The 576716-nt window shown below is 40.2% G+C and overlaps 7 protein-coding genes, 2 non-coding genes and 1 pseudogene across 21 annotated transcripts; 7 read left to right on the plus strand and 3 right to left on the minus strand.

Moving 5' to 3' along the window:
- The first annotated feature begins 38336 nt into the window (after positions 1–38336).
- On the plus strand, positions 38337–95349 carry DYNC1I2 (dynein cytoplasmic 1 intermediate chain 2). Of its 11 annotated transcripts, none has more exons than XM_046019146.1 (18): positions 38338–38657; positions 40175–40291; positions 42783–42900; positions 51351–51368; positions 52091–52181; positions 57397–57456; positions 60209–60324; positions 74453–74548; positions 74765–74927; positions 75053–75152; positions 75832–75957; positions 76891–77037; positions 77406–77519; positions 77822–77955; positions 78792–78936; positions 90514–90654; positions 92496–92621; positions 94190–95349. In XM_046019146.1, exons 2-18 carry the CDS (start codon positions 40184–40186, stop codon positions 94298–94300), a joined length of 1914 nt encoding a protein of 637 aa, XP_045875102.1. In that variant the 5' UTR covers positions 38338–38657; positions 40175–40183; the 3' UTR covers positions 94301–95349. The 11 variants fall into 11 exon arrangements, with proteins under 11 accessions (XP_045875100.1, XP_045875102.1, XP_045875110.1 ...); XM_046019145.1 differs by having other exon boundaries at positions 38340–38657; positions 94187–95349; XM_046019144.1 differs by lacking the exon at positions 51351–51368 and having other exon boundaries at positions 38337–38657; positions 52037–52181.
- A 29005-nt stretch (positions 95350–124354) lies between these two features.
- Positions 124355–324145, minus strand: SLC25A12 (solute carrier family 25 member 12). Of its 3 annotated transcripts, none has more exons than XM_046018996.1 (18): positions 324013–324145; positions 229171–229224; positions 209085–209227; positions 197246–197361; positions 188852–188991; positions 175700–175846; positions 173401–173539; positions 172652–172745; positions 170979–171063; positions 162675–162756; positions 161031–161189; positions 157854–157906; positions 157526–157606; positions 131203–131343; positions 129209–129347; positions 126473–126631; positions 126267–126357; positions 124355–124996 (listed from the first exon to the last, which is right to left on the minus strand). In XM_046018996.1, the coding sequence occupies exons 1-18, from the start codon at positions 324028–324030 to the stop codon at positions 124795–124797; spliced, it is 2043 nt and encodes a 680-aa protein (XP_045874952.1). In that variant the 5' UTR covers positions 324031–324145; the 3' UTR covers positions 124355–124794. The 3 variants fall into 3 exon arrangements, with proteins under 3 accessions (XP_045874952.1, XP_045874950.1, XP_045874951.1); XM_046018994.1 differs by lacking the exon at positions 324013–324145 and adding an exon at positions 230198–230255; XM_046018995.1 differs by lacking the exons at positions 209085–209227; positions 229171–229224; positions 324013–324145 and adding an exon at positions 192605–192708 and having other exon boundaries at positions 197246–197329.
- Positions 152307–152659, plus strand: LOC123950711 (non-histone chromosomal protein HMG-17-like). Its single transcript, XM_046018998.1, has one exon. It carries the CDS (start codon positions 152331–152333, stop codon positions 152601–152603), a length of 273 nt encoding a protein of 90 aa, XP_045874954.1. The 5' UTR covers positions 152307–152330; the 3' UTR covers positions 152604–152659.
- Positions 207762–207891, plus strand: LOC123951287 (annotated as a pseudogene).
- Positions 248785–309779, plus strand: HAT1 (histone acetyltransferase 1). The gene is made up of 11 exons (XM_046018997.1): positions 248785–248834; positions 251512–251616; positions 266651–266726; positions 270829–270949; positions 282040–282219; positions 282495–282616; positions 283117–283221; positions 283548–283654; positions 295189–295340; positions 298823–298939; positions 308151–309779. Exons 1-11 carry the CDS (start codon positions 248828–248830, stop codon positions 308316–308318), a joined length of 1260 nt encoding a protein of 419 aa, XP_045874953.1. The 5' UTR covers positions 248785–248827; the 3' UTR covers positions 308319–309779.
- A 133-nt stretch (positions 324146–324278) lies between the features above and the next one.
- METAP1D (methionyl aminopeptidase type 1D, mitochondrial) lies at positions 324279–408334 on the plus strand. The gene is made up of 10 exons (XM_046019730.1): positions 324279–324341; positions 390189–390346; positions 392386–392535; positions 393963–394111; positions 394691–394733; positions 398032–398195; positions 405218–405315; positions 406778–406825; positions 407735–407813; positions 407939–408334. Exons 1-10 carry the CDS (start codon positions 324302–324304, stop codon positions 408015–408017), a joined length of 1008 nt encoding a protein of 335 aa, XP_045875686.1. The 5' UTR covers positions 324279–324301; the 3' UTR covers positions 408018–408334.
- On the plus strand, positions 325272–325378 carry LOC123951270. Its single transcript, XR_006820414.1, has one exon. It is a non-coding gene; the product is annotated as a U6 spliceosomal RNA (small nuclear RNA).
- A 4056-nt stretch (positions 408335–412390) lies between the features above and the next one.
- DLX1 (distal-less homeobox 1) lies at positions 412391–417370 on the plus strand. Its single transcript, XM_046019271.1, has 4 exons — positions 412391–412460; positions 412917–413597; positions 414283–414482; positions 415612–417370. Exons 2-4 carry the CDS (start codon positions 413285–413287, stop codon positions 415864–415866), a joined length of 768 nt encoding a protein of 255 aa, XP_045875227.1. The 5' UTR covers positions 412391–412460; positions 412917–413284; the 3' UTR covers positions 415867–417370.
- Positions 417371–427662: 10292 nt separating this feature from the next.
- On the minus strand, positions 427663–430199 carry DLX2 (distal-less homeobox 2). Its single transcript, XM_046019518.1, has 3 exons — positions 429800–430199; positions 429120–429304; positions 427663–428615 (listed from the first exon to the last, which is right to left on the minus strand). Exons 1-3 carry the CDS (start codon positions 430191–430193, stop codon positions 428199–428201), a joined length of 996 nt encoding a protein of 331 aa, XP_045875474.1. The 5' UTR covers positions 430194–430199; the 3' UTR covers positions 427663–428198.
- Positions 430200–438650: 8451 nt separating this feature from the next.
- Positions 438651–438758, minus strand: LOC123951224. The gene has a single exon (XR_006820374.1). It is a non-coding gene; the product is annotated as a U6 spliceosomal RNA (small nuclear RNA).
- Between the last annotated feature and the right edge of the window lie 137958 nt (positions 438759–576716).

Genomic DNA, 576716 nt, shown 5'->3' on the forward strand with positions numbered 1-576716 from the left:
GAGACTATGGACTCTGAAAAACAACCAGAGGGTTTTGAAGGGGCGAGGGGTGGGAAGTTGGGTGAGCCTGGTGGTGGGTATTCTGGAGGGCATATATTGCATGGAGCACTGGGTGTGGTGCATAAAGGATGAATTCTGGTACACTGAAAAGAAGTTAAAAGAGTAAAAAATTAAAATAAAAAATAAATAAGATAAAATAATTGATAATAACTACCACCAAAATGCAAAAAAAAAAGTCTGCATATTAAAAGATTGCCACCACTTTCCTCTCACTAAGCTTGATGGCGTTATGGCTTGTCCTTCAGATTTTATGTTGGGCTTAGTTTCTAGACCATTATTCAGCAGCTTAGCCCATAAAACTTTCTAACTTCAAAGGAAAAGAGATTCCGGAAAGCAACACCTGCCATTTTCCTTGCAAATGGACATCCTGTAACAGAATTTCAGACATTTAGTATAGGGATTATGGAGTTTTAGCCAAGATTCAAGATCATGTCCAACCTTCTGAAATCATACTACATATAAAGGAATCTTGTAGTCCCACCTTGGGTAGATGTTAGATTTCTGTAGTTTTCCATCACCATTTTATAACAATATCCATAATAGATGTACCCACAGAGTCAATGGAGTATGTATTGAAATAGTGATAATCTGTTTTCCCTTTCTTCTTTTTTTCAGGCTTAGGTCTATCTTGGACAAAACCATCCCTTTCTTCCCCAGCGCCTGATTTCTAGTCCCCTTCACCTCTGCTCTCTCCTTCTACCTATTCCTTCCCCAGCCGGAAGTTTTCACACCCACCTGCTTGGGCGCTCTTCCTTTCCTGCCATACCTACTTCCCTAGTTTACCTGACCCTAACTTTCAACCTTTCCAGGTCCAAGGTCTCAACTAACTAATATAATCAATCAGTGTTAAAATGTGTTAGTGTCTCAGGTATTTAAATTGGTTCATTGTTCAAAAAATCAATGTGATATATCACTTCAGCAAAAATCACATGGTCATATCCATAGATGCAGAAAAAGCATTTGATAAAATCCAATACTATTCATGGTAAAAACTCTCAATAAACTATGGATAGAGGGGAACACCTCAACTCAATGAAGAATATCTATAAAAACCTATAGCTAGCATCATACTTATTAGTGAGAAATGTGAAGCTTTCCTACTAAGATCAGGCAAGGATGTCTCTTCTCACCACAGATGACATAATTGTCAATGTAGAAAATCTGAAAAAAATTGGAAAAAATACTCCTGGAATAATAAGCAATTTATAGCAAGGTTGAAGGATATAGGATAATATTCAAAAGTCAATCACCTTCCTATATACCAGTGACGAACAAGTAGAATTTGAAAATGTAAACATAATACCACTTGCATTAACACCCCAAAAGTAACCAGGTACCTGGGTGGCTCAGTAGTTTAAGCCGCTGCCTTCGGCTCAGGTCATGATCTCAGGGTCCTGGGATCGAGTTCCGCATCGGGCTCTCTGCTCGGCAGGGAGCCTGCTTCCCTCTCACTCTCTCTGCCTGCCTCTTTGCCTACTTGTGATCTCTCTCTGTCAAATAAATAAATAAAATCTTTAAAAAAAAAAAACACCCCAAAAGTGAAAATTTAGATGTAAAACTAACAAAATATGTACAAGTTCTATATGAGGGAAATCACAAAATTCTGATGAATAAAATCAAAGAACTAAATACATGGAGAGATATTCCATGTTCATGGGTAAGAAGACCCAATATTGTCAAGATGCCAGTTCTTCCCAACTTGATCTGTAGATTTAATGCAATTCCAACAAAAATCCCAGAAAGTGATTCTATAGATATCAACAAATTGATTCTAAAGTTTATGTGAAAAGGCAAAAGGCCCAGAATAACTGACACAATGTTGAAGGAGAAGAACAAAGTTGGAGGACTGACGCTACACAGCTTCAAGATTTATTATGAAGCTACAGTAATCAAGACAGTTTGTATTGGTGGAAGAATACACAAATAGATCCACAGATTAGAATAGAGAGCCTAGAAATAGACCCACATAAATATAGTCAACTGATCTTTGTCAAAAAGTAGAGACAATACAATGGATCAAAGATAATCTTTTCAACAGTGGTACTTGGGCAAGTGGACATCTACATGCAAAAAGAAATCTGGACGCAGACCTTATACCCATCATAAAAATTAAAATAAATCAAAAACTTATATTTAAAAATGCAAAACTGTGAAAATGCTAGAAGATAACATAGGAGAATACCTAGATAATCTTGAGTATGGCAATGACTTTTTTTTTTTTTTTTTGAGATTGGGTTAGCGCGTTTAGAGTGTCTATCATTTACTGATTATTTTTTATATGCCAGACGGATTATCCTACAACGTAGAGAAGTGAGACAGAGTTAGTGAACTGCCCAAAGCTTCAGGGCTGTGAAGAGACAGAAACAGGATCAAAGCCCAACACTGGTCTCAGACCCCGTATCTTTCCACCATTCCCTGGGGCCTCTAGATTACTGGTTTATCATGAAAGGTTACAGGGGTAGCCAAATGGAAGAGATGCATAGGGTAAGATGTGTGAAAAGTGGGGAGAAGCTTCCATGTCCTGTCCAGTTGTACCACCTCCCAGAATCTCCATGTCCTCACCAATTCAGAAGCCTGGCAATGACTTTTTAGACATGAAAAAGGCACAATTCATGAAAGAAATAATTAATAAACTAGAGTTCATTAAAATGAAAAATTTCTGCTATTTGAAGTGTCAAGAAAATGAGAAAACCACAAGGAAAATATTTGCAAAAGCCATATCTGACAAAGGACTGTTATCCAAAATACATGAAAAACTGTTAAAACTCAGCAAGAAAACAAACAGCCTGATTAAAAAGTGGTTAAAAGATCCTAATAGACCTCTCACCAAAAAAGATGTACAGGTGATAAGTAAGCACATGGAAAGATGCTCCACATTATATGTCATCAGGGAAATGCAAATGAAAACAACAATGAAATACCACTAAACCCCTATTAGAATGGCCAAAATCTGGAACACTGACAACACCAAATGCTGACAAGGATGTGGAAAAACAGACACTCTTCTTCACTGATGGTGAGAAGGCAAAATGGTACAGACACTGTGGAAGACAGTTTAGTGGTTTACAAAACAAAACACACTCTTACAAGATGATCCAGCAGTTGAATCCTTGGCATTTACCCAAAGAAGTTGAAAACTTATGTACACACAGAAACCTGCACATGGACGTTTATAGCAACTTCATTCATAATTGCCCAAAGTCAGAAGCAACCAAGACATTCTCCAGTAGGTAAATGGATAAATAAACCTATAACAGCACTTAAAAAAATACTGTATTTTTTAAAAAATGTGCTAATCAAAGATGACTATGGGTTCTGCCAGGTAGTCAGTGTTTTCTATCTGATTTCCAGAGACAAGACACCAAGCAGATGTTTTCTTTCTGCATTACAGAATGTGAATTGATGATGTCTCTAGGGCATTCTTTTTTAGCAGATTGGTTAAAGAGGTGGTGATTAGATTTTTAAAACACCAAAACGTATTTCTAAACCTATCCTACCTGGAAGTTTCTTCTTTCCTATTCTCTCTCTTTCTTCCCATCATTTTAATTTCTAACTTCCTCTTTCTTGTGGTTATTTCCTTTTCCCTCAGGTTACTAATATCAGCACGTCACAAATGGATTACTCTGATAAGTAAGGACCTCACTTGACCCATTTGTAAAATCAGACTTATTTTAGTTCTAGGAATGTAGCTGAGGTGGTGTTGACTTCCTCTCTTTGAAATGTTTCACAAACTAAAAATACATGTATATTTTATCTAAAAAAATAAAATGAACTCCCATGTACCCACATTTGCCCATTATTTGCCTCTCCCTAGTCCTGCCCTCCACTCCAAAGAGAATCATTATCCTGAAATTATGCTTACGATTCTCTTGTTTTAACTTTATTGCTTTACCACGGGGAGTTGCAGTGCTAAAAGATATGTGGTTTAGTTTTGCATGTTTTGGGCTTCATATAATGTACTTTTTATTTCTGCAGCTAGCTCTACATCTCAACTTCATCTGAGTATCATGTTTATAAGACTCAGCTCTTGATCTGAGTAGTCATAGTTCATTTATATTGTTCCATGAGAGTCCAAAGGATAAACATACTGCCATTTTGTATCCTTTCTTTTTTTTTTGTATCCATTCTTTTGTTGAAGGACATTTGAGTTGTTTCCAATTCTTGAGTAATATGAATATCATTGTTTTTGATGAACATATGAATGTATTTCTTCTGGGTATACATACAGGGAATGGAATCAGAGGATGCCCATCTTTATTTTTATGAGATAATGGCAAACTCTTTTGCAAAACAGCTATATCAGTTTATATTTTTACCAATAGTATATGAGAGTTCTTTTTGCATCATATCCTAACTAGCATTTGATATTTTCCAACTTTGAAATGTTTGCCAATATGGAGGATGAAAACTGATAACTTCTTATGATCTTACTTTGTGTTTCCCTGATTACTACTAAGATTAGCATGTTTTTCATACATTTTTGGGGCAGTCATATTATATGTCTGTGAAATGCCTGCTCATGCTTTCTGCTCATTTTTCTTTTGGGTTGTTATTATCTTTTTATATTGATTTCTTAACATTTTTATATGTTCTGGATGCCAATATATTCATTATGTGTGTTACAAATATCGTCTTCCAGATTATGACTTGTCTTTTCATTTTTTATTGAGGTATGCTTGACATTCAATGTCATATTAGTTTCAGGTATAGTGATTTGACATTTGTATACATTGATAAATGGTCACCACAATTAGTACATTACAATCTGTAAATTAATACAATATTATTGACTATATTTCCCATGTTGTACATTAAATACCTACAACTTAGTTATTTTTCTTGCAAGTTATTGGGGCCTTTTTTTTTTTAGTTTAAATTCAGTTAGCCAACATAATACATACTTAGTTTCAGATGTAGTATTCAATAATTTATCAGTTGTGTATAACACTCAGTGCTTAGTTATTTTATAACTGGAAATTCTTAATCCTTTTCACCTCCACAACCCCCCTCTGGCAACCACAAATCTCTTCTATCTATAAGTCTGAGTTTTGTTTTGTTTTGTTTGTTTTGTTTTTTAGATTTCATATACAAATGAAATCATGCAGTATTTGTCTTTGTCACACACACACACAGATATATATATATATATATATATCTGTATGTCATATATATCTATATCTATCTATCTATCTAATCTTATTTATCCACTTATGTATAAGTGGATACTTGGGTTGTTTGCATATCTTAGCTGTTGTAAATAAGGTTGCAATGAACATAAGGGATGCATATATCTTTTGGAATTAGTGTTTCCTTTTCTTCAGATAAATGCTCACTAGAGGAATTGCCAGATCATATGGTACCTCTATTTTTAATTTTTGGAGGAACCTCCATACTGTTTTCCATAGTAGCTTACCAATTTACATTCTAGTACAGTTCCTCCTTTTCCACATCCTTACCAACATTAATTATTTCTTGTGTTTTTTATTTTAGCTAATAGGTATAAGGTGATACCTCATTGTGATTTTGATTTGCATTCCCCTGATGATTAGTAATATTGAGCATCTTTTCATGTGCCTATTGGCTTATTAATGGTGGCTCTTTGATAATCAAGGGTTCTTAATTTTAATGTACTAAAATTCATCAAACTTCCTCTGTTAGAACTTTGTGAATCTAGTTTAAGAAACTGGGGCCATAAAATATTTCTTCCATAATTTTTTCTTTTTTCTTTTTTTTTAAAGATTTTATTTATTTATTTGACAGAGATCACAAGTAGGCAGAGAGGCAGGCAGAGAGAGAGAGGAGGAAGCAGGCTGTCCGCAGAGCAGAGAGTCCGATGCGGGGCTCTATCCCAGAACCCTGGGATCATGACCTGAGCCGAAGGCAGAGGCTTTAACCCACTGAGCCACCCAGGCGCCCCCCATAATTTTTTCTAAAAAACAAAAAAATTTACTTTTCACATTTGAATCTTTAGCGCAAACTGAAACTGAAATTTGGGGTATGGTGTAGGGTATAGATTCCAATTTCATTTTTTTTCCATATAGTTTTCTAGTACCATTAATTGACAAACTCTCCTTTTCTGAGTGGTCTATAATACCACTTCTGTGCTAGAGCAAGTTTCCACATATGTGTGGGTCAACTTCTAGACTCTACATTCTATTTACCCCTATACCAATCCCATAGTGGCATAATTACTATAGCTTTATATTAAGTTTTAATATCAGGGAAGAGCAGATTTCCTCATTTTGTTATCCTTCTAGAGTGTCTTGGTATTTCTTTTCTTTTTCTTTTTTTTTTTGTGTGTGTGTGTGTGCATGTGTGTCTGGGTATTTCTTGACCTTTGCTATTCCACACCTGATTTTAGAATTAGCTTGCCAAGCTCTGTTGGGATTTTAGTTGGAATTACATTGATTTTTAGATCAATTTGGAGAATATTTATACCATTATGATACTGGTTCTCTCTTCCTATTATTATTTCTCTTCTTTTTGCTTAAGTCTCATTTAATATTTTCATTTACTATCTTCCTTTAATATCTATTCATAGGTATTAAATTTTTTTTTAAAGATTATTTATTTATTTATTTGACAAAGGTAACAAGTAGGCAGAGAGAGGAAGGGAAGCAGGCTCTCCGCTGAGCAGAGAGCCCAATGTGGGGCTCGATCCCAGGACTCTAGGATCACGACCCGAGCCAGAGGCTGAGGCTTTAACCCACTGAGCCACCCAGGTGCCCCTAGTCATAGGTATTTTTAATACAATATTTAGATGATGAATATTTTTAGAATTATATTTTCTGTTTGTGGATTCTAGAAATGTGTTGACTGGGGCAATCTGGATTTGTAATAATTTGTGTGTTCTTTTAGATTTTCTGTGTAAACAAACATATTCCCTGAAAATATTGGCAATTTTACTTCTTATTCTCCTTTCCTTCTCCCATTATATCTCCAATACAATACTGAACTGGAAGTAGTAATAACAGTGGGCATCCTTGTCTCATTCATGACTTTAAAAAGAGGGACTTCAGAGAGGAGAGGAAATATTTCACATTTAATGTTTATTCTATGTAATTGGTAGCTGCTTTTTATCAGAATGAAAGTTCTTCCCATTCCTGGTTTGCTAAGCATTGCTTAAAATCATGAATTCTTGTTGCTATATGTCAAACATTTTTTCTACATTGGTCAAAACATTCTTGTGCTCTTTCTCCTTTATTTGGTTAATATGGCAATGATAAAAGATTTTCTATGTTGAACTAATTCTGCTTTCCTGAAATAAGCTTAATTGCATCATGGTTTATTACCTTTTTTATACATTGCTAAACTCAGGCTGCCAACATTTTATCTGTGATTTGTACATCCATGTTCATGAGAAAAATTACCCTGTAAATGTTTATCCTTAGAGGGCCCATATCTGCCCTTTGGTATTATGGCAATACTTGCTTTCCAAAATGAGTTAGGTAGTGTTCTCTGATTTTCTATTATCTAGAAGAGTTTAAGACTGGAAATCTCTTCTTTGAATGCTTGTCCCATTTGTTTCTGTGCTTTTTAATTTGATTCCTTTCATCCCACTCCCAAGTCTTCCTTACCCACACCTCTTCCTCCTGTCTCTTTATTTGTTCCCTCCTGCTCTATTCACTTTCTTCTTCCTTAGAGAGCTTCTTGGACTTAAAAGCATCAAGGAAATTGTACTGAAGCCCAAGTTTCAAGATATTTTAACTGATGTTTTTAACATTTCCAAATATAACATTTCTTTGTGTTCAGTGTGACCAATTAGTACTGCCTAGATGTGAAAAAAAAATCTTGCAGTCATTTAAAATAATACTGATTGTTAAATGAGAATTTCAGTCCTCTGTTAATAACTACTTATTTTGAAATATTTTTGAAATCAATTCAGTCACATTCATAACACGGTAATTTTAGACCTCTCTGCCTTGTGACACTCAACAATGAAGGGAAACAATTCAGTTATGAAAAGAACACATCAAAATTTCATGAGGGCAAGAGCCTTTTCACAAATAAGCTATGATGATTTTCCAGGTTTTTCTATGAACCTTTAGTTCTATGCTTTATATTTCATAGACATATATCCTCTCTTCTTTCAGATAGCACAAATGCAATTTTCTTGATGGATCATTATTTCTGAATGGTAATGATTACTTTAATTCTCTGTAAGAAAAATCTGGGACCTTTTTTTCCTTTATTTTAGTTGAAATGTAAATATTTTAAAACCCTCTATGTCAATTTGATATTTTTTTAGTAACTTTGTAGCTAAATACCAAATGCTCTTACAAAAAAATGCAAATCTCTTATTCAAAATATAATTAAATTATACCATACACAGTTTATAAGCAATTACAGACACATAATGTGTATAATTTGGCTTTTTAAATAAAAAGGCTATAAATGCACAGCTACCATATTAGAACAAGAAATATTTCTTTGGAAATAAGGCATACTATAGCAAAAATACCATTTCAAGGTAAGAATGAATGTAAAGTAGGTCTCTCTGAGAGACTACCAAGTAAGCCTCCCTCTTTAGGAATTCTACAAGGTCCTGCTGTCAATTAGGCCATTTTATGCTGAGAGCAGATAACCAGCCTCAGAATCTATGTGACCTTAATGATTGTTAGGATTGTCAGTGTCTGTTTTGTATCACTTCTTGTGAGCAGGCCCTTCCCAAAAAACCTTAATTGAATTGGAATATTCCAAAGAATTTCTGAGTTTCCATAGATTTTAACCAGAAATGCCATTTTTCTCAATCCCAGTGTTGGTGGACACTGTGATGAGTTACCCAAATACCCATTCAGGAAGAAGGACTTAGTGTTGGTTTTCTAGGAATGATGGGGGGAAAAGCCATAAACTGGGTAGCTTCAAACGACAGAAACTTATTTTCTCCCAGTTCTGGAGACCAGAAGTCTGAAATCCAAGTGAAGTAGGACCTCACTCCTTCCAAAGACTCGACAGTAGAATCCTTGTTTCTTCTAATGTCTTGTGGCTCTAGGTGTTTCTTGGCTTTGGGTTGGAGAACTCCAGCCTCTGTCCTCTCCTGGCCTTCTTTTCTGTGTCTCTTTGTCTTCTCTTCTGTCTCTTAGGGGGACACTTGTCATGGATTTAGGGGCCATTTGGGTAGGCCAGGATGATCTCATCATGAGATCTTCAACTTAATTACATCTGCAAAGGCTCCTTTTTTCAAAGGAGGTCACATTCACAGGTTGTGGGAGTTAGGATGTGGATATCTCTTTCTGGTGATCACTATTCAATCTGCTGCAGACTTATTTCTCTAACTACTGCTATGGCTACCAGAAGGCAGTCTCTCCTGCCAGTCTTCTTTGGGCATTGCCTCTTTGGGGATCTGCTTTGCCTAAGGCTTCCTTCTATGGACAGCCCATAAGAAAGTGGATATAGGGGCATCTGGGTGGCTCCATGGGTTAAGCTTCTGCCTTTGTTTCAGGTCATGATCTCAGAGTCCTGGGATGGAGCCCTACATCAGGCTCTCTGCTCAGCGGGGAGCCTGCTTCCCCCCCCCCCCCTTTGCCTGCCTCTCTGCCTACTTGTGATCTTTCTCTCTCTATTAAGTAAATGAATAAAATCCTTAAAAAAAAAAAAAAGAAAGAAAGTATATATAAAGTGGATCAAAGTGATCAAAGGGGCTGTAGAGACCAGGCCTTCTTGGGCCAGCTTGGAACAGCACTGCAAAAACACTCCAGTTTCAGAGCCTCACTGTGAGGTGAGGTGAGGTCTTCATTTCAGACTATACCAGAGCTCAACTTTTCTGTCTGATCATCCTCCTCTTCCTCGTCCTCTTCCTTCTCTCTCTCTCTTTTTTTTTTCTTCTTCCTTCTCTTTCTGTTCCATTTTCCCTTCCTCCTCCTCTTCTTCCTCCTCCTCTACCCACATTCCCTTCTCCCTCCTACTTCTATTTCTCCTCAGTCTGCTTAACAGGGAACCCAGCCTGAAACACTTTGATGAAAATCATTCGTTCATTTATCCACTCATTTATCGTTTCACTCACTCAATTTATTCAGTTACATCAATATTTACTGATCACCTACTGCATGCCTGGTGCTTTCTTTCTTAAGTATGTCACAGTGAACATATTTGAATCTTTCTTTGGTAGATCAGGATCTCTCAGTGCCTAAAGCTGACCATCCTGGGGCCTCATTTGTTAGTTGCAGATACTAAGGGCTTAGGAGAAGACCTCACAACTTGACCTGGAAAGTCTCTTCTGTTTTGAATAAATCCCAACATGACATAAGCTGCTTTTGCTGTGATTTTCACTTTTCCCCCAGCAAAAGCACCCGCAAAATCCATCAACTGAACGTCCTGATCTCGCAGAGTCTGTGTTGATTCTAGACTAGTCTGTTTGTTTCTCTAGACTTTCCATACTGTTTTAGGTCCATCTCTTGACCTTTTTAAATCTCAATATAGAGACATGGAAAGAGGAAATAATGACAGATTAACAGTGTTAGAAGCATCGTAAGATTATAGAATGTTAAGGCACTGTCAGAACAAAACATTATATGCAGCTCAACATCCTTTCACTGCCAACAGGAGAAGTGAGAGCTCATGCCACAGTTGCCTGAATCATGTAGTGTATGTGACTTCGATTGTTTTAGGTAGGGCTTGTTGTCTCCCCATCCAGTTTGTAAAGTTCTTTAGGACAGAATCTGAACTCGTACTTTCCTCCCCTGCTCAGTGTCTAGAAAAATAAAAGGTGTTTTTTTTTTAAAGGTTTATTTATTTGAGAGAGAGGGAGTGAGAAAGAGCACAAATGGAGGTGAGTGCAGAGGGAGAGGGAGAAGCAGATGCCCTCCCAATCAGGGAACCCGACTTGATCCCAGGACCATGGGACCATGACCTGAGCTGAAGGCAGACACTTAACTGACTGAGCCACCCAGGTGGCCCAAGAGATGGGTTTGAATAAATAATTGACTAATTGAGCCCTCTTCATCCAGCAAAACTGCTCCATCCAGAGATGTAGGGTTTTAATCTTATATATACGCAGAGACCTCTAGAGATGTCAGATCCTAGGCTTAGCAATGATCACTATCAGGGAGTTCCTCCTAAAAACATAACCCAGCTTTGCAGAATAGTCCAGAAATTTCATATGTATGCATATAATTTGTACTAGCCCTGTTCCATTAAAGAAGTTTACAGATAACGAAACAGGTTAGTTTGCAATATTTTTAAATTTAAGTGTTGAAGTAGCTAATCATTACTGGTTTTACTCCACCTCATTCTAAAAAAGATTTGTGTCATTTATAATAAAACACATATTTCAATATTTTTTTAAAGATTTTATTTATTTATTTATTTGACAGCGAGAGAGAGAGATCACAGGTAGACAGAGAGGCAGGCAGAGAGAGAGAGAGAGAGAGGGAAGCAGGCTCCCTGCCGAGCAGAGAGCCCGATGTGGGACTCGATCCCAGGACCCTGAGATCATGACCTAAGCCGAAGGCAGCGGCTTAACCCACTGAGCCACCCAGGCGCCCCATATTTCAATATTTTAAAAAAGCTAAGAAGGTGAGAAAACTGAGATAGAAAATAAGCTAAAGCTTGTGGGTAGTGCTAATATCTAAAGTTCATGACCTTGCTAATGGTAGGTCTAAAATTTGTCTGTGAGTCCAATTAATTAATAACAGTTACGGTAGAGTGGTCCAAGCTCCCAAGATATCAGAATCTGTTTAACCCCAGAGGGTGAATCTATCGTAATCCTATTCCTCGTCTCAGAAAGTAGTTGAAGACTGTAGATGTGACCTATTCTTGGTAAAACAGACATGAGAGAAATTCTAGGGGAGGAGGAGCTTTTCAGGAAAGTTCTCCTCATTTTATTCTCAAAAGAGAGACAAAAAAATATACAGTCCATCTCTTCTCTGGATGTTGTTGTATCTGGATATGATGCCTGGACTCATGAGCCATCGGGGGATCAGCCTGGGAATGAGGCCAAAACATAGGAGGTGAGGGTGGGCAGAGCCAAGAGAATCTCTGTAAAGACGAACTGGGCCCCAGGGGAGTTACATTCCCTCTGACCTCTGGTTATGTTAGTTATGGCATTTTTTGTTTACTGTTGAGGGCAACTGGAGTTGGGGTTTTTCTGTGTCTTAGGGCCAAAAGCATCCTAAATGGTTTAAAAGTAGCAGTTAAGGATAGAGTTCTGAAATAAGACATACCTGGATCCATCATTTAACTATGTCCTATGTAAACATGAAAAAGAATTCAAATCATAAAACATCAGTTCTTTGACCTGTGCTTTGGGGGATGTAAGACCTACCATACAGAGTCATTGTACAAACTTAGTGGAGAAACAAAGCGTGTGAAATGTTTAGCACAGAACCTAATGCATCGTAAGTGCTTAATAAAGAGTAGATTTTAACACTGAAGAGAAACACAGGTAATCAATACCTAAGTGACTGGCTCTTTGAAATGGCAATTGAACTTTCTCAGGCTGTAATTCAGGCTCTCAGCCTGCCTTTAGTGAAGATGGAGGGCAATTGACCACTTCTTGGTTGTAAAGCAATCCATTACATGCTGGACAGCCATTATTAGGGGTCTCATTTGCTAATCTCAACTAAATATCTAAACCCCAAACCATGAACTAAGCAACCTGTATCCAATTAAGTTGTGCTCTCACTGAAAGGACACAGTAGTGTGACAAGGATAGGACTCAAATGTAACTGCCAGGTGCCCAACAGACTGTTACCAGGATGGTCTTTACTCTGTCAGGTCTTCTGGACTTCAGTCTGCTTGTCTCTGTAGCCCTTTTGAGTCTGGTGGGTGCTGTCAATATTAGGGACCTTTGGTATAAAGGTTCCTTCCTCCTTCAGGTCTTACAGAAACAAATCCTTTGGAGCCAGCCACCAAGAAACAACATAGGATTATTTGGTTTGTTTTCAAGGAGCTGTTCATGGTCAGTCACTAAGCCAACTGCAGCCAGTTGATCTCCTAGCTGTCCAGTGATCTCCTAGCATTAAGTCTGGTCCATTCAGCTGGAGAAGGATTTCAATCTAATGTTGTTTGGTCCAACTGATGACCAGAATGCCCAGCATTGCATTAGTGGCAAGGGTTGGAGAGGGTGGATATGGGAGGTGGTGGGAGCTGAGGGAGACATGTAGCAAGACTACCCTGAGCAAATCTCTCCTGTCTATAGACCTGCTTTTCACCTTTCTCCAAGAAGCAGTAAAAAATAGCTAATTTAATTGTTTCTTGGGGATAAGGATTGTACTTTCATTGGTACCATTTATTGCCTGAAACTATTAAGAATAGTTTGTTGTAGTTCTTATAAATTTTTAAATAATGTTTAAATGTCAATAGCTTCAAAAAAAGGCATCAAGCACACTTTTGAAAACAAAAGGCATAACAAGGTAATTTACTTTAAAAAAAAAAAAAAAAGGAACATGCTACATTGGTGAGGAGAATCAGGAGAACCAACCACAATGAACTCCACAGCAGAGGCCCTTCTCCAATGTCCTGGGGGTTCTTTTATAATCTCAAGAAAAGGGAAGGGGTCAGAGAATTACTGATTGGATTCCCTTGTTTTTTTTTTTAAGATTTTATTTATTTATTTGACAGAGAGAGATCACAAGTAGGCAGAGAGGCAGGCAGAGAGAGAGAGAGAGGGAAGCAGGCTCCCTGCGGAGCAGAGAGCCCGACGCGGGACTCGATCCCAGGACCCCGAGACCATGACCCGAGCCGAAGGCAGCGGCCCAACCCACTGAGCCACCCAGGCGCCCCGGATTCCCTTGGTTTTAAGAGGATAATGTCAAAGCCAGCTTTAATTGTGGCTGGAATAATACACAATGCTTCTGGCACTATGGAGCAATTCGTTTCTGTTGTGATTTTTTAAATGTGCAAATCAAAAAAGAGAAACAAAATGAAAATAAAAAAGCACACATAACCCACCACTTAGAAATCACACTTTATCTTGGTGGCTACTTTTCCCGAAAATACACACATATGCATCCATACGTATATTCACGTATGTGGGACCATACATATATACTCTTGTATAAACTGCATTTTTTTAAGGCAGTATAACATTACACATATATTTCCATATCAATAATTCTGCAATTATATTTCTATAATGTAATTTTAATAGCTACATAGTATTCTATTATGTAGGCTCTATATGCTTTATATTAAATGCGCATAATTAAACCATTAGTGTGAGATTGTTGGACTTTTCCAATGTTTTTGTTTTTATAATTAACAGCACTATAGGGCACCTGGGTGGCTCAGTTGGTTAAAGCCTCTGCCTTGGGCTCAGGTCATGATCCCGGGGTCCTGGGATCGAGCCCCGCATCAGGCTCTCTGCTCTGCAGGGAGCCTGCTTCCTCCTTTCTCTCTGTCTGCCTCTCTGCCTAGTTGTGATTTCTCTCTGTCAAATAAATAAAATTTAAAAAATAATAATTAACAGCACTATAATAATTGTAACTAAATTCCTTTATACCTCCTTTTTAAATTCCTAATCTCCTTAGTATAGTTTTTGAAAAGTGGAATCACTGGTTCAAAGTGCTTGTACAATGGTAAGTTTTTAAACATAGGTTGTATAATTCAGCAGGCACATTTAAATATTTTTATGAATTGGGGTGCTTGGGTGGCTCAGTGGGTTAAAGCCTCTGCCTTCAGCTCAGGTCATGATCCCAGAGTTCTGGGATCGAGCCCCACATCAGGCTCTCTGCTCAGCGGGGAGCCTGCTCCCCCGCCCCAACTCTCTCTGCCTGCTTGTGGTCTCTGCCTGTCAAATAAATAAAATCTTTTAAAAAAATAAATAAATATTTTATGAATTAATTTTCTACTTAGAGAAAATAGTTGGCCTACTAAATTATCATACCAAAATTTTTACTTTTTTCTCCATATTTAACAGATTCATAACCAATTGTCATATGTCTTATTTTTACTCAAAGTTAAAATTCTTTTATTTACTAATGGATCATTTTCTTGAATTTCTTCTATACTCAGAATCCCAATAACTGGGTTTGTAGCCCAATCTTTTGGTCTGTTTATATAGGCAAACCTCTCTAGTAATTCTATTCATTTTTTGATTAAATTGATCATATTGCATAGAACAGTAAGCTGTCACTATTTAAATTGAGTGAATTTAAAAGGGAATATGCTAGGCCTTTTTGATGTGCAAATTTACTTGTAAAATCCATGCCCACATAGCAGTTAAATGCTTAATCTTTTGATGTTAGCTCCAGCATGAAAAGCAACAATTTTTATATTTTGGTGGTAAACATTTACCGTAAAAACATGTATACACACACACACACACACACACACATACACACACACACACAATGTATGCAACATATATGTATATGCATATGCATACCTGCACACACATATCTAACATTTACTCTAGAAATATGCTTTATTGCTCATTTACTCTAGAAATATGCTTTATTGCTTACTAAATTAATTCCCAAGCCAAATATTTGCAAGTGTGTTTTGTTATTGCTTGTAATCTGTATAGAAGACAACTAGCTGGATGCTCTCTTTTCTGCTATTTCAACCTTAGCAAATAAGAATACAGTTTAGCACTTTGCTTGGTAATTAACTCAGTTCAAAGGCTCAGGAGTCGCTAATGGTTAAACAATAAACATAGTGTTTTAACTTTAAATTTTAGCCTAAGTTCACAGCATGAGCTACTTCAAATAAAACTAAGAAAAATCTAGAAAAATATGACCCTTTTAGGGACAACTGTTATGACATACATGAGTTTCCTTAAGTAAATTAATTTGAACATAGAAGATGCATTTTAGAGACAGTGTACTAATTCTCTATATTTGGGAGCATTGTGGACATGGGAAGTGGTAAGTCATTTTGATAGGAAAATCTGATTTTTAGAAACACAACAAACTGAGCAGCAGTTATGACTTTAATCGTCTGAATGAAACAATGAGCTAATTATATATAATGACTCGCTGCTGTACTTTGAACACCTTTGGGGATCAATTTCATCCCAAAGCGAACAGAGCCAGCACCACGTGGTCTGCTATCAAGCACTGACCTCTCTGATTCAAATGCAAAATGCTATTGCAGATGAAATTCACTGGGACAAAATGTTCAATAGAAAGATTACATTTCCAGTGGGGCAGAAAGATATTTGCCAGCATCTCATTAAGGCTTTGATACCAAGTCTTGGATTTCAATCAGCATTGAGATAGAATGGCAATAATCCAGTAGCAAGAATGTGTCTAGGGCTTTGTTTCCTGTAGCATTATGCATTTTTCCCATCTACAATAAAATCTTGAAAAAATTTCCAAGGGAATAGATATGGAAAGAAATAACCTTGTAGTCATTTTAATGTCAGCCACACAACGCATTCAGTGAAGCTTCTGCAGCCTGATAACTTTGCCTCTCGCTAGGGGAGGAGAAGGTGACATCATTTACATTTAGCCCAGCACGTGAAAGAGCCTGAAATTCTCTGCACCGTAAATGTAGCATCAATTCTTCTACCTTTGCAGCCCCACCTCCCATCATTAATATAGTCCAGCCATTTTATCGTTGGCATTTTATCCTCTTCCCCTGGAAGTAATTTACTGACTTAATGGAAATGTGAGAGATTTGCTTTAACAGAGTTTATGAATTTAAGCAAAAGGTCCCACTGAACATATCCCTTTGGAGAGAGGTTATTCTTTGGCCAGAAGGCATTTGTAAGAGTTCAGTAATCAAAAAAGATTTGCCTCGGACTTGCTAATTTGCTCAGTCTCTTAAGTAACAAAAGGGTCTAAACTCTGCCTCTCAATTTAAAGTGAGCCTATAAAAGCTTCCAGCTTAGCAAGAAATCTAAGAATCCACAATCTGAGCTTTTAACCCCATTTCAATTTGTGCAAGTGTAATATCATTAGGGACTGATTTCTACTACAGAGTAGCTGTGGCTTTTCATGGAATCTAGTTCTTTCCCCAGGAGGTGGTAGGGTGGGCGAACAGTCTGAAGAAGACGAACTCCAGCGGAAATGAAGCTCGTTTCCCCTAAGGCATCAGAAGCTGGGAACACTGCAGACTTCACGGGAAAGCCTGTTTCCCATGAAACTTGCGGTCAAATGCAGCCAGGTAAGAACTCTGGGTTGGATCTTTATTAGGGGATAGAAATTTTAACTGTATTCTTTTCCATTTGCAGGGCTGCATCTGAAAAAGATTCAATCGGGCAGAATTGTGACAGTGCAGATGTGGCCCCAGCAGCAAGAATAGTGCCAGGCACAGCGGTGCTCAGTAAGTACTGGCTGAATGAATGAACTGTAGTAGGATGGAGCCACTGTCATTGTTTGGCCCGGGATGCTGTTGCTTTGCCTCAGGCTGCCTCCACAGCTTCCTTTGCCTGGCTTGCTTGGGCTGATTGCTCCAGTTCTGACCAGCTAATCAAACCCCAATTAGTGGGAAAATGTGTAACAAAGTTTAGGGACTCTTAATTAACCCAGAAAACAAGTAGAAGAAAACTAACCTGTAAATCTAGTATCTTGCCCAACAACCTTGGTACCTAAGAAAAAAATTCACACAATCAAGAAGCTGGGATAACCGTATTTGCTAAATTCCTGAGACAGTTCTAATTTCCAAAATCTTGTTTCACTGCTGCTTAAATTGTTGGCCAGCCAATGCTTATCATAATTAGATTGGAAGGTGGAGAGATGAAAAAAATAAGATACCAGAACAAAGGGAGGAAGTTTTGCTAAAGCTGAATTGAACTGAATTATCTCCTCCAAATAGGTCATTCTGAGAATTATTAAACTGCACCTGGGGGGACGCCTGGGTGGCTCAATGGGTTGGGCCCCTGCCCTCCGCTCAGGTCATGATCCCAGGGTCCTGGGATGGAGTCCCGCCTTGGGCTCTCTGCTTGGCAGGGATCCTGCTTCCCTCTCTCTCTCTCTGCCTGCCTCTCTGCCTACTTGTGATCTCTGTCAAATAAATAAAAAAAAAAAAAAAAAAAAAAACCCGCACCAGGTAAGCATGACAGTCTCCACACATAAGGTAAAAGGGTTCATAATACATGCATTGGTCCTCAGCATCTTCTGATATGTAAGATAATATCAGCAGTGATGAAACTAGTTATGGTTGGTTCATAAATGCATGTGAAGAACTGACTAGAGAGAAAACATGGCACACTCAGGCAATTGAGAACAGTTCTGTTTGACGGAAACATAAGCAAGACTTTTTCCTTGTCGATACCATCTTCATCTCTGTTAAATTCTTCCTAAAGTATCCTGCCATCCCAGTCCAGTCTTACTCATCACTCTGTTCGGACACCACCAGGACCTTTAACCTGGCCTATCTCATTGCTTTGTTAATTGGCTAAATCATTCTGGAGTGTTTAGAATCAAGAAACAAAACAAATATCACTTTGGTGATATTTGCTTTGTTAATTGGCTAAATCATTCTGGAGTGTTTAGAATCAAGAAACAAAACAAATATCACTTTGATTAGAATGAATGTTCTGTTCTGTGGACTACTACTTGCCATAGGTGAGAGAGACAAGAGAGAGACATATATAGAGATTTTTGCCTTTGTAAATGATGCCTGCAATTGTTTTTTTAGTTTTTCAAAATGTGGATAAATTTTTTTTTTTTTAAAGATTTTATTTATTTATTTGACAGAGAGAAATCACAATTAGGCAGAGAGGCAGGCAGAGAGAGAGGAGGAAGCAGGCTCCCTGCCGAGCAGAGAGCCCGATGCGGGACTCGATCCCAGGACCCTGAGATCATGACCCGAGCCGAAGGCAGCGGCTTAACCCACTGAGCCACACAGGCGCCCCTGTGGATAAATTTTTGTTTTAATTTTTGTTTTTTAAAGTTTTATTTATTTATTTATTTATTTGACAGCGAGAGAGAGAGAGAGAGAGAGATTACAAGTAGGCAAAGAGGCAGGCAGAGAGAGAGAGAGAGGGAAGCAGGCTCCCTGCCGAGCAGAGAGCCTGATATGGGACTGGATCCCAGGACCCTGAGATCATGACCTGAGCCGAAGGCAGCAGCTTAACACACTGAGCCACCCAGGCGCCCCTGTTTTAATTTTTAATTAATGTACATATGTAATTTAAACAGTCAAATAATAGTATAAAGGCTGTGCCACAAATTTCTCCACTGATAATATCTGTTCTTTTACCTGTTTATCTTTCTTTCTTTTTTGTTTTTGTTTTTAAAATTTTTGAGAAAGAGATAGTGCACACACATGAGCTGGGAAAGGTAAAGGGAGAGGGAGAGAGAGAATCCTAAGTAGGCTTCACATTCAGCACCGAGCCCAATGCGGGGCTCGATCTCACGACCCCGAGATAATGACCTGAGCTGAAATCAAGAGTTGGACCCTTAACTGACTGAGCCACCCAGTGCCCCTATTTATCCTTGTTTGAAATAATACTCTTGGGCTACTATTTCTTCAGTTTTAGATTTTATCTATCTGCTATGGAAAATGAGAATTTGTTTCTTACCATCATAGTCTCTCTTTCGTCTCTTCTTCATCTTCCTATGGAGTTATAATTTCATTCAATCAGTATTCAATGTTTACATTATTATCATGCTGTTAACACTATTCACAGCAGGCTACACAGTATACCATAAATACATTTGCTTTATGGTACATTATTTGTTTTTTTCTGGCAATAATTGCCTCCGATTTTCATTTGTGTAAGTTTTGGGGAAGTATAAGCATCCTTCCAGTTCATTTAGAGGCATCAAGTAATCTAGCAGTTCCATTTTAATTGTTTTACTGATATCCTACTGGAGTCCCACGTTGGCCAGCTCCCATCTGGTTTGGTTGTGTTAAGTGCCTGTTAAATGCTGAGAATTCCCTTCTCCCGCATCCTATATTGCCTTCTCTGTTTCACAGGCCCTGTGTCTTTTTTCTTGGCTTACTCACTTGTTTTTGCAGACGCTGTCACAAAATTTCTTTTCTTCTTTTTTTTTTCAAATATTATAAACTTGTACAGGCAATGGAAATTATTTCTTTGGGTTTTTTTAACTCCCTATTTTTCATACTTGAATTTTAATGCAACTGGCATAATATCTGAACATCAAAGACCACCAAAACTCCATAGATCACCCTTTGACACTTTTACTGTGTTCAATAACCAACCAAAACACAATCTATACTTAGACCTATTCTTGTTGCTGTGAGAAATAGAAAAATGTGACACCAAGGAGTTTACCGTCTGACTGAGAGGTGTGGTAGTCACAGTAATGGCCTTCCAAAGATTTTCACATCCTAACTATCGGAGTTCATGAATATATTGCTCATGACAAAAGGGAATTAAGGTGCAGATGGAATTAAGGTTGCTCCTCAGCTGGCCTTAAAAGAAGGAGATGATGGTGATGATGATGATGATAATGCTTTAGATGGGTTCAGTGAAATCACAAGGGCCCTTAAATGTGGAAGAGGCAGAAAGAATGTCAGAATGATACAGTGTGAGAAGATTTGGCTGGCCATTGTTAATTTTGAAGGTGAAAGGTGGCTGTGATCAAAGGGATACAGGTAGTCTCAAGAATTTGGAAAAGACAGAAGAACAGATTTCCCCCTACCACCCCCAGAAAGGACTACAGTCTTGCCAATCGTTTTCACCCAGTGAGACCCATTTCAGACCCCTGAACTATGAAACAGTAAAATAATAAATTTATCTTTTTCTTTTTTTAAACAGCTTATTTTTTTACGATTTTATTTATTTATTTATTTGACAGATAGAAATCACAAGTAGGCAGAGAGGCAGGCAGAGAGAGAGAGGAGGAAGCAGGCTTCCCGCCGAGCAGAGAGCCCAGTGTGGGGCTCGATCCCAGGACCCTGGGATCATGACCTGAGCCAAAGGCAGAGGCTTTCACCCACTAAGCCACCCAGGCACCCCAATTTATCTTTTTCTAAGCCACTAAGTTTGTGGCAATTTGTTACACCAGCCATGAAAAACTAATACAAAGAGATAAGGTAACACAAATAGCAGTTTCATCAGGTAGGATTATGTCATTATTACAAGCTTAAATTGTGTAGTTTGTATAAAAGACTAAAGGAAATCCAGAGACATGAACATGTGGTAACAAACATTCACTGAATACGTACAAGATGCAAGGCACATGTAAGATGCCTTAAGTCTGATGTCTGGATGGGTTAATTTCAATGATCTGATAGTGTAAAGGAAAGATGGAAAAAAGAGAAAGACAGTTGCCTCTTCATAAGAGCCTTACATATTCATCAGATGTGAATTAAAATGGAATTTAGGGTGTGTGCTCTGTTTTAATTGTTTTGCAGAATATTCCATTTAAAGTAGCAATCACTTTTTAAAGTATGGCTGAGCATGGACCTCAACCTTTTAAGTTGAAAGCAAATGACTCAACTCCATCCATTCCTCCACACCACTGAACATGCAGGGACACAAAGACACACACCTGGACTGACCTAGCCAGCCTACTGGAGTGCTGGGTAGAAGTTTGGACACTGAAAGTATCTGGCATGATGCACATTAGCCTGGTTGAGTTTTATTTATTTATTTGACAGAGAGAGAATACAAGCAGGGGGAGCAGGAGAAGGAGAAGCAGGCTCCCTGTTGAGCAGGGAGACCAATGTGGGGCTCCATCCCAGGACCCTGGAGTCATGACTGAGCTGAAGGCAGATGCTTAACCAACTGAGCCACCCAGGGACACCCGCATCCCCCCGGTTGAGTTTTAATTATGTGAACAAGTATGTTCAAATCTCTTCATGAAAACATGTTCTCTCTGAGCCATTGATACATGCCACCTGAAAGCTAAACAGAGACAGAACAATTGTTCTAGTCCCCTAAAGTAATCTGTTGAGTCAGATATTTGATTTCCTCTCATTAAGTAGAGTTTGGTCTAGGAGCTCTAGAAATTACGTATTTGGATGCAAACTTACACCAAAGAGCAGAACTGAGTATTGACTCCTCCCTATTAAACAAGATTAACCCTTCCCATGAGGATAAGGCAAGACTTTCAAAGTCACCTTGATTAAATCCTCCTAAAACAATTCTACCTCAAAAGCAATGAAAAAAAAAAAAATGCTCACCTGTGCATCCCTTTTCCATGCTAAGGATAGATCTTGCTATGTTTTTGCTTTTCTTTGCAATAAGCATCTCCAGTTGTCTTGCCTGCGAGTATTCACCAGACATATAATCTTTCCTCTGAGAATCTGAACTATTGTTAGTGATTAGAATTCCAAGGCAAACATGCCAAGAAATGACTACAAGGGCATGATTATCCTATAAGAATGTTCTTCAGTTGTTAACTATTTCTCACATTTGGCCTTAGCATCAACAAAAGCTTCTTCCCTTCCCTCTGTAGGAAGTTGCAGTAGTGTTTTCACTGGCTCCAGTTGCCAGGGCTAGTAGGTACCCTCAGTGCCAGGAGTCCTACTACAGTGCCAAGAGTATGGAGTTTTTTTAAAAAGAGGAGTGTGGGTTTTTAAAAATGACATTAAACAATGACATTGTAAAATTTACAAACTCCACTATGTAAATCAAGACATTCCTTGTATGGCCTTTCCCTGGTTGCAAGTTCTTCTGGTTTACAGTAAATAGAGGAGAAAGAAAAATGAATCCTTCATCCTGACTGCTTTGTCTCATATGCCATTTGAAGAGACATGTCATGCATTGACAGAACAACCTTTTTTTCCCTTTGCATACTCCAGACTTGAAAAGAGAAACTACGCCAAAATCCAAGGAAATAGGAGAAAAAAATCAGAAGATGACAGAGGTCAGTAAATGTATTAAAGGATTAAGGGCCAAGGAGGAAAGAAAAGAATTCTAAAAGACACTCAGTTCATTAGATTAGATTGTTTAAGCAAGTCAGCAAAGCAATGGGCTTGGGGAGCTCTAGGGTTTTTGTTTTGTAATTTTTTAAGTTATTAGCCTCTTATGATTAACCCATAGAGCATATACAGTTTCAACTTCTTAAAATGAAAAAGACTCAAGGTCAGGAAATATTATATAAGGTCAGGAAATATTATATAAGGGAATACTTTGGTTAAGACAGTCAGGACTTGAATAATATCTCCCTCTGTTTCTCAGGATAACAAATCTACCTTGGATACAGGGTTTTAATTATACTCTATAGTATTTCTTTCGGGATACTTGAAGGGGAAAAATGTTGAAAAAAAATTTTTAAGTAACTTTGCTGGAGTGAACTAAATGAATGGCAATAAACCTTTAGGAGAATTTTCCAGAAAAAAGAAATTTTTAAGAAAGAAATTTTCGGGATGCCTGGGTGGCTCAGTTGGTTGAACAGCTGCCTTTGCCTCAGATCATGATCCCAGGGTCCTGGGATGGAGCCTCCTGCCAGGCTCCTTGCTCAGCAGGGAGCCTGCTGTTCCTTTTGCCTGCAGCTCCCTCTGCTTGTGTTGTCTCTGTCAGATATAAACAAAATCTTAAAAAAAAAAAAAGGAAATTTTAAAGATTAAATTCTGAACTAAGAAAGCAGTATAATCTATTTTAAATTAGCATTTCATAATAAAGTAAGTATAAAAAGCAAGGATTTTATATTGTTTTCCTAGCTGCTGAAGATCCTGTTCAGTTCACTGAAATACTAAGGAGTAAAGGAGCTAATGTTATAGAGTCCCTACTGTGTGATTGACAGAGTTTGTACTATGTTGTGGGCACTGTGTGGTCATTTACAGTGTGTATAAACTTCAACTAGGTACTAATACCCTCATTTTTCAGATGAGAAAACTGTGGTTCAGAGAGGTGAAGCAATTTTGTCTGAGAGCATATAATTTGTAACTGACAGGACCCAAAAAAAAAAAAAAAAATCCAGATCTATCTTAGTCCAAAGCATATCATAATCCCCTCTCCCCTGCACTGTGCCCTCAGAGAGTTAGCTGTCTAATGGTAGATAGGACAAATCCTCAAAAACATATAACCAAATTAATACTATTTTTAAATGATTTTATTTTTATTTATTGACAGAGAAAGCACAAGCAGGGGGAGCAGAGAGGGAGTGAGAAGCAGACTCCTTGCTGAGCAGGGTGGCCCAACACGGGAGTCAATCCCAGGACCCTGGGAACATGACCCAAGCCAAAGGCAGATGCGTAACCATCTGAGCCACCCAGGCACCCCCAAATTAATACTATTAATACCTTTAGAGATGACTGCCTGGGTACTTCAAAGGAGAGACAGAGAGATCATTGGGTTGGAAATGGCAAGCCTAGCCTCAGCCTTGTGAGTAGAGTGTGGTTGGAATAACTTGTACAGCAGAGTGGCAACTTCCCCACCAAAACCCTTCAACCCTCCCTTAGGGTCCTGCTGACCGGTAGACACACATCTGATTAGGACACGAGAGCTAGTTACATCTCCCTGAAAAAAGGCTACGTCTGGCACTTTCCTGACTTCTACTATGGATACCTCCCTGCTCTGGTTCTTGACTGGCTCCCCGGCTGTCTCCATCTTCTCTGCTTGTGACCTTTCTCACTAGTGCCAACCTCTTCAGTTTATTCTCAGTTCCTCAAACACTCCAAGCTCTTTCTCACCCGCCCTCCCATTTTCAGGCTTTTATACATGCCTGTACTTGCAATGTTCTTCAGCACTGCAGTGTGCTCCCATACATTCTCTCCACCCCTCTCCTCTATCCGTCGGGATACTTAGATGGACTCCCCAGAAATGGACCCTGTCTGGTTTAAACCTAAGAGAAATGCACTGGAGTATATTGAGTGGTTCATAGAATTTCCAGGAAGGCTGGAGTACCAGGTTGGAGAACAAGAAACAAAGCAAAGGTAGACAAACAGACCTGCAGGCAGTGTCATGCCCAGAACTAGTCTGAAGAGGACTCTGTTGCCTTTGCCTCTGAAGGCAAAGCTCTCTTACACAAAGGAATTCTGGAGTCATGGCTCCAGAAACTGCATGTTGCTACTATAGACATTGCCACCAAAAGAAATTCTTGGCTCTGCTTCAATGGTATCAATGGCTCCTGATCACTGCCTTGGGCAGGTAACCCTGTTTGTCAAAGCCTGGGTCATGCATCTAAACTGAAATGCAAGGAAGACTAGGAAAGTGAGTTAGTGGGGCTTTGGAGAAGTCTGCTTCTCACCAAGACTCACATAGTGAGAAGGTCTTAAAAGGGGTTCAGGTGCCTACTAGCCAAAAAATTCCACTCCTTTCCTGATTGCCTTTTCAAGGCTGGCCACATTACAGTTCTGGTCTTTGTACTAACCCCTCAAAGGCTTTCCCTTGACCACCTTATCCTAAAAGATCTTCAGTCTGTTGTTATCTACACCAGGTTTGTTCCTTCATAGAACTTATCACAGTTGATCATTACTTATTCAGACTATATTGTTCAGGAGTACAGGGACCTTGACTGTATTGTTGACAATGTTTCCTGGTACCCAAGGACCATGCCTGACACAGAGCACTCTTAGTAAATAGTTGTTGAGTGAATGAATAAATGCGTTAATACTTAGAAGGCAGAGACTTTGGCTGCTTAATTTTCTTTAGATTAAATGTAGCTTATGTGCTATTATAGGCCAAGTGTTTTCCTTCTTTTTAAAAAAAGATTTTACTTATTTATTTGGGCAGGGGGAGAGATGGCAAGAGAGAGGGGAGCCCAACGTGGGGCTCGATCCCAGGACCCTGGGATTGTGACCTGAGCTAAAGGCAGATGCTTAACTGACTGAGCCACCCAGGTGCCCCCCCAAGTGTTTTCTTATACAGAATTTTGTAATTGGTATCTGGAAATGGCATTAGTAACTAATGGCTTTCCAGCTGTGTCATTATACCTTTCTGGAATGTCTTCCCCGCCATTATTACATTGTTGTTGAGCCCCTTAATGGCGCCTTACTTGATGCTTTTATCAGTTGCAGCAGCTCAGTCAATATGTCTTTAATTCACCATTAGCTTTAGAATAATGAGTGTAGCCACTGAGGCGCCACTTCCAACAAGCTGGCTCCTGGCCTGTGCCTCTGAACTTCGAACATCAGCTAATACTTCTCCACCACAGAATCTGAGACCTTGACTTCTAGGGTCTTGTCTGATAGATTTTTGCATTTTCCATAATGTTCAACATAGGTCTGGACATGACACACAGTTTTACTCGGTGAATGTTGACTGCATGGGGCTAGCGGCTATTTTAAAATTCTAAATGTGTGTGGGTTCTATCACCACATTTACTGTACTGCCCTGCAGACACTGTCTACAGGAACTGCAGCTCCCTCCCTATCCCACCTGGGACCCCAGGAAGTCTAGAGCTTACACCAAAGGGGCTTTAAAGGATCCTTTTCCCATTCACAAAATTGTGTGCAATATTTTGTGTGTAGGTGACTTTATCCAAGGAGAGGTTGCATTTTCCATCCATTTTTCTTTCTTTTTTTTTTTTTTTATTTATTTGACAGAGAGAGATCACAAGTAGGCAGAGAGGCAGGCAGAGAGAGTGAGAGGGAAGCAGGCTCCCTGCCGAGCAGAGAGCCCGATGCGGGACTCGATCCCAGGACCCTGAGATCATGACCTGAGCCGAAGGCAGCGGCTTAAACCACTGAGCCACCCAGGCGCCCCTCCATCCATTTTTCTAATGAGTTAAAAAAGTTGAAGAATTACTGCTCCCAAAGGTTTCTAAATCTCAAATTGTCTGTTGGAAGTATGGGTAGAGAAAGATTCTCCCTACATGCATACTTCCTCTATTCCTGTATTCCCTGGAAAAGTCATCACGGTAGTAACAGTAATAATCATAAACATAAACATCATTGGACACTTACTCTGTGATAGTCACTTTTCTAAATACTTTTCATGTATTTCTTTTTTCTTTCCTTACTTCACCCTGAAACCCTATGAAATAGAGAAGTCAGCTACCAAAAATCTGTTTTAAAATATAAATTAGAACATGTAACACCTTGGGTTAAAAATGCATCACTGATTCTCTGTTGCCGTCAAGATAACTCCCAGACTCATTAGCATTCATAATGTGGGCCTTGACTCAGCATCTACCACTTTTGCACAGTGCACAGCTCCAAGAGGTGGACTATGGACCAGAGCCCTAGGGACCCAAATGGCAGTAGTTTCCACTTTTGTTTTTAAACAGCAGAACCTTTTATTTTTTTTCCCTAACAAAATTGTTATTAACCCCAATATGCAAGATAGGTAAGACCAGCATTTTCTCAGCATGGATTTATTTCACACATTCAGCTTTATAACATTTAACATTTACTTCTTATATAAGTTAATCAAACAGCACACTTTGGTAAACACAGACATTTGAAAGTGGGGTTAATGGGGTTAATTGTAGTTTTTATGGCAATGTAGACACCAAAGAAATTTGAATCAGAAGCTTATGGCCTTTCTAAAAATACTCATACAGAATTCAGGGATTCTATGGAACACAGTTTGACAAACACTGTCTCCGCATCAAGTTCTTCCCACAAGGCAAGGCTCTCTGAGACTTAACTGTCCAAAAGCTGCTAAAGATGCCATTTTCTTTGATGTCACATTTCCTATTATATGGATGATATCATGCTTTCTAAGAGTATTTGGATCTTTCTGAAGGGTTTTTATATCCACACCCATGTGAACACCTTTCTCTCTAGGACCATTTAACTCTTCTTTGCCAGCTTCTCCTCTGGGTCCTGCTGTCTCACCACCTAGAGCCATTCACTGTTGACTTATTAGCTAATTTCCCCTTAGTTTTTTCCCTCTGTAGAACTGTTGAAGTCACACCTTCTATGTAAACTTGTATTTTTATATTTTTCACTTGCCATTATAACAAGGGGTTTTCTCGCATCATCAGCTCTTCCAAAACATAATTTCAGCAGTGGTAAATGTTTCTGCCATGTTGCCTATGCCACAGTTGACTCCCATTATTCTCTATAGTTGGACATCCAGATTTCTTCTAAATTGTTCACAATTATTTTTAAAGGTCATGAAAATGTTTGTAAATATTCTTTTTAAAATTATTTTCTGTAAGATGTAATTATTTATAAATAATTTTATAATTATTTTTGCTCAAGGTGTTGAGCAAACTGTTAAATGATGCAAACATTTTTCAAGCACTGAAAATTATCCTAAAAGGTGCAACAACAGCATGTACACTTATTGAAAGCAGGTAAGAATATCTGTCCACCGGTTGAGGCCTAGAAGTTTTAAATAGTTTCTAATGTGAGAGCTACAAATTTAAATTTATTTAATTTATAAATAAATAAGTAATTAATTATTTATTATAAATAAATAATTTAATTGTTTAAATTTGCATAGGTTCACTACTAGGAATTGTTATTTTCACACATATTAACCATTTGTAGGTACTCTATTGCAAACTGTCTTTTTCTTTGCCTATTTGTTTCTGAGTATACTAATAATTTTTCTCTGATTTCCATTAGTTCTCTGAATGTCACAAAATGATTTATAAGTAGTACATTCACTGATTTTAATCCAAATGTTTTGCTACACAGCTGCATGAAAACAGTCTATCAGGGTCACTCCTAATCTTCCTTGTTTACTTTGTCCCAATGAGAAAAGCAAGATTCCAGATTGTGACATCTGAACTATTAGAATTGTAAACCTGTGAGGTCCAAGGTAGTAAGTACTACTATAATTACAATGTAATCCATCCAAACTTCAACGACTATTTCTTGAGAGCTCATCATGGGCTGGACATAGGTCTTAGGGCCGGGGACCCAACTGCACCAAGCACAGTAGGGGCCTGTGCCCCTGCAATTTATTGTCTCCACTCAGGTACCTTGATAGTCCAGGATACACCTGCAAGCAGCCAAACCGATGACACAAATACTGTTCTTTTAAAATTGTGCAGTTATTCAGAGAAAAGCTTCATAGGCAGTAAGTTAAAATGATGAGGGGGCAATTGGTGAGAGAGATACGGATGGCACCCAGTGATAGCTGATGTGATAACATCTCTGGGCCCAAAGTCCTAGAAACTGACAGTTGGGGTCATCTAACTCCACCTGTTCTTCATTTCTATTCCAGACTCTAAGGTTAATAGGGTCAGGGAAATATAAGGACTGGGGGACCCGTACCTCTTTGGCTCTGCCTAAAGTCACCTGTAATGCTGATCCAGTTCCCACCTTATATCTTCTAGCAACTTTGGTTAGGACATGTGTGACCAAGTCCCTGCCTGCCATCCCAATTCTGGGAACATACCTCTCATCTATGTTTCCACCCCTGGCTTCCTTCATCACTCCCTAATTTTCTCCCTATCCTCTTAGTTCTCTGGGCCCAGGGCTTGGTTGGACTTTGCCCTGTGGCTGGATTCTCATTTTCCTGTTGCAGAAGACCACCTGCCTGCACAGATGCTAGCTAGTTATGCCTGCTGGAGCCTGCTCACACAGCCTCAGAGATCCCTTTTCATGGCCTGCAGAAAATATTTAGGAAATGGAATCCAATGATGAGAGATGAAATCTGAAAAGGATGATTTGGCAGGATTGTGCTTGGATAACTGGAGGAATGATGGTTTCTTTCAGTGAGACTGGGCACAGGGGAGTTAGCAGGCTTACTGGGAAAAATGACAGCTCAGTTTTGAACATGTTGAATTTGAGGTGCCTGTAGGATCTCCAGAAGATATCCAGCTTCCAGAGAGTTGGATGTATGGCTGGAGAGCTCAGGAGAGTGTTATGTTGCCTAAATATTTCCTGGTATATAAATATCTATATTTGTATGTTATGTATTTATTATATTTATACATACACAGAGACATTTTTATTTATTTTATGAGAGAAAAAGAGAGTGCATGTGCAAGAGTTGGGGGAGGAGCAGAGGGAGAGGAAGAGACAGAATCCTAAACAGACTCCATACTCAGGGCAGAACCCGATGCAGGGCTCGATCTCAGGACCGCGAGATCATGACCTGAGCCAAAATCACGAGGCAGATGCTCATCCAACTGAGCCACCCAGGCGCCCCCACACAGACAACATTTTAAAAGCTAAGCTTCTGTCAGTGATCAAGATTTCTGGAAAGATCACTGAACAAACCAAAGTTCTTCTCTCATTATGCAAATCTGTACATGTTGTTAATCAACAGTTCTGTATAATTAGAAGCTCATTTCCATGTTAATGTAGAAAGTCATAACCATGCTGAAATTTGCCTAAAGTCAGTAAGGTCAAATGTTGAATAGATATTTATTCAAAGAGGAATGTTACAGGTCAAGACTTTGAACCTGAAAATTAATCAATCTGGGTCTGATTTGAACCTCACACAGGGTTTGTGGTTGTTTAACAATGTTTTGCCTGCCAACCAGTTATTGTTTTCCTTGCTTACATTAGAAAGACAACACATTGCATACCCAATAGTAACTTTAAAAGAATAATACAAGATCGATCCTACCACAAGAAACCAAATCAATACCAGAAATTCTGGGGGTGAAAGAGTATCTCCCTACCACACTTGGAGGGGTACATACTCCTTTAACGGGGTCCTCATAATTCCCATTACAGTTAATGGGAGTTGCATGTGTGTATCAGGAGGCATGCAAGCCTTGCTTTCTCTGTCAGAAAAATGATTCCTTTTGTGTTGATCTTCTAGCTGTGTTTTCATTCTACCTTTTAAAACCATTACACCTAACGGAGTTTTGAGTGCATTATAGGTAACTTTAAGAAGCCATCATTATCTCCTCTCTCTTAACCACATAATAGGGGGTAGAAAAGTGAGAGCACAGTATATACACCACGCTGAGGAGAAGGAACTTGCCTTGAATTTTTGAACCCTCAGCCTATTTTCTGTAATGCTCAGTGGTGAATCACTCTTAAGTGCTCCATAATTCACTAGGATATGTGCTTCCTGCCAAAGGTTACCAGATTACAAAAGTATCCTCAGCTCCGAAGGGACTCATAATTTACCATCACCTTATTTTGACACTAGGAAAGAAAATATGTGCATCAAGACAAGTAGAGGAAATAATGGGGGGAAAAAAAAAACCTGTATTAACAATGCAGCAAACACTCCAAAGGGAAAAATACAGACTAGAACAATAATAAGGATGGTAGTAAAATAATGCTGTTAAATTATGAGGAGAGATTTGCTGGCCACCTCATGAACACTCCCCTGAGTGAAGATAGCTTCTTAAAGAACTTCATTTAGGCATGAGCGGAAATGGGAAAGTTAAGATAGTTCCCAAAGTTGGAAGAAAATAAGTAGTTGTGCCAATGTCTGACAGACAAGGTCAACTACATTTCTTGAAGGTGAAGGAAGTATCTGGAACATTTTAAAAACACAAGTGACTTTGGAAGGAGCTGTTAACATATAAAAGATGAACAATGTAAGGTCACAGAAGCAGGGGTGTAGAACCCTCGTTGAACTTAGACAATCACAGTGAAATTTTAGCAGGTTAACATGTAGAAAAAAATAGAAGAGATACAGTATTTATGAAAAGGTCCTGAGAAATGCTGCATGCTCTTTGCCTGGTAAAAAGGCCATAGGAATGTAGATCTTAAATTTTAGCACATCTCATTTTAGCAAAGTTATAATCAAACAAGTGACATTTTACAGAAGAACACTAAAAATATAATTACCAGAGAGCCTCATGCATTGCTGATGCAGCTGCAATTTTCTTTTTTGTAACATAATTTCATCATAAACTTTGATGAAAATGCATGTCACAAGGTTGTCAACAAACATTTATAAATGCTATAGTTGACTGCCTGGGATAGACTTATTTAAGTCCCTACAAAATTTTGAGATGCTTGGATCACTGAATAGTTTAATACTTTTCTATTCCTTTCAAATTCCTTCCTCTCCTGATTTGGGTGTATCTATCTGTGTATCTTTCTGATGGTTTATATGTTTGTTGGTTGGCTGAAGTGGCACAGTTCAATATGCTACTTTTTTCTTAACTTCTTTTTATTAAATATAGATACAGTAAAGAAGATCCTTCATAAGGGTAGAATTTTTTTTACAGATTATATAAATACATAAAATTTACACACTTTTACAATGTACAATTGTACAATAAATTTTTATAGATTATATAAATTTATGTAACCTACACCCAAGCCAAGATATGTAACATTACCAGCACCCCACAAACCTCCCATGCCACTTTCCAGTCAGTACCCCCATACCTTCACAGCTACTGTTCTGACTTATAGCATTAGATGAGTTTTGCCTTCTTTAAAATTTTATATAAATAAAACGCTGCTGTATGTTCAATGTTACTTTTATAAACTTTCCATAAGTGGGCATATTGAGTTCAAGTATAATTCTGGATAGGAATATGTTCAAGAAATGCATTTTTCTTCTACTTCTACCCTCTTTTACAAACTGTTCTGAGAAGTTTTAAAGTGTAAATCTCCCCAACCATTCCCCTCAAACAAAAACCACTTCAGTACTAATGCTATGACTCTTTAGCTCTGCCAGCTTAAGTAGGGGTAACATAGTGGTTTGAACTAATATCTGGAATAGTGACCTTTTCTTAGCCATTACAGTCTTTCTCATCAATGTTGATAATGAGGTTTTTTTAAGTGTTAAAATGAAATAAACCAAAAACATACATAGGTGTTTTTTTGTGTGCTTTTCTTGTTTACAAATTTCATATTTTTAAAAATATTGAATGGGCCATAGGAGAGTCTTTATTTTACCCTAGGTCCCAAGACAACTAACCTTCTTTTCTAGAAACATTCATTATTAATTCACTTCTTGTGTATCTTTGTGAAAACAGTACACACATGGATATGTTTCTTCATTTTTATACACATGGAATAATACTCAGTAAACTCTCCTGTACTTTACTTTTTCCAATTATAAATTATATTAGAAGTCATTTGCCATCAGCACATAGAGAACCACCATGCTAATTTTAATGGCTTCATAGTATTGCGGTCTATGGCTATACCCTTAGTTACTTAACCAGATTTTAGGATTTGAAAAACAAGTAAGCATCCCTGTTTGGCCAGTGATTCTTTAATCACAATAAGATAGAAATTTTAGGACACTTAAGAGAAAGAGAAAGAGAAAATCCTAAAGAATCTACCAAAAAGCTGTTAAAGCAAATAAATGCAGCAAAGTTGCAGGATACAAGATGAACACACAAAACTTGGCTGGTTTTTTATATACTAGTAATGAACAATCCCAAAAGGAAATTAAGGAACCAATCACATTTATAGTAGCATTTTAAAAAGTAAATGCTTAGGTAAAATTTAACCAAGGAGGGCCAGATTTGTACACTGAAAACAAAACAAAACACTGCTGAAAGAAATCAAAGGGCTAAATAAATGGAAAAATAGTCTGATTATAGATTGGAAGACTTACTACTGTTAAGATAGCGATCTTCCCCAAACAGATCTACAGATTTAATACACTCTCCAGTAACATCCTAATGGCCCTTTCAGGCAAAATAGAAATATTCATCCTAAAATTCATATGGAATTTCAAGGTACCCCAAATAGCCAAAACAATCCTGAAAAAGAACAAAAAAATTGGAGGTCACACACTTCCTGATTGCAAGACTTAATACAAAGCCACAGTAACCAAAACACTTCCATCGTTCTAAAAGTTCCCTTATTGTATGCCCCCTTGGCAGTGAGCCATTCTCTATTTCAGCCCTAGGTGACCACTGATTTGCTTTTGTCATAGTTCTGCCTCGTTTAGGATTTCACAGAAATGCAGTCATACAGTATGTAGTCATTTCTGTCTGGCTTTGACTTTACGTGATGTTTTCAAGATTCATTCATGCCATTACACATATGAGTAGTTCATTCCTCTCTGTTGTTGAGTAGTTTTCCATTGTATGGATATATTACAATTTTATCCATTCACCAGCTGATGGGCATTTGGGTTATTTCCAGGGTTGGTTTTTATTGTTGTTGTTGTTTTGTTTTCCTTTCTTTTCTACAGTTTCATTCTGCAGTGTCAAGTTCTAGGTTTTATTTATCCCATTTATAACTAATTGGAATTCTTGAATTTGTGGATTGGTGATTTTTGCCACTTGTGAAAAAGTGCCTTTTTGGATATTGCCTCTTCTGTCTCCTCTCTCTCCTTCCCTTCTAGAACTTTATTAGATGTTTGTTAAACCTTCTCTTCCTATCCTCCATATTTCTAATATTTCTCCCATATTCCCTTTTTGTCTCTCTGTACTGCCATTCTGGATAATTTCTTTAGTACTACCTTCCAATACAAACATTTTCTCTTCTTGATCTACCCCTAATATTCCTAGGACCCTGGTAAAAAGTGCAAATGAAAGGCCACATCATATAGAAACACATTTAAAAGCCAGAAATTAAACTAACAAAAAATTAAATAAAATATATTCCCTCCTCCTATCTTGACAAAAACCAGGTTTGAATTTAAAATTCTTGGATACTTAGAGCTCTGTCCTATAATATGGTGGCACAGGGAATGCTGACTCCTAACTGCTAACTCCACACCCTTCTCTTTTTATCCTCAGCTCCATTCCATACTGCAACAACCATTGCATGTACATACTTAGACAGCCAACCTACAAATCCAGGTCCCATTATTGTCCCATGAGAGCCATTTCTTGGCCACCCCCTGAAAGTGCAGTTTACCCTCAGGAGGAGAGACCTGGAGAAGAGGTATGCATAAGGAACTGGAAGTAGGCTTGGGACTATTTGAGGTGGGAATTTTGGGGTCCCTGGTGTCAGAGGTATGATCTGTAAGGGGGCATATAGATTTCATACGACTGGCCATATCCTTAGCCATTCACATTCCGTGGGGCAGGATGAAGACCAGAGCAAACTCCAAAGTACAGGACCCAAGGTAAGGGTAGTACTGCTCTCTTTAGTTATGTTCAACTCATCTCTTGAGTCTTTTTTTTCATTTAGTATATTGTTAATTTTCAGATGATCTAGTTGGTTCTTTTAAAAATCTGTTGTTTTAGTCATATTTTTAGTTCTTTTATGTTTTACAATATTTAACCATATTTTTTCTATATCCTGTGTCTTATATCCTAAAATCAGAAGCTTTTGTGGATCTTTTTCTAGTATGTTGTTCTAGTTGGTTGGCTCTTGCTTTTGGTGCCTTCTTTCTTTGTGTGTTTTCTGATTTTTGAGCTCATATTTCTTAAAATTTATCTATGTAGAATTCTTCAAAGTGTTGAATTCTTCAAGGCTTGGAATAAGAGGAGCCCCTCCAAAAAGATTCATGTTTGCTTCTCCTAGGCACCTGAGTACCTGGTAAGTCTGGATAACTTTAAATCAAATTTTCAACCCATGTTTTCATGAACCATCCAGGTACTGAAATTTCAGGCTGAAAAGCCATGTGAGGGCCCACCTGTGATTGCACATTCTCAGAAATTTGCCTCCTCATTCCCATTCCATCAGTGCCAAAGTTGCTAGGCATTTCATCAGGAGAGGGGATAGATTTCTTCCATCAAGGATGTATTGGGAGGTTTCCTTTTGAAATAGCAGTCTAGAGTAGGCCTTGGGCTTTGTCTCTTGTGGTCTCCTGCCTACAAACTATGAAAATTCACCAAGTTAGGCATATGCCATCTGGGTTCCCACCTTCTTTTGTCCTAAGTTCTCTTTACTTTCTTGCCAGCTCATTGAAGCAAGAAGGAATATTTTATCCAGCATTTTAACTTATTTTCCAGAGGAAGATCAATTGGGATACCTAACCCGCTTTATTGCTCTAAAATTCTAGCACAACCTTGACATTTCTCCAGTCTATTTTTTCTAATTCCCACTGCAAATATATTGGCTCATACACAAGTGGTTTCTGGCTCCATCCAAAAGCCTTCCAACTATATTCCCTGCTTCTAGTCTCTACCCTGTCTCTTCTCTCCATCTCCCATCCGTTCAACCAAGCTGTATCAATTAGAATCTCAGCAAGAAACAGAATTCACCCAAAGAGTTCAAATAAAGATAATTTAATGAAAGGACCAGTTACAGAAAGGCTGACATAGGTAAGTGAGCAAATAAGAGTTGATGAGGCACTTGGTAACTAGCTACAGAGAGGATGCTAAGGAGACAAAATGAGAAAATAAAGTTTCTAGAGCCCAGTGAAAGGTAGAGCCATGGAGGAGGGGCCGCTTGCAAGAGCTGTAGCCAGGAATGAATGAAGCTACTTTTGGAGATAGAACATCAGCAGAGGGAACAAGTAGAGAAGAGATGCCAAATTTCACCTTCCGTCTGCCTTCTGATAACCTTGCTTAAGCCTCTCATTAGTTGAACACAACTACAAGGGAGTCATCAAAGAAGCCAAGGTCACTCCCCAGAGGCATAGAGGTTGGCTGGCGAAGAAGGGTAGGAAATGAGTCTGAGGGCCAAAAATACTATCATATCATACTTTCTTCAGACCACTTCCAAATGTCAAATGTCTAGTATGCTAAACTTATACCATCCTCCTATTTAAAATCTGTCAGTGGATTCACATCATCTTCAGGACTCTAAACTAGGATATGTGACTTTGACCCTACTTGTGACTTCATTCCCTGATTCCCTAACTCTTGCCTAGCCTACAGTCATTTCGAATTATTTCCAGATTTTCCAGTAGTCCATGCTGTCATATTATGTACGTTGGTCATATTCCTTCCTCTTCCTAAGGCAACTTTTTGCATCTTCTTTGTTTGGTAAACTTCTATTCAATCTTCTGAAATCAAAGATTGAGCTATGGAATCATCTCCTTCTGAAATTTTTCTTTTCCAGAATGTTTCCATCACTTCCCTACTGAATCTCATTGTAATACTTAGTTGAACTGAGTGTCCTGACAGAGATATGCATTTTAGATCTTACATACAGCACCTAGTACCATTCCTGGCACATGGTAGGCAACCAATAACAAATTTTCAAATTAATAAAAAACTAAATAAAAATTAAAAACAAAATATTACAAAGGAAAAATGTAGTACAGTTATAGGGCTCTTTGAACTTTCAGGTTATGGGGAAAAGTCTTGAAATTGAATTTTCTTTCTCAAATTTATTTCTGATATATTTATCTTTTATATAAGCAGGGTAAGATAAGGAAAAGACTAGGCACAGGCCCAAGGGCTTAGAATTTAAATCCTAAAGGTTAATCCTAGATTTGGGCAATGTCCCTCTAGAATATAAGAAAGACATTGCTTTGGTGTTAGCTTTCTTTCCAAATACTGCTTTATTTAAATAAGATAATTGAAAATGTGTATTGACCCTTAAATTTCTGGCAAATTTATATTCCAATAACTTTTCCTTTTTCGTATATTAAAAAACCTAACAGTTGTGGAAACCATTCTTGCTTCATTTCAATAGTGCAAAATGATTGATTTCAATAGTGTAAAATTCTCCCTTTTCAAAAATTCTTGAGAGAAAATCAAAATGCTACCTACTACACTGCAATGAAGTACTGGAGAATTATTTGCAGTGCTGATAAACATTTATTTATCTTTTTATTTATTCCAACAGTAATCACTTTATTTGTAGACTCAAATGAATATTCCATGTGTACACGATGAAACTTAAAAGATATGGGGATTAGAAGTCTTTATTGCTGGGGTGCGTGGGTGGCTTATTTGGTTGGACCACCTGACTCTAGACTTTAATTTTGACTCAGGTCTTGATCTCAGGGTGTTGAGTTCAGGCCCAGCATTGGGCTCCACGCCTACTTTAAAAAAAAAAAAAAAGTTTTTACTGCGAATTTTCGTAACTGTTAACACTCCAGCTAAGCAGGTTTACAACCGCTCAAGAATACTAGTAAAAACTGAGTAAAGACTTCCAAATCTTTTTTTTTTTCTTTTTTTAAAGATTTTATTTATTTGACAGAGATCACAAGTAGGCAGAGAGGAAGGCAGAGAGAGAGGAGGAAGCAGGCTCCCTGCTGAGCAGAGAGTCCGATGTGGGGCTCTATCCCAGGACCCTGGGATCATGACCTGAGCCGAAGGCAGAGGCTTAACCCACTGAGCCACCCAGGCACCCCCCAGATTTTTTTCTAATTAAACACAAATGGTTACATTTATGACAGAATGGGTTACATTACATTTTCAAAATTTAGTTTTATATTTTAGCTATTGCCGTAGATGCCACATGAAAGCTCTATAAGGCATTTTTTCCTAAAACTGGTGTATATATCCTAAAAAAAAAAAATGTTCTCCATGTGCAGTGAAATACGTTAAGTTCACCACTGGGAAAGAACCCTTCTTAAAATCTGGCCAATGTTGAGTCAAAGATCTTAACATAACACATACGATTTTGTGAGCACTGACCAACGGACTAGAATACGTTAAAGGGAAGTCCTAGAAGCTTCTCTCGGGAATTCTGAACATAGAAGGCCTTGAAGCGGGAAACCGCAAGCCTAGAAAAACACTACACGTCCCGCCATGCTTTGCGACTACCAGCGACCATAACTCCCAGAATGCATTGCTCGTAGCACGCAGGATTCCCTTGTCGCTGGGAATTGTAGTTCTCTCCGGTCGTCTGCATCCGTACAGGCGAGGGCGTATTCTTCCAGTTCTTGGAAAAGTGGAAACACTTAGAGACACTAGACTGAGTGGGTTCATTGTCTTATCTCTCGGTTTCTACTTTACAGAGGTAACTTACGGAGAGGCTGAAATTCACGCAGCAGGGCTCCACCCCTTCTGTCTGGGAGCGACCTAGTTCTGGTGAAGCTGTTTGTCCCTAAGCTCTCGCCGTAGTAGCCGCCGCCCATCCTTCTTTGTGTGCTTCGGGAAGCCGCGGAGCTAGTGGCTGCGACTCTTGGGAGTTGGGAGTGAAAGAGAGGGACGTTATCCGGACGTTGCCGGCGGGTGGACTCTTTATCCCATCGCGCTAGCTGACAGGTGAGTTGACTGTGCTAGCCTCAACGCTTTTCGGCGTTCTGTGTCTCATGTCCGGGCTCAAAGGGCGGTTTGGCAGTTCCTGCTGACAGCGCTGCCCGACCCGGCTCCCGAAGGAGAGGCGGGGAGAGCCAGGTGCGGTGACTCAGGAAGGCCAGGGGAGACGAGACCACTGGTTTCCCTTCTTGACTCACCGGGGAGGATGGCCCGCGGAGCTTCGAAGTTTTCCGGCGCCCAGTGGCTCCCCTCCTAGACGCCCTATCCTGGACCGCGCCCTCTTGGTGGTGACTTCAGGGGAAAAATGACTTCTTTCCACCTTGCCCTCATTTTATAAATAAAAGTCATTCGTACACGGCGTTGACAGCGCCTTCCCTTGCCGGGTATGTTGCAAAGTGCCCGAACGTGGAGGCTGTAGCACAAAATGACAGAGGCTTTCTCTTCCTTGTAGTTTTGAGAAAGTGAACTTGTCAGTCACGGAGCTTCCGGCCTGGGAGGATGAGCTGGTCAGACTTTGCTGTTGGGCTTTGACTAAATATATTTGAATATATTTGATAGTTAATCATGGTAAATTTTGTGTTTTGTGTTTTGCTTCTCCTGAATATTATTACTGTTACATGTCATTTACGGGAATTTTGTCTGACCGCATATTTTTTAAATCAAAAATTTAGGGATGAATGCAAAACTGGTAATAGATTTGCTCTATGTCGTATAACCTAAGAGTTACCTAATGCCAACCCATGTCCTCTGTTTTAAGAGTCTGAGACATGGGGGCGCCTGGGTGGCTCAGTGGGTTGAAGCCTCTGCCTTCAGCTCAGGTCATGGTCCCGGGGTCCTGGGATCGAGCCCCGCATCGGGCTCTCTGCTTGGCGGGGAGCCTGCTTCCCTTCCTCTCTCTCTGCCTGCTTCTCTGCCTACTTGTGATCTCTGTCAAATGAATAAATAAAAAATCTTAAAAAAAAAAAAAAGAGTCTGAGACATTGTGTTAAATCTGGGCATGTGAAGAGCTTACTTGGTGCTAGCTACTTTGTTCAGTTCTGAATATTTATGTACATTTCTTTATAATGTTTTTCAAGACTTAGTAATATATATGCTTCCATAATTAAAAGGTAGAGTTTATATGTTGTCTTTTGATAGCAGTGAACTACATGGCCTCTTGAGACAATTTTCTTCTTGAAGATGTATTTTTTTTTTAATTTTTTTTTTCTTTTTTACAGATAGAGAGAGAGAGAGAGAGAGAGAGAGATTACAAGTAGGCAGAGCAGCAGCCAGAGAGGGGAGGAAGCAGGCTCCCTGCCAAGCAGAGAGCCCGATACGGGGCTCGATCCCAGAGACCCTGAGATCATGACCTGAGCTGAAGGCAGAGGCTTAACCCACTGAGCCACCCAGGCGCCCCTTTTTTTTTTTTTTTTAATTTTTTTTTTCTTTTTTACAGATAGAGAGAGAGAGAGAGATGTATTTTTTAAAAGAGTGCTACTTTTACCAACGTAGTAATGATTGTAAATGATTATATGTTTTTTAAGGTCACAAACATGTCGGACAAAAGTGAATTAAAGGCAGAATTGGAACGAAAGAAGCAGCGGTTGGCCCAAATCAGAGAGGAAAAGAAGAGAAAAGAAGAAGAAAGGAAGAAAAAGGAAGTATGTTTTATTTTTTTAAGTAAACAATGTAAAATAATTGGATTTAATATCAAATACTTACACCTTTATGTAATACTTTCAGAATAGTTAAAAATCCAGCAGTTGTGACTGCAAATATGGCACTGTAGGTGAATTTTACTTTAAAGAAGCCAGGTATGTGAAAATGACAAAATTAATAAATTAAAATATAATTGTTTTACTGAATAAAAATATTTCGTATAGATTGATGCATTTTGAGGATTTGGTTTATAAAACTCAATCTACATATTTCTCTTTTAGGTGTGTGTTTGTTATATAAATTAAGGGACATCTGCCTTATAATAGCTCATAAAACATGGCATATATATCATAACTTAGTTTGGAATTTGAATTTCCTTATCTAAATGCTTTGCTAGTCTGCACTGCTAACAGTCTGTCAGAATAAATAATAGAAAAGAGAAATATATAATAGATTATTTAATTGATTAGGGAATTTGTTATCTCTTTCATTATGAAACATTTTCCTTGAAATATTTTTGCCAAGCAGTAGGTCTGATATTACCTTAAGGATAGACCAGATGGGTATGTCTTCTGATTTTTCACATCACCATTTTATCATGTATGGCAAATATACATTGACCCTGAGGTGGAGATATTTTACTTGTTGCTGTATAGATATGTACATTTTCCCCAACTATTTGGACAGATTTGCATACTTTTACCACAGGTATGTTTTAAATTAATATGTTTAAATGATCAGTGTAAGATAATTTGTCTTAAGTGTGACATTAGTACCAAGGTTTCTATTTGATAGCCAATAACCAAGATTTCTAGAAATCTGTTAAGGGAAAAGAAAAATCAGAAAAAGTAAAAGTACAATTAATGTGCATGCAGCATTTTTATGATGCTGTAAAGGCCTTTGAAGAATTTTCTAATTTATTCTGAACCTTTCTGTGATATATTATTGTAAGAAAGTTGGAGGTTTAAGTTAGCTCTTTGATTAAAAGTTAACTCCGGCACGTTTTGCATGGAGCACTGGGTGTTTTGCAAAAAGAATGAATACTGTTACGCTGAAAAAAAAATAAATAAAAAAAAAAAATAAAAAAAAAAAAAAATCAGTTAAAAACCAAAAAAAAAAAAAAAAAAAAAAAAAAAAAAGTTAACTCCGATAGAGCCATTCCAAAGTAATGTCTATAGCCTTAGACCCTTCAGTGCTGAGAGCATGTTTGATTTTTGTTTTCTAAGATGGCCATAATTGGCATAAATAGTCTAGGGATATCTACTATATGATTTATAGATGATTTAAAGGTTATAAAACATTACAAGAGATAATTTAATAGTATTAAACAATGAGTCTACTAATATATTGCTATATATACAGGTAAAGTGTCAACTTGATAATAGAGCCTGTTTGGCTATTGTGATGAAGTCCACTGATGACTTTTTTAAGTTAAAGTGGTATCATAGACTGGGCGCCTGGGTGGCTCAGTGGGTTGGGCCACTGCCTTCGGCTCAGGTCATGATCTCAGGGTCCTGGGATCAAGTCCCGCATCGGGCTCTCTGCTCAGCGGCGAGCCTGCTTCCCTCTCTCTCTGCCTGCCTCTCTGTCTACTTGTGATCTCTCTCTGTCAAATAAATAAATAAAATCTTTAAAAAAAAATAATAAAGTGGTATCATAGAATATTATGATTGCCAGAATTCACTGTGGATAATTGTATGAGTAATAGTTGTCTAGACAAAATAGGCATCTGAGGTGTATATAGAAAACTTTCCCTCGGAAGGCCTAAATTTCATTTGAGATGTTTTGGATGATCTGAGGTTATTGAGGCTTATCTAGTTTACCTGGGAGATTTTTGCTAAAACTATAAGTGACTGAAATAAAAGCTGGCAATAATTTTGATAACAAATGTTTTGTATTATGCAAAAGTGAATTTTAACTTTACCAAATTCAACCATGTTTTCATTGTCATAAAAATAAGACCTATAATTTAAAAAACAAAAATAAAAACCTTTTTCCAGGTGAATTTTTGACAAACATCTTCTACATAAAATTGCATAAATACAGTGAAGACTTCATACAGAAGTTTGAGGTATTCATACTTGATTTTCAACAAATCACTTTGTCCATTTACTTAAATTTTGTTACCTGTTAAGTAATTTTTTTTATAGTGTTGTGGCCTTTATATTTAAGCTTTTGTGCCACTGGGGGACGTTTCCACGATTCCTAACTCTGAATAGCAATTTCATACTGTAGATAATAGAAGTTGGCTGGATTTTTGAATTTACCTATTAGGTAAAAACTTTTGTGGAAACTCCTTGATTATATATCCTTTGGAGATTACTTACTAGAACTCTACTGGGAATGGTTTTCATGTAATGAGTGTAATGTGCATTCAAAACCAAGACATCCCCCCCAAGAGTAAACAGTGTTCATTATTTAAAATGTACCTTTTTTTGCAAGCAGAAATGTTACATAGCCTATGTAAATTTAAATTTTCAACTTTAAAAATAGACTGATCAGAAGAAGGAAGCAGTTGCTCCTGTGCAAGAAGAATCAGATCTTGAAAAAAAAAGAAGAGAAGCTGAAGCATTGCTTCAAAGCATGGGGCTAACTCCAGAATCTCCCATTGGTAAGGATAAGAATATATCCATTTATAAGAGCCAAGAATAGATGTTATTAAGCTCAGATATATCTAAGATGAATACATTGACTTTAATATATTTTGCATATTTTTCTTATTTGTGTCTCTTAAAAATAACTAATCTTATACTTTATTCAGAATTATCTTTTTTCACATGTGCCAATACATGGTTATTTTGTTTGTTTACGAGAGCTGCAAGATTAAGGGTACTTATTAACATACACTGAACAACCATTTGACTTCTCTTATTAAATCAGTAATTTATTTCAACATTTGTTGAACAAGTTTCTGTGCCATACTGTATTTAGCTTAAAAATGGCTCCTGATCTTAACTCTGTATTTTTTTCTGTAGGTTAAAGAGAGGTATAATGAATCAAAATTCTAAAAGTATGTCAGTGTTCAGAGATATAGGAGGGGAAGGAAAAGATAGCTTTCTGCTCTCGTTGCTAATAAGGGAAATAATATTGGTAGCCTATTATGCAGCAGTTTGACTTGTTCTTTTTTTGGGCCCTTCATTTTGATAAGAGTACTAAACCAAAAAGCTGAAATAGTAGAGGTACTGAAGACAATCTAGTTACATGTCAGAAAGCATTAAACACTTACTTAAAATAATTCTAACCTGGATGCTGTTATGTAATATTTTAGTTTGACATGGTCTTTGTCATTTAGGGTTAGTTTGTCGGCGGCTAATTCCATCTAGTTCGGGGAACAAATACTAGAAATAGTAACTGCTGTTTGCCTTCGTGAACTACAACATAACTTTCTAGAGCTGATATCTCTAAAAGGTTTTAAGATGAGAAAGCTGGTTACTCTCATGGTCTGCTTCTTGTTAACTTCTTTCAACTCATTTGCCTTTTCCATAATGATAGCATTTGAAGATTGAAATATATGTATATGTCTTTATTTAATGAGTTTACATTCATATTGCAATTTTAAAAGTAAATGAATGAGAACAGTATTGTTAATAAAATAGTAACTAAACCAAGTTTTCTCTTTAGTTGTATAGTCTTTGATCAGTCTTTCTGTTGCTGGCTTTGTTTTCCTCCTATGGGATTTTTTTTCCCTTTTCTATTTTTAGTGTTTCAGTTTTACTGAATTCACTTGTTCATATCTCTCAGTTCATGGCCCTCCTCCATTATCAAGTCTTGAAAGACCGTTCTTCGGAGGTGTGTTTGTGTGTGTGTGAGTGTGCGTGAGTGTGCGTGTTTTTCCCTTATTCCCCATCTCCACATCCCCCTTCCCAGTCTTGCTTAAGTACGCATTTTTGCATTTTTAACATATGTGCTTTTAATCTGTCCTACCTGTGTTTACATACTTCAAGGTTTCATGTATATATATATATATGTGTGTGCATGTATGTTTTATACACATAAACACATTGTGTTATATGTATTGTTCTGTTTGTATCTTTTTGTTAAGCAGCAGTTGAGACCTACCCATGTTGCTAAATACAGATCTAGTTACTTATTTTTGACTGATGCATGGTATTCCATTATATACGATATTTACTTATCTGTTCCCCAAGTGATAGGCACTTAGATTGCTTCCATCTCTTTGCTATCACAGTAAACACTGCAAAGAATACCTACTTTACTTTTGAGAACTGTGGAAGAGTTTCTCTGGGATGTATGCCTAAGAATTGACTTGCTGTGTTACTGTGTATAAGCTTACTTGACATTTATTAGAGTCTACATACCACTCTCAAGAATGACTACAAGTTTACCCTCCCAGTGCCAGTGAATGAGAAAGTAACTATTTTACCATATCCACATCATCACCTGGTGTTCTCTGACTTAGCAATTTTTGCCAACTTGAATGGGTATAAAGTAGTATACCAAAATGTTTTAATATAAATTTATCTGTTTATAGTGAGGTTAACCATTTCTCAAGTATCTATTATTTTCTCTCTATGAGTTGCATATTCATATAGTGAGCCCATTTACTATTAGAGTTCTTTATCTTGCTGCAGGAGTTCCTTGTATATTTTAGGGGAGGTCTTCTTTGTTGTAGTATTAAAAAAAAAACAACTTCCCAGTTTATTACCTGTTAACTCTGTTTATAGTATCTTTCATTGAACCTAATTCTTCATTTTAATGTGTTCAAATCCTTCATTTTGATTTTAGTTAGACCTGTCAATTATAACCCTTTTTTGTGCTTTTGGTCTTTTTTTTTTTTTTTTTTTTTAAAGAAATCCTTTCTTTGAAGACACAATATATATTTTCCTACATTTTTTCTGTTAGGCTTTATAATTTCAGCCTTTACCTTTAGATGTTTGGATTATATTTTTGAATATAGTATGAGGTAGGGATCCAGTCTAGTTCTTCTCTATATAGTTAGCTAATTTCCTCAGTTCCATTTATTAAATAGTCCTTCTTTCTCCATACTGATCCTGATGCCAACTTTGTCATACAATCACTTCCCATATATTCATGACATTTCTGGGCTCTGTATTTTCACTGTTGATCCACTTGGTTTGATTCTATACTATTAACCCAGTTTCGATTACTATGACTTAAGTATTCTGTATAATTTTCTTGTACTGCCCGTATTCATTGGCCATCGGGGTTATGATTTTAAAATAAATTGGACAGCTTTCCTTGTGATATTTTGTAGAATAGCTTTTAAAGGGTAGATGTTACCTGTTCCTTTAAAACTTGGTAGAATTCCACTGTAAAACTGCCTGGGATTACAACTTTTTTTTTCAGGGAGTAGTTGAGGCAGAGGTTATTCACTGTTTTAAGTCCCTTTTAAGGTTGTAGTCTATTCAAGTTTTCTATTTATTTCTGTATTTTTCTGGTTTGATTTTTTTAAAAAGCAATAATATTTATTATCCCTCATAGTTTCTGCCTATTAGGAATTTGGTAGTGGCTTAGCTGAGTGGTTGTGGCTCAGGGTATCTCATGGCATTGAAGTCAAGATGTCAGTCAGAGCTGTAGGCATCTGAAGGCTTGCCTGCTGCTAGGATATGGTTTCAAGGTGCCTCACTCACATAGCTGGCATGTTGGTGTTGGCTATTGTTGGTGAAAGACCTGAGTTCTTGTCCACATGGACCACTCCACAGAAATGCAGGAGTATCCTTGCAGAATGTCAGGTTCTCCAAAGTGAGCAATCCAAAGATAAAGCCAGGAAAAAGCTGTTATTTTTATGACTTACTCTTAGAAATGATCAGTTCCACTATATTCTTCTGTTGATTCCAATTCACAAAGAATTTGGACTTTCTTTAAAACTGCCAGAATACTTGCCACAGATTCATAGGTCTCTCATATTTTGACATGATCATATGCTTTTTTCCCCCTTTTAATATACTAATTTGATGATTTATAATGATAGCATTCTAAGGTAAAAGCATGCTTACATTCTGGAATAAACAACTTAGTTATGAGATGATTTTTTTGCCTTTTTTTTTTTTTTTAAAGATTTTATTTATGCGACACAGAAAGAGAGACAGCAAGAGAGGGAATACAAGTAGGGAGAGTGGGAGAGGGAGAAGCTGGCCTCCCGATGAGCAGGGAGCCTGATGCAGGGCTCAATCTCAGGACTCTGGGATCATGAACTGAGCTGAAGGCAGATGCTTAACGACTGAGCCACCCAGGTGCCCCGAGATGATTTTTTTCTTATGCATTGCTGAATGCATTTGCAAATATTTTATTTAGGAGTTCTGCATACATACTCAGAATCATGCCTGTAATTTTTCTTCCTTTTATTATATCTTGTCTGGCCATTATAATAGATACAATGGTTATATCTATAATGGTTATAGTAGCCATATTAAATGGGTTGTGTGGTTATCACCTTCTTCTATTCTCTGACAGATTCCTAAAGATCTTTCCAGTATTTATTTAAAATTAGGCTTGAAGAATACAGGATACAGATGAAGGCAGTGTCTACCAAACTTTTTTGACAGTAGCCCAAAATAAAAAGTACATCTTATGTCATGACTTAGGATGGATACTTGTTTCTCTTTTCACTACAGAATGTATTTAGTCAATATTTTTAAATTATAGAGGTATAAAAATACTGCTAGAATATTCAAGAGGATTTATTAAAAATATCACTTTTTTCGTAAAATGGACTTTTTTCTTTTTTTTTTAATTCTGAAAAGAATTTTTTTAAAAAGCTGTAGCTAATAAAATCTCTTTTAGCTTCTCATCATTGGTAGTTTCTTATTTATTTGGTGAGTTGACTGCTTTTTGTCAGAGATCCTTGAAAGCAGAGAATATAACATTTTTATCCCTGGTGTCCAGCACAGAAGAGACACTTAAATGTTTGTTAGATTTTTATTAGGTTATATGTGTTTCTTCTTGTAAGGCCAAATAAAAGCCATCTGCTTTATTTTTTTTTAAAGATTTTATTTATTTATTTGACAGAGAGAGATCTCAAGTACGCAGAGAGGCAGGAAGAGAGAGAGGAGAAAGCAGGCTCCCCCACTGAGCAGAGAACCCGATGTGGGGCTCGATCCCAGGACCCTGAGATCATGACCTGAGCCGAAGGCAGAGAGAAAGCCATCTGCTTTACAAAAAACAAAATCTGATTGTTTAAATTTCATAAAAAGGCATAATGGAAATTGAAATATGACCATTTCATAAAAGAAGCATGGCTTTTTTTTTTTTTTTTTAACTAAATTTACATGGCCAGTCTTAAGAAAGTTAATTTTAGGTACAACTTTTAAGACATGTTATATTCAATATGGAGTTACTAAGCATTGATGATTGAAAAAAATAAAGTGAATCTCTTTTGTATGTATAACTACTGTCCTAACCATCTTGTAAAGAGATGAAAACATATACTGCCAAGTATTCTATAGCCTGAGTCTGTATCAGTAGGCCACAGAACATTGATTCCTATGATAGTTTATTATCAGGATTTTCTTTTACTAGGAAAAAACAAAAGAACTTTGCTAATCAAAGACAAGAATCGCATCATTTATTTCCTTTGCACCCCTTGTAACTTTTGAATACCTTAAATCTCATTTTTTTCCACTGTGTTGAGAAATACTTGACATATGTCACTAAGTTTAAGATACGTTGTATGATGGTTTGATTTACATATATTATAAAATAATTACCACAGTAGGTTTAGTTAACATTCATCATCTCATACAGATACACTAAGCAGAAAAAAAAAATTTCTTCTGATGGCAACTTTTAGAATCTATTCTTTTAATAATTTTCTTCCATATCATATAACAGTATTAACTAGAGTCATCATGTTGTATAGTATATACCTAGTACTTATTTATCTGATTCTTAGATGGAATGAGTGCTTTCTATGTACCAACTCATTTCTTCAAGTTTAGCCTAATTTTAACAAATGACTCATTATAGTACTTTAATACCACAGGATTTTATTTTTATTAATTTCTTTAAAAAATTTATCTGATGCTCTGAATTACATTGAAGAGAATAAAGGAAACAAATAAATAATAAATAAAACAAAACATTTAGAGATAGTGGAGGATATTTAATCTTCATTATCAGGAGAAAAGGCTATAAAGAGGGAGAAATTAATATTTAGGAGAGGTAAGGTTTAAAGCAATACCTTTAAGGATGAAAAGAGGGAGGTACGAAAAAGTTAAATGTTATTATTCCAGGCTAAGAGTATCCACAAGGGGGTATTATTGTAGTGCAGGCTGTGTTTGAGTATTAAGTATCCTAGATTAGCTAGAGGAGGCCTTACAACTTTGGGGTTATCTCAGAAGGTCACTCCTTCCATTTTACTGTCTCATACCAGCTCGTACCCCCTACATTCACTTTCCTTGGCTGTTCACCTTTCCTAGGTTCTCCTTCCTGGCAAAAGCCCTTTCTTGCCAGAGGCTTTCTTCTACTCAAAAAATAATTGGGCTGTGCATCATCCTTTATCTGAGACGTTTGCATAGTTCTGAGTGGCCACCTCAAACTTAATCCTAATCATAAATCTAGGTGCATTCCTAGGGCTTTCTGGTTTTAAAATATCTAGGTGTTTCTTTGCAGGCTAAAAGGCAGCAGTGTATGATTTTATATCCTTGGAAGGCCAAGATCTAAACTGGTAGGAAAGGCCTTCTTGATTGGGTTTTGTTCTAGATAATTAAAGAGTCACAGTCTTTCAATATTACTTACATGATCGGTGAATGCTATGGTATAGATTTGTCTTTCAGTTTACTCCATATTTCTCCTCTGGTTCTCAAAGAAGGAAATAAGTATCTTTGCCCTAAACTTCTAATAAGCTTAAAATTGTTCAAATACGCACGTATGTTAATGTTAAATATTTATTTTGTGCTCTTTAAAGCCTTGTTTTAGGCCATATATATATATATGTACATATATATATATAGACACTCATATATAACATATAATGAGTATACATGTTATGTATATGTGTGTATATATACATATATGACTGGAATAAAAGTAATGTGACTTAATTGCTGTTCTTATTAAGCAGATTATATCTCAGATACTTGTTAAAAGCTACTTAGTAATGGCTTTTGTTATTTTCAAAGCTGGTTGGACTCTTAAACCATCTTTACAAATGAATTCTAAAATTGAGTCTTTTTTGAGATTTGAGGGACTATGATTTCAGAGGTTTTTTTTAACCTCCCTGAATTCATGCTGTTTGTTCTTAGGGGTTGTTTGTTGAATCTGAGAGTATGGTGGCATTGCCTTACTGTGTAATTACTGTAATCTTTGATTTTTCTAGACTAATTAGGTTTAAATATGGTAGTGACCAAACAACACTACCATTCCTTTTTTTTTCTGTTAATATTACTCCTTTTTCAATAATGGTAATTTTCTTTTTCTAGGTTTGTCTCTTCTGTAGTGTATGTTATTTATTATTGCAAGATGAAGTGGGTGAGCCAGATAATAACTTTGAGTCTTTAATGAGTTTTTCCATAAACTGGTTTGAAAACTATCTTTTGTGAGAAATGATACAGTTCTGGGATGGAGGTTTTTATTGAATTACAAATGTGATGCCATGGTGATTAATTTTGCTTCTGGCTGATAAGCTATGATAATTTGGTACATCACCCCTGTAATTTATTTTTTATCTTGGTAACTTTTATTTCTGACAATTTTATTGGCTAGGTTCATATATTTATGTACATATAATTACTGTTTAACCTGTTCCATAAAGAATTTGAGGTAACATTTTTTTATATTGTAGTTTTAACCAAGTAAGATACTATTTATTCCTATATCAGTTAGGACTTAGAGTAGGGTAAGCCTCACATTGAGAAACAGACAAAAAGATGAAGAATGTAGCCTAAATGAAGTTAAGAGACATTAATGTTCTTTTTTTTTTTTTTTTAAAGATTTTATTTATTTATTTGACAGAGAGAAATCACAACTAGGCAGAGAGGCAGGCAGAGAGAGAGAGAGAGGGAAGCAGGCTCCCTGCTGAGCAGAGAGCCTGATACGGGACTCAATCCCAGGACCCTGAGATCATGACCTGAGCCGAAGGCAGTGGCTTAACCCACTGAGCCACCCAGGCGCCCCAGTGTTCTTTTATTTTAGATGCAGATCATATTTAGCTACTTTGGGTTGTATACGCAGCACCTAGCACAGTGCCATCCACCTGTGAACTATGTGAAGGTGATCTGATTTTATCATTGTTTCTGAGAAATGTAGTCACAATATTAGAAACATTCAGTTTTTATAGTCTTTGGAATTTCAGCAAGACTTAATCACTGTATCTCAGGAAGCATTCTAGTTATGATTTTCTTTCCTCTGATCTTACTATTGACTACCAATAGAATTTGCCATTGGAAAAATAAGGATGATTAGTTTTGTGCCTGTGTTTAAGATGTAATTCATCATAGGGACACCTGGCTAGCTCCGTCAGTAGAGCATGTGACTCTTGAATCATCAGGTTGGATGTCGAGTTTACATTACCAAAAAAAAAAAAAAGGCAAAAGATGTAATTTATCATACTATACTTGTACATTTTGTTAGATTAGCAAACCCACCTTTTTTAATTGTATCATGTATAAACATTTAAATATAATTTTAAGGGTTCAGTGTGTGTGACTATCCCCCAAACATAGATTTTTAATTAAAGATGTAGTTCTTTAGATTAGTTCCTTTATAATTAGAAACTTACCTTCTTTTCAGTAGACTATTAAAAGAAGGGCTTGCAGCTCAACATAAAATGTTTTAGTCACTTAATATTATATACTGAAGAATTGTTTTAAAAAGATACTTGGGATTGGGGACATTTATGGTAAAATTTAACCAGAAGATGGCAGTGATGATCCTCCTATACTTCCTGCAATGGTAATCAAAATGTTTTACAAATGTAATAGCATGAAATGTGCACGTTTAACTGTTGATACAGAATGTTAAGAGTGCTGATTTAGGGGAAAGCATTTGCTATTTGTTTTATATACTATGAAAAATGTGTATTTTTTATAAGAAGGGATTAAGAATATTTTGGGTGTCTGTATCTTTGTCTGTACACTTCAGTTTTTTCTGAATACTGGGGTAAGGAAGTTACCATAAGTCTTGCCTTATTTAAGTTGCATGTATCACTTTATGTTATGCATCATGTCTAGAAGGCATGCTGTTTTATGGCCTGTTTGCATTTTTCACCCAAATTGTTGGAAACTAATGGACATTTTAAAGGAGCCATTCCTTTAGCTGTGGTCATTTTCCCTAAATTGGCCCCTTTTCTTGGTAAAGGAAAAATGAAATCATTTAAGGCATTAATTTCTGAAATAAAACTTGTTGGACAAAAATTAACATTTTAAAATAAATCTCAGAAAACTAAGGGTAAATGACTTTTGAGAATATTTCAGAGTTTTAATTTTGATAACAATTATCAGTAGTATTTATAATCTGGTGATCTTAAAAGTGAAAAGTTAGAAAGGGGGAAGGAATGCACTCCTTTGAAAATTAGTGCCCACATTTGGTGTTGGCTGGGACGAAGATGCATCCTTTCGTAATCTTGCTTTTTTTTTTTTTTTAATATATAAAACCCAAATGCATTTTGCCAGAGAAATTGCATGAGTTGTCAGCATGCATTGTTAACTTTATCTTTCTCCTCTTCTTTCTACTGTTCATTTTCATTCCTGTATTTTTGTTTTTTGGTTTGCCTTTTTTTTCTCTTTTGTTAATTACTTCATGTTAAATTACTTTTGAAACGTCATAAGCTGAGCAACCTCTCCGTGTAGTAACAGCGGATACCTGTCTATTTCACTATTTAGTCCCTCCTCCTATGTCTCCATCCTCCAAATCTGTGAGCACACCGAGTGAAGCCGGAAGCCAAGACTCTGGAGATGGCGCAGTGGGATCTAGGTACAGTAAATTTCCTTTAATAGCTTAATGATAGAATGCATTTAAAGCATACTGTTGATGCTTTAGAGGAACTCTAAATAGCTATGTTAAAACTAACATTTTGAAATCTAAGTGGCATAGACACTTATTTTAAATTAGGGGAAATTTTTTTAATAGTATTTTAGCTGTCCCTCTTGATTAATTTAGGCTGAATAGTTAACTGATTTTACACTAATTATTTTTATTAAAATAGAGATGTTAATTGATTTAATTTTTTTATGTCTAAGCATACATCATAGGCTATTGTGTGAATGTTTTGTATGTATAATATAAACAGTATAAATAGTGTATGATAGTATAAAATAGTATAAATATTATGGTATGACTAATTATGGTATTATTATAAAAATAATGTAAAATAGTTTATAAATAATGTGAAACCTCTGTTGTGCTTAGTTGTCCATTCAGTAATTGAAAATCTAAACAGTTTGGTTAAACACTTCAATTATGTTCTATTGAATCACTAGTTCTAATCAAGATAGAAAATAATACTGCATAAAATTATCAAATAGAGTTAACTGTTAAGGAAACAGGAGTGTTTACTGTCATGAGGACATTATGCTAAATGAAATAAGTTAGAGAAAGACAAATACTGAATTATGTCACTTATGTGTGAAATGTAAAAAAACAAAACAAAACCAAAGAAATCCAAGCTCATAGATACAGAGAACAGATTGGTGGTTGCCAGAGGTGAGGGATAAGGAATGGTCAAAATGGTTGAAGAGTTTCAAAAGGTACAAACTTCTAGTTATAAAATAAATAAGTCATGAGGACGTAATGTGCAGCGTGGTGATTACAGTTAACAACTAGGCAGAGAGGCAGGCAGAGAGAAAGGAAGGGAAACAGGCTCCCTGCTGAGCAGAGAGCCCAGTGCCGGTCTAGATCCCAGGTCCCTAAGATCATGACCTTAGCCGAGGGCAGAGGCTTTAACCCCCTGTAGTTATATAATGGGTTATATAGGCGCCCCTATAGTTAAAATCTTTATTCAGAATCCTTATTTTAGGCAGGAAGTTAAATGTCCTCCTCAGAAGAATCTTTTAACATACCTCTTAATAAGAAATAAACTTAAGTTTTATCTTCTTTGTGCCTGAGTTCCTCTGACTGAAGTTATAATGAGTACCTAAAAGGCAAGAAAAAAGAAGCAAGAGAGCTAGATAATAAATTCAATATTTTAATCAATTCTGGTTCAAATCAGGTTATCATTAACAATTAGAAGACAAAATGGTCTCACCAGTTTGAATTTGAGATGTGTTTTCCAAAACTGTTTTGTAAATAGAACCAAAATTGGAAATCTAAATTTTACTGTCATTGGAAATAAAAAATATAACCGTCATTTAAAAAAAAAAATCAAAACTTTTTTTTAGAAATAATAGTACCTTATAAAATAGTATATGTTATGTTATATGTTAAAGGCTAAATTTATTTAGTCTAAACTCATTTTTAAGACTAAATTTGTTTCATACCTCATACTTTTATGTTTTTGTACGAATATGTTAGTATTCCTTTGCTAATAAGCAAGTGGTATTTTCCCCCCTTTCTACAGCTTTACTGTAGTACAAATATTTACCCAGATAACTTTATGTTCATTAAGTTTACTTGTATTATAAGTTATTTTTATGTAGATATTATACTGTGTTCATTTTGAACTCTGTTCTTGATTTTGAATAGTAGAAAGATTACTTTAAATGTCACATTAGTAAGTTTGCTTTCAAAACTATGTAACATCTACTAGATTTTGTTCTTTTTTTTTTAAGATTGATTTATTTATTTGAGAGGGAGAGAGGGAGTGCGGGCAGGGGGAGGGTCAGAGGGAGAGAAACTGAAGCAGACCCCACTGAGTATGGAGCCCCAACATGAAGCTTGATCCCGTGACCCCTGAGGTCATGACCTAAGCCAAAACCAGTAGTTGGATGTCCAACCAACTCAGCCATGCAGGCATTCCCTGGTTTTTGAAATTAATGTAAAGTAGAACATGTCCTTCTGAGTTTCACTGGGAAACCTGGAGTTTATTGGAAACCCATTAGAATATTGTGAATTGGTACAGGGAGTAAATACTGTTAAGAAAAATATTTATTTGTTTATAGAACACATATTCCATCAAATTGCCAAGTTAATGTTCAATATTATATAGGTTACCACAGAAAATAAAATATTCATGGTCCTTGCCTTCATGGAACTTACATGCTAGTGATTACATCATTAATTTAAAGATATTACTCACTGTACTGAAAAGTTCCAAGCATAGTGTGTTGACTGTGTTTGTTTGAGTATAAATTTTTAATGATAAATTATGAAACAAAAAAACAGATATATACATACCTTTAGGGGTTTGTTCTTATTAGAGAATGAATATAAAATTTAGTTTCTTCTCAGTTTAACAGGAGAGCAAAAAAAAATTCCTCTTTTTGAATGAGATGACCTGATAATCTTACTACATACATTGTCTCCTTTGAGACCATAGATTAATTTTCAAGAGGGTTGCATATGTTCTTTTTTATGTATTATATGTATACATACAAGAGTAAAAACTATGAATTCTACTACATCATCTCCAGATTCCATAGTAGAGAGAGAATTAATCTTGTTGATTAATTGGTGCTATTGGCAGTGAAATAATAGCATTTCTAAATATATGACCCTTGAAAAGAATCCTAAGATCTGAGAATGAAACAGAATGAATTTGAATTGAGCAGGCATGTTGGTAATGAAAGAATAAAGAGAATAAGAAGTATCACAGGAAAATACATGAAGATGTGTGAGCTGTATGAACCCATACACTGAAATCTGTTAACTGGAAGGCAGTTCAAGATTAGTACACTCAAGGGGTAGGAAAAGATATATTAGACATTACCAAAAATGCTGTCAAGACATACCTGAATCACTATTTCCAAATGCCAGAAATTTCTGGCCTGGTTATAATTTATGAGTAAATGTAAAAGACCATGAAAAGTGATATCTCCCTAATTCTGCAGATTTGGAGTTGAATTCGTTAAGTTATCTCTAGAATGTGGCTGACAGTTACTTAATTGGGTAATCCATGTTTCTTGTTTCTTTCCCCATTCTTAATCAGTTTACCTTTCAGGCTTTGGATTATATTGGAATTTTACTTTATATGTCTACTGATGCCTGTAATAAACGTAATTCTGTATGTTGTGCAATGTATTTTCAGTACTGGGTATATTTTTAAGTAAAGTTTTGCTTAATTTTAGACTTAAATGACATCCTCAACAAGGAGCTGTAGGTAACTGGTAACAACTACACCTGTCATATTCCTTGGAGAGCACCTAATAGAACCCCTTCTGATTTAACAAAGTCTAAGTTTGTTGCTGTTCATTGCTTAGTACAAAGTAGATCTTCATAGTGACCTTTTCTTTGCATAGACATAATCCTGTTTAAACCCCCAAATCTTTCTTTACATTTTTATTTTAGATTTTTTTTTATTTTTTCAAGATTTTATTTATTTATTTGACAGACAAAGATCATAAGTGGGCAGAGAGGCAGGCAGAGAGAGAGGAGGAAGCAGGCTCCCTGTTGAGAAGAGAGCCCAATGCGGGACTTGATACTGGAACCTGGGATCATCACCTGAGCCGAAGGCAGTAATTTAATCCACTGAGCTGCCCCGGCGCCCCGTCTTTACATTTTTTAAAAAAATATTTTATTTATTTATTTGACAGAGATAGACATAGCAAGAGAGGAACACAAGCAGGGGGAGTGGGAGAGGGAGAAGCAGGCTCCCCACTGAGCAGGGAGCGCGATGCGGGACTCGATCCCAGAACCCTGGGATCATGACCTGAGCCGAAGGCAGACGCTTAACCAACTGAGCCACCCAGGTGCCCCCCGTCTTTACATTTTTAATATGAAGAATTTCTCTAGTTCAATTCATCTGAGTGTTTTTATTGATAAATTGTCTAGACAGGTAACATAGAAGTTACCTGTTGTATTTATTTATTTTTTATTTGTTGTATTTAAATATTGTAACTGTTTCAGTTGCTTGTTATAACTTATATACATGAATATATATATAGCCAAAAATGATAGTATTACATATATTGTGCTTAACTTTTAATTTTTTTAATTTTTTTTTAAAGATTTTATTTATTTATTTGACAGACAGAGATCACAATTAGGCAGAGAAGCAGGCAGAAAGAGAGAGAGGAGGAAGCAGGCTCCTGGCAGAGCAGAGAGCCCTATGCGGAGCTCGATCCCAGGACTCTGGGATTGTGACCTGAGCCGAAGGCAGAGGCTTTAACCCACTGAGCCACCCAGGCGCCCCTGTGCTTAACTTTTTAATAGGGACTATGAGTATCATACAGTACTGTACCTAAGTATCTTATATACTGGTAACTTGTAAGAATGCCCATGTGATAAAGTACCTTTTGTTCTAGTAGTATAAGATTTGGCGTAAGTGGAAAAGATCCCATGTAAGTCATTTACCCAGTAGGCAAGGCTAAAACACAACCAAATATTTATTTAGAATTGATACTCTCTAGAAGTTTAGTTAATTTAGGTAAGTCCTTTGAACATAAAATAATTTTCCTGGGAAAATTTTTTTTTTCCTAGAGCCAGAAATCCTTAGTTGTTTTCTAAAGCATATGACATGTAAGCTCAAGGCTGTGCTTAACCCATAAATTGCGCAGGGGTCACATTTTGGAAACTTTAGCTTTTTTGTATCCCAGTGGAATAGTCTTTGGTTTTCTTACCGAAAGGTTTATGTGTTGATTCATTTCTTTTAGTAATATGACAATTTTCTGCACACATTTAATGCTTTGGGCAATATTATAATATGTTAACTAAGATGTTTTTACTAATGCTTTTTTAATTAAGAAAATTAAAATTTTAACTTTTTATAGCCTAGCTTGTTATCCAAAAATAATATATTATTTGTGCTGTTGGATGCTTTGGCTGTTCTTGTCCATTAAAAGGCAATATTAGTTTCCTGTAATCTGAAAATACTGTCTTTTAACTATTCTGGATTATATGTTTGCATCTTTAACCAACTTATGCTTATGGTGTGCAGTAGAGCATTGAGTGATAACCTGGTATTTATTTCATACTAACCAGAACATGTGTTTAATTGTGAACAGTATTTTAGCTTTACCTGTTCATAGAATGTATTTGCTTGACTAACTTATGGCCTTTTTTGCTAACGCTTCATGGTTGTCCTACAACCATTTAGGACGCTGCATTGGGATACAGATCCATCAGTTCTTCAGCTTCACTCAGATTCCGATTTGGGGTATTGAATAGATTTTTTACCTTCCCTCTTCTATAATTAATTTGATTCTTTGTGAAACTCCTAATTTTATTTAAATTTCTAATGTACATTATACAGTTAGGAAGAGTTAATATTTTATTGTGACACTTCATTTATCCTCTGTCATTAGTGAAAGAAATATTTTATGTATCTGATTTTCTAGGTACCATAAGTCTACCATATAAGTGTCCAGAGTCCTTTGATTATTTTTGTATCTTTGATGTGAATTTTTCTAACCTGGATTTTAAACTTCCCAGACTTTTTCTGATATGTATTCTACATATAGTTGAACCTTTTCTGAGTTACCTGATACAAGTATTAATTTATTTTCCTGTATTAAAATTTCCTCATGATTTCTAAGATGTTAAGAGGAACAGAGCTGTTTGTCTTCTACACTATGGCCCTAGATTGCTATTGATTTATTCTTTAATTCATTTATTCACTCATTTATTTATTATAATCCCAATGTAAATTATATCTGGTGCTGCCATTGTGCCATACTCAGATAGTAATTTGATAATTTGCACCTTATAAAACACATGATCATACCTTTTGGAATTATGTCTAAAGTAAGAGTAAATAAGCCTTGAATTAGGGCATGTAAGAAAAGTATATGAGCTTCTTGTACATTAACTGGAAGCTTTTCTGTTGGCTGCCCTGAGACTCCCCCCAACCTGGCTTGCTTCTTTATTCTCAGGAAAGTGGCTTTTGGATAAGTGAGGTATTACCTCCCTACCCTTCTACTTCTAAATCTTAAGTATCTTGTTTGTTTGTTCTAATGTGATTTTTATCTAATTAGACTATATGCAGCCAAGTTGGTACCTTGTTCCTAATGTTGTTCTTGGCTTGGCCGTTTTTTCCCAGATATGTGAATGATTTACTTTTCAGGTAGTTTACATTTTAAAATTCAGAATACAGTGTTTTGTATTTCAAATTTTATTCTTAGAATATGAGATTACTTCAAATCTACTTAGGTTTTCGCACTTAATTCTTTGATGATACACTTTTTTTTCCCTTAAAGCTAAGATATTCCTAAAGTGGAAAACACATTAAAAAATTTATTGTAGCCCATATTTGGGATTTTTTTTTTTAAAGATTTTATTTATTTATTTGACACACAGAGAGAGATCACAAGTAGGCAGAGAGGCAGGCAGAGAGAGAGAGGAGAAAGCAGGCTTCCCGCTGAGCAGAGAGCCTGATGCGGGGCTCGATCCCAGGACCCTGAGATCATGACCTGAGCCAAAGGCAGCGGCTTAACCCACTGAGCCACCCAGGCGCCCTCCACATTTGGGATCTTAAAGAAAACTAACCCATTTAATGTACTAATTTTATTATACTTTTTTGTATAGGATTTTGAAATTTTTTTTTTTTTATGTATTTTTATCCCCAGGGGTACAGGTTTGTGAATCGCCAGGTTTACACACTTCACAGCACTCATGATAGCACATACCCTCCCCAATGTCCATAACCCCCTCCCCCTCTCCCAATCCCACCTCCCCCCAGCAACCCCCAGTTTGTTTTGTGAGATTAAGAGTCATTTATGATTTGTCTCCCTCCCAATCCCATAAATGTTTTATAAGAAAATAGTTATTATTACATAAATGTATATATTTCAGATACCCTGCTTGACATTCTGAAATTACATCAATACTTTTATTAGATATCCTTTTAAGACACTTGTATAATTGAGAACTTCTTGGGGAGCTTGTAAGCATACTGTATTATTTGATTTAGTATTTAGACATCTAATAAATCAAAAGATCCTCAATATATCTAATAAAAGATATCTTTCATTTGATCTGTATTCCTCAGCTACAGTTCTTTTCTTCTATTTGTCAAAAAATGTATTCCCTGTATTTAAGACAGAAGTGACTTTAACAGTTTTCTTGTATTCAGAGTATCTGTTGCTTTAATTCAGAAGTAGAATATCTGCATTGTAGTTTGTCCGTATATGAATCAAGGACAGTACTGACCATGCAGAGATTAGAGATTTAAAAGTTTAAATGTTTCATTTTGAAATCAAAATTGACTGTATAATTCTCAGTTTCTGCAAATTATAAGTGGAAAGAAGCTCTTCAACAGAAACTTATTTTTCATTCTTTTTTTTTTTTTAAAGATTTTATTTATTTATTTGACAGAGATCACAAGTAGGCAGAGAGGCAGGCAGAGAGAGAGGAGGAAGCAGGCTCCCTGCCGAGCAGAGAGCCCAATGTGGGGCTCGATCCCAGGACCCTGGGATCATGACCTGAGCCGAAGGCAGAGGCTTTAACCCACTGAGCCACCCAGGCGCCCCTTATTTTTCATTCTTAAAGCTTAAGTGTCCTAATGGTGAAGGAAACTAAACGTGGTCTGAGATCCATATATCTGCCTCTTCAAAAAAGTTGAATCATATCCCTTCTAAGAACATTTCTCGTAACCAACCATATTTAGTAGTCACTCCGAAATTCCTATCTTCCTACTCTATTATTACCCACACATTTGCTCTAAGAAACTAAATTATTTGCCTTTTTAAAGTGAAAAACAAACATCTTGAATGATTCAGAAATACGTTTGTTTTTTGCTACCTTCTAAATTCTTTTGTTAAAATAAAGCCAATTTACTGTTCATCTGATATTTCTTGAATAAAACAGGGATTTAAATTACAATGTTGGATATACAATGTTTAATTCTTAATTTTCCAAAATAGCATGGTTTGATGTAGTTTAAATGTTTCATTTGTCTTCACTTTATTTAGACGAGGACCTATTAAACTTGGAATGGCTAAAATTACACAAGTTGACTTTCCTCCTCGAGAAATTGTCACGTATACAAAGGAAACTCAGACTCCAGTTATGGCTCAACCCAAAGAAGGTGAGTGAATATCCTTAATTTGGTGATCATTAATTCCCATATTGAATAAATAGATTGTTTTTTCTCTTCCTCTTTTTTTTCTGGCATAATTTCTTAGGGAAACATTTAAAACTAATGCTTTTAGGTTTCTGTATTGATGTTTTTGTTTCTTAGAGTTTTAAACCTTTTTCTTTTAGAAGTTAAAGTATAAACTATGGTTTTTAATTTTGTTAACATAAACTTAAGTTTTTCCCTGGCAATTCACAGACCTGTACCCCTGGGGCTAATAATACATTATATGTTTATTAAAAAACAAAACAACAAAAAAAAACTTGCGTTCTTATTTTTTTAATTTATTTATTTATTTTAAAGATTTTATTTATTTATTCGATGGACAGAGATCACAAGTAAGCAGAGAGGCAGGCAGAGAGACAGGAGGAAGCAGGCTCCCCGCTGAGCAGAGAGCCCGATGCGGGGCTCTATCCCAGGATGCTGGGATCATGACCTGAGCCGAAGGCAGAGGCTTTAACCCACTGAGCCACCCAAGCACCCCAAAACCTTGAGTTTTTAGTCTTCATTTTTTCATTGATATATGATGCTTTAGAATCAAAAAAGCTTAGGAATGTTCTATTTCTCTGTCACTGAGGATAATCCTTTAAAAGAGTGTGTCACACAGTAAATGAAACAATGTAAATTATTTTTTGTAGAGCATATAATATTCTGGTATGCTGTCATTGTTATCTGTATTAATGAACAAATCTAGACCTAATTCTTAAACTTTTGGTTTTATGATCTAAGGGCTCTTATAATGTTGATTTCATATGCAGACTTTAATCTGTGTGTAATAGATGTATATGCAAGCATTATATTGAATTTCGAGTCTTTTGATTCTTTTTTTTATTTTAAAGATTTATTTATTTACTTTAGAGAGAGAGGGAGGGAGCAGGGGTAGAGGGCAGGGGAGAGAGAAGATCCTCAAGCTTTCCCCATTGAGTGCAGAGCCTGATGCAAGGCTCTGTTCCAGGACCCTGATATCATAACCTGAGCTGAGTTGGCCACTTAACAGACTGGGCCACTCAGGCGCCCCAGGAGTCTTTTGATTCTTAAACCAGAAGGAGTTAACATTTTTATACTGGGAACTAATTTTTAAAATCTCATCCGATAGTTAATGATTCAAACATAAAGTAAATATGATAGTTCTTGTTTTTTCCAGTTAGACTAATAAATTTATGTCACACATAAAAGGGATTTATATAATATCCCTAGTATAGGTCCACAGTTTCTTACCTGAAACCTTTGAAGCCACATATGTATTTGAATTCAGAATTCGCCAGATTATAGTAAAGTTACTCATAAAATATATGTACTGTAAGTAAACACTCTAGCAGCATCTTGGGCATTAATATTTTGACAGCAGAAGATATGAATATTCAAACCAAGTAAAATAAATAATGATTATAAATAGCTTTACCTCTGATCATATCAGGGTTTACCACCAAATGAGTTATGGATTTTTAGAGTTGTTGATATTTTGGATGGTGGTCCAAGAATAAATTTTCCTTTTAGCAGTCTGTGCATAAGGAACATTTTTTTCTCTTTGACTAGGAAAACTTACTCCTGTTTAATTGTGGAATATCAGACATTTAAAACCTTGTTTATCAGATATTTAAATTAATTTATTTTTAAAATTTCAGTTTCATTACCATGTTTCTCCATTAAGGAGAATCAAAAGTAATATTCACTTCAGAAAGCCCAGAAAATACAGGTAAACAAAATGGAGAAAAAAAATCTTTGGCGCACCTGGGTGGCTCAGTTGGTTAAGAATCCAACTCTTGATTTTGGCTTAAGTCATGAATTCAGGGTTGTGTGATCAAGCCCCGTGTCCCAGCATGAAGTCTGGTTAAGATTCTCATTCCCTCTCTTTCTGTCCCTCCGCCACCCGCCCCCCCTTAAAAAAAGTTCTTGTGGGGCACCTGGGTGGCTCAGTGGGTTAAAGCCTCTGCCTTCAGCTCAGGTCATGATCTCAGGGTCCTGGGATTGAGCCCTGCATCAAGCTCTCTGGTCAGCGGGGAGCCTGCTTCCCCCCCACTTGCCTGCCTCCCCCCACCCCCCACCTGTGTCTCTGCCTACTTGTGATCTCTCTCTTTGTCAAACAAATAAATAAAATCTTTAAAAAAAAAAAGTTCTTGAAACCTTTAGCTATTACCAAAGAAAATCTTTAAATTTACATGCTTATATGTACCTCAAAAGAAATTAGGATTATACCTGTTTACAATCTATGTACTTTTTTTTTTTTTTAAGATTTTTATTTATTTATTTGTCAGAGAGAGAGAGAGAGCAAGAGCGAGCACAGGCAGACAGAGTGGCAGGCAGAGACAGAGAGGGAAGCAGGCTCCCTGCGGAGCATGGAGCCCGATTTGGGACTCGATCCCAGGACGCTGGGATCATGACCCGAGCTGAAGGAAGCCGCTTAACCAACTGAGCCACCCAGGCGTCCCACAATCTATGTACTTTTTAACAGCTCTCCTTTCCCTGCCCAGTAAGGATGGAAGTGAAATAAATACCTTAAACTTTTCTGTTCACTTTCATCTTGTTCCCCAAAAAGGGTTGACATTGCCATACATACTATTACACTTCAAAAATTTGAGGAAATCAGGGTAATATTTTTATCCAGGTCCTTTTTTTTTTTTTTAATTTGATCATGTGAATGTTCATTTCTGTGGATACATTTTTTTCATTCCTACTGCTCCATTGAATGGTAAAATAGCTTTCACAGGAGAAAAATCCTCATCTTTCTAGAGAAAAAGCCACTGATGGTAATCCTGAGACTTAAGCAATTTAAAAGAAAAAAGGAAAGGTAAAGTATTGAACTAACAGTATGGAGAATACAAATACTGCAGGATTCCATAATTTCTGGAAAATAATATTTTATTAATTTGTATATTCAAGTATTTTTAATGTCTGTCTTTCTGAAGCTACATTAATATATATGTTAACTCAAAACAAGTGAGCAGAATAGCTCAAATGAGGGCACAGTGACTCATTTAAAAAGTATATTAGGCTGGTGCGCCTGGGTGGCTCAGTGGGTTAAAACCTCTGCCCTCGGCTCAGGTCATGATCCCAGCATCCTGGGATCGAGCCCCACATCGGGCTCTCTGCTCAGCGGGGAGCCTGCTTCCTCCTCTCTCTCTCTCTGCCTGCTTCTCTGCCTACTTGTGATCTCTGTCTGTCAAATAAATAAATGAAATCTTAAAAAAAAAAAAAGTATATTAGGCTGGGTTTCTTCATCTAATAATTTGGAGATTTATTTTTAGTTATTCCATCATACTTATGAAATGCATTTTGGATTGTTTGAAATGTAAAGCATTCTGAAGCTATTTTGGGTAATGCCTATCATATATACAGTTTAAGTGAAGAATTCCTTTTTTTTCAATAATTTTTCCTAATTATTAGAGTAGTGTATCATGGAGAATATAGAAAATACAGAGAATGAAACTAGGCCACTGTCTTCTATCATGTACAAAATAAATTCAAAATGGATGAAAGATTTCAATGTAAGACCTGAAACCATAAACCTCCTGGAAGAAAACATAAGCAGTAAGCTCTTTGACATCAGTCTTAACTGCACATAGTTTTTTAGACCAGTTTCCTCAGACTTTGGCACCAAAGGCTAAAATAAATAGATGGGATTACATTAAACTAAAAAGATTTTGTGAAACCATCAACCAAACTAACAGACAACCTGTTGAATGGGAGAAGAACTTGGCAAATCATACACCTGAGAAGGGGTTAATACCTAAAATATATAAAGAACTTAGACAATATAAAAAAAAAAATTTTAAAAATGGGCAGAGGACTTGAATATACATCTTTCCAAAAAAGACCTACAGATGGTCAATAGACGCATGAAGAGATGCTCAACGTCATTAGTCATCAGGGAAATGTAAATCAAAACTAAAGATACTACTTCATACCTGTCAGATTGGGTAGTAGCAAAAAGACAAAAAATAACAAGAGTTGGGGGCGCCTGGGTGGCTCAGCGGGTTAAAGCCTCTGCCTTCAGCTCAGGTCATGATCCCGGGGTGCTGGGATCGAGCCCCGCATCGGGCTCTCTGCTTGGCTGGGAGCCTGCTTCCTCCTCTCTCTCTGCCTGCCTCTCTGCCTACTTGTAATCTCTATCTGTCAAATAAATAAATCTTTAAAAAAAAAAAAAAAAGAATTAAAAAAAAAAATAACAAGAGTTGGTAATGATGTAGTTTTGGAAAAGTGAACCCTTGTACACTGTTGGTGGGAATGTAAATTGGTACAGATACCCTAGAGAAGAGTATTGAGTTTCCTCAAAAAATTAACGATAGAATCACCATACAATCTAGCAATTCCACTTCTAGGTATTTATCTGAAGAAAACGAGGACACGAATTTGAAGATATATATGCACCCCTCTGTTCAATGTAGCATTATTTCCAATAGTCAAAGATATGGAAGCAGCCTGAGTATCCATCAATAGATAAATGGGTAAAGGAGATGGAATATTACTCAGCCATAAAAAGAATGAAATATTGCCATGTGTGACAACATGGATGGATCTAGAGGGTATTATGCTAAGTGAAGTATGTCAGACAGAGAAAGACAAATACTGTGTTTTCACCTAAAAAACAACCAAAAACCCAAACAGAACAGAAAGAAGATTCATAGATACAGTAAACAAACTGTTGGTTGTTACCAGATCGGGGCAGACATTGGGGGTGGGTGAAATAGGTGAAGGGGATTAAGAGGTACAGACTTCCAGTTATAAAATAAATTAGTCATGGGGATATAATGTACAGCATAGGGAATATATTCAGTAATATTATAATTACTTTATATGGTGACAGATGATAGCTAGACATATTGTTAGGGTCATTTTGTTGTGTTTAAAAATACCAAATTGCTATGGTGTATACCTGAAACTAACAGGATATTTGTGACAGTTATACTTCAATTAAAAAATGCAGAAAGGATATAAAGAGGAAATGCCATGATTCCATTGTGTGATAACCACTGTTAATATTTTGTTTCCAGTTTTCTAGGATGTATTTTTTTCTAAAATTCTGTCTGTATATATACACACACATAAATATATATATACACACATATGATTTTATCCTATTTGAAATTTGCATTTTTAATTGCTTATTTTGAGATGTGTGTAAATTTTTAAATGTTAACATGTAACTTATTCCCTTTGAACTAATTTGAGTATTTAGCTGTATAAGACTGGCATTTTTAAAAAATTCTTTTTCCGGGGCACCTGGGTGGCTCAGTTGTTAAGTGTCTACCTTCTACTCAGGTCACGATCCAGGATCCTGGGATCGAGCCCGGCACCGGGCTCCTTGCTTGGTGGGAAGCCTACTTCTCCCTCTCCCACTTCCCCTGCTTTTGTTCCCCTTCTCGCTTTATCTCTCTCTGTCGAATAAATAAAAAAATTTTTTTTAATTCTTTTTCCTGTTTTTATTTTGTAAGTAATTAAAAATTTGAAAGGTCATGACTTGTTAGATAAGCTAATGATCCAGAAGCACAAGATAAACTGTATTCTTTTCCGTTTTAAATTATTTGGGGCAAGACTTTTAGCATCACCAAACTTTTTCTTTGTTGGATTTTCTGTGAGTATAGAGACTGTTTCTTCTTCGTTGCCGTAATGCCTGGTTGAATAGTGCCTGGCATGTGGTAAGAACATGGTGAAGGAATTAATTCAGGAGTATGATTTTGCTTACTTGCATTATTTATTTTCATGCATTTACTCTGGAAGTTACTACCAGGAAATAGGTTATTTTCAGGTGTTAATGCGGTAGTATAATTATTGATGAGTTTGGGTGAAAAGGTTTGATTAGTCTCAGTTCTTGCTTTTAATAGGACTATATCATATTCTAGTCTTTGTTTGCTCTTAGATCCATAAATGAAACTATTATAGATTCTCCTTAAAGCCTTTTTGAGTTCCATGGTGACAAACTGTGTAGATACAGATGTGCTGTTGTTTTGTGTTCTAGGTATCCCTCTGAATGCTTTGAACAAAATTGAACCAGTTAACTTCTTTCAAATATATTATTTTAGCTATTCATTTGTAATGTTCTTCAAATGTTATGTGTAAATTAATAGCTGAAAATTTTAAACACAAAGAGTGTTCACATACCAGGTACAGTGTGAAGCTCTTTACATTATCTCTAATCCTCTCACCAAAACTGTAAGAGTTAAGTATAGGTTTTATTTACACACGAAGAAGGTAAAACTGAAAGAGTTTATCAAGGCTCACAGAGCTAATAGCTAAGATTCTAAACCTTGTCTGATTTTAAGGTGAGCTTTCTCATGCTGCCACTGAAGCATTTTCATGCTTTTATGGTACTAACCTATGATAAAAATTCCAGTTTATAGTGTAATACAGTACAGGCATGGATACAAATGTATAACAGAAATAAAAGTTTTATTAAATAGCATCTCCCTTTCTCTTGTTATACTTCATTTTTTAAATGAAAAATGACCATAGGGGTGCCTGGGTGGCTCAGTGGGTTAAAACCTCTGCCTTCGGCTCAGGTCATGATTCTGGGGTCCTGGGATCAAGCCCCGCATTGGGCTCTCTGCTCAGCAGGGAGCCTGCTTCAACCTCTCTCTCTCTGCCTGCCTCTCTACCTACTTGTAATCTCTGCCTGTCAAATATATAAATAACATCTTTAAAAAAAGAAAAAAATGGGGGCGCCTGGGTGGCTCAGTGGGTTGGGCTGCGGCCTTCGGCTCGGGTCATGATCTCGGCATCCTGGGATCGAGTCCCGCGTCGGGCTCTCTGCTCAGCGGAGAGCCTGCTTCCCTTCCTCTCTCTCTGCCTGCCTCTCGTGATTTCTCTCTGTCAAATAAATAAATAAAATCTTAAAAAAAAAAAAAAAAGAACGAAAAAAAATGACCAGAATGTGCTCAATTTATTGGTTTATTTAGGCCTGTAGTTTGAAGAACACTTTGTTAAAGGATAGTGTGGTTTAATTAACTTTTATTGGTGTATCTGCATCAGGATAATATTTTATAGTAATTGTCTAGAGTAATGAATAAACAGCTTTGATCTTTCATAGTGCTAAATGTAATTTTTCTTATCTTTACTAATTGGAGGTGAAAGAGACAAGATAAGTGAACTCAGCCCTCTTTCTAGTAAGTATGTCTGCGTCAGCACCAGTGCCTTTAAAATTTTTCCTATGTGGACTAGATATTAATTTTCCTATGTGGACTTAGATATTAATTTTTTAAAGGTCCATGTTTATTCATTTGCAACCTAACAAGTATTCTTATTCTACAATTTTATTGAGTATACACTATATATGGAGGCATTAGGTCATCCTTTCTTTTTTTTTTTTAATTTAAGATTTTATTTATTTATTTGTCAGAGAGAGAAAGAGCAGCAGGCAGAGCAAGAAGCAGATGCCCTACTGAGCAGGGAGCCTCATGCAGGACTCGATCCCAGAACTCTGGGATCATGACCTGAGCAGAAAGCAGATGCTCAACCGACTGAGCCACCCAGGCATCCCTACTTTTTTTTTTCTTTTTTTTTTTTTTAAGTTATAGAAGTGAAGGAGAATGAGAAATTTATCCTATGGGGCCATCCTTGGCTTTTGGAACTATTTATAAAAATGAGATCAATTCCTTTCTATATTATTATAATTATTTTTGTGTCTAGGGCTCTTACCATTTTCTTTCCCCAATTTGTGGAAGTTTTAGAAAGAGGGAAAGAAAAAACCTGAAATTAAAGTTTTGTAATGAAAACACTTTGTGCGTAACACTGCTTGCACTTAATCTATTGCTTTAATACAGTGGTTCTCAAACTTAGCCTGGTTGGTTTCCATTTAAGAATTATGTAACAAATTCCAAAACTCACCGTGAGACAAAATTGCTGAAATTACAATTTGAGTGTAGCAGAGGAGTAAATTAAACTTGGGTAGTCAGTGTAATCAGTGCAGGAGTAATATGAGTTACTAAATTGAAGTTAAAAATTGGTCTTAGGCTTAGCTCTTATCTTTCTGCCATTTTTTTTTCAAATGGCTGAATCTATTCTTTTAAAAAGCAGTGGTTTTTATTCTGCCTTGTTTTTCTTTTTCTCCATTCTAGCCATCTTCTTGCTTTCAAGTTTACTCTGTAAGTTGGTAGTACTGTTTCTGAACTGAGGTGCTTTGCGGTCTTAAAGCACCTACTGTGAATGAAATTGACTTAGGAACATGTGACCTTAGTCAATTTTGCTCTCTGCAGGTAAAAAGCTTCTCATGGCGCCCACAGATAAACTCCTGGAAAAGTTACTTTTCTTCCCTTACCTTTTAAAAGTCTTTAACTCTTTTGAAAATGGCATTATTTTTTATCTACCTTTTCGGTATAGATTTTCGTTCTTGCTATTTTTAGACGGATCTTAGATAACATAGGATTTCTTGCTCTTTAAAGATCTATCTAAAGAGCAAGAAGTCCTATGTTATCTAATATTATCAGTTTATTTACACCTGAGGAAAGTGAGGCCTGAAGAAGTTAATTGATGAGCCTCTGGTCATCAATTGTAGGAATTGGTGGGTGACCATAGGGCTCAACCAGAACCTGGTTTTGATTTCCAGTCAAGTGCAGTTCTTAATACTATTCCAATTTTTTTAAATCTGTGTGAAGTTTTACAGTTACTTTTGGTATTGGTTTAGTAGCCAGATACTTCTCCTTAGGAAAATGTCAATTAGTATTTATAATATGTAGAAAAGTATTATATGTAAATAGCCTAAATTTGTTATCGCATGATCTTAACATCTGTCTGTAATCCATGCTTCCCAGATATACTAAATTTGTGGGGCCCCTGGTAAAAATTACCCTTGTCCAAAATTGAATTTTAAAAAATTCTGGAATAAATAAGATGTAATAAATGAATTTCAACCCTCAGGGAATCTCTGAGAATATAAATATAATTGAAAATTAAAGCATGTGTTCTTAATCCTAAAGACTGTTAATCAGCATATCTGAAATTATGGCATCAGAAAAATGTAGTACTTAGGAGATCACAGATATCAAGGTCTATGTCAGTGACGCCAATAGTGTCTAGATAAATCTGAATTTTGTATAAAAAAGACCCAGTTATAATTAAAATTTCACTTCTTTCTTATTTTTTCCCCAGGTTAGCATTAGATCTGTATTCAAAATATTTACTGATTTAAAAACTGCTGTATATTTTCCCTTGGTGAAGATCTAAATTATTAAGAAATCCAGGAGATTTTGCATATCATTTTAGATATTTAAAAATATAAAAGGAATGGATTCCATTGATCCATTCATGAAGCTTTGTTCCAGTATAAGGTTCTCATTATATGATTTTATTTTTATTTTTTTTTAAGATTTTATTTATTTATTTGACAGAGAGAGATCACAAGTAGGCAGAGAGGCAAGCAGGCAGGCAGAGAGAGAGGAGGAGGAAGCAGGCTCCCTGCAGAGCAGAGAGCCCGATGTGGGGCTCCATCCCAGGACCCTGGGATCATGACCCGAGCCGAAGGCAGAGGCTTTAACCCACTGAGCCACCCAGGCGCCCCTCATAATATGATTTTAAAGAGTAAGGTATAAATAGATGAAATTATGGACGACTGGATTGAAATGAAGCGATTCAAAATGATTTTGATCTAGAAAAGAGAGGATTCTTTTGAAAATATTGTAGAAAAACTGTTCGTATCTAACTTACATTTTAAAAACTAATAATTAAATCATTTTTCTCTAATCCCATTTTATGAGAGATTTTGTAAAGTTATTCACAAGTTGAATTTTTGAAAATTAAATCATTTTTATATGCAATATATTTTCTGATTTTTAGAATTTGATATACCATAAATAATAAGGCTACTTTGTAAATTAAGAATACTCTAGGGGCGCCTGGGTGGCTCAGTGGGTTGAAGCCTCTGCCTTCGGCTCAGGTCGTGATCCCAGGGTCCTGGGATCGAGCCCCGCATTGGGCTCTCTGCTCAGTGGGGAGCCTGCTTCCTCCTCTCTCTCTCTCTCTCTCTGCCTGCTTCTCTGCCTACTTGTGATCTCTGTCTGTAAAATGAGTGAATAAAATCTTAAAAAAAAAATTCTAAAAAGAATACTCTACAGGACATTAAACCTATCTTAAAATATGGCACACCAATATAATGAAACTACATAATACATTTATAGACAACAAACATATTTTCTGAACATTAATGCACCAATGAGGGGATTGTTTTTCACTTCATAGTAAGAATTAATCATGATAAGTGATAGATTTAAAAAGTATTAGTGTTTAGTGAGGATTTCCTAGGATGTTGCATATTACCTGTTAAATGTGTTGTAACATTTTAAAATAATTCAAAATGTACTTTGTGGCTTATTCTTAGCTTAGATGTCTCTTAAGTATAATGTGACATACAGATGAGAAAACTTGTTCTGAAGACTCCTTCCTTCAGCTTAACAAAAGCCACCCATTTTACAGATGATTTAACTTTGATTAACCTACTCCGTTGTAACAGATTATTCCGACAACTGGAATTTCATTCTTTGGTGTTATTTCTAGGTGCAGCTTAATTTACAGAGCAGCTTTTCTTTCCATCTCACCAAAATACATCACAATTTTGATGTTAACTCAAAGTAAAAATTCAATGGTTCATTAACCCTAGTCTTAGCATTCATTGACAAGAGATTTGTCATTTTAAAAGTAACTGCTACTTTTATGCATTCTTTACTGCTCAGTTTATAACCTTAGATTCCCTGTCAGAGAAAGCATGGAGTTAACCACTTAGCATATTGCAATGAATATTCATCAATAAATTGATGTGACATGGCAGTCCCATTTTTCAGTCTTCCTGCTCTGTTGCATTCTTTTTCTGTTTTAAATACATTATAGTTTATCAGGTAATAAAGACTAGCTTAGAAAATCTTCAGAATTATGATACTATATTTTTGATCATGTCAGTAGTCCTTTAGCAACTATCATATTAGTTTTTAAAAAGAGAAGTGTATTTGTTCAGAGAAACATTCTCTGATCTGATGTTACTGATGGGCATTTTTACGAAATATTTGATATATATAATTGTTTAAGACCAACTTCATAATAAAAATACGATGTTTTGTAGTTTGTTTGTTTTTTTTAAAGATTTTATTTATTTATTTGACAGAGAGAGATCACAAGTAGGCAGAGAGGCAGGCAGAGAGAGAGGAGGAAGCAGGCTCCCCATGGAGCAGAGAGCCTGATGCGGGGCTTGATCCCAGGACCCTGAGATCATGACCTGAGCCGAAGGCAGCGGCTTAATCCACTGAGCCACCCAGGCACCCCTGTTTTGTAGTTTTTAAGAAGACCAGATGATTTGGGTTTTTGTTCCTTGAAATTTTATTTAGCTTAATCTTTTGACCTGTCATAGTTTTTAAATCAGTTTTTCATCCATGTAGAATGGGAGTTATATACATTAACTCTAAAACAAAATCCTGAAAACATATATCTAAATAGTTGATATTTATTCATTATTCAGCCACAACTAAACCGATCTATGTGGGCAAATAGGCATAGCAAATGCCATGTAAGAGGCAGATATAGATCACTGTCTAGCATACTTCATCTACATTTTAAATTTTAGAAGGAAAAGATGGTCTATAAACAAGATCTTTTCTGTTAAATATGTAGATTATGAGGTCACTTAGCACTAAAGTACTGACCATATGCATTATGACAGGAATTTGACACCTGTCATTGGAAATAGTACTTAGAAGCCGTATAATGCAACAAAGTTGAGGGAGGAAAATACAATGTGGATAGGAGGCTGTAATTTATAATTCACAGTGCTCAAGAATGACCTGTCCAGGGTGTCTCAAAATCCTCTCTTTGATTTTAGGATTTACATACCATAAACCCTGCTAGTAAGCAAAATTGGTTAGGATAACTGATAGTCAGAAAATGGAAATATATATGTTACATATATAATGCATGTATATATATATATATATATACACACACACACTCAAACTTAATTTTTAATTCAAGTAAATACATCATTATTCTAAAAGTCAACTTCTGAGTTAAATGTAATTAAACTGTTTTATTACATTACACCTACAGGTGACTTTATGGTAGGATTTCATCATGTTTGAGCAGCACAGTATAGAATTGTCACCAGTTATACTGTTTTCAGATTAATAATCTGTTGTATATGAGAATTCATCTAAAAGGAGTACTGTCTTTCTGTTTCTCTGTGTGATTATTTTGCCCAAAAAAAAGCTTTCATTTTTTTAAGTAGCACAAAAGCTGTAATTGGCATGCTTTGTAAGGAAGTGTCAATGTGCAAGAGAGTGGCGATCACTAAGAATTCTTTTACGTGTTCTTTCCCCTTTGCACCACCGCCTCCTCAGCGGGGTCACTGAGATCACTAGCTTTTCTTGAAATGGCCATTTTCACTGGCAGGTGCATTATACCCTGTATTTTCAGATTGTTTTTCCATTCTGAATGTTTGGCAGGTTGATTGCTCTGGCTGCATTGACGGAGAAAGGGCTGACAAATGCGGTTGGGCTGGCTGAAAAGACAGTGATTACTGTTTTCCTTTGTGGCTGATTGAGGCCCTTGAAAGGAAAAATTTTAACCTTCACCATTTGGTTCAAAAGTATGAGCATATATTGAAATCATTCGTGCCATTTATCCTAGTTCTGTAAACTTGTCAGAACGTAAAAATCGCTCAATTTCAAGTAATGTAGGATTGGCATACGTCATTATCATTTTGATTAAGTTGGAGGTTGTATCATTGTGTGCATTATACAGTGTCATTTAAAGCTTTCTTTCCTACAGGTACAGTTATATTTTTATTGCTAATACTATAGACTTAGAAAGATTTTCATAGCTCTCCAAACCTAACACTATGTGTGTGGTTTGGCAGCTGGTGTGGCCTACAAGCTGCATTTTGTTTGCAGGGTAAAGGCTTATCTGTAGGCCTCCTGGAGTGTGGGTAATTGCACGGGCTCACCATTGGGGAGAGAGGATTGGAAGCAGCCGAGCAGAAGAATGTTGTGCCATCCCTTTGCCACCTTGTAGCAGGAAGACACAATCCCAGCAGTGCCATCTGGTTGTTGCTATCTAGTCAGCTGGCCTGGCTGCTGGGACCATGACTTGGCAGCTGGTTCCCATCCTTGACCATTCTTTTGTGTACGGAGCATGTATGTGTGCTTTAGATAATTTTGAACATGGGTCGGGGAAATGACTATAAATAACAAGTCCCCTTATTGAATAGGCCCTCATTACTTAAGATGCACTCTGCTGCAGACGCCTGCTGCCATTCCCTTATAGACAAATGACGCATCTGTTCAGGCAATAAAAAGAAGCATTTTCTTCCTAAAAATCTGTCTCAGTACATAGTAAGAGAGAAGGTATGCAGAGGTGTATGTTCTACAACATTTTAAAGTAAGTGATTTTAAGTTAGTTCTTGGTTTGGAGAGGAGATTTAGTAATAAAGTCTTATAAACACTGTATATTATCTCAATATATATTTTTGTTCCAAGTTAAGAAAACATGATTTTAAGTGCTTATTGCCACATCATGCAACAATAGATAATGAGACTTGCATTTAAAATGACAGAATAGAAAATGTGGTCTCATAGCTATTATCTTTAAAATCTGCCTCTCAAATAGCAACCTGAGAGTTAATGTAAGCCGTCTTTATGCCATATGAAGACCCATTAGACACTGATGGTTTCAGATCACAAGTAAGCAGCCAGCTCTGTAGGCTATTTTAGACATTTGATTTTCTTCATTCCACAGCATTAATGTGTCAGCGTGCTGCATAAAACTATGCAGGAGTTGCATGTTGTTCTGTCTGGAATGATAAATGCTTGCAAGCTTTTAGAGATTTCCATGAAGAATTTGTCCTAGTTGCTTATATATCTTATTTCAGTTTATGTACCAAACAAAATTTGGAATGACTGTTAGAGGTACCAAATAGATATGTAAAACACCAAGAAGTTCCACTGATTTCTTTAAAATTGTGTTGATGAAATTCATATTCTTACTTGTTCTGTCTTGTCAGTGGTTTACTTTTGCATTTATGTGTAGTTAGTTGTACACCTTCTGAACTCTTGCTTGAAAGTTCGCTTATTTTCATAAAAGTAACTTTTGTGTTTTTGTTTTTGTTTTTCAGATGAAGAGGAAGAAGATGACGTAGTGACTCCTAAACCACCTATTGAACCTGAAGAAGAGAAAACTGTAAAGAAAGATGAAGAAAATGATAGTAAAGGTACCTTAAAGAATTAACTTACAAAAATTTTGTTGATTCTTATTAAAATTTTTTTTTATTATTTATGTGTTAAAGTAGAATAGAATCCTCTAAATCAAAGAGGTGAATCTGGTTGAAAAAAATATGTGCCATTCATTGATCCAAACTGTGATAGTGAGTTGACATGATTTGACAGACATAAATTAGACTGACTTCAGGAAAATATTTGTTTTCCAGCTCCCCCTCATGAGCTGACTGAAGAAGAAAAGCAACAAATCTTACATTCGGAGGAATTTTTAAGTTTCTTTGACCATTCTACAAGAATTGTAGAGAGAGCGCTTTCTGAGCAGATTAATATCTTCTTTGACTACAGCGGAAGGGATTTGGAAGACAAAGAAGGGTAATGTTTAATGGCTAAAATTATGGCTTCAGCAATGTTACTTTAAGATTACTTAAATAACTTTCCGATCAAGAGTGATAAGTTATAACATCATTCTTTTTTTTGGATTTGGTCTTTTTCTGTAGAGAGATTCAAGCAGGTGCTAAACTGTCATTAAATCGACAATTTTTTGATGAACGTTGGTCAAAGCATCGTGTTGTTAGCTGTTTGGATTGGTCATCTCAGGTAAATTGTAACAAAATTGGCTACTCATTTTTTTTTTTAAGGTTTTTTATTTATTTATTTGACAGACAGAGATCACAAGTAGGCAGAGAGGCAGGAAGAGAGAGAGGGAAGCAGGCTCCCTGCTGAGCAGAGAGCCTGATGCGGGGCTTGATCCCAGGGCCCTGGGATCATGACCTGAGCTGAAGGCAGAAGCTCTAACCCACTGAACCACCCAGGCGCCCCACAGTTACTCATTTTTTAATTAAAATTAATAGGCACTCTTAATTTTGGAAACTTTGTGTAATTAAATCAGTATATATCATTTAGAGTAATAATGGATGATGGTTCTAATGTTATTGTATTCATTTTATATATTTGGAAGAAAGGATTGGAACCATCCTTTAATTTAAACTCAAGATTGAATTTATGCCACAACCAAGGTTCATTAATTTCAGTTGCTCACCATATCCTTTGGTTAAAATTGCAGCGTGTTTTAATTTTAAAACGTTTTAAATAATTAACTACAGTAACTACATCCCAATAATCATAACTCTTATGATACATTTCTTGTGGTGCATTTCTTGGGGAAATGTTCAATATTTATATTTTCAAATAATTTGGTAAAGACCGTTGAGTCACTGAGAATGTGAAACATTTCTTATGCATAGCAATTTTTTCCCTACTTGATTCTTATGAACAGTATCCAGAGCTACTCGTGGCTTCCTATAATAACAATGAAGATGCTCCTCATGAACCTGATGGTGTGGCCCTGGTATGGAATATGAAATACAAAAAAACTACCCCAGAATATGTGTTTCACTGCCAGGTAAGATGGTCTTTTAATAGTCTTCCCTAGGTTTAAGAATTCATTAATGAATTTAAACAAGTACCTTTTTTCTTTTCTTGTCAACATAATGATTTCATTGGATTGGCATTTACTAAACCACCTCATATTTGCAAACAGATGTTAACAGAAAACTGAAGACTTTTCAGTTCAACACAATCTGCCTTTTGTGGCTTTTCTGACATCTCTTATGTTTAATCACACCTAAAGTCCTTTGCATTTGTGATTTTCTGTTATTGTGATTGATTATATAAAAGGAATCTTTTGTAAAATGTCTTTTCTACAGGGAGTTTCTCATGAACTTATATGCTGAATATACAGTTAGACAGTTGGCCCACTGAATTACTTATACATGGCCTGAGGAGTTGGACCTAGATAGTTTTATTTTTTTTATTTTCATTTTTTTTTTTTTGGAACTAGATGGTTTTAAATAGAAACGTATGTTTGAAGAAGGAAACAGATGCAGATTTTTAAAGTGAATTTAGTGGAAGGTTAGAATTTGCAAGCTTTTTCTAGTTGTATAAGTTACAATCTTTTTATTAAAAGAGTCTCATAATTCTGAGAAAAATGCTTAACTGAATCAAAATTAGCTTATACTCTGTTGTCACATTACTGTTAGAGCCAGTTGTCTTTTGATTTAATACTGTAATCAAATGAAATAATTTTTTTACTTTCTTTATAAATGGTTCGAATACATTTATGTAAACATTACATTTGACTTAAGCAAAAACTATTCTAAAGGTATATTTTTACATTATGAAATAAAATGAAATTTTTAAACAAATTACTTTACTTCTTTTTATAACCTTTAATACCTTACACTGAAAGGGAAAATGTTTGCATATAGATTGTTTTTATAACTTATCAGGCTTCTTCCATTTGAACCTTAAATATAAAAATCTTACTTATTTACAGTCAGCTGTGATGTCTGCTACATTTGCAAAATTTCATCCAAATCTGGTTGTTGGTGGTACATATTCAGGCCAAATTGTCCTGTGGGATAACCGTAGCAATAAAAGAACTCCGGTGCAGAGAACTCCGCTGTCAGCTGCTGCACACACAGTAAGTAGTAAAGAGGTTATTTCCATTAGACTTCTGTGCTGGTTGACCATTAAATACTTAGCAGTGTCTGTCAGAATAGTCTCAGAATGTGTTTCCTTTGATGTATGAATTCTTCATCAGTTGGCCACCAAGAATGAAGACCATCTTTTGTTGTTTTTTAGAAATCTGTTTTATTAAAAATTCATCTATCTTCTAAGACAAGCTTTTATTAATCAACAGAATGGCATCAAACTTCACATTAAAAATACCATCAAGATATGAGAGTGTTTTGATGTGAAACAGAATACCTGTGATTATAGTGTAAAAGTGGTTCCATTTTTTTTGGCAAAATAATCCCAGAAAACTTCTTTTAACATCTCTTTCTTTAGCATCCTGTATATTGTGTAAATGTTGTTGGAACACAAAATGCTCACAATCTGATTAGCATATCTACTGATGGAAAAATTTGTTCATGGAGTCTGGACATGCTTTCCCATCCACAGGTAAGTTAAACTTGGAAAACTGAAATTTTGAGACAAATGTTATTTGTTAAGTCCATGTAAATCCCAGCTTATGTTTTTTCATAAATGTTTATAATAGTATTATAACAGCCTATGAGCCTAACCTGTTAGGTATACTTTGTCATGATATACTTTATTTTCAAACCTACTTCATTTAATCAAAGTAAATTTGTATAAGTATTATAATAAAATAATTGTTTATAAACCATTAAAACTGGAACTGTTTCTAAGAAAATTAAAAGTTGCAATTTTATAAAATAATTTCCTTAATTTTTTCTACATAGGATAGCATGGAATTGGTTCATAAACAGTCAAAGGCAGTAGCTGTGACATCTATGTCCTTCCCTGTTGGAGATGTCAACAACTTTGTTGTTGGAAGTGAAGAAGGTTCTGTGTACACAGCATGCCGCCATGGCAGGTAAATCTAAACTGGAATTTGCAATTACTTAAATTTCTCCCTTTAATAGTCTCATTAAAACAAATTGCCCCTTGTTTAAGTAGAAATTTGTCATGGAGCCACTCATTATTTTTTGACAAATTGTATTTGAGTTCAGGTATATAAAGTTAAAACTTAAATACTGTTTCAAATAAAAGGTTACTTTGGATCATGATATGTTCTGGATCTTACAGGTTGTGGTCCGTTATGGTTTTGTATGTATGCAGTTGCAAATATAATATGCGCATGCCACATATTGACCCTTAAAGTTGTAAATAAGATTTTCATTTTGATGTATTTGGACTTTGAGCTTTAGTTCATCCTCCTGATAATTTTGTAGTAATGGCACGTACACATTTTAAATTGACTAGTATTTCTCCTGCTGTTCAATCTGTTTTGAAATTGTCTAGCTGTACCTTATCAATTGCTTCCTTAAAAAAAAAAAAAAAAAAATGGAGTGTCCAGATTTCATCTCAAATACAGATCACCTTCATGTCAAAGCTTTTGATACAAAATTAGTAGCCCGAATTTTTTCTCTTACAGATAGCCTCCCTTTATCTCTATCCATCACCTCAGATTATTGGATTTGTGAGTTGTATTGTCAACACCATGTTTATAGTTCAAAATGTATTTGTTTCAGTAGTGTTATCAAATCTGGATTGAGCAACACTCAACATCAGTTACTCTGATGTGTTATGAGCAGAGTTAGGTTTGTTGAAATTATGTCAAAATCTGATATATATAATCCTTAATAAAATGTATTTATAAGCAGTCTACTTCCAAGAGAGTTCCCTAATATTTTCACTTTTATGAAATAGCAAAGCTGGAATCAGTGAGATGTTTGAGGGACATCAAGGACCAATCACTGGTATCCACTGTCATGCAGCTGTTGGAGCAGTGGACTTCTCACATCTTTTTGTCACTTCGTCATTTGACTGGACAGTAAAACTTTGGACAACTAAGGTATTTAAAAACAGATGTCTGCTCATTTTCTTGGGTTTCTGACACAAGGTGGTGCTCTAATTCTACACAGGAAATACAGCTTTTTTTTTTTTTTTAAGATTTTATTTATTTATTTGACAGAGAGATATCACAACTAGGCAGAGAGGCAGGCAGAGAGAGAGAGGGGGAAGCAGGCTCCCTGCTGAGCAGAGAGCCCGATGCGGGGCTCGATCCCAGGACCCTGAGATCATGACCTAAGCCGAAGGCAGTGGCTTAACTCACTGAGCCACCCAGGCGCCCCAAGACAGAAAGCTTCATAATAGCTTAGAATGATTCACTGACAGACCAAACCTGATAAGAAGTTATACTGAGTGAGTGAGCCACTGGGTGTTGTAGTTTTCACAAAAGTGTGCTGACAAATATGTTAACCTCACACATAACCGAAGACCAGTCTTCTCAGTTCAGGCTTTTCCAGCACAGAACTGTTTACTCTGAATTGAGTAGGGGAAAAAAAGCACACGAGTATCTCTCATAGCACCACTCATAGCTGTGTATAGTCCAGTACAAAAGCCATACATTTGCTCTTGGAAGAGCTTTTAGAGGCTGCAGTGGCTCACAGAGCTGGTGGAAAATGGAGAAAAGGCAGGTAACAGATGTACAATAAGTCCTATACAATAAGGCTATAATAACAAACTTAAATCAGTAAGGAAATATTGTATAAAGGCATATATATTTTTGTTTTATGCAATAAAAAATTTGGTTTGTTTGCCTTTTAATTAGCTTCAGTTATTTGAAAAACCCACTGTGTTATAAAGTGATTCCTGATCGTCCAGCAATTCCAGATAAATGTAACTTTGCCCTGCTCCATTGAAAGTCTCAAGGCCGATCTAAGTAGGGAACGTTACTTCTTGTGATAGGCCTTGTAATTTCGTTTGAGAGCATATTAAATTTTAGAAGCCTTGACTTTTCTGTCTGGTTTTTCTCCAGTATTACATTGTAGTTGGCAAAGCTACATGATCAGAACATCAGATTCTATTTAAACGAAGTTAAATTTTAAGCTATACATTTTCATTTTCATTTTTCACTTATTGTTTCTATTTGCCTTATTCTAAATGTTGACTTTTGAATAGTTTATCATGATACAGAATTTAGAGACTCTATTTATTTCTTCAACTTCTTTGAGGAAACCTAGCGGTCTTTAGAAATGTTCTTTACTGTTATACTGAACCTGTATTTATATATCAAAAGCTGGCCTCAGAAATCTGGAATGGACTTACTGTTCACTTTTTTCTTCATGGTGTCTTTTTTCAATGTAATATGAAGTGAGTTAGAAAACCTTGCCTCTAAAAGCTTGCCTTTTAAATTTGAACATTTTCATGTTTGGCATTAGTGAGCATAAAAATAGGACTTAAGGCTAATGAAGGAAATACATAGAAAAGTGCTTAACACAGTGTCTAACATGTAATAGGCACTTAGCAACGTTCAGTTCCTCTTTCATCGGGTTCTGACAGAACCCTGAATGCATTTAATTAATCATCTGTTTTCTTTCTTGGGTTGTTCTTGAATTTTTGTTTTTTTAAGGAGAGTTTTCAGTGGAAAAAGGTAGAGGAAGAAGATTCTTACAACCACAAGCAAAGAAATGTATAATCTAGCTAGTAAAACCAAAGCAAGGTGTAGAATAGGAGAGATGAAGCCAACTATTTCTGCATAGGCTGCAGGTAGCCACATATAAGTTGCTGTATTTCTTGATGTGCTACACCTTAGTAGTTCTTTATGTAAAAACACAGGAGACATATCTTTGTTAGGTTATTGGCCAGCTTCCTTTTCAGTATTTGGAAAGAATCTTTTATAAATTTGTAGATTTATTTTAATAGGGCTTCAGTTGCCAGTCTTTTAGCTTTAAATTTGAGGCTTCCACCCTTGCATATATTACCAGCAGGACTGGAAAATGAAGAATTCCTCTTCATTGCCTAAATAAGAACAGAACTTATGTCTGTGATAGCAGACTGATTGATGCTTGCTTTTGTGGTACTCACACAGCTGGTTGATTGGTGGTTGGTATTTTTTGTTCTTGTGTTTTGCTGTATTTCACCATAGAACTGCCTTCTGAATAAGAATGACAGCCAGGCATATCTCTTTCTTTGCTAATTGAGCTAGGCATTGCTTCCTTCTGTGAGCTTCATTTATTGATTCAACTGTGATACATATGTCTCCTGCCACACCCACATACACAAGTACATACCTCTCCAATGTTAGTGGTCAAAGGATGAGCCAACATAGAACAGAGTGTTTTTATACATGTTTAAGGGCCCTCTCAAATTTTATCAGAAGAACTGCCTTTTATTCTAACTTCTCTGCACATAAGTAATTCTCTGTGAAAGCTAGAACAGCAACAATCTGCTGAGTAAATATTTTTTTATTTGGTTATATCATGGCTTCCATGTTGGTGGTATTTATTTCCACTCTGCCGAAAAACTTGAGTCTCTGTGCTCTCCAACACAATGGTTATAGGTAATAGGCAAGGTGATTTTTTTTTTTTTTTTTTTGGTCTTTTTTGTGGGTTGTGTGTGTGTGTTTTATGCATGTGTTTTTAAAAAATATTTTATTTATTTATTTGACAGAGAGAGATCACAAGTAGGCAGGGAGACAGGCAGGGAGACAGGCAGAGAGAAGGGGAAGCAGGTTCCCTGCTGAGCAAAGAGCCCCATGCGGGGCTCAATCCCGGGACCCTGGGATCCTGACCTGAGCCAAAGGCAGAGGCTTTAACCCTCTGAGCCACCCAGGCGCCTCTGTGGTTTTTTTTTTGTTGTTGTTGTTTTTTTTTTTTAAGATTTATTGGAGAGAGAGAGAGCGGGGTAGGGGTGGTGGGCAGAAGGAGAAGAGAGAGAATCTCCAGCAGATTTCCTGCTGACCGTGGAGCCTGACACAGGGCTCCATCTCATGACGCTGACATCATGACCTGAGCTGAATCCAAGAGTCAGTGTTTCAACTGAGTGAGGCACCCAGGTGCCCCAGTAGACAAGTTTTTAAATAATCTCTTTAAAAACATTGTTTCAATTCCATTTTAAGCTTTTTTTTTTTTTTTTTCATTTTAAGCTTTTTAAACCAGTATCTTACATTCATGAATTTAACAGACTTTAAATGTTTTTCTTCTCAGTCTCTACTTTTTTTAAGGGTTTTCTGACTCTGGGAATTGAGTCCCCATAAAGTGGAAGGAATGAGTTACTAAAAATTGTTGTATCTTTGTGTCCTTTAATTTTAACAAGTTTTTTTTTTTTTTTAAAGATTTTTTTTATTTATTATTTATTTGACAGAGAGAGATCACAAGCAGGCAGAGAGAGAGGAGGAAGCAGGCTCCCTGCCAAGCAGAGAGCCTGATGTGGGACTCGATCCCAGGACCCTGAGATCATGACCTGAGCCGAAGGCAGCGGCTTAACCCACTGAGCCACCCAAGCGCCCTCTTTGTGTCCTTTAAGATCTGGCTCTTCCCTAATAGCAAAATAAGATTCCTCCTTTTTTCTCCTTTTTAATTAGTCCTCTAAAAAATCCCAGAATTCTCAATTTGACACTGCCTCAAATTTAAAATGATCTACTTCTATAGTCAGCTTCTAATTTTTGCCTAGTCAGGATTTATAATGCAGCAACAGAGTTCTGGGTCATCAAAATTGTTTTCAAGACTTTTAAAAACTCAGTTATTTTTAGTAAAGAGTATAAACAGAGGTAGAGGATTTTCCACATTTTTGTTAAGTTTATACTAACCAAGACATTACTTTTAATATATTTGGAAGACACTATTATCTTTTCAAAATGCCAAATTTGAAAGTCATGACAGAAGTACTTTAGCAGCCCTGAAAAACAGTAGGAAGAATGTGTGAGCAGTGAAACTACTGGAAGGTAAACAGAGGATTCTGTTAAGAACTTGATTAGGGGTAGACCTGGTCAATTAGCTTACTGTTCTACCACATTTAACCATACTTGTTACAAATTACTTTTAAAATATAAGGATTGTTTATTTGGGGCCAAAATATTTCCATGTATGCACAGTGTTTTCTAATGTCAGAACAATGCCTGTCAGAATTATGTTACCATTAAGTGTCAAGGTTAGAATCAATGGGTAATTTCTTAGAGTAGGTAGTTTTCAGACTTAAGTAGTCCATACACACCTTAAATTTTTTTTACAATCTCTGATGTCTTAAATTCTCTTTTATATTTTAACGGCTTCATTATTTAACTCTCAGAGAACACCACCATTTAAAATGAGGTTGAAGAGACATTCCTAATGCTTGGAATAGCAACTGTGCACATATTAGACAAGTTCAAATGAAAAAAATGCTTCAAATTTAGAGTGTTTCTTGGGGAAGGCTGTCTGACCGTTGGGACCCAGTCCTCCATGGTAGTATTTACTATAGTAACCTGCCGCTGGCCAGTGTCCAGCCTGTTATTTCCTAATTCAGAAACTTAATCTTGTCAGTCTACTAGAGTTGATTAGCTAGGGAGTGCTGACTGGAACTAACAGGCTTCCAAGACACTGAGAGGGAGAGGGTCAATTTATTAATTTAATAATGAGAAACAACTGTCAGAAGGCCCAGATACTCATGCTGGCCTGACCAGCTCATTGTTTCTCTGTAGACAACCCACGTGGGAAGCCAAATTATAATCAGAAGATTGCTTGGTGAGCAAGGAATTGGAACAAAGGAAGTTTTCTAATTTGAATGTTTAATGGCATCAAGCAAAGATAGTGTGATTCATTCATTTTCACATGGAGATAGCCTTGCCATGGGTGGTAATTCTTAGAATCCTTTGGCTGAGACTCTCCTGGACAATGTTTGAATTGAGTACTATCTTCTGCTTCTTTGTATTTCCATTACTTTTAATAGACACATTCCTTCTCAAAAAGGTCATATCTCAGTCAAGTTATATAGGAAGATATTTCTGACCTTGGAATTATTTCTTTTTAAAGAGATTCTGTTGGGGCGGCTGGGTGGCTCAGTCAATTAAGCATCTGCCTTTGGCTCAGCTCATGGGATCGAGCCCCACATCTGGCTCCCTGCTCAGTGGAGAACCTGCTTCTCCCTCTCCCTCTTCTCTTCCCTTTGCTTGTGCTCTCTCTGTCCCTCTCTCTCAAATAAATAAAATCTTTTTTAAAAAGACATAATTTTAATTTGCATATAACTTTTTTCATATTTTATAAAAATGGAATCATATAATATTTATATATTTGTGGCTGGCTATTTTTGCTTATTAACATTATGTTTGTGAGATTCAGTGATTGTTCTCTCAGTTGTATACTATTCCAATATGCAAGTATACCACAGTTTATCCGTTCTACTGCTGATGGTATTTGGGTTCACTCCAGTGTGGTCTGTTAAGAGTAGTGCTGCTACTGGCATTGTTTATACTTCTTTAAAGAAAAATTTTTCCTCATGAATCACTTGTAGATGTCTTTTGATGGACTTAAGCACTTATTTCTGTTGGGGATATACCTAGGAGTGAAATAAACTTATAAGATACGCCTACATTCTGCTTTAGTAGATACTGCCAAGCAGTTTTCCAAAGTGATTTTACCAGTTTATAATCAACTCATAGCATATGAAATCTTCTCTTGTTCTGCAGCCTTCTCAACACTTGATATTTTCTGCCTTTTTTTTTTTCATTTTAATAATTCTGATAGGTGTAGTTGCATTGCATTGTGGTTTTAATTTGCATTACCTTGAGACTGATGAGGTTAAACACATTTCATGTACTTTTTGGTCATTTTATAACATTTCTGTTCAAATTTTTTACCCATTTTTCTATTGATAACCCCTTCTTTAGAAAATTATGTAGACCTATATATATGCTTACAGAGTGGAGCATGTGAACATGATTTTGATTTTGAACAATTTCTGTTGTTAAGCCCTTGATTGGAGACCATAAAATGGGCTAAAAATGGAATATTCTTGAGGAAGTATACTATCACCTTAGGAATAATATACCTTAGCATGGTGGCTCTTAATCATGGTGTACGTCAGAATGACTAGTGCAGCAACACCAGAAACACTGATGAATTGTATGATGCAGGGGGCTGCATCTGGAGTTTTAAAAACCTTGGCACAGTGGCTCGGTTGGATAAGTGTCTGCCTTTGGCTCATGTCATGATCCCAGGGTCCTGGAATCAAGTCCCACACTGGGCTCCTTGCTCAGCAGAGAGCCTGCTTCTCCCTCCCTCTGCTGCTGTCCCTGCTTAGGTTCTGTCTCTTCCTCTGACAAATGAATAAAATCTTTTTTTAAAAAAGCTCTCCAGATGAATGTGATGCCCATCCTATATTGAAAACCACTACTTCAGAGTGAGATTTCTTTTGGCATTTTTGCCAAAGAGAGTTATAGGAAATGGTGATCTTGAGAGGAAGAAACCTCTTAGTTTCAGTTTCTAGCTTACTTCAAAGTTTTGCTTAAAAATTTCTTAATTACAGGTAAACATTTTTGGCTATTAAGTTATAATCTTGACATTAATATCTGAATGAAAATTTTAAATATTTTTGAACTCTTTTTTTTTATGGAAAATTCCAAGTAGATATAAAATCAAATAGAAGAGTATAATGAAACCATGGTACCCAATACCTAGCTTCTACGATTATCAACACATGGTCCATCTTGTTTGATTCATTTCCATGTAGACACCCTCCCCACCCCTGGATTTTAAAGCAAACCCAGATATGTCATCTACAAATATTCAATACATATCTCTAAAAAATAAAGTCTTAAAAAAATAACGATGATACTCTATATCACACACCCCCCCAAAATGAAATGATTTCTTAATTTCATTAAATAGCCAGTTTTCAATTAAAAAAAATTTTTTTACTGTTTATTTGTTTGAAGCACGATCCAAATGAGATCCATATATTTGCAAGTAACACATCTTTTGAGCCCCTCTCTTAAGATAGGGCTTCCTTCCCTCTCTTCTCAATTCGTCGTCGTTGAAGAAGAAACCAGATTGGTTGTCTTGTTAGAGTTTCTCACAGTCTGGATTTTGCATTCTTACTGTATTGTTCATACTGTTGTGTATAGTTGTAGGTTGTTTACACTTCAAATAAAGAAGAGTTTACCCTCATGAATTACTTGGCATCTGCCTATCCTTATGTTGACATCTCAGTTTTTTTGGTCATCTGAAGCTCATTCTACAGTAGTGTGTTTGTGGATGCATTATTCTCATATTCACAAGAGCCTGTTGGGTTACAGAGGTCAGTTTGGCTGTATATAAAATCCATATTTACACTGTTTTCTTTGATTACCTTAAATATATCACTCTGTCATCTTTTGGCAAAAAGCATTGTTGTCCTTAATTGTCCTTGCAAAACCTGGCTGGCCAAACTTTTCTTTCTTTTTCTTTAAAGGGTTGATTGTCGTAGATGCACAGGCTACTCTTAAATATGTAGTTTCAAGCTGCTTTTATTTTAGGAGAGTTCTCTTGAGTTATTTTTAATATTCTATAGTATTGCTTTGGTTTTCTTCTTTAGGGGCTGCCTTTATAGGTATATCTTTGTTAGTTTCTGTCTATCACTTTTTAAGAAATTCACTTTATCTCTTTTCTTTAAAATAACTGTTATTGGTTCAGTGGGTTAAAGCCTCTGCCTTCGGCTCAGGTCGTGATCCCAGGTCCTGGGATCGAGCCCTGTGTTGGGCTTCCTGCTCAGCCGGAGGCTTGCTTCTCCCTCTTCTACTCCCCCTGCTTATTTTCCCTCTCTTGCTCTCTCTCTCAAATAAATAAATAAAATCTTTTTAAAAAACCTGTTATTGAAATGTAATTCGTATACTATAAAATTCACCCTTTAAAATTGTACAGTTCTTAGATTCATAGAGATATGTACTATCATCACTGTCTAATTTTAGAGCATTTTCAAATTTCGGAAAGGTACCTTAAATCTGTTAGCAGTTACTCCTCCTTTCCCTTCATCTAGCTCCTGGAAATGACCTACTTTCTATTTCTGCAGAACTTCCCGTTATAGACCTTTCATGGCATCACAATAAGTGACTGGCTTCTTTCACTTCACATATTTTCAAGGTTCATCCATGTGTGGCATATATCAGTACTTCATTCCTTTTTTGGACAAATACTGTCCCATTGTATGGATATACCACTTTTTGTTTATCCATTCATTAGTTATCGAGTGTTTAAGTGGTTTCCATTTGGGGCTATTGTGAATGCTGCTGTGAACACTCATGTATGTTTTTGTTGTGTGTTTGTTGAGCTACTTCCATATCTTGGCTATTGTATATGGGCTGCTATAAATCTAGGGGTGCATATATCCCTTTGAATTAGTGTTTTTGTATTCTTTGGGTAATACCCAGTAGTGCCATTGCTGGGTCATAGGGTTACCTCTGTTTTTAACTTTCTGAAGAACCTTCATACCATTTTCCACAGTGGCTGTGCCAGTTTGCATTCCTGCCAGCAGTGCAAGAGAGTTCCTTTTTCTCCATATCCTCACCAACACTGGTTTCTTATGTTATTGATAAGAGCCATTCTGACAGGTCTGAGGTCATATCTCCTTGTAGGTTTTTGTTTGTTTGTTTTGTTTTTAAGATTTTATTCATTTGGGGCGCCTGGGTGGCTCAGTGGGTTAAGACTCTGCCTTCAGCCCGGGTCATGATCTCAGGTTCCTGGGATAGAGCCCCGCATCCAGTTCTCTGCTCAGCGGGGAGCCTGCTTCTCCCTCTCTCTTTGCCTGCCTCTCTGCGTGCTTGTAATCTCTGTCTGTCAAATAAAGAAAATATTTTTTAAAAAATGATTCTATTCATTCATTTGTGGGACAGAAAACAGGCAGAGGAGGGGTACAGGGAGAGGGATAAGCAGACAACCCAACCCAATGCGGGGCCCAGTCCCAGGATCCTGAGATCACGATCCAAGCTGAAGTCAACTGCCTAACTGACTGAGCCACCCAGGGGGCCCTCATTGTAGTTTTTGATTTGCATTTCCCTGATGATAAGTCATGATAAGCATCTTTTCATGTGTCTGTTAGCCATCTGGACATCTTTGGAGAAATGTCTATTCATATCTTCTGCATTTTTAAATTGGGTTATTTGCTTTTTGGGTGTTGAGTTGTATAAGTTCTTTATATATTTTGGATACTAACCCTTTATCAGATATGTCATTTTCAAATATTGTCTTCCATTCCATAGGCTGCCTTTTAGTTTGGTTGATTGTTTCCTTCACTGTTTGGAAGATTTTTATTTTGATGTAGTCCCAATAGTTTATTTTTACTTTTGTTTCCCTTGCTTCAGGAGACATATCTAGAAAAAAAGTTGTTACACCTGACTTCAGAGAAGTTACTGCCTGTGTTCTCTTCTAGGATTCAAGCCTAGTATTCTATGATTTCAGGTCTCACATTTAGGTTTTTAATCCACTGTGAGTTTATTTTTGTGTATGGCGTGAGAAAGTGGTTTCATTCTTTTCATTCTTTTGCATGTATCTGACCAGTTTTCCTAATGCCATTTGTTGAAGAGACTTTTTCACATTGAATATTCTTTCCTGCTTTGTTGAAGATTAATTGGCCATATAATTGTGGGTTTATTTTGGGTCTTCTGTTATTTCATTTATCTCTGTGTCTATTTTTGTGCTAGTATCATACTATTTTGGTGATTGTAGCTTTATAATATAACTTGAAGTCTGGAATAGTGATATCTCCAGCTTTGCTTTTCTTTCTCAAAATATCTTTGGGTATTTGGGGTCTTTTGTGGTTCCATGTAAATTTTACAGTTGTCTGGTCTAGTTCTGTGAAAAGTGCTATTGATATTTTGATAGGGATTGCATTGAATATGTGGGTTACTTTGGTTAATTATAGACATTTTAAACAATATTTGCTCTTCCAATCTATGAGCATGGACTGTCTTTCCATTTCTTTGTGTCATCTTCAATTTCTTTCATCAGTGTTTTATAGTTTCGGGGGTACAGGTTGTTTACCTCTTTGGTTAAGTTTATTCCTAGGTATCTTACTATTTTTGGTGCAATTATAAATGGAATTATTTTCTTAATTTCTCTTTGTGCTGCTTCGTTATTGATATATAAAAATACAACAGATTTCTGTACATCAATTTTGTATCCTGTGAATTTACTGAATTTTTTTTTATCACTTCTTGCTGTTTTGGGGAGTTTTCTGTATCATGTCATCTGCAAATAGTGAAAGTTTTACTTCTCCCTTACCTATTTGGATGTGTTATTTCTCTTTGTTCTCTGATTGCTTTGGCTAGGACTTCCAGTACATTTTAGGTTACTTTTTGTGTCTCGTATGAGGAAGGAGGGGTCCTTCTTCATTCTTGTGCACGTGCAAATCCATCTTGTCTACCATTTTCCATTTCACTGTCATGACTGCCACAATAACTTTGTGTGGGATTTGACCAAAATCCTTTTTTGTCACTTATTCTCTACTAGTGAAATTAGTTTTTCTCTACTTTTAGGAGGGTGGGAATGGGCATAGGATAGTTTTTCTAGTTTTGTAGTTTAGGCTAAAGATTTCTCTTCTGTGTTTTTTGTAAAGTAAATACTTAATCTCTCTCAGTCTTGTACTTTCTGAGATGTGCCTTTTCTGTTCTCTCCACCAGTTTTATCTGAGCCTTCTCTTTCCCTTTGTCCCTACCGTGCTATATTCTACAATGCCGATTCTACTCCTAGCAGTTTCTCTTCGGTGAGACTTTGTCCTGAAAGGGAGCTTTGGTTTGTTAATTTTGTGAGTTTGTCGAACTCAGACTGCACCATTAGACCTTACTTATATCACATTGGAGTCTGCTTGCACTTATTTATAAATAGAATTACATTGAACTCCCAGTTTCTGCTGCTGTTCTCAGACTCAGCATGTTCCCTGACACTGTCCAGTGAGTATCTGCTGTCAGCGATGAGGCTCTTCTGTTCTGCTTTCTGGCTGTCAGAAGCCCGAGGCCTTTCCATACTTCTTCCTGCACAGATGTTTGTACCACAGAAGCCTTGTTATTGGTAGAAGTTTGTTTCTGCTTATTTTGTTAAATGATTTTTTTTTTAAGATTTTCTTTATTTATTTGACAGACAGAGATCACAAGTAGGCAGAGAGGCAGGCAGAGAGAGAGGAGGAAGCAGGCCCCCTGCCGAGCAGAGAGCCCGATTCGGGGCTCCATCCCAGGACCCTGGGATCATGACCTGAGCCGAAGGCAGAGGCTTTAACCCACTGAGCCACCCAGGTGCCCCAGTTTGTTTCTACTTATATTTGGAGCTTTGTCTCCTGATTTCGTTGTGCATATTGTCTTTGAATCTTCGGTTTTGCTATCTTCATTGCTTTGTTTGGGTTTATGGGGAGAGTTAGAAGAATTCAAAAAGTGAACTGCCATTGCTATCATCCTCCCAGAGTCTTCTCATGGGCAAATGTTTTTGAAGCATATTCTGTTCCTTTTTTAAAACAGTGTGGTGTCTAGAAGTTTAAAAGAAACTGCAATCCAATAGTTGATTCTCAGTTCATAACTCCAGGTAATTCTGTAGTGAAACAAGTAAGAAGAACTTTTTCTAGGCTGAGTTAAATATAATAAAATGTTATTCATACCTATTGGATGTATGTTGTATTTTGACTATGCTAAGAATCAACTTTTCCCTTTCAGAATAACAAGCCTTTGTACTCATTTGAAGATAATTCAGATTACGTTTATGATGTTATGTGGTCACCCACCCACCCAGCCCTGTTTGCTTGTGTGGATGGCATGGGGAGGCTGGATTTGTGGAATCTCAATAATGATACAGAGGTGAGTAGGAAAATAACAAAAATTGCACTGAAAAATAGAAAATTGGAGATTTATTGAATAATTTGTGAAATTCCTTTTATCCCAAGAAATGTAAAAGGGCTCAGTGATTGTAGCCTCATCACAAAGAAACCAAATAAGCTTTGTACCCTTAATAATAAACAGCGTGCTGTGCAGTACTAAAGGGAGAAATAATGTTGCCAAGAGCACTGGGCATTTCCTTTTACTTCTGAAAGCACTATCATGTCTGTAATGTCCTGGCAAAGTCTCATTCATAAGGCAACAGGGTAATTTTTTACTCGCAGGCTACAAAGCAGATCGTTTCAGACTATTGAAGTATGTTAACCTTAATTCTGAATTTCTAAATTATCTCTTAGTCTTGACAGAATTGTATATCTTCCATAAACATTAGTTTTAGCCTGACTTATTTAAATGAAAGAAAAATTTATTTTGATGACTTGTTCCATGAAGGCTTGAAAACAGAGGGTTATTACTATAAAATTAATAGAGAAACCACAAAATTTCCTAATTACTATACTAACATTACTTCCTGGCAATGAAATTTAACTACAGCTATTACTTACTTTTAGATATGTGTATTTTAAATGTTCCTTGAATTCTATACTGATATGTGGTGGTAAGAGAGAATGTTTTAGCAGTTCTGTCAGAAACGGTTATAGAAGTTAAAGTCTCTTGGTGCTTTCCCCTACATCCCACTCTTTCCCATATTTCTTCATATTTCTGGTGGCAGCCATCCAAATCACTTGAAGTAAAATAGTTGGATATACAGGCCAAGGAAGTTATATATTAGAAGTGTAAGAGTAGTTAAGTGTGCCAGCTCCTGGTTTAGTATTTTGAGGAGGAGTATTCAGATACTTCTAGGAGAAAGAGTATCTGACTAGGTGGTTGGGATTAATTACACTTTTATTGTTACCTAAAATGGTACCAATTGTATTTTTTCGGTTTGGATTTTGGTGTTTGAGATTTGGGGTTATACTTAAATGTGGGTCTTTCCTATAATCCTTAACTCAAAAAATATATCTAAATTACAGTTTTTCTCTGTAACAGTTTTGGCATTCTAGGAGTTAAATGAGTCATCTGGGGATGACTAGTGTCAATTAAAAGGATTATTTTTAATCAGGTTTCAAAAACTTTTTGGTGCTTCCAGTCTGAGTCAGACATTGACTGTTCTGTGTGTGGCAAATAAATCTCTTTTCCTCAGCATAAGAGAAGTAGGGGGAGATTCTGGGGCCGGGGGTGGGGGGGCGGTGTGCCATTATCTTGGTGCTGTCATCCTACCCTGTTCTAGACAGCTGATGGGAACAAGAGCTTTGGCAAGACCCAGACTGCACCTTCAGTATGAACTCTTTCTAGGAACTGTGGATCAAATCACAGGTTTCAGCTGACAGAGTCACAAGCTACAAAAGTAATTTCTGTCCTCTAAAATTGAACCATAATTTGTTTATGAGGGCTTTTGAAATGTTTCTTTAAAATGGAGTTTTGGCCATCTGTTTTCAAACAGCTTGATTTCTTAAAAAAGTTACAATAACAACAAAGAATCCTTTATTAAGGAGAAGATCTTTCAAAATGATGTGTGTATCCAGTCATGTGAGAATTTCTTATATAAGAACTTAAGTTATTTTCCCAAACCATTTTCAAGGATTGACTGTAATGTCATTCATAATGTATCAGTGAACAGGAAGAAAGTTGGGAAAATTCTTCATCTGTTTTCATCTTTGTTTTAAAAAATGTAGCCCTATTGGAAGAAAGAAGAGTTACTGTTTTACATGTTTATAGAAATCTTGATGAAACTTTTAACTGCACTATATTTTAAATGACTTCAGGTGCCAACTGCCAGCATTTCTGTGGAGGGTAATCCTGCTCTTAATCGTGTAAGATGGACCCATTCTGGAAGAGAGATTGCTGTGGGTGATTCTGAAGGACAGATTGTCATATATGATGTGGGAGAGGTATGGGGCTCACTGCCTATAATTTTGATACATCTGTTTGCTTTCAGGGCATTGTAGTTATGGTGTCTTTGTGGCTAACACTAGTCTTCGAGGTTCATGAGTTGTATAAACCATATGGTTGTAAAGATAAAACTTTTCCACAACAGAAGCAACTCTTAAGATTAATTTTCTTTCTAAATTGGATGTTCTGTGTCCCCACACAACAGATTTTGAGGATAATATCATATATTGGAACTACCTTATTTCTTGAAGCATAAATTACTAGAGATTAGAAACTTTTCAGGAAGAAGAAATTTGGAGTTGAATTATAGATTTTGCATTACGGACTTCGGGACTTTACAGATTTAAGTTCTTATTTTTCTATATGTTTAGATTTGTTTGGGCCAGATAGTAGAAATCAAAAGTAGTATCTTTGAGAGTTATTTGATGACTGTGTGAAATGTGAGTCTTGACTTCTGAACCTTGTTGCAAAGCCATTATCATTGAATCCAGCAGGATGAGTTGCATCTTTGTGTCATCTTTAGTATTTGGGTTGGCTATATAGGATGTTCAGGAGTGATTTCCTTCTTCTTAGCCCTGGCTAAAAGAAGCCTTAGTCACTGTTTCTTTTGCTATGCCTTATGAGTCCCCATCCCCTCTGGACTCCCTGTGGCCTCTAGTAATTTGATCTGGAGGGAGGTAGATTGAATCATTTAGAATAGCCAATTGAACTGTCCACACAGATGGAATTGCTCTATATCTGCACTGTCTAATCCAGTAGTTACTAGCCACATATGGCTATCAAACACTTAAAATGGGTCTAGCACAATGAAAGAAATGAATTTTAAATTTTATTTCAAGTAATTTAAATGTGAACAGTCACTTGTGTCTGGTAGGTACCATATTGGATATGACTAATCTAATCTAATATGGTAGATTAAGAAGCAGGCACATTCATTTGCTATACTGAGTGGTTTGTACCTTAATACGGCAGTGTTGAAATTTCTCCAATATTATGATAACAATTATCAAAAAGTTTTAGTCATTGGATGCTTCAGGGAGGCAAAAACATCATGAGCCTCTTTTTTCCTTTAGCTATTTGTAGATCACTAAAGTGGTAAAACATAATGTACCTTCTGATTAAGGGATTAAGATATTGAAAATGGTTATCTTACGCACCAAAAATAAATTTCTCATAAGAAACCAGCCCTTTGAAACATGCTTCAGAAACTATTTCATATTTGGAATGTGCAAGAAGTAAAAAATTTTAAGGAATTCCACCCCACCAGCAAAATCCATGAAATAGTGCATAGGAGTTATATTTGCAGAGTATCATTGTTATTCTCTCTTGTACTGATGGTGGTAACAGCAAAAGCGTTTCTGAGGCTGTCACAACACACATCCCAAACATCATCTTTTGTTTTGAAATGTATTGTAAAGCATTGTTATAGTCTCTGTAATTATGGAGAGACCATTTATGTCAATTATTACTTTTTAATGGAAAAACTATTTGAAAACAAACTGAAATACTGGGTAAGATAATCTTTTATTTCAGCACACATAAAACATTGTCTTTCTTTTAACAGCAGATTGCTGTCCCCCGCAATGATGAATGGGCACGGTTCGGCCGAACACTCGCAGAAATTAATGCAAACCGAGCTGATGCAGAGGAGGAAGCCGCTACCCGAATACCTGCTTAGCTCCTGAAAGGGGGATATTGTAGCCTTAGCGGGTTTGGGGACGTCTCTAAGTAGAACCTAAGACTATTTGCATGTTTCTGTCTAAATGTTCATTAAAAGGAAATTTCGTGGATTTAACCATGGATTTAATGAAGCAAGTAAATCTTATAGTGCCCCTTTTTATATCACATGCATCTTGTTTTGGATTTGTGTCATTTTTAATACAGCCGATTAACTTTACAGATTGTAGCCTTTTCTGAATTCTTACACACAAGTGTATATTTGGTATTAGTTATTCTTCTGAATTCTTTTCAACGTGTAACACTATATTCAAGTTATTTCTAAAGTACAGATTAAATCAGTTCTGCATATTTTTAAATAATCACAGTTCCCTGTAATATTGATACTGTCCTCACTACCATAATATGTAAGAACAATGTTTATTCTTAACCATAGCATGCATACATCTACCCAAGCCCCATTCTAATATCCCTTTTCTTCTTTATAATTCATGTGATCACTATTAAATAAAAACAAATATGCATTAACTTTTCAGATTCTCATTTTGATTTAGCCTTGCAATTTAAATTTTCCCTTTTATAAAGTGTCTTTTTTTACGTATCTTTCTTTAAGCTCTCATTGTAAGTGGCCACCTCAAATCTCGTGAAGTTTTTGTCTTAAATATGCCATACATTATAATGTAGATCTCTTGATGAAATTATGAACTGATGTTTAACCTGTCAGTGAAAAAATTTATTCTGGGTTAACTTTTGCTTTACTCCCTTATTTGCTTTCCATCTGAGATGTAGTTCTTCTAAAGAATAAACAGAAAGCTGCCTATTATTTCCATTGATTGAGATTATTATGTATGTGAGCTCTCTGAAACTAAAACCTCCTGTGAGAGAAATTGATTTCATGGTTGCAGTCGTAGCTATGAAGGAAGTGTTCAAATGAACTTTGTCATTGAATCAACTCCACATCTTGAGATCTGTTACCACACAATCTTGTATAAGCAAGTCTGAAAGGTGAGTGAAAAATATCTAAGAATTAATGTTGAAATCAACCTGTTTCAGAATTAGAGGAAAGCATTATGATCAGATCTTTATTTTATCCACTTTAAATTGTCTATTTCCTTGATCCTAACTACTTATTCTTCTAAAGTTTAACTGTTTATTCAACAGAACATGAACTAGGAGGGAAGAATAGATACTAGAATTTGAACATTTTTGTTGTTGTTTTATAATTCTAACAAAGATCTGTTGAAGATAAATTTCCAAATAATAAAATTTCTAAACTATGAGTATTGTGTAATGTAAAATAATTGACTTGGAATACTAGACCCACCCAACTTAGCTCTGACACTCACGAGAAGTGTGATTTTAGCCAAGTCTTTCAATCTGTTTGTGCTTCATACTTTTTATCCAGGAATTAAGTTTGGTTAGACGACTGTTAAATTTCCTTCCGACTCTAAAATTTTATATTGATTTTGATTACTTCAGGCAATTCTCCATTTTTATATATTCAGTTTTCACAAATTAGCACCCCATAATTGCCTATCATATATACCAAAGATAAGTTTTTTATAATAGTAGGAAAATAGCTGAAGTTAGCTCATGGTAGCATTGTCTATGAGTCAGAAGTTTGATTTCAGTCTATGGCCATACCACCCTGTATGCGCCAGATCTCATCTGATCTCAGAAGCTAAGCAGGGTGAGGCCTGGTTAGTACTTGGATGGGAGAAGTTCGATTTCAGCGGTCACACTTTTTGTTTTTGTTTTTAAAGATTTTATTTGAAAGAGAGTGAGAGCTAGAGAGAGAGAGAGAGAACACACACAAAGGAGAGAGAGAAGCAGACTCCTCGCTGAGCAGGGAGCCCCACATGGGGCTCAATCCCAGGACCCCTGGATCATGACCTGAGCTGAAGGCAGATGCTTAACTGACTGAGCCACCCAGGCACCCTGGTTATTACATTTTTGCTATCAGTTTGTAAAAAGGACTAGGAAAAGGGAAAACATCATTATAACTAAGGTTGGAAATCAAGAGATTTGGCAAATCGGATGCTCATTGGATTAAAATTGATATGTTTGATTGTGAAAGAATAAAATTGGTAAGTAAAATACTTAGCACCAGAATTTTTGCTTTTGAGGAATAACTTCTCTACCGCCCCACCCCAGCCCCCAAATGAGATGTGGACCTTTGCCCATATAACTTACTGTACATTTTTAGGAACCCATAAGTTTAATGTGAGTAACTGCCTTTTTTTCTTTTAAGATTTTATTTATTTATTTGACAGAGACACAGTGAGAGAGGGAACACAAGTAAGGGGAGTGGGAGAGGGAGAAGCAGGCTTCCCGATGAGCAGGGAGCTCGACACGGGCCTCAATCCCAGAACCATGGGATCACGACCTGAGCCAAAGGCAGACGCTTAACTGACTGAGCCACCTAGGTGCCCAAGTAACTGCCTTTTAAGTTTGAGTATATGATAGGGCAAAAAAGGAAGAACTAAGACTGTCAATATTGATGTAAAATCTTCTGACAAGTCAAACTGACTAGAAAAGTGTAGCACAGCTTTTTACTCTTTTAAACTTTTACTCTTTTTACTCTTTTACTCTTTACTCTTTCATTTATGAGTGAAAATCTTAAAATTTTCAAAAATACCCAGTAACGAAGAGGGGCGCCTGGGTGGCTCAGTGGATTAAGCCGCTGCCTTCGGCTCAGGTCATGATCTCAGGGTCCTGGGATCGAGCCCCGCATCGGGCTCTCTGCTCTGCAGGGAGCCTGCTTCCTCCTCTCTCTCTGCCTGCCTCTCTGCCTACTTGTGATCTCTCTCTCTGTCAAATAAATGAATAAAAAATCTAAAAAAAAAAAAAAAAAATACCCAGTAACGGAAATTACACCTTAATTTGTTACCAGTTACACTTTTTTGCTGAGTGGGAAACAAGCCATCGCTTTCAGGCTAATTTACTTTATTTATTGTTTTATAACAATAAAGGATGATGTTATTATCTTTTAAATGAGAAAGATTATTGGTTATTCTTATTTGTGTTGAGGAAGACTACTCAATTTTCAAATACCTAGTTAGCTTACACTAAGTCTCAGAAATAATTTTTTTTTTAAGATTTTATTTATTTGACAGAGATCACAAGTAGGCAGAGAGGCAGGCAGAGAGAGAGAGAGGGGGAAGCAGGCTCCCCGCCGAGCAGAGAACCCAATGCAGGGCTTAATCCCACGACCCCCAGATAGTGACCTGAGCGGGAGGCAGAGGCCCAACCCACTGAGCCACCCAGGCGTCCTATAGAAACAATTTTTGGTATAATTAAAGCAAAAAAAAACCCCCAAAAACAACAACAAAAAAAACCCCACAAAAATTCATTCGTAGAGTCTATCTTTGTGCTTATAGATTCAATTACCTACAAAGTTTAGAAAATCTCTAGATACAATATATTGTTTCAGTAATGCTGACATACTGCATCTTGAAGGAATGGATGACTTAAAATTAGGGGGGAAGGAACTAAAGGAAAGTAGTATTAGGAGTGATTCTAGTCTTAAAATACTGTAAGAATGTTGATTCATTCTGTTTTGTACTAGTACCTGAATAAACAGACTATAACCTCTGCCTGCCTCTTGGACCACATGGAAAGGAAGGGCTTGAATGAGTGAAAGAAAATCTGATATGAAGCACATGATTTTTCATCTTCCCATTCTCTTGAACAATGCATTTTTTAATCTTTTCCACAGTCCTGATATTTCAACATTGGTACTGCGGTGTTTTCTAAATAGGGAAAGCTCTACGATATATTGGAGAGGATGCATCTCCAGGCAGCTCCAGCTGCTTGATGGTTGTGAGAACTGAGTTGTTTCAAACATGACACAGCATCCAAGGTGGTGGTGTCATTAGCGTCATGCCTGAATCTTGGGCATAAGTCTAGGGAAAAAAACCATTGGCTTTGCCTCATTTGATAATTTAGTGATGAGATTCCCATTTGATTTCTTTTTTCCCCAGTCTGCATAGAACAAGACCAGAGTACTTGTTTTCCTGCTATCATTTTGCTGATTCATAATAACGTCTTACAGGTTTGCAATAATGTCTTACAGGTTTGGGAAAAAGACTTGGGGTTCTTTTTGACTCATTAAAAAGTGCTGGAAAATTATTTACTTAAAGATCTGGTTTACAGATTCTGGGAGCTTCTAGTGCTACCAAAGAATTAGAAAGTTGCCTCAAAGACAAGAATAAAAGAACACCTATGTTCTGTGTATATTTTGAATTCAGGGATTACAATTAAGAACATTAATCGATCTCTTTAATCTTAACTGCCCCAAAAGGTTCCAATTTGCTTATACTTAGTATGTTGTGTTTTTAAAATCCTCTTCATATAAAACAAGCACATTAAAAAAAAAAAAAAAGATGCTACAGTCCTAACTCAGAATGCCAACTGGAAGACTTTGAATAGTCATCACGTTGCAATGCTTTTCTCAATAGGCCAATGCTCCTGGATATTTTGTTGGACTCTAGGTGTACAGATTCATTCTGCCCATTCGTGTTTGCAATTCTCCAACTTCTTAAAGTTCAAATGGATTTTAGATTTTTAAGATTTCAATATATAGTTTCTAACCACTGATAGTTTCAACATAGCCAATCAGCCATCTTTTACAAACTTTTCTAAAATTACAGTATTTTGTGTTGTTAGTTTCATAGCAGGAATCTCCGTTTTGGCTTCTTAATATTCCATTACCAGTTCCCAGTCAGAGGATGGAACAGCTTGTACTCAGGTAGGCTTTCAGAAAGGTCTGTTTCACTTTGTGAGGTCATTTATTCAGGTCTCTGGTAATGTGTTATCATGCCTGTCTTTTAATGTACTTGATTTGGTCAGAAAGCTGTGGGGCAGTGATTGTGTATGGTGTAGAACACACCTACGTGGCGCTGAGCATGCAGAGACCTGCCTCTGGTGACTTCAGAAATCAGGTGTACCACCGGTAAAGCTTTGATGGCAAGTAATTTTATCTTTTGTGAATTTTTGTACTAGGTTTTTAAAGTCTCTTCTGAACAAAGTAATAGAAATGCTTTGGAACAAAATCTCTAATGCTGAAGTGTGGCTGGTATGTGAGAAAAAGAACACTGGGCTCAAAAGACCCAAATTCTATTCCTGATACCACCATTACCAGTAATGTCACCTGGGACAAGGGTCAGTATTCTCATGTGTTAAGTGAGGGAAATGTTCACTTCCTCTGAAGATTATAGGAGATGCAGTGTAAGTGAACAGTGTGTGTGAAAACTTGTAAATTATAAAGTACCATCCAAATAAGGGATTTTCTTAATTTTTTTTAAGAATACAAAAATGAGGGGCACCTGGGTGGCTCAGTGGATTAAGCCGCTGCCTTCAGCTCGGGTCATGATCTCAGGGTTCTGGGATCGAGCCCCACATCGGGCTCTCTTCTCCGCAGGGAGCCTGCTTCCTCCTCTCTCTCTGCCTGCCTCTCTGCCTACTTGTGCTCTCTCTCTGTGTCAAATAAATAAATAAAATCTTTAAAAAAAAAAAAATACAAAAATGGAGAGAGACCATTTTGTGTAGCCATTGTGCAATGTAATAAGCACACATCTCCCAAGGATTTAAGTGGCTTGATGTTCAAGAAAGTCTTTTTCTTAATTCTAAGACCTCGCAGCATAATTTAACCCTCAGATGCTTAGGAGTAACAGTGAACTGAGGGATATAAATTGCCCTTAATCAGTGATACTTTTCCTGGGAATGCTTTATTACATTCTATGATAAAATTACAAATTACAAAAATAGAAAAAAATGACCCACTCTGAATTTCCAGCCTGTACTCAGCTGTTGCTCTTATGTTACTTACATATAACATGGGTTGTGATATCTGGAGTCTTAGAAAAGAGCACATGGAACCCCTTTTTCAAGTTAGTGAGAAAACAAACTTGGTTCATGACTACCCAGTTAGATGTTAGCAGAACTGGAATCCATCACTTCCACAAAAAGCTGGGGAACAGCATTAATCAGCTATTATAACTTATATAGTACCATCCCTTCTTCCCTGAGTTTAGGCCCCTTGAAAATAACTTGTGTTCATTGTAGGAAGATGATCACTTAGAAGGGGGAGCTTCAGTCCTGATGACCTGTGTGTGGCTGTTAGGCTTAGAGGAAGCCCTAAGATTAGTCCTGCAGGAATAGCTTTTATATAGCTCACATCTGGATTGGCAGATCTCTGCTATCTTGTATCCAAAATGTGATTCTGAAATAAGTTAAAACCTGACTTATCAATGAACACCAATTGAGCAAGAAACATGGTAAAATGGCTAGGTCCTTCCTAATGGGCCTCATTTCCAATAATGTTTTTGATACAATCCTGAATTTGTCAGTACATGAGGGTCTTTAGATAGCTTTGGAGGATCTTTAGTTTTCCAAAGGCAAGAGAAATGGCCTTAGCCCTCCTGAAACTCAGGAGCTACTTGAGGAGAATTGGTATCAATTGAGAAAAAGGACTTTTATGTATTGTGTTGAAAATCAGACAAGGAGAACAGTGTGACTCATAGAAGACTGCTCTGGGTTTTCTTGTTCTTCTCTCTAAACCTTCATCCACACGATTGTAAAATGAATGCTTCAGTGATAATAGTGTAACAAGAGAATAATTGGAATAATACCTCCACATAGATCCAGAGCTCAAAAAAGGCTATCACTAACTATCAGGATGTCTGTCGTAACTTAGTTGAAATTCTATCAACTGATAGGGAAGAATTGACTACTAAATTCTGATATTTGGTGGGGAAGCTCCTTCAAAACACGGTGGTCCTGAGATTTGTATTTCTAATATAGAGTCTTGGACTTAGAGTCAACTTGTGTTGAAACTCAGTTAACCATAACTCGGAGCAAATGGGTTTCACCTAAGCTTATATCCTCATCTACTGCTTCACAGGGCTGTCATGGAATTAAACCGGGATCTGTGTGAAAATGAAGAATTATCAAATATGAAGAATTATCAATTATCCCATTGCTGTTATGGGAGGTGATGAGTAAGTAACACTCAGGAGGTCAACTGCTCTTCAGTAGCTCTTACAAGGTTATAGGCTTTATCTCTTGGCTGTTAGAGACTAAAAACAAGCACCTAAAATTCTGAGATCTCTGCTTTACCACACATGGCTTTCTGGCTTGCCTAGTTAGGATTCCCTTCTTTATTTCCCCTCCTGCTTCCTCTATTGACAGAGACCATAAAACCCGTAAGAAGTAAGTTTCAAAGAGATGGAACTGGGAAGGTGACTTTCAAAGATCTCACATTAGCACTTCATCCTTAATGGAAATCTTTCCATTGTCTCTTTCCAATGTATCTTTTGTTTCCAAAGTTTCCTCTGCCTTATAAAGAGCTGGCCTTTGTACGTTCTGACCATGTAGTATTAATAACCGGGTAGCATTTATTGAGTACTTGCTAAATGATTATATATGACTCACATATTCTTATTTATCCTAGCTTCCCTATAATGTGGGAACTATTATAAAGGATTACAAATTTACAAAAGCAGAAACTAATTTGAACCAATTTCTGTGGGCCTGATTTGTAGCCGGTTTCCATGGTTTAAATGCTCCCACAGGGCCAACAGCAAATGACCAATGTGATGTCACTGAACATGGAATTAGGAAGATACACATTTAACGAGCTTTCATTCATCTGGTGCAAGCCAGGTCCAGCATATCACTGGGCCTGGGGACATTAAGTGACTCACAATCTATGAACTAAACCAAAACAGTCTAATTTTTTTTTAATTTAAATTTTTTTTCAGGGTTCCAAAATTCATTGTTTATGTACCACGCCTGATTGTAGAGCTGTATTTTTAACCACTATATTACACTGCCTTTATGATCTTAGCCAATAAACAAGTCAGTTTTTTATTCAGATAATCCTACAGCTACATGCCTGAAAGACCATAGAAGAACACTCTAAGAGAGCAATTAAGACTCTGGGAACCTACAAAGTAAGTTTCCACTGGCTGAAGATGATGGCGGTAGCTGTAACTTAACCACAACTGAGCAGACTCCCTTGTAGCCTCTCTGTTAGCAAGGGCTGTACCTGAAACGCATTTATCAGTCACTACTTTTCTCCTCCCTGAGCCCTCCCCTAACATTTGCCTTGAAGCAGTAGGTCAAAAGATTTCACTGTTATAAAACAAGCTATTAAATTATGTTCATAGGGGCACCTGAGTGGCTCAGTGGGTTGAGCCTCTGCCTTCAGCTCAGGTCATGATCTCAGCGTCCTGGGATCAGGCCCCGCATCAGGCTCTCTGCTCAGCTCTCTGCCTGCCTCTCTGCCTACTTGTGATCTCTCTGTGTCAAATAAATAAATAAATAAATAAATAAATGTCAAATAAATAAATAAATAAAAATTTTTAAAAATATGTTCATAGCATGTACATATAGCTTGGATTTGAGAATTTTCAGGATTCCATGTCAAAATGTAGTAGCCAGAGGAGAACCACCCCACAGACAGTCCCTCTCCTACTCTTCACCTGTTCTGTGAATGACAGACCTCAAAGGAACTTTTGTGGATTCTTCACCTACGTGCTTAAATTCTGAACCACTGGAAAATAGCCACCTCTTGGCCACTATTTAGGTTTAGGGATGCATTTTAGGGAAGTTGGACCTGGGTGAAGAGGCTCATGCAAGCCCTGGAAGCAGAGCTGTTCAGGCAGGCAATTTCTCTCAGGTACCTTGAACACAGTCTTTGAAGGAATGAGATGGGCTCCAGGTGGGGATATCCTGTTGGTCCTTTAGTCTGTGCCCTAAGGGCCGTAGCTAAGGGCAGTGCTGGGCCTTTTCTCCTAAAGTCAACTGAATAGTTTGTTGGGTTTTTTTAAAGACATAATTAAAATATAATATTGTATAAGTTTAAGGTTTCCAAGGTGTTCGAGATACTTATATAAACAGGAATAGCGTGTCTGTGTGTGTCTGTGTATACACACACTGTTAGCTAATACCTCTATCAGTCATATAATTTTTTGTGGTGGGAAAAACTAAGATTTAATCTCTTAGGAACTTTGAAATTTATAATATGGTATTTTCTGTAATCACTATGCTGTGATTTAGATCTCCAAGTCTGTATCCCTAAGTAATATGTCCCCAATTATCCCCCATCTCTGATAACCACCAATCTATTTTCTGCCTTTTTTTTAAAAAGACTTATTTATTTATTTTAGAAAGTGACTGGGGGGTAAGGGCAGAGAGGGTGAGGGAGAAAGAGTCCCAGCCTGGAGCCCCACCCAGGGCTTGATCTCATGACCCTGGGATCATGAGATCATGACCTGAGCTGAAACCAAGAGTCAGTTGCTTAACCGACTGAGCCACCCAGGCAGTCCTCTGCTTTTATGAATTTAGCTCTTTCAGATTTGACATATAGTAATATCATACAGTATTTGTGTCTTACTTCTCTTACTTACTATTAATGCCTTCAAGTGTCCATCCATGTTGTCACAAATGCAGGATTTCCTTCTTTCTCATGGCTGAATGATATCGCTGTGTGTGTGTACCATAATTTCTGTATCCACTCACCAGTTTAGATAGAGTCTTAGGTTGCTTCCATATCTTGGCTATTGTGAACAATGCTGCAGTAAACATAGAAGCGCAATATCTCTTTGTAATCCTTTGTTCCTTTCCTTTGGATATATATCCAGAAGAGGAATTCCTGGATCATATGGTGGTTCTATTTTTAATCTTTTGAGGAGCCTCCATTGTTTCTTACCATAGTGGCTGCACCCATTAAATTCCCACCAACAGTGTACAAGCATTTCTTTATCCTCATATCCTTATCAACATTTGCTCTTTTTTTTTTTAAATTAGCTTATAATGTATTATTAGCCCCAGGAGTACAGGTCTGTGAATCATCAGGCTTACACACTTCACAGCACTCACCATAGCACATACACTCCCCAGTGTCCATAACCCAACTACCCTTTTCTATCTCTTCTTGATGATAGCCATTCTAATAGGTATGAAGTGGTTTTGATTTGTATTTCCCTAATGATTAGGGATGTTGAATACCTTTTCATGTACTTTTGGCCATTTATATGTCTTTGGAAAAGTACTTAGTTCATATGCCCATTTTAAATCAGATTTTTGGAGGGTTTTGTTAATTGATTTGTTATTGTATGAGTTCTTTATGTATTTTGAGTATTAACCTTTTACTGGATAAATGATTTGCAAAATGTCTCCCATTCCATAGGTTACCTTTTCATTTTTTTTTTTTATTATTGTTTGTTTGATGTAGTCCTACTTGTTGGTTTTTGCCTCTGTTGCCTGTCCTTTTAGGGTCATATCCAAAATATCACTGCACAGACCAATTGAAGGAGCTTCTTCCCTATGTTTTCTTCTATGAGTTTTACAGTATCAGATCTTCTGTTTAAGACTTTAATCCATTTTGAGTTAATCTTTGTGAGTGGCATAAAGGGTCCAATTTCATTTTTTTGCATGTGGTTATCCAGTTTTCCCAACACTATTTAACTTCTTTTCCCACTAAGTGTTCTTGGCTCCCTTGTCAAATATTAGTTGACTGGGTATGCAAATTTTGATGTCTGGGCTCTCTTGTCTATGTCTGTTGTTATGTCGGTACTGTACTATTTTAACTATAGCTTTGTAGTATAGTTTGAAATCAAGAAGTGAGATGCCTCTGGTTTATTTCTTTTTTGGGATTGCTTTGGCTAGTTGTGGTCTCGAATTTTAGGATTATCCTATTTCTTGAAAAATGCCATTGGAATTTTGATAGGGTTTTTGTCCAAACTGTAGATGGCTTTGGGTAGTATGGACATTTTAACAATATTAATTCTTCTGATCCATGGGCATGGGAGATCTCTCCATTTGTTTCCGACTTCGGTGCCTTTCATCAAAGTCTTGTAGTTATCATTGAACAGATCTTTTATGTCCTTGGTTAAATTTATTCCTAAGTGTATTATTGTAAATGGGATAGCTTTATTTTTTTAGATGTTTCAATATTAGTGTATAGACATGCAAGCTGATTCTGTATGCTAATTTTTGTCCTGTAACTTTGAGCTTCTTTGTCCTTCAAGTGAAAGTGAGTCTCTAGTAGGCAGCATATAGTTTTTTTTTTAATCCCTCCAGCTACTCTGCCTTTTTAGTGAATTCAACCCATTTATATTTAAAATTATTGATAGGTAAGGACTTACTAATGCCATCTTATTAATTGGTTTCTAGTTGTGTCGTATTTCTGTTTTTTCTTTTTCCCTTTGTTTCTGCATACCTTTGTAAATTGGTGACCTTTCATGGTGGTATGTTTTCTTTCCCCTTTTTGTATTTTTTGTGAATCTATTCTAGGTTTTTGCTTTGTGGTTACCAGGAGGCTTACATAAAATGTCTCATCAATAAAACAGTCCAGTTTAAGTTGATAGCAACTGAACTTCAGTTGTCTAAAAAGTTTCATCCTTTTGGTTTTCCTTCTTATATTTTGAAGTCATAATTTACTCAAAATATATATTTATATATAATATATATAATATATAAATATATATAATGTATATAAATATATATAATACATATATAAATATAATGTAAATTGTTTATTAACAAATTATAGTAGCTATCATTTTTAATATTCTTCCCCTTTAAGCTTTATACTACAGTTAAGTGGTTAACAAACATCCTATTTCAGAATTAGAGTTTTCTGACTATATATATATATATACACACACACCGCATATACAGCACCTTTACCAGTGTGTTTTCCTGTGTCTCCATGTTGCTGAGTGTCTTTTCAGCTTGAAGAACCCCTTTTTCAGCATTTACCGCAAGGCTGGACTAGTGGTGATGAACTCCCTCAGTTTTTGTGTGTGAAAATATTTCTCCTTCATACCTGATGTGTAACTTTGCTAGACAGTGTATTCTTGGCTGTCAGTTTTTTTTCTTTCAACACTTTGATCCCACACTCTCCTGACCTATAGTTCTGCCAAGAAATCTGCTCATAACCTAACAGGAGTTTCTCTGTAGGTTACAGGCTTTTTGCCCTGACTGCTTTTAGGATTCTCTCTTTGATTTTTAACAGTTTTATTATAATGTGTCTTAGAGAAGGTCTTTTCTTTGAGATCTAGGGTGACCTGTAACCTTCATGAACTTAGATGTCCTCATCTCTCCCCAGGTTTGGGAAGTTCTTGACCATTATTTCTTTTTCTGCCCCCCTCCTTCCTCTCTTCTCCTTCTGGAACCCCAGTTATCTAGTACAAATACTATTTGTTCTTTTGATAGAATCCTATTGATTACACAGGATTTCTTCATTCTTTTTTATTCTTTATTTTTTTTTTACTTTGTGTTATTTCAGAATTCCTGTCCCCCAAATCACTTATTTCTTCCATTTGCTTTTATTCTGCTGCAGATTCTCTCTGTTGCTTTTTTTTTTTTTTTTCATTTTATTCATGGAATTTTTCAGCTTCAGAATTTCTTTTTGGTTGTGATTTCTGTCCCTTGGGAAAATAACTCATTTTGCTCATGTGTTTTTTTTTTTCCCCTAATTACATTGAATTGTCTGGGTTTTCTTGTAGTTCATTGTGTTTCTTCAAAACAGCTATTTTGGGGCACCTGGGTGGGTCAGTGGGTTAAAGCCTCTGCATTCGGCTCAAGTCATGATCCCAGGGTCTTGGGATCGAGCCCCACATCGAGCCCCACATCGGGCTCTCTGCTCTGCGGGGAGCCTGCTTCCTACTCTCTCTGCCTGCCTCTCTGCCTACTTGTCATCTCTGTCTGTCAAATGAATAAATAAAATCTTAAAAAAAACAGCTATTTCGAATTATCAGAAGATCGCAAAATTCCATGCTTTTGAGAGCATGGTTACTGGAAAATTATTTTCTTTTGGTAATGATGTGTTTCCTTGATTTTTCATGTTCCTGTAGTTTGGCTTGCTCCTCTCACATTCGAAGTAGCTGACATCTCCTTAAATATTTACCAGTTGCCTTCAGATAGGGTATACTATTCATTGGTGCTGTTATATTTGGGGTTTTCTCTGCTTTTGTATGGATATATGTGGCTACATACACTTTTTTTGTCCCTCTTGTGGCAGAATTCTTAAGCTTTTGTGGCTTCCCTGGTTCTTACCTCTCACCAGTGCCCACCGGAATCCTTTCATTTTCCAGAAGGTGGTGCTATAGCTCAAGTTTGTGGTTTCTCCCTAGCACCGCCCCCCCCCCCCCTTCCTGGTCTTTCTGATGGTGTTTACTCAACTTACTGCTGCAGTTGCACTCCTGCGTGCACAGGGAGCTGGCTGCAGGGTCGTTGGGGATGTTATTTAGCCCTTCGAGTCTTGGGGGTGCCTGTGGGCCCAACCCAGTGGAGTGAAACTTGGGTGAATCACATCCAGAGGCTTGTGGGTAGACTTCTGAGTTCTGTGAGCAGGAACTACATTCTTTTGATGCCCTTTAACATTTTTATCTGGTTTTTTCCCAGACCGCCCTAGCCCCAGTCATAAAGGTCACTCACCACTGGGGTAGTCAGGCACTTACTTCTTTCTTTCCCCCATGGGAGGAGTTACTACTGCTGAATAGTTCAGCCCTGTGCCGTGTTGCTTTGTGAAAATTCCTCTTATAGTCCGCACTGGACCAGATTTGTATTTTTTGTTCCCATAGTGTCCTGGAATCTCCTCTTGGGAGTCTGGATTTTTTGTGAATTCTTTGTCATCCATGCATATCCACCTAGAACAGCACTCTCTAGGTTTGTCCCTTATTGCAGCAAGAAGGTTTGAGGCAGTTTTGTTGGTTCTGTAGCCTGTAACAAGGTCTGTCTGCCTATTACTGGATGCACAGGTGGGCAAGACTCCTCCCAGGTCTCTTGGCAGATGGTGCTCGTTCCCCCAACTCCCACAACAGTCCTTTGTTCATGGACAGATGTCTAACTCATTGTTAAAAAAAAGGACAAAAAGAACATTTTATACCACTATGAACCTGACCAACTGAGTAGTTTCTGAGATCGTTCTATTATCCCTAATCTTTCAATGCAAATAAAATCAGTTATCACTTAAACTATTTCATGATCCCTCAGAGTATTCACTGTTTTTAGTATTGAGTGGGGTCTCACAAAATTGTGCATGTTAGAAAGCAAAGAGCTGATACTTCAATAGTCCCTTATAAGCAATACTTTCTGTAAATAATAATAGTACAATGTATTTTATAACTAGAGGACTGTCCCAGGAGCCACTGTAGCTAGTTCTTTTCAAGGAAATTAACTGGAATAAAAGGCTACAAAAGAGTTTTTGTTCTGTTCTCTCGAAGTGGTAGTAAGACTGGATCAAGATGGCAGATAGGACAGAACCAACCGCCTACTATCCTTCTCAATGCTAAATCCTATATAAAGTGCTAAAGCAGAAGAAAAATAAGAGAATCTGCTACAGCACTGAAAAATAGGGACTAGCAGAAGAGTAGAAATTTTGAAAAATGCCAGAAAAATCAAAAGTAGATGGAATCAAAGCTCTGGACAAATAAAATTAAGAAACTACAACACAAAACCAATAAAGACTGCTACAAACAGAGGAATGGGTTAAAACCTTGATCAACAGATGCAGAGAGCAGGAGGGTACTGATGGGTGCTGGGCAGGGTGATTCATTAGGGAGTTGATGCAAAGTAGCTAAGTAAGTCCCATTCCCCAACCATGGGCCAAATGGTAGGCAGAAGGGATGTCTATACCCAGCCTATAACAGAATAGTAACTGAAGCCATTGGAACTGGATAAGCAGGGCAGTGCCCACCAGGTACTTGCTTTACCCTCAAGAGGAAAAGAGCACCCTATACCCGGAATCAAAATACTGGCATATATTCACCTGGCAGCCTAGCCCACTGCTCCCATCATGGGCTCTGATAAACATCCACGGGTGGATGGCTCCATTGGTTAAGTGTCTGACTCTTGGTTTTGGCTCAGGTCATGACCTCAGGGTCCTGATATCAAGCCTTCCATCAGGCTCCACATTGAGTGTGGAGTCTGCTTGTCCCTCTCCCTCTGCTCCTCGCTCTCCCCACCCCATGTACTCTCTCTCGAATAAATAAAATCTTTTTTTAAAAAAATCCACCAAAAAGGAGCCGCCTGGGTGGCTCAGTGGGTTAAAGCCTCTGCCCTCGGCTCGGATCATGATCCCAGGGTCCTGGGATCGAGCCCCACATCGGGCTCTCTGCTTGGCAGGGAGCCTGCTTCTCCTTCTCTCTCTGCCTGCCTCTCTGCCTACTTGTATTCTCTGTCTGTCAAAAATAAATAAAATCTTTAAAAAAAAAATCCACCAAAAAAACTACAATGCGAAAATGAGCAACTAAATTGCAACCATGAATCACCAAACTCTTTCAATAAAACCAATATGAAAGGCCCAAACAACAAAAAAAAATTTTTAAAGTTCACAGACTAGGGACATCTGGGTGGCTGAGTCAGTTGAACACCTGCCTTTGGCTTGGGTTGTGATCCCAGGGTCTTGGGATTGGGTCCCACATCAGACTCCTTGCTCAGCAGGGAGCCTGCTTCTCCCTCTGCCTACCTCTCCCCTACTTGTGCGCTCTCTCCCTGACAATTTTTTTTAAATCTAAAAAAATTAAAAAGTAAAGTCCACAGCCCAAAGAACTCTAATTAATATCCCAAAGGCATAGAAGAGGATATCAGAGCCATTAAAGAAAAACAAAACCAAAGCCAAATAGTCCAGGGATACAGCTGAAGAGCAAATCTGACAGCAGGATGATCACAAGGTGTCTCCCATTACTCGACCTGGAAGTACAGATGGAGAAAGTATGAAGGAAAGCTAAAAGACACTGAGACAGGTCCAAAAATCACAACATCTACCTAAACAGAAAGGAGATAAATGAGAAAATGCAGAGAGAGAAATCAACTGGAAGAGAGTTCTTTGGTCTGAAAAGTCTTAGGATTAAAAGCGTTCATCCCCATTCAGTATAGAACCTGCTGAAGTTTTAAAAGGAGAATTTCAAAATACCAACACTACAGAACAAATTCTAAAAACTGCCAAAGGCTAAAGAAAACAAATTATATACAAGTTAACACCATTGGCATCAGGCCTCTCTTTGACAAGAACATATGAAGACAAAACATTTCAAAAATTACTTTGAGAATTCTAGACTTCCAGTTTCTAGTCCTGCATGTAAGAAGTTTAGAAGTTGCTACCCTGTCCTAATAGCAAGTAAAAAGCTGAACAAACAGCTCTTCCTAGATCCATAAGGTCAAAGTTCAAGCCACTGTCCCCGCAGATCGGAGAGACAGGCACATTGGAGCAGTTATCTCCATGGGAACCAGTGCCAGGGTAGGAAAACCTGACAGCAATTGACAATTTGCTACCTACTTTATAGATGAAAAATGATTAAGAATAACATCCAACTTTCCAGAAACCACAAAAGGAAGAAGAGAGAGGAGTAAAATATTTAAAAGTGTTAGGGGGGGAAACCACCAACTTAGAATTCTGTAGCATAGCTAAGTAAACAGCAATGGTATGGTTTTTATTCTTTAAAAAATTTCAGTGTGTTTTAGGACCCAGAATGTGGTCTTCAAAAGGGAAGACGAAGATTTTCTCAAAACAAACCAAACAAAAAAAATTTTCTCAAAACAAAATTGAAGGAATTTTTTGCCAGGAGAGCTGTCTTGCAAAAAATATTAAAAGAAGTTCTTTGGAGGAAAAAAAATGATAGAGGTTTGAAACCTCTATGCTCTAAAGGAAGAGCATCAGAGGGGGAATAGTGAAGGGAAAATTAAAAGCTTCATTTTTCTTATTCTATGATCTAACAGATAACTTTGTTCAAAGTAATATTGACACTATATTCAACTATATATACTTTGTGTGTATGCTTATGTACAAGTGAAATGAATGACAGCAATGAAGGGACAAAAGGGAGGAATTAGGATTATTTTGTTATTATAAAGTATTCTTACAACCCCAAAAGTGGCATATTATTTGAAGGTGAACTTGGATTAGTTGTAAGTTTATATTGAAAACTCTAGGGGAACCACTAAGACAGGTTTAAAAAAAAGTATGACTGATACAAAAAGGAGAAGATGGAATCATATAAATGCCCAATTAAAGCCAAAAAAAGCAGGAAAATGGAAGATAAAAATAAGAAAAAGTGCAAACAGTAACAAATAAGGTAGGCATTAATATATCAATAATCACTTTGAGCATCAGTGGTCTAAATGTACCAATTAAGACAAATTGTGGGGTGCTGGGGTGGCTCAATTGGTTGAGCATCTGCCTGTTGGTTTTGGCTCAGGTCATGATCTCATGGGTCATGAGATCGAGTCCCACAGTGGGCTTCATGGTCAGCGGGGAGTCTGGTTGAAATCCCCCCCACTCACACTCTCTCTGTCTCAAATTTTTTTAAAAATAAAAAAGACTGTCACAGCTGATCAAGAAAGAAGATCCAAATATGTGTTGTCTATAGTAAACACACTTTAAAGATTTCTTTTCATTTATTTATTTGATATAAAGAGGAGAGAGAGAACACAAGCAGGAGGAGGAGCAGGCAGAGGGAGAGGGAGAAGCAGGCTCCCCACCAAGCAGGGAGCCTGACGCAAGGCTTAATCCAAGGACCCCAGGATCATGACCCAAGCCCAAAGCAGACTCTCAACCAACTGAGCCACCCAGGTGCCCAAACACACTTTAAATATAAAGACACATAAATTAAAAGTACATGGGTCAAGAAAAATACACCATGCCAACACTAACCAAAAGAAAGCAGGCGGGGCGCCTGGGTGGCTTAGTGTTGTTAAGCCTCTGCCTTTGGCTCAGGTCATGATCTCAGGGTCCTGGGATTGAGGCCCGTGTCGAGCTCTCTGCTCAGCGGGGAGTCTGCTTCCCCCTCTCTCTGCCTGCCTCTCTGCCTACTTGTGACTTCTCTCTGTCAAATAAATAAATAAAATCTTTAAAAAAAGGAAAAAAAGCAGGAGGCAGAGAGAGTCAATTATCATATGGTTTCACTTATTTGTGGAGCATACACAGAGGACATGGGGAGATGGAGAGAAGGGATTTGAGGGAAATTGGAAGGGGAGATGAACCATGAGAGACTATGGACTCTGAAAAAGAACCTGAGGGTTTTGAAGGGATAGGGGGTAGGAGGTTGGGGGAGCCTGGTGGTGGGTATTACGGAGGGCACATATTGCATGGAGCACTGGGTGTGGTGCATAAACAATGAATTGTTACACTGAAAAGAAATTAAATTTAAAAAAATTCCATTAAAAAAATCACAAAATGGGGCACCTGGGTGGCTCAGTGGGTTAAGCCGCTGCCTTTGGCTCAGGTCATGATCTCAGGGTCCTGGGATCGAGCCTCACATCGGGCTCTCTGCTCAGCAGGGAGCCTGCTTCCCTCTCGCTCTCTCTGCCTGCCTCTCTGCCTGCTTGTGATCTCTGTGTGTCAAATAAATAAATAAAATCTTTAAAAAAAAATCACAAAATGTTATTCAAAGGCATTAAAGTAGAACTAAATAAATGAAGAGCTATACTATACTGTCAAAAAAAAAAAAGCAGGAGTAGCTGTATTAATTTCAGACAGAGCAGACTTCAAATCAAGACAAGTTATTGGGGATTAAAAGGGATTTTATATAATGATGAAAGGGTCAATTCTCCAAAAAGAAATAATAATCCTTGATGTGTATGCACTTAACAGAGCATCAAACTACTTGAGGTAAAGACTAATAAACCTGCAAAGAAAATATATAAAACCACTATCAGAGTTGGAGACCTCAACATCCCTCTCTCAGAAAGAGACAGATCCAGCAGGGAGAAAAATCAGCAAAAATGTTGTTGAATTCAAAGCACCATCAACTGAATGTTGTCAATAATCTGCAGATTCCTTTATCCAGAAACAACAAAATACACACATGAATTCTGTTACACTGAAAAGAAATTAAATTAAAAATCACAAAATGTGATTTTTAATAAAGGATAATAAAGGAACATTCACCAAGACAGACCACATTCTGGGTCCACTGAAAATTTTTAAAGAATAGAAATACAGTATCTACCCTCAGACAACAATGTAATTAAGTTAGAAATCGTAAGATAAAGACAGCTGGAAATCCCCAAATATGTGGAGATTAGACTACAAAATGGTACATGGGTCAAAAATGAAATCTCAGGGGCGCCTGGGTGGCTCAGTGGGTTAAGCCACTGCCTTCAGCTCGGGTCATGATCCCAGGGTCCTGGGATCGAATCCCACATGGCCTCCTTGCTCGGCAGGGAGCCTGCTTCTCTCTTCACCTCTGCCTGCCTCTCTGCCTGCCTGTGTGCTCTCTCTCTCTCTCCTTCTCTCTGATAAATAAAATAAAATATTTAAAAAAAAATGAAATCTCAGAAAAGTAAATGATAACACCAGAATTCATGGGATGCAACAAAAGTGGTGCTTGGAAGGAAATATAGCTTGAGTACATGTATTAGAAAGAAAGATTTAAAATTTATCATCTAAGTTTCTTTCTTAGGAAACTAGAAAATGGGCAAGTTAAATCCAAAGCAAGCATTAGAAAAGAAAAATTAGAACAGAAATCAGTGAATTGAAAACAGATAATCAATATAGAAAAATCAATGCAACCAAAAAGCGGGTTCTTTAAAAAGATCAATCATAGGGGTGCCTGGGTGGCTCAGTGGGTTAAGCCTCTGCCTTCGGCTCAGGTCATGATCCCAAGGTCCTGGGATTGAGCCCCGCATCTGGCTCTCTGCTCAGCAGGAAGCCTGCTTTCCCCTCTCTCTCTGCCTGCCTCTCTGCCTACTTGTGATCTCTGTCAAATAAATAAATATTCTTTTGTAAATAAAAAAAAAATCAATCATATTGATAAACCTCTAGCCAGGCTTAAAAAAGAAAGGAACTATTACTGATAACAGAAATGAAAGTGGGAACATCACTTTAGATCCCAAGGACATTAAAAGGATAATAAAGGAATACCATGAACAACTTTATGCCCACATACTTGATAACCTAGATGAAATAGACTAATTCCTTGAAAGACAAAATTTGCTAAAACTCACAAAAGAAGAAATAATCTGAACAGGTTCATATCAAAGAAATTGAATCAATAATTAATAACTCTCTGAAACAGAAGAATAAGAACCAGAAGCATTCACTAGTAAATCCTACCAAACATGTAAGGAAGAAATTCTACTAGTTCTCTACGATCTCAGAAGACAGGAGAAAAGGGAGAATTTCATCATATGAGGCCAGTATTACCCTAATACCAAAGCCAAAGACGTTACAAGAAAACAGAAGTATAGACTAATATCTCATAAATATAGCTGCAAAATCCTCAATAAAATATTAGGAAACTGAATCCAACAATGTATAAAAACAATTACATACATACCACAACGATTTGGGATTTTCTACCAGGCATGCAAGACAGTCAACATTTGAAAATCATTGTAATCTATCACAACAGGCTAAAGAAAAATCACATGACTATGTTAACATAGGTACAAAAAGCATGTAAATCCTGAACACTCATTCTTGATTAAAAAAAAAAGGGGCGCCTGGGTGGCTCAGTGGGTTAAAGCCTCTGCCTTCAGCTCAGGTCATGATCCCAGGGTCCTGGGATCAAGCCCCACATCAGGCTCTCTGCTCAGCAGGGAGCCTGCTTTCTCCTCTCTCTCCCTGCCTGCCTCTCTGACTAGTTACAATATGTCTATCAAATCTTAAAAAAAAAAAAAAATTGTCAGCTGGGAAGAGAAAACTTCAACTTGATTTAAAAAAAAAAAACTACAAAAAACTGACAGCTAACATTATACCTAATGGTGAAAAACATGATGCTTTCCCATTAAGAGAAAGACGGCAAGGATGCCCCTTCTCACTACTCCTTTTCAACACTGTACTGAAAGTACCAGCTAATGCACTATAAACAAGGAAAGGAAATACAAGATACACGAATTGGGAAGGAAGAAATAAAACTGTCGGTTTGAAAATGAGCATGGCTGCTTATGTAGAAAATCTGAAGGAAGTGACCAAAAAAAAAAAAAACCCTCATGGACCTCATAAGTGATTAGAGCAAAGGATAGGGCTAATGTACGAGAGTCAATTCCTTTATCATATGAACAACAAACAAGTAGGATTTGAAGTTAAAAACACAATACCATTGGGGCGCCTGGGTGGCTCAGTGGGTTAAAGCCTCTGCCTTCAGCTCAGGTCATGATCCCAGGGTCCTGGGATCGAGCCCCACATTGGGCTCTCTGCTCGGCAGGGAGCCTGCTTTCCTTCCTCTCTCTCTGCCTGCCTCTCTGCCTACTTGTAATCTCTGTCTGTCAAATAAATTAAAAAAAAAAAAAACAAAAAAACACAATACCATTATCATTAGCACTCCTAAAATGAAATATTGATATATAACAAAATATGTAAAAAGATCTCAAGGAAAACTATAAAACTGATGAGCAAAATGAAAGAACAAAATAAATAGATATTTCATGTTCATGGATGGGTAGATCCACCATTGTCAAAATGTTGGTTTTTCCCACCTTGACCAATTGATTTCAGTGAAATCCCAGTTGAATTCCCAGTAAGTTATTTTATAGGTAACATCAAACAGACCTAAAGTTTATATGGAGAGGCAAAAGACAAATAGCCAACACAATATTAAAGAAAAAAGACTGATACCGCACAACTTCAAGACTTAGTATATAGGGGGCGCCTGGGTGGCTCAGTGGGTTAAAGCCTCTGCCTTCGGCTCAGGTCATGATCCCAGGGTCCTGGGATCGAGCCCCACATCAGGCTCTCTGCTCAGCAGGGAGCTTGATTCCTCCTCTCTCTCTGCCTGCCTCTCTGCCTACTTGTAATCTCTGTCTGTCAAATAAATAAATATTTAAAAAAAAAAAGACTTAGTATATAGCCACAGTAGTCAAGATAGTAGTATTGTTAAAAACAAACAAACAAAAAACAGATTAATGGAACAGAACAGAGAGGCCAAAATAGTCTAAATACATAAATACAGTCAATCGATCTCTGACAAAGGAGGAAAGAATGGGGCAAAGACAGTCTTTTCAAAAATGGTGCTGAAACAACTGAACAGTTATATAAAAAAAAATATCTAGACATGGACCTTCCACCCTTCACAAAAATTAACTCAAAATAGATCAGAGAGCTAAATGTAAAACATGCAACTATAAAACTCCTAGAAGGTAACACAGGAGAAAACCTAGGTGGCCCTGGACATGGTGGTGACTTTAGGTAAAACACCAAAGGGATGATCCATGAAAGAAATATTGATCAGCTAGAGTTTATTGAAATTAAATACTTCCGCTCTGTGAAAGACAATGTCAAGAGAATGAGAAGACAAACCACAGGCTGGAAAAATTTTTTTTTTCAAAAGCCACATCTGACAAAGGGGTATCCAAATATAAAAAGTTATCCAAAATATACAAAGAACTCTAAAAAACAGGTAAAAAAATCCAATTAAAAAGTAGGCCAAAGACTTTAACACCTCACCAAAGAAAATATACAGATGGCAAATAAACATATGAAAAGATGTTCCATATCCTAAATCATCAGGGAAACGCAAATTAAAACAGAAATGAGATACCACTACTCTTAGAATGACCAAACTCCGGAATAGTAACACCAGATGTGGTGTTGATGAGGATGTTGGGGCCACAAAAACTTCCTTCAGTTGCTGGTGGGAATGCAAAATGGTACAGTCACTTGGGAAGATAGTTTGGTGGTTTCCTACACAACTAAACATACTCTCACCACACGAGCCAGCGGCCATGCTCCCTGGCATTAACTCAGAGGAGCTGAAAACTTATGTCCTGCACCTAGATGTTTATAGCAGCAGCTTTATTATAATTGCCAAGACTGAAAGCAACCAAGATATCCTTCAGTAGGTGAATAGATAAATACTTGGTGTATCCAGACAATGAAATACTTAGGACTAAAAGAAATGAGTACACAAGACATGAAAAGACATGGAGGAATCTTAATTACATACTACAAAGTGAATGAGTTCAATCTGAAAAAGGCTACATACCATCTCATTCCAAATATATGACATTCAGAAAAAGCCAAAAGTATGGAAACTAAAACATCAGTGATTACCAGGTGCTGAGGGGCTGAGGGGAGGAAATGGAGGAACACAGAGGATCTTTAGGGTGGTGAAAATACTCAGATATGATAATGATGGATAAAAGTTATTTTATCTTTGTTCAAGCTCATAGAATGTACAACACCAACAGTGAACTCTAATGTTAACTATGTACTTTGTGTGACTTTAATGTGTCGATGTATGTTTACTGAGTGTAACAAATGTATCATTCTGATGGGGATGTTGATGAGGAGGCTTTGTGCGTGTGGAGATACAGGGGGTATACATGGAAAAGCTCTATAATACCACTTAATTTTGCTCTGAATCTAAAACTGCTCTAGAAAAAAAAATAAGTATTTTTTAAAATAGTAAAAACAAAGGAGTTAAAATGGTACACTACAGCTATTATTAAAATATCTAATAGATCTAGTGAATATACCTATTTTACACATGAAAGCAGTAAAGGAGGAAGATAGAAACAAAAAGATGAGACATTTAGAAAAAAAACAATTTTCAAAACTAATAAGTGAATTCAGCAAGGTCAAAGGATACAAGATCAATACAGAAAAATCAGTTGTATTTCTATATAGTAATAGTGAGCAATCTGAAAATATAATTAAAACCATTTCATTCATAAAAACATCATAAAAAATAAAATACTTAAGAAAAAATTAACAAAATAATTGCCAGACTTATGCATTGAAAACAAAACAACACAGCTGAAATTTCTAAATATCTAAGTAAGTAGATATTTACTCTTCCAATGAACTTGGAATCTCTCTCAACTTACTTAGATATTCACCCCAAACCAATTTACAGACCCAACAAAATCATATCAAAATACCAACTGACTTTTTTGAAGAAACTCTCAAGCTAATCTGAAATTTATATGGAAGTGAAAAGATCCAACCAAAACAATTTTGAAAAAGAACAAATCTGGAGAAGTTATACTTTCCTATTTCAAAACTTAATATGAGGCCACAGCAATCACGAAAGTATGGTCCTGGTGTGAAGTACAGTCATATAGATGAGTGTAATTAATTGAAAAGTCCTAAAATAAACATGTATGGGCAATTCATTGGTGACGGAAGTACCAGAACAATTCATTAGGGAAAAGATAGGAGACAACTGGATAGCTTCCTGCACAAAGATGAATTTAGACCCTTCACACGTACACAAAAATGAACTCCAAGTAGTTCACAGATCTAAATATAACACCTAAAATGGAAAACTTTTCAAAGAAAACACAGTAGAAAATTCTGATGACCTTGGTTTAGGCAGAGGTCTCGGATGACACCAAAGCATGATCCATAAAATTCAGAAGTTGATAAACTGGTGTTAAACTTTGAAATTCTTGGATTTCGGAGCACCTGCCTGGCTCAGCTGGTTAAGCTCTCCCTCTGCCCCCACCCAAACAAAACCAAAAACCTCTTGCCTTTCAAAAACAGGATTAAGAGAATAAACTGGGAGAAAATAATTGCAAATCTGAGAGAGGACTCATTTCCAGAGTGTATAAAGAACACTTATAACTCAATAAGAAAAGCACAAACCCCCAATTTAAAAACAGGTAAAAGGCTTAAACATAAATACCCATAAGCACATGAAAAGATGCCCAACATCATTAGTCAATGTAGAAATGGATATTTAATGTGTATCACTAAGTACCCACTGAATAACTAGAATGAAAGACAATAAAATGCTGGTGAGAATGTGGAAAAACTGTATTCATATGTTACTGGTGGGAATATAAAACGACATATTTTACATTTGGGGAGGTGATGGAAATATATTAAAATTGGACTGTGGTGATGGTTACATGGCTCTATAAAGCATACCTCAGCAGTAAAGCTGTTAAAAAGAAAAATTAGAGGGTTGCTGAGGAGAGGGAGGAGAGTGAGAGGGGGTTGGGTTATGGACATTGGGGAGGGTATGTGCTATGGTGAGTGCTGTGAAGTGTGTAAACCTGACGATTCACAGACCTGTACCCCTGGGGCAAATAATATATTACATGTTAATAAAAATAATTCATTAGGGGTGCCTGGGTGGCTCAGTTGGTTAGGCGACTGCTTTTGGCTCAGGTCATGATCCTGTAGTCCCGATCGAATCCCACATCAGGCTCCAAGCTCCATGGGGAGGCTGCTTCTTCCTCTAACCTTCCCTCTCATGCTCTCTCTCTCTCAAAAACAAACAAACAAACAAACAAAAAAACCCAAAAACTATTAAAAAAAAGGTTCTCTCTAAAAATAAATAAATAAAAATAATTCATTAATAAAAGAAAGAAAAATTAACCGCTGTACCACAAGACTTCCAGTTTATAGTATTGGGACAGTTAGACAATACCACAAGTGAACAATCAGATAAACAGCGCAAGATACTCTATAAGACAAATGACCTACAAAGTTAAAGACTGATAAATGAAAAAGCAAGGGACTATTCCAGAATTAAGAACTAAAAATGCATAGCCAAGCATAATGCATCGATACCGATTAGATTCCACAACAGAAAAACAGAAATTTCTGGAGTAGCTGGAAAGGTTTGAATTTAGACATAATCAGAAAACATGAAGTTATTGTGGATTTAAAGTGTGATAATGGTGTTTGGTTGCAGAATGTCCTCATCATTAGGAAATGTTTGCTAATATACTTAGGAACGAAGTATCATGTCACCTGCAACATACTTTCAAATGGTTCAGCAAAAAGAATTATTTGCAAAGATAGAGCAAGCATGGAAAAATGTAGATAGGTGAATCTAGTTGAAACATATTCAAAGAGTTTCATATTACCTCTTCAAACTTCTCAGGTTTGTAATTTTTGAAAATAAAAAATGGATAGGAAACTTATGTTCCTATGTACAAGGAATGACTTTTTTTAAAAAGATATAATAGTATCTAAATATATGGCATACCTAGAAATGAATATATATACACACAATGTCCAAGACCTCTTGGGTGATAAAATTTTATTAAGACATTACAAAGACTTAAATAAGAGATATATCATGTTCATGGATTAGAAAGTCCACTATAATGATGTAAATTCTCCCCATATGGCCTGTAGAATCTTTGCAACTCCAATTAAAATCTCAGTGTGTTTGGCTTCCTTAGTCTTTGGAAGGAAACCCGCAAGTTGTTTCTAAAATGGATTTGGAAGGGGGTGCCTGGGTGGCTCAGTCTTTACGCATCTGCCTTTGGCTCAGGTTGTGATCCCAGGTTCCTGGGGTCAAGCTCCTCATTGGGCTTCCTGCTCAGCGGAGAGCCTGGTTCTCCCTCTCCCACTCCCACTACCCCTGCCTGTGTTCCCTCCCTCTCTCACTCTCTGTCAAATAAATAAATAAAATCTGTAAAAAATAAAATAAAATGGATATGAAAGAGCGAAGAGCCAAGAAAAGCCACAAGCTCTCTGAAGAATAACAAGGTGGAAAGACTTACAGTACTATATACCAAAACTTTTTTCAAGATGGAGTAATGAAGAGACTGTATATTGGCTTAAGGAAAGACCTATACAACAAAATAGTCTAGAAGGATCTGTCTGCACATATCAATGGTCCATATATAACAGAGAAGGCACTTCAAAGCAGTAGGGAAAAGAGGGTCTTCTCGATAAACAGTGCTGGAACAACAGACTAACCATATAAAGACGCAAAAAAATTTACCTCTTATCACATGCAGAAGACATTTCCAAGTCGGATGAAACCTCAGTGTGAGACATAGAACTATAAAGCATTTATGAAGAAAATATCAACCATACTCACGACCCAGAGAGAGTGATTTTTAAGTGAAATCTAAAACATACTAACCATAAGGTAAAAATATGTGAACATATTAAAATGGTAATCTATCAAAAACACTGTGAAAAGACAAGCCACAAATTGGGGAAAGATTTTTGCAAACACAACTCATAAAGGAGTAGTATCCAAGATATACACCAGAATCCCCTGCAAATTGCTGGGGGGAAATGGACACGAAACTTGAACACATACTGCACTCACCAAAGATGGAACCTTAATATCCAGTAAACATGTTGGGGTTCTCATCTGCTGTCAGCAGGCAAGTAAGTAAATCTTTTCGAAGAACAGTGTGACAATACAGATAGACATATGAAAGGCGTTCAGTCTCACTTGACATAAGTTAACCGCTAAGTAAAAGCACAGTGAGATAACATTATACACCCAGTAGACTGGTAAAAATTAAGAAGCCAATATACCCTTGGAGGAATGTAAATCAGTACAAGAACATCTGGGGAAACAGTTTCACATGATCTGGCAAGCACCTAACAAGCCTGTGCCTCTGTGGTCCTACTGGTAGGTATATGTACTTTTAAAGTACATACTCTGGAGGTGCTTGGGGGAGTATGCGACTTGATCTTGGGATTATGAGTTCAAGCCCCATGCTGGGTGTAGAGATTAAATAAATAAACCTTTAAAGTGCATATTTTAGAATACACATACAAAATATCCAGAGCAGCACTGTTTGTAATATCCTCAAATTCGAAAGCACTCAGATGTCCAGAGTAAAATGGAAAGATTAAAATACATTCATATACTGGGATGAGCAAAGTACAGATACACATGATTATATGGATGTCTCGTATCAACATGTTTAGCAAAAGAAACAAGTCTCAAAAGTCTACAATATAATTTGATTCATATACATTTCAAAAATAGGAACTAAATATTGTATTTAGGGGTATATATAGGTATAAAACTATAAAGAAATGAAGAATATGGCTGTGTTAAAGAGGAGAGGAGTGTGATGGGGAGGATATGTGGGAATTTCTGAGGTGTGAGAACGATTTTTTCACAAGCGTAGTTACGTGGGTGTTCACTTTAGGACGTTAAGTTATGTGTGGGTGTGCATACATACATGTACATCTCATGTGCTTTCTGTGTATTCCACAGTAAGAACATATACGAACGGCCAGTAAATATGAAAAGTCATTCAACCTTATTAGTCGTTAGGAAAATGAAAATTAAACAACAGTGGTCACCTGTCATGATTTACCTAAAATGTAAGAATGATAATACCCATTTTCACTGAGGTTACAATAAACAAGCATTCTCATATGCTTCAGTAGGAAAGTAAATTAGTAAAGCCTTTTTGAGGAACAACGTGGAAATATACACAAAAAATGTAAAATCCATATATCTTGTGAATCATCAGTTCCAATTTTAAATATCCTAATGAAATACTAGGGCACATATTAAAAATATATGTACAAAAAGATGTATATACCATTCACTACAGCAGTGCCTGCAATACCATTCACTACAGCAGTGCCTGCAATAGTGAAAAAAATGAACGTCAATAAGGGAGTATTTATGAAAAGTGTCATAATTCATACAATGGAATCCTATGTAGCTATTAAAAATTAAGATAAATCTTTATGAACGGGCATGGAAAAATCTCATAGATATTAAATGAACAAAAGTCACAGAACAATACATACACAGCGTAACCTTGTTTTAAAAATATAAATATATACATATATTTTTTTATATATAGATATATGAAAAACAGACTACAAATTTAGACTCCAACCTACTAGTGATTACCTCTCAGGCAGGGAGTGGTGAAGGGAGAAGCAGGGGGGAAGAGGGCACTTTCACATCTTACTCGATACCCGTGACCCTCGAACAACTTGGGTTTGAACTGTGTGGTCTAGTCCACTTATAAGCGGATTTTCTAATACAGTACTGTAAATGTGTCTTCCTTATGATTTTCTACACATTTTTTCTCTAGCTTACTTTATTATAAGAATACGGTATAAAATACAGGTACAAAATCTGTGTTAAGTGACTGGTTATGTTATCGGTAAAGATTCTGGTCAAGGGGAGGCTATTAGTAGTTAAATTATCGGGGAGTCAATATACGCCAGTTTTCTACTGCACTGGGGGTTGGTGTCCCCTGCCCCCAAGTTGTTCAAAGGTCAATTATATGCACAGATATTCTATGAATCTTTTGTAAGAACATATCCACGGACTACTTGCATATTTCTAACAGGTGGTAATAGTGAAACAACTGTATTGTTATTTATTCCATTCCAATGAGAACTGAATACATTTGGAGGTAACTTGCTTTCAAAGCAAGTCTTCTGTTCCTACAAGGCCTGAGAGCTTCTGGTTGTGTTACAAGTGGTAAGTGCCGTGTAGGATTCTAAGTGACTGGGTCTATCTCCAAGTTTGCCCCTTGAAAATATTTGCATATATTCTCATACCTTGGCTTACGGGCAATAGCAAGAATGTTTTCTCAAAGCACTTTGCTAACGTAAATTCTGATGTACACATCAAATCACAACCCTAGCAAAGTGTAGCTGTGGCTGTCAAGATGCATGTTTAGATCTAAATTAGTAATCACACCCTTGGCGAGTGACTTTGGAATAAGTAGTTTGGATTTGGATTCATAAGGAAGAACCTAGACCCCACTAAAAATCACAAGATACAGCTTCTCATTTTCTTCTTCCCTCCCCTCACTCCCATCACCCTTTCCAAATCAAATAATTTCCTACAGAAGTGGGAGAGAGGGACACCTGATCACGAGTTATTTGGAACTGGTAGTGAATCAAAATAGAAAGCACTATCCCTGTATTTATGAAGGAAAATCCAACTACATGGATACATTTTGGTGTGCATTTTATTATTTTTTTGGAATCATATCCATATGAGGAAAAGTTGCCCAAGTATCCTTTAATCTTGAAAGCTAGGCCCTTGCCTTGCTGTGTCAGAGGAAAGCAAAACTAAGTCAGGAATGCTGGAGACATCCCTGTTCCATATGCACACCGACAGGAGAGGAGCTAGCGAGGAAATGCTACTGATGAACACAGGAGAATCTACACACGTGTTAAACACAGATGGAAACACCTCAGCACACACAAGTCATTAGCCTGGTCCTCTGGCTTCCACTAGCATGCATCTTTTCCAAAGGATCTCTGATTCAGTGGTGTAAGCGCTTGGTCGTGTTATGCCTCCTATCAGCAAATACCTTTTCTTCCAGAATGGAAAACGAACTGGGAATTAAATACATCCAATATTGATGCTTTATTTCCATAAGTCACCAATAAGAGAATGGATTTAATTTTAATACATTTATTTTTGTGTGACTCTTAATAAAACACTTTCAAAACATTCTGTACATTTCAAGCCACTTCGAACCGCAGTACATTCTATAAACGTGATTTGTTGGGATGAGGTGCCAAGATGTCTCTGTACAAAGATGTACAATATGTACAGTCACTATAAGTGCAAGCTGTGCAAAGCAGTCTAGAACACTAATTCATGCCAAGGCTTAGAAAACATTTCAACACTTAACACTAAAGCTCGAAACTGCGTTGTTGCTTTTTCCTGGGCAAATGATTACTTTATAAACAAATATATGTATATGTCATATAGAAAGAAGAGTCTGACTCCTCAGCTCAGTCAGCACCATGCAACTGACTGGATACATTACAGGGCTGCTCTTCTAGGCTTCTCTCTCCAGGGCACCATCTGGCCACACGCAACGGTTGTCTCATCACTGAGCTGCCGCCGCCACTGCCTTTGACTGAACTACAGCAACGCTAGGAGATTTAAATTTGGGGAGATAAAGGCCAAACTTGTTTTCAATGCCAGCGAAAGTGGCTGTGGCAAGTCTGTATCCACCGATGTGGTCGGGATTGGCAGGAGGAAGGTCTGCGATGCGTGACTTAGGTGTTGGTTCTGAGCCAGAGGGTTTGCTGTTGACGGGAAAAAGCCAATGGTTAGCGTGCTCAAGACTGCTGCGGATGGCCCAGGAACACAGAAGCACGTTTCCAGTCTCACCCAGGTGCCACAGAGAGGAGTGTTTGTCCGGCTACTTCCTCATTATCTATGCTAAATTTCTCTTGATTTATAGCTGCGTTGAAAGCATCACATTTTTGATTTGGAAAAGAAATGGCCTCAATTTATAAATAGATCCACAGAGAACAGATCAGAAGAAAACACTCTTAAATAATAACACTCTCAGAGAAGTAGATTTGTGTTTTTCTCTTTTACGTTTTCCATATTTTCTGCACTAAGCATAAACTGGTCATAAAAAGTTTATATTTTTCTTTTATTTGACATAGTTCAAAAGCTAATTTTTAAGTGGTAGACTCATGAACATTATTACTAAATTTAAAGACACACAGATACGATACTTACTTTTACACAATGTGAAAGCACAGAAAACCCTGGAGTTGTAAGATTCCTATCTCACATCCTACTTTGTAGAAGTCCCTCTACTCCTTGGTTCAACAGCTACTTCTCTATTTGGCCTTTGAGCAAGGAAGCGGGGTTAGAGGTTTATGAGCTGAAGACCCAGATATGGGATTTGATCAACTCCTGAAAAGCTGATAACTGCTTGCTTTAGGTACAACCTTGCCCACCCAGCAGATCAACAAATAATTCCTTTTCTTTACAGCACAGGCTTCAAGTGACCAACTTCTGACCTCGATTTCACCAGTAATTAAGTCCATAAGCATAACCTCTCTCGAAAGTTTTTTTTTCCTGTTTGTTAGCTCTAAGAACATCTATACTTAACTATAATAAATAAAAATAATGAAGTCTCGGAGGTGTGGAAGGTCTTGACTGAGTCTTGGAAAGACTTGGAAAGAAAGTTTATAAAAGTGTTACTAATACAAATTTACATTATATCTGGTGAAAAGGCCATATCATGAAATTCAAATAATTAGGACTTAAATCCACGAAGCTCTGTATTTGCTTACATTAAAAAAGACAACTTATTCACATAACATTTTAATTTGCTGCTTGCCTTCACTTCCCCCAAGTCACTGCGTAACCCTGTGTGTGATGTCCCCCGACCAAGGTCTTACTGTCCTCACACTGAAGCTGCTCGAGCCCACTGGTCCTGTAGGATTCTCTGTCCAACCCAGTTCTAAGAGTTCCAAAAATGCCTCTGTAGGCCAAACAAAGACCTATTTTGGTTTCGGTGCTTTCTTTTACAAGAAGTTGAATAGCTGCACTTACAGGCCTCCAAAATCAATGTAAAACCACCGCTGGAGAAGTTCATAGGTGACCAAGGTAACACCAAACTGGGGAGAAGATCGAAACACTCGAGCTGAAAAAGAGAAGGGAGTGGGGCTACTGAACATGACTGCGGCAAAGCCAGTGCGTGAGTGATGGGAGCAGGTCCCTAACACCAGCCAGCCATTCTGTATGGCCGAAGCCCCTACCTGCAGTCCCCTTCCAAAATGCTGAAGGCCCCTCTTCCCGGAGTATCTTCCTGAAACAGTCGATGACACCACTGTATGTCGTCTGGCCTGCACGGGCGGCCACTTGCAGTCTTGTCTTGATGACATCAGCGGGAGTCACCAGAGAAGCCGCAGGCACACCTTTCAGGAGAAAGGCACACTTAAGTCATCCGAAGTACCTTATAAAGAACAGAAATACTGCTAACATCTAACAATACAATTAGCAACTTTAACTGCTCTAACCAAAGTTTCTTAAACAGATGCCTGGGAACTCATGGAAAAAAGGATACATGAGCCTATTAGATGCTTCCATGTGGAACAAAATTCTTTTTTCTTTCTGAATCAGGAAAATCACTCTACATTGCATGATCCCAAAGAACTATGAGAAGAAAAAAACGCAGCAATATCACTAGGACAATTCCCAAGTATTCTCATTTAGGTTTCAGTTATTTTACCTCCTTTTTTTTTTTTTTTTTTTTTTTTTTGGTAAATAAGATACAAGTATTTTTGTATATACTAAGAAATGAGGACACTGCCTGTTTAATGAGATGCTAAATGGAGTGGGTGTTTTTTGCTGATTCTTGTCACCTTACTGTGCAAGGTGATTGTCAGTACTCATATCCACTCACCTGTTTGAGGGGCCACCTCGAGAGTAGAATGGGACTCTTTTCAGACATACTTAATGACAGAAGTCATCACAATGGGAGCTGAGGAGGCCAGGTAACCAGTTAAGGAGCAATAGGGGAACTGATCATCAAAAGGCCTTATCATCTATCCCTTGTGCCTGAGCTCCCTGGGGTCATGCTGAGATTGATCAGCAGTGGGACACCCAAGAGAGATCTCACAACCACATCTTTGGCTTAGAAAACAAAGCTGGGAACAAAGGAGCAAGATAATGTTCCTCAGAGGGATGATATTCAATTTGGCCTTAACACCACTGAATCCTTGCGGGGCAGATGGAACTGGCAGACATGTGAGGGCCGCTGTTGCAGGATGACGCGACTGTGTCCCTCCACGCGGCCCAGTGCTGTATTCACATGGAAGGAGGTAAATTGCCTGTCTTTGGAATGTTCTGAATTCTAAATGTTCTTAGGGCCTGCCAGCAAGGCTTTACTGGGAAAAACTAGAAAAAAATCATCTCTTATTCTGAAAACTGACATTCAAGTATCTGTGGGCAAGAAGTTGGTGCTGACAGTTCCATGGAAATGTTTACTTGGTTCCATCAACCACTGGCAAAATGCCTGTCCACAGTTAGACTGTTCTTTCGCTGTTTCTTTTTTGTTTTGTTTTGTTTTGCTGCTGACTGGAAAGCACAGGCAAAAGCTTGGAGGGAAAATCTGCTGGCCCCATTTAAAAGTGGGAGACTTTGGTGAGTACCAAAAAGGGGCTGCACAAGCACTCAGCATGGAGCAGGTAGCTTTCCCGGCTTTTGGTTGACTCAAGTAACAAACGCCAGAGAACATGGGATTTGCTGGACCCCCAGATAAGGGCTCAGAGCTCCCGGAGAGAGTTTTGTAACTATCACGAGTCACTCCTTGTCATTGTGGGTGAGAACAACAACATGGTCGGGCTCAACCCCTTCCGAACCCCACCATACACACTATACTCTAGGAAGGGCTCAGGCTGTCGGGCAGCAGAGGAGGATGAATCCAGTGACAGCTACGCAGTACTATGAGCCCAGCCAGTGAGATCGACGCTGAGCATTTGGACACTATGCTTGAGTTTGTGTTCACCCTTCACGTTTCTATCCTGGACCAGCAGCAATGGGGAGCAAATACATGCCCTTTCCTCCCTCTGTCATTTCTGAGAGCTGGTGCAGCCAAGGACACCTGGTCTTCCCCCTCTATCCCAAGTCGGCTCCTTCAAGAGGAAGGCTGGGCCTGTGAGATCGGAAGGAAGCATCTTAGTACCTTCCTGCATTTGTTATGCTCCTCTTTCAGATGGAATCTCTTTTGTGTCTACTTTGGGAATTTAGACCAAATAAAGATCTTCATTTGTTCCACTGACATTTGAGCTCCTATTATTACTACGCTGACCACTAAGGGAGAGCAAAAATGAAGATGATGAAACTCTTGCTCTCAAAAAGCTCCCAGCCTACTACAAAAAATAAACTTATGCAAACAACTATTACTAAAGAGAGTGTTAAGGGACAGAGAAGACATGCCAACTGCATGTAGGGTAGTTTGCTGGGGAAGTATTGCTTACTTGTATCTAAAGAGAATGATGGTAGAAGGAACATGAACAGTATCATGGAGAAAGCTCAATTTTGAGCCAATCATGTAGACTTCATCATGCAGAAATAGCACGTGAGACATGCCAAACCTGGGCATCACATGAGATACAATGAAGCAACTGATCTGATGAAGAACACTTCCACCTTAATGCTCAGCTTGGCTGCACCCAAGGTTTCAGGGGCACAGGAGGCTAAGAAGCGTGTTAATGATGAAAGCCCAATTTAGATGGGCAGATCTAATTTGGCTCTGAGTTGCTAAGCTGCATTACGCTGTTTATCCACATTATGCAAATGTAATTAACTCTCATCAGAATTACAGCATATCCCACAAAGGAGAAAAAGCAATCATATTTAAACTAAGTCAGATATAAACAATAACCCTTCCAGAAATAAAGGCGGACAGTACACAGACATTCTGTAAAGAGCATGGTGGGAGAGGGTTCTTTGGTTTAAAAAAAAAAAAAAGAAAAGAAAAAAGTAGTTACCTGCCATGGCTCCGGCTGCAAGGAGATTCACACCTCCCACGTGTCCATTTTCATCAGCCAGAAGCAGTTTGCAATGAGCATAAACAGGAAAATAGATCGCAGAGAAGGGAATGTCTCGGAGGAAACACGCTTTGGCACCCTGTCACAAGTGAAGAGATAGTACAAAACAGTTGTGTAAACAGGACCATGAATGCCCACAAGGGATCCGGGGTGACAAGCCTTAGGTGTCCCCTCAAATAGCATGGGGACTGAGTGGAATGGAAATGGGAGGGGAAAGAGAGAGGCATAGGAAATGTACCTGGCTCAAAGTTTGAGAAAGGCTGGAGGACCCTGGAGACCTAGAGTTTGTTAACTGGGTAATGATGTTATCCTGACAACTAAGAATTTTCTGGCATTTCCAATACAGATTCAGATTTTAAGGTTAATAAAGAGTCAGTTCTCAAACCTCCAGGCTGCTTGTCTGTGTGGCTTTGGTGGATGTGAGGGGGAGGCAAGATTGGGAACAGACTTGGAAACCTAATGTTGATAGCTTGATTCCAAAGCAACCAGCGAAGGCAGCCCACAAAACTAACAATTCGTCCATTCAATGCACACAGCGTAGAGCCTATGAACTACCAGTTGAGCTATAGGCAGTGGCAATGGAAGAGAAAGATGACTATTTTAGGGACGGGAAAAAGAAACCACCAACCTTCCCTCCTCAGTCCCTAGGTCCTAGGTAGCAGAGGACTGTGGGGAACTGGGAAAAATTCTTTCAGCAGAAGTTTCCACTGGAACAGAAAGCCTCCCAGGGATAGCTTGCCTCAGTGACTGAGGAAAAATAAATACCTTCCTCAACTTGGTCAGTAGCCCAGCTATTCTCCCACCCAGGGCTTGACCTAGCCAGCCAAAAACTCCATCTTCAGCCCTCGTTTCCCTAATGGTTCTGTTTTCAAAAGACAAACTCAAACATTAACAACAACAACAACAACAACAAATCCAAGGACTCTCTGAAGAGGATACAGACAAGCAATATTAATAAATTTAGCTCTCAAAGGGAATTTCAGAAAGGATGGAAATGGGGGGTGGAAGGGAGGAAATGTGTGCAGAATTCTCTCAAGATAGTCATCGCTGGTCTGCCGGTGTCCTAGGAGCCCTGGACCTGTGTGATTCTAATCGAGAGAATTTCTAATTTCCAATTTGTAGCTACAGAAGCACTTTACACATTTCTACAGTGATAGATCTATAAATAACTCAGATGCTGTAGAAACACAGTTGTCTAATAGCAGCCAAATTTACGTATTCCTCCCTTCCGCCAGGCAAAAGAATGGAAAGAAATACTCTTCCTTGTTTAAGAACAATCATAGCTTCTGCTCCATTACATCTGATCTGTAATGATGGGAGTAAGTACACCTGCAGGGAAGGAATCTGTTGACTGGCATTTTGCTAAAGTACAGTACACTCTGTATTGTCTTTTTTTTTTTTTTCTTTTTAATGGAATTCATTATTGACAAATCCCACCACTTAACTTCTTAAAGACCTGAATTCTCCCAAACTCTACTACTGTTTCACTGCGGTCAAATTATTAAGACAAACAGAAGCTCCTACTGGGAAGATAACAATAGAGATAACTCAGACTCAAAATAAACACAGGACTATTTTGAAGTCCTAAAACAGACCAAAGAGAACACCAAAGAAACTTCTCCCAAACCTGCCATCAAATCAAAGGCTGTGAGGCTAAAGTCAGCAGGTCTGCGGTATGGGCCTCCCTCCCGGCTCCCTGCCGGCAGCTTCGTAACGGCTGAAGGGACAACAGGAGAGTGTGTTTGTATATCCCACTGCCTCACATAAAAGTGTCCTGATTTTGTCTTTGTCTGTGTTTTGTACTCAAGGGACTACCCTGCTGGACAAAATTGCTTTTCCACTTTGTGGGGAGAAGCCAGGTCTCCACATTCTTTCGCATTCTATCGAGTACATGGCAAACTCTCTACTGAGATTGCCGGAGGGAATCTACTCACCTTATACAGACCGAAAAGCCCCAGGTCTCGGAGTACATTCAGGGCACTGACCCTGGGTCCTGTGGTGATCTCTCCAGCCACCTGCAGGCGAATCTTTACTATCTCCAGTGGATTAGTAAAGATGACTTGAGAGCCGCCAGCCTATAGGCAAGGGGGGGAGAGACAGAAGCAGATTTCCAAATCAGAGACCGGCTGGAGCATTACCAAGAAAAATCGAGAAAACCTCTACATGACACTGCTGCTCCCTCTTCCCAGGGGAATGAGTCCCACACCACGGCCGACGCTAGAGGGGCTCACAGGGATGGTCCCAAACTCAGCTGCAAGCCAATCTATGTCTGGGTTTGTTTTGATTTGAAATGTCAAGGGTATTTCTCAAACCAGTCTTTCCAGAGTCAACCCAGCCTTATCCAAAATAATAAATGCATTTGGAAATCAAAGTGAAGCCAGATGAAGCAGAGGGAGCTCCCCAATGAAAGGGAAAGAGATGGTAGAAGCCTGGGTCGGTATCTTTCGTAAGCTGGAGGTAAGATTTGGACCGACAAGGGTCACTTTTCTCTTAGCAAGCATCCACTTTAGCTCAGCCCCCGGCTTCTGCTTCCTCAGACTGCAGAGCAACTGACACAACTTTGTCCCACGGAGGTGTCTTCAGAGGGGAAAAGGCTCCCCTGGCTCAAATTCTAAAATGTATTATACTGAGGAAAATTCTTGAGACAGATACATCACTAAAGGAGAGAATTTAGAAAGACACTTGGAGTGCCAAGACAAAACCAGAAAAGCTCTGCTGGGAAATGGAACATCTAGTTACCATGAGTACAAGACTGGCAAACCAAAGCACACTCCACAATGGTGGTGAGTGACAGGGATTTGAATTTGGATAATGAGGGTGTATTTGCATCTGAAATCTGTTAACTAGTGTGAGGGGGGAGAAGAATGTTTAACAAAACTGCTGCCATTTTTTTTCTTTTAGTTTTTGTAAAAAAAAATTGTGTTTGTTCGGGTGTGTCTGTATGTGATAAATAAAAATAAAATTTTAAAGCATAAATATAGGGGCAGGTGGGTGGCTCAGTGGGTTAAGCCTCTGCCTTCAGCTCAGGTCATGATCTCAGGGTCCTGGGATGGAGCCCCGCCAAGAGGCTCCCTGCTCAGAGGGGAGTCTGCTTCTCCCTCTCCCTCTGCTGCTCCCTGTGCTAGTGGCTCTGTCTCTGTCTCTCTCTTAAATAATAAATAAAATCTTTTTTAAAAGTACAACACAAATATAAATATTAAAATATATATATGTATGAATATAAAACATAAATATGTGTGTGTATATATCTCCCCGAAGTGAAAAAAATCTCATCTGCACGTCTGCATCCAAACTGCAGCTGCGCATATGACACAGCATAACCGTAGTCCTATAATCATACTGTATAATCATCACTTCACTGCGAAAGCGCGGCACATGTGAACAGGAGCTAGGAAAGGCCTCACTGGGGCACTCTCATTCCACAGGTATAGAAATACTACAAATGATACCCGTGAAACTCACGTGCAGCGTTCAACGACACTTCAACTCTCTACCTTCACCCACATTCCTGTCCATGTTTCTAAAACCCACAGTCCTTCCAGTCCTACTTCCAAGGGGTAGCAAGTCTCAGCCCATTCTCCCAACTGGCTGGGAGCCACAAACCCCTCAACTCTGTCTGCTCCAATCCTGACCCCTTACTCCTCTGGACAAACGTCCACAAGTGCCAACACTGCCGCAAGATTCCTTTCCACTCTGGGAAGCCTGCTGTCCTCGATTCCCCAGGGCCCTGATCCCCCTTTTGTCCACCAAGCATGGGGGCGCAGCAATTTGCTATCTCTCTCTGGGTTTCCTGCCACTCCCAACTCCACACTCCATGCCACGGTCACACAAGCCCTTGAATGACGACTTGACCCAGTTTTACATGTTGATTTGCCTGTGTTTCCCTGCCTTAATCTACTGCCCTGCAGGGAGGAAGAAGCATTTCAGTGTTTCAATCTAAGCAAACAATACTCTCAAAAGGATTGCTGGGTGAAAAATTATGTTAAAATGATAATCCAAGTAATTGCTCTCATAGCTAGTATTAAAGACCAGACCAGTTGAAAAAGTTCACTACTTCCCTGAAACCTCTTGTTTAAATAATGGTTGCAAAGACCATCTTTGGGAAAATGCACCTGATGTTCTAAACTAAAGAAGATTAAAAAAAAAAAAAAAGGACAGAAACACAAATTTTGATTATAATCCCCAAACTGTGCCACCACAAGATGATGTCAAACCTTGTGTGCCATTCATTAATTATGGACATCGTGTTTAAACAAATACAAAGTTCTACGTTAATCACTGGTGAAGTATAACATCCCACAGAGCAGGAGTACTCCGGCCGGCAGTCCCCCTCCCCACAGCTCCGCCTCCCCTCCTCGCCAAGCCATTTGGGAAATCATGGTCAGTTGATTGAGATCTGCACTCCTTCAACAGTTCTTCACATTTCCTTCTGAGTGTGACATGTAACATCTAACACATTAGCTGCTGTATGCTTTGAAGATCTGTTACCTAGAATGTGTACTAAGTCCTGAGAATGTAATGGACATAAGGACCAAACTAAACTGATTTGCATTTATATATACATCTGACAAGTGAGTATGTAAACAAGAAAGCAATGACACTATAGCAAGGCACACATTTGTGAGTGGGTTTCACACTTAGGAACTCTATTTGAAGGAAGAAAACGTCTAGCAACGGCATAGTCTGTATATGCCTTTAAAATTCATATTTTAAGAAACTTGGGGCACCTGGGTGGCTCAGTGGGTTAAAGCCTCTGCCTTCAGCTCCGGTTATGATCCCAGGGTCCTGGGATGGAGCCTCACATCAGGCTCTCTGCTCAGCAGGGAGCCTGCTTCCCCCTCTCTCTCTCTGCCTGCCTCTCTGCCTACTTGAGATCTCTGTCAAATAAATAAATAAAATCTTTAAAAAAAAACAACTTTATGATAGTCCAGGAATATGTAGGCCAATACTATCCAGAAACATTGAATAATTTTAGAAAAAATAAAGATTGTTATTTAAGTTGTCTAAAACTTTGGATATTTCCTAACACCTGAGGGGAAACATCCATGCCAAATATACACTCTCCTTTCCTAAAATCTAAGATTGACCACTATTTCACACATGTTAAACTGGGGACAGTGGAATGGGGGAAGGAAATCTGCAATTAATTCAACTGCTCTAGTAAGAATTCTAGTGACACAGAACAAGGATTATGTTTTATAACATTCTTAACCATTTCCTCTCTGATAAACAAATACAGGAAAATAGCATTTCTCTTCTATTTTAAGGCTCTACTGATTGTAGGTGATATTATTACATTAAAAACAGCTTTTCACAGAGAAAAACACAGTAAGCATAATCAACGAATATAATGAATTTCAGAAGTTTTAAATTGTGAAATAAAAATATGGTAACTTTTCAATGGAAAAAAGTATTTGTATTTTTAAAAATACACTGATATGTTTGCTGTTCTACAAATATGCAAGGATGTTTGCTGTTTTAAAGAACAAAACTAAACAAAAAAATGTAGATGCCCAATAAGGAAATAGTTAAATAGAAACAATTATAAGCTCTTAAGCAATAAGATCTGGTAATGAAATTATGCCAAACATAAAATATAGGTATGCACTGATCAAAATTAGTTTATTGAAATTAGAATGGCGTAGGCATGAAAATATTGGTTGCCTTCTGGAAAGAGCAATGAGTACCTGAAAGAATTTTTAAAGCATAGCCTATTCCTTTTAAATTCTGAATCATGAAATGTATTAACTACTCAAAAATAAGAAAAAAAAAAACAAACAAAAAAACACCCAAAAATGAGAAACAGAACTTGTCTTAGAAACAATGGCTTCCTTTATAGACTAGATCCTCTCTCACATTCTTCCCCATGATAAATTTGGTAATTTATATACTTTAAATGCATCTTACGAACTAGTCAGCACTAGTTATCTGCTGATCTGAAACTTTAAACAGGCTTAGCTATCTACGTAGATATGAACATCAAAAAAATCTAAGCAAATATAGCCCGTGATCTGAAATAATAAAGATATATACAATTTCAATTAAATCATGATGATACACAGCTCTATACTCGTAAATGGGCTTGGTCTACTTTGACATCCTGATGCTTACATTAGGTAATACCAATCCATACAACACGTTTGGTGAATTTTTTCACTCACCAGATCACCAAAATTAGCTTCTAAACTTCTAATGGTGAAATCTCCCTCTTCAAATCTGCTACTTATTCGTATAAAGAGAGGCAAACATTAAAACTTTTAGAGGCTTTCATTTTTCATTACTATGTTGTTTCTGTTCTAAAAATGAATTACAAATGATAGAATAATAGAGAACAAATCTCATTTTAAATGAAAGTGATCTATAATAACAGAAATGGAAAGAATGTAAACACTTCCATTTAATCTTGTGTCACATAATTACTTTTTTAATGAGAAAATAAACCAACTAAAGTGGACGGTAAAAATTAGGAGAAAAAGCATGTAATACAGAGAAGTCACCCGGCCTCTGATGTGCCTGAGGCCAAAGGGTTGCACACAGGATTAGGCCTGTTCAACCTCCTGCCCTTAAAATCCTACCCCAGGGCAGAGTCCACAAAGAGGCAGGGGGCCTGGCCCTGCTTGTGCCCAGTCTCCTGTTTACTTTCTTCTTTGATCTGTTTTCTCCTGTCGTTTGGAACTATTTCCCTCCAACCACAATCTGAACAATTCACTATAAAGTCTTCCCTTATGGAGACTGATGAAAAATCTAACTTCAATTTAAGGCCACACCAGGAATTTGAACAAAATATGTGCATTTAAAAAAATCAAGCTAGTGGAGCACCTGGGTGGCTCAGTGGGTTAAAGCCTCTGCTTTCAGCTCAGGTCATGACCCAAGGGTCCTGGGATCAAGCCCCACATCAGGTTCTCTGCTCAGGGGAGAGCCTGCTCCCTCCCCACACCACCTGCCTCTCTCCCTACTTGTGATCTCTGTCTGTCAAATAAATAAATAAAATCTTTAAACAAAAAAAATCAAGCTAATAAAAGTCACACAAGTAGCTGTCACCAGGACTGACTCAAGAAGAATAGGAACAGAGACTCTGTCTCACATGCCATCAACTAAACATTCTTAGTTTATAAAACAATGGGGGAATGCAATGGTTCTTTCTAAAATAGCCTAGGATCATGAAATAAACTGTAATTTGCTCTCTGCTGAGTCACTGATCTATGCCAGGGTGTTAGGATATGAATGAATAAAACCACACATAGCCCTAACTAGGGTAAGGGAAGTCAAACCTCTGCGTACCTATCACATAAATATATACGGACTCTGAACTTGTTCGCCTATGTATGTGTGCTCACGTAAGTACGCAAGCATCAAGTGGGGAGCACACTTACCCTGCCATGGAAGTTGGAGATACTATTTCCAACAACTCTTCAGAGATATGCAGACTCAGTTTGCTGAGGAAGACCCAGCAAAATGGCTGGTCAATGATGAATCCTGGCCCTAGAGATAGTCAATGCTCCAACTAAAGAGGGGACCTCTTGCTGCACCTATGGGTGTGGACACCCATAGGCCAAAGGAAGGAAGCACGGAAGAGTTGAAAGATTCTAGGTTTGTTGACCTGTGCTGTCTTCCACTTTGTAACCTTGGACAGGTCATAACCGTCCCAGTCCTTGGTTTCCTAATATGACAACAGGGAGCCCAACAACTGGCTCTATGTACCTCACAGAGCTCTGCAACACCAGTATGAGAGCACCGTGCAGACTGAAAGCAAGCTCTCAAGGGAACGGATGTATTCGTCAGGAGCTATGATTACACAGGGCTAATAATATCTGCAACACAATACAATTACACTAGCCTTTTGCTGAGCACTAACTATGTTCTGAGTTAAAAGACTTCTACCCATTCAGAAGTATTTCCCCTCTGAAAGAGGGGAATGTGACCCGGCAGGTATGTGCTCTGGTTAGAGCTTAAACAGAAAAACAGGTACGTACCAATGGGACGTTTTAAAAATACATATAGATTGGTTTATTTAGACTAATAAACTTTCTGCTTTTTCGACTTAGAAAGACCTTAAATTTTTTTACCCATTTAAGTTTATAGATATGTCTAAGAAACTCTATGTAATCTTTTCTTTGAAAAAACAACCACAGAGAGAGCAGGTCACATGGTGGTAGAGGAAAACTCAGAACACACCAAATCTACAGCTACATATAGAACAATTCTCTCTGAAAAAAGACGTGAAAACTAGCTCGACAGCTGCTCCACAACAACGGAAAAAAGACCACACTGAGACAGGTAAAAGAGGCAGAGATGCAGTATGGCCCAAAACCCCACCCACACTAGGATGACCCACAAGCAAGAGTGACCTGACAAGTACAGAGACAACCCGTGAGGAGCAACAGGTTGAAGTTCCACATGAGGCACCCCAACCCTTGGGACCTGTACCAGAGAGACAAGTCCCCAAAATATCTGGCTTTAAAAAACAAGAGATCCAAAAGGTTAAAGGAAACTGAGACTCCGCTTTTCGAGTGTTCGTGCACACACTCACTCACCCTATGACCCAGCACAAAAGCAGCAGGTTAGAGGGCACTGAGACCGCATGTGATGGAGACTCACTGGTTAGGCAGAAGGCATCTCCTGGAAGAAGAGGGGTCTGTTGGAACCCTCTGAGGATGAGGATGCTGACAGGTACAATTCTGCACTCTTCTCCTGCCTTGGTAGTGCTGGCACTAGTAGGCATCATTTTTGCACTCTTCTCCTTGCTAGCATCACTTGTCCCAACCCTGCACTCTCCTGGAGACTTGCTCTGCTAAAGCCAGTGGGCAGTCTCACCCCAGTCCTGCTCACCCTGACAAGTGAGCTTACCCTGGCCTAGTACTACCATGAGGCCCTGCCAAAGCACACAGGGGATGACCCTTGAGCATTTGTAGTCAGGGGGATGGCATTTCTGGGCCCATGGGACTGAAACAATTGGAGACACAGTTCTTAACAGGCTACAACCCCACAGTACACAGGCAACAGACAGAAACACACCCCCATCTTCCTGTGAGCACTACTTCAAGACTGGGAGAGACAGCTGTTTTGCTTAATATAGAAAAACAAAGAGAAAGTCAGAGGAAAAAGGAATGTGTTCCAAATCAAAGAACAAGACAAAATCCCAGGAAAAAAAATCTCAATGAAATGGAGAGAAGTCCTTTACCTGATAAAAACGTCAAAGTAATGGTTATAAAGATGTTTACCAATCTCAGGAGAAAAATGAATGAATAATAGAACTTCAATAAGGGACATATAATGTAAGAAAGTACAAAAAAGAGGAGCTGAAAAATGCAATAACTGAACTGAAAAATATACCAGATGGATTCAACCGCAGACCAGATAAAAGAAAAGAAAGGCTCAGTGACCTAGAAGACAGAGTAATGGAACTCATCCAAACAGTGACAAAAAGAAAAAATTATTTTAAAAAATAAAGATAGCTTATGGGACTCACAGAACAACATCAAGCAGAGCAGACTTTGAATAACAGGGGTCCCAAAAGAGAAAGGAGAGCAAAAGGGACAGAAAACTTATTTGAGGAAATAATGGCTGGACACTTTCCTAACCAGGGGAACAAAACAGACATCCAGACACGGGAAGTCTAGAGAATTCCAAAAGACATGAATCCAAACAGATTCAAACTAAAACACATTACAATTAAATCTCAAAAGTTAAAGAGACTCTGAAAAGCAGCAAGAGAAAAAGAACTTGGTATTGACAAGGGAACCCTATGAGATTATTAGCAGATTCTTTTTCTTCTTTTTTTTTTAAGACTTTATTTATTTGACAGAGAGAGAGAGAGATCTCAAGTAGGCAGAGAGGCAGGCAGAGAGAGAGGAAGAAGCAGGCTCCCTGCTGAGCAGAGAGCCCGATGTGGGGCTTGATCCCAGGACCCTGAGATCATGACCTGAGCCAAAGGCAGAGGCTTAACCCACAGAGCCACCTAGGTGCCCCAATTATTAGCAGATTTTTTTAACAGGAACTTTGCAAGCTAGAAGAAAATGGCACAATATATTCAGTACTGAAAGCAAAAGATTTCCAGTGAAGACTACTCTACCTGGCAAGATTATCATTCAGAACTGAAGGAGGGAGAGAAAGTTTTCCAGACAAGCAAAAGCTAAAGGAGCTCATCACAGCTAAACTGGCCTAAAAAGAAATGTTAAAGGGACCTCTTTAAGCTGAAAAGAAAGGGTACTGATTAGTAACCAGATAACAGTGAAAGTAAAAATCTCATCAGTAGAGGTAAATGTATAGCCAAAATAGTAGACTAACCACTTATAAAGCTAATGTGAAGGTTTTAAAAAAAAATAAAAGCAGTAAAAATATAACTACAAAAGGAGTTCAAGATGGTGATGGAGTAGGAGACCTTAGTTTCATCTGGTCCCAGGAATTCAGCTAGATGGCTATCAACTCATTCTGAACACCACTGGAGATCTAAGAAAAGAATTGCTGCAGTTCTACAAATAGAAAAGCAACCACATTCTGCAAGAATGACAAGATGGAAAGACTCACCTCAAAAGAGAGAACAAGAGGCAATACTGACTGCCCAGGACCTAATCAGTATGGATATAAGATGTCAGAACTAGAATTCAGTATAACAATTATAAAGATACTAGCTGGGCTTGAAAAAAGCATAGCGGACACTAGAGAATCCCTTTCCGGAGAAATAAAAGACCTAAATCAAACAAACCATAATCAAAAAGGCTATTAATGAGATGCAATAAAAATGGAGGTTCTAACTGCTAGGATAAATGAGGCAGAAGAGAGAATTAGTGATATAGAAGACCAAATGATGGAGAATAAGGAAGCTGAAAAAAAGAGAGATAAATAACTACTGGCAAGGCTATCATTCAAAATAGGAGAGATAAAAAGCTTCCAGGACAAAAAGAAACTGAAAGAATTTGTGATCACTAAGCCAGCCCTATAAGAAATATTAAAGGTGATCCTATAAGTGAAGACAGAGCCCAAAAGTAACATAGATCAGAAAGGAACAGAGACAATATGCAGAAAACAGTGACTTTACAGGTATTACAATGGCATTAAATTCCCATTTTTCAATAGTTATTCTGAATGTAAATGGGCTAAAAGCCTCAATCAGAAGACACATGGTATCAGATTGAATAAAAAAAAAAAAAAAAAAAAAAAGCAAGACCCATCTTATAGGCTGTCCGCAAAAAACACATTTTTTTAGAAAGTTTTTATTTATTTATTTATTTATCGGGGTGGGGGGAGGGAGAGAGAGAGAGAGAGCGCACAAGCTCAGGGAGTAGCAGGCAGAGGCAGAAGCAGGCTCCCTGCTTAGCAAGGAGCCCAATGCAGGACTTGATCCCAGGACTCTGGGATCATGATCTGAGCCGAAGGCAGACACTTAACCAACTGAACCACCAAGGCATTGCTGCAAGAGACTCATTTTAGACCCAAAGACACCACCAGATTGAAAATGAGGGGGTGGAAAACTATCATGCTAATGGACATCAGAAGAAAGCTGGGGTGGCAATCCTTTTATTAAACAAGTTAGATTTTTAAACCAAACACTGTAATAAGATGAGGAATGACACTATATCATAATAAAGGGTCTATCCAACAAGAAGATCTAACAATTGTAAATATTTATGCCCCTAGCAAGGGAGCAGCTAATTATATAAACCAACTAATAACAAAATTAAAGAAACACATTGATAATAATACAGTAAGAGCATGGAACTTTAACATCCCCCACATTGCAATGGACAGATCACCTAAGCAGAAGATCAACAAGGAAACAAGGGCTATGAATGACACACTGGACCAGATGGACTCCACAGGTATAATCAGAGCATTCCATCTTAATGCAACAGAATACACATTCTTCTCAAGTGCACATGGAAAATTCTCCAGAACAGATTGTACATACTGCATCACAAATCAGGTCTCAACCAGTACCAAAAGACTGTGATCACTCTCTTCATATTTTCAGACCACAATGCTTTGAAACTGGAACTCGATCACAAGAGGAAATTAGGAAAGAACTGAAATACATGGAGGCTAAAGAGCATCCTACCAAAAAAGAAATGTGTCAACCAGGACATTAAAGAAGAATTTAAGAAATTCATGGAAACAAATGAAAATGAAAACACAACTGTCCAACATCTTCGGCAGTCCTAAGAGGGTAGTATATAGCAATACCAGCTTTTCTCAAGAAACAAGAAAGGTCTCAAAAACACAAACTAATCTTACAACTAAAGTAGCTGGAGAAAGAACAGCAAATAAAGCCTAATCCCAGTAGAAGAGAACTGATAAAGATGAGAGCAGAAATCAAGGAAATAGAAACCAAAAAGAATAGTATAACAGATCAATAAAACTAGGAGCCGGTTCTTCGAAAGAAGTAATAAGATTGATAAACCTGTGGCCAGACTTATCAAAAAGAAAACCTCCAGCTAGTTTTAACAAAAAGAAAAGAGAAAGGACCCCCCAAAAAAATCATGAATGAAAGAGGACAGATCACAACCAACACTGAAGAAATACAATTAAAAGAACATACTATGAGCAACTAAATGTCAGCACATTAGGCAATCTAGAAGAAACAGATATATTCCTAGAGACATATAAACTATCAAAATTGAAACAGGAAGAAATAGAAAACCTGAACATACCCATAATCAATAAGAAAATTGAAACAGTAATCAAAAATCTCTTAATAAACAAGAGTCCAGGGCTGGATGGCTTCACAGGGGAATTCTACCATGCATTTAAAGAAGAATTAATACCTATTCTTCAAAGCTGCTTCAAAATATAGAAATAGAAAGAAAACTTCCAAATTCTTTCTGTGAGCCCAGCATTACTTTGGTTCCAAAACCAGACAAAGACCCCACCAAAAAAAGGAGAATTACAGACCAATATCCCTGATGAGCATGAATGCAAAAATTCTCACAAAGATACTAATCAGTAGGATCCAACAGGACATTAAAGGGATTATTAACCACGATCGAGTGGGATTTATTCCTGGGCTGGAAGGGTGGTTCAACCTCCACAAATCAATCAATGTGATACACTATATTAATAAAAGAAAGGACAAGAACCATATGATCCTCTCTAAAGATGCAGAAAAAGCATTTGACAAAGTACAGCATCCTTTCTTGGCTAAACACTTCAGGGATAGAGGGAAAATACCTCAATATCATAAAAGCCAGATATGAAAAGCCCACAGCAAATATCATTCTCAATGGGGAAAAACTGAGAGCTTTTCTCCTAAGGTTAGAAACACAGTAGGGATAGCCACTATCACCACAATGTTCAACATAGTAGTAGAAGACCTAGCCTCAGCATTCAGACAACAGAAAGAAATAAAAGACATCCAAATCAGCAAAGAAAGAGTCAAACTCATTCTTTGCAGAGAACATAATACTCTGTAGAAAACCCGAAGACTCAACCCCCAAATTCCTAGAAATCACACAGCAATCAGCAAACTGGCAGGATATAAAATCAATGCACAGAAATCAGTTACATTTCTATACACTAACAAGAAGGCAGAAGAAAGAGAAATTAAGGAGTCGATCCCATTCACAATTGCACCCCAAAACATAAGACAACTAGGAATAAATGAAGCCAAAATGGCAAAGGATCAGTACTCAGAAAATTAGAGAACGCTCATGAAGGAAACTGAGGAAGACACAAAGAAATGGAAAAATATTCCATGCTCATGGATTGGAAGAACAAATACTGTTAAAATGTCTGTGTTACCTAGAACAATCTACACATTCAATGCAATCCCTATCAAAATACCATCAACTTTTTTCACAGAACTGGAATAAATAATACTAAAATTTGTACAGAACCAGAAAAGATCCCAAATAGCCAGAAGAATGTTGAAAAAGCAAAGCAAAGCTGGTAGCATCACAATTCTGACTTCAAGCTCTATTACAATGCTATAATCATCAAGAGAGTGTGGTATTGGCACAAAAACAGACACATAGATCAATGGGAACAGAAGAGAGAACCCAGAAATGGAATCTCAACTGTACAGGGGTCAACTAATCTTTGACAAAGTAGGAAAGAATGTCCAATGAAAAAAGACAGTCCTTCAACAAATGGTGTTGGGAAAATTGGACAGCCACAGGCAGAAGAATGAAAATGGAGCATTTTCTCACACCATACCCAAAAATAGACTCAAAATGGATGAAAGACCTAAATGTGAGACAGGAATCTAACAAAATCCTAGAGGACGACACAGGCAGAAACCTCTTCAACCTCAGCCACAGCAACTTCTTGCGAGACGTGTCTCCAAAGGCAAGGGAAGCAAGGGCAAAAATGAACTATTGGGATTTCACCAAGATAAAAATCATTTGTACAGCAAAGGAAACAGTTGACAAAACCAAAAGACAACCAACACAATGGGAGAAGATATTTGGAAATGACATATCAGATAAAGGGCTAGTATCCAAAATCTATAAAGAACCTACCAAACTCAACAACCAAAGAACAAATAATCCAACCAAGAAACAGGTAGAAGACATGGACAGACATTTCTGCAAAGAAGACATCCAAATGGCCAACAGACACATGAAAAAATGTTCAACCTTACTCAGCATCAGGGAAATACAAATCAAAAACACAATGAGATAACACCTCACACCAGTCAGAATGGCTAAAATTAACAAGTCAGGTAATGACAGATGTTGGCAAGGATGTGGAGAAAGGGGAACCCTCCTACACTGTTGGTAGAAATGCAAGCTGGTGCAGCCACTCTGGAAAACAGTATGGAGGTTCCTCAAAAAGCTGAAAATAGAACTACCCTATGACCCAGTAACTGCGCTACTGGTTATCTACCCCAAAGATACAAATGTAGTGATCTGAAGGGGCACCTGCCCTCCAATGTTTATAGCAGCAATGTCCGCAAGAGCCAAACTATGGAAAGAGCCCAGATGCCCATCGACAGATAAATGGATAAAGAAGATGTGATATATATATGCACAATGGAATATTACTCAGCCATCAAAAAATGAAATCTTGCCATTTGCAACAACGGATGGAACTAGAGGGTATTATGCTAAATGAAATAAGTCAATCAGAGAAAGACAACTATTATATGATTTCACTGATACGAGGAATTTAAGAGACAAAATAGAGGATCATGGGGGAAGAGAAAATAAAACAAGTCAAACCAGAGAGGGAGACAAACCATAAGAGACTCTTAAATCATAGGAAACAAACTGAGGGTTGCTGGAGAGGGTGTAGGGGAGGGATAGGCTAACTAGGAGATGGATATTAAGGAAGGCATGTGATGTAATGATCACTGGGTATTATACAAGACTGATGAATCACAGACCTGTACCTCTGAAACCAGTATTACATATTTTTAATTAATTGAATTTAAATTAAAAAAAATAATAAAAATTGCTTGAACTGTTCTGAAAAAAACAGACATTACATAATAATAAAAGTCATTCCAGCAAGAATATATAACATTTGCAAATATTTGTACACTCAACATATAAAGGCACCTAAACATATAAGCCTATAAAGTCACTCAACATATTGAGCACCTAAACATATAAAGGAAATATTAACAGACCTACAGGGAAAAATTGACAGCGATATAATTACAGTAGGGGATTTTAATACTCCACTTACATCAATGGATAGATCATCTACATAGAAAATCAATATGGAAAAGTCCACCTTAAAGGATACATTAGACCAGATGGACTTAATAAACACATACAGAATATTCCACCAAAAAGCAGCAGAACACACATTCTTCGTAAGTACCGATAGAACATTCTCCAGGATAGATCACGTTAGGCCACAAAACAAGTCTTAATAAATTTAAGACTGAAATGATATCAAGCAGCTTTTCAGAACAATAGTACAAAACTGGAAATCAATCACAAAAAAAATTTTAAAAGAGAAATCACGAATATGTGGAGATTTAACAACATGCTACTGAACAACCAATGGGTCCACAAAGAAACCAAAGAAAAGGGTAGAAAAATACCTTGAGACAAATGAAAATACAACACAACAAAATCTACGAGATATAGCAAAAGCAGATATGAGGGAAGTTCATAGTGATACAGACCTCTTCAAAAAAACAAGAATAATCTCAAATAAACAATCTAACTTTACACCTAAAGGAGCTAGAATTAAAAAAAAAAAAAAAAAAAGGAACTAGAAAAAGAGGAACAAAGGAAGCCCAAAGTAAGTCGGTGGAAGTAAGGAAATAAAAAGGATCAGGGCAGAAATAAGTAAGACTAAAAAGAAAATAGAAAAGATCAATGAAACTAAGAGCTGGTTCTTTGAAAAGATAAACAAAATTGATAAACGTTTAGCTACACTAAGAAAAAGAGAGGGCTCAAATAAATAAAATCAGAAATGAAAGAGGGAAAGTTATGTCATACCAAAAAATTACAAAGGATCATAAGAGGCTACTATGAAAAATTATATGCTAACAAACTGGATAACCTTAGAAACATGTAACATTCAGTCTTCCAAGCTGAATAATGGAAAAATAGAAAATCTGAATAGACCGATTACTGAGAAGGAAACTAAATCAGTAATTAAAAACCCCCCAACAAACAGAAGTCCAGAACCAGATGGCTTCACTGGCGAATTCCCTAATTCATTTATTTATTTATTTTAAATATCTTATTTCTTTATCAGAGAGAGAGAGAGAGAGCACAAGCAGGCAGAGTGGCAGGCAGAGGCAGAGAGAGAAGCAGGCTCCCATCCAAGCAAGGAGCCTGACACGGGACACGATCCCAGGACTCTGGGATCATGACCTGAGCTGAAGGCAGCGGCTTACCCAACTGAGCCACCCAGGCGTCCCCACCTAATTCATTTAAAGAAGAGTTAAAACATATCCTTCTCAAACTCTCTCAAAAATTGAAGAGGAGGGAATGCTTCCAAACTCATTTTATGAGGCCAGTATTATACTGATACCAAACACCAAAAAAGAACACCCAAAAAAGAAAATGAAAGACCCAAATCCCTGATGAACACAGATGCAAAAATCCTCAACAAAATATTAGTAAACCAAACTCAAAAATACATTAAGAAAGTCATGCACCATGATCAAGTGGGATTTATTCCAGGATGTAAGGATGGTTTAACATCTGCACATCAGTCATTGTGATACACCACATCAACAAAATGAAAGCTAAAAATCCCATGATCAACTAAATAGATGCAGAAAAAGCATCTGGCAAAATTCAGCATCCATTTAATGACAAGCTCCAACTAACATCACACTCAATGGTCAAAACCTGAAAGCATTTCCTCTAAGATCAGGAACAAGAGAAGGATGCTTGCTTTCACCACTTTTATTCAACATAGAATTCAAAATTTTAGCTTGAACAATTTGGCAAGGAAAATGAACAAAAGACATTCAAATTGGAAAGCAAAGAGTAAAACTCATATATAAAATCCAAAAGACCTCCAAAAAACTGAATAAACAAATACAGTAAAGTTGCAGCAATATAAAAAAAAAAACTGTTGTTTTTCTACACTAACAATGAATGATCAGAAAGAGAAATTAAGAAAACAATTCCATTTACAACTGCATCAAAATGAATAAAACACCTAGGAATAAATTAAACCAAGGAGGTAAAAATCTGTACATCAAAAACTACATAGATAAAAGAAATGGAAAAAGACATGAATAAGTGGCAAGATAGTCTGTGCTCGCGGATGGAAAAATTAATATTGCAAAAATGTTCATATTATCCAAAGCAATCTACAGATTCAATGCAATCCCTGTCAAAATCCCATGACATTGTCACAAAATTGAGGAAACAACCCTAATATTTATATGAAACCAAAAATGATCTTGAGTAGTCAAAGCAACCTTGAGAATGAAGGACAAGCTAGAGACATAACACTTGCTGATTTCAAGCTATGTTTAAAAGTGACAGTAATCAAAGCATTATGGTTTTGGCATAAAAACATATACATCAATGGAACAAAAAGAGAGTCCAGAAATAAACTCATGCATATATAGTCAATTACTTTACAACAAAGGAAGCAAGAGCATACAATGGGGAACGGACAGTCTCCTCAATAAATGGTGGTGAGAAAACTTCACAGCCACATGCAAAAGAATGAAACCACACCACTATCTTATCCCAGACACAAAAATTAACTAAAAATGTATTAAAAACTTGAATATAAGAACAGAAACTATAAAACTCCTAGAAGAAAACATAGGTGGTAAGCTCCTTGACGTTTCTCTTGGCAATATACCTTTTTGGATCAGACTTCAAAGGCAAAGATGACAAAAGCAAAAATAAACAAATGGAACTATATTAAACTGAAAAGCTTTTGGACAGCAAAGGAAACCACCAACAAAATCAAAAGGCAACCTACTTGAGTAGGAGAAGATATTTTCAAATCATATATCCGATAAGAGGTTAATATCCAAAATATATAAAGAACTCTTACAACTCAACAACAAAAAAAAATCCAATTAGAAATTGGGTACAGCATCTGAATAGCATTTCTTCCAGAAAAGACATACAAGTGGCCAAGAGACATATGAAAAGATGCTCAATGTTATTAATCACCAGGGCAATGTAAATCAAAGCCACAGTGATATATCATCTCACACCAGTCAGAATGGTTATTCTAAAAAAGATAAGAAATAATATGTGTTGGTGAAGACATGCACTGCTGTTGGGAATGTAAATTGATGCAGCCACTATGGAAAACAGTATGGAGCTGCCTCAAAAAACTAAAAATAGAACTACCATATGATACAGCAGTATTACTTCTGGGTATTTATCCAAAGAAAAAGAAAACACTAATTTGAAAAGATATTTGACTGCTATGCTTCTTGCAGCATTATTCACAATAGGCAAGACACAAAAACAATCAAGGTGTCCAGTGATGGATGAATGGATGAAGAAGGTGTGGTATATGTCTGCAATGGAAAACTACTCAGCCATGAAAAAGGACGAACTCTTCTCATTTGTGCCAACATGGATGGACTTTGAGGGTATTATGCTAAGTGAAATAAGGCAGAGAGAGAAAAGTAGTGTAGAATTTCACTTACGTGTGAAATCTAAAACACAAAATAAATGAAAAAAACTCATAGGAGTAGAGAACAGATTAGTGGTTGGCAGAAGGGAGGGGGATTATAAGAGTGGATAAAATAGGAGATGGGGGTCAAGACACACAAACTTCCAGTCATAAAATAAATAAGTCATGGGGATGTAATGTGCAGCATGGTGACCAAAGTTGACAATATATTGCATATTATGTAACTTTCTATGGTGGTGGGGGAAACTATGCTTAATGCGGTAACCATTTCCCAGTGTATACAAATACTGAATCATATTGTACACCTCAAACTCTCAAACTAATACAATGTATTACAACAATTATAACTCAGTAAAGAAACCAGAGATATATTAAGATAGTAGGTAAGTCACAGACTGGGAAAAATATTGATAATATATATATCTGACAAAGGACTCCATACATCATGGATAAAGCACTCTTATAAGTCAATAATAAAAAATATTAATAACCTAATTAAAAATTGGTGGAAAACTTGAAAGACACTTTACAAAAAGATATACAAATAGCCAATAAACACATGAAAAGGTGGTCAATGCCTTTAAAAATCAGAGAAATGCAAATGAAAAACACAGTAAGATACCCTTTTATACCAACTTAAATGACTAAAATAAAAAAGACTAAGACCATCAAACATTGGCAAGGATGCGGAGTAACAAATACTCATCTATTGCTAATGAGACTGCAAGATGGTCCATCCACTTCAAAGAACCAACAGACAGTACCTTTCTTTATTTAAAGATTTTTATTTATTTATTTGAAAGAGAAAGAGCAAGAAAGAGAACACAAGGAGGGGGAGGGGCAAAAGGAGAGGGAGAAGTAGTCTCCCCACTGAGCAGGGAGCCCCATGTGGGGCTTGATCAGGACTGAGCCAAAATCAGGAATTGGACACTCAACTGACTGAGCCACCCAGCTGCCCTTATAGCAACCTTATTTATAACAGATACAAACTGGAAACAACCCAATGTCCATCAACAGAAGAATGAATAAGCAAATTGTGGTCAATCCATACAACGGAATAATAGTAAAATTAAAAACAAAAACCCAACTACTGATACCCACAAAATAACCAGGATGACTCTTGAAAACATGTTAAGCAAAAGAGATCAGCCATGAAAGGATGCATTTTGTAAAATTCCATTTATATGAAATCTAAGAAGAAACAAAACTATTATCAGAACAGTGGTGGCCTGGGGGAACAGAGGAGTGATTGACTAGAAAGAGGCATGAATGAATTTTCTGGTGTGAAATGTTCCATACCTTACCTCGAGTGGTGATTTTAGGAATGTATATAATTGTAAAAAGTCCCTGAGCAGACATCTAAGATCTGGTCATGTCTTGGTATCTTAATTACATCTAAGTAAATGACCATATATATGTATATAGAGAGATATAAGCTAAATTTTTACTATATATGTAACAATATAATTTAAAAAAAGAACAAAAGCCACTATAAAGTTGATCTAGATTTTTTTTTTTGACACAGGAAGAAGTCTTCTCTTGGATTTGACTTTCCAAGAGAACATGATCAAACAAAAGGGACTGATCTGAAAATCAAAATACCTGGGGCTTGCATGAAACCAGCATATATTATCTATGTGATTTGGGGTTGAGAGTTAACCTTTCTGAGCTTCTGTGCCTCATGTACCTTTTTCACAAGAAATGAAAATGTGCATTACCAAAGTACTTTGAAAATTCTAAGGTGACATGAAATTATTATTCTTGCTCACAATAGATATCATAATTACTCAATTATATTTATGTCTGATATGGACATGTAATGTGTATGTGTACACAGATATGTATGTATTTATACATATATAAAGAGAGGTTTTCTAATAGAAAAATAAAAACATATGGTCTGATAAGAATGGCTTATCTATGAGATCGATGGGAAAAAATGTTTGAAACCAACGGCTATACATACACCACACATACAGCATCCATTACATATATTCATGAGTAACTCTATATACATATACAACCGACTGTTAAACCTAAAGGTCGCTTTATTGATACTGCAATAACAAAAAAATTTATGCCAGCATCTCTATATTATAAATTCTGAACTAAGTCTTTTTTGAGAAGGCTTTGATATAGATATTAAAAAAAAAAAAAAGGTTGGGGGCGCCTGGGTGGCTCAGTGGATTAAGCCGCTGCCTTCGGCTCAGGTCATGATCTCAGGGTTCTGGGATCGAGTCCCGCATCGGGCTCTCTGCTCTGTAGGGAGCCTGCTTCCTCCTCTCTCTCTGCCTGCCTCTCTGCCTACTTGTGATCTCTCTCTCTGTCAAATAAATAAATAAAATCTTTAAAAAAAAAAAAAAAAAGGTTGGTTAATGTTCACAGTAAAGACTTTAAATTTGAAAATGCACACTCTGTTTATATTTCTAGAAGTATATACTTCTATATTCCCAAAGGTTATATTCTATTTCTTTTTTTTTTTTTTTTTAGTATCTTACCATAATGCACTTTTATTATCTCATGGTTCTTTTTTTTTTTTCTTTAAATTCAATTATTCAGCATATAGAACATCATTAGTTTTTGGTGTAGTGTTCAATGATTCATGTATTAGTTGTGTAAAAAGAAGATGTCTTTCATACATACATTGGAATATTACGCAGCCCTCAGAAAGGTTATATTCTATTTCTATGAGACTGATGTGCTGCCTACTGCATTAAGGAGACACCTATATTCTATTTCTAAAGTGAGATGTTCTACTGTGACTCTCTGCTGCCTGTAAGAAATGAAAGCAGCTTGTATCTCCAGTAAATCAGAGTCAACGAAATTTCCATCTGGGGTTTTTTTTTTTTTTTATTTATTTGAGAGAGAGACGGAGAGAGCATGACTGAGGAGAAGGTCAGAGGGAGAAGCAGACTCCCCGTGATCTGGGAGCCCAATGCGGGACTCGATCCCAGGACTCCAGGATCATGACCTGAGCTGAAAGGCAGTCGTTCAACCAACTGAGCCACCCAGGCACCCCTTCATCTGGTTTAAAAAAGAATGTGTGTGTGTGTGTGTGTGTGTGTGTGTGTGTGTGTACAGACACATGTATGTGAGCATGCATATGAGAATATTAGAAGGAAATATTCCGGGACACCTGGGTGGCTCAGTCGGTTAAGTGTCTGCCTTTGGCTCAGGTCATGATCTCGGGATCCTAGGATTGAGCCCTGCATCGGGCTCCCTGCTTAATGGGGAGTCTGCTTCTCTCTTTCTCCCTGTCCCTCCCCCAACACTGCTTGTGCTCTCTACTCTCTCTCCTGTTCTCTCCCCCAAATAAATAAATAAAATCTTTAAAAAGAAGAAGAAACAGAAGAAGAAGAAGGAGGAGGAAATATACCAAAATTGTGTTGGTATATGTCCAACACAAGTGTTGACAATGAAAAATAAAACTACCATTTGGTAATCTCTATGCTCAAGGCAAAAGACCCTAAAAAATTAATGCTAATAATTCATGTGAAAGAACAAAGACCTAAATGTAAGAGCTAAAACTATAAAACTCTTAGAAGAAATCAGAGGTATTAATCTGCATAATCTTGGATTAGGCAATAATTTCTTATATATTACACCAAAAGCACAAGCAACAAAATATGGTTAAATAGGACTTTAATAAAATCAAGTCCGAGTCTTCAAAGGACAGAAAGTGAAAAATATTGGAAATCACATGTCTGATAAGGGACTCTAAATATATAAAGAACTCTTATAACTTAATAATAAAAGACAACCCAATTTAAAAACAGGCAAAGATTCTGAATAGATATTTTTCCAAAGGAGATATACAAATGCCAAAACATTCTTGAAAAGATATTCAAAATGTCAGTTATTAGATTACAACAAGATAACACTTCATATCCACTACGGTAGCTATAATCAATAACAAGAATGCAGAGATATGGAGCAGTGTGAAGAAGAAGAGGCGAGAACGACCCCCGGACCGGCCAAAGCCCGAGTGCCGCTGCATCCCCGCGTCCAGCGCTTACGTCCCGCCACCGTCGCCACCATGCCCAAGAGAAAGGCTGAGGGGAATGCTAACAGAGATAAAGCCAAGGTGAAGGACGAGCCACAGAGAAGATCTGCAAGGTTATCTGCTAAACCTGCTCCTCCAAAGCCAGAGCCCAAGCCTAAAAAGGCCCCAGCAAAGAAGGGAGAGAAGGTACCCAAAGGGAAAAAGGGGAAAGCTGATGCCAGCAAGGATGGGAATAACCCTGCAGAAAACGGAGATGCCAAAACAGACCAGGCACAGAAAGCTGAAGGTGCTGGAGATGCCAAGTGAAGGGTGTGCATTTTTGATAACTGTGTACTTCTGGTGACTGTATAGTTTGAAATACTATTTTTTATCAAGTTTTATAAAAATGCAGAATTTTGTTTTACTTTTTTTTTTTTAAAGCTATGTTATTAGCACATGGAACACTTCATTGTTGCTTTGGGGGAAGGGCATATGTCACTAAAAACTATCTCTGAAGCTAGACTGACACAAAGGGAAAAACACCTTTCCCTCCTAGTTTTGAGAAACTTCCTCTTGGCTCCCAGGAGGAGGGGTTCCTTGACGTTGACACACATGAGCCGCCTGGGCACAAATCCCTTGGTGGTGTGGAAAAAACTAAAATTCAGTTTTTATGTCCTCTTCTCCCTCTCTGCCTGCAACATAGACTTGACCCCCTTAAACCCAGAGACCTGTTGGAACCTGACCCCCAAGACATGGTTCCCAGTATGTCAGGCAATCTGGACTTGACAAAGTGTCACCACTGAGATGACGTCCCTCAAAAGAGTTCCTTTTTTAGCTCGTGGATCTTCAGATGGATAATCCTGCCATTTTCACTTCATTTCCTGAAAGTCAGGGTCGGCTTGTGAAAAGTTGTTAAACAACATGCTAAATGTGAACTGTCCGCCCTCACTCTAAACTTCCCTCCTCCGAGCATCACATGAAGACTGCATTGGGTTTTATAGTGGCTTTCTGATTTTGGTAGTCCATTGAAGAAGGGAGTTTGAAAGTTGTTGTATATTGTTAACGATTGTCTGCCCATGTCCTGCCTGAAATACCATGATTGTTTATGAAAAGTATCTTTAATAAAGCTGGATACAGTTTGAAAAAAAAAAAAAAGAATGCAGAGATATCTGAACCCTTATACATTGCTAGTGGGAATGTAAAATGGTGCAGCCACTTTGGAAAACAGTCTGGCAGTTCCTCAAAATACAAATTAGAGTTACTGTACAACCCGCCAATTCCACTCCTAGGTATATACCTAAGAGAAGTGAAAACATACATCCACATAAATCTTTTTACATTAATGTTCACAGCAGCATTACTAATAACCAAAAAGTGGAAACAACCCAAAGTTCAACGACTGACGCATAAACCAAATGTGACGTATCTATATAATGGACTATTCCTCACCAATAAAAAGGTCTGAAGTACTGATACTTAGTGCAACTTAGATAAACTCTGAAAACATTATGCTGAGTGAAAAAACCCAGACACAAAAGACCACATTTTTCATTCCATTTATATGAAATGTCCACTATTGGTGAATTGACAGAGATGGAAAGTTTATTAGTAGGAGGGAGAGAAGAAAGACTGGTGGGCAACAGCAAAAGGGTCCTAGGTTTCATTTTCGGGTGTTATCACACAATTTAGAATATGTTCTAAAATTAACTGTGGTGGTAGTTACACAGCTCTGTGGCTATGCTAAAAACTGCGGAGCAGTACACTTTAAAAAGGGGGAACTGTAGGGTATATGAATTACATCTCGGTAAAGCTGTTGTTCTTAAAATATTTCTGAAACATAGCAGGCATTCAATGAGTGAGAGAATAAATAAAGAATGAATGAACAGAAAGATATACCGAATACTGAAGAATATGGATTTGGAGACAGAAGTGGCTTGAATCTCAATTTTTCCATTTACTAAGTGCTGGATTTTACTGAGCTTTTAATTTCTTCCACTCTAGCTGGGAATAATGAGATGATGCCTGTGAAGTCCAAGTCCAGGGCAGGGTGTTCTAGGAATGCTAGCTGTTATGATGACTTATAATCATAAACGTGTATTTTCTTTGCTGATATGCAAAAATGAAGGAAACCACAATAAGGAATTCGGCTTTCAAATTACCACCGTAGAATATGATGAGACTTAAGATTAAGTTTTATCTGGTAAGAATGATCAGGAGCTACCCGTTTTCTATGAGATATAAACATAACCCTAGTCTGGTTCCCTTCACAGGATAAAAGAAAGTAAATCTCTCTCAGGTTTCACAGCTTGCTGAATGAGAATGAATAAATGGAAGAACGAATGAATGGAAATATACCAAATATGAATAAATATGGATTTAAAACAAAAGTGGTTTGACTCTTTACCACCTACTAAGTCTGGATCTCACTTAGGTTTATTTTCTTCAACTCTAGTTGGGAATAATAATGAGATAGATAATGCCTATAAAATGTTTGGGAGGGGTGCCTGGATGGTGTAGTTAGTTGGGTACCCGACTCTTGGTTTCGGCTCTGGTTGTGATCTCATGGTTGTGGGATCACGCCCCGAACTGGGCTCCATGCTCAGTGCAGAATCTGCTTGGGATTCTCTCTCTCTGCCCCTCCCACTTGGGCTCTCTCTTTCCCTCTCTCTCTTTCTAAAACGAATAAAATAAAATGTTCAGATAGGCAAAGTCCCTACTGCTCATGAGCAATCTTAGCAGATTAGAGCTATATTAGAAGCAAAAACCAGTGTCAGTGACAGTAATGTTTTAGTTGAGTGATATGTTTAAAGATGCTCATTACAGTATGTACTAGATTTATAGTGTGTACTCTTTTTGCATATATCAAATATCACCTACTCTTAAATAGATCATAAATCAAAACAACCAACCAACCAAAAAAAAAAAATAAGGTCTGGATATTTTTATTTCTTGGTCAATTCATTATCTAGGTCAATGAACACCATTTTTCCTAAAGGGCAGCAATCATTTTCCTATCAGAATCTCTCTCCCATATTCATTCTCAAAGCCCGGGTCCTAGATGATCCCTCTGCTGGGGAAAAGCCTATAAAGCCAATACTTACTATTCAGTCTGAGCCATTTCTTTTGAATTAATCTGCATTAGGTTAACACAAGGTAAAACTGAGTGATTTTTGAGAAAACAGCCGCACTGTTCTCAGCTGGTGATACAGACAGCATTTAGTTGAACACCCACAGGGTCCCTATGCATCTTTTCACCACCACTACTCAGGACGGTGAGGGTTCTCATATTAGGCTCACAGGAAGCCACTCTTCCCAGTGTCTATCTGGTGGCTTCTTACCAGGTTTCATTCAGTAAAGAGAGCACTCCTATATTCCACAGTGCCTGATATTCTTTAAATAGAGACCCATTCATTCTGCTCAAGGCTTTATTCTCTGCTGAAATACATAGACATGGGGAGAGGTGGCAGGTTATGCTTTAACGATTATTTACACTGTAGTGTGATTGAATTAATCAGTATAAATTCAATAAATACACATTTTCTTTCCTCCCTGAATGAAGAGATTTAGGGGGAAAAAATGGAAGCAGAAAATGTTTGAGGTAAAGAACTACAGACAACCTCATCATTCTGCCTAGAGCCCAACCTGTCTATTTTTCATGCTGCCAATTTCCAACTAGACAATCCATCAAAGTTCTCAGAAATGAGTCATTTCTGAGATTTAATTAGGATTAAAGAAGAGATTTAGGGTGTCAGCATAACCCTCAAGGCACCCTAGACTTCAACAGAAATTCCCAAAGTTCAAACCTAGAAACAGGGTACATAGGAGGAAAAACAAAGGAACTAAAGATCTGATTACGGTTTAACCACTTAGGTCACATGTCAGACATGGGAACATGGGAACAGGTCAGTTTCATGGACAAAAACCTCTGGGTATTACAAAGGGAAACAGAAAATATTAGCTATGCGGAACAGAGAGAGCCTGACTTAGGAGACTTCTGGCAAATATATGCAAGAGGAGTGGTAAAACTGATTTTGGAAACCTCTTAATCAAACTAAAACTAAAACCACTGAGAAAAAGAATACTCATAATTTGCAAACATTCTCTCATTTGAAGAGAAATAATTACAGCATCTAATGGGGTAAAGGAAGAGGAGAAACTTTTTTGTGATCTGCTTAAACAAAGGTCTTATTCTATGATTATTATTTGTCTTTCATGAAAAAAGAAAGTTAGCCAAAGAGGTGAGTTTGCTTCCTGAGAATCCACTTGAACAGTGCAAGCATACACGCAAATGCACAAACATACATACATGTGCACGTGTGCGCGCGCGCGCACACACACGCACACACACAGCCTTTTCACCTTTTCAATAGGAACTTTGGTTGCACAAAGGTGAGGAGCCAGGTATGTACCAGGCTGACAAATCTCATCAAAAAGAATCCAGAGCAGCCCCGCTCCCTGACCCCCTAGGGCATCTTCGCAGAATTAAAAGTTGCAAGGGTCACTGACCCCATCACCTCAAGTTCCACAAGCAACTGAAGAGGGTTTAGTGAAGACTGTCAGCCAATTCAACTGGAAGTTATTAAGAGTTTCAGGGACAAAATGGACTGAATACGTCTTAAATCATGTATTAACAAATTTGAAATAAACAGCACAAATAAAATCAGTTGAGCTACAAACTTAAATTTGAGAATTGGTCTAAATGCAATGTCATGCTCACCCTTTAAAGATAGAAACCTTTGCATTCAAAGTGAATATAATCTGAATCTCTGCATTCAGAATTGTAATAGCCTTAACATAATTCTGGTTGTTTGCTATAACCTCTGGTCCCTAAAGAAGGAAAATTATAATTACTCCACAATGGTTTTCTCAGTCCTACACCTAAAATATAAAAGCCCAATTAATCAATCATCTCACTTATTTTGAAGTTCCAGACAATATAAATGTATGGGAACACTACCCACTACTCTATTTCCTGGGATATTTAAAAATCAGGATTAGAACTTTAAAAGTGTAGAAAGTAATGCCGGGAGCTTTTTAAGAGTCAGAGCTGAAAAAAAATACTACCTCTTTCCTTCATTCAAAACTAGTTAGGATCATGCAATGAAATTAAAAACTATTCCTTATGATCACTGAAAAAATCTTAGAATCCTTTGAGTTAAGAAGGAATGTCACTCAGTCATTATATCTAACGTGCAAAAAAGGTGAAAGGAACATGCTTGCCATGAGAAATGCCCAGTATTCATACTTACACAACCTCCAGCAAGGATTTCTGCTAAAAGTGGAATGGACCCATCTCTTCTGGTAAATTTGTCCCGGACAAAATCATTAACCTAATCAGAAAACACCATCAGTTAACTGGAATTCTCAACCATTTCCTCCACTGGCATGTTACTGGTTTTCCAAATCATCAAAATACCTGTCTCATGATAAAATTAAGAATTATCAAATGTCTACATAGAAATTGAAAGTTTTACAAACATCTTGATAGTGTGCCAGTCTCTATAGCATCGGCCCTAATTTTTGGTTTAATGATAATCTAAACAAATGACATATAAATTCAAGGAGAAAGAAACTTACAGTCAGTTTAATGGCCTTTTCTGGAGCAACCCCTATAAGCTGTGGTATCAGACCTAGGTAAACAGAGAGAAGCATTAGCAATATGAATGTAGTAGACATTAATATGTAAACCCAACAAGTTAATGGCCTCTCTCATATTATTTACCTATCAAACATTCTAGGGTTTTCACTAAAATTTGAAAAAATGGATTGTCCTAAAAACTCTGTACATGGATGTAATAATTATTCATGCCAAACATAATGCTAGGCTTTCTTGAGACTACAGATCCTTTTCTTAAGCATGCTTCCTTTAAAGCCTAGTTATCTAACATCTCTCAAAAAGTACCTGAAGAAGGAACGGAGGCCATGATCTTCTCTACTCCCAAACACTGCCAATAACAACGTAACCAAATCCCCACCCTTTACAACCAACAACATACAAACATACACGAAGTCATTAGAGAAGTCAATGTCGTATGTTTGGAAAACCTCTGCAAAACATGCTGTTGAGTAGACCCAGGTTTTGGCACAAATGATGCTATTACCTATGTAATAGCATACGGTGGTTTGGTTATTACAGAATACCAACTCCCATAATTTTCTCTTTAGAGAAAACCAGAATTCAGTATACATATATTTTAAAGGAAGCCAAAACTGCAAAGAAAAACGCAGTTTTAAGTATCATTTAATGGGTGTCTTCTATAAGCAAAAACATATGTCTCCTGCATTCTTATTTACTAATATATGTCAAACTTAAGACATTTCAAAAGAATCTTCTTAAAACAAAGGAAATCATTATTCTTAGAAAGTTAAATTAGCCAGGCTGGCTGCAAACTGGAAAAGAAAAAAATATATAAACAATTCAACATCTGTAAGGCTCAGCTTTCTAAAGCGCACAGATTATCCAAATTGCTGGCATACATTTTTTGCATACATTTTTAAAAGATGCTAACAATAAACATTCTATACCCTTTAAATCACCCAGCCATAGGGGAGTTACGTATGTATTTGCACACTCACTGCTGATTTTAAGCCTACTTTAAGGATACTGCTGAGTGATTTTCTGTGAGTTGAGAGCCAGCAAGTAATCATACATACAGGCTACTGTCAGTCAAACTGAATTATCAGTGACAAACACAAATCTGCACACACCTTTAATGGGTAGCAGGCTGATTTAAAAGAATAAATCAGCAGATGGCAGTCTTAACTTTCTAACCTTCATGATTATGAGGCCCTATTACTTTTAATCTAACTTCCATACAACCATGTCAGCGTGTGTATTTGTTTTACAACTTGCCTCAATAAGGCTCATGGAATTTTAATAAAGTACTGATTTATGTCATTTTATCACTATTGCTTGCAAAGAAATTTAAGCTAATCTGTCAACAATTTTGTCAATCATCTGACAGAATAATGGACCGGTTCTAAGCAATATATGACAATCTCAATAATCATAGTGTTCACATACAGGACTCCTACAATCTTCTCTCTAATACAAGAGTCTCTCATTTAAAGAACTGATTTTATCAGCTCACATCCTGAATAAAGTGAACAATTCCTCCACCTCTCCCCACCCCCAAACTTGCCATATCAGACCCACTTAATTAACATGACATCTCTCCGAAATGAAATTTTCTGTAGGTATCCAACCATTGAGAAGGCTAAACTGTGAAGTATATACCCAGGTTACTTCTAATAGGAGCATTCTCTTTAAAAGCATACCAGGGAGGAAGAAAGGTTATTATTCAACAAAGAAAGATTGGAGATGACAAAGCAAAAATCAAAACAAAACAAAACCCTAGGACCACTCAACCCTCCTTAAGTTCCTCATTGAAAAAAATCTAGATATGCAGGGTTTGATACAGCTTAAAATAAGCATTCCCATGCACAGAACTGCATGCTGGACAACACATACCTTTTCCCATGGAGTAAGTACATGTTATACAGCTAGAATTTAGACAGGCTAGAGTTCTGAATACTTGAGTAAAATTAACTACATGCATTCTTAGGAGCCGGGTATTTGAGCCGTGTTTGATTTGACCACCCTCTTTTCTTATTCTATATATATAATGCCCAAAATGAACATTCTCATGACCCTTTCCTTTAAATGTGAGCATATCAGGAATACATTTTTCACTTGAATATCTGCAAATAATGCTAACCAGAGGTGTTTTTTTCTCCTGTCCGTGAGCAGAAGCTTTGTGCAGGTCTAATCTTTCTTCCCAAGGAAGAGGTTCTAAGCCCAACAGGTCAGCAGAGCTCAGAGCGAGCTAGGGATTAATGAGACCATGTGTACAAACAAACAAGTACAGTAAATTCCATAAATGCTCTGGACTTGAGCATGTGGAGAATATTTTCAAAGAATTCCAAGTGGCGCCCAAAGGGATTAAAAAATTAATCTCCCTCCCAAAGGAAACCCTAAATTCTTATGTGAAAACATGCACATGAAAGTCATTCCCTCTCCAAAGAGAACAAGTTCCTACAAAGCCCACAGGGGTGGGGAGAATTCTACAAGGGGCTGTTGCCTCTGATGCTGACAGCACTGTGCTCAGCCTTGACTTGGTGGTAACATTCCCCGCAAAAGGAAATCTCTCTGCTTTTACTCAGTGCCTCTGAGCTAAGGGGGGGAAAGGAGAGAGAATGAGACCTGGGGCCAAAGGTTTTCTTTTACTCATTTTTTTTTTTTTTTTAACTTCAGATGACTCACTGGAAAAAAGACTTATGAATGGTCTCCTTGGAAGACACAAACACATCTGACATCTCTTTCAACTGAAACAAGTGCACAGAGGATAAACTCACTTCAAGTAACAGCCTGGCTTCCATTTCACAAAGAGGCACATCTTTCTTCCCTCACCCCGAGAAAAGCAGCTCTCTACTTCTTAGCTGTCGTCCTTTATTCAACTCAGCCTGAGTTTCTGAGAGCACAGGGACCATGGACTCATGTTGGGACAAAGGCAGGATTTGGATTCCATGAAATACGAGTATCAGGGAGAAGAAGTGAAGGCCTTGTCTGCAGACTAATACTGCTAGTTCCCAGCAAGAATGTAAAAAGGGAAGCCAGCAACAAGAAAATAAAAGAGAGAAACAGCTCTAGTCTGACTGGATAGGCGACACACTGATTTTCTGAATGACGGAGTTAAAATCTGCTGCTGGGGAGACAAAATCACAAACTTCAGCAGCTGAGCTCTGCTTACTCACCCCGGTAAAGTCCAAAGAAGCCCTCGTAGCGCAAGACTTTCTTAAAACAGTCAAAGCTGTTTTTGTACATCAGCTCTCCAACCACGGAGCCAGTGCCGCGCTGGTTTTGCATGCGGGTTTTCACCAGATCTATAGGGTACACTGCGGTGGCTCCCACGGCTACAAATAAAACAGGGGTTAGGCTTAAAAGAGAGCATAATTAAATGGAAGATCTTCAAGCACAACAAATCTCATCTCAAAGGACTTGAAAACAAAATGCAGGATCTATGCTCACACACACACACACACACAAAAAAGGACTGTATGTTTTTTCCTTCTCCCATACACCACGCACCGCTGAAGGATGACAGGCTAGCGACTGGGATCCATAAATACTGCTGCTTCCGAGAACAACTGCAATGGATTTTCAAGTCATTGCCAACATTAAATAATCCAGACTTGATTTTTTTCTAACAATATGAAGCTACTATATATAACATATTTCTTTATATTTTCCATTCAGGGCCTAAATACAATACCATTTACCCCTTACAATAACCATATATGTTCACGCAAGTAGCTGTAATTTTAAAACTTAGTTTACTAAAGCATTTTGGTAAATTAATCTTAGTTACAAGCATAATATCAGAACCAACCTCAACATGACCTTATCCCTTTGTACAGAATTTGGTCTTAAAGACTTTATTTATTTATTTGACAGAGCGCACAAGCAGGGGGAGCAGCAGAGGGAGAGGGAGAAGCAGGCTCCCCACTGAACAGGGAGCTGGAGGCAGGGCTCGATCCCAGGACCGTGGGATCATGGCCTGAGCAGAAGGTAGACGCTTAATTAACTACCTGAGCCACCAGGCACCCCAGAGTTTGGTCTTTAAAAAAACAATGTCAGGCTTTAGAATTTTTCAGAGATTGAAAAATTTATAAAAATGACTTAGAGTGTTATATTTTTCAACTGTTGAAAACCAAAACATGCTCTGCAACTTCTAAAACTGAAACTGAAAAGAAAAAAAATAATAGTTCCATCAGTTCAGGCTTGTTTTAAAAAATCAAAAATATTTTAATCACACCTCCTAGGTTCTTCTCAACAAAGCAAGTTCAAACTTTCTATGGAGAGATTTAAGCCCAAAAAGTCCCTCAAATTCTGCCCAGGAGCTAGGAAGGGAGGTTCCTTTTAGGAAATAGTACGTACAAGTCCAGATATTCTTCAAGCAGTTAAAAGGGAAAGGAAAAAAATGCAAGTAGAAAAGCCAAAGTGAATCACTTTAGGAGGTTGCTGTATTTTGTAAGGTCCTGGGATTTCTACCCCAAATCTTAATTTCCTACCTGCCCTTACCCCCAACACCATTACAACACAGTCTAATTTCCATTTCTTCATCCTGGTTCTCCGCAGGATAATTAAGGTGAGTGCAGCACATGCCCAGACTTTCACTTTACTATGGAGCTTTTGTCCTGAAGACAGGCTGGAGCCTGAGGGTCCACGGCTGTGCTGCAGCAGGCCCTCTGATCCCAGGTAGAAATCAAGAACACTTCGGAAAGCTCTGAGGTCATGTCCCGCAGGAACAATGAACTGCACCTCTGCTGATTGGTCTGTCTAGTGAGATAGTATTACATGAACACAAGCTGGGAACAGCACACAGCCAAATCACTCACCTCCAGCAACTGAGCCCAGAGTGAATCTATAAGCAGACTCGGCAATCTGGAGCCAGACAGGCCTGCCTAAACCATGAGATTGCTGTGGGAGGAAAACATGTAAAAAAAAGAAATTTTTGGAAAAGTATGAGGCAAATTTTTTTAAAAAGCTACAATTCAGCTATTTTAAGATTTTAAAATGGATACCACAATTAGCATTTTAAAACCACATCCAGCCAAACAGATACCATTACTTCCCCGCCCCCCCCCCCCCCGCTTTTTTTAACAAGTCTATTAATACCTGATTTATCTGCTACTATTGGGGATACACCATCATTCCAGAGAAGTGACTCTTTCAGGTAAACTAACATTTCGGGTATAAAATCCCTTTCCCCCTTCTTTACTTTAACCAACCTAAAATTTAAAATATTTCTGAAATGTGCAAAAACTACCTCGAGGGACACCTGGGTGGCTCAGTCAGTTAGGCGTCCGAGTCTTGGTTTCAGCCCAGGTCATGATCTCAGGATCATAAGATCAAGCCCCATGTTGAGCTCCGTGCTCAGCAGGGAGTCTGCTTGAGATTCTCTGTCTCCTTCTCCGGCTCCCCACCCCACTCGGTCACTGACACTCTCTCTCTAAAATTAATAAAATCTTAAAAAAAAACAACACTACCTTGGTTCCTCAATCAGAGAATATTGATCATAATCCACATTCTCTAACGACTGAAAGCTGTCATATTCCTAGGCCCATCAGTTACTGCATCAAGATCTAACGCAGCTGCATGTGCTGTCTTCCCAGGCTTCACAGACATTACTTCTTTTACCAACAGCTTCCTAATTCGGTTTTGCTGCCTCTCATTTACTAGGGCTGGAGACATCACATAACTAGGATTGTTAGAATTCTATTTGTAAGGCAAAGTCAAGTACTTCTCTTTGGGGCTAAAGCAAAAACCTTTAAATAACTACTATTTCAAGTGTTCAGAGCCTTGGACCCCTTATTTCTAGCTTTGCAGCTCACCACTGAGGTTATCACTACATAACTACAGGATTTCTGACTTATGTTACCAAGTATTCCCTCTCCTAGGCCTATGCATTGTCCAGCTATACCTATGCAAAGAAAACAGCTGAGGGGCTTTAAAAAATAAATTCCTGAGGCTTGGAGCTTATCTCTTTTTTAAAAGCTTCAAATCATTCTGCTAGGCAGTTAGGTGGAAAACCACTATCCTAGCCACATTTACAGTTCCACCGTAGAATCTACGATGATGATAATGCAAAGGAAAAAAGCCCTATTGTGACTCAGAATGTTATTTCATAGGTAGCCCCCAGCATACAGGATCTAAAATAACTGGCCTATACTTGTCTGCCAGTTTTGTTCTTTAATATTTTCTTCATGAAGAGAGCAGTTACTCTCTATAAACAGTTTGAGATGAAAGAATAAAATATTTGGTTTATCATAAAGGAAAGCTGAAACATATTAACTTGGAATAAGCTTTTAAAAACCAGCATAATAAAACCTTAGATATGCCCATTAGAATAATTTAATGGAGAGGGAATCCATGCCTAAAATCTAAAAGAAGGGGGAAAAAAGCTAGTCCACTCTGCTTTGCTTTCATCTGTACAATCTCTTCAAAGCTCAATTAACCAAGCTCAATATGGCAAACCCAGATATTTACAAATAACTTGAGAAGCAGCCTATAAAGGGTTTATCTGCTTCTGTTTTGTAAACTCTGTACCATAATAAGTGTGCTTTCAGGTTTTAACCAAAACATCTGATACCTAAATATTTAATGTTTGATTGTGATCTCTGTAAGCAGAGATCTTTTTAAAAGTTCATTATGCTTGCCAGTATTGTAGTTCAATAGATTCTATAGTAAAAAAGAAAATAAATAAATAATATTTGATGAAAAGTCAAAATGAAACCCTTGTAAAACCCTTGGCCAAAAAAAAAAAAAAAAAAAGTAGAGCACCGTTATTTCAAATAATATCAGCACATATTTCACAAATCTCAACTATTACACTATACTAAATTTATTATAATCCAATTAGGTGAAAGTGTACATCTATTACGTACAAAACTGAATTTAGTATGTTGAAGAAACCATCATAAAAAAAGGTGGAAAATTACAGAGTAGTACATCACCACAATCTTGTAGGAAATACATTTTTTCCTATCAAGTTAGCCCAAGCAACTACCCAGCCATCCATTATGTTTAATTTACATGCTGTAACAAAAGTGAGCAATTAATAATTGGAAGCTGTTATTTTTTTCTGAAATCTAATAAGGGAAAGAGTAGGATATTTTAGCAATATCCTACTACAATGAGTATAAGACTAATTTTGATTCACTCATAGAATAGCAAAAAATGGGCCATCCAAAAAGTTACTTTTTGTTCTTCTTATCACTATAATAATAACACTAATTTTAGACTTTGTAGAGATGTACTATCTCCCAAAGGGGAGAGTATTCTACCAAGTACTCAAGACCTGGGCCCTAATGCAGCCCCCAGGGGCCCAATGTTTTTCAATCTTCTGTAAATAAACTCCTTTGTGAGACCACCAGGAAGAGGCTTTCAGCAATTTCTATCCACAGTGAGATCACAAGGGACTAATTTTTCAGTCAGTCCTCTGCATACAAAGGTAAGATGTCCATCGTATGGATAGGACTAAAGATTTGCTATAGGTCTCGTCAGATGGGGAACAAGCAGAGCAATGGCCCAGTTTCCTGTCCACCCAAGAATGATGTGACTCTTCATCATTCTTCAAGTCAACAGCTCTAACAACTCTTTGCAATTGAATACTCCTGCCAGGAAGATTTTAAGCATCTACCCCCAATACATGATTTCATTTATAAATCATATGTAGTTACATTCTACTAATAATACCTATAAGAATTGAAAAGTAATATACTTTATTAAATTACATATAGTATGCATTTTAGGGGCACCTGGGTGGCTTAGTCGTTAAGTGTCTGCCTTCAGCTCAGGACACCATCCTAGGGTCCTCAGATCCAGCCCCACGGCAGGCTCCCTACTTAGCAGAAAGTCTGCTTCTCTCTCTCCTACTCCCCCTGCCTGTGTTCCTTCTCTCACTGTGACTCTCTCTATCAAATAAATAAATAAAATCTTTAGAGAAAAAACAAAAACCAAATACATATAGTACACATTTTAAACATACACAAAAGTAGAAATTATAAAGAATGAGATGGAATAAAATGTTTTTTAAAAAAATTTAATTTTCAGGGGCGCCTGGGTGGCTCACTGGGTTACAGCCTCTGCCTTCGGCTCAGGTCATGATCCCAGGGTCCTGGGATCGAGCCCCGCATTGGGCTCTCTGCTCAGCGGGAAGCCTGCTTCCTCTTCTCTCTCCGCCTAACTCTCTGCCTACTTGTCATCTCTGTCAAATAAATAAATAAAAACTTTAAAAAAATTTTTTTTAAATTTTCATTTATTAATCCAAAAATATTTTGGGGATCACTTCTATGTGTTATATTGACTAAATATGCCTCAGTTTTTTAAACATGGACTGAACAAAGTGAAGCTAATCAGTTAATTCTGATTACTCTGTTTCAAAGATAACAGTTAAAAACACAATGAGTATCTTCACAGCAAAGATGATGTTTTTAACATCTTATGTTTTGAAGAAATTCTAGTAATGGCATTTTAGCTTAGATTTAAAAATCCTTTAAAATCGATATGGCTGTTATGCTACCTTTTAAACACAGCAAATATAGGGTTTTTTTTAAGTTTTTATTTAGATTCCAGTTCATTAACATACAGTGTAATATTAGTTTCAGGTGTACAATATAGTGATTCAACACTGCCATAGAACACCCAGTGCTCATCACAATGTCATCCTTAATCCCCATCACCTGTGTCACCTATCCCCTAACCACCGACTCACCTCCCCTCTGGTAACCTTCAGTGTGTTCTCTATAGTTCAGAGTCTGTTTTTTGGACAGAAATATATTTTTAACTTCTAAAAATATGCACATAGAACTTTTTTCCAAAATGGAGTTTCTCAGTCACAAAACTGTGTGAAAATAAGCTCCATTCTCATAGATTATTGTTTTTTAAAGACTTTATTTATTTGACAGAGAGACAGATCACAAGAGAGAGGAGGAAGCAGGCTCACTGCTAAGCAGAGAACCCAATGCGGGGCTCAATCCCAGGACCCTGGGATCATGACCTGAGCCGAAGGCAGAGGCTTTAACCCACTGAGCCACCCAGACGCCCCTAGATTATTATTTTTAACTATGTCTCCTTTCAAAAGAATATGTTGAACTAAAACTCACAGAATAAAAGGGCTATGATCCCAAATAAAAATCCAGTAACCACTAATTCTTATTCGTATGAAAAGGCTCTCCTGTGTTCAACAACACACATTTTCTTTTTTCTTTTTCTTTAAGGTTTTATTTATTTACTTGAGAGAGAGAGAATGAGAGAGAGCATCAGAGGAGAGAGGTCAGTGGGAGAAGCAGACTCCCTGGCAAGCAAGGAGCCGGATGTGGGACTCAATCCCAGGACTCAAGGATCATGTCCTGAGCCAAAGGCAGTCGATTAACCAACTGAGCCACCCAGGTGCCCACACACATTTTCTTTAACCTGTCTTCCTTTAAAGAATGTTTATAAGCCCTACAAAACTGTATGAAAACTAAAGAATTATAGTGTTCTTTAATTCTTAGCTAAAAACATCTCTATAAATACTCAAATGCCTAAATGGCTTTTGGCCTCCACCCTTATTAAGTAGCATTTTTTTTTAAGTACAATATATGGTCAGTAAGAAGGTTTTTTTAAGCTTAGCTAGCACTGTAACTTATGGTTCACTTGTATTCAGGTATGTAAATTAATTTAATTAATGCTATAGATTTCACTTCATGAATATTCATAAGTAGAAATGATACTGTAGCTGTCATTCCTGCTAATGACTGTGTACTGAATTTTTAGCATTTAGGCTGAAAGAAAATACTCAGCACTAAGAACAAGATCGCCTACCGTGAGCAAATGGGCCAAAGGAAAAGACACTCTTTCCCTCAAGGTTATGATTATGATCATGAAAGTGATATTTAATAAGATTAATTAAGTGTTTTTCAAAGCAAAATAAGAGTTGAGAATCTTAACTGATTTTTAACCTGCTCCCTGAGCATATGTGTATGATAGGAAATGACTTGAGACCTCATTTGATAGTAGAGAGTTCTTATGCTTTTGTTGTTGAATGTATCTCACTCTATAAATGAGAATTAGATAAGGCAAGATCATGCCAGTAAACAAGTCAAACTACCTAACCAAAACACAGCTTCAGGCTGGATGCCAACCCAATAAAAAGAACCGCCCCTTCAAAATAGCACAGTATTAATGGAGAAAAGAAAAGGAAGGAAAAGCAGAAGATTACACAGGGGGAAGAAAAAAGCTAGATTTTAATATCTCCTGAAATGTATGATTGGAATGGAAATAAGTCCAGGGAAAATAAAACAAAATTCCTTGCGTATAAGTCACACCTGGATTTGAATTCAATATTCTCGCCCTTATAAAATGAGATTTAAGCGTCTGTGAGTTTTTTGTTTTGTTTTTTGGATACCACATTTAAGTGAAATGAAATGCTATTTGTCTTTCTCTGACTTCATTCACTTAGCATAATACCCTCTAGGTCCATCCATGATGTCACAAATGGCAAGATCTCATTCTTTTTTATGACTGAATTATATTCCTATGTGGTGTGTGTGTGTGTGTGTGTGTGTGTACATGCGCGCAGGCATATGTAACACATTTTTCTTATCCGTTCATCTACTGATGGTCGCTTGGGTTACTTCCATATCTTAGCTGTTGTAAATAATGGTTGCCAGAGGGAAAGTGGGTGGGGGATGGGCAAATTAGATAAAGGGGATTAAGAGGTACAAACTTCCAGTTATAAAATAAATATATCACAGAGATAAAAAGTATGGCACAGGAAATATAATCAGTTATTTTGTAAGCTATATTAATAGACCTATTAACACTGAAAAATACCTCCCTTTGAAATGCAATTTTTTAAACATCAAGACCAAATTTTTATAAATGTATACTACACAAAATGCAAAATTCAATTCACTAAGCTCTTTAAATATTTCAATGTCTCAATTATTTAATAAATTCATTAAATTTTATAAATCAATGAACTGGAATAAATCAATGAACTGGAATATTTTTTAAAGGATTTGAGAACATTTGGTGGAAATAAACTTTGATGGCAACAGATAAGAATTTTTTGGTATTGAAGAAGCTAAACTTCTTGGGGCACCTGGGTGGGTCGGTGGGTTAAGCTTCTGCCTTCGGCCCAGGTCATGATCTCGGGGTCCTGGGATCGAGACTCACATCGGGCTCTCTGCACGGCAGGGAGCCTGCTTCCCCCTCTCTCTCTGCCTGCCTTTCTGCCTACTTGTGATCTCTCTCTCTCTCTCTCAAATAAATAAATTAAAAAAAAAAAAAAAAGAAGCTAAACTTTTTTTTTTTTTTAAAGATTTTATTTATTTATTTGACAGAGAGAGATCACAAGTAGGCAGAGAGGCAGGCAGAGAGAGTGAGAGGGAAGCAGGCTCCCTGCCGAGCAGAGAGCCCGATGCGGGACTTGATCCCAGGACCCTGAGATCATGACCTGAGCCGAAGGCAGCGGCTTAAACCACTGAGCCACCCAGGCACCCCTAAACTTCTTTAATACTGTAATGGGTTACAGGTATACTTTAATCTTCAGGAAGCTTTATTCCATTCCAAGCAAAAAAAGTATTAACATAAAAAGTAGTATTTTCCATTTTTAATCTACATATCTAACTAAAAAGTTCTTATTATGTAAAGTAGAAGTAGAAATTCTAATTAGCTTCAGAGGGAGAATCCTCATTCCATGGACCTCAAGTAGAAGCAAAATTTCCTACCAAATTTCCCAAAGTGAGCCCGACTTACATGCCCGATCTTTCACTAGCACACGTGGCTATTCACCTGTGTGGCAGCATTAAAGAAAAAGCAAACTTGGGCTCTTTCTGTGGCATGCCCATTTAGTTTTTTCTCTCTGTTTCCAGTCTTCTTCCCCATCTCCCCACACCCTTTCAATGTCTCCTAGGGCACCACAGTCTCCTAAGGAATTACGAGGGACACAGGCCTCATCTATTAAGGCAGGGAGATAGCAGAAGGACAGGGAGTAGCCCTCCTAACCCTCACCCCTAACATAAAGCCATGTGACCATCACTACAACTGAGACTGCCTCTGAACACTACAGAAGTTAAGGGTTTCAGTTTATTTTTTTTTTTTAAAGATTTTATTTATTTATTGGACAGAGATCACAAGCAGGCAGAGAGAGTGAGAGGGAAGCAGGCTCCCTGCCGAGCAGAGAGCCCGATGCGGGACTCGATCCCAGGATCCTGAAATCATGACCTGAGCCGAAGGCAGCGGCTTAACCCACTGAGCCACCCAGGCGCCCCAAGGGTTTCAGTTTAAAACAAGACTTAAAAAAAATAAAACTACTGTTCTGGTCTACTCTTCCATGTAGTATCATGGGGTTTATTTTCCCACTAAGATAGATTTTTTTTTAAATATTTTATTTATTCATTTGATAGAGAGCTAGAGAGCACAAGCAGGCAAAGAGGCAGGCAGAGGGAAAAGAAGAAGCAGGCTCTCCATTGAGCAAAGAGCCCAATGCAGGGCTCGATCCTGGACCCTGGGATCATGACTGGAGCTGAAGGCAGATGCTTAACCAACTGAGCTACCCAGGTGCCCCTTTGATAGTACTTTTGAAATCAGAAATGGGACTGTATTAACTTTATGGGACTCAGAGCTATTGTTTTAAATCATCCTTTAAGAAAAAATGCTTACATTTTATCAAAAATGTAATAATAGTCAAGGTTTTCTTTCTGGTTCATTAATTACATAGTTTTCCTGCGTTAGTGTAATCTATAAAGCACAATCTCAGTGAAAGGTTTACTTCATTAGAAGAATGTTTTATATTTTAAAAGCCCTACAAATATCAGTCTAATGATTCAAAGTGAACTTAACACTGATAGCTAAATGTCACTATACAAATGAAAGGAAAAGACTAGTAGTTCTAGGAAGAAGGAAGTCCAGCCCATGTATGTCTGCACTCTTATTTTCCTTATCTTAATAGCTAAAAGAAAAAAAACCCATAAATTTAGTTCCCCATAAAAATACTTCATGAGGGTGGGTGTAAAAGTTCTACAAAGGTAATCTTTGAGCTAAGTCAGATCTTTTTCTAGAAAGTAGTTTTTAATTTTCATAGCATTCACAGGCTCTAGGCCATCGTGTACATGATTTCAGCATTCTGGGGGGAATTACGAGATGCCTCCTACCTGTCTCTGAAGTTCTGCCAGGTTGTAAGGTAAGGCCCCCTCAGCCAACGGGGCTATTCTCTCAATATCTGCCAAAGTCAAGCGCCTTCAGGCAAAAATATGGAAAAGGAAAATTGTTAGACACCAACAAACTCCTCATGCCAAGATCATATTTCTTCAGAAACAAAAACAAAGGAGTGAAGGAAAAAACTATGCTTTAAAAGTAGTTTTTCTCTATTTACCCAGATCATTTTTTAGTAGAGAAAAAAATCTCCAGGCCCATGTTCCCACAACAAAAAGCAAAAGACCCCAGAAAAATAATGTGGAGTACACAAATTTAATCAGGCTCCAATGATACATGATAAAAAAAAAAAGAACTATATTACCAGAAGCAAAGTATAGACATTGACAGCTCGTACATAACTAAATATATTCCTTTGGCATACATATTTAATGCACAGGTACAAAGTACCTTGAGAAGGATAAACACAAAACTGATAAATACTGGTGGCCCTTAATGAAAGGCACAAAGGTAAAAGACTTTTTATGGTACCCTCTTTTGAGCTCCAAGTTTTGAACCATGAACTACTCTTTTCCAAAAATTTACTTAAAAATAAGTATGCTCCATGAACGAGGTAGGTCACTTTAGATTGTTTTGAAAAGCACTTTTTTGAAACTGTTTATATCCTGAAGGAGGCTCAGTACCTTTGCTAAAAATGTGAATTCTAGATGAATGAGATACGGCCTGACGTTTCACGTCAATCACCGGAGATGGGGTGGTCCGTTCTGTATCATATCCAGCCTAACAATTCATTATGTAGCAAGAAGGCAATAAATCACCCAGGTATACTCAGCTTCTACTAGTCCTCAGCTCTACCACTAAAACCCATTTTTCAGATATTCCTACACTTAATTACTAAAGGTGTCTAAAAAAAATCTTATTACTTAATAGAGCATAAGTCCCCCACCCGACAAATCCTGCCAGAGTTAAAAGTTTTTTCTTTTATTTGCAAAAGAACTTTGCAAATTAAAAACTCTCAATGTGCTTTGTTTTTGTTTTGTTTTTTTTTTTTTAGTCTATAAAATGGAAGCATAAAACATCTGAGCTTGTCCGAGATGATAAGCATGGTGATAATGTCACAGGCCTATTTAACAAAAATGATACCCTCTAACAAAAAATGATATATACTATTCAGTAAAATGACCATTTACAATAAACCAAAAACATTTTAAGACTCCTGAACATGTACTTCAGTTTATTTGATAAACTTGGGCAAATTTTCACAAATCTCTTACATGTAATCAAGTCCAGATGAAATCATTTTTTCCCATCCCTCTCTTACTTCTCATTCTCTTCTACTCTTATTTTTCTTCCCTCCCCCACTTCCCTCTCTCAAGCCCCTTAAGCTAACCCTGCTCTCTTCTTTCACCTCTCTCCATCTCTTCTTTCCTGTCCCCCGTCCTCTTTTCCTTTTCCCTTTCCTTTCTCCCCTTCTCTCTGTCCATCTCCCCGAACTAAAGATCTATCTTCCTCTGTCTCTCCCTCCTCCCATTTCTCATATATGCCCACCTCTTTCTTTGAATTTGTGGACTGCATTAACTATTGTTAAAATGAACTGAAAGCATACCCTTGCTTTACAGGTTAAAGAAACTGTCCTATAATAAATATCACAAAGAATTATTGAAATAGTTACCCTGAAGCATTATATAAGTCTGCAAGTTGGTAGAGGATATCAATTTCTAGTGGAGTGACCTGTCCATAGCGTATGGCACTCTGTGCAAATTCCTCTAGAAGAAAAAGAAAGTATTTTAAAATCTGAAAAGATTCTCAATATGCTTGTACTTTAACCAACTACGATCTGAAAGCTAAAGGCATCTTAGTATTATTTTAAAAATATAAAACTGAATTTAAATACCTAAGTTCAACTATGAAGTTCTGAAAGCTGGCAAAAGATAAAATATTAACATCATGATCAGCAAAACCAGACAAATTAACTTCAAAGATGAAGAGATCTCTTTAGAATCCTCTCTCTTATGTTGTTTCTCTGCTTTGGTCTCCAGGGTTACAAGATAAAAGAATTGGCTATTCTCTAATCACCTAAACACCCTACTAAAATATAGCAAAAAGAACAGGCTTGCCCAACTTTCTAGGGCAACTCTTTCCTAGAACAAACAAGCTGCCGCCGCACTGGCACTGACCAGTTTGACAGATTGGGCCAAGGTTCTTTTCAAAACTGTCAAAGCACTTTTCCATTCCTGACCCCAGCATCCCATTAATTCCACCTGGGTTTTGGAAATCACTAGGGCCCAAGTGAAGCATATAATCATAGCAACATACTTTCTAGATCTGGCTTCAGAGGGGTAAACTTAGACCAACCTCACACGCTAGATAAAGAAAAGTGAAAATGCAGACACAGATCAATACATATTTTTAAAGTCTTACCTTTTGTGACTTCAACATCTTTCCTTGTGCCGGCTAGAGTGCTGTAAATCTTACGAACAAGCTCCATGTTGTTCAGTAAGGAGTTAAATGCATTGAAGTAGGAGAAGCTGACCTGATGTGAGATACTTCCCCCAGCTGCCTAGGAAATGACAACACAAAAAGTGTAAAAAACAAATGAAAACAAAAAAACCCATTTAAGGACACAACACTTCTCCCAAAGAAGATCCAAAGGAGTCTTCATTATTAAAGTGATTAACAACCAGTCCATAAATACAAAGAAAGTATCATACTGAAACACTCAGTGCATTTCACGCCCTCAGGGAGGTCTATGTCTATTAGGTTTTAAGGAAGAAAGCAACATCTGGAAGTTGGACTTCACGGTTCATCTACCTATAAGGTCAGAAACAACAAATACAATTATCACAGATCAAAAACAATGGTTATTTAAACAGGATTTTCAAGATCCTCAACTATGGAACTCTTGCTGGTCCAGCATAATTCAAACATCAATGTACAACATAAAGAGTATTTTTTTAAACTTTCTTTTATTCCTATACAGATACACAAAACCAGTGCTAACTTTATATTTTAAGACTATTTCACTATATCAGCCCTCCTAATCTTTTTCTTTTTTTTTTAAAGGCGACTATTATAATTAAGATATTTAACAGTCTGTGCGGGGCTCTACATCATGAAAGGTACAACTACCATAAACTCCAAAAAATGTAGAGAAAATCTAAGGAGGATTTATTCACCAGAAATTAGATCTTCAGTGGAACGGTGCAGAAGAGGCTCATGCCTGAGGAGCAATGGGGGGCAATGTGGCCTTCATTACTTCTCCAGGGTAAGGAGGAAAGTTCTCCCTCTGCCTACCAATTGGACATAAACTCAAAGAGAATATTTTTCATAGTTTATAAAGCCCAATTTCTAAGCCAGGAGTCAGAGGAACCCATATGATTAAAAACATTCTCTATTAAAAACTCAAAGAAATACTTACGGAAATACCAGCGTGACCTTAATCATAAAGGTCTACTGAGAACAGTGTAGGTAATGATAGGCACCCATCCCTCACACACATGCCTTAACCCAAATATAGATGATATGTGTGTTAGCCTGAATTTGGATGCCAGTGACCCAGAAGCAGAACTCAAATTATTTATTACATTCCTTTAGGAATTGAAATGCCATTTGGTAAGCTGAAGCTATAATAGGTCAATGTGACCCAACTGGAAAAGATTAAATGGGTCCCCTCACTCCAAGGCACTGAGTGAGTCCTTCCCTAGGATAGCCCCCCACCACAACCACCACTTGCCTCCCTCTCTCCCTTTCTTTCCTTCCTTCTCTCATTTTTTGGCTGGGGTATGAGGTGAGGGTTCAGGGAGTGGGAGATGGGTGTCATGGAGGTGAAATGTGTAGGACAAGGTGACATGCTCCATGTTCAAATTCACTGAAGAGAAAGAACAGAAGTTGATCTTTCTACCCTGGTCTAAATCAGGGATAATGATCTTCAGCTGAAACAACAAAAGTACTCACTGGCTTCCCTCCATTTAAAACAAGCAGCAATCAAAAACTTATATGTAAGTACAGTGCATGAACAAGAAAACTGGTAAGTGAGGAAGGTTTCACCACTCTCTGTGAGGAAGTGAATGACATCAGTTTGCTATTGGTCCAGATGATTACTTTATTGAGATTAGCAGTTTGACCGAACAAAAACAGAAAAACAAACAAACAAACAAAAAACCATCTGGTCCATGCAGACTGAATGCACAGGTGAAGGGGCAGAGAGAGGAGGGAGCCACAGAGGCTGATGCCCACGTATTTCCTCCATACCTTCTGCCTCGGCCATGGTTATTAAAACAGTGTAGAGGCGTGATGATTCCTCTAGCAAACAGCACCCTGCAGGCAACAGAGGAAGGAGCCATCTTTATAGCAAGGCTTTGGGAGCCTGGTGGGATGGAAAGAGGCCAAAGTGAAGGCAGTAGTGTCTGGGAGAGGTACTGCCACTGGAAAAAGTAATTACACACCCTTGTCTACAAACTCCTTGTTTTCTTTGGTTGGACGCTATAAATGGAAACAAACAATTTGGAAATATATGAAAGCAAGATGGTGGCTCTGAGAAGGCTATGATCCGGGAAATTCACCATCACCCCCACCTCCCTCTAACACACCTGTTTACCTTCTGTAACCAAACATAAAGTTAGAATAGTTGAGACTCCGATGAGTCCAAGGAGGCAAGCCGGGACCCAACGGTTCAAAATATTTAAAGAAACAGAAAATGAAGCACTTGTTTTCTACTTACTGAAACTAAGTTCTCCTCCACGAAGGGAGTAAGCATGTGAGACCGAATGGTAACCATGATGTCACTGAAATCCAAACCGGAAATCATGCCACTTTTGCTTTTGTCTTTCAGCGCAAAGGCTTGTCTTGCATGTTCCAGTTGTAGCTCCTAGAGAGAAAAGTTGGAAATAGGACATTTGATTGGTCAAAGCACATCCTAATTGCAAGTTCTGAAGAGGAAGGACACCATTAAACATTAAAAGATGTTTAAATTTCTTTTCAACATTCATGTCTTGGGGCGCCTGGGTGACTCAGTGGGTTAAAGCCTCTGCCTTGGGCTCAGGTCATGATCTCAGGGTCCTGGGCTCAAGCCCCGAGTCGGGCTCAAGCCCCGAGTCGGGCTCTAGCCCCGAATCGGGCTCTAGCCCCGAATCAGGCTCTCTGCCTACCTCTCTGCCTACTTGTGATCTCTTTCTCTGTCAAATAAATAAATAAAATCTTTTTAAAAAATCCGTATCTTGGCTTTAATATTATACACACTGGACTCCATAGCACTGTAAGTAAATATGAAAATAGTTCCCATTTCCATGCACAGGAATTAAGCTTTAACACCATTTACAAATTATTATGGACAAGGTTACCTTTGGAATAATTAATATACATTTGGACAACTACAATTAAATGAATATTAAATCAAGCAAGAAGTAGGCTATGTTCAATATGCTCTAGATGACAGGCTATAATATTTATTATATAAAACTTACTTCTCGGGGCGCCTGGGTGGCTCAGTGGGTTAAAGCCTCTGCCTTCGGCTCAGGTCATGATCCCAGGGTCCTGGGATCGAGCCCTGCATCAGGCTCTCTGCTCTGCGGGGAGCCTGTTTCCTCCTCTCTGTCTGCCTGCCTCTCTGCCTACTTGTGATCTCTGTCTGTCAAATGAATAAATAAAATCTTTAAAAAAAAAAACAACTTACTTCTCTAATTTTCTTTAAAGGGACATCTTTCTTTTTAAGATTTTATTTGTTTGAGAGAAAGAGAGCATGTGCACACAGAAGGAGAGTAAGAGGCAAAAGAAGATTCCCCAGTAAGCAGAGAGCCTGATGTGGGGGCTCCATCTCAGGACCCTGGGATCATGACCTGAGTCTAAGGCAGACACTCAACCGACTGATCCACCCAGGCGCCCCTAAGGACATCTTTTCTATATGTGGGTGCTCAAATGATAACTGAGGAATGCGTGGTTTGACCATAAAAACCAAATTCACATATAAGAGAGTGCTTGCTCCTCCTCTAAAAGAAGCAATACATTTGCTCATTATCTCTCTCTCCAACAGAACAGGTTTTTTCATTGTTTTAAAAAATATTTTATTTAATTATTTGTGTGAGGGAGAGAGCGTAAAAGTGGGGGAGCGGCAGGCAGAGGGAGAAGCAGACTCCCTGCCTAGCAAGGAGTCTGATGTGGGACTTGATCCCAGGACTCTGGGATCATGACCTGAGCTGAAGGCAGACACTTAACCAACTGGGCCACCCAGACATCCCAGCAACAAAACAAGTTTCTAAAATATTTTTTCTTAACAGGTTGGCAGGCTAGAGACAAGTATATGAAAACTACTAAATCTTTCAATAGTCATAACTTAAAAAAATTAGATAATAACACTGAGGAAAACATCTAAACACTGTAACACCTATTGTCAAACATCTAAATGTTTGGAGTTCCTTGAAAAGAGCAACAGGATTGGAGAACTAAAACTCAACTGATAAGTACAAAATTAACAACCAGCATGATTTGACAAAGTTTTCTTTTCTCCCTCTTCTACTTTTTAAAAAAATGTTAAAATATCTATTGAGATAAAATTAACAAAATCATAATTTAAAGTGTGAAACATGATCTGATATATGCATACACTGTGAAAGGAGTCTCACCATGTTAAGTAACACATCCATTACCTCACATAGTTATCTTTTTTATGAGACCATTCAGGTTCTACTCTCTTAGAAAATTTCAATTATACTGGGGTGCCTAGGTGATGCAGTTGGTTAAGTGTCCAACTCTTGATTTCAGTTTAGATTGTGATCGTAGGGTCCTGAGATTGAGCCCGTGTTGGGCTCCACTCACAGGGTGGAGTCTGCCCCTCCCCCACCTCTCTAAAATAAAGTCTATTTAAAAAATTTCAATTATACAACACAGTATTATTCATAGTCACCATAATACAGTGTACATCCTCAGATCTTCCTCATGTTATAATTTTAAAGTCTGTAACCTTTTTTCCAGTTTCTCCTGTTTTCTCTCACCACCCCACTCCTCAATGAGCCCCTGGCAACCACTATTCTACTTTGTGTTGCTATGTGTTCAACTTTTTTTTTTTTTTTAAGATTCTACATAGAAGTGTTATCTTGTAACATGGCTTTCTCTGTCTGGCTTATTTCACATAGTGTAATGTCCCCCAAGTTCATCTAAGTTATTGCAAAGGACAGGACTTCCTTCTTTTTTTCAAGTGAATACCATTCTAGTGTGTGTGTCTGTGTGTGTATGTGCGCACACACACACATTTTCTTTATCCATTTATCCGCCAATGGACACTTAGGTTGCTTCCATACCTTGGCTATTGTGATAATGTTACAATAAACATGGGAGTACAACTACCTCTTTGAAATAGTGACTTTTTCCCCCTTTGGATACATACCCAGAAGTGGGATTGCTGGATCATAAGGTGGTTCTATTTTTAATTTCCTGATAAGCCTCCAAACTGTTTTCCATAGTGGCTGTACCAGTTTACATTGCCATCAACAATGTACAAGGGTTCCCTTTTCTCCACATCCTTGCCAGCATTTGTCGTCTCTGGTCTTTTGATAATAGACTGCTTATCAAATATGAAGTAACAGTTCATTGTGGTTTTAATTTGCATATCTCTGATCATTAGTGAGGCTGAAAACTTCTCCTATACCTCTTGGCCATTTGTATGTCTTCCTTGGGAAAATGACAATTCAGGTCCCTTGCCCATTTTTATTTTTATGTATATATGTATGTAATTGAGTTGTATAAGTTCCTTGTATATTTTAGATATTAATCCCTTATCAGATATGGGGTTTGCAAATATTTTCTCCCATTTCAATGGTTGCCTCTTCATTTTGTTGATTGATTTTCTTTACTGCGCAGCTTTTCATGTTGATGTTATCCTACTTGTTTGTTTTCGCTTTTGCTGCCTTTGCTTTTGGTGTCAAATTTTAAAAATCATTGCCAAGACTGAAGTCAAGGAAATTACCTACTATGTTTTCTTCTAAGAGTTTAAAGCTTCAGGTCTTATGCTCAAGTTTTTAATTTATTTTGAGTTGTTTTTGGTGTATGGTATAAGATTGGAGTTCAGTTTCATTCTTTTGCATGCAGATATCCAGTTTTTCCAACACTGTTTATTAAAAACACTACCCTTCCTCCATTGTGTATTCTTAACTCTTTTGTCAGAAATTAATTGACCATATATGCATGGGTTCATTTCAAGGCTATTTTGCTCCATTTATCTATGTGTCTGTCTTTTGACAAAACCATACTGTTTTGAGTACTATAGCCTCATACTATAGTTTAAATTCAGAAAGTGTGAGGTCTCCAGCTTTGTTCTTCTCAAAATTGCTTTGGCTCTTTGGGGTCTTTGGTGGTTCCATACAAATTTTATGACTGTTTCTCTAGTTCTGTTAAAAAGTACCATTGGAGGGGCGCCTGGGTGGCTCAGTGGGTTAAGCCGCTGCCTTCAGCTCAGGTCATGATCTCGGGGTCCTGGGATCGAGTCCCACATCGGGCTCTCTGCTCAGCGGAGAGCCTGCTTCCCTTCCTCTCTCTCTGCCTGCCTCTCTTGTGATTTCTGTCAAATAAATAAATCTTTAAAAAAAAAAAAGTACCATTGGAATTTGATAATGACTATGTTGAATCCACAGATCACTTTGGATAGTATGTACATTTTAACAATACTAATTCTTTGAATAAATGAACACAATTATTTTTTCATTTATTTGTGTCTTCTTCAACTTCTTTCATCAGTGGCTTACAGTTTTCAGTGACCAGATTTTTCAGTTTCTTGGTTAAATTTATTCCTAAGTATTTGATTCTTTTTGATGTGCTACAAATGGGATTGTTTTTCTTAATTTCTCTTTTTAATAGTTCACTGTTAATGTACAGAAATGCAACTGGTTTTGTATCTTGATTTTGTACCCTGAAACTTTCCTGAAGTCATTTATCAGTGCTAACTCTGTGTGTGTGTGTGTGTGTGTATTTTAGGGGTTTCTATATATATCATGGCATCTACAAAAAGGGACAATTTCATTTCTTCCCTTCTAATTTGGGTGTCTTTTACTTCTTTTTCTAGACTAATTGCTCTGGCTAAAGCTTCCAGTACTTTTTAAAATAAAAGTTGTAAGAGTGGACATCCTTGTCTTTTTCCTGATCTTAAAAGCTCTCTGCTTCTCACTGTTGAGCATGATGTGACTTATGGGCTTGTCATGTATGTGCTTTACTATGTTGAGGTATGTTCCATCTACAGCTAATTCGCTAAGCATTTTTATCATGAAAGGATATTGAATTTTGTCAAATGTGTATCTGTATCTATTGAGATGATCATATGATTTTATTCTTTATCTTGTTAATATGGTACACCACATGTAATGATTTACATATGATGAATTCTCCTAGCATTCCAGCAATAAGTCCCACTTTATCATGGTGTATGCTTCTTTTTATGTACTATTAAATTCAGTTTACTGGGCACCTGGGTGGCCCAATTAAGTGTCTGCCTTCGGCTCAGGTCATGATCCCAGGGTCCTGGGATCGAGTCTCGCACCAGGCTCCCTGCTCAGCAGAGAGTCTGCTTCTCCTTCTCCCTCTGCCTGCCTCTCTGTCTACTTGTGCTCTACCTCTTTGTCAAGTAAATAATTTTTTTAAATCTTTAAAATTCAGTTTACTAATATTTTGTTGAGGCTATCTGTATCTATCTTCATCATCTATCTGACTATCTATCTGACTATCTGACCTGTAGTTTTCTTTTCTTGCAGAGTCCTTGTCTGGCTTTGGTATCAGGGTTAACACTGGTCTTGTAAAGTGAATTTGGAAGAAGTTTACCCTCCTTGTCTACTTTTTGGAAGTCTGAGAAAACTGATATTACCTCTTCTTTAGATGTTTGGTAGTATTCACCAGGAAAGCCATCTGGTCTTATATTTGTCTTTTTGGGATGTTTTTAATTACTGACTCGACCTCCTTGCTGGTAATTGGTCTGTTTAGATTTTTTATTTCTTCATGACTCAGAATTGGTAGGATATATGTTTTTAGGAATTTATCCATTTCTTCTAGGTTATCTCGTTTGTTGGCATAGAAATATTCAAAGTAGTTTCTTATGATCTTTGGTATTTCTCTTATCATTTATGTCTTTTTTTTTCTAAGTCTTTTTTTCCTCAATCTAAACATCTGTCGATTTTGTTTATCTTAAAAAAACACAGTTCTCAGTTTTATTGATCTTTTCTATTGTGTCTCTAGTTATTATACTTCTTTTATTTCTGCTTTAACTTTTGTTATTTTCTTCCTTCTGCCAACCTTGGCCTTAGTTTATTCTTCTTCTAGCTCCTTGAAATGTAAAGGGAGATTATTTTTTTTTCTCAATGTCAGTGTTTATTACTATAAACTTCCCTCTTAGAATTGCTTTTGCTACTTCTCATACATTTTGGTATGTCGTGTTTTCATTTTCATTTGTCTCATGACACTTTTGATTTTCCTTTTGATTTATTCTATGATTATCAATTATTCAGGAATGTGTTGTATAATCGCCACGTATTTGTGAATTCTGTCCTCTTCTACTTTCTTCATTCCTCCTACTCGCTCCATTCCTTCCTATCACCTCCAACCATATCTCTCAAATGAAACAGGAATTTTAGGTCTTTATTTCAACCTTAAGATATTGTTGGAAGTATCCCCCACAGAAAGAATATTCCTAAGCGGCATCAGAAATAGACACAGGTCCACTCCATCTCTTATATATGTTTTGCCTTCCTCACTTCTCCTTTTTTCCTCCTTCTTTATGTTTTTGTCAAGTGTTTGTCTTCTCCATCTATATGTCTTAGTCTCTCAGAAATATCCAGTGGCAACCATGGACACAATGAAGCCTTATTAATGACACTCGGTACTGGAAAAAATGTGGACCTTTATATTAAAGACAAAGCAGAATCCTCATTGCAAGAGTAATGCTGGAAGGATAGATTTTCTGTTTTCTATTAGGTTAACAAATGGAGGACTCCTAAGTATCTTTTAAAAATACATAGGGAAAGTATCACAGATGAAACTGTATCACAGATGAAACTGTAGAGGGTATCAGATTGGCTTCCAAATGGTCCAGGAGGAAGCACAGTGGAGACTACAGACAAAATAAGTACATGGAAATTCATTATACTGTTCTATTTTTAAATATACTTAAAGTCTTTCAAAATAAAAAGGTTAAAAAATTAACATTAAGGACTTCAAATGAGAAGCAAAACAAAGGGGGAAAAAAGAAGGTTCCTATGTAAAGCTCTCCAGTTTATGTAGTATAAGTAATATATCAGTGTAGAATTAGATATTCCTTAATAAATGTGAGGGAACCAATGACAAGAACAAACCATCTTTAGAGAAATCTTAAAAAACACTAGTTGGAAGAACTTTTCCTTCTTTTTTTTTTTTTTAAGATTTTATTTATTTATTTGACAGACAGAGATCTCAAGTAGGCAGAGAGGCAGGCAGAGAGAGAGGAGGAAACAGGCTCCCCGCTGAGTGAAGAGCCCGATGCGGGGCTCGATCCCAGTACCCTGGGATCATGACCCGAGCCAAAGGCAGAGGCTCAACCCACTGAGCCATCCAGGTGCCCCAGAACCTTTCCTTCTTAATTTTATTTATTTTCTTTCAAGATTTTATTTAAATTCAAATTCATATAGTGTAGTTTTAGTTTCAGGGATCATTTCCTTTTTTTTTTTTTAATTTTTTTATTTTATTTATTTGACAGACAGAGATCTCAAGTAGTTGGAGAGGTAGGCAGAGAGAGAGAGGAGGAAGCAGGCTTCCCGCTGAGCAGAGAGCCCAATGCAGGGCTTGATCCCAGGACCCTGGGACCATGACCTGAGCTGAAGGCAGAGGTTTAACCCACTGAGCCACCCAGGTGCCCCTATCATTTCCTTTTTTAAATAATCATGTCTCAAATAAATAATATTTTCAACTCTTCCAGTTTGCACACTTTACAGAGTCAGTCGGTAGGCACTAAATGTGCAAGTGTTAGAACAAGCACTGGGTTCTACAAACAACCACACCTAAAGGATATAGTGTTCAAAATGTGATCATGCGTGTAAAGCAAAATAATACCCTAGGCTTATAAAAGATATAATACCTAAAGATACTCTAAAAAGACACCTTAATCTTAAAAGATAAAGATATTCTAATAAATAAAAGATAAAACAAGTCTGCTTTCAGATTTCAAGTGTGGATAGGGGAACTGAAGGAAAGGGTAAAAAAAGGAAGTTATGCTCATGTTAAAATGTATTTCATCTAACTATGAGGTGAAAACAGCTGAGCTTCACAAACTGTGGCAATGAATGAGAATGACTAGTAATGTAACTCTGGTGTCTTCTAAAACTCCACTCTTTGCTAAAATCACACAGTAAAGGAACTAAAAACAGACACTCAAGGACAAAGAGAACAGAAAAGAAGATAGCAACTACATTTTTAAGATTAGAGAGCAGAAAGGCAAGTGACAGATAAGCAGACTCAAGAAAACTGGACATGGAAAGCGCCAAAAAGCAATTCAATGACTAAGACCCCCCAAATCCAAGACCCCCCAAATCCAAGACCCCCCAAAACACTCAGGAATTGGCTAGACTAGTACCTGCAGAAGTAACAGTGAAATGGAACTACAGATAGGAGGTTTAGATGGAAGTCTGTTTAAAATGCAGTTAGTCACTGGCATTGTTTCACTGTAGGCAGGATTCTGCCCTTTCCCAAGCCTGGGAGAAGACTAGAGGTTCACTGCCTTGAGAATGTAACAGAGGGCCTTCAGACTAGGGAAGAGCAGGTGCAGTTGAAAAGAGATAAGTCAATGAAAGTCCATCTCCATACTGAATGTTGAGACCTCCAGTCCTCCTCTCTTATTCAGCAACCAGAATGTCAAAAGCCAGATTGAATATTCCAGGTGGGATGCAAAAGAAAACACCTGAACATACAGACATTAGAGGGACCTCAAAAGAACAGCCCAGCCAGAGAACTTTACAATAAGGTCAAGAGTTAATAAGTAGTACCATGAACTCAATAAGCCTTACTCTTAAAATATGAGCAGAAGTCCAATGACAATCAGACATGAGTAAAGCCAAACAAAGAAACACAAACAAAGAAAAAGAAACTTGGAGAAAACAGACACTTCGCAGGGGAAGGAAAAAAACACCTGGCTTCAATATCTTTGGAGAAGGGAGAAGTATAGCACATCTATGAAAAAAGAGTATGCTATTTTTTAAAAAGGTATAGTCAGTTCTTTTTAACTGAAAATTTGAAACGTAACAAAATCACAACTTAAAGTAGAAGAGAAAAAGTAGAAGAAAAAACTAAATCATACTTTAATATGCTTACCATATTAAATGAAAGAAAGAAAATTAATAAGAAAAGTAATGAGAATATTTTCAAGGGGCGCTGGGGTGGCTCAGTGGGTTAAGCCTCTGCCTTCGGCTCAGGTCATGATCTCTGGGTCCTAGGATCAAGCCCCGCATCGGGCTCTCTGCTTAGCAGGGAGCCTGCTTCCCCACTCTCTCTGCATGCCTCTCTGCCCACTTGTGATCTCTCTCTCTCTCTCTGTCAAATAAATAAATTAAATCTTTAAAAAAAAATATTTTCAAGAATTGAGGGACAAAAGTTTTCTAATTCAAAGAGCCCACTTAATGCCCTGCAACAAGGAATATCATCATGAAATTTCAACATACTGAAGAAAAGGGAAAAAAAAAAAACCTTCCAGAGTGAATAAATGTTTCAAAACAGAATCAAGAATGAGAATGGCACTGGATTTTTCAGTGGCAGAACAGGAAGAAAATAAAAGAGAAATGTTTTCAAAATTAGGAGGAAAATAATTCCTAGTAGAATTCTATACCGAGTCAGGCACCTGGGTGGCTCAGTCAGTTAAGCATCTGATTAAGGCTAAGGTCATGATCCCAGGGTCCTGGGATCGAGCCCCACATTGGCTCCCTGTTCAGTGGGGAGTGGTTCTCCTTCCTGCCCTTCTTTCAATCCTTCTCTAACAACTAAATAAAATCTTAAAAAAAAAAAAAAAAAGAATTCTATACCCAATCATACTAAGTGTAAACAGTGCAGAGTTTTTCAGATATGGAAAGCCTCACAAAAAAATTATTTTACTTTCCTCAAGAAGCCCTTGCAGGAAGCATTCCACCAAAAAGAGGAAGTAAACCTTATAAAGGAAGAGATGGAATACAAAAACAGGAGAGTCAACATAAAAGAAAAACAAATGGATTTCCCACGGTGAAGGTAGATGACAGACTGACAGACTGACAGCTACGCAAAAAGTACAAACTCCAGCCTGCAACCATGAAGCAGGTCAGAAAGTTCCAAGAAAATGGTGCAGGGGCTGTGGAAAAACAGTCTGGCAATTCTTCAAAAAGTTAAAGATAAAATTACATGACAGCAATTTCATATCTTGGGATGTACTCAAAAGATCTGGAAACAGGTATTCAAACAAATACATGTACTCCAATGTTCACAAGTGCCAAAAGGTGAGGCAAGAACAACCCAAGTGTCCGTCAACTAATGAATGGATAGACAAAATATTGTATATGTATACAATGGAATATTATTCAGCTGTAAAAAGGAGTAAAGTAGTAATACATGCTACAACATGGATAATCCTCGAAAACATTATGCGAAGTGAGAAAAGGCCAGACATAAAAAGTAGTATTGTATAATTCCACCAGCAGCGGTCCTCCTTTATCCATGGGTCTTTATCCAAGACCCCTAAATGGATGCCTGACACTGCACATAGAACCAAACCCTATATATAGTTTTTTTCCCATACATACATACATACGATGAAGTTTGATTCCTAAATTGGACATAGTAAGAGATTAACAGTAATCACTAAAATAATAATAAAATAGAATAATTATAACACTACATTGCAATAAAAGTTATGTGAATGTGGTCTCTTTCTCTCTTGTCCTCTTCAAATATTTTATGGTACTGTACTCACCTTTCTTGTGATAACTTGAGGTGATAAAATGCCTAAGTGATAAGATGAAGTTAGGTGAATGGTGTGAGCATTGTGACGTAGCATTAGGCTACTACTGAACTTCTGAGGATACATCAGAAGGGGGATTATCTGCTTCTGGACCGCGGCTGACCGCAGGTACACTGAAACTGCAAAAAGCAAAACTGTACATAATGTTGGGGGGGGCTACTGCATAGGCACTATGCAGAGGAAGTAAAGCCACAGAGACGAAGGTAGTTTGGTGGCTGCCAGGAGCTGAGGAGAAACAGGAATGAGGAGTGACTGCTTAATGAGTACAGAGGGGTTTTTCTGGTAATGAAAGGTTTGGGTATAAGACAAAGGTGGTAGTTGCACCACACTGTGGATTGTACTCAATGCTACCAAATCATGCACTTTTACATGGTTAACTTTACGTTAAGTGAATTTTATCTGGATTTTTGAAAAAAGAAAAGCTCCTAGAGAGCTCCAAGAAGACAAAATTGATAGAATGAATACCTAATGTTGTAAATATATTAAAATGAGATGTTAATAACTGAGGCAAAATTTAAGAATGAATTAGCATTAATACATAGAAAACTAAACAAATAAGAAGAACTAGAAATCCTAAGAAAAGTAATCATTTTAGTCATGCATAGTATTTATAAAATTATCATAATTAAAATATGATTATTGATCTAAGCAGAATCATAACATAATTATATGGGTGATAGAGACAAAAAGTATCCAAGTCTGTGGGCTAGAGAGAGAAAGGGGTGAAAGAACCAGGTCCTAATCTTCCACAGTTCAAATTCATTGAAAAATACCTAAAAGTCAACATTTTTAAAGTAGAGTACAAAACCACAGAAGACCCCATATAGCCATGCAATCTTGAGAAAGAATAATAAAGCTGGAGGTACGACAGTCCCAGATGTCAAGATAGACTACAAAGCTCTAGTAATCAAAACAGTGTGGTACTGGCACAAAAATACACATAGATCAATGGAACAGAACAGAGAGCATAGAAATGAACCCACAATTATATGGTCAATTAATGTACAACAAAACAGGAAAGAATATATAATGAGGAAAAGACAGTCTCTTCTATAAATGGTGCTAGGAAACTGGACAAAACTATGCAAAAGAATGACACTGGACCACTTTCTTACACCCCACACAAAAATAAACTTAACATGGATTAAAGACCTAAATATAAGACCTGAGACCATGAAACCCCTAGGAGAAAACAGGCAGGAATCTCATTGACATTGGCCTTAACAACATTTCTCTAAATATGTCTCTTGAGGCAAGGGAAACAAAATCAAAAGTAAACTGCTGGGACTACACCAAAATAAAAAGCTTTTGCTTTTTATTTATTATTATATAAATAATAGATAAATAATAAATACATAAATATATTTAATATATATTTATAATAAACATATAAATAAATATATAAATAATAAATAATAATATATTATATTATATAATAATATATAATTATATAATAATATTATATAATAATATATGATTATATAATAATATTATATAATATATATAATAATAATAAATAAGAAATAATATTATATATTATTTATTCAGTAAAAGAAAAAGACAGTGTAGTTAATGGGAGAAAATATTTACAGAAAAACAGGCAAAGGAGATGAACAGACATTTTCCCAAGACAACATCTAGATGGCCAGCACAGTCCATTAAGCATCCAACTCTTGGTCTCAGTTCAGGTTGTGATCTCAGGGTCAAGGGATTGAGCCCTGTGTTGGGCTCTGCTCAGCTCAGAGTTGGCTTAAGACATTCTCACTTTCTCCCTCTGCCCCCCTATCCCACCACGCTCTCTCTCTAAAATAAATAAATAAATCTTTAAAACACACACATACACACACACACACACAATGAGATATTACCTCACATCTATTAGAATGGCTAGTATTAGAAACATAAGAAATCACAAGTATTGTTGAGGATGTGGAGAAAGGGAACCCTCAGGCTCTGTTGGTGGGAACAAGTTGGTGCAGCCACTGTACAAAGACTGAATGGAGGCTTCTGGCAATAATTAAAGACAGAAGCACCATACAATCCAATAATTCCACTACTTCGTATTTACCCAAAGAAAATGAAAATACTGATTTGAAAAGATATGTGAACCCCTATGTTTATTGCAAATTTATTTACAATAGCCAAGATACCTGGAAGCAACCCAGGTATCCCTTGATACATGAATAAGGAAGATGTGGTATATACATACAATGGAATATTACTTAGCCATTTAAAAAAATGAGATCCTGCCATTTACAGCAGTAGTGACAGACCTAGAGGGTGTTATGCTAACTGAAATAAGTCAGACAAAGACAAATACCATATGATTTTACTTATATGTGGAATCTAAAAAATAAAACAAATGAACAAAGCAGAAACAGACCCATAAATACAGAGAACTAGTGGTTGCCAGAAGGGAAGCATGTGGGGGATGGGCAAAATGGGTGAAGGAAAGAGGGGTGTACGGGTTTCCATTTATGGCACGAATAAGTCAGAGATGAAAGGCACTGCATAGGGAATATAATGCGCGGTACTATAGCAGCATTGTATGGGGACAGACAGTAGGTACACTTGTGGTGAGCACAGAATAGGCAATCACCATGTTGTTCACCTGAAACTAATTTAACATTGTGTGTGAACTATACTTCAATTAAAAAAAGATTTAAAAAAAAAGTAGAAGTGCCAATGTGGGTTTATTATTTAAAGCTATGGAAGTAATCACTGAAAGAAACAATTATAGGAGTTTTAAAAAGTTGCCGCTGGGAGTGGGAAATGAAAAATGGGCGTGTAATGCCACAAGGAATTGCTATTTTTGGTAATAAACTTAAAACTAAAAAGAAAGGAAGTGGAGGAGAAATGACATGTATTTATACCAGTTATGAAAACTAAGCTCACCTGGAGAAACTGTGTGAATTCTGTGTAGTTAAGATGCTTCTTCCGATTATGCCCAAAATGCAGTCGAATAAATTCACAGTCCCAGTTAAAAGGGATATGATGATGAATAATAGTTTGTCCAAATATTTCTTTGACATTTTCTTAAAAGGGAAAACAAAAATAAATAAATTATATCTGGAGTAAGTAGTTTAGTCCACTGCAATGTTCCTACAGAAAGAAATTAAGAGAAATTTCAAGTCAATATTATCTGCTTCTATTAAGATTAGCTGCAAAATTTTTTGCAAAATTTTTTGTGCCCAGAAACCCATGCACAGGAACACAATTGATACAAAATATAATTTTACACTTAAGATTGTGTACCATTACATATAAGGCCATGAGATTCTTAATTTCTCCTGATTTTATTTTAATTAGGAAGTGATTTATATCTTGCACTACAAATGGCTGCTACTTTGCATTCCAGTAAAAAATCAATAGTGTTTTCCCGATTCCTCAAGGAGTCGAATTAAGCCCTTTATCAGAAGCATGAATACCTAAATTACAGTATAATGCAATATTTGTCATACTAAGTATGGTTTGATTGAGGCTTGATTATTACATTCACACTAGCCTGAATGTCTATTGAAGATAGGTATAAGAAATACTACCAAAAGCATATCATTAGCTCAGCAGCAAGCACCTTATTAAAAGCTTCTGATATTGTCAAAAATATGGTCTTGACACAAAGCTTCAAAATCCCCATAAAAAGCATGATTATTAGTCCCAACTATTAAAAATATTTTAAGATAAGTGAAATTAGTGATTCACTTTTAAATAAAGAAGGACTAAACACAGTACACTAACTTTTAGATAGGAACCAGTCAAGCTGTGTAACATACAACCAAAACCCTCTGACAGATTGTCTTCATGCACTAACAACGTCAGTCACTCACTTTCTTACACAGTACTACACTTACAATAAACGTCAATTCACGAATGACTGGTACTTTAACAAGCATAGACTGGATAGCCTAATTCAGAAGCTCATGCCAAAAAAAAAAAAAAAAAAGTTAAAAAGAATCATTAGCAAAGTTAAGAAAGCAGGAAGCCTGTTTTACTGATGTCTTAAGAACAAAAATTATTTTCAAGTTTATGCCAATTGTATTAGTGGAAGTGTTTTACCATCCATAGCTATCAATTTTACTAATTAGTGGAAGTTTAATGTTTTATAATCTCCAACTATGCTCTTTTCTCGAATTTCTGCAAATTCTTTGAATAAGATACCAATCTCACATTGTAAATGGTTTAATGGATTCCCTTTAGTTTTATATACCTTTTTTTCCTTGATAAAAGCATTGCTATTGGGAGAATAAGAAGGTGGAAGAATCCGGAACTGGAAATCCTCCCAGTCTGGACTCAATGTAACAGCTCTGAATAGGTCACAGCTATCAGTAAGTTGGAAGAAGGCATTGGATGTCACTGGGGAGATGGGATTCTCATCTTTCCTTTCAGATGGAATGTAACATTGATTTCTTGCCTAATTAGCAACACTGTGTCAGCGTTTACAAACCATGTTAAATTATTTTCACCATCCATAAAACCCAAATTAAATATATGGGTTTTTGTTTCTAAAAACAAAAAAAAAATTAACTCAGTAGCAATTCATGGGATCCTGGCTTTTAATCAATACAAAAGTTCACCCTTAAACCTACACGGAATTTCAATAGTTGTAAAATATGCTAAAATTTGTAAGATAGTTAAAATAATAAGGGTTACAAAAAATATTTAGAGCTAAATATGGGAGATCAGAGATTTTTTATGATCTTTAATTAACCAGCTGCTCTATTCCCAAATTAATCACATTGATTTCTTATATTTATATATATATATTATATATATTTCTTATATTTAAGATCTGAGGAAACATGAAAAAATTAATGGAAAGCAGAATAGAATAACTTAAGTTATGGGCGCCTGGGTGGCTCAGTTGGTTGAGCGACTGCCTTCGGCTCAGGTCCTGATCCTGGAGTCCCAGGACTGAGTCCTGCATCTATCTGGCTCCCTGCTCAGCAGGGACCCTTCTCCCTCTGAACCTCTTCCCTCTCATGCTCTTTCATTCTCTCTCAAATAAATAAATAAAATCTTTTAAAAAAGAGAATAACTTAATATATATATATTTATTTTAAATATTAAGTGTATGAAAGGGAATAACTTACTTTATGACAACCTTTATTTTAAAGGTCACAAGTCCTAAAACTCAACTATAAGAGTTGATAAGAAATGCACATACTACTACCTAGAGAAGTTTTATATGATAGTGGAATAAAACTGAATTCCCTTTATATGATCAGAAAATATTAGACTATTAGTGTGAAACTAATCAAATACAATCAAAGATTCAAAAGCTTTCAAACTACGAAAATTTACTTAATTATGAAACTGTTTTCTACAATCACAAAATGGATACTTACGAACCAAAGTTACAATGTCTGACTTACACTCAAAAAAGTTCCATAATAAAAACTTTAACTAAAGTCCTGTTTTGTAAACTTCCTAACAACCTCTAAATAAGCTGTTGGAATATCTTTGAAACAATTAAAATGGTAGCTTAAATTACTCATAGTAATCTCCCCAAATATTTTTTTCCATGAGTACTTGTTTCAATGTTTCCTACTTCTCACACTTTGTATGTGGTTTTATTTTGACCACTAATATGTGCTGTATTTTATTAACCACACCCACCCGACACTTTTAATCATTTTAACTATGTCACAGGCTATAACTATAGTTACCAGGAATAACAAAATTTCCAACCTACTTTGGCACCTCTTGATGTGTCCCACTTCCCTTCTGTTATTATTTTCACTACCAGCTGCCTAAGGCTAATTCAGGAAGCTTACAAAAATAATTAGTACAACTATTGTTTTAAGGTCCAATTCATAATCACCACTTTACCAGGATGCACTTATCCAAAAAAAAAAAAAAAAAAGTTATACAAAAGCTCCAGAACTGGAGAGTTTCTACTTGTGTGAGGCAATAGCTCAAAGAGATGATGTTCTTATTTTACCCAGTTTTATCAAGTTCTGCGTGACATGAAAGAGAACCCCAGTAATCTCAAATATTCCCAGGGCAACTAACTGAAACTGCACAGAAAGTTTCCCCCCAGAGAGAATCCCGTCTTTCCAGTGGCAAACAAGGGTCTTTGGCTCTAAGCAGCACTCCTTGGAGTGCTATTTCAGTGGCCATAGCTCCGGCCTGGATGAAAGAGCTATGACAGTCACATCTTAGGCAGCAAGATCATGATCTAGTGTTTTATACTAGCCTGGTTTTGCTATGGGATATAGGAATCCATTCGTTTTCTGACATATAGAAAACAAGAGACCACTTTTTCACTTCCTGCAGAGCATGGGCTTATGAAAGAGATGGTTTATAATTCCTCTGAAAATGGAATTGGGGCCAGACACAAAAGTCACCTGTCATTATGTTCTCTTTGCTCAAAGGAAAGGAGGGCAGGTAATGGTGACAACTGTGATTAAGTAAAAAGGTTCACAGACGTATAACATTAGTCAGTTTAGCTGTATCAGTCACTTATGATGATAGGACTAGAGGAAACACACATTGAAGCATATATATCATGTAAATATGTCTTAATAGAGATTTTAATTTTCCCAGCAGCCCATACCGTGTCTCCCCGTCTCATCCACCCTCATCCCTCCCCTGGTCCTTATGGGGCTTCCTACTGGTCTTGTTCACCTTTCTGCAGTACAAAATTACCTCTGACCGGGGCTGGCACTCTTCTCCAAGACTGCCACCATGCCTGTTCCATGAATGAGCCTGGAAGGAGCTGCTGTACCAACGGTGTGGCCAGAGAACTCCTCCTGTAGGTATACAAGCCATCAGCCCTGTGACACAGCCCACCTACCATCAGCCCAACGACATCCTGATTCCAAGGATTCCAGCCCAGCAGGAGCCACTGCTTCCAACTTAATAGGCTGGAGACCAAACATTTTTATTGTCGGGGGGAAAAAAGTCCTCAATAGCTGAGTTTCACCTGCACAGTTCTTCAAGTGAAGTCAGAGAGGCTTTTAGAAGGACTCCCACCAAAACAATGAATTCTTTGTGTAGAACTGAACAAAAACAATGGTGAGACTTGTGGAAGTAAAGAGTTTTTTCAGTGAAGGAAAACTTGGGGAGAAAGAAGAGGAACAACTAAGAGACCAAAAAAGAAAACAAAGGAAAACAAACAACAACAAAAAGTTCAACAACAGGAACTTAGCAGAGAAAGTCCCAACCAATATAGCATGTAGACTCAGTCCCACACTGCTAGGCTCTACTTCCAGGTAGGGCATTAGTTTCCTAGGCGACTTCCTCTGTTTTTCCAAGCAAGAAAGTATTTCTATTAACACTTTACCTACCTCCAGAAGGGGCTACCATACAATCAGTCAGTAGAGTAGTCTTCCTGCCAAATACATGTGAAGGTCCATATCTCAGGAAGGATAAGTTTATACTTAAAGAGCATCTATTACTATAGAAACTAGATGCTTCAAGAGTCTATCACCAAATGGCATATCCTTTTTTTTTTTTTTGCCTCTAATTCTAAGCTACTCTAGTAGCCTTGAGTATTAATATTACCATCTCTGCAATATCTGAAAGAAATCTCAAAATTCTGCCTGATTTAATCGAACATCCAAGTGCAGCTCTAATTCTTACCAGATTAAAGTAGGTATTTGTTACCATTAGATTTTCATATTATTCCAAGTCTACAGCTTTGTTTCCAGTGAGAGAAGGTATATCTTTCATATCTAGATTTCCACCTCCTGAAACTTTAGTAACAGCCGTGGTAATGCCTAAACCAAACCCAATCTGTTCCCTTCATAGAAAAAGAGGCACAAATGGAACACATATTTATTTCTTGTATCTAATGACAATGAAACACAGTATAAAATCAAAAGGAATCCCTGCTTTTTGAGGGTTTTACAGTAAGGAGATGAAGATAGGCCCTTGAAAAAATTTACTTTGGAGAGTTCCCATTCCTAGGCAAGCAGTTTGGAACACACTGTTGGTGAGATTTCAGTAGAAAACTTACACTCTATAACGTATCTTATATTCATTTATTAGTCAATAGGAGTTTGGGTTTCGTTTTTTTTAGAAGGATTACATCTTTGTTAAAGCAATAGGCTTTGATTTTTTAAATGTGGGACGAATGCATGACAGCTACTGACAACACAAGGTAGTATATACTGGTTATGTAGGTTACCTCAACCTAATGCTACTGAGCAGAATATCCAGTACACAGGTGGCTGGCAGAGAGACCAAGGCAAGTTTGCAATGTACCTAGCAAACACCAAGCATGCAGCAGCCTCTACAAGGCTCATGACACCAGGCAGTAACAGATACACAAACCAGTAAGTAATTATCCGCAGCATGCATTAGAAGTTTTATTGGAAGAACAACAAAGAGGAAACAACTAATGGTTTTATTCACTCTTTTAAAAACTCTAGAACCCTCTCCTGAGCTTGCATATTCTGAAATGGATAACCAAAATCTCAATGTAAGTCCTCTCCCCCAAAGTGGAGGCATCTCTAAAAATTAAAAAAATAAAACAAAATTTTTCCAGCACTCAAGTGAAGGTTGTTCAATATTTCTATTTATATAAATACTTCCAAAAAATGTGCACAGTTTAAGTATCTAATCGATGTGTATTAAAAAACATATCTAAAAAAGCAAAAGCATAGATGAGAACAATATATACAAATACACAGATAACATCATCATAGTCCACAAGATATCAACGGCATAACAGTTTTCTCCACTCCATTACACCTGACATCCAATATTCTCTCCCACCTTTCTCTCCTGATGTGCTCAAGAGAAAACTATAAACAAGTTCCAAACTGGAAAACATAAGGCCATTTAGTTGAAAAGAATTTAGAGTTATTACGGATCTAAAATTTCCTTTTACTTTAGCATTTATTTAAAAATAAGCATAATTCATTTTATTAAGTGGATACAAACATGAAAACTGACCTTTATCACAGATCCAAAATCCTATAAAAATAAACTCCAAGTTAATTATTTCCTTATGCTGAAATTCTGTTGTCTTAAAAACAGCGTGTAATGAGTAGGCCTTAGAAATCTTGTTAAATGGCATTTGTAACAGTTTCAATGTCTTTCCTCCTAAGAATATAAAATTAAACTTTCTCTCCTTCATTATGATTTTTATTTAAGAAAATTTGTCCAAAATGGATCCTCAAAACTAGGGAGGCAAAGCAGGAAAGGAAAATGGTCAAGGTCTCAAGAAATATGTGAACATCAAGACAACCATCCAGCTGGCCAGGGACTCCAAGAACAATGTTGAAAGGGCGTTCAGCTGTATATTATTCCAGAAGAATCTTCCTATCTCTAGATTATGAAGCAGAAGAATGAAAACAGAATTTTAGAGGATTTATATGTTCTTCAGTTAATATCAGGTGTTATAACAATGGAAAGTGATTTGTTTGGCTTTTAATCTTAATTATATTTTCTTAAAATTCCAACTCTTACATCATGGTCTGGGGGAAAACAAAAGATCTTTAAAATGCTAAAGTTGGGATCTAATAACTCCAAGCTTTCATTTGCATGAAAACAAATGTTTTCATAATGTGTTTTTATAAACACATTTTTTTGAAATCAACTATTTCATTAGTTGATTAATCTACTAATCTACACTGGCATGAGTCTCTATTGTTATTCTACTGGATGAACTGACTTGAGCAACATGTTTTTTAAAATAAAATTGGGAAAAGCAAATGGAGGAGACACAAAGAACCAAGATACCAAGGTAGGAGGGACAAAAGAAACCACAATTTGGTTTTGGGAAATCTAATTCTTAAACAATGGACACATGATAGAACCACAGGTATGCTGTCTCTAATGCAGATATTTGTATCAAAGTATTTCCCAAGAACTGCTGCACAACATTTGAAAGTGAGACATGTGAGAAGGTGTGATACCTACTGAAAATAGAAAATGCAGCATTATTAGTGGTCCAAGGTTAATATTGAATAATGACATGAGAAAGGTTTTATACTTCAAACTACAGAATCTAGGTGCTTCTGGGGAAAGTCAGCCTTTAGGAAGAAGAATGCCAGAGCTTGCACCAAAGCAGGAAGCATGCCAAGACAGATGCAAAAACCTGAGGAGTTCTGTCTGCACTGGTGTTTATTTGGGAAAATCTTCTTATACAGAAAATAATGGGGCCAATGGGCAAAAGGAAAAGGTCAATGCCAAGCTAGAAAATGTGCCCACTAAAATCAAAGTAAAGGCACCACTGGTCCTTCTGAATACCTATACTTCCTCATCATTATTCCCATGGCAGTGATACTTCTTCCTTTGAGTTTAACTGAAAGATGTTTTTTATAAAACAAATACTGCAGTAAATAAATATTTAGCACTATAGTCAAGGAAAGTCTGATTTTCAAGAGTTTTTCTACCACATACTGATGCCAATTCACACCATAAAAGGGCTAAAATTCAGCTTTACAAGGTGAAAAAGTTCTGGAAATCTGTTTCACAACAACATGAATATACTCAACACTACTGAACTGCATGCTGAAAAATGGTTAGATTTTATGTGTTTACTATAATAAAAAATGTAAATGTAAAAAAAAAAGGAAAGAGAGTTCAAGATCCTTGAAAACACTCCACTGTTTTCATTGAAAATCCTGTTGTCAGAAAAATTCTCAGGTACTTTAAACACAAACTAATTTCCACAAATAAGCATCTTTAAAAACTAACACACGGCTACAGATAGAAATTCCAGTTTATATGCTTGTCAAACAATGACATTGCGCTAAATTATGAGTCTACCAAAGGGTTTCTATCAATTTTACATTTAATACAGATTTCAATTTCAACGTACTAGGCTTGTTTCCTAAAATCAAAAATCTATAATGGGGGTTTAGAGAATGCTAACTATTCTTAACTCCCTCCTTCGGTTCCATTCTTGGTGCCACAATGACAGAGCAGCAATTTTCCAGACTGCTATTGAAAAGCTCTGCACTCTCTACCCAAAAATTCCTTAAAGAATGACAAGATTATTCCATGTTGTTCACAGTCTGTTTCATAAAGAATTTTGTCCAGGCTAGCCCAGAACAAGAAAATTTTACACCACCTATTTTAGGAATGTAAAGTGTCAATGACTCAATGAGCAATGGCATTCCTAGATTCCTTATTTTTTTGCAATAGTCTAAAGTTTTGAAGGAAACACACCATTTTAATTTTATCTATGTAAATTCTTTCAGGAAATTAATACTTCACTTATGGACTAGCTCCTAAATAAGCAGCAATCTATATGCAGTTACTAGATTTAGCATTTAAAGACTGGACCAGCCTTACTGACTTCACTTATCACTTATAATCTTTTTTTTTCCTTACCAAATGTCACCTCTCCATTTCCACTCTTGTCAAACAATTGGAAAGCCACTATGAACATAGAATCTGGAGCACATAAAACAGATTCAAATGCCAAGAACTCTTGATAGGAGATCAACCTGGAATAAGATATAAAATGTTATTGGTTGGTAAAGAAAGGAAAATATCAGGCATTTAACCTGTCCTTACTATATGCTATAGGGGATAACCAAATAATTAAAAAAGGGAAGTTTCGGGGCGCCTGGGTGGCTCAGTGGTTTAAGCCTCTGCCCTCGGCTCAGGTCATGATCTCAGGGTCATGGGATCGAGCCCCACATCAGGCTCTCAGCTCAGTGGGGAGCCTGTTTCTCCCTCTCTCTCCGCCTGCCTCTCTGCCTACTTGTGACCTCTCTCTCTGTCAAATAAATTAAAAAAAAAAAAATTTAAAAAAAAAGGGAAGTTTCTCTTTACAGAGGTATTCCAGATAATAAAGAAAGAAGGAAGGAATGATAGAATTAGAATACTACCCTTTTGTGAATCCCTAATAAATGAATGGACCTGGGCAATAAGCAATCACTCCTAAAATCACAAAAAGAGAAAGAACTAGACCAAAAATAATTAAACCTGAAGCTGATAGTCTCTAGATCATAGTTTCTCAACCATTGTGTTTAACAGCACCGTTTTAAGCTAGATAATTCTTTGTTGTGGGGCCTCCTGGACAATGTATCATGTTTAGCAGCAACCCTGGCCTCTGCCCACCAAACTGCAAATTGCCAACACCCATGTTGAGACCCACTGCTTTCCATGTAATCAATTTATAGAAAATACAAAGGACAAAGGAACATGTTAAACATCACCACAGAAACACAATCAGTATAAGTGCAGACTGGAGGAAACTGTAGCATGAACATTCTGTACTTGCAAAAAAACAAAAACAAAAATTTTTAAAAAAAATTTTGAAAGAAAATATGGAGGAGAACTTCGTTAAAGACCTAAAAGATATAGTAATTAGTTACAAGATACAGATCTTATTTGGATTCTGATTTAAATGAAGAAAAATTTTTTAATTTATGAGAAAATTAGCAAATGATAATAATTATATAACAAATGCTTGATGATATTAAGAAATTGATGTTAATGTTTTTGAGGAGGTTTGTTCTGCTTTCGTAATTTTTCTTATCTTTTTTGAGACATACACAAATATTTACAAACAAAATGTATCATTTGGAATAACTCCAAACTAATCCAGGGGATGAAAGAGTGGAAAGAGGCATAAATAATACTAATTTAATAATTATTTTAATAATTACTAAAACTTGATGATGAGGATATTGAATTCACTACACTAGTTTGTTTTTTATGTTTGAAATGTTGGTAATATATTTTTTAGGGGCACCAGGGTGGCTCAGTTAAGCATCCAACTCTTGGTCTCAGCTCACAGGTCTTGACCTCAGGGTGATGAATTCAAGCCCTGTGCTGGGCTACACGCTGGGCATGGAGCCTACATAAAAAATTTTTTTAAAGAAAATACATTTTTTAAAGGAAATTTCAAAACAAAAGGGGGGGGAACTAAAACATATTGAGTCCTAGAATACTCAGGGTTATGAAATTAGCCAGTGGCCAAAATTACACTAAAATTGTCTTTGATGATCTTTTTGGGGGGAGAGGGGGATGAGTGGGAGTGGGGGAGTGCACAGAGAGAGAATCTCAAGCAGGCTCCTCATGCAGCACAGAGCCCAACCTGGGGCTCACACTCACAACCCCGAGATCATGACCTGAGCTTAACCAGCTGAGCACCCCACGTTCAATGATCTTATCATAGAGCCAGTATATGCTAGTGTAGAGTCATCTTCCACAGCAAGCTTTGTTGCAAAGATTCCACAGCCTGTTGTTGCTATTGGGAAGTGACTAGTATCCAAGTAAAAGCATTATAAAAATCTGTTTTTATAAATATATAATACATACACTGATTGATTTATTTACTTATTTATATTAGTAATGGTGTTGACTTTTATTCTCAAATGGCCTGGTTTGGGCAACACATTTACAGTCACACTATAGAAAGGAGCAGACCTAATCTTCAATGTCTCCTAGCCCCTCAGGATCTGATCTCTGCACACCGTCCCCTTGCTCTCTGCACTCCAGCCCACTCACTTTTTTTTTTTTTTTTTTGGACAGAGAGAGACACAGCAAGAAAGGGAACATAAGCAGGGGGAGTGGGAGAGGGAGAAGCAGGCTTCCCACCAAGCAGACGCCCCTAACACATTCACTTTTAATCCATGCTCCTTCCACTCAAGACCATCACTCAGCATTTCATTCTGCTTGGAATTATCCCACCATCTCCAAACTTTCGTCCATTTAATTTGTACCCATCTTTACATAGCTCAGCTCAAGTATCATTTCCTCAAGAGAACCATCTCAGAGTTCCCAGATAACTTTACATACCCTTCACACCCCTAGAGCAACGCACTGTACATTTTCAGAGCCCCTTGTAAAACTTTTATTGAAGTAATTACATAATTCACTGCTTAAAGTCTAATGCCCAGGATGCCTGGTGGCTCAATCAGTTGAGCATCTGCCTTCAGCTCAGGTAATGATCCCAGGATCCTGGGATCAAGTCCTACATTGGGGTCCTTGCTCAGCAGGGAGCCTGCTTCTCCCACTGCCAGCTCTGCTGGCTGCTCCCCCTGCTTGTGCTATCTCTCTCTCTCTCTCTCTGACAAATAAATAAATAGAATCCTTAAGAAAACAAAATAAAATAAAAAATAAAGTCTAATTTCCTGCAAGAAGATAGGCTTGGGGGCGCCTGGGTGGCTCAGTGGGTTAAAGCCTCTGCCTTCGGCTCGGGTCATGATCCCAGGGTCCTGGGCTCGAGCCCCGCATCGGGCTCTGCTCAGCAGGGAGCCTGCTCCCCCCCCTCTCTCTCTGCCTGCCTCTCTGCCTACTTGTGATCTCTGTCTGTCAGATAAATAAATAAAATATTTTTTTAAAAAAAGAAGATAGTGATTAAAAAAATAAAAAATAAAAATAAAAAAATAAAAAATTAAAAAATAAAAAAAGAAGATAGGCTTGTCACAGAACACAGTGTTGATTCAGGATAGGAACTTATAAATATTCTTGAATAAACTCAATTCAGAATACAAGACTTTTTAGGGAGCCATATTGCTCAACACAGTATTAGGAATGACTACATTTTACATTTTATTTTATGGCCCCATTCATCAAAGATATATTTTACATTCAAAGTTTGATTTTCTATTAAATACTTTGAAATATGTTTAATTTACACAAGTGACATCATATCCAAAGCAATGGTATATTCTATGCCTTTTCCCTTTATTGAGGAAAGGCCTTGTGGTGGTATTGTTCAGGACACTAAAGACCATGACCTCACTGTGCCCCTGATGAAGAATCTTTGGTGAAATTAGGAGCTTGAATGCCTTATGAATCCTGGGAAGAATAATAATCAAACTGTTTACAGGTCACGTGTCATAATATACTTTATGCATTGGTGTACTACTAAAAGCTATGATAAAACTCAAAAATGTAGTTATCATTACAGAAATTCTAGAGCAATAAAAACAAATGAAGTTATAACACATCAAGTATCATCACACACACTGAAAAAGCAATGAGTGGTATGTGGTTTTAATAAGATTATATAACACAAATGAAATAATGATATAAAGGGGGAATTAGAGAAGGCCTTCATTTTCTACAGTATGTCTTTCTGAAATGTTTGAAATTTTTATTATTTACCTTATTTCTTTTGATTATAAGAGCAATGTTAAGAAAAAAAAAAAAGTAACTAGGCTGACAATGGATTAAAAAACAAATCCATCTTGGCTTTTCTGAAACACCCTCAGTAATCTAAATCAAAAATACAATCACCCTGGGGCTCCTGGGTGGCTCAGTGGTAAAGCCTATCCCAGGACCCTGAGATCATGACCTCTGCCTTTGGCTCAGGTCATGATCTCAGGATCCTGGGAGAGAGCCCCACATCGGGCTCTCTGCTCAGCAGGGAGCCTGCTTCCCTCTCTCTCTTTCTCTGCCTGCCTCTCTGCCTACTTGAGATCTCTCTCTGTCAAATAAATAAATAAAATCTTGAAAAAAGAGATTTAAAAAAATACGATTACCCTGAAATACAGAATATGTAGCTTTCAAATACATTTTATACTTAGTAGCACAACTTACTGTTTTTAGGAGAAAAGGTAGAAGACTTTTTCCTTAACTAGCAAAGGTTATAAACAGTCGGCTGGCAGACAGAATTTGGACCACACATGTTTTCTTTGGCATGCAAAGTATAATTTTTTTAGTTACATTAGTTGCCAACAGTAAGAAATCTTAAGTACTTCACACAAATATCCAGTTTTCTGGTTTCTCTTATTAAACTGCAAGCGTGGGCAACAGTTTTCTCTCCCAAGTAGCACAGCTCCCTGGAGCCAAAGCAGAAGCTGCCTCTTCACAAGACCAGGGCCCACTGGTTATCTGACTCCACCCCTGTGGACCCTCATGTAGGTTTCCAACTAAGTAGACCTTTGTCTAAAATATAAAGTCTGCAGATTCTAAATACCTACATTTCTTAGGGTGCCTGGGTGGCTCAGTTGGTTAAGAAGGTATTGGGGGAGGGTGCCTGGGTGGCTCGGTGGGTTAAGCCTCTGCCTTGGGCTCAGGTCACGATCCCAGTGTCCTGGGATCAAGCCCTACATCAGGCTCCTTGCTCAGCGGGGAGCCTGCTTCTCCCCTGCCTGCCATTCCCTGTGCTTGTGCTTGCTCTCTCTCTCTCTCACTCACTCGGTCAAATAAATAAATAATATCTTAAGAAAAAAAAAAAGAGAGAGAGAGAAGGTATTGGGGGAATACATAACCAATCCTCACTACTCACAGGTACCTTGGTTACATAGAGTGATTTTTTTGAAGAAAGTTTAATTAAGAAATACAAAAGCAGGGGCCCATGGGTGACGCAGTCAGTTAAGCCTCTAACTCAGGTCCTATCTCAGGGTGGTGAGATCCAGCCGCCACCACCCCTCCCAACCACCCTCCGCGCACAGAGCCTGCATGAGCCACTTCCCTCTGCCCTTCCCCACCACGCTCGTGCCTCTCTCTCTCAAATAAATAAATCTTAGAAACACAAAACCATCAGCAACTTAAAAATAAGTCACTTCATATTATTCAGCCTTAAAAAGGAATGCAATTCTGATTGATATATGCTGTAACATAGATGAATCTTGAAAACAAAATACTAAGCAAATGTAGCCAAACACAAAAGGACAAATATTACATTATTCACTTTATATGAAATACCTAGCATAGTCAAACTCATTAGAAACAGAAAGTAGAATAGAGGTTACTAGGGGCTGCGTACTGGGACAAAACAGGGACTCACTATTTAATAGATATGGAGTTTCAGTATGAGAAGATGAAAAAATTGGTGGCTATGGATGGTAGTGACGGTAATAGAACAATATGAATGTACTTAATGCCACTGAACTGTACACTTAAAAATAGTTAAAATGTATTTCATTTTTTATTATCTATGTTATTTTTATATTTAATTTAATTTTATATATTATATATTTTATATTTTAATTTATTATATTATATATTTTGTTTTTATTATATATTTTTTATTTTACATATTTTATAAACTTTTAATTATATATTTTAATTTTATTATATATATTTTTTGTTATTTTATTATATATTTAATGTCTATTACACATTTTTTATTTTATTTTATATTTTATACTTTATTATATTTTTATTTTATTATATTTTGTTATATATTTTTATTTTATTATATATTTATTGCATATTTTTATTTTGTTATGTATATTTTAGTATATATTTTATTATATTTATTTTATCATATATATTTTAATATAATATATATTTTTATTTTATTATATATTTTTTAATATAATAAAAACGTCACCTGAAATTACCCAGGTATATGTATTTATCAAAATTCTGCAAATGTACCTTTAAGTTTTATATTTGTCACTGTCTATAAATTTTACATCTAAAGAAATCACTCAAATACTGAAATCCAGTTAATAATATGCATGCTGAAATATCCAAGGAGTATCAGTGTTTGCAATTTACTTTGGAATGTGTGAAAAAATAAGATGGATGGACAGAAAAATAGAGGGATATATGAAAAAGGAAGCATAGAAAAATGTTAATGGTAGAATATGGTAGGTATATAAGTGCACATTGTAAAATTCTTTCAACTTTCCTGAACATTTGAATTTTCAGTATAAAATACTGGGAAGAAGTAGAGTGTGCGGGGCATGGACCACTTTGTCTCTCTGATATACCCCTTATCAATTTTTAGCCCATAGGCATTTTATACCACATGATAATGTAACAATACTTTTCATAAAGCAAGAAATAGCCTATTTATCTGTGAACATGAAGCAAACATGTTCCAGAATAATTTTGAAGGCCCTATTCCCCATATCCTGCAATGAATTCCCTATTGTTAGAAGGTCCTAACCAAGACTTAAGCAGAACAAATGCAAACCACAAGCCACTAACTGGGGCAAAGAAACCATTGCTTAGTTCATACTTTAATAAATGGTTTTAATAAATGGTTTGTTTTCTTTTAATGAGGATGAGGGGTTACCTTCAATTTTTACCATAACTCTTGCTTGACTTTTTACAAAAAACATATATTCATGTTATAACTCTGAAATACTGTATTTTATGAATTGGATGTTTTAAAAATTTTCTACAAAGTTCCTTTTAAATTTACCAAATGGAAACTAATCAAATTTCATAATATTAACATGTTAATTTTGCAATTTTTAGAACAACCAAGATTTCTCCATAAAAGATTTTTCTATATGCATGAAGAATACTTTTACTCTTGGAACGCCAGCTGGTACAGTCAGTAAAGAATCTAACTCTTCCTTTTGGCTTCGGTCATGATCTCAGATGGTGATGTGGAGCCCTGCATCCAGCTCCGCACTCAGTGGGGAGTCTGCTTGGGTTTCTCTCTCCCTCTGCTCCTTATCACCCCCACCCTCCCGTCCACCCAGTGCTCTCTCCCTCTCTGTCTCTAAAATCAATCTTTTTTAAAAAATACATTCTTATATGTATGTAGAACATTAAAGGAAAACAGTTGTGAAAAACAGACAGAAAATAATAGTTTTATACATTACAGGAGAATAGAGCCTCCAGAAGAAATTCTGACTAGAGCTAAATATAGAAACTATAATTCCACAAGTTAGTTTCAAACAAACAGTCTAAACATTTAAGATCAGATCACACAATAATAGTTCCCCAAATCTGCATCTGATGCATAAAATCATTTTGCTTTTCATTATACAACCCCATCTTCAAAGTTTAAGCCACAGTCTCACAAATACTTGGCTAATGGCCTTTACTTTTAGACAACCCATCATGCTATTTATACCACGTAATGTTGCTTCTACATGGCTTTGCACAGCAAACTCTTATATCAAAACCACTACTGCTTATTGGACTATCTATTTGAGCAAAGGAAATGGGGAAGAGGAAAACGCGCAGTCTACATGCTAAGAAAACATGGAACAGGGGGTGGGGGAGTCCAGAGCACAAAAAGGTATGGTATTCACTACTCTTAAACCTGCTTTTCCCACTTATTTATTAACTAAATCACTTAGACCTGCCTATATTAGTTCTATTAATTGAGATTGTGTCTTAGGTAATTATAAACAATGTTATGTCATGCTATTTCAAATTATCTGTACCTATAAGATTCTCATCGAAAAACTACAATAGAGGGGTGCTTACGTGGCACAGTTGATTAAGTGTCTGCCTTCGGTTCGGTCATCATCCCTGAGTCCCAGGATTGAGCCCTGCACTGGGTTTCTTGCTCAGCAAGGAGTTTGATTCTCCCTCTGTCCCTCACCCAACTCATATGTTCTCTCTCAAGTAAATAAAATCTTAAAAAAAAAAAAAAAAGCAGGGGAGCATGGGTGGTTCAGTAGGTGAAGTGTCTGCCTTCGGTTTGGGTCATGATCCCGGGGAACTGGGATGGAGCCCTGCTTTGGGCTCCCTGCTTGGTGGGAAGCCTGCTTTCCCTCTCCTAGTCCCCCCTCCCTTGTGTTCCCTTTCTCACTGTGTCTCTCTTTGTCAAATAAATAAATAAAATCTTTAAAAACAAACAATAAAAAACCTACAATAAAACCAAGAAATATCTCCCAGGGCTATAAAAAAAGAAGTACCAACTGCAATACTCTATTCTTTCATCACTGCTCTGGGTAAAGGAGTGAGAAACAAAAAGTAGGGGGTAATAAAGAACACTTAAAAAAAAAAAAGATGGGGGTGGGGGGATTGGGAGAGGGGGAGTGGGGTTATGGACATTGGGGAGGGTATGTGCGATGGTGAGTGCTGTGAAATGTGTAAACCTGGTGATTCACAGACCTGTACCCCTGGGGATAAAAATACATTATATGTTTATAAAAAAAAAAAAGAAAGAAAAAATTTTAAAAAACTATTTAAAAAAATTTTTAAAAAGATTATAAGAAGGAAAATGGACTAAAAAGTAAGAGAATTTTGTGTTATTGGGCAAATCAATCAACCTCTCTAAATCTCATTTTCCTTAAATGTTAAACGAGCAAGGGCTGACTACTTGGAATAAATTAAACAGTATCAAAGCTTTTGATTCTCTTGAATTACAAGTATTAAAGAAACATTAACCAGGATATCGAAACTTTTTCGAATTCAAAGACGTCTCCCTCCTGAAAACCTGGTTTCTCCCACAGAAAAATGCAGATATAAATTCACTCTTTTTGCAGTATATTTCAGCAAGTTCAGGAATCCCTGGAGACAAGCCATGAATACAAGGTTAAGAATTGCTGTGTTTCAGGGTGTTGGTTGGCTCAGGTCATGATCTTAGTTAGGGCTGTGAGATCAAGCCCCACCTAAGATTCTCTTTCTCCCTCTCTTAAAGAAAAAAAAAAAAAGGAATTGCTGTGCTTCTAGAAAATTCCACCTTTCTCTGCTTTTGGAAATAATCTAATGTTTCATAAACTCATTTAATTTTTAGGATCTGACTCTTTGCATCAGATTTCCTACCCAATCCCAATTTGACTCATTCCAAAGAGAAGAAAACAGGAAGCTTAAAAAGTTTCTAAAGTCTGAAATAGGGGCACCAGTGGCTCAGTCATTAAGCATCTGCATTCGGCTCAGGTCATGACCCCAGAGTCCTGGGATCAGCTCCACATTGGGCTCCTTGCTGCTTGGGGAGCCTGCTTCTCCCTCTCCCAACCCCCTGCTCATGTTCCCTCTCTCGCTGTGTCTCTCTCTGCCAAATGAATAATAAATTCTTTAAAAATAAATAAAATAAAATCTGAAATAAAAAAGGTTTACTATTGGGGCGCCTGGGTGGCTCAGTAGGTTAAAGCCTCTGCCTTCGGCTCAGGTCATGATCTCAGGTCCTGGGATGGAGCCCCACATTGGGCTCTCTGCTCAGCAGGGAGCCTGCTTCTTCCCTCTCTCTCTGCCTGCCTCTCTGCCTACTTGTGGTATCTCTCTCTATCAAATAATAAATTATTTTTTAAAAAAATATTTACTGTTGAAGGGAAGGGGGAAAAAAGATTTACCTTCTACAAAGCGAAGCAGGTTTGCTTTAAAGTGAACATTATCAACATTATTTGATACACTTCACTAGCCAAAACCCATCTTTGATCTACTCTGTCAGCTTAAACCCTTGGTTCTACTCAACCACATTAATGATGCAACTGAGTCTGGGAGAACCACATGAAGCATCAAAAAAAAAAAACAACCAAAAAAAAAAAAAAAACCACTTACTCAGATGGACCAGAGCAGATGGTCACAAATGAAGCATCTGGAAAGATACAGGTACTCTGAAAGCAGGTCTCAGGCCAAATTAATGACAATAAATACTCTCATAATTTCTGAAAGATCTAAATGTATATGTTACCTTTAAAAATTCTGAAGACTGAATTCTGATTAAAAATACCTTTTATACATGTTATTGCCTAACCACTACTGAGAAATCCAATGACTGAATACCCCATAGTAACTTACCAGCTGATTTGACAAATCTTTTGAAATTAATTTATTTACTCATTTAAGTAATCTCTACGCCCAATGTGAGGCTTGAACTCAAGACCCCAAAATCAAGAGTCTCATGCTCTACTAATTGAGCCAGCCGGTTTGACTTTTTTAGAGGCAAGTCACAAAAAGTATGTAAGTTCCCCAATATCTACTATTGATAAATTATATAAAATCTTTATTTAAGATAGAAAATACTCATAGCAGACTTCATGCACTATACTAGGTTCTGTGGGAAAACACAAATAAGTACAATACTAACGCTGGACTCAACTGAGATAACAACATTTCCAGTTTAACAACTACAGTAGTTTCCTAAATGCATTTCACTGCATGTACAAGTTTCACCCTACTCCAACCTACCATTTTTCTAAAAATCTGATCATTTCTGTGGTAATAGAAATAACTTTTAACAACTCCTCGCTGACTAGTTTTTCACACAACTACCTCTACAAGTAGGAGAAAGAACCTGGTCTACGGCCATACCACCCTGAACGCGCCCGATCTCGTCTGATCTCGGAAGCTAAGCAGGGTCGGGCCTGGTTAGTACTTGGATGGGAGGAGAAAGAACCTGGGCCTTTGAAGGCCTGAGGATGTAGCCTGGTACTCACAAAGCACGACAAAATTCTCTTTATAATTCATAAAAATAATCCATTTGCTCTGTAGTACAATATTTGATTTTAATATAAAAATGGTGAGCTTTTCCCCTGAGTAAACTGACACTGCAGTAGGATGCATCTTGCTATTTCTGTGTCCGCACACACCCCTGCACTGCCAGGCTAAAAATACTTCCAAGACTAAGTCACGTGCCTTCAGGACACAGTCAAACCTTAGCACATAAGGTCCCCAGTTCCACTCCAGCCACAACTCCAACAGCAACAAAGCAACACCACAGCCAAGGTACACAAAATACAACTTCCCCAGTGTCACTCCCCAAAACACATACACACGCAGGCACACAATGCACACTCTCCTTGATGTTTCACACCACTGCTGTTCCCTTTCCTAGAACTCTCCTTCCTACTTATCAGACCACTAGTAACTCCCCGTTCATCTTGCCAGACTTCACTCAAGTATCACCTCATCCATAATGCTGTCCTGATCACCCAAAACAGAGTTAACCCTGATTTCTTGGGTGTCCTTTGTAACTTTCATATACTTCTATTAGAGCACCTCCTTCCCAAAGTATTATTTTGTTTACGTATCCTCTTTCTCACTAGGCCATGAGTTTCTTCTTAAGGCCAAGAACCCCATTTTATTTATGCTTATATTACTAAGGTGTGACAGGGCCTTGCTAATGGTGGTTTTCAATAAATGGTTGTCAAATAAATGAGTAAACAGATAAATGAATAAATACCACCCTCTAAATTCTTCCCTGATTTATTCTTCTTCATAGCACTTGTAACCTAACATACTCTAGTTCACTTTTAAATTTGTATGTTGCTTTTGCATTTATCAGTTAGCTCACTGGTGGAATTCTAGGCCTTAGAACATTGTCTAAAATATAGTAGGTATTCAGTATTTTTTGTATGAATGAAAGAAATACACTCAGTTTTCTGAAAACCATTCTGTTCAGATTCAATAGAAAATACAGTTTAAAAAAAAAAAAAAAACAAGAAAAAATGCTAGTTATGCCAAATCCCTAATAATGGCAGCAAGTGACACTTTTTATAAACTTCTAAGAAAAAGATATGGTTTATAAATTCCAGATGGTCATAGGCAAACTTAGGGTTTACTATTTTTTAGTAAGATATTGCAGAACATTTATTTTCAAAAAATGTATAAAGGTTCTTACCCATCCTTGGTTTGATCAGCTACTCCTGCCAAGAGCTGCACAATCTTCGGATTGCTATTTGGATCATTATACAGTCCAAGATAACGCTGCACAAAGTCTTCTGGGGTCATGTAATGTTCTCCATCGACCTCAGTACTGGCATACTAAAAAATAAATAATGTATACTTAAAAATTAAAATTATTTAACATCACCTTGTAGCCAAAAAAAATGTTCTGTGAAAAGGTAAATCAAAGGCCAGTATCAAAATCGTAATAAAGATAATAAAGGCAGGACTTTTCTCTGGATAGTGAAAAATACTCAAGGCTGATTTAAGAACATTGGCAAAGTACTGATACATGCTATAACATGGGCAAACCTTGAAAACATTCTAAGTTAAAGAAGCCAAACACAAAAGGCCACAGACTGTATGATCCCTTTTACAAATGAAATGTCCACAATAGGCAAATCCACAGTGACAGAAAGCAGAGGCATGGTTGCCAGGAACTGGAAGGAGGGAGAAATGAGAGTCACTGCTTAAACATATATGGGGTTTCTTCGTGGGGGGCAATGAAAATGTCCTGGAATTAGATGGTGGCAATGGCCACACGACACTGTAAATATACTAAACAATAATGCACTGTAAACTTTAAAATGGTGAATTTTGTTATGTGACCTTTTTTTCATCAGAACATATAATACTTGAGAAGAAATATGAGAAAGACGAGGAAAGGTGAAAGGGCAGCTGAGGTGACCAAGATCTGAGAGTGAGAAGATGACATCTGTAGACTCCTAGAGGCTTTCCACCCCAACAGCAAGGAGCTGTTGGTGGAGGGCAGAGGGGTGCAGGACAAACTACTAAACCTTAGAAAGTAAAATGAATGAGAAGAGCATGACAAAGAAGACCTTTCATCATAGGTATTTGTTCTATATTCCAATAGTTGAAAAAAAAGAAACAAAAATATTCTGCTTTTATGTGATTAATTTTTACAAAGAAAAAAATAATACCTGCCTATCAAATAAATACCTCATTATTTTAAGGGTTTTATATACTATGGCATGATCAAACATAAAGAACCAAAGTTCTCAGGGTGCCTGGGTGGCTCAGTGGGTTAAAGCCTCTGCCTTCGGCTCAGGTCATGATCCCAGGGTCCTGGGATGGAGCCCCGCATCGGGCTCTCTGCTCAGCGGGGAGCCTGCTTCCTCCTCTCTCTCTCTCTGCCTGCTTCTCTGCCTACTTGTGATCTCTGTCTGTCAGATAAATAAATAAAATCTTAAAAAAAAAAAAAAAAAGAACCAAAGTTCTCCTCTTTTGGGTTGCAGCTGACCAATTTAGCTACTTCAATCAAATATCAAAGCAGTAATATCAGAAAATTTCCCAGAATTGAAGAATACACTCACTAAATTGCCAAACTAAGTGCCAAAAAAACAAAACAAAACAACCCACGCAGGACCTGGCCCATCATCATAAAATTACAGAATACCAGAATAAAGAGAAAATCCTGAAAGTTTTCAAAGACCAAAAAAAAAAAAAAAAAAAGTCACTTATAAAGAATTATGAATCACAAGCATCAATGATTCCTCAACAGAAACACTGACAGCTTAAAGACAGTGCAGTAAGACCTTGAAAATTCTAAGATAAAGGAGTTCCAGCCTAGATTTCTAAACCGAGCCAAACTTTCAATCAGTTGTAAGAGTAGGTTAACAGTACTTTGAAGGGGTGCCTTACTTAGCTGGCCTTACTCGGTTGGGCATCTGACTCTTGGTTTCAGCTCAGGTTATGGTCTCAGGGTCATGAGATCAAGTCCTATGGCCAGCTCGGTGCTCAGCAGGCAGGCTGCTTCTCTCCCTCTCCTCTGTCCCTCCCCTTGTTCATGCACCTCTAAAATGGATAAACCTTTAAATAAAAATAAAAGTACTTTGAGATATCCATGTTCTCAATACTTCTTTCTCGCATCGTGTACCTTCTCAGAAAGCTATAGAAGCATTTACTCCATCAAAAAGAGGCATGAACCAAGTCAGAGGAAGATGTAGGATCCAGGAATCAGCTGATCCAACCCAGGAAAGTGGCCAAGAGAAATCCCTGGACAAGAACTGTGCTGCAGGCCTCTAGAGTCCATGGTCCTGGCAGGGAGCAGACAAAGGACTCCAAGAAGGAAAGCCACTGGGAAAAATGGAGTGTTAAATTACCCAAGGCATTTGGCTATATGGAAAATAACATTGGGAGGAGTAGTAGTATTCTTTGTTCAAATGTCATCTTCTCAAGAGATCTACTCGGGGCGCCTGGGTGGCTCAGTGGTTTAAGCCGCTGCCTTTGGCCTTCGGCTCAGGTCATGATCTCAGGGTCCTGGGATCGAGCCCCGCATCGGGCTCTCTGCTCCACAGGGAGCCTGCTTCCTCCTCTCTCTCTGCCTGCCTCTCTGCCTACTTGTGATCTCTCTCTCTGTCAAATGAATAAATAAAATCTTTATAAAAAATTGTTAAAAAAAAAAAAAAAAAGAGATCTACTCTTATCACCCTATTTAGTATTACAACCCATGCCTGCACCAATATTCCCAGTTCCCCTTATGTTGCTCTTCTTTCCCCCTTGGCACCTATCACTTTCTAACACACTATGTACTTTACTTTATTGTATGTATTTACTTTACTTTATTTCTTTATTATGTTTATTGCCTATCTCCCAACAAAGGAAGGAATCTTTGTCTAGTTTGTTCACTGTTGGGTCCCAAGCACCAAGAATAATGGCATACAGTGGGCCATCAGTAAATATTTGTTAAGTTAATGGATTGGTATTAGGCACACAAATTGCTAAGTAAATAAAAAGTTAGGTAATTTTTAACTCTATGAGAAAGTAAATTATGAAAAGGTATTTTTGTTGTAGAAAAACAAGAAATAGGGGTGCCTAGGTGGCTCAGTTGTTAAGTGTCTGCCTTTGGCTCAATTCGTGATCCCAGGGTACTGGGATCGAGCCCCGCATCTGGCTCCATGCTCAGCGGGTAGCCTGTTCCTCCCTTCTCCCACTTCCCCTGCTTATGTTCCTTCTCTCACTGTGTCTCTCTCTGTCAAATAAATTTTTTAAAAATCTAAAAAAAAAAAAAGTAAATATAATACATGACTTGGCTCAAAATAAATAGTATTTATAGTCATAATAATATAGATACAAGTATTAATTACAATGATAAACATACTGAGAGGAAGGGAGGGGGAAGGAAGGAGGACATAGTATAAGGAAGTCCTCAACTACTATCATGGGAAGTCAGTAATGTCTAGCAACAGCAATATAGAAACATGAAGTAAAATACAAAATAAATAGCTAAGAGATGTGGTTGCTTCTAAGAAACAAGACAGGGATGGGAAGGCTCAAAGCAAAGGACTATTGGTTTACTTTTTGGTTAAGTGTTTCAAATATTCTCATTTGTGATTCTGACTAAACCAAGCAACCGACTCTTTCAACAAGGAGAGAATTAAATAAAAAATGTTTCTTGTGTCATATTCTGAAACACACCACAGAGGCTATCACAGCCAATGCTTTATTAGCCTGCGCAAGAAGTAGTCCAAGGTAGACGTGTTTTTACCAGCTTGTACTACCAAAAAACACCTAACAAATATCACCTCAAAATAAAGTCATTTTTCTACATACTATAATAGTGAGTGGATTCCACCAATTCCTGTCAACTACTTCTTTTGCTCTTTGTTCTTCAATGTTCTTCAAAATCTGACATGTTTTACCAAAATCAGAAAACCACGGAGTTAATAGGATAGGCAGGAGTGGGGAAAGGCACAATATCAGGAAGACTACTGCAACTGAAAAGAGGAATCAACACAAGGAAATCTAAAAATAGAATTTAAGGACACTGCCAAGTCAACAACTCACTAGAATATGAGTGCCAAACAATGGTATGGGAAATGTACTATAGGATTCAAAAAGGCGTGGTTCATTCTAAGAACAGGTAGAATGGGCCTGCAGTAGGAAGGAGAAAGTAACGTTCAGAATAGGCCTTGAAAATAAAATTCAATTTTAACTGCAAACAGACACGGTCTTTCAGACTTAAAAAAAAAAAGAAAGAAAGAAAGAAAAACAATGAACAAATATAGAAATTTTAAATTTCTTTTTCCTTTTTTGGGGGAAGGAGAGAGTTAGTTGAAAAAGAAATGGTAATGAAGAGAGGATACATGCAGAAGGTGAGACCAAAAAAGCAGTTTGAGACCAGATGATGGAAAACTTTGAATGCTAAGCTGAATAGTCTGACATCCATTCTTTGGGGCATGGGATGCCACTAAAATTTTAGAGGATAGAGATGTGATTTAACCTGTGCTCTCTCTAGTGGCAATGGAAAAGATGGTTTGGAGAGCACAGAAACTGACTGGGGGCAGGGAGACCAAGTGTCCATTACTGAAGATCCAGGTGAAAAAGGATGAAGCCTGAACCAAGCGGGTGGGAGTGGAAATAAGAAAAAAATGGGTACTTTCACCCCTTGCTAATGGCTTTTTTAAAATGATTTTCTTTAAAAAAGATTTTTTTTAAGATTTTAATTATTTATTTGTCACAGAGAGAGAGAGAGAGCACAAGTAGTCAGTGGCAGGGAGAGGCAGAAAGAGAAGCAGGCTCCCCATTGCACAAGAAGCTGACACGAAAGTTGATTCCAGGACCCTGGGATCATGACCTGAGCCGAAGGCACCCGCTGAACCGACTGAGCCACCCAGGCGTTCCTAAACGATTTTCATAATGTTAGTCACACCATTCAAAATTCAAAAGGTACAAAATGGTATACAGTGAAAAGTCTTCCTAACACCTTGGTCTCTAGTCACTCAATACCCCACTCCAGAGGCAGTCAATTTCTTGTATATCCTTCCAGATGTTTTATGCATAAATGATTATACATATATGAGATATATGCATATACATGCTAATGTGTACGTATGCAAATATGCATGAATATTCTTACCTATTTCTTTTTACACAAATGATAATACTGTTCTGTACATCTTGCTTTTTCCCAATTCAGTCATTTTGAAAAGCAATTCAGCAATACATATATACACATACCTATCATATATAAAGAACTATATGAATGCTCACGACCTTTGACAAGGAATCCCAGGTATGAGTCCTATGGAAAATTTAAAAGAAGGAAGAACTAACATGAGATGCAAAATAAAAAAAGATACTAGAGATGGGTTATGGAGATCTTTGTTCTTTCTACAACTGTTTGAAAGCTGCTTGCTTTCCTTAATCTTAATACTTAATACTTTAAAAGAGTATGAAAACATTTCAGAGTTAGTACTAACAAAATGTGGCAACTAATTCTCCATTTCTTTTTGCCACATAGGTATCTCATATCTAAAAGCAGTACCTGAATTTGTCTGCCGGGATTACGACCACTACACACAGAACACACACACACGCACACAGGAAGTATACTGTACTTACAGAATCACCAGGATTTCACAACATTCTTGATTTTATGAGGAAATAGAGCAGCCTTAGCAGAAATCAAGGACACAGCAGCCAACAAGGAAAACAAATGCTTTTGTTGACAAGTACTGGAACAGGATTTGCCAGTGTCTGGGGTTATAAATGATGCCAGAGAATCACTTACCCTGAGGTATTTTGCTAGTGTTTTCCCCAACTCTCCTAGTCTATTTTAACTTGATTTGAACTGAAAGATAAAGTGTATAGCTCAGAGGGGGGAAAAAAACAAGTCTTCTCATCCATAAGGAGTCAGTACTTGACTTTTGCAGGAGACAGTTAACTAATTAACTCATTAAATTAGAGACAATTACTTGGCAATGTCAGTGAGTCTGTTTGCCTGAACAGACAGAACAGAAGAGGGAGTATAGAACTGACTAGAATCTACCCACAGTCAGTCAAGATGCTAAAACATGTTAGGCATTATGTTAACAAAGAAAAGCAGGTACCTTAAAAACAGGTGATGTATTTAAACCAAAAGTATATTTTAAAATACTTTTAAAATAATGACCCGTTTATTTTAAACAACTTCATTACTTTCAATGTTTATTTTAATTGACTGGATAATAATGTTTTAAACAAAGTAAACATGGCCTTGAGTAACACAAAAGGCTAGAAGTCAGAAAACTTTAAGAGGCCGTATTAAGACATCTCTCTGCTAACCAAAATGACTTACATATTTACACTAAAAACAATAAAAAGCAATGTAAAAACAAAGTTTTGGGTCTCCCAAGCTAACAGTTAGGCTAAAAATTTAATATGACAACTAACTTACTCATTTCATCATTTCCATTTTGTTACTGTCATTTCGAAGAGTGAAACAAAATTTCTTTAAATGAAATTGACCAAATACTATATCCACACTCCAAATAACTTTAGAGTTAATCACTTGCCATTTCAAAGATGTTTCTTAAGCAGTTGTAAATCCTTCTTGGGCAGGAATTCAAGGACACATGAAAGACATTGACAAGAAGTGGCTGACATCATCCAAACAAAATAGGTGACTTATTTCTTTATTAAACTTTTTCCAAATCCAACTTAAGTATTTGAATATAAAAGTGCACATAGCTTTGACATTTCCAGAAATATTTAAATTTATATTTATTTCACATGTGCTTGAAAAAGTCTTGACATTCTGAAGACTGAGAAATAAAATGGATCCTAATGAAAGATTAGAATATTTATTGCTGATAAAAGATGGTAGGGTTTCACATATAGATATATACACTGACACTATTGTACTTACACTGAACTACCTCTGGCTCCAAATGAGATGATGTTATCTAGAAACGTTTTGACTACCAGGCCAACAGATCAACATATCAAGGTCTCACTTGACTGAAAGTAAGTTAGACAGTAGTAACTTCTTTAACAATTTACCAAATTTTAACCTATATCACAGGTTACTACAAAGCAGACTTTACAAAGAATTTTCACAAAATCCTAAATTTCTACTGAGTAAGGAGGAAAAGGTTAACTTAAAATTCAATGACACAAATGAATAAAAAACCCAAATAGTCTAAATGAATCAAATTGCCTGTTTAAATGGCTTAAGTTCAGGGGCGCCTGGGTGGCTCAGTGGGTTAAGCCGCTGCCTTCGGCTCAGGTCATGATCTCGGGGTCCTGGGATCGAGTCCCACATCGGGCTCTCTGCTCAGCAGGGAGCCTGCTTCCCTCTCTCTCTCTCTCTGCCTGCCTCTCTATCTACTTGTGATCTCTCTCTGTCAAATAAATAAAAAAAAAAAAAATCTTAAATGGCTTAAGTTCAAAGACAAATAGATCCTTTGATATTTTATATGTCTAAAAGACTTTCCAGAGATTACAAAGAAAAAAAATTTTTTAAGACTTTATTTATTCTTTTGACAGAGAGAGACACAGCAAGAGAGGGAACAGAAGCGGGGGGCGGGGGGGAGAGGGAGAAGCAGGCTTCCCGCTGAGCAGGGAGCCCAATTCGGGGCTTGATCCCAGGACTCCAAGATCGTGACCTGAGCTGAAAGGCAAAGCTTAAGGACTTGAGCCACCCAGGCACCCCATAAAGAAAAATTCTGATCTGCTGTAACTATAAAGCTGGTTGCTTTTTCAAAAGTATACAGTGTATCAAAGGTTTTCTTTTTAAGTACGCACACCAAAACCAAGGTAATATATTTAGAAGCACTACTTGTTAAACCAGAAATCTGCTAACATAAAATCTTCCAGTTATTTTGCATTCACTTAAAAAACATTTATTAAGTACCAATTGTGTGCTGGACACTACGTGTGGTACTAGGGATGCAGGATCACAAAAAAACATAGTTCCTACTCTCACATTAGCTCAGAGTCAGTGGCATGACAGACATTGAAACCAGGGTCAGAAAATGAGTTCTAATCCCCTGTGTGATTTCTTGAGTGAAACACAGCTTCTCTGTGCCTCTTCTCTAATTAAAAAAACAGAAACATAGCTGTCTTGATGTAAGGGGAAAAACGAGATCTTGAACACCAAAGTACTTGGAAATTGTAAAACTAATGTGTATTGAAATACTGTAGTTCTTCTAAAAACTTTAGAAACACAGAAAAGCAGAGGATCCCGGTTTCCCTCCTTGCTTATTCAATTATTCTGCTTTTGCCCAAACGTGAAGGAATTATTATTGTAACTCTTCATCTTCCTCCAAGCCAAGGTCTCCTTGGAGTTGGCTTCCACAGTTCTTGGGTTTACCACATCGGTCCTAACTGGTCTAGCCAGCTTAATCTCCGCTTATCCAACACGTGGCTGTAACATGAGTCAAAACACACTGTTGCTCCATGACTTTGTTCCAACTAAGATGAACTGACATTTTCAGATCTTAATACCCTTTTAATATAAGTAACCCTCAAATGACAATGTCACAAAGTTTGGTAGTTACAGATATCACATAAAGCATTTCCCATATAGAAGAATGAATACGTGAATGATGTAAGAGCTGAGCATACAAAGTTAATCCTCTTGCTGTCCTTAACGTTTACTGCTCTTACTCTTAATGGAAGCCAAATTTAGTCAAGAATGTGTGCCCTTTCACTATACGAGCACTCTGCATGACGAGCGACTGCAACAGGTCTGACACACAAACCCTGTTACAACAGCACAATGTGGAATTCATCTATCATCAGTAATATTTTAATAAGAAAAAATAATTTTAACATGTGTGGCCACTTTTTAAAAGATTTTAGCTAATGATGCAAAAAATTTTTGATATTTACTAAAACCAGCTACACATGCATTAGGAAAAGGCAATTTTATCCATCTAATTTTATTTTATTTATTTAAACATTTTATTTATTTGACAGAGAGATACACAGCGAGAGAAGGAACACAAGCAGGAGGAGTGGGAGAAGAAGAAGCAGGCTTCCCGCTGAGTAGGGAGCCCGATATGGGGCTCAACCCCAGAACCCTTGGATCATGACCTGAGTCAAAGGCAGACGCTTAACTGAGCCACCCAGGTGTCCCTATTTATTTATTTTTCTTTAAAGATTTTATTTATTTGTCAGAGAAAGGAAGAGAGAGAGAACAAGCAGGGAGAGTGGCAGGGAGATGGAGAAGCAAGGAGCCCAATGCAGGACTCATTCTCAGGACCCCAGGATCATGACCCAAGCCAAAGGCAGACACCTAACTGAGTCACCCAGATGTCCCATCCATCTAATTTTAATTAGCACTTTCTGTTGCATATTTCACATACAGTAGAAATAAACCTTCTATTCGATTTTGCAAAAAAAGTTCTCCAAACATCTGCTTTCTAACTCAGTTTGTTTCCATGAAATATTATGCACTTCTTTTTCTTTTTGCTTCAGTGTATGTATTTTTACTATCCATTATATCAAGTCCTACTGTCATCTACTAAACAATGCAATTCCTAACAGAGCGTGGAGGTACAAGACCCTTGTTAATCACTGAAATCAACTGAAGCTACCATAATAAACTAGGTCTACCAAAACAATTTTCCCCTCAAAATGGCCAAAAAACTTAGAAATAATGACCCCAGAGAACTCAATGGACTCAAACTAGAATGCTTCTCAGGGCACATTAAGTTGCATAATTAATTTGCATTGTTCTTAAAATAATACTTCAATTTCTTGGTCTAAGTAACCATGGGAACATACAAGGAGCATATATATATCTGTAAGCCTGGGCAAATCATGTCTTTGACAATCAAGGTGCAGCTCCTAGGGGGACGGAATGCTTTAATGTTGGTAAGCCTTGATTAAATAGCAAGATTTTTGCCACAGAGAAAGAAGGACCTTTATTGTGGTAGGGAGTGGAAAATATTAGATTTAGGAGACAGATCAACCAAATGTAATGTAATATGAATATGGCTTGGATCCTGATTTTAACAAATCAAATTTTTAAAAAGTGAAACAATTAGGGAAATTTCAATACTGAGTGGACATCCACATTATTAAGGAGTATTTTTACCTGTAATAATCGAATTATGGTTTGATGGTTTTCAGAGTCATCACCTTTAGAGATACTAGAGTATTTGTGTATGCAGTGATACAATGTCTGGGAATTGCTTCAAAATAATCCAGTGCAGCTGCAATACAGACGAAGCAAGGTTAGCCAGAAGAGTTGGTGAAACTGAATGATGGATATATGATAATTCATTATACTATTTTCTCTAACTTATATAGATTTAAAATTTTCCATAACTAAAAGACTTTTTAAAAAATGACCAAGGTTAGCCAGAAGAGTTGGTGAAACTGAATGATGGATATATGATAATTCATTATACTATTTTCTCTAACTTATATAGATTTAAAATTTTCCATAACTAAAAGACTTTTTAAAAAATGACCAAGGTTAGCCAGAAGAGTTGGTGAAACTGAATGATGGATATATGATAATTCATTATACTATTTTCTCTAACTTATATAGATTTAAAATTTTCCATAACTAAAAGACTTTTTAAAAAATGACCAAAAAAGAATGAGATTATTCTACATGTACTATATGTACTTGTATCTCCAAATAATATTAACTAAAAAAGCTGAGTTGCTTTGAAATACATAAAGCAAGTCTCTTCTATTTACTCTATAACCTTGAGCAAGTTACTTAACCCTCCTAGGGCTCAGTTTTTTCATCTATGAAAATGGGAATATTAATGGTTCCTACCTTATAGAGTTGTTTTGAGGATTAACTATAAAGATTTGTATAAAATACTTAACAATATTGCCTGAGACATAATAGTTATTCAGTAAGTAAGAAATAGCACACACAGTTCTAGAAGCCCAATAGTGGCCATGGCAGTGGTTTCAGTGAATGATGCCTCAGAAACTTCAGTAATATTAAGTAAAAGAGAGCTGGACAGAACAGGGAAATGATTTTTAAGTTACACACATAAAGAATGTATTACAAGTCTCTCTTTTAGGTCTGTGTCTTGGTATTTCAAAGCCTACTTGGACCATTATTCCTTCTCTGGTCCAGAATGAGCAGGAATGACCATTATTCCTTCTCTGGTCTAGAATGAAGATTCCAAAACAACCTCTGCACACAACTTCCACAGTCTCTCAATCTCAGACCATGGCTATAGCCTTTCTCAAAACCTATAAACTTGAGAGAAGTCACTTCTTATGGTGTTATTTCTGAATGTGGGGATTTATAAAGATCTTCTGGTACAGGTCTCAAGAATGTGAGTAATTAGCTGATTACATGTTCACAATCAGAAACACATACTAACATCTTCATCACTTTAATAGGTCCAGCACAGTTGCCTGGGAAAGACAAGGGACTCAGATCTTACTCAGGAAAGAAAAGTCTTCATCTTATCCTAGAAGAAAAGGGAGGGAACCAGGAACTAGGCTCCATCTGTCAGGCAACATTTACAAATTACTTCAGTTAATTTTTCTAACATCCCTATGTGTTAGGTGTAGTTACCCCTTCTCAGACAGATGAGCAAACAGACTCCAAAGCTAATGTAAATACCTACAGTCATACAGCAAAAAGGGATCAAATAAGGACTCAACTCCAGGTCAGACTACAAAACCCTTGAAGGCTCTAGCTATTGGTCTCCTAGATGAAAAGGAGTCAGTGAGGGGCGCCTGGGTGGCTCAGTGGGTTAAAGCCTCTGCCTTCAGCTCAGGTCGTGATCCCAGAGTCCTGGAATCAAGCCCCTAATAGAGCTCTTTGCTCAGCAGGAAGTCTGCTTCCCTTCCTCTCTCTTTGCCTGCCTCTCTGCCTACTTGTGATCTGTCTGCCAAATAAATAAATAAAATCTTAAAAAAAAAAAAAGAAAAAGAAAAGGAGTCAGTGAGGCCTCACTCAAGATATTCTAACACCCCCATGGACAGGAGGAAATTAAATTGGAAGAATCAAGGCAGTCATCCATAAGAAAGCACAGAAACGTTTAAGGAAGTTTACATAATAGATCAATAGGGTCTATTTAAATATAACCTATTCAAAATGTAAATTGAATTATTCCACTTCCAAGGTGAAAGATCTTCAGCAGTTTCAAATAACACTCTTAAAAAAAAAAAAAAATCCAAACTCTTTTCTGTGGCCTACAAACAAGGCCACACCTGATAAGGCTCTCCTGCAGCCTCATCTCTTACTGGCCATTCACTCCCTCACTAACCGACACCAGGAACACTGGCCTCATTTCTGTTTGCCAAACATACCAAACCCTTATCTACCTCTAGGCCTTTAGACATGAGAGCCCTCTGTTCAGAATTCTCTCTACCCACCTTTTAGTCTCATCTCTAATATCACAATCTCAGGGGTCTTTACTGACCACCCTCTTGACAAATGATGGCCTTCTCCATCATTTTATTTCCCTTATTAGACTTGTCACCTTCTGCAGCTGCTTTTTGTTTTTTCCCAAGTCTGTGGGCTTTGCTATTGTCTGTCTCACTGTGACCTAGAATGTAAGGTTTTACCTTCACTGAAATCCTCTTATCTAAAATCTATAAAGGTAGGGGCACCTCGGTGGCTCAGTCAGTTAAATGTCTGAGTTTGGCTCAGGTCATTATCAGGGGTTCCTAGATGAAGCCCCACCACTGGCTCCCTGCTCAGTGAGGAGTCTGTCTCTCCCTTTCGCCCTGCATCCCCTCTGGCTCATGCTCACTTTCTCTCTCCCTCCCCCCCGCCTCTCTCAAATAAATAAGTTTTCAAAAAAATCTTTAAGGCCACCTGATTGGCTCAGTTGGTTAAGCATCTGCCTTTGGCTCAGGTCATGATCCTGGAGTCTTGGTATCAAGTCCCACATTGGACTCCCTGCTCAGTAGGGAGTCTGCTTCTCCCTCTGACCCTCTCCCCTCTCAGGCTCTCCCTCATCACTCTCTCTTTCTCTCTCAAATAAATAATTTTTTAAAAATAAAAAAATCTTTAAAATCTATAAAGGTAAACCTAGCACAATGCCTAACCTGGCACATGGTAGACAATTAAAAATACACTGATGGAGGGTGCCCATCAGTCATTAAGCAGCTGCCTTCGGCTCAGGTCATGATCCCAGGGTCCTGGGATCGAGGCCCACATCGGGCTCCCTGCTCGACAGGAAGTCTGCTTCTCCCTCTCCTGCTCCCCTCTGCTTGTGTTCCTCTGTCTCTGTGTCTCTCTCTGTCAAATAAATAAATAAAATCTTTAAAATATAGATATATAGATAGATAGGTAGTAGAACACAACATGGCATTTAATAACACTAATTTTCTCATCTTTTCAAGTATTTTTCAATCCTTTAGTTGACTCAAAGATAAAATCTATGATGTAAGTATGCCTTTAATGCCTAACCTTTTTTTTAATGAAAACTCTATATAGTTTATGACAAATGCTAATATACTAAAGATAAAGGCTATCGTCTTCAATGCCTACATTCTAAAGAACTGGTGAAAACTCTTAATCAATATGGCTGAGAAAACTATAGATCCCCTTCTGTGTGTCTCATACTGGGTTTACTCAACCCAATTTAGTCTAGGAAGTCCTCTTTTAACTTCGGGTTCTGAACTGTTAAATTCTTACTTTTTAAATTATTCACTTGGTAAAAATCTAATACATATACATCAATATTTTATTTTCCCCTAATAATTTTTTTTAAATTTTATTTATTTGACAGAGAGAGAGAGAGAGCAGGAACACAAGCAGGGAGTGTGGGAGAGGGAGAAGCAGGCTTCTCGCTGAGCATGGAGACCGATCCCAGGACTCCGGGATCACAACCTGAGCCGAAGGCAGATACTAATGACTGAGCCACCCAGGCACCACCCCCCTAATTCTTCTATAACTATATATATGTGTAAATATATATACAACATATATGAAATGGCATTTAGAAAACTAAAATCATGCTATCTACACTTATTTACATCTTTCTTATCTCAATAGTACACTGGAAATCTCTCTAAATCAGCTGATACAGGCCTCATTCTTTTTAGTTCTGCATAATTTTCCAGGGATGGTTATTCTAATTTTTCTACCACTCCCCTTTGATAGTATTTCTCTTGTTTCACACCTTTTTTTCCTCAAGGAACAACTCCATGCTGCAACTAACAACCCTGTACACATATTCTCTCTTTTTTTAAGATTTTATTTATTTGAGAAAGACAGAAAGCGCGAGCTTGTGCGCACAAGCAGCAGGGAAGGGCAGAGGGAGAGGAACAAGCAGACTCTTGATGAGCAGGGAGCCTGAACCAGGACTAGATCCCAGGACCCGGTGTTCATGACTTGAGCTGAAGGCTCACTTAACTGACAACCAGCCAGGCACCCCGTGCACATACATATTCTTACGAGTATTTTTATTTCTCTGGGGTAAATATCCCAAATGTAGGACTGTTTGTTCAAATGTTATCTTCTTTCTATTTTTAACTATTGCCAGATTGCTTTCCAAAGAGTCTTTGTTCCCACAAATACCCTGTGAGAGCACCTTTTCACTCCACACTGAGCCTCAGGAGATGCTATCATTTGTAGTACACATTCCATGCTTTTGAAAACATAGCCCTAATGCCTACTCCAACAAAGTAGAAATGTCTCCTGCTAAAAGCCCTGTTTAATTCCCTTCTCAGCTCCACATTACTGCAAAAAATAAATACATAATACGTAAACAAATGTTTATTGAATAAAAGGATATTTCTTTCCATTAAAAATGTTATCATAAAAACCCTAAGGAAGAATCACACTGCTTTACATTAGCATCTTCTTCCATTTCTTCTCTAAAATAACACAGAAGAAAATGAATTTTCCTAATTTTTATTTTTTTTATTTTTTTTTTTTTAAAGATTTTTTATTTTTACTTATTTGACAGAGAGAGATCACAAGTAGGCAGAGAGGCAGGCAGAGAGAGAGGGAAGCAGAGAGAGAGGGAAGCAGGCTTGCTGCTGAGCAGAGAGCCCGATGCGGGACTCGATCCCAGGACCCTGAGATCATGACCTGAGCCGAAGGCAGCGGCTTTAACCACTGAGCCACCCAGGCGCCCCTCCTAATTTTTAAATGGAATATGATCTTCATTGTTACATTGGTGATAATGAGAAAAACAGGAGGGGCACCTGGGTGGCTCAGTCATTAAACATCTGACTTCAGTTCAGGTCATGATCTCAGGGTCCTGGTCCTGAGACCCATGTCAGGCTCTACACTCAGCAGGGAATCTGTTTCTCTCCCCTCCCTCTAGTCCTCCCCCTGCTTGTGCGCTTGCTCACGCGCTCTCTCTCTCTCTCTCAAATAAATAAAATCTTTTAAAAAAGAGAGAGAGAGAGAGAGAGTAAAAGAATAGGATTGATATAATATTTGAGTTCTATATTGCAGCATGTTTCTAGTCTAACATATATAATGATACAGTCTCAAATGTGTTGCTTTTACCATACAATACATTGATAAATAAACAACAAAAAGTCTACCAACTGAAAAAAAAAAAGACCTTGACAAACAATTCACTTAGAACAGTTTTTGATAAACCTACTTGGCCACAAAGCATAGACTAGATTAACTCCTCATTCTTAAGTTTGTCAGGTTTATAATAAACAGCCTATGACATTCCTGTTATCCTCACCTTACCTCCCTCTTCATTGCTTCTATTGTCTCCTTTTGCTACTGTATATTTCTGATGTAGCGAAACTGGGTCAATGATAGTGTGTGGGTGAGAGAGGTGAAAGAAGAGATAAATCAAGAAATGACAATTGTAAAGGTAGTAATAGTAAGATCTTAGCTTGACAACCGGTTGTAAAATTATAGCACAATCTAACACATACGAATTCATTTGTTGTGCTCCTATATTCAAAATAATAATGCACTTTACTTTTATAAAGCCCTTCTCACAAACTTGCACACATAATTCCATTAAAGCACTTTCAAAGAGGAATATTTTGCTATTCACAAAAACAAATGAGTATTTGTGAATTAGAGAGTTAATCTAAATTTTACAAAGAACAGCTTCCATCTAGGGACACCTGCGTGACTCAGATGGTTAAGCATCTGCCTTCGGCTCAGGTCACAATCTTTGGGTCCTGGGATGGAGCTCCATATCAGGCTCCCTGCTCAGCGTGGACTCTGCTTCTCCTTTCCCTCTGCCCATTCCCCCACTCATGCACATATACTCTCTCTCTATCCCAAATGAATAAAGTCTTTATTTAAAAAAAAAAAAACTTTCCATTGTGTTCCAAAATTCAAAATCAAATCTTCTCTGTAATCTTTAAACAGTTCAAATGATCCTGAACTCAAGCAGCCCCAAAATCCTACCAAAGCCAAATTATACTAGTAACAATAACCTATATTTTAATCTTTGTATCTTTTTGAAACTACTTTAAATTCCCATGGGATGATTCTCTCTAGTTCTCCTCCTCCTCCTTTCCACTTCAATTGTGGATATGACTTATAAATCAGTCCCTTATTCCTGGTCTTGTTTCTTTTATATTTAATCCCCTGACCACAAGGAATTATCTAACACCTGTACAAATTTGTCACTCCCCAAACCTGACAAATTTAACATACTGGGCCATATTTATTTAACAACCCACAACCCAACTTAAACTGCTCCCACAAAAAAAAAAAAAAAAAAAAAATTAATTCCCAAAATGGATGCCTTATCAATTAACATCTATCCAGATTCACTACTTCTTCCCTTACTTTTATATTTAACACCAAATTCAATGGATTCATCCCTTACAAAGTCCCTGGTGTTGTCCTTCCTTTCTATTTCCCCAGCCATCAGCCACTCCAGGTCATTATCTCCCACATGTATTATTTCAACAGCCTCTTAGCTGATCTCCCTACCTACTTCCAACCTCTCCACACTTTATCCAACACACACAAAGAGCTATCAGAATTCACCACTTCAATTTTCCCACTCAGAAACCCATAGTGCCTCCCTACTGTTTCAAATCCAAACTCATTGGCCAAATGTTCTAGATAGTTACAGTGTAAAGGCACTTTTTTTCATCACCTAAGTAACCAGGTTTTTTTCCTTTAACTTTACAAACACAGCTACCACTAGCCTCTCATATACCTCTAGCTTTCAAAATATTATCTGCCCCCCATTTTGAGACCCCACAAGTGATTTTGTGTAATGGATAAGAGTACACGTTCTGCAGTTTGATTGGAATCCAGCCTCCACCACTTAAGGACTAAATGACATTAACCAAGTCGTTTAACTTCCTCTATTTAACAGGGACTCTAACCCTACCTCCTAGGGCTGTTATAAAAATTAATACAGTACCCTTAACACATTAGGCCAGCACAGCCCAGAATGATCAAAAAAGTTAGCCATTGTCATTATTATTACAGCCATTTTGATCCAAGCAAGCCAAATTGATTGCTCTACCAGAATCTATGCCTTTGATTTCATTATTCTTGACTCCCTCGAACACAACCTGTTAGAGATTGACTGGGTCTGAGGGAGGACTAGTCACATGTCCATTACCATTCACATCTAGGCTCAGTCCTCTCCTTTGATTGTTCAACTGGTATCTACTGCTAAACTAAATACAACTGCACACACAGCACACAGCAAACGGTCCTTAGTAAATGCTAAAGAAATATGTAGTTAGGGGCGCCTGGGTGGCAGCTCAGTGGGTTAAGCCTCTGCCTTCGGCTCAGGTCATGATCCCAGGGTCCTGGGATGGAGCCCTGCATCTCGGATCTCAGGCTCTCTGCTCAGCAGGGAATCTGCTTCTCCCTCTCTCTGCCTGCCTCTACCTACTTCTGCCTACTTGTGATTTCTCTCTGCCAAATACATAAATAAAAAATCTTAAAAAAAAAACAAAAACGTAGTTAGTATTTTTGCCTATTATCTCTAAAATACTAATAAACCATATGCTTCTAAAATAAAACTGTTTCTAAACAATGTCTTATAGCTTAAAGTAACTATAGTTTGAAGTACTTGAGACAGGAATAAAAAAATCTGCTATCTTACTTGTAACTGTCCTCTAACTGGCTCAACTAACTACAGTATATCTTTCTAGTTGCTGAAGGTAAATATTTATGATCTATTATCTATCAATAATTCTTGGGCCAATGCCTTATAACTAGTGCTAAATGTACTGTTATGAATTCCCCAATTTTTCAATATAAAAATAAAATATGGTGCTCATCCAAAATAATGTGTAAGAAGATAATGATAAGGGAGTGCCTGGCCAGCCCAGTTAGTAGAGCATGCTATTTTTGACCTCAAGGATTTTTGATTTCCAGGTTGTAAGTCCAAGGCCCACAATGGGTGTAGATATTACTTAAAAATAAAAATCTTGGGGCACCTAGGTGGCTCAGTGGGTTAGAGCCTCTGCCTTCGGCTCAGGTCATGATCCCAGGGTCTTGGGATCGAGGCCCCGCATCGAGCTCTCTGCTCAGCAGGGAGCCTGCTTCCTCCTCTCTCTCTCTCTCTCTCTCTGCCTGACTCTCTGCCTGCTTGTGATCTCTGCCTGTCAATTAAAAAAAAAAAAAAAATCTTAAAAAAATAATTTAAAAAATCTTAAAAAAAATAAAGATAATGATAAGATTTAAAAGTTGTCAAAAAGCTAGGCATAGTGCCAGCTCTCTCCTTATATTTCTATCCTCCCTCCCCCAAAAAACCAAATCCATGCAGAATCATAGAATTTTTTTCCGCAAGATTTTTTGGTAAGATTTATTTATTTATTTTAGAGAAAGAGAGAGCAGAGGGTAGGGGCAGAGAAGAGGGAGAGAAACCCCAGCCGACTCCCTGTGGGAAGCAGATCCTGATATGGGGCTCTATCTCACGACCCTGAGATCAGACGTGTGCCAAAATCAAGAGTCCAACGCTTAATTGACTGTGCCACCCAGGGGCTCCTCCACAGGATTTTTAAAGCTCAAAGGACCTCAATCCCCATTTCCCGACATCCCACTGAGTCCCAAATAAGAGGGTGAAGCCCAGAAAGGCCAGAGAGGTAGCCTACAGGTACAACAATCAGAGGGAGGACTGGGAATTGAACCCAGTGTTTCTGACACCTTCACTACATCATGCATCATTTCAACTGATTTCTTCCATGCCTACTTAATCTAGAAAAAATTAACAATATCACACAAACTTTTCACAAAACAACTAAGTATAATCATACGGTGCAGTTAATACTGACATTTTTTTCCCGCTATTTTCAAGAACACTTGTGAGGAATAAAGGTTTCAAGCTATAAACAGATCATTTCTATTACAATTACTTATGTTCTGGAAATGATACTTCCCTGTATCAGATTTTATAAAATTTAAGGTTCCAATTTTTGCTAGTTCTTTTTCATGAACTACACATATGCATGGTCATCTATGCAGCCTACCTCCCCAACAATAGCTTAAGCAATCCATGCTTCAGATAAAAATGTCATCTATTCCAGGCTGATCAGCATATGTTAGAATCTGTTCCTAATATAGAACCATAGACTTTTGGAGTTGGAAGGAACCTTGGAGATCACCTCTCATTTTACAGAGGAAACAAATACCCAGCAGCGCCCAAGGTCAAAGTTTCTATATAAGAACCCAGGTCCAGAATAGAAAGTTTTCAAAAGAATATTTCAGAGAAGAACACCTTATTTGGTGGAACACCTTAGCTTGTCTCCCTTTTCCTCTATTTCTTAACTACAACTTCCTGCCTGAGGAACTTCTGAAATTTAAGAAAAGAAAGCAAAACAAAAAAGTAAGCCAACTTTTTAAGTCTACAGCCAAGTTGCTGATCTTAAAAACTTAGCAGAAGGTGGATCCTTGCAAGAACTGTAGACAGTAACATCTTGTAACAAAACCTCAAAAGCTGATGACTGTAAATAAGCAGAGGGAGAAAAGACACAGACCATTAACAATAACTATAATATTCTTATTTCTGCAACAAATAACAAATAAATACTTATAAGGAGAAAAACTATAAACTTGCAACTTTCAAGAAAGAAATTTAGTCACCATACCTAGTAATTACACAAGAATGTCAATACATTTCGAAATATAATTTTGATCACAGTGCTTAAGGGAAGTCAGAAATTTTTTTCAGTGTTCTTTACATACTTTAAGTCATGTTAAAAAAATATTATGGGGAAAGTATTTTATCAAACCTTAGTAAAAGAAATCTTTATTCAAACCTTAAATAAAATATTATAAGCTATGTTTGTCTATCCATGTTTTTCAAAATGAATGAAAATAGAAAAATCCTGAAATTTGAGGCCGAAAAGCACTAAATTTACAACGGTTTTTTGTCCCAATAAAAGATCATGCAACATAAGCCAATTACCTGTAGGAATATGTTTCTTAACTCGTGAGGATCACCTCGCTTGGTTGTTTGCACCTGTAAGCAAAAAAAAAAAAAAAAAAAAATCCATTAATGCTTTACTAGAAACCACATAATCTCTTCAGATTAGAGGTCTCAGACCTCCAACAGAGGTCTCAGACCTCAGACGCTAACAATCAATGCTCTTATCTTTTATAAGGGCATTAGTTTAAAACAAATCAAAAGTACCAATACTGATAACACCTGTCAAATTTGTAGATCTGTGACTACAGGGGGTAAGTACAGGTGTGAAGAGCTTAATATATAGCAAATCTCCCACTTTTCCTCCGAACTGGAAAGGGAAGGCAGGGAGGATCAATCTCTTACTTTACTCCACATCCACTAGCAACAACCCACCTCCCAATCAAGAGGCCAGCAAGAATAGAGCAACAGGAAAGTTGAAACACCCAAATTAATCGCCTGGCCTAGCAGCCTTTCTTCCCCACGTAAAGCAATCCAGAAAATAATTATCTTCTCCCTTTCCCCACCCAACCTAAAATATGAAAGCTGCGACAAGGTTTTCAAATACTTTCGACATCTTGCCACCTGCAGCACAAATGCCAACCACTGCCCCCGGTCCCACTAAAGCCCCAAATTACTCAATTACTCATCCCTTCCCCCACTGCAATACAGAGATGCCTTAGGTATCCCTGGCTTTACATGCCACTTCCTCCTACTCCCTTTCTGATGCCCTCCGAGTCCGGGCTCACAACCCCATGCACCTAGAGCAGGACATTACTCTTCCTTCACCGACCTGTGGTCCTCCGAAGCCCCTCCAACTCATAATCCCTCCTCCTTCCCCTCCCCCAGCCGGGCATCCTCTTTCTCGGGTCCAAGCCCCACACAGCTCTCCCACCCGCAAGCTGGAGCCCCAGGATACGCTATTTAAAAACCAGGCAACGAAGGAAATGGTAGGAGGTGAAGGGCTGGAGGCAAGGTCCCCGGAATGGCTCTTATGCAATAAAGGCAGCAGCAGAGAGTTGGGAGTCACCTTGACCGCCATGCTGTGCTCGGAAGCCGGGGACGAGCGAGTGAGCGAGCAAGGCCGAGCTGTCAGGGCGCGCGCGCGCCGCCTTCCCGGCCGCGCCCGCCCTCCCGCTCGCCGGCGCCGCGCGCGTCCCTATGCAAATGAGCCCGGGGCGGGGCGGGAAGAGGGCCCCGAATCCCCGCCAGAAAGGGAGCTGGACCCGGGCGGGCGGCCTGCCTAGCTGGGGGGGAGGACGCGCCTCCCACGGGGAAGACTGGAGTGCCAGCCCTGGGATTCCGACGCGCCGCGTGGTTGCCTACAGCTGAGTCTCCGCCAGGAAAGCCCCAGGTTTCTTAAGGCCTCTTAGTGGGTGTGGCTTTGGGCACCGACTTCAGCCAAAGTCATTTTCTCCTGAGACTTAAAGGAACGCTTGGGATCCAGATAAAGCAAGATTTCGACGAATCGAATGACATGTCCCCTTGATGATGATAATAATAATAAATGAATTAATGACAACAAATGGCAAATATTGACAATATAAAAGAGGGGCGACCGTGCACCCGGCGGAAAAGCTAAGGAAACAACAATAACTGTGTCCTTAAATTGGCATGAGATGAATATGCTCAATAGATTTGTAATTCTTGTCCCATTGTAAAGCTTTATTAGTCGGTTCACTCCACACTCTAATCACCTAAATCTTTTGTGCAATGAGGTAGGGCACAAATGCATACGGAAAATAATCCATTTGTCTTCAACAGGACTGGTACTGAATCCTGGCCCCACTTACCCCAACATATACATTGCCGGTCCTGCCTAAGTAGTAGATTTATCTTGAACCAAAATAATGTCTCTGAAACCGAATTTTGCCATTGTTGACTATATTGAACCACAGACTGATTGACTCAACAGACATTTACTGGGCATCTATTATATGCCAGATATAGTCCTGCTTGTAAAAAATAGAAAACAAGTAATATGTAGTCCCTAACTTCTAGTATTTTACAGATGGTCAATGCTTCCCTAAACTCCAACCTTAAGTATATTTTTGTTTGTTTGTGACTACAGGCATACTACCTGTTTAAAAAAAAAAAGCTAACAACATAAGATTTATCTTAAACTCTTAATCCCTCTCTACCTTTTTCAAGTTTCCAGTGTTCAGTTTAAGAGGAGACTTTCCTTTTCTCCAATCCCACTAATCATAATATTTGTGTTAAGTATTTAAGTTTATAGAAATGAGGAAAGAGGAGGGGCAAATGGAAATTGTTGATAAGGAGTGCTACATTATTAGTACCATAATGAGCTTTCCTGCTGCAGTTGATTTAAATATTACATTTATTCAGTTTGTTCAAATTTCTTTTAACAATGTTATTGGACATAAGGATTTACAAACTTATATTTTGTTCTTCTAGCACTTTATGCTCCTGATACTTTGTTTTCTCTTATTTCCTGAAGTTTCTCCAAGTAGGAATCTCAAAATGTTTATTTTACATTACTTTACATGGGAAGAATATCTGTTTAGTAAGCCAAATTTCCTCAGTTTGAATACAAGTACCTAAGGGAAGGAAGGCATTTATTTAAAATGAAAGAATTATTTCCTATTGGAATATGTTGTTGACCAAATCTGTATTGTTGGAGTGAAAATTGAGGGTCAGACTGGCAACTCCTACAGAGGAAGACAACACCACATTTAAACAGAGCCCACCACAATAATTCCTAGGTATAAGCACCAAACACAATGAAAATTTCCTTGAATTAAAAAATAGGTGAGGAGCACCTGGGTGGCCAGTCTGTTAAGTTTCTGATTCTTGGTTTCAGCTCAGGTCTGATCTCAGGGTCATGAGATCGAACCCCACCAAGCTGGCTTGAGATTCTCTCTCTCCCTCTGCCTCTCACATTCATATTCTCTCTCTCTAAAATAAATAAGTCTGTTCTTAAAAAATAGGTTACCTTTGAGAAAAATTATATATATATAATTTATATATATAATATGTATATTTTATATATAGATACACAAACACTATATATATATGTAGATATATATATATATATAAACACCTTTAAAAAAAATAGCTGAACTTTGAGCAAGTCCAAGAGCTTCACTGGTGCCAATCTATTTGCAATGGAGATGATGTAATAATTTAAAACTAAATAAAGCTGATATACAGAGAAAATAGAAAAGCTCAGCTACCCAAAATAAAGATGGATTTTGCTAGATTTTTTTATCTATCCAAATACAATAAACAATAAAATGGATAAAGGTATTAAAATGATAAATTACATGGAAATAAACTTAGTATTTAAAGGAATACGAAAGTCCATGAGTTAGAAATCCTATTCTGAAAAGCTTTGTGATCTATCCTGTTATAATGATTGATTAAAGGTATTATCAAAAGTTAAAGCAGGGGCACCTGGGTGGCTCAGTGGGTTAAGCCTCTGTATTCAGCTTGGGTCATGATCTGAGGGTCCTGGGATTGAGCGCCGTGTCAGGCTCTCTGCTCAGCAGGGAGCCTGCTCCCCCCCACCCCGTCTGCCTCCTCTCTGCTTGCTTGTGATTTCTCTGTCAAATAAATAAATAAAATCTTTTAAAAAAAAGTTAAAACAAATTAAAACTTACTTTTGCCTCAATTGCAGATGATCAAGGTTGAAGGAAAACTTATTACTTAATGGAATACCAAAAGACAAACCTGTCAAATAATATTCACAATATATTTGAGAAAAGGTGCTAGAAATAGTTCAAAACTTCACAGTTTTTTAAAAAATACTTGCCAATAAAGTAATTTATAATTCTTCCCTTAAATTGCAAGTGACATTTGTAAACAAGAAATAATTTTAAAACTAGGGAACAACTATAAGTTGAAAACTTAATAATTAAAACAGCCTATAGAAAATGACATTTCAGAAAGCAAAATTGGAAGTTAAACGCTAAAAGACTAGTTGCAAATGTATTGTCATTAATAGTCACTTTTTAGAATTGATTTAATAAGAGATTCAATATGTAGCTTTACTGAGCCGGGAATTTACATTTGCTTGTGAAATAGTTGCCCATGAAAATAATATACTACCCCAACTGCAGAACCAAAATATGGGTTTACTAGACAAACCCGCAGAAACATTTTTTTAACTCCCGAGCAGCTTACATTATGTTTATTTGAAACCATCCAGTCACTTTGTGGGTGAAAGTTAGAATTATACTAATGTCTAGTGTCTTAATAAACTAAAATGTAATAATTAAAACAAGAGGCAATTTCCAATGAGCCTGCTCTGCCGCAACTCCTGGCCATCCTTCCATTTTTTAAAAAATATTTTATTTATTTATTTATTAGAGAGAGAGAGATCACAAGTAGGCAGAGAGTCAGGCAGATGGGGTAGGGGGAAGCAGGCTCCCCGCTGAGCAGAGAGCTCAATGGGGGACTCGATCCCAGGACCGAGACCATGACCCAAGCCAAAGGCAGAGACCCAACCCCAGAGCCACTCAGGTGACCCATCCTTCCATTTTTAATAACATACTATTTCTGTTTATTTTCTAGCCTCCTCCAATTATTTTACTGACATGAATACATTTTTTTCTTGTTTCCATATCCCACACAGCTACTATGGATGTCATCTTGCAAGAAGTAAATCCAGGTACTGTATAAACACTAGAAGAGCATTAGGTTATCACTGACTGACTAAACCAGGAGTAAAACTCTTCCTAGGTTGAAAGTACATGTACCATCATTATGATGAGGAATAAGCTGAATTTTATGCCTCCCATCAACATGAATCTCACTTAAAATAATTGAAATAGGGGTGCCTGGGTGGCTCAGTCATTGGGTATCTGCCTTTGGCTCAGGTTATGATCCCACGGTCCTGAGATCAAGCTCTGCATGGGGCTCCCTGCTCAGCAGGAACCTGCTTCCCCGGCTCCCACTCCCCCTGCTTGTGTTCCCTCTCTCACTGTCTCTTTCTCTGTCAAATAAATAAATAAAATCTTTTTAAAAATGTTTCAAGTAAATAGCATGATCTGACTTTGGCACACATACATACAAAGGATATTTGAACATCTGGAACTTTGAAGTAATATTGATCTTGACCTAATAGAATTATAAAATGGTTCTTTTTATTTTACTGAAATACTACAAAACTTACAATTTTATAAGATGTGCTTTAACTCCTTTCTTGCTAAGAATCTTTATGGGGAAATGGCAAGGGTAGGCTAGGGAGAAATATTAAACATTACATGTCCAAGTTTGAACAAATTATGTTCTACTTCATAGGCTGACCTCAAAATCAGCCATAAATTATTATTTCAACCCAAACCACTTACAGATACTAGATAAATTAGACATTTTAGGACTTCTCTATATTGTACAAGTATTATACTCCCTCTATGAACATTTGGTCTTATTGAAATAAATTCTCTTTTTGGTGGAGAGGGAAGAGTGGGATATCAAAAACCAGATGGAATAGTTGTACTTTTGTAGTTACATCTTCCTAACCTGCTCTTCCTCACAGCTGGACTCTGAGTCCTATAAATTATGCGATGGGGATGACAGTGATCTTATTTTTGGACCACAGTCTTCTTTATTCCCTTGTGGAGGCAATAACAGTTTTCTTTTCAATGGATTTGGGAAGGAATTCAGGGAATGAACTGCTCTAGATGTTCAAGTCTGTGAGGGCCCTATCACTATATTAGTCATGTAAGCTGATATTTAGTGAAAAACCTTATGATCAGATGGAGAATTGAACTACATGAACTGTAATGTTTCTTTTCATACTCTAATGTCATGATTGAGAGTGAGCCAGATTTTAGCTAATAAAAATTTATTGAGTGCCTTTGTTTGCACTAAACTCACTGTTGCAACTATAGGAAATATAAAGAAAATAAATAGCGTGTCTCCCAAAGCATGGAGAATATTTGACTGCGGCAACTGCTGTTAGTCGTTTTTTTTCTAATGATACCAAACCTTCTGCATATGTCAAAGGCCAAGGCAGCTTTAGGTAATAATGCAGTAAAAAAAAATCTGTGGTTTGCCACATATTCCCATTCCAATCAAAAGTATATAACTGGGACAACAAATATCCGGCTCAATCCCTGAGATGCCCACCTCTACCAACCCCTGGGGATTTACTTGGATCTGGTTTTTGCCTCCCTTCTATTTAGAGGTCAACCAGAAAGGATGCTTGGAATCTGGTCTAAAGTAGAGAAAAAAATTTCACTTTAAAAATTGTGCCAGGCGAAAAACAAAGACCTCAGAATATCCAAGCAAACTTGAACAATAACAAAGTTAGGGGACTTACACTACCTGACTTCAATGTTTATTATAAAGCTAAAGAAATCAGTACAGTGTGGTACTGGCTGGTATAAGGATTGATAAATAGGTCAATAGGAGAGATTAGAGAGACCCAAAAATAGATATGAAATTATAAAGTCATTTGATTTCTAGCAAGGGTACTAAAATAATTCAATGGGGCAAGGAGTCTTTTCAACAAATGACTCTGGATAAAACAGAAATTCACGTGGGAAAAAAATAAATTTCAACCTCTACCTCAAAATACACACTAAGACTGAGTTGAGATGAATCATAGACCTAAGTGCAAAAGCTAAAATCATAACACTTTTAGCAAAAACATAAAATAATATCTTAGAGATTCAAAGGTTGGTAAAGGATTTTTAGTCAGCACATTAAAAGCAATAACCATAAATTAACAAATTGATAAATTATATTGCAATAAAATTAAAATTCATACTCATCAAACAGCAGAATTAAGAAAATGAATAGGCGGGGCGCCTGGGTGGCTCAGTGGGTTAAAGCCTCTGCCTTCGGCTCAGGTCATGATCCCGGGGTCCTGGGATGGAGCCCTGCATCGGGCTCTCTGCTCAGCAGAGAGCCTGCTTCCTCCTCTCTCTCCGCCTGCTTCTCTGCCTACTTGTGATCTCTGTCTCTCTAGTAAATAAATAAAATCTTAAAAAAAAAAAAAAAAGAAAGAAAATGAATAGGCAAGCCACAGTCTCTGAGAGAAAAATTAGCAAAACATATATACAACAGGGTGCCTGAGGAGCTCAGTCAGTTAAGTGTCTGCCTTTGGCTCAGGTCATTCCAAGGTCATAAGATTCCCTGTTGGGCAGGGAGTCTGCTTCTCCCTCTCCTCCACTCCCCACCATGGCTCCACTTATTCTCTCTCTCAAATAAATATATGTGTGTGTGTATATATATATATATACACAACACAACAAAGGACCGATACTCCAGTATATAAGGAACTCCTAAAACTCAATCATAAATAAGCAACCTAGCTTAAAAATGGGCAAAAAATTTGAACAAATACTTCACAAAAGAAAATGTACAAAGGGCCAATAAGCATATGAAAACTACACAAGATGATTAGCCATCAGGGAAATGCAAATTAAATCACAGTAAAGAGATAGCAGTAGACACCCACGAGAGTGGCTAAAATTAAAAAGACTGAAAACAAATGCTGGCAAGGATGTGGAGCAACCAAAGCTCTCAGGCACAGTAGTGGGAGTGTAAAATGGTCCAATCACTTTGGAAAAAGATCTAGCAGGTTCTATAAAACTAGACATACACCCCCACTATGACCCAGCAATTTTACTTTTTGGTATTTACCCAAGAGAGGTGAAAATATGTGTGGATAAAAAGATTTGTACAAGAATGTTCATGGCCACTTTATTCATAAAAGCCAAAAACTGGAAATAGCCTAGGTGTCTATCAATAGGAGAATGGATATACTATGGTACATCTACAGAATGTAATACTATTCAGCAATTAAAAAAAAAAGAGGGGTTCCTGGCTGGCTCAGTGGGTTAAGCCTCTGCCTTCCACCTAGGTCATGATCTCAGGGTCCTGGGATCGAGCCCTGCATCTCTCCTGCCTCTCTGCCTATCTTCTGTCTCTCTCTCTGTGTCAAATAAATAAATAAAATTTTTATAAATAAATAAATAGCAAATTACTGATACATAGAACATGGTATCATCCTAAGTATCATGCTAAGTGAAAGAAGCCTTTCATGGAATTATATAGTGTAAATATATGATTACATTTATGTAAAGTTCCAGAACAAACAAAGCTAATCTATGGTGGGGAAAAGAACTAGGTTTTCTGGAAGACAGGAATTGAAGGAATCATCTGGAATGATGGTAATAGTCTATGTCTTGCTAGGGGTTTAGATTAGAGGTGTATGTATTTTCCAAAACTTAGGGAATGTACACTTAGGGTTTATATATTTTATCATGTGTAAATTTTTCCTCAAAAGAAAAAAATCTGTGAATGTTAAATTCTAGCTAATGAAGTATTTAGGGGAGAAAATACTACTATCTTATATTTACTTTGAAATGCATAAAAGAAATAAGATTGGTGAATGGATAGAGAGACAAATGGATGGATGATGGATGAATACGGGGGAGAGAGATATGTGATACCTATCTGAGGGATATATGGGAATTCACTGTAAAAATTCAACTTTCCCATATGTTTGAAATTTTTCATAGTAAAACACTGCAGAAAACTGTGCTGGATCTTTGCATTACTAAAGATGGCTACTCAGGTCCGTAATTCTGTTGTTTGGCCAGAAATTGTAATAGGACTTTTAAGATACAGCTCAAGAATCTTCTCCAGAAAACAATCTTCCACCCAATTTCCCTGACTGGATTAGACCCCATTCTGTGTATAGTATTTATCACTGTGTTATAATCACTTCTTTGTTTATTGTCTTTTCCACTGGTGGTTTTCCAACTTTACTGACACAGACCTATAGAATACAAAATACATATTTTTAATCACCCCAACCTAGTACATACTGAAATAAAAATTTCATGAAGCAATATCAAACTTCACTACATGCAATATACTCTGCTATTTATTATTCTGTATTACTCTCCTTTTTTTTCTATTTCTGGTTTTAATACAATGAATTGATTTCATGGCCCAGTTTAAAAATATGACAACAGACTGTGAACTCACGTAGATCCCTAAGCATGATGCTCACTATAAGTAACTGAGGAAAAGATAAAACAAAAATCTCTATATCTCTAGGAATTAGCACAGGGTTAGGCATATACCAGTAGTCAATAAAAATGTTTGATAAAAAAAATACTCATCTCTGGGGAAGACTATATTCATAAATCATCTTTTGCCCTCTCTCACTTTTCTTTTTTAAGAATAAGAGTTTCTTATAAGATGTTAAATTAAGATGAAAACATAGACCTGTAGGCACAGATATAGAGACAAGCAAAATTGAAGAAGGCACCTTTAAAATTGTTAAATTTGAGGGACATATTGAGATAGAGAGGCATGACTGCTAAAGGCCAGCTGTTAAGTCTTTCAAAAAAGGCCTAAAATGGTGAAGTCACTGAAGTCTGGGATATCTGGTCATTGGCTCCAGAGGTCAGAAATCATCTTGTAAATGACCCAAAGATTACTTAACCTAACCAAATTCACAAGATACTGATGCATAGCCCATAGTAATGAATATTTACTATTGAACACCTACTATGTATCAGACAATATCCCAAGTACTTAATATGAATCTATCCTCAAAACAACCACAAAAGTAGAGCTATCTCATGTTATTATCTCTGTTTCAAAAGGGTGCCTGGGTGGCTCGGTCAGTTGATCTTGGCTCTGGTCATGATTTCAGGGTCTTGAGATCCACGACTGTGTTATGCTCCATGCTCAGCATGGAGCCTGCTTGGGATTTTCTCTTTTCCTCTCCTTTTACCGCTCCCCCGCATGTGCTTCCCCACCCCCAACCTCAAATAAATAAATAAATATATTTTTTTAGATTTTATTTATTTATTTTACAGAGAGAGAGAGAGAGAGAGAGAAAAGAGTACAAGGAGGGGAAGCTGCAGGCAGAGGGAGAAGCAGGCTCCCCACTGAGCAGGGAGCCTGACATGGGGCTCAATCCCAGGACCCTGAGATCATGAGCTGAAGGCAGATGCTTAACTGACTGAGCCACCCAGCACCCCAAATAAATAAAATCTTAAAAATAAATAAAGAGCATTGCCATTGCTTAACATTTTAAATCTCATTATCTTATGATGATACGATGGTTGATAAGTTATGTACACCCATTTTTGGGGGGACATTGATTGTCACACAAGAGATTATACATGAATTTCTTACACTTCAAAGGACACTAGGAAGATATGGGGACTTGAATTGCTTTTGCAGTGTTCCATCCTAAAGGGAAGCCTACTAACAAAGGAGACAAAAGCAGTGAAGAACCAGAGTCTTCTTTTCAGGGAATTGGTACAAAATGGATGCCCCTTTCAACTCACTGAATAAATTAAGAATGCATGCTATGTGAGAGACAGTAAGGGCATTGATAGCAGCCAATGTCGACTGGAGAAGCAGAGATAACCAAACACAGAGTAGTTAACTAGCTAGATTCATTTCACCTCTATTCCTACTTCTAGCCTCCAACACCAGAAGAGTTTGTTTTGAGAAGGAAAGAAAAAATATTCTAGAACCAGACATTCCCCAACCAGTCTATAGGGGTTTGGAGGAGAAAGAATGAAAAATTTACTATACTCCCTTCTTCATTTCAAGTCCCTGTGGCTACAAAGTTAGACGGCAATGGAGTAGATTTTAAAACACCGATGTTTTAACAAGGATAGGCTAGACTTTGAATAACTTAAAATACCCGGAAAGTAAGGAATCTTCCCCAGGGGGAACATAGTATAGTGGAGCAATGATTAGAGAAAAACAAAGCATTTTAGTTCATACCTCAACCAAGTTCAGATTCCTTAGTAACTTGATCACATAAAAGGAACAGTAGTATGTAGCTTTTAATAGAATGTTAAGTGAATGAATCAGAACTCGAAATTGTATTTATGTGGCAAGTACAAATGTATGAGTAATCTGAATATATTAAACAACACCTGGAGCAGATAATTGAATTTTCTCTACATCACTATTTTGTATAAGGTCAACCATGATTATATAGCTAACCAAATCTGCTATAACTCTTCCTCTTCTTCTTCTTTTGCCGTTTATTTAAGAAGTAAAATAAGTTTATTTAGCAAGATTGCTTTTCATAAATCCATGCTGGGTAATAGACACGTGGCCACCCTCTGTGGACTCGTAAATCGGGATGGTTTTTTGTTTTGTTTTGGTTTGGTTTTTGGTTTTTTTTGGTTGTTATTGTTTTTCAAAGATTAACACCATAGTAGTTCAAAGAAGACTAAACAAAGTATGATCTCTCAGTTCCTCCCTTTTCCATTTTTCCAAGTATCCTGCTTGACTTTTTCCATTATCTGCAATAGTTCTAGTTTGCAGGGAGTTCATACATATAATTGTTAATAGCAGAGATATTTTAGAGAACATGTTTTTGAGCCCTCCAGTGAAGATTCCTTTAGGCCCACCTGATGTGAAATCATCTACGCTAACCTATTCTCTCTCTCACTCCAATTTCTATAGCATCATTGTTAATATTTGTATGAGGACTCTAATTTATGAAAAACTTCCTCTCACATTGGAATGTTTTAGGACACTGGTGCAGAAAAAGAATCTCCTGAATTGTTTACAACATATTGAACTCATACAAGGAATGCCCTAACGCTTTATTAAACCAAGCCTGGTACGAGATAAAAAGTTTCTGTCTATCTTTTAAAAATCTCAACCTCATATGACCCCAGTGGAAAATATATATGAATTAGATAGCATAAAAATAAAGTAATGCTCGGGGCACCTGGGTGGCTCAGTGGGTTAAAGCCTCTGCCTTCGGCTCGGGTCATGATCTCAGGGTCCTGGGATCGAGCCCCGCATCGGGCTCTCTGCTCAGCAGGGAGCCTGCTTCCTCCTCTCTCTCTCCGCCTGCCTCTCTGCCTACTTGTGAGCTCTGTCAAAGGAATAAATAAAAAGGAAAATCTTTAAAAAAATAAATAAATAAAGTAATGCTCACTAAAGAATGACCTTTTAAATTACAGCTTATTGTTCTGTCACAATTATGATTTAGGTAAGTACTTATCTTCCTTTAATAGATGGATAAGGTGTTATGACATACTAAATACATAACTATGCAATTTTCATTTGTGCTTAGATATGGGCTCATATACAATTAAAGCTCCTAATAGTAAATAAAATTGTAAATAAAATTTGGCATTTAAACACATTATCTAATTTATTTTTTAATGCAAAGCAAAGCAAAACTAAGATAATTAAATCATACTGATACTATTTGAAAGAACTGGACATTTGTCATCTCCCTGCTACAGTTCTTCCATGCATTTTGCTCGAAAGAACAACCTGAAGTTCAAAATCTGAGATTCAAAGAATTTGAAAGTCCACTTGAAAAGGAAAAAATAGCAAAAAAAAAAAAAAAAACTTTACTAAATGAAAAAAAATACAATTTAGCTCAGCAGGGCTTCTATACACCCAAGGACAATGTAGATGTGTAGACACAATCTTTTGAAAAGAAAATTTCTTCCTGACCTTTCTTGTGATTCTGGCATAATAAAACTTATATAAAACAAAATGTTATAATTATTTGTTAATATTTAAAAAATATATTAGGAACCCCTTGCCATTGTTCTTAGAACATCTCATAAATAGAAGTTTTCATTTCTCCAAGTATTTTGTTCTTAAATGACAATATTACATATTTTTAAGTCAACATTCAGATTTTTAGATAAGAATTCATAAAATGAAAACACAACCCAGTATTGCAGTAAATAGATAATTCCATTTATATAGGAATTGTCCTCAAGGGCCAGACAGAGAGGGGAGGAAGATAAACAAACCTGAGAGTAGGCCTAAGAAGAGAGGATATGAGCAAGCTTAATATTAATGTATTCAATATAATTCTTCATCTGAATAAAAATCTTTCATAAATGGTAAGAGAATTCGTTCTCACTTCAAGTAAGAACTCAGAGATGAAGATAACATAGTTCCAGCCCTGGAGGAGTTATCAATAAGAGGTAAATAAGCCTAACAGTGGAGAAGGTGATGATTCATAATTATCCCCTAGGAGGACAGATCAGGAAGTGAAGCAATCTTTCTGTGATAAGTAGGCCTACCTTTGTGAGTGAACACAGCAGGCCCCATATACAGCAGGCCTCAATGAAGCCAACTGGAGAGAAGTGAGAGAGGAGTATAAAAGCCTCACTTGGGGTGAAATGTGGGGCTGCTGCAGGGAACAGCATGGGTTTGCTCCTGTTTGTTGCGGGAAACCCGGGGAGAAAAGGAGGAAGGATGTTATATCCACTGTACCACTTACCCAATACCTCTCCTTTAACTCTGTAAGTACATTCCTGTTAGGACCTTGCTTTGGGGAGATGGCAGCCTACATCTAGTGATTGCATGTTTGGGTGCAAAACTTATTGAAGGGTAGCGATGGAAGCATAAAAGAGCAGGGTAAGCTGCTGATGAGGAATAGCTAGACTGTCTTAGAGCTCCGTGAAAAAGCTAGGATCTAGGTTAAAATTTTCTGGGGTAAAACCAGACCTACTGATGATTTGGGCTCGTCTGCAAGAATACATGTGTCCTGGACAACCTTGTCTTTGGAGCCACTGTACCAGAGATAAATGTACTCTGGCAAATGATCATCTCCTGGCAATTGTGTTGATTAACTACCTTAGGCCAGAGCTACTTTCTGGTGACATCCAAAGAACAATGTACTAAGAAGGAAAGGATTGACTGTATTATACACATGTTGGTAGGATGGGTTGAACACCAATAAGGTGATTTTTAGTCTTTGATTCGCATGTTGAAGGATGTTTTAACGCAAAGAAACTTAGTAGTTTCCTTTCTTTTTTCTTCAAATATTCTATTTATTTATTTGTTAGAGAGAAAGAGAGAGAGTGCACAAGCAGGAGGAGCAGCAGGCAGTAGGGAGAAGTGGGCTCCATGCTGAGCAAGGATCCTGATGTGGGAATAGACCCCAGGACCCTAGGATCATGACCTGAGCCAAAGCAAACACCTAACAGACTGAGCCACCCAGGTGTCCCGAAACTTAGCAGTTTCCAATCCCAAGAACCATGAAGTGCTGGAACAAAAGTGGAAGCTTAGTTTTTGGGGGAGAACTTATGTTCTTGATGGTATTACTACAAAATCATTGAACAAACATTTAATAGATGTCAATTATGTACCAGACACAATGACTTTCTTTCCAACGTAATGTATTTCATGATGGAAATTAGGTCTTTCAATAGCAAGAATGGGAAGAAAAAAGTAGAAAAACAAAGGACCAAACAGAGATACCAACAGTATCTCTAACATGAACTTGCTGAGAAGCCTTACATAAGAATGTGGGTTGAAGTCAGGGGTTTTCAGGGGTGCACAGGTGATTTACTTGGGTGGGATATACTAAAAATTAGTATTCATATTCTTTTTGGTCTAAAAAACAAAAAGGGCACCTGGGTGGCTCATTTGTTAAGTGTCTGCCTTCAGCTCAGGTCATCATCCTATGGTCCTGAGATCAAGCCCCACATTGGGCTCCCTGCTCAGCAGGAGGCCTGCCTCTCCCTCTCACACTCCCCCTGCTTGTGTTCCCTTTATCACTGTCTCTTTCTCTGTCAAATAAATAAATTAAATCTTTTAAAAAAAATTAAAAACCCCAAGAGGTTAATAGTAATATTTAATATAGGAAAGAAGATTAATAAAAATATATTAGATATATATTTATATGGAGATATGAACAAAAGTTTTTATGCATATGTTACCAAATAAAAAAAGATAGCAGTGATTAGATTACCTGATTTCTAAAATCATTATGCTCTAAAGTTCTGATTTTAAATTATTCAAAGTACTTTAGTTTCTCTTAAACTATGTTTAAAAATCCTACCATATCTATAACATAAACTTCCCCATATACAACAAAATTTAATTTTACAATGATATGAAAAAGTAAACCTTTCATTATTTAAATGCATCCTAACCCTACCAACACACTCTTCTTACCTGATGAAACAGGTTCTCTTTGCATTATATGATGCCAGTTGGCATGACCCTTTCTTCCTCTTAATTCACTCAACAGACTGGCAAAAGGATTCTGAGAGCCCTGTGTTGATGAGATTAACAACAAACTTAAAGTCTGGATTCCCTCTAGCAAAATTTTCAGAATTCTTTAAATTTTACTAATTTGCACACTGACTGGTTGGTTTAGTTTGTTGATAACCATATATACATACATATATATCTATGTATGTATTTAGACATGTATGCATATATATTCCCTCAAAGTCCTGATTTATGAAAAAAAATTTAGAAAAGACACTATCATAAAGCTAAACTATTTAAGGGATGGGTTTATGAACTAAACATTCAACTAATGGCATTATATAGTTGGTATAAAAGCTACTCACTTTTTGTGTCCAGATGATAGAAGTTAAGAGTCTTGCCGTGCATTGTAATATGAGTAAATAGATCACAAAGAAGTTGGCTGAAAACCAGACCATTAAAATGACAGCTTCCACAAGAATGCAAATATACTTAACATTACTAAACTGTGTGTTCAGAAATGATTAAGATGGTTGGGGCACCTGGATGGCTCAGTCAGTTAAGCATATGCCTTTGGCTCAGGTCATGATCCCAGGGTCCTGGGATTGAGCTCAAAGTGGGCTCCCCCCTCAGTGGGGAACCTGCTCCTCTCACTCTCTCTGCTCCTCCCCTCTGCTTGTGCTCTTTCAAGTAAATAAATAAATAAATAAATAAAGTCTTTAAAAAAATAGAAAAACAAGATGGTCAATTTTATGTTTTATGACACTCAAAAAAACCCAATGACTGAAATAATATATCAGTTTAAAATGAATATTTCTAATCATAATTTTCACCACTTTCCGGTCTTATTTCTTTAATATCTAAGTATCTTTGATAACTGTTTTCTTCACCTTCCCTCTACCCTGAAGCTTTCCATATTAAGAAACAACACAGAACAGCAAAAAAATTTAAGGCAGAAGAATAATGGTCATTTTTTTGTTGGCTACTATTGAAAAAAAATATTTGAAACAGTATTTTCACATGGAATGTCAAATATCTTAGGCATTATTGTATTACTGTAGGTAGAAATAATTAATGCCATTCTTACAAATTGTAGTTTCAAAAAGTAAAGCATGCCTCACTGGATTGTCCTTTGTAAACAAGTATAAGCAATTATAGTGCTCTTCCCTCATTTCGACCAATCTTTGCTTGTAAATAATGACATAATGAAAAAAGAGAAATACTAATTTTCTACTGTTCCTTGTCTCAAGCTGTTTCTCTTTGATTCATAGAATGTAAAGAAGAGGATAAAAAGTTAGCAAATATGTCCAAAAACCTCCAAAAAGATGCCAAGTTTCTAATTATGAAAGAAAACAACATAGCCTCATTAAAAGAAGCAAACAGTATTTTTTTATTTTTATTTTTTTAAAGATTTTATTTATTTATTTGACAAACAGAGATTTCAAGTAGGCAGAGAGGCGGGCAGAGAGAGAGAGAGAGGAAGGGAAGCAGGCTCCCTGCTGAGTAGAGAGCCTGATGCGGGGCTGGATCCCAGGACCCTGGGATCATGACTTGAGCTGAAGGCAGAGGCTTTAACCCACTGAGCCACCCAGGCGCCCCACAAACAGTATTTTTTTAAATCCCTCATTAATTCTCTTCTCCAAACTCTCCCTTCTAGAGGCAGTCACTGTTAAAGTTGTTAGGTATGCTTTTCGATGTTTTCTATGTTGTATCAAAACACATTTCTTTACGTGAAAAACATAACATTGTAAGGTTGTATAACTTATTTTTTTACCTATTATATAGTAAATATTCTCCCAAACCAATACATATTAACCAAACCCTTCTGATGAATGTTTAGGTTATTTCCAAATTTTCAGTAAAACTTATGCTGCATTGAACATATTTGTTCATATATCTTTGCATTCTTATGCAGTTTTGTAGGATAAATGCTTTTGAGTGGAACTGCTACCTCAAAAGATATACAAGTTTAAAAAATAGACAAATTTAAAAATGTGTTAAATTTGTTAAAATTGCTAAATTACTTCTCAAAAAGTACTAGTGTGTATTTCTATGGGTACTGTATGAGAGTTACAAAATAGAGTGTGCAAATTTTTGGTAATGTGTGTCTTCTAAGTTAGTCTTCTAATAGTTTTTGATATAAACATCTATTTTTATTTTATTTTAACTCATGTAAATCAAGTAGGTGGATAAGGCATTCTGAGTACTTGGTCTGGGAATTGAAACTCATCGCCCCCCTCTCCTCCAAATTAGTGCTATGAACTAAACAAATGAGTTATATAGCTATTGTTATTTGCCTGAAAAGAGATATATATTTTGAAACAAATATACATTAAGTATCTTCATTTTCCTTTTAGATCTCAGATTTCCTATACGCACTATCTCACGTCCATCTCTTTAATACCATGTTTTGTGGAGATTTCAACACAGAATGCCAAAATTTACTAGTCTATATGCACTAGAACCTTTATCAAACATGTGGTTGCTAGTTCATTCCTTATAGTACAATCTGGCTTTTTCTTGGAGAAAAATGCCTTTTCTAAACTTCTTATTCTAGAATAAATATTACCATACTATCACCTCATATTAGCATATTTTAGAGTCTACAAACCTCTTTCACAAATATTGTTCCATTTTGCTTTTCACAACCACTTGTGGTGACTGGAAGGATGGTATTATTTCCACTTAATAGATGAAAAAACGTTACAGGATCATGAAGTAGTAGAAGTGAGACTAGCAGGGCATTGAACTTTCCATAGCCAGCATATTTCTTTTGCAGAAATTTTATTCCGTAGAGGCTAACATTCACTTCCTAAATTCCCTTTAGAACTAGGTAAAATAAAATTTAAAAAGGGGGAGGGAACCCTGCAAAAAAAGAAACTATCTTTTTTCTTTTTGGTAATTTTACTACCTTTCTGAAAAGAAGTCATTCTTTCAGAATGACTGTACCTAAACACATATTCTGTGGCATTGTAAAAAATATGTGTGAACATTTCTAAGACAAGGACAATATAAAACTATAACCTCGGGGTGCCTGGGTGGCTGTCAGTTAAGCATTCAACTCTTGATTTCGGCTGGTCATGATCTCAGGGTCATGAGTTCAAGCACCCACTGGGCTCCATGTTTAGCATAGAATCTGTTTGTCTCTCTCCCTCTGTTCCTCCCTCTACTTGCACTCTCTCTTTCTCACAAATAAACAAATAAATAAGTAAAAATTAAAAAAAAACCTATAACCTCAGTTCTGTAAGCAGATATTAAATGCTAGTCACACAATATATGTTTAATTGTACTTCTTATTCATATTCAACTTATTTCTTATTTGTATTTATTTTATGTAGGTTTCATTACATTTCTTCCCTACAACTAGCCATAAAGTCACAGAACTAATCTGTTTCCGATTTACTTAACTTTCTTATTATAAAAGTAACTACTGGTCAGCAGTTGGCCAACCTACAAATAAGGTAAAGGTTTTGTAAAGAAATGAGTCTTGCCATTTTGAAAAAATGATTTTTTAAAAGATCGTTTTCCTTTTTTGATACATAGTCATTAATAGCCGATTTCAATTTTCTTCTTAACATTAGGATGGTAATTTCTTGTGTTTCATTAAGGCATAGAGAAAGATCTGAGCATTCTCCCTACCTTTTCTGATCGTTGTCTTCAAGAGGGCCATCTCAATGCTGTTGAACAAGTACTGGGCTGAGTGTCTGGAGAACTGGACTCTTACATAGGCTGTATACTGAGTGTGAACTTGGGCAATTTCTTTTTTCTGGACTTTAATGTCCATTTCTAAAATGAGGGGGAGTGCTAGTTCTAGACTATCATTCCAAGGGTCCATTTTAGCTCTAGCAATAGCACTGTAAAGCCTATTAACCAACATTTGTTGAGACGGGGCAATTAGGGTCCAGACGACGTTGTGGGAATATTTATGGATACCTAAATAATGTCGTATCTTCTGGGACGAAAAAGTTTCAACGGTGATTAAGTACTAACAAGCCCTAAGCCCCAAATCAGGAAGCATCCTGTGACGTGGTTCAGGCCACTAGGACTTGAGACGTGTAGGACACATCAGGCCACTTGAGGTCTTATTAGGTAACCATTTCCGTGCACCATGCCTAGTAATCCTAGGAGTGAAAGCAGAGTACCTAAATATTACACTGTATACTGCTTACAAACATGACAAAAGAAAAACGACGTTAAACAAGCATTTACGGCGAAAATAGAAACAAAAAAAGCGTAAATTTCTCCTCTAACTGCAACTCAATCCTTCTATTTTCCTACAAAACCTAGGCCTCCGGTGTCTGTGCAGGCCCAGGGGAAAGTTTTTCTAGCAGTCTCCGAAACATCGCTGGTGGAACAGAGAACAGCTTTAGGGTATTTATATCATTCAAATCCACTCCCAAAGAAATTCTCCACGGGTGAGCCAGCGAGCATCTGAACATGGATGGCCCCTCGCGCGGCCGTCAGCTCGGTTCGGGCCTGCAGAGCGGCTGACGGCAGTTGTCGTGGCTAGGCAACGGTCGGAGCTTCCCCCTCGGCATCAGCCCCGCCTCTGGAAGTGCTTCCACCTCCCGGCGCCTGGAATCTCCTCCCCTAATTGGCTAGCGACCTGCCAGAGGTGGGCGGGGGAAATGCGTCAGACCATGAGTTCATTTCCGGCCAGGGAGCGCGCGGGTTGATTCGTCCTTCCTCAGCCGCGGGTGCTCGCAGCTCGGAAATGGCGGGTAAGTTCCCGGGAAAAGTTTACCAAGGGGAGGGGGCGGGTAGGTTGGGGAAAGAACGCCGAGACCGCGGTGACAGTGCCCGTCTGGAACTTTCCGGCTCTAGCCTGGGTTCCAGAAGGCTTGCTTCAGCCTGAAAGGACGGAACTCTCAGCACAGCTCCCTGTTGGCCGAGGTTCGTGCCCCCGCCCCCAACTACTCGGGGTTCTGTGCCTTCTGCGGAGAGCTCGGCCCCTGCGGAGGGCCGAAGCAGCCCGGGGAAAGAGTCGCGGTTTGGCTTGTAAGGTGCCGGATGCCTTGAGGCCTGTTGATCTTCTCGTTTCTCTTTTTGCACTGCTGCCTCAGCCGCAGTAGTTTGGTTCTGTTCCCGCCAGCTGATTTTAATGTTCGGGTCGTCCTCCTCTTCCAGGTCTCCCTCCACCTTCCACTACAGTCAACTTCTGAGCTAGCGCATTGCTTGCTGCCTTGCCCTGCACTAGGGCTCTCCCTTGAACCTTGACTTCGCAATCGGCTTTTTAATCTCTCGCGCTTTAATACTCCTAGGATGGATTTAGGTTTTCTTTGAGAGAGATCGTTCTCGCATTCTTCCTTCATCTAAACTTCTCATAGTACTTTCATCTAAACTTCTCATAGTACTTTATACTATAATTTTCACGTTCATACTATTTTTTTTGTCTCTTTAGTTTACATCATTTGGTAATGAATAATTGCTGTTTTGTACGTGTATTAAGATTATTTTGGTGTGAGTATATACTTTTTCCCAGTTACATATCTTCTGGAGTGAAGGACCATTTCTACTTTTATCTTTCCCCAGTGCCTTCATAGTAGTCTTTTTTTTTTTTTTTAAGATCTTATTTATTTGACAAGACAGATCACAAGTAGGCAGAGAGAGAGAGAGGGAAGCAGGCTCCCCTCTGAGCAGGAGACCGATGTGATGCAGGGCTTGATCCCAGACCCTGGGATCATGACCTGAGCTGAAGGCTTAACCCACTGAGACACCCAGGCGCCCTTCATAGTAGTCTTACTACGCTTTTATGGATGGGCTGCAAAGACAGGCTATCACGTGAGCTCTACAGATAAAGAAGAATTCTTCTACCAGATAGTGACTCTGGGATCTTAGGGGTACACTAGTACTATAAAAGAGGGAGAACACACGTATTGTGTATGGTGTACATATAGTAAGTATTACACCTAAATTTGAATCTCTGCCTCACCACTCAAAAGTTGGGGGCACTTAAGCAATGAAACCTCTTTCTAAGCCTGAGCGTTTTAGTATGAAATGGGGCCAATGTAGTATTTACTTGTCTCATAGGGTGTGGGGATTAAGCCAGTGTGTGATTTCACAAGTTAAATTTTGTTGCTTACTTCATATATAATTCCTTAAATGGGTTCTTTTATTTCAGTTTTATAAATTAGGGTCAGAGGAGTCAAGTACTGTGCTCTAGTTCTAGTTCACAGATCTGATAGGTAAGTGGTGAAACCTGGATTTCATTTCAGGAATTCTGACAACAGACTTGATTTATACTGCCTCAGATATTCCCTATTTTCTGTGTATGTGTATTTTTTAACCATTTTTAAAAGTTTATGGCATGTCATTTTACCTTTCTTTTGTTTCTTCTGCTCATGACTTCTTTTTCCTGAATTTTTATGATTTTTTTTATAAAATCATTTATTCTCTTAATCATTCAACACATTTTTTTTTTAAAGATTTTATTTTTATTTATTTGACAGAGAGAGAGATCACAAGTAGGCAGAGAGGCAGGCAGAGAGAGAGGAGGAAGCAGGCTCCCCGCGGAGCAGAGAGCCCGATGCGGGGCTCGATCCCAGGACCCTGAGATCATGACCTGAGCCGAAGGCAGCGGCTTAATCCACTGAGCCACCCAGGCGCCCCAATTTTTATGATTTTTATGTTCATTTTGTCAGTTTATTATCATCTTTGCTTGAAAGTTTACCTGGATTGCTTCCATTTTAATTATTTGTTACATATATCGATGGGTAGCCACATAGTAGCAAAATCATTTGGTTGCCGATAGCACATAGTTTATGACTTTGTACAAATAAAAAAAAAACACCCTTTTTTAATGCAGTGAAAATTTTCTTTCATAACCCTATCCCCACTCCTTCTCTCTTATCCTAGAGATAACCACAGTTACCAGTTTCTTGTGTGTCCTTCCTGAGATAAACTCTGCATTATCAGTTGATAGTTTTTTAATGGTTGATCTGAAGTACTCTGGGTAGAAATTTTCCAGTATTAGAGATAAAATGCTATTGTAATTATCAAAGGGTGTTCTCACCTTGTGTATTGATGGAGCAGTGGCACCCTTTTTATATTTTAAAAAACTGCTTAGATATAAATCCTCCAGGTAATATTTATTACTATTAAATAGAGAAATGTCAATAGTCATGTTAATTTTAAGATTTACTTACTTATGTGAAGCAAGCCTAGTTCATAAGCCTTTGGCAAAATTGATGTTTTTCCTGTTTTATAATGAGGCAGTCATACTCAGTATATTTATTTAGGATTATATGGAGAACGACCTGTGCTTTTATAGTCTATTGCTTTTATGATCTGTTAGCATGTTTTAAATCTTCTGTTTATTCCACTTCTAATAAGAACCCTCTTTGTAGGTTTGATTATTTAAACCATTTCCAACAAGACCTTTTAAAAACTTTCCCTTAGGATTTGGTGCTATGGAGAAATTCTTGGTTGAGTACAAGAGTGCAGTGGAGAAGAAACTGGCAGAGTACAAATGTAACACCAACACAGCAATTGAACTAAAATTAGGTATGTATGCTATTTCTCAGTGGTGTTATGTATGTATTGTGTGTTCATATATAATCTTTTTTAAAAGTTTGAAGTAGAATTTTATGTAAGAGCAGTTCTTCATGTAAATGTATAGTTTTCTGCATGCATTGAACACATTCAGATTTTATTCAGTCTTCATTTATGTCATGGAGTGGGTTTAAGAGTTAGCAAAGTTTACATGTAGGAAGTACAGCATGTTAAGTGTTCTCAGGCTCTTTAAAGTATTTACCTTTATACTTTTGCTTATAAAAATGGTAGGCAGTAGTGTTGGTGGGATGTGGAAAAACACTCATTGCTGAGGGGAATGTAAAATGATGCAACTACTTTGGAAAACAGTTTGGTAGGTTCTTAAAAAGTTTAATGAACTGTATGATCCAGAAGATCTACTCTGAGGGATCTACGCAAGAGAAATGAAAACATATGTCTGTACAAAAATTAGTACATGAATATTCATGGCAGCATTATTCACAGTGGCCCAAAAATAAAACAACCCAGATCTCCATCAACTGGTAATAGAATAAACAAAGTATAATCTATCTGTATGACTACTTGACAATAAAAAGGAATGAAAGTCTAATACATGCTATAACATGGGTGAACTCAAAAATATTCTAAGTGAAAGAAGTCAGACAAGGAAACCCCCACATATACAATATGATTCTATTTGTGTGAGATGTTTGGAAAAGGCAAATCCAGAAACAAGCTAGAATGGTAGTTGCCTGAGGCTGACTAAGAATAATGACTGCAAATGGGCATGAGATTTCTTTTGGGGACAATGGCAATGTTTTAAAATTAGTTTGTGGCAATGGTCACACAATTCTAAATTTACTAAAAATTACTGAATTATATGCTTAAAACAAGTAATTTTTGTGGTATGTAAATTACTCCTCAAGAAAGTTTTTTTTTTTAAGATTTTATTTATTTACTTGAGAGAGAAAGCAAGTGAGAGAGCAAGCATAAGCAGTGGGGAGGAGCAGAGGGAGAGGGAGAAGCAGACTCCCTGCTCATCAGGAAGCCCAGTATGGGACTCATCTCAGGACCCCAGGATCATGACCTGAGCCAAAGGCAGACGTCTACTTAACCAGCTGAGCTCCCAGGCTCAATAAAGCTATTTAAAAAAATAGTTATATGCTCATAAATCTTGGTTCCATCATTTTCTGTGGCTGAGTTTCCTTATCTTATAATGAAGTTAATAGTACTTTTATAGTGGCTATAAAGATTATATGTAAGGTTAAGTACAAGTAAAGTGCATAAACAGGTTGACTTCTAGAAATTCTCAATAAATGTTAGCTTCTGCTGATTAAAATAATACAAACATAACAAAAATATAAAGAAGGTGACAAAGAAGGTACCCCTCACTACAGAGAGAATACTTACGTAGATTTTTTTTTGTGCATGCATAAACTTATTTTTCTAAAACCAGGATCCTGTCTAAGGCTGTGTATGTACCCATTTTCCATAATGGCTACTCCATTTTGTATTTCCATCAACAGTGCACATAGGTTCCAATTTCTCTACATCCTTGCCAACACTTGTTATTGTCTGTGGATTTTTTACTGTATTATTTAAATTATTTTTTTTTAATTTGACAATGAAAACTGATTTTTAATTCTAAGAAAAGTATATCCTTTATATCTAAGAGAATCAGCCCCCCCTTTTTAAATATGTATATATTTTTAAGATTTTATTTATTTGTCAGAGAGAGCGAGAGAGCAAGCACAGGCAGACAGACAGGCAGGCAGAGGCAGAGGGAGAAGCAGGCTCCCTGCCAAGCAAGGAGCCCGATGTGGGACTCGATCCCAGGATGGAGTCATGATCGCTGGGATCATGACCTGAGCCGAAGGCAGCCGCTTAACCAACTGAGCCACCCAGGCGTCCCCATCTCCCCCCTTTTTAAGATTTTATTTCTTTATTTGACAGAGAGCACAAGCAGGGGGAGTGGGAGAGGGAGAAGCAGGCTCCTGGCTAAGCAGGGAGCTGGATGCAGAGCTTGATCCCAGGACGCTGGGATCATGACCTGACCTGAAGGCAGATACTTAACCAATTGAGCCATCCAGGCACCCTGAATCAGCCCTTATTTTATCATATATTGCAAATAAGAGCTTTTGTTTTATGTTTAACAAAAAGGCCCTCCCTACTTTAAGATTATAAAGCAGTTTATTTAATGTTTCTCTAATATTTTTTGGATTTTTTTTCTTTTTTAAGTCGAAATTTTTTAATCTAACTTGGTGTAACACATGAGGTGGGAATCCAGCTTTGCTTTCTCAGATGAGTTAGCCAATTATCCACCTGCCAGTTTAAATTGTCTTTTCAGTAATGACTTAAAATTTCTCTTTAATCATATTAAAGTATCATATATATACTTGAGCTGGCTTTGGGGGCTTTTTTTTTTTTTTTTTTTTTGTCCCTGAGCCATTAGTGTACCATTACAATAAATGTTATAATTATATGGTGTGACTAGGTCCCCACTTGTTACTCTTTAGGAGTTTTCCCTAATGTTTTTTCTTCTAGATGAACATTTTATCAAGTTTGAAAAAGATTTTTTGTTAATTTTTTTTAACTTGAGATCCTATTAAATAAGGTTTGATTTGGGGGGAATCAAAATCCTTACATTGTTGAGTCTTTCTAATTTTAGTATATGTGCTGCCGAAGCGAGCACTGTTGAGTCTAATAGCAAGAATATTTTTCTATTTATTCAGGTCTTTTTTTTTTTTTTTTTTAAGATTTTACTTATTTATTTGACAGAGAGATCACAAGTAGATAGAGAGGCCATCAGAGAGAGAGAGAGAGAGGGAAGCAGGCTCCCTGCTGAGCAGAGACCCCGATGCGGGGCTCGATCCCAGGACCCTGAGATCATGACCTGAGCTGAAGGCAGTGGCTTAACCCACTGAGCCACCCAGGCGCCCCGGGTCTTTTTTATGTCCATCTTTTTTAAGAGTTTTAAACTTTATATATATATGATAAACATTTCTTACTGAGTTTATATCTAGGTATTTCATCTATGTTCTTGCTATTATAAATGAAATCTCTTCTATTATGTTTTTCATCTTTATTAATAGTGTGTGAGAAAACTGTGGAAGATAATTTTTAATACATATTTTTTCTCTGCCTCAAAATCCAGGTTACTTTGTAACTCAAGTTCTACATGTACATGACAGAACCAAAACTGACTGGGTTACTTCATTTTTCTAATCCTTTATACGTGTAGTAATAACTTGCTTCCTCAAGCCAACCTTCCTTCTTCCCTCCTTTTTTTTTCCCAGCCCTCCTATCCCAACTCCCTCCCTTCCACCTTCTCTGGACAAATGTTTATTGAAACTTACTATGCGATAGGCACTGTGCTTGGAACATGGGGTAACTTGAACTCTTGACTGCATATCCATAATTCCACTAAGGTTTATCCCAAGATTCTTCCTCTAACAGAGGCTATTTTCACTTTGTGTGTGAGGGATTGACAGACACACTTTTTTCACAGAAATTCTGTGCTTTGAGGTAGGTTACTGTAGAAAGAGTGAATCTTTTTTCTATATCTCACTTAAACCATTTTTAAGTGTACAGTTAGGTAGCACTAATTGCATACACAATTTCCAAAATTTTGTATTTCCAAAATTTTTTCATCACCTCAGACAGAAACTGTACCTGTTGAGCAATAAATCCTCATTCACTTTTCCCATCCAGTCCTTTGTAATCTCTAATTTACTTTCTGGCTCTATGGATTTACTTCTTCTAAATATTTTAAGTGGCATCACAACAGTATTTGTCCTTTTGTTGTGTGGCTTATTTCACTTAGCATGATGCTTTCAGCTTATTTCACTTAGCAAATATTTCATGTTGTAGAACTACCAGGATTTCATTCCTGTCTGTGGCTGAATAATATTCCATTGTGTATTTATACCACATTTTGTTTATTCATCTGTTGATGGACATTCAGGTCTTTTCTACCTTTGGCAATTGTGAATAATGCTACTGTGGACATAAGTATATGGGTATCTGAGTCCCTGTTTTCAATTCTTTTAGTATATAGCTAAGAACAGAATTAATGAGCGTATATTAATTCTATGTTTAACATTTTGAGAAACTGCCAAATTGTTTTATATAGTAGCTGTACCATTTTACAGTCTCACCAGCCATGTCAACGTTCCAATTTCACCACATCATTGTCAGTGCTTATTATTTTCTTTTTTTATTATTATTATAGACTTCCTAGTAGATGTAAAATGATATCTTACTGTGATTTTGATTTGCATTGGCCTAAAGAATAATGTTGAGCATCTTTTCATGTGCTGATTGACCATTTGTATATCTTTTTTGTAGACATATCTATTCAGGTCCTTTACCTATTTTATCATTGGGTTGTCTTTTTGGGTTTTTTGTTTGGGGTTTTTTGTTTTTTAAAGATTATTTATTTATATGACAAAGAGAGAGTGAGAGAGCACAGCAGGGGGAGTGGCAGAGGGAGAGGGAGTAGCAGGCTCCCGCTGAGCAAGGAACCCGATGCGGGGCTCCATCCCAGGACCCGGAGATCATGACCCAAGCCAAAGGCAGATGCTTAACCAACTGAGCCACCCAGGCACCCGTTTTTGTGGGGTTTTTTAATGTATTTTTAACACCTGATAATTTTACTGGATTCTCTTACTTTTTGGGGAGTGGCTTTGGGTGATTTTTTTTTTTTTCAGGACCTACAGCAATTTTCATCTGATCATTTTCACAAATTCACTTTGTTTTTGATACATGTGCCTCTTTGTTGTCTCTCTCTCTCTTTTTTTTAAAGCTGGCTCCACACCCAGTGTGGAGCCCAACATGGGCTTGAACTCACAACCCTGAGAACAAGACCTGAGCTGAGATCAGGAGTTGAACGCTCAACCAACTCAGCCACCCAGGTGCCCCTGTTCTCTTTTCATATTGCATAGGCTAATACTTTCAGAACAGTGTTGGGGCGCCTAGGTGGCTCAGTGGGTAAAGCCTCTGCCTTCAGCTCAGGTCATGATCCCAGAGTCCTGGGATCGAGCCCCTCATCGGGCTCTCTGCTCAGTGGGGAGCCTGCTTCCTTCTCTCTGCCTGCTTCTCTGCCTACTTGTGATAAAATCTTTTAAAAAAGAAAAAAAGAACAGTGTTAAATGAGGACGGGGTGCCTGGGTGGTTCAGTGGGTTAAGCCTCTGAGTTAAGCCTCTACCTTTGACTCAGGTCATGATCTCAGAGTCCTGGGATCGAGCCTGTCATCGGGCTCTCTACTCAGTAGGAACCCTGCTTCCTCCTCTCTCTCTGTCTTCCTCTCTGCCTACTTATGATCTCTGTCAAATAAAATCTTTAAAAAAAAAAAAATGAGGACAATCATGCCTGTTCCTTAATTTAATGAGAATGGTTCTAGTATTCGTCCACTAAACATCTTTGCTTATTACTTTGAAGAATGGTTTTTCTTGTTTTGCAAAGAGTTTTTATTCAAACGTGTATTAGAGTTTATCGAGTGCCATTTTTTATTTCCATAGAAATAATTTTGGTTATCATAGCTACAATATTTATAATACATAATATTAAAGATAATATTGTGATACTTTTGTATATTGAAACAGCCTTGCATATATAAAATAAGTATCTCAAGAAATGTTAATAAATTTGTTTTTAAATATTTTTACGTTACCACTTAAAGATGAGTTTGGTCTGTGTTTTTCTCCTTTGTGCTTACTTTTCAGGGGACGTGAAGGTCAGTTTTTTGTATTTTTTTGTGACTACTTTTCTTGGCCTTCCTACTTTACCACTTCCACCCTTACCAGTTTTAAAAGCATTAGATTTAACTAATGGTAAAGGCTTGAAAGAATTCATCTTGATCATTATGAGGAGGTCCTCTTATGCCATTTAATGTTGTTGTTACTGTTTTTTACCTTACTACAATTTAGACTGCATTTTCAAGTTTTGTGGTTTGCATGATACACTTTTGACCCTTCCGTTTACTTTTTTTTTTTTTTTAAGATTTTATTTATTTATTTGACAGACAATGAGAGAGGGAACACAAGCAGGGAGAGTGGGAGAGGGAGAAGCAGGCTTCCTGTGGAGCAAGTAGCCCAGAGTGGGGCTCGATCCCAGGACCCTGGGATCATGACCTGAGCCAAAGGCAGACGCTTAACGATGGAGACACCCAGGCACCCTGCCCTTCCATTTACTTTTAACCTGTCATTTTTTTTTGTATGTCTTTTGGAGAGTGCATACTTGGATCCGATTGTATAATTTTTTTTACCTAGCAATTTTATTTCCTTTATAGTTATTGCTTGTTGCTTTTGTTACCTCATTTTTTCTGTTGTTTCCTTGCACTTTCTCATTCCTGTCTCTAACTAATGTGTTTTGTTTTCCTTGACCTCTCACTCTCCAGTGTACTGTTTGAATTCTCCTAAAAGTCCCTATAACCTATTTTTAAAATAAAATATATTGTTAGTTCTCCTGAGATAGTCTTTATATTTTAAATTAATTCACCATTTGCCAAATACTTATTTAGCCATACTTATGTAGAAAGCATTTATCTGGGCACTGGAGATAGAGCAGTATACAAATAGTTCCTGTCTTCATGGAGTTTACATTCTGATTATGAGAAACAGACATAAATACATGAAAGATAGTGATTTGTATTATGGACAAAATACAGGGTGGGGCACCTGGGTGGCTCAGTGGGATAAGCCTCTGCCTTTGGCTCAGGTCATGATCTCAGGGTTCTGGGATCGAGTTCCGCATCAGGCTCTCTGCTCAGCTGTGAGCCTGCTTCCCCTCTCTGCCTGTCTCTCTACCTACTTGTGATCTCTCTCTCTCTCTGTCAATAAATAAATAATATCTTTAAAAAAAAATACAGGTTGATTAGGCCCTACTGCTAAGGTGATGTTTGAGTAGATAATACAAGAAATGAATCTGTGAGCAGTGTAGATATCTCAAGGAAGAGTGTTAACATGCAGAAGAATGGCAAGTGTGGAATGTGCTGGACATGTTCAAGGAATATTAAGGAAGCCACTGTGACTGAGAAGGGTAGCTTGGGAGGATGATGGTCTGGAAGCCGAATGATAAAAGTGCTTGAAGGGGGCGCCTGGGTGGCTCAGTGGGTTAAGCCACTGCCTTCAGCTCAGGTCATGATCTCAGGGTCCTGGGATCGAGTCCCACATCGGGCTCTCTGCTCAGCGGAGAGCCTGCTTCCCTTCCTCTCTCTGCCTGCCTCTCTTGTGATTTCTCTCTGTCAAATAAATAAATAAAATCTTTAAAAAAAAAAAGTGCTTGAAGGAGGAGTAGTGAACTATGTCTGGTGTTGCTGGTAGTTCTCATAACATACAGGCTCTTGGGAATTAGTGATTTGATTTTTTTCAATGGCATGTAGACTGTTATGGTTTTGCTGAGAGGTTGAGTTGAGAAATGGGCAGCTAGAGGAAGACACAGGATAAAGTTAGATGACTTATTCTTGCTTTTTAAAAAGTGATGTACAATTTACATAGTATGAAATGCACACTAAGTACGTGATTCAGGGAGGTTTGAGGTTGCCCCCCAAGTAGCTGCTTTTGGGGGGGTTTGAATTTAAAACCCAATTTTTGGGAGATTGAGACATGCAGCAGATCTGGTGGGCTGCATTCCTTTTTGTTTTTTTTTTTTTTGAAACAATTGCAAACTTATAGAAAAGTTGGAAATACAAGGCGCCTGGGTGGCTCAGTGGGTTAAGCCACAGCCTTCGGCTCGGGTTATGATCTCAGGGTTTCTAAGGTATATTGTAACATTAAGACCTCTAATGTTGCAGGCTGGTGGAGCTGATGGGAATGTTGCCAGGAGCATAGTAGGGCCTGCCTTGACCCTTACATTTTAAAATAGTGTATTTAAACTTACTTTACAGTTTAACATGGTCAGGAAAGTATGTATTGGCCAAAACACTAAGATTTCAGTTGTTCAAAGGACACAGGAGTAAGGGGTGCCTGGGTGGCACAGTTGGTCGAGCATCTGACTCTTGGTTTTGGCCCACGTCGTGATCTCATGGTCCTGGGATCAGGCTCCTAGTGGAGCTCTGCGCTCAGTGCAGAGTCGGCTTGAGATTCTCTCTCCCTCTCTCTCTGCCCCTCCCATTTTAAAAGCATTCATGCTTTCTCTCTCTCTCTCTCTCAAATAAATAGAAGAATCTTTAAAAGAAAAAAATCACAGGAGTATGAATAAACTTTGATATAATCAGAGTACAGTTAGATACGGGGAATATATGGCATCTCTGAAGTGGAACCCATTTATATCTGCATTATGAGTGCCTGTCGATGGATCATACATATGTTAAATACTTAAGCATTATTAAACTTTAAAACTGATTAATGTGCCTTGGTGATTTCTTAATTATGGTTTGGGCTAGTAAGACATGTAGAATGTATCTTTTTTTTTTTTTTTTCCCAAGCCTTTGTTTAAATTCCAGGTAGGGGGCGCCAGGGTGGCTCAGTAGTTAAGTAGCTGCCTTCAGCTCTGGTCATGATCCCAGTGTCCTGGGATTGAGCCCCGCATCCGGCTCCCTGCTCAGTGGGAAGCCTGCTTCTCCCTCACCCACTTCCCCTGCTTGTGTTCCTGCTCTTGCTGTTTCTCTCTCTGTCAAATAAATAAATAAAATCTTTTTTTTAAAGATTTTATTTATTTATTTGACAGAGATCACAAGTAGGCAGAGAGGCAGGCGGGGGGTAGGGAAGCAGGCTCCCCGCTGAGCAGAGAGCCCAATGTGGGGCTTCATCCCAGAACCCTGAGATCATGACCCACGCTGAAGGCAGAGAGGTTTAACCCACTGAGCCACCCTGGTGCCCCTAAATAAATAAAATCTTAATAAATAAATAAATAAATTCCAGTTTGTTAACATACGGTGTAGAATGTATCATCTTTTACACATTTTGTCCCTCTTGAAATTACGGAAGTGACTGAGAACTAGGAAATATAGGAACTATACATAGGAGTGGAAACAACAGGATTTATATTCAAATAGAAGATTCATTGATGATTCAATGAATGTATTGAATGAGATGATTCAATGATCTGTGTTGGTGATAAGGTGCCATTAAGTATTCTGGGCCCTGATCTTCCATTTTTCTCCAAAAATGTAAATGACAGGTTTTCCTGAAAAGAAAAATTACTTTAAATTATTATAGTTTTTTATATTGTATATTCCTCTGTTGGAATAATACATAATTTGCAGAAATTTTGGGAAGTGTATAAGAATATAAAAAAAAATTACCCATAATTTTATCACTCAGAATAACTATAGTACTTCTGTATTATAATTTGGGATAATTCCTTCTAGTTTTTAAAATTATATATTCATTTATGTTATTTCTCTTTTATAAAATTGAGGTTATATTGTCATGTTCTGTTCACCTAAATGCATTATGAACAGTTTTCTATCACCAAATATTTCTCAATAGCATTATGTTTAATATGTACATTAAAAATATTTCATTTATGTAATTTAATTATTCTACTATTGGTCGATTTTGGGGTTGCTTGCTTGCTCTCTTGATTTACTGACATAACTGCATTGTAAAGAGTTAGAAATATTTAATGTTTGTGATATCCAGGAGAGTTCACACTCTTTACATGTTCTCATGTACATGTATATATGTCAGGTTGATTCATCCTTAAGCCCATACTTATTTTTTTTTTTAAGATTTTATTTATTTATTTGACAGAGAAAGAGATCACAAGCAGGCAGAGAGGCAGGCAGAGAGAGAGGAGGAAGCAGGCTCCCTGCTGAGCAGAGAGCCCAATGCGGGGCTCGATCCCAGGACCCTGAGATCATGACCTGAGCTGAAGGCAGAGGCTTTAACCTCTGAGCCACCCAGGCGCCCCCATACTTATTTTTTTTAAGATTTTATTTATTTAACAGAGAGAGAGAGAGAGAGAGAGATCACAAGCAGGCAGAGAGGCAGGCAGAGAGAGAGGAAGAAGCAGGCGCCCCACCAAGCAGAGAGCCTGGTGCGGGGCTCAATCCCAGAACCCCGAGATCATGACCCGAGTCAAAGGCAGAGGCTTAACCCACTGAGCCACCCAGACGCCCCAAGCCCATACTTATTTGTGTCCTTGAGCAAATTAGTCTTTTTTTGCATTTTTCATCTGGAAATGGACATAATAATTAATGCCTACCTTTTATAGTTCTTGTGGGGATTAACTATAATGTTTATAAAATCCTTAGCAAATTGCCTGGTACACAGTAAATGTTCAAGTGACAACTAAATAATATGGTTAATAATACTGTGTGACTGCTTCTTATGAACATGTCCTGTGTTGGCATACGACACTGTTCACACAAAAACTTGTTCAGGAACGTTCATAGCAGCATTATTCATAGTAACCCCCAAACGGAAACATCCTAAATGTCTATTAACTGAGGACTGGATAAGCAAAATATGGTATATCCATATAGTAGAATATTATTCAACCTCAAAAAGGAATGAATTAATGGTACATGCTGTAACATGGATGAACCTCTAAAACATACAAAGTGAAAGAAGCCAGAAATGGACACCTGGGTGACTCAGTTGGTTAAGTTAGGGGGAGACAAACCTTGAGAGACTGTGGCCTCTGAGAAACAAACTGAGAAACAAACAAACTTTGGAGGGGAGGGGAGTGGGGGGATGGGTGAGCCTGGTGGTGGGTTTTAAGGAGGGCACATATTGCATGGAGCACTGGGTGTGGTGCATAAACAATGAATTTTGGAACACACACCAAAAAATTAAATGAAAAAAAAGAGTTTCTGGCTCTTGATCTGAGGGTTCTTGAGTTCAAACCCTGTGTTGGGCTCCATGCTGAGTGTGGAGCTCACTTAAAAAAAAAAAAGAAGAAAGAAGCCAGATATAAAAGGCAGATATTGTATGATTCCATTTATGTGAAATGTCCAGAATAGACAAATACAGAGATGTGGTTTCATTTCTTTTGTGGTAATTACTACAGTTATGTAAGTATTGAGGGTTTTTTATTTTTTCAAGTAAGTTCTACGTTCAATGTGGGGCTTGAACTCATGACCCCAAGATTAAGAGTCATATGTTCTCCCACTGAGCCAGGTGCCCTGAGGTTTTTTGTTTGTTTGTTTGTTTTTTAAATAAAAGTAGAGGGGCACGTGGGTGGCTCAGTAGTTAAGGGTCTGCCTTGGGCTCAGGTCATGATCCCAGGATCTCAGGGTCCTGGGATCGAGCCTCGAATCAGGCTCCCTGCTCAGTAGGAAGCCTACTTCATCCTCTTCCACTCCCCCTGCTTGTGTTTCCTCTCTCACTGTGTCTCTCTCTGTCGAATAAATAAATAAAAATCTTTTTAAAAAAAAGTAGAAAATTCATCTTTTTTTCTTATCTGTTAGAGAGACTAACCTCCTAGCACTAATTGTTGGTTCCTTTTATCTAGGCCAAGGACTTTTTACCTTAAAGACCCTTTTTGAGGAAATTACTTTTAGTCTAATCTCTGTAAAGTATAACCTTGGGTATCTTCTCAGTGTGTAATCCCAGGAATTTGGGGCAACTTTTTAGGAATCTGCTCAGTGTGGCTAACTGTAGTACAGTGAACAGTTTCATGTAATACAATGACTAATATAAAAACTTCATTTATTCTGTACTAAAAAAATCCTTTGTAATATACACAGCATTGGTTTTAAAGGATTTCTGTTAGATTCTTTCACCCAAATTAATCAGAACCAAACAATAAATATTTGACTATATATTTACCCTTAAGCTATTTGATTTTTACTTCAGCTGAAAGACGTGTCACTTTGCTTTCTCTTTCTTTTAGTTCCTATTACCTATGGACTAAATTTCATGCTGAAATAGTAAAACCTTAATAGTTTAGATGACAGGTATATTGGAAGAAGGCCAATCCAAATTATAGAAATAGTTATCACTGCATTTTTGACACTTGTTACATTTCTTTTTCTCTGTGTGTCTCATCAGTACCGAAATACTATATATTATATTAAAAGCAGTAGTTTGAAATTAATTTTTAATAGTTTCTAGAGACTTCCAGACATTTTTAAATTTTAGAGATCAGTAGTGGGATATTTGGGGGGTTAAAGAGTCTAGACATATTGGATTTTTTTTTTATTGTGTAATACTATAGACATACAGAAAGTGTAGAGCAGGCTAATGAGTGTCATGATCCCATCACTTAGCTGATTCACATCTTAACATTTTGCTGTATTTGCCCAGGGTTTTTTTTAGTTTCAGTTTTCATTATGAAAATTTGTTAATACAGAGAAAAGTTGAGAGAATAGAACGATACTTACCTATATATCCAAATCTAAATTCAACAATTAACATTTTATCATATCTGCTTTAATATATACTTTTGCTAAATTATTTGAAAGTAATTTTTTAAAAAGATTTATTTATTTATTTGAAAGAAAGTACACATGCTCATACAGGGAAGAGGGAGAGAAGGAGAGGAAATCCCAAGCAGACCCTGCACCAAACTTGGAGCCTGACTCAGGGCTTGATCTCATGACCCTGAGGTTACAACCCAAACTAAAACCAAGAGTTGGACGCTTAATTGACGGTGCCACCCAGGTGCCCCCAAAATAGATTTCTGAACATCATGACAGTCCTAATATATGAATATTCACATAGATAACCATAATTCCATAATTATGACAATTCCATTATCATACCTATGGAAATTAATGGTAATTAATAATTACCATTATTATATAATTCTCTGATTTCTTGATTGTCCTTGAAAGTCTTCAGTAGCTTTGTTTTTATTCTAATTTATTTATTTATTTATTTATTTATTTATTTATTTGCCCGAGAGAGAGGGAAGGAGGGAGAGGGCAAGGATGACCAGGGGAGCGGCAGTCAGAGTTAGGAGCAGGCTCCCTGCTGAGGAGGGACCCCCAATGTGAGGCTGATGTGGGCTCAGGACCCTGGGATCACGACCTGAGCTAAAAGCAGACACTAAATGACTGACCCACCCAGGCACCCATTCAGTAGCTTTTTAAAAAAAATTCTTTAATCCAGAATTCAGTCAAGGATCATGCATCATGTTTGGCTGTAATGTTTCTTAAATCTCTTTTAAATCCAGAACAGTCTTTTCTCCATACCATTGGTTTATTTGGAAGAGTAATGTTATTGAGTAGAATTAATAAACAGATTTACATTCTGAATTTGTATGTTTTCTTTTGGTAGTATTTAACTTGTTACCCTGTCCTTTATATTTCTTGTAAATTGGAAGATTTAAAGCTGCATTAGAGCTAGCGTAAACATTTTTGGTAAGAAAATGTTTCATAGATGATGGCTGTATATTTTATATTGCATTGAAGCAGAAGACATACAATGTTGATCTATCCTATAATGAGTGATTTTAAGTTAGATTACTTGGAAAGGTCATACTGCCAGATCTCTACAGTGAAAAGGTATCTTTTCTTCTGTAAATCATTAATTTGCTGGATGATACTTTGGCACCCTGTGAATGACCTGTTCTAAGAGGATAGTGTTAGAAATTTTTAACCTAAGCTTATCTTTTCATTCTTCAATTTAAAGATTTTGGTGAGGGGAGGGTAAGGGTTTTTCCTACATTAGACAAGTTATTTTGGGAAAATGTTTAGTATCAGAACTCAAATGCAAATGAGTAACAGGGTGCCCATTTCCATCTTAAATTGGTAAAAATTAAAGTTGAGGTTACAGAATATTCTCGGGGAGATGGGAAACAAAGGAGTTTAAGTAGCTGCTAGTAGGTATATAAACTCTTAAAATATGTTTAGAGGGCATTTAAGTAATATTTATAAAAATAATTCAGTACTTTTTTTTTTTAATATTTTTTATTTATTTATTTGACAGAGAGAGAGATCACAAGTAGGCAGAGAGGCAGGCAGAGAGAGAGGAGGAAGCAGGCTCCCTGCAGAGCAGAGAGCCCGATGCGGGGCTCGATCCCAGGACCCTGAGATCATGACCTGAGCCGAAGGCAGTGGCTTAATCCACTGAGCCACCCAGGTGCCCCTAATTCAGTACTTTTACTCTGCGTTTCTACTGCCAGGAACTTACCCTGTATATACTTGTAAGTATACAGAAAAGTGTATGTAAGGATGTCATGGCAGCATTACTTTTTTTTTTTTTTTTTAAGATTTTATTTATTTATTTGACAGATAGAAATCACAAGTAGGCAGAGAGGCAGGCAGAGAGAGAGGGGGAAGCAGGCTACCTGCTGAGCAGAGAGCCCGATGTGGAGCTTGATCCCAGGCCCCAGAGATCATGACCTGAACTGAAAGCAGAGGCTTTAACCCACTGAGCCACCCAGGCACCCCACAGTATTACTTTTAGTAGGAAAAAAAAAAAAAAAACCACCTTAGGAAACATGAATATCATCTTGCACTGATAAAAAATGATGTAATGATAAAGGCCTCCTTAAAACTCTGAGTACTCTTGGGGCACCTGGGTGGCTCACTCCTTAGGTAGCTGCCTTTGGCTCAGGTCATGATCCCAGGGTCCTGGGATCGAGCCCTGAATCGGGCTCCTTGCTAGGCAGGAAGCCTGTTTCTCCCTCTCTCACTCCCCCTGCTTGTGTTCCCTCTCTCGCTGTCTCTCTCTGTCAAATAAATAAATAAAATCTTATTTTAAAAAAACCCACAAACTCTGGGTACTCTTATCTCAGAATGTTTTCCTAGAGCGTTCTTTTTTAGTCTTTTTTTTTCATTTTTTTGATGCTGTAGATTTGCTTATCTCAAAGTGTCTTTTTTGGTTTTGTTTTCTTTTATTCTTTGCATTATATGTAAACGTACAGAAAAATAAAAACTGAATCAGATGCCTTTGTCATAACTAGTTTTCTAATTCTTAAAATCAGTAGGGTTTTGACGCTGAAGCGCTCAGTGATATTCTAATTTTCATTGTTCATTTGTCTCATGAGAATCCAGTGTAAATCATATAATGGAAAAGTGACATTTTACGTAAGAAGGATTGTTGGCTGTATCCTAGTTATAGTGAAATTCTTGAAATGGAAATACCTGTCACCTTTAATATCTTTAATTTAGTATCTTTAATATCTCTATAATTTTATTCTTTTAAACAGTTCGTTTTCCTGAAGATCTTGAGAATGACATTAGAACTTTCTTTCCTGAATATACCCATCAACTCTTTGGGGATGAGTAAGTAACTTTGCCCAAGTATTGTGACCAATAAAATTTTTTTTTTTTTTCTAGAAGTCAGACTTTATTTTCTTTGCTGTTTTTATGTAATTTACTTTAAAATAGACATTAGAATGGCATTTTTGACATTGAGATACCAGTTTACAATACCTATCACGTAGTGCTGTGGATACACATTAGCTCATTTAATTCTCACAACGATCTTAGCGATGGTATTATCATTCATTATATTGTACATTGGTGGAATTGAATAGCTGCTTAAGGACATATGAATGACCGAATTTCAGATTCAGGCGGTCTGTGAAGCCCATATTTATAATTACCGCTTTTTCTTCCTGCTGCTTTGCTCTGTGGCTCTTAGTACAGAATATGCTCTCCTGAAGCTAGAAAGCTCAAGTTCTTCTATGACAAGTAAATAAGCAGTTAAGATAAATTTATTTATTTATTTATTTTTAAACGCTTTTATTTATTTATTTGACAGAGAGAGAGAGTGCACACACAAGCAGGGGGAGCTGCAGGCAGAGGGAGAGAGAGAAGCAGGCTGCCCCGTGGAGCAGGGAGTCAGGTGCAGGGCTTGATCCCAGGACCCCAGGATCATGACCTGAGCCTAAGACAGGCACTTAACCAACTGAGCCACCCAGGCATTGCAAGAAATTTATTTTTAAAAGCAATGTTAAAGATACGTCCTGGGATATTCAGCACAATTCCTTTATTTCCTATAGCTTTATTACATTATTAGAGTAGTCAGTTACCATTTTTTTTTAAACTTTTGATGCTGAAAAAACTTATTTGCAGAAACTTGTAAGAATAGTACTCTATGATGGGCAATTGATGTAAGCACTGGGTGTTATAGGCAGCTGATAAATCACTGAACTCTACCTCCGAAACTATTCGTACACTGTATGTTAATTAATTGATTCTAAGAAAAAAAAGAGTAGTACTCTGTATATCCTTCACTTAGATTCACCAGTTGGTAACATTTAGTTCTATTTGCTTTAATCATTCTCTCCTATATAGAGTTGGTATGTTGTTGAATCGTTTCAGTGTTGTTTGCAGATACATCTTGATACGTTACTCCTAAATTCTTTAATATATATTTCCTAAAAACAAGGACAGTAACCATATAATTACCAAAATTTAGGAAATTTAACAATGCTGTGATACTATTTTCTGAGATATAGTCCACATTTCAAATTTTCCAGTTGGTTTCCAATAATTCTTTTATAACAATTTTCCTCATTTTGGATCCACATATTGCATTTTATTTATTTATTTTTAAGATTTTATTTTTTCTTTGACACAGTACAAGCAGGGGGAGCAATAGGGAGAGGGAAAAGCAGGCTCCCACTAAGCAGAGATCCCAGTGCTGGAACTCCATCCCAGGACCCTGGCTGGGATCATGACCTGAGTCAAAGGCAGACGCTTAACCAACTGAGACACCCAGCCACCCCACATACTGCATTTAGTTGTCATATCTCTTTGGTCTTTAATCTGCAACAGTTCCTCAGCCTTTCTTTGTTTTTCATGACATGGACATTTTCACAGGGTATAGGTTTTTAATAAGCCTTCATTTTGTGTTAGTTTGTTTCTTTGTGATGAAATTCAGATAATGTACATTTTTGTAGAACCACCACAGAGGTTGTATGTGGCTGTCTCAGTCTGTCACAATCAGATAGTCCATGATATCAGTTTGTTCCATTGTTCATTAACTTGGATCACTTAGTTTAGAGGTGTCTGTCAGTTTTCTGCACTATACGGTTTTTTCTTTTATTATGTAGTCTGTAGGGAGATACTCTGAGACTGAAAATATCCTATTTCCCATCAGACTTTCACCCAGTGGTTTTATTTTATTTTATTTTTTTAAAAGATTTTATTTATTTGACAGAGGGAGAGAGATCATGAGTAAGCAAAGCAGCAGGCAGAGAGAGGAGGGGAAGCAGGTTCCCCGCTGAGCAGAGAGCCCGATGCAGGGCTCGATCCTAGGACCCCGGGATTATGACCCAAGCCGAAGGCAGAGGCCCAACCCACTGAGCCACCCAAACACCCCTCACCCAGTAGTTTTAAATCCGCTGATGATTCTTGCTTGAATCTTTTATTGTGGTGGCAAAATAGTGATTTTCTAACTCTGTCATACTTTGTACATTTATTGGCATTCTCTAAGGAAGAGCTCCTCTTTTTCCCCTTATGTATTTCTTTGTTTATATCAGAATAGACTCAAAGATTCTTTTTTAATTCAAGGGTCATAATCTGCTACTGTTATTAATTACGATGGTCAAATTATCCCATTTCAAACCAGTTTTTTAATCCTTTTGATAAACCATCATCACTTGGGAGACACTTTACTTTCAAATACAATAAGATGTTCGAGATTCATCTTCTACTTACTCTACTAGTTCTGGGGTTAGCCATTTTCCCAAGGAACCCTGCTTTGTTGTAGTAGGAAAGGGTATTTTGACATGGCTATTGTACTTATGTCTTATTTCAGCATTGTTCACATATTTATTTAATGTGTTTTGAAATTAACAAATGTCTCTCCATGGAACAAATTTCCTTAGAATTTTTCATTATTAATGTATTGGATTGGGCATTTTATGTGCTTTTAAATGTTAATAATTCTATTTTAGTACATATTGATTCATGCCAAAATTTGAACCTTTTGTATTTTTTTCCTTTTGTATTTTAAATATGTTTTATTTTATTATAAAGAGAAAAATATTTTCTTTGGGGATTTCTATCATTAAGGAGCTATTTATTTTATTTCTTTCCTCTTCCTGCTATTTAAAATCTCTTCCTTAGGTGCATAGAATCTAGTCTTACAGATTGCTTCTCAGTGGTACTTTGTACATTCATTCTGTTTTACATGTCATTAAAAATGCTTACATACTCCCCTTCTAAGGTAGACAGGTGACAGTCACATAATCATAACCCTGTATCTTATGACTCAAGTGTGACATTGGTCTTGATCCTACTTATCACTGCCACTGCTTTTTATGCACATAACTTTCAGAGTCCTGGAATAGACCCTGCTTATGTTTTATTTTGGTAGCCTGGACAGAAATCTAAAAATGACACTGCTCCTTTCAGGCACTGTTCTTCAGAATTCACTTAAAAAAAAAAAAAAAGGCTTTATTGAGATGTAATTTACTATATAATTCATCTATTTAAAGTATACAATTCAAAGATTTTTAGTGTATTGTACTGTGCAGTCATTACAGTCAATTTCAGAACATTTTGTCATTCCCACCAAAATTCCCATAACCATTAGCAGTCATTCTCTTTTTCCTCCCTAAATCTCCCCAGCCCTAGGAATCACTAACCTACCTTCTGTCCGTATAGCTTTACCTATTCTGGATATTTTAGATGCACATTTTGGAAGACTCTTTTTTAAGTCAGAAAAGAGAATATCAAAGTATAAGTGGGCTGAAAGGAGCAGGGCTGGAAAAACAGCTGCTCTAGATCTGCTTTCTGAGTTCATAGGCTGATGTAATTAGATAGGTGCTTCTGCCACTTTCATCAGCTCTGGATGTTGATGATGGAAGCAAGTGGTAAACTAAAGGAAAGACTGGGCCAAAGCTACATCTTAGCTTCTTGCCTAGCAAGGTACCAGTTTCATACCACTTGTGTCTGATTCGAAATGCCTTCTGGTACTAGTAATAGCAGAAGCAGTCACAATGATGTATTACATTTATGACATAACTCGTATAACATGCCAGTCAACATTACAAGCAGTTTATAGGTATTAACTTGCTCATGTAACCCAAATAATGTCCCTGAGGTAGGTGTTATTATTCTTACTCTATTTTTTTGAAGATTTTATTTTTATGTAATCTCTCCACCTAAGGTGGGGCTTGAACTCACAACCCTGAGGTCAAGAGTCACGTGCTCTACCAGCCGAGCCTGCCAGGGGCCCCTCTCTTATTTTATAAATGAGGAAAGCTGAAGCACAGTTTTATTACCAGTACTTGTTTCTAAAATAAGTATGGTAAAATCTTGCAATTACCCATGAAGTTAAACTTGTTTATATAGAGAGCTAATTCTTTGTAATGACTTTGCAAAGAGTTTTTCTGGGGTCTCAGATTACTGATATTTTTCTCCTTTTCAGTGAAACTGCTTTTGGTTACAAGGGTTTGAAGATCCTGTTATACTATATTGCTGGTAGCCTGTCAACAATGTTTCGTGTTGAATATGCATCTAAAGTTGATGAGAATTTTGACTGTGTAGAGGTAAGAACGATAATAAATTTATCTTTAACTCTGCTTTCCATTTGAGTATAAAACAGGTTTTAAAATTTAAAGGCTTGAGGGAGGAGGGAAACTGTTATATGGTAGTTTTAAAACCACGGATTGTCTTTAGTTATGGAGGTAATTGCCTTCCTGTCATTACAGTCAACCTTTGATCACGATCCTTGGCCTGATCTATTTCCTGAGTGGACCGTCTCTAAAAACCCTTTACTTTTATGATCAGAGTTGTGTTTTGTTTACCAACTTCTGGTTTTTTATTGTGGATATGAAAATTACTTCACTTCCCAGAAGTTAAGTAAGACAGAGGACAATAGTCTACTTTTTCTTCACATAGAATTTGCCCATTTAAGTTTCTCTTGCTAATTTCTGATTCCACAGATTTGGTAATATATTTCCTTAAGAACATGGGCAGTAAAGCTGATGACATAAAACTTTGAAACAAATGAACCAAAAGAGAGTGAAGGCAAAGAGAGGCATTAAAGAGAACGCATCCGGGGCAGGCCAGATTACCACCGCTCAGGAAGCAGAGGCAGAATGATGTGACCACAAGCCAAGGACTACTGGTAGCCACCAGAATTAGAAGAACTACGGAAAAGACTCCACTGGAGTCTCTGGGGGGAGTGTGGCCCTATTGACACTTTGATTTTAGTAGAGTGATAGTGATTTTAGACTTTGCCTCTAGTCTGTGAGAGAATAAATCTCTGTTGTTTTAAGCCTCCAAGTTTATGGTAGTTTGTTACAGCAGCCATAGAAACTAATACAGATTTTCATACCAGGAAGTGAGGTGCTACTGAAACAAATAACTAAAACTGTAGAAATGTCTTTGGAAATGGGTTATGGGTACAAACTTGAAGAACTTTGAGGCACATGATAGAAGAAGCGTAGACTCCCTTGAATAGATGGTTGGTAGAAATATGGACTTTAAAGGCATTGCTGGTGAGGGCTCAGAATAAAGTTAGGAGCACGAGAGAGAAAACTTGTATTCTTAGGGAATCATGTACCATCGCAAATAGTATGTTGGTAGAAATAGGAATGTTGAAGAAGTCAAAGGGAAATGAAGATATTATTAGAAAATGAGGAAAGGAAATATTTGTTATATAGTGCCAGGAAGCCTAGCTGAATTGTATCCTACATTTATATAGAAAGGAGAAGATGTAAGCAGTGAAGTTGGATATTTAGCTGAGGAGATGTCCAAACAAAGTATTTAAGTTGTGGCCTGGTTTCTTATGGCTTATAGTAAATGTAAGAGGAAAGGGATAGATTGTGGGAAGAACTGTAAAGCAAAAAAGATCCAGGACTTGATTTGGGAGATTCTCAGTCTATTCAGGTAGTAGAAGACACTGAAATTAGGAGATTGATTGTCAGGAAAATGTGCTTTGGAAAGAAATCCAAGAGCATGGCTAGATAACCTTTTGCTCTTTCTGAAGAGATTATGCACAGGACTCATGGATCTCCTCAGTAATCTTAGTAAAAACCAGAAATAGGGATTGAATAAAGTCCTTTATAGGACCATCTTATTGAATGGTGTGAACCCTCTTGGCAAATGCAGGTGACCTAGAAGAGTTTTAAGAATGTTCTGTCAGTCTTTAAAAAAAATAAAAATAAAAATAAAAAATGGGGCGCCTGGGTGGCTCAGTGGATTAAGCCGCTGCCTTCGGCTCAGGTCATGATCTCAGGGTCCTGGGATCGAGCCCCGCATCGGGCTCTCTGCTCTGCAGGGAGCCTGCTTCCTCCTCTCTCTCTGCCTGCCTCTCTGCCTACTTGTGATCTCTCTCTCTCTGTCAAATAAATAAATAAAATCTTTAAAAAAAAAAAAAAAGAATGTTCTGTCAGCAGAAACACTGCCAATTTGAACTGATAGGTTGAGGAAAGGTTAATGAACTTCCAATATCTATAGGTAGGAAATGGGCTGATTGCACTACTCAGCTACAAACGTGTGCTTCCCTTCAAGAAAAAGAAAGAATGGCCCAGAAGGTAGAGAGAGCCACAGGCCACAGTATTCTCAGGTTTTGAAAACTAATGGAATTTGACGTTCTGAATTTTGAAATTGCTTGGTTCCAGTGACTCCTTTTTTCCTACAATTTTCTCCCCTTTGGAGTGGGAAACTCCATAACTTATCCTGTGCCTGTCCCACTACTGTATTTTAGAAGTGGTAACTTGTTTTCTAGTTTTACAGGTGGAAAAGAATTTTGCCCCATGGTGTATATCACACCCAGAGTCTGTTTGAATAACTTAGATAATGACATTCTGGACTTGAGCTGATGATGGAGTTATTGAAACTTTTGGGGATGTTGGGATGGGGTGATTATATTTTGCATGTTTGGGATAGACATGAATCTCTGAGGGACCTGAAGAAAGTTATGTGTTTTAGAGTTCCATTTCTGGGCATTCCTGTTTAAAGGCATTAAAACTTTTTTTTTAAGGTTTTATTTAAATTCCAGTTAGTTAACATATAGTGCAGTATTAGTTTCCAGTGTATAATATAGTGATTCAGTAATGCCATTCATCACCAATGTTCATCGCAGCAAGTGTACTAGTCTTTAATCCCATCACCTATTTAACCGGTTCCCCTACCCACTTCCCTTCAAGGCATTGAAACTTTTCATCAAGAATTACTTCAGAGTTGATTTTTTTAAATGAAATGCCATTTTGTCACTCAATCACATTTATAAAGTTGAAAATTACATTTTTAGAGTAAAATCTCTTGTCATTTGAATTTAAAAATCCAGGAAGTTTTATCAGATCAGATCTGCCATATTGAGAATACTGTGCTTCACGTAACTAAGCAAAGGTCTTATGTATCACTGCCTTCTGGATATCCTAGCTTCCTCCTGTACAAGTAGCAATTCCTAACACATTAACAATTAAACCTTTTCAAGGCTTTAAACTGACTTTAAACTTCTGACTTAAATCTTTTGCCAACCTCATGCCGCAAAACTTCTCGGGACTTGGGACTAGTTGATTTGTTTTTTGGGGGGGGGGGGTTGTTGTTGTTCTTTGTTGTTGTTGTTGTTAATTTTTAAGACTGTGTTTCATTGTAAGGACTTGCCCAAATTCACACGATGCTAGATAAACTATCATGTAAAATAGGCTTATTAAAGTGGAGTTTTTTTCCTAATCATATGTTTCTTATTAGATTGTTAAATTCTCAAGCCCAGCTAGATACTCTTATTAAAAATGCAGGTAGTAGTTTTCCTTGTGTTGTACAAAATTTACTGTTGTTTGAAGGTTTTGGTGTTTTTTGTTTTTTGGTTTTTTTTTATGTTCCAGCTGATAGTGCTGAATTGATTTCTTCTGAAGGAACTATTGACTTAGTTATTGGTAAATCTTTCAAATACTATTTGCAGTGAAAATAGCTATGTATTTGCATTGACTTCTAATTGCTCCATTCTTGAAAACCAGGTTTTTCCATTTAGAAGTACTGTATTATGAGTAAGGAATCAATCTTTTATAATGTCTTCTTGTGGGATTATTTGCTTCATAGTCGAAGATCATTTATTTAAATTACATGTTCAAGCAAAGACTTTTTTCCCCCTTATAAAAAAAGAATGGGTAATGGATGTGGAGGGAATGGGCTTGCCTCTTCTATCTCAGTTTGCATTGAGAATCTTCATTCCACAGTGCCTCTGTGTTCTTGGTGCCAGGGAAAGAGTGGCAAGAAAACAAAATCATTCCTCTTATGGGAATGAGCTAGGAAGAACAGTCAGTAAACAAATAGTAGTGTTGCGAAGAAACACTTTGCTGGTTCCTGAATGAAGAGGAGCCAATGTAATGTCATAACCTGAGGGAAGAGCCTAGTAACAAAGACCCTGAAAGGAGAATACTCAGAAATATCTCTGTTGTTAAAAGATTATGGTAATGGACAGAAGGGTAGGAGATGGTTGAAGGGGTTGGCAAAACTAGATCTTGTCAGGTAAGAAAAGTTGACAGCCTTTAGAGGTTTTAAGTAGGTAAGAGTCATATGATGATCTATATTTTCAAAAGATTTTTTGGGGAGGTGCCTGGGTGGCTCAGTCGTTAAGCGTCTGCCTTCGGCTCGGGTGATGATCTCAGGGTCCTGGGATCGAGGCACATTGGGTTCCCCTGCTCAGCAGGCAGCCTGCTTCTCCTGCTCCCATTCCCCCTGCTTGTGTTCCCTCTCTTGCTGTGTCTCTCTGTCAAATAAATAAATAAAATCTTTTTAAAAAAAGGTGGGGGGGCTGGCTGCTCTGCAGAGAACACACTGCAGGGGGAAAAAGTGAAAGAAGGGAGACCAGAATGTTGCAGTTTTACAGGCGACACTACATTACATTTAGTTGTCTGACTGGGGATATATATATATATTTTTTTTTAAAGATTTTATTTATTTATTTGACAGACAGAGATCACAGGTAGGTGGAGAGGCAGGCAGAGAGAGGAAGGGAAGCAGGCTCCCTGCCGAGCAGAGAGCCCGATGCGGGGCTCGATCCCAGGACCCTGGGATCATGACCTGAGCCGAAGGCAGCGGCTTAATCCACTGAGCCACCCAGGCGCCCCGACTGGGGATATATTTTGAAGATAGAGCCAGTAGGATTTACTTTTAAATTAAATTTAATGAGATAGAAAAGAGAAACAAGGAGGTTCCTGTTGCTTAACTTTAATAATAGTACTGTTAACTGAGTTAAGAAAGATTGGAGAAGTAGGTCTAAATAGGAAAAAAAAAATCAAGATTTTTGTTTTAGATATGTTATGTTTGAGACTATTGTATATCATATTTGAGTTTTCACAGACTATAATATGTAGTAGTATTTTTGTGTATGAAAGATAAACTCTTTTAGGGGAGGTGGTTAGAAACCACGGCACATCAGCTTAGAAGTTAATTTGCTTATTAAAATTTTGCCATTACATTAATGTTTCATCATCCATTTTTCTTTTCCAAGCTGAGTTCTCCAGTTCCGTGTGAAAGTTTTTAGTCACAATTGAGAAGCTCATAAAACATCTCCACTAGCCATCATCTTTAAAGGCAACATAACTATTCTGAATTTTACTACAATAAACTTTATTGTTCAGACACTGTTGGTTTGTTCCTCTTATGGTTGTCTCTGACCTTTGCTTTTACTGATACCTCCTGACCTCTCGTTAATTGAAGGAGAATTGGTATACAGTATCCTTTTAGTTTTTAGGTATACATTATAGTGATTCCATTTTTTGTTGTTTAGTATCTTTATACATTATGAGTAATTCCCATGGCAGGTCCAGTTATCATCTGTCGCCATACAAAGTTAATACAAATTATTGACTGCATTCCCATATGTGACATCCCCATGACTATTTTATAACTGGAATTTTGTCTTCTTAATCCTTTTCATCTATTTTGCCCACCCCCTCAACTCCCACTCCCATTCCCCTGTCCAGTAACCAACAGTTTGTTACCTGTGTATATGAACCTGTTTCTGTATTGTCTTGTTCACTTGTTAGTTTTGTTTTTTAGATTTAACGTAGCATAATACCCTATAGGTCTATCTATGTTGTTGCAAATGGCGAGCTTTCATTTTATGAGAGTAATATTCCATTGTGTGTATGTATTTGTGTGTGTGTGTGTGTATTTAAATATATCTAATCTTTATCCATTCATCTATGATGGACACTTAGGTTGCTTCCAAATCTTGCCTATTGTAAGTAATGCTGCAGTGAACACAGGGGTGCATGTATCTCTTCAAATTGGTGTTTTCATTTTCTTCCAATAAATATCCAGATTTTGAAATTGCTGGATTGTACAGTAGTTCTTTCTTTATTTTTTTGAAGAAACTTCATACTGTTTTCCATACTGGCTGTACCAGTTAACATTTCCAACAACAGTGTGTGATGGTACTCCACTTTTTTTTTTTTAAAGATTTATTTATTTGAGAGAGATAGAGAGAGCAAGTGCAGGGAGGAGAGGGAGAAGCAGACTCTCTGCAGAGCAATGAGCCCGATGCCGGGCTCCATCCCAGGATCCTGGGATTATGACTTGAGCAGAAGGTAGACACTTAACCGAGTGAGCCACCTAGGTGCCCCATCTCTACTTTTTAGTATGATGTGATCCCATTTGTTTATTTTAGCTTTTGTTGCCCCTGCCTGAGGAGACTAGTCTGAAAAAATATTGCTAAGACCAATGTTAAAGAGCTTATTACCTGTGTTTTCTTCTAGGAGTTTTTTGGTTTCAAGTCTCACATTCAAGTCTTTAATCCATTTTGAATTTATTTTTGTATATGAGGTACAGGAGTGGTCTATTTTCATTCTTTTGCATGTGGCTGTCCAGTTTGCCCAATGCTATTTGTCGGAGAGACTGTCTTTCCCATTGTTCTTGCTTTTTTTGTCATCAATTAATTGATCCTATATGTATGGGTTTATTGCTAGGCATTGCATTGATCTCTGTATCTTTTTTTGTGCCAGTACCGTACTGTTTTGATAACTATATCTTTGTAATCTAGTATACTATGAAATCAGGGAGTGTGATTTCTCCAGCATTGTTGTTCTTTTTCAGGATTGCTTTGGCTACTCAGGATCTTTTGTGGTTCCACGCAGAATTTTAGGATTCTTTGTTCTAGTTCCATGAAAAAAGCCATTGGTATTTTGAGGGAAGGTACATTGAATCTGTAGATTGTTTTGAGTAGTACGAACATTGTAATAATACTAATTCTAAACCATGAGTACAGTATATCGTTCCATTTATTTGTGTTGGCTTCAGTTTCTTTTATCTTATACTTTTCAGAGCCTCCTGCTTTCTCTTAAGGTAATTTCATTGCCATTTAGTGTAAGGGTGTATGACTAAGATTGTTCAGTCTTGCTAATTGCTAGCATTTCTGGGAAAAGGTCTGGCAGAGGAAGTTAAAATACATGGGTACATTTCAATCTTCTGTTTTATCCTTGTCACCCACTAATAAATGGATTGAATTTGAGAGTAGTTGAGAGCAGATTTTTAAAATTTTCTGGATTCTTTAGCCTCTTATAGAAAACCCTGTGTACTTAGAAAAATTTAATCTTGAAATGAAAAAATAACCTTTGGTAGACTAATAAGTAGAGTGAAAACTCTACTTTTTTGATAATTGTGACTTTTTCATAATATTTTATAAAATATATGAAAAGCTTTAAAATTATACATTGAGATTTTTGCCTTACAATGTTATATGTGAGTTTAGGTAGCATAACACTAATGCAGTATAAATGTTGTCGGATAATATATGATTGAGCAAATTAAGTAGAAATGGAAATTTTTTGGCTTGTTTTTATAGCATATCTTAGGTAATCTTAGAATTCTAGTCAGTGTTAATTAAGTCTTCCACTTTAGCCACGTATAAAAAGACCACCTACTTAACATGCCTTTTTTAATCACTGTTTCAAAAATAACTCATCATAGACAAATTTACACAAATGGTGCTGTTTAGGAAAAGATGCTGAAGGTGTAATTTGATTTTCAAATGTGGATAAATACAAATAAAGTGTAAATATATTTATGTCATATCAGGCTACCCCTTATTTTCAGGCACATTGCTTTATGCAGTGATGAGAAAAAGCAAAAATTCCTTCATGGGAACATCACATGTGTAACAAAGTACAGAACATTGGAAGTTGAAATGACCATAGTGAGAAGAGTATACGATCTAAAACATTTCATCATGACTCACCTCAGAACTAAATAGAATAATTACCTTTATAACATTCCTTTTCTAAAAAGTTTGGAAAACATTTGTAAGGCATGTCTTTATTAGTTAAATAGATCAGATTGTATTCTGGATTCTTGATCTATTCAGCTTAATTTCTTTTTCTTTTTTTTTAAAAACAGGTTTGTTTTTTGTTTTAATTTTTTTTAAGTAGGCTCCATGTCCAGTGTAGAGCCCAGCATGGCTTGAACTCATGACCCTGAGATCAAGACCCAAGCTGAGATCAAGAATCAGATGCTTAACCAACTGAACCACCCAGGCGCCCCTTCTTATCTTTTCTATATTTTTCCATAAGTTTAATTAAAGTTTAAAATAATATCCTTGAAGGTAGGGAATTTTTTGATCTTCAGAAATAGAATCTGAACTTTCAGCTACAGGCATTGAAACTAAAAGAGTTCAGTTAATCTTTGATTCAACTTTGAATTTAAAAAAGATGAGATAGGGAGGGGGTGCCTGGCTGTCTTGGTCACTAAAGCATATGACTTTTTTTTTTTTTTTTTAAGATCTACTTATTTTATTTTTTTTTTTAAAGATTTTATTTATTTTACAGAGAGAGTCATAGAGAGAAAGGGAACACAAGCAGGGGGAGTGGGAGAGGGAGAAGCAGGCTTCCTGCTGAGCAGGAAGCCCAATGTGGGGCTCAATCCCAGGACCCTGGGATCATGACCTGAGCCGAAGGCAGATGCTTAACAACTGAGCCACCCAGGCACCCCAAGATCTACTTATTTTAGAGAGTGCGTGCACACACTTGCATGAGGGTTGCGGGAGGAGGGAGAAAGGGAGAGAGACACTCAGGCAGACTCCATGCTGAGCATGGAGCCCAAGGTGGGGCTCAATCCCATGACCCTGAGATCACAACTTGAGCCAAAATCAAGTCAGACGCTCAGCCGACTGTGCTACCCAGGCGCCTGGAGCAAGTGACTGTTGATCTAGGGGTTGTGAGTTAAAGCCCCATCTTGGGCTTAGAGCCAACTAAGATAAATAAATGAATAAAATTTTTAAAAATAAGTTCTTTTTCAAATGATGAGATGGGTTTTTCTGTAGTGATGATTTTATTATGGGGCCAGTAATCCAATATGAAAAATGAATATTTAACTGAACTGAATTAGAAGAGTACAGCTCTCTAAAACAAGTGGTTATAGGACTTTTTTTCTTCTTAAAACAGAATCTATTTAATAGAGAAATGAATACATTTTTCCTCTAGTGAAGCAAGATTCTGAATTCTGGGTTTGAAGAGCCCCTTGGTTTTATGTTCTATATTTTATGTAATATATCTGATACACATTTTCTTTAACCTATTATGTATAAGAGTCCTTGTGTTTAAACTTAGCCTTTTATTCTCCTGTAAAAGTTCTTAAAGTAATGTGTAAACTTGCCCAGAGCAAAATATTTATTTGAAGATACTTATTACGATATGTAGGTATCCTTTGAAGGCTGAAAGTTAACTCTCTTTCAGCTTTGTTGAGCTCAAATCTTTGCATTGCTCTGTCTTCCACCAGAACCACTACTTGAAACTTAAGAGTTTCTAAGAAATCTTTGAAGTACATTTGATGCAAGGTATGTGGAGTTATTTGATCATACTTTGCAGTGCCTTGTTGAGAAAACAGTATACAGGGAAAGTTTTTAAAAGTTAAAATTAAGTACACTATAAATGCTTTGAAGTGTTTTCCTTTAAACTGATAGATTATAAACCTCTTTATTTAAAAGTAGCATTTCTTGACTTTTTTTTTTTTAACCTCGAACTAAAATTGTACTACTTTACCTATTACTGCTTTGGATTTTAATTGCCACACAGCAGACCCATTAAGACTATTCCTTATTATTACAGTTTCCCCTTATAATTATTGAAATTGTATCTATTCTATAAAATATGTTTACAATGGTCTCTTCACATTAGATAGCAGTTTAAACAAAAAATATCAAATACAGTTTATTTGGTTTACAGGGTAAATGAAGACGTATTAGAAATAAGCTGTTGGGGAAAATACTGAAGAGCTTTATTTTAAATATTAGCTCTTTTTTTATAGCTATAAACAAGTTATGTATAAATGTTGGTGCTACCAGAGCATTGAAAATAAAACTTGTTTGTGATAAACTCTGTCCTTGGTTCTCTATCCTAAAATGTAACTGAATGATAATAAAGTGCTATTCATCTGCAGGTGCATTGCTTCTACTTAGTTAAAAGATGGTTGAAAGGACAGGAATTAGTAGCATGTTGTATTAGCCTTTTGTAGTGTATTTTGTTCTAAGCATCTTAATTTCCCTGTTTTGAATGCTAAGTAGCAAGGGTCTTGGTTTAGAACTAATACCCATCATGCATGTAAACGGTATGAAAGAGCTGCTTAGTAAGTTAACACAAAGTGTTCTTGTGTCAGTCCTTGTGGAAATAGATACAATACAAACATTACAGCTGAACTCACGGCAAACTCCATTAAGTAAAAACCTGGCCTCATTGTTCAGGAAAAAGTTTGAATAGAATGCAAGCTCATTTTGTTGAATGTAATGTCAGGCTTTTAGGGACTGTATTGAGGGATAAGGTTTTGTTAAGTTGAGACCAATTCATTAAGTTTTATTGCCTGGTGAGAAGCAGTAATACTTTATTGTAAGACTTCATCAAATATTCATGGTTAAAGAGAAGTAGTAAATGTATTCAATCAAGTGGTCTTTGGGGTTTTGAAAGGGATTATGAAGTCTGCTCAGCTGATAGTTTTAACATTCATTGAGGTTGTTTAACAAGGGTAATTTTAGTCTCCGAGTTTAATTTTGTTGTCCAGGCTTGTCTCTTTTTACTGTCACAAATCCAAGTCTATAAAAATTGTGTCACATTATAGAGATGAGTGGATAATATATCCATTTATATAAATTATGTATGTCCTAAGTGGGTATATTTTTTAGATTGTCATGTTAATACTGAGTTTAATGTATAAAGGAGTTATGACCTGTCTACTTGTTCATTGTGAGTTTGCAATTCGTTTAGTCAGACTATAGCCTCACCTTACCACTGCTTGTGATCATCTCATGTCTTGGATAATATGGTCTCCTTGACATACATAAAATAATAAGCAGCCTTTTGTTTGGGCCAGTTCAAATTGTCCTGAAAGGATACAGTCAGCATTTTGTAGATATTAGAAATTTCAGTAGCATTGTCCTCATTCTTGTTCTTGATTTCAGGCTACCTGTCTCTTCTTTCTTATTTCTGTATTAAACTGATGTTCATCTCAGATTTGAGAGATAGTCTCTTGTACACACAAAACTTATCCTTTCCCAGCTCTCCATGTGTTTACTTCTTTAACTGTGAACTGTGGTTTTGTGATTTTTGTGAGTTTTGTCCATTTCAAAGAAATTAAGCATATTCAACTAAAAGTCAAATTTGTTACTAATTTTTTCTTATGTCTTTTAACCTCTATTTAGGCAGATGATGTTGAGGGGAAAATTAGACAAATCATCCCACCTGGATTTTGTACAAACACAAATGATTTTCTCTCTTTGCTGGAAAAAGAAGTTGATTTCAAGCCATTTGGAACCTTACTCCATACATACTCTGTTCTCAGTCCAACAGGAGGGGAAAACTTTACCTTTCAGATATACAAGGTAAAGATAAATCTGAATATTTCTTGGGTAACAGTGCTCCATTTGCCTGAAACTTGTATGCTGTTCTGTTGTGTTATTTTCAGTGACTCATTTCCAGCTTCAGGAAACAAGTTTCTGTCAGCATTAAAAACAAAGATCTATTTTGTATGTGTGTCTGTGTACACATCTTAATCTGAGACTTCTAAACATTTTCCCACAGAATAGATTTGTGTTCTGCAGACTTTCACTTACCTCTGTGATGAGTTTCACCTGACTTTTCCTGGCTTTTTCCCTAGGCTGACATGACATGTAGAGGCTTTCGAGAATATCATGAAAGGCTTCAGACCTTTTTGATGTGGTTTATTGAAACTGCTAGCTTTATTGACGTGGATGATGAAAGATGGCACTACTTTCTAGTGTAAGTACAGTTCTAAAGCAACAGTAGACCTTATTACCTCCACAAAGCCAGCATTTTAATTGTGGCGGCCCAATTATTGGGACAGTATAATGATATTTTTCCCAGGAAAGAAAAACTATTGTTTATGAGGCTTGAGTTTTCCTTCATTATGCTTTCGGAGACCTTGAGAATAGAGCTGAATTAAATGCTGTTGTCCGTTAGGACCCTGAATGTAGGCTTAAACAGTAAAATGAGCTTTGCCTGTGTTTTCTTTTACTTGCCACCTATTCATCTTTATAATAGGCAAGTGCACTGAAGTGATGTAAAGAGGTCTGATTTATCCAAGTTGCTGCACACCAATTAAGTGAATTGTACATTCAGAACATAGCAGGTGTACCCATTGGGCCCTCACAGAGTAGCTTGCTGACACTGAAAATTCAGTCAGAGAATGGAAAAGAAAATGGACACTGCATGGGAGCGCGACTGTAATTGACCTGCTTGGCTTTCTGTTTTATCTGCAGATTTGAGAAGTATAATAAGGATGGAGCTACGCTCTTTGCGACCGTAGGCTACATGACAGTCTATAATTACTATGTGTACCCAGACAAAACCCGGCCACGTGTAAGGTAATTGGCAGTATAACACGTGCCTTGTCTTTTATTTCAGAAGAAGGAACTGCTGAAGTTTCCAATACTTGTTATAATAGTGTTGATTTGTTTAAAAAAATCACCATTATTCATTGGCTATGTACTGATTTATTTCATTGTTCCCTTTGCAACTGTGGAAGATTAAACCAATTTTGAGTATCTCAATAATTTTTGGATTTCTTGAAGGTCAGCTGAAAAAAAGAAAACCCACTAACTTTAAAATGTTCTTAATACACAGTGATTTGCAGTTTTAAACAGATCATATTGTGGGATATTTTAATTTTACAGTCATTTCTTTACTGTAGTCAGATGCTGATACTGACTCCATTTCAAGGTCAAGGCCATGGTGCTCAACTTCTTGAAACAGTTCATAGATATTACATTGCATCTCCTTCTGTTCTTGATATTACAGGTATGTAAAATTTGATTTGTTACTGAAAGACCCTTTCTAAAGAATCTCTTCTTTACTGATTAATTTTGGTTCTGTCAAAAATAACTTATGTTTTAAATAACAACCTTCTCTTGGGGTATTTTTGGAACTGTGTAAAGATTGCTTGTAGTTACATGTTAAGTTACAAGCCTTTGGTGGGATTGGATTGTATATCCAAGTAAGAAGTGCTTTATGAATTGAACAAATTGAAGATAATGAATTGAATATATATTGGGGAAATTGTGCTTAGGCATATGTACTTTGTAAGTGTGTTGTGACTTATTTCAGCTTATCTGGCCAACCATTGCATTGCTCAGAGGCCTTGCTCTAATTTTCATGTAGGGGAAGAATATTCTAAACCTTACTGAGACAGAAGAATCAAGGCAAATAATTCCTGAATAGAATACACATTTCTCAAGGCATGTGTTTTTTATTCCTAAAATGCATGCCTTCACACCAGCAGTTTATAAAGTAAAATGCAAGGCTATTTGTTTTGGAAACATCTTTCATTATGAATTAGCCAGAAGAAGTATTGTGAATAGGATGCTTAGGAGAAGGAGAGAGACTCTTCTCTTTAAAGCCATCATTAGATGGAGTTACAGATGATAGTATATAAACATGTGAGTTATCACAGAACAAAGAGCCCCAGGAAATTTATGTTGTCGATATTTTCTTTCCCCTGAGTAACACTGTTTCAAATTTGTTAACTCAGAAAGTTGCTGATTAAACTGAAAGTCACCCTTTTTTTAAAATGAAAAATATTATACCAGATATTCATATCCAAATTAGGTATTACATTTTATTAATTCATAACAGTTTGAGCACATTTTTGTTTTTAAAACTATACTGCTTAACACACACTAAAATTTAATTTGTTTAAAAAATGCTGTTTTAGAATTTTATTTTACCACTTTGTATAAAGACACCAAAAAAAAAAAAAAAGTACTGGATATGGGACTAATAAGAATATAAGTAGGCTTGTGAAAAAAAGAAAAAGCCTATATAAATAGGCTAATTGGCAGATTATTAACTTTTCATGTAGTGTAGTGGTTTTCCTTATCCAGAGTAAGTAAAATTAAGGTTACTCCAAAAAAGATTCTGAATTCATCCTATAGCTTAATAAAATACTGGAGGGAAAATATTTTGTTTTTAAAAAGGGAATTCCATGTTTATAGAATTGAATTATTTTTTCATCTGATTTTCGTGCTACTGTGAAATGGTTTAGAAATTTGGGAGATAAAGAACTGCTTAAGTTGGCAGTGACACCTGTACTAGCCAACTGAAAAATTATCGAAACGTAATAAAAGTGATGATACTTCTCTTTAACTAAGCTAAAAATTGTTTAGCTTCTGTTTACTTTATAGAACTTGGACTTGGTGCTACACGAAGGGACTTTTTGGTGATTTTAATCTGGAGACTTAGAGTTCACATAAGTAGTCTTTGTCTTCTGTAGTGGGTAATGTGCCAGCAGGAGTTGTTTCTGTGAAGCCTCTTAACCATTTTCTTCTGTCTACTCCAACCAATAAAGTCCTTGATACTTAGCACCAATTAGCAGATAAAGAATTTTATTTCTTAAATCTCAGTGAAGAGTCATCAATAGTGGTAGCCTTTATTCATTGCAAACTGAAGTCTCCAAAGAGAAAAGGCTAAAAGTACTAAAGGACTTCTGAATTTGAAAACTAGATACCAGCTTTTATTTTCAGTGTTAACATTTCTCAGCATTATACATTACTAAAAATGCCTTATCAGCTGTTTTCATGAAGATGCTTCTTTTAGATTTTCATACCCAGTCTTTTTAAAAAAAGAAAATACCAGAATTTTCCACTTTTTAGTCATTTTAGTTGCCTGTCTCTCCATTATTTTGTATATGTATTTTTAACTTTGTGGACTTTTTTTTAAAGACTTTATTTGTTTATTTGACAGAAGCAGCAAGAGAGGGAACACAAGCAGGGACAGTGGGAGAGGGAGAAGCAGGCTTCCCACTGAGCAGGGTGACCAAAGTGGGGCTCCATCCCAGTATGGGGATCACAACCTGAGCTAAAGGCAGACATTCAACAACTAAGCCACCCAGGAGCCCCTAACTTTGTGGATCTTCAGCATGTTCCGGATCTCCCTTTGTTATGGCTTTTTGCTTACTCCACACACACCCAGATATAGTAATAATTAAAAGTTAACATTGATGGATCTGTGGTACAAGTTAGAAAGGTGTTTGTTGTGTAATTTCCACTCATTTTCTTTTTTTTAGCACTTAATTTTAAAGTAAAATACCGGAAGGCAGTTCTTTATATCATGTACATCTTCCTCCTGAGAAGGACACTAACTTAAGATCCAAAGCATTTGAGTACACCTCAGTTGTGTGACCTTGTAAATTCAATCAGTGAATTGTTTCTTCTAGAATTATGAAGAGATTTGCATTTGGCAATAGAAACTGATCTTGGGCTGGAGTATATGTCAGTATTACTAATCTGTCAGTTGTGTATTAAGAGCTAATTATAAGTATCCTTGAAATGTGCCTTATAGTACTGGAATGGAATATTTTAGAATATTATCTATAAGTTTTTTATCCTTAGGTGGTTTGTGCTGTCTCATTTTATATGATTTTATCTCTAATGTGGGACATTAATATGGAGAGGTTTTTAAAAAAATGATAGAAGAACAAGCACTTAAGTTGTTAGATAATGTATTTGGAAAAAACTCAGTTTTTGATTTTGCATATCACTATAGATTTATACTTAAACAGTTTTCATCCTTTAAATGTATTGCTTATCTTTGTAACACAGAAACAAAGGAATTGAAAGGTGTCACGAATTATTGAGTATCAGTATTTTAAGTTCATTTTCAGTCTGACACTTTTGGTTGGGGCGCCTGGGTGGCTCAGTGGGTTAAAGCCTCTGCCTTCGGCTCAGGTCACGATCCCAGGGTCCTGGGGTCAAGCCCAGCATCGGGCTCTCTGCTCATCAGGGAGCCTGCTTCCCTTCCTCTCTCTCTGCCTACCTCTCTGCCTACTTGTGATCTCTGTCTGTCAAATAAATAAATAAAAATCTTTAAAAAAAAAAAAAACTGCTTAAATATTGAAATGGTGACTTGGCCTCTTATATTGTCGGTCTGTAACAGCTTAGGTAAAGCTAAATGGAATTTTTTTGCATTTTATTTATGTGAAAATTTCTGATAGGAATGTGGCATGAGTTTTTAGATTTTTCTCAACTGGGGGCTCCTGGGTGGCTGAGTGGGTTAAAGCCTCTGCTTTCGGCTTGGGTCATGATCCCAGGGTCCTGGGATCGAGCCCCATATTGGGCTCTCTGCTCAGCGGGGAGCTTGCTTCCCCTTCTCTCTCTGCCTGTCCCTCTGCCTGCTAGTGATCTCTGTCTTGTCAAATAAATAAAAATCTTTAGATTTTTCTCAACTTTCTTTTTTCTAGGATATGTTTTTTCCTAATCTGAGGTCATTTAAGTTACTTAAGCTATCACTCATACTAAATCTTATTTCAAATTGATGTCAGCAACACAGTTCTTTTTTCTAAATCAGTTTAGAAGAGGTAGACTTGGAAAAATTGACATTGAACAAGTTCGAGCCTCATCTGTTAGTACTTTAAAAATTGTTTTAAAGAGATGCTTCTTTGAGAATTTTTGTCACTTAGTGGAGGTTTAATTAAAGCAACTTTATTGAGGTATGATTTCCATACCATCAAATTCGCCCATTTTAAGTGTACAGTTCAGTGTGTTTTAGTGTATCTGCCTAGTTTTGCTGCCATCACCACAGTCCTGTTTTAGACTATTTCACAGTAATGAGATTCCACATGTCCATTTGCAGGCAGTCCCTATTCGCAGTTCTTACATTGAGGTCTGTGATCCGTTTCGAGGCAGTTTTTGTAAGTTTCTAAAATCATCTGTTTACATTTGGCTATCCAGTTGACCCAGTACCATTTGTTAAAAAGACTGTTTTTCCCCTATTGAATTGCCTTGGTACCTGTGTTGAAAATCAGTTGCCTATAAATGTAAAGATTTATTTCTAGACTCTAATCATCTATATATGTCTATCCTTAATGACAGTATCATACTGTCTTGATTAGTTTACTGTAGCTTTATATTGAGGTTTTTTTAAATGATAATATGAAGTTTAATATGCCAAATACATACATTGAATTTGTGTAGTGTGGTTTGCCTGGGTGCTGCAGAGTAAACAGAAATTTCCTGAAATGATAGATGAGTAAGGTTAAGAATGGACACTGGCCCCGCCCAGGTGGCTGGGAAATAGGGAAGGGAGACAGAGAGGGGTGGCTTCAGTTAGAGGGAGCTGGCCAGGGACGAGCCATGACCCTCAGGGTCTTGAAGTATAGTCTCTCTGTGAGTGAGCACCCAGGCAACACAGTTTGGGTCTGGTTGTTGCAAACTCATCAGTAGCTGACCCCAGCACAACTCCCCCCTAAGGTGCAATCAGCCTGGCAAAACAGAGGTTCTAGATTCTGAAAACAAAACCTTTCCATTGGTTACATAGGAAACACAGTCCTCATCTTTTTGTCTCAAAGATAGCCGCTATTCCCTCCCCAGTCTCCCAGCTCTCCTTTCCCCCACAAATGATTTTTCTGCCAAGAAGATGAAGAGGAGGCCCCAGGCCACCAGGGCTTCTACGCTGAAGGGCTGCTTCAATCGTGCCAGGGCAGAGTGGGCAAGACACAGCAGAGGTCCTGGTAATAGGGCCCACTTCCTCCCACAGGCCAGGCGTACTTATTTAGAGTAAGTGATTGCATTTGTTTTCCTCATAAAGTTGCATCATCTTTTGCTTTCCTTCTTCCTTGTGACCTCCCGACTTCTTTCTGCTCTTTATGGTTGATCTCCAGCCAGGTGAGGTCAACCTTGGCCTGTTCTATCTTCCCACTAAATGCATTTTAATGTAATGCTCTTTTGCTTTCTCTCTGTCTTATCTTTCCTTGAAAGCTCGTTTGTCTTGTCCAGATCCCTTTGTGTTATTTTTTGATTATGTGTGCCACCCGGTTGTGGTTCTTAATGTTGATGGGCCTTTTCACACCTTTGCTGGTGGTCATCTTCACCATCCTCGGCTTCTTTCCTTGCTTCTCCTCCTCCCTGGCCTTTTGCTTTCCAGCCTAGAGCTGTGTATCATTTTCCTAGGGGCTCATGTACTTCCAGCTAGGTGTTCATGGCTTCCCTTGCTCCCTTTTTAGGCATTATGGCCCGGGCAGCAGTAGTGCCTCAGCCTTTTTGTTGAATTTTGAAATCAGAAAGTATTTCAGTCATGTTCTTTTTCAAAATTGTTTTGGTTATACAAGATCCCTTTTGTTTTCATAAACATTTTTCTGTCTTCTACTTACTTGATTCCCACTTTGATTTTTATTATTTTCTTCTTAATTCTTTGGGTTCAGTTTTCTTTTATTCGAATGAAGACTGAAACTTAGGGGTTTTTTGTTTGTTTTTGTTTATTTGAGAGAGAGAGAGCAATCACAAGCAGGGGGAGCAGGAGAGGGAGAGGAAGAAGCAGGCTCCCCCCACCCCACCCCGAGCAGGGAGCTGGACTCAGGGCTTGATCCCAGGACCCCAGGATCATGACCTGAGCTGAAGGCAGACACTTAATCGACTGAGCCACCAGGCATCCTGAAACTTAGGTTTTTAATTTAATTTGATGTCCTTTTTTAATACAGATTTTTAAACATATAAATATTCCCATGTTTATATGTAACATGTATATTTATATATGAATATAAGCACTGCCTTAACTGATCATATACGTTTTCATAAATGCTTTCATTCAGTTCAAAATATCTTGTTCTTTTTTTTTTTAAAGTACTCTCTATACCCAATGTGGGGCTCAAATTCACAATCCTGAGATCAAGGGGTTGCATGCTCCACCTACTGAGCCAGCCAGGTGTTCTGGTTCAAAAACCCTTCTGATGGCTTTTTGATTCATGGGTTGTTTAGAAGCATGTTGTTCAATTTCCTCCTGTTGATAGCTAATTCTGTTGTTGCCAGCATTCTTTGTATGACTTCACTTCTTTTTCATTTTACTGAGTTTTGTTTTATGGTTTACCTTAGGGGTCCATAAACTTTTTATTTAAAGGGCTAAGTAATATCTTATGCTTTGCAAAGCCATGTATGTTCTCTGTTTCCGTGGGTGAGAGTTGGCCCGTGGGCCATTGTTTACTGAGTTTTTGCCCAACATATGATCTATGCTGGAGAATGTTCCATGTGTGCCTGAACAGAATGTATATTCTGCTGTTGTTGGGTGAAATGTTACCTAACTACGAGCTAGGCAAGTTAGTTGATAGAACTGTTCAAGTCTTCTCTATATTTGTTGATTTTTCTGTCTGGTTCTTCTAGCCATTATTGAGTAGTATTGAAATTTCCAGCTATTTTTGTTGAATTGTCTATTTCTCTTCCTCATTCTGTCAGCTTTTATTTCATTTACTTTGGACCTCTTTTGTTAACTGTGTGTGTGTTTATAATTGTAACATCATCTTCATGAATTATGTTGTTATAAAATGTGCCTTTTTTCTCGTAATTTTTTTCATTTTGAACTGTTTTTTTTTTCCCAGTTTTTTATTGTGATAATGCTTAAACTCATCCTTTGACTCTCAGCCTTTGAATCTAAAATGTTTCTGCTGGAGACAGTATATAGTTGGATCTTTTTTTATCCAGTGACAATCTGTGCTTTTTGATTGGAGTCTTTAGTATATTTAGATTTAATGTAATTATCATTATGGTTGGAATTATGCTTCCCATTTTGCTGTTAGTTTTCTATATGTTGCTTTTTGTTGTTCTTTTGTTTCTCCTTTGATGCCTCCTTTTGTGTTAAATAGATTTATTTTATTTTATTTTTTTAGGTAGGCTCCATGCCCAGCATGGAGCCCAATACAGGGCTTGAACTCACCACCCTGAGATCAAGACCTAAACTGAGATCAAGAGTTAGATGCTTAACTGACTGAGCCACCCAGGCAGTCCATAGATAGATATATTTTAAATGAACAACTTTAATTCCTTTGTTTTGTTTTTGTTTTTCACTTTTTTTTAGGTACTCTTTTAGAGGTTACTCTGGGGATTACAGTATGCATCTTAATTTATCACAGTTTACCTCATTAATATTTAATTCCAGTAAAATAAAGAAATTCTTTCATTGTAATTATTCTTCCTCCTCTCTTTGTTCTACTGTTGTCATATATATTATATTTTTATATGTTAGGTACCAAACATTGGTTTTATAATTTTTTTTAAGAGTCTATTTATTTATTTGACAGAGACACAGCAAGAGAGGGAACACAAGCAGGGGGAGTGAGAAAGGGAGAAGCAGGCTTCCCGCCAAGCAGGGAGCCCGATGTAGGGCTGGATCCCGGGAACCCGACCTGAGCTGAAGGCAGACACTTAATGACTGAGCCACCCAGATGCCCCTTGTTTTATAATTATTTTTAATGTAATTATCTTTTATATCATTTGAGAGGAGAAAAGAGAAAACTATATACCAACTTCTACTTTATCTTCATAATTAATTATCAGTGTTCTTAATTTCTTCATATAGATTTGAGGTATCGTTTTCTTTTAACCTGAAGAACTTCTTTAGTATCTGGTAAGGGCAGGTCTGCTAGTAACACATTTCTTTGATCTTTACTTTTCTGAGATGTCTTTATTTTACCTTCATTTTGAAGGATAATTTTGATGGATATAGAATTCTTGTTTGTTTGTTTGTTTTTTTTAAGATTTTTTATTTATTTACTTGACAGAAAGAGGTCACAAGTAGGCAGAGAGGCAGGCAGAGAGAGAGAGGGAAGCAGGCCCCCCGCTGAGCAGAGAGCCCGATGCGGGACTTGATCCCAGGACCCTGAGATCATGACCTGAGCCGAAGGCAGCGGCTTAACCCACTGAGCCACCCAGGCGCCCCTAGAATTCTTGTTTTAAGGGCACCTGGGTGGCTCAGTGGGTTAAGCCTCTGCCTTCGGCTCAGGTCATGATCTCAGGGTCCTGGGATTGAGCCCCACATTGGGCTCTCTGCTCAGTGGGGAGCCTGCTTCCCCCTCTTTCTCTCTGCCTACTTGTGATCTCTGTCAAATAAATAAATAAAAATCTTTAAAAAAAGGCAGAAAAAAAAAGAATTCTTGTTTTACAGTTATTTCCTTTAAGTACTTTGAATAGATTACCCCACTGACTTCTGGCCATCTGTGGTTTCTGATGAGAGGTTTTCCTCTTGTTGCTTTTAGGATTTTCTGTTTGTCTCTGGCTTTTGACAGGATCTGTACTTCAGTTATTTTGTTCCCTGTTGATTTCATCATCTGTGTACATTCCTAATAAACCATAATTTCATACTAAACTATTACAGTGCCAGGATTTCACTTTAAAGCAATAGTCATATAATATTTACTTAATAATTACATATATATGATGTTAATACCACAAGGAGGCATTAAGAAGGTACTCAGTGCGGGGCACCTCAGTGACTTGGTTGGTTAAACGTCTGCCTTTGGCTCAAGGATCAGGCCCCACATCAGGCTCCCTGCTCCTCTGGGAGCCTGCCTTTTCCTCTCCCTCTGCCTGCCTCTCCCCTGTTTGTGCTCTCTGTCAAATACATAAGTAAAATCTTAAAAAGGAAAAAAAAAGTATTCAGTGCATACAGATGGAATTAATGGAGGATTGGATAATGACTCAGAATCATAAAACATTACCCCTTGCTCAGACTTTTTGTTTAATAAACAGCTTTATTGAGATATAGTTAACATATCATACAATTCACTAAAATTGTACAATTTTTGAAATGATATTTACAGTGTAGCTGTTATCATAATCTAATTTTGGAATATTCCTTTCTCCCAAAATAGAAACCCAGTACTCATTAGCAGTTGTTCCTTTCCTCTTCGACCCCCACCACCTATCCCCCTCCAGCTCTAGGCAGCCACTAATTTACTTTAAGTCTCTATAGATTTGCCTATTCTTGACATTGAAGTCATATAATAATATGATATTTCTTTCACTTGGCATATTTTTTAAGGTTCATCCTTGTGATAGCATATATTAGTACTTTTATATCTTTTTATTGACAATATTCCCATTGTGTATACAAGTTTTATGTATCCATTTATCAATTGATAGACATTTGAATTGTTTCTACTTTTTGGCTCTTAGAAATGAATATTTGTATACAAGTATTTGTGTGGACCTATGTTTCATATCTCTTGGGTACATTCCTAGGAGTAGAAATGGTGGAAAATCCGGTAACTATGTTTCTCCTTTTGAGGAACCACCTGGTTGTTTTCCGAAGTGGCTGTACCAGTTTTACATTTCCACCAGTAGTATGAAGGCTTCAGTTTCTGTATACCCTCATCAATGTTTGTTACTTTTGTATTCTAGTCATTCTAGTGGATAGTGGATGGAATGGTATTTTATTGTGATTTTGATTTGTGGGTTTTTGGTTTTTTTTTTTGTGGCAAATGATGTTGAGCATCTTTTCATGTGCTTATTGTCCCTTTGTATATCTTCTTGAGAAATGTCTGTTTAGATCCTTTGTGTTTTTTTAAATTGGGTTCTCTTTTTCTCATTGAATTGAAAAACTTATATATAAAAATTCTGGGTGCAAGTTTCTTATCATATATATGACTTGCAAATATTTGCTCCCATTCTGTAAGTTGTCTTTTTATTTCCTTAATGGTATCATTTTGAGCACAAAAGTTGTAAATTTTGATATAACCCAATTTATCTATTTTTTTCTTTTGTTACTTGTGCTTTTGGCTCTATCATCTAAGAAACCATTGCCTAACCAAAGGTCGTGAAGATTTACTCCTCTATGTTTTCTTCTAAGAATTTTATAGTCTTACCCCTTACATTTAGGTCTGTGATCCATTTTGAATTAATTTTTGTATATTAATTAAATTTTTAAAAATTAAATTAAATTTTGTGTATGAACCTTGGTAAACTCAACTTTCTACCATCTTCCTATATGCTCTGGCATTACTAAACCTTTTGTTATTTCCCAGCTCTGCTACATCTTTCTTCCTTGTATATTGCTTTACATTAACTATGCCCTTTGCCCTTGATACCCCCTTCTCCTGTTCTCCAACTTCATTCTTTTTGCTTGTGGAGATCCAGTTGTCCAATTACCATTTATTAAAAGACAATTCTTGGGGTGCCTGGGTGGCTCAATGGGTTAAGCCTCTGCCTTTGGCTCAGGTCATGATTTCAGGGTCCTGGGATCGAGCCCTTTATCGGCTCTCTGCTCAGCGGGGAGCCTGCTTCCTCCTCTCTCCCTGCCTGCCTCTCTGCCTACTTGTGATCTCTTTCTCTTTGTCAAAAAAATAAATAAAATCTTTAAAAGACAATTCTTTCCCTCATTGATTTGTCTTGGGACCCTTCTCAAAAATTAATTGACCATAAATGTAAGGGTTTATTTTTGACTCAGTTTCATTCATCTGCATATTTGTCCCATGCCAGCGTCATACTGTCTTGATTACTGGAGCTTTGTAGTATTTTTGAAATCAGGAAATGTGAATCTTCTAACTTTTGTTCTTTTTCAAGATTGTTTTGGCTATTCTGGGTTCCTTCCATATCTGTGTGAATTTTAGGATAAACTTAATTTCTGAACAAAAAGGCCAACTGGGGGATTTTTATAGGGATTGCATTGAATGATTTGTTGAGTATTGGTATTATAATAATATTAAGTCTTATGATCCATGAACTAGCTCAGAATTTAGCATTCTTTGTTTCAAGCCCTCTACTGATCAGAAAGCAAGAGCTCAGAAAAGTCAGGTGACTTGCCTATAGTCCTCCATCTATGAGTGGCAGAACTAGGACTTAAACTGATTTTCTCTGTGTAATCTTCTTTCTACCCATCATGTTTTGATGTTTTCCTTGTCCACTACATAGTCTAATGTACATAAGAGACTAACATAAAGGAAGATCTATGCTGTTCAGATGCATTGAAGAAAGGACCAAAATCATATTATCATTTTATTCTTTAAAACAAAAAATCATTTTATCTTTATCATTTATTTCTTTTTATCTTTTTCTCTTTATCATTTTTTCTTTAAAACAAAAAAAAATTTGCTTTTTTTAAAAAAAAACAGTTTTATTATTATTACTGGGTAAAAGCAGTATGGCAGACTGTAATGGTTATTGGATTAGGGACTTATAAGTAAGGTACTTCTAAATTGAGCTTCAGAAGCCATAGCTATCAGAGAATAGGTATTGATTATCCAAACTTGAATCTCTTGTTTATAAAGCTACTTTAATTGAAAATAAAACTAAGATGCATATGATAGATAACACCCCATCAAAAAGTTTATATTAGAAAGGAGTAGCTCTGATTTCACAGATATTGTATGTCTTTGCAAAAGGATTGGACCTATAATTTTATATGGTAAAGATAATTGTGCTGTTGTTTGATTAATAAGGAATAATCCTTTCTCAGTGTAACTTTTGCCTTGTATAGTTCTTTTAAGAATATTTATTTTTCTAGCCTAGCATGTGTATTGAGATCACAAATGATGAATTACGTTGGATAAGGGAAATGTTACTCTGCCTTTTCTTTAGCTGAAGATCCATCCAAAAGCTATGTGAAATTAAGAGACTTTGTGCTTGTGAAGCTTTGTCAAGATTTGCCCTGTTTTTCCCGGGAAAAGTTGATGCAAGGATTCAGTGAAGACATGGCAATAGAGGCACAACAGAAGTTCAAAATCAATAAGGTATTTTTATTCTGTAGAAGAAAAAAATTTCAGTTTTGAAGTTTTCTTTCTCTTTTTTTTATAAGAAGTTATTTTTCTTTTTTTTTTCTTCTTAAGATTTTATTTATTTATTTGACAGAAGATCACAAATAGGCAGAGCAGCAGGGAGAGAGAGGCAGAAGCAGGCTCTCTGCTGAGCAGAGAGCCAGATGCAGGGCTCGATCCCTGGACCCTGAGATCATGACCAGAGCTGAAGGCAGAGGCTTAACCCACCGAGCCACTCAGGCGCCCCTCTCTCTTTTTTAAGTATGTAACTTAAACATTGCAAGTACATTAAGAATACATGTGTGGGAAGTAGCAGTGGTTGAGAGTACAGGCTCTGAAGCCAAATTGTCTGTGTTAAGATCTGGCTACACCACTTAGTCTGTGACTTAGGGCAATTTAATTTCCTCATTAATAGAATAGGAAGATAGTTGATATTATGGCTGTATTAAGTGTAACGGGCAGAACAAAATGGATAGTATGATCTTACTTTTACTTTTTAAGAAAATGTTTGAAATGGTAAAATAGTTAATACATGTGGAGAAATATATATACGTCTATATATTTGAATTTTAAAGGAGTAAATATCCTTAAAATAGGTATAGAAAAAGTAATCTGGCAGTTCAGAGGAGGGAGTTTAGTTTATTGTATTTGTGTATGTAAGGGAATCAGAGTTTTTCATGGGACGGAGATGCATTTGATCTAAGCCTTGAAGAATGGAAGAATGGGTAGGATTTGGATTATGAAAGTATGTGAGGGGTGCCTCAGTGACTCAGTTGGTTGAGTATCAGACTTGATTTCAGCCCAGGTCATGATCTTGGGGTCCTGGGTTTGAGGCCCGTGTTGGGCTCAGGACTCAGCATAGAATCTTGTTGAGTTTCTTTCTCTCTGCCCTGGGCCCCTGCTCATGTGCATGCTCTCTCTCTTTCAAAATAAATAAAGAAATCTTAAAAGAAGAAAAAAAAGAGAGAGAGAGATGAAGGGTATTCTAATAATAGGGACTAGTATATGATTCTGTTACCTTCTCCTCCTTTGTTTCTAAAGTGTTATAGTTCCTGATTTTTTTTCACTTAGTACTATGATTATCTTTTTTGAGGTACTTTTACTGGATTTTACTCTTCTGTATGTTCCCTAAAGATAATTCTCCCCCAGAGTTCCTTATTTAGTCCTCACTTTCTCTTACTTTGCATACTCCACCTAGGAGATCTCATCTAACTCTCCAATGTAGATTTTCCTCTTAAACTCCCACCACTGTATATAAAAAGTATCCTGAGGCATATGGGTGGCTCAGCCAGTTAGGTATCTCACTCTTGATTTCAGATCAGGTCATGATCTTGGGGTTGCGGGGTTGAACCCCTACATCTGGCTCCCTACTTAGTGGGGGTCTGCATAAGATTCTCTCTCCCCCTCTCTCTCTCTCTCAAAATAAACAAACAAATCTTTTTTTTTAAAGAAAGGTAAAAAATGTTTTCTGGTCACTGACCTTCAGTGCCTATTTTGAACTGAAACTTTCCATCTTTTCCTTCATTAAAACACTTTAATAGCCTCCTGGTTTTAAGATAAATGTATGTTTTAGAAATATTTGGTATGTCCAGAATGTATCAAACCTTTAGAGAATTTATTCAACTGCTTAGCTTTTAAAAGAGAGAATATGAACACATTTTTCAAAATCATGCCTTTTTTTCTCTTTCTTAAAGGAATTAAAACTTGGCATGGCACACTGAGCCCATCATAATTGGACCCTGCCAACCTTGGTAGACTCAACTTTCTACCACCTTCCTATATGCCCTGGCATTACTAAACCTCTTGTTATTTCCCAGCTATGCTACATCTTTCTTCCTTGTATATTGCTTTATGTTAACTATGCCTTTTGCCCTTGATACCCCCTTCTCCTGTTCCTCCATCTTTGCCTTTCCAGATATTACTCATTTGTTCAGGTGTCCCTTCTGGAAGTTCAAACATCATCTTCCTGGTCTACCTACACCTGATCTCTCCCCTAACCCCAATAAATATATAAGTGAAACAACACAAACAATGGGCTACTCTTGGCTTCAGTGATACCAAGATTTCTTGATTTTCCTAATATTTCTTTGTTTTTCTCTGCCCTGTAACTGTCACTGTACTACAGGGTTCTGACCCTCCTCATTTTTTCACTGTTTATGCTTTCCTAACCAATACTGTGGTTTTAACTCATGCCTGTATACTGATACTGCTTAAATCTTCATTCTTAGACTAGTGTTTTCTTTAGATTTATATGTTCTGCTCCCTCCTAAATCTCTCCTACGCTGTGAAAACTCACTGTCATTCCTCCTCCACACCCAGTCCTTCCTGTTCTGTATATCTAAAATCCTTGTTCTTTTAGTGTTCTTACTGGCTCTTTGTTCATGCCTTCATCATTTTTTTTTAAAGATTTTATTTATTTATCTGACAGAGAGAGAGAGATCACAAGTAGGCAGAGAGACAGGCAGAGAGAAGGGGGAAGCAGGCTCACTGCTGAGCAGAGAGCCCGATGCGGGACTCGATCCCAGAACCCTGAGATCATGACCTGAGCCGAAGGCAGAGGCTTAACCCACTGAGGCACCTAGGCACCTTGCCTTCATCATTTTTTGCCTGACTTAATAGCACAGCTTCACAATCTCCCTGTCCTCCTTTTTGCTACCATTTCTATGTAGCTGAAATAATGCTTTTCTTAAAGCTCATTTGTGCGCTTTGCTCACGCCCCCATTTAAAATCCATACCCTTGGGGTGCCTGGGTAGCTCAGTCAGCAGGTGTCTGACTCTTGGTTTTAGCTCAGGTCATGATCTTGGAGCCCTGGGATCAAGCCCTCCATCCAGCTCTGTGCTCAGTATGGAGTCTGCTGAAGATGATCTCCCTTTCCTCCTCCCCCTGCTCACACTCTCTTGCTCTAAAATAAACAAATAAAAAATTTTAATAATAAAATAAAAAGTAAAATCTGTCACCTACTAGATAAAAGCTGAACTCTTTAATATATTTTGTAAGGCTCTGTGCTTCTGCTCTGTCCTCACGTTACTTCTACGCACTACTTTTCATTTTGTGCTTCTGCCATGTCAAACCGCCTCAGTCTTATGTGCGTGCTATGTGCACTTGTACATTCACAGTGCCCTCTCCTCCTTCTAGACTGGTATGGTTCCCTTCCCTTTAAGATTTAGCTCAGGTTTGCTTTCCTCAGGAATCTTCTTTTAAGATTTATGCCATTTCCAGGCTATGCTACCATAATACCCTACACATATTTCCATCATTAAATTAATCATACCTCAGTCATTTGTGTTACCTCTTAGGCTGCTAGCTCAAGGGCAGAGATTATCTTTTACTGTTTTTCACCTGGTACCTAGCACAATTTCTGGCCCATAGCAGATACTCAGTGTATCCTGTGTTCTTTTGGGAAAGTATCTCTATTTTGTAATTAAAAGTGTTCATGTTTTTCTTTTGTTTCATTAAGCAACATGCTAGGCGGGTTTATGAAATTCTTCGACTACTGGTAACTGACATGAGTAATGCTGAACAATACAGAAGCTATAGACTGGACATTAAAAGAAGACTAATTAGTCCATATAAGGTAGGACTTTCCAGAGTCTTAAACGTTTATATTCTTGTAACTGTTTAAAAATGGAGAAGAGGGGCACCTGGGTGGCCCAGTTGGTTAAGCTGCTGCCTTTGGCTCAGGTCATCATCTCAGGGTCCTGGGAATGAGCCCTGAGTTGGGCTCCCTGCTCAGCGGGGAATCTGCTTCTGCCCCTCCCCAACTCATGCTCTTTCTCTCTCTCTCAGATACATAAGTAAAATCATTAGAAAATAACAAATAAATAAGTAAGTAAATAAATAAAAGGGAGAAGAGGGCCACCTGACTGGCTCAGTCTATAGAGCATGTGATTCAATCTTGAGGTCGAGAGTTCAAGCTCCCCATTAGGGGTAGAGTTTACTTTAAAAATTTTTTTTAAATAAATAAATAATAAAATGGAGAAGAAAGTGTAGCAGTTGCCGGTGTATGGGACAGTCCAAATCATTTTCCTAAATTAACTTTTATAAACATGAAAATATTCTTCCAGTTTGTTATAAAGTCTTACTGTCATAATTTTTGAGCTATAAATCTGTTTCATTCACTTGAAAACTAATCCCAAGGATAGTCTACCCATAGTTACTTTTTATTTCATTTGTTTGCCATCTTAAAAATCTGAATGCTCAGACTTTTCCTAAGTAAATAATCTTGTAAATAGTCTCAAGTTTGTTCTAAACTTGTTCTAAGTCTCTAGTTTCCTAGTTGTTATATATATTGTGTTTGCCTTTGCTGCCTTCTTCCTAAATATGGCCTTGGTTGCTATTTTTAACCTCTGTACTTTACCATCACTGAAACTGCAGCATAATATTAACTCCCCCCCCCCACCCCTACCCATTTTCTCATCTCCCATATATTCCTCTCAGAAACTTCCCCTCTTAGATCAGGTTTGTCCTCATCACCCTCTGGCTATTATTAAGGTAGATATTGCCCATGACAACCTGTGTAAATGAGGATTTGCTATGAGAGTTGCAGCTGTGCAGTAAGCTGATAGGCGAGAATATTTGTTAATTTGTTCAGTAAGTAATTAATGAGCACCAGATCTGTGGTTGCTACATTTATATATACTATACCTGTAGGTTTATGCAGTACAATAGCTGGGAACATAAATGACAAATCTAAAAAGTTTCTGTCTTATTGGACTATCTATAACGGGTTGTAATGCATTATAATGGTCTCTCTCCCCCAAATTGTTCAAAGTAACATTTTATTCTTTGATATTTATCACTTGAGAAACATCAGAAAATTGGTAAAAATGGTTCTTTCCAAAAGTTTTGAATTTTGAAGTAATATTAATTTGCCATCTATTAAGTGTCTTTATGTTGAAATTTGGGGCATATAGAACAGTGTAATTAGATGTTATCATGGCAGCATTTCAGAGTACAGGCGCACCTCAGAAATATGGTGGGTTCGGTTCCAGACCCCTACAATAAAGTGAATATTGCCATAAAGCAAGCTAAATGAGTTTTTTTATTTTCCAGTGCATATAACAGTTACATTTACACTATACTGTATTTTACTCAGTGTATCATAGCGTTACGTTTGAAAACTGACATACCTTAATTTAAAAATATTTTATTACTAAAAAATGCTAACTGTTATCTGAGCTTGGAGTGAGTCACAATGTTTTTGGTGGTGGAGTGTCTCACTTTGATGTTAATGGCTGCTGACTGTGATCAGGGTGGTAGTTGCTAAAGGTTGGGGTTGACTATAACAGTTTCTTAAAGTAAGACAGTAGTGAAGTTTGTCCCATCAATTGGCTCTTCCTTTCTCTATAGCATGCGATGCTGTTTGATAGCATTTTATCTACAATAGAACTTTTTTCAAAATTGGGAGTCTGTATTCACAAACCCTGCTTCTGCCTTATCAACTAAGTTTATGTAATATTCCAGCTCCTTCACAACATCTTCATCAAGAGTAGTTCCCATCTCAAGAAGTCACTTTCTTTGCTCATGCATAAGAAGCAGCTCCTCATCTGTTCAGCATTTATCATGAGATTGCGACAGTTCAGTCACACACAGTTGTGGCTCACACAGTTCAGGCTCCACTTCTAATTCTAGTTCTCTTGCTATTCCACTACATCTGTGGTTGTGCTCGCTTCGGCAGCACATATACCACTCCATCTGTGGTTACTTCCTTCGTTGAAGTCTTGAACCCCTCAGAGTCATCCATGAGGGTTGGGATAAACTTCCATATTCCCTTCGTTAAGGTTGATATTTTGTGTCTTCCCATGGATCTCGAGTGTTCTTACTGGCATCTAGAATGGTGAATCCTTTCCAGAAGTTTTCAGTTTACTCTGAGTCTGTCAGAGGGATCACTATCTACAGCAGCTATAGCCTTTGAAATGTACTTCTTAAATAGTAAGACTTGAAAATAAAATTACTCCTCAGTTCAAGGGCTACAGAGTGGATATTGTGTTAGCAGGCCTGAAAACAACATTAGTTTCGTTGTACATCTCCATCAGAGCTTTGGGTTGACCAGGTACATTCTCAGTGAGCAGTGATCTTTTAAAAGAAATACTTTTTTCTGAGCAGTAGGTCTTAACAGTAAACTTAAAATATTCTGTGAACTGAATTGCAAACAGATGCTGTCATCTAGGCTTTGTTTTTCTCTTAGAGCATAGGCAAAGTAAAACCAGCAGAGTTCTTAAGGGCTAGGATATTTGGAATGGTCAGCAGTGGCTTCAGTTTAGTCACCAGCTGCATTAGGGACTGGTGACTACACCCTAAACAAGGGACTCTGCCTATCCTTTGAAGTTTTGAAGCCAGGCATCTCCTCTCTAGCGATGAAAGTCCTAGATGGCATCTTCTCCAATAGAAGGCTATTTTAGGGTACCTGGCTGGCTCAGTCAGAAGAGCATGTGACTCGGGGCACCTGGGTGGCTCAGTCGGTTAAGTGTCTACCTCCGGCTCAGGTCATGATCTCTGGGTCCTGGGATCTGACCCCACATTGGCTTCCTGCTCAGCAGGAAGTTTGCTTCTCTTTCTCTCTTCCCCTCTCTCCTGCTGTCCCTCCCCACCACTCATTTTCTCTTTCTCTCTCTCGAATAAAATCTTAAAAAAACAAAACAAAAAACATGTGACTCTTAATCTCAGGGTCGCGGGTTTGTGCCCCCATTGGGTATAGAAATTGCTTAAACTTAAAAAAAAAAAAGACAACAGCTGTTTTGTCTATACACTGCAAATCTGTTGTTTAGTGTGGCCACTTTCATTAATTATCTTAGCTAGATCTTCTGGAGAACTTGCAGTTTCTGCATTAACAATTGCTGTTTCATGTCTTACACTTTTACGTTATAGAGATGACTTCTTTCCTTAAATCTCATGAACCAACCTCTGCTAGCTTCCAACTTTTCTTCTGCAGCCTCTTCATCTCTCTCAGTCTTCAGAGAATTGAAGAGAGTTAGGTCTTGCTCTGGATTAGGCTTTGGCCTAAGGGAATGTTGTGGCTGGTTTGGTCTTCTATCCTGACCACTAAAACCTTCTCCATATCAGCAATAAGACTGTTGTGCTTTCTTATCATTTGTGCATTCACTGGAGTAGCACTTTCAATTTCCTTCAAGAACTCTGCATTCAGAACTTTGCCTGTTTGGCACAAGAGACCTACTGCTTTTTGGCTTATCTCAGCTTTCAGTATGCCTTCTCACTAAGCTTAATCATTTCTAGCTTTGATTTAAAGTGTGAGATGTGCAGTTCTTCCTTTCACTGGAACATTTAGAGGCTATTGTAGGGTTAATTTCAATATTGTTGTGTCTCAGGGAATAGGCCAGGAGTGGGAGGGTGATGGGGGGACACCTGGTTGGTAGTACAACACACACAACACTAAGTTTATCATCTTCTGTGGCCCAGTTTGTGGTGCCCCAAAATAATTACAATAGTAACATCAAAGATTACTGATCATAGATCACCACCATATATAATAGTAATGAAAAAGTTTGAAATCAGGAATTACCAAAATGAGACACAGAGACATGAAGTGAACAAATACTGCTGGGAAAATGGTGCCAGTAGACTTGGGTGATGCAGGGTTGCCACAAACGTTTGATTTGTTTAAAAAAAAAAACAAAATCCAGAATTATCTGCGAAGCACAATAAATTGAGTATGCCTATATTAAAATTGTTTTAGTGAAATAAAATGATTTATTGAATTATACATCTCAGATCATTATTTGACGTCAAATAATTTGGGCAGATGTAGCCCATGAGAGATGATGAATTCTTAGTGTAAGCAGTCACAAACTCATGCCAAATAGGAATTTCTATAGTTCATAAAAGCAAGTATTTTTTACTCTCAAGGAATGGTAATGATTTGACTTTTTCACTATTAAGTATCCTCACCCTGCAAACAAGTTGACCTATCTGAAAGACAACTGCAAATTGGTTATTAAACTCTAGGTTCTTAACACAGCTGAGTATCACCATCCTTGCACTAAAGCTCATACACAGATCACAACTTCTTCAGATGCTTGATTGAACTATATTATAGTAATGTACATTTTAATAAGTTCAGTTATCCAGTATTCTATCCCACTGAGAAAAACAAGAAAGCTTGAGGGTGCCCCTCCCCTACTTTAGGTTTATAGTCCCAATTCTTGGGGTAGGAAACCTACCACAAACTTTAAGAAAATCTAGGGATGAGTTAAATGTCCAGTGGGCATGGGGGGGAGTGCTGGGATTTCCTTGTTGAATGGATGCAGACGATTTTCTTCAATTTGTTTTTCCAATATGATATTAGGTACTTTCTTGTGTTGTTATACTATTCTCAGATGTAAAATTATATTTAAAAATAAAGTAAAATTGCTTAATAATGAGTGTGATTTAGAACTTTTTAACGTCTTTAAAATTATGCCTAATGGGGAAAGTTTGGAGTATAAAATTTACATGTTTACTTTCATATTTCATGAAAATAAATTATAATTTAGATTGTCACTGTTATTACTGAGGTATGAAATTATTGATTTATTCATAGCAAATTCTGTACTGCCTTTATTTGAGGAATCAAGGTTACCTGTCAGTCTAAACACACTCTCCCACTAAGAAATTATTTGGGTAGCTATTAGAAGTACTTGTATCTTGCTTTAAAAGTTTTTAAACACTGCTAATTCATTTGTATCATTGCCAGAAGAGGGAAATAACCTGTATCGACTAGAATCATTTTTTTAAAGCACAAAAAGAAACTCCATCTCTAGTACAGAAATAATTTTCAGATATTAAAAAAAAGATAAATTTGAACCATTTGGCTAAAAGAAAATTGGTGTAGCTGCTTGGTTTTAGCATTAAAGCTTTTATATTGTTTCATGGGAATATTTAAATCCTTAGTTGGTTTACAAATATAAAATACAGAATCATTGTTAATATCACTGTATTTGGAATCTGGAAACTCAGTTTTCAGGTCTGATTCTTTTAGAAATTGTCTAACTGTTGACAGCTTATTAACACCTGGGTATTAGGCTTTCCTTCCATAAAATGGAAATGCCTCTATAGTTAGGAACTGAACAGAAAGAAATAAAATACAGTGGTGCATGTTTTAAAAGATGTCTTTTGACAAATCTTTGGAATTAATATGCCTCCATTGTTATTTTAAAATTCGTACAAAAGAGCCTTATCTCTGTACTTCACAAAAGTGACTAACTAGTACAACCAAAGGCAATTAAGGAGCCCTTAGAGGTGGTAGCACTTTTGAGATCAAATTTGTAAGTCCTTCGGGAACATGTGAAAGCTAAGCAAGAAGAAAGGATTATTTTCTGGAAAAATTCATATCCAAGCCAAATGTTAACACAAATAAGTTTAAAATAGTGCCATCTTTGTCTTCGTTAATTAAAAATTATGAACTGCTCTAATCTGTGAAGGAATTAAGGTTTTGTTTTTGGTGGGGAAAAAATTATTCTAAAGCTTATAGAATATCTATTTGAGTCTTAAGTGTTTCTGCCTTTCATTGTTTCATTTGTTCTCCCAAGGTATTATCACTTTGTTGGATAGGGGTGGGATCCTCAAATCAGTTTGGGATTTTTTTAAGTGTTTTTTTACACACTGTTCTAAAGATTAATTTGTAATATATCATACATATAGACAATGGAATATATATAATTTAAGGAATATTAAAGGCCAATAAAGCAAATAACCTCAAATTAGTTATGTTTAAAATTGAATCATACCTTACACGTTCATAAGGAGCTTAAATATATAGTTTTATATTTTTTCCATTAAAGCTACTTATAAGTATTTTTATTCCTGTGTGTTTTATTTTATTATCACTTTTTAAAAGATTTTATTTATTTATTTGAGAGAGAGAGAGAGCATGGACACACTGAGCATGAGTCCGGGGGAGGTGGGGAGAGGCAGAGGGAAAAGCAGACTCCCTACTGATCAGGAAGACTGTCAACAGGTTCCACCCTGGACTCTGAGATCATGACCTGAGCAGAAGTCAGATGCTTAAGCAGCTGAGCCACCCAGGCACTGCTAATTCATAAATTTTCTGTCATGCCAATAAAAATTACAGTGGTGATTAATTCTGATATCCAGTGAAGTAATTGAAGGTTGGGGGTGATAAATTGGGGATGTAAGCTCTCAGATTTAAGAAAAGCATAATAATTTTAAACAGTATGTTACTGGCACAGGATTCATTTTATAGGTTATTTGCAACAAAATTTGATAGTCTAGAAATATTTAAGAATTTAATATGATGGTTCTATTATATATATAAGAATTTAATATGATTGGAGGTATCTTCAAGCAGTGGGGTTAGATTATCTAATAAATGTTATAACTGGTTAGCAATTTAGAAAAATAGCTTCTATTCCTATCACACGCCACAGTAATTTGCTGATCAATTACCCTTTACTTCCTGAACTGCTTTCTTAAGTTAAATGTTCTTATATAGTGCAGTCATGCCTATTGGCAGAAAAATTAACTTTTACAGCTGAAACAAAGCAGTTATCATTCATATGATTGAAGAGTGAGGAATATACTGTCCTGGTGGGTCTTAGGAACAGTAAATTTGAACTTTCTTTTTTTTTCCCCCCAAGATTTTATTTATTTATTTGAGAGAGAGAGCATGAGAAGGGGGAAGGTCAGAGGGAGAAGTTGACTCCCTGAGAGCAGGGAGCCTGCTGCAGGACTGGATCCCTGGACTTCAGGATAATGACCTGAACCGAAGGCAGTTGCTTAACCAACTGAGCCACCCAGGCATCCCTAAGTTTGAACTTTCATCAGTTCTCTGGAACTGATATTCATAGTGTGATCAGTAACATTAACATCACTTAGGAGCTTGTTAGAAATGCAGAATCTTGAGGGCACCTGGGTGGCTCAGTCAGTTGAGGGTCTGCCTTAGGTTATGATCTCAGGTCCTGGGATGGAGGCATGCCCTCCTTCCCCACCCACTCAGGCTTCTGCTCAGTGGGGAACCTGCTTCTCCCTCTCCTCCCTGTCTCTCCCCCTGCTTTTTCTCTCTCTCTAGCAAATGAATAAATAAAATCTTTTTTTTTTTTTTAATGCAGATTCTTGTCCCCCACACTTACTGAGTCAGAATCTGCATTTATCAAGGTCCCTGGTGATCTGTATACACATTGAAGTTTGAGAAGTACTGCTTTAGAAGGGTGTTTTATATTAAGCTAACTTTTTAAAATTTCTGGTTATAATAATAGCAACCTTGTTTACTACTGGCTCAGCCAATTTAAACTAGGATCAACCTAATTTTTTTGTAGTGTTAGGAAGGCTTATCTCCAAACATTGTTGCCACCTTGTTTGACATATGGTTTAGGGGCACCTGCTCCGTCAATTGGTAGAGTATGCAACTCTTGATCTCAGAATCATGAATTCAAGCCCCATGATGGGTGTAGAGCTCACTTAAAAATTAATTAATTAACTAAAAAATGTGTGGTTATTAATTTAGCTTAATTTTGGGCTTTTTAAGTAGTAATCATGACACATTTGCCTATATGCCAAAATTATTAAGGTTCTCTTTAAGGGGCCTTTATTAGTTTTTAGGATGTATTTAGGGTTTGGTTTTTTTAATTGTCTTTTGAAAGTGAATTAGATATAGGAACTAAACAATACAGATTTCCAACCAGATTGTTAGGGTTTGCATCCTGGCCACTCATCTTACTACCTTTGTGTCAAGTTACTGAACTCCCATATCCTATTTTTTCTTTATCAATTGTAGAAAATTAGACTACCAATCTTATGGAGTTGTTAGGATTACATGAGTTATTATATGTGATTTCTGATCTTTATGTAGTTATCTCTTCATTATATGTTCTAGTAAAAGAAGATAGATATATTAATCTAAAACAGTTTGAGCAAAATGTATGAAAGTTGCATATATTGCAGTGTTTCCGTACTGTATTGCAGTGTAGCCACCTCTCCAGGAATCTTGGAGTCATTCTTCATTCCCCTCATCACCCAGTATTTCCTTTCCCTTCCATCTGTGCTCCTACTGACTTGGTCTGTAGAGGCTTTCATCGTCTCACTTGCATTAGTGATTTTTTGCAGTAGCTTCTAACTTGGTCCTCCAGTCCCGTCCTCAGCATTACTAACAGTGTTGTTCTGATACAGTGTCCTACCTGAAAGCTGTTACTGATTCTCTTCTAGCCCAGCATGGTGGGTTCCTTCTCAGTAAAATGTGGTGGGTAGGGCGGGTTAATAATATAATGTATTTCTGGATAATAGAAATTCAGTAAGTGGTAGTTAATATTATCTTTTTAAAGTGTGACAGTTTTTGGTTATCTTTCTGAAACTCTTCAAACATTTATGTTAAAATTAATATGTGGTTCATAAATATATCACTGGGTAGGGAAACTTAGAGATGAACTTAGTGTCAGGAAAAGGCAGTTTGGAATTAAAATTAATGCAATGAATTAACGATTGAATACCGAAATGAAGAATAATAGCACTTAATTTCTGTTGTCTGTCTTCAGTTAATATATTTATTTATTAAAGAAATTTGTGAGTCTGTACACAGTTTTTTATTATGCTTTGTAGAGGGGACATGTATATTTACCATCAGTTGACATGAAATTCCAAGTCTTCTTGTTAACTCCATTTAGAGTTGACATAAACATAACATAAACATTATGTTTTCCTTAAGGAAAAAACTGGGACAAATTTGGGCATATTCCTACTAATCTTATTTCTAACAGTAGAGACTTAAAATTCAAAGAATATAAAGAAATTTATCTTCTTTCTTAGTCTAACCAATAATTATTATATTTGTTGCTTAGAAAAAGCAGAGAGATCTTGCTAAAATGAGAAAATGTCTCAGACCAGAAGAACTGACAAACCAGATGAACCAAATAGAAATAAGCATGCAACATGAACAGCTGGAAGAAAGCTTTCAGGAACTTGTGGAAGATTACCGACGTGTTCTTGAACGCCTCGCTCAAGAGTAGAGATTATTTGGCTCTGTACAGGAAGTTTGCAAATTTCTGTACATTGTGTTATGGAAAATCTGATGATGACTTTAATTTTAAAATCTTGTAACATTTACTTACATTAAAAGTTATCTATCTTATCTTTAGTTGAATATTTTCTTTTGGAGAGATTGTATATTTTAAAATACTGTTTAGAGTCTATGAGCATATATTACATTTTAAAAAAATATATAGCTTCTGAAATATCACTGCAATCGCTTCCCTTCTTAACAGTATAATAAATGTTTAGTTGTGATATGCTAACGTGTGATGATATGATTCTTAAATACTTATGATAAACTTTTTGGTCTTGTTAAAAAAAACTTCAGGTTTTCACATCGTGTAATATCCTCTAGGTCCCTTCACGTCACAAATGGCTTTTAGGCTTTCATTATCATTCCTCCCATTTTTTGCTTTTAAGATTTTATACCTGGCACCTTTAAACACATTTCTTTAAGGTTTTCCCTAGTAATCTTGTTTTTCCTGTGTGGTTTCTCCAAATAAGAAATATTCTTAGTATAGATTTGTTTGTAATGCCAATATGTTTGATATCACATATTAATTGAGGATAATTTAGGAAGTTAGCATAAATGTATAAATAAAATTTTGAAAAAGAAGTTAGCCTAAATATTTTATAAATAATGTAAAATAATAAATCAGTTTATAAAAATCAATTTATACACCATTATTGAAATATATCTTGTGTAAAACGAGGTGTATATGTGTTGTGATTTGTTACAAGGTTCTGAAGATGTTGAAGTCCAACAGGAAAACAACCCAAAGTAATGATAAATTGTTTACTATAATCTTACTTTATTTTTATTAGAGTATAAATAAATTGCTTGATATGGAACCATTAAAAGTAAAAGCCTCATGTTTATAATGTGTGCCAGTAAGTGAGGTATTGCAGAACATCAAAAATGGGATATAAGCTGAACTTGACTTTTATTATTTTTTATTTTAAAAGATTTTATTTATTTGTCAGTGAGAGCACAAACAGGGGGAGAGGCAGGCAGAAGAAGAACATACTCCCTGCTGGGTGGCTCAGTTGGTTAAGCTTTCCATTTAGGGCATGAACGTTACTTTTAAAATCTGATTTGTTCAATGCTTGTGGCAAAATCCCAACTTGGATAAGCACTATCCTGTCCTGAGATCAGCTTTCCATCAGTAAAACCTGTCAGACACAGGAGAAGCAAAGTAACTTGTCCCCTTTGGACGCAAAATAGCCATGGCCAGTGGCACACCAATGGCACTAAGCCAAGCCCCCTTCCAGGGTGTTGGAAAAGTTTTAGTCTCCCCTCAAAAGCTTCTATATATAGATGAAACTTGAATTTCTGAAAGTGTATATGTACATTATTTGTTCAGATAGAATGAACTAGTTCAGTTAAAATCCTTTCTGAGGGGCACCTGGGTGGCTCAGTGGGTTAATAAAGCCTCTGCTTTTGGCTCAGGTCATGATCCCAAGGTCCTGGGATTGAACCCCGCATTGGGCTCTCTGCTCGGCAGAGAGCCTGCTTCCACCTCTATCTGCCTGCCTCTCTGCCTACTTGTGATCTCTGCCTGTCAAATAAATAAATAAAATCTTTAAAAAAAAAATCCTTTCTGAAAATATATGAAAGCAATTTGCTTTCCATCTAAATTAGCTAAATTAAAAATTTTTTATTAAAAATTCACATTTGATACCTCAAAATGAGCTCCAAGGGAGGGGGTGGACAGTACAGTCTAAACAAATTATCTTTCAACATATTTTTGATATAGAAACCAGAAAAAGTCAGTGGAATACCAATTTCTATACTTTTTTAAAAAGCAATGTTCAATGATCCGTTTTTGAATAAAAATCTGGTTTAACATTAATCTTTGGGACTTGAAAGGCTGTACCTTCATTTGGATTTAGAAGGATGAAAATGTGATAGACCCATATCTTGTGTGGTATAATTAAATATCAGAATGAGCGTGTAGGACCATGTATGAATCCAACACAGCCACCTTCTAGGTCCTGGGATCACTTTCCACCCTCCAGTAGTAGCCTTCACCCATTTTATCATCCACATACCGATCTGTATTTATTTGTGGCCTTTACTTTTTTCACTGACCTCCCCTGCCAATCACCCTTAATTTTTTCTGTGTCCTCCAAATTGCATTTTCTCTGCATGTAAGAACATGATTGCTTTCTGAGCATCAGTTTTTCATCTGTAAAATGAGGTACTAGAATTATCTCTAGGCTTCCTCCCTGTTCTAAGATACATGTTTATGCTTTTCATCTTTTGTTCTCATTCTAAATGCTTTCATACTAAAATGTGAGTGTAGATGTGGTATATATCTAAAGGCATTTTTGTAAGTCATTCAGATTTCATAGTTTATATGTGAGTTAGCGTGAGAGGAAAAAAACAAAACACTATATGTCCCTGATTGTCTCCAAATTGCCAGGGCAGGGCCCCAGCTTGCTGCATCAGAACCTTATCCCGAAAATTTATCTCATCCACTGCCATCCTTGCCTACTAGAGGAAAGTGGACAGCAAAGCCCCCAACACTGTATCAGAGAATGATTAGAATCATAGACCTTAGAGGTCAAATGATGTAATTCCTTAAACTCAATCTTAAATTCTTTTTATCTGAATTTAAAAGTCTGTTTAATAGTATTAAATATTGATTAAATAACAAAGTGCCCATAATTCTTCCTTTAAAAAAAAAAAAGATTTATTTATTAGAGAGAACACAAACTTGGGAGGGGCAAAGGGAGTATCCTCAAAATCCTCATGCAGAACTCAATCCCAGAATCCTGAGATCATGACCTGAGCTGAAATCAAGAGTCAGGACACTTAACCAATTGAACCACCCAGTTGCTCCCATAATTTTTCCTTCTGAATAAAATTATTTTACATTCATATAGTATGTATATTTACATTAAACATACCAGTGGATTTAACGTGTTTAAAATGTTCTTGTAACAGATGAACAATATTTCATATTGATACTCCCATAATAAACTATTTACTTATATTTTTTATTATAACATTCAAATGAATTAATGTCTTTGTATGTGTATATATATTATATATATATAATATATATATACACATTTATCTTTTCATCTGTTAAATCATTTCCTTAAGATAAATTCCTGGAAAATGCAGTTACTGAGTCAAAGGGCAAGAATATCTCTATGACTCAGTTATTCAAACAAGCCATATTTTCCAGAATAGCTTATAAATTACTAACATATGAATGTTAGTTCATTCATATGAATGAACTAGTTTTAACAGAATTTCAGTGGCATGGGATATTGATTTTGTTGTTTCAATAGTATAGAATCTCAAATCTATATTTCTTTTGCTTAATGGGAAGACTGAATATTCTTGTTTTTTCTTGTGTTTTTTTTTTAAGATTTTATTTATTTTTTTGACAGAGACACAGCGGGAGAGGAAACAGAAGCAGGGGGAGTGGAAGAGGGAGATGCAGGCTTCCCACTGAGCAGGGAGCCTGATGCAGGGCTCAATCCCAGGACCCTGGATCATGACCTGAGCTGAAGGCAGACGCTTAACGACTGAGACACCCAGGCACCCCTATTCTTCCATTTTTTAAATGAAATTTTTCCTAATATGAACTATCCATTTGATTCTTTAAAAATTTATATTTTGGGATCTACACTCTCACTTTATAGATGGACAATAGATCGAGAGTTTCACTTGCATAAGGTCACATATAAATTTATTGCAAAGTCAGGCTATCCCCTGGGCTTCTGACTTCTCCATCTTATTTTCTATCAAGTAGGCTAACCAAGTCATAAGCATGCCCACTAAGCTCTTTGTAAGAGGGACTTTTTTCCATTTGCACCTGGAAAACACCTCACTTACATGACATTCACCCTAGGCACCAGACAAATACCCTAACTGTCCTCTTGTTTTTATAACCATAGAGGAGCAGGTATTAGGAAAAGGATGTTTGGTTATGACTAAAAGTAATGGTGCCTCATTTGAAGTACAGCTTGAAGTTCCTCATTTCCTCTCAACAATTTCAAGCTTTCAACATCCATACATTTCCTGTTTCCATATTCTTTCATATCTTTATTATAATACATATTTCATTCTCCCTTGCATTAAGTGTTACAGTGGGGTTATGCAGTGCATTTACTCATTGATTTGGGTATATATATATAACAAGTAGTATGCACGTAGTACAAAATTGCAAAAGGGCATACAATAAAAAGTTCCCCACCCTAGTCCTCCAGAAACAATCCCCTGTTCCTAATAATTTGTATATATATAGATGCATAAATGAGCACATATGTATATATCTTTTATTTTACATATTGTAACCTACATATATTGTTAGCTCTAAGTTGCTTTTTTTTTTTTTTTTAAGATTTATTTATGGTGGGGGCGGGTACATGTGAGCAGAGGTAGAGACAGAAGGAGAGGGAAAGAAAAGCAGATTCTCCACTGAGCACGAAGCCAGATACAGGGCTCAATCTCTCAACACTGAGATCATGACCCGAGCCAAAATCAAGAGTTAAAGACTTAACCAACTGAGTCACCCAGGCACCCCTGTAACTTGCTTTTTAAGTGATATATCTTGGGACACCTCGGTGGCTCAGTCAGTTAAGCAACCGGCTCTTGATTGCCACTCAGGTCATGATCTCGGGGTCCTGGGATAGAGCCCCATCTCAGGCTCCAGGCTTAGTGGGGAGTTTGCTTGAGATTCTTTCCCTCTGCCCCCCTCCCTACTTGCATGCTCTCTTTCTAAATAAATAAATATTTTTGAAAAATAAAAAAACCTGATATATCTTGGAGATCATTAATGCTGTCTTGTTTAATGGCTGCACAGTATTCCGTTGTATGGATATATCATAAGTCACTTTACCGGTCCCCTATTATTTAAGTGGTTTCCAATATTTTCCATTACAAACGTACTGCAATGCCTATTCCTATACAGAGGCAAGTACACCTACACACTGAAACCTTAGAAATAATATCTTTATTCTGATCTCATCTTTCTAGTGACTACACTACATTTACAACAGTCAAATGAACATGAATGAAGGTTACAGAGCTTGAACTGTACCCATGTGGAATAAAGTATGCATACTGGACTAATCCCACCATCCTCATCCACAGCTAGAAATATGAATTATCTTTAAGTCACATGAGTTGAATGCTTAGGCATATGCTCCTCTTTGTTTATTCCTCTAGTCTTGCTTAGCTCTTCTCAAAACTTATCATCCAGAAGAATTGCTGTCCAGCAGGGTTTCTTAGTGTCAGCACTACTGACATTTTGGGCCAGATCATTCTTTGTTGTGTGGGGCTGGCCCATGTACTGTGAGGTACTAGATGCCATTAGCACTACCCTTGTCTCCAGATGTAACAACCAAATACATTTAGACATTGTCACATGTCCTCCGGAGGACAAAATCACCCTTGGTTGAGAACCACTGCTATTTAGAATTGAATATTCATCCATGTTAGGCACTATTTTTTATTATGCACCACAGACACTGTACAAAGGTCAAAATGAGTCAGAGTACTTGATGAGAAGCTGCTTCCACCTGGTTTCCACCCAGTCACTCAGTTCACTTCTCCAGAGGCAGTTACTTTTACCAGTCTCTCTCGTGTCCCTCGGAGTTAATGATCAGTCTGCAAATAACTGTAATTTTTTGTCTTATCACAAATGCTGCTATACCATATGCAGTACTCGGAATGTTTTCCAGCTAAATTTTTTTTTTTTTTAAAGATTCATTTATTTGACAGATAGAGACCACAAGCAGGCAGAGAGGCAGGCAGAGAGAGAGAGAGAGAGAGAGAGAGGAGGAAGCAGGCTCCCCGCCAAGCAGAGAGCCCGATGCGGGGCTCGATCCCAGGACCCTGAGATCATGACCTGAGCTGAAGGCAGAGGCTTTAACCCGCTGAGCCACCCAGGCGCCCCTCCAGTTAAATTTAACTCATTTTTTTAGTACATATTAGAAAACTTCAACTTTAAACACCTTGATTCTAAACAGCTGTTTGGTATTTCATAATATGATTTCAGTGTGTTTAATCCAATCCCATATTAACAGACATCTGGGTTGTTTCCCATCTTCCGCTCTTACAAGCAGAGCTGCGGTGAATATTCTTGTGTATACTCCCAGTTTGTACATGTGGGAGTATGTATGCACGATGGGGATGGAATCACTGAGTGAAAGGGTGTGGACATTTTACATTTTGGTAGATTGAATACATATTTGACACAGTAAAGAAATTTGAATATGGATTCTATATTAGGTGAGATGGGATTTTGCATTGTTGTGATAACGATATTGTGATTGTGTAGGAAATTGTCTTTATTCCTAAGGAGTACATGCTGAAGTATTTAGGAGCAGAGTCATAGTGTCTGCAACTTACATGAAAATGGTCCAGAAAAAAAGTATGTACAGGAGTGATACATATCCTTACATACCCACATGCATATAGACAAATGTATGTACAGAAACAGAAAGCAAATGTGCCCCAAATTTTTAAATTATTGAATCTAGGGCACCTGGGTGGTTCAGTCGGTTAAGTGACTGCCTTGGGCTCAGGTCATGATCCTGGGGTCCTGGGATCCAGTCCTGCACCAGGTTCCCTGCTCTGCGGGGAGCCTGCTTCTCCCTCTCCCTCTGCCTACCACTCCTGCTGCTTGTGCTCTCGCTCTCTCTCTCATTCTGTCAAATAAATAAAAAGGAAAGTCACTTTAAAAATAAATAAATTATTGAATGTAGGTGGAAGATATATACAGGTGTTCACTATATATATGATTCTTCAACCTTTCTGTATTAGATTTGCAAAATAAAAATTGGGAAAGAAAAGTTATTGCATGCATGAAACAAAAACATACGGTGAAAAAGAAACACTGAATAAAAAAGAGCTTTTGGAAATTTAAAATAAATATTCTAATTCAAGAAGCAGAAATGTGGGTCATAATGTTGAAGAAATTTCCTAGGACATCGAAAAGAGAAAAAATGAGAGAAAAGATAAATCAATGTGGGAATTCTGATAGCCAGCTTATTTTCATTTCAGAGAGGAAAAGAAAACCAGAACATTATCAAAAAAGGGAGGATAACTCCTGAGTTGAGGAAATGAATCTTCAAATTAGAAGCACAATGAAGGCCAAACAAGGTTAAACCACCATCACTAATATTTATTGAGCACTTACTATCTGTGAAACACTTGAATCGGTCCTGTCAGTTCTCACAACAACCCTCAGAGGCACATGGTAAGTAATCTCCTCAGGTGAGGCCTGGGGAGATAATTTCGTCCAATATCACAGAGGAAGTGACAGAGCTAGGATTTTAGTACAGGCAGTCTAATTCCCTTGGGTTCTTTACTACACCACTTACTTAAAAAAACCCACATATTGACTAAATTATTAAATTCCAAAACACTGAGCATAAAAAAAGATCCCAAATGCTTTCTGAGGGCAAGACAAGTCACCTGGGGAAGCGGGGGCATTTAAATAGCATTAGACTTCACATCAAGCATTCTCCATGCTGGGGTGCCTGAGTGGCTCAGTGGGTTAAAGCTTCTGCCTTCAGCTCAAGTCATGATCCCAGGGTCGTGGGATCGAGCCCCGCATCAGACTCTCTGCTCAGCGGGGAGCCCTTCTCTCTCTCTGCCTACCTCTCTGCCTACTTGTGATCTCTGTCAAATAAATAAATAAAATCTTAAAAAAAAAAAGCATACTCCATGCTAAAAGACAATGGAACAATGTCTTCAAAATATAGAATCCTATACCCAAACTATCAATCAAACGTGAGAGTAAAATAAAGATGGTTTTGGGAATCTAAGAAACTGAGAACTTACATCACACACTTTCTGATGAAGTTACTTGTAGATCTAGTTTAGCAGCATGAAGGTGAATCAAAGAGCATGTTAAGATGTGGAGTATGTGAGATGATAAAACTCATCTGATTCCAATAAAAAGAAATCTGAGGATGGCAACTGAATAATATCTCTAAAAGCAATTGGTCCAGATTATAATAGAAGACTATGAACTCAAGGGAAAAAATATACATATATATATGAAAGTCAGACTCCAAACATCATAAACTGTGGTTGGCATGGCTTTGAGCAGTAACTAGAAAAAAACCGGTTGAGCCCAGTCAGACTGGGAAAGGGTAGGATGGGAGACTATCCCTTTTCATTGCAACCATTGTTGTAACTGCATGTTTTTAAAAACTATGTGTGGGGCACCTGGGTGGCTCCCCCACCCAGGGTTAAAGCCTCTGCCTTCGGCTTGGGTCACGATCCCAGGGTCCTGGGATTGAGCCCCGCATCGGGCTTGCCGCTTGGTGGGGAGCCTGCTTCCCCCTCTTTCTCTCTGCCTGCCTCTCTGCCTACTTGTGATCTCTGTCAAATAAATAAATAAAATCTTTTAAAAAATTAATAAAAACTATGTGTTACTTTGATACGAAATTTTATTTAAATACTACCACTATATTGTTCAGCAAGTAACACTGAACATATATTGTTGTCAAATAAAAGATAACTAAAACATGTAAGTTTTAAAAATAGGTTTACCTGACGTAGGCAAGTGGCACCTTTAAACAGTGAGACTGTGCTCAGCCTGACTTCCACAAAGCAAAACTTGCCAAAAGAAAAGTTAATGAAGAGCTTTCTTTAATTAAAAAAAGTGAACCAAAAAAAAAAAAAAGAAAAAACACAATATTTAATTATTTTCTTTGGAAACCGATTCTCAATGGGACCATAGTTTACCACACTCCTTATTTGGCTACCAAAAGAAACTTGACCCCCTAGTGCAATGAATCAACAGACACCACATAGAAAACCACAGCTTTAGAAATTTTCATTTCTTAATTTTAGGGCCTTTCCGTTAGCCCTGTAAAAAAAACTATTTTTTAAGATCTCCAGTGTTGTAACGTACACAGGCTGGAAAAGGGTTGTGTCTTCTCTCCCATGACCTCTCCCTGGGCCTCACTGTCTTGATCTTCGTGCTGGAAGGGGTGGGTTTAGGGCTGGGTTAGATGGTCTTTGAAGCCTTTTCCAGGTCTTCAACTGTATTCTCTCTCTTCGAACTTAATAAAAGACCAGTTGGAAAACGTGCTTTGGGTAGACTCTCCGTTCACCTGGACAGTTCTTTAGATTTTTTAATTAATAATTTTGGCAGGTGAATCCGTGCGGCAGTCATGGGCTGCGCAGTTTGTTTGCCTCGCTCTCTGAATCCCCCTTTGTGAAGGCCGCGGGGGCCACCACAGTGAGGCTTGTTTGCTGTCTGTTCCTCGAGCAGCTGCTGCTTTTCTTCCTTTATCCTTTATCAAGCAAGAGAGAATGCAGGGATGTTTGTGTGTGCTTCAGAGGAGGAAAATGCTCTCCAGACAGGTTGTTCTCTGGGTTAAAGTGGATGGAGTGAGCACCGAGGAGCTATAGCTCAATGGGGAGAGAGGTCGAGGCAGCATCTGCCCCCCCTGTTTGTTTCGACACTTTCAGTCTTGCATAGAGAACGGTGTTGAGTGAGAGGCGAGCAGAAGTTAAGAAACTGCTTAGTTTCTCAGGCAGTCTGGGGGGGTGGAGGCGGGGAGTGGGATGGGAGAAGGGGACATCCAGCTAGTTTTCTTTTTCTATTATTAAAGCCCTTGCCATTTCATCATCTCCGCTTTGGAGAATCTTACCGCAGTGTGTTTTGCAGAGCCGCTAATGGACCCAGGAGTACTGTGTCCTGCTTACGGTAAGAAATATCAAAATTCCCAATATTTTCAGCCTGTGACATTCATGGTCAAACTGCGGTCTCTATGAACTGGTTTCACGCAATCCTGGTTTTGCTCAAACACACGAAGCATGATAGAGCAAACAGAACCATAAAGCCAGTAAAAGAATATACAAAGATGGAAAGATAGGAGATGGTAACCGGGAGTGTACCATCACTTTGGGAAGGAAAGAAACAAACCAGTAAGTAACGTTAGAGAAGGGTGGAAACAAAGAAATGGGAACAAGAGCAGACTGGGGGCAAAGGGAAGAGAGATGGCGCAGTAGACTGCAATAAGGCCCCAGGTAGCAGTGGGCATTCCTGGGCGTCTGTGTATGGTTTGCCTGGTCTGCTCTCTGGGACCCCGCACAGATGTGTGACTGGTCATGGTAACGATAGGTTTCTTCTCTTAGAAAGTCCAGTCAATGGTACATAGAATAAACGGTACAATGGTGCATAGAATAAAAACTCTGGCTGAATATACATCAACCTGCTGTATTCAATACTGATTACCTGGACAAAGCTTTTCTGGGGGACTTCTACTTTCTATAGTATACATTTTGGTATTTCTAAGTGTTTTCATTTTTTTAAGATTTTATTTATTTATTTGAGAGGGAGAAAGTGAGAGACAGCATGAGAGGGTAGGTCAGAGGGAGAAGCAGACTCCCCATAGAGCTGGGAGCCGGATGCGGGACTCGATCCCGGGACTCCGGGATCATGACCTGAGCCGAAGGCAGTCGCTTAACCAACTGAGCCACCCAGGCGCCCTATTTTTATTTTTTTAAAGATTTTCTGTATTTATTTGAGAGAGAGAGAATGAGCATGAGTGGGGAAGAGGAACAGAGAGAAAGGGAGAAGCAGGCTCCCCGCTAAGCAGGGAACCTGATGCAGGGCTCGATCCCACGACTCTGGGATCATGACCTGAGCCAAAGACAGATGTTTAACTGACTGAGCCACCCAGGCACTCCTTTAAGTGTTTTTAAAGAGCACATATTACATACTTCAATAAACAGAAAAAACAAAACAAAAAACCAGACTTTTTAAAAAGTTCCAATAAGGAGATCAAGAGCATTTTCCTTGTGGATTACAGATGCTAAAGAAAGAATTATATCCCTTTCTCTCACCTTCAACTTCACAGGAAGTGAAACGGATTAAACAGGTTCTAATTTCCTGGAAGCTTATCTAATTAGGGTTCAGCATTTTTCTCAGGTCTTGGCAGCCAAGGATAGCCAGACTCTATAACCCTTCACCCCTGGAGTTGTTCCTATTGGCTAATTCTCTCAAGGGTATTTGGTCCTTTTTTTTTTTTTTTTTTGACAGAGAGAGATCACAAGTAGGCAGAGAGGCAGGCAGAGAGAGAGAGGGGGAAGCAGGCTCCCTGCTGAGCAGAGAGCCCGATGTGGGACTTGATCCCAAGACCCTGAGATCATGACCTGGGCCGAAGGCAGCGGCTTAACCCACTAAGCCACCCAGGCGCCCCTATTTGGTCCTTTTTTATGGACAATCTTGTGAACATGTTAGTCTCAGCTTTCCAATTAGTTTTTTTTTTTTTTTAATTTTTAAGTACTTTCTACACCTAATATAGGGCTTGAACTCACAACCCTGAGATCAAGAGTTGCATACTCCACCCACTGAGCCAGCCAGGTGCCTTTCCAACTAGTTTCTTAAGAACAAAAATAAAATCTGGGTGCGTAGGTGGCTTAGGTGGTTGAGCTTCTGTCTTTAGCTTGGGTCATGATCCCAGGGTCCTGGGAATAAGCCCAGAGTTGGGCTCCCTGCTGAGCAGGGAACCTACCTCTCCCTCTTCCTCTGACACTCTACCTACCTGTGCTCGCTCTCTCTCTCTCTGTCAAATGGATAAATAAAATCCTTAAAAAAAAAAACCAAAACGAAAATAATATCGTCTCTTTGGAGCCAGAGTAGGCATTAAGTATTCCTATGTTGGCTGATTGTTAAATTGTCTAGTAAACTTTTTGCCTTTCTTCCTTACTCTGAAGTGTAACCATTCTCCGGAAGTGTATAAGCAGCTGCTACTTTTCCAGGGATTACTAATGGACTAGATGGCAGTCATTAAGTGTACACATTTTTATTTAGATACCATGGAGGCAAATACACACTTCTGCTTTAACTCAACTTTCCTCTGAGCCAGTTCCAAGAGATGATGTCAAAGAGGGCTTTTTTCCTCAACCTGCATAGTTTCAAAGCAAAACTTGACCGAAACAAATATTATCAGAAAACTCGGATGCATCAGTGAGTGAGATCTCGGACTACTCTCATCCTCTTCCCTGTAGCCCTCCCAGATCCTCCTTCTCTTGGCTCTTGCCACCTCTCTGTGCTCCAACAATGAACAGGCTATATGCTGAAGTAATCTTTCTTTTTTTTTTTTTTATTAACATATATTGTATTATTTGCCCCAGGGGTACAGGTCTGTGAATTGTCAGGTTTACACACTTCACAGCACTCACCAAAGCACATACCCTCCCCAATGTCCACTGAAGCATTATTTCTGCTTACAATCTTGCACAACATCTTTCAAGTCAAGAGGTTGAACCAACTTGAAATTAATACTGGCCAGACTGGGCTGGAAAGCAACAACTCCCTTGGGACAATGTTTTGGTCTTACCCTACAGCTACCTTAGTCCTGTCTGACACCATTTTACTTGACAGACTGTTCAGGAAAGTACGGCAAGCTATTTGCTGAGCCCATTTGGACCAGGTTTATAAATGGCAATAGATTCCTGACATTTTCTGAATTTCAGGGTAGGAGGGGCTCAGGTAGGACAATATTGCTCTGAGAAGGGGGTGGAACTTCGTTTCTTTTACATAGAATTTATATGACTGAGAAAATGTCATTAGACAAATCAAAAATGAGAGGGACAGGAGGGTTACATACAACTAAAGTCCTTCTCCTTTGCCCCCGGTTCCTTCTTGGTTGGCATTGCTATAGATCAAGAAAAGGGCACACACAGCAAGGAGAAATCCTCTTGATTTCTCACAACTGCCTTAGATATGGCATTACTCTTCTCAAAATACATGGAGAATCTATGCATTTTCTCTAAGGATACCCCTTGATTATTCGGTAATTTATCCATTGTTGTCTCAAATGTTGGCATAGGAAATGACCTTCTGCCAGCTAGTTGGTTAAGAGTGCCTTAGAAATTTTCCACCTGAACAGATAATCATTTGAAGCTGGACCCTAACTTTACAGGGGTCCAATGAGCTGCTGTTTTATGTTTAGGGATGTTTATGCAGGACTCCTGGTTCCTGGAAAGAATGTTCATTTGACTTAAAATATGTAAATAAATAAAAGTATTTCCTCAAACTAAAATCAGATAAATCAGATGGCAGGATTGGAAATATTCTTCTCAAGCCGTAGAGTAAAATGCTGAGAAATGATCCTGAAATCAAATCAAAAGGCAAAATTCTCCAATTTGAGAAGGAAGGTCAGGAAGGGTGAATGAAGGCAACTCAGGCTAGATGACAGTCTTGCTGAAGCTGTCCAGGACCTAGCATACCAGTTACCCTCAGCAGGCCATAGAATCTGCTTTGTGCCCAGTAAGAAATACTGCATTTTTCAAGTTAGTTTTACAATGTGTTCATATATTCTTCTATAGATATGTAAGCATCTTAGTATAGTTGTTGTTTTTTTTTTTTAGGTATCTTGCATTGTAGGTAATCCTAATAAGTATTTAAAAATCTAAACTTGTAAAACAAGTTACAGGATGATGTTTTACAAAACAAAATTTATTTTTTAAGAGATTTACTTCATCTTGCATAATCTCCTAGAGGATTTAAAACATGTGAATTTGAATTACGAATTCAATACATATATTACAGAAACCAATATAATTTAAATTTGATTACAAACTATATACAACTTTTGAAAAAGTTATATAGTATAAATCTATAATAAAATATCATTAAGTAGAAGAAGGAAAAACTGACTTCAAAAATATGAATATCAGAATTTATTTCTGATTTATTTCTCTTATAAAAGATAAAAAGATTTTTTTTAGATAAAAAGATTTTAAAAGGTGCTAATAAGACATGAACTTAGGTAAAAAATAAAAAGGTAAAAGACCTATAAAACAATAATGAATCACAATTAATAAAAATATTTTAACATTAAAGAATGAATTTTTGGACACAGAAACTGAAGGTATTAAGAAGTTATCCTTTATTTCTTGAATTCTGGCTTTGAAAAACTACTCAACTTTGTATTCAAGAATCCCAAGTACAGAATCTGAATATTGGTGGGCGTTCAAATCATTGAAGTACCACAGTGTAATTAACCTTCCTTTCACAGGCAGGAAGATGCAGAAATGGAGTAGAGAAGTGAGTCAGTAGTGGTTATTCATCTAAATGAAAGCATTCTGATGCCCTGACTCTCCAGGATCACAGAATGCTAGAATCTCAAAGGATCTCAGATGTTGCTGGTCTAGCCTTTTATCCTACTGGTCAGTATGCATTTATGGCATAAACTGATGATTTGGGAGGACACACGCTGGCAACCTTTAATTCTTCTAATGTCAGGGAGATATTGTATGAGATAAGCCAAGTAAGAGGTCAGTGGGTGAGCTGCGTAACCTGTGCAAGTTCCTATCTGTGTCATTTCTAGCTCATCCTAGATACCCGCATTCTATGCCAAACTTATTAGGCATTTTCTCCCTGGATTCCACTATAGTGGGGCCACCTGCGTCCACACAGTGCTTCCCTTTCCTTCTCCTTGTGGTTGCAGGAGAACAGAACAGATTCACCATTTTCAAAAGCTCTCTCCCTGGAACTGATCTAAGTTTGAAAAAGGTAGAGCTTGACATAACCTGTGGCAGTGCTTTTCATTCTCAACCTTACACATCTTATTTACCTCGGCGGAAAACATTATTTCTCTTTATCTTTCAAGGTGACCCAAAAGCATCCAAAACTGGGTCTCCAAGAAGTATAGCACGTGTCCCCCAAGGAACTGCCACAATTCATTCTTTAAAAGTAAAAGTATCAAAAGTATGTAGTCATTAAAAAGAATGAGTTTGAACTAAGATTTGATGTTTATAGTGAGTGCAAAAAGCATGTCCTAACAGTAAGGATGTGAGTTTTAAATACTTAACATATTTGCCTGTAAAAGGCACGGAATGATGTACACAGTGGCTGACTGGAAAGTAGGATTGTGGTGTGCAGAGAGGGTTAGGAAGGGGACATAGGCTTTTTTCCTTTATTCATTTCTGAATTGTCTGGATGTTTCATTAAGTGTGTACTTAAATTCTTAAAAATTAATTAGGAACACCACGCACAATCACCAAGGATCCTTATCAGTCTTTACTGCATCAAGTCTGGGAAACCGGTAAATCCTTGGTTTGGCTGGTTCCGTGGAGAGCTGAATTCCTTCACCAGACATTCCTTAAATACTAGGTACCAAGATCAATCATATCTGGTCTATGACAGGATGGAAATCTGCCCCAAAATGCAGCTAAGAGGAAAAGTGGATTTGGTAAGAATGGGCACCGTCATCACTAGGGATACAACAGCACCCTCACTTGGCTCATGATTGGCCTTCTGTAGGCTTCATCTTTCGGCAGCGCCACTGGCAGACGTCATCCTCTCATTCTTAAAAGTCAAATTTAGGACTAAGACTCCAGTTAATATCGTTGAGCGGGAAGTGTCCTTGGGGAAAGAGAAGTCCCCGGAACAGATCCACTGGGGTACCCAGAATTGATTTTGCAGCTGCACAGAGATTCTCGTCTTGTCTGGAGTCTCTGCTGAGTAATGTAATTTCTGGGACAGCAAAGGGGCAGCTAGTGACTTTGAACCAAATTTTACCTTTCAACTCAATCCAGGGAAATTGCAACAGAGTGGCCGACGATGCAAAGTGCTATGTTGAACGCTAGATTGTGCTTTATTTTTTTCCTCCCGACTTCACGTTTCCATGCACCAAAATGTTGATGCTACAAATATTGGATGCCACGCTTACCTGACAGGCTTCTTCCATCCCACCTGGGCGCAGGGGCTCTGAGCGAGCGCGCGAACCGTGGCTGGAGCCCGCCTCTCGCGGCCGGAGCGGGCTCGGCGGGCCGTCAGTGCCGGAGCCGCTTCGCTGCCGGGACTCCCGCAGTCAGCCCCCCGCGCGCACGCGCGCTCCCCCGGGGCGGCCCCGGCGCCTCCAGTTTTCGGCAGGGCTGCGACTGGACAGTTCCTGCGGGCGGGGCGGGGCGGGACGGGAAGGCTAAGGAGTGCTCCGCGACCACGTGATCGGCGTTAACATGGCGGCGCCCAGCGGCGTCCACCTGCTCGTCCGCAGAGGTAAGCACCTGGAGAACAGTCCCGCGGGGTTTTGCTTGGTAGCTCGCTCGCTAAGCACCCGGGTTCAAGGGGGTTACACCCCCGCGCTCAAACATTTCGGCGCACACGGATGTAACTTTCAGTTGTACCGATACACGCAGACACACAGGCTGACACAGGGACACGCCGCAGGAACAGACACATTTATTCACTCGTCATTTGCCTGGACGGCGTCACTGCGTGGCATCTATTCACAGTCACTTCTTGAGGTTTATGGGACATTGTCTGGAGTCTTCTTCCCCCACGTCAGTTGTATGATTAGTGTAGCAAACTTACTTATTTTGGCTGTGGAGAGATGAACCTACGGTAACTCGGGAATGCGCCTGGATACCCAGTTGCCACAGAGAAAGCAATTGGTGTTTGTTTTATCTATTGGCATGATACAATACGTCTTTGGGGGAAACTTGCAACATGTGATTATCCTGTTACAGTGACTTAAAGTGAAGAGGAGAAGAAATCATGCGGGAGTAGCTCTCAGTAGGTGTTACCCTTGCGTGAGTGGTGAGACTTCAGTAAATATGCAGATACTTTTGCAGGTAAATTAGGGAAATCCTTGTTAGATTTGTCCTGAATCTTGGTTAGAAAGAACTAAGAAGTTGTCTCAAGGATTGGGAAAGAAAGGAACTAACATATTTTGAGGGACTGCTTAGGTGTCAGGTATATAGGATCAGAAGCCCTGTGAGGTAAATATTATTTTCATAGTAAATAGCTACTGTTTATTAAGTGCTTTTTAAAAAAATTAACATATAATGTATTATTTGCTTCAGTGTACAAGTCTGTGAATCATCAGTCTTACACAATTCACGTCAATCACCGTAGCACGGAAGTACATGATGCGGTGTCAGGACCTCACATATGCTAGCTGCCTTTTAAAACCTAATGAGTTAGTGCGTGCTTCAGCAGCACCTATACTAAAATCGGAACGATGCAATACGGAGATTAGCGTGTAATCCCTGGGCAAGGGTGATATGCAAATTCGTAAAGCATTCCATATTTTTTGAATTAAAAATTTAAGATTATAACTAAACAAAGGAACACTACTATGAAAAGCAAATAAAACCCAATGAGTTAGGCGTTACTCCCGATTTGCGGTCGAGAAAAGTGAGGCAGAGAGGTTAAGCAGTAGGACTAAGGCTGCACAGGTTGTAAGAGGAGCCACAGGAAGATCTGAAGTGAGATACGTGCAAGAAGAAAGTGATGTAAGCAGTATTTTGGACTGGTTGGTTGGTAGAGTGGAAGTCAACGTGAGAGTGCAACCCTGTGAAAAGAGCCGCAATTTACATCTCTTAAGATCTGGGCTCCAGGCCAAATTCTGTTTACTAATCGAGTTACTTTTCTGTTTCCTCTTTTGGCAAGAAATAGTGGTGTTTAGACTTTCTTGTGTACCACAGGTAATGATGAAGAGAATCTGGGGTGATAGTCAAAGTGGAGGAGGAACCAAAACACACATGCACATGTATATTATATGTATATACACATATAAGTGTGTGTATATGTATATAATTCCCACAGATTACAGAAATAACATATTAATCTTTTTTCTTTTTTTGTCACTTATGATTTTGACAAATGGTGGTTCAGACAATCCTGGGAAAGACAGCTATAGGGAAGCCAGGTGGGGTTATTGGTTCCTATAACCCATTCCATTATATCGCACAGTGCTACAACAACTAAAAGAGGGATCTTCTGATTGGAAAAGGAACAGAAAATGTGTCATCAGGGAGAGATTTAGTGACCAGAAAAGGTCACCTTTATGGATCCTTTGTACAGGAAGGAGTGGGGAAGGCAAATAAGTGGGGCATACTTTCTCCTTTACTCCCTGGTCACTTTCATGAGCCAGTATCTCCTGGTTTGTCTTCTACCTCTCTGATTTTCCCAGACGTTCACTAGGCTCTGTTGTTGGGTTTCTAAATATTATTGTTCCCCAGGATTTTGTCCTGAACTTCCATTGCTGCTTTCTCTCCTTGTTGTCACCAAATTTATCTACCTCAATGACTGTCAAATCTAGATGATTTTTGAAAAGTTGAACAGAATGTCTGCTGGATCTGGGCACCAGCTGCAATGCCAGCTCTCTGTTCGGTATCTTTTCCTAGATGTCTCATAGGGCCCTTAAACTCAACAGGTCTAACATGGAAATGAGTATTTTTCTCCACATCTTCTTCTGGGCCTATAGACTCTATCTCCATCAATGGTATTGCCATCCAGTCAGTATCTAAGTAAAAGCATTTGAGTTCTCTTGGTCCCCACAATTTTTAAAAAATTTCTCTGTCCAGTGAGTTAGTAAATCCCACTTCTTTTTTTTTTTTAAGATATACTATTTTAAGATTTTATTTATGTATTTGACAGAGAGAAAGAGCATGCAAGCAAGGGGCAGGGGCAGAGGGAGAGGAAGAAGCAGGCTCCCTGCTGAGCAGGGAGCCCAACCCAGGGCTCAATCCCAGGACTCTGGCATCATGACCTGAGCTGAAAGCAAACACCTAACTGTCTGAGCCACCCAGGCACCCCAGTAAATCCCATCCCCCCCAGCTATTTATTTACTTACTTATTTATTTTTAATTCAAGTATAATTAACCTATAGTGTTATGTTACTTTCAGATGTACAGTATAATGATTCGACAATTCTGTACGTTACTTGGTGCATATCATGATAAGTGTACTCTTAATGCCAGTAAATCCCATTCCTTGGATCCCTCCAGTTTTCTGCATGGTCTAAGTACAAGTCTTTACCATTCCTTGGCTAGACAGGGCCTTTGTAACTGGTCTCCACCCCAAGTCCATCCTCTTCCCCACAACCACAGTTCTGTCTCTAAAATTCTGATCTGATTATGATGCTTCCCTGATGAAAAACTTCTGGGAGCTCTTCTTTGCTGTGATAAAGTCCCTTAGCATGCAAGGCCAGCTCCAGCACACTACTTAATCTTTTCAGCCTCATCTCCTGTCAGTTCCCTATCTTCATATTGCTGCTAGGGTTTACTATTGTGTGCCTCCTTAATTGTGCTCCTGCAATGTCCTTTTTCACCTGACAAACCATTCATCCCTCAAGGCCACACCTAAATGCCATCTCTCCTTTAAGCTTGCTTTCTTCTGCCCAGCCAAACTAACCCACTCTGCTTATATAGCACTTGGGGCGTACCTTTACCAGAACACTTGTCACCTGGCATCAAAGTATGTATACTTCTCTAGAAAATATTAGTTTACACCTCTGTTACACCGCTAGAGTGGGAGCTTCTTACAGGTGTGTCTTACCTTCTTTATCTGTCTCCGCAAGGCCTGGAGCACAGTGTATGGACATGGTAAGTACTCAGTTTCATAACTGAATGAAAACCCTTTCAGATTGCAACCTCCTATAGAAATATTTGTGCACAGAAGTTGTACGGTAGGCCTAAAGAATAAATATCTAAAATGTCAGTTTCTAGGACGCCTGGGTGGCTCAGTCATTAAGCATCTGCCTTCGGCTCAGGTCATGATCCCAGGGTCCTGGGATCGAGCCCCCCCATCGGGCTCCCTGTTTGGAGGGAAGCCTGCTTCTCTCTCTCCTGCTTCCCCTGCTTGTGTTCCCTCTCTCACTCTCTCTCTCTGTCAAATAAATAAATAAAATCTTTTTTAAAAATGTCAGTTTCGGGGCACCTGGGTGGCTCAGTAGGTTAAAGCCTCTGCCTTCGGCTCAGGTCATGGTCCCAGGGTCCTGGGATCGAGCCCTGCATCGGGCTCTCTGCTCAGTGGGGAGCCTGCTTCTCCCTCTCTCTCTGCCTGCTACTCTGCCTACTTGTGATCTCTCTCTGTCAAATAAATAAATAAAATATTAAAAAATAAATAAAAATGTCAGTTTCCTTCACATAACAGAACTAGATAGTGAATTTTTTTTCCTTCCTCCCTTCTTCCATTTCCCCTCCCTCCCTCCCTTCCTTCCTTCCTTTCTTTTTCACTTTCTTTTTTATATTCCATCTCTCTCCAAGAATAATGTAAGACAATTTTACTTCTGTGTATCTTTTTTGGCAGCTGTGAAAAATTCATTCCAGGTTATTTGAATGGTGAATCAGACTTATAATTAGAAAAAAAAAAAAACTGAAATGGGGAAAGGGAAGAAATCAAAAAGAGAAGTGCTTGAAGTTTAAGCAGTGTAGCCGTAGGAGAGATGAAGGAAGCTGATGGAAGTAAACCCTTGCACCTCAGCTCCATCCTGCTGTGGAAACAAGCCATGTGGAAGGAGTTGATGCTGTGAGAGGAGAGGGGGCAGACTGTTGGCAAGTCTGGCAGAAACTCTAAGGAAGACACATCTGGTGGGTGTGTGGAATAGTCTGGCCTTTCCAGAGGGCTGTGTGGCAATGTCTGTCAAGATATAAGGTATACGCACCTTTTACCTAACAGTTCTGCTTTTAGGAATTTATCCTAAGAGAACAATAGAATGAGTATGCAAAGGTGCTTGAACAAGATTGTATATTGGTGATATTGGACAGAATCTGAAATGTCCATTGGTAAGAGAATGGCTACATAAATTGTGATTCATTCATGCACTGGTGTGCTATGCAACCGACAGAAAAGATGATGTCAAGGGGCACCTGGGTGGCTCAGTCAGTTAAGTGTCTGACTCTTGGTTTTGTCTCAGGTCATGATCTCAGGGTCATGAGTTTGAGACCCAAGTGGGGCTCCACACTCTGCACAGAATCTGCTTGAGTGTCCCTCTTCCTCTCCCTCTGCCCCTCCTGATCATGCTGTCTCTCTTTGTCAAATAAATAAATAAATCTTAAAAAAAAAAAAAGATTATAGACTGAGTCACTGATACATAAAAACCAGGGTATAGAGCAGTACATCTCCGTTATGTAAAAGTACGTATCTTTGCTTTCTTGTGCATATATGCACAAAGAGGTGTATAGAATACGTTCACCCAAGTGTTCATAGTTGTCATTTCTAGATGATGAGATTGGACTGAGTTTTACTTTTTTGTGCTTGATGTGTTTGAATTTTATATAGTGAGCATTTTTGTTATCGAAATATTATATAATATATTCAAATAGAATATATTATTATTCATTACAATCTATAATTTAAGATGCATATAAAGCTACTAATATTTCATTATTCATTTTTTTTAGTTTAACAAATTAAAGAAATATTTAATTTCTTTAATTTAGTGCTTCTGTTCATTTGTGACTCTAAAACCATCAATTTTTCGACTGAGAATTCTCTTACCATAATGGTTTTTCAAAAATTTATCCTCCAAGTGAGGGAGGGGTTGTTGTACATCATGAATTAAGTACTTTAAACTTTTGTCAATTGACCTGAGATCCTTCCTATCTTGTATAGCTTCTGTAGAAAAATATATCTTCAGTTTTGCCAAACCAAGTTAGAGTTCAGTTTTGGGATGTGGTCTATATGCAGTTTGGAAAATGGTATTGAATAAGGAGCTTCCTGTGACTTAATCTCTATTCATGTTGACAGCCAGAGAGTGAAATGGATTTTTGCTAGTAAGATATTTTTTAAACAAATACTTTCCCAGCCCTCTTATAATATAGCTTGTTACTCATGGATTAAGACATACTTAATAAACAAATCATGGTCCTAAATTCTCTAAAGTCAGGCATGTCCCTAAAGCCATATAGGCTTTTATGTTTTTCCTCTGCTTGAAACAGCTTTCTATAGCACAGATAGTTCCTGTCTCCCACTGAAATTATAAAATCTCAGTGCACAGTGTAGGACCTGTAGACCCTCAGTGATGAATACTTGCAGTCATATAAAAAACAACAACAACAATAACCATGACTTTTTTAAAATAATTTTTAAATTTTTTTTTATAAACATATAATGTATTATTAGCTCCAGAGGTACAGGTCTGTGAATCGCCAGGTTTACACACTTCACAGCACTCACCATAGCACATACCCTCCCCGATGTCCATAACCCCACCACCTTCTCCCTCCCCCCCTCCCCCTGGCAACCCCCAGTTTGTTCTGTGAGATTAAGAGTCTCTTATCAACCATGACTTTTTAAAAAAGATTTTATGTATTTTTTGACAGAGAAAGAGATCACAAGTAGGCAGAGAGGCAGGCAGAGAGAGAGGGGGAAGCAGGCTCCCTGTGGAGCAGAGAGCCCGATTCAGGGCTTGATCCCAGGACCCTGAGACCATGACCTTAGCTGAAGGCAGAGGCTCAATCCGCTGAGCCACCCAGGTGCCCCAACAACCATGATGATGGCCTGTATTTGTTGACATGGAATGATGTCTAAAACATATATTGTTTTGAAAAAGCAAGTTATAGAACAGTTTAATATAATCTCATTTTGTAAAATAAAACAGCAGTATCTTTGTGTGTGTCTAAGTTTAAGCAGTGTAGCCATAGGGGAGATGAAGGAAGCTGATGGAAGTAAACCCTTGCACCTTTTGCATATGCCGTAGAGAGAGAGAAAGAGAAAATATTCTAAATACTATGAAATTCCCACTTTCCCCAGGCACTGGAAATCTTTGAAAATGCAGAGTGGATGCAGTGTATCTTACGGATTTTGACAAAGATGGAAGGATAAAAATATGTGTACAGAGCTTCACTTGAACATCTTATTTTATAGTTAAAACAGCTTTTTCTTGTGGAGATTGGATTTTCTTTTTTAGCTCTCAAACATGGAGAATTTCATTTTTTTTAGATTTTATTTACTCATTTGCAAGAGAGAATGTGCACACATGTGCAGGTAGGGAAAGGGACAGAGGAAGAAGCAGACTCCCCACTGAGCAGGGAGCCCAACTGGACTTGGTGGCTCAGTTCCAGGATCCCTGAGATCATGACCTGAGCTGAAGGCGGACACTTGACTGACTGAGCCACCCAGGTACCCTGGAACATGGAGAATTTCAAACATACATAAAGGAGAGAGAGTAATAAAATAAACTTCCACATACTCATCACTAGTTATAATAATCACCAACTTATGGCCGCTCTTGATTTATCTTTATCCCAGCCAATCTCTCCCTGGAACTGGATTGTTTTGAAGCACATCCCAGATATTATATAATTTCATCTGTAGATTTTTCATTATGTATCTCTGAAAGACACGGAGCACTTTTTATTTTCTTCATATATTCTACATATCAGTTCTAGAATTTTCAATTGGTTCTTTTCTTACAGTTTCCAATTCTCTGTTGAGATTTCCCAGCTGTTCACTCATTATGTCTACTTTTTCCTTTAAGTACTTGAACATACATATTTTTAGTAACCATTTTTAAAGTCCTTATCTGTTAATTCTGTCATCTGGGTGATTTCAGGGTCTGTTCCTGTTTTACCGACTCTGACTTTGGTTTTCTGTTCCCTCAACTGTTTCTTTTAATTTACAGTTTGTGTTCAATGCAAATCAATTCTATAGCATGAGAACTCTGAATCAACGTATAAATACACAAACATAATGTATAACCTGAAATAGATACATGGCATTCAGATATGAAACAAAAAGGAAGGTTTGTTCACACACAGAGCACTTAAGATCTGTTGGATATGTTTGTTCCACTGTGGGTTCCTGAAGATGGGAGAAAATGACTTTGGTTATCAAGACTACTGTTGCCATATTAGATATTGGAACATATATGCTTTAGCATGTGACCATACAAACAAAAGACCTTAGAGAGGGTCTGTTTTTTTAAAAAGATTTTTATTTGATAGAGACACAGTGAGAGAGGGAACACAAGCAGGGGAAGCGGGAGAGGGAGAAGTAGTCTTCCCATTGAGCAGGGAGCCCAATGTGGGGCTCGATCCCAGGATGCTGGGATCAAGACCTGAGCCGAAGGCAAATGCTTAATGACTGAGCCACCCAGGCGCCCGGAGAGGGTCTATTTTTAAAAAGCTCTCTGTGCACTGAGGCAGTTGTGGAAAGATTTACTCTCCAGAGTCAAGCCCACATTAGGGTTTGGATCAGGTTCTAACTATCTAAAAATATTGACTAAGAACAGAAAGCATTCCAAATATAGGTATTCTGATTGAGCTGTTGTTGTTGTTGTTTTTTTTTTTAAGATTTATTTAGTTATTTATTTTAGAAACAGAGAGAAAGGAGTGACTGGGTGGCTCAGTTAGTTAAGCATCTGTCTTTGGCTTGGGTCATGGTCCCAGGGTCCTGGGATGGAGCCCTGTGTTGGACTCCTTGCTCAGTAGGAAGCCTGCTTCTCCCTCCTCCCTGCTTGTACTCTCTGTTGCTATCTTTGTCTCTCTTTCAAATAAATGGATAAAAACTTAAAAAAAGAAGACGAAGGAGAAGGAGGAGAAGGGGAAGAAGAAGAGAGAGTGCATGCAAGGGCAGGGGTAGAGGGAGAGAAGCACACTCCTGCTGAGCACAGAGCCCAATGCTGGGCTGAATCCCCCAAAACTGAGTTCATGACCTGAGCTGCTATCAAGAGTCTAATGCTTAGCCAACTGAGCCACCCAGGTGCCCATATTGTCATTTTCAAAGTCCTTATTTCTTAAGCCACATTAAAGTAATCATCTCTTAACTCATTCTGTATGTTAATATTAACATTCCTCATCTTGTCAAAATCTTCACATGCTCTTCAAATCAATCAAATTTGGGATCCTCAGCATTTTCTGTGTCAATAAGGTGTGGAATTAGCAGATTTGATGAAGACCTTTGTTTTCCTTGTCACACTGGATGTCTAGATGCCATTTGACTTGGGTTTAGAAAATGGGTAGTATAGATGTTCTTGGCCTGAATCTCTAAACAGAGTAGATACAGAAGGGATAAGAAGATTGTACAGAAACTAGCTGTTGACTGCAGAGCACTACCACTTGCCTTGGTGGTGGCATTAGCTGGAGTTGGAGCAGCCAGAGTATTCTGGGAGGAGTTACTTGAAAGCGTTACAACAGCTATTTGATTTGAATAAGTCTGTGTGGGTAGGCACAGGGCCAAAAGCACTAGCCCCAGTCTGGCCTGGCCCCCATCACTTTGTCCTTGTCCACTGCATTGTTATCAGTGCATGGTGCATCTCACTGAATGCTGGGTGTGTGGAGAACCCCTGGCTTGGGGTGGGCGCAGATGAGGACTACTTCCCACCACCACCCCCTGACTGTGGGTCACATTTTTCTGTTTCTTTAAATGTTATCTAATGTGGAATTGTATATGGGACATAATGAATAATTCCTTGTACAGGTTATGTTGTTTTTCTTTAAATATGTTGAGTTTTGTTCTGACAGGCAGTTAAATTACTGGCAAATCTTTTTGATTCCACAAGCCTTAGTTTTATTCTTTGTTAGAGTGGATCTGTTTGTTTTGCCCTTAGACCTAGAGTGTAGACCTTACTGTAGTGCAGAGGTCAGCAAACTTTTTCTAGAGAGGGCCAGGTAGTAAATATCCGAGGCTTTCATGGACCCTGTGGTCTCTCTTGCAACTCTTCAACTCTTCAACTTGCCAATATGTGCAAAAGCTGCATAGATTGTACTAAACAAATAAACGTAGCTAAAATTTCCAATAAAATTTTCTTTGCAAAAATGGTGAACCAGGTCTTACTTTGCCCACCTTTGCTCTGCTAATGTGTGATTCTTTCTCCTAAGGCGTGATCTTTCTGAGGTCTCAGTTGAATGCCTTTTCAGCTCCAGGGAAGTCTCTCGACTCTGTTTGAGCTGGGACTCCAACTTCTCTCAGCCCCGCAACCTCAGAATCTCTGTTCACACTCAGCCTACAGCAGCAGCTGTCTGGTAGACCTTGGGCCCCCTTCCAGTACCCTGACACACAGATTCCAGCAGTGTCAGCAACGAGATCTCTGCCTCCCTAACTCAGCAGCGAGGTGCTATGGCTGCTCAGCTTCCACCTCCCAAAGGCCGCCATTTGGAATGGTTTCCCCAGGCAGAACACTGGAGACAGTCTGGGTTCACTTTGTGTATTTGTTTACACTCAAGGTTCACTGTTTGCAGTGGTCAATATCCAGTGCTAAAAAATAGCTCCTTCATGTTTTGTCTAGTTAATTTAGTTGTTTAGGACAGGAGGGAATTCTGATAACAGTTATGTCAATATGGCCAGGAGAGAAAGTCACATTTTTTTTTAACCTATAGGTTTACTTTCCCACTTTTTGGTAACTTTTTTCCTTGAAATTTATTTGTTGAAGCAACTGGTTAGTATGTCTGCCCTGTGGAGCGTTCTACATTATGGATTTTGTGGATTATATATCTAATGGGGTCATTTAAAATGTTCCTCTGTAAAATCACTGTTAGATCTAAGGCCTGACCTGATTTAGGTTGGACTTTTTGGGGGTGGGGTAAGGGGAAGAATACTTCGTAGGATGTTGCTTTTTGAAATGTTAGAGGCCACCGGTGATCATTACTTGGCTTCATTAGGTCATTGGAGTTTGCAAAATGGCAGTATTTTAATTCCATCATTCCTTCTTGATTTGTTGTTGAAAAATGTCTACAGAGAGAAACTTTCTCATCGAGTATTTACCCTGATAGACCTCATTCTGGAAAGTTAAATGCTTGATTTGTTCTCTTTATTTACCAGTTTTTGTTTGTTTGGTTTTTTTTTAGGATTTTACTTATTTATTTGACAGACAGAGATCACAAGTAGGCAGAGAGGCAGGCAAAGAGAGAGGAAGGGAAGCAGGCTCCTTGCTGAGCAGAGGAGCCCAATTCAGGGCTTGATCCCAGGACCCTGCGATCATGACCTGAGCTGGAGGCAGAGGCTTTAACCCACTGAGCCACCCAGGCACCCCTGTTCACCGGTTTTTAAATAACAAGTTTACCCTCCAAAAGTGACCAGTGAGTTGTTTAGAATAATGTGGGTTTATTTTTAATTGTGTATCTACTTCTTTAATTTTATGAAAATATATGTGAGGATCATGTAGTGTTGAAACAGAATCCTAAGGCAGGATTGCAAGATTCAAGGTGGAAAACCGAAAGCTATTGACAGAAGTAGCATTTTACAAAATGAATCTAGGGAATTCTTACTATAACTTAATGTTACTATAACTTAATGAAGATTATAAGGTGAGAAAGAATTGAGTATCTCCCAGAGCTTGTTGCGAGTTGAGTCTCATAATATTAGTCATTCACACTCTAGCAAGAGACTCCGAGCTCTCTGCTCTATGGGGAGCCTGCTTCCCCCCCGCACCCCACATGCCTCTCTGCCTACTTGTGATCTCTGTCTGTCAAATAAACAAAATCTTTAAAAGTAAATAAATAAATAAATAAATATGCTTCTTACTATCCAAAGGGTCAATGTATATAAGATGAAAGGAAATGGTAAAGATCTGATTTTGGATGCTGTCTCTACGACTTATCACATGAATGGAAAAAAGTAACTTAATTTTCCACTTAGCTTTGCTGTGAACCTAAAACTGCTCTAAAATTAAGTCTAGGGCACCTGGGTGGCTCAGTTGGTAAAGCGTCTGCCTTGGGCTCAGGTCATGATTGCAGGGTCCCAGGATCAAGCCCAGCATTTGGGCTTCCTGCTCAGTGGTAATCCTGCTTCTCCCTCTCCTTCTGCCTACAGCTCTGCCTGCTTGTGCACGCACTCTCTCTCTCTTGCTCTCTCTCTGTGTCAAATAAATAAAATCTTTAAAAAAAATAAAAATAAATGAAAATTAAGTCTATTTAAAAAATAACTTAAACTTTCTGAATTCTACTTGCTTCATCTGTTAAAAAAAGGACGGGGTATAAAGTCATCTAAGCCAAATGAAAATTAAGTGAGAGAACCTTTGACAACACACAGGTTAAGAAATAAGAAATAAGAAATACCCATAAGAAATGCCCTGGGCGCCTGGGTGGCTCAGTCATTAAGCGTCTGCCTTGACTCAGGTCATGATCCCAGGGTCCTGGGATTGAATCCCGTGTGGGGCTCCCTGCTCAGCAGGAAGCTTGATTCTTCCTTTTCCACTCCCCCTGCTTGTGTTTCCTCTCTCGCTGTTTCTCTCTCTGTCAAATAAATAAGATCTTTTAAAAAAAAGAAAAAAGAAATGCCCCTTTCCTTGTGGCAGGTGTTCTCCATTGGTTGACGCAATCACAAGGCAGCGCAGAATCGGGGAGTGGACATAGGAATTCTTCCTCATGGGATAAGTGTCAGTTGTGACAATCTAAGGCTGTTTCTTGAATACAATGGGGAGACAAGGAATGAACTTCCCAGATATATGCAAAATTTTGTCTATATAAGCAGATTTCTGCTAGAAAATACACATGGCTTTCATTAATTTCCTAAAGTAAGATGTGACCTGGGGGGGAAAAAAAATTTCCCTTAGATTATTAAAATTCTTTGATACTCCTCCCATGGAAGAGTAGGGTTTATGTCCACTCCCCTGATCCTGGGCTGCTCTGTGACTGCTTCAACCGAAAGAGAATGGGGGAGGTGATGCTACGTGACTTCCAAGGCTGTCATAAAAGGGGATGAAAAGGGATGAAGCTTTTGGCTTGTTCAATGAAATAGTCATGCTTAGAGCCTGAGTTGTGTTGTAAAAAACCCAACTTCCCTGGGGCCACCATGCTGTGAGAAAGCCAAGCCATTTGGGGAGGCTTCTTAAAGGTGGTCTGGTCAGGAGACCTAGTTTTTGAGTCATCCGATCACAGGCACCAGACATGTGAGTGAATGAGCCTTCAGAGGGTTCCAGCTTCAACCACTGCGTCATCCTTGGCCTTCAGGTCTTCTTGACTAAGGGCCTTAGACCTCAGGCAGCCTTCGACATTCATTTTTGAATTCCTGGCCCAAATAACCCAGGAGCATAATAAAATTATTAGGCTTTTTTCTTCTGTACTGTCAAGTTTTAATTAACTTGTCATACAGCAATGGTAACCAGAACAGGTTATAGTATGTAATAGCTAGCAGTAACTAATTTTAACTAATTTTCTGTAGAAGGCCCACAAAGAGCCACTTGGGAGTACATGCAGGCATGTACATATCTCCTGTCAATCTTAGAGTCACCACACACAACAAAGTATAGGTTCTTGCCAGATTATTTAAAATTTATTCATAGCCTCGATGAAGTTTATCAACCTGGAGTAATTTTTGTCATAAGAGATAGTACTTAATATGGTGGCTGACATTCCATATTTACCAGGTTTCCAGGAGAACTGAGCCAGCAAGTTAACCCAAGGTCAAGTTTGTCAATAGAGAAATATTCATTGAAAAGAAGCAAAGTAGCAATATTACCATTGGGCAGAAGAGAATTTAGGGCAGAAAGCATCAGACAGAACAAAGAGGTTCATGCCCCTTTTCTCTCTGGACACTCACCATTCCCTTAATGACCTCATCTGTCTTATGATCCATTAATTTATCGAGTCGCATATTTATGCCTTCAGCCAAGACCTTTCTCCTAAATTCTAGGCTCATACATCCAACTGTCTACTGAACATTTCCACTTGGATGTCTAATCTCAAAATCAACATGTTCAAAACTCCAAAACTGGACTTATAATCTCTTCCCTAAAATTTGTTCCATTCCAAAAACTTCCCTACCCTTAATTGATGGTAATTTTGTCTGTCAGTTTCTCAGACCATAAACCTTTGAATCACCCCCCAGTTCCTTTCTTTTTCTCACTCTGTACCTAATCTGCCAAAAAATCCTGTTTAATCTACCTTTAAGGTATACCCAGAATGCAATTTGTCACCCCCCCACCCCACTGTCACCACCCTGAGTTGAACCACCTTTGTTTCTTACCAGGATTACTGTAATAACCCACTGCTGGTCCCCCTGTTTCTACCCTTGCCCTCCTCTACTTGGTTCTCAATACTACAGCCAGAATGAACTTTAAAAAATGTCAGTCAGATCATGTCACTCTTTTGTTCAAAACCTGTTTTACTCAGAGTAAAAGCCCAAGTCCTTATAATAGCGTATAAGGCCCTACTGACAACACTTAATGCTTTTTAACACACTGTATGATTTACTTATTTGTCATTTTTGTTGCCGTTGCTCATCTCCCCCACCAGAATCCAAGTTCCATAAGGAGAGGAATTTTTTTTTTCCCCAATGTATCCCAGGTACCTAGAACAGTGTCTGACACATAATAAGCATTTCATAAAGATTTTTTGAATGAATGAACAAAAAGTGGCTAGTTGTTGTTTCAATATAGTTATTAATAGTGAATCTTTATGAATCAAATAACATGTTAAAATTAATAAATCAAGAGCCGTTAAGAGCAAAAAGATAAAACCACAATCATAGTGGGAAACTTAAGCATGCCTCTAATTTGGCAATTTAAGTAGATGTAATAACATTACTGAAGTTCAGAATGTTATAATTAGTAAATCTGATTTAATATTAAATTTGATACCTTGATTAAAGATTGTTTTTACAAATACACATGAAATTGGATAAAATTTGATGTTATACCATTAAAACCTCAAAAAGCTCTAGAAAGAAAAACTGATATGAACTACATTCTCTGATCACAAAGCAGTAGTATACAAACTAACAGGGAGAGAGGTTTGATCCACATGGTTGTGGAAACACAAAAGGAATCTAGAGAATGAAGAATGGTGACACTAACACTGTGATAGACTTGGAATCCATTTTCTTGTCCTCTGTGATTTAACACTCTTTCAGAGGAATCTGACATGTAAGTCAGTTACTGCAGCAGAGTAAGACAGAGACACAGACAGAGGTGAGTAAAGGGTGCAATGGGATCACCCAGTATAGACTGAGGATTCCTCAGCTTCACAGAGAAGACTGGACTGAGTCTTGCTGTCCAAGGAGGGTCTGGTCAGATGAAGGAGTCTAGAGACAGAGAGGGTGTCCAAAGGCAGAGATGGAGATGAGAATCTCTGCAGCCTCTGGGCGCTTCGCTGGTTTGATATGGTAAGCAAGCAGGGTAAGAACTAGGGAGTAGCCAGAAAGGGTTTTGGAGCCAGTACTTTTTCCAGTAAGTATACAGGATTTGGGAGCCAGCTGAATGAGACAGCTGAGTCCATGTGTAAGAAGAGATGAAGATACTAAACATCTCCCTTAGGGTTGGAGGAAATGATAGGTATGCATGTAGATAGTTCTTCAAGTGGGAGAGGGAACAGAAAACTGAAGGAACTCCTAATCCCTCCAATGACTTTTCTTTCTGTACCTGTTTGCAGAGATCGGAGGTGAAGTGAGGTAGGGGATTGGGAAATAGGTGAGGAAACTGATAAGAGGTAGTAGAAGGATTGCCCAGCAATGTTGAGATCCAAGCGAAATTAGAGAGAGTGTATTTGCAATGGCCCCATTCATTGCCATTGCGTGATTTTCTCCGAATGGGTATCATCTTGTGTGTATGAATGAGTGAAGCTAGATAGTGCAATTGACTGGAGTTTTCTAGTTGAATGCCCTGGAAAGATCAGGGAGTAAGAGAAGTGGGCGGTTGGCAAGAGAGGGATTGATTTAATGGATTCTAGAGTACCGTAGGCTGTAAGTTTCCTAAGGATATGGAGCCTGTCTATTTCGTTTGTTTCTGGGCCCATTACTATTATAATGAATGAATAATCCAAGATATAGCAGTAAAAAGAGAAGAGGCTGATAGTTTGTGGAGGAGAAAGGAGTTGTTCTAAGGTGAGAATTATCAATGAGGTCAAAGAACAGGTATATGGGAATGAAGAGTGAGAGAACTGGAAGGTTTGGGGGTGGTCTGCAGTTTCACGATGGAGCTGACTTCTGAATGGGCTCATAGAAACTACAGTTTCTAATTTAATTGAAGGAAGCAGTGTAATACAGTTAACGGTGCAAAACATAACGGGGCTCCGAGAATAAAAGTAAGGAAAGCTCATTTGGAGGGGGAGTGCTCACTTCACAGAAGAAGGGATGGTTGAATTGCATCTTGACAGATGCCTCAAGCGGTCAACGGGGAGCCTGGGGGAGGGGCCATTCCTAAGGGCATAAGGCAGGGCGGTTTTAGGAAAACCATATGGATACAGGAAAAATCAAGGGATGATTAGAAGGCTCTAAAGTGGAGTGTTGGTCTAGAGCTGCCTGTTTGTGTAGGTGAGTTATAGGACATGATTAACAATACAGGTTAGGGTCAGGTCGTGGAGAACCCTGAGGGCCAGCTGAGGAGTATGGGCAGCAGAGTTTTTTTGACAAATGTGTGAAGTGGGGTCTCTCTTCACTTTGTGCTGTTGGTGGTGTTCTGGATGTACTAGAAAGGAAAAACCATTGCAGGTCAGTTGGGAGGAACTGGCAGAAAGAGAGAGATGGGGGTCCTGAACTAACTCAGTAACTATGGGAAGGAGGGGGAGAGATGGATGCAGGAGGACTGATGCAGGGGAGCAATCCACAGGCTCTGGTGGTTGAAAGGGGACTTAGAGGGGAGAGGCCTTGCCAAAGCAGAACAGGAATTGCAGAAACTAATAGCCTAGTCAGGAAAAGAGGCTTGGGAGGAAGTTTGTGGATGGCTCAGTAAAGGTCAGTGAATTTGGCTCCTAGGAAGTCCAAAATTTTAGCAATGGAGGGAATTGATGAAACGTGATGGTGGTGGCTGTCGAGAAGTATGGAGGCTTTTAGTTCTTAAAAAAAAAAAAAAAGAAAGAAAACAACTTTATCAAAATATAATCCACAGACCATACAGTCCACCTATTTAAAGTGCATAATTTGGGGGACCTGGGTGGCTCAGTCACTTAAGCGTCCTTTGACTGAGGTTGTGATCTCAGGGTCATGAGACAGAGCCATGCATTGGGCTCTGAGCTCAACTGGGGAGTCAGCTTGAGATTCTCTCTTCCTCTCCCTCTGCCATCTCCTGTTTGTGCTCTCTCTCTCTCAAATAAATAAGTCTTCCGGGGGGAAAAAGAAAGAAAGGAAGGAAGGAAGGAAGAGGAAGAAAGGAAGAAAGAAAGGGAAAGGAAAGGAAAGAGAGAAAGGGAAAGCCCAAAGTTTTGTCCACTGAGAAGGCCCTCTCTCATTGATGTTAGAACACTAACGACATTGAGCTCACCTGCTCGCCCTTAGCTTCAAAATGCTACTTTCCTCTCAAAAAGAAAGGAAAGGGAAGGAAAGGAAAGGAAGGGAGGGAGCGTGCGAAAGAAAGAAGGAAAGAGAGAGAAAGGAAGGAAGGAAGGATAGAAGGGAGGGAGAAAGAAAGAAAGAAATAAAGAAACCCAACAAGGCTCCTTGGAGAAATGGCTGATTCCAGAGCTACCGCAGAGATAACAGATGAGCCTGGAATATTCTGTTCCAGAAAGTAATCAAAGAATGAAGTAATCAAGTAAGGAGGATGACATGTAAAAACACAGAAATCAGCAGGAACTGGGCTGCCACTGGTCAAATCAGGGACAATATAAGGACCAAAATAAATGATAGTAACAGCTTATAATACACTAAATAAAATGGGAACTAAATAAATGAAAGAATTGGAAGTTTAATGACTATATAATAAAAACTGAGTAGGTTCTCTAAGATCTGCACATCACTTCTGTGATTTCCCTACCAAAGATAAGAGAACCTGAAATCACCACGAGCAAACATCTGATAAACCCAAACTGAGGGACATTCTACAAAATAACTGGTCTGCCATCTTCAAAGGCCTCAAGATCATGGAAGTCACGAAAAGACTAACAACTATTGCAGTCTGAAGGGGACAAAAGAAACAAGGCAACCAGATGGAAGCCCTGATCCCAATTAAACTGGATCCCTTTGCTTAAAAGAGCATTTGGGGACAAGTGGGAAAACTTAAACAGAGTTTCAGAATTAAATGGTGATAATGTATTGATAAAGTTTTCTAATTTTGATGGTTATATTCTGGCTATGTATAATAATGTTCTTGTTCAGAGTAAATATGCATTCTTAAAGAGTATGTGATGGTGATTCATCAGGTCAGCAATTCTCGAGAATTGCAATTCTCGGGAATTGCTTACCTGAATTCAGAGGGGAAAAAAGTCTTTGTATTTTTCTTCTTCCAACATCTCTGTAAGTTTGCAGTTGTTTCAAAACCAAAACAAAACATCTAACTTTATCCAGTGTCTTCCTCTAGCTACCTATTTCTCAACTCCACTTCTGAGCAAAACCAAAAACAGTCTATACTCCATTTTTAATTTCTCTTAAATTACTTTTAAGAAGTAGATCCTCTGACTCCATCACTTCTCTAATTAAAAAAAAAAAAAAAAAATCAAATCACTAAATCCCAAGAGCCCGTATGTTATGAGAGCTGCCAGCAACACCTGACACAGTTGACTACTTGTCCTCCTTCAAACACTTTCATCATTTGGCTTCCAGACCATCATCCTCCCAAGCTATCCTTCTCAGTCACAGTGGCTTCCTTGATAGTCCTTGAACACGTCCAGCACATTCCACACTTGCCATTCTTCTGCATGTTAACACTCTTCCTTGAGATATCTACACTGCTCACAGATTCATTTCTTGTATTATCTACTCAAACATCACCTTAGCAGTAGGGCCTAATCACCCTGTATTTTCTCCATAACACAAATCACTATCTTTCATGTATTTATGTCTGTTTCTCATAATCAGAATGTAATCTCCATGAAGACAGGGGAGAGGCAGAGGAAGAGAGAGAATCTCAAGCAGACTCCCCACTGAGTGCAGAGCCCACCCCAGGGCTGGATCCCATGACCCTGAGATCATGACCTCAGCTGAAACCAAGAAGTGGCCGCTCAACCCAAACCGAATGCCTCCAGTTTCTTCATTTTTGAAATCAGGATGAGACAAGTACCGACCTTACTAGGCTGTTCTGAGGACTTAAAAAATAATGCCTGCGCAGTGGTATGAGTCACCTATTGCCATGTTAAAAGTTATCCCAGGGACGCCTGGGTGGCTCAGTAGGTTAAGCCTCTCTGCCTTCGGCTCAGGTCATGATCTCAGGGTGCTGGGATCGAGGTCCACATCAGACTCTCTTCTCAGCAGGAAGCCTGCTCCCTACCCCTCCCCTGCCTGCTGCTCTGCCTACTTGTGATCTCTGTCTGTCAAATAAATAAATAAAATCTTTGAAGGAAAAAAAAAGTTACCCCAAACAACAAACACTTATCATGTCACAGTTTCTGAGGGCCAGGGACCTGGGTGTGGCTTAGCTGGGTGCCTCTGGGTGGGGACCTCCCAGAAGGTTGCTGTTGATTTGTTGGATGGAGATACAGTCATCTCACAACTTTTTCGGGGCTGGAAGACCTGTTTCCAGACTCATTCACATGGCTCACAGCAGGCCTCAGTTACTTGGGGAGACTTCCCATTATTTCCACCTCTGTCTTTACACAGAGGACTGCTTACAGCGTGGCAGCCTGCTTCTTCTAGAACTGATGATCTGAGAGACAGAGAATCAGAGTGCACATGACAGAATCCACAGTCCTTGATAACCTAATCTCAGAAGTGACTTCCATCACTTCTGCCATATGCTGTCAGTCACACAGAACAGCACGGTGTGGGGTCGTCTGGGTGGCTCAGTGGGTTAAAGCCTCTGCCTTCAGCCTTCAGGTTCCTGGGATCAAGCCCCGCATCGTGCTCTCTCCTCAGCAGGGAGTCTGCTTCTCCCTCTCTCTCTGCCTGCTTGTGATCTCTATCAAATAAATAAATAAATCAATAAATAAAAGAACAGCACAGTGTGGCAGACCAGGGTGTGAATGCCAGGAGGCTGGGTCATTGGGGACCATCTACCATTGGCTCTGAGCACAGCACGTGACACATAATAAGCCCTCACTAACTATTTGTAGTGGTAGTATTAAGATATTATGAAGATACGTGAAGAAGAAAGTGAAAGTCAATTACAATCTTATCATTTTGATAGAAAGAGTAGGCATTCCTAAAATGATTTTTTCCCCGAAGAAGGGCTACTGGTAATACAACCATGATCGTAAAAAACTAATACCACATCCACAGAAAAAGCTTATAAATTACTGAAATATTTACTTAGGAAAATTAACCTTGAGGTCCTTTTGTCCCTTGTACTTGGAGTCTCTCTAGCACACTCTTGTTTATCCTTTCTCGTTTATCCTTCTCTTAGGCAGTGTGATAATGCTGAATTTGGGGCATCATTCTCTGTCCCTGTCATCAGTAAGTTTATGATTTCCCTATAAGATCAAATGAAAATAGGTCAGGGATGAAAAGAACACCCTTACCATACTCGCTGCCAACTGGCTGATACAGCTGAAAACCAGCCCCTCTAGGAATTGATATTTCAAAAGCTCCTCTGTTGTCTTCTGTCATTTCTCCCCTACTTTATTTTCTGTGAATAGCAGCTGTTCAGGGCATTGCTGAGCAATCAGAAAAGTAAGTGAGCGACACAGCAGGAGTAGGCTGGGGCGGAGGGAGGTGCTGTTCTCTGCCCTTAGCAGCCGTGGCAGGCAACACGAAAACAGCCTTATGATGGCCCGTTGGGAAGCGTGTGAAAGATTATCAATTACCTGGATTAAAAAAAAGGAAAGCAGAAAGCCCTCGAATGTCTCTTTCAGCAGTCACTTTTCAGCAAAACCTTCTAGCTTAGGGGATGAGGAGACAGTGCACGTTAAAGAAAAAAACCACAGCTGCCTCGGAGCGTCTTAAGAAGTGGCTCAGGTAGACGGGTCCTTTGTGCTAGCTCCTTTTTAAGGGTCAGATTCATTTTCTATTACTGTTTTCTACTTTAATGTTACGGCTTTCATCATTAGACTACCACCAGTTCCTTCAGGCAATAGGAAGTGATTGAAGACTTAATGAGATTCATACTGCTTATGCTTAAATGTTGATGACTTCCTGCATGCATATTAATCATTCCTGACCTTGATCTTAAATTTCTTCCCAGTACAGATTCTCATCAAGCATACCTACCAGATCCCTCAGTGTTCACTAAATACCTGGTTTGTTTCCAAAAGCACAGTAACTCTAATGTTGAGTGTGTGTCCGATTTTTCGGTACCCTTGCTTGATTTGTCTTTTAGTTCTGCCTATGACTATAAATCTGGAAGATTTACGGGGAGAAAAATCAGCAACTCTTAACGGGGGATTTAGTCTCGTTTAAAAGACTGTTATGTTCAGCAGACCTTGAACACAACTTAATTGGCTGTCTAGGTCAGTATGGCCAACTGGCAACTCTCAGACCCCATCCAGGCCATAAAGCGTTTCTGGTGGCTTCTGTGTATGCACTCCGGCTGTCGAGCAGCAGGACTCGGCCTCTGTCCCCTGCTCTGGCGGCCCCATCCTTTAGTTCAGGCCTACCCCCTCCTGCCGCAGTGGCCTGGGAAACCCTGGCTGGCCACCTGGCCTCCTCATGCCCAGCATCCGTGCATCTGCACCGCCAACCTTGTTGCCCCAATTATTCCCTCAGCCACTTTGGCAGATTTCCCTGAACTAGGCCCCGGGGCAGGAGTAGTCCCAGTCAGTGATCGAGAGGAGAGGTGGGAGAGCCAAGGACTCCGGGGGAAGCCTAAAGTGAGGGTGAAGGGATGTGGGAGAAAAAGAGGGAAAGACTCACATCCTGGAAGAGAAAATAAATACGTAAGAACTTGAAGGTGAGGAGGTTTGTGTCCCTACAGACAGAACACTCAGGAAGGAGGTAAAAAGGTGAAAGGAGCTTGTGTTTGGTGATGCCGCTGGTTGAGAGGAGATGCAGGAGGTACACTTGCTTGTGAAGGAGGCCACAGGGGAGAGAATAGAAGAGAAAATGGGGAGAGCAGAACTACAGCTCTGCTTGGCAGAGCAGAACACACTCATCAGGAGAAACATGGTCTGACAAAGCATTTCTTTCAGATTTGTGAGTGTATTTTTAACAACACCAAAAAAATGTATTGTTATAAAAAAGTACAACCACAAATAGATATACCCTTGGAAGATTACGTTACACAGAGACTATTTTAGGATGTCCCAAATATGTAGTCATTTGATTCCCAAGCACGGCCTGCTTGCTGTCAGGTTGTTTTTTTAAAAAATGTGGCTCATCCCAATCAAGAAGTTGGACATTGTTGATTTTGGGGACTCAAGTGCTTACCATTTTAAAAAAACAAATAAATGGGGTATCTTTTACATAAAAATATAAAATTTTTCATCTTTTTATCATCTGTGGCTATCATTTAACTGAATAGATGGGGAGAAACCCACTTTGTGAAGTATATTTTTCATATTTAATAATCAAAATATTTATTTTCAAAAAGCAGCTTTAAAAAATGGCCAGAAAATCTCATACCTTTTAACTCAATTATTTAATTCTACCTCTAGGAATCTATATTCAGAAAATAACCAGAGATGTTGGCACAGATATAGATTCAAGGATGTCTATTCCAGCATTGCTTACATTAACAAAGAACTGGAAACACTGTAAATGTCCAGTAAAATAGAGGAATGATTAAGCAAATTATGACACAGGTCTAAGATGAGAGGGACTGTGATAACAGCCATTCAGCTACTTACACTTTACAGTCAAGTGGCCTTTTAAAAAGCACCCTGGGGGGCGTCTGGCTGGCTCAGTTGGTGGAGCGTGAGACTCTTCATCTTGGGGTTGTAAGGTTGAGCCCCACATTAGGTATAGAGATACTTAAAATGAAAATCTTTTAATAAATAAATAGCGTACTGGATCATTTTACTCCCCCTTAGAACTTCTTGTTGGCTTCCCATGAAACTCCTGACCTCTAATGCCCACTGGCCTTGTCTTATCATCCCAGCTCTCCAGTCCCTCCACTTCTATCTACCGGTTTTCAAGTGTTCTAATTCCCTAAACCGTTTTCTCCTTGGAATTTTTGCATGTGCTGTTCGCTGTGCTGAGCTGTTCTTTCCTCACTTTTATCTGGCTAATGCCTGCTCATTCTTGAGGTCTTAGTTTCATCAGAGGAAGTTCCTGACCCTCTCCCCTACCCCCCATATTCTACCCTCTAGTATATTCTCTCAATGTGGTGGTCCGTGCTTCTCCTTTATAACACATATCACATTTAAAAAAAAAAAAAGATTTTATTTATTCATTTGACAGAGCGACCAAGCACAAGCAGGGGGAAAGCCAGAGGGAGAAGGGAAGCAGTCAGTCTCCTTGCTGAGCAGGGAGCCTGGCATGGGGCTTGATCCCAGGACCTGGATATCATGACCTGAGCCAAAGGCAGGCGCTTAACCAATTGAGCTACCCAGGCATCCCACATACCACATTTTAAAAACATATGTTCATTTGCATGGTTCTTCTTTTAATGCCCAGCTCCCACCTGGACTTTGTCATTCCAGGAGAGTGCCTCAAGTTTATTCTCTGTCCCTTCAGTTGACGTCTTACAGTTTTGTTGTAATATTTTTAATCTCTAAGAGTCTGTCTTGTGTGCCTGAAAATTTTCTAAGTAGTATTCTGTTCCTGTTTCGTGGTTGCCATATTTTTCTTGAGCATGTTATTAATAGTTTTCTAGAAGTTTTCTTCTCTGTGTGTCCTGTTTCCTGAGTCTGCCTTTCTTCCTTTCTCCCTCCTCCCTTCCTTCCTTCGTTCTTTTTGTTCGTGTGGTATTTATCTTCATAGGGTTTCTCAGATATCTGGAAATCCACAGTTGTTTTCTTCTCTGTGAGGGCGGGGGGGGGCATGTAAAAATCTAAGTGGGCCCATGAAAGACAAGGAAAGACAGAAACTGTCACAGATTGTAGAAGACTAGAGAGGCTTAATATCTAATTACAGTGTGGAAAACTGGATTGGATCCTGGAAGAGAAAAAAGGGTATTAGTGGAAAAATTGGTGAAATTCAAATAAAGTCTATACTTTAGTTAATTATGTTTAGTATTACATGTAACAGTTATTAACTATCCATATTTTATGTCCTAACATTAATTTCCTGGTCGTGATGATAAAACCATGGTTCTATAAAATGTTAACATTAAATTAAGCTGGTTGGAGGATATATAGGAACCTTCTGTACTTTTGTTTCCCTTTGAACTATTTTCTTTAAGTCTAAAATTATTTCAGAATAAAAAGTAAAAACAAGACAGACTGAGGGGAAGCTCTGAGCGAGTGGTGGAGGGTGGGTTGCTATGGGTCAGCTCTGAGCTGTGGAGTGATCTGGTTGGTCATTCTCCTGGAGAATCAGTATCAAGAGTCTGTATCTTCAGGTCTTTTTTCCCAGGCTGTTCAGAGTATCCAGAGCAGGTTCTGTTAATCTTCTGCCTGAAAGGTGGAGGCCTGGCTGCCAATATTCTATCTGGTCTTAAAGGTTCATGCTTTAATCTACAAGAGAAGCCGTAAAAGCAGATGATGCACGTTCAGTTCACTGTTTTTATTGACTTCTTTTTTAAAAAGATTTTATTTGAGAGACAATGAGTGTGGGTAGAGGGACAGAGGGAGAAGCAGGCGGAGCAGGGACCCAGATGCGGGACTCGATCCTAGGACCCTGAGATCATGACCTGAGCTGAAGGCAGACAGACGCTTAACCAACTGAGCCACCCAGGTACCCCTCTTTATTGACTTCTGAAATAAATCTTGGTGCATGTTGGCCAGAAATACTGCCCTGCTATGTGTCAGATTTTAATTTTACTTTTGTAAAATTTCTTCTGTAGAGTTAACCCTCATCTAATTTTCCGTCCTTTTCCTTTACCCAGGCTTGTTGAATGGTTCTCAGGGTCTTACCACCTCTAATATGATGAAAGCTAAGAGATCTCAAGTTTTTCTGCAAAGCTTTTTATTTTTTGTTAAATCCTGCATAAGGTAACAGTGTTAATCTTTGGGGTTTGGATTGTTTTTAAAAGATTTGTTTGTTGGGGTGCCTGGGTGCCTCAGTGGGCTAAGCCTTTGCCTTCGGTCAGGTCATGATCTCAGAGTCCTGAGATGGAGCCCCGTGTCAGGCTCTCGACTCAGCGGGGAGCCTCTGTTCCCCCCCCCCCCCCCGCCTGCCTCTCTGCCTGCTTGTGCTCTCTCTCTATGTGTCAAATAAATAAATAAATAACCTTTAAAAAAAAAAAAAGATTTGTTTGTTTTTTTAAAGATTTGTTCATTGATTTGAGAGAGAGAGAGAGAGTGCACACACAAGTAGGAGGAGGGGTGAAATGAGAAGATCTCAGGCAGGCTCTGCACCTTGCACAGAGCCTGATGCGGGGCTTGATCTCACAATCCATGAGATCACGACCTGAGCTTGAAACCCAGAATTGGATGCTCAACTGACTGAGCCACTCAGGTGCCCCACAGTGTTAATCTTTGAAAACTGATTTACCCATGAATCACGTTCCTTACTCTCTTTTTCCTTACCTTACTTTTTTTCGTCCTTATACTTATACCTGGTATTTTTATTGGTCAGGAATCTATCAGTTCCTTACTGTGCATGGGGCTTCAGTGATAAAGAAGACCTAGTCCCTGTTTTCAGGGAGCTTACAATGTAGTGGAGAGTATAGACAGATATGAGACAGACATAGTATCAGCATTACACGCATTAAGTGCTGTAATGGGGTAAGCACGGAGTCTGTGAAGCACGGTGGAAGGGCACCTACCCCAGTCTTAGGGGATCAAAGCAGACTTCCTAAAGAAGGTCTTATTTAAGAGGAGCCCTGAAGGGTAAATGATAGTGAAGTGAAAGAGTATTCAAGGTGGAGGATCAACATGTACAAAGACCTAAAAGGAAAAGAGCCTGTTACGTTTGAGGTAGATGGGAGTCCTGGTACAAGGGTCAGGTTTTAAGTGGGTGAGGCATAAGAGGTAATCAGATCCAGATCATAAGAAGTTTATGAAGTACATGTATGCGGTAGATTGCAAAAGGCTACAAATTCTTCCCCTTTCTGTATGTATGTTATTTGTAGTGTGACTTCAAAGACCTTCCCATCAAAAGGTCAACTTTTGTTTCTCTACCCTTTGAATTTGAACTTGACTATGTAAGTTCTTTGGCTACTGGGATGGACCTAAGCAGAGGCCTGAAAAGTACTGGTATATTGGAGCTTACTTTCCTTCTCCTGGGAACTCTGACTACCATATATGGATGATCCCAAGCTCTCCCATTGGATGATGAGAGACACATGGTTGAGTCTTTACCATCTCCCAGCTAATGCCGAGCCAACCTTTAGACATGGGTGTGAGGTCATCTTGGTCTCAGCAGAGCCCCTAGCTGATTACCACAGAGATCATCTGAGCTTGCCCAGACCAGAAGAACTGCCCAGCCAACCCAAAGAGTCATGAGAAATAGTTTGTTGTTTTAAGTCACTAATTTAGGGGTACTTTGACAAAGCAAAAGCTAGCCAACACAAGTATGATGTTTAGGTTTTATCAATAATGGCAGTTAGGAAGTCAAGTGAGAAATCATAAGTGAGGGAGTGACATGTAAAAATTTGCATGGTATGAAGAGCCCACTGGCCTCAAGGAACAGAAAGATTTGCAGGATGATGACTCTGGAAGCTGAAAGAACAATAGAGAAGTAATTGCAGCTGTTTGGGGTAAAGATTATAGTGGCCTGGCCCAGGATATTGGGGGGTGGAGAGAAGTGAATGGTTTTAGTAGATATTTGTGTGGTAGACTCATAAATTGGTTAGATTGGATTTGAAGATGGTGGTGATGGAAAAGGATAAGTTGTGGGTGACCCACTGATTCACAGCATCTGTTTCTGGCAGTTGAGTGGATTATGGTGCCATTCATTGGGAACACTGGAGTAGGGACCAGCTTTGGAGGCTAATTTGGGACATGGTGAGTCTGAAGTGCCTGGAGACAGCCAAGGAGAGATTCTAGTAAGCAGAAGAGATAAACAGATAAGGAGAGTTCTAGGGAGGGATCTGGGTTAGAGATGCTGATTTGGAAGTCGTGAACATGTGTTGACAATATAAGCTCCCTAGGGCAAGGTGGTAGGTTATCAGGAAGAGGAGTGAGAATGGAATCCTAAGGAAAACTGATTTGTAAGGGGTGGTAAGGGAAGGAAGGCCTACAAAAGAGGATGAGGAGTAGCTAGAGGAGTAGGAAGCCTTTATAGTTTCTTTTTAGTTAATTCTTTAGATAAAGTGTCACAGATAATGAGATAAGTTTCCGGAGTCAATATGTTGACTTCTCTTGTCAGGACTGACCCTGCCTTTTCAAGCTCTCTAGACACCCTCACATAAGGTCCTGCTACTACTTCACATTCAGTAAACCCAAAGCCAAATTAAGTCTTCCCCAGACCAGAACCAACTCACCCCCCCCCACCTTGGTGCTCCCTCTTTCTGTTAATGGCACCCCTGTTCTCAGAATTATCTTTGCCTACTCTCCCCTAGTCTGTATATATGTAATCAGTTGTCAAGTTCTGTAAATGATACCTCTGCAGTCTCTTGTGTCCATCCCCTTTCTTACATTGCCCATATTACCACTGAGGTTTAATCTCACACTACTTCTCATCCATCCTCTTATAATAGCCTCCTAACTGTACCATTTCCTGATTCCCCATTCCAGTTTCCCTAAGAAGTCATTTCTAATACTGGCATTTCCCCACTCAAAAACTTTAATAATTTGTGGAATTAAATCTAAACTCTTTACCCTAAGCACTTAAAATCTTCCAGAGTATGGTCTTATTCTACTCTTCCAAATAAACATACTTCAACAAAAACCAGACCACTCAAATCTTAATGTACACTGGGCTTTCCTAACTCTGTACTATTGTTCACACTTTACTTTCAGTCTAGTGTGCTATTCCCTTCCCTTTCATTTTTGTCAAAATACTGTCTGTATATCAAGGACTATGTCAGAAACCACCTTTTCTGTTGAGTCTCTCTTGATCTTCCCTAATAGTTGTGATCTTGTCTGTCTGCCTCCCCTCCTTCCTCCCTTCCTTTTTTCTACCAATATTGGAACCCACTAGTTGGAGTTAAGTTGCAGAAAACTGAGGTCATGCTAGCTATTTCAAGTAGGAATGCTTTTAGTGTAGAGATTGGGCGTTCCTAGTTGTTGGGAGGTTAAAGAAACAGCCTGTAGCCTGGGCCTGCAGGAAAAACATAGGGAACAGCTCCCCTGAACTGACCCACCAAGGAAGCAGGTGGAACTAGCCCACCACTTCCAGCTGCTTCTCAGTACTTACAAAACTAATCTGGTACAGCAGAATACTACGCAGAAAAACCCAACATTTCCAGCAGAAAAAAGAACCGCAGAAACAACAGGAATGAGGCCTTCACCACACTTCCTCCTTCAAATATCCCATGAGTACATCTAATTGGTAGAGCCAAATTCAGATGTAGAACCTGTATGCAGAGAAATCTGGGAAGTGTAGTTTTTAGCGATCCAGTCTCTGCAGTACAGAAGACCACTTAGAGGTTGGAATGGGATGAGCCTGGATGGGATGAGATGGAGTAAGTCCATCTTTTCTTCCATAGTCACTTACTGTGAATCACAAGATGTTATATTTGTAATGGTTTTCACACTAACCTTGGCATGCTACTGGATTTTTGAGACTGCTAGAGCAGGAAATGTGTATAAGTAATTCCTCCCTCCCCAGTAAATACACAAGAGGGTAAGAACTAAACAACTATTTGCTAAATGAGTAAAATTTAGTCATCTTGCCAAGAGTAGATTTAGTACTTGGATATTAATATTAACCCAAGACAAGATAAGGTAGTAATTAGAAGGGAGAATAAACAACCTCCAGGAGAAAATTCAGGTTTTTTATGTAAAAAAATAGAAATTTAACTGAGCATCCATTACATGGAACTGAGATTCCGTTACAATGGAACTGAGATTCCATTACTGGAATCTAGATGAAAACTCAAGGAAAAAAAGAGAAACCTGCTGTAAATAACTCCTTCCCAACATTGAAGAGAGCCTGTAAATGGTTCTGGTGTCATTGAATATGAGGAAGTATCCTATGGGGGAGATGCAATTGCCATTGAACACGATGTTTAGAATGAGAAGATTTAGGACGGTAAATGGAATTGAGACCTAAACATTTGTGTCTGATTTTTATGCATATGACCTGCTGTGGTGATTAAGATACAAAAGCAGAAAAGCAAAAAGGTTGTTATAAAATATGTGCAATGGGAAAAAGAGGACCTTTCATGCCACAGATGGCAAAGGTGATCGACTTGACTTCATGGCTATTGACATATTTATGAGAATGCAAGGATTCCAATAATAAGTTGCAGTTAGAGTTTGAAGGATATCTTGTTATATTAAGGTACGACAAATAAGATGAATTGTATTAGAAGTCTTTCCTTTATCTAAGGGGCTCACTTAAGGGATACTTGCATGTTGTACAAAGGTAGCAAACAGGAGACTGTAGGAAGAATGGTAACTTAACTCTGGTTGTAACTTGTCACATGACCTTAGATATGTCTCTTAGTTGGCAGCCAATGGCTTTAGGCTTTAGACGCCTGTCTAATCTATCTGTCTGTCGGTCTATCTGTCATCTTTTCATTCCCCAAAGCTAACTGTCCTCTGGAGTTAGAGATCAGGGTATGCCCGTGGTTCTAAACTTCAGTGTGTATTAGAATCACCTCGAGGGCTTGTTGAAAGATAGCTGAGCTTCACCCAACTCCCGAAATTTATATTTCTTTCTTTTCTTTTCTTTTCTTTTCTTTTTTTTTTAAGAGAGAGAGAGAGGTGGAGGAAGGGGCAGAGGGATAGGGAGGGAGAATCTCAAGCTGACTCCCCAGTGAGAACAGAGCCCAACAGGGAACTCCCACAACCCTGAGATCATGACCTGAGCCATCATCAGGAGTCAGATGCTCAACCGAGTCACCCAGGAGCTCCTGGCTTCCCCCAGTTTTTCAAGATAAAATTTAAACTCCTTATTTTAGAACAGAAAGGTCTTCATATTTTGACTCTCAGCTACCTTCTTTGATCTTGTGATGGACACTCTTCCCTCAAGCCATAGCACCTGTAGATTTTACAAAACACTTTTCTGTGTGAAATGCATATACCGCCACTGATGTTCGTCTAACACATTTCTGCTCATACTTTAAAATTCAGCTAAAGTACACTTTGATTTATACTCACCGCCTCTTGGTTCCAGCAGCATCCTGATCACAGCCATGGGCTAATCAGTTTATCTTTTCTTCTTCTTCTTCTTCTTCTTTTTTTAACCCTTCTAGATGCTAAAGTACTTGAACATGGGGATTCCTTATTAGTAGGTGGTAGGTGTAGCGTGGGGCCTGGGAATCTGCAGGCTTACGAGCTCCTTGGGGGATTCTGCAGGCTCAAACCTCAGTTTGAAGTGGTTTCTAAGATCTGCTTCAACTCTGAAATATCAAACCTTTTTCTTCTTGCATTTTAACTGGTGTTGTGGAGGGGGCTGAAAAGCTTTTGGGTTGTTGATGAAAAAAAAGCATATGTAATCTTTAGTATAATAAGGTAACTTATACTGAAATACAGGGTAAGGTCGATAAGTAGAAATAAGATAAATACCCTTATTTAAGAGTGTTTCCTTAATGTGTTCAACTTTTTATTCATTAATTCTAAGACTATTTTGGGGGGCCATCTATGTGCCAGATATGGTTCTAGTCATTTCGAGTGCATCAATGAACAAAACAGGCAACACTCCCTACCCTCAAAGGAGCTCGCATTGAGAGGCGATAAACAAATAAGTAAATCACAGAGTATTTTAGAAGGTGATAAGGACTATGGAGAAAATGGAAAGGGGGGGCTTTCTTTAATTTTGTCAGGATTTAGTAATAAATTACTAGAGATAATAGTTTATTTAATTTGAGCTATTTAAATAAGCTATACTTTAAAAGGCAGAATTTAACCTGTACCCAATCAGAAGAGAGCTGAAGATTTGCAAAATTCAAGTCTGGTTTCCTTTTTTAAAATGGACAGTGGCTAGCTTTCCCATTTTGTCCTTGGGAGAGAAATAATTTAGGGAATCGATTCCAAGAAGCCCTCGGTAATTTATGTGATATAAATGTTTTATTACTGTAAAGAGAAAGGGAAAAAGAATTGAGCCACAAACTAGTAAAGAGAAGTTTGTGTTTATACTAATCTACGAGACTGATTTAATTCTATTACTAAAAAAACCTTTATTCCAAAACCTCTTTTCTTATCTCCCTCACTTCCCTATTTTAAATTTTTGTTTGTTTTCTTATCCCCCTCACTTTCCCATTTTAAGTTCTTGTTTGTTTGGATTTTCATATTTAGGTCCTTTCAGGATTATAGGAAAGCCTCATCCCCTGTATGAGGAAGCACAGGACTTTATCTTTACTTCCCTGTCAGGATTGCTCAGAAGAAAAAGGAACAGGCTGGTTCTGTGGGGAAAATCTCTTATCCATCTTTACTCGCAAATAACTTAATCAAAAGAGCTAACGTTTCACTGTAAACAGTCTTAAAAGTCAAATTAATGTCACCTGCAGAGTTCGCTAAAAGAGTGATGAGCATTGTTTCGCACAGCAGTTGAAACTGTTTGCAAAGTCCTCCCACAATGAAAGACTTTTCCTGCTCTCCTCAAATACTAGAACTGTGTGGTAATTCTGATGACTGTCAGTTCCTGTGGGGTGTTTACACAAAGGTACTTTTAAATGAAGAGTCATTTTTAGAGCAATTAGAACAGAGGCTAGACAGAGATTGGCTAGCTCAGGGGCCTGGCAGGTCGGGGTTAAGGTTTATTGACAGGACAGGGTCAGGCCTCTGCTCCGCTGCCATTGCCCCTCATACCTGCCCTCCGGATACACCCGAGACCTCGGCAGGCCTTGGCTCCCTGCCACAGGCCAAGCCCCCGTGCAGAGTGTGGGGAAGAGAAAGAAGAAAGGAGGAAGAGAAGGGGGAAGTTCTGCAGAAACATGACAGTTTGGTATTAAAATGCAAGTTTGGAAGTGATGTGTATGTTTTTTGGGCCCAGATGTTGTGTCCCATTAGGGAGGAGAAATTTTTAAACATACAAAGCATTGTCTGTTCTTTCAACTTTGTAGTTCGCAGTTATTGCATCCCGAAGAAAGAAACTGCCCGGCCAAAGTAGTCTTTTCATTTCATTTTTCAGTTTTGAGTTACAGGTTCCTGGCAAGCTCCCTGACCACTACTGTTACCTGGTGGCGCCTATAGTTCATCAAATTTAGACACGCAGACTACCTGGATCCAGGCCCAGTGAACTGTTGTGACTGCTAAACGTGATCCCACCCTGCCCCCACCCAAGCGCCTGCTGTTCCCTTTAAAGGAATCTAAGACTTTGACTCCCTGCGTCCCCCAGGGAGCTCAGAAAAATGTGTTCCGGTATTCCGGGATTTGAGTTTGCCCTGTGGTTCTCCCCGTGCTGCCTCTCTGCTTGCCCAGAGGCTGGTGAGCATCCCAGCCGCGCCCCCCACCCCCTCCTCTGATGTTGGTAATTAATGCAGGGAAAATTTTTTTGTTTTTAATAAAAACAAGCGAAGACATCTATCAATACCCACAGTCAAGGCGGAATTTGTTTGACATCTTGTGATTGCTGCTTACAAAAAGAGTGACAGCAGTTATTAAACAAATACGAAAAGAAGCTGTTTATCGGTAGTTTTCAGATATCCTAAGAATATTCTTATAACATCACTGCCTTTGCTTGCATGAGTAGAAAATTGTAGAATGAACAGAATCATTAATTCTTGAAATCTGGGATGTATTAGATTTAGAGTAGTAATGAAAATTCATATATTAAGCAAATGGTTATTTTTAGCTGTGCCATATACTAGGGGCTTTTCCTTTCATTAGACCGTATTTCAAACATTTGTTTTTATGATTGCAGAGGGAGTATTAGCATTCAATGTAATTAAACTTAATTGCATTTCCTATGTGAATTATTTTTAGTCTCTTTTTAAAATGCATTTATGATTCTTTTTCTCTATACTAGCTATTCCTGTAGGTATGCCTTGATAAAAGGTTATGGAAAAATTGTCTATTTGCTTGGAAACAGTCAGAAGTCATGAATTTGATTGAAATTTAATTTAGAAGTTTTTAAGTGAAACTTTGGAATATAGTCAAATAGGAAAAGCATGAAACTGTTCAGCATCTGAGGTTTTGGTTCTTATATTCCTGTGATAGGAGAAAAATAATTAATCTTTTTCTGGCCTAAGTTATCCTATTTGGGAAGTGTTACAATAATTTTAGTCCCTGACCTAACCAGATGATGTGGAAGCATCAGATCATGTATTTCTATAGTCGCTCGGTGAGGGTGGGGTTTGCTGGGAAGGGAGGAGGGAACTTCTTAGGGTGTGATTATAGTCTGTATCTTGATAGATATTTGGTTACACAGGTGTATAGATTTGTCAGAACTCATCAAATGATATGTTTAAGATTTGTGCCTATGTAAATTTTACCTCAAAATGCCAAAAAAAAAAGGGGGGGACCTCTAAATACATATTGACATTGGGTTAATAATGTTGAAATTTGGGGGAAGGGGTTACTAAGCTTTAAAACTTACTTTAGAATATACTCCCTGCCACAGAAAGATGAATGATGGAATATTTAGAAGTGTGATAAAGAGTAAATATAGTTAAAATGTTAATGGTAGAATCTAGGTAGTATAATTGTTTACCTTAAAATTCTTTGAACATTTTTATGTTCATGTTGGTGGGGGAGGAATGAAGGTACTGGTTTTTGCTCAATAAAGGATCTGTGTACCTCTATATTTAATTCTAATCCCCACCCCCATTCAAAATCAGACCACTTGGATTAATACCAAAAGGGGGGAGGGGTGTGAATATAGCCATTTAGATAAATAGAAAAATGTGCCCACCTCATACTTTCTCCAGTTACCTTTTGAAAGGCCATTACCAAGCATGGAAGCCAAGGGTGTCCTTACAAACAAGAAGAGCTCTGAGAAATCCAAACCACGAAGCCCAACCAGTGACCTCTCTGGGCAGATTAGGAATTGGCCTCCAGAACCCTAACCAGGGGAAGGACATGACCTCCTGACATATAATCCTTACCAGTGGCAAGCAGGTGACTCTCCTGCTATATACCTTAGAGCAAGACCCTATCAAATGAAAATGGGCTTTCAGTTTCAGCCAAATCCCAGGGATTTGGCCAAGAACACATTTGTTCCATCAGAATGCCAGACTATTTCTTACATCCTGATAGAGTCCACTTTTTAAAGATATCTTATATGGGCCTCTGGTAATAATTATGTTGTGTGTGTATATCTGTTTTTATCTTGAAGGATCAAAAAGGTGAATTGATTCTGGTGGAATTTGAACCAAACTTTTAAAAGCTAATGATAATATATTTTTAAATGTGGCTGTGTTGCTCAGTTGGTGTTTGAGCAGTAAACTAGACAGGCAAGACTTGAGAGGCTCAAAGATCACACCTATTTCAGGTTCTCAAAGTGAACTCTGGCCATCTAATTTGTCCCCATTCTTTGATTTTCTCACTTGGAAAGTGAGAAGTGAATCCTGACACAAAATGCCCAGTCAGTGATCCTCAAACCCTAATGTTTATAAGAATCATTTATGTAAGAAACTTCAGTATGTGTAGAAATCATTTAGTTTGTTAAAAATGAGATTCCAGCTTCCATACCTGGGTTTTCTGAATCAATAGTTCAGGGACAGAGCTCAGAAATCTGCATTTTAATAAACACCCAATGTAGATACTGATGCAATTATTAGACCACATGAGTCGGTATAGACATGTTTCGATGGATCTTAAGTTAACTAATAGAATCTTATGGATTTTTTTAGCTTTTTTTTGGGAAAAATTTTAAGCATACACTAAATTAGGGAGAATAATGTAATGAACTTCCATGGACCCATCACCCAACCACAACAATTTTGATTCATTTCTATATTCATCTACTCCTCCTCCACAGATGATTTCTGGAAGTAAATCTTAGATATATCATTACATTAATAAATATTTTAGCAGGCAACTCTAAAATATTAAAATATAAGTACTCTAGAAATATATCATTAAATCTTATAAAATTTGAGACTTCTTTAGTATCAAATATGTGAGTGTCTACATTTCCTTGATTGTCTCTCCTTTTTTTTTTTTACGATTGATTTGCTGAAATCAGGAACCAAACACAGTCCACACATTGCATTTGATTGATGTGTCTCTTTAATCTTTTAATCTATAGGTTCCCCCTCTCTCTTTTTCCCCACCTTGTGATTTATTTGTTGAAGAAAACAGTGCATTTGTTTTGTAGATTTTCTCAGTCTAGATTTTCTGATTGGATCCCCATGCTGTCATTTACCATTTTTCTTTCCCTCTATTTGCTATAAACTCCATCACTTCCATCATAGAGTTTGACCAGATTAAAGTTCAGTTTGGGGGCAAGAATACATCATAGGTGGTATCATATGCTTCCAGCGTGAGGCACATGCTTTGTTGTCTCTCTTTTGTCCTACTAGTGGCCATTGCTGAGATCCATTATTTCCTAGGGAAAACTACATGTTTTAACTTAGTAAGTAGCTCATGGAAGAACCTTCTCCCTCTCATCATGGATTTTTCATTTTCTGGGTTAGGCTTTTAAAGTGTTAACAGTGAGGGGCGCCTGGGTGGCTCAGTGGGTTAAAGCCTCTGCCTTCGGCTCAGGTCATGATCCCAGGGTCCTGGGATCGAGCCCCACGTCCGGCTCTCTGCTCCGCAGGGAGCCTGCTTCCTCCTCTCTCTCTGCCTGCCTCTCTGCCTAGTTGTGATTTCTCTCTGTCAAATAAATAAAATATTAAAAAAAAAAATGAAGTGTTTCCAGTGAACCCATAGCTGCCTACTAAAACACTGATTATCAAAAGCAGTAAAGCTTTCCTGCGTTCACATCTTAATCTCATTTTCACAATGTGTAGTAATCTTAAAATGTGTCCTAGTGCCTACAACATTTATTTCCATTTCTGAGACATGTTTATCTTTTTTTTTCTTTTTCTTTTTTTAATTAACATATAATGTATTATTAGCCCCAGGGGTACGGGTCTGTGAATCAACAGGCTTACACACTTCATGGCACTCACCACAGCACATACCTTCCCAATGTCCATAACCCAACCACCCTATCCCAACCACCCCCCCCACAAGCAACCCTCAGTTCGTTTCCTGGGATTAAGAGTCTCTTATGGTTTGTCTCCCTCCCGATCCCATCTTGTTTCAGTTTTTCCTTCCCTACCCCCAAACCCCCAGCCCTGCCTCTCAAATTCCTCATATCAGAGAGATCATATGATAATTGTCTTTCTCTGATTGATTTATTTCATCTGAGACATGTTCATCTTAATGACTAGATGAGCACACAATTGAATGAACAGTTTGGGGCTCTGTAATGAAACCACAGTTGCAGGCAGGGTGACCTGGCCTAAGTTCAAGTGAGTCAGAGCCACCAATTCTGAACCTGCATCCCATCCTGGGGCAGAGGAGATGACTTCTTAATCCTTGTATTTATCTATTTTGTCCTGAAAGCAAGCGTGAGATTTCTGGATCGGGGCAGACAATTTTACTCCTAGCAGTAAGTGGTTACTTACATCCCAGTGTTCTCCTTCTAAGCAATGTGAAGAATGCTGAGATCATTCCAGGGTTCATTCTTTCACTCAACAAACATACTGATTGTTGGCTCTCTGCCTGGCACAGAGCCAGCACTGGGGTAGCTAAAAACACTAGAGAACTCCCAACCTGACACACAGAACTACGTATCTCTGAGTCTATGGTTAGCCGTCAGATGTCATCTTGTACTTACAGATAATATATATGGATGGGTATGTATGGATGTGTATGTGTATATATGTATATTTGATTTTATATATATAATTTTGTACATATATAGGCACATATATATGTGTGTATTTGATTTTTCCTTCTGACTTATGCTTTTCAAAAAGTCAGTTTATTCCCTTTTAATTTGTCTACATATGTCATTTGTGGTAAGTTTGCATGAAGTTTTCTCATTTCCAGCTTTTCAGGTAGTGAGTGAAGTAACATATTTTATGCCCACCGTGGATAGTTTGCTTATGTGGATTGAGCCTGAGCTGGCTTAAGATTCTCTCTCTCTCTTTCCCCCTCCCTGTGCTTGCACACCCTCTCTCTCCCTCTAAAACAAACAAACAAACAAACAAAACTGAAGACATGATGGTAAATCGGTTTCTTAGGGGTGAAGAGGGAAGGACTGGGGTTGTTTTTAAATGCCTGTTATAGGGGTGCCTGGGTGGCTCAGTTGGTTAAGCAACTGCCTTCGGCTCAGGTCATGATCCTGGAGTCCTGGGATCGAGTCCCACATCGGGCTCCCTGCTCAGCAGGAAGTCTGCTTCTCCCGATGGCCTCTCTCCTCTTGTGCTCTCTCTTTCATTGTCTCTCTCTACCTCTCAAATAAGTAAATAAAATATTAAAAAAATAATAATAAAAATAAATGCCTGTTATAGATACAAATTCACTTCAATAGGGACGCCTGGGTGGCTCAGTGGGTTAAAGCCTCTGCCTTCGGCTCAGGTCATGATCTAGGGGTCCTGGGATCGAGCTCACATCAGGCTCTCTGCTCAGCGGGGAGCCTGCTTCCCTTCCTCTCTCTTTGCCTGCCTCTCTGCCTACTTGTGATCTCTCTCTGTCAAATAAATAAATAAAAGTCTTTTAAAAAAATTCACTTCAATAATTTAAGAACATTAAAAACATATTCTAACTTGATTCTTGCTTTTTTCATAAACTTATCATGATTGGTATTTACTTCAGTCATGTATTTATTGTTAAAGAAGCTCTATAAGCCATTCTTCATCTTCTAAAGCAGCACAGCCTGAACAAAGATGGAAAATAGAAGAATAAGAATTCAACAGGAAGTGTGTGGTCAAACCATAACAAACCAGGAGAAGCTCAGTAAACTCTACAGAGAATGTGTCACCCTTAAAAGTATAGTTTACTGGAGTGCCTGGCTGGCTCAGTTGGAAGAGCATGCAACCTTTTTTTTGATGTTGTTAAGAGTGGGGGGGGGGGGGAGTGGAGGGTGGGGACAGAAGGGGCAGAGGGAGAAGGAGAGAATCTTAAGCAGGCTCCACCCCCAGTATGGAGCCTGATGCAGGGCTCAGTCTCACGACCCCAAGATCATGACTGAACTGAAGAGTGGGACACTTAACTGACCGGACAATCCAGGCACTCAGAACGTACAGCTCTTGATATCAGGGTCATGAGTGTGAGCCCCACATTGGGTGGAGAGATTGCTGAAATAAAAACTTAAAAATAAATAAAAGTACAGTTTACTGTTGCCAATAATTATAAATGTACTCATTTATTCACTTTTAAAATATATTTAAGTTTTGTGGAAAATATACCTAAAAATCCTTGAGCTGTAAAAACTCCAACTTCTTTTAGATCCTGCCCATTTGTAAAATCTAAGCACAAACTTGCATAGGAGAAGCTGTCTATATTACAGTAAAGCAGCGATGGGGATGATGTTTTCTGGTTTCAGAGTCTGCTATAGTATGGGCATTTATGGCAAACATTTCCAAAATAGCAAGTGAATGAAAAAACGATAGCCCACAGAAATAACATCTTCAAACTCATGAACCCCAACTTAGTTTATTATTAAGCCTACTGAAAAAAAAAACAAAACATATTGCAGAGATGGAAATGGGCTATAAAGCAGGCAAGAAGTAAGGGGATCTAAAGATGTGTGACACGACATTGCTGTCACATTATAGGAGACACATCCTAGGTAAAACCCATCTGCAATCTCAACCCATGAACCCTGGCCCCAGCCTTCAGCATTCCCAGTTCAAATCCTTAATATGCTTCTGGTTTTGTAATAAAGTCATAAGCAGTAGTAATCTACTCATCAATTACCCTTCTGCCTTTTATCTTAAATTGGAGACACTGAAGTAACATCGTTAGCAAGAAATATTGTTTCTTAATAAAACCTTTCATTTATCTTTCTCTTGTATTTAAAAATGAAAATATCCCTATATCCTGGCTGGCTCAGTCAGCAGAGCATGTGACTCTTGATCTTGGGGTTGTGAGTTTGAGCCCCATGTTGGGTGTAACAAAATCTTCAAAAAAAAAAAAATTAAAAAATAGAAATGAAAATATGTTTAACTTCTCCAAATATTTAATTATATGTGATTTGTTAAGAGATGTCTTAATTCCACAATCACACACCCACATATATGTGTGTGTGTGTGTGTGTGTGTGTGTATATATATATATATATATATATATATATGTCATATCAAAAAAGTCTTCCTCTTGCTTAGTGTCAAAAAGTTGTTTTAAGGAGTAAATACTGAGTGACAACTTAGAAATATTTTATGTTAAGGGCTTACCATTTTCAAAAATTTGTAATTTAGAAATATTTCACTGGAAGGAGAGACCAAGACATTGATAGTCATCTCTTCCTTCCCTAGAGCTTCATATTTATGAAACAGATTACTAACAAAGGTGTAAGTAAAATAATTGGAAAGGTCCACTGGCCCCAAAATATCTCCCTTCCACACTGTTTGGAACCTAAAATTTCCAGCTGTTAGAATCATTCCTTTGGATTAAGGGGATTTCCCCATAAAGCCTTAGTTTAATAGGGGTTATCATTCCTGTGTTCTGCTAAGGATAGATTATAAGGAATGAGTTGGTATGTTTTTAATAGTTTTGGTGGAGAGGTAGAGGGGAGTGTAAGGGTTCTTGGTGGGAGATAAGGGAGACACTCACCAACCAAGAGGACTTTAGGCTGCAGGAGAGGCAAAGCCCCTACTTCATAATTAGGAAATGTCTACTTAGGCAGGAGCCATATTTAAAACTGATAGTACTGTAGTCATCTAAGTTGTAGAATGGGTATAAATAGACTATGTCATTCACGAATGCTTCTGTCTCTTTTTGAACATAATGCCAGTATGTGTGCAGAATAACTTGGCACCTTCACTTCCTCCTCAGTCTAGAAGTAGAGTCCAGAAAACAGCCGAGTTGAATTCTCAGATGGGTTTTTGGCAAGAACACAAGGTGGCTTTATACAGTTTGTCTCCGATGTTTTTCACTGAGTGTCTGAAAGAAAAGGGAGGATTTGTGGACTCGATTAAAACAAGGAAGTAACCCAGTGACTTAAAGAGGCAACTTGTGGAATTTGAGTCCTCAAATAAAAGCCCTCCCTCCTTGACTTTTCAGCCATGGGAATAACCAGTTGCTTCATTGTGTGTTTTGTCAAAGTGCCTCAGCCATTTGGCCCGCCTGATGGTTACCTGCTGCCTCTTTCTCTAGCCTCTGTGTCCTTTGTTGTTGCCCGGCTGGTCAAACATATGTACTGGGGCCCTAGGGCACCAAGCATGCCCTCGGGGAGCTAAGTGCTGCCAGATGTGGGGAGTAAGGGTTGATTCACATGGCCATAATTTCCAATAGCTAATTTTACCTGTTTTCTTTCGGTTTTGGGTTTCTTTCCTAAAGAAAAATCCATTTGGAATTGGGTTCTACCTCCCTTTAAATTGCAGTCTTGTTAAACTCTAATCTTCCAGCCCCACCCACCTCCAAAATGAAAGTGTGAGAAGGATGGAGAAGATGTGTGATATTAAGCCTAGGTGATTAGTGTTTTTACTTTATGATAAGAATAAGTAAAATGTTTCTGTTTTACTGGACTCTAACCAATGTTTTGACTTCAAAGTGAAGTGACGTTTCCTTGACATAATCTTTCATATAGAAACCACTTACATAGAAGTATATAAATTGTACATCTGAATGTTTTATTTTAATTTTTTGAACGATTTTATTTATTTATTTGGCAGAGAGAGAGATTGAGAGAGAACACAAGCAGGGGGAGCATCAGGCAGAGGGAGAGGGAGAACCAGGCTTCCCCACTGAGCAGGGAGCCCGATGCAGGGCTTGATCCCAGAACCCTGGGATCATGACCCTAGCCAAAGGCAGACGCTTAACCAACTGAGCCACCCAGGTGCCCCTACATCTGAATGTTTTAGATAGAAATTTTATCTAATTTCTGATTGAAAACTATGAATTTGGTTGTTCAAAGCTCTAGGTTTTTACTAGCTGATTCTTGAAAACTGGTTAAGTAAAGGGAAAGAATCAAGTCTTTAGCTTGATTTCATGTATGAACTGAACCTCAGGTTGACCAATTACTTTGATGAAAGAAAGGTTGTCTGTATAGAGGTATTCTTGCCAATGAAAGAAGGACTGATAAAATATCACCACTTGGCAAACCCCTAATGAATTAACGCATCGAGGCACTGACCATAAATGGCTGTCAACATCACAAAAAGAGAAAGCTGTCAGAGCACACCACCAACCCATTAAATACTCTCACCAAAAAACCTGAACTTGAATCAAAATGCATTCCTTGTTTTCATATCAGTTGATAGGAAATATAAGAGACAGGGAAACATGTTAAATGACACCACTGAGGTACAACTAGTGAATTCCAGAATGTGGAGATGCTAGGAACAAAGAAATTCTTTTCCTTAACAAATAAATTGTATGGAGGAAAAAAAGAGAGAGAGGAATTGATTAAAACACACATAAGAGGGGTGCCTGGGTGGCTCAGTGGGTTAAGCCTCTGTCTTTGGCTCAGGTCATGATCTTGGGGTCCTAGGATCGAGCCCCATGTTGGGCTCTCTGCTCAGCAGGGATTCCCCCTCTCTCTCTGCCTGCCTCTCTGTCTAGTTGTGATCTCTCTCTGTGAAATAAATAAATAAAATATATAAAAAAATAAAATACACATAAGAGACATGTCAATCAAATGGATGGGTAGACCTTATTTGGATCTTATCTATCTATTTATTTATTTATAGATTTATTTATTAGAGAGAGCACAAGAAAGCACAAGCAAGCATGCAGAGGGGCAAAGGGAGAGGGAGAGAGAAACTCCATCAGACTCTTCGCCGAACTCATCTCAGAACCCAACACGGGGGTCAATCCCAGGACCCCAAGGTCATGACCTAAATGGAAACTGAAGAGTCAGTCATTTAACCGACTGAGCCACTCCAGGGCCCCTGGATCCTATTTTAACAAACCATTTGTTTAATCTAAAAAATTATATATATAATTTTATACATATTTTTCTGTAATATATATAATTGTCATATAAATATGCCAAAGGGAGACTACCTCAAGACTCTCTAAATATTTGATGATATTAAGGAATTACTTAGGAATTACTTAAGGAATTACTAAAGAATTAGGTCTGATAAGATTATATTCTTAAATCATTAAAGAGAGTTTTCATCATTTAGATACACATTCTGAAGTATTTGAGATGAAATGATATAATGTCTAGGATTGGTTTCCAGATCATTCTGTGGGAAGGGAGAATGGCTATAGATAAAACGAGATCAGCATGAGTGGATAATTGTTAAAGCTGGATAATGGGTATATGGGAGTTTGTTATACTAATGTCTACTTTTGTGGGTGTTTGAAATTTCTGTAAATAAGAACTTAAAAAAAAAATAGGCTTAAGTTTGAAACCCACATCTGCCACTTAAAATTTTTGTGATCCTGGGCAAATCCCTGAAGCTCCATGAGTCTCAGGGATTTTTGCCTGTAAACTAAGTATATCTTCCCAGTTTACCTTACACATGTTGTTACACCATATTAAATATGTATGAAGTTACTTTGCAAATTGCTACAACATGTCAGCTGTGTTATTATTGTTGTTATTATACAGCTTTTGAAAGGATAGTTTTCCTGCTAGGAGAATTTGTAGCTTTTTCTGCTTCAGCAAGTAGTATAGTTTTTCCATGTGCATTATAGCAATTAAAAAGCTCTGGAATAAGAATATAGTTACATGGTCATCAAGGGTATTTATTAACTAGTTTGAAGTAATAGAGTAATTACAAGAATTCATTTGAAAATTTTTCAAATATAAATTCCTCATAGCCTAGTCAATTTAATAGCATAGACAACTATGCTACTAATTTTTTCACTAAATAGTAAAAATTATTGCAGATTTTTAATTTTCCTTGATTAAAAATCTGCTTGAATTTCACATATTAATAAGTATTTCAAATTACTTGTGTTATAATATACAGAAACCTGATTGTTACAATGCTTTCTCTCCTTTTGTTTTCTAGTTCTGACTTTGTCCCTCTCTTTCTCCCTTTCTTCCTTCCTTATTTTTCTGCCTTCTCCCCTCCTGTCCTTCTAGCACTTTATTTTGAAGTATAATGCATAGGGGAGAAATATGTGTAAAACAAATGTACAATTTAATAAGTGGTTATAAAGCAGACACCTATGTAACTACTTGCCAGTTAAAAAAAAAAAAAAAATCAAACATTGCCTGCACCCCAGAAGAACTCTGAATGCTTTTTCCAGCTCAAATCTCTTCCATCTCTTAGGTAATCACTCTTGACCTTAATAATATTAACTTCCTTGCTTTCATTTATAGTTTTACCCCCATGTAAAATTCCTTAACAGTATGACTCAGTTTTGCCTGATTTTGAACTTAATGTAAATAGACTCATACAGTAGGTATACTTTTTGGTGTGTCTGACTTCTTTGACTTATTTTACAGTTTAAAGATCCATCCATATTTTCTGTAACTGTAGTTCATTCATTTTGGTTATCGTATAATCTTTTCATTTTACAAAATTGTCATAATTTATCCATTTATTGTTGATGGACATTTTAGTTATTTGCACTTTTTTTCATTACAGACATTCTTGTGCATGTCTTTTGGTGCACCTCTGTATGCATTTCTATTGTGTATATACCTAGGAGTGAACCAGCAACTTCATAGACAAACAGTTTTCCAAAGTGGTTATACCAGTCAGCACTTTCTCCGGTAGAATGTGAGTGTTTCTGTTTCTCCACATTCTCATCTCGACTTGCATTTTCTTTTAAAATGCTTTCTTTTAAAATATTATTAGTAAAAACAACATAGGTAAAATAAGTTTAAATACATACTTGTAATTTAAACATCTGGGTTTTGTTTGAGGAGTGTGTACGTGGGGCAGGGGTGTGTAGGAATATTCAGAGTACCTAAACTCTTTCTGGTTATTAATGTCTACTTGCTAAATTACACACTCCTTCCTAACTACTACTCTGAAGTCCAGAAAAAAAATAGTACAGCCTCTGAAAAGGAAAGAGGTGCCTCTGGCTGGCTCAGTTAGTAGAGCATGCAACTCTTGATCTCCGGATCATGAGTTCAAGCTCCACGATGGGCCTAAGCTTACTTTAAAAAAAGAGCATTTTTGTAACTTTTCATTCCTAGTGATATTATAAACCTATATTGAGAGATAACTTAGTGATTGCTATGGGCCAGGCGCTGTACTAATCAGTACTAATAAGTACTTAAGACATAAGAACATACTTAATCCTTATAATGGTTTTCCCCATTTTTTAACAAATGAAGACACTGAGGCACAGAATGGTCAAGTAACTTGCTGAAAGTTGAGAGGTGGTGAATCTTAGAGCCGGAAGTGAAGCTAGACAGCCCAGTTCCCCTGGCTCTGATTTAGAAACAATTATTAACTAGACCTCCTGCCCCTATTGGTGAACTTTGGATACAGTAACATAGTCCCCCAGCACCACCATGTTTTACTGTCAGGGTGGCTGTCCTGAGGCTTGGGGTGTTCATTCTGGGACTGAGGAATAGGTAAGGGGGTTGATTGAACTTCTTGTTTCCTTTCACTTGCTCTAGAAGTTGGAAGCTGACGCAACATGAGAATCCTGACCTGGTGCAGGTACAGGCTTTATGGGAAGGGATGACACTTGGCCTTCTCTTTTCTCTAGTGTTTCCAGGGCCACTCAAGCCTCCGTCCACTTTCTGGCTGGGCTTGAATGGGAGGTAGGAAGCAGTAGAGTAGACTGTTTACTTTCCCTAATTGTCCACCAATGTGAAACACATCATTCTTTAGAAAAACTGCTTTGTAAATGGCAGCAACATTCCCAGGCTAGCTCAGAAAACCCATAATGTAGCTAAAATAGTAGGTGCCTTGCAGCTGAATTGTTTCTAGCTTTTTGTTTTCATTGCAGATGTGTAGTATTTCAGTTACATTAGAGGCAAAGGGATAGCCTGGGAACTTAGCCCCATGGTTTATGTAGGAAAATGCTTCCGAAACAGTAAAGACCACATATTTATCTTGGTGTAGAACTAACTTTATCCATAGTATAGATTGACTACCTGAATACTGTGCTTCAAGAAAACTGTACAATATGCATTTTTAATAGTAAAGTGAAAATCATCTCTAATAAGACAGGGAATCATTTTCTATGGACACACTGTCACTAGGACTAAATTTTAATTAGCTAGGATGGCTTAAAACTTCTAGTCATACCAAAAAACGCATCTGTTTTCCATTTGTCGTACGTGGGCTTTTATTTACCAACCTACTTAAGACATTAAGAAATATTCATGTAGCTTCCTGAGCCACGTAGATCTTCAGACTTGTGTGGCAAAAGGAATGATAATTAATAATCTGCTTCAGGCTACAGGCTAGAATAATTCAAAAGGAAATGTGCATTACTAATACAGCAGAGCTCATAAATTCTCAGTGTCAGTTTGCCACTTGTGGCTGAAAATTGCAGTCAGGCTGGTTGGCTAGAGGCAAAATGACTAGAGTTACATAATATTTATGAGGTCTAAAGTTAGCAATCACCAAACCCAAATATTGCTAGTCTTTCAGATTACTCAGTGAATTCAGCATCATCTAGTCATGGCCGTGGAGTTGAGAGCAGGGTGGATTTGGTAATGATGAAGCAGTAGTTATAAGTCTAAATTCTGTCTGTGTCAGTCCCCTGCTACCCCATTTACAGGATTTTATAGCCTTCTTATATAGTATCTCCACACTATCTACCCCACAACATCGTGCAAAAATCTTGCTGCCTAAGATTTTATAAGGCAACGGTGGGGAAAGAACTCCCCTCATTCTACAGTGTTTCTCCACCATTTCCAGCGTTGAACTGCCATGAAGACCCCCTGCCTGTTTGTACATTATCACCATGGCCAAGCCCAAACATGTTTCAGATCCCCGCCAGCACCCACCATCACATTGTACTCAGAAACAATTAAGTTTCCAGGCGTGTGCTGTAGGGTACTTTAAGGAGTTTGACTTGCACAGTGTGTGAGCAGCTAAAAGTCTGGACCCCAGGATGACTCCCAAGAAGCACATGTGGTTGTGAAATGCAAATGAGACATGTGTGAATGACTGTGTGGCTCCACCATCAAGAAGCAGTAAGTTCCGAGCTGATGGCCCAGGAGCAACTGCAGGTCAATGCTCATTTTAAATGCTTGTTTTTTTCACACATAAACAGCATCTAGATTTAAAATAACCCATTTGCTCTACCTCTTAGAATTCTCTAGAAAAGATAAAGTTTTTTTTTTTTTGGTTTTTTTTTTTAGTGCTGGTTCAAATACTTTTTAAACTTTTTATTATTGAAAATTTCAGATATAGGGAAAAGCATTTAATGAACCCCATACTGTTACCTATGGATCAGATACTTTTAATGGAAGAAAATTAGTCTTTTTTTTTTTTTTTCTGTCATCTATATAGCATCATGATTTTCCAAACTCGTAGGTGGAGTTGGAAGTAGTATTCTGAAACTCATGAAAGACAATACATCAGGAGAACATTGATTTAAAGGAGCGATAGAGGATTCTCCCCATCTTGCCCCTCTTCTGCAACTTTAAGCCATAATTGCTCTTCTCAGGGGGAAATCAAACTAAATACGAGAGGATCCTAACAACTAGAGTTACACAGAATCCTTGTTCTGAAGGCTGGCAGATCCATTTTAAATTTATTTTAGTTTAAAGTCCCTGGTTCTCGGGGCGCCTGGGTGGCTCTGTCTTTAAGCATCTGCCTTCGGCTCAGGTCATGATCCCAGGGTCCTGGGATCGAGCCCCGCTTCAGGGTCCCTACTTAGTGGAAAGCCTGCTTCTCCCTCTCCCACTACCCTTGCTTGTGTTCCCTCTCTCAGCTGGGTCTCTCTCTGCCAAATAAAGAAAATCTTTTTAAAAATTAAAAAAAAAAATAATAAAGTTCCTGGTTCTCTTTCACTGTTAGAAGACTGGGGAAAGTTTTGTAATTGTGCCATTGCTTGATGCATTCAGGTCCTCGTGTACTTGTGGGCGCAGTTATAGTTACATAAGGGCTAAATCGAGACGGGACCGGAGCACTAAAAAGATTTTTGGTCGCTCCAAACCAACCCAAACATGTAATCCAAAACAAAAGCAAGACTAAGCTGTAAAATTAGATAAATAAGTATGGATAAATAATTCTTAAAAAAGCTCTATTTTTCCCCTCTCCTCCCTGCCATGATCAGGTCATTGCTTTTTGGGGGAAATATTTTAAATATCAAACCCTTCCAAAAAATCTGTCCCTTTTTTTTTTTTTTTTTTTTTTTGATGCCTGTAGTTTACTGGCACTTCTAGCCCCTGTCAGCCTACTCAGTCTAGCACTTCATATCTGAGAAGAGGGAGGGCAATTTGGGGGAAAGATAAAGTAAGAGAGGTGAATTGGCAACTATGGAAAGAAAAGTCTAGTTAACCCATCAGGCACAACTTGCTTCTTTCTAATGGAATAAGTTTGTGAGTCTGTATGTATGACTTTTTAAAATGTTAAGGAGCATAAACATACGACACTGAAGTATTTCAATTTTTTAAACAACTTTTTAAAAGAAAAATACATTCAATTACGATATGAAAATAAATTACTGTCCTGTATTTATGCAGAAAATATAATGGAAAAAATTCCATTTATAATAGCAAACAAGAATATAATACCTAGGACTAAACAAATAATAACAAATATATAGGACCTGTGTGAAAAAAAAAATTAGACGTCTACCGAGGGATGTTTGAAAAGACGCAGTACCTGTGAAGACATCTCTCTCTCTCTTTAAGATTTTTTAATTTATTATATTATTATTTTTAAAAGATTTTATTTATTTATTTGACAGAGAGAGACACAGAGAGAGAGAGGGAACACAAGTAGGGGGAGTGGGAGAGGGAGATGGAAAAGCAGACTTCCTGCCAAGCAGGATGTTGGGATCATGACCTGAGCTGAAGGCAGACGCTTACCGACTGAGCCACCCAGGCACCCCTAAGATTTCTTATTTATTTGAGAGAAACAGAGAGCGAGTGAGAGCATGAGCAGAGGAGAGGGAGAAGAAGACACCCCACTGAGCAGGGAGCCTAACATGGGGCTGGATCCCAGGATGCTGGGATCATAACGTGAACTGAGCCACCCCTTGAAGATATCTCTTGAATAAGGCAACTAAGTATTTTAGAGTCATATTCTCCCTAAGTTCTCCATAAATTCAGTGTAACCCCCCGTTGTGAGGCCAAAAACACTTTAAACAAGGTTGAAATGCAAATGGCAAACTGAAAAAATTTGAAACAATAGAGTACACAAATGTTTAATGTTTCTAATTAACAGAACACTCTTAAAAATAAGTCAAGTAAAAAACAACCGAAGATGCCTAAATAGCGATTTCACAAAAAACATAAATACATAAATAAAGAGATCTTCAACCTTAGTAGTATCTGAAAAAAGTACATAAAAGCAAGATAATCATTTTTGGTTTATCAAACTGACAAAGACTTTAACATTAGTAATATTGGTGAGAGTGTAGGAAAATTGGCACCATTGGGAATATAAATCACTGTTATGTGGAGAGCAGTGTTGAAAATGGCAGAATTCTGCATATATTTTTTTAAGATTTTATTTATTTATTTGACAGAGAGAGCATAAGCAGGGGGAGTGGCAGAGGGAGAGGGAGAAGCAGACTCCCCACTGAACAGGGAGCCCAGTGCGGGGCTCGATCCTAGGACCCTGGGCTCATGACCTGAACCAAAGGCAGATGCTTAACCAACTGAGCCACCAGGTGCCCCTAAATTCTGCATATTTCTTAACCTAAGAATTCTACAAGGATCTTAAGCTAAAAAGAATAATTGGTCAAATGTGCAACTGTATTTGTAAAAAGTATATTATGGAAGGAAAAAAAAAGAACTTATCTAAATGCTTATCATTGGTTAAATAAAGTGCTATGTTACCCATCCATATAAAGCTACGCTAGAAACCAATAAAACAACCCAAGAGGCCTAAAAAGAGTCATGTAGGTCTGTATTTTTTGGCAAAGATGGGTATCTTCCATATATCATGGAGAGAAGTTAATTGCTTTCAAAACAGCAGCTTTGGGGCACCTGGGTGTCTCAGTCAGTTAAGCTGCTAACTCTCGACTTGACTTCAGCTCAGTTCATGATCTTGAGGTCATGAGATTGAGCCCTGCATTGGGCTCTGCCCCTGTTCTAGGTGTGGAACCTGCTTAGGATTCTCTCTCTCCTCTCCTCTTGCCCCTCCCTCTGCTCCTGCACACTCTCTTGCTCTCCAAAAAAAAAAAAAAAAAAAAAAAAATGCAAAAAGCAGCTTAACAAAACTCCATACACAAACTGAATACTTATAAAATATGATAAATTAATATAAAATATATTAGTGGATACTTAGAGAAATGTTCTAAAGTGTGATGGCTAAATGTTAACAGCAATCATTTGAGAAAGCTTTTTACTGTTTCTTGCTTTTTTAGTATTGTAAAAATACTTAATATCACACATGTGCCATTTTCATAATTAAACTGAACAAAACGTGGGCTCTCCATGGACTCTGGCTCATTCTGTGTGGTTTCGGGAGAGGACAGAGCACATCCACTCAAGAGAATGACCTTTGAGAAGTGGGTTCAGAATGCAAAAGTTAATGCTAGACGCTGTCTTCCTCACAGTCGCCAAAGACCCACTGAAGAGCTTTGGTTGCAAAGATTGTTATGTCTCTCCCATACTCGTTATTAGAAAGCACTTGATTCATATGGAACAAAGTGGTAGGACGGGTGTCCAGAACAGTATCTGGCACACTAAATAGCCAGGTATACTAAGTCATCCCTTGGTCAGACACAAGGCAAAGGTCGGTCATGACAATGAAAGGGAAAGAGGGCTGCGGAGTTGCTCTTGGTGAGGTTACACCTGTTGTTTTCCATGGTTGGTTTTTCTTTTTTTTAATTTTATTTATTTATTTGACAGACAGAGATCACAAGTAGGCAGAGAGACAGGCAGAGAGAGAGAGAGAAGAGAAAGCAGGCTCCCCGCTGAACAGAGAGCCAGGACCCTGAGATCGTGACCTGAGCTGAAGGCAGAGGCTTAACCCACCGAACCACCCAGGCGCCCTGTTTTCCGTGTTTTGTTTTTTTTTTTTTAAGATTTTATTTATTTGACAGAGAGAGATCACAAGTAGGCAGAGAGGCAGACAGAGAGAGTGAGAGGGAAGCAGGCTCCCTGCTGAGCAGAGAGCCCGATGTGGGACTCGATCCTAGGACCCTGAGATCACGACCTGAGCCGAAGGCAGCAGCTTAAACTACTGAGCCACCCAGGCGCCCCTGTTTTCCGTGTTTCTTAAAAGGTTCTTTTGACTCATAGAAGGGCTGGAGCAAGACGATTTGCAGCTATTCCTTAAAGCTGGTTCTGCTTTTCTTTTTTTCTCCTCTTCTCTTTCTAGGAGCCATCAGCAGGTGAAGACAGGATTGTTGTCCACAGTGAGGCCTGTGCCCTCATTTGTGCTGGTGTATATATTTTTATAGACACCATATTCCCAACCCTACCCTTAGGCCCAGTCTCATTTGCAGCTGGGCTCCCCAAATTTTATTCTTTCTTTCCAAATGAAAAAGTTTTCACAGATTTCCATCTAATGCCTTTAAAAAAAAAAAAATACAGTTTGGTGTCTCAGAAATCCGTCCCTGTGGGTGTTCACTTGGATTCTGAAAGTAGAGCTAGTTCTTGAAGTGGTTTCCGAATAAATAATGAAACATGTGTTCAAAGTCTGTAACTCTTCCTTCTGCTTAACCACATCCTAGATAACCCGTCAATGGTAAGTGTCATTTGTGTGAATAGATTCTCTAGTTTTGGTTTTCAAGGCGCTCCCCCCTCCTTTTTTTTTTAAATTCTGGCTGTCTGAATGATGAATGTGACTAGGAAAATACTGTTGACCCATTTAAATCATGTCAAACAACATCCATTGCTCATCTACATAATGAAATACACACTGAACATTATATCTTGAGTGTGGGAGCCAGTGGACTACAAAATAATGGTTTACTCGTGTAGCTTATAAAATAAAATATAAGACATTACGACTAACTATAGCATTAAATGTTAAACTCTCCCAATGGTAACCATCAGTGAAAATCACCTGTAAACCGAAACAGCTAATAACATTTCTGCTTTAGTGGTTAATTAGAGGAAGTGGGGGTGGTTGCATGCAACAGTGTGAGTTTAAGAAAAGTCTTTATGTCAAAGCATGTTTTAATGTTATTTGACTGTTATGAGATTTGTTGTATATAATTGAATTTTTTCAATTGTTAATCAGTGGTTGTGAAAATAACAGTTTGCTGAAAAATTAGAAAAAATTGTTTGACATTTTTATCAGAGTTTCATTAAATTGGTCCCTGAATAATTTTAAAGGCAGCTAATTTATAGTTGAAACTATTTTGATCAATGATCAGATAACAAAGATAAGCTTTGACTGCTTTTGAAATATTTAAACTTTGTAAGGACATCGTTTGCACACTGTTTAAATAAATGCATATTTTAAAGGCACTGAATTTAGGCTATCATGTTTCCATGGTTACACCTTTCCAAGTTATTTTGTGTACTATGTAAATAGGTCTGTGAGTCACTGATAATTATTTGTTTTTTTGTTTGTTTGGTTAGTAATTCTGTGTTTAGCTGAATTTAATACAGTTCACATGCCTTGCTTTGGTTTATGTATATTTTGGTGTTTGTGATTGACAGTGATTGAGCATTTCTTATGGAGTGCTTGTCTTTTTTGTCATAAATGATGTATGTTGGTGGTGCTTGACATGTAAATAAGTTCTGTATCACTGTTTAATAAACAGGAATTTTTATGCAAAGAAGACTTCTTGGTACATTTAAACAATAAGGTTTGGTGAGCTCTAAAATATCTCTGTTAAATAGTTGCACACTGAAACAAATATATTTATAATTCTCACAGCCTTTAAGTTCCTGAGTTTATGAAGGACGACGTAGCTATGGATAAGCACAAGATGGACTGAACACAATTTAGTAACAGAATAAAGATAGCATTCTGCTCTCTTTTTTAGAAGATTATTTATTTATTTTAAATATTTTTTGTTTTGTTTTACTTGCGAGAGGTGAGTGAGTGAGAGAGCAAGAGAGAGAACATGAGCAGGAGGTGAGACAGAGGGAGAAGGAGAAGCAGGCTCCCCGCTGAGCAGGGAGCCCCCTGCAGAGCTGGATTACAGGACCCCGGCCGGTATCATGACCTGAGCTGAAGGTAGATGTTTAACTGACTGAGCCACCCAGTTGCCCCTTATTTATTTTAGAGAGAGAGCATGCATGTGTGCATGTGCACGAATGGTGGGGAGGGGCAGAGGGAGAGAATCTCAAGCAGTCTCCCCACTGAGCTAGGAGACTGACGCAAGGGTGATCTCACGAGCCTGAGATCATGACCCGAGCCCAAATCAAGAGTTGGCTGCTTAACCTGACTGAACCACTCAAGCTCCCCCATTCTACTCTAATTCTTAAAATTGCTTGTGATAATGAGCTTTACAGGGAATGTCTTCACTGCTAAGTGGAATCTTTCTAGAACATGACTCCTATCTCACCTTTGCACAAATATAAAAACTATTTCATGTACTAATGTGTTTGGAAGGATATGATTCTTGAGAAAAGGTGGGGTCTTTTATGCCTCTGAATGGAAGAAGAGATTTTCCTTAGATTTCACCTTTGGCCATCAGCATTCCGGCAAGGCTTGCCAAGAACTCTGAAAAAATGTCAAAACTAGGCTGTGCATAATTCATCCTACTGCGTTTGAGTCTTCTTTTAATACACTACAATCATGAGGGGCGCCTGGGTGGCTCAGTCGTTAAGTGTCTGCCCTCAGCTCAGGTTATGATCCCAGGTTCCTGGGATCAAGCTCCACGTTAGGCTCTCTGCTCAGTGGGGAGTCTGCTTCTCCCTCTCCCCCTCACCCCCTCTCTCCCTGTGTCTGTCTCTGTCAAATAAATAATTAAAATCTTTTTTAAAAATACACTACAATGATAAGATGCTATCCACTTTGTAAAGTGTTAATACATCTGCAGTCTCATTTGATGGTCAGCGTGGTCCTGGGATGAAGGTGGGAGAGGCCCAGTGTTTTAGGTAGCATGGTTTTTAGGTAGCATGTCTGGGACCCAACCTAGAATTTCATAAATTCTTTGTGAATTAGCTAAAGCACATTTTGAAATTCAGACTGGTTTCTACCTACTGATTAGTCCATTTTAGAGTGACCTCCCTTCATCGTACAACCAAGATCGTAATTACAGTTTATCAAGTGCTTACCCTGTGTCACTTTCCATACCTCATGTCATACAATTATCCTGGCATCCCTATGAGGAACGTATTATTATTCCTGTTAACAGATGAGCAAACTAAGGCTTGTCTAAGTGAACCAACTATTGTGCAGAGAAGGAATACCAATTTAAGCAAGAACTCAAGTAAATATGATCCCATGATGCATTCACAAACCAAATGTAAAGTGTTTTAAATGCCACACCATTTCCTTCTTTCTACCTCCAAATTTGCTATATTTTATTTAGACATTTTCGGGTTGCTTTTCTTTTTGTAACACTCTACTAAGAGTATAGTTCAAAGAGGTGTTCAATACACCTCACATTAGACAGTAAACATGTTTCAGATATTGTACACATCAAATATTTTAGTATTATGGTCATATTGAAGACTTTGGTCTAAAAATGAGATGATTTAAAAAATGAATAAAAATGAGATGATGGATTTATCATTCCACCAAGTATGACTAATCTTGGTCTGCTGAAGTTTTCAAGTAATATTGCATTGTCACACATGAGAAGCAGCCTGCTTTATACAGAGAGAGTACACGTTTTGTTAGGGGTGATGTGATAGTTTTGATTTTTTTTTTTAAAGATTTTATTTACTTATTTAAGAGAGAGAGAGAGAGAGGGAAGAAGCGAGTGAGCTGGGGAGGAGCAGAGGGAGAAGTAGAAGCAGGTTCTCCACTGATCACTGAACCAGATGTGGGGCTCGATCCCAGGACCCCAGGATCACAACCTGAGCCTAAGGCAGATGCTTAACCAACTGAGCCACCCAGGGCCCCAATTTTTAATCTTTAGTACAAAAATAATGGTTTTATAGTTGAGCATCCATTAAAAAAAAAAAAAAAAAAGACGGGTCAGTTTGTAAGTAGACTTTTGTGGTATTCCCCCCCCCCCCTTTTTTTTAAAGATTTTAGTTATTTATTTGACAGACAGAGATCACAAGTAGGCAGAGAGGCAGGCAGAGAGAGAGAGGGAAGCAGGCTCCCTGCTCATGCGGGGCTCGATCCCAGGACCCTGGGATCACGACCTGAGCCAAAGGCAGAGGCTTAACCCACTGAGCCACCCAGGGGCCCCTTAAGCTCATACTATTTTAATACATTGCTCTTTTTGCATTAATGCCTGAAGCTATGGAGTGATGATTCGTGTGGTTAACTAAGTCCATACAGTTTAATTGAATATAAAATTATTTATGGCAACATAACAACATCAGTCCAAAAAACTACTTTTAGATAATTTGGAACTTTTTCTTTTACTTCAGAGGCTACTGTTTATTTTCTCTTTATTTTTCTTGTGAAAATAACCCCTTGATGAGTGATCTTGGCTTCTATTGTCTTAAATCAATGTAATCTCAGAGCAGAAAGTTAGAAATATATTGTTTTCCTGGAGCTTTAGCTTCCTCATTTTGGGGTGTGATTACTGACCTCCCTATCTACCTTCCACTCCTATTGCCGTGTTGCAGAGCAGAAACAAAACTCCCACGTGTCAAAATACCAATGGAAGAATTTATATTTAAATGTTTTCTTTTTATTTCATGTCTTTCACTTGGAATTGTACAGTGAAAACATTCTCAGAAAAATATTATGATCTAAGAGCTTTTTTTTTTTGTATTGATACTGCAGTTTTGGTCAAAGCGCTGAGCTATTTTATACCAATTGTTTGCATAAATGACTTTAAGTGGTTCATTAAAGGAGAGACAGAAATACATCCAACAATGTAACTAGAGCATGTTGCATATAGAATTCAGGTGACATTGTTGTGGGATGAAGCCTAAAATTACACTCTTTTCAAATGCTTTAATACAATTGAAAAATATTCATGTTAAAGCCATGCCTTTGATCACAAACCGTAAGTCCCACTGTCTTCTTTTATCCAAATAACTAATATTTTGATTCTTTTATCCAAATAACTAATATTTTATCCAAATAACTAATAACTGTTTTACATGACAGTAGTATTTATGGGGGATTTTTTTTTAATTAAAGAAGGACTTTCTTACTCTATCATTTTTTAAAAACTCATATTTATTTTTATATGAACTTTCTCCAAAGTTGAATTCCATGTATGATTTCTGTGAAATTGTTCTGATTCTTAGTTATGTGCTTTAATATAAAATTTTTATGGTTCCTCTTCTTTAGCCAAAGTGTGTGGTAATAGGAATACTTCTTTTGAGAAATACTGGAAGGTTGAAGTTTGCCAGATGTTCTGTGCTAACCTAAAAGTGTGCATTCTCTGGGCATCAGGACTGTGTGAGTTTCTTTCCTGTTCCTTTGAAGGAATGAACATTTGCTTTTGGTTCAATTTGGTGATGGTGTACTGCTACTGTAATCAGAGTTTGCCTTTATTCTGTATTTAAACGCTATCACGGCATCCAGAAAATCTGGCAAAGAAAATGATATTTTGATGACATTTTCCACAGGGCTCAACTAGAATGAATTATTACATTTTAACCACAGCCCTAATAAACAGCTCCTTTATTTCCCCTGGAAAGACACAATATTTCTTTGTCCAAGAAGTTGCCTGAGTATATGTATTGTTGAAGTGCTAAAAAGCTGCTTTCTCTAAACTTTAACTGAGAGACAATGGGATTTTCTAAGCATACACTATTGCAGTGTGACTCAATATTTTATGATTATAGAAATGAATTTAGCTTTTAAATTCTGAAGGAAACATTTTTAACCCTAAATGGAGAAATTTCACACAACAGCCCCATTTCCTATTACACATCAGTCATTTCTTTGTAACTTCTATTTATCCATCAAATGATCTGCTTTCAGTTTTAGATTTTGAGTTCTTAAACAGTAATCTTTGACTCCGCTCCCCCACCTGTGGTTGGGCCAACCTAAAGGATTTTTTTTCCCAGTCCCACAAACCTAAGTCTATTTTATTAACTAGGTTTTGTTTATTGACATGTGTTTCTAGAGTAGGTTAGGGTGTTTTTGGCTCCCAAGAAGAGGAGAATGCTTTTTGTTTAAATCACAGATGCCTGGGTGCTGGTAGTATACATTGATGGATAATCACAAATTATCTGATTGGCTTTTGTAAAAAAGAAGAGGCAGTATTTTCCTAACCCCATTTCTGAGCTTGTCATTGTCATTATACTCTATCATTTGCTATTGCTAAATTTTTAAAAAGGAGGAGGGATGTAACGGGGAACCAACTTCCTGATGGAGCCTTGGGGAAGGTCATGTTTTGCCGTGACCTGGGCATCATTCTTGAATGTTGTTATTATTGGAAGAGGGTGCCCTCAGGCCACTGCCCTTCCTTTCCCCAGAAGCGGTCTGACCAAGGCAGACTTTCCAGCTCATCTTCTCTAGAATCAGGACTCCCAAGCTTTGGTTTATGGCCCGATGAAGAGTTCTGCCATCCATAGGCTAGTATCGGTGAAGACGACCATCTCACCTTCATATAACTTCATATAACTACTTTGTTTTATTGGCAGTGGTGGCCTAATTCTGTTTTAATCTGAGTACCGTAAAGGCTCAGAGCAATTGCAAATTTAGAGCCTAAGCAACTAGGACAAATGTTTATGTTGCAGCATAAAGTGACTTGTGATTTTTTTTTTCACCTAAACTATTTTACACATTTCTTTTTTATTTCTGTAGAATCTTTGTTACTGTTTTAGCAGTCGGAACTGTGAATAACTTCAAGGCTAACACTACTGGATGTCAAGTAGAATCTTTCTTTCAGACAAGTGTTTATGCCAATATATTTTAGACTTGACTTTATGCTTTGTTTTGAGCATTAAGGAAAAGAATCTGTTTTCCAAAACCTGCATAACCGTGCCTGTATCCTCTTTAGAAATGTTATTTAATGAGCACTGTTGCTTTATCATCCAGAGGCTACTGCCAAATGCTCTTAATTAGGGAAGAAGAAAAAGGGAAAAAAAGTGTTTTTTACGGATTTGTAAAACATCCACTCTTCTTGTCGTGGTATCTTAGCGTGAAATCCAGGAAGCAATGGTGTATGGTGTCCATATCCATGATTTCCTGAATTGGAGAAAAAGTGTGGAAAGCATCTGGGGAAAAGGAGGCTCTCTACCAGCTTGTTTCCTGTAAGCTCAATTGGAAGACCTTGTCTGTGCAAATAGATTTCAAAATAGAGCCTGCCCTTTGACTGTCTCCATAATTACATGGCTCACTCTGTATTTTATTTGGCAGCCAGAGCAGTTAACCCCTGGAAGGAAGGGGCTGATGGCATGGCCAGCTTGGCTTCCCCGACATGTCCGTGGGAATGAATAAACCGCTGTTTGGAGAAGCCCATGGCTAAAAACACACCAGAAGTCTTCAGCAGAACTGAAACTTTTCAAAAACAAGCTTAATAATGTTCATTATGATTGGTTTAGAAACGTACTTTGTCCTTATTGTGTAAATTGTAGAGAAGTATTAATTGTTTAAAAAAAAATTGGGGAGCTGGGGGAGTTCCTATTGCTTTGATGTAATCAACATCTGTCAACAGAATGAATTTGCTTTTGTTTAGTTTCAAGGGCCCTTGTCCTCTAGCTTTGCCCAATCAGTATCTGCTGCAGCCTGGGGCATTCCCTGAGCTGATTTTCTTTTTTCTTCAACCAATGCACAGGTTATTTCTTGTGAAATGTGAGCTTCTCTTCTGCTTGATAGTCTCCTTGAAATGTGAAGGAACCCTCAATCTTTCTCATTTACTTTTGAAACAGGTACATCTTAGTCCTAGATTATAAAAATCAATGGGAGTTACATCAAGTAATGCAGAGTGTTTAATTTTCCTTTCACAACATTTGTGCAAGTGATCAAACCTATCAAGTAGACAGTGTTTTGGGTCAAGAAATATAAGGCATGGATGCATTTGCAGTGTTCCCTTTCGGACTTGAAGCACACAGTGCTATAAGAGCCTGTGCTCCTACTCTAGGTAATTGGTTGGAGTTCATGAAGTGTGATCTTTCTGTGGCTCTAAATCAGCACCTCGAAAATGTATTTCTATGGCACAGTCCCTTTTGAGCCTACTGTAGGAAGCAATGTCTAAACAGTTAAAAATATCTCAGTTTGCCGTCACAAAGTAAGTTACCTCTTTTTTTAAGTTAATGTATTATTTAAGCACATCACTTTGTTTAGAATTAAAATTATCAATGACTGTAAGAGCCATATTTGAAAATGAATTAGCAAAACATTGTCTTCTCTCTTAGTAATCATAAATCATTTAAATCTGGCACACATTCCCCCCTTCATCCAAAATAATTGCCTCCATTTGTAAAATCAATTAGATGTTGATATGCTATAAATAATAGTTTTGTTACTAGACTTTGGCATTTGATCATTATGAAAAAAATATTCGGTAAGACATTTTACAGAGTATCTTTTAAATTACCTATTATCTCTGGTTGACATTGTTAACTAATGTAAAGTAGTACAGGCTACTTTATTGTGTTGTTTTCTATCCACATATCTAATACCTCTGAAATGTAGGCATAAGCGAGGATTTGATGCCTGACGCAGCGTAGAAGTGCTTCCCTGGAAACATACAATAGAAAAATGTAGGTGTTGGTAGACCACACTTAAGTACAAATATACTTTTTCAGCTTTACAATCGCTTAAAATAATAAGCATTTTAAATGTCTCTTTGAAAGTTCATTCAGGCCTCTTCCTTAAAAATACTTGTTGGCCAAAAGAAAACTTATGTTTTCAAGGATAAATCAGCTTAATTAAGGGTCATTAGCAGAGGTGCACAGAAAAACCCAGGGCTCAGTTGGTGAAATGGAAGCATTTCATTATGTGGTATAGAATGCATGAGCAGATAACAATTAAAATGGACCCTGAGTAAGAGGCCAGTAAATATAGGGCATGTTGCGTGCAGCAACATTAGTTATTTAAAAATGCATTCCTCCCTCCATCATACTTGAATTCCGTAATCCCACCTTTCAGACTTAATCTGTAAAGGGGAGTAAAATGCAGTTTTTAGAAATTGATGTTATTCCCACATATTTTCATATTTAAAACCATGACTTAGATTTACATAGCAAATACAAATTTAAAATATGAAGAATGTACCGCAGGATCCAGAGGACATACACCAATTTCAAAAGATGTTCAGGCTGCACAGTGTGCTTCTCCAGGGAGGGGAAGAAGCAGTTGCCTATAATTTTCGACATTCAGCTGAAACTAGACGCTGATAGAATTCTTGTGACACTGAAAATAATTCTTACTATTACCTCTGATAACAGTAGATATTCTAGTATTTATAACAAATAACGTATAGATGTACTGCTCAAGGAAACCCTATAGAGAATTTCTGTTACATAATCAACAGTAACAACACTCATTATGATCACTCTTTGCAGATCAAATTAGTCTAAAGCAGCTCTTTGCTGATCTGGGGCGCTCCTTTCCTGAGGTTTCTGATGATTTTTTTTTTTTTAATTTTATTTATTTATTTGACAGAGAGTGAGAGAGGGCACAAGCAGGCCGAGCAGCAGGCAGAGGGAGAGGGAGAAGCAGGCACCTTGCCAAGCAAGGAGCCCAACACGGGGTTTGATCCTAGGACCCTGGGATCATGACCTGAGCCAAAGGCAGTTGCCTAACCAACTGAGCCACCCAGGCACCCCCGTTTCTGATGATTTTCAACTTGTGCCTCCTTAACTTCAGACTGGTCAGCTTGTCCCTTACAATAATTAGTACACACCTGAAACTTGTTTCCTGAAAATAGCTTTAACAAAAGGAGATCTGGGACGCCTGGCTGGCTCAGTTGGTGCAGCATGTGACTCTTGATCTTGGGGTTGTGAGTTTGAGCCCTATGTTGGGTGTAGAGGTTACTTAAAATAAAACCTGTGGTGCTTGGGTGGCTCAGTGAGTTAAGTGTCTGCCTTCGGCTCAGGTCATGATCCTAGAGTCCTAGGAACGAGTCCCACATCGGGCTCCCTGTTCAGTGGGGAGTCTGCTTCTCCTTCTGCCTCTCACCCTGCTCATGCACAAACTCTCTCTCAGATAAATAAATAAAATCATAAAAAATATTAAACTTGAAAAACGTCATATGTACTGTGCATCCTGGGCAAATCATGGTGCCCACAAGACTGACAGAGAAGCCAGTCTTGTGACTAATGGAAACCTTGCTGGTGTTCCTGCCTCTGATGATGGGTGTCATACATCAAATTAGCTGTAACATTGACCGTAGCAAGTGGGAAGTTAGATACAGTTGTGATATGGTATAAGCAGTACTTTTATTTATTTAATCGAGATAAAGTTGACATATAATATTTGGATTGTATCAGCTTTCAGTGTACAAAGCAGTGCTTTTATAAGGAAAGGAGATATAAAGGAAACCCAACAAACCTTTTCTAGAATGGTCTGTAGCAGTAACTAGTTTGTTTATCCTGTGACCCTGAATATAATGGGTACTGGAGAATTTAATTTTATCCACTCTGCATTTAGAAAATTTGTTAACTACTATTTATTAATTCCAGTATGATAAACAAAATGGAGGATTTTGCCCCACCTCTTTTTTGCCACATTAATTGGAAGACCATTATCTTCTAAAGGCATGTATTTTTAAAGCCCATTTCTTCATTTCACCTGTGAAAACACTAGTTTTTTTTTTCCCCCTGGTTTGTAATGAATAGTTAGTGGAATAAACACGGTATGGTACCTTATTATCCTGTTACCTTGTGACAGCGTTTATAGGGTGTCTTTTATCAGATTGAAAGAAAAGATTTTGCTCCGAATAAAAAAGTATCATGTGAAGGTGGAATTTCTGAGTACACTGCAGAACCGTAATCGTCAACAGATTGGATATATTCAGGCTGCGTTCCCAATGTTTAAGTCGTGTGTGGGTGTGCCTGCATCTTTTTGGCAGTGAGCCTGTCATTTGGCAGGACAGGTACATTGGCAACGCGGTTCATCCTTGAAGTGAATGTCTCAGAGCCTCAACAAGATATCCAGGTAGAGGCCTGGTGACTTCATGCCTCAAGTTTAAGTACATGGAAAAGATTCCCCCTGCAATGACTGTCTGCTTGAACTTGATAATGCTGATAAAGATGATCTCTCTTTCATGTAATCAGCTGCATTGAAAAAAATCTTCGTGAGTCCTGAAATTGATCAGGTCCACATCCTCCTTTTGCCTGGAATTTGCATGACAATCAGGTGCCACTGAGTGAAGGCACAAATGCCAGAACTAAAAGAGACCTCCCTCAAAGATGAGAAAGCCCAGCTCCCTCATTTTCCTAAGCCTTCTGTCTCAGTGGGCAGGGTCTGACTGCTCAGCAGGCCCCAGAAAGTGCTCAGCCCGTGCTTACTGTTACTTCTTCAGGTCACATAGTTAGCTCTTGGCAGGACCAGAAGCAGCACCATGGTTCCAAGGTGCCATCTGCTGCTGTGTCGCTCTGGCCTGTTTTTCATCATGCATATGACCATCTGATACAATCTAATGTATTTGTTGGTTTGCTTCTTGTCTTTGTCGCACCGTAGAATAGAAGCTTCCTGAGAGCAGGGACTTTGTTGTCTGGTTCATCCAGTATCCAGAACATGGCATACAGAAGGACCTCAGTAAGTAGTTGCCGAATAAAAGAATAAATAAAATTAGAGGCCCGCAGGTAAACCCGTTGAAGAGTTGAGAAGGGAAAGGAAAAAAATTAATGTTTATGGGGCACCTGCTTTTAAGATGGTTTACTTAATGAATGTTATCTCGGCTAATGCTCACAACAGTGGAGTGGTTAGGAAAACTGCTGTTTCCGTGTGCTGGTGAAGAATGCGAGGCTCAGAAGTTGTGGTAACTCAGATCCATCCGCCTTCCAAGCTCATGCTATCTTCATTACTGCAGTATCTCCCAATTAGATCGGATCTACGAATTTTCATGAAAAGTACCTTCATTCTAAATGTTAGATGTCCTATGATGTTTGTTTGTTTGTTTATTTATTTATTTATTTATTTATTTATTTTTTTACTTTCCTTTAGGGGCGCCTGGGTGGCTCAGTCGGTTGAGCAGCCGACTCTCGTTTTTGGCTCAGGTCATGATCTCAGGGTCCTGGATTGAGCCCCATACTGGGCTCTGTGCTTGGGGGTGGGGGGAGTCTGCTTGAGGATTCTCTTTCTTTCTCTCCCTCTGCCCCTCTCCCCACTCATGTGCTTGCTCACGTGCGCTAGCTCTCTCTCGCTCTGTCTCTCTCTCTAAATAAATCTTAAACACACACACATACACACACACCAACTTTCCTTTAAATTTGAATTCCTTTAAATCTAATCCCTGGGGCACCCAGGTGGCTCAGTCCATTGAGCATCCAACTCTTGGCTTTGGCTTAGGTAATGATCTCATGGGTCGCGGGATCGAGCCCCACCCCCCACACCTCCCCAGGCAGGCTGCCCTCTCAGCAGGGTGTCTGCTTGAAGATCAGCTCCTTCTGTCCCTCCCCCAAGTCTCCCTCTCTCAAATAAATAAATAAATTTTAAAAACAAAAACAAAAACATACACACAAAACTAATCCCTAAAAAAATCCACATCCTATAGGAAAGCGTGCTATCTACTCGAGCCCCTGCACACTGTAGGGGCAGCTTGGAGTGGCAAGCTCAGTCCTTGATTTGGTTTTGCGGGATGTGGAGCCCTGGCCTCCCCCTAACCACCAGCAGTGTGAGTCTTAGTTCCTCATCTGTGGAACAGTGGCGTTAATAGCTGCCTGCCCGCCCACCAGACAGAGTTGGTAAGAGATAATGTATGTAAAGCACCTAGCACTGTGCTTCATCACAGAAAGTGGCCGTTAAGTGCTAACCACTATTATCGTTACTAATTCTATTCGTGTTATCCTTATTAATAGTAATCATAATACATTCTTTCCTCAGAAGAGAAATACTTGTGAGTTTGTGTCTTGTCTGTGGTCCTGCCTCGGGATGGAGTTAGGGAGCCTGGAATCATAGACTGATTCCGCCTAAGTCTTTGCTTTAGCTGGGACCCATAAGCGCAGACTGCCAGCCAGCTTCCTTCAGCCACTGCACCAAAGCGAAGGAAGCTTGGCTTGAGAGTGGAAGGATTAGGTCAAACCTATCACCACTTTTGGAAGAATAACCTAGTGATAGTAACTCCTAATAGTTTTGTGATGCCTTGTACATTTTCTGGTGTTTCCGTATGTGTTAGGTCATTTTTTCTCATGTGTACGGGAAAAATAATATACTTTGTGGAGGCAACTTGACCGCTTTCCCACAGTTTTCGCACTTACTGCATGCTGCTGGGGAAGTTACCTTCCTTTGGGTGCTTCATTATCCTCAACTGGAGTGCAATGGAACGTTCTCATTAAGACTAAGGAGCTAACATATGTAAAGTGCCTAGGACAATAATTAACACATAGTAAGTACTCGGTATTAGAAGCTGTAATGGAGTGCACGATTTCTTTCTCATTAAAATCTTTTTTTTTTTTTAAAGATTTTATTTATTTATTTGAGAGGGAATGAGCGAGAGAGAGCATGAGAGAGGAGAAGGTCAGAGGGAAAAGCGGACTCCCCAAGGAGCTGGGAGCCGGATGCTGGACAAGATCCTGGAAGTCCAGGATCATGACCTGAGCCGAAGGCAGTTGCTCAACCAACGGAGCCACGCAGGCGCCCGTCTCCAGAAATTTAAACAAACAAACAAACAAACAAAAAAAACAGCTTAGGGGCACCTGGGCGGCACCATCAGTGAAGGGCCCAACTCCTGCTTCTGGCTCAGGTCATAATCTCAGGGTCTTGTGATTGAGCCCTGAGGCAAACTCTGGGCTCAGGGCAGAGTCCACAAGGACTCTCTCCTCATTAAAATCTTTTTAAGTGTTCTTGAAGGAACTGTTCTTTATTAGGCATCTACTGAATGCAAAATGTTTTCACGTACTTTTTCATGTATTTCATTTCTCACCGGAGACTGAAGAAACTTGATCAGGGCCAAGCGGCTAACAAGTGGTGGGGCTGAAATGAATGTTCAGGCTTCTGCTTTCCAACCATGTGCTTTTCCTAGGATTCTGCCCTGCCCCATATACCAGTTGACAATCTAGAGCTGGTGGTGTTGTCTACAGGGAAATGTGCAAGCTTCAGGGAATATGTACCTGCCTCTATCAAGCAACTTTTGATCTTTTAAAAGAAATGATATTGCTGCATTCTGTCTAGTATTTGGAATTGTTTAAAATAACACTGAAATACCTCTGTAAGTTTGATTCAACATTATTACATTCAACTTTATGGAAGAACATAATAGAGTGAAACTTACAACCTTGAATCGGTGACCATAGGGGTTTGTTTGTGTGCCTCTCTCCAGGTCACTTGGAGATCATGACCTTGGAGGCCAGTACCCACCTGCAATTCGTGTTTCTGTTATGTTTCACAGCTGAAATGTTACTCTAGGCCAGTAATTCTCAACCCTTTGAGGGTATCAGAATCACCCTGAGGCCATGTTACAGGATAGATTGCTGGTCTCATCCCAGCGTTTGAGTCAGTAAATGGAGGAGCCCCATAATTTGCATTTTTCCCCATGTGATGCTGATATGGTGGTCTGGGTACCACTTTTTGAGAACCAGTGCTCTAGACCAGGAGTCAACAAACTTCTTTAAATGGCCAGATAGTAAATATTCTAGGCTTTGTGGGTCATACAGTCTCTGTTACAGATACTCAACTCTGTGGCTCAGAGCAGCCATAAATCATTGTTAAGTGAATGAATGTGACTGTACTTATGGGCATTGAAATTTGAATTTCATATAATTTCACATGTTACAAAATACTATGTAAAATTCATTTTTAGGTTGTGGACTGTACAAAAACACAGACAGCAGGCCAGATTTCACCTTCAGGCTGTAGTTTGCCAACCCCGGCATGCAATTGTGACATGTTGGGGAATTTTCAACTATTGTTTTAATTATAAAAGTAATGCATGCAAGTGGGTAGTTTAAAAAAATCTAACAGTGTAGAAGAAAATAAAATGAATAAGGGAGACTTCCTCTGCCCCTTTCCTCCGCCCCTTCCTCCGCCTCCATCACCACTATTGATGAATATCAATTTTCAGAAATTTTATAGGGATATACAAGCTAATATAAATGTATGAATTCTTTTTTACATCAGTGGGCTTTCTATATCTACTGTCAGCTTTGTCTTTTCCCTAGCAATGTATTGTGGCCTAGTTACGTATCAGCACATAGAAATAAATGATTTAGCTTATTCTCTAATACCTTCATAGTTTTCTGTTGCATAGACATCCAGACTCTATTTCACCAGTCCCCCATGGATGGACATTTGCATTATTCCCCATTTTTTTCTACCACAAAGTGAGGGTACATCTTCTTACATCCATTACTGCATAATATCTGCAAGGGAAAGCCCTAGGAGATAAGTTGCTGAGTCAAAGGATATATGCATTTAAAATTTTGATAGCCATTTCTTAATTCCTGTTGTGGGCACTTTAGGACCCTGCATTAGTTTTGTTTCAGGGTCACACCCTACATTTCTGTTTTTTAGTCTTTATCTGACTTGAGCATTCGTCTTAGTGCATTTCGGTAGAATGCCTCTCGCTGCACGTGAACTTAACACAGAGTAGTAATCCTATCAAGGGCAAAAAGTGCAGCTGGCAATTTGTCCATGATTCTTGAAAGGAAAACAGCTTTGAAGAATATAAAGCCACCCAAACAGTGTCCTGAATCTAGGGTCATCCTGGACATTGCTGGGGAAGGTTCCACAGCAGAAATTGTTCTTTTTGCAAACCTGGTACTTAGCAGATGCCTCTATATGTTTGTTTCTCGTTAGAGTGGAGTTTTCCATTGTCAAACATGTATGTAAACATAGTATTAGCTAATAAATACGCTGTGCTATTATTGTACTAGAACTGAGAATATCACCGCTTTCCTATTTGGGGCTTTTCCTTTTTGAGCCAGTAAAGGATTAGGATAATGATTTAACAGACAACAATGGAACATCTTAAAATGTAGCCCTATGGTAGGTTTTTTAACTTAAAATATGCCTATTTCTGCTCATAGGTTGTCATAGAATTTTCTCTTCACCACTCAATCCTATCTCCTTACACAAGGAGTCAAGCAGTCAACAAAGAAGAAATTTCTTTTTCCGGAGACAAAGAGAGATTTCCCACAGTATAGTTTTGCCGGCTGCTGTTTCTTCAGCTCACCCAGTCCCTGAGGTACCGTGTTGCCTATTATCTGCTGCTTTTTCCAGCCAGGATGAAGCTTAACCGCAGAAACGAACCAATGTCTTTACACCTTTGATTTCTGAGCCATTTGAATCATGATTTTTAAACTTGGTTTACGATCTGAAATTGTGATTTGAGAAGTGGTAACATCTGCAGTTCTATAACATTATTTTTTTAAATAAAGCTCTGAGCTTACAGCTGCTTAGCTTACTTAGAATTAGTTTCTACTGTGAAATTTTCTATATTAAATTTCTAACACGAAGGTAAAAAGTACATGTCTCTAGTTTAATCTTTTTAGAGAAAAAAAATGGACTGTAAAACTGGGATAATTCAAGAGAGATTACTTGAAACTAGTACACTAGATGTTTTTTCCTAAAGCCTGCTCTTGTACTTTCCATAGTATTAATGCTGCTGTTTTTGAATCCTCCTTTAGAGTAATTAAATAAAAACCTCTTGCCTCAGAGCATTCTTGATTTTTTTCTCAGAGAGTACAATTCTGTGGAAAGACAATCTACCCATGTTTCAAAATGCAAAATGAAGGAGGTAGTTGCGGGCGGGGCGGGGGGGTCGTGTAGGAAGAATGAGAACACCTGAAAGAAGTCTAGATTTGTCACAAAAGTCACCTGCTTTCCCCCTCTGATGCATTTTTTTTAACGGTAAACCCACACTAAGTATATTATACTCCCTGAAGGTGAGTGGCCCCTTTTGTGTGTGTGTGGAAAGGGGCCAATGAGACAGGCTACCAGAGCCCAGAGGATGTTCCTGGTATCTCTGTGCTGGGAAAGAAAGGGAAGCCTCCAGAGAGATGAATGTATTGTTTAGAATGCCAGTGACAAGCCCGGAGCCCTTCTGCCTGTAATTGTAACCTGGCCATGTCGTCCGCCGAATGGAGACAGGAGTGCAGTCTGTGGGGGAGACTGCGTGAGCTTCCCTGGGCACTGGTGTCAAAGCTGGAGGAGCGGATGCTTGTCCCGAGCTCAGCCAAGCACTGCGTGTTACAAAGACCCACCTGAACATGAGGATAAGGAAAGGTCTTAGAAGTGAAGGAGTGATGTGCTTCACAGAGAGCAGACCCCTAAACTCAGCCCTTCCAGAGTCACTGTGAGACCAGCTGAAGAGTCTCGTCTCCCTCTGCCTCCTGTCCCCCTCAGCCTCCTGTCCCCAAGTGCTGTGCACGCTTACTCAGTAGGGTTCCACAGAGTTTATGTGGCAGTGTCCGTAAACAGATTATAAAGAGCTGAGCACAACCTTGGGACTGAAAGAAGCTCTGTGTGTAAAGTAGTTATTTATTTTCTGAATACTGCCCATAGGTTTAAGGAAGCAGTAGAGAATGTTCTACAAGGGTGATCAGAGTTGAACATTTTGAGTTTGGGGGGTTTCTTTGCAAATCATGGGAATGTTCTAGGGTTGTTGTTGTTGTGGTGGTTTTTTTTTTTTAATGTACTTAAAAAAAAAGAAAAGAAAAGAAAGCTGTTGGGTTTTGTTTTCTAGTCCCTTCTTAGTTTGGGTACAGTTGCTGAGTACAAGAAGAGTGTATACGTAATAGGCTTCAGGGGCCTTGAGAGTCAGCCTTTTACATATATTCATTCGGAGAGGGTGTTGTGAGCTATCCTTTGCATAAATTTTATCTTTGTGTTAAGATGATGAAAGTACTCTTAATTAGCCATTTGGCAATTTGGAAGCTTGGTGCTCTTTTTCCATCAACGACAAGAATGCTTCTTACAGGGTTGGGAGGAGGAAGAAAAGAAAACTACTGTTTGTTTTGACCAGAAGTCTACTTCAGACCAGTTTGACTCAAAGCACAGTAAGGTTAACAGACCATCCAGAGACAGCACTAACAGGCAATGTTAAGTTCAAAAGGGCAGGGGAAGGAACTGGGGGCAGCCTGGAGGGTCTGTCGTGCTGGCTTCGGAGGTCGGTGCTCCGGCAGGAAGGGCAGAGCTCCATGAAGCAGGAGGCTGTGTCCAAAAAAATGATCCCATTGTCGTGTGCTGGGTTCTGATCTTCATTCTCAATCCTTTTTCCTCAAGCACATAAAGAAGCCAGACTATGTGACGACAGGCATTGTACCCGACTGGGGAGACAGCATAGAAGTTAAGAATGAAGATCAGATTCAAGGGCTTCGTCAGGCTTGTCAGCTGGCGCGACATGTCCTCCTCCTGGCTGGGAAGAGTTTAAAGGTGGCGTCTCACCAAACCTCAGAAGGACTTCCAGAAGACGCAACAAAACCCTCCTCTTTCCCCTCTCTCCCTTTCACTCTTCTTGCATACACATCTCATTTGTGAAAAAAAATCAAGTCATGCCTTGGAATGGGGGGAGGGGATTTTATTATTTTGTGTGTTTATTCTAGAGGTAATTTAAAATCCAAATTCAATTTTAAGTAGCAGGATTCTGGAGATACTTTGGGCCCAATCAGCCTGCCCACTTGATCAATGGCAGACAGCTTTGACTTCTGCCCCTTTTCCTGCCTGTAGTTTCTGCTTTGACTCCCCCACATTATTCCTGTGTGCCTGAAGAGTTGTTCTGCCTCATCCTTTGTCTCCTTTTCTCTTGCATTAGTTCTGCAAAGCAAGATTAGAGCATATATACAAAGCTATGGGTAATAGAGAAATGTAATTACAGACAACTGTCTTACTATAAGATTTAGTTCTCCAGAATAATCTGAAACACTCTGCATTTTAGGGGTCATTAAAAAGAAAAAGAAAAGTATGGGTCTGTACTTTCCAGAAGGTGGGCAGAATTTAGGAAGTGTGTCTCAATGGTGAAATCATTTAGGGTGTCACCTGTGTAATAAACTGGTTATAGGAACATAATTAAGCATAATGTTAATATCAAATGACGCATAGAAAGATATTGAAGAAATAGGTAATCTTTAATAAAAGATTTTGTTTTAGAATTTTATTTATGACTTACGAGTTTATGGAGGTATCCTCATATACTCAAAAAACTCAATTTTAGGTTTTGGTTTTTTTTTTAGTTTGAGAGCAATTGGATGCCTATTAATAAGAGAGAATTTTTTTTTTAAATACAATGGATTTACTTAAGCATGAAAGAAAGCAAGATTTGTGAAAACCAAATTTCTACAATATGTATCAGGCCGAGTTTTTTTTAAAATAATGATCCGTAATCTTCTCATCATTGCTGCAAAGCCCATGTAAGCTTTCACTGAGATAAAGAGGTGTGGGTCGACTTACTTTTTCAAGCTTTGTGTTCTAAACTGAAGCTACTTTTGAGAATTTATATGCTTCAGCCAGCCTGAGGCCCTTAGCGCTTGAGGAAGAGGAAGGAAGTGCCTAAGAACCTCTCTGTGAAGTGTTCAGGCTCAAAAGTAGTCATGTCATTTAATGACTCAACAGATAATTTAAAGGATCTTAGGGCTTACAATTTCCTAACAGCCCCATAACACCTTCGTATACCCAAATGATTATCAAAAAGGCACAATTTAAATATTTCATGTTAACCCCCATTAATTGAAATGTTGTATCACGAGTTTATCACAATAAGTCTGTACAGTCTCATCTGGAAGTGCTGTAGCTAGAGACATGGTCAGCGAGTGCAGGAAATGTCTTCAACTGTGGCTGCACAACTTCTTTATTTAATATTTTAGGTCGACATGACAACCGAGGAGATAGATGCTCTTGTCCATCAGGAAATCATCAGTCACGATGCTTATCCCTCACCTCTAGGCTATGGAGGTTTTCCAAAATCCGTTTGTACCTCTGTAAACAACGTGCTCTGTCATGGTATTCCTGACAGGTATTTATTGCTTAATAACATATTGTTCCTTTGGAAACTAAACCATGAGACCAAAGATCTGTAACACATGGTGAAAGACACTAGCTTAATTGAAACCCACCTGCAAACTTGTGAAGCTGATTATGGTAAAACAAAAATTTCGAAGTATTTTGCTTCTAAGTGGACATAATTTAATGTTTGCTAAAGCAGTGTGTAGTCCAAAAAGGCCATTGCTCCTTAAATATTGGTTGTACGTTCTTAGATTTTAACCATATAAATGGTAAAAATCCAAATGTAGACAAATATAGGTCATCAACTATTGTTTCAGCTCTTTGCAGAATTAAGGTAACCAATAAGTACGTTTTTTAAAAATTTTTAAAAGATTTTTAAACAATGGCAATATGTTCATATTCTGTATTTCTTGTAAAATGGGACGTGACTAATGTAACTTAAAGACTAGATATAGTTTTTCTCATTTATTCCTCTTCCACTCCAAATTATCATTGCAATTCATTGGGCTCGTGATAGTCTTAGTATTTATTTGTACATTCCTCTTATTGAGATCTGTCTATCACCATTTTTATTCTGTTTACGTTTCAGTCGACCTCTTCAGGATGGAGATATTATCAACATTGATGTCACGGTGAGTGAATAATATAAAAAATAGTCTTTGATCAACTTCGGAATTGCCGGTAGCACCAGGAAGAATTGTGGATTAAAAATGCGAGCCGCACCAAGGGAAGTGCTGTTTACTTCTAGACCCAGACGCAAGCAGCTGGTTTCCTTTTTTGTCTTTAACTCCGTGTTTATTCCAAGTAAACCCAGGCCTGACTTGAATTTAGGGCTGGAATCAGATGCACTGAGATCAATGTTGGCCTAAGTGAAATGTCAACCCAATCCTGCTATGTGTCATGTTTTTGAGAAGGTGTAATTGTTATTGATCCACTGTGTAGTTAAAGCAGAGCACCACGGCACTGGGCAGCTGCTGAAGCTAGATATGTATGAGATGAGCTAACGCGAAGAAAGCCAGCATTTTTCCTTCACTCTGCCAAGATTGATCTTCCTCTTCCTGCTGATTTTGAGTGGGGCCTGTCATTATCTTACTCTGTCATTAGGGGCTACATTGGCCTGTGTGTGTCAGTCTATTTGGACAGCAACTCTTTTGCTAGCAGTGTTCCCTAGATTTATTAAAATCCCTGAAGGTAACGTCGTGCTCCATTTGTGGCATCGAGGGTACAGAGAGCCTTGAACTCGGAGCATACGAGCAGAGTGGTTTTCTCTCCGAACCCAACTTTTTACCAGATGGTTAACAGCCTTCCTTTTAAATAACAACCCAAAGTGATTTAACGTGGGAACTTCAAACTGTACAAGCAGCAACCTTTTCTAATTCCTTCAGCCGTTCACTAGTCTCAGGCTTGGATTCTTTGCGCTTTGGCAGTTCATTTTACTAAAAAAGTTCGCAGGGGTCCCTTTGGGTTATGCAGATTGGAAATAAATTCTGTGCATTTGGTGATTAATAAACAAGTTTTAAGTAAATAAATCTAATCATCTGATGAGAACCGGTTGAGAGAGACAATATTCAAGGAGTATAGCTTCTATGAACGAGGAAATATTTTCCATGATAGTTATTTTGTATCCAGACCATGAGCTTAGGTAGGTGTGGGAATGAGGTGGAAATTGGCATCCGGTTGAGTTCAGCCAAATTTTTAGTTGTTTGAATTAACTCACCCTCTTTTTTTCATAGCAGATTGGATGGTGACATAGCCAATGATGCCTTTATCGCTGCTACTCTTTCATATACCATTTTGTCCTCAGAATGCTTGAACATTTACTCCACAGATATTCTGTTGGTTTATCTTTCCTACTCAGAATCATGTAGGAGGAGATATTTGATGAAGTATGCCTTAAATAAATATTTTTCCTGATATACTTTTCTTTTGAATTGTAACTGATTTGGGGGTTTTACATTTATTGTCTCACCTAATCACCCCCTAATAAAATATTGCTGCTTTGAATGAAATCAGCACACTCTTTCCTACTGCTCCTAAAGCATCCAGAGAGAATATTTCATGCTTTTTCTGTTTCCTGAAGACTTTTAATGAATTTTTAACATTCAGATATATCACAGTTGCAAACCTCATAAAGCAAGGTGAAATGCTTCAAGTGTCTCGAAATATAAAGGAGTCAAGAAAACCTATTGGTCGCTATCTTCATAAATTATATTTCTTTTTTTTAACCCCTTCCCACAAATTATATTTGTTGTGAGATATGTTATTAAGTGAAAGACTCCATTATGAGATCCTATACTTTCATCAGAAAAGTACTCGTTGTGCATTTTATAATGTTTACATCTAGTATATATCACAAGGAAACAGACTTCTTTCCCCCTTGAAAGCTGAATGTTAAAAAAAAAAAGACTGTGAGATGCCTAGAGTAGTTGCTCAATAAATATTTCTTTAATAAATGAAGTACAAAACAAGAATACTTTGTGAGCATAAACCCTAATTATAGATAACTGCTATAGGCTTTCAGAAGTGTTATTATTCTCATACATATTGAATCTTTCACATAGTCATTTGGAAAACTAGCAAAAAGTAATATAAGAAGTCAAAGATTTTTAAAAATATCTTTTACTTAAATAACAGTTAAACACTGAATTATACATTTTTTAAATAATTACTCTTATATTAGCAACAGTAACATAATTGTTTATAAAATCAAACTTGTACTTTCTTGGACTGCAAATGGGAAAAAAATGTATAATGCACTACTGTATTGCAAGGTAATTAAGGTCATCTGACACAGTAGAGAAAACATTTGATTAGAAGCCAATACTACATCTGGATCTACCTCTGTATTTTTGCCAGTAATCTTAGACGAGTTACCTGTTTAAGCCTCAGTTTTCTGACTTACAAAGTGAAGATGAATAAAGACTTTTCCTGCTTCCCTTATAGAGTCTAGTAGAGTATTTTTGTGTGTGTGCAGAATAGTATACAGATTTAAGACATTAACTTGGTATTAAAATAGCTCAGATAAATATCTTTTTTATAAATTTCTACATCCTACTTCATGAGAAAGAGAAATGTGAAAAATAATTACCTAGGTCAAATTAATGCAGAATAGCAAATTCTGTGCTATATCTGAGGATCAGTATTCAACCAGTCCCTTCTACCCTGTGTATTTATTACAGTGTTTGATAATTATTGATTTTTATAATGACTGTGATGTCTTCCAAGATCCTATAGGGCCTGCTGACAACTGATAAAATTGTATTTTCTGTAATTTTATTCTTAAGCCTATTTTGTTATATTTTAATCCTTTAAGACCCCATGTATAGTGTTTTCTGTTAACATTCTGCTATCTGGAACAATTGACTAAAGTTTCACTTCCAGACAGGATCTTTCCCTAACATATTTCATTCCCATATTGAGCCACTTCACTTCTTGGAACAAAATTCTCCTACTGTCTAAGACTGACATGTCTATTTTATTTCTTCTTATTGTCTATCACTTCCAAATGTAGAATTGGTGAATAAAAGATCGAGTGTCTTCAGGACACTGAAGAAACTTTTCACTATGTTAAATACTTCTAGGTTCCCTAGAGCTATTGTAGTAATTGTGGGCCAATGTCTTTGGTCACTAATTTATGCATGTATAGTTTTGTCTTCTCAGAAATAAAACATTATACTAGCATTGCTAATCATAATGCTGAAATAGCCATTCTAGTTACATATTTATTTCTAAATTTTGTAATATCATCATATGGCTTCATCTTTTTTAATTTCTATAAGGCTTTAGCATATCTTTTTTTTGTAGGGAAACAAGTAATTCTGGAAAGGTGAAACATATGAATCAACTAAATACATAAATGAACACAATATATACTTTTGGAAAGTACATTTTTAAACAAGGATGTATTTTTAAATGTTTGCCTGTGTTTAGGTCTATTACAATGGCTATCACGGAGACACCTCTGAAACCTTTTTGGTGGGCAATGTGGATGAATGTGGTAAAAAGTTAGTGGAGGTTGCCAGGAGGTGTAGAGATGAAGCAATTGCAGCTTGCAGAGCGGGGGCTCCCTTCTCTGTAATTGGAAACACAATCAGGTAAGCCTTACACTGACAAGTAAAGGGAGGGTTGGCAAATGGTACAAAGGTTATTGGTGGCTTGGTATAAAGTTGATGACATGTTTTATGATTCAGAACCATCATTTCAGTCTGATATCAGTATGTGAACTGCCAAGCTGCAATGTTGTTCCCTGGGCTTAAAAAAAGAGAGAGAGAGAGAGATTTTAAAACAGTGAATTATACAGGGGTCAGCAGGAAACTTACAGGAGCAGCAAGCAATATTTATATGACTGCTTTAGTTTAAGCTCCACATTTTGGTCTGTAGTGTTCCTTTACTCAAAATCACACCAACCGTGGAAGAAAGTAACTAAGAAGGGGATAAGCATCCCAACTCTTGGATAATGAAACAGGAGAAAAGCTAAATTTTATAAAGGAATGAAGTGAAACATATTCCTGTAATACAAACATTAAAAAAAAAAATTAGCTCAAGCAAGACTTACCTTTCAAATTAGTGGATTAGCAAACAGGCTGAAAGGGCGAGCTTATGTACTTTTCCTGTCTGGTTCATTTTTTTCCCTGTAAACCATTGTTTATCTTCCAAACAGCATTCTATGCTTGCTCTTTGAGTCTATGCGTATTTTCTGAATTCAAGACTTTTCCCCGTAATCTGTTATGTACTTTTAGATCTTTTTTAAACCCCCATAACTGTTTTGAAGTAGACATTCAGAATATGTGTTTTCATTCAAAAGTAATACATTTTGTTAAAGATGATCACATCAGTACCTTTTAAAGTACTGTTCTCATTAATATGAACCATTGAATACTTCCCGTTCGTCTAAAGGATGGAAGGCTTAGTCACCTTGAAAAGATGCTGCCTTTTTTGTTCGTAAGCCCTCAAACACTTTAAGAAAAAAGGCAGTAAAATATCAGTTAAATGTATTTATGGCTTTAAAAATATTGTAACAATGTCTGAATCAAACTTTAGTAAAATCTCTTTGGGTTATATCTGGGAAGCTTTTATTGAAGACTTTGAACAAAATTGTATTTTTGACAGTTTTAAATTATAGGCTAACTAGCCTGGGAAAAAAGGATAGTGTCTCTCTGTTCTTTCATAGGAAATGTTGAATCAGACCCCTACTGGGAAAAGAAATTTAATGCATATCTCACTATCTTACTGTCCATGAATATAATAGAAATGAATTCAAAATGCAGTTTTATTTTTGCAAATGGGATGAGTCGATAGATGTATCTCATATTTTTGAACACCTAGGGTTCAACAAATTTGCTGGTGGTGCTCTTGCATTTTAACAAAATTTATTCTTCAGTAGAAGGGGGCAGAGAACACTAGATTCTTATTCAAGCATTCTATCGAGCTCTGCATTCATGGCTGTGTCTAAAGGGCATGTCAGCCTTTGATTCTCTCTGAGAGGTAATTATCCTTTTCCTGTCACGGAACAACAAATGATAGCTAACTACAGAGGCACATTTGCAGTAGTCACATTCATCAACTGCAGAAAAAAAAATTCAATTTAATTGTGCAACACAGCTGCACACGGGCTTTTGAGCATTTCTGTTGTTCTCCCTGTCTCGCTATTCCTCCCTCCAGATCTATTTTTTAAACTTTTTTTTTTTTTCTGGTTATTTTTTCCCCTTTTTGTCTCTTCTTCCATTTTTACTCTCTGTACTTTCTTGTTAAAGTAATTTTCCTTTGTGGCTCTCATTCTTTTTTCCCCATTGAAGGCTATGAATGTAGAAAATTATCACAATTACTCATATAATTGAGCCTCTTTGTAGCAAGTGCAACTCCAGTAGCCTTTCTCCATCATGAAAATGGTTTCATTATAGGGTTTTTCATATTCTCTGACACCATCTACACAGAGGAACAGGCGTGCAGATGAGATGTGCTAGGAACAGGCTAGATCAGTAAGGTCACAGTAGGAATAATTAGCTCTGCTATGGAAAGAGCATCTAGGCCTTTTACTGCTACATAAATGTACTGTCCGTGGCTTTTAGTCACAAAAAAACTTACTAACAAATGGAGCTCCCGCCTACTACTTTGAAAAAAAGATTTGTATCAACACTACAATTTTCCATCATTAAGACTAATAACACAGAGCCTAGTATACATCAAGGGGAATAAAAAGAAAAATCTCACATTCAAGTGGCGGCTGGGTGCTGACCTTTGTTCCCTTTTTTTGTGTACGACTTAACTCTTTACAAAAAAGAGCCACACGCCACACCAACATGCAGGTGAACTCCAGCTAGTACTAGCAAAGCACAGCATTCAGTTGGAAAATCTGATAAATCTCCATGCAGGATAATGCATTTCATTACATATTCACTACATTAATTCTAGCTACATAAAAAAAAGAAGAAGAAGAAGAGTAGAATTGAAAGTGACATTGGATTTTAGCTATCTGGATGCAAAGGTCAGTTTTCGCAGAGTATGAATTTGTATGGACAAGCTCCTTTGAAAACCAGATCAGTCCCAACAGCTACACTTACAAAACTATGTGCAAAATAACAGACAATGAACTTTTTCCTTTCACCCTGATACATTTCATTATTTGGATGGTTTCTGTCTGCCACCAGGGACTAGCCCATGTTAAGGCGGTGTTTCTGGACATCTATTATTTTGCCTTTTCTTATTCAGGCAAAATCTCAAGGGAGTAAATAAACAGTCTCCACCTTTAAGCCAAAAGTACTTGGAATCATTACAGGCTGAAGGTTTACAAACATCTTTCAACTCAGTCTCATTTATTTTAAGATATTCACCATCTTTTGCATAGCCTCCCTCTACTGATGCACCATGAAAAGAACATTCAAGCTGCTTTTATTAGTAGTGTGCTACCAAAAACCTAGTGATCTTTATAGGAAATTTCGAAATTCTCAGAAGCCTGTGAGGGTAGGAGGCTATCTCTGAAGAAGTATTGGCCATAATAGTTTAATGAAAAGAGTTCTCTGTGTGCCCTTTTGCTTCATGAGGGATGGCTAGTGATCTTTGGATGACAGTGTTATTATGCTCACTGTACCTCCATTTGCTTTAAATTATTTCTAAAGCTGCATATTCAAATTATCTCGAGATGATATGATCTGTACATATGAGAATATTGTGAATGTGTAGATTCATGCATCCCAAATATGTGACAGTTCCATCAAAAAATAATTTAAACTTATAGTTGTAAATGTCATGATGAAAGTATCAATAAATGGTTTTTAATGTTTAATTCATAAGTATATGTTTTGATATTAATTTAGAAGACTATAAAGCAGATTTTTAAAAATAATCTCTTTCTATTAGATTATGCACATTTAAACAATAAGTGGCTCAGGCAAAATAAGTCATTTTAATGTCATCTGTGATGGATTTTTCTTGACAGCTACTGTAAATTACAATTACACTGCTTCTCTCTGCACATGAAAGTAAGCACTGCAATAAATTATCTTTTATTTCAATCCATCATGTCTGCTTTTTGGAAACAGAAAACCTCAAATAAAAGTTCAGCACTATTGTAAGAAAAATACAGTAATTTGTGATCTGGCTTGAAACAAAAAAAATGTACCCCTCTTTCCAAAAACGGTTGTTGGCTTTCAAAAATATTACTGATTGTACTTAAACATTCCTTGTCATTAGAGGGAATCCTTGGGCTCGTGCATTCCTTCATTCAAAGACTACTGCTTAAAATAAAAGCCTGGAAAGACTGAACTTGGAAAACCAGGGGCCATTTAATTAGAGCTGTGACCATTTGGAAATTAGTACTGTTTTATAGGATTCCTGTAAAAATGGTGAGAACATGATTTCCGTGTGCATTTTTCTTTCTTGAGAAGAGTATGCACTTAAACACAGTACTCCTCTGCCCTCTTGGGGAATGTGTTCTTCGTCACAAAATGCACTTGAAATGTATTAAGAATTTTAATTTGTCTACACAATACTTCAATTGAGGAAAACTCTCTCATGAAAGGGAATTAAATGGAAGAAAACGGCCCCAAGAAATTCCGTAAGAGAGGAACCGTAACTGAAACACGAACTGTAATGATAGGATGATTTCAAAGTAAGTTCAGGAAGTACATCTGTGTACCTTCTTCCTTCTCTACCCTCTTCTCCCTCCCCAAATAGCCCCTGTGAAGGACTTCAAATCGTAAATGCGCTCAGGCTCATGGCTAAGTGTTGTACTGTCTGAGAGATTTTTAGTTAAAGAAAAATCAGTACAGAACAGCTAATACCAGGAGAATTCTTTTCGGTAGGTTTCAGCAGAAAGAAGGCAGATCTCCTGAGTGGGAATGTCCAGGGCAAGAAGACCTCGGGCTCAGGAGGGGTCACAGCCAGGGAGGCCTGGTGCAGGGGAACAGCCACGGCATTTCTTGGGCAGCCCTGCCTGCCCAGCTGTTTCCACTTCCCTCAGCGCACCAGTTAAGAGAAGCAACACGTGCTCCACCTTCCCGTGCCACAGTCAGGGTGACCACCACTGGCTTTCAGGTTAGGGTGGAATTTGCTACTACAGGTCCCTCGGATGGTCTTTTATGAATCTAGATTTAAGCCCTAGAATCAGGGCAAATCATCTCATGCTCCCTGTATATTCCAAAGTAGGAGAAGGAGCATGATTTTAAATAGCAGATAGGAACATTAGATTTGATCCCATTTAGTCCCCGTAAGTATGTGTGATAAAACCTTGCTACAGGGTGCCTGGGTGGCTCAGTGGGTTGGGTGACTGCCTTCAGCTTGGGTCATGATACCAGAGTCCGGGGATCGAGTCCCGCATCCGGCTCCCAGCTCCGCGGAGAGTCTGCTTCTCCCTCTCTCTCACCTTCTCCCCTCTCATACTCTCTCTCTCTCTCTTTCAAATAAATAAAATCTTTTAAATAAGTAAATAATAAAAAGCTCACTACAAATCCACAAGGGAAATACCCTGAAAGGCAGACCGAAATCTATACTTAGCTCCTGCGAATCAAGCATTGAGATGATGCTCAGCCACGGAACTGAGCGAAATTTGTCTTGCGCTTTTCCTCTTTTCCACCCGGCTGTGAAATCCTGACCTTTGCATTCATGACACATACATTCTGTGATACTCCTATAACCATAAGTTCCAGCAGGATCCAGGCAGTAAATTGTTGTAGGAGAATGCACTCAAATATCTTTAGCACCTTGTAATTGCACAGCTTCTTTTATGAAGAGGAATGAGAGGTGTGATGGTGGAGGACCCCAAGTGTTTTTTCAGAGTGGGCTTTCTTCCTCTCTTCCCATCAGAAATTAAAATGAAGATTGCCATTGTAACACACATTAAAGATGTAGCCGTGATGCCTGCCAATCTGTTAGATCCTAGGGTTGTTTTTTTTTCTTTAAAGGAAAGAAAGTAGGAGAACAATTTATGGGATGTTCTTAGAATCATTGAGGTTTGTTGGGACTAAAGTCACATAATTTGCAGTTTCGGTAGGACCCATTCTTGTAAAAAAAAATCTAGATCATTATTGTCTTATGTAATAATCTCTCTTCTACCCTCTATCCACTCTCCATCCCCAGTTTTTATTGGGAAATTGTGTGGTACAAATAGAAACACCTTGGAAAAGTTTTTATACCTCCTGCCCCAAATGCACAGACACACAGAAATAACTATACCCACAAAGTACAAATTTAAGAGAGAAAGTTGTTGACTTGTTCCTGTCATTGACACATGCATAGCTTACCTGTTTCTGCACTCTCAGTTACATGGAAATTAAGTCTGAATAAGTGGCTGTCCATCTGCTAGTTACAGTGAAATCCTGGTGTAAGGCAAGGCATCTTGCAGGGCCGGAGGTGAAAGTTAAACATGTTCAGAGATAAGAGTATTGATGAGAGTGTCAGACATGCTGCTTCTGAGTTCATGTTCAGACTAAACCTAGGGTCTACTGAAAACCTAGTTTGGGATCTAAGAACTTTGACTTTGATAAGAATTTAAATAGTTGGGGCCCCTGGGTGGCTCAGTGGGTTAAAGCCTCTGCCTTCAGGTCATGATCCCAGGGTCCTGGGATCAAGCCTCGTATGGAGCTCTCTGCTCAGCAGGGAGCCTGCTTCCCTTCCTCTCTCTGCCTGCCTCTCGGCTTGTGATTTCTCTCTGTCAAATAAACAAAATCTTAAAAAAAAAAAAAAAAAGAAGAATGTAAATAGTAGTCCTGTAAATCCTGATCCATTGTTATAGTTAGGGTTAGGGCACTAACCCTGCATGCAAATATAAATTGTTCATGTTTTATATGTTTTAACTTTCTTGTGCTCTTAGAAATGAGTGTATTCACCTGATTTCAAAAACAACTTCTTAACTTTGTATGTGAGGATTTTAGGGTTGAATTCTATATGCCAGACTTCATTTCTATGGATGGAATAGATGGAAACCTGTACATTTTGCATGTAGAAAGAACAAATACAGCATTAAGAATTAGGAATCACAATACTAGCTTCTCTTAAGCATCACGGTGATTAAAAAGCATTCTGTGTGAATTTTGTTAATGACATAAGTCTTGAGTGGAAGTCCCAAATGATGACAAAGTTTTGGAGTATTTCAAAAATATGACAATGCGGTTTGACCTATTGTATGAGTGTGTCTGTGTATAAAATGCATAATGTTTTGAAGTAGGCCAGAATAAGGAAACTATAAAAGTAGGAGGTCACATTTCTAGGTTGCATTTTTGTTTCTCTGCTCAGTTCCCAAATCAGTAGTAATTTGCAAAGTCTCTGGTGAAATCTTATACAAACCAGGCATTCTATGCACATGGGTATGTATACCGATCCGTATCTGTGTGCATGCACACTCATTTGTTGTCTTAAAGGGGCCTTGTTTGAATGCCTTACTAAGGTAAATGAAGCAAACTACCATGTTAGATACATACCTGTTTTCTTCATTTATCCAAAGGGAGTCGTTGCATGCAATGGCAAAAATTTTAATTATTTCAGAATAATGAAAACATTGTTACCATCTGACTCTAAATATAACTGATTTTTTTTCTCTTTCAGAGACTATTTTAAAGTGACTTTAAGTATCTGTTAAAAATTTACCTAATTTAATTAAAAATTTTTTTGGTCATTTTTAAAGCTGCATAACTCATCAGAATGGTTTCCAAGTCTGTCCACATTTTGTGGGGCATGGGATAGGATCTTACTTTCATGGACATCCAGAAATTTGGCATCATGGTAAGGAAGTTAATTTGGGAGCTATTTATTGGATGGAATCAGAATAAGGCAATTTTGCTCCTCATTGTCCCCTAATTTTGAATTCATATGATCATCCTTTTGTGTGTGTGCATGTGTGTGTGGGGGGGGGGTTACTCAATTGTAACCAGCACATTACTATGTTACTGGATTAGAGCCCAGCAGTTTCAGTCTCAGAACAGGCTTTATTTTGCTTTTTGTCTTCCCCTGAAGGGTGATGGCTGGAAGGCACAAGGGATATTTGTCTAGAAAAAGTTACTGAAAACAAAATGCCACTGCATCAATGTCCCAGCAGCATGCACATATGACTGTTTTCTGTTTTTCTTTTTCTACCCTCTTCTCTAACTGCTGACTGTTGTGGTTAAACTTCATTACATCCTACACAGCGTTGACAACTGATGTATTTAGCAGCATGTACTCTTTAGTGATTTCTAGATTATACCCACCCTTGTATTCCTTCCCCAGAACCTCCTGCTTTTCACTGCCTGAGTGTGCACCTGACAATGAGAAGGCAAGGGTGGGTCAGAGGCAGTGGTTAGGGTAGGAGGCAGTTCTGTAGAGTGCCCCCAAAGGGGGCTGCACACCTGGACAAGGACCGAAGAAAAGTTGGGCCTTGACCTGTGTGCTTGGGGTTGGAGCAGTTCCTAGAAGAAATGCTGGTAGAACCCTATTCCCTGAAGATCCCCATGAACCCGGCAGGTCAGAATTCCTTTTGCACTAAAGAGCCCCACCTGTGGCAGCTCAGGAGCACAGAAAGTGTCTCAGGCGTGTGCCCCACCCTGCACCAACACTTGGAGTTATTTCAAGTCACCCCTCTCCTAGCCTCCTGCTTTAACCTGCACCCTAAGGGGCTGCCTTCCCTTTGTTTTTTTTTTTGTTTGTTTTTTTAAAGATTTTATTTATTTATTTGACAGAGAGAAATCACAAGAGAGGCAGGCAGAGAGAGAGGAAAGGAAGCAGGCTCTCCACTGAGCAGAGAGCCCGATGTGGGACTCGATCCCAGGACCCTGAGATCATGACCCGAGCCGGAAGGCAGCGGCTTAACCCACTGAGCCACCCAGGCGCCCCCTGCCTTCCCTTTGTATCAGTTCCCCAAGATGTCTCTGTCTTTGGGGTGGCGGGCAGGGCCTAGGACCCAGTGAAGCCAGGAGACCTGGAAGTAAGTGGCCCGGGGACTGTGGAAGTTGTCTAAAGCACACAACAGGTGTCTAAAACACCCCAGCTGCCTCTGCTAGCCCTTGGTACACCCTTCCCAGGGGCCTTGACCCCAAGCAAAGGAAATGTGAAGCGTAAGGGTCAGAACCCCTTTTACCCTAAAAGAAAAAATAAATTAAAAAATAAATAAAGTGACCAAGGTCTTTTTGAATAATCCTGCCCCTCTAATTCTGTTTCTCTCTTTCTCTCCATTTCTCACTCCCCCTACCCTATATTTTTTGTTTTGCAGCAAATAACAGCGATCTACTCATGGAGGAGGGAATGGCGTTCACCATAGGTCAGTGCCCAAGCTTCCCTTTAGAGAGCTCTGGCTCCCTGGATCAAGGCAGCAGTGCTGGCCTAGGCCAGGCAGTCCCGTGAAGGAATAATAAAGCCAATCAGCGTAATGAAATAATTCAGATGCATAGCAAATCTGATTAAATAATGTCCTCGAGCCCCATCTTCCTAAATCAGATACTTACCGACACATTTAGGAGACGGCAGCCATCCAACCTCTAATTCTGTTATGAGCGTAATGCAGTGTTTGGTGTTTTTTTGTTGTTTTGGTTTGGTTTGGTTTTGGGGGGGGTTGGTTTGGTTTGGGGTTTTGGGGTTTGTTTTTGTTTTTTTCCAGTAACACCCAGTAACTGGAAGTGATCATGTCCCTTGCTCCCTGTCTGGCCGCCTGTTTCTGGCTAATCATGTGACTGGTGTCACCACCAAATTCCAATCATCTAAGACCCTAAAGGCATCATATTTCTGACTGTGGTACTTAATGGAGAAGCAATTAGAGTGAAATAAGAAAATTGTTATTTACTGATTAATGAACATTTTAAGCATGTTTTAAAAATTCAAATATTTTAAAAAACTGACTGGTATTTATAAGAGGGACTGGTGTTTGGGTGGTTATTATCCACGGGGTCCTAATTAAGGCTTGATTAAAATGCCCTTTTTTTCTTAAAAAAATTACGAACGAGGCAACTTCATACATTTTTGAATGCGGTAGTGTTTCCTCTTCCTACTGTTTAGTTTGTAATATACTATGTAAGCAACATCAATTATCAGCCCTTGTGAGATGACTACAGTAACCCGTGGGGGAAGCACTTGGGGGGAGGGGAGGAGAACCTTTTCTTTTTTTGTAATCAGCCGAACAATATTTGACAAGAATGTGATTAGATCACTGCAGTAAATATTTTCCCTCTTACAGAGCCAATCATAACCGAGGGATCCCCTGAGTTTAAAGTCCTGGAAGACGCCTGGACTGTGGTCTCCCTGGACAATCAAAGGTGTTTGCTTTCCGTGCCACTGCTTTGAGATGCTGTGGGAAGGGAGATGGGTCCGACGGCTCCCGCGAGCTGCTGTTCCCCGCCAGCGCTCTCGCGTCTTCTGACCGCTGCGGTGTGTGTTTCAGGTCCGCCCAGTTCGAGCACACAGTTCTCGTCACGTCGGGGGGCGTGCAGATCCTGACCAAACTGCCCCACGAGGCCTAAGGAGCCGCCCGCAGGTCGCAGAGGCCGGGCCCTTTTTGTCCTAAATTGCCGAAATCCAGCTGGAGAACTTTTAAAGACACAGGCAAAACGGGAAGTCACGCAGTAACCAACCTAGCTTCTCGTCTTGGAAAAACCCGGTGGGGATCCGATCTCAAGCCTGGCCTTGGCCTCAGGGCTTCGGAGAGAGGGCGGGCTCGGCTTCCCACCGCGGGAAACGATTCTGGGGGGAAATAGGGAGTCCCTGGTTTGGAAGGCGAAGGATTTCTAGAGATGTGTGGTTTTCTCTTCTCTTTGCCTTGACTGCCCAAGTAAAAGCTTTCCCCTCCTAAGCCCATTGTGTCTGCTGTCTTTGCGCCTCTGACAGATACTAGAGGGAGAGAGTGGCTGGTTAATTTTTGAGTCCCTGAACTTTTCACATCTGCAGTTGGGGGAAAGAATGAGCCTAGATGTTAGCTGGGAATTTTTTAGAAGTCTCTTCTATTCCCCTTGTGGGTCCCACGTTGGCACTAGCCCTTCCAATTCTTTTCCCTTCATAGCTGCTTTGGGATGAAAAGATTAGCTAGCAAATCGTGGGGTTGGTTACACAAATTTCCTTGCCTGTGAACCCTGCGTCTGGCCTCCACAGTGCTTTATCAGTCCACACACATGGCTTTCCTGGTCCCCTGTGGCTCTTCTGGCTCTTCCTCACATCCCTCATCCTGCCCCGAGCAGCCATCCCTGAGGTTACTTTTGAGGGACACTCTCACCCCTCCATCTCTCTCTCTCTCTCTCTCTCTCTCTCTCTCACACACACACACACACACACACACACACACACACGTCTGTTGCACTAGAAATCCTGCCTCCTCCCCATCCAGATGTGAACACTGTCTGGCTGTCTAGCCCCTAAGCTGACCTCTCCCCTTATCCGCCCCCTTTGGACTGTGCTCTCCTGCTGGAGACCCAGAAGATTCTAAGAGAAGAAGATATGGAAACTTTTGAGGGCAAGAGCCAAGTTAGCTGGGTTTGGAACTGGCAAGCCTGAAGCTCCACCAGCTTCAGAAGCAGAAAATCCAAGCACTCACATTCTGCATTTCCCAAAGGCCCATTCTGATCAGAATACCCTCTCTTCCTCAGCAGGAACTACACCCCCCAGCACCTGTTCACCCCTGGGCTCAGGTGAAGAGGTGCCGGGCTTCCAGTAGGCACATAGAGAATAGCCCCGCTCTGGTTATGGTTTTAGGAACAACTTCTGTGAGGGTGTCCAGGCAGTCAGGGCTTGTGCTAACTTTTGTTTCTACTGAAGTGGGTTTTACAAAGTTGCCACGCACTAAATATAGCTTGGGCTGGAGAGCACCAAGGCACCTGTAGTTGCCATGACAGGTGGTCTCTGTGATCAGGACCCAAGAGGCAGCTGTCTTTGTGACACAAAGTGTAGGGAGAAGAGATAGGAAAACAGGAAAGTGCCCTTGGAGAAGTGGCTAGTTCAAGCTTTTCCCTGAGCGTGGATTCTCTTGGGCATCCTCCAACCCTTCCAGCCCCCTTTCTCTGTGCTCAGGGATGGAGAATTTGGGCAGAGGTGATTCTAATTCAAGTGGGTCTGAGAACTGGAAAAGGTGAGGGAGGGGTTGAAGATTTACAAAGCCCAAAGAAAAACTTTTCGGAGTTCTTGGGACATTGTGCAAGCAAAGGCCTAGAGACTGAGACTGCTGCTCTCGAACTATCTTTCTTCAGGAAAGAACTCGGCCCAGATGGCCTTGGGAGAGGTTTGCCAGATAATGATTTCACTTCTCTCCTAGAGCAATGAGATTGCAAGGTTTGCCGCTTATCTTATCTACTGATCAGTTTACTCCAAGTTGCCCAAGAATAATTTTATTAGGACCACAGGGTTTTACCAACCACTGGGATAACGTGCTGTTTGTGCAGCAATTATTCTGCGGTGGAAGTATTTATGGGACAGGTTTATAATCCTATTTATTAAAGTAACTAGTTTAAGCCTAGTTTAAACATGATACCCACATATATGTATATACACCAGCACCAGCCAATGTCAGCAGCTCCGTAGGAAACAAACTTGATTTAGAGCGACTCCGTTTAACATGCTTTGAAGTTAAAGTTAGAAAGATTTAAAAATACCTTGTGCACCACCACCACCACCATCACCTTCCGGCTGAACTGGCCCCAGACCTCCCCTCGGGGCCGCCTGGATTTCAGCCAACGCGTGGCTACGGCTGACACCACCGGACTCGGGTCCTGCGGTGTCTCCCACTGGTTCTACTCGGAATCCGGGACTCTCAGGATAAACGTGAGAGTTTTGTTTCCTGTCGGAGTTGGGACCAGCAAAAAAATCTAAGCAAACCAGCGTTCAGAACAGGTGTCGTCTTAGCAATGGGGGTGGGGTGCGGTGGGAGGGATCCACTCCCGGCTCACCAAGTGGAGATAAGGTCGCACACTGCGAAACTGCTCCAAGCCGGGTGTCTCAGTGCCTGAGGGGCCCCGGCTCGGCCGCACCTCCCTGGACCTGCTTCTCTGGGGCTAAGAAATAATCCCCGAGTATAATCCCCCATATAATTCATTTCTAAAATAAACAAGGCTCAAAGCCGTTTCCCGAGGGTCCGCGTCCTTTGTTCCACGGAGCCAGCCCGGTCCTCTGCACTGGAAAGGCTTGGATTTCTCCTTCCAGATGTGGATAGAGAGCCCTGTAGACGACAGTCGCGACCCGTGGCTGCCTCTCTCCCCTCCCCCCATTTTACAGTTCTCTGGCATAAACTGGCCACGGGCCGCCCAGACGTCGGGTTTCCTCGCGTATACCCCTGAGCGCCAGAAGTCAACAGCCACTTCCCTTGGTCCCCACCCCGACCCCGCGCGAGCCGCGGCGATCACTTACGTGGGCAGGGCCCGCTAGAGGTGCGCGCAAGAGACCAGGGGTCCGGGCGACATCCGTGCGGCTGTGCAGAACGCACCGCACCACACCGCACCCCGAAACAGGCGCTAGGAAGGAGCAATTAAAACCACAAGTGCAACACGGAAGTCAAGAGGAGTGGAGCGGCTCCAGGAGTAGTCTGGTGGCGGAGTCATTAGCTGGTTGTTGCTACAAAGCATCGCCCTGTGGTTCTGTGATTAAGGGGGGAAAATCTTTCTAAACGTTGGCAAACCAGTTATTGGTTTGAAGGATTTTTTTTTTTTTTTTGCTTTTGTTTTCCTTTTTGCTCCAACCACGCTGCCTGAAATACTGCTACCCCCAATATCATGCCCTTAAATCAAAGGAGAGGAATTCCGCGGGCAGCAGCTGCGGCTACAGAAGTTAAAAAAGAGAGAAGCCCCTTCCACTAATATCTGTAACGACAGCACCGATGTAATTTGTTTTGAATGTTCATTTTTATTGGTGTTCCCTCTGCCAAAATGTGCTTGATTACAGAACAGAGGTTTGTCCTGTGATCATTGCGCACTCCAGACAGGAGAAGGTGCAACGCCGAAGGTTCAGCTCAGGCCAGATCAAATCCCGGGCTGTTTAACGCTGAAAGGCTGCATGTTGCTATTAGTGTTAAATATATGGCTAATTATGCGTATGAAAATTAAACATCAGTGTTATGCTAATGGGGCGCCTTCAGCTGCGGATCCGAGCACTTGAGACTACCATTTAATCAAATGAATCAGTAACTAATACATCTGCACGTGTGAACTTTCACAAGATCATTTCCCCGTTCCCGTCACACCGCTAAATTATGAAAGAAATAATTATCAACACTTTCTAATTACCTAACAAAGTAATTTGGGATTCACCGTGGGGCTGGCGGGATGGGGAACCAACAGCCCCTCGCAGACAGCGTGGTACGCGCCACGCCTCGTGGGGGTGGCTGTGCGGTGGCGGCGGCGGGGGGCTTTTGTACGCTTTTACCTAGCGCCCCAGAAGATAGAAGGCGCGGTGGCAGCTTTTGCCAGCCCTGCCCCCAGGCCCAGGGGCGCCCGCTTTGACCACTGGAGACGAGGAGGATCCTGGGCGACAATGAGAGACGTGTCTGTAACCAGATCTGCGAACCTACCACTGGCCTGGTTTTGCCGCGGGTTTCCGGGGTCCACAGGACTCGTAAACCCCGGGTACTCTTGCCAGACCCCAGGAGGCCAGAAAATGACCACCCGGTATCCGAGGCTCAAGCCGAACCGAGCCCGCCGGCTCCTCGGCTCCACTCAGCGCCGCGCCCTTGGGGCGAGTGAGTCCAGGGCATTCGGCGCAGAGTGAGTGGAGGGGAGAGGGAGGCGGAGGAAGGTTGGGAGGGAAAGAGGGGGTGTGTGTTGGGGGAGGGGGCGGTGCGGTCGCCTTTCCTGGGAGGAGAAGCGCGGGTTCCTGGCTCTCCCCGCGCTCTGCTTTAATCAGACCGGTGCAGCCTCGAGCTGGAGTGGCCAGCTGGGCCTGGAGCAATGCGAGCGGGCCCCAGGGAGCGGCGGCGGCGGCGCGGCGGCCGAGTGAGTGAGTTCGCCCGGAGGGCCCCAGACCCGACCCTAGGGATGTGGCAGAGAAGATCCAGGCCGGGGAGGCGCGGCCAAGGAGAGCGCTGGGCTAGGCACACGACTCTCGAGAGGACAGCGCTCTGCTGGTCGCCTCTGGTGCCACCCCCCCCCCCCCCCCCCCGCCTGCAGTGCGCGACTTCGCGCTCCCAGGCCGCGGCCGGGCTCCAGAGCCGCCCAAGCTGAGCGCTGGACCGGGTGACGGCGGCTAGGAGAAGCAGTTCCCCCTGTCCCGGTGTGGGGGGCGGGCGGAGGGTGGGGACAGTAGTGGGGGGAGGGCGGCTGCGCCGAGAGGTTGGTGGGTTTCTGGGAAGTTAGGCGCGCCGGGGAAGCGGGAGGCCGAAGAGCCACGGGCCACTGAGGTCCCGGGCGCTGCAGCCCATTGTGCGCTCCGCACGGCGCGCTCTGTTGCAGAGGAGCCCCGGCCGGGAAGTGTGGACGCGTTTCTCCCGAGGCCGGGCCGCCTCGCCCGCTCTAGTCCAGCGGAGCCGGAGCGCCTCGGACCAATCCCCGGTGATTATGCAAGACAGCGGACCAATCAGCTCCGCCAGCTCATGAATATTTATGACCTTGGCTGAGTCAAAGCTTTGAAGCGAGTTTGGGGAGCTCGGCAGCATCATGCTTAGACTTTTCAAAGAGACAAACTCCATTTTCTTATGAATGGAAAGTGAAAACCCCTGTTCCGCTTAAATTGGGTTCCTTCCTGTCCTGAGAAACACAGAGACCCCCAAAAGGGAAGCAGAGGAGAGAGAGAGACCCACACCCAGACCCCGCGAGAAGAGATGACCATGACCACCATGCCAGAAAGTCTCAACAGCCCCGTGTCGGGCAAGGCGGTGTTTATGGAGTTTGGGCCACCCAACCAGCAAATGTCTCCTTCTCCCATGTCCCACGGGCACTACTCCATGCACTGTTTACACTCGGCGGGCCATTCGCAGCCCGACGGCGCCTACAGCTCGGCCTCGTCTTTCTCCCGACCGCTGGGCTACCCCTACGTCAACTCGGTCAGCAGCCACGCGTCCAGCCCCTACATCAGTTCGGTGCAGTCCTACCCGGGCAGCGCCAGCCTCGCCCAGAGCCGCCTGGAGGACCCAGGTACGTGCGTCTGCCAGGGAGAGGAAAGGGTACGAAGGGAGAGAGGGAGAAGGAGGGTGGAAGGGAGGGAGGAAGGGGGGGAGGAAGAGAGAGAGAGAGACAGAGAGAGAGAGAGGAGGGAGAGAGGGAGAGAGAGGTGGGGGTGGGGAGGGCGCCGGAGCAATGGAGGTTTCGGGTATCAGTCTATGTATGGATCCTTGTCATAGCAAAGAAAAGATTTTTAAAAAAATTCCACCCAACTCCCAACTATACAGCAAAGGATAAATCCGAGAGCGTCCCCTGGCACTGTCTGAGCCTCTGGGCGGCTCTGTGCGCGGAGCACACAATGCCCCTTTGGAAAACAGAAACCCACATGTGCACATATTAGTCGCAGTAATTATTTATTGCGTAGCGCTATAAACAATGTATGCAATTAAGGGTAATTAAACCTCAACTACCGCCTGCAAAAATAGCAAACTTTCTCTGCAAAGGCAGGAACTGCACGCCTGGGAACTGCCCCAGTCCGCCTGCAGCGGCCCGAGTCCGGCCTCGGACTTTACGGGACACTTCCCTGGCTTTCGGACTTTCTTGAGCGTTCTCTGTCGGCCCAGCCTCTGCCATCCCTCGGTTGCCACTCGCCCTTGGCTCCCCGCACTAAAGGCTGGCCCTGCATTAACAGCAGCCCCTGCTTCTGCTGTCCCTCCAGGGGCTGACTCGGAGAAGAGCACGGTGGTGGAAGGCGGTGAAGTGCGCTTCAATGGCAAGGGGAAAAAGATCCGCAAACCCAGGACGATTTATTCCAGTTTGCAGTTGCAGGCTTTGAACCGGAGGTTCCAGCAAACTCAGTACCTAGCTCTGCCCGAGAGGGCGGAGCTCGCGGCCTCCTTGGGACTCACGCAGACGCAGGTACCTTGCCGCTGCCCCTCTGCCAAGCGGGCTCCCCGCGGCCGGCCTGCGCCCCGAGCTTCATTTCTGGTTCTCTGGGCCTCAGGGTCGGAGACTCTGTGTGTGTGTGTTTGTGTGTGTGTGTGTGTCCGTGTCCATGTCCCATCCCTGGTTCTCCCTGCGTCTCTCCTTCCTCCCTAGTTCTCTCTGCCCCGGCTCTGTCGCTGCACTCTGTACTCTGCACTGCCTGCCGCCCTGCCCGCACTCCCTGGACAATCTGATTAGGGCGTGGAAGGATTTCCCTAGACGTTTTGTTTGGGGACTCTGAGGTCACACGTGCCCGAACAACTGGAACAATAGACGCTGGGCTTAATCCCTTCTTTGCCTTCAAAGTGTGTGGCTAATCACTCAGGGCCTGGGCCGGAGCCTCTGTCTCCCTCCTCCTCCTCCTCACCGGGTTGGGGTAAGGGGAAATCCTTTCCTCTGTCTTCTCACCTCCCAACTCCCAGACCCTGGAGGAGGAACGGGACCTTCCTTCCCGGATTGGTCTAAGACTCTGGGGAGCCCATGGGCTTTCTGATCCGGACTGGCGCAGGTTTCCAAAGTCTGGGCCGGGCTTTGGAGTAGGGCTGGGGAGAACAGACACTAAGGAAAGGTTGATGTAAGTCCAAATGAAAAGTTTAACAAAACCTTTTGGCCTCCTCAATCAGCCCCCGACTCACTCAAGGGCAGAAAGGATGGAGCAAAGAGAAAGCAGGTGGCATTACAAATAAATTTCCTCCACTCCTTTCCTCCACTCGATTCTTTTATTGATGTTCCTATTGGACTTGAAGACTCGATGTTGTGCAGACGCTGCTTCTTCCCCCAGACGATTGCGAGGGTCGATCTGAGTCCCTGACAAGCAAAGGCCTGGATACCCCTAACTCCTCACCACCATGCCCCCTTGGCTCTCTCAGAGCTTGCCTCTGCGGGCTACCGGGGCTGGCAGCCTGGCCTCCGAGGCTTCGGTTTTTATAGGTGGTGGTGGGGCTCTGCTCCTCCAGGGCATGAGGGGTATCCTTTCTCCACTGTCCCAAGGCTCCCTTATCTCCCCGACGACCACGGTAGGCACAGTGGACCTAGCCGAGTCACCTTATTTCCGCTCTTGCAGGTCAAGATCTGGTTCCAGAACAAGCGTTCCAAGTTCAAGAAACTGATGAAGCAGGGCGGGGCGGCTCTGGAGGGTAGTGCGCTGGCCAACGGCCGGGCACTGTCTGCCGGCTCCCCGCCAGTGCCGCCCGGCTGGAACCCCAACTCCTCATCTGGGAAGGGCTCGGGCGGCAGCGCGGGTTCCTACATCCCCAGCTACACGTCATGGTATCCCTCGGCGCACCAAGAAGCTATGCAGCAACCCCAACTCATGTGAGGTTGCCCGCCCGCACCCTCCCGCCTCCTTCCCGTCTCCCCCCGGCCTGGGCCCCTCCCGTCTCCCGGTCCATCCACCCTGTCCGCAAGCCCTGGGCCTGCAGAAAGACCCAGGGGCTAAGAAGAAGGAACAGCGAAGGCAGGACGCCCGCCACCTCCTTGGAGCCCCGCGCGGTCTGGACCGGCGACTTCCTGGCGCCCATGCCCTCGCCCCCGCCCCGGCCTACGCCGCGCAGTGACAGCAGACAGCGGCCTCCGAGCGCAGGCACAAGCTCCCGAGACAGCCAGAGCAGCAAGATGAGCCAGCTGGACCCGATTCGTCGACCTTCAGCTGTGTGGGACTATCAGGAAAAAAAAAAACACAAAAAACCCACAAAAAACAAAAAACAATGTAGAAAAAGCAAAAGCTTTTTTTTTTTTTTTTTTTTTTCCTGTTCTGTCTGTCTCTTGTCTCCTTTCGCTCTGTATCTGTGCGCTGACGAAGTCGAGGTCCTCGTCTGTCCGCTGTCCTCATTCTGCGGCCTCTGAAAAAAGTTACCAGGTTGGAGGAGGCTCGGGCCGGCAGGCCGCCCAGTTCCACGTGCTGGGACGTTTGGTCCTTTCGGACCTTCTCCTGGGCCTGCCTAACCATCTGTGTAGCTCGCTCCGGAATTGGGGGAAACTGGAGGGAGGGGGTTTTATTTATTGAGAAATGGACTTCGCCTGAGGGCGAACGTTGGCCAATTCGCAGTTCTGTGGAGCACAAGGAGCGCCTGGTCCAAGAGTATGGATGACTTCAAATGCACCAGAGAAACGGATAGGGAGGACCTGGTGATTTTTAACTTATACAGTAACTTTTGTACTTCACTGGTATGGAGAAGTTGGAACTTAATGCTTTGCATTTTTCATGTTCCGTATTATTTTTAAAAGAAAAAAAGAGAGAGAAATGAAGCCAACACAATTTTCTCTTCTTGGGAAAAACGCTTGGTCGCTTTGCCTGGACAAGAAGGAAGATCCTAATTCCCTCCTTGGGGAGAGCGAGAGAGGACCGATGGGCAGTGAAGAAAAAAACAGGCAGGCAAATACGAGTGCCCTAAAGCCAGTGAGCTTTAAAGAAAGACAAAAGCAGCTCTAATCCCCAGAGGCTTGATCACAGAAAAACGCCAGGCAGCACCCTGGATGCCCAGGCTCCAATGCAGGATCTAATCGCTGTACATATTATTATTGTTGTTAATTATTATTGTTATTATTATTGTTCTGTAAACATGTTGCACAAGCTTAGCTTTTTTTCCGTTCTGTTGTGTGTGGCTGTAAAATCTGATGCTTTGTGAAATGAGAATCTTGACATTTTACTTGTGAAATTTGGAAAATGTGATCAATTGAAATCAAACGTGTTTTGTGTTCTCTATGTCAAAGTTTAGTTTTATATTGAGAATGTTAACTTATTGCTTTGTATCTTGGGAAAAAAGAACTTTGTAAATAAGTTATAAAGTTTCTTTGAGACAGTAAAATATGGTTTCGAGAAAGAACTGCTGTCTGGTGTGCTGTGTGAGGGGTGCTGTGGGCTGGGCCGGGTCTCCACCTCTAGGGATAGATAATGCAGACAGAGGTAGCGGCTCCTGGCTCCAGACATATCAGAATAAGGGGCAAGGCCCTCCGCAGCGGCTGGGACCGTTCATCTTGTTCTGCTTCCGACCCCTAAGGTGTCTGATCCCTACCTGGGTTAGAAGGGTGGGCAGCGACTGTCTGGCAAGGGTCCTTGGAAGGGGGGATCAGGAACAGGTGCTGTGTGACGGAGCTAGGTCTCAGGAACCAAAGGGACTGGCTGAGAGGAGATGAAAGCAGAGCTCAAAGGCAGCTGGCATGGGAGACTTGAGTGCCACCCCTCACCCAGTTACCTCGCCGGAAGCCTAGAGGACTGAAAGCAGGGACGCTGGACTTTGCCCCCTCGCCAACGCCATGAGCTGGCCTTACGGCTTTTGCATGCCTGCTGGGCGCGCGAACCCGACGCGGAAAAGACGCGGCCAGACACCAGAAAGGGGCCAGAAGGGCTCCTCTGTCCGGCTACACCCAGTCGATCAGTGAGCTCCCGGGGACAGTCCCAAGGCGCCACCTGGGCCCCTCCACAGTCACTCTCACTCACTGGGCTCCTCCACCACGAGAAGCCCCTTTCCACCTAATGATCCCCAGCTTCTCTCCGCGCCCAGATGGAAATGCCAAGGGAGGTTACAGGAGGACTCCGTTGATTCCTTGGAACCCAGGCGCCGGCTGAGTCAAGACCTCCCTCCCACCCACCCCCAACCCTAGCCCGACAGTCCTGAGGCCACGTCAGTAAGGGTGCACCTCCAGTGGAACGTTCTGATGAATTCTCTCGGGGAGAAAGTGGACTCCGATCAACTAGAATCAGATTGACTCCCTCCACCCGGTGGCCTGGCGTCTCACCACAACCTCAATCCCAGACCCCACAGCCAAGCGGAGGAAGCTCAGGGAAGCTGCGGGCCTCGACGGGCTGCTTTGAGCGATTCCCGCTTCCCTCGCACTCGCCTTGGGACTCTGCTTCGTACGAGCTGGCCCTCCGGCTTTGGGGGGCCCTTTGCAGCGCGCGGTGGGGAGCAAAGCGGGGAAGGCAGTGATCTGTGTTGTGACAAGCACGCATTTTTCAATTGGTGCTGGTGAAAGAGCAGATGCTCCAGGCTCTTCTGACGCCCTTTGGGAAGGGGAGGGGAAGTGGTGGAGGGGCGGTGATGGAGGGAGCTGGGGAAATAGTGGGGGATGGAGCCGGGGACCTCGAGGCCCCTTCAGGGCTTGGGATTGGGGCATTTCCTCTCCCGCTGGTCTCCAGAACCCGGAACGCAAACCCGGGAGATCAAATCTCCGAGGCGGGAGCGGACGGGCCTCAAAGCTGAGAGGGAGAACAGGATTTCCCAGGCTGGGTTCCCCCGTGGGGTAGGGAACTTTCCGGATTTGGTTTTCCCTGGAGATGTGACTTTGCTAAAGGGGAGGTTTTGGTGGGTTGCTCTCAAAAATCCAACTCTGGTGCAGCAGCCAGGACCCAGCGTCTGAAGCCACAGGCAAAATCTGTTTGGTCAAGCGGATTTTAATATTTTGAGATATTAGCTTATACTAATTTAATAATCTCTTGCTAACAGTTCAAATAGAGAAATTATTAGTTTTAGCTCAACGAAGGCGGTCTTTAGTTAGGCTCTATTATAATTATAAGCGGTTGCACTTTTAAAAAATGTTAATCTCAATATAGGCCTAATTAATGCTGCCTTGTTACTGACAAGTAGTTCATCAAATATCTGATTCAAAGATTTTCATAATGAGTATATTAATTAAACTATGAATAATCTAAAGGTGGTTATATTTAAACAATACCTCATTATAATGATTAAATACTGATTTCGAATATTATGTCTTAACAATTGTCACTTAGAAAACACAACCTTTCCTTATGTATGAGTCTGTAATGGCAAAATGCAATTTTGGGATTTTTTTCTCCTTGTTCAAAAAATGTGAACCTCATTTTAAAACACTTCTGAAATAGGTTACACACAGCTTAATGATTATCAAAATGACTCTTTTCTGCAAAAAAAGACCCCAAAGTGCGCGTACAGCTGCAAACCCAAGAGGGTCAGCATCATTTCACTGTATTCTCTTCTTGATTACAAGCCGGGCCCATCAAACACAACATAATTACAGTAATTTCAGGTTTATTTATTCTAATGCAGTTTCCCCATCTCTCTGGTAATTATGAGCAATTTTTTCGCCCAGGGAATCTTTTTGCATTAACAAAAGAGATAACGCACTGAAAGCCAAATTTGCTGTGCATTGAGAAAAGGGAAAAAAAAATCAAATAGGTGCGAGCTGCCATCTCTGCAATTCTCTGGTACCGGAGCCGGCAAATTGCTTGCAGGTGTATGGAGCAAGCTTGTCAATGGCCAGGCCTCCAAATTAGCAAATGCACAGCGTCGAAGTAGTGAAGACAGACTTAGCAAAATTGCCAAACAACAGATACCTCTTTAATATCTTCTCTCACACACACTAGCTCTAAAAGGGGCAGGGATGTGGGGGGGTAGGGGCACAAGCAACAATCCCCAGCCCCCTTCCCACTGGTCTTGGCTTTCATAAGCCTGGGACTGAGTGGTCCTGCAAGTGATAGTCTAGTTGTGCAAGAATCCAGGTCCTAAATCTAGGCAATATTTTAAAAATCTGAAATTGGAAACATGTTTATAGTTCACAGTTTTCCTTCATCGATTATTATGTTTTATTTTTCTTTTTTTCTTTTGGGGATCCGAACCTGGGCTGGGTCAGATGGCCCTTCAGCCTTCGCCTAGTCTGTGCTAGTTTGAAGAGCTACAAAAAGTTTAAAAATTCCTCTACCGATATACACAGAAATATGAATTTATTCGTAGAATCATTTGATGGAGAAATAACTAAATCGCTCCTCTTGAAGAAATTATCCATTTCTGTCACCTATGGAAAGGTAGGTCTGGGTGCTGGATATGGAACCTGAGATGCTTGATCCCAAGAAAAATTAAGAGGAAAGAAGCAACCCAGGTCCCCGGCTATATATATATATATATATATATATATATTTTATCCTCTTATCTATCCTTTTCATTCTGTATCTTTTGAAAACCGATTTCAGAATTATCTGGGTTTTGTCAAGCCACCGCCTGGGTTAAACATCTGAAATCACAGGCTAAAGCGAACTTTTGTGCTCCTCATCCCGCACAAGTCATAGGCACCTCCATCAAATGCAGTGTGATGGGTAAGGGTCTGTCCCTCCCATGACTCAAAGAAACCCTCCTTCGGTCCCCAGCTTCACAGCAGCCCCCAACTCCAGTGTAGACAGGCAAACGGCTCTAAAGGGTGCCTTCCCCAGGCTCAAGAAACCTGTCACCCACACCCACTCCTCTGCTACCCCCGCCCTCATCCCCCAACCTTCAGGGATTAACACTTCCTGAAACATCAAGTGTTTTTATAAAAAGGAAAAAAAATAATCCTGACATCGCTGACAAGAAGTTTTGATGGAAGAATTAGCTGGTGCATACATAATCACTCCCCCACCCTCCTACTCCCGGAGCGGGAGCCACCGCGGCGGGCGTAGCGCAGCCTTCCAACCCTCTGAAAAATGAAACCAGTTTCCACCCTTACCTTCTTCAGTGTCAATTTCAGATAATCTGGACACAATCTTTGCTAGATCAAATCAAAAGGGTCGAAGGCGGCATTTGCTGGGAGAATGACAGGAAAGAAAAGGCAAAAAAGGAAAAAAAAAGAAAAAAAAAGAAAAATAGGAAATATAAAACCGACCAAACCAGATCAAAACAAAACCAGAAAACCAAAAAGAATCCCCCAGCCCCATCCTCCTATCCTGAGAGTAAAGAGTGGAAAGAGGTCTCCAGGACCAGGCTCCTCCAAGCGCCGCAGGCTTTTTGCAGCGCAGCGCTTGCAGAATAGGACTGAAATTTTCGGCTATATAGCCTCTGTCTTTATAGCTGATGAAAAAAATTGCAGATTATTAGCATAAATGTTTACTCTTCATTACGCTGATGACATTGTGCACTCGAGATCTTGGTAATCTTTGGGAAAATTATGAGTAATTTTTAAAAATTTTAAAGCAGCAGCAGTTACCATGCAATTCAGGCTAATTCTGCGTAGGCTCCGAACGGATATAATTATCGAGGAGTCAAGATGTTATGCTAAAAACTATGCATTGATATTCCCATTTATTATGTACATACAACTTTGACAATGTTGATGCTTGAAATAGCAGGAAATTGTCTTGCGCAAAAATTACAGTCCATATTAGGACATCTGAAATTGCGAAGAATTATATAGTAATTGCAGGCTTTCAGATGGGAGAGCCAGAATGCTCAAACTAGTGCAAATGTGGATAAAATTACAGATCAGAGCAAAAATTAGGGAAAAAGGGGGTCTGGGATTTTTCAGGTTGGCTATAGGATTCCGGAAGTGTCTAATGCCACATGATTGCTGCAGCTTTAGGGGAGACATTCATGCCTCAAATAGCGCCTTGGCCAGGGTGGCTTTAATTGAATTTCTTGGGCTTTTTCTTTTAATAGGGGCAAATGAGAAAATTGGCCACCTAAGGCAAATTTTCACTGTTCTCCCCTTGAACATGTCGAGAAGAGAATCCTTTCTCCGCGTGCCTGCTTTTCCGGGTTTGGATGCCACGGAAGCCCCGGCCCCCACCCTAAATGCGGCAACTATTAAGAAAGAGACTGCCGGACCTCCCGCACCCTCATCCCGACGCTCGTTCCTTTCTCATTTCCATTTCTACCCTCCTTCCTTCGGCCCCTTTCCCGGATTCTCGCAAGCCCCCCTCACAAAGCAGCCGGGTTGGGCCCAGGAATTTGCCGGCCAGGGGGCGGGAGGCGGGAGTGGGGTGCGGGAGCAGCCTTTGCATTGAGGAGTTGGTGTGAATAGGAGCCTGCTATTTGGAGGCTTTGGGATGAGGAGGAAAGAAGCTGAAGGTTGTTGGGGCCGCCCCGCGGTCCCCTAGGCCCTTCTTGGTCAATACCGTCCCGAGATAGCGCCCCCCAGAAACACTCATTCCCCACTTGGGCGGCGCTTCTCTAGAGCGCTAAGACACCCTGCGACTTTAAGAAGCTGAGGCCAGGGCCGAGGAGGGATGGGGCGGGGCGGGGGCTGCCCCGGAGGAGGGGGCAACGCGGCGGCTGCGGGCGGGAGAATCCACCTGGTGTGCGGCCACCTCTCGGCGCAACCTAGACCTGGTCGAGTTCCAGGGCCAGAAGTCCCCATTGTTCCGTGAGCGACGATTTAATTTCTAGGGTGTCTGAGACTCCTGCACCCCTAAAAGGAGGGCAGGAACGGGAGTGTGGGAAGCCCGCCATGTTTGCTCCGTTGGGGCCCAAGTCTGCCCTCTGGGATTACCCCGGGGCTCTCCAAGTCCAGTCCTTCCCTCCCTCTCACCTCTTCTCCGTCCCCTAAATTCCAATCCTCTGTCCTGCAGCCCCCGCTTGCCCCACGCAGCTCTTCACCACCTTCCCCGGCTTCGCACCTGATCCTCGCGCTCCCCCGCCCCCCAACTCCTCTCTCTGGCGGGACCCGACCCGGGACGCAGCTGATGGAGAATCCTGCAAACGGCCTCCGGACAATCGCGGGAGCGCAGCCCCACTGCCCGCAAATCGCTAAGACTCAGTGGTGTTTGCGGTCTGGCCCGACCCTGAGGACCAGCGAGCAGTCAGAGTCGGAGCAGGAGGCGGCCCCTGCAAGAAAGGTCTCGAGAGACTGTGCCTGTGTTCTCACGTGGAGGCTCCGAGTGGCTGCTCTTCCAAGACCTGCCTGCTCTTTCTTTTCAGAAACATATTGTCTCCCCCGCCCCGCCGGGCCCCAGGCCCCAGGGCGGAATGTAACATCTTGTAATGTGGCAATCACTGCCAAAGCGGTCCCTGCGAGGGGAACTCCTGCCAGGGGGGCCTGGGAGCGCTGTGGGGCCTCCGCATCCGCCCCTGCTGGTGTGTCTAATGGGGGAGGGGCGGGGCAGCAGGAAAAGCGCGCGGGGCAGATCCCAATCGGGAAGGAGGTCCTGGCAAAGGGAGGCTTCTCTGGGGCTGTTTTGGGTGTCATGACCCCGCCAGAGCGCTCCAGTCTCCCGAAAGCCTGGTCAGACAGGGCCAGGGGCTCGCGTAACTGGAACCTGAGGATCGCGCCCCACCCCCTCGCTTCTAGGGACCCCAAAAGCGAACGCAAGGGAGGTATTTTAGGAGGAAAAGAGATCTGTAGCTTCATTTTCAAGGAGGTGTCTGATACTCAACAGGCTTAAGGCACTGGTGGTCACTGTTCCTTGGCGGGAAAGGAGCCGGCTTTTGACTTTTGAGCTAGTGTTTGGGACGGGGAACTCCGGGGTAGGCTGTGTGGGAGTGGGGGAGTTGCTCCTGGGTTTTACCGTCAGGGAGCACGATTTTTTTTTTTTTTTTTGAAAGGCAAGGGGGCTTTCTGGTCCCCAGTATCGTGTTCCCCTTCGAGGGGGCTTCTAACACTGGAGGGGACCATTCCACCACATCTGCCCTCCTCCTTTTACCCCTCTTTCCCTCCTCTCCCCTTCGACCGCTGAACTGTTTGTAAACAAAGACCCAGTTTTGCAGCGCACTCTCCACCCCCATCAAACCTGATGATCAAACTTCCCCCAAACTCGCCCCACCAGTCTCGGAAATTCTTACACAGGACGGATATTCACAATTTTCACAAGTAATCCTGAAAGAAAGCCGAGGGGAAGCCTCTTAAACGGTCCCACATTGCAGCCGCGCTGATTAGGCCTGGGATCCGTTCCCTTTCTTCTTTGCTCTCCCTAGCCCCGGAGCCGCTGGGCGGGCGGCGGGAATTCGGGGCAGCGGGAGGAGGGTGTGTCTACACCCAGCGGAGCACCGGGGGCTGGGTGGCCAGCGCGCCCTGGCGGGGGGCGGGGGGCAGAGGGGCGGGAACGGGATGAGAAGTGGAAGAGGGAGCGTCCAGGCTGCCAGCCCCGGGAATTGGAACTCAATACCAGCGCTCTGCCAGAGTTCCGAGCAACCCTGCCAGGGGGTGGAGCAGAGAGGGCCGGGCATCCCTCACTCTTTGGCTTCCCTCCCCCTGCTTCCCAACGCTTGTCATATCCTGTCTCTGGCCTGATATTTCACGCGAGCAAATGGAAGGGGATTACAATGAAGATTTATGTGTGTTCCGAGAGCGACTGGTTTCCCAGTGTAGGGAGCCGAGATCGCGGCTTCCCATTTCCATTTTTCATTCGCGCTTTGGGGAGCGCAGTCCCGCGCGGGGGGAGCGTGTCTGCTCGGCGGCGGGCTGATCACAGGGCTCCGCGCCTCTCCGCGAGCCGTGAGACTGTGAGAAAGACTTGCCAGCTCGTTGCCCCCGGCGGGGCTGGAGCCGTCCCCTGCCTCCCCCAGCCGGGCTTTGTTTGTCCCCTAGCTTACCCCTCCCCCTCCCCGCCCCCTCACTTCTGAGACCTGGGCGCATCCTCTCTTCCCGGTCTCTTTACCCTTCTCCGGGTCTGCGGAAACGCCCCCTTCCTCTGGCCCCTGCACCCTCCTGCTCTCTGCTTCGCGGGCTTCCCGGGGAAAGACGCGCCGTGGCCTGGCGCGACCCCGCCGCCGCCGGGTGCCAGGTTCGGTGACTCCAGCGAGTCTGTGGGGCCTCGGCCCACCCCGGAGCTGGGGCCGCCCGCCCTCCCGGCTCCCAGGCTCGCTCATGCCAAGGCCTGTTGCGTGATTCCAACTTGGGCTGACATTCCCTGCCCCGGGCGCTCCGGCGTAGGCCTCTTAATCATCTTGTCTGCTGCAGATCCTCGACACCAGCCAATTTACTGCCCTGTCTCTCCTCGCTGGTTTCTGGAGGGGGAGGGGAGTGCGCGCAAAGGAGGGGAGGGCACATTCAACCGCAGGAGGAAGGCTGGCACCAGCTACTGGCACTCAAAGAAAACCACGGAATTTGGAGCTGGTTGGGGGGAGGGGGAGAGCAGGAATGGGGTCTGCTAGGCAGCGGCTGCTTAGAGAAGTTGGAATCAGAGGGTCAATGAGCTTTAGCTCTGGCCTTTCTAGGCCGGGAAAACAATGCAGGAATGGGAATGGTCACTGGATTTGTAGCTTCCCTGTTTTCCCCAGAGCCCCTCTCCCTGTCCACACTCTGTTGTAAGTTAGACTCCATGTAGGCCCCAAAACTGGCCAGAAAAGGTAGTATTTGTCTCCGGATGATGGCACTGAATGTAGAAAGTCACCCCCATCTCATATCTACTTTCTGACAGAGGTAATCTGATGACACACAGGGATGGCCTGAATAGCCATCCTAGAGGAGGCCTGGATTTGGCTAGCAGGGCTCTCTGGCCTGCCCCTAATTTCCTCTCCTGTAGAGCCTGGCCCCTTCAGAGGGGATGGCTGAGGTTTGGGTTCCCATGTAAGAAGGGGCCAGAGCTGAACTCTCTCAGCTCTAGAGTGCTGCTTTTCCACATGAGGCAAAGCTGGAAAGGCTTCTGGGTCATTCTGGACCTCATAACCACAGGCACAAGTAAAGCCTCCCTGTTTGGGGGGCATTGGGATCAAACAATACACTAGTAATAGCAAAAATGAGTGCTTACCATGTGCTGGGCCCTGTATTACCTCATTACCTCATTATATGCTGAAAAAAACTCTGAGATATTAAATAAAAACTCTGTTTTTATTTCTCCAGTCGTATAGATATGCAAACTACAGCACAGAGAAGTTGATTCAGGTAGCCCCAATCACAGAGTCGATGATTAAACCTAAAATGCTTCCATTGTAGGCCTCAGTGCTTTGAAGGAAAGGGACTTTTAGTTCAGGCCTGTATTACCCACCTACCCTTGGCCTTTGCAGAGAAGGACAGAAAGTAGGGTCACTTCCCACAATGGAAGCTGGGTGGCTGGGACCCAGGGTGGGAGGCAGAGCTGAACGGTGTGAGCACCTTTCCCCTCAGAGAATGAGATGGAAGGGTGCCACTCTCACAGCAGTGTGCCTCAGTCTCTATGTGAATGTGCCTGTGTGCGTGAGTGTGCTTGTGTGGGTTTGTGTGTCTGTGTATGTGAAGATGCACGTGCATGAATTTTTGTCAGTCGTGTGCGGGTGTGACTCAGGAGGAGTGTGTGACTGTGTGCATACTAGAGTGTGTGATAGTATAGATGTGACTAAGAGTCACAGTGTGTGATTGTATGTGTGTTAGTGCAGCCCTGTGTGCCGGGGTCGCCCTACATTCCAGAGCAGCCAACCGAGTTTCCCGAGGGCCAGGGTGACTCACTGAGTTCTCAGCTCTGGCAGCCCCAGCAGGGCCACAGGGCAAGCAGAGGGGAGGGTCCAAGGTAGGGGTCTGACCCTGGCTTCTGCACGCACTCGGGCTGAGACTGCAGGTCCCCCGCGGCGGCTCGAAGCTCTGCCCGGCCTGCCCCACCGGTGCGGGGGCGACAGAGACCGCCCAGGCGAGGGGCAGTGGCGCCGGCCCTGGAGGGGTCGGGCGGGCGGAGGCTGCAGCCGCCAGGGCACAGGGTGACTCACCGCGCCTCAAGAGGGCAAACCCCGCGCCAAGACTCGAGTGCCCGCAGAGAGTGAACATTTTCGGGGAGGCCCATGCCAAGCGCGCCTGTTCTCGCCTCGCCTCACCGCTCTCGAAGCCTCTGAAAGATGGAAATGTCACTTTCTCGGCCGGCCAGATTCAGCGCCCGGGCAGGGGGCTCGAGGCTCCAGGTCATGACACCAAGGAAAAAGCGCACACATCCCATGAAAACAATAATTTATTTAAATAATCTCTTCATATTGTAAAATCAACATTAAGAGCATGTTGTTTTCATAATAAATAACCCCAAAATATCTTTCATTTCAAAAACAAAGACTTTAGGATAAGATAAAATAAAACCCAATCAGTAGCTTAGTTTAACTGAGAAAATTTTCAAAGGGAAAAATAAAATGGAGGGATTGCTGAGGTCACTGCTAAACCGCAGTTTTCACAGATGTGGGGGGGGGTTTACAAAAAAGTCTGAAAAGACGAGTATTTTTATACAAATAAATCAGTGGGAAAATCTGCACAGACACCTTTATTTACAAACTCTATGTCGAAGTCCAGCCTAACAATCCTGAATAGGTTTTAAAAAAGATAATTTAAACACATTTTTTGCAGTGTCCACATATTAAAAAATCATTTTTTCCCCAACATCAAAATGAGGTCATCCGCAAAGGCACCTAAACTTTTAAAAAAATAAAAATAAAAAAACTCCACTGGTGATGGATGAGGAAAGGGCTAAGGGAGCGTTCCTGGGGGAGGGGGCGGGATCTAAGGCAGGGCAGAGGGGGGGGCTCCAAGGACTTGGGACAGCGGGGCAGAAAAAAAGCGGCGGGCCGCCCAGGTCACGGGGGCGAGTGGGGAGGGCGCGCAGGCCGGGGAGGTCAATCAGCCCAGCGCTGGAGCAGGGCCTGGGGGCGGGCATGGAGAAAGGAGCCTCAGAGCACCCTGGAAGCTTCGCGGGCGGGGGAGGCGTCCCTCCCCCCGGACTCAGCTCGTGGCCCGCGGCAAGGAAGGCGCCCGACTGCCTCTTGGGTCGCGGAGGCGGGGGAGGCATGTCTGAGGCGGGGCTCAGGTCGGAAAGGCGGCCAAGGCGGGCGGCCCTGCCGGGGGGCCTCAAAAAACCTTCCAGTTCCCCGCCGCTCAGTGGCCGCGCGAGGGAGCAGGGCCCGTGGCGGGCCCTCCCGGGCCTCTCTTCACAGAGGGTGGGAGGCGTCCGAGGGCCAGCTGGAGGGACCCTCCGGCTCTCCGAGCGAGCACTGAGGATCACCGATCTCTGTTCTCTCAGTCTCCTGCGCAGTGTCCCTCGGGTTAGAAAATCGTCCCCGCGCTCACCGGGGCGCCCCCGCCGCCGTGGTGGTGGTGGTGGTGATGGTGGTGGTGATGGTGCGGCTGCGGGGTCTGCGTTGGGTGCAGCAGGGGCGCGGCGGCCTGCAGGTGTGAGGCAGGGCCGGAGGCCTGGTGGTACCACGGGTAGTTGCCCAGGAAAGCCGAGGCCGCGCTGCTCGGGCTAGAGCCCGAGCTGCCGGCGCCGCTGCCGCCGCTGCCGGGGCCGCCACCGCTCCCCATCCGCTGCGGCGCGCTGAAGTCCCAGGAGGCCGGCGCCGACACGGGCGGTGAAGCACAAGGCGGCGAGGTGCTGGCCCCAGGATGCTGTTCCGAAGGGATCTCACCGCTTTTCCACATCTTCTTGAACTTGGACCGGCGGTTCTGGAACCAGATTTTGACCTTTGTGGAAAAGGGACCCGAGCGTTAGTGGAAGAACCTGGATCTGGGGCGGGGGCGGGGGCGGGGGGGTGGTGGAGGAGCGTGGAAAGCACGCGGGGCAGGTGAGCGGATCACGTGCCGAGGCCTCGGAGGCTGGGATGGCTCCCACTCCATTGGGAGGCAATCCCAGAAAATCGGAGACAGCGGGTGTGGGTGCACCGTGGTGGTGGTGACAGCGGGGGCGGGGGGGCGGGCCAGTGATTTTACCCGCTTAATCAGTACCGCGCGGAAAGACTGCGAAAGCGGCTTTTTGCCCACTCCGGTCCTTTGGTTTTCTCACGCGCGGCGCCCCCCTGGGGGATTTCAACTTAAGGAGTAGAAGTTGAGGCCGCCCAAGGCACGGGCCTCGTAATCCTTAAAATTACTTTAGAAACACTTTTTTAAAACATTGTGCTGACCCCGCCTGCTTCCCAGCCATCCCAGGCCCGCGCGCTCCTCGTTCCGCTCCAGGCCGGGAGCCCTCACCTGAGTCTGGGTGAGGCCCAGAGACGCCGCCAGCTCCGCTCGCTCGGGGAGTGCCAGGTACTGAGTCTTTTGGAAACGCCTCTGAAGAGCCGCCAGCTGGAAACTGGAGTAGATGGTGCGGGGTTTCCGGACTTTCTTTGGCTTCCCATTCACTATCCGGATTTCAGGCTCGAGGTCCTCTTTCTCTGCAACGCAACGCAACCGTGAGAATAGCACAAACCGGGGGGCTCCAAAGACTTCCCGCTGGGCGTAAGCGCCTGGCCTGGGACTTGGCCTGAGCCGGGGAGCGGCTTCCCGGAGACGAGCAGGGCGCTTCGCTAAGTGCGGACTCGAACCGCCATGGAACCTGGGACCTGGATTCTCCAGGAAGGGGAAGAAGGAGCCAACCGGAGAGAAAGAAGGAGCAGGTGGTAAGGAAATGAGTTGCCATGGAGCATGCACCGCGCGCCCACTCGGCCCCCTAAGGCCACCCGGTCCCACCAGCCGAGCCCCGAGGGACCTACTCAGTGACCCTCGGCAGACTGGCGGTTGAGAAGAGTAAAAGGCGCAGGGCGGGCAGGGAGGGAGCAGGCAGAGTACTCGGCAAGGGTTCCGGATGGATCCCCGCCCCAAACAATTTTCTCCCACCCATCCCAGGAACTAGACTGACTTGTCACCCTTGACGCCAGCGTTGTGCATACCAGGTTCGTTGTTGGCCGGGGAAGAACTGGTCCCGTAGGGTGCGTAGGAGGTGTAGGCGGCGGTGTAGCCCAGGTCGTAGCCGCTCTTGGCGGAATAAGGGACGTTGTTGAGGCCGCCGGCGTGGTACTGGTAGGAGCCCATGTGCGCGTAGGGCGAGCCCCCACTGCCGCCGCCGCCCGCCGGGTGCTGCTGGTTGGTGTAGTAGCTGCTGTCGGTAGCTGTGGATACCGGCAGTGTGGGCGACTCCTGGGGCTTGTGGAGGCTGCTGCCGTTGCTGCCGCCGGGGCCAGCGCCGCCGCCGCTTGGGGGCTGCTGGTGCTGGTGGTACGTGCTGGAGGCCGTGATCTGGGTCGAGTGCATATCAGCCACCAGACTGTCAAAGACTCCAGTCATCCTGGCCCGGGACGGGAAAGAGCAGAGGTGGCGGGCGCGAGGGGGGAAGCGAGGCGCCTCCTCCGTCTCTCCCTGTCCCCTCCAGGAGCCAATGTAATTACGGGGGGGTGAGGGAGGGTGGGGAGGAAAACAAGAAATGTGGCAACGGTCTGGGCAACTCCTCCTCCGGGGGAGGCGATCACCGTGCACTGCTCGGGACAGCTGCCGCCGGCCGCATCCTCTCTCCGCCTCTCTAACGCGCTCGGCTTCTTGCCCAGCGCCGGCTCGGGCGGGGGGCGGGCGGCGGAGGGGGCAGGGGTGGCGGGGCCAGGCCGGGGCTCCGGGAGGCGGGAGCAGGTGAGCAGCCCAGAGCGGCCTTACGATTGTCTGCGGGGCGGGTTCGGGCAGGGTGGGCATTTAACAGTCGTCACGTGAGCGCCGGGACGTCACCTAGCAACAGCCAATCCCCAGCGCCGGGCCGCGAGCTCGGGGCGCCGGGGTACGCCCGGCCGGGGGGCTGGTGTCACAGGGCGGGCGCTGCGGCTGCTGTGGTTGCGGGCGCAGACAGGCCGCGGCTCAATGGGAGCAGCGAGGCGAGCGAGTGGGGAAGGGGCGCGGTGGGGAGTCAGGGGGGCCGGCAGCCGCAGGACGGGAGGCGTGAAGACGGGGACCGGCTCAGGGGAGGAAGACAGGGGGTCTCCCATCCCGCCCCGTGCCCAAGCGCCCACCAGTTCCCGCGATTCGTGTCCTCCTGTCCGAGGTCCGCGCTCAAACACGGATCAAAGCGGCGCGGAGAGTCGAGCCAAGTCTGGCTCCGCTTTTCCTCGAAGCGTCTGGCGGGTACCCTTGTCAGTCACTCGGCGCTTGAAGTCAGTTGATTTAAATGATCCATAAACCCACGTATAAAAATCCCTACTTCCACATACTTGCTGACCGACCCGTAGGAATATTAGATAATTAACGAGATAGTGTTTGAGCGATTGTTTTCTTGTTGCTTCCGTGCGAAGCTATAGAAATTCAAAAATATTATCACTAACGATATATTTGAAACCATTTTCCCTCGTACTTTCCTGATAGGACGAGACTTCGAGCAATTATGTCGATCTGATGGGGAACTGACAGGCACAAAGTGACCCCGGGAATTTCCTCTCTTGGTTGGAATGCTAGACCAGATTGACCAGACGGCCTTCAAAGTTCGTTCTAATTCTAAATTCTATATATTTACGACAAAGGATAATTCTTAGGGGAGAGAGGCGTCTCCATACTACAAGTCTGGGTGAATTTACAGAAACAAATAGAGAAAGTTTTTTTCTCAAGCACTTAACCCTATTTGACAGTGCATTCAGTTAGGACCCTGTTTCGTCCTATCATTGCAATTTCCTCTTCTTTTAAATCTGAAGTGGCGACTTTCCCCATAGCAGTATTTCCTGCTGGCTGGGGACCGTGGCCCGGAGTTGAGGGACGCTCACCTTTACTGGACTCCCGAAGTCCGCAGTTCCCACGGCAGTGCTGGCCTTGTGGCGCCACCTGCTGGGGGTGTGCCTGCTTGCAGCGGACCCAGTAGACGGTCTAATCACGCTGAGGCGCCAGTCTCTGAAACCCCCCAAAAGAACAAAATAGTAATTAAAAGCCACAAAATTGTGCTAGTGCGCGCCATCTGAAGCACCCCTTCCTAAAGACATAACATGTCGCTGAAAGAACTTGTTTCAACAACTGCCTAATGGAAAACAAGTTGATACTATGAAAAATATGATCTTGGTCTTCTTCCCCCGAAAAAGCAAGTGTGTAATTAAAACTCCAGCATCCACACAGCTCATTCTCTGCAGAATAATGAGGAAGGTAATCCACCTTCAAATCTGCCGGGATTTAGTTCCCAGTCTGCCTTTTGGTTGAGGAAGGCCCCTTGATGGAGCCTGGTGAACTCCTTAGAAACGCTTTGGGAAGTGGGGCTCACCACGGAGGGACTGCCTTGTATAACGGCTGAGCTCAGCCTGCTGTTTTGTGGACCCTAGTTACAAAACTAAACTCTAGATATTTAATCAGTATTGCCTTTTGGTGTGTTAACTCCAAATTCCAAGTCTATTTGTCAGCACAGTGGTAGCTGCTTTGGTCTGATATAAAAATTTTCCCCTCTGAAAATGAAATATAAAAGAGACAATTGCCCTAGTTTTGCCTTCTCTCTGCTCCTTTGTTCCCACTCCAAGCATGTCCTGTGAGGTTTTTCATGGTGGCAAGTTTGTTGTATTATGTTATCTATGAGAACCTCCATTAATAGCCTAAAGTCTAGGTCAGCTGAGATCTGGAAAATGGCAACTTCCGGGAAGGAAATATCACTCCAGTTTCTCTTTAACTGGAAAACAAGGGGCTGTATGTGTATGTGGGAGAAAAAACCAGAGGCAATGAACAAGGAGAGAGAGCAAGAGTGAGGGAACCAGACAGGCAGAACTTACAACTGCATTTGGAGAAGAAAATAAAGACTTGAAATATTAAATCTGATAATCCAGATACAAAACTGGGTTTGGCTGTATGATCTGGTCACCACATCATAATATCCTAGTGATTTCCTCATTTTGGTCTAAAGTCAGGGAGACAGTATCCTAGAGAATGGGACACATTTGTCCGCAGTTCTGGGCAGAGGGACATCCCCCTCCACAGTGATCTGAGAAGGGTAGAGGGGGCACTTACACTGAGTTTATGGGAACACCACTGTGTGGCCCCACTCCCTCCTCAGCCTCAGAGCCCTCTCCTTCCCCTCTTCTACTTTCAGTTTTCTCCATTGGCCTGGGGAGTCGTTTACTCTCCAGGGAACTAGAGAAGAATGTGGGTAGTAGGGGAGCTCAGTGTTTCTGCTCTGGCCTCCTACACTCCAGTCCCATCGCCAAGACATTCCCGCTTTGAATACTCTGCCCATCAGCAGTGGCTGCGGCACTTTATCTGGTCACAGAGTCCCACTGTGTCCTCCCAGAGGAGCCCTGAGGTAACTCTTGCCAGACATGGATGGAATCATTGTTCCCATGGCACAGAGGAACACTGAAGGTCCAGGGTAGAAATGACATTCTTTGAGTCAGGTACCCCTCCTTTCTCTGTTGTTGAGGGCATATAGCAGGTACTTACTCTGGGCCTTGGTGAACAGCTGGAGAACAGGTTTTCCATGCCTTGTTTTCAGCTCCTGACCTACTGCTGGCCTGGGCTTCGCTGGCCCGATGCACCACCTCTGCTCTACCACTGGGCATCCTCCATTACACTGAGGGGTCCTGTGGGGGGAGAAGATGCCCCCTGTCGGGAGCATGTGGTGCCCTCTTTGCCCAAAGGGATAGGCTCATTCGGACTTGCCTACGCTCCTGGCTGGGGAGTGTCACATGCACTGTTGTGGGACTGCTCCTTGTCCCCCACTTTGCACTTTCCCATAAAGGGTCCCTGGGACATGGGATTCCAGGCCATTGGTCCTAGAGGCATTCTTTTTTTTTTTTTTTTAAGATTTTATTTGTTTATTTGACAGAGAGATCACAAGTAGGCAGAGAGGCAGGCAGAGAGAGGAGGAAGTAGGCTCCCAGCTGAGCAGAGAGCCCAGAACCCTGGGATCATGACCTGAGCAGAAGGCAGAGGCTTAACCTACAGAGCCACCCAGGCGCAGTACCCCCCTCCCCAAGAGGCATTCTTTTGTGGTTTTATCCCTCTAGAAGTTCTAGGAAATCTTTTGGGTTCGTTCTAGAATTCAAAGACCTTGGGAGAGGTTGGGAGTTTATGGGAGCCTGCCATGTCCATCTTTCCAAGACCATACTGGCCTGCTCTTGTCCTTTCTTCATTGGCCATTGTATCTTCTAGGGGACAACGCTTGCCCAATCCTTTTGCATTGCAAGTGTCCACAACTGCCCCCCACTTCATTCCTAATGGAGCCTCCAGGGTTTTGGAGTGTGGTCAGCTCCTCCCAGTCCCTTTGACCGCTAGGCAGATGGGATATCTGACTCTGGGATCTGCATACTAGGAGCCCCCCCCCCTTTTTTTTGTAAACTGGTAAACTTGTGAAAGTGCATAATGGAAACACACCCACTGCTGATGTGGGGTCCTCCAGAAAACCTTTGGGGGACACCCAGCAGACTCGTCATTCAAACTGAGGTCTGGGCCACAGAAGCAAGGTTGCTGAAGCTTCTCGCTGGGTTTTTGGCCTGGGGCTCATGGGGGGAGGCCGCACTACCCCCACCTTTCCTATGCCAGGGTTTTCCAGCAGAGTGCAACGGGGCAGCTAAGGGGGCACTGACGGTCCAGAACATACCCCTCCAACCCCAGGAGCAGACTGGAAGGAGAGTCATTTCTCAGACACCAGCAGGAGCGCCAACACTGAGTGGGGGGATGGCAGGGCAACCCTGGGAAAATCCCGCAACAGATTCGAGGTCAACCGAGAGGCCCTGAGGCCTTCGCCACCTGGCCTGGCTCCCCAGCGTGAGACCCTGTTGTTTCCGCCATGGATTACCTTTCTATCTGCTAGTGTGAGTAAACCAAAAGGACTCGAACGCAAAAAAAGCTGATACTTCACTTTCACATCCATGACCTTTCTGAGGGATGTTCTAGCGCTGAATGTGTAGTTCAGCATGCTTCTAGAATTTTCGGATCCAATTTAGCCTTCTGCCTTCTAGGTCTTGCTGACTCCCTCCCCGCTTCCTCCAGGCCCATTTCACTTTATAGACTACTCAAGTGGTTAAGGAGAACAAAAGCTAGGGCTCCTGGGTACCCACCTCGAGGGTACCCAGCACGGGTGGAGGCTATGAGGTGCTAAGCCGGTGGCTTCACCATCGAGGCTGGGCTCACAACCTGGTTACCAAGAGCTCAGGGGCCAAGCAGCAGTGCGCCAGGGAAACGCAGTAGTTCTTCGATGGCTACAAGCTGCCAGATTTTGGTGTCCAGGTGGCGAAGGCTATGAACGACGATGGAATAAGTTACATTCCCCACCCCACCCGGAAAGACAGCAGAGACCGCTGGGAGGAGTGCTTTGTGCTTGGAGCAGCACTCAAATTGCGTAAGGAGCGGGAGGTGTGCACATGGCTCACAAGCTTCATCCTGGTCCTTGGACCTGAAAGAAAACCGCCCCCGCCCCCCCCCCCCCCCCCCCCCGATCTTTCCCGCCCCAAATCCCAGCCTCAGCTCCCTGCACTGGTTGCACCGCCCAACCGCCTAGGGGAACTTTTGGGCGCAGCCGGCGGAGGTGCCGAGCGCTCCAGGCTGCGCGCAGGGCCCAGGAGGGCGGCGCTGCTGTCGTGCTGGAACCTCCTGTCCTCTGCCTGGGGCTCCAGGCTGTCAGGTTGAAACCGCAGCTCCTCCAAGAAGAGCGGAGGAGGGTTAAACCTCACCTCCTAAGGCTCACAGCGCTGGGTTGTCAGTTACCGCTCGCTTCTGGAACTTTCAGAACCCATTTTGCCTTCTGCCTTCCAGGTCTTAAATTCTAGTCAAGTCCCTTAACCTCTGTCTATTCAGTGGTTAAAACTTGCGCGTGGGCACCTTCGTATCCATACACATTCCACCAAACAGGGAGAGCTTGTAAAGAACCCTTTGGAACTCCGAGTATCCTTTTGGGTACAGGGATTCCTTTCTCTCCTCTCCCTTCCCCTCCCGCACCCCTGCCCCACGCTTCTTCTTCACCCACTAGAGTTGTGCCAGTTCATGGGGTTGCAAAGAGGATGCGTTCACCCGTGGAATAAGAGCCAGATTCCACTGAGCTGAACCACTGGTTTCTGTCTGGTCTTTGGAGAAGGACTTAATTTTTCTGTGCTTCATTGTTTGCGTCTGTAGAATGCTGGTAATAACAACAACAGTACCTCCCTCATGGGATTACTGCCTGGGAACAAACCATTACACGTTGCTGCCTCATTTATCTGGAGAATTCCGCATTCTCTGACCTGGGCTCCACAAGTGTTAAGAGGCCAAGGCAAATGTGTTTGCCCACTTTCTTCTCCAGTGAGAGAAAGCCATCAGGAGCTGAGAGCAGATGCGGCCTCCAGGCTCCAGGGAACTAGAGTGAGGCGGGGGACCTGGATGTGGGCCTCCAGGGGTGGCAATGCTTGGTCCAGGTGCTTTGGAAAGAGGTCAGGCGCTGGGGAGGCTGCCTGCAGCGCTGAATGTAGGAAAGGTTCTAAAGCAGCTTCTAACCCATGCAGCATTGCCCTACCCTCTTGCAGTCTGCTGGGCGGAGTACCAGTCTGTGAAGTCTTAGGTAGTTTCCATGTGTGGCATACCCAGGCTGCTTCTGCTCAACTCTCTGAAAATGCAGAGGGGGTGGGGGAGGGGTGGGGGGTGGGGGAGGGGTGGGGGGTGGGGGAGGGGTGGGGAGGAGGCCTGCAAATTAGTCATAGGAAATTGTTCCTCTGGTGGCTATCCCTGGCTTCTTGCATCCTTTTTTAATTGAAAAAAAAAAATTATTATTGTTAAAAAATTACAAAGTAATACAGAGTGGTTGTTAGAGAATCACACAGTATTAGAAATATAGTAGAGTGGTGGAAAGTAGAGACTTCTAGGTTTAAATCCAAACTTGGCCACTTAAAAAAAAAGATTTTATTTATTCGACACAGAGAGAGAGATCACAAGTAGACAGAGAGTGAGGGGGAAACAGACTCCCCACTGTGCAGAGAGAGGGCAGAGGCTTAACTCACTGAGCCACTCAGGTGCCCCTAACTTGGCCATTTGTTAGCTGCTCTGTGCCTGAATTTAATGTTTAATCAGTGTAAAACTTCATGATTTGGACTAGTAATGGGTACTTGTGGACCAAGTGCTGCCTCCCCAAATCTGATTTTTGGGAGAACACAGCTAGACCATCATTTCCCAGCTTCCGTTGCAGTTAGGAATAATGATGTGATTCAGTTCTAGGCAATGAATGGAACTTGAGCGGAAGTCGTGTCCACCCCTCCTAGGATGGAACGTGAGAACAGCATTGAGACTCCTCCCTTCTCTTTTCACCCATTAGCAGGCTAGCACCAGCCCCAACTATGCAGATGACATGGCCCTAGGGGAGTCACTCAGGGGACTCTCCGACACTTGTCTTGGAAGATTACCTAACCAAGAGATAAACTTCTGATATTTTAAGCGACTGAATTTTGGGGATCTACTTTCTTAAAAACATTTTCTTTGGAGTCGCCTAATAGAGTGCTTAACTCGGGGCTCCAGCGAATTCTATCATGGTCTTGCATCATCACATTGGAGATATAGAATCTTAACTGCTATAACTAATATGACCTTGGAGTCAGAAGGTGATGACTTTGTCAGCAAAGTATAGAAAAAAAAAATCCAGAATACTTTTTGTCTGTGAAAACTAGACCTCGTATTGGGAGGTGAGCATAGAACTCAAACGATCTGATTCCTAGGTGCATTCAGGCCATGGATAGAAATGGGTTAGCACAGCTGGTGGTTATCATTAGGAACACAAGTCTTAAAATGATCGTTAGTGAGGTTCTGGCAGGTCTAAGCCCAAATCACATGTATTTCCTTTAAAAGGTGACAGGTTGCAAGGTTTGCAGCCTGCCACGTGGGGCCTTCCTTCCATGTCAGTGTCACTCTTGCCTTGGGGCACATGCTTATTACGCTTAGAGTTGTTAGCCGGCTTCCTACTGTAGTCTGTACCGGTACCTAAACTAATGGGATGAGCCACAGTGAAGACAATACAAAGGCTAGAAGTACTAATAATGAAATAATTTAAAATCGAAACAAAACAGTAGGTTTTCCCACTAACAGGGCCCAAACAGCTGTCCTAATACTTTGAAGAAAGTATGCAAATACAAGTGAAAGGACTTGGAGACATTATTTTGGATGATTTCAAGACGTTATTTTTCGCTTATTTTCCAGTCCTCAGCTGTGTTCTCCTGGCCCATGTTACCACATAGTTAAGTTCTAGATTGATAATGTGCTTTGGTTCCATTTAGAGCCAAGCATAATTTATCTCCCCCTTCCAGAAAAGGTAGACCACTAAGGAGCCATGCCAACCGAGCCTGTTGCCTCGTATAAGACTTGGATGACACCCAGTGGTCATTTGTGGTCTTCCTCTACCTCATCCCAATTCAGAGTAGAGCCAACACATTGTACAGATGAGTATAAAGAAAGTGCTGTTTGTTTATGCAATAATACAAAACAGAACTTCATTAAAGCATACCAAAACGCTGACACATTCCACGGAGGGAGACGTCTTGTGAAGGAAGTGTCAGCTAGACTTCATGGCCTCAACTGTTGTGTCTTTTTCCTTTTAAGATTTTATTTACTTACTTGACAGACGGAGATCACAAGTAGGCAGAGAGGCAGGCAGAGAGAGAGGGAGGAAGCAGGCTCCCTGCCGAGCAGAGAGCCTGATGCAGGGCTTGATCCCAGGACCTTGGGATCATGACCTGAGGCGAAGGCAGAGGCTTAACCCACTGGGCCACCCAGGTCACCTTCATTTTTTAAATTCTTAAAATATTTTTATTAACATATAATGTATTATTTGCACCAGGGATACAGGTCTGAAAAAATATGGACCATTTCATGAATTTGCGTGTCATCCTTGTGCAGGGGCCATGTTAATCTTCTCTGTATCATTCCAATTTTTAGTATATGTGCTGCCGAAGCAAGCACCACTTTTTTTTTTTTTTTTTAAAGTGAGTTCTATACTCAATGTGGAACTTGAATTCATGACCCTGAAATCAAGAGTTGCATACTCTACTGACTATGCCACCCAGGCACCCCTCACTGTTTTTGGTACCTCAGCTGGGTATTTCTTAGAAGTCCATTTTATTTTTTATATTGGCTTTTAGTTATTTTTCTTTGTAGTTTTGTTTCAAATAGTTGCTGTGGGACTACAGTATATATCCTTAAGTTTTCAGAGTCTACTTAGAGTTATGGTACAGTTCACATGAAGTGTGAACATTTTGCAACCACGCAGTTTCATTGACTCCAATCTTTTATGCCAGAAATCGGCAAAGTGTGGCTTTTAAGCCTAATCTTGCCCTGTACCTGCTTTTGTTTAACTGCAGTACAACTACATCCATTCATTTATGTGTTGTCTATGTCCGCTTTCATGTTATGATGGCAGAGTCCAGTATTTGCCACAGAGACTATATGGTTTATAGAATTTAAATTATTTCCCATCTGGACCCTGTATAGAGAAAATTTGTTGATTCCTGCTTTATGTTATAGTTGTCATGTGCATTAATATAAGTATGTTATAAATACCACAATACTTTGTTATAATTTTTCTTTACATAGTCAGATGTACTTAAATAAATTAAGAGAAAAAAATAAGTCTTTTCTATCTATCCACATATTTACTCTTTCTGGTGCTCTTTATTTCTCCCCAAGGATCTGAATTTCCATCCGATATTATTTTCCTTCAGCCTGAATTCTCTTTGTTAGTGTTTCTTGTGGTATAGTTCTGTTGGTGAATTCTTTCAGATGTTGTTTATATGAAAACATTTCTATTTCCTTTCGTTCAATATCTGAAGGATATTTTTGATGGATATAGAATTTTGAATTGGAAGGATTTTTAAAAAAAGATTTTATTTATTTATTAGAGAGACAGAGCATGAACAGGGAGAGGCAGAGGGGGAGGGAGAAGGAATCTGAAGCAGACTCCACACGGAGTGCAGAGCCCCATATGAAGCTAGATCCCACTACCTCGAGATCATGACCTGAGCTGAAACGAAAAGTCACATGCTTAACTGACTGAGCCACCCAGGTGCCCCTTGAGTTGGAAGTTTTGGTTTTTGTTTTTTAAATATTTTATTTATTTATTTATTTGACAGACAGATCACAAGCAGGCAGAGAGGCAGGCAGAGAGAGAATGGGGGAGAAGCAGGCTCCCTGCTGAGCAGAGAGCACAATGCGGGGCTCGATCCCAGGACCCTGAGATCACCACCCGAGCCGAAGGTAGAGGCCCAACCCACTGAGCCACCCAGGCACCCCTGGAAGTTTTTTTTATTCTTTAGACACTTCAAAGTTGTTGCATCACTATCTTCTGACCTCCATTGTTTCAGATGGGAATTTAGCTATGAATATATCATTGTAGTAATGAGTCATTTTTCTCTGGCTGCTTATTTATTTATTTATTGAAATATTTTATTTATTCATTTGAGAGAGAGAGAGATACAGAGAAAGAGAGAGAGAGAGAGTATGGGCATGGAGGGAGGCAGAGGGAGAGGGAGAAGCAGGCCCTGCTGAGCCAGGAGCCCAACGCATGGCTTGATCCCAGGACCTGGAGATCTGAAGACTGAAGCTGAAGACAAATGCTCAACCATCTGAGCAACCCAGGCACCCTCTCTGGCCACTTCAACATTCTTTTTTTTTTTTTTTAAAGATTTTATTTATTTATTTGACAGAGAGAGATCACAAGTAGACAGAGAGGCAGGCAGAGAGAGAGAAAGGGAAGCAGGCTCGCTGCTGAGCAGAGAGCCCGATGCGGGACTCGATCCCAGGACCTTGAGATCATGACCTGAGCCGAAGGCAGCGGCTTAATCCACTGAGCCACCCAGGCGCCCCAACATTCTTTTCTTTATCTTTGATTTTCAGTGGTTTGATATCCTTAGATATGTTTTGTATTTCTTCTGCTTGGGTTTTGCTGAATCTTCCTGAATCTTCTTGAATTTATGTCTTTCACCAAATTAGGGAACTTTGGAGCCATTATGTCTGACACTTTTTTGGCTTCTTTCTCTCTTTTTTGTCATTCTGGAGTTCTAATTATATGTATGTAAGATTGTATGATATCATTTTACACGTCTCTGAGACTTTTTAATTTTTTTCTCTATGTTTTTCAAATTGAATAATTTCTAGTTTACTGACTCTTCTGGCATTTCAATCTGCCCATTAAGTGCAGTTTTTATTTCATATATGTGTTTTTTTCAGTGTTACAGTTTCTATTTGGTACCTTTAAAAAAAGATTTACTTATTTATTTGGCACAGAGAGAGAGATAGCAAGAGAGGGAACACAAGTAGGGGAAGTGGGAGAGGGAGAAGCAGGCTCCCCGCTGAGCAGGAAGCCCAATACAGGGCTCGATCCCAGGACCCTGGGATCATGACCTGAGCCAAAGGCAGATACCTAGCAACTGAGCCACCCAGGCACCCCATTTGGTACCTTTTTTATCGTTTTTTTTCTTTGCTTAGATTTTCTATTTATTTATCTAGTGTTGGTTTTTGATGTTTGCAGCTCATTTATTGGTTGCAACTTATTATTGGGTTGTGAAATGAAATTGGAAGTTGTGCTTAGCATTGAAAGATTAAAAAAAAGGGGTGCCTGGGTGGCTCAGTGGGTTAAAGCCTCTGCCTTTAGCTCAGGTCATGATCCCAGGGTCCTGGGATCGAGCCCTGCATCGGGCTCTCTGCTCAGCGAGGAGCCTGCTTCCGCCCCCCTCCTCTGCCTGTCTCTCTGCCTACTTATGATCTCTGTCTGTCAAATAAATAAATAAAATCTTAAAAAAATGATTTTAAAAAAAGGAATGAAAATGCCATATGCACAGAGAAGGCCTTATTTTGTGGAAGATTTGTGTGTGTGTGTGTGTGTGTGTTTAGTTATTATGTAAAATGTATTTCCTATTGTGATTGTGGTCTAACTGTTTGAAAGCCACCAGCTAGAAGGCAGATAAGGCAGAGTGGGACTTATTTCAGAAGAAAGACCTCGAGTTCTTAGAGCCAGAGTTTCCCTGAGAGAAACACACGTAGGGAAGTTAGAAGCACTTGATTGCTGTTTGCCCCACCTTGGCTTTCTGCCTCAGAATCTCTAGGACTCTTGTTAAAACATTAAAATGGTGCTTCTTGGACCTGGCTCAAGAGTTCCCATGGCAGAGGAGAAATCTGCTTTTCACAGGTTGCCCCAGGTGATCCTTAGGAAAGGAGAGGGGATGGAGGTCTACACTAGAGATGAACATCTGAGAATGAAATAGTAATGGCTACCATTCACTGAGCTTTGCCTTAGAGAACTGAAACTAGAGAGATTAAGTCATCCATCTGAGGTCACAAAACTCGGAAGCGAGAGGCCTGAGACTCCAGCGAGGACTGTCTGACCCAAAGCCCTAGCTCTGAACCACTGAGCGGAGCCGTCTAGGACACCAAGTCTGCAAGAGGCAGGGAAGTGGATTACTAAGCACTGGCTTGGCTGGGTTCCTCTCTGTTAGTTGTGTGACCTCAAGCAGATTTTACGAGTTGTCTTGGACTTCAGTTTTCTTCTTCATAAAACGAGGGTCTAATGACATTTCCCTGTCAGGTTTTGGAGGGGTGTGGACTGCATTACATGCTCGGCAAGTGTTATTAATATCTGTGTTCTGTCCTTTTATCATGCTCTGGCTTTTCCTCAAACTGGGTATGTAATGAGAGGTTCTGGGGAGATGATAGACCCTTTGGCAGCCAAACAGGGAGAGAGAGGACCTTAAGGGCTAGGAGGAGCGCGCTCTGAGGATGTAAGCCAACTCCAGGGGCTGACAGGCAAGGACAGGAGAACACGGAGGGCCTGTTCGGGCCTGGGGAAGGCTGCTGGGATGAGCTGCGGCGGGCCTTCTCGAAGTTCTCTGGAGCCAGGTATCTTCATGAGCTCAAGGGAGTCTGCTTTTGACTTGGCTGAAGGCATTACTAAAGCTGAGGGGTTCCGTTTGCTTGCTGGGATGTTCTGAGGGTTTATATTTTGAAGTGTATCAATCGTTTCAAGCGAAATTGTTGTGGAAGGAGGGCAAAGAATCATTTGATTACTTAATTTTCATGTTTACATAGCATTTGTTTTAAAGTAGTAAGAATCTAAATTCCAAATGTGGTTACAAAATCAGCCTCCACTTAAATTTGTAAGTGCATTTTAATGAAGCTTAATTTTAAAGCATACATTTGCATATCGGAATCTGCTTGAGCGAACTTTTAGAGTGTGATCTCCAGAGCACTAGTTTTCTAGTGTTTTGAGAATGTCGCAATTCTTTCTAATGGCCTTTCATGGCCTGGAAACCTTAGCTCAATTGGTGTAAAGCTTAGCAAAATGGAGAGGATCCAAATTAAACATTAGTTATAATATAGTACTTTTTAAAGTCGATCTGAGAATGTTCTTGGGATATCTTTGAACCCAAATGTCACCATTTTAGAAGAGTGTGTTCAGCATACTTATTCTACAGCTCGTCTGTATTTAAATCAATAGGCAGGAGATCTTAAAATAGCATATGATAATTTGCCACATCAGAAATAGGTGGTTTCCATTTTCAATTGATACTTCATGCAAAAATGAAGCTGTATTAATATACTTATTACAAGTCTAGCAATTTCAGAGGGACTTCTATAGTTATATATAATGAAGTTGACTTGTTTATTTTAAACCTTTATTAATTGTGAATGATAACACCCAGAGGAATGATAACACCCAGAGGAAAAGGCATAGAACACAGAGTATGGTGAATAATTGGAGAATAAGTATAACTATAATTATAAGAGGCATGAAAACATCACCCAGATTAAGAAATAGAACTCTACTGTTACCGTCAGAACCCTTTCAATGTGTCCTGTCCTGGTCACCTCCTTCTCAACCTCCCCCTTCCATGTAGGTAACAATTATCCTGATTTTTATGATTATCAGTTTCTCAATTTTTAAAGTTTTGCCGGTTTTTGAATTCTATATACAAATAGAAAAATACTAACAAACATTGACCTAACTACCTCGCTTGCTGACACCAGCATGAACCTGGCTGTAGTATGGCCCCCCGTGGGGCACGTCATATATAAAACGGAGTCATCCAAACCATAATCTTGAAGTTGTAGCTGTAACCCCATACAAAGACACCCCCCCCAGGCCTTTCACTTAACTCACAATTCTGCATCCAGGGCCAATCAGCAACACTGTGAGGCTTTGTTCCCCTAATATCAGTCTGAGAAAGATCTTAGTCTTTTGGTTTTAAAGTGCCTCACCCCATTTCTTTTTTTTTAAATAAAGATTTTATTTATTCATTTGACAGAGAGAGATCAAGCAGGCAGAGTTAGAGGGGGAAGCAGGCTCCCTGCTGAGCAAGGAGCCTGATGCAGTGCTTGATCTCAGGCCCTGGGACCATGACCTGAGCTGAAGGCAGAGGCTTAACCCACTGAGCCACCCAGGCGCCCCACCTCACCCCATTTCTTATCCCCCTAGTGTCATCTCCTAGAGCTTAGACTCTGAGCTAGATTACATTCCCCATCTTGGCAGGATTTTTTTTTTTCTCATTCTGCGTTCAATCTTTTGTCTTAAAACATGCCAAGACATTAAATTGTTATTATTATTTTTTTAGTTTTTTTTTTAAATTTCTTTTCAGCGTAACAAAATTCATTGTTTTTGCACCACACCCAGTGCTCCATGCAATACGTGCCCTCCCTGTTACCCACCACCTGGTTCCCCAACCTCCCACCTCCCGCCTCTTCAAAACCCTCAGGTTGTTTTTCAGAGTCCATAGTCTCTCATGGTTCATCTCCCCTTCCAATTTCCCTCAACTTCCTTCTCCTCTCCATCTCCCCATGTCCTCCATGTTCTTTGTTATGCTCCACAAATAAGTGAAACCATATGATACTTGACTCTCTCTGCTTGACTTATTTCACTCAGCATAATCTCTTCCAGTCCCGTTCATGTTGCTACAAAAGTTGGGTACTCATCCTTTCTGATGGAGGCATAATACTCCATTGTGTATATGGGCCACATCTTCCTTATCCATTCGTCTGTTGAAGGGCATCTTGGTTCTTTCCACAGTTTGGCGACTGTGGCCATTGCTGCTATAAACATTGGGGTGTAGATGGCCCTTCTTTTGACTACATCTGTATCTTTGGGGTAAATACCCAATAGTGCAATTGCAGGGTCATAGGGAAGCTCTATTTTTAATTTCTTGAGGAATCTCCACACTGTTCTCCAAAGTGGTTGCACCAACTTGCATTCCCACCAACAGAGTAAGAGGGTTCCCCTTTCTCCACATCCTCTCCAAAACACGTTGTTTCCTGTCTTGCTAATTTTGGCCATTCTAACTGGTGTAAGATGGTATCTCAATGTGGTTTTAATTTGAATCTCCCTGATGGCTAGTGATGATGAACATTTTTTCATGTAAGACATTAAATTATTATTTAACACCACAGAATGTATTCTTTTATATGTTTTCTTAACAAATATTTTACTTATTTATCTGACAGAGAGAGACAAAGCAAGAGAGGGAACATGGTAGAAGGAGTGGGAGAGGGAGAAGCAGGCCCCTCGTGGAGCAGGGAACTGGATGTGGGGCTCCATGCCAGGACCCTGGGATCATGACCCAAGAGGAAGGCAGATGCGTAATGACTGAGCCAGCCAGGTGCCCCTCTTTTATGTCTTTTTTGCTCAACTTTGTGTTTGTAAGATTCAACCATATTGTATGTATAGCTGTAATTTGTGTTCCCTGCTGTAGAATATTCCGATATATAAATAGAGCATAACTTATCCACTGTAGTATTAAAGGACATTGGCTTGTTTTCATTTCTGTCAAGAATATTCTTCCAGGGGCGCCTGGGTGGCTCAGTGGGTTAAGCCGCTGCCTTCGGCTCAGGTCATGATCTCGGGGTCCTGGGATCGAGTCCCGCATCGGGTTCTCTGCTCGGCGGGGAGCCTGCTTCCCTCTCTCTCTCTCTGCCTGCCTCTCTGTCTACTTGTGATCTCTTTCTGTCAAATAAATAAAAAATCTTTAAAAAAAAAAAAAAAAAAAAAAGGAATATTCTTCCACATAGCTCCTGGTACACATATATACATTTCTCTTGGATATGTACTGAGGAATGGAATTGCTAGATTGTAGGATATGTGTATTTTATACTTTAGTAAGTAATTCTAAACTGTGTTCCCAAGTTTTTGTAGTGTACATTTTTACAAAAGATTTTATTATTTATTTATTTACTTAAAGATTGATTTATTTGAGCGAGAAAGAGAAAATGTGAGCAGAAGGAGGGGCAGAGGGAGAGAGAGAATCCTCAAACACACTCCCCACTGAGTGCAGCCCATTGCAGGGCTCAACCGCAGGACCCTGAGATCATGACCTGAGCCTCAATCAGGAGTTGGATGCTTCACTGAGCCACCCAGGTGCCCCGCCCCTTTATTTCTTTTTCCTTTAAAAAAAAAAAGATTTTAAAAGATTTTAAAAGAATGTTCAATATAGAGAAGTAAAAAGTGAAATGTATCATTCATTCTTCAGTATGCATCTGTTTCTAAGAACTGTTTGCTAGGGGCGCCTGGGTGGCTCAGTGGGTTAAAGCCTCTGCCTTCGGCTTAGGTCATGATCTCAGGGTTCTGGGATCCAGCCCTGCATCGGGCTCTCTGCTCAGCAGGGAGCCTGCTTCTCCCACCCCCTCTCTCTACCTGCCTCTCTGCCTCCTTGTGACCTCTGTCTGTCAAATAAATAAATAAAATCTTTAAAAAATAAAAAGAACTGTTTGCTATAAGAGATCAATGTAGTTGGTCTCAGGCTCAGATGAAGTGGTCTGCATTCAGTATTGTCCCTTCAAGTGTTTCTGGTGGCTTTACAAGGGAGACTCTCATACTTATGGATTGATAAGACACTCATAGATATCTGGGCAGTGTCTTGGGCAGGAGGTAAGTGTTCTTTTCATCGCTCCTGTGTTCTGCCCAAAGCAGGAGTCCTTTGAAGGTGGATTTTTAAAATATTTGGTTTTTCTGGGGCACGTGGGTGGCTCAGTGGGTTAAAAACCTCTGCCTTCGGCTCGGGTCATGAGCCCAGGCTCCTGGGATCAAACCCCATGTTGGGCTCTCTGTTTGGCATGGAGCCTGCTTCCCCCTCTCTCTCTGCCTGCCTCTTTGCCTACTTGTGATCTCTGTCTGTGAAATAAATAAATAAAATATTTTAAAAAATTAACTTTTTTAAAAGATTTTACTTATTAACTTGAGAGACTGAGAGCAAGAGAGCACAGATGGAGAATGAGAGGGAGAAGCAGACTCCCTGCTGAGCAGAGGGCCCAGTGCAGGTCTCCATCCCAGGACGGTGAGATCATGACTTGGGCCAAAGGCAGATGCTTACCCGACTGAATCCCCAGGTGCCCCTAAATACTTGCTTTCCTTGGAACCATACTCATCTTGGGTTATGAATTTTGCTCTGAGTGTTTTTCTCTTCCCATCTGATGTCTTGGTTATGAGGGAGGGCTTCATTCACATTCCCTGCCCCAGGGGCGCAGGGAGGCTGGATGGCTCAGTTGGTTAGCATTTGCCTCAGCTCAGGTGGTGATCCCAGGGTCCTGGGATCAGCCTTGCATTGGGTTCCCTGCTCATCGGCTCCCTCTCCCCACCCCCTGCTCTCTCTCTCTCTCACTTGCTCTCACTCTGCTCTCAAATAAATAAATAAAATCTTTAAAAAATAAATTCCCAGCCCCCAAATTATATGACTTGTTGATTTGTAAATGGCTAAGTGAAGAATGAGTCAGGGGAGTGGTTTCCCACTTTTTTTTTTTTTAACATGACAACCTATTTAAACATTTTTTAAATAGACTTTTCTAAATGTACACAAAAGTAGAAAAAATGGTATCCCATGGATCCATGTCGGAGATTTGATAGCTATCAATTTATGGTCAGTCTTGTTCATACCTTTCTCACTCCCCTTCCCATTAGAATATTTTGAAGGAAATCCCAGACCTCAAATGATCTCATCCGTAGACACTTCAACGTGTATCCCTAGAAAGTGGTTTTTTTTTTTAAACACAACCACAATATCATCTCATACTTAAGTAAAATTAAAAATTGCTATCAAATATCTTCTCTATCTCCATGTTTCCCCAACTGTTTTATAAGTGCTTCATTTTGGCTGGTTTGTTAGAATCACGGTCTCATGAGGTAGATACACTGCATTTGTTTTCTATATCTTTAAGTCTCTTAGTCTTTATTTTCCTCCCCCTCTTTCTTTTCTTGCCATTGATTTGTTGAATAAACTGGATCATTTGTTCTCTCTCAGATATTTAATGTTGTGCTGATATAAATTTTATTTCTGGGATGATAAAGTCCATTTTAAACCATGTGACAATAGTTATACTACCATCCTTTGATTAAGAGAAAACACTATACGGGGCACCTGGGTGGCTCAGTTGGTTAAATGGCTGCCTTTGGCTCAGGTCATGATCCTGGGGTCCTGGGATCAAGCCCCATATCTGGCTCCCTGCTCAGTGGGGAGTCTGCTTCTCCCTCTGCCACTCCCCCTGCTTGTGTTCGCTCTCATGCTGTATCTTAAATAAATAAATAAATAAATAAATAAAATATTTTAAAAAGCCCCTTGTTTATTTATTGATATTTATTGTATTAGAAAATAAAACTAAAAAGTTTAAAATATTTAATTGATTAAAAATAATAAATCCATTAGGGGGCGCCTGGGTGGCTCAGTGGGTTAAAACCTCTGCCTTCAGCTCAGGTCATGATCCCAGGGTCCTGGGATCGAGCCCCGCATCGGGCTCTCTGCTCAGCGGGGAGCCTGCTTCCTCCTCTCTCTCTCTGCCTGCCTCTCTGCCTACTTGTAATCTCTGTCTGTCAAATAAATAAATAAAATCTTTAAAAAAATAATAAATCCATTAGATGTTAATACAAATAATATATATGTCAGAAAAAGAACAATATTTTCCAAAACAAAAAGAAGCTAGTGAGAAGAGTGATATTGTTTTACATCATTGCAAATCTCATTCATGTCTCTCTTGGTGGAAGCCAGCTAGATTCTTGTATCTACTTTGGCTTTCACTCTGTTACGACACTGTGTACCATGTGGCGTCTGGAAAACTTTGCTGTATATTTTTTGAGAGATTGAGAATGAAGAAGGCAAACAATATCTTTGTTTTATGATGAAAATAGTTTTGATCTTGTGGTGGCTTTGAGAGGGTTTTGGGATGCCTGTGTGTTCCTGGACCAAACTTTGAGAACTACTGCTGTAGAATATCTATGTGGAAGATATTATTATTATTATTATTATTATTATTATTATTAGTGCATGGACAGTGCTTAGTGAAGGAGTACGTTGAAGGATCTCCTGCAAATACTTCTCAGCTCCCACCCTCTACCTGAGATTTATGATTTCTCCCTCGTCCTATAGTTGGGATCGAACAGTACAAAAAATTCTATGGATGTGGTAATGGCATTCTGTTTTATGTTCTTTTTATTTCTTTTTCTTTTTATTATTTTTTAAAGATTTTATTTATTTTTGCGAGAGAGGGAGAGCATGCGAACATGAGTGTGGAGAGGGGCAGAGGAAGAAGCAGACTCCCCACTAAGCCAGGAGACTGACACAGGACTTGATCCCAGGACCCTGTGATCACAACCCCAGCCAAAGGCAGATGCCCAACTTACTGAGCCACCCAGGTGCCCTGTTTTATGTTCTTTTTATTTATTATTATTATTTTTTAAAGATTTTATTTATTTATTTGACCAAAAGAGATCACAAGTAGGCGGAGAGGCAGGCAGAGAGAGAGAGAAGGGGAAGCAGGCTCCCCGCTGAGCAGAGAGCCCAATGTGGAGCTCGATCCCAGGACCCTGGGATCATGACCTGAGCCGAAGGCAGAGGCTTAACCCATTGAGCCACCCAGGCAGCCCTTATGTTCTTTTTAAAAAGTGTTGAATTGTTTACAATATTTCCATCTCCAGCCCTCCCCACTACCCCCTATATCCCTTAGCACGTTTCATAATTTTTAAAAAATTTTATTATTTATTTGACAGACAGAGATCACAAATAGGCAAAGAGGCAGGCAGAGAGAGAGAGAGAGGGATAAGCAGGCTCCCTGCTGAGCAGAGAGCCTGATGCAGGGCTCAATCCCAGGGCCCTGGGATCATGACCTGAGCTGAAGGCAGAGGTTTAACCCACTGAGCCACCCAGGTGCCCCATTTTTTTTTTTTCTAAGAATACAAATGAAGGTAGTGGAGTGGAAACATGGCAACATGAAGATGTTGGAACTGTGGGTTCTAGTCCTAGGTCACTTCTGATGAGATGGGTGACCTTGGGCAAGCCATTTATCCTCTCTGACTCTGTTTATTTAGTTCCTAAAATATAGAAATTGGATCAGATAATTTTTAAAATTTTTATTTATGAAAGAAAGAGCGAGAGAATGCACATGCATGCTCATAGGGGAGGAGCAGAGGGAGAGAATCTCAGCAGATTGGGCGCTGAGCCCAAAGCCCCATGTGGGGGTTGATCCCACAACCTATGACCTCATGACCTGAGCTGAAACCAAGAGTTGGATGCCAAACCAAATGAGCCACCCAGGTGAACCTGGATCAAAAAATTTTAAGGCCTTTTCTGGATCCCAAATCTAAAAAAAATTCTCTTATGACTCATAAATAAGCTCACTTTGATGTTTCCTTTAGCTTAAGGATGTAACATTGGCCTAACACACAGCAGAAACCCATAGCAACCTTCTGATGCCTCAGAGGGAGAGCAAGGACTGGATACCCTGTGGCAGACTGAGGATTAAGAGCAATGAGGTATAGAACCTCCTTGTCAAGGAGTTTGCGAGATTTCCCATGCCAGTAGGTTCAGAAAAAGAACCAAAGCCCAACATGTTTTTCCTTCTGTAGACATTTATAAACCTCCTAAACTCTATTCCTTAAGTCAGGAGTCGGCAAACTACAGCTCGGGATCTAAGGATGGTTTTTACATTTTCAAATGGTTGAAAAAAATCAAAACATGAGTAGTATCTTGTGAAACATGACAATGACATGAAATTCACATTTCAACGCCCACCAGTACAGTTTTATTGTAACTTAGGCTCACTCGTTTCTGTAGTACCTGTAGCTACTTCTGTGCTGTCATGGCGGAGATGGTTTGATGTGACCAACCCAATATGGCTTACAGGTGTTTACTATTTGGCCCTTTAGAGAAATTTGCAGACCCCTCCCTAATACACACCTGTGATTTGCATTTTATGACTAGTTTTTCAAAGATTGACCCCAGTCAACAAGCACTTCTAAATCACCCATTCAGGGGCGTCTGGGTGACTCAGTTGTTAAGTGTCTGCCTTTTGGCTCAGGTCATGATCCCACAACAGGCTCCTTGCTTGGCAGGAAGCCTGCTTCTCCCTTACCCACTCCACCTGCGTGTAGTCCCTCTCTGTGTCACTCTCTGTCAAATAAATAAAATCTTAAAAAAAAATGACCCACTCATACACCTTTTCTGATTTACATTTGATTCATCTTTTATGTTCTCTTAGGTTTCCGATGACTTCTGCTCCAAATCTTTCCTTTGTATAAAAACTCAGTTTCTACTCTGACACCTTAAATTAGTCATCACAATCCCTGTTCTGTGACATTTTGAGGGCTGTAGCAGGTGCTCTTCTGTGATCCACCCCTCTTCAGATCTAGCTGAAATCCCCATCCTGGCTTTTCCTACAGACTTCCTCAAATTCAAAACCACCTGCACCCTTTGGCTTTGTATTTCCACGGCCTTTCTACCTACAGCAATTGTTGAGCATGGCAGTAAGAGGTGATTTTTTTTCTAATACCAGGTACTAGTCTGCTAGACTAGCAGTCACTAGAGCAACTTTAGATTTGCAGTTTTGTTTCTTCATGGTTTTCAGTGGTCTTTATTTTCCACTTTTCAAAGACATAGGCTGAAGTCTGAATGAGCTGGGGAATGAGTTAATTCAACAGTTAAAATGAAAAACAAAACAAAAACGGTGGCTCTTCCCCTATTTCTATGGAGATCCCTGGACTTTTTAAAGATATATAGCTGCGTGTTCTAAAATTATGATTCCCAGGGTTTAATTTATGTGGCTACGACTGAGTGGTAACACTGAGAGGTCCACGCTACTGAAGGAAGCTTTTATACCACAGGGCACAGTTATCTTGTCCCTGCCACCCAAACCAGGATGATCTGGAGACAGAAGACAGGAGGGAGGGGAAGTCACGAGGCCACAGCCTTTACTGGGGTTTCTTGGGAAAGCCAAGTTAGGGCAGAGAACACAGTTAAGGATTGGCGAGTTTGAATAATTCCGTTGGGTTGCCCAGTATGTGGCCTTGGGTTTAACTTAGGGTAGCAGAGATAGTGGCCTGGATTTGTGAGTTAGATTAGGAACTAGTTGGGGATACAGATGCAGGGATTGGGTGGTTTGCATACAAAAGGTGTGCTCTTTGGCAAGCCATTATTATCTTTAGGAATTAGTAGCTCTGGAAGGGGCAGTCTCTCTGAGTCTGTGAAGCCCCCAAATACCAAAGTACCAAGGATACAGAAAATAAAATATAGTTACTAGAATTGATCCTGTGATGAATGGATGCCAGAGGACAAATACAGAATCTAAGAAAACCTAGAATATCCTAAAAGTAGCAAATTAATTGAATTTATGTATTTAATAGAATAATGATTTTAAAAAAGATTTTATTTATTTATTTGACAGAGAGATCACAAGTAGGCAGGGAGGCAGGCAGAAAGAGAGGGGAAACAGGCTCCCTGCTGAGCAGAGAGCCCAATGCCGGGCTCAATCCCAGGACCCTGAGGTCATGACTCGAGCAGAAGGCAGAGGCTTTATCCACTGAGCCACCCAGGCACCCCAATGAGTTTTAATATTAAAAAAGAAACCTTGCATTTTGAACTAGTTTAGAAATTAATGATAAAAGGCATAGATACTCATAACAAAAATTTAAAATGTGTATGAAAGTTTATAATGTGAAAATTAAAGAGTTTCAATCCTATTTCAAATCCCATTTCTCAGTTAATCACTATTAATATCTTTCTAGAAGCTTTTCTTTGCGTGTGTATTCATCTCACTTTGAGTGAAAGCAATATTCTTACATGGTCGGTAAGGCCCTGTTACCCCTGGGCATGGACTCTTGCTTGCAACCCCCCCCCAACTTTTCTCCCAACCAGCACAAGCCCTTTAGGCATGCTCCAGCCACAGAACCTTCACTCAGAAACTTTGTTTCCTTCAGATAGCAGCCTGACTTCCCCCTGACCTCCTTCTATTCTTTTTTTTTTTTTTTAAGATTTTATTTATTTGACAGAGAGAGATCACAAGTAGGCAGAGAGGCAGGCAGAGAGAGGGGAGGAAGCAGGCTCCCTGCTGAGCAGAGAGCCCGACACGGGACTCGATCCCAGGACCTTGAGATCATGACCTGAGCCGAAGGCAGAGGCTTAACCCACTGAACCACCCAGGCGCCCCCCTCCTTCTATTCTTTACTGAATACACCTCCAGGGCGTCACCGGGACCTGACCGTTGTATCAGAAATCATACCTGTCCTACACTTCTATTCCCCTCACCTGATTTCTTTTCATTCCTAGCACTTTTTACATCGTACACGTACATTTTGCTTGGCTCTCTTGTTTATTATCCATCTCCCTGCCCCAGCGGAATAGAAATTCTGTTTAGGTAGTAGGGATTTTTGTGTAGCACCTGATACACAGAAGACACTTAATAAATATTTCTTGAATGAATGGATGGATGGAAGAATGTCAAGCACAACTAGACAGTTCATGTGGATTTGTATAATTCTTTGTAGCAAGTGGAATTGTATTATACGCATAATCTCCAACTTGTTTTTCTTTCCCCAGATGGAATTTTGAACATTTTTTCATGTTAGCACGACTGGAACTGGATGCTGTTCATTCTTTTAAGTAGCAGCATAATATTCCAGGGTGTAGATAAAACAGAATTAACCGGTCATTTACTAACGGTCATTAGGATGTGAGGATTTCCCAATCTCCTACAACAACAAATCAAGGGATAGTATGTGCACCGGGTTCAGGGTGTGGAACTAATTCCAGATCGGACTAGGACGTTATTGTCATTTTCTGGCTTTCTTATACTGTAATTTATATTTTCTTTAATCCTGGCCACTCAGTTAACCTTTTCTTCAAAGGTATGGGATAAAGTGTTGGCAGAGATGGATGTTGGGACTATCGTGGGTACTCGCAATGATTCTACGGTGGAAGTCAGTTGCTAGTGCTGAGGGAAGACCTCTGCAGAGGTGGACCCCAGGCATGTATGGGGAGGGTCCCCCGATTTCCTTTGACCCAAGTCACCCGATTTATCCACACCTGCATGCCCATTGCTGACTGGTCCATTCCTCTACCATGTGCCTTCAAAATTAATACCTGACCCTCCATGTGCTGGCCGATTTGTCTTCTCAGTAATCATATCTCTCTTCTATTTTCTATCATTTAAACCCCACTTCTCAATCCTCTCCTTTAGAGCCTAGTCACATGGTCTTTTCTCCCATTGAAATCTGCCTAGTCTGTGACATCTTCCATACAAAAGTTCAAGGCTCATCTCTCAGTGATGCTCGATGATACGGCCTTCATCTTGCCTTTCATTTCTGCCTGGCCCTGGACCAGTCCATCTGTTCCCTCCCCACGTCTCTGCTGCTTTAATCTGTTCCTGCCTCTGATCTGTGCTTGTTACACCTGCAAGCCCAGCCCATGTAATACGCTCTTCCTTCCTAACCTTCAGAAAGCTCATCTGCTTCCCTGAGTGATTCCAGCCTTTCAGCCTTTCCAGGCCTCCCGAGGAATTCCGCAGGTTGCTTGAGCTGTGTTCTCCTGGGGACCGGATGTTTATTTTCCATGCTCTCTCCTTTTCAGCTCTTTTGAATGTTCCTGATTTGGCTTAATTAAGGTGCTATGGGAGAATACCTGGCCTTCCATTGTGGGGGAGGGGGTCACCAGCAACACGAGGCAGGCCCAGGAGTGATAGGAACTACCAGCTGGGCTGCTCAGCCTGGTGTCACGGTGTTCCTGTGGGACCAGTGGGGAAGAGGGACCAGTTGTCCCCAGCAACTCTATGGGACCAGTGGGGGAAGAGGTCACAGTTTCCAGGAGGGAGGGATAGTTGGGTTTGAGAAAAACTTTTGAATTAAAGAAGATATTTATATCTACAATGTTAGTATTGTTTTTTTCCCCCTGAGTGGTGAGCCTTTTGATGATAATACTGAACCTTCTTTCAAAAAAAAGGCACATATACACAAGGTTCTGAATGAACTTCCAAGATGTGCACGGACCCCCTGAAGCCCAGCAAAGATGCCATGGCCCCCAGGTTAGACACCTCTCCCCAGAGCATGCTTCATGTTTGTCCTTTGCTGTTGGTTTTACCCCCTACCTGTCCACAGAATGTGACTAGAAAACATTGTCTTTTTTTTTTAAGATTTTATTAATTTATTTGACAGAGAGCACAAGTAGGCAGAGGCATGCAGAGAGAGAGGGGAAGCAGCCTCCCTGCTGAGCAGAGAGCCCAATGTGGGGCTCGATCCCAGGACCCTGAGATCATGACCCAAGCTGAAGGCAGAGGCCCAACCCACTGAGCCACCCAGGCACCCCGGAAAGCATCATCTTAATGAGATATTGTAATAGACACAAAATGACTCTGATGGCATTTTGTGCTATTCTTTTTTACTTAAAAACATAAAAAATGTTTCTGCTTATTTATTTGACAGAGAGAGTGCACGCTCGAGAGACAGCAAGAGAACACAAACAGGAGGAGTGGCAGAGGGAGAGGGAGAAGCATGTTGAGCAGGTCCTGGGTCCCAAGACCCTGAGATCATGACCCGAGCCAAAGGCAGATGCTCAACCGACTGAGCCCTGCAGGCACCTCTCTTTTTCAACCTTTAAAGCAAGTTTTGCAGGTGTACCTGGGTGGCTCAGTTGATCAAGCGTGGGACTCCTGATTTCTCGGATCATGAAATTGAGTACTGGGTTGAGCTCCATGCTGTGTGTGGAGCCTGCTCCAGATTCTCTCTCTCCTACTGCTTCTGCCCCCCACCTCATGCTCCCACATGGGCATGCTCTCACTCTCTCAAAAACAACAACATATAAAGCAAGTTTTGCCTCTCTTTGGAAATGGTCCATATTGTGATTTAAAGAATTGGGTAGGGTTCTTCCCCCACCCCCACATCATGCATAAATTTAGGACTACAGTAGTACCCCCCCTTTTTAAAAAAATATTTTACTTACTTATTTGACAGAGAGACCAGGAACACAAGCAGAGGGAGTGGGAGAGGGAGAAGCAGGCTTCCTGCTGAGCAGGGAGCCCAATGTGGGGCTCAGTCCCTGGACCCTGGAATTATGACCTGAGCTGAAGGCAGATGCTTAACAACTGAGCCACCCTGGCGCTCCTACAGTAGTGGCCCCCTTAAATGTGGTTTCTTGGTCTGTGGTTTGTTACCTGCAGCCAGCTGTGGTCTGGAATGAGATGGTTCTCCTGATGGGCCATTAGAAGGTCAATAGTGGCCCTAATGCTACCTCTCTCCATCCTCCCTTTGTCTCACTACACAGGGATTTTACCATCTCCCCTTATCACCAGAAGAAGGGTGAGTACAGTTCAATAACATACTTTGAGAGCAAAGGAGTGGGAGAGAAACCACATTCACATAACTTTTATTACAGTATACTGTTATAGTTGTTCTATTTTGTTATTAGTTATTGTTCATCTCCTACTGTGCCTAATTTATAAATTAGGCTTCATCATAGGTATGTCTTACAGGAAAAAACATAGTATATATAGGGCCTGGTACTACCTGCAGTTTCGGGCGTCCACTGGGGAGGCTTGGAACACATCCCTCACAAATAAGGGGGGGTACTGTAACAAGATTCTGTCTTGTACCTGAGTTATTTGTACTGTGAAGTAGGTTAGTGGGAACTCTCTTCTCAGTTATACTGGGGCTTCTTCGATACTGATTCTTCGCCTCCTTCCCCACACAACTCAACCTAGATCTAATGGGCTCAGTAGGAAGAAACAGAATCACAGGGAAGGGGAATGACTAGGTGTTAGGAGCATGGGCCCCAAGAAGCAGGCTGATATGAGTTACTGAACTCAAGGATCCTAAGCTGGTGACTCAAGGGTGGGAGGAACCAGCGAGTCTATTTTGTTTTGCCTTTCCAGCAATTCCAAAAGTAAAGTTATCTTGATCTCAATAAAAGATATTGTCTTAATCTTGGTTATATGGCCTTCTGAAAGTGGTTATGTCATTTGCTCGTCCCGAGGCAACTGTTTCGGAAAATGGGTAAAATAGGGACCTCAGAGAACTAAAGGAGCTTGTGAATATAAGAACTAGACAAGTTACTTGGTTGCTGTGAATTCTGAGCAAATTGTGCATCTGATTATGAATCATGATTGACAATGATGAATACCTTAGGAAATCTTAGGGAGGTGGCTAGAAGCATGGGGATGGGGGGATAGGAACAGGATGGGGCTGAGAGACACTGAGTCCATGCATGGGTAAGATTAGATCTGTTTGCTGGGAGAGCCGCATAAAGTAGGACAGCAGAATTTGGGCCAGAAAGTTGCAGAATGGCACCTGGAGCCACTGGCACACAGCTCGGAGAAGTCGGTGCCTGGGGTTCCGCCACAATGGCAACATGTAGTTTCCACTGCTGCTCCTTGCTGGGGAACTGCTCCTCCTTCCTGTGGACTTTCTCACCCTTAGGCCTTTGGTGCTCCCACAGCTGCCTTCTTCCACTGCCCACTCCTTGGATTTCACAGGCAATTCTAGACACAGGAATGCTTTTGATGGGACAGCGTCCCCCACAGTTCTGGAAGGTGGGCCTGGGGTGCCACGGTCATGTCCTGGGTATCTGGAATTCATTTTAATTAACAACTGGGATGCTTTGATGCCTGGGCTCCTTGGGCTTCCATGAGCTGACCACCGTGGCCTGGCTCAGTACTGACATCTCATTGACTTGGGCTCTATTGACCATAGGAGGGAAAGGGCTATGTCAGGAGAGCCTGTGATGTGGCAGGTGGTGGGCATGCTCTGCCTTCTAACTTGGGGTGGCAGGCCACGGGGCTCAGCTCTATTATCAAGGAGTTCAGATTGCCATCAGAGCCGGAGAGTCTGGGAGTGGACTGGGGACAGCAGGCTAGAACTTTCAGTGTTGGTATAAGCTCGGAGAACTGTGGATCCTGGGTTCAAATCTCAGCTCTGTTATTTACTGACTATGTGGCCTTGGGCAAGTGATCTAATCTCCCGGGGTCTCAGTTTTCTCATCTTAAAAGGGGGATAATAATAGTACCTACTTCAGAGGGTTGCTGTAAAGATATGTGTGTGTGTGTTAGCTTATAAGTGTTAGCTGTAATTCCTAATATTAGTGTAAGGCCAAGGCTTGGATTGCTGAGCTGGGCATTAAGAGTAGGTGCTGGTCAGGACTGGGGACTGGAGTGAAGCTAAACAGCAAACACTTGGGATTAGGGTTGGTTCTGGAATATAGCTTCATCCAGCCATCTGCTGCAGCCTTTCATGAAGGGGTGGGAGAAGCAGTGCTAGGTGGGGTGGGGGGAACAAAGCCAGCCTCCTTCCTGCCCCCGTTCCATGAACACCAATATGGATGCCTATGTACTTTGGCCTCCCCTTGCTAAACAGGGTGCCGTAGCCAAAGAGGGAGCTGGGAAGGGGGAAAGAAGGTTCCAAGTTCCTCAAATGTGGGTTGGAGGTGGTTTGGCAGTAGAGCTGGTGCCCAAGGTTGGTAGAAGGGGAAATACAACTGGTGTGGTCTTCTCCCCATAATGGCTCTCTTCGGGGCAGCCTTGGATCCACAGAGAGGTGGAAATGACACCAGTCTTCTCCTATGGCTACTGTGACAGCCCCAGAGCTTGGGCGAAGGCCTGTAGAGGATGCTGTTCTCTAGGCAAGATGTCCTTGCCCAGGCAGCACATCCAGTCCGTACATTGATGCCCTTGCACCTGCTGATGTATTTTCGCCCACGGTCCTCATCCCCTGGAGGCAGCTAGAGGAAGAGTTTCGTTCTGAAAAGGAGGAGAGGTCTGCAGCGGGGGGGAACTTCTGAGCCCAGAGAAGGGCAGTGTCTCTCCACAAATTCGAGCATGGCTTCCAGTGGTAATCTGCTCTGAAGCAAGTGGAAGGGTCAGAAGAGGGATTTGCCCCATCACGGATGGGTGGGTGGACCCAGGAAAGACCCAGAAGTCAGCAGCCTCATTGTCTGGGGCAGGAGCAGAAGTGATTCTTTTTGTATCATTTCAATACACTGTTCACTTCTTACGCAGTTTAGGACAAACACACCGTTACTATCGGTTTATCTGTATTGCGCTGCGCCGCGAGGACTCAGCGTTGAGAATGTGCCCGTCGGCCAAGGGCGTGAGCTCCTGGGTCCTTAGAGTGGCAGGAGCGGCTGTCGCTCCAAGAGTTGCAGATGTGTTCGACCCCTCCGGCCTTCAGCCTTGCTCCACCCCCTCTCCAAAGCCCAGAATCCCCCCCGGAGGTGGCATGACTGGACAAGCTCCACCTGCCGTGTGAGTGCGCATGTGCTTTCACGGGGGCAAGAGAAGGTCTTTCCGCTGTGGCTTAGGGGCAGAAAGGATACTTCTTTGAGAGCTAACCACCCTGATGTTATTTAAGACTCACATTATTACACGAGGACCATTTTAAGTGGTCTGTAAGAAGAGTAAAGTGTAAGAAGTGAGCCCATGAGGGTGTGCTGGGCTCCAGTTGTGAAAATGAGAATGAGGAAACACCAGAGGCTTCTCATTAGAACCAGGAATGGATTATAGGACACCCACCACTACCATTACCATTTGATGTCTTTCCCAGTTTGGAGCTAGTGCAATTAAAGATGAAACAGAAAAAAGATTTAGATCACTGGAAAGGAAAAGACAAAATTTTATTATTTGCAGATGATATGATTTTATACCTAGGCTACTAAGAGAATCAAACAAAATGAACCCCAACTCTTGGATTTAATAAGAGAGTTTAGTGTGTCGGCTGCAAGCAGGGTAGATATACTCAAATCAAAAGCTTTCCCAAATACTGGCATTGATGGGCTTTAAAATATAATGATAGATGGGGAGACTATTTTTAGATACAAAGCTCACAAAATATTCAGGAGTGCCTTAGTGACAATGTGCTGTGAGATCTATGTAAAGATTTCATGAGAAAAAAAAATCCCTATGTAAAAAAATCTGCTGAGATTTTATTTAAAGAAAAAAAAAGATGTGAATTAATGGGGAACTTATGCCGTGCTTTGTTTTCTGATTACAAACGTTATATATATCTTCCTTCTTTTTTTTTTTTTTTACGATTTTATTTATTTATTTGACAGACAGAGATCACAAGTAGGCAGAGAGGCAAGCAGAGAGAGAGAGGAGGAAGCAGGCTTCCCGCTGAGTGGAGAGCCCGATGCGGGGCTCGATCCCAGAACCCTGAGATCATGACCTGAGCTGAAGGCAGAGGCTTTAACCCACTGAGCCACCCAGGCACCCCTTTATCTTCCTTCTTTAACAACTTAACTGCGTTTGCACTCTGAGCTGAGTTTCAGTAGTGAAAAACACAGATATGGTCCCCATCTTTATGGAATTTACAGTCAAGTGGAAGAGACAGACGATAAAAGAATGAACAAAGCTAATTATTTGCATAAATGCTGCTCACCATAAATATTCAAGAGGAGGTGACCTTTTACCTTTGACTTCTGTGGGAACGCTCCCCACAGACTCCTAAACTTGTCTTTACTACAAACACACGGACTATAGTGAATTTGTTAAATAAGCAATGAACGATTGATCTAATTTAATGAGGAAAATATGTGAGCAGGGTACCAATAAATCACCTCAGTTCTCAGTGATGGAGGTCAGAGTTCCCAGCAGACTACATTGTTTCCTTCAAAAGGAAATCTTTTTCTTTTCTTTTTACTTTGCTTAAATGCATTCTTGCAAAAGTCATGCAAAAGACAGGAGGGTTTGGTTTGGCCTGTGTCCTCGAGAGGTGGGGCAGGTCCACTTCTGGGCTTTAAGCTAGCCACATTTAAATGCTGAGGTTAATCATAAGAATGCAATGGGTTCTTTTTGACTGAACTATCATAGTTTTGTGAATCACCTCTTGGCTTGAATGGTCAACAAGGGAAGGATGTATTTTAAATATTTTTGCATCCTTACTTCTTATAAAAATGAACAGGATAGGAAATGCCATTGAAACATAAGGGTGTTGAACTGAACGCGGGGATGAATCAGTCCACCATTTTCTAACATGGTTTTTCTTCTGCATTTATTATCGATCTCTTAAACTTTTCATCTTCTTTATCCCCCACTGTTCACACCCTGGATGAAAGTTTATGGATTTCCTCTACAGTTTCTGCCCGATTCTCCAACACCTTCTTTCCTTTTGCCCTATCAGAATTTTCCAAGGGGGGCTATCGCTAACAGACAACATTCAGCTCTGGAGAATAAAGGAAGCAGATAACAGTATTCCACAAAGAGTGTCCTCCTTTGATGCTCTCTTTATATAGCACGCTAAGGACATATGGAATTAATTCTTCTTCTGAGACTTCACAGGTTGCAACTGTCACATTTGTTTTCAGAAGGAACGTAAGCAGAGGCCAGGTGTGGCCATGGGCTACGTCTTAAACCATGTTTCTAGTTTGCTGGGAGAAGAGCCGAGTGCTTCTGCCTTGTGAGAGCATCCAAAAATTTGAGGACTGTTCTCAGGGAGGCAGACTCACCCTTGGCTTTGCCTCCTGGGCCTGGACAACTGATAGGTTCCAGGAATCGGGGACTTGAGTGATGTACTGTTAGAGTTTGAAGGGAACTTTAAACACATTCTTTCCAGCCATTCCTGTTAACTAATGAAACTGAGAGCCTGAGAGGTGGAAGGACTTTCCAAGGGGAGTCTCAGTTTTCAGCCCTGTGGTGTTCCCAAGACACTCAGCATCCGCCAGAAACTTCAGAAGCCACTCCTGGAATCCACCAGTGATCCTAGCTAAGGGCTCTGGGAACAGCCCCCTTCTTGCTCTACAGCAATAAGAAAGTCATATGGTATCTTTCTCTTTAGAGACTGGGAGAATGATTCATCTTGAAGTCACAAAAAGACAGTGACAGATTCTTAAAGCTGCACACAGCCATGAGAAAATGACAAACATGTGAGGTGCTAAAGCAGGAAAGTGCTCGCAGTGGTAGAGCTGTGAGGACAGCCCTACACACTTTTGGGCAGTAGAAACAATGCTTTGCTTGGAACAGGTGTGTGTTCAACTTCAAGTGCTCCGGGAGGGTCAGAATAGAAGGTATTTGAAACAAAAGATAATTTACAAAGACATGGGGAATCCTTTATGGTCCAGGATCACAAAGGGAATGAGAAAATCATCAAGACCATATTCAGGTCTCCACCACCTACATTTTAGTTGAAACATTTTAAGTCTACAGGAAAGCTGAAGGATAAAGTAATTAACACTTGCCCATCCTTCACTTAGATTTACCGATTGTTTAACATTTGAATGTTGTCACTATTGTGACACTTTAGCCTGCCTCTCTTGAGAATAGTGACATTTCCCCCGTGTGACCATAATATCACGATCACACCTAAGAAAATTAACAATAACTATTATGTATAGTTTGTATTCAATTTTCCCCAGATGTCTTTTCATAACAATTTTTTTTTCGATCTGGGATCCATCAAGGCTCATGCATTATATTTAGTTACGATATATTTGGTCTTTATAGAATAATTGCCCACCTCCCTTTTTCATTACACTGGAGCTTTGAAGAGACCAGGCCAGTTGTTGTCATATTCTGTATTGACTGATTATTTTCTCTTCATCATTTTTAGGGAAACATTTTAGGCCAAAATACTATGTAGGTGATTGTCTGTCTCTTTTTGCACCATACGAGCAGACAGGTAATGTGTAGTCACTCAGTCACCTGCCAGTTAGTGAGGCGTCCCCCAGATCCCTCCATGTCCCCCCCTTTTAAAAAAGATTTTATTTATTTATTTGACAGAGAAAGATCACAAGTAGGCAGAGAAGCAGGCAGAGAGAGGAGGAAGCAGGCTCCATGCCAAGCAGAGAGCCCGATGACCCTTGATCCCAAGACCTTGAGACCGTGACCTGAGCCGAAGGCAGAGGCTTTAACCCACTGAGCCACCCAGGTGCCCCTCCATGTCCCCCTTTATAGTTAGTAAATCCTCTGTGCAGAGACACTTTGAGTCCATGGGAGTATACTGCCCCCTGTAGTTTAAGGCATTGCTTGAAATGATGATTACATCACTGGTTGCGAAGCAGTCTTTTTTTTTTTTTTTTTTTTTTGAGAAAGAGAGTCAGCACGTGCCCCTAACTGGGGGGAGGGGAAGTGGTAGAGGGGGAGGCAGAGAATCCCAAGCAGACTCCCTGCCAAGAGTGGAGCTGACTTGGGGTCCATCCTACGACCAGGAGATCGCAACCTGAACCAAAACCAAGAGTTCGATGCCCAACCGACAGGTCCAACCAGGTGCCTCAGAGAGACTATCTTAAGCAGGCTCCACACCCCATGGGGAGTCTGAGGCAGGGCTTGATCTCATAGCCCTGAGATCATGACCTGAGCCAAAATCAAGTTGATTACTTAACCAACCAAGCCACTCAGGTGCCCTGCAAAGCAGTCATTTTTTAAACCTTTATCACTCCTATATTTATTAGTTGGCATTCCTCTGTAAGGAAAATTTCTCTCTTTCTCTCTCCTGAGTATCATCGTGGACCATGGATAATTTTTCAAAAACATTTCATTGTGTTATAATGCTTTATCTTCATCACTCCATTATTCTACTTGCTGCTCAAGTTGTACCACATTTGGATTGCAGGAGCCCTTTCAGGGGCCCCTTACAGCCTTTTGGCATGTCTTGGTTGGTCTTTGAGTCCTTCCTTGCTTTCTGGTGCAACGAAATGTTGCAGGTTCACTTGTATTTTCCCTATTCCAGACTTGGAGTCAGGATTTTATCAAAGGATCCTTATGAGGAATGACATTTTTAAGCCATGGCCCAAGAACTTGATATACTCATTGCTACTGGCATATACATTCACAGGAAAATAAAATCAACTTAAAACAAATTTTAGTTACATTTCTTTCTGCGACATATAAATAATCCACTTCTCTGATCTTAAAATTAGATAAACCAGGAATGAATAACCAGGGTCAAAAATAGTTCTTGAAGAAGCCCCAAGCATTAAAAAAAAAGACAAAACAGGGGTGTCTGGGTGGCTCAGTGGGTTAAAGCGTCTGCCATCGGCTCAGGTCGTGATCTCAGGGTCCTGGGATCGAGCCCCGCATCGGGCTCTCTGCTCAGCAGGGAGCCTGCTTCCTTCTCTCTCTCCGCCTGCCTCTCTGCCTACTTGTGATCTCTGTCAAGTAAATAAATAAATCTTAAAAAAAAAAAAAGACAACAACTGAGTGCCTTTGAGAGACACTGAGATGCTATAATGAAGTGTCACAAACTTGCTGGCTAAAGGAAAATAAATTTATTGTTTCATATTGTCTGGAAGATGGAAATGTCAAATCAAGGTGCTGGCAGAACCGCACTCCTTCTGAAACATGTAGTGGAAGATGCTTCCTTGCTGCTTCTGGTGTTTGCTGACACTCTTTGATGCCCCTTGGTTTCTAAATGCCCTACTCCATCTGCCTCCCTTGTCATGGGGGTGTCTTCTTCCTCTGTGCCTCTGTCTTTGTCATTCTTCCCTCTAATGAGGACATCAGTCATACTGGATTAGGGGACCCATGCTACCCCAAATGACCTTGCCTTAAAACTTGATTTCACTTGCAAAGACCCTATTAAGGTCACTTTCATGGGTACCAAGGGTTAGGATGTCCACACATCTTTTTGGGGGATCTGGTCCAACCCATAATAAACACCATAATTCAGAAGGTAAACATTAAAAAATGTTTAGCTGGAGTATGGAAACATCATTTTATAGGAAATCACCTCTGTAGATTTTGACAGGCACTCTTCTTAGGACTCCAAATTGAATGAAAAAAATTCAATACATAAGACAAACCTACAGTATTTATTTTAACCAGTTTTATATATTGGTTAGGTAAGGATAAAAGAGAGACAGAGGGAAGAGAGATGGAAGACAGCGAGAGATATACTGAAAAGAGTGAGCTCTCTGAACACCAAGAGATGAGAGATCGAGGGGCTGCCAAGGAGGGGATACCTAGGGGGATTTAGAGGATGAAAGCAGGAAGAGATGCTTAATTGCAGGAAGGATCATTGTCTCCTGCACATTTAGCTGGATTCAAACAGTGAGACCTCAGAGTCCATTCTGACTCTTTACGTGCGACCATGGTTTTGACTTAAGTTTCTTTATTGAGGAAACTGAATATTAATCTGTTTTACTCCTTGGCATGGACGGTGCTGGGACTGCATGAAGTGTGTATCTTTGGCATGACTGCCCCGGGTGGGGGGGGGTAATGTCTTAACAGAGGCAGCAGTCCGCAAACAACACCAGGAATGGAGTTTGGGGGGGGCAGATTTGAGCCTGGGGGAGGGCAGTGTCTAGGTCACCAAACCCAAAGGGTTAGCCTTCACTAGACGTGGATGTGGTCTGAGGAGCCAGTCCAAAGACTGGTTGCCAAATTTGGTTGTTGTGGTGGGAACCACAGCTGGTAGAGAGGAATGGCTAAGTAGCCAATACATTAGAGTGTGACAGGAAGGCAGGCAGGGGTGCAACTCTCCATGTCCAGGGAAGGTGTGTGCCCAGGGCAGACACAAGGAAGGTTTAACTCCATGCGTCTTCCTCTGGGACCTCTCACCTCCAGGCTCATTGGCATCGGTCTGAGGGAAGCCGGTGGCGTGGTGCTTCTAGGCTTTGGGGGCACGAAAGCCTTGGCATGTGTGGAACACAGCCCTCCCCTAAGTCTCTTCAGCAGAACCCAGGTCCTGAACCTAAAGGCCTGACTCTGACCTTAGTGCTCATTTACCTCTTGGTGTAGTTTAGAAGTCTGGATTTCTCTAAGAAGCTCAGGGAACAATTACATGCACCTGGCCCTGTTAGAGACGTGGGAGACAAATGGGGAATATGACAGCTGAGAGCCATACGCTCCTGGGGACAGAGCCCAGGCTTGACGGCCGCATCGAGGGAGCAAGGGCTCCTCCAGCTGTGTTGTCGCTCTGCTTTTTCTGTTTAGCTTAATTAATTAATTAATTAATTATTTTTTTAGGTGAAAGTTTCTAATAGTTAATACTTAAAATAATAACTACAGACTAACCCCAGATGCAGTTCTTTGCTTTTGTCACTACCATAAATAAAATGAGAACAGAGTTATGATGATTTTATATATATATACATTTATATATGTATACATATATACATTTATATGATTTATTTATCATTTTAGAGAGAGCAAGAGAGAATCTCAAGCAGACTCCCCTGAGCATAAAGCCTGACATGGGATTGGATCTCACGACCCTGAAATCATGACCTGAGCCGAAATCAAGAGTCACACACTTAACCAGCTGAGCCATCCAGGTGCCCCATGTGAGTTATATAATTTTTACATTATTCCGTAACAGAAATTTTCCTCGGCATCTCTTGTTATACATTCATACTGGGAGAGTCATACCATCCAAAAGGTCAGGATTCCTCGTTGTTCTGTCTTTTAGTGAGGAAGAGCTGTTAAAATGTTATTTTAACATAGGATTATTTTAAACCGGGCTTTGAAACAATGCTCCTGGGGGCCCTAAGACTCTGCCAATGTGCCCCGGGGGTTTGCTTATATGCTATACAAATTTAAAAAAATTGAAGTGAAGCTCACATAACAAAAGTAATCATTTCAAAGTGAACAATCCAGTGGCATTTAGTACATTCAAAACGTGCAAACCTCAGCTCTGTCTAGTTCCAAATCATTATCATTAGTCCAAAAGGAAACCCCATACTCCCTTTCCTCCCTTGACCCAACAGCAACCAGTCTGCATTCTGTCTCTATAGATTTACCTAGTCTGGGTGTTTCATATAAATGAAATCATATAATATGTGAACTTATGTGTCCCGCTTCTTTCACTTAACATCTTTTTAAAAAGATTTTTTAAATTTATTCGACAGATAGAAATCACAAGTAGGCAGAGAGGCAGGCAGAGAGAGAGGAGGAAGCAGGCTCCCCGCTGAGCAGAGAGCCCGATGTGGGGCTTGATCCCAGGACTCTGGGATCATGACCTGAGCCGAAGGCAGAGGCTTTAACCCATTGAGCCACCCAGGTGCCCCTTCATTTAACATTTTAAAAAAGATTTTTATTGGGGCGCCTGGGTGGCTCAGTGGGTTGAAGCCTCTGCCTTCGGCTCGGGTCATGATCCCAGAGTCCTGGGATCGAGCCCCACATCGGGCTCTCTGCTCAGCGGGAAGCCTGCTTCCTCTCTCTCTGTCTGCCTCTCTGCCTGCTTGTGATCTCTGTCTGTCAAATAAATAAATAAAAATAAAAAAATATTAAAAAAAATATTAAAAAAGATTTTTATTTATTTGAGAGAGAGAGAGCACAAGTGGGGAGGAAGGGCAGAGGGAGAAGGAGAAGCAGACTCCCCACTGAGCAAGGAGCTCAATGGGGGGTTCCATTCCAGGACCCTGAGATCATGACCTGTGCCAAAGGCAGATGCTCAACTGACTGAGCCCCCCAGGTGTCACTTAGGATGATTTTGAAGTTCACCCACTTTGTAGCATCTATCAGTATTTCCTTCCTTTTTATGGCTTCCCAGTATTTCACTATATGTATATACCACATTTCATTTATCCATTCAGTCACTGATGGGCATTTGAGTTGTTCCCACCTTTTGGCTATTGTGATGCTACAGACGTTTCTCTGCATGTGTACGTGTATTTGAGTACTTCCTTTCAGTTCTTTTGGGCCTGTTGCTTTGTTTTAAATCATTACAAGAAAACAGAACTCTGCCTAACCCAGGTCCTTAATGCCATCAGCCTTTGGGTCCACTGTCCGTCACTGCTAACTGAGTAACTCTCTAGCCCTTTTATCTGGGCAAGCTTCTGGCTCCCCGTTTACTCTCATCTGGGAGAGGAAGTGTGCTGGGGGAGTCGGATAGCACTTTTACATCTACATATGTAGTTTCTGAGAAGGCTAATTTGATTATTTGGTTAGTCACTGAAGAAATTTCTCGAGCATCTATTCTGTGAAAGGCACTGTGCTAGAACACCCAGAGGCAAGGAAGAGATCTAAATCATGATCCTGTCCATGTGATGTGCTAGCCCACTGGTTAAGATAATACCCACATGCAAAGAACTCTAAAGGCATTTGACAAGTCCTAGCCCAAGTACAGAGGGAGAGAGCCCTTCTGCTGGGGTGACCAGAGAGGCTTTCATTAGTGCGTATTGAAACGAACCTAGGTTGAACCTATGTTAATAGGTGAGAAGTAAGGGGAAGGCATTTCTTTTTTTTTTTTTTTTAAAGATTTTATTTATTTATTTGACAGACAGAGATCACAAGTAGGCAGAGATGCCGGCAGAGAGAGGAAGGGAAGCAGGCTCCCTGCTGAGCAGAGAGCCCAATGCGGGGCTGGATCTCAGGACCCTGGGATCATGACCTGAGCCGAAGGCAGAGGCTTTAACCCACTGAGCCACCCAGGCGCCCCGGGGAAGGCATTTCTCATGGCGAAGGTGTGGCAGGAGGAAATTCAGTGAGATCAGACTGGCTGAAGCAAGGATTAATGTAGGTGCAGAAAGGTGTGAGAAGGCTGCCGGAGGGTTTGGTTCCAAAGGATTGGGAGTTTGCATTTAATCCTGAGCCAAAATAGAATCTGGTGGGAAGCAGTCTAATAACTGGGCATGAATCTTTGTTTCGTTTCGTTTTGCGGCTGTGTGGCTGTGATGATGTTTAGCAGTGATGCCTGGTCACAGATTGGAATAGCTACTCTTACCAATCCTCAAGAACCTTCACCTGTTTAGTCACTTATTTTCTGCTTCTCTGATACTTCTTGAAATTCTTTCTGAGGAGTAAGCCATTGTTGTCTGGAGCTAGAGCATCGTTTTGGTTTATCAAGGCTCTGATTTTCATTGAATACTCAGTAATTAAAATTGGTTACCTTGGGCACCTGGGTGGCTCAGTCAGTTGGACATCTGCCTTCTGCTCAGGTCATGATCGCAGGGTCCTGGGATCGAGTCCCACATTGGGCCCCCTGCTCTGTGGGGAGCCTGCATCTCCCTCTCACTCTCCATCTATGCGTGTGCTCTCTCTAATAAATAAATAAAACAAAATAAATTGGTTACCTTATTAACAAGTTATTTTGTTTTTGTGACCTGAAGTAATACTATCAGGTATTTTCTGTGGTGATTCATTGCTTAGATGTATACTTTCTCCATATTTTTCAAAAAGGAAACATTCATAGCAGAAAGAAAGAGAACAAGGTAATTAGTCTGCTTTGCTGTATTTGTCCTGTTGGGGTATCTGAGGCCATTATCTGACCTACTATAAAACTTTGGTGCCTAGTGTCACCCAATACACAGTGCTCACAGTGTTACTTTTTGCTACTGCATCATAAATAATACTTAATTGTATCTCTTCAACTGAAAAAAAATTCTTTCTGAGGTAAATTATAGGTCTATGCCAGAGTGTGCTCTGTGGAACATCATTTCTGTGAATAGGATTCCATGGTCAAACAAAAAAATTTTTAAAAGATTTTATTTATTTGAGAGAGAGAGAGAGAAAAAGAGAGAGCACACAGGCAGGGGGAGTGGCAGAGGGAGGAGAAGCAGGCTCCCTGCTGAGCAGGGAGCCCACTGCAAGGCTGAATCCCAGGACCCCCAGATCATGACCTAAGCTAGAGGCAGATGCTTAACTGACTGAGCCACGCAGGCATGCCTTTGGTCAAATTGAGAATCATTGCATAGTGCATCTCGCTCTAGGAGGTTCACAGTGCACATTAGCAAGTGAAAAGGCTTTCAAAATCCTGCAGCAAACAAACCAGTTTAATTTGCTTAGTCCTGGCATTTTCTAAATTTACCTGCTGCAGTGGGTTGCATGGTGTGCCCCTCCCCCCCGCCCTTATATCTATGTCAAATCCCTGGAAACTATGGTGCAGAAGCCTTTGCAGGTGTAATTAAGGTAAGGATCTCCAGGTGAAATCACCCTGGATTCTCTAAGTGGGCTCTGAATCCAATGACAACTGTCTATATAAGAGAAGGGCAGAGGGAAATAGGAGACAGACGAAAAGGGACAAAGTGTGAAGACGAAGCAGAGATTGGAGTGATGGGTCCACAAGCTGAGGAAGCTAAGGAGCCAGCGGCTGCCAGGGACGGGTCGGCTGGGAAGAATTTTCCCTTAGAACCTTTTGCAGTGAGAATTGTGGATGCACTTCAGGTCCCACCTGCCAGACTCCCCTGCAAACGACTTGATTTCAGAACAAGGTCTTTGGTCTGTGGGTGGTGGCAGAGGCGATGCGGCAGCAACACTTGGCGCAGTGGGCGGCTTCGGGCTTTGCCGCGGAGCCACAGTGCACACGTGCCGCCCCAGCGCAGGATCTGGCTTGTGCCTTCTGGTCCTCGGGCCAGTGCACGGCTCTGGCTTTGGAATGATTCCTGGAAGTTCAGCCTGGAGTCCATTCCTTGCCAAACCTTCCCTTAACCACCACCCCCTCCCCACGCCCTGGCCCAACTGTGATTCTAGAAGTTACGTGAGACTCTGTTACAAATATCTTCTTGCTTCCTCTAGCCTGAATAGATGTTGTTCTCTTTAGCTAGACCCTTACTGATGACCTCCCTGTGCAAGTGATGGGTGCATATGTAAATAAGCAATGATTAAAAAGCAATACAGTTAATGACTATGTTGATGAGATCACAAATTTAAAACCTATAGCAAAAATTTCCCTGACTTTATGTAATTATGGTTTGTGGCTTAAATTGTCCAGTGACAGTGCCAAAGTCATTTAAAAAAATACTGTATGTAAGTAAAAGTGAGTGTGTTAGATGCTTTAAAAAGTGCTTCTTGGGGGGCGCCTGGGTGGCTCAGTGGTTTAAGCCTCTGCTTTCGGCTCGGGTCATGATCTCAGGGTCCTGGGATCGAGCCCCCTATCAGGCTCTCTGCTCAGTGGGGAGCCTGTTTCTCCCTCTCTCTCTGCCTGCCTCTCTGCCTACTTGCGACCTCTCTCTCTGTCGAATAAATAAATAAATTATTTTTAAAAAAGTGCTTCTTGGGATGACTGAGGTATTGAAAGACTCATGATTGAGAGTTTATTTTATTTTTTGAAGATTTTATTTATTTATTTGGGGAAAGAGAGAGAGGGAGAAGCAGGCTCTCTACTGAGCAGGAAGCCCAATACCAGGCTCCATCCCAGGACCCTGGGATCATGACCCAAGCTGAAGGCAGATGCTTGACAGACTGAGCACCCAGGCATCCTTAAAACATTTTTCAACTTGGCCAAAAACTCCCAGAATCTCAAGTTTGTCTTTTGAGGTGCTTTTCCCTTGTACATATTCAGAGTTACCGAAAACGTTATTAATATTGCCTGAAACTAATGTGCAAGGAGTGGCAGTTGAGAAATACTGGCCTACTGGGTCAAGGCTCCACATAATAGGGGCGCCTGTGTGGCTCAGTGGGTTAAGCCTCTGCCTTTGGCTCCGGTGGTGATCTTGGAGTCCTGGGATCAAGCCCCGCATCAGGCTCTCTGCTCAGCAGGGAGCCTGCTTCTCTCTGCCTGCCTCCTGCCTCTTTGCCTACTAGTGCTCTCTCTCTCTCTGTCAAATAAATAAATAAAAACCTTAAAAAAACACTAATGCTTAAAAAAAAGGCTTTGCTCTCTGCTCAGCAGGAAGCCTGCTTCCTCCTCTCTCTCTGCCTGCCTCTCTGCCTGCCTCTCTGCCTACTTGTGATCTCTGTCTGTCAAATAAATACATAAAATCTTAAAAAAAAAAAGGCTTTGCATAATATACATTGATTTGGTGTTCAGTCGACCGCTTAAATAACATAAAATGGGTGAGTCAGCGTCGCTGTTGTGACACAGGCTCTTTCTCCTGTTTTCTTTCTGATTCCTACCATCTCCGCGGTTTCTGCCTTTTCTCCTACTCCTCACAGAGATGAGTAAGAAATGGTCTCTGACTCAGGGAGAGTGCAGGGTCCAGATGTGCAGCTCTGAATCAGAGCGGACAGAACCTCGCCCTGAGCAAGAGGACACTCTCACTTAGGCAGCGACTGATTGCAGGAAGGAGGTGGCATGTCATTGAGCTGCCCGTAGATTTAACTAGATCACTGGGGTGATCCTTGAGATGGAGATCGATAGTTTCTTCCTTGGACTTTGTCAGTTACCAGTAGTCTGGAATTCTAAGTCACACCCCCCACGTCTCAAATCAGAACTTTCCACAAGCTGGTACGCATTCACTGACAAGTATGGGTGAAGTGCTGGAGTCAGAGAGGCTTGTGACGCTCCGCTACACTGTCTTGGCAAACCGACGGACGCCCTGCATTTACAAAGGAGGAAGGAGTCGACCTCCGCATCAGCCTTTCCCTGGAGACTGGGGCAGGTGGGAGAGAGAACCCTGTCGCCCCTCCTGCTCGGGGAGGCCGTCGGGCGCAGTTTCCCCGCGCTCCGCTGGGTCGCACTGTGGCCCCACGAATGCACGCCCGGGCCGAGCAGGGGCGCTCGGGAGCTGCGGCCAAGTCCAGCCTCGGGCGGAGGTGGCGGCGCCGGGGTGGAGGCGGCGGCTACTGAGGACCCGCAGAGCTTTTCCAAACTCCCGCAAAGCTTTCACTCAACAGCAGATCCCCCTGGATCCCTGGGCAAGGCCGCTCCTGCCTCTGGGGCGTCTGACCTCTCGATCTGCTCTTGTCCTGCTGGCACAAAACGAGTGGTCCCCCAGGACAAAAGGCTGGGGAGGGGGCTGGGCTCCGATCCAATCACCGTGGGCGAAGCGGGTGGTCCTCCGGGGCCGTAGCCACACTCATTCTCACGCCCCGCACCCTGGTGGGGAAGTGCTCTTGATTTCTTCCAAAACACGGGTATATAGACATCTAGTTGAAATTCCCTCCTTACACAAAAAACTGGGTCTTCTGCACGCCCTCACCTCCCACCTCCGACCGTAAAACATCTTGGAGATGGCTTCACATCCGCGCCTGTGGCTCCTCGAGGTGCCTTCAGGATGGCTGCCTGGTGTTCTGTTAGGCAGCCAGTCCTCACTGCAGGACCTCAAGCTTGCCGGCTGTCATGTGCTGTTGCAGACAGTTCTACAGTGAACGTGTGTGTGTGTTTTGGGTTATGTATACTCCTGTGTCTATAGGATAAATTCCTAGAAGTGGAATTGTTTTGTTGAAGAATGTTTGCATTTTTACTTTTACAGACCTTGTCAATGAAAGGTTCTACCGAATCATATTCTCAGTGACTCCCCATCTCCCACCTTCACACCAGCTTTGTTGAGCTTTTAAAATATTTGCCAATGTGGAAGGCTGAAAAGTAGCATGTCATTGTTTTAATTTGCATCTTTCAAATTTGGGGTGAGGTTTATTCTTTTTCATATGAATAAAGCTATTTGAATATAATGACCAGATGGTTTATGTCTTTTGCCCACTTCTATTCGAATGTTGGACTTTTTTTTATGGATGCAAATGCTTTTTATATATTAAAGAAATCAGATCATTGGCTATCATATTGATTCAGTCTTTGACTTCATTTACGGTACTTGGCGTTTGTAAATTTTAATATTTTTTGAGTAAAATTTGTCAATTTTTTACTTCATAGCTGCTGGGTTTTCTGTTGTTTATAGAAACCTTCCTGACTCAACTATTTCATCCAGATGCTCCCAAGTTTTAATTTAGCCATCTCTCCAAAGAGATTGCTGGTACTGCAAACAGCTTACTGGATGCTAGGACAGAAGGGAGGGCATATTCTTTTATTCTACAGGGAAAATATATGATTTGGGGTCAAGCAAGTAGTTTGTCTTTTAAAAAATAGCATTTCTTCCCTGTTAACAGAGATTATATATTTTTATTATAGGAAATTTGGAAATGTATAATGATATAAAGAAGAAAAAAGGTCATCTGTAATTCTGCCAATTAGAGATAAATGATATAAATAATATATTTATATTGTCTATATTTTGAACCTACTTTATTTTATTTTTTAAAGACTTTATTTATTTACCTGACAGACAGAGATCACAAGTAGGCAGAGAGGCAGGTAGAGAGAGAGAAGGAAGCAGGCTCCCACGAGCCAAAGGCAGAGGCTTTAACCCACTGAGTCACCCAGGTGCCCGTATTTTGAACCTACTTTAAAAAAATATAGCAATATTCGATGGGAATTTTCTTAGGGTAGTAAGTAAGTATTCTTCTAACAAGATCTTAATTGATGATCATTTAAAAAAAGATTTTATTTATTTATTTGACAGAGAGATCGAAAGAGAGAAAGAGAGAGAGAAAGAGCGCACACGTGCACAAGCAGGGGAGTAGCAGGCAAAGGGAGAGGGAGAAGCAGGTTTCTTGCTGAGCAGGGAGCCAGACGCAGAGCTCGATTCCAGGACCCTGAGATCATGACCTGAGCCCAAGGAAGATGCTTAACTGACTGAGCCACCCAGATGGTGATCAATTTTTATTATGTAGTTATTTACCATTAGCCAATCCAAGTTGTAAGGTATTTAGGTAGTTTCTAATTCTTTGCTGTTGTAAGCGACAGTGATAATATGTATGTCTCTTTGTTTCTTCTACTTTAGCCAATTTTGGATATGCACGATACACTTCAAAAAAGGAGAATATGGATTTCACTTCAGGATGGAGCCTCCCTGGTCCTTAACTATGGTTTTGCATGTGATCAGTTAATCTCTGTTTATAATATGTCAGGACCCTATAGATTCTGTATCTTCCTTTGAGATCTTTTGGGGGATGTATTCATGCTTTTTCTGTGCATAAAGGAAGAAATAAGTCAACAATTCAGTTCCTTACAGTTTTCATATTGCAGAGCTTGCTTGATACACTACGAATAAAAACTTTCCTTTTTATGTATATAAAGTCTCTGAAGCTCAGAATGAGAAACTATAAGCAGTGTTATTTGCGTGTGTGTGTGTGTTTAAGATTTTATTTATTTGAGAGAGAGAGAAAGCACAAGAAGGGGGAGGGTCAGAGAGAGAAGCAGACTCCCCAGCAGGGACCCTGATGTGGGACTTGATTCCAGGACTCTAGGATCATGACCTGAGCTGAAGGCAGTTGCCTAACCAACTGAGCCACCCAAGCGCCCTATTTGTGTGTCTTGGGTTATGTATACTCCTGTGTCTATAGGATAAATTCCTAGGTTTTAGGAGGTCAGATGTAGCCTAGTCCCTTCATTAATAGGGGAAGAAGTTGAGGCTCAGAAGTCTTATGTGCCTTGACTAGGACTCGTGAGTCAGCCCCATGAGGTGGCATGGGAGTCATCCTGGGTATTTTTGTTGCCCATTGTCTGAATTGTCCATTTTTTCTTTAATGCCATTTTTAAAAAGTGAATGGGCCTTTATTAGCAGTGATTACAGAATTTCTTTTTTAAGATTTTATTTATTTATTTGACAGACAGAGATCACAATCAGGCAGAGAGGGAGGCAGAGAGAGAGGAAGGGAAGCAGGCTCCCTGCTGAGCAGAGAGTCTGATGTGGGGCTTGATCCCAGGACCCTGGGATCATGACCTGAGCTGAAGGCAGAAGCTTTAACCCACTGAGCCACCCAGGCGCCCCTGATTACAGAATTTCTGAGTAAGGTATATTTCTGTGGAATTCTGGCTGTGTCAAAGGCCTGGCTGGAGAGGAAATCTCTACGTATAGGGTTCTTAGCTTTTTCTAGGACTACCATTTGCACTGAAAAGTTTCATTTATGAATTTCCTTTCTTGCATCCCGTTTTCCTGCTGTAAAGGGTTTAACCTATTTTACACTGGGGTTTTCCCTTGATACTCATGAGGCTTTTATTTTACTTCTCATTGAGAAAGCAGAACTTATTGTGAACGCTCTTCATAAGGGCTTTTATTTACACTATAAAATAATGCTTTAGACAAGTAGTGTGAAAGCTTTGGAGTCTTCTACCTAATTGATTTGAAGATAAGGATGGTTAAAAACCACTTACTTGGATATTGCACACCTTCTACATACATCAGTTGTTGAGGATCTTTTAGGACAAGAAATCAGCAAGGTTAGTCTGATAAAACTCAGCTTGCTGGGAAATTGGGAAATTTGAAGTTTGTTTTTTTGTTTTGTTTTGTTTTGTTTTTAGTCCTTGCTTACCCTTGGACTAAGACATCATAAGACAGAATCCATCTCCCTCTTCCTTCCCTTGGTAGATTTTGCAGATAGCTTTCTCCTTTGCTTTTGACATAGAATAAAGATTTTTTTTTTAAAGGTCTGGGAAATTATTTTTGCTCTGTACTTGGCTTCTGATGAATTGTATGTCCTTGGGAGAAATTCCATATAGAGAGTTCCTTGTACCTCCTTTTCCTGAAGAATAAATAGGATATCCTACCTAACAATGACTTTCAGAATATTAGAATATAAACTTTAATTTTGGGTTTTAAATGTGACTGATAGTCACAATCATGTACTGGCTTGTTAAGCCTTCACTGAGAATATGGCGATATCAAGGGAGAAAACTGAGAAATCCAGCTTAAGCCGCAAGGAGGAATTTACTGATTCATACAAATGAGAAGTCCAAGTGGGGGGAATCGTGGCTTCAGATGTGGCTGAATCCACCGACTGAAGTGATGCCTTTGCTCTCCATTTTTAACTCTGTTTACCTCTGCCTGTCTCTGTTCAAGCCTTTATGATCTTTGGAGTTCAAGATCCTAGAGTATAAGAAGCAACATATCTCTTTTAGTACCCATGTGTCAAATCTCAGGGAAGATACTGTTGGTCCAGCTTAAGACACTTATCTATCCCCGAAGAAATAATTATGGCAAGAAGAATGGGGTACCCTGATGGGCCAGCCAGGGTTGTGAGCCATATTTTTAGCAGCGGGACGATTGCGGCAACTTGATAGAACTTCACCATGATCCCATAAAGTCAGAGGAGGATGGTTCTACTGTTCCAAAGAGCAAAGGGATGATAAACGGGACGAACCAACACAACAAAAGCCTTTGGATGAAGTGTGAGTGTATTAGCTGTAGCTTTATTCAGTGTTTAGACATGTTTATGTCTCTCACCATAAATGTGACTTGTGCATATGCTCACATTTAATTTGACTTTACTATAAAGCTTAAGCTCTATGGAACAGAAGCAGCACCATGACGAGCCTGGCAAAGATGTGGTATTGATATAGAAATGTATATCAAGCTAGAGAGATCAAAGGAAGAAGATAATATTTTTTTCTGCCTCAGTTAGCATAGAGACCTTATATTTATAATAGTTTTTCTTGGCTTCTTTCATCATATAATTTAGAGAAGATCTTCAAAACTATTTTTTATTATAAAAGTAGTACAAAAGGATATAAAATAAAAGTGAAGCTCTCTCCTACTTCCAGAAATAGTTTCTTTTATATAATCCAGAAACTTCCCATGTATTTGCAAGCATATATGTATATTTTATATAGGCACATAGGACATATGTCTGCTGTGCAACTTGGCTTTCTTTACCCAAGGCCATATTTTGGAGATCTTCCTTTGTTAGTATCGAGAAAGCTCCTTCCTTCTCTTTAACAATTGCACAGTTTTCTGCAGTATGAATGTGTAACCGATCCCTTCATCAGAGGATTTTAAGGTGCTTTACAAAGAAAGCCTCACTTTTTGGTCTCTCCCTGCCTACAAGAAACCTCGTGTGGTTGGAGGTCCTGTGGCTCAGAGTTGGGCCAGACTTTCCCCATTGATGGTAGATGCAGCAGGAGCGGTGATGCCATCAGGGATTTCCCAGAGGGAGCAGAATTCCCCCAGGACTGAAGTGGAGCCAGAATCTGGTCTTATTAATGTCCCCACCACCCCCAACACTGCCTTCCCTGTGGTTAACCAGACAGGATGTCCACTGTTGAGTGGTTTGGCGGGTATCTGAATATTTTGCAAAGATAGAATGTCTTCCTCTAGAGCTTGTAGCCAAACTTGAGGGGACTGATATTCATTTCTCAGGATTACTAAGTAGCTCCTGATCTCCAGCCCCCTGAAGGGGTTTCTTGGTGTCCTTTATCTGTTGCAAACATTAGCATGTATTCCTGGGCTATGGCGAATCACAGATAATTAATTTATGTCAAGTTTGGAAATGCTTACAGCAGATGCAATTTCCCCCAGTGTCCGTTTCTTGACACTAAGTTACCAAGAGTGTCCTAAAAAGCAGGCTGGGCTGAAGGGACAGTGACCAGGATGGATGGAGAGAGCAACCTGAAGGGAAATGAGCAAAGGACCCGTCCTCGACTCAACTGTCTAATTAAGAAAAGGTCTTTGGTCTCCTTTACCCCCAGGCTCTGCCTCCTGACAGTCGTTTGCCCTGCCTACTTCACTGCCATCAGCGTCCATGTCAAAGGAAAGACTTCTTTTTTTTTTTTTTTTAAGATTTATTTATTTATTTAACAGAGATCACAAGTAGGCAGAGAGACAGGCAGAGAGAGAGGAGGAAGCAGGCTCCCCACCGAGCAGAGAGCCCGATGCGGGGCTTGATCCCAGGACCCTGGGATCATGACCTGAGCCGAAGGCAGAGGCTTTAACCCACTGAGCCACCCAGGTACCGCAAGACTTCTTTTTATTTAAAAAAATGTCCTAGCTCTTGGAGTCTCCAGGGCAGATGAGTGGCTTCAGAGTTGCAATGACCTAGTAATTAGAATTTAAGACCAGAAGGTGTCTCATCCCTCGTTCCCTCATTTACCTCAGACTTCTCTCTCCCTGCCTTTCATTGCTCCTCCATATGGTTTTGCTTACTGAAATTCTTTTTTTTTAAAAAGATTTTATTTATTTATTTGACAGAAATCACAAGTAGGCAGAGAGGCAGGCAGAGAGAGAGGGGAAGCAGGCTCCCTGCTGAGCAGGGAGCCTGATGTGGGGCTCGATCCCAGGACCCCGAGATCATGACCTGAGCCGAAGGCAGCGGCTTAACCCACTGAGCCACCCAGGCACCCCTGCCTATTGAAATTCTTATCCTCTAGACTCAGCTCTGATGCCATTAAGATGGTATCTCTAGTAATCCCAGTGAGAAAGTGTCCCTGACCTCTGCTGCATGACCCAGCTGCCCATCGTTTTCCTCATTGGACCCTGGATACTCTTGGAGGCCTTGTCTTGGAGATGCTGGGATAGATAAGCTTTGTCTCTTCCTACCAGACTGTCCTAGTTTCTCCATCAAGGCTCAGAAGGTGCGATATTCCTAGCAGCTAACATGATGCTTGGATCATAATAGGTACTTAAATGTCTGCTGAAAATCTGAATCAGTCTAGTTCAAGATCTGCTGTGAAGACTTGGACTTCGTTTTATAGTTAAATCACTGGCATCTTTTTGGGGGTCACTCTATTTGTTCCTTTTGTCGGTTTTTGAGGTCTGGTCATGCTTTAACATTTGAAAGTATATATATATACTTTCAAACATATAATATATATATTTTTAAAAGATTTAATTTATTTATTTGACAGAGAGAGAGAGATCACAAGTAGGCGGCGGCGGGTGGGGGCGGGGAGCAGGCTCCCTGCTGAGCAGAGAGCCTGATGCGGGGCTCAATCCCAGGACCCCGGGATCATGATCTGAGCTGAAGGCAGAGGCTTAACCCACTGAGCCACCCAGATGCCCCTATATTTATATTTAAAATGGAAGGTTTTCCTTCCTTTAGTCCCCTAGTAGACTTTAAAACTATCAGATCCTAGGGAGTTACTACATAGAGACAGGTTGTATGTTAAGTCTAAACTGTTTTGTAAATTCTAAAGTCAGAACAAAAGGGAAAAAAATAAATGTAAAAAGACCTCAGGAAATAGCATCTTGCCATCCAAGAGGTTGGGCACAATCCCCATCTTAATACAATATATTTTTGGACCCTGGAAACCCTCCTGAGCTTCTCTCCAACATAAGGAAGAACCTGCAATTACAAGTACAATAACATTATTTTACCTCCCTAGGGTGGCTGGAGCACAAAGAACTCAGAGGCCCACGTGGGCGTTGGTTTGGGGGCTACAGGAACGTGCTCTGAAAGAAGGTTCTGTTTGTTTTATGACTTGACACAGATGTAAATGGCAGCCCTCGAGGCCTTTGTTAAAGCAGACATTTACTCCTTAGGTTTTCTGTCTTGGGAGATCACCTCCTCCTCCCCAAGGATGGCAGTTCTGACTAAAACATGCTGCAAAAGCTATCTTTGGCTTTTTATTGTCTTCTGAAGACAGTCCAGCCTCTTAGTGTAGATTTTCAAGGCCCCACAAGGCCAGCTCTGGCTCTGATATATGGTTAAGATGGCAAGTCTAGAAGCTGTAGGAGAATCTATTTCCTGTTCCTAAGTGGAAAGAATGAAGATTTCTCCTAGTTTCAAAGAGCTCTAGCAGAATTCCTGGGACTTCTATTTAGTGACCAATTCTTATTTATGATAGATCTCTTGCTAGGGCAGTTCTGATTGACTTTCCCTTCTTTTCCTTTAGGAAGCCCATCATGCTGTTTAGGGATTTTCCTTTTATTTCCTCTTTTCAGAACTTATAAGTAATTACAAATTTTTTTCTCTGAGGAAAATGTATGTTGGGGCATGTGGGTGATTCATTTGGTTGAGTGTTGGACTTCAGCTTGGGTCATGATCTTAAGGTCCTGAGTTTGAATCCTGTGTGGGGCTCCCTGCTCAGTGTGGAGCCTGCTTGTCCCTCTACCCCTCCCCCAGCCCATGCTCAATCGCTCTCTCTCTCAAATAAATGAATAAAGACTTAAGAAAATGTAGGTTCAGGGGTGCCTAGGTGGCTCAGTGGGTTAAAGCCTCTGCCTTCAGCTCAGGTCATGATCCTGGGGTCCTGGGATCGAGCCCCGCATCAGGCTCTCTGCTCAGTGGGGAGCTTGCTTCCCCACCTCTCTCTCTGCCTGCCTCTCTGCCTACTTGTGATCGCTCTCGCTCTGTCAAATAAATAAATAAGTAATCTTAAAAAAAAAAAAAAAGAAAATGTATGTTCATTGAAGAACATGAGAAAACCACAAAAAAAGTTTAAAAGACAATAAAAGTAGTCTTAATTTTACCTGTAAGATCAAAAAAACCCATTTAAGCTATTTTGTGGTATTTCCTTTTGAGATTTATATCTGTATGTCTATCTATTGGTTTGTATCCAATCGATACAGATCAATCTATCTACCTATCATCTATTTATCTCTCTATCTCCATCTCTATATCTTTTTTTAAAAAAATATTTATTTGACACATAGAGATCACAAGTAGGCAGAGAGGCAGGCAGAGAGAGGGGGGAAGCAGTCTCCCCCCCAAGCAGAGAGCCCAATGTGGGACTCCATCCCAGGACCCTGGGATCATGACCTGAGCCAAAGGCAGAGGCTTTAACTCACTGAGGCATCCAGGTGCCCCTCTATCTCTATATCTATCTATTGGTTTGCCTCTTGGCTTTATTCTCAATTCAGCTTGGCATATCATACAATATTTCTTGTTTTGGTATACTTATTTCACTTAGCATGATGTCTTCAAAGTTCATCCATGTGGTATCCTGTGTAAGAATTTCAGCATTTAAAAATTTTTTTAAAATTTATTTCTTATTTTTTTTATAAACACATAATGTATTTTTATCCCCAGGGGTACAGGTCTGTGAATCGTCAGGTTTACACACTTCACAGCACTCTCCATAGCACATACCCTCCCCAATGTCCATAACCCCCCTCCCCCTGTCCCAACCCCCCCCCCCCAGCAACCCTCAGTTTGTTTTGTGAGATTAAGAGTCACTTATGGTTTGTCTCCCTCCCAATCCCATCTTGTTTCATTTATTCTTCTCCTATCCCCCTACCCCCCCATGTTGCTTCTCCATGTCCTCATATCAGGGAGATCATATGATAGTTGTCTTTCTCCGATTGACTTATTTCACTAAGCATGATACCCTCTAGTTCCATCCACATCGTCGTAAATGGCAAGATTTCATTTCTTTTGATGGCTGCATAGTATTCCATTGTGTATATATACCACATCTTCTTTATCCATTCATCTGTTGATGGACATCTAGGTTCTTTCCATAGTTTGGCTATTGTGGACATTGCTGCTATAAACATTCGGGTGCACGTGCCCCTTTGGATCACTACGTTTGTATCTTTAGGGTAAATACCCAGTACTGCAATTGCTGGGTCATAGGGTAGTTCTATTTTCAACATTTTGAGGAACCTCCATGCTGTTTTCCAGAGTGGTTGCACCAGCTTGCATTCCCACCAACAGTGTAGGAGGGTTCCCCTTTCTCTGCATCCTCGCCAGCATCTGTCATTTCCTGACTTGTTAACTTTAGCCATTCTGACTGGTTGAGGTGATATCTCATTGTGGTTTTGATTTGTATTTCCCTGATGCTGAGTGATGTGGAGCACTTTTTCATGTGTCTGTTGGCCATCTGGATGTCTTCTTTGCAGAGATGTCTGTTCATGTCCTCTGCCCATTTCTTGATTGGATTGTTTGTTCTTTGGGTGTTGAGTTTGCTAAGTTCCTTATAGATTTTGGATACTTTTTCTTACTGTTCCTTAAAAGATACAATCTCAGTTGGCCTGTATTCAAGCTCCCTAATTCTTCTGCCTGTCCAAATCTGATGTTGAATTCCTCTTGTGAATATTTTAAAAAGATTTTATTTATTTATTTGGGAGGAGAGAGAATGACAGTACAAGAGTAGAGGAGGAGGGGGAGGGAGAAACAGAACTACCCGCTGAGCAGGGAGCCCAACGTATGTCTTGATCCCAGGACCTTTAGATCATGACCTGAGCCAAAGGCAGGTGCTTAACTGACGGAGCCACACAGGTGCCCTGCTCTAGTGAGTTTTTCATTTCAGTTATTGTCCTTTTCAACTCTAGAATTTCGATTTTTCAAAATAATAATTTTTTATCTTTTATTGATATTCTCTATTTGAGACATCCTTCTCATACTTTCCTTTAGTTCTTTAGATATGGTTACCTTTTGTTCTGTGCATATTCTTCAAATAGCAGAATTTAAAGTTTTTAATCTAGTAAGTGTAGTGTCTCAGATTTCTCAGGGCCAGTTTTTACCAACCACTTTTTTCCTGTGTCTGTGGCATACTTTCTTATTTCTTTGCATACCCAATGATTTTTTGTTGATAATGGACATTTTAAATGATTTAATGTGACAACTCTGGAAATCAGATTCTTCTTCTTTCCTTGGTTTGCAGTTATTGTTGTTTGTTTAATGACTTTTCTGAACTAATTCTGTGAAGTCTGTATTCTTTATTGTGTGTGGCTACTGAAGTCTCTTTTCCATTAGCTTAGTGGTCAGCTAATAATTGGTCATATTTTCTTAAGTGCATGGAACCTGTAAGTCTCCAAACCTTTACCGATGGGTTTTGTGTGTGTGTGTGTGTGTGTGTGTGTGTGTGTGTGTGTGTGTGTGTGTTTGTGTTGGCATATGCCTTCATTGCTTAGGTGAGTATATTACATCCCGACCTCAGCCTTCAATCCTGGCTTGGGCAGAGCCTCAAGGTTAGCCATAGGTAAGAACTTACAGTCTTCTCAGGTCTTTCCTGGGCTTGTGCACAGCCCAATGCACACAGGTGTCCTAGAGTCACAGAAATGTGTTGGAATTTTTCAAAGTCCCCTATGAACATCTCATTCCCCAGCTTTTCCTTTTCATTTTTAAATTTGGTTGGTTGCTTGCTGCAACTATTGTTACTGCCTTGGATAGTTGTAGTGTTAAACAATTGCCACTGATTGTTTTTGACAGATGTGTCTGGGAGAAAATGTTATTTGTACCTAGTGAAATCTGAGGCTGGCCAAATAAAGACAAGACTTGTGAGTGAGTTTTCTCCAGGGAACTCTTAGATAGATCAAACAATGACAGTCCTCAGGAAGTTGGGCTTTGAGTGAGCTCCAATCTTGCTTTATGCCCTTCAGAGTCTACTTGATGGCTTTAACTATAATTGTGGGGCTATTGGTTTTCAAGACTACTATGGGTTGGAAATAGAGAGATGGCCCCTTGGAGCCATCTCTACTACTGTCCTCTCCTATTTATATTTTAGGTTACTTTCTCTGATTTCATCATCTTGTGTCTTTCAGGGATAACTCATATTTCTTGCCATAGAGGCTACCTTTCTTTGCTTACCTTAATTGTTTCTCTTTTATTTATTTAAAATTATTTTCTGTCATTGCTAATGATTTGGAATGGGGAGGGTAGGCTAGAGTAAGTCGACCTTCTTTATCCCATCTCCTCAGGTGACTTTTTAAAAAGTCATTGGGGGTGCCTGGATGGCTCAGTTGGTTAAGTGTCTGACTTTTGCTTTTGGCTCAGGCCATGATCTCAGGGTTGTGAGATGGAGCCCCATGTCAGGCTCTGTGCTCAGTGGGGACTCTGCTTGAGATTCTCTCTTTCTGCCTCTGGCCTTCCCTCAGCTTACGCACCTTCTTTCTCTCTCTCTCTCTCAAAATAAATAAGTAAAATCTTTAAAAAAAAAGTCACTTGAAGTTTTCCGGGGACTAAGAATTCACAACTGATCATCAGAGGAAGAAATAACTTAATATTTGCCCCCAATATTTTAGTAAGTGTTGGGAATTTAAAATCGGAGTACAGAGAAAGTATGGGTTTGGACCATCCCCTCAACTAAAATTCAAACTTTCTTTATCCATAGTTTAATGCCACTTTCCCTCAGAAGCTGCTCCTTGACTCTTGCCAACCTTGTTGCTAGAGAACTTTGGTGGCCCAACAGGAGACAGTACCTCCTTGGCCGGAGGCACTGTTTTAAAGCTTTGCAACTTTAGGGAGCGGTCTGGGTGGGGTCACGTTCCTGCTGCACCCCATAACATTTCCCACGAACTGGTTGTGTTGATAGCTGGTGCTGTCTGCGGTTCACTGTTCTGGCCAAAGGAGGGAGAAGTATTGCTTGTGTTGAAAGCATTGACTCATCCAGGAGCCTCTGGCTGTGGTTTACTCCCATGCATTTACAGACCTCTGGGGCTGGCATTTCTGTGAATTCTTTCAAGTTCATTCCTGTTCCTCAGGCTCACCCCTTTACAAGTGCTTGCTTGCCCTGCATGCCTGAAATGACAGAAGGACATCAGCTCCATGTGATAACTAGTCAGTCAGTGACTTTCCTTTACGACTCTCCTGCATGCACTAGTGTGTTATCATATCTATGTTTGTGCAATGTAATCATAAAGGTACTTAGTACATCTCTAGAACCTCCGCCCCCCCCGAGGAATCTTTGAACATTTAAAGACAGTAGTTTTGTAATCTCATAATTTTTCAGTCTGAGGTAAATGTTTCTTTGATAATTTTTAAGCAACGAATATGACTTTTTTCATTTTACCACAAAACAAAGGAACTGTGTATCCTGGCTGGTAGAGAAATGTGGCATTTTATACTTATTAGGGGTGTAGATATACATGCAGGCATCTTTCATTTATTAGTATTTCGGTAAAGTTGACTACAAGCTATTTGTCATAAAACTTGTTTCATTTGCCCAAAACTTTTTGACTCAAAATCAGAGAGTTAGTTTTCCAGAAGGAAAAATGCAAACAGAAAATGTTTGAATTTTGTGAGGCAGGATTAAGGAGAGAGTTTAGCTCTCTGGTATCTAGTATCATCGATATCTCCATATCTGTAGCCTAGAAACACTCAGGAAGTTTTGTAAAAAACAATACAGGTGCTTGAAATCTGTGGAGCCTGGAGGCAGGTCAGTGGTGCCGGGGGCTGGGATGAGAACAGAGACTGACTACAAACTGGTACTGACTGGGGAGTTTTTGGGGGCGAAGAGAAGGGTCTACATGTGATTGTAGCAGTGGTTACCCAATTGTATATATTTACTAAAAATTTAGTGAACTTCCAATAGGTGAATATTATGGTATGAAAGTATATCTTAATAACATTCTTTTTTTCTTCTTTTTTTTCCTTAATAAAATTCTTTAAAAAATCCTGCCTGAGTACCACTTCAGATCAGTAAAATCAGAATCTCTGAAAGTAGGACTCTGGCTCTGGTATTTTTATAAAACTCCCTAAGTGATTTTAATGTTCAGCTCGGTTGAAGAACAATTGGCCTAATAAACCTTGTTTGTCTTGGTAGGACAATCCTGCCCTGGTGCCAAGAAACTTCCAAACTGTATTACTCAGTGGTTTCTTTACCTTTCCCCTAAAGTAGAAAGGCTTTAAGACTTAGACACAAAGCTGGCTGGTACATCTAGATTACAGAGCAGCAGACTGAAGTTAGGAGGCAGTGCTATCTTGGAAACATAGGTGAGGGACTGAATGAGTTACTGATGTTTTGGGGAGACCCCAGCCTTTGCACATTTGGTGAATCTCTATAGGCCTCCTCAGGACCGTGGTGTAAAACAAGGGAGTAAACAAGGGTGGTAAAACAAGGGAGGCACTCACTCACCTTGGGCACAAAATGTAAGGGAGCACCAAAAATCTTGGTAATCAAGATAAATGCAATTTTAATGCAATTTTTAAAAAAATAAAAATTGATGCCAAAAGTCCACCATGACAAAAATATCAACATTTTAATTGAAGACAGGATCTTCCTGGTCTCCCTAATGAAGCTTGGCTGTCCCCTCTTCTTGAGAGCTGAGACAACATCCAGCTTTTTCCATAAGAAGAGGGCCAGATGACTGTCTGAGCCTGAGATTGGAGGACTCACACCCATTCCTGGCTGCTGTCGTACCTGCTGGCTGCATCCCATGTCTTGCCTTTCCTCTTGTTGAATAAGAAAAAGCCAACTTTCTGGGGACCCATAGGTTCCTGAATGTATGCTGAACCCTATTTGTGGTGTTGAGGAATAACTCCTACTTCTTCCTTTTCCTCCTCTGGGGCACAGGAAAGTAGGAGTGGTTTTGAAGGTTGCCTCTGCTGTCTTCCATATTCTGGTGGGTTTGAGCATCTCTGCTTGATCTCCAAATCTGGAGCTAGCAAGTGAGTCTCTCATCTGATAAATTCCTAATTTCATCCAGGGACAGATCCAGGTTTTATAGAATCTGAAGCTTCTACTATTTTGAGGGGTCTTCCTTAAGGAAAAGAATACACATTTATAAATACTAAATTGAAAGCTTTACAGGGATTTCCCTGAAAATGAAGAACACATTAAGCATCATTAACCTCATGGCAAGATGGTCTCCAAACTCAACTTAGTATTTCATTTTCCTTACCGCTTTGCAGGATTTCTCTCCCTGATTTGTTAGCTCACAAGGCCCATAGACTGTAGGACTCTTTTCACATCTCATTTTCGGGGCACCTGGGTGGCTCAGTGGGTTAAAGCCTCTGCCTTCGGCTCAGGTCATGATCTCAGGGTCCTGGGATTGAGCCCCACATTGGGCTCTCTGCTCCGTGGGGAGCCTGCTTCCTCCTCTCTCTCTGCCTGCCTCTCTGTCTAGTTGTGATTTCTCTCTGTCAAATAAAAAAAAAAAAAAAAGGGAAACGATCCCTTCTTTAAAAAAAAAAAATCTCATTTTCCAATTTCATACTTTCAAAAGCCCCAGAATTTTTTCCTTCCTGAGGTAATGGGATGATTAAGAGTGTTAGTTCTAGTGTCAAACTGGCTGATTTTGTATCCTGGCTCTGCCAAACTAGATGTTTGACTGGGCAACTTAATTAGTCTTTTTGCCCCTATTTCCTCCTTTAATCTTACTTCACTTCATTTAGCAGGACTAAATGTGATCATGTGTGTGTGGGCTGAGCACAATGCCTGAACAGAGAAGACACTCAGGAAATGTTATTTAGTCTATCAGTCAGGATTCTTGATTCTAAGCAACAGAAACATACTCTGACTCTCTTAAGTGGAGAAAGAATTTGTTGGGAAGATGTTGGATTGTTCACAGAAAGGGAGTTTGGAAAAGCAGATGCTGAAAATAGGCAGGAATTAAGGAAGGCCAGCAGCAGATATAAGATTATTAGGACATTCTGTTTCCTCTGGATTCTGCCATTTCTATAACCCTAAGCTACCTATTCCTTCTTCTCTTACTTGAATCTCTTATTTGATTCTTTTACTTAAGATTCAAAAATCACTGATGATTTAGTCTAAATCAGCTGAGCCCAAGGTCAGGGAGGGTTTATCTAGTTTAGCCTCAAGTAGAGGTTGGGGCCTCTCATAATGGAGGATTCCACCAAAATAGGAAGAAGGTTTGGATGTTGGGGACCAGAAAAACTCTCAAACGCACATTACTGTTTTCAGTTGTCATTTTTTAGGGTCTAATAGAACTGAGCTGCAGTATGATATCCTGCCAGTAGGTGCCGCCCTTGAACATTTGAGTCTCTACCTTCACCTCTAACTTCAGAGGTCATCAGCTGTGTATAGAACAGAGGGATATTTACCCTCTGAAGTCGAGCTGTGATGGCCAACTAATAGGTTACAGGAAATGGATTCAGTGCTCTCAAATGGAAGCTTGCCATCCATAAGTTTATGTTAATTCTTTGGTCTTGTCAATTTTTATCTGATGATAAATAAACCCATTTAGAAATCACTGCCATCTTCTGAAAAGTCCTTAATCTTGAAGTTTGACTTGAGTCCATTTATGGGGGTGATTGTTCCCCATCTGTTTGCTATTTTCCCCATATCTTCCACCCAAATCCAGTGCTTACATGCCGTACAGCAACACTACCTTGCGTGCAGCCATGAGGATTTACCAGCAGTCTCTTGCCCTCATGGATTGCATGTCTGAGTTTAGGAACAGACAGACACGAAGAGAACTGTGAAACAACGAGGTCATCCCTGTGGTAGAAATACGCACATAGGGGCAGTTCAGAAGAAGGATGCCTCTCTGAGCCTGAGAGGGTCAGGGTTGATCTCCTGGAGGACAGAAGTTAAAACTGAATCTGAATGTTCTTTCAAGGGTCTAGTTTGTCCATAAAATCAATTAGCACACACGAGTTGATCCTCCAGGTTTGAAATGCTGACTACCACTGTGAGGTGAAGAGCTTAGCCCAGAGCCTGGGACATGGTAGGTGCTCTATAATAGCTGCAGGCTAGTTAATTGCTTTAGGAATACTTGTACTACCTAGGTTGGTATAATCTGTAGCATGCTGTTGAAAATACAGTTGATTTTCTAGTATCCTTGAATTGAAATTTATGCATTTAATTCCCACATCAGCCGGTGAGCTACACACATAGGCAGTGCCTCTGTGTCAAGGTCATACATTGAACCTTGAAGCCCACTTGATCCTAAGAATAGCCACAAGAGTGGGGCGGGGGCTGACTACAGATTCAGCTTTCCTGCTGGGAAAAGGAAAGACAGTGTGTCCCATGGGAGATGAGTATTAAGGGACAGTTATATGGTCCCACATCCATCAGGTTCTTACCCTCTGGGCAACCATCCAGAAGAAATTCTTCATTTTGAAAATAGAAAATTGACCAATAGCGGTGCAGAAAGACCAGTTAGAAAAAAATTATTCATTAGATCAAGATAAATTTTTATTCCCTGCGATAAATACTTTCAGCCGTCCTTCACAGGCCCCGAAAAGAAATTGCTCCCCCTTTTTTTCATGTGAAGATGGCTTATTAGAACATGTTTCCAAAAGAAATCTTGGTTTAAGTTGATGAGCCTGTGGACGTGTATTTCGTTTGCTCTGATCCTGTTTGAGTTCCTGAAACTTATTTTGCAATGGGGAAAATTTTGTCTTAATTTTTTTCCTTTTGAAATTGAAATGTAACTTTGGGTTTTTTAGCATTCCTTCCGAGTTCTCTGTTTTGCTTACCCAAAACACCACAGAACTTTGATTTAGGGCACAGTTTGGTTTGGTTTAAGCTATAAGTAGTTGCTGGAAGTTGGGCCTAGAGGTGTCCTGGGTCATGTAAGGATAAAAGGAAAGGATGTTTTGGTAAGATCCAAGGAAAGGCATACAATGCAGCCATGGTTGGCCTATGACTAAGATACTCTTTAAATGAGATGATGCATGTGTGGGGCTCAGCACAATGTCCAACACATAGTAGACACTCAATAAACATTATTTAGTCTATCAGCCAAGGTTCTTGATTCTAGGCAATGAAAATGTACTTATTTTCACAAAAACCTAATTTATGAAAGCAGTCATCATTCCGCCCCTGTGTAATCAAGAGGTCAGCATTCCTCTGCTTCTTGAGAATTACATCTTACCTATGATTTTTGAAAGTTTTGAGTAGAAGGGTGCGTGGGTGGCTCAGCCATTAGGCATCTGCCTTCAGCTCAGGTCAGGATCCTGGGGTCTTGGGATGGAGTCCCAGATCAGGCTCCCTGCTCAGCGGGAAACCTGCTTCTCCCTCTCTCACTCCCCCTGCTTGTGTTCCTGCTCTTGTTGTATCTCTCTGTCAAATAAATAAGTAAAATTCTTTAAGAAAAAAAAAAAGAAAGTTTTGAGTAGAAAAACTTGCTATATGTGCAATAAAGAGTGAAGATCTTCCTGCATGTATAGGGTTTGCTGCTGTAATTGAATTACAGTCTCTTCCGGTCTTGCTCCCTAGAACTGATATGCCTTGGGTCTCCCTTCTGCATTTCTAGTGTGACTTCTCCAGTGTGAGGTTTGAGCAGCTGCCCTGTCCCCCATACCAAACAAAACTCTTGGGTTTTCCTGTGGGCCAAGAATCCTTCCATTCTACTTTATTTTTTTTTAATATTTTATTTATTTATTTGACAGAGAGAGATTTCAAGTAGTCAGAGAGGCAGGTAGAGAGAGAGAGGAGGAGGAAGGCTCCCCGCTGAGCAGAGAGTCCGAAGCGGGCCTCGATCCCAGGACCCTGAGATCATGACCTGAGCCAAAGGCAGAGGCTTAACCCACTGAGCCACCCTGGCACTCTCCATTCTACTTTTTTAAAATGTGGCTCTGTGATGGTTCTCATTTGTTTGACAAACAGGGATAAATAGCTCTTGCCTTAAATAAGTTAGAAGATTTGTGAGGGAGAGAGGAACTGTTACAATTCAAGGTTATGAGTGTAGGTGGGGGAAAATCACAGTGCTTGACAGAGTACAAAGAGGGCTGGCACTAACAGACTCCCAGGGAGGTCAGGAGGTCTTCCCACAAGAGGTGATGTCCCAGCAGTCTTGGAGAATAAGTGGAGAAGGATGGGAAGGGTATTCAGCACATGCAAAGGATGCAGAGGATGGAGAGCCTGGCCATTTCATGGGACCACCGCAAGTGGTATGGCGGGGATGCTGGCACAGGGTTTATGAGGACAAAGACCAGAGGTGAGGCTGGGAGGAGGCAGAGGCCGCATCTGGGACTGTGTGTGGGGGGGCTTCTGTATCATTCTAGGGAGTCAGGGCTTTGTACTATGGAAAGCCCTGAGGACTGTTAGGAAAGGGAGTGACAAGGTCAGATTTGGTTTTAGAAAGACCATTTGGCCAGGCTAGGGACAAGTGAGAATGTGATCATTGTCTGATGGAGGATAACGGCAGGGGAAATAGAAATGAGGGATTCTGGAAATGCGAGTTGAATTACTAGGACAGTGTCTCTTTTTGGGTACAGGCAATGAGGGAAAGAGAAGAGACAAATAGGTCTCTGGCTTAGGTAACAGGGTAGACTTCTGAATCCAGGAGGAAAAGAAAAGGCTTTGTGGGAAAGATGTGAAGTTCCATTTGAGATATGTGGAGATGTCCAGCAGAAAGTGGGATCTTTGAGTAGGGACCAAGGGGAAGGTCTGGGCTGGGGGAGGAGATGGGCTCAATCGGGAGGATGTGAGCATGAAAGGAGAATGAGTCTAAGCCCCTAGAACTACCAAGTCTCTTTCTCCCTGTCATCCCAAAGGCTTTAAAGGTTAATGTGGGGCTCCCCTCACAAGTGTTGGCTGCTCTGGCCTCCCCACCTCTGGTTCAGCCCGGCCTCTGATATGGCCCATAGGGTTAAAATTCCAGAATGTGGGAAAGAGAAATCCTCTTATGATCCCTTAGTGAGGCCATTCCTTTTGTCTGGAAAGCTGTTCACCCAGCTGCCCCTGTAGCTCATGCCCTTACTTCCTTGAAGATTTTGCTCAAAAGTCCCATTTTCAATGAGTCCCAGGTGGCAGGGGGTTAGAAAGCCATGCAGGTGTCAGGAGCCACAGGTGACTTTGTTTTCACAGTAGCTTGCAAAATCACTTGGCCTCACTAGCCCCCACTGATCCAGTTTTTCACGCTATGAAGTGTTTTCTCAAGTAGAGTTCTTGGATAGGGATTTGTTGGTGAGGGAATTCTGTGAGTTGTATCCATCTGTTTCATCATAACTCAACGGGTGAAAGTCTAGACAACCATATAATAGCCATGCGCTCAGATGGCAGCTGTTTGACTCATCACAACACCCCTGTCCCTGAGCCTCCCACCTCCGCAAACACGTGTGAGGGGGCTGTGGCATGGAGGTTGGTGCATGGCAGCAGCATGGCCTTGTCAGTGCCCTGACATTAAGCTCTGATCCATTTTTTTAACTAAGTGTTTCTACACTAGAATATTCTATAGCTCTCTGCTATCTCCCTTTCCACACCAGCGGGAAGGATTGATTTAGATAGTCGAAGGTAGTTTAGAACGTTGACATAGGGGCATCTGGGTGGCTCAGTGGTTAAGTGTCCGCCTTCAGCTCAGGTCATGATCGCAGGGTCCTGGGATCGAGCCCCGCATTGGGCTCCCTACTCAGCGGGAAGCCAGCCTCTCCCTCCACCCCTCCCCCTGCTTGCATTCCCTCTCTTGCTGTCTCTCTGTCAAATAAATAAATAAAATCTTAAAAAAAAAAAAAAAAAAGAACAGCATAGCCAGCTGTGCTTATCCACTCCTCTCCCTTTTCCTGTTCCCTAATTGGGAGCTTTGTGGGGGGTCTGTCTTTGCACTTGGATGTCCCAGGTGGCATCTTGTGTGGGGATGAATTAGTATGAGAGGGAGACCTTGTATCTCCCACACTATTTGCTGTAGGAATACCTGCTTAAGATAGAGACCCAGGGAAATATTCAGGGACTTCTTTTCATTCTTATTTTTTTCCCCCCAATTCTCTTTCCAGGGGTAGCAACCATCTTCTTCATTTACATGCATGAAGAGTGTCTCTGCTCACAGTTATGTCTCATGCTACCTCACAAAGGCAAGGATGGGGTCATCTCCCATCTTCTTTCTCCAAAAGATTCATGGGAGAAGTAACATCAGTCATCACAGCACCTTCCTTCAGCCGAGCTCATGAAGGCAGACCACCCGTAGACCCACCAAGATGGATTTGGGTTAAAAGGAGAGATGCATTCTCAGGGAGAGTTGTTAATCCTGAGGAGACTGTGGGTTTTCTTTCTCTGGGTCATGATAAATCAGAGATCTTTTCATTAGTTACCAATGTGTTGTGCCCCCTGTCTGAAAGCTGGAGGAAGCCTTGAAGGACCTCCTTATGGACACTGCTTCCCTGTGTCTTTGCTTGGCTGTTTTTTAACTCAAGGGAGCCAAAATTGAGTAAAGGCTGAGGGAGCAGAAGAATCTATATAGAGAGTTTATGTTGTATAAAACAGAGTCAGGGAAAGAGCAGATTTTCTCTTCTGGGATGGCAGTTTTCAACACGGTCCATTGTGAAATAGCCTAAAGAGGGAAGTGGCCTTGGTATGATTCATATCTGACCTTCTTTCCACACTCATAAAAGATGGTGAGGTCAGGGTCAGGGATGACTTCTGATTTTGTACTTCAACTGTCCAATGTTTTGTGTAGACCGCAGGCTGTGCCTGGAGCAGCACTCAGTTTCCAGCCCTCCTGACGCCATTCCTCACACTTGCCGAACAGTCTCAGGGAAAATGCCGGAGTGTAAAAATGATAAACCAGGATATAAAAATGATAAAATGCTGAGAAGTGCAACATTAACAGAGGTTACAGCCAGGAGTTAATATCTAGACAGATACTAACTGTCTAGAACAGGTCTTTTTGTTTGTTTCTAGTATTGTCAGAGTAAACATTTTTTTAAAATGATACTTTGGAGGTTATTCTAGCCCTCATCAATCTTTCTAATCTATTTCTACTAGCCCTTGCTTAAGACGTATTTTTTTTTTAAGATTTTATTTATTTAGGGGCACCTGGGTGGCTCAGTGGGTTAAAGCCTCTGCCTTCAGATGATATCATTTTCAATTTTAAAAAAAGATTTTAAATATAGTCTTTTTAAAAAAGATTTTATTTATTTATCTGACAGAGAGAGAGATCACAAGTAGGCAGAGAGGCAGGCAGAGCAGGAGGGCGGGGAGCAGACTCCTTGCTGAGCAGAGAACCTGATGTGGGGCTCAATCCCAGGACCCTGAGATCACGACCTGAGCCAAAGGCAGAGGCTTAAACCACTGAGTCACCCAGGCATCCCTAAAACCTATTGTTTTTATATATTTTTTAAAATGTTGGTTGTGAAAAGTTAAACCAAGAGAATAACGAGCAAAAGCCTGTCCTTCCTTATCCATTCTTTCTCCTGGTGCTGTGCTGACTGATGGTACAACACCCCCTGAACTGCTCCGTGAGAAGGGCCTGATTGGTGGTGTGGGATGAGTTCAGGGAGGTTGGAAATCAGTTGAGTGTGGGGCAGTCAGGTCAGGGGCAGGAGGGATTTGAGTTGAACCTTCAAGGGACAAGATTTGGTTGGGAAGAAGGGCCTTTGCAACAAAAGCATTGAAGTGGAAAAACACAGGGTTGATTTAGGCAAAAACAAGTGGCTGAGAATAATGGAAGAAGAGCCTGGAAAAGTCAGTTGGGTCAGGCAGAGGGTCTCAGAGGCCAAGAGTCTGGTCTTCAGCACAATGGCCGTGGTGGTTATTTAGAGGTTTCTGCTTAGGTAGCTGTCTCTATGGTGCTTGGCCCTGTTGCCTTTTGGTGAATCGTCTCCAAGGGTTCTTTCCTTCCTGTACACATATATTATTCTTTTCTTTAAGAAGTGGAGTTTATTCCCCTCTCCCTTAACTCTGGGTTGGCCTTGGTGCCTTGTGTGACCAGTAGAATGCATAGAAATGACATTCTGAGATTTCTAAGGCTGGGTCATAAGGCACCTTGCAGCTTCCTTCTGGGTCCCTTTGAATATTCAATATGGGATGCTCCCTCTTGGATCTCAGACCCTGTAGGAGAAGTCCGAGGCACGTGGAGAGGCTCCGTGTTTGTATTCTGATTAACAGCCCCAGCTGAGCTCCTCACAGTATCGGAGCAGAAAGAAGGACAGGACCTGGATCCTTGATAATATACGTAAGTCACTAAATCAAATCCAACTCTGACTTCCAGTGTTAGGAACCAATAAATCAGTCTCACTGTTTTTAGCCAGTGTAAGTTTATTTTCTGTTTCTTACCATGAAGTGCATTCTCGATGACACAAAGGAGTACCGGCTACAAAGGGGTACTGGTACAAGTTCCAGCTACCCACTCTTCACCACGTGATCAGGGGCAATGCCTCTTGACTGGGTTCCTTATTTCTACATCTTTAAGGGATGCCCTCTGTAGCTGGTCCTCAGGTTGCCCTTAAGTATCCTGTTTCTTTTGTCCTGGATAAAAACCATTTCTCTCCCTTGGACCTTACCGCATGCGTACTGAGAAATTTCTCTCCTTGAGCTGTCAACTACTTTTACATTTCAGACTCACTTTCTTTCTGTTCGCTCCCAGCATTAAACCATGCCACCCTTATTTCACATGTAATACTTGCCATGATATTCTCAAATGTCTACCTTTTTTCAATAATGCCAGTCTCACTAAAAAACCTCTACATAGAGGTGGGACATCCTCGTTAGAACATGCAAGTGTCGAGTCATAGGAAAGGTTTTACTTGGTTTGATTCAGTAAATCAGCTCTTAATTAAAAATCAGTGCTGACAGACTTTGGGTAGAATGAATAGTTTTCCTGGAACTTAATTACCTATGGTTAAGCTGACTTTGGAGGTTTTGAACTTGCAGCTTTGGAATAATCCCCCAATCTGTGAAAGCCAGCCAAGATGGTACCCAATAAGACTTTAGTCTCATTAAAGCTAAACTTCCTCCTTAACTTACTGGACTTCTGTCTCCAGGAATTTTGAAGGGAGTATTTAGAAATTTTCTCAATTCTGGGACATCATACATAACAAAATGTGTTTGGGTCTAGATTTTCTTAAATAAAACAAATCTCATACCCCCAAAATGCTGGAATTTAGGAAACATATTGTCAGGGGGGGGTCTGAGAAGTTCTGCAATTGTCATCTTTTTTAGTTGTACCTGGAGGGTCAGAAACCTCATCTTCTCATTCTTACTTTGAGAAGGCAGGGGTGGAGGGTGTCAAAGCCATGGTTAGAAAGCTGTAGTAGTTTAGAGACATAAAACTCACAAATACGGGAGCCAAGCTCAGAAACACCTGTCCACATCCGCCCTGGGGCAGTGGTTCTTCTGTATTCCACCCTCAGTTCGGGGAATCAAAATTATACTTTCCTTGGTATTTGACTCCTAGAAATACACTCCAGGTCCATCTCAGAGTATTCCACAGCAGGAGACCTGAGTTCTAGGGCACCCTTGATTTTATGAGCCCTTTGAACTTGGGAAAGTCCCTTGAGAAGGTAGTTTTCATGCATGTAAAATAACCCCACCTTACAGGAGTGGGATGGAACAAACACAGTAGGAGGCAGCTTATTGAAAACCATGAAACACTAGACCTGCACCTGTCAACCTTTTGGGGTTCTCCGTCCACTTTCAAAGTGAGCCTCTTTGGTAGAACTCCTGAAGCCATTAGAGGTGAGCATCGATGAAAACAAAATGCAGATTTGTAACATTGCCGATAAATCCTTCTGTAAATGGTTGGCCCCTGTAGCCTATCTTCTCCAAGTAGCCCAAATCACTTCTGAAGGGGATAGAACAGAACAGCAAATAGTAATGTATGAAGGAAGGAGATGGAGCAGAAGGAGGAGAAGCCCTCGTAGAGGCTCTGTGGCTTGTCTGCACATCATGCTGGAGACTCGGTGGTTATTTGGTTAATTTCATGGTTGTGGGTAGACATAAGATAATTTCAAGGAGAAGCATTAACTCTGGGACATGATTTGCCTAGCTTGACTGTCTAGAATGATCTAATTATCAAGTTACCCAGCAAATCTTTACTTCACTTGCGTCTATAGAGAGAGCTGGTTTTGTGTAACAATGTTTTGTGTAACAGTGCTTAAAAATACATCATATATTTCTGGTTTAGTGTTAAAGGAGGTTTTTTTTTTTAGAATTGTTTTGTTTTGTTTTTGTTTGAAAGTTGCATTTAAAAAACAAAAAAGAAAAACACATCAAATTTCTAGGCCCTTCATTGTATTTCCAGTTGAGATGTATGGTTTTGATGTCGTCCGTGCGTGTAGTTATGGGTTACTGAACACCGCCACATACTTTAGACTTCCCTTTTCCTCCATTTCATCAGTGATGAGAAGAAGATTACAGCCTACAATCACGGTCTTTATAAAAATGAAAAAAGGAAATTGGTTGGTTCTTCTCTATTTATTCATCTTCTCTGACTTCCTAAATTTCCCCAATTAGTTTTTGGGTTGTGTGCCTGCCAGGGTAGTTAGCATTCTATTGATGTGGGAGTCCATTTCCTGCTCGCTGGCCTTCTAACTGGAGTGCCCCATTGCTTTCTTTAAATGAAACCTCTCAGAGCAATCCGCCAAGAGTTGGAGTAATAGCACTCACAGGCCTGACTTACATTAAACTTAGGTTCAGGGCAGCTACGGGTTCTCTGATGTTAAAATGGTGGCCTGTGAGCATAAGGGTCGAGGAAGTGCAGTGGAGAGCAGCGACGTAAAGTAACTATAGCCTATTGCTCTCTGGCCAAAAGGGCTTCAAACCTAACAGCACAACAAAAGAGTGGAGAGAAAGTGTTTTTTGTCACCGTGGAGAAATCTTTGCCAAAACTCCCCTCTACTTGGAAAGGATGAAGAGCTTTAATGAGGTTGAAAAGAGAGCAAGGAAATATGGCTCCATTCCCATGTCGAGACCTGCTATTTCTTGGTGGGTACAGAAGGGTGTCTGTGCACATTCACCCAATTACAGGAAGGGAGCATTTACCAGCAAAAGCGTGACATGCTTAGAAAAGGCATATGGCCCTCCTTTCTGCCCAACCTAAAATGACAGTCTGGTCCAGGGGAGTTGGTTCATTTTGAGAGGACAATAGTAGCAGCATTCTAACTTCCATTGTATTCTTGCTTGAAATTTCCTTCTCGTAATAATAAAAGTCTTCCCAGGACAATAAGTACAGAATAAAATAGGCAAGAGAAAGCTTATAGATATCAGATTATGGGGAGATTTGGGATTTAAATTCAAATTCAGGTCATTAAAAAAAAGACCAATGACGTGTTTCTCTTGAATCTATTGGTTTTATATCATTTTTCCCCTAGCATGATGGTTCCCCACCTCACCTACATCAAAATCACCTCGAGGGCTGAGTCACCCAGCACTTTCTGCTTTCAGGGGGCTGGGGTGGGGGTGAGAGCTGAACATTTGCATTTCTAACAGAGAGTGATGCAGATGCTGCTGGTTTTGGAGCTCCACTACAGGTGGAACAGTTCTAGTTCTAGTTCTAGTTCTAGTTAAATGCCTAAAACCCTGCCCTGCCTTGTATCAAACGTGTACAAAGCAAAAGTTGAATTTTTGGCCAGCTGCTCGTGAGTTGTACTTAAACTGGTATGTGTTGGTCAAGCTGGATGGACTGGGTTCCAGTTAAAGACAACGCCAGAGGAGTGAGTCCTTTATACCCCCACCCCCAGGGAAGAGATGTGCTAGAAAAATGTGTGGGGGGTTGAACATGGTAAAGATAGTCATAGGCCCATAAATTCATATAGACCTTATGCAATGGAATTGCTTTTCTTGCCCTGATTTTCCCTTTATAATTCTGAATTATGTGAATCGATGAATACTTTATTTATAAGAAGGGTTGGATTTGAGCATGTTATATTCTGTGCTGCTCCTAGGATAGGCCTCAGGGTCTTTTGTTCTTAGGGTGTTTCTTCAGGAAACAGAAAACCTCTCTGTGCCAGGTCTCGAGAATTTGGGGACTTTTCCCTTTGGCTAACACAGGTAGGCCAGGAACACGTGAGAACCAGCCTCACACAAATGGAAACCACAGTAATATCACAGGACAATGGGGGCCAATCTTCTTCAGGTAAGTAGGCTGCGCGGGAGTGTTTGAAGGAGTTGACTGGTGAACTGCACAGTCTACCATGGTCATTGGAGATGGGCAGGGAGAAGTTCAGGATAAGGGGCCAACGTGTCCTGTCACCTTGTTTGTGCCTTTGAGACCTGGCGTGTGGAGGCAGGGGATTCAGGGTCCGAGAGGAGGAGGACATCTTTGGATCTGGTGGCTAAACTGTGAAACCACCATCCCTCGGATTTCTTTGTGTCTGTAGTCTCCTTGGGAGGCCGGCCAACTTGCTGTCTGCTGTTGAGAGTGGGCGAGGAAGTAGGAGGGAAGAACTGGGTGATAAGAGAGTAGGAGGACAATGAGAAACTGTGAAGAGTGGAAAATTTGTTGAAGGGGGTGAGGAAAAAGCTGGTGAGGCACAAGAACCCCAATTTAAAATATACAACTTAAGGAGCCCTGCCGCCCTGCCATCTCCAGCAGACCAGGGACTTCGCATGTGTTGTCACTTGATCCTTGCAGGCTTGTGCTGGCCACAGGCCTGTGGCCTCCAGATGTAGTCCCGCTGTGAGCCACGGGAGAGCCAGTTTGTAGGGCATGTGTCCCGGGCCGTGTGTGGGTAGTGTGTCTGGTGGAAGGCACTGGTAGGACTGAGAGGTGAGGGAAGAAGAATCAGAGAATTCCCCTCCCCACCCCTGTCTCTGCCTCAGGTGGCTGCTCTGACGGCAACTGCCAGACAAGCCCTCAAAAACCCAGTTTCCTCAGGTGACCTTAGACTTCCATCATTTCATCTCCTGCCTTGTCTTCCTCCCCAGGACAGATAGTGGTTTCCTCTCTGCCAGGACCCCCGTCATCTGTGGAAAGGATTCCCTGAATTACACTCTTTCTATTGTAAATACTTATAAATAGTTCATTTCATTGATTAGATCCGACTGATACAGGTTAGAATTCTTATTCCCAGTGAGCAGATGAGTAAACTCAAGCTTGTACACGTTGACTTGTTCAAGGTCATCACAGCTAGAAAATGATGAGATTGACATTCAGAAAGCAAGACTGCAGAGCTCACTCACACAGTTAACACAATGCTAAGTGGCCTCTCAGAAAGAGTTTGGGTGAATTAAGAAAAGAGAAGGAAAGAAATATTTTCATGCATGAAACAGTGGTAATGGTGTGAAAATGTTACTTTGACCTCAAGCAATTAGGTGATCTTTGTGGTAGGTAGGCGTGTGTGCCCTATGTTCTATAGTCCTAAATCTTGGTAAATTAATTCAACTCAGGCACGGATGCTGGTCTTTTATTATAATTCCTCATTTTCTTGGTTGATCACAAGGGGTTACTGATTTCCACTCAGCTAGCTGTAGTTGTGAAAATGCGGCCTGAGCCTTGCTTTGGAACTCAGGTTGCTATAGAAACCTTTGACTGGAGGTGGATGGATCATGGAGGTTTATTAATGAGAATTTCCCTGTTCTACCTCTGCGCTTGATCTGTGTGAAAATCCAAGAAAGGCTCATTAGTTTTTATATTAGTCAGGGTTCTCCAGAGAATCCAAACCAATAGGATGTACATAGATAAAGAGATTTATCTTAAGGAATTGCCTCACGTGATTATGATAATCAGCAAGCTAGAGACCCAGGAAATAGTATAGCTCTAGTTTGAATGCCAGCAGGCTTGAGATCAGAGAGTGGATGTTTTAGTATGTGTCCAAAGGCAGGGAAAAAAAATCATGTCCCATCTCAAGGTAGTTGAGCGGGAGTTCCTCCTTACTTGGGGGAGGGTCAGCCTTTTGTTTTTAATGCAGGCCTTCAACTGATTAGATGAGGCCCACCTGTATCAGGAAGGCCAACCTGCTTTATTTATTTATTTATTTTTAGATTTTATTTATTTATTTGACAGACCGAGATCACAAGTAGGCAGAGAGGCAGGCAGAGAGAGAGGAAGGGAAGCAGGCTTCCTGCTGAGCAGGGAGCCCGATGCAGGGCTCCATCCCAGGACCCTGGAATCATGATCTGAGCTGAAGGCAGAGGCTTTAACCCACTGAGCCACCGAGGTGCCCCTGGCCAACCTGCTTTAATAGTCCACTTATTTAAATGTTAATCTCATCCAGAAATACCCTCACAGACATACCTAGAATAATGCGTGGCCAAATGTCTGGGCATCCTGTGGCTTTAGTCAAATTAGCACACAAAATTAACGATCACAGTTTTCATTATCGAAGGCTACTTTTCAACCTAATCATTTGGTGATCAAAGCTGAAGTTTCTCTTTCCAATCAGCCCAACAGAATCTTCCCGCATCAGAGGAGAGTGTATTTTTGAGTTGATTGCTGTCTGGTTTCTTTCAGGGAAATCTGTCTTGAACTGAATGTTATCACAGTGTCAACTAATATTGAATAGAGGGCAGTGATCCTCAGAGAGTGACCTTGGAGCACCAGCACTGGTATCACTTAGGAAATTGTTAGAAATGTAAAATCTAAAAAAAAAAAAAAAAGAAAAAGAAATGTAAAATCTTGGACCCCACCCCCGACTTACTGAATTGGAAACTGAAAAATTGGTGTTTCAACAAGCCCTTCCTGGTGATTCTGACACATAGTCAAATTGAAAAACCAGTGGTCTATCCTACAACAGTGTTTCTTGAACTGAGAGCCATAGGTCTTCAAGAATATGCTTGGGGGATGAGATTTTTCTAAAAGAATGAGAGATGAAATGTTGATTTTTGACAAAAATCCAAAAAAAGCTAATATAAATATGTCCTAAGTAGCCTAAATGATCAATTTAGAAACAAATACTGCCATACCATTTCTTTGTCCATAATTTTGTGTCCACGCTAGTTTTCACGTGCATTGAATAGAATTCTTTTGCTACAAGTTCATGAGATGCATCTGTGCTCAGTGAATTGTTGTGGGAATTTGAACCTAGAAGCGTGATGGAACAATTGAGCTGTCATATAGGATGACAATATCTGCATGTCAGACATGTGGGACCTGTGCCCTAGCGGTCACTGTGATTCAGTTCCAGCAAACAGCATCACCTCCCATGTTGACTTCATGCTGCTAAATCGAATTTCATTGGTCTTGTAGATTTGTGTTACTTTTAAAGCTTGTTTTGGCTTTATTGTAGTTTGCATATACAAACCCAAGAACCTTAGGCTGAAATTTATATTTGCATCTATCTAAGTGACATAATAGTGAATGTAACTTATATGAACTTGGGTCTATACAAATTTACTCCTTTTAAAAGGAATTTGTGTTTTGTATCAGTAAGGATAGGCAAACTTTTGCAACAATATAAAAAAAAATTTATATAACTCAAAAGAAGTTGAGGGGGTTTTGCTAATTTGAGGTCACTCAGGGACCCAGGCTAGCTGAGGTTTCATTTTGACCTTAGCATTCTTTTTATTTATTTTTTTTTAAGATTTTATTTATTTATTTGACACAGAGAGAACACAAGCAGGGGGAGCAGCAGAGGGAGAGGGAGAAGCAGGCTTCCCGCTGAGTGTGGAACCCAACACAGGGCTCGATCCCAGGTCTCTGAGATCATGACCTGAGCTAAAACCAAGAGTCAGATGCTTAACCAACTCTACTACCCGGGCACCCCTGTAGGGAGCAGTTTTGATTTGCGATGACTAATGATGTTGGGCATCTTTTCATGAGCTTACTGGCCATTCGCTTATCACTTTTGGAGAAATGTCTGTTCAAATCCTCTATTTTTTAACTGGGTTGTCTTTTTAATGTTGAGTTATAAGCATTCTTTATTATTCTAGACACTAGACCTTTATCAGATATGTGATCGAACATTTCCTCCCATTCTGTGGGTCGTCTTACCACCTTCTGGGTAGTGTTTTTTGATGCCCAGAAGCTTTTAATTTTTATGAAGTCTAATTTATTTTTTTTCTTTGGTTGCGTATACTTTAGGTGGCACATCTAAGAATCTGTTGGTCACCTTCAATGACCGCAGCAGGATTCTATTGTGGCAAAATGGGCCCTGGTATTTGAAGCTTCCCCCTGGAAGTTCCACGTATTACTGAAGCTCACATTTCATAGGCTACAGAATGTCAGATGGTTTTACCTAATTTTAGGAGACAGAAAAGTGCAAACTTACTGTGTTCGAAAGTGGGGAAAATAAGAGAGAGTGTTAAACAGTGTTAAACAACACTAATCACTCCATGATTGAACTCACACTTGAGAAACACCAAAGTTGGAATCACCAAGAACAACATATGTTATATATTTTAGAACCAAAAGTCTGTCTTTACTGGTATACAACCAGATCTTATGTCCTTACCTTCTCTTAAGGTTCTGTATGAGAAGCAGTCCTGTGAAAAATTTTACATCTTCAGCAAGTTTAGGGCAAACTATATTGTTTGTTATGTTACTTGGTGGCTTTTACATAAGGAAATGCATAGTAATTCTTCTTAGAATTTAGTAACAGGAAGACATCTATTTCTAGATGAACTTACATGCCTCCCTTTTATTTTGTAATGGGAAAATGTTTACTTTTGTTGCCAGGAAGCTCAGAGCTGAAATTAACGACTGTCTCATAGCCTTCCAGTATATCTCATACTCTCTTGTTCAAATATCAAGATTTTTTTCTCTAAATGTTTATTTTTGCTGTTTTGTGTCATTTTTGTGTATGTGTGTGAGCTCATTCTTTTTTTTTTTTTTTTTTTTGCCATGCATGCAGTTAGGAGATAAGTTACAAATAAATTACAGATATTATTATCTTTTTCAATACAGTTCTTAGGGGAATGTTATGCTTAATTTTCAAATTTTCCTGATCATCCTACTGTGTTCATGCATCAAAAGTAAAATGCATTAAGAGTATAATGAACTTAGGACATGAAATTGGTACAACATGAGTAAATGTTGAAAAAAATTGGTGAAGTCACCTTTTCCTCTTAGCATCAACACTGGTAATTGCATGACACTCTCAATTTACCCTTTTGTGGGAGAGTGGTTTGGTAATTATATCACAAGCCTCAAAAACGTGCATACTGTTAGACTCAAAATTGAACTTCTGGGTATTTATCCTAAGAAAGTAATTTGAGAAGTGGGCAAATATTAATAGTTATATAATCACTAATGCTTTTTTAAAAATGAATTTGAGAGAAAGAGAGTGCATGAATGAGCAGGAGCAGGGGGAGGGGCAGAGGGAGAGAGAATCTGAAGCAGACTCCACACTGAGTGTGGAGCTCAACGTGGGGCTCGATCACACAGCTCTGAGATTATGACCTGAGCTGAAACCGAGAATAGGACCCTTAACTGACTGAGCCACCCAGGAGCCCCATATTTCCCAATGCTTTTGAAGCTTATGGTTGGTGTTTTATATATATTTTCTCGTTTAAATGGTAGGCACCACTGTACCCTCATTTAACAGAGGAGGAACGTGAGGCTCAGAGAGGTTAAGGGACTTGTTTGAAGCCACTTGCAGTTAAGAGGGAGTGCCTGGGACTTGAATCAAAGCCATTCAATTCAGAGTCTAGAATTTTAATTATTATTCCCAGTGCAGATAAGAGAGCAAAATTTGGAGACAGTAAAAATGTTCAACCATAAGAATTTGTTAAATAAATTAAGTCATACATTGGAATATGATGTCACCACCTACGGTGTTGCAAACTTGATTTATGGACAACGGGAAGCCATTCACCATATACTCTTTTTTTTTTTAAGATTTTATTTATTTATTTGACAGAGATCACAAGTAGGCAGAGAGGCAGGCGGGGGATGGGGGGAAGCAGGTTCCCCGCCGTGAGCAGAGAGCCCGATGTGGGGCTCGATCCCAGGACCGTGGGATCATGACCTGAGCTGAAGGCAGAGGCTTTAACCCACTGAGCCACTCAGGTGCCCCAATATCATATACTCTTGAGTGAAAAAGGCAGAAGAGAAAATAGCATCCCGGGTATGACACAAACACATGTGCATGGGTGTTTGTGTGTATGTGTGTATTTGGGTGTGGTATTAAAAAATACTGATGCCAGATCCATGAAATGAGATCAGACCTACCAAATTTGACCTCTCCAGACCACTGAACTCAGAGTCTCTGGGGGTTTGTCCTGAGCTTCGCTATTTGTGAAATACTTCCCAGGTTATTCCAATATGTTTCCAAGGTTGAGGACCGTGGTAAAGCAGGAAGTTTACCCAGAATTAAAACCGATTGTCTCTGAATGGCATGGGAGACTTTCCTTTACCTGTATAAACCCCATAACTTACTCTCTTATGTTCTAGAATGTAAATGTAAATATATTTATAGTGAAGATATGCAGTGTGTGTATGTGTGTGCACGTGCATGTGTGTGTGTGTGTTTGTCCATGTCCATGTGTTTGTGTGGGTTGTGCTCTTCCATGGAACGTGGGAGATGCCTGCATATAGATGCCTGCAGGACCAAGCCAAGTTCAACAGCCCTGCTTCTCCAGACAGCTTGGGCTGGTAAAGTCTTGGCCTGCCCAGGTACTCCAAACAGCCACTCCAGCAGCTTTCTGCATCCCTGCTGGGTGACCAGTCATCCCAGTTGGCCTAGGCCTCTCCTACTTTTAGCACCCAAAGTCTCCAGTCCCAAGAAACCTCCCAGTGCTGAGTGAACAGGACAGTTGGTCCCCCTGTTCCTGCTCTGCTAGCTGCTGTCATCCTTTCCCCCTACTCAGTCTCTCTCTGAGCCCCAACGCTGCCTGTCCTCCACTCTTCATCACCACCCAACACGACATGAGAAGGCGGGGTTGAAGCAAACCATATCAAGTTTGCTCCAGGGCCAAAATACAAATGAAAAATGAATTTTCTTTTTTCATCGGCCTTTTGTTTGGAAGGAGGAGGGTATCTGTAAGCGCAACAGTACCAGGAGTTACTCTCTTTTATTTTGCTCTGGGCTTTCCTTAATAGCCTTGAACATGCTGAGTTTTCTAATTTATGGGAAAGCTATGGTATTCTTGCTGAGTAGTCCATTTCTTTAATATTCCTGAATCATAATACATTTCTCTAGGCTATGTTAGAGGCCTGCCAGCCAGTCCTTCATCATGACTTAAGCTTTCGTAGGATTTTACAAAAAGCTGGCCTGGATTCTGCATAGGTAATTCTAGAAATGGAATCCAAAGAGTCTGTTTTTCCCAGGCCTCCTTTTCTAAATTATTGTTTGATCTCATCATACTCTGCTAAACCTTGGGTCTTGTTTCAAATTGCATATCACTCTTTTTATATGGCTTGACTGATATAACAAACCTTATTGGAAATACCTACAGTACATCAAACTCTACTGGTTACTCACAATATTTGAGGTGTAACACCATTGCACATATATTACTCTTTTTCTTAAACTTGGTGCATCAGAAAATTTCCCATTCGTTCGCACAACTGTCATCCTCCCTCATCAGTTTCCACTGAATAATGGCACACACCTGACCCAAGTCAGTTACACCAAAGTGACGATATATTAAAAAAAAAAAAAAGTAAGAACCAAAGCTCCATTCCCAAGCTGCAGTAAGATCTAGTTTGTCAGTTGTAACTGAGGATTCGAGGCCAAGATTGTGTGAGGGAGGGTGGGGATTGTATGCTGTCTTTGTGAAAATGGACCCTGGATATCATTATGAACTAGACGTGGGTGAAATATTTACCCTCTTTCTGCTAAGGCCACTCACTTAGGGAAAACTGCTTTCATTACACGAAATTTCCTCCAGTCTCCTTATCCAATTCAGAGAGCCTTGGGACATTACAAAATTGTTCTTTTTGCAAGAGCCTAAATAGCTATTATTCCTCTAAATATTGTAACATTTCCTTCAAAATGTGAAAGGAAGATTAACCCACCTATTTAATGAGCTAGTATATTGGCAAGCATAGGGCCAATGGCTTCTCTCTTTCTGTGAACTCCTGGCTGGTTACAGACAAATAGATAAAAAATTGAGTAAACAGAACTTGCTTTCTACCCATCATGTCATGACAGGGGCTGCTTCCACCTCTTCAACTGTGAAGACACATCTTCCTCCTGGAAATATATGGGGGGTAGAAAAGCCAACATCCTGGGCTTCTCTTTCAGGAACCTTTAGATCACTGGCTACCTTGGGTATCCCTCTCGCATGCTCTTAAGAAACACTTCCCGTTCCACATATGTTCCTCTTTGGTGAAATGCCATGCTTTGAATACAAATAACTCAGCCAATGTTAATTCCCTCCAAAATCCAAAATTTCCCATCCTTCAAGACCCTGCTCAAATGCCCGATAACCTCCAGGTAGGAAGGACCTTTCTCCCCTGCTCCCCACTCCTCAAATCTCTTTCCTTCCACAGGAAAGACCGCCATGTCCAGGATAACCTGTCCCTGTCCCCCAGCCCCCACAGCAGTGTGCTAAATCAGAGAGGGGGTCTCCAGATCAAGTTTTTCTTTAGTCCAGCCCCCATCAAGAATACTAGTCAGTCTGGTCCCTGCCGTGGGTGACCTGGTAAATTTAAGCATCTTCCAATGACAGACATTAATTAAGGGTGAAGGTGATAAAGAATGAAATCTGAGATTGCATTAAGAAAATAAATATTTCCAGGGCACCTGGGTGGCTCAGTGGGCTAAAGCCTCTGCCTTCGGCTCAGGTCATGATCCCAGGATCCTGGGATCGATCCCCATATCCGGCTCTCTGCTCAGCAGGGAGCCTGCTTCCTTCCCCCCCCCCCCCCCTGCCTGCCTCTCTGCCTACGTGTGATCTCTCTCTGTCAAATAAATAAATAAAATCTTTAAAAAAAAGAAAATAAAATAAATATTTCCTTCTTTAGTTCTGCTTTGGGGAGTCACTGGACTTCCATCATTATGTGGCTGAGCACTTAGCATCCTTCCATTGGTTTTCTCTCTTTGGCCTGGTTGGGAGGAATCCATCAGTATGAAGGAGGAACTAAGTGTCTTTAATGGACCTTTTGTCACTCAAAGAAGGCTGTGGCATTCCATCAAATTTTTAGGTTCTTTCTGTTTCATTTAATTTAGTGTTTCTCAGTAGGGGTCCTATGGGTAATTTGTCCAGGACATTTCTACTTTGACTACTATAGTATGTTAAGCATCCTTGCTTCCCCCCATGTCCCAACAACCCCAGAAAAGACCACTGTCAACGGTGGTTGAGAAAATGCTATTTTTACATAAATGCTTGCATATTATAGCTGGTAGAATTCTAAGAAGATCCCCAATGACCCACACACTTGTCTAATCTCCTTGAACATGGGCAGAAACTATGAACATAATGAGATACATGATTATGTTCTGTGAGATGAGAAAAGGGAGCTTATCCTGGTGAACTGGGCCTAATTAGCTCGTGTCCTTTTGAAGCAGAGGATGACGTCAGACATTTAAAGCAAAAGACATACCCTTGATGGCTTGAAGGTGGGAGCCATATGGTGAGGAGTGGAGGAGGTCTTCAGGGGCTAAGAGAAGCCTGGCTGACCCTCATGGAGGAAATGGGGGATCTCAGTCTTACAACTGCAAGGAAACAGATTCTGCCAACTACTTGGATGGGCTTGGAAGAGGACCCTGGGCCTCAGATGACCCCCGGACTGGACCCCAGCCCAGGCTTACACCTTGATTTCAGACCAGTGAGATCTGGGCAGAGAACCCAAGCAGACTTCTGACCTATAGAGCTGTGAGAAAATCAGCTGTGGTGATTTGTTACACATCAGTAGAAAGCTAACACCCACACATTTGTCTTTAAAAAGTATATAGATTTCTTCAATAAGATTTAATGTTCTCAATTATAGGAGTGGTCCCGGCTTCAGCTGGGGACTACTGTCATACCCAGCCATCATGCCCCAGGACACCTGGTCATGGCAGAACTCTATTAACACCTGCCTAGTGAATGAATGACATTGTTAGGCTCCCCTTAAAGGTTGAGGGTAGGGAGGGAGAAAAAAAATGTCCTTCATAAAGTTATCCCAATTCAGCAGAACAACATGGGCTAGTATCTACTTCTTTCGAGGCACAAAAAACAATACTGTTACATACAGATTTCTTCCAGTGGCTGAAGATTTTCAGTCAAACTTGATTTTTCCTGGACTTCCCTGCAAGGTTTCCTTCCTTGGCAAGGATATAAGAAGAAAGCGCCACATCAGCATATAAATTTATTAGTGTTAGTCTACCGATCCCCTCCAGCATCTGTATAGTCTACCAGACTGTTGGAAATGTCAGGGTAATAATTTTGATTTTATAGTTGTCTTTCCTAATTCCCAGTATGTCTCAGGTCCCCGTGGCAGGACAGTAAGCCAGTGGTGGCTGAGGCCATCGCTAAACCCTCGTTTGGCTCCCTGTGCTTCCTGTCCTGGGACATGGTGCAGAGTGGTGGTGAAGGGCTGGATTCTGGTCAGAGCCCATGGATTGAAGTCGCAGGCATATCCGTCGTGGGATGTGTCTTTATCTCCCCACTTGGCCAAAGGAATGATAGTAGCGCTGTTTCACGGGATAGCTGAGGAGTGAACAAACTAATGTATGTAAAGTACTTAACGTAGTGTCTGCTGTTAGGCAGCACTCCAATATTAGCTATTATTGTTCCTGCCAAATATGAAAGATTGATTTCTGTGAATTTAAGAAATGTTTGCACTTTCCTTTCTGTGTTTCTATTGCAAAAACAATGGTTTTCCAAATATAAAATGACATATTCTTAATATATTTTTCTGAATGAAACCTCCTGTATATTCTCATTGGGCGACTCTGTGGGACAGGTTCCCTGTTCTGAGAATCCCATTCACAGCTGTGGCGTGTGTGTGTGTGTGTGTGTGTGTGTGTAGTGGGGGGGTTGTCTTGTCCAGAGGGAGCCACGTTCAGGCTGTTGGCCCTAAGTTCTTGCAAAACCAGGTGTTGCCTTTTGTGGGGGCTGTGGTGCATATGATTTAGAGATAAGAGCCGGGTAGGAGAGGCCATATAGAATTTTGGCTTCAGGAACAGGGAGGCTACACTCCTGTAGGTTGGGCCCTAGGTTGCTCAGGGAGAACGGAAAAGGCTTTCCAGAGAAGGTGAGGTAGTAACTTTGAGCTGCTTTTTTGTAGAGCAGAGCAAAAGGGGGCAAGTCCCAGGGAAGAATTGCCAGCGAAAGCCACCTGTGGCACTTTCAGAATCTTGTTTTAAAATGGCATGTAGATTTCAACAACATGCTTGCACTTGAAAAACACAAACTCCCCACAGCGCTGGTGTTTACGAGTGTGGACTTGCTTTGGCATCCAGTGTAATTTTTTTCTGGCCACAAAACTGCCATTCTTCCCATCTGCTCCCTCAAGTAAATCTTTGTGAAAGAGGAGTTCCAGCTGGGGCGATCTGGGTCGCCTTGTTAAAAATGGGCTGTGGATGGGCAAGGGAAGGGACTTCCCTGTCTCCCAGCTGAGGAGAGCATTATACAGGCACTTCCTCATGAACAGGACGTGAGGAGAGGGGAGCTCTGTATTTACAACCAGAGAGACCAAAGTGGCATCGACTCTGTTTACCTTTCTTGGGCTATTGAGGGATCAGAACTGCTTTGTTCAGGCCCCTCCTAGGGGCAGGGGGAGGGGTGGGGAGATCCTCTTACCGAGTACCAAGGGGGAGGGCTCCTAGAGTGGGTGCAGTAAAGATTCTCTGGGCCCTCATGGCTTGGTTACATTCCAATGACCATCTGTGTGATAGTTTCCGCCCTTTCTTAGCACACTTATTTTTGCAAAGATTAGTGCTCTATTGGGAGCCTGTGTAGGGTTGCCAGGTAAAATATAGGGCCTTTTGTATTTGTAACATACAAAAAGTTAAATGGAAATTTCAGATAAACAATTTTTTTATTGTTATGTTTGTCACCATACAGTACATCATTAGTTTTTGATGCAATGTTCCAAGATTCATTGTTTACGTGTAACATCCAGTGCTCCATGCAATCTGTGCCCTCCTTAATACCCACCACCAGGCTCACCCATCCCCCCATCCTCCTCCCCTCGAAAACCCTCAGTTTGTTTTTCAGAGTCTGCAGTCTCTCATGGTTTGTCTCCCCCTCCGATTTCCCGCAACTCACTTTTCCTTTCAAATAAACAATTTTTTTTAGTGCACATCCGATACAACATTTGTGAATACTTATTCTAAAAAAAATTATTCTTTTGCTTATCTGAAATTCACATTTAACTTTTTTTTTTTTTTTTTTTTTGGGTGTAATCTGGCAATCCTAGCTCTATGGGGCCTGGTGACCTGGGCCGCAGGGAGGTAGCACACACCAGGAAGATAGCAGGGTTCATTTCCTGGTGGGCTTTTGTGTGGTGACCTGTGATGACAAAGTGACAGCAAGAAGTCCCCTCCCCAAGAAGTCTGCTAAGTAGCAGAAAGGAGCCTGATTAAGAGTATCCTGCATTCCTTCCTAATCAGACTAAGAAAATCTCCCCTTCTCAAACCAGCCTTTCCTTCTAGAAGACCCACTCCGCTGGCTGTGACCAGTTGTCCATATGCCAGGCCTGGCCTCATCCCATCCACTGGTGAGCTGTTTATCCTCCATTACTAACCCAGGAAACGACTCCCGTGTATCCTGCCAAGGGGTGGTACCGAAATGCCTTGGCTGAAGAGCTGATAACAAAGAATGAAATCAGAAATCCAGTGTGAAGAGAGCGTAATTGGGAGGTATGGCAGGCAGTTGCAGTAGGGGAAACTTGATAGTTTGATAGACCAGTGTTCAAAGCCTGGCACTCGGGCTTCCTTGTGGATGGATCCAGGGACGTGGTCTCTGTTATCTCATCTCTAAAGTGGGACTGATTGTGATATTTTTACCTCACAAAGTTGTGAGAAGTTTCAATGAGATGGTATAGTCAAGAGAGTGTGTTATTTGCCAAGAGCTAACTTAATCACAGTGCTATTGCCACATCCACGTAGTAGTTCAGTCTACCCCATGCCACCCATGATTGTCAGGGTGCCATGATTGCCCCGTGTCACAGAAAGGGGATGTCTTTGCTTGATCTTAGCCAAGAGGCTGGGAAGCAATGGAAAGGGGATGTCTTACCATGCTTCCTTTTTGACAGCAGAAAGCAGCTGACTGCCTTCTGAGGGTCCTACTAGAAGGACTCTGGTGTTCCTTGGCACCATAATCAATGGCTACACTTGGGTGGATCAGCTCCAGCTCCAGTGTGGGGTGGGATTGGGGGTTCCCCATTATTTCCATGAGTTCCCACTCTAAACCTCTTCATATCAACATTAAACTTAGGTAAACACTGTTAGCACTGCAGAGTCAGCTTCAGACAAGTCCTGGTCCGCACCCCCTGCCCTCCCGTCCAGTCAGACCACAGCCCAGGCCCCTGTGTAAAGACCTTGGGAGCCATCACTCAGCCAGATGAGAAGTGTCTGAGCCACCAAGCATGGGCAACTTTTCCTGCAGAGAGGCCACCAAGGTTCTTAGAACACTGGCTCTGTAAGAACACACAAAACCAGATAGGAGACATTTGAAAGTTCCAGGATTTAGTTGAAATCTTCTTTATTAAGATTATCTAGCTAATTAGATACGTATCAGAATGCAGTGATGTATGTATTGCAATAGAGAATGCGTGGGTAAAGGGCAGGCTTAATGGGACCAATAGGCTTTTAAAAAGGGCATTCCGAGAAAGTTTCAGTGACATTTTAATGCAACTGATTACATGTAAGGATGGGGGAGGCTTGTTTTAGGGGCTGGACCATAGACCCTGGGCCAAAGAGGCTGGGGCTGCCTGGGGATTTGGGCAGCTGGAGGGGGCAGGGCCCGCACGGTGGCCTTCTGTCTCATTGGGTCTGCTGTCCTCGACCTGGCAGCTGGGGCCAGCCTTGCCCCTCCGCCCACCACTGCCCTGGGGAGTCAGCTGACTGGTGAGCCATCCCACAGGGGTGGTGTGCACTGAGTTCTCTCCCAAGGAGAGAGAGTCTCCCAAGGACTCCATATTTCACTATCTCCACGTGCCAAGGAGGCAAGATAGTGCTGCGGAGATAACAGCTTTTACTCATTCCTTTGTAGTTGGGCCCGAGGAGGAGCCAGAAGCACTGGGATGTGGGTAATAAGTCCGTCGCACAGCACACCGATAGAACATAGCGTCTGGGACATGAGGGCTGGGGAGCGTGTGCCTGAGTGATGAGGGCCTTAGGGTGTTATCCTCCCTAACGTTCCACTTTTGGAGCTATGCGGGTGCGGTCACGTCATCGTGGCTGGTGTGAGCAGCCAGCTGTGACAGGGAGGGACAGGCCAGGGTCAGCGTGGCAAACACTGTGAAGTCTTTCCATGATGTGATCATTGAGGGTTTAGCTGTTGCCGGCTCTGAGTGAGGACGGAGGGCAGAGATATTTTGCCTTGTGCACAAAGACAAAAGAGGGCAGACGGTTGCTATTGTCACCACCAAACCCAGTCAGATGCTGCCAGGTCGGCTTTCCTCTGGACCTGTGATCTCCCGAGATGACCAAATTAGCTTTCATACTCAGAGAGGGGACCCATCATATTCAGGGGTATTTCTTTTTGTCTCGGGGACATCGTGGCTTGGCATTGTTTTTCTTCCATCTGATCTTAGCGTGTCCTGGTACTCAGCTCTCACTGCTGGCTCAGGTCTGTTTCATGCTGCTGTTCCCAACTGTCCCTTCCTCCTGGAGATGCTGTTACACTGCGAGGACCAGATGACTAGAGGCTGCTGACATCTTCCTCTGGTAGGGAATATGCAGTGCTAAAGGGACTTGGTCTCATCAGTGCCCTGGGGCTTTGCTGAGCGCAGAGGAGTTCCCCGGCAGGCTGGTGGAGAAGCCTGCGGAGGCTATCCCGTGTTAGTGCCTGGTTTACACAAGCCGTCTTCGTGAGAGCAGGGGCTATAGCTCTCTCACTAACGATTGTCCGAATGCCCCACCTCTCCCACCTTGCCCCAGACATGCACCTGTATCTTGCTCAACCCCCTTCTTTTCTCCCCAGGTGACTGGTTAGTTTATGAGTTAATTATACTCAAGAGGGCCAAAGTATTTTTTTTTTTAATTTTTTTTTATTTGACAGAGAGAAATCACAACTAGGCAGAGAGGCAGGCAGAGAGAGAGGAGGAAGCAGGCTCCCTGCGGAGCAGAGAGCCCGATGCAGGGCTGGATCCCAGGACCCCGGGATCATGACCTGAGCCAAAGGCAGAGGCTTTAACCCACTGAGCCACCCAGGCACCCCAGTACTTTTTTGTTTTTAAGCCATGGCGGTGAACTAGCTTCTCCTCCTGCTGCCTTCCTGAGTCACTGGCTGGTCCGGCTGCCAGGAAGAGAGGAAGAGCTGGGTGGAGGAGGGAAAGGTGACTAATAACAGGGGAGAGTGTTTAGCCTGGAGAGCGATCTCCCTGCTTTCTTTACGTCAAGTCATTGTGTGGACCGAGCGTGTTTGTGGGTGTGCGTGTGCACGCGTGTGCCGGCACGTGCTGGAGCCTTGTGCGAGAACCAGCGCTTTCTCATCGTCCTCTGAGGCACTTGGTGTGGGCCAGTGTTCTGAGGTCCTGTCTTCTTCTTGCAGTCAAACTCAAGTCCAACGGACCTTGTGCAATTCATTTTTTAAATCATGTTCAGTGAATGTTCTTGGATTTGCTAATGCTCGCACCTCCTTGGGTAGATCGGGGTGGGCATGAAGTATACTAAATCCTTCACAAAGGCCTTTTCCCTTTTTTTCAAATATCTGTTTTTCCAAAACCGTAACAAAAAAAAAAAAAAAAAGCCTCTACTCCTTCAAAATGGAAGTCCCTCCACAAATGACTGTATTGACAGAGAAAATAAAATCCTTCAGCTAACTTCTGGCTTCCTGGGCCCTGAGAGGAGGGAGAGAGGTCAGGCCCTCAAACATTACACCTCCATCCACCCCGGAAAGAGGATCTGTGCCCTTATTTAGAATGTATTTACACAGTTCGGTGGCCACTGAATGAGCCTGTTTAATGAAAGGCTGGGCTTGGATCTAGACGGGCTGGTTAGAAATCATTATGAGTAAATATGTGTGGAGATTTATTTTTCATCCCCCAGAGGTCTTTCGCGGGTTCCTGAAGATAAATACGTGTGTGGCGTCCAGTTTGTATTTCCCCAGCCCAACGTAGTGCCGAGGTAAGTGGTTTGCTTCTTCCACTGAGCTTGTTAACAGGCAGAAAACAGCTCTCCTCCTCAGGCAGCAGTGACGGGACAAGCCTGCCTGGGAGACCACGCCTGGGCAGCAGCCTCTTCCTCAACCTAGAATGTTAGGGCAGGCACGGGCTGGTTGTCATGCCAAGCAGTCTCACGCCGTCAAGGAGTGGATCAGCTGGCACCAGATGAGTTTTGCTTTCCATTCTGGAAGCCCCATTGCCTCTCCTGTGTGAATCCACAATGCCATTTGGGTGTTAGGCAATTCAGGGCTGGTGGACAGCATGCTCAAGAGTCTGGCAGAAAGGGGCACCTGGGTGGTTCAGTGGGTTAAGTCTCTGCCTTCGGCTCAGGTCATGGTCTCAGGGTCCTGGGATCGAGCCCTGCATTGGGCTCTCTGCTTGGCGGGGAGCCTGCTTCCCTCCCCCCGAGACCCCCCTCCTCCTGCCTGCCTCTCTGCCTGCTTGTGATCTCTCTCTCTGTCAAATAAATAAAATCTTAAAATAAAAAAAGTCTGGCAGAATGGAAATATCTTGAATTTCTCTGTGTTCTTTCTGGAAAGCTGATTTGAATTTTCTCTCAAATTTTCTTTCTTTTTCCTTTTGACTCTTAACACTATTCCAAAACAAACCAGGAGATGTTAGCTAAGACCAGGATTAAAAACAAATTGCTTTTTGGTTGGTTTTTGTCTCTTTTCTTGGGTAAAAGACAAGGGAGAAGGAATTATAGAGTATTTCATGCTTTTAACATACATTTTTATTTATTTCACTACAAATTAGGAAAGTAGGCCTAAGGTTACTCCATAAAGGACATGACTGGTCATTTTGGAGTGCATTATCATTAGCATAAAATGGGGTTAAAAAGAGGTCTGAGACTCTTCCATTTATTTTACGGCTCCATACTTGAAGATGACAGAGGTCTTAGAAATTGGTGTCTGAATACATTTAGGAAATATCTTCAGCTAAGACTCAAAACACTCTTTACCATAAGGAATGGCTAGTACTGTAACCTAAGAAATACTATATACTCATATCTATAATCCTGAAATGGGCACACAAATTCATGGATAGACTTGAAGAAGACTGAAGTCACCTGTCTCAGACTTAAAAGAGCCTAGACTGTTTGAATTCAGTCTGTAGGACTGTATCAATCTCCTCCTGCAAGAAGAGTCAGTGACTGATGATTTTAAGATCATTGCTGGAAGTTCAGGGCTGAAAGCTGTTAGGAAATCCTGTTCCTTGGGTAGCTCACCATCCACTCTATGTGGATTGTCCTGACATGGGAAAACAGTGCAGGAGGCCAGTGAACTTTTAGAGAAACTGGCAGCCCAGCAGACATGCTGACGCCAGCAGGAGACCAGCGGGAACTGAAGGTCTTTGTACCAGGAAGAAAACAGGGCTTCTTCCTTGAGGGAGAGGGAGCCCTGCCCCTTGGAAGGTCCTGGGCAGGAACTTGGTAGTGAAGCCTGGGGGAAGGGCCAGGAGATGGGTGAGGTGCTGTGTGCATGGGGAGAGGAACCTGGAGCTCTCCAGCTTGAAACAGAACAGGAAGTGGCCATACGAAGCGGGTAGGACAATGCCTGAAATGCCCATCAAGATGTGACCCTTCTTCTTGTGGGAAACCCCTCCTTGTTTTCAGTGAAATCTCTCAGGAACTGCTTCATGCCAACAGCTTTATTTTGGGAACCAGTGAAAGGGCTGCATTTTGCTTTAGGGTTGTTGGAGGAACCAAACAAGAATGGTGTGCAGATTCAGGATGGAGGAAGACACAAGCCCCCCTGGGAGTTAGCACAATTCTGGGGGAGGTCTTTGGACCTGAGGCTGTACAATTGCTGTGATCAAGGCAATTTCACCTAGATCTTACAGGGCAAATAGATCTGCAAGTGGCATCTTTCAAATAACGTCTACATGAATATTTGCTCTTGAAACTCTTGTGCTATGGGGCTCGCTGGGCAACTCTGTCCTTCGATTCTGCTTTCCTGCCCAGACAAAGACCGTGCGGGAAGAGAGGATCCCGAGCGAGCTTTGGAACCTCCGCGGGCCCTGGGGGAAGGGACCAGCGCGGCGGGATGCAGAGCGGAGCTGGGCCCCCGGGGCACGTGGCGCGATCGGTGGGCAGCGGCCCGCGGGAGGCGGGCGGTGCTGTCAGCGGTGGGCGGTGCCCCGCGCTGCGCGCTCCGGGACAGCTGGCTCGCTCAGCGGCAGCGCGGCGAACGGTGACAGGTTCTGCAAATAACAGCTGCGGAGCAATCTTTATGTTTGGACAACGTGGGAAGGGCCATTGTTCACAAATTGGTCTCTTCAACAACACCTGCGTGCACAGATAATAATCCATTGTCGCTCTCCGGCTTTCAAAGACAAAAGACAGCCACGGAGGGAGGAGCAAGCCGTTACTGGAGATAGCAGAACAACTTTCGAACCGAGGAAAGTGCAAACGAGGACTTCAGGTTCTGTTCCTGGATCCGCCTGGGACAGTAATTCACTGCGCCTTCTCTTTCGTTTGCCGGTGGTGAGCGCCACCTCTTTTATCCTTGCAGGCCACCCGGCTGCCTCCCGGGCCATCACTTCCTGTGCAGTTGCAAAGCGTGCTCCCTTGCAAATGAGCGATCAATACTAGTAATGTGGCCCCGGGATAGGAAAGGTCACACGTGTGTATGCAAATCGAACGGTTTACGAGGTGCAGGTGGTTTGAACTCCTCCGAGATTTTAGTATTAGCATGTCAAAGCTAAAATGAAACCAAGGCATCTATGCACTGTCTCTTCCCCTGGCTCTAGGAGGACAGCCCTCTTGATCCTTCTGTGTGAAATCATGTGATGGCGGCAGGTGTGGCCATCCCATGGCTAATGCATCCAGTACCTTCCATTCGTATAATGCCTTGCAGTAGAACGTTAAGTAGTTTGCTCACGTGCACTGTCTCCTTTGAGGCTCGTCGTATGTCCAGTACGTTCCATGTTCACAATGCTTTGCAGTTTGTTAGGTCTTCTTAGTTGCCTTTTCTGGTTTCGGCTTCATAAGGACAGTGTGAAGTCTGTGGCGAGAAAAAGCTCCTCTTTAACAGAAGAGGAACCAAGGGGACCAAGTCTGGTGTTACGTCGACGATACTACTGGCGACAGCTACAGCATATATTGGGTTATTTGGATCTTTTAAAAATTCTTTCTTTTCCCTTTATTAAGCAGCTATGACGAGGGCCACGATTAGGTAATAAGCTAGAGATACAGGAGACAGTCCCTGTCCTCACTGCTGTCTCCCATCGGAGCCTCTAGCCACATATGGCTGTTTAAATTTAAATTAAAACAAAATAAAATGTAAAATTCAGCTTCTCAGTTGTACCAACCACATTTAAATTTCTCAATGGCCATATGTACCTAGTGGCTACTGTGTCGGATAAGGCAGAAAGTTCTGTTGGACAGCATTGTGTTTAGAGGCTAACAATCCAGTGAAATTTAAGAAAATGTCTCTTCTTTTCTGTCCTGTTTGCTTTGTTCTTGAAATTCAGTTGTTTCTTGGTGTATGCGTGCTTCTTGCTTTCTAAAAGATAGCTTGAATAATTTTAGTTTCTCAATAAAGAGGTTAAATGTCCATACAATAGGGGCATTCATTTTGATGCATGATTTAGTGAGTTTTCACTAATGTAAACAATGTAGTCACTGCCATTTTGAAGACACAGAACTTGTATGGCATCTTTCCAAAATGTTCCCTTGTGCCCCTTCTCAGCCATTCTTCCTCCTAACCCTCGTTCTAGGCAAACACTGGCCTACTTCTATCTTTATGTACTAATTTGTAGTTTCTACAGTGTTAAAAAATGGAATTCTACAATTTTCACTCTTTTTCTGGAGTCTTTCACTCCGTTTGAAGTTCATCCATGGGATTTATCCACCTTGCTACATGTATTGGTAGTTAGTTCCTTCTTATTGCTGAGGACTGTCCTTTCTAATGGATGAATGTATTGCAGTCTGCTTATCCACTCACTCACCTGCTGAGGGACATTTGGGTCGTTTCCAGTTTTGGCTATTATGAATATTTGCATACCTCTCTTTGTGAGGACGTGTTTCCACTTCCTAAAAGTGAAACTTCTAGGTCACAAGGTAGTATATATTTAACTCTAAGAAACTACCAGACTGTTTCCATAGTGACTATACCATTTTGCATCCAATTTAGCAAGGTTACAGAATTCAAGGTCAAGATATAAAAAACAATTCTATTTCTTTATGATAGCTATGAATAATTAGAACTAAAAATTCAAAAATACCATTGATAACAACATAAAATATGAAATATGTAGGGTTAAATTTAACAAAATATATGTCTGACCTGAACACTGAAAACTACAAAATGCTGCTGAAAGATGTATTAAAGGACCTTAATAAATAGATATATACTGTGCTCATGGGTTGGAAACTTGATCTTAAGATGTTATTTCTCATGTTTGTTTGTTTTTGAGTAGAAACTGGTAAACCAAAAATAGAACTCCAGAGACTCTAGAATAGTCAAAACAATATTGAAAAGAAGAACAAAGTTGGAAGGTTTACATGACTCCATTTCAAAAGTTGTATTAATGCAATGATAATCAAGACAGCATGGTTCTGGTATAAAGATAGTCTAGGTAGAAGGTACTAGAGAAGGATTACAACAGGTAAAGATTTAAGAAAAGATTTATGGAAAGGAGTCTAACTAGCAGCTTTGGGCTTATAAAGAGGAATTTGTGGGGAAAACAGAAAAATCTAATGGAGATTTTTTATCAATTTGTTTGCTGTTTGGTATGTGATGTAATTCTTCCTTGGTGACAACCCTGAATCTTCAATAAAGTTCTTAAACTCAGAGGATGCTTGGTTTAAGTAAAATTGTCATAGAAAGTCATAGGGGGCAGAATCAAGATGGCAGACTCAGACCAAGGAATGGAGTCGAGGGGCAGGAAATATCAAGAGGACATAGTAATTAAGATCCGGAAATATAGTCTATATAAGTGGAATATAGTCAGTGAATGCCTGAAGTAAGATCAGGCATTTTATAAACGTATGAGGATTTTTGGATGTTCCAGATTTTTGGATGTTCTAGTTCCACTGTGGAAATAGAGTTCAGACCACAGTCAGCCAGACTCTCTGTGGCCAGGTAAAGATTTTTCTTATGCGAAGGAGAATTTCTGAATCCAGTGATGGCATATAGCACAATTTCAGAGGGCACTGTTTTCCTGTTCTCTGAATTCTTGGTGAAAGCTGGTTCCCGGAGTTGTGCCACCCAACTCAGCAGCCCTTATTGATTGAGTCTGAAAACCAGCATTTTACAAAAGGCTATGGGAGTATGAGGTTTGCGGCATAATCTCCAAAAACCATGTATTACCTATTTCATGTTTCTCAGCCATGTCCCTATAATATGTTCCTTACTTTATAAACCTTTCCCATTAGACAAAGACCCATTAGAAAGGACATACAAGGGACAAAAGCCATGTTATCAAATGGGACTCCCACAAGGAATTCTTTTTTTTTCCTTTTAAGTTTATTTAAGCCATCTCTGCACCCAGTGTGGGGCTGGAACTCACCACCTTGAGATCAAGAGCCGCAGGTTGCATGGACTGAGCCAGCCTGAGGCCCCAAAAGGAATTCTTTCTTTTTTAAGGGCGGGGGGGGGGGGCAGAGGGAGAGAGAGAATCTTAAGCAGGCTCCATGTCCAGCGCTGAGCCCCACAGTGGGCTTGATTTCCTGACCCTGTGATCATGACCTAAACTAAAATCAAGAGTACCAGCCTTAACTGACTGAGCCACCCAGGCACCCCAGGAATTCTTTCTTTAGCCCTTCAATCTTCTCTGATTTGGGGAGTCAGAAAAAGGAAGGAAATCTCTTTATTCACACAGCCTGGATTAAACTGTATGTGTAGTTCATTCTACCTAGGTCTCAATTTCATATTTCTTTTTTTTTTTTAAAGATTTATTTATTTGAGAGAGAGAGAAAGAGAGGCTCTCCAGAGCCCCACGTGGGGTCAATTGGACCTTGAGATCATGACCTGAGCTGAAATCAAGAGTCCGATGCTCAACTGACTGGGCCACCCCGGTGCCTCTCAATTTCATATTTCAAGTCATTTACAGAGTCCTTTCCATTTAGGTGTTCCAAATAATTAGGCATGTCCAAAACAGAAAGTAAAGCACTTTTATTGTCCTTTCACATCCAACATCCATTTCCTCTTCTTTTGTACCCGATTTCCCTCTGGGGAATCATCCTGCCCGTCACTTGGGGTAGGGTTGGCTGTTCTCCCAGCACAGGGCAGAGTGTCCCACCCCACCAAAGACAGCCCACGTATCACATTCCCTGGCTTTTCTGATTGGTTTTCACATGGGGCACGTGAGCTCAGCTGGGTCAATCAGAGCGAAACTCTAACCGTGGAAAAGGCTTCCGTCTAAGCCACGTCTAAAATTGGAAGTGTCGAGCACCTAGTGGCTCAGTTGGTTAAATGTCTGCCTTCAGTTCAGGTCATGATCCCAGAGTCCTGGGATCAAGTCCCACATCTGGCTCCCTGCTCTGTGGGGAAGCCAGCTTCTCCCTCTCCCTCTGCCACTCCCCCTGCTTGTGCTCTCTTTCTCTCTGTCAAATAAATAAAAAATCTTAAAAAAAAAAAAAATCGGAAGTGTTACCAACAAGTCCCTTTATCCCCCTTTAAGTTAGTTGGGTCAGGTTCTATATTACCACCAAGTGAAACAAACCTAAAGGAAATGCTGGATTTATGGCGACATCCTCCAAATTCACCCCAGCTTTCTGTATTTGTTGTCGAAGTGGCATGACTGCTGTTTCCGTCTCAGGCCGCGTTAACCGCGGTAGCAGATGACTCCCGGGATGTCAGTCGCCGCTGTGTGAAGCCCAGCTGCTGTTTGTGTCTGGCAGGCTGCCTTCCATGAAGTCGTTCAGAGGCCTGGCTCCTTCAGTCTGTGGGTCCGACCTCCTCCTCATCCATCGGGAGGATGAGGAAGGAGAGTGGAGATGAATATGTGGAAGGTTTTCATGGACCAGCCCGGATGAGAATCCCATTGCTCTGGTTCCCAGTCCTTGCTCAGAACTCGGTTAGTGGATTAACCAACTGCCCGGGAGGCTGGGAAAGGTTCTAGCCATGGCCCCATGAGAACCAGGAGGATGCCCTCAAGCGTCAGGATTAAAAAATGTAGTCATTTGTTACTTATTCCTGGCCTGGAATTACTTTCGCCAGCTGGTCACTGAGTCCTGTTAGTTTTTATTTAGCAGTACCTCTCTCTCTCTCTCATTGCTCCCTTCTCCTCCCTTCTCTCTGCCACATCCCTAACCCAGCCCCAACTGTTGCTTTCTGGTGCTTCAAGCCATTCTGCATTCCCCTTCACCAGGCTTCTCAAGGGCAGCGGCTGCCTTCCCCAGCTTTGTATTCTCAGTGCCTCCGGGCACCTCTGAAGAATCAAGAAATGTCTGCTTCATGAAAACCTGACAGACTCATCTTCCTTATGTACCAATTTGGGCATGTCATCCCCTTGCTCAGAAATCTTCAGGAGATCTTACAGCTTATCCTGTCAGCTTTGCATTTATCTTCTTGCCTTCAAGTGCTCAGGCCTTAATTTCTATCCCCTTCCAGAAGCTTCTCCTCGACTCCCCGGGCCCCGTTCTGGGTCAAGTGGGTTCTGTCTTCTGGGTCCCTGAAGGTATTACTCTGCCTTTCCTAAAATGCTCTCCTCTTTTCCCCCTTCCCTCTGACTTTCCAAATACTTTCTTCCTTCAAGTTCTGCCAAGCCCTGCCTCTTCCACAAAGCTCTTCTTTTCTCTCCTGCTCTCCTTGACCTCCCCCGTCTTTCAACTCTGGCTGCCTGTATTGTTGGTAACCAGGGTGACCCTGTGTTCTGGCTTTTCTGAGAGGGCCCTGGATACGCATGTGGTCTGTCCTCTTGTCAGGCACTTTGGACTCAGATGCTTCGCATGAAAACTAGAAGAGATGGAACTGCTCTGAGAGGAGGGAGTGGGGAAGAATTAAGCCCCATCGCACCACACCATTGGCCCCAGCATCTTCTTGCTGCCTTTTGAAGAGTGAAGTTTAAAAACTAATGATCTGGGGTGTGTGTGTGTCCGGGTGGCTCAGTCATAAACATCTGCTGTTGGCTCAGGTCATGAACCCAGAGTCCTGGAATTGAGTTCCTCATCGGGCTCCTTACTCAGCGGGAAGCCTGCTTCTCCTTCTCCCATTCCCTCTGTTTGTCTTCCCTCTCTCACTGGGTCTCTCTCTGTCAAATACATAAATAATATCTTTAAGAAAAAAAAACAAAAACAAAAAAAAACAATGATTGGGGCACCTGGGTAACTCAGTCAGTTAAGCGTCTGTCTTTGGCTCAGGTCATGATCCCACAGTCCTGGGATAGAGCCCCACATCAGGCTCCCTACTCAATGGGGAGCCTACTTCTCCCTCTCCCTCTGCCTGCCACCCTCTGCCCTCCCTGCCCCCGCTTGTGCTGGCGCTCTCTCTCTCAAACAAATAAATAAAATCTTAAAAAAAAAAACCCACAACAAAACCCAATGCAATGATCAAGTCCAGTCCTCTTCTTTTTATGGATGAGGAGGTAGAGGCACCTAGAGAGCCAGACTGGCCTAGGATCCCAGCTGGTAAGCCGAGAAGCAGTCCGAACCCTCAGCGCCTGGCTGCCAGGGCTGGCGTTCTCTCCCAGCATCTGCCTCTTCTCTATGCTGTCTTGCTTTGGTCTCTGGCACAACTATGCCGGAGATAATGAATTCTCCAGGGCAACTCCTGCCTGCTAGACTTCCCAATGGCTGAGACTTAAATAATAGTAAATACTCAATTCATACTTACACTGACTTGAATTCAGGTTCATATCAGAGGGTTTGAAATTTAGGGAAATGAACCAGGATCTACGACTGAAACTATGAACCCATTACATACATTTAGACAGGATTAGAAGGGAACACAGAGAAATGGAGGTAATTTAATTTGATGGCTGGCAGGACTACGGGTGAATTTCTTTGACTTGTGCCAGATGTGAGGATGGCCAGCTAATAGAATTAACTGGGGTCCAGCTATCTTCTGTGCTTTCAATTTAACTGAGAACAGCTTTTTTCTCTTTCTTCCAATTTTCTTTTCTTTTTTTCTAATTTCAAAGTTCACTGATACCAAGGTTCTATCTTCTTTGAAGTTCCTTCTAATCTTCTCCTTGCCATTCAAAACCACCTCAGGACTTTGAGAGTCTAACTCACATTAGAAATTTGTTATTAGTCATATCAGCAAAATGTAACCCGTAATTATAGGCAGCATGATTTTAAATACGGTAGAGCATTAGCAGAAGCAAGGACCTTGCCTCAAGGGTTATAATGTACCTACTCCACATCAATATGAAGCATGAATAAATCCTTTTAGATAAGATGACTTTTGGATCTCAAAGTAGAGGGTTCTTCAATTATGTTCAATAATAATATAAATCAATTTTTTAAAAAAGAGACCATCCCCAAAGGACAGAGAACAAAGGCAAGGAGGCTGCTTTAAAGAAAGGCTGGAGAGAGATGGGGGAAGGCATGGCATACAGTTGAGAGCAAGCCAGGCTAAAGCTATGGGGTATAAAGTTGCCAGCATCTCAGAGATGCCATCCCTTGAAAGAGAAGATTCTATGGTCTTTCTTCACAAGATTTAGGGACAAGACCCAGGAGCCGCATGTGTGTGAGAGAGATCAGTCTGATGTTTTCACGTCTTAGGTCTTAAGATCTGGACAGTTTTGAAAGGCCATCATTTGCCAAACCTGCCAGATAACAGTGTGGGGCAAAGAGGGGAATAAAATGCCGCTTTCAAAATTTTTAAATCACAAGGAAATTTAAGAGTCAGCTTTCTATTTTTTTAAAATTAAAATTTTTTTTATTAACATATAATGTATTATTAGCCCCAGGGGTATAGGTCTGTGAATCACCAGGTTTATACACTTCACAGCACTCACCATAGCACATACCCTCCCCAATGTCCATAACCCCAGAGTCAGTTTTCTTATGTGCCTTGTTTGGAATCTTGTTGTGTAGACCTCGTTGGATGGGGGCCAAGGCTGCCCATAAGGTCGAACAGTTTGTGGACTGCGCCAAGGCCCAGGCTGAGGTGATAAATCCAGCCTGGCTTTCTTATTGAACTGCACGCTGGCACAAGGCTGCCTTAGCCCATAGGAAGGGCACTTTTTTTCTAATTTATCCAAAACTGGCTTGCCAAGGCAAGTACCCAAAGGGTGCGTTCTTTTCTAATTTGCTCAAAGGTGTTCTGTAAGCTATAGCGGCATAGAAAGAAAGGACCAAAAAGGAAGGATTAAGGATATAAGAAGATGTTAATGTGGAAAATTTAATTGAATTTGGAAGAGAAACATTCAGAAATGTTACTGGATATCATATAATCCACTGTGGCATGACTACTGGGAGTCCAATTTCGTATTTCTTCTACTTTGCTCCCTACCTTCCAATTTCAGTGACTTCCTTCAAGCCCAGAATTTTAACCTCCACTTTGATGCATAAGACTCCCAAGTTTCTATCAGCAGCTCTGACCTCTCACCTTAGCTTCAGAACCTTCTGTCCGAAATCCTGTATTGGAAATACACCTGGGTCGCCTTGATGCATTTTAAACTCGACGTGTACCGCACACACTGTTCATTATCTCCCCTGATCCCACATATGTTCTATACTCTTGATCTTCCAAACCTGCATTCTCCTCTTTATTTCCTTGCCAATGCTTTGATTCAAGTTTGATAGCGTCCTATCTGATCTGTCTGCCTCGAATGAAGGAACCCTCCACCTTTCTGCCACAATAACTTTCCTAAATGGAAAACCTCTTCTGCCTCTCTCCTCCTGAAAACTCTACTGGTCCTGATTTGAGGTCAGAGATCTTCCTGATCTGGTCCCTGTACATCTCCCTTCCCACTGCCCATCCCCTTCATATTTTCCAACAACTTTGACCAGGAGAGTGCTGCTCCTCCTCGCGCCTCTCTCTTTGCCTCCTCCGTGTCTCTGTCCAGGATGTCTTGCTCTACTAAACTTGTCCTTCATAGTTTTGCTTCCCTGAGGAAGGCTTCTCTTATGGATTTACTCTTTTTTTTGTGCTAGCTCAGTGGCTTGGACTGTTTGGGATCATGGTTCTCTACGTGTCAATCTTCCCTCCTAGATGGAGTTCTGTGAGGGTTAATTTTATGAATCATCTTGACCGGCCTGAGGGATTCTACATAGCTCAGTGGCTTGGACTGTTTGGGATCATGGTTCTCTACGTGTCAATCTTCCCTCCTAGATGGAGTTCTGTGAGGGTTAATTTTATGAATCATCTTGACCGGCCTGAGGGATTCTACACTACACAGTAAGACATCATTTTTGGATGTACTGGTGGGGGTGTTTCTAGGAGAGATTAGCATTAGCATTTGAATGAGTGAACTGAATAGAGAAGGTGGCCCTCAACAGTGTGGGTGGACATTATCCAATCCACTGAGAGCCTGAACAGAATGAAAAGGCAGAGGAAGGGAGTGTTTGCTTTTTTTTTTTCTTTTCTTTTTTTGCTTCTGATTGGAGCTGAGCAATTGAGCTTCTGACTTCAGACATTGGTGCTCCTGGTTCCTGGGCCTTCCGATTGAGACTGGGACTTTCACCGTGGGCTCCAGTAGTTCCCAGGTCTTTGGAGACGGCAGATTGTGAGACTTCCTGGCCTCCCTAATCATGAGAGCAAACTCAAATAATAAGAACCAATAACAGAGATATCTTATTGGTTCTGTTTCCCTGGAAAATCCTGACTCATACAGGCTCCATACGTCAAGGGTAAAGTCCTGATCATCGATGTGTAACTGATACTTGTCGGTTTCTGGCCTTATCAGCCTGTGCCTAATTTAGAAAGTCATCTAGTGTATGTCCTGTTTTATACCCAAATGGTAATGGTTTAAGTCCCTTCCCGTCCACTTGTCAGAAATGGGCTTTCTTTCAAATGGCCCTTCAGGGATTTTTGAGGAGTCTCTCAGGGACTGCTCCCCTCTTGCCCTTATTGTGATTTTGGGGTGAAGAAGACTGAAGCAGACACCAGGCTACAACTGCTACCAGAATGACTGTCTTTAGAAATTTTATGCCCAACAGGATCTCAGAGCCACCACCAAATCCCTAGAAAATCTCTCAGCATCTCCAAGCTAGTGATGGGCCATTTCACCTACGAGATGCCCGACCACAGGCTGGCTAGGAGTAGCAGCTCCAAAAAGTTTTCCTGGGAAAATCAGATGTTCTTCCTTGGGACCTGGAAGTTCAAAACACTGAAATAGGTTGCCAGTGGGTGGCAGGGGGAAAAGGATGGAAGGATCCTAGGTGGTAGCTCCAGGACCCTAACCTACCAAATTGTGGCTAAATCCCTGAGGTTAGAAGCCAGCAAAACTGTGAGTGAGCAGGGAAGTGAGCTGTCAGAGATGGAGAAAGAAGCAGACACAGGGAGGGTAACAGCTCTGGGAAGGGTGGGACGCCAGTGCAGGCAAGCTTGGGTCTTTTGGCTGCTAACCTCTCTAAAGGTGCCCGAAATCCAGAACACCCTGAAAGCCTAGTTCCCATGAGAACTGCTCAGTATGAGATCCTATAACATCCCGGTCTCCTTCCTTATCTTTTATTTATTCTTAGAGTAACACCCTCTCCCCCCTATTAATCAGGTTGAACAGATGGCTGTTCCTTCCACCCCAACAGTATGGTCCCACAGTTGGGGCCCAATTAACACTCATTGAATTACACCATAGGGACTTAAAAAGGAGAAAAAACGATGGGAATTGCTGTGGTCAAGCAAGGCTTTTGGGAACTTTAAGGGTTGGGGGAGATATCCCAGGCTTGGGACAGAGCACAGGGAGTAATCCAAAATTATGCCAAGGAAAAGGCTTGTTAGAGAGCAGCGATTTGGGACTGTGTTAGAAAGCTGAAGCTGGAGAGTTCTCTGATGCTTTTATAGGCTGGTCCTCCCCCTCCCTCCCTGCAATTTCCCCAAGTCATCATTTGGATTAGCCTGACCCCAAAACTTGGGGAAGACAAAGGATGACTACTAAAGAATCACACTCTGCTGTGGAAGATGGAAAGGTAAAATTGTGCTGTAATAGTCCAGACAGAATAAATGTTGTAGTGGATTATTATGTTGTCTAAAAACAGTCTTTGTGAATGGTGAATGACACTTGGGAAATTTTCAGCGATTTACTTTGCAGTGTTTCCATTTCCATTCTGTTTGGAGTGATGGTTTCTGTTCCAAAGCCTTCCCTTTTCCTTCATCTTGGCAGTGGAAATGGCCTGACAAGGTGCATTCAGGAACTCTCTCAAGGTCCAGCGACTCAAAAATTCTCCAGAATTCTGGAAAGTTCCACTTCTTCAATTGTGTTAGTGTGTGTAGGAGGGGCAGGGAGAGGGAGGGGAGAGAGAGAGAGCACACAAGCAAGAGAGAAAAAGGGAGCCAAAGAGAGAAGAGGCAACACCGGCCAGCTGCCATGGAGACAGACATCCGTGAAGAGGCATTTATGCAGAAACATCCCAAGGGTGGGGGAAATGCTTGAGGACAAAACCCTTTAACGTGCTTGAGCTTTGTACAACAAACCTAAACATGGCTCATGCACCCTTCTAAACCTAAAATTTCCCAGCATTTTCAATTAATTTTTAATATTTCATTTACTTTAAAAAGTCGGTAATGTGCTCATGGCACAACATATAATATTTACGTGAGAGTTTGTAGTGAAAATAAAATCACTTTCTCATTTCTATGCCCCAGTTCGTCAGGATCTCACGATTTTTCCTTTGGAGACAAGCTTTAAGGTGTGTGTGTGTGTGTGTGTGTGTTTTGTTTGTTTTTACTTGACTTCCAGAAACAGCCCATGCATCAACGAGCAAAAGTATATATATCCTTTTCCCTCTCCTTTTAAAGGTGAATGATAGCACACTATGCATACTATACTTATATTTTTCATTAATTAATATATATCTTGGAGATATAATTCCAGGGAGTATAATTTCAGGACTTACAATGTTGCTTTATTTTTTAATGACACACGGTGTTCTATCCTAAGAATGCACCACCCTCTGTTTACCAGATTTTCTATTAGTGGTAGTGTGGGTTGAATTTGTATCCCCAAAATTCATAGGTTGAAGTCCTAATGCCCAGTGCCTCAGAATGTGACTGCATTTAGAGACTGGGCCATTAAAGAGGTAATTTAGATTAGTTGAGGTTATTGGGGTGAACCCTCCTCTTATTTGACTAGTATTCTTATAAGAAGAGGAGATTGGAACACAGAAACACACACATGGAGGGAAGACCATGTGAAGACACAGAGAGAAGACTGTCTTCTATAAGCCAAAGAAAGAGACCTCAGCAGAAACCAACCCAGCTGAACTTTGTACCTCTAGCTGCCAGAATCCTAAGAAAATAAATATCCATTTGGAAGCCACCCAGTCTGTGGGGCTTGTTAAGGCTGCCCTAGCGAGCACTGGTGGGTAGCCATGTTGCACTCAATCTTTTGCTATTACAACTACACTTGAATAATTAACACTGTTTATATATCTATATGGTAAGTTCTAGAAGTAGAACTGTCAGGTCAGAGCAAACCTGGGCTAAAATAAGTACGCTCTTATTTATAGAAGTTTGTGAAGGGAATTCAGAAAGTAGATAAGCCCATTTTGTTATATATGTTGAGGTCCTGTTTAGTTTAAAAAAAGCAAAAAACAAAATACAAAACCCATCAAAAGCCAGAGTGTAGGGAAAAAAGAGGGCATTATAGTTGATACAGTGTTAAAATGGAAGAAAGACCTGTAGAAACAATGTAGTTTCAGTCCCCTGATATACAGACAAGGAAACAGTCCTTAGATGATCACAGTGTGAGCAAAACTGGGTCAAACCACAACACCAACCTCCCCACTCCACACTACAACACACCACATAACACAGCCGGGTCTCTCGATGTCCTGTTGGCATGATTTTCCACTAGGCTCTAATCAATCACCTGAAGTTTATTTGGGGGGAACATAAGGGATGATTTTGCTATGGGAAGGCTAGGACCATGGAGCCATTCTAAAATTAAGTAATGAAACGTCTCTTCAAGGAAATGTCTACAGGTCCACATTTCAAGTCTCCAAATGAAAAAGCTGCAATATCATTCATCAAGCTCAAAAGCCAAATTTCTCAGAACAAATATAACAGCTCAGCACTTTGACAACAAACGTTAAGATCTACTGTTTGTCAAGCACCTGCTGTAGGTCAAACAATGCCAGGCCCTCCCCTACACTTTTTCTTGATCTCATTACCCCCGAAACGCTCATTGTTGGCTTCTTCATCTGTGAACAGGAGACGGCAAGGGTGCCTACCTCCTAGGTAAGGCTGGCCTTAGGACAAAATGAGGTAATCGTGTATAGTACTCAGTAACACGGTGGGCAGCGCTTCGTACTTCGAAGTGTCAGCTGTTCCTGTCGGTATCTCACGTGTTTCTCAACAGAATGCAGTGAGGTAGGGACTTCTGTTCCTGTTACATGGATGAGTAAACTAAGACCCAGAAAGTCAAATAACTTGCTGTTATATTGTTTCTAATTATTCTCATAACTTCGTTATAAACAGCCTGATGCAGTTGCCTCTGGGAGATAAATTTCATCACCCCCAGGGCTTCTTGGGGAACCCCAAATGCACCCCATTGGAACCCTACCCTCTAAAGCTGGCTACAGGTGGGGGCTGCAAATATCATTATGGATATCCTCAGCAGGGCTTCTGTTACTGAGTGTAAGACATACCAGAAATGGGTTTTCATTGGTGAAACGAGTGGCATGCTTCATGGTCTGTAGGACAGAAGGACTGCATTGCTCTTTCCACTGCTATAGGAACAGGATACAGGAGCTGGCTGGGCACACCCAGTGGCCTGACACTTATTTCTGGGACCCTCACATTCATGGAAAACTGTCCCTGGGTCCATGAGAAGATTGGCTGACCTTGACTCACAACGGTTAAATTTACGTTGAATGAAGCATCATTGGAAAATCTTGCAGGTGCACCGAGGGACATCACCCGTCTTTAGAGGTGTGGGCTGTGTGACAGCTTCTGTCCCCTGCACCAGGAGTGTGTGTGTGTCCATGAGTTGCTTGCCCTGAAGCATGACGTGTGGGAGGAGCCATGGCTCCCAGCCACCTGTAGGAGGGGCAGACCGCTGGTGTCCAGAGCAAGTGCTGAACGGCCTTACTGCCTTGGATTACAGATTGTAGCAGAACTGGAATGAGAGCCTCAGGCTAGCTGACCCCAAAGTGTGTGTTCTCAGCCAGCTTATCTTTCTACTTGATGATGGAAATGAGTGAGGACACTTCTGATCGTTCAGTTCAGGGTCTTGCCATATAAAAGGGCAAAAAATATATCATAAAGGATTAATAGTTTCCCTGAAGTGGGAGTTTCTCTATCTGAGCATCACGGATCTTGAGGGGCCCATGCTAAGTTTCGGAGTTCCAGGAATTCCTGAAAATTGTTTGTAGCAGTTTTCGAATTACGTAATTACGTGGAATCATTTTTCATGATCAGAGTTCATAACTTTTCTAGACAATCTCAAAAGGGTCTGTGACTCTACTACCTAGAAATGTTTACTGTGGTTTTAGAAATTCAGTTCTAGACCTTTCATCTGCCCTCTAAAGACATTTTCCTAGACATGTGCCCATGAATTTTCTCATAATTTTGTTAGAGATAAATGGAGAGGGTCATTGTCCTCATTTGGCTTGGCAAGGAATGGAAGTGGCCAAAAAGCTCTGATGATTCGGGGCTGAGGGTCACGCTGCCTGGTCCTGGCTCTAGAGCTGCTCTGGAAGGAGTCCATCATCTCTGGCTTCTTAGCTACTTGGTGACACGATTGATTGGCTGGCCTCTAAGTCTCCCCAGAAAAAGCATCCATTGGTTCTGCCTCTGTGTTTCCTGCTCAGCCGGCTTGCTTTGCCCAGAAGACTTTCAGTTCCTCTCCTCCTGTGAGGCTTGCCTAGAGCTCACCCCTGAGGAGCGGACTCCCTAACCCCTGGGGAAAGCGCTGGTCTCTTACACTGTACTCAGAAGGGCTTAAGTGTGTAGGAGTGGCTGAGGGTGAAGTGTTAACTATGGACTGCCTTGGGTTGTTTCTCATATTCTTGTTTTCAGCTGTCATTTGCATCTTGCTTGTTATTGGTGTTTGCTGGGTCACCACCCTCTGCCATGCTTCCGGAAAGCTAACAGTGTTGTGTTTCTTAGGCTCAGTCCTCATCTATCGAGGCAGGTCCTTCTGTCTCCCTTCAGGTCATCCTTGTTTTTCTGAGAGTCCCCATGGTGGCCCATGTGTGGTCTGAACACCATCCCCACCTTCCTGCACTGACTCTGGCCAATGGTGACCTCAGTGCCACAGTAACCCTGACCCTAGGTAGGGCTTTGAGCGTTCTGTCCCCAGAGGTCTGGCACCAAAGCCCTACAGACTGGGGACCTCTGAGTAATACCAGAGGCTTCTGGTATGACCTCTGTGGAGGCCCCTGGGCTCCTGAGTTCCTGAAACTTGCTGTCAAGGGTGCCTGCCAGAGCCCATTGGCACCAGGGCCACTAGACGAGACAACTCTGCCTTTTCTGTGCATACTGTGGGAGTGCCTCAGGGGCCGACTTGAATTGGCCTCTCAGCTAAGTGGGGGCAGCCCCTGGTCTTCAACTCTGTGTTGTTCCTTGTTTCACAAGTCTATAGCAGTGAGCATTTGCTCCCAATGGCTTATGGATTTTTATCTAGAAAGCTCTCCCCATTGCACTTGCCGGTTCCTCTCCCAACATGCAGCTGGAAGGCCGTGGGGGTGGGTTCTTGGGCATCCTCTCTTTCTCTTTGGGTAGACTCTTTGTAGAAGATCTCTCAGTGATAATATGCACAGGCAGGCCCTGGCTATAGGTATTTCCGCAGTCCCTCCGGGAACCCTTGCAGTAAACTTGTGAGTTGGGACTTCCCCTGTATCTGGATAAGGAAGCCAAAGCCCAGAGTGGGGAAATAACTTGCTAAGGTTATCTAGAAAATTAGCTGTAGAACCCGGCTTTCTGACTCCCAGCCTACTGGTTCTTCCTCAGATCAGCGGCTTTCCAGCTTACTCTCTTTTTTTAAACCCAACATATCTCTTTCTTTAAATGAAATCATTTGAGAAGCACAAGATGTAAAACAAATATGGCAGCAGCTGCTGTAGGCGAAGATGAGGAGAGCGTGGCTGTTCCTTCAGCTCAGCTGCCACTTCCTCAAAGGCAGCTGGGCCCTGAGCTTTGTCTGAGGAGGGACTCTGCACACACGACTCCCAGAGCCCCTAGTCTCACCCAGAACACCGACCAAGCTCCCCGTTCCATCTGAAAGGGTCATTTCCTACCCCTGAAGGGATGCAAGTTCATTTTCCACGGGCCAGCAAGAAATGCAGTTTTTTTTCTGGTGGTGGTTTATTCTTTCTTTCTCCCTGCCATGTCTCTCGAGGCACATCTCCAGTGCTCTGAGTCTTTAATCTTTCACTTATCCCTCTTCCCCATGAGCTCCTTTAGCCCAAACGCTTTCATCCTGGCAGGTGATCGCCACAAGCCTTCAAGGGGTGGTAACATGATATGGAGAAATAATCAGAGGCCCCAAGGCTGCTCTAGGTGATGTTTGTCCGGTCTCACCCACCCTCCCTCTGAGCTCTGGGTTTTCCATTCAGGCTCACCAGCGCCACGCCCGGGGCATTCCAGCTGAGCTCTCTGTAGCCGAGCCAGGGTGTTTGTAGACAGCTGGAGAAAAAATGTGCTGAAGAAGCAAGACCTCCATGCTGTTATCCTGTTGGGACTCCCCCCAGTAACTTCAGTCAGGCCGAGCCTGACCAGGTGCTGAAAACGGTCTGCCCTGGATGGTGACAAATGTGAGGTTAGCGAGCGGGACCCAGCGCCTCTCGGGACCCAGCGCCTTCGGCTTCCGTCTTCCTCCCTCCCTGAGTCAGGCATGACAGCAGGATGAGCAAGCATTAAGGATAGAGGAAGGACCTGCCCGAGTGAGAGAGGTATGTGGGAGCCACTCAGGATGACTCATGAGCTTCCCACCTGATAGAGGAATGTCCGCCCTTCCTGGATGTGCTGTCGGAGACCATCGCTCGACTCTTGAAAACCCTCTCCTAATGCCGGCCTGCTCCTGTTTTCCAGGTAGGGAAAGACAAGACTACAGAAGGGAAAATGGATTCTAGAAAATGACACTTGGAGACACCTTCAAGCTTCGGGTGCAGAATCTGGGTTACAATGGCTGTTGGCCCCAGGGGAGACGGTTCAAGAGTGGGATCACCTGTCTGCTCTTCCTGAGACTACGCGTTCCAGAGTTGATGGCTATTTCTGCTTCCAGATGACAGCTCCAGGGACTTGAGGAGTAACCACAACCCACATGTCCATGGCAGTTTCTAGATCCAGAAGCAATTTCCCATACATATATAGCAGACAGAGTTCAGCACAGGCAACGGAATTGAGTAGTTGAAGCAGAAAGGGATTTAATATAGAGAAGGAGGTGCACAAGGAGCAGGCTTCAGGCTGGGTGTCCAGGAAGGGGTCCCAGAGCTGGCCTGCTCAGAGAGCATCTCCTTTTGGCACAGTCAGGAAGCCACTGCCAGAAATGTTGTCTCCAAGAATGTGCTACCTTCCTTATAAAGTGGGAGTCAGGGCTGTGGCTGCAGTGTCACGTGACTCCAGGTTTGATCGGGGCTGGCAGAATGCATACCTCATGTTCACCCCTCTCCCTTCTTAACTTTTTACATTCAAGCCCAGTGCGGGGACGTCTGATTGGTGGAACCCCAATCACATCTGGGAGCATAGCTGCAAGGGAGTCTGGAAATGAGATTTTTTTTTTTTTTTTTTTTTTTTTTTTAGCATTGCACTACAGGAAGGCACCTGGAAAATTGGAAGAGAGTCTCTTCTGTATCTGCCCACACAATATCTCACTTAATACTCACAGGAAGTCTGGAAAGTGACGGGAGAAGGGGTAGCCTCATGCAGCCCAAGAAGAGAGGGCTCGTGATGATGTGGTTAGAGAGAGAGGAATAGGGAGGGGAGCAAGTGAAGTTTGTGTTGAGGTCTCCAGATGTGAGGGCCTCAGCTCGATGAGGGGCTGAGCAGGGAGAGTGTTGCGGGCCAGGGGACTAGCATGCAGAAAGCCGCTGAGCTTGGAGGAGGGTGCAGAGCAGAACTGGAAGGAGCAAGAGGGTATGCGTGAAGGGGAAGGGAGAGGAGGACATGGAAAGAGGCTGGAGAGGCGCCAGGGACAGACGGGCAGGCCCTGGAGGCCCCATTGAAGAATTTGGTCTTAGACCTAAGAGCGACAAGAAGCCACTCAAGGTTTTTACAGAGGGAAATGTTTGGTGGAAGTGTGCATGGGATGAGATCATATTTAATTTTGCAGAGGTCACTGGCCGCCTTGTGTCCCGATGCCATGCCTGTATTCACTTCCCACAGTCCTCAGTTTGCCTCCCAACCACTACTCTCCTATATTACTTCAGGGATTTATTTCTGCCTTGTTCCCATTCTTTCATTCCAAACAACAGGAGAAGGAAACAACAGCAAGATGATGTCTATAAATCTGGGAAGGTATTTATAGGTGGGTTTATTTTTTTTTAATGTTTGTATAAATAAAAGGCCCTGGGGAAACCATTAATTTCCTTTGTCGCTGCTCTAGGATGTTAGGAAGGCATTCAGTGTGAGCTATTTGAAATGCTTCGGCAAGTTGTTCCGTGAGTGGCGTTCAGTAAGGTGTGGAAATGAATCAGCGGGCGAGGCCCCTGATGTGCCTCTGGGCCTCTAGAAAGTGGTGAGTGCTGGGCTGCTATGGTCCCCGGTGGGTGATAGCTTGGTGGGGGGTGGATCTCCTCTCACAGATCAGCAACTTGGGGGCTTGCCAGCCTATAGTCGGGGACCCACTTCAGAGATCAAAGGGCAGACATTTAAAAAATTGGCAGATGCATCCAGGTTCTGGAAAGGCCACTGGTTTTAACGCGGTTTGTCCCTGAGACTCAGCTTCCTCCAGAGCCTTTCTTCCACAAGAATCCAGCTCTGCTAGCACCTTCCTCCAGGAGGTCTGGAGACCCAGCCTCTGGGTCCCAACTTCCTAAGCAGGCTGTGAGCTCCTTGCGGGAAGGAATCACATCGTTTATATATTTTTGTATTCCTTACCACATTCATTTTGGTTGGTTCATGGTCTGAATTCAAAATAGTCCCCAATGAGGAGACCACCAAAATTGTCCCCAAAGAGGAGACCACCATTTTTACTCCCTTTGGGTCATGGCTGTGGGATGGGGTGTCCACGGACCACAGGTTCAAAACATTTAAATCCTCAACAGGGCTTCTTAGAAGTGAACTTCTTTCTGATTCTCCCAAGCCCACACCCTGGGGAGTTGTCCACACTGGTCCTGAGACCAGTGGTCAGGCGCAGGCAGTGAGTTTATGAGGTGACCCCCGGGATGGTGAGGGGAAGCAGCTGAGTCCTTGTGGGCATGACCTCCCCCTTCTTGTGGAGCGGTGCAGAGCCGGAGTTGGTCTGCTGGTGCATTTTGAGGCAGCATATTAACAACCATTTCAATGTGTGGGCCAAAGACGTTGATGTTGATTACTTACCCTGCTTTCCTGTCATTGGTTGCCCAGAAAAACTGCAAGGTAGGAGCCCTCTAGTCGTGCTATGGCTCCCATGCCAATTTCCGACCGGGGGAAAGTATTGGATTGTAGTAAACTGCTGTCTCTTTGTATGAGCGACCACAATGTGTTGGGTTGGGTACTCAGGAGCTGATCTCTTTGCTCATTTGGAACACTCCTTGGTCATCTCTGCTTCCCCATCTATGGCTACCCAATAGGAATAAAAAATCCAGAGAACCATTTCTATGTATATTCAGGGGATTCTGGGGAAAAAAAAAAAAAAGACACCCAGGAGCCAGAGATAACAATGAAGTGATAAATGATTAATGAAGTAAAACATGATGGAAGATAGTTTAGTCAAATTCATAGGGACCGAAAGTAGACTCATTGTTACCAGGGCTTGGGGGGTGGGGGGAGAATGGAGAGGTGTTGAATGGGTGCTGAGTTTCAGTTTGGGGAGATGAAAAGCGTCTCCGCTGGAGACGGATAGCGGTGATGGTTGTACAACAGTGTGAAGGTCCTTCATGCCACTGAAATGTGCACTAAAAATGGTTATTAAAATAGTCAATTTTGCGTTATGCGTATTTTGCCACAATGAAAAAAAAATTCAATAAAACCATTTGGACAGCGTTGTCTCAATGAGGAGATGCTAAACTTGTTGACTTGTAGCTGGGGTGCTGTGTGTGTGCGTGTGTGTTTATATTAAAAGTAACCAGTTTCCTGAAAACATATAACGTCTCCTGGCCAAGAGGCTCTTTTCCTGTGCCTGTGTGCATCCTGAAGCTGTCTCCACTGTGTGTTGGTCAGGAAGTGGGTGACTCATGGGACCTTTATGACGGATCCCTGAGTCACACACACACACACACACACACACACACACACAGACACACAAGTCACCTCTCCCCACACCCACAGGCTTCTAATACAGACAGCATGATTAGGATGCCAGAGACCTGTACTTGGGGCATGGCAAGGGCTGCCTGGTGTGGTGGCCACACGTGTTCCTGAGCTGCCCTTCCGGGGTTTAGCAGCAAACCGCAGCTGTGGCCATACTTCTCAGTCCCAGGCTCAGTGTTGCCTTCCTCTCTGTCTCTCTTTAAGGCCCAGTGGAATGGCAACAACCAGGGAAAGCAGTTGGTACCAGAAGTGCCCGGTGGCCACCTGACCACTGTGGTCATGCCTGTTCTAGGGGTCTCTCTATACTCTTGTGCAAGGGACACTGCATGTAGGAATATGAAACAGCAGGTGTATGGCGGGTGCTGCAAGGATAACGGTCAGGTTAACCACAGGACTGGACTGGTGGGACATCTCAGTTGTCAGGAGTGGGTGTAGGAGCTACTCAGTGATAGAAAAAAATGGAAGGCTGAGCTAGATGTTAGGAGACCTGGGTTTAGACTTGGCTGTGACACTAGTTAGTTTCATTTCCATGGTAAGTCGTGTAAGCTCTCCATGTCCTCCTCGATCAGGATCGGCGTTCATAGCGCCTGTGTGGCTTACCCCTCCCATGCCCACAGCAGACACCGCTTGCTGCTCACAACAAACACTTTTCCCTTGGAGCCCGGATGTCAGCTTGTGTCCTGCTCAGACAGCTTCTCTTATCATTTTCACTGAATCAGAGTAAGCATTTAAAATGACACCTATTTGCCATCTTAAAGGCTAAATTGTTGGTTCTCTATTCTAACTACACATTAGAGTCACCGAAAAGTGTCTACAAAGTACAGATGTCTGAACCGTACCTATACGGGTTCAGATTGAATCAGTCTGGGATGAGACCCACGCACTGATAATTTTAAAAGCTCTCCAGGTGATTCTGGGGCATAGCCAGGATTGAAGGCCACTGGGTTAGATAATCACTCAGGCCCCTTCCAGAGCTCACATCCAATCACTCGACCAACAAGTGTTGGAATTAAGATGGCAAATGTGATTGACCAGCTGAAGCAGGAGATCTCGTTTTGGTTTCTGGTTTTCACTCCTGATTCACTTGTGATCTGGGTGAGTGTATTTATTCTTTGGGCATTTAGACTCCACATGCATAAACTGGGAATCATAATCTCTTGGGCTTTCCTATTTCACCGTATTTTAGGAGGCTGAAATGTTGAAAGATGTATGAGGAGAATGCTATGTAATATACTACATAAATCATTCCATTTTTATGACATGAATGCCCCCAAATACTTTTAAAAATTTTTATTTTTTAGATTTATTTTTATTTATTGATGTTTTCAACTTTATTTCTTATTTTTATTTTTTAGTTAACATATAGTGTAATATTTGTCTCCAGAATAGAAGTTAGTGATTCATCATTTCCCTGTAACCTCCAGTGCTCATTGCAAGTGCCTTCCTTCATACCATCTCCCATTAAGCCCTTCCACATCCCCTCCAGCAGCTCTCAGTTTGTTCTCGGTAGTTAAGAGGCTCTTATAGTTTGCCTCCCCCTATTTTTCCCCTTTCCTTATGTTTATCTGCTTTGTTTCTAAAATTCCATATATGATCTAAATCATGAGTCTTTCTCTGAGTGACTTGGTTTCACTTAGCATAATGCCCTCTAGCTTCATACATGTCTTGCAAATGGAAAATTTTATTCTTTTTGATGACCGAGTGATATAATATATATAAAATATGCACATGTATATATAGGTATATATATATATATCTATCTCCCACATTTTCTTTGTGTATTCATCAGTCAGTAGACATTTGGGCTCTTTCCAAATAAACAATAGTTTGGCTATTGTTGATAATGCTGCTATTCGCATTGGGGTGTATGTGCCCCTTCAAATCAATATTTTTGTATTCTTTGGGTAAATACCTAGTAGTACAGTTGCTGGATGGTAGGGTAGCTGTATTTTTGACTTTTTGAGGACCCTCCATAGTGTTTTCCAGAATGGCTATACCAGCTTGCATTCCTACCAGCAGTGCAAGAGGGCTCCCCTTTGTCCTTGCCAACACCCGTCATTTCCCGTGTTGTTGTTAATTTTAGCCATTTTAACCGGTGTCAGGTGGTAGCTCATTGTAGTTTTGACTTGTATTTCCCTGATGATGAGTGATCTTGAACATCATTTCATATGTCTGTTGGCCTTCTGTATGTCTTCTTTGGAAAAATGTCTACTCATGTCTTCTGTCCATTTATTAAATGGATTATTTTCTTTTTGGGTGTTGAGTTTGATAAGTGCTTTATAGGTTTTGGATACTAACCATTTGTCAGATATGTCATTTGCAAATATCTTCTCCCATTCTGTAGGCTGCTCTTTAGTTTTGTTGATTGTTTCCTTCCTGCAGAAGCTTTTTATCTTGATGAAGTCCCAATAGTTCATTTGAAAAATTTTTTAAATAAAAATTTGAATCTATCCCTTACGATGATTTTGTAGAGATCTACTGAGATAGTATATAAGGCCGCACCCAGCCTGGGCCTGTTAGCACACAAGGAAAGGGCTTGTTTGAACAATTTTTAAAAAGATTTTATTTAATTATTTATTTAGAGAAAGAGCTTGACTGTGGGGAAGGGGAGAAAGAATCTCAAGCAGACTCTGTGCTCCACGTGGAGGCCGTCCTGGGGGCTCGATCTCACGACCCTGAGAGCATAACCTACGCCGAAATCAGGAGTCAGATGCTTAACCAAAGCCACCCAGATGCCTCACTTGTCTGAGAATTTTGGTGGAGATTACTATAACAGTAAATCACAAAGGGAGTTTTATGTGCCTTCAGAGGAAGGATAAGCTCATATCTGTGGTTGCTTTGTTAGAAACTGGAACTGGATTAGATTTTTCCAAGGTAAAAAAATGAATGTTAATGCCTGGAATATTCTCATGATAAAATATGCAAAGGATAGAGAAGTAAAATGAGCAAACTATGGAAGGCCTCCTTGTCTCCCTCACCCACTCCTCCCCTCTCTGGAAGTAGTCACCAACAGTAATTGAAATGTATCTGTCTAGGGCTCTTTCCATGCACTTACATCACACACACACACACAAAAACACACATGCACGCACACTTGCAAATATTAAATCTTTTTTCCTAACAGAAATGGGATCTATATGGTATTCTCCAATTTGCTTAACAATGTGTTCAGGGATCATTCCATGACTTTGGCATGTTACTAAATCTTCATGCCTTTGTTTCCTCATCTGTATGACATAAAACTGTTATAAGGACTGAATTGGTTGTTTTATATAAAGCGCTAAAAACATTGTCTAGCACTTTTCTGTGGTTAAGCTCACCGTATATCTTACAGAAATATATTTTACTAAACGACTATTTACTGGATAGGAGTTTAAAAATAAAAAAATTCTTTATCTTCATCTGTGCTGAACTTGGGGCTGATGGTAAAAAAGTAACCAGCCCCCACTTCCACCATGCAAGTTGAAATTTGATTAAGAGGTTGTTCTAGAAGTATGTGTACCCTTTACTGATTCTTCATGTTTCACACAATGAATGGTGGGTGCTGGGGCCCAAGCTTGGAGGCTTCAATAATTTTATCTTTTTTTTTTTTTTAGATTTTTTGATTTTTATTTTAGAGAAAGAGAGAGAGTGAGAGTGGGATGGGTGGTTAGAGGGAGAGAGATAGCATCTCAAGCAGATTCCCTGCAGAACATGGAGCGTGGTGTGGGGCTTGATCCCACAACCCTGAGATCAGACCTGAGCCAAAACCAAGTGTTGGATGCTTAACTGACAGTGCTACCCAGGTGCCCTCTTCTGTGATTTCTTTTTTCTTTCTTTCTTTTTTAGAAAAATTTTATTTACTTATTTGACAGAGAGAGAGAAAGAGAGAGAGCATGAGTGGAGGGGAGAGGCATAAGGAGAGGGAGAGGCAGGCTCCCTGCAAAGCAGGGACCCAGATGCAGGGCTCGATCCCAGGACCCTGGGATCATAACCTGAGCTGAAGGCAGATGCTTAACTAACAGAGCCATTCAGGCACCCCCTTAGGGATTTCCTCTTAATGGATTTTTTGATCTTAGCCTTTTCCAGTTCTATGTCTCAGTTTCCCTACTAGAAAGCTAGGCACAGTATTATCCACCAGGCAAGAGGTGCCCAGAAGAAAGGGACTCAAAGTGGTTATAGCTTATGGTGGTTTATGACATTGCAAGGTGTTCACCCTCACTGCTGGTGAGCAGAAGGTCATGACCTTGTCTTTAGCTTCTCTTTGGATTTTGTTAGGGAAAATACAAGAGAGAAGGTGTTGGCATTTTGCCTCTAGGAAGAATTTTGATTAAGGATAAACATATTCCAAGATGCTGTGAAGTTAAAGTCACATGAATGCTAAGTGATTTCTTGGCATCAAATATCAATCTCTTTCATGTCAGTCCTAAAAAAAATAAACACTTTTACTTTCTTTGGTACTGGGAATAGCCAGGTTGGCTTCAGCTATTACAGCAAAAGCTTTTAAAATAATTACTTCTAGAATACGATAATATTAATGATTAGCTTTGTGTTAAAATTGAAGAGATAAGTAGTTAACTACGAGGAATAATAAACCTTGGAAGTGTCATTGTGTAATAAGTTTGCCCTTTAAAAGTATCATTTTTCAATGATTTTGCTCATCGTGAATAGTTCAGGAAAAATTAAATCCCTCACTAAATAATCCTTTTTCTATAATCGAGGTGACTTCTTAAAATGATCTTTGATTTTCATACATTACAGTCAGTCTCCTTCAAAACAAGAGATAATTTTTTTTTAAGTAATTATGTTCTCGTTTATGGAGTACCTTCCCTGGGCTGAGCTGCATGCATGCACCATGTTATTAACTCTGCAAGCAGCCCAGTGGAGTGATAATGACTATTATCATCCCATTTTAGAGATGGAAAAAACTGAGGCTTAGAGAGGTTAAGTAATGGGTCAAGTGAACATAACACATAAATGGCAGACCTGAGATTTGAAGCCAGGTCTGTCTCCTTAGGAAACAAAGTATCTGACTTGTTGCTCCAAGATCTAGAGAGATCTGTTATTACGAGGCTGATTACCGAAGGAGTCTGGCTTTATTACAAGCCTCATCAGTCCCCAGGAACATCAGAAGTATGTGTCGTATGAAGCGTGTGCATGAATGCACATGTGTGTAAAAACATGAAGGATAAATGGAGTGAGAAGAATGGGAATCTGGTGGGCTTATCAAATGTAAGTCTCCCAGGACTTGTTTCTGCCTGGGCACAGACTGACCAGCAGAGGGTGGAGAGCAGCAGGCAACTTCCCTTCAAAGGAGGTCTGGCATGGGCTGCCGGGAGGCCCCTGGGAAGAGCAAACCCCTCTGCTGGGGATGGTTTTTGTAATTAAATTAAGGGTCAGGGAGGGTTTCTTGAAAATTCTGTTTGGTGGCTGAGAACTTAAACTTCACACTGCTGCTTCCCACCCTTTGATTATTGCTGCGACTAATATAATACAAACCAGAGTTTCTTTTCTTCTTTTCTTTTCTTTTCTTTTTTTTTAAGATTTTATTTATTTATTTGACAGAAAGAGAGAGATCATAAGCAGGCAGAGAGGCAGGCAGAGAGACAGGAGGAAGCAGGCTCCCCGCTGAGCAGAGAGCCTGATGCGGGGTATGATCCCAGGACCCTGAGATCATGACCTGAGCTGAAGGCAGAAGCTTAACCCACTGAGCCACCCAGGTGCCCCTCTTTTCTTCTTTTCAAAGACATTTCTTAGGTAAAAATTCAGAGAGGTCTACATTTGCTTTCTTTCTCTCTCCACACATACACACACACATACACACATACATATGCATGCACACACGCACACACATAGGCACACATGGGAATTGATGTGTTAAACTGTCTCCCCTTCATTGTTTATCTCCTAAAAGCAAATTCATTCTCCTATGATCTCTTATATTGATCACATCCAGGAATTTAAATATTGATCTATGAGGAGTACCATTATCCAATCTACTGTCCAGATTGAAATTTCCCAATTGTCCCAATCATGTCCTGTATAGAATTTGTCAACAACTTTCTCACTCAGGATTCCACAAAACTTGTGCATTGAATCCTTTCATCTGCTACAGTTCCTCAGCAATTTTTTCCCCTATTCTTTATGTCGTTGACCTTTTTGAAGTGTCTCAGTGAGTCCTTTTGTGAAAATGTCTGTCAATTTGAATTCAACTGTTTTCTAATGATTAAATTAATGAGACCCAGTTGAAAGAGTCCAGTGATCCAGCTGGTGTTTTTTATATATATTTAGGTATTATATATATTTATGGGCAAATAGAATATATAAATATATATTATTAAAATCATATAATTCCATAATTGGAAAACATAAATGGCTTTAAAAATTACAACATAACAAATGACGTTCCCCTGCCCCTGTCCCTTTCCCTGAGGTGACACTCTTGACAAGTTTCTGATTTTGTCCTGAAAATTATCTATGCGTACACCGCCATCTCCATCTCCCTGTTTATATGTGCCTTTTTATTTACCCAAAAGAAGTTTTCATGCAATGAAAAGCTTAGACCTTTGAACCACCTTTGTGTTTCAGTGAGGGAAATTTCCCAGGGTGAAATGAAGCTGAAGGTTGTCCCCTGGTTTGAAGAGAATCTCCGTGTGACCGCTTTCCATCACCTTTGTGCAAAGCCTTCGTGGGCTTGCATGGAGACAGCGGCCTTTGGATGATTAATGCAGACCGAGGTCACTGTACACAGTGGTTGTCTGGCATTGGCCCACTTAATCAGATGGTTCCTTTATGGGGTTGATTGGGAAAAACTCAGGGAAGCTTTTAACAAAGCTGAATTCAGGAACGAAGGGAAGGAAAGTCTCTGCTGAAGACGATGGTTAGTGTGGCTTCTTTTTTTTTTTTTTTTTTAACCCATTCGGCTCTTTTAAAAAATATGGTAAAATTCACATAAGATAAAATCAACCATGAGTGACATTTAGTAAATTACACCCTGGTGTAACCATCACACCGTCTAGTTCCAAAACATTTTCGTCCCCGCAGAAGGAAACCCTGCATTCTTGAGCAGTCAGTCCTCACTTCCCCCCTCCTCAGTGCCTCGTAACCACGGATCTGCTCTCTGTCTCTATGAATTTGCCTATTTGGGATCTTTCATATAGGCGGTTTCATGTAATCGGTGACCTTTTGTGGCTTCTCCCACTTAGCATAACTTTTTCAGGCTTCATCTATGTTGCACGTATCAGAGGCTCCTTCCTTTTCGTGGCTGGGTAATACTCATTGGATGGATGACCACATGAAAAGAATTCATTTATCGGTGGACAGCCCACTTTTGAATATTGCTGCCGACCTTGGACCCAAGGGACCCTCCTGTGTGGGACTGCTTTAAATGGTACAAACCATGAGCCATATCAGTAATTTCCTTAGGTCAACAGTTGGATAGGCCAAATAAATTATGGGAGAGTCATCAGGTCTCTGCTGACTAATAGCTGATTGTCTCTGGAAGGTAGGGGAGAGAATGACTTCTTGACCGGGAAGTAGAGCCTCCAAGGTTTGTGATGAGTTCTTATTTGTCTTCCTATTCTACAAGCCCATCTACTGTGGGCCCCACTGGGTGATAGGTGCCCCAGACCTCACGCTACTCAAATAATCGTCTGAGTCAGGCGTCGGCTGTAGTGGAACAGTCATTCCTCACAGGGCAGCTTAGGGATAGGGCAGCCGCGAGCACAGCGGCTGAAGCCAGCTCCCTCGGCCCCACCAAGAACTGTTTCCCTTGCTTCCTGTCTGCTTATTACTTGAAACACCCAGGAAAAGTCCTCTTCTTTGAACAAAAGATTTCAGAATTTCTGCTGTCAGTAACCGACTGCCTGCTATTTATTCCAGTCTGCATTTATACTGCGGCTGTGTGCGTGTGCGTGTGTATATGTGTGTGTGTGTGTGTGTTTAAAATCACCCAGACGGGGATTAGCAAGAAACTCCTTAAGAATTCATTTGATGGCTAATGATGGAAAATCCCAGGATTTAAAAGGAGCAGAAAAAAAAAAAAAATGCCCGCCTTGTTTTCCAGACAGATGCAAAACCTTCACCTTCCCTATAATTAAAGTCTCGAGGTCTACCGTGGGATGGGGGGGTGGGGGGAGAGAAGGAAATACAGGCCCTGAGAGCAGGAAGATAATGTCAAATTGCTGATCCCTCAGTGGCATGGAGCATTGTCTCACAGATGGAATGTGATGAGGAATAACCAATTTCCCCTCTCCCCCCTCCCCTGCTCCTCTCAATCTTTCCCATACTTAGCATTTTAAAGACTACAGCAGGAAAGGGCATCCTGCAGGGAGCTAAAGGGGGCATCCTGAAGGAATGCTCCAGGGCCTGCCTTCCATAATTTCTGCATTGTAAATCCCCCTGCTCCACTCAAGGGTTCTCTCCCCACCACCCCCCAGCCATCTGAGTCTTTTGCACCCACTCCCCTTTCCATTCATTTATCCGCTCCTTCTTTTCTTTATTTTAACTTTATTTATTTATTTATTTATTTTTCTAGACAAGAGGACAGAGAGAGAGGGTGGAGTAGGGGCAGAGGGAGAGGGAGCATCTGAAGCAGACTTCACGCCCAGCATGGAGCCAGATGCCAGGCTCCATCTCAGGACCCTGAGATCATGACCTGAGCTTAAATCAAGAGTTGGACACCTAACCAAATGAGCCACCCAGGCACCCCTTCCCCTTTCTGAGCCCCTCTCAGAATCCTAACAGTCACATCCCTCCTTGCCCATGGTGTCGTACCAGAAAGTTGGGCTTGCTTTCTCTGTGGACCATGGCTGGCCATGACTGAAACAATCAAGCCCCACATCAGCTGTCCTTCCCAGGTCTCTACATCAAGGTCAGCTGGTGCAGTAGGAGGGAAATATTTTGCTCATCATACAGCTTTGGCTTGGAAGGGTCTAGAAAGTTAAAAAATGAACAGAACAGTCTTTCTTACACGGCATGTTTTTGAGAACCTTTTGGGAATTTGGGTGGGGTAGGTAGGAAACAAGTGTCTGGCCTATCCCAGGGGATATTAGTCACCCAAATTAAGATTCAGGATGAAAAATATTAGACAAGTTTGTACATGGTAATAACTGTCAGACTGGCCACTCCCTGTTGATGCTTGAGGTTTTGGAATTCTGATCTGCCTTCTCAAAGAATTTGTTTTTCAAAAAGCAAGAAGTACCACAGAGAAGTATTCTGGATTTTAGGAATGTGATTTTCTTACCGAGGTGTGACAACAGTTAAAAAAAAAAAGTGGGGAGGGGGAAGGCAGGGGAACACAGAAAATGCAGGCATGATTGAAATAAATGTAAACTCCAAAGGTAATCTCTGCCCTGAATTGTGGGCCATCTACCATTGGAATGCTGAGAGCTACCGTGGTCCTTGTGTATCAAGAGAGACTGAGAAGAACTGCAGAGAAAGGCAAACACTGAGACCAAAAGGGGCTTGAGGATGCGTGAAAGCAACTGTACGTTTAAAATCTTGGGTTCTGAGAAGTTGGGCCTCTTTATGGAACAACTCGAGGATTTCATTAGGGATCCGGTCAGAGATACCCCAAGGGCCCAGGCAGGGTTGCCCGCCTCTGATTCACCAAATTCCAGAGACTCAAACAGGAAGTCCTAATAGGAATAACTCTGGCCCATTGTAAACAAGGTTTCTCCATAGGAGACAATTAAAATGTAAAAGAATTATCCCAAATCATCATGCACATTGAAAAAGAAGACATTCAAGCCATGGGTGAAAGGTTCCTATCTTCTAAGGACGAGAGTATAAGGAAAAGTGGCTTCCGTTAAGATAAAAAAACAAAAAAGCTCTTGTATCTTCTAATGTTAGCACCAAGGTGGTTTCGGGTTTACCCTGACCCTGCGGCTACCCTTCCCCTTCCTCTAGAGCTGTGTTCTCCTGCATGTAAGCCACTGGCCATACGTGCCTATGAGGAACTTGAGGTAAGTGAGCTTTATACTTCAAATATCTCTAAATACATGTGTTAATTATTCCCAGTTATTCCTCAATAAAGTTAAAAAATAAAGAAATGTATCTAGTTTGAATTGCGATGTGCCATGTTAAAAATACACTGGATTTCAAAGACTTACCGTGGAAAAAGAGTGTAAAATATCTCATCAATAATCTTTTCGTATGGGTGGATTAAAGTGATATTATTTCAGATCTACTGGGCTGAACAAATACATCAATACATTAATTTCACATTTTGCTTTTTTTAATGTGGCGACTAGAAAGTGTAAAAGTTACCTATGTAGCTTACATTTGTGGCTCACATTCTTTTTTTAGTGGAGGACATAGTTTGGAGTCCTTTGCTAATAATCCCAGCGTGATCACGCTTAAGGGGGTTAATGATAACATTGGCCCGAACATGTATATCACTGACCTGTGGCATGGCTGGAATGTCCAAAAGTCAATGTACTGAGGGCCAGGAACACACCAGCAGAGCAGAAACAGAATTTTAAAAACCTTTCTTTTTGGAGCTACTTTAATTGAGACCAAGCTTCCCAGCTTGAGGGCATCTAATGGCAGTGTTGGGTTCACTCTTTTTTTTTTTTTTTAAGATTTTATTTATTTATTTGATAGAGACAGAGAGGGAATACAAACAGGGGGAGTGGGAGAGGAAAAGCAGGCTTCCCGCCGAGCAGGGAGCCCGATGCAGGGCTCTATCCCAGGACCCTGGGATCATGACCTGAACTGAAGGCAGAGGCCCAGCAGCTGAGCCACCCAGACGCTCCATGGGTTCATTCTTTAAAGGCATTTAGAACGGTGCCCATGGTAAATGCTTCACAAACATTTGCTATCATTCATCCTTTTCTTGTGTGAAAATGAAATTCTTTAAATAAATGGGTTTCCCTGGCACTAATAATATTTCTTTTTAAAAAAAATTAAAAATTAAAAAAAATTTTTTTAAAGATTTAAAAAAAATTTATTTGACAGAGATAGAGAGAGAGAGATCACAAGTAGGCAGAAAGGCAGGCAGAGAGAGAGGGAAGCAGGCTCCCTGACGAACAGAGAGCCCGATATGGGGCTCGATCCCAGGACCCTGAGATCATAACCTGAGCTGAAGGCAGAGTCTCAACCCGCTGAGTCACCCAGGTGCCCCCCAGATTTAAAAATTTTTTAAAAATCTTTTTAAAAGGATTTTATTGATTTATTTGACACACAGAGAGAAAACACAGGCAGGGAGAGCTACAGGTAGAGGGAGAGGGAGAAGCAGGCTCTCCACTGAGCAAGCAGCCTGAAGCCAGGCTCGATCCCAGAATCCTGGCAGATGCTTGACCAACTGAACCACCCAGGAGTCCCGATATGCCTTTGTTCTTGCCCCAATTTTTAGTGTGGGGAATAGTGATCCTTGCTTTCCCTATCTACCAGCTAGAAGGGCCTGCCCCCAACTGGTACATGAACCAATGGTAGAATATAGACCCCTTTTCTAGTGAGTAAGATTCGGACATGATCTGTGGTTCCCCGTGTCCCTCTCTGGGTTTCTGAGTTGGATTTAATTTCTGGGGCAGCACTTAACCATGGCTGTAGTCCCCTGTCTCACTTCCCTGGTGTCCTGCCTACGCTCCTTACCCCAGACATCTCAGTCATAGCGTCTGGCATGTCTGCATCCCCGTTAGCGGAAAGTACCCTCCGCTTCACCACATAGCCTGTTTGTTAAATGTGATCATCTCGAATGGCAACTACTTTAAAATTGTAAAGAAATTTGGTTTGGGGGGCGCTGGGTGGCTCAGTGGGTTAAGCCGCTGCCTTCGGCTCAGGTCATGATCTCAGGGTCCTGGGATCGAGTCCCGCATCGGGCTCTCTGCTCGGCGGGAAGCCTGCTTCCCTCTCTCTCTCTCTCTGCCTGCCTCTCTGCCTACTTGTGATCTCTCTTTCTCTCGCTGTCAAATAAATAAATAAAATCTTTAAAAAAAAAAAAAAAGAAATTTGGTTTGGAAGCAGCTACTCAGAACTAGGGATTGTGGATCTCAGCTGTTCAGCCCCTGTTAAGATTATTTCGATCAATGGGAAAGCTTCAAAACAACCTGGGAGCATTTTCCAAGGACATACTCTTGGGGCCCATTTTTAGAAATTCTGATATAGTGAGTCTGAGGTAGGGCTTTGGCATTAGCACTTTTCGAAAGCTCCCAAAGTGATTCAAGTGAACACGCGTGATTGAGAGCCATTTGCTTGGCAATCATCGGAACATATGTTTTACCAGTTTCATTTAGGGAGTCAACCAAGTAATGTATTCAATGTCAAGATAAGACGGTTAATATTTCAGTTCAAATTTAACAGGGTACGAATTTGTGTGTATATATATATTTTGTGTGTGTGTGTGTGTGTGTGTGTGTGTGTTCCCAGCAATGAGCACACTGCCCGGCAGATAGCCAGCTCTAACTAAATGATTGCTACATTGGTGACTATGCATATCAGATATGTATTTGCAGAGAAAATATCTTTAAAATGTATTTCAGGGGATTTTTTAAAGACAGCCTTAAAATATCTTTTAAAATGTTTTGAAGGTGGGGCGCCTGGGTGGCTCAGTGGTTTAGGCCTCTGTCTTCCGCTTGGGTCATGATCTCAGGGTCCTGGGATCGAGCCCCGCATCGGGCTCCCTGCTCAGTAGGGAGCCTGTTTCTCCCTCTCTCTCTGCCTGCCTCTCTGCCTACTTGTGACCTCTCTCTCTGTCAAATAAATAAATAAAATATTTAGAAAGAAAAAATGTTTTGAAGGTTCCCATCACAGTTCATATGTTTTAAATGAATGAGAAATTTGCTTCGAAGGAGTCGGGCAGGTGGCGGCCGCCTGAACGTGGGCTTCGGGGTTCTCTCTGCAGAGCAGACTTGGAAGGCGAGGCGCGCTGGTTCACGAACACACAGGAAGGCTGCCCCTGCCAGAGTCAAGGCCCTTGGCAACGCCCAGCTTCACGCGGTGGCAGTTACTGGCTGCTTCCTGTCTCGCTAACCCCGGGCAGCCTGGAGCCTGCTTCTTGCACACCACAGGCCGTGTTTAAGGTGGGGGACACCCAAGAAGCCGGCCCGCGGCAAGTCTGCTGCAGCGAGCCTGGTCTGTGGGGCACCCTTAGCTCCAGGAGTCATTTCCACCCTCAGCCAAACTTGTGGGGCCGCCCTGTGCCGGGCGCCCCTGGGACCGTAAATGCAGCCGTTGTCCTCTTCACCCAAGCTCACCTTTCCTGACCTTGAGATCTCTGACCCTGGACTGTTCTTTGGTGGTTAGTTCTGATGTTTCCGCAGGCCTCTTTGTGCTGCCCCTCCACACCCACACATTTCTTAGATTTTTAAAGAAGAAAAAACCCACAAACATTTAAAAACAGTTCAATGGTTGTGGAATTCTAAAAATGACCGAAGAAGAACACTTGCGGGGTAGGAACCTGTGTCCAGAGCAGCGCTTTCAAGGGCCCTGTGGGAAATCCATGCCCACATGGTGGGCTCGCTGCATCGTTCCACCTCCCAGAGTGGGTGAGTTTCATGAGTTTCCAATTTAGCAAGAATTTGTTTAGGGATGTTCGCTTTCACCACCCGTTTGTCAGAGCGGAAAGAAGGGCCCTGTTCTCCAGTTGCTGGCCCCTTTCTTTGTTAAAAACCGTGTTGTCTCTTCCTTGCTCAGGTTCTACCCTCCCCACCTCCAGCCCCCCATGGGCCTTTGTACCTGCAGGGGAAGGAGGGGCCCAAATGTGGGAGGTCAGTGGAGGCAGAAAGAGAGGAGCTGGTGCAGACTTTGCACGGGTGACTTGCATGTCCCCGAGCTCTGCCCGGCACCACCAGTCCCCACGCAGGCTTCACTGTCAATGACAGCAGGTCGGTGCAAAATAATCTTAAGAACCCACAGGCTGCCTGAGGGACGGCCGGCACCTCTGGCTCGACTGAAAATTATTCTCTGCAAGGAGAGGACAATCTACGGGCATGAATGAAAATTGGTCTCAGATTCAGAATTCGAGAAGGAGCAGGCAAGGAAGTCTTCGGGGATGCAAAAATACTGGAAAATCCTAACTTACAAATGGGACATTGACCCTTTCTTCCTCTTAGTTACTGCTGGGTTTTGTCCCTGTGAGAGGGACGACTGTTTCGTCAGCACGTCTTTGCTGGGTGTCTGTTGTGTCGGGCTCCGTGCTAGCTGCTGGGGGCACGCTGGCGAGGAGGAGCCCTGCTTTCGCAGAGCTCTGAGCGGTAGCCTCCAAACTCGTCTTCGTACATCCCTGTAAGAAAAAAAAAAGTGAGTGTTATCTATGCTCTTTTTATTTACCTACAAATTATGTAATGTATTGCTATTATGTACATCATAAAATATACATTATAAAATGGACATACAAAATAAATTAGGATGATGTGTAAATATATACATAAAGAGAGAGATAAATTCCATACATTCTCCCCTCCCATGGCTTATCTTGCACAATTTCTGGGGATGGGGGTCAGGCACCCAGTACAGAGACCATAGATGGGATTAAGAATGTGACCTGGAGCCTCCAGAATGTACTTTTCATGTGGCCCAGGATTTGTTCTTTAATTTCTCCAAGGCTCAGTTTCCCCATTTGTGAAATGGGTGTTGTAATAATGCCTTCCCTGGAGTTGCAGTGAAGATTAAATGAGATAATCCACATCAAGCACTTAGAAGGCTTCCTGGTATTTGGAAAGAGCTCAACAAATGTTAGTTATTATTATAATTATTATAGGCTCTTTGGGGAGAAAAACATTAATTAGCCAACTAAGTACTTAATTTCAATTGTGATAAGTGTCACGAGGGTAAGTATAGGATGCCAGGAGGATGTGCATGAGGGGAACCTAACCTGTCAGCTTGGAGCTGTGTTCTCAGTTTAGGAGGGAGCCAGGGTTTAGAGCAGGGACAGAGCATTCTTGGCGGAGGGGTGAGCCTGGGTGAAGGCCTGGGGCAGGAAGGAGCTGAGGTCCTCGGGGCAGAGGGACAGCCGCCCGTGAGAAGCGAGGACACCAGCAGGTACAATGAGAGTCGCGCGCTGCCTGGAGATCAGGCAGGGCTCCATGGGCGTGGTGTCTCGTAAGGACCTTAGCTACCAATGACTAACCCCCTCACTGCAGCTGAAGTGGAAAAGGACTTTATTAAAGCGTATGAGGACTCAAAATCTCTGGGAGGGCCAGAGAGTCAAGTGTGGAGGTCAGGAAACCAGAAGAAGACCCAGACCAACCACATCCCCAGGGGCAAGCGGCAAAGGGCCTGTGTTGCTGCCTCTAGGTCTAGACCGCCGAGCCCAGCTCATGCTGCTGGTGCCCCTGAAAGCTGGACGCCCACCGCCACCCTTTCTAGGAAATGGATTCTGCACACTTGTCTTCCTCTATGGCTCATTTCCAAATGAAGCCTTGCATAAGAACCTCTGACTGGCAGAGCCCAGATCACTCGGGTGAGGCCTCTCTGCAAAGGGGTCGGGGAAGATTTTTCGTTTCTGCCGAGAAGAGGGGAGCCCTCTTAAGGTGGGACATGCCTGAGATGGAGAAATGATGTCAAGGGTTTTGGACTTACTGGCTCTCACGTCGCCGGATGTTTGTCTTGCTGTGGTCAGTAGGACTCGAGGGGCAGAGAGATTCAATGTTCTTTGCAGAAATGGAAGAGAAAAAGTCTCAAACAACCGAATCCCAAAGGCGAACATTTAAGAAACGGAAAAACTACTACCCCCCGAAAACTGTGTTTCTTTATTTGCAATGAATTTAACAAACCTTTTGAAAGAGATGATGTTGAAGGGAGTGAATGCAGGAGTTTGGATGTATGTGTAACCAGTGCTGGACAGACGTCCCTGTTTGAAGTATGTATTATTCCGGTCTACAGTTTCTCTCGAGCCAGTTGTAGGTTGTTTCCCTCAAACTTACCGCCTGGAAAAAGGCCTGCCTCAGGGGCCACAATTAGCTTTTTCTATGGAGTTCTGGGTCAAGAACTGGAAGGACCTGAAGGTACAGAAATATGAGATGGAAGCATTCATGTATCAGGTAGACAGGGCAAGGAAACAAGGTGAAGGATAAACAGGGAAGCGGTTTTCTTAAAAGAAGCTGCTTTAAAATTTTTTTTAGTTTTTTTTTTAAGGATTTATTTATTTTAGAGAGAGCAAGTAGGTGTGTGTCTGTGGTAGGGAGGGGCACAGGGAGAGGGAGAGAGAATCTTTTTTTTTTTAAATTTTTTTTTATTTGTTTGAGAGAGAGAGAACAATGAGAAAGCATGAGCAGGGGGAGGGAGAGGGAGAAGCAGACTCCCTGCCCACCAGGAAGCTCGATGCTGAGCTCCATCCCAGGACCCTGGGATCATGACTTGCGCTGAAGCAGACACTTAACCAACTGAATCACCCAGGCATCTCAAGGAGAATCTTTATTTTTTTAAATGTTTATTTTTATTATTGTGTTCAGTTAGCCACTGTGTAGTACCTCATTAGTTTTTGATGTAGTGTTCAGTGATTTATTAGTTATGTATAATACCCAGTGCTCATCATAACACCCTGTTACCCCCTCCCCCACCCCCTACTATATCATTCTTAAAGGGTCTATCCAACAAGAAAATCTAACAATTGTAAATATCTATGCCCCCAACATGGGAGCAGCCAACTATATAAGCCAGCTGTTAACCAAAATAAAGAATCCGATCGACAATAATACATTAATAGTAGGGGATTTTTAACACTTCACTCTCAGCATTGGACAGATCATCTAAACAGGAGATTAACAAAGAAAGAGCGTTGAATGACACATCAGACCAGATGGACTTCGTAGATATATCAAGGAGAGAGAATCTTAAATGGGTTTGATCTTATGACCCTGAGATCATGACCTGAGCCGAAACCAAGAGTCAGACAGTTAAGTGATTGAGCCACCCAGGTGCCCCCAACTTTTTTTTTTTTTTTAAGTAATGCTTAATGCTGTCATTTTTTTGTTGACTCAGGAAGCTGGTTGAGTTGGCAGAGCTTTTTTATATTAAAAGAAACAAATTACTGCTTTAGTTCAAGTAATAAATAATGCATTTCTAAACATGGAACAAGTATATATAAAAAATAGCTGAGGGGAAAAAAGGTCAAAAGGAACCTGGGGCAGAATGATTTCTGCACAGGTCAGTATTTTCTGCTTAGTGGTCTGACAAGGCCAAAAGTAGGATTCTCGCTCAACTGTATTATTCAAAATAAAATGGCACAGTTCTTTACCAGTGGAAGGTTGATCAATTCTCTAGGATAATAAAAGCCATTTTAAAATCGTAAATCTTAAGTCATTATTTGAATGATTTGATAATAATCAGAAATTCTCAGCTGATTAACAAGCTAAAGATACTACAAACAAGTTAAAAATATTACAAGGCAGTTGAACAGAATGAGCTTGTTCTTAATCACATATATACACAAACATCTTTTTTTTCTTTTTCTTTAAAGCGTGCTTTTGTGGTCAAAGAAAAAAAAAGCAGGTTGGTTATGTTTTTGGTGTCAGCATCTCCCTGAGCTTGTACTAACTTTGGTTTAGTGTTTTTCTCCTAAAACGGTGTTTCTTCAACTTCTGGGGGCTCATAGATCCCTTTGGTACCTGATAAACATTATGGACATTTTACCTAAAATAGCACAGTCCCACCTTACTCCTGCAACAGATCACATGGATTTCAAGGAGGTTCAAGGACCCCAGGTTCAAGTCCTGCTTTAAATCCTGGCTTGCTTTCTACAAATCCTGGGGAAGGGAGACAGCGAGCTGAGGCTGCTGGGTGATGATGTCTTAATGGCGGTAGGCCTCCTTGTAGGTAGTCCCTGGAAATACTGGGTTGGTGGTTCTGACTTAACGGTTAAGAGGAGTTTTGCACTAGGAACTAATCACTTAGTGTTTATGGACTGCAACGGGCTAGGTAGAATGGAAATGAAGAAGACCACCAAACTGCTTCCTCCCAGGCAGTCTGCCGTGTGATAGGATCTTGTTAACTTCTTAGTAATGGAGAATAGCTTCCTTGCTGAGTTTCCACATCCAGGTTAGGCCGGTGCATTTTGAAAGGAAGCGGATGTGAATGTCTTAACCCAAACGGGTGTCTTCTCTGACACGTCTGGTTGGTGGAACAGAGGCTGGGAGCAGTTTGGGGATGGTCCCTTTGTCAAAATCCTGAAACTCCTGAACTGAAGACAAGGCTTATAGTTGCAAAATTACACAGAGGAGTGAAAATGAAATACCTTTTTGGACCCTTAACAGGAAATACACATTTCTACAAGGAGGAGGTGGCTGAGAGCCATTCTTTTTCAAAGAGGCTGTGGTGTAGTGTCGGGGCAAGACTTCAGGATTGAGAGTAAAAAATCTCTGTATCTTATCAATCTTTTAGGATCCTTGGAAAGTGATTCCACCCAAGCATATACAGGCCTCATTTTTTTTTTAAAGATTTTATTTATTTATTTGACAGAGATCATAAGTAGGCAGAGAGGCAGGCAGATAGAGAGAGGGGGAAGCAGGCTCCCTGTTGAGCAGAGAGCCCGATGGGGGGCTCGATCCCAGGACCCTGAGATCATGACCTGAGCTGAAGGCAGAGGCTTAACCCTCTGAGCCACCAGGCACTCCCACAGTCTTCATTTTGTGCCTTCGAGTTCTGAATGTTGCTGGTGAAATTGTGACAGTAGGAATGTCAACACTGCAGGCTTAATTTTGGGCAAATTTCTCAACTTCCTGAGCTCAGTTTCCTTGTCTGTGAAATGAGCCTGACACCCGTCTCATGGTGTCGTTACATGGAATTCAACAAAATGACATATACTGTGAATTTCCTCAATTCTAAGACACGTATTCACTCTGCCCACCCCCGCAATGCTAAAAATTCTCTGAAATTGAGATGGCCTCTTGGAGTGGTCCAGGTTTTATGCCACCTGAACCTTATATATACATTTTTTGAACCTTAGATTATTTGGGGACTTTATAAGAGAATGTAAAATAATGCATGCAAGATTAAGTAAGAATGTGAACATTTTTTGAGATGAGAAAAAATATGGCAACAAATTAGAAAATTATAGAAAGCTGACATAAATCACAAACACCATAAAAATCCACAGAACACCATAATATTTATATTAACTTCACATGTCTGACACACTTCTGTAATATCTCATTGTCCTTTTTTTTTGCTATATAATTGGTGATTTTGCCATGACATTTTCTATAGAGAGATTAAGTAGACAAGTTCAGTCTTCCTTCTCTACAGTTAAGATTTTTAACCATATGTAATTTACAAAAGTGTTTTCCAGCTTTACTACTTACTTTAGGTAATGCAAGATAAATTTTCCAAGATTGTTGTCAAATTTGGGAAAATCTCTGTGAAGTTTCTTTCAGATGTGAGATGTAAGATTCGGAAGAATTTTTTACAGGTTAATTTTTGGCCTCTTATACTTTAAACTTTGTTTCTTTGCTGTTCTCAATGCCGTATATTTCTGGGGTGCACAGTGGGACATGTTTATATTAGATACAGCCTTGAGCCTGGCACCTCCCACTGTCAGGAGAGCAGTCATGGTGGAGGGCAGACATGGTGGAAACAATTGCAAAACAGGCTGACTAGAAGTAACTTCACCGTATGAATATAACTCTGACCGCATAGACTTATCCTGCTGCTCCCCGACTAAATGCATCCCCAACTCAACTTCCCCTTTTGGAAGATCCCCAAAATTGCCTATGGTCTTGCCAGGCTGCCCAATACGAGGGGAAGTGTGGCAGAGGGGAAGTCAGAGTAGAGGGAGACAGTGGTCTGAATGCAGTTAAAATATCTTTTGCAGATTTTACAAAAACATACGGTCATGTGAACACGTTGCAGAGGCCCCTCTGGGAATCTTGGAAGCATCCGTGCAAATATGGGGGCCTTGAGGCTTATTATTATTTCCTTAGCTTCACAGTGAACACACCCTGGATGGTATCTTTCTGTTCACTGCTAGAGTTTTTGCTTTCCTGGCGACACGTGAGCTAATGGGTGTGTTACAGGTGATGGAGGCTTAGCTCCTATAGAGTATGTGTACAGCATCTGACACAGTGCCTGGTACACACCAGTGCCTTAGTAAGTGTTCCTTCCTTCCTCCCTTAGTAAAAAACCAAAACACCGGGTTCCATCAGTGGCAGGGGGTGATGCCTTTCAAGAGTGTTATTGAAGAATCAGCTTTATATATGTTGATATACCATTAGTTTGCCTATAAAAATTTTAAATTGCAGTTTTTGAATTCATGCATTTTCATTCAAAGTCAATAAAAAGTGATGGATGGGTAACCAGGAGGTGCCCAGGGACAGAAGAAGTCCCGTTGCTTTGCCAGAGGTCGATGATAATGTACTCGCTTCTAGCCGATTGCTAATAAGCCAGGCCCATTGCTAAGAAATGGGAGAAAAATGGACTACAATGTATTGAAGACACCTGACTTTTGCAGAGTGAAGAAGAATTCCTCCCAGAAACAGCCTTGACCCTGATCCTCCACCTTCCTGAGGGCATGTGAGGACAGTCTGAGCTCAAGTCCAGTCAGGATGCAACGAAAGCCATTATGTTCTTTTTGTTACTATTTCCTTCTTCAACTTCTCTTTCACTTTTTCCTTTCCTCCATCCATTTTGCCCACATTTTCTAAATTGCTTACCTGTTGTCACTTCCTGAAAAAAGAGGAAGGATTCCATTTTTTCTTGTGTGTTAGTGCTCGTACGTATGCCGACTGGCCTGACTCCCCATCCCTCAAAACTATATATATAATCTATTTATAGGGGTATCTGGGTGGTTCAGTCAGTTAAGTGTCCCACTCTTGATTTTGGCTCAGGTCATGATCTCAGGGCTATGAGGTTGAGCCCCAAGTTGGGCCCCACGCTGGGTGTGGAGCCTGCTTGAGAGTCTCACTTTCCCTCTGCCCCTACCCCCTACACTTGCACGCAGACTCTAAAAAAAAAACCCAAAACCAAAAAACTAACAAACACCAAACAACTGTTTATAAAATTATATATACGTACACACACACACACACACACACACACACACACACACAAAATTAAGGCATGGAATACTGAAATACAGTGGGTCTGGGAAGTCCATTTGTGAGTCAGTTAAAAGGCATGTATATTTCTTCCTCTGGCACCAGCTCAAATTTGCTGTAATTCTGGGGCTGCCTGCATGTTTTGTGTAAGACCGTATGATAGGGTTACAGTCAACCATGGCAACCTCATTTGTCCCGTACCCTGGGTCAAGCTCCATTTCAGAGTAGGCATAATTATATCTGTGTTATTTCATGAACAACATAGGGATTGTGAATATTAAGATTCATTCCAGAATGAGCAAGAAATTTACCAGATTAAAGGGATAAAATAAAAAAGCAAGACTTCTTTCAATTTTCAACGAGGAGCTTGGTGTGTCTGTAATCTGATTTTGTAACAGTTGTTTTCCTTAAAGTAATTAGGATGCTATGTTGGTTCTAAGTATTATGATTTCCTGTTTGGAACCCAGATACCTTCCTGATATGTCCCCAATACTGTATTTCTGGAAATGACTGCAACCAATTACATTAGCTCTTACTCTCTCATTTCAATGTGGTTCACCAGACAGGAACCAGGCTGTCCAAGTGTGCGACGCAGATAGTACAAGGCAAGGCAGTGGGTAGAAATAGTCTAAAATTATGCCAAGGTGCTGTGTGGTCTGAAGGAGGGTCTAAGCGGAGGACTGTGACGTAGCTGCGGGTTGGGGAGGGGGCCATGTGTTGGATGTCTGAGATGTCTTACTCAACTAGGCTGATATTTGGGGGGTGATATTGGGGACTCTATTCCATCTGATGCCAAGTCCACTTCTGGTGTTTGACTAGTGAGGAAGACTATTATCACATCAATGATGAAATTTATCTTCAAAAAATTTCGCTTAGTCTCAGCACTAGGACAAATCTGAGAAGTGTCCTTACAGTCTCCAGAATGTCACTGTATTGTAAATTGTGATGCCTTACTTACAAAGCCCTTTCCATACTGTACAGCAGGTATCATCATTCCCATTTTACAGATGTTTAAATGGAGGCACAGGGAGGTTTGCTCATGTATTAAATGTGGTTTACAGAGTAAGCAGCGGAGAGGGGAACTGCACCCCAGTTCCCTGACTCCATTTCGTTCTGTTCCTGCTGTCTCCTCCGTGATAGCACATTCCACACAGCAGCGATGGCAGGGGTTCATGGGAAAATGACATGGGTCTTTAGTACCCACAGGGTCCCCTCTGTGCTCTGTGAATCTGCCAGAAAAACAACACCCTCCAGCGCTAAGGGGTGTGGGCCCTCTCCCCGTACACATACTGGTGGCAGGGAGACTGAGGAAATTCTATGGAAGACGGATTTTTTTTCTTAAGATTTTATTTATTTGAGAGACAGAGATCACAAGTAGGCAGAGAGGCAGGCAGAGAGAGAGAGAGGTGGAAGCAGGCTCCCTGCTGAGCAGAGAGCCCGATGTGGGGCTCTATCCCAGGACCCTAGGATCATGACCTTAGCCGATCCTTAACCTACTGAGCCACCCAGGTGCCCCGGGAGACAAATTTTTATGACATCTGCATTGACCTGCTCAAAGATCCAGAAACATCTTCCAGCTTCCCAGGGTGAGCTGAGAGTTAAGGCATTTAGCATGGAGAAAACACATTCTTCTCCAGAGTCCATTTCCACCATCATCTGTATGTCTAAGTTCTGAAAAAGGAGAGAAAGATTGAGCAAACCTACTTTGAGCTAAATTAGGGTGTTTGTGTGTGGATGTGTCTCTCCCTCTTCCTCCTCTGAAACTGAAGACAGGAGGCACACTTCAATGGTGTCTTGTCCTCCGGATACACAGAAGAAATACCCAGAAGAAAGGCACTGTGGGGATCTTGCGAAAAACATTCAGCCTAGGAAGGGGCAGAGCAAAAGAAAACAAGATACTCAGAAAGCAGAGACATTTTCAACCCCGTTTGGTATAAGCAACACTTTCCAGCCCCACTCAGTCGCAGGACGCAAGAGCTGGGAGACAGCTCACTGTGAAAGAAGTGGTTATTTACGGCACAGATAATAGCCTGGCAGGTTTAATTTCCCCCAGTCCTATAAGAGAGTGTAACTTGAAACCGGTTTAATGAAATAACTCCCAGATTTCAATGGCTGATGACTCGGGGCCAGAAAGCCGGGAACCACCACGGTTACTAAGGATGTGGTGGACATTGGGCTGGGAACCCACTGGCTTCGGTAACCATGGGCCAAAGCAGGCCTTCTTCAACGATCCCTCCAATAGTTTTCCTCCAGGCCTGGGAGTGGGGAGGCCTTTGACAAGGCCAGGGAGGGCTGCCAGGAGTCACAGCTTCGAACTGTGTGACGGTGCTCTGTGCACGAACCCAGTCTCGTCCCCTACCCTGTGTTCCCCCATGCAGAACCCAGTCTCTCCATGCTCCCCCTGCACCTGAACCCCTCCCCACAACCTCTGCCCAGTGCCCCCCGTGCCGGGACCCCCATCACCGGGGGCCGTGGACTGCTCAGTGTTACCTGTTTGGCGGGTCTCCCTGGGCTAGGGCTGCTGGGAAAGCAGGGAATCCTTGGGACTTTGAAGGCCAAAGTTTTGGAGTTGGCAAGGCTAAGAGGTCTCTCGATAGAGTCAAGGGCACGGTGCTCATGTGCGGGCAAGAAGTTCTCACCTTGCCGTGAACAGGGCTGGGCCTCTCTCCTGCCCTCCCAGAGGGTCCCAGAAGGTCATTGACACAACACACTCTTCCTGGTGCATGAGGTCCGGGAGCTTGGAGTCAGAGCAACCGAATTTCAAATCCTGCTGCCCCCGCCCAACCCCTCAGAGAATTACTTAACTTTTTTTGAACTGTCATTTCTTCAACAAGAAAATGAGGGTAATGATAATTGACTTTGTGGAATTGCTGAGAAGCTTAAGCAAAATAAGATATGGCATCTTATTTTGCTTCTGTGTGGCCAAAAGTTGGCCTCTGCTCATTTTGGCCATGGAAAGATGCCCCCCGCTCAGCGGGCTGATGTTCGCCGGAAGACACCTTAATATGTTCATCTTTGTTAAAGGAAATTGGCAGCAGAGGGTCAATCCCCAGTTTTTCATCAACTCTGTTTATCTGACATATATTTACAGTGTCTTCTAGGCCAGGCACGGCGGGCCCAGAAATGAATAAGGCAGAGCTCTGCACATAGTAGGAGTGTAGAAGTACTTTCTGGTACAGTGGGTTTTAATTGTGACCCATGGTAGGAAATATCACAGTGCAGTACACATTCACACACACGGTATTTATACAAAAACTGAAACAAAAGTTTCTTGAAACCGTACTTGCCCTTGCGTGCAAAGCACTATGATATTTTTATGCTCTTTTGTTTCATTAAAAATGCTGATGGTGATGCACTACTTTGATTTTATGCCTGCTTATGGATCATAACCTTCAGTCTGAAAAATACTGACTTTGATCTTCCGAATGACTGGGGCTGGCAGGAGCCCTTGTGAAAACTGTATGGGAGTGTAGGAAGGTGGACTCTCAGAGGGAGCAGAAGGGGGTCTCGATCTTGATGATTCTATGTCAGTCCTGATTTCCGTCTCCTTTGATTGGTTGAGGGATGGCCCTGTGACATTATTCTAGCCGATGAGATAAGAAGAGACATTTTCAGAGGAGCTCCTGGGAATGGTTTTCCCTGATCCAAAAAAGGGGCACGAGGAAGAGGCATTCCTTTTTCTGACCCTGGACATTGTTGTCTACATGTGTTGCCTGGACCTGGGCGGTACCATAATTAAATACAGAAACAGAATATGCAGGCCCCAAACCTGGTCATCACAGCGTGTGAAGGAAAGAGAGAGCCAGAGTTCCTGATGAATTCTGAGCCACTGAATTATCCAACTTTGAAACTGTCCTTCTTTTGGACCAGTTATATGAAACAATGTCTTTTCTTATTGTTTAAACTTCTTTTAGTAGGGGTTCTCAGTTGTTTCTATCTCAAACGATAGAGTGGTTTACCTGTCTCTTGCTTCTGGAGCATGTGCCTATGAATTTTTACCTTTGACTCACCTGGGAGTCAGTAAAGTTAAACTAAGGCCACTAAACTATTCCTTCAATATTGTGTTTAGCCAGGTTCACACCATATAAATAGACATTTTCTAATTATTTTTTGTAAACTGCAAAATGACCGAATCAGTCTTAAAATTTTAGTTAACCAATGTAACAACTAATTCAGTGGTGTGATTTTGGGCAAGTTACTTAAGCTCTCTGTGTCTCAGTTTCTTCATCAGTTTTTAAGGCTGGGTTATTTGACTAGAGATGATTCTCACCTTTAAGATTTTGTGATGCTATAGAGTAGTGCCTGAATAAAATTGCACAGGGAAAGGAGTTTGCCTTTAAGTGGCTGTCGTGACTATTAGTGGGGCCTTCCTACTCGAACAGGAAATCTGATTCGGGAAGTTGGGGGTGGTGGTGGTCGTAGCTTGAGATTTGACAGGATAGGGCTAGTAATCAGAGGATTTAGATTCGGTGGCCATAAAAATCTCAGAGGCTACATCATTCCTGTGTATAAAGCTGTCTTGGACACTTCACTCTGTATGGACATCGGTTTCCCCTGCCATTTAATGGTGATAAGGGCACCTCATCTATTGACTTTTCAAGGTGATGTAAGAATCAAACGAAGGAATGTAAGGACGAGCACCTAGTCAACCACTAGTGTATAATGCAACAGATGGTGACGTTAAACCCTAAGTGTGCATCTAGCTTGTGAAATTCTGTGCTGTGTGTGTAACAGACTCACAGAAACTCTTTTGATCTGATTTTATGCCGGGGGAAATCACTGTGCTCCTCGGCTGTGCCCTCTGGCTCTCTTTCTTCTGTCTCCTTCTGGAACAGACTGTTGATGGCTGCACAGAAGGCACAGTCCTCTGATTTTATTCCATGACTTATCTCACTTGCTCATAAATAACTTGCATTATTTCTATAACAAGGGAACAGAGCAAATGGCTTGAGGGGTGGAGAGGTGAGTTTGGGGTTGAGTATAGAATTGCCCGGGGTTGATTTTCTCTTAGAAAAACCCAAACTTTCATTCAAATACAATTTTGGCTCAGAAATCCAGACACCTGGTGGTCCTCTGTAGGCAAGTCAATGAATTAGGCCTAAACAAACAAACATGTTGATTTGGTGTCCTCTGACAATGTGGTCTGGTTTTAAAACAAAAGGAGACTAACTTAGGGGCCTTTCGGTGGTTCAGTGGTTAAGCATCTGCCCTCAGCTCAAGTCATGATCCCTGGACCCTGGGATCAAGCCCCGCATCAGTCTCCCTGCTCAGCGGGAAGCCTGCTTCTCCCTCTCTCTCTCTGCCTGCTGCTCCCCCTGCTTGTGCTCACGCTCTCTGTCAAATAAATAAATAAATAAAATCTTTAAAAATTGGGGAGGGGGGAATAACTTAATTATTTCAAACTAAATGTGTACAGTCAAGCTCTTCCGGCCTTTCCTCTCCCGGTATGAAATTCTACAGGTCTTACTCATTCTTGTTGGTGATCTAATCTAAAGCACCAAGAGATAAAATGATTTCCCTAACCGGTGAGTGTCTCTTACAAAATCTGTCATTCGACCTGAGGTTCAGTGCCTGGGCTCTGCTCCTAATGACCATCCCATATGTCTCTATAAATAGACCATTATTGAATGCTTTTTATCAGGCTTCAATTGGACAACAACCATGACTCTCAACTTCCTTTCCTTCCCTCTCATCTGATTTTAAATTATCTCTGACAGTCAGGATATGATAAGTCTACTGTGTTCAGAGTTCAGAGTTTTGAACAGATTTTTCCAACATAAGGCAGGCTAGAAATACATATTTTAGACAAAACATGGAAATCCTACCAAGTGGTGGTGAATTCCCTCTGAGTTTCTCTCTTCCCTTGCAGGAAATGTGGCTCAGGTCTCCTGTCCTTGTTAACACCAGCTTCTCCGGTTTGGCTCTAAATCATTGCCTTGGCAACGCCACTTCCCATGGTCCACAAAGCTTTGGACAGCCGGTCTCTATTTTGCCTTTGTCTCCTATTCATTGGCCAATAGGGTACTAAAGCCTGTGACCTGGCTCATCCCAGCTTTGTTTTGTCCAAACTCTTTTGTGCAAAGAGGAAAACCAGGATTCTGAAGCATGCTCTGGGCAGGGCTGGCACAGCGCCCTGCTGAAAATCACAGCTCCTGGATTTTAGAGCAGGTGAACATGAACACTTTGAACAGAGAGGAGAGTCTGGCCAAGTCAGGACTGGGGTGGGACAGGGTCATCCTTTTAGAATGCCTCTTCTCTGTTTTTAATATGCCCTGAGTCCCCTTACCTTCCAGGCACCTGCTGAGATGAAGGTGTCCCACAGCACGAGTCCAGCTCACAGGCCTTTGCTGACGCTGCAGATTGGGCCAAGCCTGTATCTTTCCAACTGGCATGCACATAAGGATGATTTATCATGAACTCTGCAAAAGTCAGGAGAGGAGGCTTAATTTAGTAAAATTAATTATAACATAAACACAACATAAGTTTGTTCTAATCAGCAGTTTCATCTTCATTGAGCGAGGCTTTACAACTGTTCTAGAGGGGAAAAGAATGGACATGTCCTGAAAGCCCCCTAGGTTCCAGGCTCATTAATTCTCCCAACAACCCCATGAACCCCTCACCCTTTTGAAGTCGTGCCAAGAGTCTGTGGCGGTAGTGGATGTTGATGCTGGTGAGAAGCAAGGAGGGGATTTCAAAAGCAGTATCTGAGCTGCAAAAGCTGTCACTTCATTGACCTGGGAGTCGTCCCTGTTGAGTGGTTACACCCACCAGGACTCTGATGGCCAGGGGTACTGGCATGACTTCCCATAAGCACTTGGAAAACACACTGTATGACCCCTTTGAGTTATGTTGACCTCAACTGCATGCCTAGGTTGTGGGACATGGTTGGTTCCATCATCCATGTCTTAGAGTAACACCATGACTTTTCCAGACCGGTATCTTAGTTTCAGCTGCTGTACCAGAAGACCACAGCCTGGTGGCATAAACAACAAACGCCTATTTTTGACAGTTCTGGAGCGAGGCAGCTCTAAGAGTAAGGTGCTGGCAGACCTGGGCTCTGGTGAGGGCACCCTTCTCGGTTTGCAGACGTCGTCTTGTTGTATCCTCATGCAACCGATAGAAAACCCATCACTCTTGTGTTTCTTTTTATAACATAAGTATAAGTCCCTGCAGAGGGCTTCATTCTCATAGCCCCATCTCTGAACACCAACACTTGGCAGAGGGGTGGTTAGGATTCCCACGTATGAATTGTGGTGGGGACACAAACATTAAGTGCATGACAATTTGGTTTCAATGTCTCTGAATGTATCAGATTTATCAAAGGAACTTGAGTACTTGAGTATGGGTACATCTATAAGACCTGACTTTCCATTCTGTCTGACTGGTAACAGCTTAGGAGTTGGAGTAGGACAAGGAATCTTCTTCTGTAGAAAAATTCTACATGCAAGAGGTAATAGCGTATGGCGCTTACTAGCACAGATTTGGGGTTGGTAATTTTGGATTTAGATGGAGGCTTATCATCCAAATTCTCCCACTTGTTTCTTGTGTGATATTAGGCAAGTTACGTAACCTCTTGGTGCCTCGGTCTCCTCATCTATGAAATGGGGATAATGAAAATGATGCTTCCTTTCCACAGAACTTATGAAGGTTAAATGACTTAATACATATGACATTCAAAGTAGCACCTGCCATTTGGCAAAGCCTTTACATGTATTTGTTGTTACTGTTGTTATAGCGCCTGTAATGGTTTTCCGGGGCTGCCATAACAAAGTCCCACAGACTGGTTGGCTTAAACAACAGAGATTTACTTTCTCTCAGTTCTGGAGCCTGGAAGTTGGAGATCAGGGCTGGGTTTCTTCTGAGGGCCATGAGGGAAGAATCGTTTCCAGGCCTTTCTCCTTATCTTGTAGATGGTCATCTTCTCTCTGTGTTTGTATGTGGTCTTCCTTCTGTGCTTGTGTCTGTGTCCACATTTCCTCTTCTTATAAGGACATTTTCTATATTGGATTTGACTGACTCTAATGGCTTTATTTTAACTTACTTACCTCTTCAAAGACTCAATCTCTAAGTAAGGTTATTTTCTGAGGACCTAGGGGTTTGCAATTCAACCTAAACATATTTAAGAGCTAGAATTCAGCCTATAATAGTGTCTAAACAAGGTTCTTGGTCAGAGTCACATTCAGAGTAAATTTTATTTCTGCAAAGTTGCCTTTCCCCCCTGGTTTTGAGTAATCAATATAAATTTTCTGCCTTTCTCTTGTTATCTCCTATTACAGAATACAATTTTTCAAAACATCTTATTTATTTATTTGACAGAGAGAGAGATCACAAGTAGGCAGAGAGACAGGCAGAGAGAGAGGGGGAGGCAGGCTCCCTGCTGAGCAGAGAGCTGGATGTGGGACTTCATCCTAAGACCCTGAGATCATGACCTGAGCTGAAGACAGAGGCTTAACCCACTTAGCCACCCAGGCACCCCATTTTTTTTTAACCTACATAGATATCTTTGTCAATGTTCCATAGGTGCTGGAGAGGATGGATTGAATTGTACCTTCCCCCAAAGAAAAGTCCATGGAATTATAGGTCAAGCAGTAACTCAACACCTAAATCTAGGGCAGGGTCATTATAATATACCTAAGCCATTTTTGGTGGACTCAACTTTATTATTTTATGAATGGCAATTAACTATGAGCAATCACTTTTCCAAAGGGTTGTTATTAGTTAGGAAATATCATGGCAGTTGAGTCCCCAAATGCTGATGCCTGGCAGGAAGAAGTACATCTGTGTGTGACCTGGGACCCTTCAGACATGGCTGAATACTGGTGGAATTTACCTGGGATTTGACAGTCTTAGGTCAGTAATTTTCACACAGGCTGGGTGTGTTAGGTAAGATTCTTTGGGTGGCAAATCTCAGAAACCACCTCCAGCTAGCTCAAGGGAAAAAAAAAAGGGGGCTATTTGGGGAAGATACTAGGAAAACTCACGGAGTCCTGGAAATCCCTGAAATTCCTAGGATTCAGGAGACTGGGACCAGTCCAGGCCCATGCTTTCCCATTTGCCCTTCCAGTCCATTTTCTTACCCTATTTCCTGTTTCTGTGGACTGTATCACTGGGCTCTACAGACTACATCAATGACCTCCTACTCCCTCGGTTTTTCCTGGAAGGAGCTCAGAGAAGAGAGGAGAGTGAGGTCAGGGTGTTCCTCCCCTTAAATCCTACCTTGGGGAATGCCTTGGGAGGGCCAAGTCTCTTAGCCAATAGTCATAGGTCACCATCTGATGGTGGCCTTCTCAGCATAACTCCTTTTATGTTCTAGTGACCTTCTTTCCTTGCATTCCTTCTTTCCTGTGGTAACAGCTCTGTTTCTACCACCGCCCCCAGGGAGCTGCGCTATCACTTGTGGTTTCCTTATACCTTGATTAGGGCTGTGCTGGGCCGCCTTGGAACTTGAGGCAAAAGGAAATCTCAGTAATACTGAGTCTGTCTTTACTTAAAATGTTGACATTCTGGGGGCACCTGGGTGGCTCAGTGGGTTAAAGCCCCTGCCTTCGGCTCAGGTCATGATCTCAGGGTCCTGGGATCGAGCCCCACATCGGGCTCTCCGCTCCGCGGGGAGCCTGCTTCCTCCTCTCTCTCTGTCTGCCTCTCTGCCTAGTTGTGATTTCTCTCTGTCAAATAAATAAAATATTTAAAGAAAAAAAAATGTTGACATTCTGTTTATCATAGATTTTTTTTTTTTGGCGTTAACTTTGACTTTTTAAGGTACCACATTAAAATATCATTTGTCTTACTTACTGAGGTTTTTGGTATCCCCTAAATTTTGCCTCAGAGGCCAGTGCCTCACTCACTTTACCCTAGTCCCAACCCTGCATTACATTTTTGTAAATTTTCCTCTTGAGCAAGCAAATCCTCCTCTCTGAGCAAGCAATGTGTGTCCTCCTAGGACTCTGACTGGTTTCGAAACCTTCTCAGAAGCACAGACTATAAATCATTGGCCCTCAGGCAGTATTTTACTAGAGGCATGATTTCTATGACCAGTATAGTTCTGAAATTAAGTTCACAAGTTTAAAAAAAATTAGAAGGCCTACACATAAAAACCTAGATTTCTGGTTTCTCTTGGGAAAAAAAAAATCAAATAATATGGCAACATTAGGCCCCCTCCTGCTGGGCAACGATTGGCCGGAGCTGAGTGGAAGCTGCCCCTTTAGATTCGGCATGTCTCTGCTATTGGACAAAGTCCTCACCACTCTCTAGTAGCCCCCCAAACATAGACTGAGTGTTAGTTGCCATTATCACAGTGGACTGTTGTGTTTATTACACAGGCCTGCATGCCCAGCTAACCCCTGGAGGGTGCTGATTTTGAGATACCTGTTGTAGCTCGGTACTTGACTCTTACTGCAACTTCCAATCTCTGTAACTTCTGGTTCAAACATGACATTCCCAGGAGAGGGGATTGGATTGTTTGCACCTGAGGCAAGTAGCTGCCCCGGCACTTCGCAACTGTGATCAGAGGACCTTATCTTGTGGTTGAGTCCCTGCCGGGGGCCCAACCCTGGAGAGAAAGAGTGGAGATTTCCAGAGACGAAGAATTGTTCCCAGGAAGGAAGGACCCGCTACACTGCAGTGCTAGTTCTTGGATCAAAGTAGTATTGTACACATTTTATACTTTACTCAAACTTCGGTTATTCAGAGTGAGCGACCGACGCTGTGCTGTTCAGTGAAGTCTGCAGATTAAATGCTTCCAAGGATAAAAATGGCAAAGATGGGCGTCACAGGCTGGTTCTCCAAAATTCCATGTAGGACACAGATCTGTAGCGATCTAGTTTGAGGCTGATGGACTCACGTGTCTGAAATGCCAGGCTAAGGATGGCAAGTGTGCGAGCCTACGATTCTGCCTCTTGCCTGGCCCATGGCAGACGTGGCTGGTAGGCTGCAGGAGTCCTTACCACTAAGGGCCAGAATCCTTCAACACAGCTGTCCAGGAAGGCAGCACTAAGCAGGTAGCACATGAAAAAAAGTAAAATATACCATTTGCCATTCCTGCCCAGAAGGTTCTCCGGGGGACCATCATGGAGCCTCCTTGAGTTGCTGGGGCCAGCATTTTATTGGCTCTTGTGAGAGTTTGGGTGGTGGCCAGTGTTCTCTAAAGCAGGATGCTCTCAAGTCATCAAGGTAGCTCCACCAGCTGGGGTGTCACTACAAAGCCAGGGAAACCAGTCTCTGTCCTCATCTCCAAGATGCCTCAGACAGACCCGGGCTGCCTCTCATTCAGTTGAAGGCATGCACATGGTTCACCTGGGCCACAGCTGGAGGGTGAGGGAGTGGACAGTCAGAGGCCTCTGGAGTTAGGCTGGAAGGGGACTCTTCAGAGAGCCCAGAAGGCCCGACTTCCTGGGGCCTGGGCTGGCCCAGCTGAGGAAGGGCTGTCAGGGAAGCCTGCTTCCTCCCTCCCAGTGACAGGCTCTCCATCCACAGCAGTGCAGACACAACCATTGCACAGCTGGGTACAGAGCCAGCCTGACCGCCTTATTCCCCCCTGCCTCTTCCTTGTTTCCGGACAGTAAGTCAACAATCAGATGTGAATTGATTTTGTTTGAACGAAAGCCTTAGAATTAAATGCTTGGTCCCCCCAGGACATTTGTGTGTCCTATGATCTAGGGCTCGTGTCTTGATTTCATGGATCCTCTCCTATGCCCATCTTCCCCTCTCTCTCTGCTTTGAGAAAGGCTTTGGAGCAGGTAGATATGAGGAGAATGGGGCTGCTTCAATTAGCCTGAGTGCCCCGTTTGAGTGCCCTTGAGTCTCTGGGCCTCTGTCATCTCATCTTTAGAATGTGGGGGGCGGCTGGGGTGCCTGGGTGGCTCAGTTGGTTGGGCAATTGCCTTCAGCTCGGGTCATGGTCCCAGGGTACTGGGATCGAGTCCCGCATCGGGCTCCCAGCTCCACGGAGAGTCTGCTTCTCCTCTCTCATGCTCTCTTTCACTGTCTCTCTCTCAAATAAATAGATAACATCTTAAAAAAAAAATGGGGCTCGGGACTGCCAACTAATTTCCCCTCAACACTCATAGCCATCAGTTTAGCTCTGAGCTGTCATTCAATGCTCTGACCCTCTCAGCCACTTAATGATAATCATACTGAACAGTGATTGAAACTTACTGTATGCTTGAAGTGGTGCTGAAAGTTTTATATACATCCTTTCATGGAGTTCTCACAAAACCATGTTATTGTAGTTAATAATGTCTCATGAATCAGTTACTATTCAGTTCAGCTGCTTATGCAGAAATCTCCTAAGCAATCATGGCTTAATTAAGATAGAAGTTTATTTTCCTCCCATGTAAAAAATAAATCATCTGGAAGTAGGCCAGGCCACTTTTGATATGGTGGTCCTGTAGCATCACCAAGATGTTATCCTTTTCCTCCACCATCCTCAGCACATGGCTTCGAGGTCACTTCAAGGTCTAAGATAGCTGCAGTTGCTCCAGTCATCACATGTCTGTTTCAGGCAGCTGGTAGGAACAGAAGATAAAAGGGTCACTTTTTTTGAAATGAAATTAAAATTTTTTTCAAGGGCCACGTTTTTTGTTGTTTTTTTTTTTCATTTCTAGAAATACCAACAATATTTCTGCTTGCATTTTATTGGTCAGATCTTAGTTACACCTAGCGGCAAGGGAGGCTGGGATATATATAGTCTTACTGTTTCATAGCCAGCAATGTGAATATTTGAGTCCTGTTATAAAGAAGAAGATGAGTGAGGATACTGAAATAAATTCAAAGTTTCTTCCCATCATGTTTGACCAGGGAGCAAAGAGGGCCCAGGTTCAAGTTCTAAGATGTAGAGTTGCTGATGATTGAGGCAGGATTTGGAGCCAGTCCCTCAGCATGCAGAGCCTGTGGGTTTCTGTGCCATGTGTGCTGTGCTCTTAGGTCCTTCTGGGAATCCCCTTGCTGATTCTTTGACCTAATCAGGGGCTTCACGCAGCCTCTGCTTTAAGCTTTCATTCTCTTTCTGTGTCAGAAAACCCCTCATTGAGGCTTCATGTCCAACCACCTCCAAAATGCAGAGAAGTAGGGCAGGGCTGCGAGCTGGGGGCCAGACTGCCTTTCATCAGGGTCTCCTGTCGCCAGGAAGGCACAGAACACCAGCGGGGTCTCCTCCACCCTGCAGGCCCAGCCTTCACCCCGTAGTCCTTGGTCCCTCCCCATTTGTGCATCCCTGAGCTCCCTCTATGGTGTTCCAAATACCCAGTGCCCTCCATTGCTGCCCTCTCTTAACCGGTGTCTCTCTTCTTAGAGGGTTCATATTTAAAAACACGAAGGAGAGGGGCACCTGGGTGGTTCAGTGGATTAAGCCGCTGCCTTCGGCTCAGGTCATGATCTCAGGGTCCTGGAATCGAGCCAGGCGTCGGGATCTCTGCTCCGTAGGGAGCCTGCTTCCTCCTCTCTCTCTGCCTACCTCTCTGATTACTTGTGATCTCTCTCTGTCAAATAAATAAAATAAATAAATAAATAAAATCTTTAAAAACACGAAGGAGAAACTTTCTTATTATAAAATCTCAGGTGAGTTTTATTGTGTTTGTTTTCTTTTCCTTTTTGGAAGTAGGAGGTTCTTCCTTAGCAAAGCCCTTAAATCCACTGTTGATATCTATTCAGGCTGTCTTGTCACCAAAGCCACTGCTGGGAGCTGCCATCCCCTCCTCTTCTTGCCTGTTTGGCGTGGTCTAAGAGCTGGACCCTCAGGCTTGGTAGGGGACCAGCAGCTTCGGGATCGTCTGGGAACTGCTGGAAGTGCAGGACCTCAAACCCCATCTTCGACTTCCCGAATCGGAATCGGATTTAACACGGCATATCACAGGCCACCAAAGCCCTGGCCTAGGTCAAAGGGGAATGTGGAGTTCTTAGTGAGTGATTATGAATTGAAGAAATTCACCCAAGTGAGAGTTTACTTATTAAACACGTTGCTTGCTTTGGAAGAAACTGGACTGAGAAAAAGAGAGCAAGTAAGAATCGGGTACTGACATAAATAATTGCCATTTTGGGCACGGCAACAGACTTCTGTCTGCCCAGTGCATCACGCAAATGTCAACAGCTCATTGACTGATTGATATATTAGAAGGGAGAACCAGACAGGAGTAGATAAAAATTCTCAGGCTTAGATTTCTTCTTAAGATTCCTTTGAAAAATTACCCAAATCTGTGCACTTAAATCTCCAAATGGCTTTTGCAAACCCAATAGGCTTGGCGTTTTGGGTTCACATAATTGGCCAGGTTAGCTAAGAGACTGCCGAAAGCACCGCTGTCTAAACAACTATTTTAGTTTAAGGGTCCAATCTAGATTTAAAAGCCAACATGTGACTCACTTTAAGATTGTTAAAAGCTCAGAGGAGAGAGCTGTTGTATTCTCAATGTCTTTTTTTAATCATATATCTGGCCAGACACCTGGAAGAATAACAGAACAATTTATTTCTGTGAGCCCAAGCTTAAATTGTGGAGAGCCTCAAAGAATTTCACATTTGGTACTTTTGAAATGCCCGCCTCCAGGTTCTTCACGAACAGAGTTCATGAAGAGATTTTTACTTAAGTAGACAGCATGACATAGTGGTTGTAAATGTGGGTTGTCAGGACGCGACCAGCTGGGCTCCCACTGAAATTTACCAGCTCTGTAAGCTGGGAAAAACAACCTACTAGCTGCCACGAGTACTGAGTTAATACAAGTAAAGTCTCAGTACAGTGACTGACAGGTAGTAAGGACCACGTAAGCATTTCGTGGTTCCTCTGCCTTCCTACAGTACCTAGACCTTTGGCTCATGCTTTTTATCTTACAAAGGTGGACATGGAGACCTAGAGAGATTCAGGGTCTATCTGCTTTGGGGCCCGGGTTGGGAGCCTTCCTTGCCCTCTCTGCTCTCTTGGGGGTGGCTCTTTGCAGGGTCAGCAGCCCCCTCAGCAGCTCTGTGGGGGTTCTTTTCCTCCTCTTCCATTTCACACACGTGTTTCCGGGCCCTGGATGAGGGTCAGTGGCAAGAACAGAATCTGAGGCTGATTCAGGTCCTAAGTGTTCTTTGCATGTTGCTATCTCTCATTGCCCCCACTCCAAGTCATTTTCACCTACTCATCCTTGACCAGGCAGGTACCGTCTAGGAGACTGCTGGAAACCAAGCCGGTTTGTAACAACTGAGACACTAGACCAGCTACGGCGGCTGTTAGTAACAGCAGAACTGTTTTACGGGACTACACTCAGAGCTACTCCTTCCCCAGGGTTTTGATAATTCCTCCTGCCAATTATAGCACTTTGCTGAGATTAACTAATTAATCCTCACCCTATACCCAAGAGACGAAATTAAAATAATTCTTTCACACGTGTAAAGCGTTTTTATCTAAGGATTACCAACACGGCTGCATTTGTCTCCTGTGACAGTATTGCAAGTCTCAGAGATGACAAGGAAAATCGTTACCATTTCCAGAGCTGGGAACAAAGACTCCTCTCCAGGACCCAGGGGAGGAGATGGGGGTCTCAGAACAGGTGCACGTCAGCAAGATGGGCACTGGAAAACTACACCTATGTTCCCGGGGCTGAATGGAACCTTCCAGGTGGGGCAGTGACCGCCCTCTGGCCACCTTTCTTCCAGAGGTTCACAGTTCCCCAGGGAGCTACAGAATAGGAGCTGGTTCCCTGCGGGTATTCAAGCCTGTGTTTGGCTTCCTCCTCTTCCCCTTGTCTCCAGAACATAGGTTCCTCGTCATCTCTATTTGCCAAGTTCTATTTGTGACTGAGATGAAGAGGAGCCAGTAGCCTAATGCTGTGGGGAGGACAGAATTGAAAAAGACATTGCAAACCGAGGACTTCAAAGGGGAGGAGGTGGGCTGGATGGCAGAGAGAAAAGTCAGTCTGCCAAAGCCCTGGAAACACCATTTGGGGAAGAGGGGAGAGAGCAGTTTGTACTTCAAGACCCGATGACAGCTTTGTTCTGACTTCCTTGTAATTCTTCGGCAGCACGGACAGTGGCTGTAGACCTGCTGCTGAGTCTGGGGACTGTGTTGGGGGGGGGTTCTTAGAGCATGGGAGCTCCTCTCTGGGGGCATCTCACAGACACTGACCCACACACAAATGCTCACTTCAGAGACACTCTCCCCATCAAGGCCAAATGATTGTGTTTCTTCTAAGCCTCGGATTACTGGCACAGACAGCATTGCTGGGAACAATTGGCAGTTTCCCCTCCCGATGACAGCTGCACCTCTGGAGCTCGGAACCCCGGGACTGCCGGGTCTGGGGCCCCCCGAGGCTGCCACAACTCCCTCCGGGTCTCAGCAGTAGGGGTGTCAGAAGAAGAGGCTGCTGCTTACCTCAAAATTCAAGAAAGAGAAACTAAGACTGTACCTTTACAGGGGTCTGAAAGAAACTCTCCTGGGAGCCTGACCTTATTTAAGGCTTCTAACAAGCATGTAAGGCTAGGACACCCTTTCTTTTGCCAGCCCAGCATCGCTCTCTCTGGGAAACTGCCTTTTCTCCAATTATTGCTTCCGGTGGGGCTGCCAATCACAGGATTTTCCCCCTTTGCAACCCCTTTGATGTCCCACATTCAAGGTCAGACATATGGCTCTGGCTAGGCCACTGGACTCTTTTTCTCAGAGATTCGAAACTTTGGGGACATCCCCTGGGAGAGAAAGATGTTGAGTTGTGCAAAGAGAGAATGCCTGAGGGCTCTTATTACCAAGATGCCCAGGATGGCCCCAAGGTGGGCCTTTCCACTCTTCCTTCCACCCTGTGAGTTATTTCCTTCTCCTTCTAATACGGTTGTCTTTAGCGTACGTGAGCTGGAGTTCACCAAAGAAGCCTACGTTGTATATATCCCCTAGTCACAAACAGCTGGGAGTCAAGCCCTGGTCTTCTCCCACCAAGTCAGCTACGTTTCAGCACACCAAGTAAATGCAAAGATGCGCAGCGTCTTTAAGGAGGGAGAACTGAGCTGGGGTGTCAGAGGGGTTGGAAAGGGGGACAGTCCTGTGATTGGCAGCCCCACCAGCTTTTTACTACTTTACTATCCTGTAAACTTCCCGAGTCTTTACCTAAGGAAGCACATAAACCCGTATTAAAGCATAAGGCCCTCTATCCCTCTTGAGACTGTTCTTGTACTTTCTGCAATGGCATTTAGTTAGGGGTGGAAGATCTCTTTTGTGAGCTGGAGCTTTTCTAGATCAAACCTAGGAACACTGAACTCCTGAACGATGAACCTATTTAGAGTATTTCTGGCCCAGGACTGGTTCCCAAAGGGAGTCAGAAGGGATTCTAAGACTTTTGAAGTTTCTTCTACATAGTAGTTGGATGACTGAGTGAATGGATAAGTGGAGTGCAGAGAGGGCAATGCCAGGAGCCAAGAATGTTAGGTCTGGAAGGGAACCTGCAGATCACTCAGTAGAACCCTGCATTGGTTGTCTATGATGCATAACGGATCTCCATTGAATTCCAATTCTTGGTGGCTTACCACAATAATCATTTATTTTCTTTTCCCGTAGTTTCTGTGGGTCATGAGTTCAGACCCAGCCTGGCCAGGTGCTCCTGGCTTGAAGTCACTCAGATGGTTGCCATGAGACATCACCTGGACTGTGGTGTCCTGGAGACTCACCTGGGACTGGATGATCTGATTCCCAGGTGGCTTACTCACCTGGCTGGCAAGCCGGTATAGGATCTTGGTGGGAAGTTTCAGGTCCTGTCCGTGTGGGCCTCTTCACAGAGCTGGGTGAGTGTCCCCTAGCATGGCAGATCCCATCCCATCCCATCCCTAGAGCCAAGGGCACAAGGACAAGGCAGATACCATAGTGCCTTCCATGACCTAGCATCAGAAGTCATACACCAGCACTGAAGGAAGGGAACCACACGAGGGCGTGAATACCAGGAGGCCAGGATCACTGGACCATCTTGGATCTCAACAGCCAGAAACCCCTTCTCTTAAAATATGACCGAAATTTATCACGAAATATTTTCGGTATATAAAAAGGATAAAAACAATTAAATGTGTGGAGCGCTTCTAGAAGGCATATGGGCAGCGTCTGCCTCACTTGCTTCTGAGAAGCTAGTGTTTGTTTCTAGATGTCCACCCTTTCCTCCAGAAGCAGGCCAGTATGGTGACAACCGGAGAGCCAGGAAAGGCTCCCACTGACATCAGTGGACCTGGTATCAGGCTGGTTCTTAGTTCAACAGCTTGGCCTAGCAAGGTCATGCAGATATCCTCTATGTGTGCATCCAAAAGTTTTCAAGTTTTCCTTTCATGTTTAGATCTTTCATCTGCTTGCATCTGTTGGGATGGTCACAGATGATAGAGTCTTTTTTTCAAATGGATAAATGACTGTTCTGATACCCAACATTTTTCTTTTCTTTTTTTTTTAAATTCCCTATGTGAATGAATCCCAGAGAAATGAAGGGACTAGATCAAGTTCACACAGCTAATCAGTGAATTGTAGGTTGTGTGAAGAGCTGGCATTGACAATATCCTTCCCTAAAGCCCTGTCGAGTAGGAAGTAGCATTATTATCCA

Source organism: Meles meles, chromosome 9 (genome assembly GCF_922984935.1).
Source record: "Meles meles chromosome 9, mMelMel3.1 paternal haplotype, whole genome shotgun sequence".
Lineage (NCBI taxonomy): Eukaryota > Metazoa > Chordata > Mammalia > Carnivora > Mustelidae > Meles > Meles meles.

Bases quoted from the DNA above. Each gene is read 5' to 3' on its own strand.
- DYNC1I2 (XM_046019143.1), top strand. From the start codon at position 40,184: ATGTCGGACAAAAGTGAATTAAAGGCAGAATTGGAACGAAAGAAGCAG. The intron at 40,292-42,782 runs GTATGTTTTATT...CTTTAAAAATAG, and splicing joins AAGAAAGGAAGAAAAAGGAA to ACTGATCAGAAGAAGGAAGC. The intron at 92,622-94,186 runs GTATGGGGCTCA...TTCTTTTAACAG, and splicing joins TCATATATGATGTGGGAGAG to CAGATTGCTGTCCCCCGCAA.
- LOC123950711 (XM_046018998.1), top strand. From the start codon at position 152,331: ATGCCCAAGAGAAAGGCTGAGGGGAATGCTAACAGAGATAAAGCCAAG.
- HAT1 (XM_046018997.1), top strand. The intron at 266,727-270,828 runs GTAAGTAACTTT...TCTCCTTTTCAG, and splicing joins CATCAACTCTTTGGGGATGA to TGAAACTGCTTTTGGTTACA. The intron at 295,341-298,822 runs GTATTTTTATTC...TGTTTCATTAAG, and splicing joins AGAAGTTCAAAATCAATAAG to CAACATGCTAGGCGGGTTTA.
- SLC25A12 (XM_046018996.1), bottom strand. The intron at 161,190-162,674 runs GTGAGTGATTTG...TTTTATTTGTAG, and splicing joins TCTGGGCTCAGTTGCTGGAG to CCGTGGGAGCCACCGCAGTG. The intron at 157,907-161,030 runs GTGAGTAAGCAG...CTGTTTACCTAG, and splicing joins CTTCTTTGGACTTTACCGGG to GTCTGATACCACAGCTTATA.
- METAP1D (XM_046019730.1), top strand. From the start codon at position 324,302: ATGGCGGCGCCCAGCGGCGTCCACCTGCTCGTCCGCAGAG. The intron at 394,734-398,031 runs GTGAGTGAATAA...GCCTGTGTTTAG, and splicing joins TTATCAACATTGATGTCACG to GTCTATTACAATGGCTATCA. The intron at 405,316-406,777 runs GTAAGGAAGTTA...TTTGTTTTGCAG, and splicing joins TCCAGAAATTTGGCATCATG to CAAATAACAGCGATCTACTC.
- DLX1 (XM_046019271.1), top strand. From the start codon at position 413,285: ATGACCATGACCACCATGCCAGAAAGTCTCAACAGCCCCGTGTCGGGC. The intron at 413,598-414,282 runs GTACGTGCGTCT...CTGTCCCTCCAG, and splicing joins GAGCCGCCTGGAGGACCCAG to GGGCTGACTCGGAGAAGAGC. The intron at 414,483-415,611 runs GTACCTTGCCGC...CCGCTCTTGCAG, and splicing joins TGGGACTCACGCAGACGCAG to GTCAAGATCTGGTTCCAGAA.
- DLX2 (XM_046019518.1), bottom strand. From the start codon at position 430,193: ATGACTGGAGTCTTTGACAGTCTGGTGGCTGATATGCACTCGACCCAG. The intron at 429,305-429,799 runs GTATGCACAACG...GTTGCGTTGCAG, and splicing joins CCCGGCCAACAACGAACCTG to AGAAAGAGGACCTCGAGCCT. The intron at 428,616-429,119 runs GTGAGGGCTCCC...TTTTCCACAAAG, and splicing joins TGGGCCTCACCCAGACTCAG to GTCAAAATCTGGTTCCAGAA.